Source organism: Balaenoptera physalus (genome assembly GCF_965194825.1).
Source record: "Balaenoptera physalus genome assembly, chromosome: 7".
NCBI lineage: Eukaryota > Metazoa > Chordata > Mammalia > Artiodactyla > Balaenopteridae > Balaenoptera > Balaenoptera physalus.
In genome coordinates, this window is record NC_138886.1 from 34,704,771 (window position 1) to 35,135,145 (window position 430,375).

Here is a 430,375-nt window from a genome sequence, read left to right on the forward strand (position 1 = left end):
CACAATCCAGAGAGGTTCAGAGGCTTGTTCATTCAGGACCAGAGTCAGCAGTGGCTGGCTTAGAAGCAGGATCCCCTGACCTCCAGCTGTAAAGAGGCCATTAGGACTCTGCCCCAGCTCTGTCTCTTGCCTCCGCCTGGTCCAGACCTCCTCCCTCTCCCATCCTTCCCTCTCCACGCAGTGCTAAGCTGTGATTAAGTCCCTCCTTCCAAACCCCGGGGGGTAGATCAGAACAGTGGGTTCAACCTCTTCTCCCTGGAGCCACTGTGTCATGTGGGGGAACCTGGTGGCCCACTGTGGGGATAAGGGGAGACTGAGCAAGCAGAGCACCAGCACCCAGCCCCACCTCAAACAAAGATGGTGAGTACAGAGCACAGAGGGCTCTGGGTTCAAAGCCTACCTACCCCCTCTTACCAGACCAAAACTAGGTATGGCAAATACTGCCTGCCAAGGAGGGATGCTGTGAGAATTTAGGGAATCAATCTATGTAAGGCACATAGAAAGTAGTAGATAAATCTTAGCCTTTATTATTCATTTTATAAGGAGAGATTGATGTAAGATGTCCTTTTTTCAGAAGGATTTGGCTGCTAAGGAATGCAGGGCAAAAAACTGGCTTAGAACATATAAATTTAAAAGGTCTGACCCTGGCATTTGAGGTCTTCAGCCTTTTCCACCCCTCTTCATATGGCCCACGTGCCAGCCACAGTGGTCTTCTCACTGCCCCCAAAGTGCCCTACCTGCTCTGGCCTCCATGCATTTGTGCATGCCGTTCCCTATGTCTGAAGACTCCTACTCACCTCTCATGGCCTGCTCCTTATGTCACCTCTTCCCAGTGTCCATCCATTATCCCTCATAGCAGAGACTCCAGAATTTCTATAGGAGAGTTCCAGGGCAGCACTGTATTTGGTGGGTGGGGTGGAGGGGGGACTAGGAGATTTGTCTAAAAGCTCTGCACAACTTTTTCACTGTCTATACTTAGATTGTGTGTTTATTTGGGTTGGCTTTGTGGGGCTGATGGAGATCATGGGGAGCTGAAGCATCTCCTCACCCCGTTAGAATGAAGTTCTGCTTCTCCTGGGTGCTCTCAGCACAGGGCTTGTCCTCATCTTGTGATGGAGCTGGCATTTGGGCTCCACATGCTCCTATTTGTGTTCCTTCCCTGCCCTCTGCCCTCTACGTCGGGCTCTGCTCCTGCCAGCCACAAGGCATGACTAGCTCATAAGTCCCCTGAGAACATCCACCAGCACCCAGAACACTGGAGCTCATGCACTCCAACTCCCCTGGCTCATTTCGCAGGTGAAATAACTGAGGCCAATAAAGGATAAGGGCTTTGCCTGGACCATATATTAGGTGCTCAAAAACACCTTACATTTGGAGCAAGGCAGAGGCGTGTGCTGTGGGACCAGAAGTCAATAACAGTTGGACCAATAAATCAAGCAGTAGATGGTGAAATAAAACAAACTCCAGAATTCACTGAACTAATCAATAACACCCGATTGCCTGTTACAACCTGCAAATACCAAATACTGATTGCCAAACCCTCAAGCCAATAGATAATTCTCACCTCATGCAGTGGTTTTCAAACTCTACCAAGCATCAGAATCACCTGGAGGGCTTGTGTAAACTCAGATATCTGGGCTCCACTCCAGAATATCTGATCCAGTAGGTCTGAGGAGGGGCCTGAGAATTTTCATTTATAATAAGTCCCAGGTGATGATGATACTGCTGGACTGGGGGGTCACCCTCTGAGAACCACTGATCTAATGTTTTATCTCCGCCACCCTAAAGCCTATTGGGTGGCCCAGGTGGACCTCAGGATGTCATTTGGAAACCAGAGTGTGATGGTCCCCTCAACCTCACATCGCCATCACCGATAGTCCCCACTTAAAACAGGTCAGGCCAGCCCTCCTTTCACCCCAGATCCCAGCCCTGACTGCATTATATTGAAATGGACCACTTACGGTCTGTCTCCCTCTTGGTCAAGGAGTCCCTCCCTGGTAGGGATCCTGCCTTGTTCCTCTTGGGATTCCCAGGGCCTGAGACCCAGGACTCATTGAGCATTTGTTGACTAAGATTTGAGGCTCGTTGAGGATCAGGAATGTGCCCAAGCTCACACAGGTGAGAACACCTGACCCCGCCTCTGAGTCCAAGCTCCAGGTGCCCCCAGGTCTGGTCCACTCTGTTATTTCTTCCTTTTTAGAAACACTGAGAAGAGGCTTCTTAGCCAAGCAGCTTCTATCTAGGCCTCTTCCAGATGCCTCTCTGCCTCTGCCTTTCACTGTTCTCAGTTAGAATGGTCAAAGTTCTCTCTTAAGGGTGACCACCCAGCCTCCCTATAGCCTCTGCTCTTCAGGGAGCACAGCCAAATTTCCCTCTGCAAACTTATCCTTCCCTCCTGGGTTCTCTCTCTCCACCATTCTGGACCAAAGTTCTCTTCCATTTTACAGCCTGGACCGAATGTCATCTCCCCCTCCCCCAGGCCATCTGAAGCAGAACCAGTCCCTCCCTTTTCTGGGCACTTTCAGCCCTTTGCCCATAATGTTCTGTTTCTGGGTCTTTCTCCCCAAGGTACTCGGTGCAGCCAAGAACGTGTTCTGATTCATACCCTTCCCCAGCCCCCTCCACGAAGCCTAATGTGAGTGAATGCTGTTGCATCGATGATCCTCATCCTAAGGATGAGGGTTGCTATGGAGCTACCCTTCAGCCTCCTAACCTGCCCTTTGCCACCATTCATCAGCTTGTCCTATCCTCTTAGCCACTGGCTCCAAAGTCAGATTCACACCCCGCAGTAATCACCACGCCGCCCCCGCCAGGGGAGAGTTGGGAGGCAGTGAAGTTGTGGAAGCAGCACCTTCCTGGTCTGAAACAGGGCAGGCAGGGCCAGGGAAAAGGGCACAAACCCGGCAGGTCCCTCCATGCTGGGCTCCACTGTTGTCCCTACCACCTATGACACTAAGCCACTAAAAACTCTGGGTCAGAAAAAATTTTTAAATGAAGTTATTTTGGTTATCTATTGTAAAATAACCCAAAATGTATTAGCATAAAAAACATTTCTCATGACTCTGTGGTTTGGCTGAGCCCAGCTGGGTAGTTCTTCTACCACCCATGGCATCAGCTGAGGTCACCCACTGGGCTGCGCTCATCTGATGGCTAGGTGGAGCTGCAAATTCCAGGAAGGCTCACTCAGGTGTCTGGTACTTTGGTGGTCCTCTGGGTGATCTCTCTAAGGTGTAGCTTGGGCTTCCTCACTGCATGGTGGTATCAAGGTAACTGGACTTCTTACGTGGCAACTGCATTCCAAGAGGGAGAGAGTGGAAGCTTCTGGTCCTCTTAAGGCCTGGGTTCAGAAGTCTCAACACATCACTTTTACCATATTCATTTTGTGAAAGTAAATCACAAGGACCTGTCCAGAATCAAGGGGAAGGGAAACAGGCTACTTCCCAGTGGTTGGAGTGGCATACACATACAGGGAGGGAAGAGATCGATGACAGCCTTCTTTGGAGACAATCAGCTTCACTAGGGAAACTGTTAGAGGTCTTCTTTCAGTCCAGAAAGTCCCCAGGAATATGTGTGCACATTCAGCTATGGAAACTTCCAAACTATATAACCCTATAGGTCTGGGTGGTCCATTCCTTGAGAGGCGTTGAAGGCCAGCTACAACAACAATTTGAGTGCAGAATGAAACAGCCTTAGCCTGGGAGGTAGGCAGTCTGGGTCCTTCCGCAGCCTTGCCCCCCATTTGATGTGAGAAACTGAGCAAGACCCTGTCCCACTCTGAGCCACCCAAATCAGATCCACCTCTGCCCATGGGTCATTTATCTATAACCGTCCATCAGAGCTGAGGTCCTTTTGTCTTTTGCTATTTTCTAGGCTCTTTAAGAAGGACAAGGGCCTCTCCTCTTCTCTAGTTTTAAAAACTTGATAACAGCCCCTTGCCCCCGTATTTATAACCAGAAACCCTGGTATTGATGAATTTAGCTCAGTGCTGGACTGTTTTAAAAAGGAGGCTCTTCAGCATCACAGCTCAAATACAGAACAGAGCACTGGAACTGAATGCCAGAGAAGTGTCCCCAAAGTGTTCTTGGTTCAAGCCCCAGTTATACGGATTGGTATACCGAGGCAGCCTGGTGTAATGTGAGAAGGGCAGGGATATAAAGAATTAATTTAGGGACTTCCCTGGTGGTGCAGTGGTTAAGAATCCGCCTGCCAATGCAGGGTACACGGGTTCGATTCCTGGTCCAGAAAGATCCCACATGCCGCGGAGCAACTAAGCCCGTGCGCCACAACTACTAAGCCTGAGCCCTAGAGCCCGCGAGCCACAACTACTGAAGCCCACGTGCCTAGAGCCCGTGCTCCGCAACAAGAGAAGCCACTGCAATGAGAAGCCCACACACCACAACGAAGAGTAGCCCCCGCTCACCGCAACTAGAGAAAGCCCGTGCGCAGCAACAAAGACCCAATGCGGCCATAAATAAATAAATAATAAAGAATTTATTTAGCCAAACTGCCTTTCTCTGTTGGGAGCCCCCTCCAGTCTTCCCCCAAGTCCCACTTGCTAGACTCAAGACTAGTTGAGAGGTCTCTAGGTGCTCAGAAATTCCAACCCCCTGTGAGTGCCCAGAGCCTTCTCATTCAGCAGCAGGGACAAACCTGGGGAGAAACTTGGAAGCAGGAAGCCTCCAAGAGTGGAGGCTATAGGACCTAGCACTTGTCTGTGGGGACACTGGACAGGCAGGAGGAGGCCCCGAACCTGCATATGCCACCCTTCCCAGTCTCTGGTCCCCATCATCACTGTTTAGCTACTATGATAACAGATATTTGGAATGTCCCATCAGACTTCAGTTATTAAGAGTCTCTGATCAATTCACTCTTCTCTGCTGCTCAAACATAATCTATACTCTCCAGCTTCTTGGCCTTGACTCATGCAGTTCCCTCTGCCAGGAATGCCATCGTCCCATCTGACCACCCCTTATTGTTCATCCTACCAGTCCCAGCTCAAGTGCTCCCTCCTCCAGGAAGCCCTATACCCTCCTCTGCACATTGGCAGAGACTTCTCCTTTCTTTAAGCCTTCACTGCCCTTGGCCTTCACCTCCCAAGGCTCTGGACACTTTCTGTCTTAGTTCTAACCGGACTGCTGTAGAGAAGCCACTCAGCAGTTGGGGACACCCCCTGACCTGGGGGTCAGTGAACTGGATTCTAACTCAGGCTCAGCCTCTGCCTCCCTTGAGACCTTGGCAAAGTGCCTTCACTCTGGCCTCAGTCTCTTCATCTCCAGGATGAGGAGTTGGGCTTTGTCTCTAAGGTAATTTCCATAGCTTCCTTTGTTTGCTACACCCCACAGTAACTGAATCCCTTCCCCACAGCAGGCCCTGTCCTGGGTATTGGGGATGTAGAAGGAGTCCCTGAGACAAGGATTCATGTACAAGTGATTTATTAAGAAGGTGCTCTAAGGAAAACCAGTAAGGAAGTGGGAAGCAGGAGAAGGAAGGAAGGAAACTGGGAAGGGAGTGATTTCTAGCCAATTCTCACAGAGGGTAGCTTCGGCCTGATTCCCCAGGGTGCTCTGGAGTATAAGCCACGTCTCAGGGTTGTCTTGTCCCGAGACCAGGGAGCTCGGCTCCACACTCCCACCCCTGCAAGTCATTAGCTAAGGAGAAGCTTAATTCCCAGGCACTTCAATCTGTCTGCCATTGTTGGAAGTTTCCAGTAGCCTGGGGCAGGCTGCTGAAGGCGAGTCAGTCACAGGTGTGGGCCACTGAAAGCAGAACACAGGAGGCAGGGGAGGAGAGGAGCACAGAACCAGCAAAAAGCCTCTGGGGAGCATTGGGTGGAGCCCCTCCGCCACCCACCTCACTGTTAGCACCATCCCTATATTCAAGGAGCTCACGGAGGCGGGGTGGGGGACGAGGGAATGTATTTGCCAAAAGGGAAACTCATATTCACAGGTGATCTGGGGTGATTAATTGTCTCCACTTTTCTGAAGATCACCTGCAAAATGAGGAGTTATAAACTAGGAACTGAAGCACGCACAGGAGGGAGGCACGGAGCTTGCATTATCAAGCCTGATTTGCATCTCCCACTCCCCACCCCCAAATCGGGCTGCTGTCTGCCTTTTGCCAGCAGGATGGTTAAGACAACTCAGGAATCACAGGGCACTGGCTCCCCACAGACTAATTGCAAGCCCAGGAGATCAAAAGGACTGATTTCCCTAGGGACACAGACATGTTTTCATAATTCTGACAGTCTCCTTTCATCCTACGTCTCTAACAGAGCCGGGACATTAATCAAGTCTTTTCCTCTGCAAACCCACGTTCCCACCTTTGGTTTGGGGGCAGAGGGGCTGGGGGTGGGGGAAGAACAGGGGCTATGGTCCTGAGAGGGCTATCTCTAGGTGACATAATTGCGAATCTGTGAACAGGGACTCTATTCCCAGAGGATCTGGGCACCCAATCCTAATACTTGTGAAAAGCTTGAAGACTATCAGAGCTGAGGGGTCTTTAGTCCCCAAGTCATAGCTTCCAAACTGTGCTCCTCCAAGCCCAACTTTTCAAGAAGGGACCACCAAGGTCCCCAGGGGAGAAGGGGTAAGCAACTCTGTCCAGTGTCCAGAGCATGGCCTTCCACATAGAGGCCACCTGAAGAGGCTTCTGCAACTGAAAAAGAGTCCCAGATGCACTGACCTGGTGGAGCCATTCCTGTTAGGCTGCAGAGCCAGGTGGGACATGGAGACTGGAGGGCAGAGGAGGGCCCAGCAAATTGATGTGTAGCCTGGCCTAGACCAGAGCTCCTGGCTCCTGATTTAACTTCCTCTCCTTTACTATCCTCCCCCTCTGCCCTTCTCCCCCAAATCTGAAATTCAAAGCATTAGGCCTGAAAGGGACCTAGAGGTGATGCAGTGCAAACCTCCTCCTGCCATCACATGCCTGGGCGCACTCGGTCCCCCTGCCTTACCTTGGACCCACCCAGCCATGGCCAGCTCATGGCCTCTCCTCTCGCCGAAGTCCCTCCAGACTTTGTACAACTCTCTTACAAAAGTCTTCCTCCTATTGTTCCCCAAACTGTCTGCCACTAAACTTTCTCACTCTGCCTCTGGGGACTCACAGAGCACAGCTATTCCAGAGCCCCTCTTCTGGAACAGAGCCCTTTAGACGGCAGCAATAGTAATGACAACCATCATAGCACCTTACTCCTGAGAAAAGACTTCTGTTAGTCCTTCCCATTCAACTGCCACCTTATGGACCCTTACTAACAGCCCAAATTCTTCACTGCAGCACTATTCACATAGTATTTGTACCTTCCTTTTGCCTCTTGTTCCTCATGAGAACACTGTCCAATATGCACAGTAAGGATCCTATCAGTCCATTTAACAGCAGCGGCCAACAGAAGGGCTGGGATTTCCTTAAGATCCCATAGCGCAGCTGGACCCCAGGGTTTTCCATTTTCCTTAGAAGAACACTTGGGTCCTGGGTCTCTGAGGCTGTGGGACCCTCATTTTCTCATTTAGCAGGCATCCCTGTTGCTTCCCTCAGGTCCCATCCAACCCTGCAGGCACCCTAATTGGGGTGACATTGAAATGTGTGTCTGACTCCTGTGGCTGTGATATTTAAATCGTCTGAGCCCCACACGGGAGGGTGGGGAGGTGGCTGCACAGCTCTGAGTACTTGGAATCCCGAGTCTGTGAATATCTATTCGCCCCCTCCTTAGTCTGGCTGCCTACAGTCATGTGGGCCCCAGTGGTTAAATTCCACGTGCAGAGCTGGGGCTCTGATGTCTGACCTTCAAAGATAGGGCAGCTCTGGCCGGCGGGAGGCAGCTGGGAGCCACTTACTCATAATACCAGCTGACTCATCTTTTCATCCTCTCAGCCAACTGGTGGGTGAATTAATTAAGTGATGCAGCCAGAATAAGCAGCTATAGGCTTCACTCTGCCGGCCTTAGCATCCTCCTGTTTTGAACTCCTATAGATGGATGAAGAGGGTGAGGAGCACTGGTTTGGAACTCAGGTGAACTGGGTTTGACTCCCGGTTTAGCTACAGCAGCTTGATTGTGCTGCTTTGGACAAGTCCCTTCTCTGACCCAGACCTCAGTTTGCTGGCCTTTACAATGAAGGGATTGGACGCAAGGAGTGTAAGGAGGCACTTTTCAGGATGTTACTCTTTATAGCCTCATGCATGAATGAGCTGGACAAATGGAAAGGACAGACACAGAGATTATAAGCTGATGGTCTGAGAGTTGCATCTGTTTCATGAATGTGTTTTATTTAACAAATATACTGCTGTTTGGGGATATATTTTTATTTTGAATGTATTTCAGTGGGAAGTACATGTTTCTGTTTGGCCCAGTCCCCATCACTCCCTGTTTTCCTACACCTGGTCCTTTTGGGGATCAGTCTGGCCTCTGCAGACATTTGAGTTTGCGACCCCTGTGCCAGTCGAATCATTTTCTGTGGACAAGATAATAAGAGTGAAGACAATAACAGCCACATTTGTTTTATGCTTCCAGTTTAACCAAACCATTTTCCATCCATTGAAGTGTTTGGCTTGGTGCTAGAGTCTCTACGCAATTTCACAAAGTCTAAATTTCCTTATTTTTCCATCCACAGAAAATTGTGGTGAGGATCGGCTTGGTCATGTACAGTAGAGATTAAATTTATTATTGTAAAATCTGCTTGCCAGAATCATTGCATTTCAGAGATGAAAGCTAAATTCACCTTAGTGGATGATTGCTTTGTCTGGGAAAACACGTTATTGGACCTTTGTTGTCTAAAGACATGGCCCAAGACTTGGTTTTGGAAAGTGGGGGATGGTGGTGGAGGTTGTGATGGATGAATGGAAACAAAACCCTAATACATAATACATATAATACAGTAAAATTAGGTCATACTTGGGTAGAGAGTTTATGAAGTTAACTGATTCCAGATTTTTTAAGATCTCAAAAGCAAGATTTGGGGGGACCTTAAGACATGGGAAAGAAGACACAAGAAAAGGCTTTTGTCCCCAAGCAGGGTAAACCTGAGACACAATAAGTTAGTGACTCTCCAAAAAGTTACAGCTTCTTTGATGGTAATACTAATTTCTAAAAATTAACAATGTGAAATTGACAAATGTTAACACACTAGAAACAAGAGTCACCAAATTACAGCCTCAGGGTCAAATCCTGCCCACTGCTTATTTTTGTTCTGCCTGCGAGCCAAATATGGTTTTTATATTTTTAAATAGTTGGAAAAATCAAGAGTATTTTATGACATGTGAAAATGATATAAAATTCAAATTTCAGCGTCTATAAATAAGGTTTGTTGGTTTGTTGGCCACTCATTTGTTTATGTATTGCCTACATCTGCTGTGCAATACAGTGACAGAGATGCGTACTTGCCACAGGCTGTGTGTGGTGCTCCCCAATTTACAGTCACCTGAGTAAATGGGCATAGAGCCCTTGAAGGAGGAGTCATCACTGTGTAAACTCACTGTGGTGTTTGGGGATCATTCCTCCTAAGGGCTAGCCTCCCTGTCAGAAAGGAAAAATAGGAAAAGGATAGGGAATTCAATTAGTATTGAACAAAGTGATTCATTGGATGAAATTAGATGCAACATGGTTGGCAGGGTGGGGTGGGGTGATGGTCACAGACTCAAATCAGATAAATAATTTAGGTAATGGTATAACTTGCACCTAGGGGGCCTGGGTTATGAATCCAGCTCTATTTGAACAATACAGACTCGGAATCCCCTGATGTCACATGAAAAAGTACCTGAAAGGTATCACCCAGGATGATTATGGTTCTAAGTCTCCTGTGCCAGCCACACCTCTGAGCAACCAGCAGAGATTGTCCTCTGAGATTATAACTAGATCATGGCTATGAATGAATGACCAGGAACCTCAGCTCACTTGAAATGAGAGTGGTATTCCTGGAGTGGTGACCTCAGTTCTCTTGAGATGAGAAAGCTGTTCCCCTAGTGAAAAGGGGTCTTAAAAAAAAAAAAGAAAAAGGGTCTTTTTTTAACCCCTGGAAGGTATAAATTGAATACAAAAATAACAAAGTCAACAAAACCCATAATATTAATACATTTGTGTTAAGTTTAGGAATGGCCTGTACATACTTGGTATTTGCAGGGTTTGTGATAAGTAAGAGAATTTGGCATATCTGAGATTTCATTGTAAATATGTAATTGAGCAATTGATTTTAGACATGATTTTAAATTAAAGGTTGTAAGAGAATTTGATTAGTTTTGTAAACAGTACTGGGATGTTTATGAGACCTTAAGAATCACCATATTTAGGACTTTGATCTATTAAATTTACAAGAGTAGTTTAAGTGCTTGGAAAGGTTTTCTTGTTAGGTCAGGCATGAGAAGCTCTCCGGATGAAAACAGGATGCATCAAATTTATAAATGCACTTCAAAATGCTTATAGTAACCTAATGAAATAAATTGTAAATGAGACCTTTTAAGGGAATTTGGATTTACGATTAGGATAGTAAAATTTGAATTTAAACTTAAAGACTCAGCGAAAAACGGTTTTTTTAATTTGTTACTTTTTTCTGCATCCAAAAAAAATTATCCTCAGTCGTGAAGAACTCCCTCTGACACTCATTAAGTCTAAAAAGGAACCATCATTGTTCTCCAATCCAAACATTGGTTCTGGAAGCTGAACAGCAATACCATGCACCCAGGTCAGGTGTCCAGGTGAGGGTCCTGGGGGCACGTTGCCCCCCACTTTTCACCTCTCTACATCTAAACAGCTCCCTGTTACTTACGCCTCCTTCACGTCATGAGACCTGCCCTCCTGCCTCCCCCTGCCCCTCGGGCTAGGCCCCCTCTCACCCAGGTTACTCATCCGTCTCATGGGGGTCTCCCTGCCTCTGGTCTTCTCTCCTCTCCTCTTTCTTTTCTTCCTTCATGACAATCGCAAAGACACTAAGAGGAGAGAGAAGCCCTCGCCTGCCTGGCTCTGGCTGCCTTTGTACATCTGCTGCTCCCCTAGTAGCCCCAGAAGTCTGTGGAGAGACAGTCTCTGAGTGCCTTACCCCTGGGTAGCAGATGGTCCTTCCAGATCAGAGTTGCAGCTTCCTGCCTAGAACAGCAGTTATCATCTCCACGAGACCAGTTATGGAGACTTACTGTTGGTGGTCACTGGCCAGGGCGTGGGTACAGCCTCCTCTCTCTGCCCATCTGTTTCTCCTGCTGCACCTCTGATTTGGTTTGGAGGCCCTGCCGAGGTTGAGGGTGACAGCAGCCACCTTCTCCCAACCTTCCCCCTGTTGACCACTTTCCTCCAAGGATCTTGTCACCCAACCTAACTCTGAACTGTTAGATGGCAGAACCCTATCTCTGCCATTTCTGTCACCTTCAAGGCCAAGAAAGCAAGGAAAGGACTCTACCTTTTGTAGCAAAAGCATGGGAGCAAGAGCCCAGGTTCAGCTCCACTATGGGCTTCCTGTGTGAGCTGGAGTAAATTATCACCCTCTCTGGGCCTGGTTTCCCCTTGCCCCTTATAAAGTGTTGGAGATCCTTTCACCCAGCAAAGCTACTTCTAGGTAGCTTTGTGCACAGAGACACAATTAAGGATGGCAGTCTTGCTAGCAACAGTGAACAATGTCAGTCTAAGTATCAACGAACAGAAGAATCTGTGAATAAATTACTGTACATACATAGATCGTGTCAGTCAGGGTCCAGTCAAGAAATAAAATTTGCACCAGTTATTTTCCCCTATGACATTCTGTTATGAAAAATTTCAAATACACAGGAAAATTGAAAAAACTGTAAAGTGAATACCCATTTACCCACACTTGGCCTTACTTGCTTTATCATATATCTATCCATCTTATTTTTTGGATGCATTTCAAAATAAGGTGCAGACAGCATTATGCTTTACCCAGAAACACTTCAACATGTATATCATTAACTAGAGTTCCATATTTGTTTACAGTTCTTTTTTTTAGGTAAATTTTCATATAATCAAATATAAATTTTAAGTCTACTATTTAATGGGCTTTGTCAAATTCATCCACCTGTATAATCTAAAAACCACCATCAAAATATAGAACATTCCTTTCATACCAGTAACTTCCCTCATTACCTTTCCCTGCCTCTACTTCCACCTGCTAACACTGTTCTGAATTTTTCCCACCAGAACTTCGTTTAGTCTGTTCCAGAACATCATCTAAATTGAATCATACTGTGGAAGGCCTCTTTCAGTCAGCCCAGTGTTTTTAAGATCTACCCAAGTTATTACATATATCAGTAGTTTGTTTCTTCTTTTTGTTGAGTCATATTCTTTTATATGGATATACCACCATTTGCTTGTCCATCCTCCTGTTGATGGACCTTTGGGATGTTTCCAGTTTTTATCTATTTGTGAATAAAGCTGCTATGAATTATTTTTAAACAATTCTTTTTGAGATCTTATGTTTTTGTTTGTCTTAGGTAAATCCCTAAGACTGGATTTGCTGGTCCATAGAGTAGGTAATTGTTTAGATTTCTAAGAAAGACCCAGTGCTGCCCACACCCAGACCCTACCAGGACCTGGTCCATGTCCCCTCCCATCCTCTGCCCCAGTGAGATGCCAGCCTGCAAGTGCCATCACTCTCCCTTCAGGATGAATTCTCTCTCAGGGCCCTCCTCTCCATTCAGTCTTGTCGTCTGGCCTTGGTCAGGGCCTCTCCAGGCCACCAGGCATGCTTTGGTAACTGCAACAGTCATGGGGAAGGGCTGGGAGTCTCCATTGCTTTCGTTCTAGGAGGCCCTGCTTCCTTGTAAATGGTCTTCTCTCTCCCCCAGGAACCTCCAGGCTCCCCACACCAACTGATGGGATAGAAACCAGGCAATAACACTAGCTTCTAAGCCGATTCCAGACCCTGAGTGAGTCTAAATGTTCCATGAGTAGATCTGATTGCCCATGGCCCCCAGTCTGCGTTCTTCTCTTGCCCATTCAGAGTGGCTGGGGCAGGAGTTTTGAGGCAGGGGCAGAGAGCTGGACTCTTTGGGGCCTGGTCCAAGGCTGCAGGCCCAGATCCAAGCCCCTGGCCTGTCCAGGCTTAACACCTCCCATCCCCCCATGATGTTTGCAAGGGGCCACCAAGGGGTCACCAGTGCTCTCAGCCTTCTTATAGCACAGAGGTTAAGAGTGCAGACACTGAACACAGATGCCTGGGTTCCAGCCCTGACTCTGTCCTTCTCTAGGCATTTCTTATTGCTTCTATGATGAGGAAATTTCAAATATATTGTAAAATAGAGAAGAGCCTCTGCTGGCTCTGGCCACTTCCATGCATCTGCTGGACTCCTTCTCCCCTAGATAACCTGAGCTTCATGCCCCAGGTGAGATACTTACCTCTGAGCCTCAGGTCCCTTGTCTGTAAAGAGTCACACAAATGGCAGGTGGTGGTGCTGTTACTGCTGACCAATGAGCTTGGGCAAGCCAGGTGAGCCCAGGTAAATGGAAACCCCTCCCACCACCTAGCACAGCCCCCTCAACCTTGAATTCACTCCCCATTCTCAGCCATCACCCACGTAATCCTCACCATGGCCTTGGGAGAGAGGATGGCTTCACAGGAATTACCAGCCCCCTTTACAGAGGTGGAAATTGAGGCCAAAAGCAGGAAATCAGCCTGTCACATCCCCAGGTGGGGAGCCTGGGTTTCTGACTTGTTCTTGTCTAGCTGTTTAACATATTAATTCATGGTGAAGTCTCACCTATGGAGCAGGAGGTGTAGAGCCCTGTGGCTAAAAGCCCAGGTTCAAGACCCAGATCGCCTAGGTTCTGATGCTGACTCTGCACCTAATAGGGCAAGATATCTAACCTCTTTGTGCCTTTGTTTCTTCATATTTAAGTGAGTATTCTGAGAGGACCTATATTGTTAATAATATGGTATTATTATTATAATGCACTGTGAGAACGAAATGTGTGAACACAGGTAAAACAAGATACCTGGAGCATAATAGATGTTCCATAAACATTAGCTATCGTGATGAGGTCTCCCTCATAGTCTAGGGGGTAGAGCCCTTGTCCCTGTGTCCAGTTCCTCTCTGTAACCCCCATCTCCTGGCCCTTCACAGTGGATCCAAGGCTGCAAAGTGCTCAGGAACCTCTGCTGAATGAGTGAATGCATTTAGGTCATGGGAAGCCTTGTCTTCCATGGACACAGGATTTGAGAGAAGGTGAGTCTGTGACACACTGGAGCTACCTCTGCCTGCAGCCAAATGCATGTGCACTGCTCAAACCCCTTCCTGCTTGCCCTGACCCCTGGCAGGCTGAGATGTAGCCAGGCCTCTGTGGAGCTGAGTTTTCCCACAGCTCACGGTGCCTCTCCTTCTGCCAGCCCCGAACTCCCTCTCTTTGTTAAGACTCTGTTTCTGAAGTCAACTCTTCTCAGCCAGGACTCTCTTCAGCTAATGATGTCCATGGAGAGAGCAGAGGCTGCAATACACAGCCTTGCCCCAGGGGTCAGCCCCAGGGAGAGCAGTTTGCCAGGGGCACTGTGGCCCTGGAGTGGAGCGAAGTTGACAAGCACAACCGCAGTCCTGAGAGTCAGGGCTGGAGGAGTCTTGGCCGATGTCTCTGCCAAGCTATCTCCTCCCTGTCTGGGAGAGGGCAGAGCCAGGCCTGGAATCTAGGGCTGCTGACCACCCCATGACCACTGCCCCGCAGCCACACACTGGGTCTCACACTTGAACAGGCATCAGAATCACCTGGAAGCCTCGTTCAGTCAACTGACGGCCCCACCCGTCAGTCGGATTCAGTAGGTCTGGAGTGAGGCCTGAGAGTTTGTATTTTAACAAGTTTCCAGATGATGCTGTTGCTGCTAGTTGGGGACCACACTTTGAAACTGTTGCTTTAGGAAACTGCCTTCTGCCTAGGAATCGGGGACGAAGCCCAAGAATACGGTGCTGAAGAGGCAGGGATAACGACTGCCACCTGGAAGGAAGGAAGAAGGACCCAGCTGAAAAGACTTGAAGGTTCAACGATGTGCCGGCCTCAAGAGGAAGGCAGGGGTGGGGGAGGCAGTCCAGACTAGAGTGAGGCAACGTGCCTAGGCAGCGAAACTTAAGGAGACGCCCCTCTCAGGCTCTTGCAAGTGCAGGGTGGGCACCTGCAGGAACCAGAGAGGAGTGTCTCTTTAAATGTGCCCTAGGGCTTCCCTGGTGGCGCAGTGGTTGAGAATCTGCCTGCTAATGCAGGAGACACGGGTTCGAGCCCTGGTCTGGGAAGATCCCACATGCCGCGGAGCAACTAGGCCTGTGAGCCACAGCTACTGAACCTGCGCGTCTGGAGCCTGTGCTCCGCAACAAGAGAGGCCGCGATAGTGAGAGGCCCACACACCGCGATGAAGAGTGGCCCCCGCTTGCCGCAACTGGAGAAAACCCTCGCACAGAAACGAAGACCCAACACAGCCAACAATAAAATAATAAATAAAATAAATTAATTAAATGTGCCCTAGCGCCTGGCTTGCTTCCCCCAGTCCCCAGCTCTGCCTCTGGGGGCCTGACAATACCCACCACACCCCAAGTCTGGTAGGTCAGCAGAGCAGCTAGTGTTTTCACAAGCAGTCACCTTCTGTGGGGCTCAGTGTCCGTGGGAAATTCCTCTTGGTTTGAAGGATGGCATTTAAAATCCTAGGCCAGGAAGGAGCGGCGTATATGTGTGAGTGTGTGTGTGTTTCTCTGTGTGTGTGTGTGTGTGTGTGTGCCTGTGTACGTCTGAAAGAGAGACAAAACCAGGAAAGGTGTCAGACAAAGGGTTCTGCAGGGACATACAGCACTGTGTGAACTTCTTGCTAATTAAAGTGTGCCTCTGGGACCAGCAGCATCAGCATCACCTGGAGATGATGATTAAAAATTTCTGACGCCCAGGCGACTTCTCTGGTGGTGCACTGGTTAAGAATCCGCCTGCCAGTGCAGGGAACACGGGTTCAAGCCCTGGTCCAGCAAGATCCCATATGCTGTGGAGCAACTAAGCCCAGGTGCCACAACTACTGAAGCCCGCGCGCCTAGAGCCCATACTCCGCAACAAGAGAAGCCACCACAATGAGAAGCCTGCGCACTGCAACGAAGAGTAGCCCCCACTCACCACAACTAGAGAATGCCCACGCGCAGCAACAAAGGCCCAACACAGCCAAAATAAATAAATAAATTAATGAATTAATTAATTTAATTAAATATTAAAAAAAATTCTGAAGCCCAAAGTTTCTCAACATCACTAATTATTAGAGAAATGCAAATCAAAACGTCAATGAAGTACCACCTCACCCTGGTCAGAATGGCCATCATTAAAAGTCTATAAATAACAAATGCTGGAGAGGGTGTGGAGAAAAGGGAACCCTCCTACACTGTTGGTGGGAATGTAAGTTGGCAGCCACTATGCAGAACAGTATGGAGGTTCCTCAAAAAACTAAAAATAGAGTTGCCATATGATCCAGCAATCCCACTCCTGGGCATATATCCAGACAAAACTATAATTCAAAAAGATACATGCACCCCTATGTTCATAGCAGCTCTATTCCCAATAGTCAAGACATGGAAACAACCTAAATGTCCATCGACAGATGAATGGATAAAGGAGATGTGGTACGTATACACAATAGAATACTACTCAGCCATAAAAAATGAAATAATGCCATTTGCAGCAACATGGATGGACTTAGAGATTACCATACTAAGTGAAGTAAGTCAGAAAGAGAAAGACAAATACCATATGATATCACTTATATGTGGAATGTAAAATATGACACAAATGAACCTATTTATGAAACAGAAACAGACTCACAGACATAGAGAACAGACTTGTGGTTGCCAAGGGGGAGGGAGGGTTGGAGAGGGATGGATTGGGAGTTTGGGGTTAGCAGATGCAAACTATTATATAGAGAATGGATAAACAACAAGGTCCTACTGTATAGCACAGGGAACTATATGCAATATCTTGTGATAAACCATAAAGAAAAAGAACATGAAAAAAAGAATATATATATATGTATAAATGAATCACTTTGCTGTACAGCAGAAATTAACACACCATTGTAAATCAACTAAAAAAAAATTCTGAAGCCGAGGTTGTACTCTAGAGTCTGCATTTTAACAAGATCCCCAAGTGACATAGGCACAGGGACACTGCGATCACCTGGAGAGTTTTTTTGTTTTGCTTTCTTTTTAATACCAATGTCTGCGTCCCACCCCCAGAGACGCTGATAGAATTCTCCTGGATTGGATACAAAATTAATGCACAGAAATCTCTTGCATTCCTATACACTAACAACAAAAGATCAGAAAGAGAAATTAAGGAAACAATCCCATTCACCATTGCAACAAAAAGAATAAAATACCTAGGAACAAACCTACCTTAGGAGGTAAAAGACCTGTACCTAGAAAACTATAAGACACTGATGAAAGAAATCAAAGATGACACAAACAGATGGAGAGATATACCATGTTCTTGGATTGGAAGAATCAATATTGTGAAAATGACTATACTACCCAAAGCAATCTACAAATTCAATGCAATCCCTATCAAACTACCAATGGCATTTTTTACAGAACTAGAACAAAAAAATCTTAAAATGTGTATGGAGACACAAAAGACCCCAAATAGCCAAAGCAATCTTGAGGGAAAAAAACAGAGGTGGAGGAATCAGACTCCCTGACTTCAGACTATACTACAAAGCTACAGTAATCAAGACAATATGGTACTGGCACAAAGACAGAAATATAGATCCATGGAACAGTAGAGAAAGCCCAGAGATAAACCCACACACCTATGGTCAACTAATCTATGACAAAGGAGGCAAGGATATACAATGGAGAAAAGACAGTCTCTTCAATAAGTGGTGCTGGGAAAACTGGATAGCTACATGTAAAAGAATAAAATTAGAACACTCCTTAACACCATATACAAAAATAAACTCAAAATGGATTAGAGACCTAAATGTAAGACTGGACACTATAAAACTCTTAGAGGAAAACATAGGAAGAACACTCTTTGACATAAATCACAGCAAGATCTTTTTTGATCCACCTCCTAGAGTAATGGAAATAAAAACAAAAATAAATAAAAGGTACCTAATGAAACTTAAAAGCTTTTGCAAAGCAAAGGAAACTACAAACAAGATGAAAAAACAACCCTCAGAATGGGAGAAAATACTTGCAAATGACTTAACGGACAAAGGACTAATCTCCAAAATATATAAACAGCTCATGCAGCTCAATATTCAAAAAACAAACAACCCAATCCAAAAATGGGCAGAAGACCTAAATAGACATTTCTCCAAAGAAGACATACAGATGGCCAAGAAGCACATGAAAAGCTGCTCAACATCATTAATTATTAGAGAAATGCAAATCAAAACTACAATGAGGTATCACCTCACACTGGTTAGAATGGGCATCATCAGAAAATCTACAAACAACAAATGCTGGAGAGGGTGTGGAGAAAAGGGAACCCTCTTGCACTGTTGGTGGGAATGTAAATTGATACAGCTACTATGGAGAACAGTATGGAGGTTCCTTAAAAAACTGAAAATAGAATTACCATATGATCCAGCAATCCCACTACTGGGCATTTACCCAGAGAAAACCATAATTCAAAAAGACACATGCACCCCAATGTTCACTGCAGCACTATTTACAATAGCCAGGTCATGGAAGCAACCTAAATGCCCATCGACAGACAAATGGATAAAGAAGTTGTGGTACATATAAACAATGGAATATTACTCAGCCATAAAAAGAAATAAAACTGGGTCATTTGTAGAGACGTGGATGGACCTAGAGACTGTCAAACAGAGTGAAGTAAGTCAGAAAGAGAAAAACAAATACCATATATTAATGTATATATGTGGAATCTAGAAAAATGGTACAGATTAACTGGTTTGCAAGGCAGAAATAGAGACACAGATGGAGAGAACCAACATATGGACACCAAGCGGGGAAAGCCGGGTTGGGAGGGCAGGTGGTGGGATGAACTGGGAGATTGGGATTGACCTATATACACTAATATATATATAAATAGATAACTAGTAAGAACCTGCTGTATAAAAAAAAATAAATAGGGGCTTCCCTGGTGGAGCAGGGGTTAAGAATCTGCCTGCCAATGCAGGGTGCATGGGTTCGAGCCCTGGTCCGGGAAGATCCCACATGCTGCAGAGCAACTAAGCCGGTGCACCACAACTACTGAGCCTGTGCTCTAGAGCCCGTGAGCCACAACTACTGAGCCCGTGCACCACAACTACTGAAGCCTGTGCGCCTAGAGCCCGTGCTCTGCAACAAGAGAAGCCACCACAATGAGCAGCCTGTGCACCGCAACAAAGAGTAGCGCCCACTCGCCGCAACCAGAGAAAAGCCCACGTTCAGCAAAGAAGACCCAACACAGTCAAAAATAAAATTTAAAAATTTATTAAAAAATAAATAAAATTAAATTAAAAAAAACAAAAACAAATTATGTGACTGTAAGGAGGTTGAAAATATTGCCCTCATCCCCACATTGAGCAGTCTTTATCATGAGAAATCATCAAAGGTGGTAAAAGTAATCTTAGAAATAAAAAATAAAAAGAATCCTCCTGGATTCTGCATGGGCACTGGGTTTTTAAAACCTACCTACGTGGCTCTAATGGGCTGCAAATCCCAGGACCATTAGTGTAGACAGCTTCAGAGGTCTTCAGAATCAGTGTTGGAGACAACATGACAGAGTAGAACTCACATGGCATTTTAGAATCCAGGCCACGATTTCTAATCCTGACTCTGCCACTAACAAGCTATGTGGCCCTGGTTCACCTTCTCTCTCAATTTCCTCAAAGTAAAATGGGAATATTAACAACTCCTCAAGACCAAAATATTTGTGATTATTAGAGTTCTAAGAGGTCTTAGTTAACATTTAGGTCACATATTCTCCATTTTACCCTTGAGAAAGCTTAAGACCTTTCTAGGCCTTGGTTTCTCCACTTATAAAATTGGAGATTGGACCACTAAGGGCCCTTCTCCAATGCGCTGCTCCTGTTCCTGCCTTTGTACACTGATTCTCCGTTCAGTGCTTCCACGTCTCTACCCAGGCATGGCTCAGGGTTGTACTTCCTCTCTGCAGCCCCAACTCCCATCTCCTTTAGGTTTCAGGTCAGAGTTTACTTCCTACAAGGAGCCTTCCCTGACCACCCCCTCCCCAGCCCAGGTGAGGGGTGCTATGGTCACCTGAACTTCCCTGCCCCCTCCTGTCCTTTATCACTGGACATTATAATTGTCTAAATTCTTGTCTGATGCCCAACCATGTTGTGATAGACCTGCAGGCACTCTCCTCTCCATCTCTATCTCGGATCCCCAGTAGGTGTTCACCAAATATGTGCCTGAAAGTTGAACAAGGGACAGTGGGAGGTTGTGATCAACTGACTTCACAACTAACTCTTGTTCCAAACTTGTGGCCTTTACCAATTTGATTCAACTCAATGTTTAAAAGGTAACTGAAGCACGAGGAAGGCTTCCTGACATTAACCTCAATTATCTGTTGGAGGAACACAGTTTTCTGGATGGCTAAAGATCAACTGAGTTACAAGCCCGGCTGAATCTTGACCACAGCCTTTCACAGGCACACCACAGCTTACAAAGCACTCTTGCACCTGCTGTCTCCTCACCGGGAGGATGGCAGGGCAGGAATTATGGCCATAACACTGGAATATGAACTGCTTGAGATCAGGCATATTGTCTGTTTTGTTTACTAAGGTTTCCTCCACACATGGTAGGTGCTCAATAAATGTTTGTACAATGAAGGAATCTCTTATCTGATAAAGGAAAGGGAGACTCAGGAGGGCTGGGTGGTTCACCCAAGTTCACAAAGCTGGAGCTTCAGAACTGACGGGTCCCGACCTCCTGTGCAAGGCCTCTTTCCACTACCCTGGGTATGCACTGCCTAACCTGGTACAGAATTTATACTCCAAAATGTGCCAACTTTGTATGCCCCTCTGCTCATACTTACCACATCTTTTCAAGGGCTTGGGTGATGGGACCTAACATCCATGTCTTGCACAAGCCTTAGGAGCATGTTTCCCACAGCGCAGCATCTTCTCTGCCATTGGCCTCTGTGGGTTGGCCAATCTGCAGGCCTGACCTAGTGTGCCCAGTGACAGTTCACTTTCCTCTATCTCTAGACAGAGTCCTAACTGCCCATCTCACTGTAGGCACCAAGCAAAACGGCCTCCCTCCCCATTCCACTCCAGCCCTCACCTCAGCATCCGACAGGGATACTGAAGGCTCAAAGAGAAGAGCAAGGAGAGTCTAAACCAGGCATTTCATGTCTGCTTCTAAGTTGGGCAGGACAGATGGTGGCTGCAACATGGCAAGGGCTGGAGCAGCTCAGTCAGGGTGAGAACCATGCCCCTATTATCCTCCAGCAGCAAACGAAACCACAACACCTGCACAGAGAAGACAACAACAGCTTCTGACTTCATTTTATAGTTTCTTTTAATACTTGCTGTAACAGGACAGTTAACAGCCCATAAATAGAGAAGGATTTGGATTTTAGTCTTAGCTCCACCACTGCCTTTCCATGTGACTTTGAGTAAGTCAGTCCATACCATCCAGAACATTCAGGAAGAGTTGCCTTAAAGGAATGGAAATGCACAACAGCAGTAATTTATCATTCATTAGTACTTCGTGGTTTCCGTAGCACTTTCACACACATCATTTCATTTAGTCATCAGAGCTGGTCTGTGTGCCCAATTTACAGATGAACAAGTAGACAGATGGGTTAAGGACTTGTCTTTGGTCAACCACACAGGCATTATGAGGCAGGTCAGGGATTCGAATCCATGTTTTTTAACTGAACCCCTCATTTTTCTCTCTTCATTTCCAGTCAATTGACTTCAACAAGCATTTTTCTGATCACATAGTGCACACAAGTCCCAATGAACAAGCCAGCAAATGAAGACGCCATGGTCTCTGCCCTCTAGAAGCCCAGAGTCCAGTGGCAGAGTCAGACACATACTTCACAAACAACCCTATGGGGAAGAAGAGGCAGGTGGCCCTGTCAGAGCGGGATGGATAAAGGCTTCAGAAGTGGTGGCATTTAACTCACCCAGGAAGGATGAGTAGGGGCTTAGCAGGAAAGAGAGAGGGTGGAGGAGGAAGAGACATGTAACACCAAACGCCCAGACTGTGCAAAGGGTCCCAAATGTCCAGACAAAGATGCAAAGACGACTTTCCTGAGGCTGAGTATAGAGTCCAGGTCGGCAGACTAAAGAGTTCCAGTTTTTTTCTACATGTGGCTGACGAATTTCGAAAGACTTTAAACACTGTCAACCAGCTCAGATTTACTTTAAAAACTGATTTTAAAAATCATTTTCTTGGGCTTCCCCGGTGGCGCAGTGGTTGAGAATCTGCCTGCCAATGCAGGGGACACGGGTTCGAGCCCTGGTATGGGAAGATCCCACATGCCGCGGAGCAACTAGGCCCGTGAGCCACAATTACTGAGCCTGCGCGTCTGGAGCCTGTGCTCCGCAACGGGAGAGGCTGCGATAGTGCGAGGCCCGCGCACCGCGATGAAGAGTGGCCCCCACTTGCCGCAACTGGAGAAAGCCCTCGCACAGAAACGAAGACCCAACACGGCCAAAAATAAATAAATAAATAAATAAGTTAAAAAAAAAAATCATTTTCTTACACTACCATGTGTAAAATAGATAGCTAGTGGAAACCTGCTGTATAGCACAGGGAGCTCAGCTTGGTGCTCTGTGAAGACCTAGATGGGTGGGATGGGGGGGAGGGAGGTCCAAGAGGGAAGGGATATATGTATACACATAGCTGATTCACTTCTCTGTACAGCAGAAACTAACACAACATTGTAAAGCAATTATACTCCAATAAAAAAAATTTTTTAATCATTTTCTTGCTATAAATATTCCTTGTGAAAAATGGAGACAAGCAAAGAAAATAAAAGTCACATTTAATCACATTTCCTAGAGATAACCAATATTTCCTAAGAATATATATACATTTTTCCAAAATGTCATTGTACAGTTAATATTCCTTTTTACCTTTTCTCTGCTTATTATTTTGTGAACAGCTTCCATGTTATTCAATATTCTTCCATTCTTCTTAAACCGTGGTCCTGACTTCTGGAGGTGTCACGAACCCCCCAGAAGATCTGACGGAAGCACAGAAAACACACATTCCCCAAATACACACTAGTTGTGTCACCAGGCAAAAATGCAGGCCCAGGGTTGCCAGTTCTTTGAGTGTTTCCAAAGAGCTGGAAATCCATTTCTCATATGAAATCTTCTGGTTTTTAAAGGTTGGTCACTAACTCGAAATATTAAAAATAAAAACAAAACAAAAACACTGCGGGGGCCACACAAACTCATCAGAGGCCTCAATCTGCTCTAGCGCAGCCAGTTTATAACCTCTGGGCAAGGCCAGCGTCGCAGGTGTTTAGGGCTTACGGTCAGACCGAATCACGTTTCCAACTTCGTCTCCCACAACGTGCCTTCTTACACAGCCAGACCCCATTCTTCAACTCCCACCTCCACATCTCTGCTCCTGCAGCTTCCATACCTGAAGCTGGACCAAGCCCCACCCCTGCCCCCTGCATCGTCCAAATCCCACCTGAGTCTGCAGGGTTTTACGGGTCTGTACCTTGGATACCTGCCATGCTCTCTCTGTTCCTAGCTATCTGTGGCCCATCTCCCGTCGCCTGCTGCACTGGGAACTCCTGGGGACAGCACTCTTTGATTCATTTCTGTGCCTTCCAATTCAGGGTCCCCAAAGAGCCAGTCCAGAGCTAGTGCTCAGGAAACAATAGCACGGCTGACAGACCCGGCAGCATTCACCCAACGCAAGTGAATTCCTCACTTGGAACAGAAGGATGGATAATTACAGCCTGGCTTTAGCAATCTGCTATGCATTCACCCTTCAGGGTGTGTGAATTGCTATGAAATTCTTATCAAGAGGAAAGCAGAAAGTGACTCTTAAAGGGAGAGTTAAAGGAAGGGAGAGAAAGGAAGAAAAGCCTTTGTAAGCTCTCCAGCTGTGCCTCTGTTGACCTTTGAGCCACGGAGAAAAGGAGACAGAACAAGGCTGGTGCCGTCAGGAGGTGTAGGTGGGACCCCAGCCCTGCCCTGATATGACTTTGGGCAGGTGCCTTCCCCTCTCTGAACAGTAAGGGACAGAACCAGATCATCACCTAGGGTCTTTCCTTTCTAAGATAATAAGATGCTGTGTGGCAGTCAAGGGGATTTACAGTGTCCCTGGCTAACATGATCTGGGGGCCACAGGGACTGATTTCTGCCAGTCTCTCTCTCTCTCTCTCTCTCTCTGGGGACTCCATCAGGGAAAGGGCAAAGCCAGGAGCTACCACCTGAAGCCCATTAGCCCACCTGCCCCTGCTTCCCCTGGAGGTGATGACTTGGTGAGGGCCTGCAGACCCCCAAATGCTTCTGGGCCAGTGGAGATCTGGCCACTGGGCAGACCCTGAGACAACTCCTGGGGCAGCAAAAAGCAGGGCTGAGATAGTTAGTACCTGCAGGACATTGAACAGGCCACTAAAACCCTTTGGGTCTCAGTATGTTCATCAGCAAGATGTGAATGATAAATGCAATTGGGTAGTTGAGATTATGACACTTAAAAATCCAGCACAGAGTCTGGCACATGGCAGGTGGCCAATAAATGTTAGGTTTCTGTCTAATGAGCCTCAATTTGATATGAACAGGTCAGCCTTTCAACAGAGCCCAGTCAGTTCTGAAGACTCCAGGAACCTGGTTTTATCTTCAACAGAAGGACCCCAGCCCCACACTGATAACAGCCTCAGGGAAAATCATCTCAGCAAGACAGGTAGGTATAAGATGGTGAGTGCAGGAAGGAGAATTTAAGGAAATTTGGATCAGGTGATGGAGGGCCTGAAATCCCTCACTGAAGGCCCAAGATTTTGAGTCCCAGTGGGTTCTGGCCCAGGGGCTGTCTCAATTGTCTGGAACCACCCCTGAGAAGGCAAGACCTGGTTTCCAGGGGTCAAGGACCAGTGGGTAGAGCCCCAGATTCTAAGCAGGGTCCAGCTGGCACTTCCTGATGGCAAGGACTGGTGGCCCCATGAGAAGGGGCACTGGGCAGAGTGGAGCTACAAATGGGGAAACTGCAGGCCACAGCCAGGAGGATAGCATTCAGAGGCAGGGATAGAATCCAAGTTTCCTGAGCCCTTCTTGGGCCTCCCAGGAGAGGAAACCAGGAGGCAAGATGGGGTAACAGCTTTGGGCACATAGACCCAAGAGCTGAGAAAGAAGAAACTATCACAAACATCACCCCCACCAGGCATGCTGCTCACCTGTGCCAGGTGTTGCCCCCTCTCCAAACAAGCCCTCAGTTTAGCATCACTGGCTTCAATCTTAAAAATTAATTACTGGCTTCCCTGATGGTGCAGTGGTTGAGAATCCGCCTGCCAATGCAGGGGACACGGGTTCGAGCCCTGGTCTGGGAAGATCCCACATGCCGTGGAGCAAGTGGGCCCGTGAGCCACAACTACTGAGCCTGCGCGTCTGGAGCCTATGCTCCGCAACAAGAGAGGCCGCGATAGTGAGAGGCCTGCGCACAGCAATGAAGAGTGGCCCCCGCTTGCCGCAACTAGAGAAAGCCCTCGCACAGAAACGAAGACCCAACACAGCCAAAAATAAATTAATTAATTAATTAAATTTTTTTTAAAAAGTTTAAAAAAAAATTACTAAATTCCTGCCTACTTTTTTAAAAATCTGAGTTTATATGTTTATATGTTCAACATGCTTGCTTCCTCTCAGCCCCTTCCTTCTCATTCTCCCATTGCACTGCTTGCTCTGCAGCTGTACCCTCAGATCCTAACATAGTACCTGGGACACAGTAAAGTCTCAACACATATTAATAGATAAACAGCTTTCTTCATTTATGAGCATGTTCCCTGGCCAGGCCCTGTGCCAGCTTCTGGGGAAGCAGAGATGCATCTGGGTGGCTCCTTTACCCTGGATCACCACCTCTATGGCCTAGCTCTCGGCCTCCATGCCTGGCTCCCTTGACTGGGGATCCTGGAGAGCAGACCGCCTACACTACTTAGCTCCACTCCCCATGGCCCAGGATCCACCTCAGAACAGGGGCTCAGAAACCATGGAATTAGGTAAGCAGAGAAGCAGATGTTCTGACTCTGATGAAAAGTCAAAAGCAGAGTGGCCAATAAGCTAGAGCTGCTACCATCTCTTGCTGTCTGTCTCCACCTCTCTGTCTCTCCCCGCTCTGGATCTGTCCTCCCTTCTGGGTCCTTCCCCACTTTCCTTCCTCCTCCCTCTCCCCTAATGTCTGCCTCTGGTTCATAAACCTGCTCACATTTTTTTTCATGGGTTAGCTTAGAAATAAAGATTAGCTCTCATTTACCCAACGTACAGCCAGGATGACTGGTGGCAATAATCAGCATAAAATACAATTGACAAAGGCTAAAGCTCCACATGGTGGAAATTTCATTGACTAAAAATTGACCAAAGCACCAAATCATCTTGACGTTGATTTGCTAAATATGACCCAAGAAACTTGGGCTTGGTCAAAATAGTGGTCAAGAAAAGAAAAGCTACAGAGGCAGATGCTATCATGAGTCAATTTTAAGAAAACTGATTGATAAACCAAGTCTTCATGGTGAAACAATGGCCTTGACTGAAATAATTTCAATAAGATTTGAGAAAAGATAAACTAAATTAAAGAGGAAAATGGACCAAAGAAGTCCATTAACTTTAAGGTGCTGGCTTTGAAAAATAACTTTTCCATAATATTAATTAGTGTTGATATAATTCTTATTAAAATACTAGTAACAGCACAGTCAAATGCCCAGACGGGGGGTGCAGTTAAGGGAGACATGGATGAGTGGTCTTGGTTAACCTGCGTGCTGTCTCTTACTGCTCACTCTGCACCCCCCACTGCCTGTGACGAGCTGGCCCAGTTCCTCCTGATTTGTAATCATCACTGTCTTGCCAGTGGTTTTTGTACTTCCAAAGCAGTTAAGTTTTTACACCTAATCGCTGCCTCCTTAATCAATTAATGAGACTTATAAGGTCATTTATCATTGGTAATTGCAACTGGAATCACCAGAGCACTACACTGGCCCACAGATGCTAAGGAATTGCATCCTACATTGATAATTGTACCCTGGCTTTAATGAGATTCTTATTAACATATACATTATTAATTAGACCATTAATGCAGATGTCATTTTGAGTCACACCAGGATTCCCAATGGCTCACATGGTTATTAAGCCTTGCTAACTTGCACAAGGAATTAATACTATATTAAAGGTTCTCTCCACCGTGTATACTAAATTAAACGCTTACTTTTGACATCTCACCCGCCGCATCCACTCATACTTGTTAAAGAGAGGAATAAGAGGGAAGCATTTTCATGCTAAGACTTGAGAGCTTCCTATTTTGCAAGTACCTTTGGTGTCTGGAAGTAGATAGAGAAGGAAAGGCTGAGAGAGTGGGAGGGGAGAGAAATCCCCTCCCTCCCCACCCCCACTCCTTGGGAGAAACCTACTGGTATTTAATTAGCAAGGTTTCCTAAGGTGTCTAAAATAGAATGTTTAAATTTTTTTCTTATTATAAAGTATCATTTATTCATTGTAAATAATTTAGGAAATACACAGAGCAAAAAGGAGAAAATTTTCATCACCCAGTCTCTCAGCACCCGGTAATTACCACTATAAAACATCTCACGTGCTATTTTAGCATATTTTCTTTATGCTTAAATAGACACAGTTTCACACAAATAGAATACTCTATATATTGTTTTATAACCTGCCTTTTTTAACTTAATATTTCATGAACACTTTTCTATATCATTAAATGTTCTAGAGCATCATGAATTGTCATATTATACAATCTCCTTCATTTTGTGGGATGGTCAGCTTGATAGGTCAACTTGGTTAGGCTATGGTTCCCAGTTATTCAGTCACACACTAAATTAGGTATTGCCATGAAGGTATTTTGTAGCTGTGATTAAAGTCCCTAATTAGTTAACTGTAAGGGAGATTATCCTAGATAATGTGGGAGGGCCTGAGTCAGCCAGCTGCAAACCTGAAGAGCACAACTGAGGCTTCACTGAGGAAGAAACTGTGCCTGTGGACTGCAGCTTCAGCTTGTGCCCTTCCTGGTGGGCTGCCCTACAGACTCACCTAACCAGAGCCCCCAGTTATGTAAGCCAACAAATCTTTGAATACATATATCTCCTACTGGCTCTGTTTCTCTGGTTGAAACCTGACCGACACAGGCTGTGTAGATTTTATTATATAACTATATTATAATTCAGTTAACCAATCCCCCATTGTTGGATATTGTGCTGGATTATCTTGCTGTCAACTTGGCACCATCACTCCTTTTACAGGCTGGAACTTCACTTCCCAGTATGCTGTTTCCTGAATGTTCCAGGATGGAGCTTGCCAACGAGAGCAACCTGTACAAAATTTGGAAGTGAGATGCCAACAGGAAGCCGTTGTTATTGGGAAGCCATGGAAGTCAGACATGACTGCAGAGTCACCAGGCATGGCAGTTTCAACAGACACAGTGGATTTGCAGACCTCCCGGTGAGCTCTCATCCCACAGACCCACTTTGGGGGCCAGATGCATGCAGCTTCTCAGGTTTTCCCACCCGTGCTACCTGTACCACCTTTGCCACCTGTAATTCAGGTGGAAGTGGTTAGCAACTGCTTCTCAAACCCTTCAACTTTCCCCTTCTAGAACCTCATTCCGATGGTTACTCTCAGATTTGCAGAAGCCCTACCTCCTATGTTAAACCCCTTATTCTTATAATACTTGTAATGGCTCTGTTTTCCTGACTGAAATCACTAGTGGTTCAAGAAACAGAGCCTTAAGGATGAGAGTGTGAAATTCTCTCACTAATATTAGAATTAACGACACCATTGTTACATCATGGTAATCCATGGCATAAAGTGACAAAACTTTGCTTAAATTATTACCTATCTGAAGTCAGGTATCTGTGGAAAGAAAGTCAAGTGACCAACTAGCTCTGCAATAGAACTTTTATAGTGGAAGTAAAGATTATAAGGACTGTGGGATTAGTTGGCTATTTCTAATTGTGATGAAGAATTTAAAAAAGACAGTGATGAGTTCAGGCTTTAAGTTCCCAACTCAAGGTCTGAGTAAGAAAACATAAAGCTTTGGTGACTGCTCTGAAATAATCCTTGGGTTCAAGTTCCCAGAATTTGCTAATCTGACCGTGTTTTCCATCACTCTGAAACAGCAGGTCTGATAGGCACCAGCTGGGTGACGAGATGTTGCAGTCTAGGGTAATGGGGCATGTGCTCTTACTCAGTAACCTATGTATGATACTGTGTCTCCCACAGCCAGGATTCAGAGGTCCGAGGATCAATAAGGGGAAGTATAAGTGGCTCACATCACTATTACCCTTAACGATACACCAGCAACATTTTTGCTTCTATCCCCATGACTTTGGCTCTTTGGCATAGAAGTCTTGGTTCCCAGAGGAAGACTACTTCCTTCAAGGGAGGCAACAACGGTCCATTCTGTATTACTGGAATGATTAGACCTGATTACCAAGGGGAAATTAAGTTGCTACTTCACAATGGGGCCTGCTATAGATTAAATGTTTGTGTCCCCCCAAAATTCATATGTTGAAATTCATCACCCAAAGTGCTGGGATCCGGAGGTGGGACCTTTGGAAGGTAATTAGGTCATGAGGGTGAAGCCCTCATGAATGGAATTAGTGCTCTTATAAAAGAGACCTCAAAGAGCTCCCTGGACCCTTCCACCATGTAAGGTTACAATGAAAAGACAGCCATTAATGAGGAAGCAAGTCCTTACCAGACACTGAATCTGCTGACACCATGATCTTTGACTTCCCAGCCTCCAGAACTGTGAGAAATAGATGTTTTTTGCTTATATACAACAGTCTTGGTGATTTGTTATAGTAGCCCAAACAGACTAAGACAGGGATAAAGAGAAGTCTTGCTGGGACCCAGGAAATTTTCTGGATGTTTTCTAATACTCTCATGTTCTGTGGTAAAAGTGCATGGAAAACATCAGCATAGTCTAATGACATAGACTCCTCAGGAATGAAGGTTTGAGTTATTCCACCAGACAAGGAACCATAACTAGTCAAAATGCTTGCTAAGAGCAAAAAAGATTAAGGAATGGGTAGTAAAAGAAAGAAGTCAAATTCCAGCTACAACCACATGACCAGTTGCCAAAATGGGAACTACTTGCTTTCTTGTTTTCTTGCTTTGATATGAGTATATTTATATCTGTTAACCACTTCTTTTTCTGTTTTCCCCTCACCCATTCTCTTCTAGCTAATATGAAGTGCATTAATAGTGTTTAATCCTATATCTCCATATTAAGTTACAGGGTATAAAAGGGGGGAGGATGATCCAGCTAGATGAGTAAACATCATCCAGAGATGGATAAAGTTTCCTATGAGACTTTGTGTTTCCTCTTTTGGCGGAAGGAGGGGCCGGTGAGCTTGTCTTCAGCTGTACCGAGGAGAGATGCATCGTTTCAGGTGGAGTGTGCTGTCGTTACTGTTTTTATTCAGAAGTCAGTCTTAGTGAAAGCAATGTGTGTGGAAGCCAAGTTGACGGTGGGCTCTTCTGGATCTTCTAGCAACCACTGCTCCTGTTATCAGACTGGAAACTACATTTGCCAGAATCTCCTTTCCTGTAGGGTTTGTAGGATTAAAGTTTGTCAAAGAGAGGAACTCTTGGAAGGCAGAAGTGAAGCAGAAGCCATTTTTCTCAGGATATCACAGCAGCAGCCATGGTCGCAGTCAGATGTGGCAGCTTCTCGGAGGGCTCCATGAGCTCTCACGTCATGGCCCCCCCTTACGTGGACACATGCTGGGCTCCTCAGGCCTTCTCCCCATCCCCCCAACACACCTTTCCCACCCGCCTGCCATTCCTTCAGTATAAACTGGTTAGTACTAAATCTCCTGACTCCCCTTCCAGATCTTCACTGCCCAGCTCCAACATCCAGAAACTGGGCATCCTCAGACACTGGCCTGGCCACATCATCTTGCAGGCCCCTGAGTTATGATTTTCACTAAATCCTTTGACTGGGGAAATAGTATACCATCTGGTTTGTTTGTTTGTTTGTTTTTTAAAGAAAAGTGTAGAAAATGGGAGCTTATGGAAAGAAGTATTGGAGAGAAATAATTAGCTGTGCAAATGGATCCTTCACCCTCTAAAGCAGGGATTTTCAAATGGGGGCTATCTTGCCCCCCAGGAACATTTGGCAATGTCTGGAGACATTTTTGGTTGTCACACGGGGTGGAGGGGCAAGCACGTTGCTCCTGGCATCTAGTGGGTAGAGGCCAGGAATGCCACTAAACTTCCTGCAATGCACAGGGCAGACCTCCCCCCGCTGCCCCAGCAAAGAATTTCTGGCCCCGAACATCAATCATCCCTCCGTTGAGAAGCCCTGCTCTGGTACATGCTTTGGTTTTAGTCTCAACCCTGCAATTCCAAGTGTTCTCTAGTAGGAACACCTTCAAGGAGGTCCAGGAGGGAGAGAAGCAATTTCAATATTCCAAAAGCTAAGCATACAGGCTCCCCTGATTTAAAGGGGTTCCCTTATTATTGTAAGGACCTTTAAAATGGCGAATTCTCCTAGTTGAAGTTTCAAAAACATTCAATTACAAAAAGTCAGTTTGGCTACAATTTTCCAAACCTCACCCACTGGTGAAGCAGTGTCCCTCCCTGCTCTACTAGGACACACAGCACTGTTGCTCAGAGGCCTCACTGCTAGTCCACATGGCACCTTGATGCAAATTAGAACAAGCCACCCATCTTCCAAGTACAGTTTTAAATAGGTACTCTATTTACTTCTTAAAAATAATAATTACAACAAAGTCATTTTTTTGTAAAATAAACAAATCAACTGCAGAATATAAAAGAATACTTGGAATTCATTGAGCTGTACACTTAAGATTTGTGTTCCATGTGTTCATTAAACCAAAATTAAATGCTCTAAGTAAAATAGAAAATTTGAGCTTTTATTCACAATAATTAGAGCTAGACTAAAATTATTTGTTCTTAAGTATTACACATTGTATCAGATACCTCTCATGCCCCACCTCACATCCTCTCAGTCACTTTTTTACTCCAGCTGTTTTTGAGGCAACCAGCTGTGTGTAAGTGTCACCTGAGAGCACGTCACCTCAGCTACCTGCCTATCTCCTATTTTCTGCTCTGGGACTTTTCTGATGTGGTCACAGAGGACATTCTGACAAATGTGCAAACTTTGAAGTACAAGAGGGTTAACTCCTCAGAGAGCAACAACCCTTGACCAATGGGGGATGGACACCAGTAGAGAAATGCTCCCTTCTTCTGCCCAATGGGGTGCATTCCTCATGGCTCCTCAGGGTCCCAGCCAGATGGAGCCCAGGTGCTCACAGCAGATGCCAGCTACATAACAGGGAGCTTCCTTCCTGTTTCACTTTTCCCAGTTCCCTGGCGCCAGTTTCCCTAAATGAACCACCTTCACGTCTCAGTCTCTGCCTTTTAGGGGAACCTAGGCTAAGACATGCATCTCACTTTCATGGAAACAAAATGTTTATGATTATTTTAATGCTTACTTCCCCCCATATCTTGTTTTCTCTAGAAATGATCACTAGATTTGACCCACTATAAATCCTGAGTAATTTAAAATCCGTATTTATTTGACCAATTGGTTTCTATACGGTCAAACTGGGGTTGAGGCAAGCCCCCATCTCCCTTTTCTTTTTTTTTTTTTAAAGATTTTTTTGATGTGGACCATTTTTAAAGTCTTTATTGAATTTGCTACACTATTGCTTCTGTTTTATGTCTTGGTATTTTGGCCCTGCCCTGATCCTACCTAGTGACATCCTCCCCAGTGGGGACCTCTCTTCCCCAAATCTCCAGAGCACTGTTTACAAGTCATTTGGGCCTGACTCCTGACCAGAATGTGAACTCTCCAAGACAAGGAATAGATCTGCTCCATCTTGGCTTTCTGGGAGTCAAGTCCAACCCACAGTGGGCTTGGGAAAATGGGATGAATTGTAAAAGGCCTAGGATCCAGGAAGCTCTCTGAGGACAGTGGCATTTCTTGGTAGTGGCACTGGCTGCTGTATAACTTAGTAGCGTTGGGATGATGATGGGCTGATTCTCCGAGGACTCTTCATGGGCAGAGAGGGCCCCCACCTGGGAGCAGGGAGACAGGTACTATGAGGAATAACCTTCCTGAATAAGTCTTCCCTCCAGTTGGGCTCTCCTGTGGACACTGGGGCCTTTGCTAACTGCTTCAGCAATTTAGCACTTACTGAGTACCTACTGTGTACTAGGCCCTCAGATAAACCAGACTCTGGTCCAAGGAATACACAACCTGATGAGGAAGACACTTGTGAGTCAGTGATGACAGCACAGTGTGTCTCTGTTACGTGTTTATTAGATGGAAGGGTTAGATTTGATGCAGGCACAAATCAGGCAGCACCTGGAGGAAGTGATATCGAAGCTAAAATGAAGGCTGAGGAGGAAATTCTCAGGGGAGAAAGTCTAGGGGTGGAATTCCAGCGGGGAGGGAACAGCATGTACAAAGACATAGAGGTGTGAAATGGTCTAACCTTTCCGGGGAACAGTCTAGCCTTTCTGGGGTCATTTGGTATGACTGGGCATTCAGATCTGAGTAGAGAAATACCCCTTAGAGACTGGTACAAGCCAGATCGTGATGCCTGAGAGATTAGACTTTATCCTGAAAGCAATAGGGATCCTCTGAAAGAATGTAGGCAAGCAGAGTGACACGGCCAGGTTGGAGTTTTAGGAAGGTCATCCTGGTGTGATCCACATGCCCTGGAGGCTAAGTCAAGCAACATGACTCTGAAGGTTCATAAAATGCAAATAAAGGGCACATAGGTCACCTGGGGATCTTGTTAAAACACAGCTTCTGATTCAGTAGGTTTAGGGTGGGGCCTGCTATTCTGCATTTCCCAGAAAGCTCCCAGGTGATGCTGATACTCCTGGTCCATGGGCCACACTTTGAGTAACAAGGGAATGAAACCTATTTGCTGGCCCAGTCATTAATGAATGCTGTGAATTTATAGACCACCTTCTGTATTCTCAGGTTTTCTCTTGCACAGGGTTGAAACCACTTTCATTGGGCCCTTCCTGTCTCACCCCTCCTCCACATACACAGAGGAATCAGGAGGTGCCTATGTCCTTAAGTGGAAGCAAGGAGTCATTGGTAGATGGACACTGGGTCACAAGGTCGTTTGTCTCAGGCTAATATACAGGCAGCTCCTAGTCCTGCAATAAGCATTAAAAGAACACATTCATCACGGGATATGTCCATCCCACACTTCTGGAGTGCTGTGCTCAGCTCCGGGAGGGCGACAATGGAGAACCGTAATGCATGAGGGGTGAGAGGACAGGATGGGAAGAGGACCCAGTGTTGAGGGATTTGGGACACTTAACCTGGAGAAGACAGGCTCAATGGGACACGGTCACTTCCAAGTCTCTGAGGGGCTGTCACAGAACAAAGGGAGCAGACATGATCTGGGGTACTCAGGAGCTAAGCTAAGACAAATCAATGGATTTGAACCCCAGCAGGAGAGCTCTTGCTTCACTGTAGAAAAACAAATTCCAATAGTCAGAGCTACCCAAATAAGAGATGAGCTACCTTGGATAGTAGTCAGCTCCTCGTTATTGGGGATGTGCAGGACTGTTTTAAATAGTAGAAGATTGAATGGGATGATCACTGACTCCTGAGATTCTCTCATCCACTCATCCAGCTCAAGATACCCTATTTACTGCAGTCAGCCCCAAAACCCTGTTGCTGTCCCCAGTGGGACTCCAGAGCCAACCTAGTTATTTAATCCTTTGTGCAAATAATCAAATACTAATCATATTTTCACACTGACCATTCATATCCTACCTCATTTTCCTGGCTGTACCATGCTTCAGAGAATTCCCCAACACTAGGCTGGAGATCAGGAACCCTGTGTTGGGCCTCTCTCACCACTTTGCTCTGTGACCCTGGGAATGCTGTCTCCTCTCTCTGGACTTCAGTCCTAACATGGTTAACTAAACATCACACCCTGACCCACTGCCAAATATGACAAGTGGAAGTCCACTCAGGATGAAGACTGTCTCAGGTTCACTGATGAGACCCAGGACCTAAAATATAGTAGGTGTTCAATAAATAATGGATGAACTGCATTGTGCTTAGCACAGTGACTGGGTCTGTTGAACTGAGTTGAGTTGAGTTGAATTGAATTCACAAATGTTTTTGGCCCAGAGTAGCTGAATGTTGGTGCTAGATTAAATTTATAAACCATTTGGTCCCAGCCTCTCACCATTCACCCTTCCTTCCCTATGACACCCCCATCTTCTGTTGACAGACAAAGGGGCTGAGGAGGCCTGGTCTCTTTTATCACAGAAAACAATGTCTCTGAACCATCTCACCTGTGCTGAAAGTTTTAACTTTTTGCTTTCAAACCAGACCTCTCTCCTAAGCTCCAGACCTGTTTGGCCTCTGCCCACCAATATTCCTATGATGATTCCACATGCACCACAAAAGCAACATGTCCTGCGTCCCCCAAATCTGTCCCTCTACTGAGTTCCCAATTCATCCCCCAGTCCCTTACTTAGGAAACCTGGGGTCATTCTGGACTTTCCTGACTTTTTCAAAAATTGGGCTGATTCCTGAGGGTGGAAAGTAAAGTAATGAATGATTCCTGAGTCTATTATTTTTACGTCAGTGATAAACTCAATTTTGCAAGCTTAGAATAATAATTTGAAAGAGACGCAGTGCAGAATTGATCTGAAAGTGTACCTTTCAGCAAAGTACACAAATATTTGCTGAAATAGCCAGATTATAAATTCCATACTCATCACAGTTTTCTTCCAGAAGCTTCATCCCCTCCCCACCAGGCTGGTCTTGCTGACAGCCAACCTGGATCATGCTTTCCTGCCTAGGAGGGGTTGGATCTACTTCAAGGGCCTCAGAGGGGCTATTGAGCACCTGATGGTCAGGATACCTGGCTTCTTCTTTCCCCACCTGTAGTGGGGTCAGGGAGTTGGATTAGAGCATCAGAATGCAGATGTCCAGGCCTCACTGGTTCAGTAAGTTGGACACTAGAACATGTATCTTCAACAGGCTTCTCAAGTGATCCTGATACAGTTGGTTTGCCAGCACCACTTTGAAAATTACCTGACTAGACCATCTTAAGGGGTCCTCTGGGACTGATACCTATGAAGCTATGACAGATGCCCCCTTCTGTCCATGCCCAGAATGGGAGCTGGCTCTTATGTGTGACCGGAACCACTACAAACCACATTTATGTTATACCCCAACATGCCTACCACCTGAGAATGGGGCCAGCCATGCTCAGAACCAGAATAAGGAATGAATCAGCAGTCTGGATGGTAATTTATAAGGGCACTAAAATATTCCTGGAAATAACTGCATTTATTTCCCAGAATGCTCCTTAAGATAGAACCATGCATGCCTGGAAAGTATCCCCTGACAGACAACCTGCTTGGTCTGGGATAAGATGATGACCTGCCTTCTCAGGAGGGTGATGTAAGTGTCAGGGCTCCTATTAGCAAGCAAAAGAAACAGATTCTAGCTGATAATAAGCAGAAAGTAAATGTAGTGAAAGCATAATGAACAACTCACAGTGTGGATGGGACAGATGCAGAGTTGGGATTAGAAAATGGGCAGAGGCCAGGACCACAGCCAAAATTCCACTACAGAGCCAGGATATCAAGGACACTACTACTGGCCCCAAGTCCTGCTAGCCACAGCTCACTGGGCACTGGATGTCACCACCCACCCCACTGCCGCCATGGCCCCTGGAGGCTGGGTGCTGCTGCTGCACCAGGGTAGAGCCTCCACTGTCTCTTTGTGTCACTGGAGCAGGTGGGTCTGAGTGCCCCTGGCCTACTACAAGGCAGGCCTGGGAAGTGAGTGTCCAGCTTTTCTGCTTCTATAGTGAGTCAGGCCCAAACATAGGCAGGATGTTCAGAAGCCAGGACACTTCCTAACATTTGGTGTCCACTCCAGAAAGACTTGGCTACCTGCAGGGTTCTAGTCTTCCAGAATAGAAGAGTCACGTTTGGGGCCAGAATTAAATATCTCAGGACAGTAGAAAGAGGATTCATGATGCCATTAACTATCCCCTCTTTCTAAATGCCAAGGCTTTCATTCTGAAGCTGAGTTAAACTATCTGCCTGCCCAGCACACTTTCATGACTCAGAACCTGACCATTCCCCAGTTATGACTTCTGTTGGGTCGGGTCAGGAAGGACTTAGACCTTGATGTGCAGGGAGGTCTAAGCTTACGTCCTTGGAATGAGCCATGGAGGCCTCTCTCTAATTGTGGGAACCTGGAGTGAGAAGAGTGTGGCCTGCATCCTGGGCTCTGGAAATTGTGGTGGTGTGCTCTGTGAGATTAGGAAAGCTATGTAGCTGAGAGCACAAGGAGGACACAATGACAAATCGCTTTTATTTTTGCCGCATATCTGCCTACACCGTGAAGGTCTTCTGGGGCTGGGATGACACAGTTGTGTGGCCCTACACCCTCCCCCTCCCTGTTGACTCCCAATTGTCCACAACGCATCATTTCGCAGGCAAATTACTGAGACCCAGAGAGAGTGATAGATGGCACCTCATTTGGCAAAAACCAGAGATTGCAGGAACCCAGGTAGGAGCAGGCTGCATCCCTTTTCCAAGATGTGGGTTGGGACCAGCTTGGATTTGAAAGGGCCAGAATCAGTCAGCTTTTGCCAACAGCCCTGAAATGTCAATAACACACAACAAACATTTATTTCTGGCTCACATCCGTATCTACTGTGGGTCAGCTCTAGCTCTTTTCCACTCCATCTTCATTTCAAGACCCAGACTAGATGAGAACAACTTATTCTGGTCCTGTGGAAGAAGGGAAAGAGCAGTAACAGAAATATCTGACAGCTCTGAAAGCTGCTACTCAGAACTAGCATATGGCACTTCCCTTTACTTTCAGTGGCCAAAGTAAGTCACGTGGCCAAATTGGATGTCAGTGAGGTGGGGCAATTATGATCTCACAAGGAGGGCAGAAAACAAGGGAAACAGTAACACAACCTGCCACAGAGCCATCCCATCAGAAGCCACAACAGTGGCACCTAAGCCAGGTCTCCTGCTCCTCTGACCTACATGTCCTCCAAGTTTGTCCCATTTCTCTTGTTTCTTCTAAACTTTCCATAGCGTTTGGTCCCACTGTCCTAGTCCCATTTTAGAGACGTGGAGACTGAGGACCACAGAGGAGCCCCGGGTCACCAACTCCTCCCTAATGCCCTTCCCTAGCCAAGGGGCTCCCCGTCTACCCCATCCTCTTCCTTGCCTACCCCGAGTCACCAGAAATACTTGCTCTCTATGGAGCACCAACACACACCTGCTATCAATCCATATGATCCTCACTTAGTCTCCCGAGCACTCTGTGAGGTCAGTCATTTATAAGGCAGAGCTGGAATGGGAGCTGCCTCTCCAAGCCCCCAGTCCTGAGCAGCAAACCAGACTGGACCCCAGTTTTGCCCAACTCTGAAGCTGGTGTCCTGCCACTGCCCTTCATGCTGGCCTCAATACCTTCCTCCTCAGCCCCAGCCCACATTCATTGCCACCTGTGGTGTCATCCCGGGTCAGGGTGTCACAGCCATGGAGCTGTTCCCTCCTCACCAGCCGGAACTAATCTTTAATTCAGACCCACAAAGCTGGCCCTTCAGTTCCCATTGCCAGGCACAGAAATGAGGATAAATGTGGCTGTCAGCGGCTTCCTACCTCTTTGTTTTTTAAATTTACTTAGAGTTGGGCATCAGAGATGGCAGGAGAGGAAGCAGATGGCTCAGTGTGACAGATGGGATCCTATCCAGTGACACAAGGACAAGGTGAGAGAAAGTGTGATCAAGAGAAAACGCAGGCTCTGCATGAGAGCGGGTGTGCACGGGCCCCTGTGCCAGGATGTCTGTGTTCCGGCCAGCTCGCCAGGCTCAGGGCACTGGGCTGGGGCTCCAGTTTGCCCAGCCCCACACCGTCACCTGACAGTGAGGAGAGTGAGGCAGACAGGGTCACCCAGTCACGCGCTCGAAGGACACCTGACTCCACGCAGTCCCAGCTACACTGTGGTATGTGTGATGGGCGATGCCTGTGGACTGGCTCCCAGGGCTGTCCCACCCTTGCCACCCCCTACCATACGTTTTTACAGAAGTCTACCTTCAGCCCTGCCTTGCCTATGCTAACGATTCTCCAGGCAGGCTTTCAGAGGAGTGTTTCATGCCTAGAACATCCCAACGTCTCCAGCGCTAGGGCTCCAATCCAGGACTGGGAGCTTGGAAAGGGCAGCTCCCCGTCCACCTCTGGAAAGACCCCCTGAGAAAGCGTGCAGGTGGAAGAAAAAGATGATAGGGGGTCTTACTGGCGGCAGAGCTTTCAGATCTCGCAGTGCCCTGCCCTGGTTATGTCATGGATGGGTAATAGTCCTGTGTACATGGGCACTGTTCAAAGGGGAGAGGAGCATAAGATGAAAGACCCTTCTGTTCTCCTGGGTACACTTAAGAGATTCGGGCAGGACAGGTGGCCTGCAGCAGAACTGGGGAGCAGGGGCACCAGATTGCAGAGCTCAGCACAACAGTGAGAATTTGGAGCTCCCAGGACAATCAGGAGGAAGGGGAAAGGAAAGGAGATGGACTGAGGAGAGGAAGCCCAGAGCCTGCATTGGCAAAGTGCAAGCTTTTTTCTCTTTTGGGGAAGTCTGGTTTTGCAAAAATTGTGGAAAGGGCTGAATATCTCATTAACAGTATAGGAAAGAAACAACATGGGAGAGATAAAAGGATGATCCAGAAATGGGACTAACTCAGAGCCAAAGGTGACCATGGGAAACGAATTCCCTTCAGAATTTAGAGAAATCTTGGGGAGCATTGGATCCTCCTCAGAAGTGGGGGTTGGAGGTTTGAGTCGATATTAACGTAAAAGGCTGCGTTTGGGACACAGTATTATGAAGGTCATTTTGTAGGAGAGATAGAAAGGTGGAAATGGGGAAATTGCTTTCTCCAGGAGCACTGTACTCGAGTGGGGAGGACCTAAGGATGAGCACGTGTGGGTCACAGGACCAGCCTATATCCCAGCCCTTCCCATCTATACCACATGCAATCCTCGCGGTCACCTTGCAGCATGGAGGCTATTATCACTCTCCTTTTACATATGAGGAAAGGGAATCAGCAATGAAGTGATTTGCCCATGGCCACCCAGTGTGTAAGAAGAGGATCCAGGATTCAAACTCAGGTCTATCCAATCCTAAAAGTCAGCTATTTCTTCTCCTGGAAACCAGGTTCCACTTGGACATGATAAGCTTGAAGGTAGGACGAGGCCTTTCTCCTCACTGACCATGTGGTTTTCCTCACCTCCCCCACGTGAGCCATGTGATATACTTGTCATTTCTAGGGACCCCCAAGGCTGGGCCCTGGGGGGTGAAACACAGAGGCACTGCACACTTGGACCAGCAGACAAGACCTTAAGCCACCAGGCCCTAGAGGTGTGAGCATTTCCTATCCTGATGTGCCCAGCCTCCCTGTGATGAAGAAGCCCAGCAGGAGGGCCATCCTCACATGCTGAGATGAGGGAGAAGGCAGGGGACAGGGATTCTCTCAAACCATGTAGGTTCCTGGAGGATAAAGACTTCTGTATCTATTTACTGAGAGTGCTAAAGCCAAGCTCTGCAATCAAACCAGAGGAGTCCAGAGGTGAACGAGGCAGGAACCCCTATCTCCAGCCTGAAATCTCCTCTCAGTCAGGATCTTGGCAAGAAATATAAATCCATTCACTGAAGAGACTTTGGCAAAGGGACCATGTGCAGGGATGTGAGCAGGATGGTGAAGCACCCAGAGACTTGTCACAAAGGGAGTCATTCCACACCGAGGCCTGGAGGGGCAGAGGGAAGAAATAGTGTTCTCAGAGTCTCATGAGAGCTGAAGCCACAGAGGAGCAGCCGCCTGCTCACGGCAGTCATGGAGGGACTCAGACCCTGCCACAGACACGATGCCAGAGCAGGACGGGAGTGGGGAAGAAATACCTGACCTCTCCTGTCTTCCACCCTCCCATTTCCTGTGCTGCCTCCCTAGACTGAACCTAACCAGATGCCCGAGGGCAAAGGAGATGGTGCATTCCGTGGGGGTCAGAGGAAGTCAGAGACTGGAATGGAAGGGAATTGCAATGGAGAAGAACCATCAGACTTCTCCCACAAACCCCTCCTGATCAGGGCTTGACAAACCCACTGTTACTTATCGGTTAGAGGTTGAAATGAGAATCCTATAGTCAGGGACAGGCAGATTTTCTTCACTGCCTCACACTTCTAGGAAGTTGTTGATTCTCATGTTGACCCGGAGCCCCTTGGGCCCTCTTGTCTCAGACAAATGTGAAGATCACGTTTCAGGTTGGAGATCACGTTCTCCATCCCCTCCAGCTCAGCGAGCTCCTCCTGGGTAGCACCAGAGAATCTGCCCTGACACTAGACACTCCCTTCATAAGTGTTCCTGAGGACTCAAAAGACAGTCAGCATAAAGAGCCGTCTTCATGGATTTTCACTGCACTGAAAATTACACAAGTCTCCAATTAAACACAGAACTTTTCCCTTCCCACTGAGTTTTCTCCTCTCCCCTTATTCCTGCTCTAATCTGGGACTGGCCATTAGAATTCAAAATCATTCCTGGTGAGAAAAACTAACTTGGAAGCTCTAAGTCACTGGAAGAGGTACAGGTGATCCCTGAAGCAGTGCTCCCAATGACTTTGAGAGAAGAGGAATGCACGTGAACCAAAGACCTGTCTGTCACCCTCCATAAGATAATGCTGCAAAGATTTGTTGGATTTCAATAGGTTGGCAAAACCACATTGTTATTAGCCAGAGCTTGTCTGTACTCAGCATGGATTCAGCAAACCCAATATTACTGCAATTTTGATATCCTACGATTTACATGTTTCATTCTCCTGGTCAATAATTTCCCAACACACTTGCTCACCTCCAAATCCCCCAAATTCTTTACATCCTTCAAGGCCTGTCTCAAGAGGCATCACCATCAATCATTCATTTATTCAAAAAATATTTTCGAAACCTGCTTTGTGCCGAGCACAGTTACGGAGCTGCAGCAGTAATCAAGACAGACTTGACCCCCGTCCTTGAGTGTGTTTTCTTCATCATGCAGTCTCTTCCATCTTTGATCTCTCCCTGAGCACCAGCTCTGATGATCATATCACGTTTGACCTTCAACGATGATCTCCCCAGTCTTGTGTCTAGTCCTTTCCTCCAGAACAGGAGCTCCTGAAAAACTGAGACTACACCTTCCTCTGTATTAACCAGTGCAACACCAAACATACGTGAGATTGGAATCCAACCACGATCTTTCAAGCAGCTGAGGCCAATCTCTTAACCTTGGTCTCTTCATCTATATAATGGGAGACATTATCTCAGGGTTTCCTGAGTTGAATTTTCTGAGTTGATGAATGTAAAAGCACTTTGTACACTGTTAACCTCCCAGCACAGTAGCCCGACCACCCAAAACAGTTAATCTAAAAGGAATTCTGTCCGGCTCTTCTGCAGATCAGCGGTTGCAGTGTGCTCCAGGGTGAAGCTCAGCCATCAGAGAGACAAAGCAAGCACTGACGAATCTGCCACCCCACCCCCTCTCCCTGCAGTTAAAAGGCGGGTCAATTACCATCGGCTCATTTGTAATCATTACAGTTGTCTAGAGTTTTCTCTGCTGATTGCTTGGGTTACGAAGCCCCTAATCAGTGGAAGGGGTGTGGGGTCTTGAGAGCGCCTTTTGTCTGAAAGCCCCATCCAGTCTTGCCTGGAAGCTGTGGGGAAAGGATGTCAGGAGTCCGTCTGTCCTTGGTATCGTATCCACAGGCTTTGTGGAGCCTCGGAGGTTTTTCCGGGCTGACCTCTGATGGAGGAGCTGCGGAGGTAATCCCATTCCGGAAAGGGACCCCTGGAAATTTTCATTACTATTAATGCATACCGTCCATATTTCACCGTCACCAAGGCAGGTTTTCTCACTCTTTTGACAGGAAAACAGACAGGTGGAGTCGTTTTGATTTGGACTGCCTAGTTTCTTCCCCAGGGAAGCTGCTTCCTCTAGCTTGCATGATAATTGAATTTCACGGATGGAATCTTCCACATACTTCTCAATTAGGCATGTGTACAGGCAGTGAGATTTTTCAGGTGTTAATCTATGATTGTCACCCCCTTTATTTTAACCTTTAAATTAATTTTCTTAATTTCTGCCAGCTCTAAATCCAGCTTTGCTAAATAGCATTATTCTGACTTAAATGGTCTAACCTGTTTGTCATAAACTGGGTAGAGCTGAAAATCATGTATGCGGCAGACTTCCTCATTAATCACAGCTGACAAGAAGTCAGAAATGAAGAAACAAAATTGTCTCTGAAGGCAAAGTGGGGAAGGATTGGGAAAAGCAGCCAACTTGGTGTGATGGCCGAGTTGGGAGGACAGGGGAACAGTGAGTCCCAGCTCCAACTGGGTGACCTTGGTTAAGTCCTTGTCTTCTTGGGGCTTCACTTTCTACCCTGAAAAAAAATGCAGGCAGGGGTGGGATAGGGGGTTCAGATCAGCTGAGTCCTCTGGGACCTTTTCAGCTGTAACATTCTCTGAGTCTACACATGGCTTCTCAGGGAAATGCCACCAAAGTGACATCTCAGTATTTAAGTGCACAGCTGTTGTTGAGAATACCAAGAGGACCTACACTCTCAATACTTCACCATAGCATTCTCCAAAATGAGGAAGGCAAGATGATTTTAGGTAGTAAAGGGACACAGACTTCAGTACCCTGGGAGTGCTGAGTCCCTGTGGAGTCTCCATCCCCCTGAGCAGATCTGTCTGGCACAGTGCATCTTAAATGCCTCCCTGATGCCGGTGCTCCTCCCAGGTTATCAGAGAAGGAGCATTCTCAGACTCAAATCCTTTGTCAGGCAGCAGATCCAGTTAGAATCCAACACTTGAGGACTTCCCTGGTGGTCCAGTGGTAAAGAATCTGCCTTCCAAAGCAGGGGACGGGGGTTCGATCCCTGGACGGGGAACTAAGATTCCCACATGCCACGGGACAACTAAGCCCATAGGCCACAGCTACTGAGCTTGCACACCTCAACTAGAGAGGCTGCGTGCCGCAAACTACTGAGCCCACGTGCCCTGGAAGCTGCATGCCACAACTAGAGAGAAGCCCGAGTGCCCCAACGAAGAGCCTACGCGCTGCAACAAAAAGATCCCCCATGCCTCAGTGAAGATCCCATGTGCCTGCAACTAAGACCTGACGCAACCAAAATAAATAAATATTTAGGAGAAAAAAAGAATCCAACACTTGTTTGGTGGTGGTGAGAGAGGTTCCTTTGTTTTTCTCCATGTAGGGTAGAGATTGTTTCCTTTTAAGACATACTTACTAAGGAGCTGATTTTGAAGAATATTAAGTTAATGCAGAAGCTGTGTGGCTTGGGAAAAATTAAAAGTAGCATGTGAATGTCTGCTTTTGCAGTCTCTGGAAAAGTATTTCGAGTCTCAGTGGAGAGCCAGGCACTATTCAGGCACTGGGAAGACAGGTGAGTAACACCTTTAGGTCCTTGCCCTCCCTCCCAACCCCGCACTGCCATATCCTGAGTGTGCAGGCCATGCTCCCGTCCCTTGCAGAGGCCTCCATCCAGGCACTGATTCCAGAAACCAGCATCCTCATAGCCCTTGGATCCCCGTGCTGTCACCACTCTGCCCAGTTGGGTGACCAACCACCCTGAGGGAGTTTCTGGAACATGGGACTTTCAGTTTTAAAACCAGGACAGTCCCAGGCAAACAGAGACAAGCTGGCCCTCTTAGCAGTGATCCAGCCCAATCCTAAAGCAATGCTACCCTCCACCTTCTCTGTCCTCCGCCTTAGTGGCTGCAGCTGCAAGTGAATCAGTCTCCCTTCCCCCGCTCCCCACAGACTGGCAGCCTTCCAAATTCTGGTCTCTGCTTAGCACTGCCTGTCAGTCTTTTGTAACCCTCCCCCACACCCTCAAGAGCTATTTCACACCTCTCCAGCCCTCCCCAACACCCTCCATACACCACCCATCTGCCCCTGCACAGCTGAGTTTGCTCCACGGAGAACGGAGGAGAGGGCAGCAAGCACTGATGACCACTTCTCACCTCCCACTGTACATGCACGCAGTACCCCCCCCCCCCCACCGCTCTGTCCGTCTGTCCTCCTTGCTCTCTCCTGTACCTGCAGTCACTCGCATCCTCCTGGAAGCTTCTCTTCAACTTAATAACACTTGGTCTCTCAGAACCCTTTCACACCCTCCCCACTGAACCTCCACTCCTTCTTCTCCTCACATTCCCATCCAAACAGCTCTAAGGAGTTGCCTCCACTTCCCTTTCTCACCCTTTCAGGTCACTCATTCCTCTGTCCCTGCACTTGGGCTTCTGCCTCCTCTAAATTAGCTCTCTCCACATCTCTGATGCCCTGCTAATTGCCAATTCCAGTGCCTTTTTTTGAGTGTTTTACAGATATCAACTCATTTGATCAAAACTATGTATGTGTTGTTAAAGTAAAATAAAATGATACGTCAACCTAGTAAGATAACTTATCTTTTACTCCCATTTTACAGCTGAAGAAACAGGAACAGAGCGGTTAAATAACTTGTCCATGGTCACACAGCTACATGTGATAGAGCATATGCTTCAGAAGTCTGTGCCCCTCACACTCTCCTCTGGTACCTCTCTGCTGCCTTCACCTCTGCAGTCCATTCCCTTCCTCCTAATCTTTGTCCCCAGCACCTGAGATAGGGTCTGACACGAGAGGGTGCTCAAAAAATGCTTGTGGTCTGAACTAACTGAATGTCTGTGACACATTCAGGGAAGTCACCATCCAGGGGAGGAAGATCAAACAGCAGCCACCAGTGTGTTGAATGGTACACACATCACATGGTCCGAGGGCTCTGACAACAGTGATAAGAAAAAACAGTAACAGCCACAATGACAGTGCCCACCATTTCTTGAATTCTAATATACACCAAGAGGTATCCTAAATAGTTTTTCTGTTAGCTCATTGAGTTCAAAACAATTCTCCAAGGTAAGTATTATTTTTAAGCTCATTTTACAGATCAAGAAAAGGAAGTTCAGAGAGGTCCCCAGGAAAAAAGCATAGGTGAGGGAGCCTCAGACAGAGAGTGGGTGGCTAGGAAGGCTTCCCAGGGGAGGTGCCTCCTGAGTAGGGTTTGAAGCACGAGCAGGAATTAGTCAACTGAAGAAGAGCACAAGGGTATTCCAAGTAGGGAACAGTGTCTGCAATGGCTCAAGGTCATAAGAGCATGTACCCATCAGGGAACCTCAGACAGCTGGCCTGGCTGGAGGTCAGAGAATGAGATGGGGAGTAGGAGAGGTGAGGCTTTCAAGGGAAGTAGGAAGAGGAGGAGGGGAGCCTCGCAGGCCACAGGAAGGAATTTCAACATGATGGGGCCTCAGCTCTCAAACTGGGGTGTGCATCAGAATTGCAAAACTGCGACCCTAGGCCTCCTCCCCACATAATCAGTAGACCTAGGACAGGGCTCAGGAATTTTGTGTGTGTGTGTATCTTACTAAGGCTCAAATGTACTTAAACAGCTTTATTACATATAACTAACATACAATAAACTGGACATATTTAAAGTATAAATTTGATATAGTTTAAGATACACACACACACACACACACACACACACACGCAGCACACACAGACGTGAAACCACCACAATCAGGAGTGAGCATATTCATCATTCCCAAAGGTTTCCTCATAATCTTCAAAATCCCTTCCTCCCAACCCCATCCTCACTGATCTGCTATCTCTCATTATAGATTAGTTTGCATTTTCTAGAATTTTATAAATGAGATATAATATATATACCCTTTTGTCTGGCTTCTTTCGCTCAGCATTATTATTTTAAAATTCATTGTGAGACAGGCACATGTTGTTTGTAGAAATAATTCATTCCTTTTTATTGCAGAATAGTGCTCCATTGTGTGGAGGTGCCATATTTTGTTTACCCATTTACTTGTTGATGCATAAATAATACTGCTGTGAACAGTTGTGTAGAAGTCTTTGAATGGGCATAAGCTTTCATTTGTCTTGGGTAAATACCTAGGAGAAGGATGGCTGGATCATATGGTAGCTTTTTAAGAAATGCCAAATTATTTTCCAAAATAGTAGTAACATTTTATATTCAAACCAGCGGGTATTACATCCAATACCAGTGAGCGGTATCTCATTGTGGTTTTTAATTTGCATTTCCTTGATAATTACTAATGATGAGCATCTTTATGTTCTTATTTGCCATCCTTGAATCTTCTTTGATGAAGCATCTGTTCAACTCTCTTGTCCATTTGTAAACTGGATTCCTTATTTTCATATTATTGAGTTTTGAGAGTTCATTCTATATTCTGGATATAGGTCCTTTTTCAGATATATGAATTGCAAATATGTTTTTCCAGTCTGTTGCTTACATTTTATTCTCATAACAATATCTTTTGAAGAGAAGTTTTTAACTTGATCAAGTCCAGTTTATCAAATTTGCTTCTGTGGATTGTGCTTTTGGTGACATATTTAAGAAATTTTTGCCTAATACAAGGTTATGAAGATTTTGTCTTATGCCTCCATGTAAAAAAAAGAATTACAGTTTTAGGTTTTACATTTAGGTCTATGATCCACTGAATTAATTTTTGTATATAGTATAAGATATAAATCCATATTTTTGGTTTTGGGGCCTTTTTTTTTTAAATTTGGATATCTAGTTGTTCTAGCCTTTGCTAAAAAGTGTCCTTTTCTCCACAGCATTTCCTTTGCACCTTTGTCAAAAATCAGTTGTCACTATACTTGTGGTTATATTTCTGGTCACTTTATTCAGACTCCTTATTCTCTTTATTCTGTCTCATTTATCTATTTGCTTTTATGCCAATATCATGATTTTTATTACTATATGTTTATAAGTCTTGCATTCAGCTAGCGTGAGCCTTCCAGTTTTGTCCTTCTTTTTCAAAAAATATTTTAGCTATTATGGACTCTGTGCATTTTAGTATGAATATTAGAATCAACATATGAATTTCTGCCAAAAAGCCCTGTTAGGAATTTGATTGACATTGTGCTGCATTTATAGATCACAATTTGGGGAGAACTGACATCTGAACAATATTGATTCTTCCAACTTCTTTTTTTTAGGTTTTCTTTAATTTCTCTCAGCAATATTTTATAGTTTCAGGGTACAGTTCTTTTATAACTTTCCTCAGATTTATCCCTAAGTATTTTATATCTTTTGATACTACTGATAAGTGGTAAGTTTTAAAATTTCTATTTCCAATTGTTTGTTGCTAGTGTGTAGAATACATTGAAATTTTGTAAATTGATCTAGTATCCTGCAGCTTTGCAAAACTTATTTATTACTACTAGTAGCTTTTTGTAGATTCCAGTAGACTTCCTACATAGATGATTATGTTGTGTGTGAACAAAGACAGTTTTACATTACCAATCTGAATGTCTCATTTCTTTTCCTTGCCTGATTGCACTGGCTAAGACCTCCAGTACAATGTTTAATAGAAGTGGCAAGAAAGGATAGCCCTGTCTCATTCCTGATCTTAGTGGAAAGGTATTCAGTCTTTAATGATTAAGTATGATGATAGCTATTGAGATTTTATAGATGTCCTTAATCATGGTGAGCAAGTCCTTTTCATCACTAGTTTGCTGATGGTTTTTATCAGGAATGGAAGTTGGATTTTGTCAAATGCATTTTCTGTATTTATGAGATCATGATGTTTTTTTTTTCTTTTTTAGTCTGTTAATATCGTGAATCACATTGATTGATTTTTTAATGTTAAACCAACCTTGCATTTCTGGGGAAAACCCTGCTTGGTCCTGACACAAATATCCTTTTAGTCTATTGTTTGATTCAATTTGTGTTCGTAAGGGATTATTAGACTATAGTTCTCTTTTTTTATAATGCCTTTGTCTGCTTTTGGTATCAGGGTGAAGCTGGCCTCATAGAACGAATTGGGAAATATTTCCTCCCCCTATCCCCCACCCCTTTAAACTTTTTGAAAGAATTTGTGTTAAATTGGTATTATGTCTTTCTTAAATGTTTTGTGGAATTTATCAGCGTGAGAAAGTTTTTATAACCTGTAAATTCAATTTCTTTAATAGATAAAGAGTTTTTTCAGGTTAACTATTTCTCCTTGAGTAAGCTTTGGTAATTTGTGTCCTGCAGGGAATTTGTCCAGTTCATCTAAGTAGTCGGATGTATTGGCATAAAGTTGTTCGTAATGTTCCCTTACTATCTGGAGAATCTATAGTGATACCACTACTATTTCTGATGTTAGAAATATGTATCTTTGCTCTATTTTCCCTGGTCAGTCTAACTAGAGGTTTATCACTCTTACTGATCTTCCCAAAGAACAAGCTTTTGTTTTCATTGATTCTTTCTACTGTTTTTCTATATTGTTTCATTTATTTTCACTTTGATCTTTATTATTCCTTTCTTCAGTTGTTTTGGGTTTCATTTGCTCTCCTCTTTCTATCCTTAAGGTGGGAATCAAGGTCAATGATTTCAAACTTTTCTTTTTCTAATATAGCCATTTAGTGCTAGAAATCTCCCCATAAGTGCTGCTTTAGCAACATTCCACAAATTTTGGTATTGTATTTTTATTTCATTCTGTTCTAAATATCTTCTAATTTCAGTTTTCATTTTTTCTTTGATCCATGGGTTACTTAGGAGTTAAGTGTGTTACTTAGTTCCCAAACATTTGAGATCTTTCTGTTATTGATTTATAATTTAATTCCAGTGTGACTTAGAAAATAATTTATATGAAGTGATTTGTTTTAAATTTGTTGAGACTTGTCCTGAATAGAGTCTATCTCAGTAAATGTGCCATATGCTCTCGGTAAGAATGTAAATTTTGCTGTTGTTAGGAGTATTCACTAAATGTCATTTGGATTAGGTTAATAGCGTTGTTCAAGTTGTCTATATTCTCACTGATTTTCTGTCTACTCATTCTATCAATTTTTGGTTATTTAAATCCCCAACAACTGTTGACTTTTCTATTTCTCCTTTCAGTTGTATTAGTTTTGCTTTATGAATTTTCAAGCTTTATGATTAGGCACATAACATTTAGGATTATGTTATGTTGATTGACTCCCTCTTGTAATCATAAAATGACCTTCTCTATCTCTGGTAATATTTTTTGCTCCGAAATATACTTCGATATTAATATAGCCTCTCCAGCTTTCTTTTGACTAGTGTTAGCATAGTATTTTTCCCATCAATCCATTTTTAACCTATTTGTGTATTTATAGTTAAAATGTTTTTCTTACAGGCAACATTTGTGCTATTGTTGTTATGCATTTTACATTTACATATATTATAAATCCCACGTTACATTGCAGTTATTTTAATATTAACAGTAAAATATCATTAAGAGAATTTTAAATAATACAAATATATTGCATATACTTACCATATAGTTACCATTTTGAATGCTTTTCATTACTTTCTGTGAATTCAAAATTCCATCTGGTGTCATTTTCCTTCTGTCTAATCAACTTCTTTTAGCATTTCTTTTAGTGTGGGTGAGCTAATGCCTCAGCTTTTATATGTCTGAAAAAGTCTTTATTTTGCCATTGGTTTTAAATGATATTTTTGCTGAATATAAAATTCTAGGTTGAAAGGCTTTTTTTTTAATCATACAGTATGTCAAAGGTGTTGCTTATACTGTTTCTGATAAGAAATCTCCTATAGTCCTCATCTTTTTTCCTCTGTACATGTCTTTTTTTCTCTTGTTGTTTTTTAAATTTTCTCTTTATCAATGCTTTTGAGCAATTATATCATGATATGCTTTGATATCATTTTCTTCATGTTTCTTGTTCTTGGAGCTCACTGAGCTTCTTAATCTGTACCTTTATATTCATCACTTTGTAGTCTGAGAACATACTCTGTAAGTCTTTGATTTTTTAAAATTTATCAATGCTTGTTTTATTTTCTGGCCCAGTATACGGTCTATCCTGATGAATGTTCCATGGGCACTTGAAAAAAATAAGTATTCTACAATTGTTGGATGTCAAAGTGCTTGGTAATGTTGTTGAGATCTTTCATATCTTCACTATTGTTGTTCTAATAATTCTATCAATTACCAGGAGAGTAAAAACTATGGTTGTAGTTTTATATTTTTCTCCATCAATTTTTGCTTTGTGTATTCTGATACTCTGTTTTTGCACATATTCAAAATTATAATTGTTTTGTCTTCCTGATGAACTGACCCACTTTTCATTATAAAGTTTACTTCTTTATCTCTGATAATACCTCTTGCCTTGATGTTTATATTATCTGAAATTAATACAGCTACTGCAGCTTTCTTATAATTAGTGCTTTTGCACAGTACATCTCTTTCCATCCTTTTACTTTCAACCTTTCTTTCACTTGTAGACAGCAGTGTCCACAGAAAGCTGACACCTGTAAACAGCAGTTAACTAGCTCTTGTTCTTTTAACCAGTCTGATAACGTGTGCCTTTAATTGAAATATTTAGTTCTACATGTAATATTATTTTTGATATGGCTGCCTTTAGGATAGCCACTTTATTATTTGCTTTATATTTGTCCTGTTTTCTTTTTCTCTGTTTCTCCTTTTGTGTTTTTTGGAGTTAATCAAAATATTTTTAGTATTCCATTTTAATTACTCTATTGAACTTTTTTCTCTTTCCAACATCTTATTATGAAAAATGTCAAACATACCAAAAAGTTGAAAAAGTTTTTCAGTGAACACCTATGTGCCTACCATCAACAGTTTCTATTCCTATAGAAAAGAATAGAAAAGACCTCATTTGGTCAACCCACCTTCCATATTGGACGCCTTATCTCTTGATTTAAATAGGGTAGAGGTAAACACATTGAAAGGGTTGCATTAATAGAAATGTAATTCTCAGAATTTGGGAAGTGAGGGTCCCATCTTTACATATATCAAGTCTTTACTCTGAGAGGGAGCAGGACAATCTGGACTGTGTCCAGAGTGGATAACCACGACAAGGCAGTGACTGGATGCTGGGTCATTTTGAGGAAGGAACTGGCTGTGGAAGAACAGAGGGAGTTAAGGAGAGACATTTATAGGTCATAGCCTTTCAGCCTCGGGGAGGAGGGGGAAGCTGTCTTTGGGAGAGTCCATGATTCAGGACTAGATAGACGGATGCTCCAGGAAAATAGATGTAGCTCAGTAAAAGGAACAACTAACAGGAAAAGGTGTCAAAGATGGGCAAGACTATCAAAAGATAGTGAACTCCCCGTCACTTGAGGTATGCAAGCACTCACTCATTCAACAATATTTATTGAGCCTTTATATGGCAAGCACTGGGCTATGCACTGTGGATCAAGTGATAAATAAAACAGACAGGCATCTTGTCTTCATGAGGTGGTAAATATTAAACGATCCCACAAATCTATAAGTATCAATAGTGATTCATGCAGGACATGTGCTCTGGCAAAAACTGGAGAACAGGATTAAATGTTTTCTAACTCTGAGACTAAACAGCATTTAAACAGGAAGCCCTACATAAGTGATGGCTTCTATTCTTACGTTATTATTAACATAATTATTATTGTTTGTTCTAGTGTTCATTCATTTCACATTTCCTGAGCACCCACTATGGGCTGTGCAAGGAGGCAGAGCTGCATGAGATGGGTCTTTGTCCTTCAAGTGGAAGGGTCGCTCTGTTACAGACCATCCAATACAAGGGGAAGTGCTGTGGTTAGAAACCAGGATCCCAGGGAGGCACTGGCTACCCAGGAAGCAGTTGAGGGTAAGTGGGGGGAGTCCTGGGGTGGTGGGAGTCCTGGGGTGGGGGGAGTCCTGGGATGGGGGGAGCGGGGCGGGGGGAGCTTCCTGGAGTAAGTGGGAGTGAGTTGGATCTTGAAGGACAAGGAGAAAACTCCTGTGTGTTGGTTCCCCTCATTCCCCGAGGGGTCCCCTCCTCTCTCTAACCCCCCTCCTCCTCTCCCAGCCTCATCCCCCTACCCACTTGGCGGTGGAGGGTTTCCGCTCAGCTGGGCCCCTCAGCCAATTAACACTCTTTGCCTCTGAAAAGCTCAAATCAGCTTCTCAAAGGTGTTAGAGATCAGAGTAATTAAGGTCTCTTTCTAATGCAAATCTAAACCCAAAATTGAATGTTTGTCTCCTTGGAAAATTAGGCTCCCAAGTTCTATGAGGAGATAGTGAAATTCAGCAAGGGGAGGTGATAGCTTCAAGAACTAGAAGCCAATTTGTTGGGATGCTCTCCAGAAATATTTGATTCAATCAAATACAAATTTACTCCACATGGCAGTGGAAGTGATTTCTTTAAACACGAATCAGATCCTCTCTCCCCTGGTCTCTGATGCACTTGCATTAACATCCAAAGCCCTCACCACAGTCTCAAGGCCCCACATAATCTGACCCTTGCCTCCCCCATAACTTCATCTCAGGCTCCTTTATAAAGTGCTTGTCACACTTTGTAATTATTTTATTTACTGGTTGGCCTCCCTCACATCATTAAGTAAATACATCGTCGTTACTGCTCACCCTGGAGCACAATATATAAAGTTATCCAAGTGAAAAACAGCACGATTGCAAATCAGAGTTTGCGATTTGGAATGTGCCCTAGAGCCATTCAGAATAGGGCTCAGATTCAAAATGACCTTGTTTTCCCCTCAACACCATCCCTGGCTGTTGTAGTAGCATCAGCCATCGCTGACCTCTAGCTGTATCTAACAGCTCATTTTTCTGGAGAACAACTAACTGCTCTCTCTTTGAGATGCCCCTCAGCGTCCCAAGCACTCTTCACAAATGGCTCATTTTTAAGTTGGACACTACTCACAGATAACCTCCAAATGCAAGAAAATTCCTCTCGCCATGGGGACAGAAATGACGTTTTATTTAACTAAGTTGTTTACTCTTCTTTTTCCTGTCTCCCAGTTGGAATGCATGGAGGGCGGGAACCTGTGTCTATCTTGGTCACCACCTATCAGCAGCACCCAGAACAGTGCCTGGTACTTGATGGATATTCCAGAAATATAAATATTTTGAATGGATTTTCTGAAACTGCCTGTGTATAGGCTCAGTGCCAACACAATGGGCACAGAGGTGGGCAAACCCAGATTCAGCCTTGGAGGAGCTCATAGCTCAGTGGGGGGACCCACAGGACCAAGGATTCATTTGTTCATTAAGCACTTGAGCGCCCCCTACAGGGGAGTCAGAACCTCGGTGCAAAGAGACACAACATAGGCAAATTCCAGCATGTGAGTTTGGGGGGGAAAAAGGAAGCAAGAAATAACCATCTTCCCATTGTGGGCAATTCCCCCAGCTAGGAGGGATCCTAACACCTCCTTTAGCCATCAAACAGACACTGCTTTAGGCACTGAGATACACTGATGAATTAAGGCTGCCCTCATCCTCAAGTGAATCAGTCTAATAGATGGCAATGTCACATGGTAGCAATAGAAATATTTATGAGTCCAAACCTCTCGCAGAAGTGAAGGTGATTTACCACAGAGGAGAGTACAGTGAGATCTGTTAGAAAAGACAATTCCTGAGCTGGGTTTTTTCAGCTGAATAGGAGTTTTCCTGGCAGACAAAGGAGAGGAGAATGGCATTCCAGGGAGAGGGCAAACCAGGTGCAAAGGCATAGAAAATGTAAACCAACATGATGAATTTGAAGAACTGCAAGCCATTTGGGGGTCATTGCTAAAGTATAAAGTAAAAAGGGAGATCTGGAGGCAGGAGAAGTAGCTGGGCCCAGATGTTGCAAGGTTTCACCTGGACTTTATGTTACAAGGGACCAGTGTTGGGGTTTAATCACAAGAATGATAAATTGGCTTTTGCCACATAATAAACCACCCCAAATCGCAGTGGCTTAAAACAACAGTGTTCATGACTTACCCATCTGGGGTCAGCTGGGGGCTGGCTGGTCCTGGCTGGGCTTTGATGAACTGGTTCGGTTCTTCATGAGTCTCTTATCTTCCTCCTGGGGCCATCAGGCCTGCGTTGATATGTCTTTCTCATAGCAATGGCAGAGGCGTAAAAGTGCAAAAGGAGACATGCAAGGCATCTTGAAGCCTGGGCTCAGCACTGGCACATTATCACTTCCACCTCATTCTGTTGACCAAAGGACACCATGTGGCCTAGTCTGGATTCAAAGGCATGCACCTGCAAAGTCATATGAGGAAGGGCATGAGCATAGGAAGCATTAAGGTATGGGGTCCGTCAATGCACTCTAGCACAAGCTATGCGATCAGATCTCTGCATTAGGTCTCATGCCCGAGATGCGGAGGGTGGATTAGAAGGGATAAGGCAGTTTCAGAGATTCAGGCCTGAGCTAAATGAATGCCCCAGGATCCCATGATTCGCTCTTTCCTCTATTCCGGGTACGGGGATTTAGCCAGATCAGGCAAAGGGGAGGCTTATCTTTAGTCTTTTGATTCTAAGAACTCAGCCTGAGCACTTTGGTGCTTGCAGCAGTAAGTAAGGAGTCTTTGAAATAAGCAGATAAAGGCTAATATTCAATAAACTAGTAAACAAGGGTTTTCTGTAACTCTCTTGGAAAAGACATCTCTGAGACAAAAACAGAGCTGAGCTGCAATATTGGATAAGGCCCACTGATCACAAGAAAACCTAACATAGGTAATTGACTATTGGCAAATGCAACAGAACCAAATAAAGCAAGTAATTAACAATTACTGTGCTTGGAGGTAATGGAACTACAAATCCAGGCTGCCTATGTGTTTGTCCCAGGCATTGATAAGAACAAAGTGGGTGAGTAAGTAACCCAGGTGTGAAATTCATTTTATTAGGCTAGATCTAAAAATAGGCTTGAATCAGACAGTGGAAAAGAACAGAATTCATCACCACTTGCTCACGGGGGCACATGGGGATAAACTCAAGCTCTGGTTTTTGTTTAAAAAGAGGGAATTATGGTAGATTGTTTGCAAAAGTGACCCCCATTATTTCCCTCCCTGTATCTATGCTGCTTTGTGGATGTGACTTTGTAACTCTTCCCATCAGGACATGGAGTCTGTTTCCCCACCCTATGAGACTGTCTAGTTTTGACCAATAGACTGTGGCAGAGGTGACATTGTGCTAATTCCAAGCCTTAGCCTCAAGACACCTTGCACCCTGCCACTCGCTCTCTTGGGATTTTTGTCCCTGCCATGTGAACAAGTCCAGGAGAGGCTGCTAGAGACGAGTTAATGTCAACTCAGTTGTCCCAGCAGAGGCCCCCAACCATGTGAAGAGCTCAGCCAAAATCAGCAAAGCCAGCCACAGCTGACCACAGAAGCAGGAGGAATGCCAGCTGAGTCCAGAAAACCTGCTGGCTGAGCCCAACCCAAACGGCCAACCTACAGAATCTTGAGGTTAATAAATGGTTGTTATTTTAAGCCACTACATTTTTTTTAACATCTTTATTGGAGTGTAATTGCTTTACAATGGTGTGTTAGTTTCTGCTTTATAATAAGCCACTAAATTTTAAAGTGATTTGTTACACAGTAACAGATAACAGATACAGGAATATTCTGCATCAAAACAGCTAGAAATAAGCTGGTACTTCAGTAAAAACACGATAATCACCGCTACAAATAACTGGGCACCTATTGTCTACTGGGAACTTTGTGCATCTGAAACTTTGCTGGGTACTTTACATATTCCATGCAGGGTTACATCATCGAAACTCTGCAAGGCAGAGTTATTTTCATCATTTTGCAAGTGGGGCAGATGAGGAAACGGAGGCTGGGAAGACAGTTTATGCAACTTGCCCAAGGTCACACAGCTATTGTTTTCTCAACCTGAGGCAAGTGGGGCTTCTCAGAGGCTAAGAGAGGCCTGGGCCACTTCCAATTTTTGAGGTGCTTTGTATACTAGTAAATGAAGATATGAAGAAACAATTACACGAATGGTGACATATTTTAAATCTTTACATTTATTAAGTGATCACTTTTAATATCAAAGAAAAAAGCAATGCACTATAATTGCTAATCACAAGATAATCACGCATTTATTTTAAAAGCATATTAATTTATAGTAAACCGCAAGTGGTATGATTTGGTAATGCGACGCAAACGTTACTTTGTTGGCTGAGCATTTTCTGCTTTTATCAGGTCAGGGTACCTCTGTGATGGGACCTATAACTCATGTAACCTCCCTTGGAAATAACATCAAAAGATGAAATATGAGGCCTTTCAGTGAGGTCAAGCCCAGCCACAGGGCACACCCTGCCATCCCCCAGCCCAACCCAGCCCTCAGGAGAGGCCTGTGCATGGCCAAAGGAGTCCATTCTACACCCTCAAACAGCCCTTGGCTGAGGGATGAGCTTCCAGGGAGGGCTCGTACAGAAACTGAATTTCCTGCTCTCATCAGAGAATTAAGTCATCTTTATTTTCTATCACAAAATGACTGCATTCTAAGATGTTTCACTCCATTATGTCCAGGCTTACCCAGAACCAAGCAAAGTAGGGATTTACCAAGAAGCCAGACAACATTGCCAGTCTAAACACAGAGAAGGGAATGGGGATGCAGGACTCTACATGGTCCAGAGGGTTGAGAAGTCATCTTAGCGATAACTTTGAGGCTGGATCTTGAAGCATGAATAGGAGTCTGCTGGGTGGAGGAGAGCATGCCACGTGGCTGGAACAGTGCTGGAAAAGGTATGGGATTAAGAAAAGACGTGTACGCGTAGGAATGGTGCAGATGCCAGTGTAACTAGAGCCCAGGGTGGGTGGGGGGAGGGTGGAGGCAGTTGAGGCCAGAGAGGATATTGGGGAAAAATAGTGGAGGGTATTTTACCCAAGAAGGCAGCCAAGTCTCAATCCCTTGCGGGTATGGCCTCTTGCTGCCAAGGAGGAATCTCAGTCTTAGAACGCAGCTGTGCACCCAGAATAAATCCCTACAGACCTGACTCCATCTGCTCTTTGCAGTAGCCCATCCACTGTCCTCCTTCCCAAAGACTTCAACCATCCCCCCTCTTCAGGTGGCGCTCCTGCAAACTGCTGCAAGCCGAGTGTTCCGTGGAATCTAAACCCTGCATTTCTCCACTAATCTGCATAATATACAAACCAGGTCTGAGGTCTTTCACACAGACGATTCTATTTAGAACAAAAAATGTAACCAAGTTTTGAAGCAGCAGCCTCACAGTTTTTTCATAATTTTACAGACTTAAGAGTAGAGAAGGGTTAGATTTCCCTGGTGGCGCACTGGTTAAGAATCCACCTGCCAATGCAGGGGACACGGGTTCAAGCCCTGGTCCTGGAAGATCCCACATGCCGCAGAGCAACTAAGCCCGTGTGTCACAACTACTGAGCCTGCGCTCTAGAGCCCGCGAACCACAACTACTGAGCCCGCAAGCCACAACTACTGAAGCCTGCACGCCTAGAGCCCGTACTCCGCAACAAGAGAAGCCACCACAGTGAGAAGCCCACGCACCGCAACAACGAGTAGCCCCCACTCGCCACAACTGGAGAAAGCCCACGTGCAGCAAGGAAGACCCAACGCAGCCAAAAATAAATAAATAAATAAATTTATTTTAAAAAAAAGAGTAGAGAAGGGCCAAGAAGTTTGGCTTAAAGGTAGAGGAATGACGGAAGTGACGTAGCAGCATTAAGTCTTGGCATCTGGAGCTATCAGGGCCCTCTGGGATCACCTAGTCCAGGGATGGAAAATATATGACACATGGGCCAACCTCCTGCCATCTGGAGTCCAGGGCAGACATTGCTAATCTATTACCACACACTCTTTGGCTGAGCCCAGAAACAACTGAATCCTCCTGTACACAGCACTGTGGGCAGCCTCTACCCATCAGTCAGAGTCAGCCATAAATGAAAACCAGCTGGTCATTCCTGATGGTTTCCATTACTCCCAGTTCACAGAGGAGAAAATAGAGGCACAAGGAGGGTAAGGGACTTGTCCAAGGTGGGCTTTCCTGTCCCTTCGGGCAGAGCTTTCCCCTACACCACATGGCCTCCCTATTTCCATATGGTTGTAGAGGACAAACACTTCCATGCCTCAACTGTAATTCAGGGAATGACTCTAGCACATGGGATGGAGTTTTAAAAGCAAAGTCATTTTTCTTTTGCTTCCAGTTCAAGTTGTTATTTGGTCATGCTTTAAAATGTAGATTTGTATTATCATAATAAAAGGACATATAAACAGTTAGTAGATTCTGCCCACACACTTAATAAAACCCTAAGGAATTCATTCATTCACCTATGGGCCAGGCAGGGTGCTGGGCATTGAGTTTATGAGAACACAAAGGACATCCCAGGTGCCCAGGGAGCTAAAATGCTCAAATCTGACATTCTGCTTAGCTTGGGGGAATGTGCTCAGTTCAACTCCCCCATCCTAGCGCTGAAGGGACCCAGAGATTCCACACATGCCACCCCTCACCCTGTGCAGTCCTCCCTAGAGCCCTTTAACAGGCCCTTGTCCACACACCTCCAATGATGGGGAGACCACTACCTCCCAAGGCTGCCAATTGGACCTTCAGATGGTTCAGCCTGCTACAAACTCTTCCTTTTGCTAAAAGAAAATGAGCCTCCCCATGTCCTCCACGTATTGGTCCTGCCTTTGTCCCACGGGGCACTAACTTTCTGGGGACCTAAGAGAGAACTTTGAGGGGGAGGGTTGCCCAGTGAAATAGAGACAAGAAAAGGGGAGAGGAAAGGCATTAAAACCATCCTTTACAGTGTGGCAAGACCATTTCATATCCTTGCTCATAATTCTTACTCATATCAGTAGAATATCATCGTGCCCATTCTGCCCCAGTATATGCTGAGATCCTTATAAACCCAGCTCCTCCAGAAGGCCCAAAATGCATTTGCTATGGGATCCTGTGCAAGAGAGCTGGTTGCTATGGTAGCAATTGAATGTAAATTTCCCAGAACCCCCAAGTAAACTATTAATCAGAAAGATGAAGAAAGGGCCAAGGGGGTAAATAAATCAGTTAAGAAATCGGCTCCTACCGGGAAGGACAGGGAGCAGGGCCACCCCAACCTGCTGAGGCAATAACTCATCCCTCCCTTTGATCCTTTAAATGCAGAAGGAGGGGCGGCTGGAGCCCAAGGGGATGCTATCTCACTCCCTTCTCCAACTGTTTTGTTTGTTATTCTTTTGGAGTCAGAGAGGCTTGATGGTGGAAGCTGCACCTGGCATCCCATCAGTGGAGAGTAAGAACAAGGCCCCCTGCTAGCAGGAATATCAAAGGTAAAGATGTTTGACCCTGAAATAAATGTTCTGGCCAGCTTGAAAGAAGCATTCTGCTGAAGTGTGGTGATGATAGTGGGATTACGTTCAGCACTGGTGGATAATAGAAGGATTAGAGTGATGGAGCACAAATTTTATCTAGAAGTTTGTGGGATTTGTTTGTTGGTTTTTTTCCCCAGGACTTTATCTTGCTTTCTTTAATGTTTATATTTGGTTCTTAATAAGGATTATTATGGGAAGGCTTACTAAGCTTCCCTGAAGTAAAGTAGACCCACCTAGAACCTGGTGGGTCCCACCACACAGCCACCTTGGGTGGGTGGGAGTGCTCTAATTAAAACGCTCCTGGGAGGAAAGGAACAAAGGGTACTATCCCGGTGTACACAGAAGCCTGCAAAGGGAACATCCATGTGACCAAGAAGGGATCTCAGACCTCAGGACAGGGAGAGGGACATTCAAGGTAAGCATGGTGGGCTCCACTGTGACTGTGGCCCCTGCTGACCAGACCCAGTGGTGGTCCCACCCCTGGCTTATGTAGGCAGGGCTATGGCAAGGGGGGAAGAGTGCACTGGAGAGGACCAGCCCTGGCTCCAGAGCAAACTCACCCTGGGATCTTGGGCAAAGCCCTTCCCTTGTCTGGGCCTCAGTTTCCCAAACTGTACAAGGATGGGCCTGGGGTGACTGAGGTCAAAGTCACCATGTAGCTGGCAGTAATGGGCCTTGATGCAAAGTCTAACACGGGACCCTCTCCCCCTACCTTTTGTTTCTCCTTCAAGGGGAAAAACGGGTTTAATCAAGAGTGTCATCCTTGGGTAAGAAGTGGGGGCAAGGGAGGGGGAATCCCACCTCAAAAGCCACCCTGGGGGAGATCTTACCAGAGACTAGAGAGGGATGCCTCCAGGACTCCAACAGAGGGGCCCTCGAAGGCTTCTTCGGTGCTCTCCGGCTCTGAAATTTAAGTCTCTTAATTGAGAAAAGAGGAAGGGGAGGTGATAGAGGACAGAAGGGGCTTTCTACCCTGTAGGCCAAGGTTGAATTAAAGTCACAAAGAGAAAATCCAAGGGCACCCTGCCTCTCTCCCCGACAAAGCAAGTCTTCACCCCAGAAAAAGCACTTGGCTATGCAAGCCACCTTGCCTGCTGCCTCCTGTAAGCCTCCTCAGAGAACTGTTTTAAGCTCATCAAAGTGAGGAGGCCTTGAAGGGAGCACTGAGGCCCAGAGAGGGAATGATGGACCCACAGCCTCACAGTGAGGAGGTGGGAGAGACGGACCTCGCACCCAGGTCTCCCACCCCAGACCTATGCAGTTTCCACTGCCAAATATCCTTACACTGTCTTCCCTGGGCTCTTGCTATAATTCATGTACATTGTACAGTGAAAATGGCAGGGAGAGATCTTGCCGGGATTGGTAATTTTTCACCATGGGAGGCACTGAGGCTTCCCTATTCCCTGGAGGAGGGAAATGAAGGGTTGATTAAGTACTCGAAACATCCCTGCCTGTGGACCATTTAATAAGTGCCTCGTCCATCTCTCAGGCATTAGAACAGACATTTGGTCTGCTAATCCAATTTGGCCAGCCTCTCCAAGGCTGCTATCGCTGGCTGCTGGGCGCCATTTTGTTTGACGTGTTAGGAATCAATGCAAGCTCCCTGCAATTGCTCTCACTACTGCTTGATTAATTACAAATGAGACCTCTCCCCTTGCATTAATGTTCCACTACAGACAGAGCAACCTGCAATGGTCCAAGAAGCTTTAAGGATCTGCTGATGACCCAGCAATTCCCCTGATTCTCTCAGCATATTTCCTGGATGTGAATAAATCATCAGAAAGTAGGTGTGGGGTCTGCAAATCTTCACACCCTAAACTGTGATTTACGCTATGCTGTCCACTTGGGTAAGTGTCACCAGACTCCTCACCTACATGATTTGGTCCCAAGTCATCCTCTCCCAAACCCCTCCTCAGGAGACCACAGGTGTCCCTGTGACCAATTCAGTATCCTTTCTATGGAGGTGAGGCTAGTCATGTCACACCAGAGGCCTCTTTGGCACCCTAATACAAGGATAGTTGGGCTTTGTCGATGACCTCCCAGACACTCCTTTCCGAGCACCTCTCGCTGGCCTCCCCTTCAGTGCAGACTGAAGGACAGTCTTGTCCTCTCTCCTCTCGTGTTCTCATTCCCGCCTTTGACCATCTGTCTGCTGATGCTTCCAAGTCTCTCTCCAGCCAGGCTTCTCCGGAACTCTCCACCTGGGTGCTCCCTGCTCCAGGCATCTCAGCCTCAACATCTCCCACCTTTGTGAGAGCACCTTGTCATGGCAGCTTAAAGACTCAGGACATGTCTTTTCTCACTCACACTCTGCCTCCATCCAACTGATCACCAAGCCCAGGCAGACATCTACGTGATGTCCCCAGAGTTCACGTCTACTCCCAGTTCCCACTGTTTCTGCTTCAATTCCTGTCAAAACCTGGTCTCCACACTGCTGGTATCCCCCCCTCCAACTTACTCTCCATGCTTCCATCCAAAACTCCTCCAAAAATGCTGCCTTCACCTTGTAGTTTCCCTGCTCATAATCCTCAAGGGCTCCCTGTCACCAGACTCCTCACCTACATGATTTGGTCCCACAGTAAGAATAATCCAGCATAAAGTTCATCTTTTCCTACAAACGCCTCATACTTCCCTACCTCCACATCTTTGCTTACATAGTTCTATCTTCTTCAATCTCAACCAATTGAACTCCTACTCATCTGTCAAAGCCCAGCTCCAATGCCCTTTCCTCTAAGAAACCTTTTAACTACCCCCACCTTAAGAGTCAACTTACAGCCATAGACAGATATGTACCCAATCCATTGCTAGAACAATTATAAAGTCACACAGGCCCACCCTTGACGACTTAAGAACCCAGGACAAGTAAAAGAGGGAGTCTTGCAGCCCACAGCACCTGTTCCCCTCTTTCCACCCTCCTGCCTGACTTCATCCTGCGCTGTAAGGATCTTGTGCACATGTAAGGTTCTTGTTCAAGCCCTCACACCCAAGATCCACTCCACACCCCCATAACCCCTTTCTTACTCCCACAGTCACCCTTTGACCATCCCTTGGGGCTATGGGTGCAACAGCCTTGCAGAAGAGACAAGTACAAGTCCTGAATGCAGGCTTGGTCCCTTTGGGCAGGAAATCCCAGGATGGAGAGTGCTGGAGTGAGGTCCAGAAAGGGCCTGGGCTCTGGGTGGTCCTCATTACCTGTGGGGAGGACCAAGGGAGGAGGGCAGAGCTATAGCCTCTGCAGTAGAGCTTCTCACACTTGTGTGCACATGGATCAGGAGACCCTGCATTTATAACAAACTCCCAGGGGATGCAGATGCTGCTGGCCACAGACCACACTGAGAGTAGCAAGGGACTGGAGCACCAGGCCCAGGTCCAAGGGTGGACGGATGCTAGATTAGCTGTATGCTGACTTCTTTGCCACTTGATGAGGAAAAAACACTAGAAGGTGTGGTTCTCCAGAATGAGGGAAAGAGCTCAGGAAAAACAGGTTCCCATGAGGACAACTCTTTCTCACCTCCATAGCTCCCGGGTCCTCCCTGCAGACCATGGAGACAATGACCAGGCAGGTTGGTAGATTTGGGCCTCCTGACTTTAAGTCCAGGCCCTTTGTCTACCTGGTGCTGAGAGGAGTCCACCAGACCCTGGGAGCGGTAGTGGAAGGAAATCAGGTCATTTCCTGTGTACATATGCCTGCCCGTGAAAACAAACCTCACCATCAAAACTGCAGAACTAGAATGATCCCAGGTGGCATCTCGGGGACTTAAAGGTAGGGAGACACTGCGCTCCCCCCAGAGGTCTTCCTTTCCCCTGCTCTCTCTCATGCTCTAATTTCACACCCTGGCTAATTACTCCACTCTCTTCTCCCCTCAGCAATATTGCTACCACCACCATTGGGCCCCCTTCCAGCTCTTTGGCCCCCAGGCAATAGGATGTGGCATGAAGGCTGGGAAGCAGAGTCAAGGAGTAGGGAAGGGCAGTACCTCTCTCCTTTTGGTTGTTTCTGGAGTCTTAATAAACCACTTGAGCATATATATATATATATATATATATATATATATATATATATATATAATATATTTACTCAATATATATATATTGTCTTACCTGGAGTCACTGAGCATCAGGACTGAAAGTGCTCTTGTACAATTCTCTCACTTTAAAAATGGGGAAACTGAGACCCAGAGAGGGGTGGTGACTTGCCTGAAGTCCTACAAGTTAGGATGGAGCCTTAGCTAAGACACAGGTCTCCCCACTCCCAGTGCAGCTCTGCCCACTGCCCCACACTGCCTCTTTGCTAAACCCACCCCTCATCCACATTGAGCATATAAGCGACCTCCCTCAGTTAACATCTGAATGAGTTTCAGTAAGCCATTTCACCTATCTGAGCCTCAGTTTCCTTACTGCTCAGAGGAGAGGAGCAAGTCCCACCCCGGAGTTGTGGGGAGAATTGGGGGAGCCAGCACAGGGCCTGGAAGCGTGAAGCAATACGATTAAGTAAAGAAAACAGTCCCTTTATTAGTTCCCTTTGGCTGCTGTGACAAATTACCACAAACTGAGTGGCTTAAAACAACACAAATTTCTTGCAGTTTTTGAGGTCAGAAGTCTAAAATGGGTCTCACATGACTAAAATCAAGGTGTCGGCAGGGCTGCATTCCATTCTAGAGGCTCTAGGTGAGAATCTGTTTTCTGGCCTTTTTAGCTTCTAGAGGCCACTCACATTCCTTGGCTCATGATCCCCTTCCTTCTTCAAAGCCAATGATGGCTGGTTGGGTCTTTCTCATACACCATTACTCCTGCACACCTCTCCTGTTTCCCTCTTTCACTTAGAAGGACTCTTGTGACTACTCTGGGCCCACCTGGATGTCCAGGATGCTCTCTCCATCTCAAGGTCAGCAGATTAGCATCTTTAATTCCATCTGCAACCTTAATTCTCCTTTGCCATGTAATATAGCATATTCACAGGTTCTGGGATCAGGATGTGGGAGGCCATTATTCTGCCTATCACGGTCCTAAACCATCTGGGAAGTTGGAGAACCTAAGGAAAACCAGGTTTGAAGAAAAATACACATGCAAAAACATTTTGGCATGTAATCTCAGGGGGTTCACGGGCACCCAAGCATGGACTCTAGTATGAACTCTTGGACTAAAAGGATGATATGGGTCCCCCACCCTTTATGACAATTGTCATAAGTATTTTAGAGTTCACCCACATGCACATGTGCATACTCATATACTCGTGCACACACATATACTCATGCACACATGTGTGCACATGCATACATGTGCCTATACCTGCACGCATGCCCTGTGTGCACACACGCATACTTATACTGATACACACACGTACATAGACACATACATACCACGCAATTTTCCTACAGAAATTGGAAGACCTTCGTTGGCTTCTCTGCGTGAGATGCAGCCAGGAAGGCACAGGAAAAGTCTGCCCCTGCTTTACTTCTCCAACCAGCTCATTTCACCTCCACCCCCGCCCCTTGGGGTCTGTGGCCATTCTGTGCTTGTCACTGACGTTCATCGGTGACCCTTGGCAGGTCTCCCCTGGTGGAGAGTGCGGACCAGCTGCTGGCTGGCACAAGCCCTGTGGCTTATTCTTCTGCAGGGTGTTCAGCTTGCAAAGCTGCTTCCCTGAGGCTTCAGCTTGAGTTATTGCTCTGTACATTTATTTTTTTGAGTGGCAACACTTTAGGAGCCCCAGCTCTTACACCTGTGCATTCAGAGCCAAAGATGAAATTGATAGAGGCTACTCACAAGGAAGACAAGAGGGTCTGATTGCACCCAGGCACCCACATGTCCATGTACACTCACTCTCGGACATGCCCATCAACACAGGTTTATACACACTTACACACACACACACACAGATCTATTTCTGACAGGGCTGCCTATCAAGACACCCAGGAAATCCACCCCCACCCCCCGAATACATGTACATCTCGAGGATGGCAGGTCCCCCAAAAGAGGAAGTCACAAGGGAAAGAGTGGCCTGGCCCCTTCCTCAGCAGGCAAATACACATAGCTGTCCCCAGGCAACCTCCCACACAAGCCCACTCTCTCAGCCCCACAGTTGCAGGCTCCTTTGAGCTCCACTACTTCTGCCAGAGTTCCCACCTCATCCTAAATCCCAGCCTCCAGCTTCAGCTGTCAGTCACCATTTACTTTGCTTGAGTTCTGCTGCTCGACATGGTAGCGGATGCTCCAAGTCTCAAGGGTAAAGGGGAGCAGGGTGAGATCACTATGATCTAGCCTCAGGTGAAATATCTAAAGTTTGGCATACTTTTGAGCCCACAAAAAATGATTCTTGTTGGCATATCTCCAGTAACTAATTATGTAAAAAGATATCTCTTTCCTTCCCAGACTTGAGTCATGCTCCCAAAAATCTCGTTGTCTTTATTACATTAACTTTGAAAGGGGCAGGGTCCCAGAGGGGAGGAGAACTAACCGAGGCCCCCAGCTGGAGCTGGATCCCTGTGGTTGGTCTGGGTGAGGCCCTCACCTTCCCAGAGAGACACAACTCGCTGATCTACAGGAATGCAGCAAACCCTTCTGGCAGCTCTTCAGAGGACAATAGTCCATAACCAGGTGGTGATAAGGTCCTTCCACACCTGGATGAAGGGGGAGCTGGGAGGCAGGTGGCACCTGGCCCCTGCACTGCTCATGCCAGTTAGCTCTGTGACAACCACTGGGTCCACAGACAATGGCATGTTCCTGGAGGCACGGCTTAGGGGGAGCACTGAGTAGCCACCTGGGGTTTCCCACTCTCAGCTTCTCTGTCCAGAGCATTTCAGCCCTGGCTGGGAGTGACATAGAGATGGAGGCTCTTGGCTCAAGGTGGAGGAACTGCAGGGAAGACCTGTATATGGGGGCAGGGAAAAGATGCTGGATTAGAAGGTCAAGGCCAGAGAGAAAGAGTGGAGAGGAGAGGGCAGTGTGGCAGAGACTGCTCATAGCCAATGTCATAGTTAATTCCCCTTCTTCCTGGTTTTCTTGTTGACAGTGTGCCGGGGCTCCACGGCAGCCATCAGTGGCCACAGCATATAGTCATGGCCAATGAGATGTAAGCAGAAGTCATTTGGGCGGGTTTCTGAGAAAGCATTTTTAGTACTCAGTCTGTCCTCAGACCCCACTCTGGGTCCCATGATTTAGTGGGCCTTGTATATCATGCGGGCACACACACACACAAGCACACCCATTTCTTAATGAACACAAAGATGGTCTCTATCATTTGGGATCACGTGCTTAACACTGACACAAGCAATCCATGCCCTAAACATCTATTCTTATTACAAGCACCATTCAGGCCCCAGGGAAATACACTTCCACATCCCTTGCCCTGTTTCCTTGAAACAATACTGAGTCTGGAAATTTTGTGTCTGTGCCTGATGACAGTGGAGATGAATGCTGCTTCTGAAATCAGGAAGGACTGAATGGCAGAAGAGCTTAGGTAATGGGAAAAATTGTTAATTCCTTCCCAGCACATAGCATGAATGTTATGTTCTTACAGACCAAAGTATCATTTCCCTCTTGTGCCAAGCATCTATTTTCTTGCTCCTTTCCCAGTTCCAATCCCCTTCTGGAGGTACTCACTATTAGCAGGGTGTTCACAGCAGTTGTACATGGCAGCTGAAGAACATGTTGCCATACTTAACAATTCATATTACTCTCAAATTTGTATACTTGTAGGTCTAGACAGAATGTACACAAAGCATGATATGAGGCATTTACCTTGGCAATCACGTGGATGTTGAATGACAGAATGCCAAGTTTTATTTCTATAAAATGTTTACTATGATTTGTTTAACTAAATTTTAAAAATAAAATAAATTTATTTAAATATTTCAATACATGAATTATAATTTATATTTTAACCTTTAATTGTTAAATAATTATGACTTCTGTAGAAAAAATAACTTCTCTAGAATATGTATATGAAAAATGATTTTAATTCTTTGGTTTTTATGTTTACTTATTTTGTTTTGTTGTTGTTGTTGTTTTGGGCCATGCTGCACGGCTTGCAGGATCTTATTTCCCACACCAAGGAACAAACCCAGGCTCTCGGCAGTAAAGGCGCAGAGTCCTAACCATGGACTGCCAGGGAATTCCCTACATTCACTTATTTTTAACTAATGCTTTTTGATAAAAATATATTCAACTTCTGTATACTTTCATTACACTTACATTTTATGTTTTTATCCTTTAGATCAGGGGTTGGCAAACTTTTTCTTAAAGGGTCAGAAATTTCAAGCTTATTAGGCTATACAATCTCTGTCACAACTATTCACCTCTGACACTAATGTGATAACAGCCGTGGACAATATGTAAAAAAATGAGCCTGGCTAAGTGCCAGTAAAAGTTTATTTACAAAAACAGGCAACAGACCGGCAGGTCATAGTTTGCCAACCTCTGCTTTAGATCATTACTGCCAACAGAATACAAATCTGTGAAAATCTTGATGATAACATAATTATTGAATTTTGCTGAGATAAAAGCAAAAATGTAAAATTTATAGAATAACTATATAATAACTTATAAATTATGTATACCTTGATTTTATTATTCATTCAGACTTTGGAAGCTCATCAACAGAATACCCAGATATATTCAGTCATAATTAAATTCAATTGTCTTTGGTACTTTGTTGATCTTCAGTCATATAAAAATTATAGCCTGACATATATTCTAGATTTTATCATTTTGAAGGTATTTTTGTCAAAGCAATAAGACAAAAATATGTTATTTAACAGTCTTCTCGCTTGAATTAACAACTTTTAAATTGATAAACCTACGGTATCTGGGTCTCCCTTCATACTCTTGTCCTGGTCCCTACAAATATCTGGAGTAGCCTAAGCCCTTTAGGAGGGGACAGGCTTGGCTGGCTTTCCCTTTCACCATTTTGACCTTCCTGCTTTCCTGGAACACAGACATGATGGTTGGAGTTTGGCTACTATATTGCCACCATGAGGAAGCAGCCAAGTGACTGGCAGAAACTTAGGCCTGACAGCACTAAATCTAATTTAGAAACCACCCACCCCCAGACCCTTACCATGTGAAGAAAATGAATCACTATGTTGTTAGGTCACTGTTACTTGGGTTTTCTGTTACAAGCAGCCAAACACAATTTCCTAGACATAAATTCCAACTGGGAGGTGGCTCTCCCTCCACAGTTCTTCTGATGCATCTATCACAGCTCCCATCACAGGCTGGTATGCGTCACAGTACATTCATTCATTCATTCATTCAATAAATATTCACAAGGGCTTATTCTGTGCCATGGCCCAGAGTAGTTCTGGGGCTACCGTGAGGAACTGGAGAGAAATATGGGGAGAGATCTTCGTAAGGAGCTCACAGCCTGATGATGGAGACAAGCATGGAAACAATTACAATGGATCCTTGATTTACTATGGTGTTAGTTAAGAAATAGGTAAGAAACCATAAGTCTGGGCTGGTATGGCAGCTCTGGCTGTGAAGCTGTCAGGGGCCCAGGCCTCCTCTCTCTTGTTGCTCTGTCATCCTGGGGTTTCCTCATTCACCTGGTCCAAAATGACTCACCCATGTGTCCATATTCCAGCCAGCTAGAAAGGGCAGAGGAGAACATGCCTCTTCCCTTTAAGGGCACAACCTCCAAGTTTCACACATCACTTACATCCATTGGGCAGAACTTTATTACACAGCTTTATTAACTTTATTAACTAGCTGCAGGGAAGTCTGGGAAATGTAGTCTTTTTTCTGGGCAGCCATGTGCTCAGCAAAAAACTCACCTATCTATTATATACAAGAAAGGAAACCAGCCATTACTGCCACACTTTCCAAAACACTTCTGAACCACCAAAATAATGAACTCAGATATATAGGCTCATGATTTCTAGAATCACATTCCCACAAGACACTCGTATTTACTGTTCTCACTTGCCCCATATGACCACTACTAGTTAACTGCCTTTTGAAGATTTCATTAAAGTTTTGTTTATCTCCACTTACTACGTACATGTGCACATATACCCATACAACAAACAAAAAATAAACCAAAGTTTTTATCACTTAAGTAGAGTCATTCCCTAAGTGATGAACTGAGAACACCAAAACTTCAGAGAATTGGATGCCAGGCAGTCAGCCAGGTTCACTCACTAGCTCAGTATCTTGGTTCAGCACATTGGCCTCACAACCCAGGATTCCAATCCACGGCTTTTAGGGTCTTCAGAAAAAGCCAAAACTATGTGTGTTATGTCTGTGAATCCTTTGACCTGAGGTGAGGGTTGTGATGGGCATATAAGTGAAGCAGTCCATTTTAATGTTGCTATTTTCATTCCAAGGGCATTTCAATGTGGTACTTTTACGAGGTCATTTTGAGCTGTATCAAAACATAAAAGCTGTTTGTTTTCTGTGTAAACCCACCTTTAATCCCACCCTATTTCTCAGCCTCAATCTACTTCTTGTTCTACTCCCTCCTCACTCATTGTCATTCAACCACAAAATTTATGACCACAGCAAATGGCCCATGATAAATGGGCCTTAGTAAAATATCTGTAAATCCACCATTCTGCTCCCATGGGAGATTTAATAAAAATGAACTCAGATAAAAATACTCATTAAAAACTGAAACAGAGACTGAGAGACAGTGCTTAATTTATAATTAATACATGAGAAAATTACAGTCTCTTTCTCAAGGGTATTTGAAAATATTTTACTGTCATAATTTTTTACCAGCATCAAAATTGTTCTATCAATTCTCATATTTTAATAATGCCTGTTATGGGGTTTTCCTTTATACATAGAGATAGTATCCTAGGTCTTTTTTGGGTTGGTCCCAGCACTGGCAAATTTCCAGATGGCTTTGACTGGATTGACATTTTTAATCATTACCTTTCATTTTCCTTTTATAACCTGACCTAACATTAGTAGAAATAATGAGGTTTAGTGGGGTTTATTTTTGACAACTTTGGTAGCTTTAAACAAGTGTCTTTGACCCAATTTTTAAATGGCTGCATATTTTAAGGGGTATTATCTACTAAAGCATCAGATGGAACCTCTGGGTCATTAGTTGCCAAAAACAGATTCATTTGAGATACAAGGGAAACATTCAAACCACTTCTGTTTGGTTCTTTTTTTTAATAAATTTTTTTTTTTTTTTTTTTGGCTGCGTTGGGTCTTTGTTGCTGCACGCAGGCTTTCTCCAGTTGCGGCAAGCAGGAGCTGCTCTTCATTGCAGTGCATGGGCTTCTCATTGCGCTGGCTTCTCTTGTTGCGGAGCACGGGCTCTAGGCGCACAGGCTTCAGTAGTTGTGGCACGTGGCCTCAGTAGTTGTGGCACACGGGCTTAGTTGCTCCGCAGCATATGGGATCTTCCCGGAACAGGGCTCGAACCCATGTCTCCTGCATTGGCAGGCGGATTCTTAACCACTGCACCACCAGGTAAGTCCCGTTTGGTTCTTTTAACTCTTTCTAAGTTAATGTCTTTTACAGTTTTGGGGGGCACTAAATGGAAAATATTTTTAGTTCTCAAGAAGAGCAAATGGGAGGCATCTAGTGTGTCCTGCTCCTAAATCATTACCACACATACTCAATTTCCGCATCTGTGAAAGGGAATAGTGGTACCTAATTCACAGTGTTTGAGGATTAAATTAAGATATGGAAAGTGCTTAGCATGGCGCCTGGCACATAATAAATGCTCACTGGATGATACCTATTGTTCTATTGTTATTCTTCTATTTTCCTTTCTTTTAATTTTTGAATTTTATTTTATTTATTTTTTTATACAGCAGGTTCTTATTAGTCATCAATTTTCTACACATCAGTGTACAGATGTCAATCCCAATCGCCCAATTCATCACACCACCATCCCCACCCCCCCGTGGCATCCCCCCCTTGGTGTCCATAGGTTTGTTCTCTACATCTGTGTCTCAACTTTTGCCTTACAAACCGGTTCATCTGTACCATTTTTCTAAGTTCCACATACATGCATTAATATACGACATTTGTTTTTCTCTTTCAGACTTACTTCACTCTGTATGACAGTCTCTAGATCCATCCACATCTCAACAAAGGACCCAATTTCGTTCCTTTTTACAGCTGAGTAATATTCCATTGTATATATGTACCACCTCTTCTTTATCCATTCGTCTGTCGATGGGCATTTAGGTTGCTTCCATGTCCTGGCTATTGTAAACAGTGCTGCATTGAACATTGGGGTGCATGTGTCTTTTTGAATTATGGTTTTCTCTGGGTATATGCTCAGTAGTGGGATTGCTGGGTCATAGGGTAATTCTATTTTTATTTTTTTAAGGAACCTCCAAACTGTTCTCCATAGTGGCTGTATCAATTTACATTCCCACCAACAGTGCAAGAGGGTTCCCTTTTCTCCACACCCTCTCTAGCATTTGTTGTTTGTAGATTTTCTGATGATACCCATTCTAACTGGTGTGAGGTGATACCTCATTGTAGTTTTGATTTGCATTTCTCTAATAATTAGTGATGTTGAGCAGCTTTTCATGTGCTTCTTGGCCATCTGTATGTCTTCTTTGGAGAAATGTCTATTTAGGTCTTCTGCCCATTTTTGGATTGGGTTGTTTGTTTCTTTAATATTGAGCTGCATGAGCTATTTATATACTTTGGAGATTAAACCTTTGTCTGTTGATTCGTTTGCAAATATATTCTCCCATTCTGAGGGTTGTCTTTTTGTCTTGTTTATGGTTTCCTTTGCTGTGCAAAAGCTTTTACGTTTCATTAGGTCCCATTTGTTTATTTTTGTTTTTATTTCCATTACTCTAGGAGGTGGATCAAAAAAGATCTTGCTGTGATTTATGTCAAAGAGTGTTCTTCCTATGTTTTCCTCTAAGAGTTTTATAGTGTCTGGTCTTACATTTAGGTCTCTAATCCATTTTGAGTTTATTTTTCTGTATGGTGTTAGGGAGTATTCTAATTTCATTCTTTTACATGTAGCTGTCCAGTTTTCCCAGCACCACTTATTGAAGAGACTGTCTTTTCTCCATTGTATATCCTTGCCTCCTTTGTCATAGATTAGTTGACCATAGGTGTGTGGGTTTATCTCTGGGCTCTGTATCTTGTTCCATTGATCTATGTTTCTGTTTTTCTGCCAGTACCATATTGTCTTGACTACCATATTGTCTTGTAGCTTTGTAGTATAGTCTGAAGTCAGGGAGTCTGATTCCTCCAGCTCCATTTTTTTCCCTCAAGACTGCTTTGGTTATTCAGGGTCTTTTGTGACTCCATACAAATTTTAAGAGTTTTTGTTCTAGTTCTGTAAAAAATGCCATTGGTAATTTGATAGGGATTGCATTGAATCTGTAGATTGCTTTGGGTAGTATAGTCATTTTCACAATAATGATTCTTCCAATCCAAGAACATGGTATATCTCTCCATCTGTTGGTATCATCTTTAATTTATTTCATCAGTGTCTTATAGTTTTCTGCATACAGGTCTTTTGTCTCCCTAGGTAGGTTTATTCCTAGGTATTTTATTCTTTTTATTGCAGTGGTAAATGGGAGTGTTTCCTTAATTTCTCTTTCAGATTTTTCATCATTAGTGTATAGGAATGCAAGAGATTTCTGTGCATTAATTTTGTATCCTGCAACTTTACCAAATTCATTGATTAGCTCTAGTAGTTTTCTGGTGGCAGTTTTAGGATTCTCTATGTATAGTATCATGTCATCTGCAAACAGTTACAGTTTTACTTCTTCTTTTCCAATTTGTACTCCTTTTATTTCTTTTTCTTCTCTGATTGCCGTGGCTAAGACTTTGAAAACTATGTTGAATAATAGTGGTGAGAGTGGACAGCCTTGTCTTATTCCTGATCTTAGAGGAAATGCTTTCAGTTTTTCACCATTGAGAATGATGTTTGCTGTGGGTTTGTCATATATGGCCTTTATTATGTTGAGGTAGGTTCCCTCTATGCCCACTTCCTGGAGAGTTTTTATCATAAATGGGTGTTGAATTTTGTCAAAAGCTTTTTTTCTTCATCTAGCGAGATGATCATATGGTTTTTCTTCTTCAATTTTTTAATATGATGTATCACAATGATTGATTTGTGTATATTGAAGAATCCTTGCATCCCTGGGATAAATCCCACTTGATCGTGGTGTATGATCCTTTACCTGTGTTGTTGGATTCTGTTTGCCAGTATTTTGTTGAGGATTTTTGCATCTATATTCATCAGTGATATTGGTCTGTAATTTTCTTTTTTTGTAGTATCTTTGTCTGGTTTTGGTATCAGGGTGATGGTGGCCTCATTGAATGAGTTTGGGAGTGTTCCTTCCTCTACAATTTTTTGGAAGAGTTTGAGAAGGATGGGTGTTAGCTCTTCTCTAAATGTTTCATAGAATTCACCTGTGAAGCCATCTGGTCCTGGACTTTTGTTTGTTGGAAGATTTCTAATCACAGTTTCAATTCCATTACTTGTGATTGGTCTGTTCATATTTTCTATTTCTTCCTGGTTCAGTCTTGGAAGGTTATACCTTTCTAAGAATTTGTCCATTTCTTCCAGGTTGTCCATTTTACTGGCACAGAGTTGCTTGTAGTAGTCTCTTAGGATGCTTTGTATTTCTGTGGTGTCTGTTTTAACTTCTCCTTTTTCTTTCTAATTTTATTGATTTGAGTCCTCTCCCTCATTTTCTTGATGAGTCTGGCTAATGGTTTATCAATTTTGTTTATCTTCTCAAAGAACCAACTTTTAGTTTTATTGATCTTTGCTATTGTTTTCTTTGTTTCTATTTCATTTATTTCTGCTCTGATCCTTATGATTTCTTTCCTTCTGCTAACTTTGGGTTTTGTTTGTTCTTCTTTCTCTAGTTCCTTTAGGTGTAAGGTTAGATTGTTTATTTGAGATTTTTCTTGTTTCTTGAGGTAGGCTTGCATAGCTATAAAATTCCCTCTTAGAACTGCTTTTGCTGCATCCCATAGGTTTTGGATCGTCGTGTTTTCATTGTCATTTGTCTCTAGGTATTTTTTGATTTCCTCTTTGATTTCTTCAGTGATCCCTTGGTTATTTAGTAACGTACTGTTTAGCCTCCATGTGTTTGTGTTTTTTACGTTTTTTTCCTGTAACTGACTTCTAATCTCATAGCGTTGTGGTCAGAAAAGATGCTTGATATGATTTCAATTTTCTTAAATTTACTGAGGCTTGATTTGTGACCCAAGATGTGATCTATCCTGGAGAGTGTTCCGTGCACACTTGAGAAGAAAGTGTAATCTGCTGTTTTTGGATGGAATGTCCTATAAATATCAATTAAATCTATCTGGTCTATTGTGTCATTTAAAGCTTCTGTTTTCTTATTTATTTTCATTTTAGATGATCCGTCCATTGGTGTAAGTGAGGTGTTAAAGTCCCCCACTATTATTGTGTTACTGTCGATTTCCACTTTTATAGCTGTTAGCAGTTGCCTTATGTATTGAGGTGCTCCTATGTTGGGTGCATATATATTTATAATTGTTATATCTTCTTCTTGGATTGATCCCTTGATCATTATGTAGTGTCCTTCCTTGTCTCTTGTAACATTCTTTATTTTAAAGTCTATTTTATCAGATATGAGTATTGCTACTCCAGCTTTCTTTTGATTTCCATTTGCATGGAATATCTTTTTCCATCCCCTCACTTTCAGTCTGTGTGTGTCCCCAGGTCTGAAGTGGGTCTCTTGTAGACAGCATATATATGGGTCTTGTTTTTGTATCCATTCAGCAAGCCTGTGTCTTTTGGTTGGAGCATTTAATCCATTCACGTTTAAGGTAATTATCGATATGTATGTTCCTATGACCATTTTCTTAATTGTTTTGGGTTTGTTTTTGTAGGTCCTTTTCTTCTCTTGTGTTTCCCACTTAGAGAAGTTCCTTTAGCATTTGTTGTAGAGCTGGTTTGGTGGTGCTGAATTCTCTTAGCTTTTGCTTGTCTGTAAAGCTTTTGATTTCTCCATCGAATCTGAATGAGATCCTTGCCAGGTAGAGTAATCTTGGTTGTAGGTTCTTCCCTTTCATCACTTTAAGTATATCATTCCACTCCCTTCTGGCTTGTACAGTTTCTGCTGGGAAATCAGCTGTTAACATTATGGGAGTTCCCTTGTATGTTATTAGTCGTTTTTCCCTTGCTGCTTTCAATAATTTTTCTTTGTCTTTAATTTTTGCCAATTTGATTACTATGTGTCTCGGCGTGTTTCTCCTTGGGTTTATCCTGTATGGGACTCGCTGCGCTTCCTGGACTTGGGTGGCTATTTCCTTTCCCATGTTAGGGAAGTTTTCGACTATAATCTCTTCAAATATTTTCTCGGGTCCTTTCTCTCTCTCTTCTCCTTCTGGGACCCCTATAATGCGAATGTTGTTGCGTTTAATGTTGTCCCAGAGGTCTCTTAGGCTGTCTTCATTTCTTTTCATTCTTTTTTCTTTATTCTGTTCCGCAGCAGTGAATTGCATCATTTTGTCTTCCAGGTCACTTATCTGTTCTTCTGCCTCAGTTATTCTGCTACTGATTCCTTCTAGTGTAGTTTTCATCTCAGTTATTGTATTGTTCATCTCTGTTTGTTTGTTCTTTAATTCTTCTAGGTCTTTGTTAAACATTTCTTGCATCTTCTCGATCTTTGCCTCCATTCTCTTCCGAGGTCCTGGATCATCTTCACTATCATTATTCTGAATTCTTTTTCTGGAAGGTTGCCTATCTCTACTTCATTTAGTTGTTTTTCTGGGGTTTTATCTTGTTCCTTCATCTGGTACATAGCCCTCTGCCTTTTCATCTTGTCTATTTTTTTGTGAATGTGGTTTTTGAACCACAGGCTGCAGGACTGTAGTTCTTCTTGCTTCTGCTGTCTGCCTTCTGGTGGATGAGGCTATCTAAGAGGCTTGTGTAAGTTTCCTGATGGGAGGGACTGGTGGTGGGTAGAGCTGACTGCTGCTCTGGTGGGCAGAGCTCAGTAGAACTTTAATCCACTTGACTGCTGATGGGTGGGGCTGGGTTCCCTCCCTGTTGGTTGTTTGGCCTGAGGCAACCCAACACTGGAGCCTACCTGGGCTCTTTGGTGGGGCTAATGACAGACTCTGGGAGGGCTCCCCTGGGGTCACTGCTCCTTCCCCTGGGTCCCGATGCGCACACTTTGTGTGTGCCCTCCAGGAGTGGAATCTCTGTTTCCCCCAGTCCTGTCGAAGTCCTGCAATCAAATCTCACTAGGCTTCAAAGTCTGATTCTCTAGGAATTCCTCCTCCCGTTGCCGGACCCCCAGGTTCGGAAGCCTGATGTGGGGCTCAGAACCTTCACGCCAGTGGGTGGACTTCTGTGGTGTAAGTGTTCTCCAGTGTGTGAGTCACCCACCCAGCAGTTATGGGATTTGATTTTACTGGGATTGCGCCCCTCCTACGTCTCATTGTGGCTTCTCCTTTGTCTTTGGATGTGAGGTATCTTTTTTGGTGTGTTCCAGTGTCTTCCTGTTGATGATTGTCCAGCAGCTAGTTGTGATTCTGGTGTTCTCACAAGAGAGAGTGAGAGCACGTCCTTCTACTCCGCCATCTTGGTTCCTCCGCCTCTATTGTTATTCTTTAGGGCAAAGTTAAATCATAAATGTTTTACTCCCTCAAAAAGGCACCTGTGAATATTGGCATAGTCTCATACCATGTCCCCACCAGTTACCAAGGGGAAAATGGTGCCTTCACAATGGAGTAAGGTGGGAGACAACGATATAACCAGGTGATTAAAGTTAAATCAGCAGTGGAGCAATGACTGACATCGCATTCCCCCGACACAGTGCACTGAAAGAGACCAGTGTAGTTTTTATGTGATTCCTGCCAAGAAAGCATGGCCTGAGTCTGGACATGAGAAAACATTGGATGGACCCAGGCCGAGGAACCTGATCCAGAATGAGAGGCCTGTACCATTTAAAACCGTCAGGGTGTACATGAGTAGGAAAGACTGGGGGATGGCTCCAGATTGAAGGAGACCAAAGAGACATGATTACTAAGTGCAACATGTTAGCCTGGGTTGGTCCTGGACCAGAGAGGGAACAGAGACTCTGCGGGACAGTTGACAACAATGAGAGTTCTCTGTACAACTGGTTCTGCAAATTTCCACTAAATTTGAAATTATTTCAAAATGAATTATTACTATTATATATTTCTTCATGCCTTGACGAGGCAATGGGTTCCAAACTGGAAACACAATTGTTCCATTTTAGCTGAAACTATACACCTGCCACAAGGGAGTGGCCACCAGCCTTAATGTATCTTCTGGTGACTCCAGGTAACATGAGATCAACAGGCAAAGAGCAAACTATGAGTCAGAGCACTTCCACTTCTGCTCATGAAGGATTAACAGCTACAGAAATTGCCATCCTAGCCTAAACAACTAAAAACCAAACAAAATGAGTAAAATGTCTTATACACATATTGGACCCAGGATACAGGACTCAGGAAAAACCACAGGTGAGGCTCTACAGCTGTCCCAGCTGACTGCCTGGAGGGAGTTTCCAAGCCACAGCACAGGGAGGGGGACCCAAACCAAGACCAGCAAACCTGCTGAGTTGGGGAACAGATCAGAGTTCAAGGAGACAGAGGCAGCTAGAATCGGCAGTACAGAATGCCGAAGATGGCAGAGATGCTCCGTGGGAGCTCCGGAGACCCACAGCAGACACGACTAGAAAGCAGATCAGTGGTTGCCCATGACTGAGGGTGTGCAAAGGGAACTGGCTGTAAAGAAACGCCAGGAAACTTTTCGGGGTGACAGAAATTTTTATACCTTGATTGTGGTGGTGGTGGTTACACAACTGAAAACACTTGTCAAAACCCATTGAATTGTACACTTAAAGTTGGTGATATTGTATGTAAAATATATCACAATAGAACTGTCGATAAATCAAGCAGCAAAATCACTTGTGGCCTTGAGATGTCTAGAAGCCATGTCCGTGTTGGCCCTGATAATCTCTGGCCTCACCTTCACTGGACTACATTTTTTTGCTGTTTCAGTGTTCAGCAATTTCCCTTTCCTGATCTTGGAAGCACCTTAAAAAGCTCCATTGAGAACTATAGATGGAGCCTGAAGAGTTTCTCAAATGCAATTCTTGTCACCTTAAACTTTGGGACTCTCTTCCATATTCAAAAAATCGTCCACCCATGGCTGAAGTTCCTCTGCTGCCATAGAATGATGCAAGGTGGCTTTTTAGTCACATGAAACACCCTGTCACCATCCCAAAATCAAATGGCTTCTTTGAGGTTAAGTCTATCAAAGCAGCAAACAGACATTACCTTTGTCCTGTTGGCTTCTGTTTGGCACCGGTACAAGAGGAATAAAAATGCCTTGTGAACAGGTTCCTGAACTACTGCCAAAAGTTTTCTTTTGACCTGTTGCTGTGATAAATTGCACCAATGCACTTCCTCATCTGAGTCATCTTTACATTCTTGAAATAAAACTGACTTGACTATAAGGTATTATTCTTCTAACATATCACTGGATTGATCACTATTTCATTTGGGATTTCGGCCTCTATGTTCTTAAATGTGTAACCAGTGTATCAAACAGTTTGAAGGCAGCAGGGCATAAACATAAAATGGTTTTATTTCTTTGTCCATTCGCTTACCTTCAAACAAGTTCTGTGAAATCTCTCCTTCCTGCCCCACACTGGCATTTGAACAGATCACATGGCTTTCTGGTCACTTTTAGTTTTTAAAAAATCCAGGCCAACCTATTACAGGTTTAAAACTTCTGTTACAGTGTAGGCAGCCTCACGTCCAAGTCTAAGCCTGTCAAGAATGTTTCCTTATCTAAGGCTGCCGAGAAAAGTTTAGGGCTCAGAACCCCGCAGAAGAGCTTCAGAAGTGTGCAGGCACCTACAAATACTATTTGATCCTCTTCATCGCCAGTGTGAGTTATAGCAGGCTGAGGACATTCAGAACACCTGGAAATAGCAGATGTCCTTTGGCAAGATCAAAGTGGTGACCACGGTGGCCTTGGGCAGAAGCCTATCTGTAAAGTACAAAGACAATCCCCACCAGGCTGGCAAGGAGTTTCTGGGAGAAGTTACGGGTCTCTGATCCACCAACCACCTAAGGAGGAAGCGAATGACATGCCCTGAAATTAGCCACGTTCACCACGAGCCTGGATGTGGGGGTCTCTGGAGATACTCCCCTACTCCATGGATCCACACTTGGCCTGCTCACTACCCTCAAGAGGAATGTGGAAGAAATGAAGTGCTGATGCAGGTTACAACATGGACAATCCCTGGAAACCTAATACTAAGTGAAAGAAACCAGTCACAAAAGACTACATACTATATGATTCCACTCATCTGAAATTCCAAACTAGGGAAATCTATAACAACAGAGTAGATTAGCGGTTTCTTAGGGTTGGGGGCTGGGGGTTGGGGAGATAGAGGGATGATAGCTGAAGGGTACAGGGTTTCTTTATTTTGAGATGATGAAAATGTTCTAATATTGACTATGGTGATGGTTACACATATCTGTGAATTTACTAAAAACCACTGAATGATACACACTTTTAACAGGTGAATTGTATGGGAGGCGAATTATCTTTCAAAAAAGTTACTGAGAAAGAGAGAAAGAGACTCTCCCAGCTACAGCGTACAGGAAAAGCAATTTGTTAAGGCACAATAGGTCCCTGTCTATAGGTGTGAGATGTCTGAATTCATAGTGGCCATCTGATCCACGCAGCGGTGCAGCTGGGAAGGTTCGAATCAATGATGATGAGGCATGAAGCACGTCCAAGTCCTCAGAAGTATGGGAGGAAGGGGATCATGACTACTGGGGTACTCAGGCCTAAGAGAATCCCCTGCCCCCCAGGTCACGGGGCTCTTCTTCCTGCCCTCCCCTCCCTGGGAATCACTTACTTGATGCTGGTCTGGGGACAAGGAAGGGAAACAGAGAAGGACTATTTCTATGAAAAATAATAATTTTTGTCTGCAGATAACTCCCTGTGGTAGCAAAAGGGCCATTTCTTAGAAAAGAACTCTGAAGTCATGCTTTCTTCTGGATTTCCAATATCAGAGCTTCTTCCCAGCCCTGGTTGTGCCGTAGGTGCCCGTGCACCAGCAGCTTCCCTGCACTGGGAGTGAGCAGCAGAAACTTCAGAGCTAGGATGTCTCTCCTTTCTTTGCCTCTGGTTGGAATGAAGACTTGCTGAGGGACGTGAGCTCCCTGGTGATCCTAATCCTTGCCCCATTCCCCACTCCCACTGGGAAGAGGCCTGGGTCCTGCTGTGCCTTAGCCCTATGAATGTCAACTAGAAGAGAAAAGAGTTCAGCAAGGATAAGGCCCCTGATGGAGCTTAGGGGGTGTAGGATAGGTGAGTGATGTTTTCAGTAGCCAACAGTGATCTAAGAGGTTTTAGTCTTCTCCTTGGGGGTGACTCAAATGGAGGGTTTTGCCAAAATTGTTCCATTCATAGAGTAGAGAGGGGTTGAGAAAAAAGCTCCTTTGGCGCATGTCCCCCCTTTTCTATCACATTCAACAAAGGGAGAGCCATTGTGGACCCCGCTGTTGAGAGGCCAGGCTAATTCCCTAATTCCAATGAAGGAGGCTGGAAGCAGCAATACCCCAATAGCAATGAGCACACCTAGTGCCCAGATCTTGACTTCTAAATACCAGTATACACTGAAAGGAACAAGGACTCCTTGGAGAAATGGCTGACTCCAGGGTTCAGAAAGGGAAAGTACAAATGAACCTGGAACATCTTGTCTTGCTAGAAAGTAAGGAAGTACTCAAAGGACGATGGAGGCACAGGAACCAGCTTAAAGGCACTACCAAACACCAAATCTACTGGCCAACCTCTAATCTACCTTCTGTCTCTATGAATTTGCTTATTCTAGGTACCACGTGTAAATGGAATCATACAGTATTTGTTCTTCTATGTCTGGCTTCTTTCAATTAGCATAATGTATTCAAGCTTCATCCATGTTGTAGCATGTATCAGAACTTCATTCCTTTTTAGGGAGGAATAATATTCCTTTGTATCTACATGCCACGTTTTGTTTATTCATTCATCTGTTGATGGACACTTGGGTTGTTCCCACCTTTTGACTATTGTGAAAAATGCAGCTATGAACATTGGTATACAAGTATCCATTTGAGTTCATGCTTTCAACTCTTTAGGTACAAACCTAGAGTGGAATTGCTGAATCCCATTTGCTTTTTAATTCCTGCTTCACTAAGTTCCTCTTATAGATAGCATATAGTCTAAGAATTTTTGTCTTAAAGAAATGCAACCCATTTACATTAATTGTTGTAACATATATTTAGTATTATATCTATCACCTGAAGATAATTAAAAGCTTTTTTTCTGATAAGAACTTTTAAGATCTACTCTCCTTGTCAAAAGGCACAATCTTCCAGTTATAAAATAAATAAGTCATAGGATGTAATGTACAGCATGGTGACTATAGTTAATAATATTGGGTTGCATGTTTGAAAGTTACTAAGAGAGTCATCTTGAAAGACCTAAAGATTATTTTAATGCTTGCTCTTTCTAGTGTTTGCTGTTTGGTGTGGGACCATGTATTCTTTGGTTTTTATCTGAAAGAGAGAGAGAAAGAGTATACACACATACGTATTACATTATATCTCATGTATTATACATTATAGTGTATCTTATATTGTGTATATGTATATATGAGATACATATTCTGTCTATAATTCAACAGATAGTTTTAATTTTTTTAGAAGTATTCTTTAATCCACATTTTTTTCTAAATATCAGACAAGAGTAAATCAGTACTTCCTGAGTCCTCTTGCCTCTTTTTGAGAATATTTTTAACTTTCATTATTTTGTACCACTTTTACAACTTCTTATATTTTTCTCTGTTTAACAGGCACTTGCTCCCTGTCCTCTTGCACCAGGGCTTCCCCACTTTCAGTTCTTAAATTTGCTTCATCTCTTGACAATATTTAATGCTCTTTCAAGTTCCTTGTTCGAAAGGGTACAAGGTGGTATGTCCTTTAAACTCTTGCATACTTGAGAGTATGAAAACTTTAAACTCTTGCATATTTGAGCGTATCTTTCTTGAGACTTCAAATATTAAATGTACCTGGGTGGGGCATCAAATAATTGGATTGCAATTTTTTTCTTTATTCTTCTGAAAACTGAGGGCAGCAAGAGTCTGAAGCCAGTTTGATTTCTCTTCCTTTGTAGGTTCCTCTTTATTCTGCGCATATACTCGTAGGATTTTTAAGATCCTACTACTTAAACATTTTTGTGAGGTGTCTAGATATAGTTCCATCTTCAGCGATGTTTGTGTGGCACACGTTGATCTCTTCCGAGCTGCACACTCAGGATTCGTGTGGTGTTCTCTTGTCTATTGCATTGGTCCCCAACCTTTTTGGCACCAGGGACCGGTTTCGGGGAAAAGAAGTTTTCCATGGACGGGGGTTGGGGGGGGATGGTTCAGGCTTCGTGGAAAAGAAGTTTTCCATGGACGGGGGTTGGTGGGGGGGATGGTTCCAGGCGGTAATGAGAGCAATGGGGAGCAGGAGATAAGCTTCAATTGCTCGCCTCCGCTCACCTCCTGCTGTGCGGCCGGTTCCTAACAGGTCTCAGACCGGTACTGGTCCGCGGCCCAGGGGTTGGGGAGCCCTGGTTTATTGGATGATTGCTTCTCTCCAATCTCACCCGCAGAAGCATGGAGTGTCTGCTTGGCACTGCTTTAGTCTCTGGTCTCCATACCTATCTTGCCATTTTAATTTCTTTGTCTTTTCCCCTGCATTTTTGATGAGAGTTTTCAACCTTGACCTCTACAGCACTGATTTAATATTTCACAGCACCAATTCTGTTCTTTAATCTCACCAAGGGATTAGTGGGGAGTTTTAATTCTGTGATTACATTTTTAGTTTCTATCACAGTGTTTCCTTTTCTCATTAATTCTTTTTTCATTTAACTTTTTAAAAAATCTCATTCTGTGGCTTGTCTGTCCCTCTATTCCTATGGCTTTCTGCCTTTATTTCATAGGGGCCATATCTTTTGACATATGCAACAGAATGTTGAATAGGTTTTTCCTTATTGATCCAGAGTTGTTGTTAAGACCCAAAATGAGGATAAGGAGCTGGGTGCTCAAGTTCAGGGGATGCAGCCCGTGTAGACCCCATGACTTGATCCTGTGCATTCGTCTTGGTGGGGGCTACAGGGCATTCATGGGGCTCCTGAACAGACAGCCAGGGCTGCATTTCTTTTTTTTTTTTTTAATAAATTTATTTATTTATTTTTGGCTGTGTTGGGTCTTTGTTGCTGTGCGCAGGCTTTCTCTAGTTGTGGCAAGCGGGGGCTACTCTTCATTGTGGTGCGCAGGTTTCTCATTGTCTTGGCTTCTCTTGTTGCAGAGCACGGGCTCTAGGCGCGCAGGCTTCAGTAGTTGCGGGTTCAGTAGTTGCAGCGCATGGACTCTAGGGTGTGCAGGTTCAGCAGTTGTGGCTAGCGGGCTCTAGAGCGCAGGCTCAGTAGTTGTGGCGCACGGGCTTAGTTGCTCCGCGGCATGTGGGATCTTCCCCGCCCAGGGCTCGAACCCGTTTCCCCTGCATTGGCAGGCAGATTCCTAACCACTGCACCACCAGGGAAGCCCCAGGCCTGCATTTCTGAGAATGCTCCCACAGAGGGATGACAAAGACCCTCCTGCCAGCTTCCCTCCTTCCCGTGAAGCTGGCAAAGCAGACCTTCCAGAGCCCAGGAGGCTTCTTTTACAGGAAAAAGCTCTAGGGCTTCACCTAGTCAACATCAACCCTGGAGGGAAACTCAGCGTTTTCCCCAGCTTCAAACTCCTTCAGTTTTCTCCCCAGCACTTCCTCCTTGCCTCAGCCTGGGAACAAAGACATCTGAACAAATCCACAGGAGCATGCTAATTAGCAAACAACTCAGGCTCTCACTGCCCTGAGGGGGGTCATAGGCCTATTGGGCACTGCTTGGGCCCAACACCTTGGCAATAGCACCCGAGCCTATATTTTAATGTATTCAAATATGTCCCCTCAAGGAGTTTGCAGGCCCTCAGGGATACAGGGAGTCTGAGCTGAAACAATTTCTCCTAATTGCTGAAGCAGACACCCAAATAGAATTCTGTATATGAGGCTCCCATATGGAAATGGGCTCACTCTGGCTACAGGGTCGGCAAAGACCCCATGTAAATCAGGGTCTGCCAAAGTGGGTTTCTCACAGCACTATTTCCACGGAATGTCAATAGGTATTTTTGAAAATAGGGTTCCAGTGAAAATAAATTTGAGATATGCATAGTAAACAAAGGGTCAGTTTCCTTTCTGCAGGACTTCTTGGCATCTTGCATACTAATGGCCTATTACAGTATTCAGTCAGTCATTCTGCATACACTGAGTGTCTACTGTGCGCCAAGCATTATGGAAACAAACGAGATTCCACATGGTCCATGCTTGCAAGCAGCTCACAGCCGAGCATTCCAACAGCTTTAGTACTCAAATCCTGGTCTGGGCCAGTAGCAGCAACACCAACTGAAAACTTGTTAGAAATGCAGATTCTCCAGCCCCACCTCCAGACCTACTGAATCAGAATCTGCATTTTAACAAGTTCCCCAGGTGATTCAAGTACATTAAAGTATGAGAAGCCTGGACTAACACATTGCTAGGGGAGAAAAATAAGGTAAGGAAAAGGGTTACTCTGGGAATCTGAAGACCTTTTGCTGTGGAGCCCAAGTAAAACAGTAAGTAGCAGAGTTGGGGAGTGACTCATTGCCTCACTCCAGCATGGACACAGAGAGGCTCTGGTCAGGAGGACTGAGAAGAACACAGTTCCATTTTGGCATCAGTATTTGTTGTGGTAAGGTTCAGCTTTGAGGAAAAGAAAAACCCTAAAAATAGCGTCTTAAACAACATAAAAGTTTATTCTTCTCTAACTTTTGAGAAGTCCAGCAATAAGAAATACTGAGCTGGTATGGCATACCACAGGATCAAGAACCCATGTTCCGGGCTTCCCTGGTGGCGCAGTGGTTAAGAATCCGCCTGTCAACGCAGGGGACACAGGTTCGAGCCCTGGTCCGGGAAGATCCCACATATCGCGGAGCAACTAAGCCCATGTGCCACAACTACTGAGCCTGTGCTCTAGAGCCCGCGAGCCACAACTACTGAGCCCACGTGCTGCAACTACTGAAGCCCACGCACCTAGAGCCGGACTCCGCAACAAGAGAAGCCACCGCAGTGAGAAGCCTGCACAGCGCAATGAAGAGTAGCCCCCACTCCCCGCAACTAGAGAAAGCCGTGCACAGCAACAAAGAACCAAAGCAGCCAGAAGTAAAGAAAGAAAGAAAGAAAGAAAGAAAGAACCCATGTTCCTTCTATCTTGCTACTCTACCTTGCATTCCCAAAGTTGACTCATGGTTCTATGTGACTGCCGGACCTCCATCCATTACAGCTGCATTCCAGCAAGCAAGAAGTAATAAAGAAGGACATCTCTTCCTACTTTTAAAGATACTTCCTTAAGGTTTATATACCATCTCTATTTATATCCCATTGTGTGAACACATGTGGGACATGCTCAGGGAACAACCTGGAGAGAATTTAAGAGGTGGCTGAAGAACTAGCAGAACTTAAGTTATTATTGTTAATGTAACTTTCTTTGCACCCACAGTGAGTTAGGACCAGGGAATTAAGGAGACTCTGTTTCCATAGGTTCATTCTCCAGAGAGAATGAGACAGTTGGACACAGTTCTCCAACTCTGGTGCTTTGGGAGTTGAATAGGGTCATCTACTCAATGGTTTCCACATAATGATAATAACATTAAGTTCATGGGGAGAATGTGCTGAATTAAAATTTTTTATTTGATACATTTTTCTTAAAACTAGTGCTTGGAACTACTTGTCTACTTTTGAGCAAAGATTTTTCTTAACAAAAATTAGTGAACAAATGACAAATGGAGAAATGAATATTAATGGGAAACAGAATAAAACTGCAAGTTCAACAACTTTTCCATGAGCGTATGGTTTTTACTATATTTTGCACACATAGAACAGAGCCCTGTTTCCTACAGGTAAACTGTTTCTGGTTCTCTTTTGCACGATGAACTTAAATGTGTTGAGATCTCCCAGGGAACTACAAAGTGTACAGCGATGTACAGACACTCCATCCTTGAATGGAGGTGAGGTCCACTGCTCTAGGCCAAGGCCAAGGCAGGCCCTGAAACCTGAGAGGCTGAATCGAAGGACCCCACCGTCCTCTGTGGCCCAAACCAGACACCTGGGAGCATGTCAGAGTTGCCCTCACCCTCACCCACACACCCCGGCACTCACAAGTCCTGCTCAGGCACCCCAAATTCCTCCCTCTGCTCCTCCTGCACACTGAGAGACAGGAGAGCTTACGGCAAAGGGTCTGGACTATGGAGCTCAACTGCCTGGTGCAAATCTTGGCTTGATTTAGTAGCTCTGTGGCCAAGGGCAAGTCTCCTAACTGCTCTGGGCCTCAGTTTTCACATCAGTGAAGTGGGAATAATAATAGCACTTAGCACTGAGGGCTATGGAGGGTAAAGGAGTCCATGGACCTGAAGCAACTGAAACGATGCCTGGCTCACAGGAGCCATGTGAGCGTCAGCAATTCTCACTATCACTATGGCCACTACCTTAAACGAGGCCTCACAGAGGCCAGTAACCATCTCCTCAAGGCCAAGGTCAAAACCACTAAACAGCAAGGGCCCAAAGCCCTGAACCCTTCACTAACTCATTCAGAAAACTCCAGGGGCTTCTTGTGAACCACAGAATTAAGTAGAAACTTTTAATCATCCCATTCAATGCCCTTTATGATATGGAGCTCGATAGATATCTAAGGAGGGAAGAAGAGAATAGAACAAAAAAATGCAGGAAAGGAAGAAAACGATGAACTAGAGAATTCCATCATCAGCTCTGCTTATTGGCTACTATCCTAAATAAGTAGTCAAGTTGGCAAACACATGTTGACATGTGTTTGTTCCACATCAATCGTTAGATTAAGTTGGTCATCTCAGGAGAATCTATTCCCTGTGCATTTCAAAACCTAGACTGTAAATGGGTTAATGTCAAAAGTGACTTACCACTCTGAGATAGGCAAGTCTGTACCAGCTTGAAGCTTACTCCTTGAAGCTGTGTGTGTGTGTGTGTGTGTGTGTGTGTGTGTGTGTGTGGTGTGTGTATATGTGCGTGCATGAAGGTATGTGAAAATAAACAAAGAAACACCAGGTCCTGGTGTGCTTGCAACAGAGTCAAGCTAAACGAAAGGCTTTGTCCTCAATACACACATACATACTCATGTTCACATTCATTCACTCATGCACACACGTTCTCACACACATGAAGTAGCCTATGTCCACACACAGGGCCAAAGTCACAGGCACAAAAGCTCACTTACCCACACATACATATGCACATGCACTCACATGCACCTCCAGGCCTGAGCAGGGGCCACCTCCTGGATCCCACATCTGTCCCCCTCTCCTGACAGTGATGGTGCCATGTCAGTAGCACTCGGAGGTCGATTTCCAGGTATAGTAGTGCCACATGTTTCTATCCTGGCCAGTATGTGGCTATCTCCAGATCTTTCCGTCCAGATTCCTGGAATTATGCTGAGCCTTCCCTCCCACCTGTGGCAACCCATTCCCAGAACAGCCTCAGGACAAATGAATCACCACAGTGTTTGTCATCTTGCCACTGGGTAGCTTCCATCTCTACCTTACCTCACAGGACGTGAGTTGCAGGACCTCCTTTTTTAGTTGAAAGGTGTCTTAGAGATCATCCCTTCTGACCTCCTCAATGTGTAGAAGGGAGACTGAGGCTCAGAAAGGGATAGGATTTGCCCAAGGTCACCCAGCAAGTCAAAGGCAGAGCTGAACTTGAACCCTAACTCTAGGGCCAGGGCTCCTTCTACCTCATGGCCCCCAAAAGAAGCCCCTCTCTTCTACTGGAGTCCTGATCCTACTAGTGGGCCTTCCTGGAAAAGTTAGGGGGGAAGAGCACAAGATAACAGCTACGAGTGGCCAAGAGTGCCCAGTGACACGCTGACCACAGTCAGGAGGGGCCAGGGGTGCTGCTGTCCAGCCTGTGAGATGCCTCCACACACTGCCCTCATTTCCCCATGCAGGCCCCTCAAATGACTTACTATTCCTAGGTCCCTGGAGCTCAGGGTGATGGAGCCAGGGGAGGCAGTGGGCAGAGAGGCAGGCAGGGAGGTGGCCAGAGCTCCAGCACCTCCTTTTTCTAGAAAATAAAATATAACTCAGTCATTCCATAAATCATCTTTTTTGCTCCCCATGCCTGCTCTGCCCCCACCAGGTCCACCCATTCTCCCTGCCTGGTGTCCAGATCCATGACAAACACAGGGGTACCAAGAGGAGTCAGAGCTGGGGCTACCAATCCCCCCAAAACCCACCACTGCAACCCAGCGTGGGAGGAGCAGAAAGAGCTCGGTGGAGGGGTGCTTTCCGGAGGAGGGGATACCCCAGCAAGGCTGGCAGGGGTTAGCCCCGTGAAGGGGTGGGGGGGAGGGCCATTCCAGGAAGAGGGCAGGCAGGTACAAAGGCCAGGAGGGGAGAGCACTCTGACGGATCATTTAGCATGAGTGGGGCAGAAATGCAAGGAGGAGAGGAGTCAGAGGACAAAGGCTTTGTCCTCAATACACACATACATACTCATGTTCACATGAGTGAACATGGCACTCATACACACATACATACTCATGTTCACATGAGTGAACATGGCACTTCTTCACGTGGCAGAAGAAAAACACACAGACACCACGGAGGCAGGAGGAGGGCAGTGCTGCGGGAGGGTAGCCTGGGTCCCAGGTGCACTCTGGTGGTTCTCAGAGCTGAACCTGATCCCAAGTCAGCCTCATCACAAGCCTGCCAGAAACAGCGTACTAAAGAAGAACAAGGTCAGTCCTCCCCTACTACCAAAGGGGAAACTGAGGCCCAGAGAGAGGTAGACACTTGCCTGAGGTCACATTGCTGGCAGAAGCAGTGTGAACAACAGAACCTCAGCCCCCTAACTAATGATCTGATTATCAGGTCAAATCATTCCTCGCTGCTTGTAAGTTCTGCCCATCCCAAGCTGGGGTATCAAGACGATCCTAGTGAGAGTGGTAAGAGCACAAGGTTGTGGATGGTGGTAGCTGTTCCTTACAGGAAACAGCCCACTGAGAGCAGAGATGGGAGCCCCAGAGAGACCCGTGGCTAAGCAGGTGTTGGTTCCCATGAGGCCGGATGTTCCAGGCAGTACACAGTTTGAAAGTCCAGCTCTGAGGCTGGGTGAGGCCCTGAGCCCGTGGAAGGCTCTGGAGACAGAGGAAGCATCTTCATGTCCTGTCTGTTGCTGTGTATACTTGGTCAGGAGAGTTATCTCAGGAGAGAAGAAGCAATTATCTTTAGGATATTCTGTCCTATACATTACTCAGTTGAAAAAAGAATGTCACCTTTGCTGTAAAAATCGATTGTAATAAGGGAAATACTTCTACACTCAACAAAATTCTCAGCCTCAGGATACACAAGCATCAATTAATAATGCCGTCATTCCATCTTTTGTCACCCCCCCCCCAACCCCAATTCAACAGGAGGACACAGGGTCAAAGAATCCCATTGTGGGAGGGACAGGAAATACCCCTCGGGGAGGGGGCCCTGTGCTCTGCTAACAGGCCACTCCCTAACTTCCTGGGGCAGCACCGGCCGTGGCACAAAAGTAGGGAATGGAGCAGGTTATCCCAGAAGACAGGCAGAGGGGACCTGCCAAAGTCCCAGCAAAATCCCTTAGCTGTCCAGCTTAGCACAGGCATCAGCAAAGGGACCCAACACATAGCTCTGCCATCTGTAAAATAATGAGGGAGTTGGCTCTTCCAGCTATTATGTTCTGTGATTCTGGAGTCTAGACCCGGTTGGCAAACTATAGCCTGCAGACCAAATCAAGCCCATAGCTGTTTCTGCATGGCCTGCGAGCTAGGAATTGTTTTTACATTTTTAAAGGGCTGCAAAAAAAAGAAAGAAAATTACAAGGAAGGCTATGTGACAGAGACTGTATATGGCCTGAAAGACCTTAAATAAACTATCTAGCCCTTTACACAAAGTTTGCTGATTTCTGCTTTAGATTATGTTGGATCTGCGCTCCTTCCCCATTAGAGTTCATAGAACTCTCTGGAACTCTGTGGGATAAGTAGGATTTCTCACAGCTGTGCAATCCATGTTTAATTCTCTCTCCTCCACTGTCCTGTGGCTCCAAGGCACTCCTAGACCTTAGCATGTAGCAGATCTTTAGTCTGAATGAATGAAGTCTATGCTTCTTGCATCCCTGTAGCCTATATGCACACTACTCAGGCTGAAAAATTACTCCTGCATAATGGAGACTGTAACCATAGGCTTATTTTATCCAATTAACCACCACTGAGGGCTTTACAAGTATTCCATGCTAGGCTGGTGTTCAGGGCTGGCTCTGTCCACCAGGAGCTCACAGTCCAATAAGAAAAATCAGACAAGTAATGATAATACAAGCTAGACCATGCAGAAAGGTAGAGAAAGTGAAACGCACACACAGAAGAAGGAAGCAATTAAATCTGAGCAGAATTAACATGCCACTAGATAAATGGGCAAAACCAGGAAAAGACAATTCACAAAAGGGAATATACTCTAATAAAACAAATATATGAGAAAATCTTCAGCCTCACCAGTAGCCAGAAAAATGCTAATAAAAATTACAGAGATATATTTTTATGATTATCAAAATAGTAAAAAAATCTATTTCAAGTCATAAAGCCCAGTGTTCTCAATGGTACAATGAAAAGGCTCGCTCACACAATGGGAGTGAATTGAATAACTCTTTGAAATCAATTTGGTAATAATATCATATATAAAAATTACAAACTTTGTGATCCAGTCATCCCACTTCTAAGAATTGGACCAAAGAAAATAATTCAAAATAAGGAAAAGTTTATATGCTAATACATGCAATGACTACTGTAGCAGTTATTTGGAGGCAATATAAAATCTCACCATGGGATTCTCTTCCCAGGATCCCTTTTCTACACCAGCTACCGGGTTATTCAAGGATGACCCACATTAGTAGAATGTGACCCTGCCCCTAACTACACAAAAGGAGTCTGCTCCTGAGAAAGAGGGACCAGTCTCTGAGGGGTGGCTGAATTATCACATGTAAAGCTTGGGCATGGTGTGTGGGTGTTCTCTGCCACGTGAACAGGAAAGTCAGAGGAAGAAGATCAGGTGGGAAAGAAGGAAGGAATGAAGTTGACACAGACACAGGATAATACCTCATGGCATTTGCATCCTTGTTCTGGGGGTCCCCAAGGCCCAGCCAGAAGCCTACCCCTGGCTTCTGTGAGATGCCCCAGTATCATCTGCATAAAGATTCCCTTTCTGTTGAAGCTTATTTAGGTTGAGTTTCTGTCACTTAGAACCAAAAGATTAGTAACACACAATGGAACAATGCACAACCATTAAAAACTGTGATGAAGACTATGGAAGCAAATGGGAGAAAAGCCTTTTGACCTAATAAGGATAAAAAAGAAATCAGCTACAACATTACAAGCATGCTACATATTCAAAGCATGTGGACAGGACTTCCCTGGTGGCACAGTGGTTAAGAATCTGCCTGCCAGTGCAGGGGACAGGGGTTCGATTCCTGGTTTGGGAAGATCCCACATGCCGCGGAGCAACTGAGCCCATGCGCCACAATTACTGAGCCTGCGCTCTAGAGCCTGTGAGCCACAACTACTGAGCCCGTGTGCCACAACTACTAAAGCCTGAGCACCTAGAGCCCGTGCTTCACAACAAGAGAAGCCACCACAATGAGAAGCCCATGCACCGCAACAAAGAGTAGGCCTTGCTCGCCTCAACTAGAGAAAGCCCGTGGCAGCAACGAAGACTCAACGCAGCCAAAAATGAATAAATAAATAAATAAATAAATAAATAAATTTATTTAAAAAAAAAAACACGTGGACAGAAAAACTAGAAAGGAATACATAAAATGATAAAAGTTGTGCCAGCAGTGGGATAGTAACTGATTATTTTCTCTCTTCCCACACTGCTGCACTGCTTTCTTAAAGTTAAGAAAAAATTCTGAGGAGATGAGTCATAAACCAAAACACCTGTGATACTGAGTGAAATAATGCCTGTTGCCCAGACAGAGGGCAGATACAGGGTCATGGAACCCAACGGAAGGATATTTTTATTACCTCCACTGGAAAGATCAGAGAAAAAGCCATGAAGGACACAACATTTGAAATGGGCTTTCAGCAATGAGAACAAGGAGCAAGGTATCCAGACAAAGAGGGAATTGAAATGGAGAGAAAGAGAAACAAAAGCTTGGAGGTGGAAGGGCACCATGTTTGGGGAAAGATGAGCCATTCCCTCATCTTTCCCTAAACATGCTAAGAGCAGAAGGACAGAGTGAAGATCAGTAGGAAATCAGGTTACACTGCAGAGGTTTTAAAGTAGCCACCTTCGGGCCACATTGGCCTAGTTGTTTTTTATTCAGTCAACATAGTGATCACATCTTTCTAAATCAGTTGCTATGCCTTTCATCTCTAACCCTACTCCTAAATTCTGCATTGTGATGCCAGACCTGGGACTCTGTTGTTGTTGGGTTTGACCAGTTGGCGCCTTCTTAGCCTCTGCCAATAGGGGGCACTAGAGGGAGACCACAAGGTAAAGGAGAGGGGGAAACACACACTGCAGGTGGGAGCATTTGTTGATTTGGCTTTAACTTATGGGGTTGACTGTTCACATACTATATGATCCAGCAGTCCCACTCCAAGATATGTCTTTGAGAAACTCTTCCATACGCACTGGGAGACATGTCCAAGAATGGTCATGGCAGCATTATTCATCAGAGCAAAATACTAGAAGCAAACCAAATGTCCAGCAGCAAAAGAATAGATCAATAATATGTGGCATTCCACACAATGGAATATTATACAGTGGGGAAAATGAATTAACTATAGCTGCATGAATCAACACAGATGGATTTTAGAAAAAAACACTGAGTTTAAAAAAGAATTCACAGAAGATAATATAGATTATAATACTACTTGAAGTTCAAATGCTGGCAAAAGTAAATAACGTATGGCTTTGGGATCTATACATGTGTGCTAAAACTATTACAAAATAGGAAGGAAATGACAAACAACGAAATCTGGGTCGTGGTCACCCCTAGGGGAAGCAAGGAGATAAGATAGGGAAGATGCACCCAGACACATGCAAGAATGCCAGGAAAATTCTAGTTTCAAAGGTGGGTGGTGGGTCACAGGTGCTAATTTTACCATTATGCTTTTCCATGAGTAAATACATCACAAATATCTGTGTGTGTATAGACATATATGCATATACATACAATTACATAATAAACATCTTGAAAAATTCAATCACAAACTAGTTTGTGACCAACAAATAGTATCCCTAGGTGGTCTCTGTGGGCTCTGCCCCCTGCTGAGGGCCAGGAGTGGATGGAAGATGGTGGGCTGGACCCTTGCCAGCGCCACGTCCAGGCATCCCACCTGTCTGCTGCATCCACAGGCATGGCCACTCCTGAGGGGAGCAGGGAAAGCCCTGGCCTGGAAGTCTGCGCCCCTGGGTTTCCAGCTCTGCCTCTAATTACTGGGTGACTTTGGTCCGGCCCCCCCGCCCAGCCTCAGTTTCCCCATTTGTTCCATGGGTGGTCAGAGCAGGTGCTTGCCCAGAGCCTTTGTTCTTAGTGTTATTGACTGACCTGGTTCCTTGATGGCAAGATCTGCTGGGAACTTGATGGTCCTGCCATAATGACCTGGGGGACTTTGAGCAAGTTACTTGACTTCTCTCTGCTTAGTTTCCTCAAGTGTTAAATGAGGATGGAACTAGTATCTGTCTCATAGGGCTTTTGTGAGGATTGAAGGAAATGAAACTTGTAAAGTATCTAGCACATAATCTAGAAAGAAGGAGTCCCTAATAGATGACAGCCATGGTGAGGAAGACCAAGCAGCCAGGTAACCACACCATGCCTTAGAGGGTGTCCTCCCACATTGCCACACTCCAGGAAGTGACACCCGGCCAGGCTATTTCCAGCTTTAGCTTTAGCCATAGCGGAAACTGATCCCATCACTCTTGCCTTCTCTTTATTACCTCCTCAGCCTGGCATCCAATCCCCTCCAAAGCCAAACCCCAACCTCCTGCCCTGACTTCTCCCTCATGTCACCCTATAATGTGGCTCATTCTTTGGATGCTCCCTCTGGCTCCTGCACCACTGCCATCCCCTACCTGGGACATCATTTTCCCAACCCTGTCTCTCCTGGGCCAAAATTCTCTTCCATTGAGGTTCAGTAGGAACGGGCCCTCCTCCAGGGAGCCTTCTCTGATTTCGGCAGCTAGGGATATAACCATGCCCTTGCCCCACACCCTCGACCCCTCACACCCGCCCCAGCTTTTTGTCCCTGTCTCAGGACTACAAGCTCTGCACCCCAGCATCGCGGCTGTTTGTGTCTGCCCCAGCTGACAGAGAGGCCCTGGAGAGCATGGCTGCATCTGACAGTGTCTGATTGTAGTCTTGCTACACCGGCGTGGATTATGGCTTCACTTCAAAAGGAGGGTGCTAGTCCTATTCACGTCCCTTGTGGTAAGAGGCCTGAGGTTTGCTCCATGGCTCACAGGGCACAGGGACTATTTCATGCTTTCTATAATAAAGCCCATTTGCCCACACATGTCCATGGTCGACAAGAAGCCCCTCCACCTCCCTTGGATGGTACAAGAAGCCCCCAGGTTTACACAGTCCAGGTCTTGGGGCCGCTGCTCCTCATGGTCACAGCTGCCTACGTTCTTGCTCAGACCTGTAGGGCCATCCAAAATCAGGTCACTCTGCTGGTCGTTCTACTCCCTTCTGCCCCAAGAAATGCCATCAGGGTTGGGAGACAGTCTCTGCTGAGGCTCCTGGGGTTCCTGGGCTCCCATGCAGTCACCCCCACCCCAGGCCACTCCCCCAGGAGCCACACTGTGGTGAGGTTCAGGCCTCCCCATGCAATTAGGAACCCACCACCCCCCAGGGTAGAGAATGGGGAGGGAAAACAGGTAGGCAGTGTATCCTAGGGTTGCGCACTCCTTTTTCCAACCCCCAGAGCACAAAGCCTCACACCCTCTCCCCAGACGCCCTGGGGTCACCATCCCCATTCAAGGAGAGCCTCAGTTAACCTCCACGAGGCCAATTCTCTACTCTGGCCAGAGGACACAAGAAAACCTGCTTCCCTCCCCAATGAATGGTTAAACAAAAGGCCCAGACCTTTGGAAAAACAGACAGGTTCCTCCCTGGGTAGAGATATCAGGGCTATGGTAAAGCCTGGGGAGAAAATGCTTTTGTTCCTTCTGCAAAGCCTACAGTAGTCAACAAAACAAGACACCAATTAATTTCTCAGTAATTCTCTCTGTTGCATAGCCAGTGTTAGCCAAAATCCAATCTAGCCTACTTTGAAAGAATAATTCTTATCTGCCCCATCCCATAAAATACAAGCTAAAAGGAGAGAAAGCTGCACACAGCAGGTAAGTAATGATCTTCAGAGTGGCAGGAAAAAGACTGTCTCCTCTGTGAGAGAGTTGCTGAAATGCATCCTGGTTCCCTCTGAGCTCTGTGGTTGGCTAAGGAATGAGCCCAGAGATAACCAAGCCCTCATCCTGGAACCTGGGAATGTCACCTGATATGGCAAAGGGGCTTCACAGATATGATTACGTTAAGGGTGTTGAGTTGGGGAGATTATCCTGGATTATCTAGGTGGGCCCTAAATGTGATCACAAGGAAGCTTATGAGAGGGAAGCAGAGGGAGATTTACACAGACCAGGAAAATGCAATGTGACCTCGGAGGGAGAGTTTGGAGTGATGCAGCCACAAGCTAAGAAACGCCCACAGCCACTAGAAGCTGGAAGAGGCAAGGAAATGGAGCATCCCCTGGAGCATCCTGAGGCAATGGGAGTTAGCCTGATAAGCTTCAATTTAGACTTCTGACCTCTAGAACTCTAAGAGTATAAATTTCTGTTTCTTAAGCTACTAAGTTTGAGGTAATTTGTTAGAGCAGCCACAGGAAACTAAGACAAGCCCTGACTGCCAGAAACCTGACCTCAGTGACAGCAACTTTCTTAGCCTTGGAGGCCTGGATAATTAGATTCCCCTGACTTATCTACAGGGGATAAAGAATGTGCATCTTGGAAGAAGAAGGGAAGTGAAACTGAATAGGTAAACTGAGGCCAGATCATGAAAGACCTTAAATGACAAGCTAAAGACTATGGTCCTTACCCTGAAGATTCTGGGAAGCCATAGGTTTGCAATAGGGAAATGATATGAATAGATTTTTAAAAAATACACCTCAGTTCAGTAGAGAAGGAAATGAGAAGCACAAAACCATATGCTAGGATACAGGAAAGAGGTGGCTGCAATAACACAGGGAAGAGATGAGGATGAATGGAGCCTGAAAGAGAGGTCAGGTGGAGGAATGCCCACAAAGGCCTTAAATCTGGCAGAGAAAATGAAGAGAAGGTATGCAGGGCAGCAGGTAATTTCCAAAAAGGACAATGCAGGTTCTGTCTTATTTAGATGACATATACAGGAAAAGGAAGCCATTTGATCACACTTTTCTAGATATGTTTTTAAATGGCAAAAGCCAACCAAAATAATTCACTTTAAAAGAGAAACTCTTTTAAATTCCAAGAAGACCAGCGCAATTCTGACTGATCCAACGATCAGGGAAAGCCAGCTTGCACACTCACTTTTGACCCAAATTTTGAAGAGCATCCAGCTGCATTTCACATGGGCCTCGTGTGATCAACCCAAGCATGCAGATGTGGGGCTTTTACAAGGGAAGTGGCTGGGGAAAGAGGAAGATCCTTCAGGCTGGGATGCAGGAGCTCATGGGTTCAGTCCTGGCTTTGCCACTGGCTGTGTGGCCTCAGGCAAGTCCTTGCCCCTCTCTGGGCCTGTCTCCCCCTAGATCAGCAGTGTTAAAACTGGGTGGCAGAGCTCTCGAATTCTGAAGAGGCACCCAGCGGCTATACAGTCCTGGGAACTGTAGGGAGAGGGTAGGAGTCCCTCTCGTGCCCTGAGGAGGGCTGGCCATATGTTGTCTTCCTTTGGCTGACATTTATTGACTACTCACTATTTGCCAAGCACTGTTCTAAGGCCCTACTTATAGTACGTGTTTGGCAGATGAGGAAACTGAGGCACAGAGAGATAAAATGGCTCGTTCAAGGCTGCAGAGCTGAGAGAGGACAGACCTGGGATATGAACACACATAGTCTGGCTCCAGGGCCTGTGGTTTCAGAGGCTTGTTTCATGTGCCAGGTTATGTGCTCTCCCTCCTCTGTGCTCACAGAGCTCCAGGTTGTCCTTCATCTCACCCCTCTAGCACGCTGTCCACTTAGCCCTTCCCGGCCACACTGGGAGCACTTTGAGGATCAGGACTGAGTCAGGTTTATCTCTGTCCCTCCACAGCACAGCCTGGCCATGGGCTTGGCTCTTGCTGACTGTTACTGACGGGCTATCGAATGAAGCTTTGAATGGAGTCAGAGGGAGCCCAGCAATGAAGTGGGTTCTCTGCCCACTTACTGGGCACTCCCTCTGTACCAAACCCCTGTACTGGTGCTGTGGACGAAGAGAGGAATCCAACAGGCCCCTGACCTCCGGAAGCCCAGCCTGGCCAAGTAGACAGATCTGGAAGCTGATAACAAAACCCTGTATGCTACTGTCTAGTGTCACCCAGACAAACCCCACTGTACTGGGGAAATAATAACAGAATCATACGAAATCTGCCTGTGCCCCTGACAGCCACCACACCCAGCCCCAGACTTGGAGCCTGGCTGGCCACGGGGGAGGGCAGGCAGAGGGCGACACCGGCAGGCCAGCCCCCCTCCCTCTGCCACAGAGGGCCCTTCCTTCCATCATTCAGCCAGACACGATCAAGCAGTGCCGGGGCTGGCCCTGGAGGGCACAGACAAGATGGATCAGACACATTCCCTGCCCTTGGGGATGCCCCAGGCCAGTGGGCATGGTGAACTGCAGACACATAACTGCCCCACTAACACACAAGACTCAGACACTGGCAAAGCACCTCCAGATGCCAGGTTGGGGAAACAGATTCATGGATCACAACTGCTAAACACACATTTAACCAAACCTTGATTTTACAGGTACAGAAATTGTGTGCCAAAGTAGGGAGGGGGCTTGCCCACAGTCACACAGAGACCAGTGGCAGAACCAGGACAGGAACCCAAGCATTCTCTCCCTCTTCACACCCCACTCCTTTCCGCAGTTTGGAAGGTAGAAATCTTCCCCCAATCTCAGCAACTGCTCTCCCAGCAGTTGCTGAGATTTGGGGAGCAACAGACAAAAGAACTCCATGCTCCCTTTCCTGACACCCACCCCCCAGGCCCACATGGACAGCAGCCACAGCCCTGGTGCAGCCGCTGCTCTCACACCCATCCTAGGCCAGGGCCTGCCTGCGGACCTGGCCCCTGACCTTCACATCTGCTCCCAGAGCCCCAGGACCTTGTCACCTGCTGAGGCACTTCTGTCCAGGGTGGGAATCTTCGGGAAGGGGAGGAGGAGGAGGTGGGAGCTCCCACTTGCTGAGCACCTACTAGGGGCTGGGATAGTGCTAAGACCTTCCCGCATGTTGTCTCCATTCATCCTCACGACTCTCATCTAGGTGGGTAGGATGACCCCGTCTTTCAGATAAGGAGACTCAGGTTCAAAGAGGGGCTGCCGGGGTCACTGCTGGCCAGTCACCAAGCTCTGCAAGCAAGAAGGGGACTCGGCATCACCCTAAAGACCTGCGGGACTCACCGTCCATTTGTGAACACCATTTCCTGTAGCTTTGTTCCCTCAGTCACGGCTGGGCTTCCTTCTACAAGTGCAGGACTCCAGGTTCACAAAGCATGCTCTCATCAGGCGTCTCTCTGAGCCCCAAAGTCCTGTGAAGGAAGAGTGGGGAAGTCAGCCTCCCGTTTCACAGATGAGGAAGCTGGGGCCCAAGAGCCAATAGGTGGTCAAGCTGACCCAGGTCTCCCTGGCCAGAGTTCTCTGAGAACCCTAGACCCAAAGTTAGTTTTTGCCAGGAATTATTTTGGGATTCATTGTGATCCTGGGTTGAGACGGCAAGAAAGGAGAAAGCTGCTAATAGCTTTTCACCGAGGAGGAGAGGTAGTACGGGCATGAAGCAGGGTTCAGGGTGGGTCAAGGATTCCAGACAGAGACACATGGTCTGGGTCCCTCAGCCCCGACTCACACTATTGGCTGGACCCAGTCGTTCAGGACCATGGGTGTCCCCAGATGGAGTCAGCATCGTCACCTAAACAGGCCTCATTCTCAGGCCCCATTCTCAACCCCCTTTGTAGTACAACTAGATGCTATAATGGGTTGCAGAGGGCTGAGCACAAGCCGATACTGGGAGAGTCTTGCCAGTATGTTGAGGCAACAAAAGGGGCTCCCCAAAAAAAAAAAAAAAAAGGGGGGCTCCCAGAGGCAGTGTGTGTGGTTGGCAGGAACATGGGCTCTGGAAGCAGATGGAATGTAACGTCAGGTAAGGGGCTTAGCACCCAAGAACCTCAGTTTCCTCATCTGTAAGTTGGGGATGATAGGTACCACCTGCAAAAGGCTGTGAGGACTGATGAGTTAATGCACGTAAAGCACTGAGCATGGTGCCTGGTGAGCAGGGAGAACTCAGGGGACAAGAGCTGCTGGGAGTAGTAACAGCAGCATGAGTGGTATCAACAGTGGTGTCCCGGAATGGATAAAGGCCACAGGTTTTGGACTGGGTCTGCAGGGCCCTGGGGCTCTGAGGAGCTACCCCAGAGCTCAGGGGCCACTAGACATGGTGGAATCAGGAAAGGCTGTACCTAGAAGGGAGCAGAGCCTGGGGCAATTCAACTAATGCAGAGGCTACCTTATCAAGTATGTAAATAATGAATATCATAAAAAGTAGGTGCTTGATGGTGGCAATCTTAGTATAGTACAGTCAGCAGTGCCTCATGGCACCCTGCCTTTCCCCCCATGCAATGCAAGGGGTCTAGGGATGTAGCGAAGTGCCAAATGTTTTTGCTCATTCCCTGTTCCCAGTACCTAGCACAGAGCCAGCCACCTACTAGGTCCTCAATAATTTTTGTTGGATGAAAGAACAATCAGGTATGGCTCTGACTCTAGTCAAAGGAGAGCCTTTTTTTTTTTTTTTTGGCCGCACTGCACTGCATGCAGGATCTTAGTACACCGACGAGGGATCGAACCCGTGCCCCCTGCAGTGGAAGCGCGGAGTCTTAACTACTGGACCGCCAGGGAAGTCCGAGCTTCTCTTTTCTGTTTTACATAACAGGCTTCAATGTAGATATTCCTTTGAACGAAAAAGGGTTTTTAAAAAAATAAAATTGAAATCCAATGACGTAGTTCATGCTCCTCCTTTTACAGAAAGTCGGAAGGACTTGCCCAAAGGCACACAGCTCAGCAGCTCGGTCAGTGAGTTCCCACAGACTTAGGCTTTCTCCTCCACCCTGCTAGGTCATCTTCCAGGATGTTGAAGCTGTGGGCCCAAGAGCAGGACTGGGCTGGGCACTGCTGGAGATGAAGCCTCTGGGTGCCTGGTGCCAGAAGTGCAGGGAGGGTGAGGATTCTCCAATCGCTCCCATCGCTGGAAATGGACCTTGAGTGCAGTCAAAGATGGCGCCCAAGATTTATGCACCAGGACGCTTATCATCATGTTATTTATAATATCGAAAAATTGGAAACGACCTAGAAACAGTTTAATAAATTATGCCACAACCTTTCAGTGGAATATAATGCAGCTACCTAAATTCATCTCTTTGGAGACTGTTAAATGCTAAGTTAGAATCAAGGCAAGATTCAAACCTCTTAAGGCTGACACCAGTTTTTAAAAATACATATATACCAAAAAAAAAACAAGGCTGTTGGAAATATATCCTAATGTTAAGAATGGTTATTTCTGGAGAGGTTGGAAGGGGGTGGTTAATAAAGGGGTGGTGATTATTTTTTCTCCTACATATTTTTCTGTATTTTCCAAATTTTCTACAATAAGCTTTAGAATCAGAAAGGGAAAAAAATTAAGATTCCCTGACCAGGGCCAGGTCCCCCTAAGAGGGTCAAGTCTCACTCATCCTTTGATCCAGTGAATATTCACTCAACATCTTGTTTCAGGCCCTTGTGTCTCCAGACATTGGAAATGTCTCAGCTTAAAGGCATACAAATGCCATTTTTAATCAGTTTCATGAGTCAGTCACCGTATATTAATAGGCTGTCTCTTAATTGCTCAACCAACAATTAGAGATTCTGAAAATGTTGTAGTACGTATTTTGCATTTAGGAAAGCAATTTAAATGTTCAAGCTTTAAAGCTCCAAAAGATAGTATTTGTGCCTTTTGCACACTGTAGACTGCTCTTTGTCTTCTAAGAAGGAAGCATGCCAACTCTCTCCCCTGCATAGACTGAAGGTTCTTTTTTCTTCCACCTGATCTTATCACTGGTGCTAAAAGTCCCTGGTGTACTGTGTGATTTTGAACCAGTCCCTTGACCTCTCTGGACTTTAGCGTCCCCTTCTGTAAGGGCTTTTCCAGCAGGAGATTCTTAGCTTCTCTCAGTTTCTTTGGCGGTAGGCAGCTTCCAGTGTCAAAATTAAGAGCTTCAGCCTCCAGACCCCTTGACTGTATCCTTACAAGATACCCCTCAAATTCTGGGCTGTTGATTTCCACATCCAGACTTCCAGGCATTTCAGAGAAGAAGTGGCATCCTTCAGGGGTGATGCTAAGATAAAATCAGCATCCTAAATGGGCAAATCATTCTGATCTAAATCTTTGTGGGCTCCCAGTGCCTCATTAAACAACCAAGGCCCCCAGGCTCTGAATCACAGCTCCTCTTCCCTCGCAGCCCTTCAGGAGGACTTCTGATTATCCCATAAATTACATGGTGTCAGAGGGTATCTGCAGGCTCTTCATCTTGCAATCCAGCCACCAACGTTTTTACGGGATATGGATCCTGCCAGGCTCCTACTCTCCTCCATCCCCATGGTTACCAGGGAGGGCCTAGCAGAATGTCTTTCTTGGACAGTCACTGGCTCACTCTCCACTGATGTCTCTCCCCTCCCAGGAATGCATTAAATCCTCCGGAATGGAGAGTTCTTTCTACCAGAAGCCTTTGTTCTCAGCTCTCCTGCCAAAATGAAGTCTAGGTGGCCTGTGGATCCTGCTGCCTCAGTGAAACTGACTGACTTTCCAGACACTCTTACCCCTCTTGGGAGCTCAAAGGGGCTTTGCCAGTGGTCAGACCCCAAGTAGTAGCCATAGTGACCAGCCAGCCAAGCACCATAATGATGGAGCCATAAAAACATCAGGTCAGGGAAGCTGTAAAAACATCAAATGTAAAGAAGGTCAACATCCTCTCAGCTCACACCCTAGGCTCAAAATCTCTGTCTCTCAGCTCCAAGGGGCTTGCCTTTGATTCCCGTGCCTGGAATGCCTCCATCTCACCCCTCTGGCCACTTAGGTCCATCGCCCACCGTGTTAACTTGGGTTTTCCCAGATGTTGCACATCAGGAAGCACCTGCTGGAGGCAGGGAAGGGAAGGCAGCCAATAAGGGGGCGTGGTCCAGCCTCAACCCACTGGGGAGCCCTGGGGGTCAGAGTTCTCCATCCCCCTCAGTCATTGGTTGGAGGCTGCTGGGGAGGACACTTAGTTCTCTGGCACTTCTGACCTGCCATGGGCTCTGGCCAGCAGGATAAGCCCCTGGGAAAAGAGATGCAGATGCTAACACTGGAAATCAGGTGTTCATCACAATGGGAAGGGCAAAGGGATCATCTGCTACAGCTTCTTAGACACTTGGCAAGCAGCTTATCTCCCCTGGGAAGCTGTTCTGGCTACCACGTCCTGTGCCGAGTTAGGCCAGCTTGATCCCCTTTCGTAACCTTGCCTCCATTCGAGGGAAGAGGGAATGTGTGGACAATGGGCCCCAGGGAAGAAAGTGAGTGCCCTAACAGCCAGTGGCTATGAGGATAGGACCCACCTGCTAATATCACCAGGTGTGATGGTCCCTCTCCAACCTGATGCCCCTCCATTCCCAAGGTGACACATTTGTTCTCTCAAGAAAATTTGGGGAACCCAGATGTTTGATGATACATCTCTAGTGGCTGCCTTCCCTTCCCTGCCTTCCCTTCTCAGTCTCCTACTACTTGCACTCAGGTCTACCTCTGGGGAACCCAAACAAAGGTAGCAGGCAATGGGCAAAAATGGTCAGAGAGGTGAGATGGGGGCACCTTTTGGAGAAGTCTGTATAACAAGACTGAATAATATAAAAATGTCAGTCCTTCCCAAATTAAATTCTCTGCTTAATACAATTCAATCAAAACCACAGTGGAACAACATTTAGAACTTAGTTTTTAAAAGAAATTTTAAGTTAGTGTATCAGTTTCCTGTTGCTGCTATAACAAATTGCCAAAAACTTAGTGGCTTAAAATAACACAGATTTACTCTCCTACAGTTCTGGACGGTCAGAAGTCTGAGGTGAAGCTTAAGGAGCTAAAATCAAGATATTGGCAAGGCTTGTTCCTTCCAAAGGCTCCAGAAGATAATCTGTTCCTTGCCTTTTCCAGCTTCTAGAGGCTGCCTACATTTCTTGGCTTGTGGCCCCATCATCTTCTCTCTCTGCTACTCCTGCCTCCCTCTTATAAGAAGCATTGTGATTACATTGGGCCAATTTGGATAATCCAAGACACTCTTCTCATATCAAGATCCTTAAATTAATCACACCTGCAAAATCCCCTTTGCCATGTAAGGTAACATTCACAGGTTCCAAGGATTAGGACACAGACATCTTTGGGAGGCCATTATTCAGCCTACTACAGTTAGATTAGACAAATAAATGAATTGGAATTGCTAAGAAACTTTTGATGAAATAAAGGGAAATGAAAGTAAACTTGCTTACTTGATAAATAAATTCTAATAGTTAAAAGTATACTATGTGTAGAAAAATCAGCAGTAACACAGTAGCATAGAAATAGATCCAAGTATATGTTAAAGACTGGTTTAAGGTAAATGTGGTAAATCAAATAAGTGGGGAAAGAAAGGAGTGATTATTCAATATATAGTTCAGTTGGTTAATTATATGAGGACAAATAGTTTCCTTACAACTTAAAACAAAAAAAATTATAGGTAGATTAAGGAGTTTAATGTTTAGGAGTTTAATCAGTAAAGTAGTAGAAGGAAATATAAGTAAAAAGTTCAGAGACGAAGAACACTGAGCTCAGCATGTTGTCTATGCTGACCATGAATTTTTATTCTGACTCACAAATTCCTTCCCCCCTCTCTCATCTTTGTAGCCACCACCATTACCTAGAGTCCTAGCCTTTCAGTTCTCAGTCTACACTACCCTAAATCTTTTCAACCATGGCCTCTCTCCCATGTTCTCATGCAAGAGATTGACTTGATAATCTGGTATCAGTCAATAACGTCCCAGAAGGTCACAGAGCCGGAGGAAATAAGGGTTTCCCTGATATGTATAAGAATGTGCTACCCATCAAATGAGCAGAGAAGAGGGACAGGCAGTTCAGAGAGATGAAATTCAGTTAATTAACAAACATATGTAAAAATTCAACTTCATGGGTAATAAAAAAATCCAAATGAAATTAAGGCCCTATTTTTATCTATAAAATTAGCAAAAATTAATTTTTATTAACAAACCCAAGCTGATAAGAGTATAATGAAATTGGGGGTACTATGTATTGTACTGTCCCTTGAGAAAGCAATTTGACAATACGTATTGGGGCATAAAAATGTCCATGCTATTGACCCAGCAATTCATCTTTTGAAATGGTACACTAAAGAAAAAAGTCTAAAAGAGAAGAGAAAAAAGCTTTATGTACAAAGATGTTCACAGTCATTTGGAAACAACATAAATAACCCACAAGAATACAGCTGAATAAATTAGGACACATACATAAAATGAAATATTCTGTAGGCCTTAAAGGAGTGTGACTCATTAAAATGGAAAAGCAATTCACTGAAAAATGATCAGCCACCCTGGTGATTAAATAAATGCAATTAAAGCAATAGAGATATCCCATTTTTCACTTTTCAGACTAGTAAAGATTAAAAATTTTGTTAATGTCCTCTTGGGAAAATGGGAGCATGCTCATTTACTGTTCGTGGGAGTGTAAATATTGTGTGTGTGGGGGGGTAAACTATCCAAGCATACAGAAAAATATGGATAGGAATATAATAAACACCTGCATATCTCTAACTCAAATTTTGAAATGTTATCATCTATAGCACTTCTCCGAAGAGCAATTTGCCATTATCTATCACTCTTTTATGAGTATATACTCTTATATACTCCAATAATTCCATTTAATAATATATATTCTCTTTGAATGTATATATTGTTATATACTCCAATAATTCAATTCCTAGGAATTTACTGTACCAAAATAGTTCTTTCTGCACACAAAGATACCTGTAGTAAAATGCACACTGAAGTATTATTTCTAATGGCAATAAATTGGAGACAACAGTAAGTTCATGCAGTGGAGAACTGGTTGAACAGACCCTGCTCCAGTCCACAATAGAACACCATCCTGCTTTTGGAACAGAATAAGTGATCTCAATACATGCTAATAAGGAAGTATCTCTAAGATACATTATTGAGTGAAAAAAGCAAGGTGCAGAACAGAATGCACTCTAGGATCTCACTTGTCTATTTTAAAATATATGTATATATACACTTACATATGCATGAAAAGTTTTTGGAAGAATTCCCAAGAAAACTTTTAAAAACAGTTATACCTTGAGGAAGGCAGCCTGGGGGAAATGGAAAAGACCAATATTTTATATGTTTATTCCTTTCTGAATTATTTGCATTCTGTTTTATCATATACAAATGTTATTTTTGTAATTAAAAATCTAATTTTAAAAGGTAAGTATAAATACTGTAAGGCAAATGGGAAGTGCATATGCTGTAATATTAAGTCACCAAAACAATAAAAAACAAGGTGGATTGTGCACTCTGCATGTAGCATGGCTGTGTGCAGGGGGTCTTTCGGAGACAAAGGTAATCCTGCTGCCTCTGTCCTTCATTCCAGCCCTGCCCATGTGCTCCAGCATTTCCTCCCTGTTCCCAAACTTCAACCTCTCCCTTAAGCACTAACACATGATCAAGTGTCTCCTCATTAAGACAAAAACAAAAACAAAAACTCACTGACCTCTCTGGTTCCCTCACTCTCTTGTTCCTTTCATAGCCCCTCCAAGCTGGCTTCCATCCCACCCCTCCCTGGCTTTTTCCAAGCTCATCAGTGGCTTAATTGCTAAGTCACGGACACCTTTCCACTGCTGATTCACTGGAGCTATCTGCAGTGAATCACATCATCATTTCCTCCTTGAAATGTCTCCTCCTGGGGCTTGGGTTGACCTAGACCCTTCCTGCCTGTCATGGGTCCTGGAAGACCTTAATGGCCACTCTTCTGCCTGTACTCTTGCCCTGAACTTGGGCAGGTTGAGCGTTGAGCCTTAGTCCTCTCCTCTCGTCTCTCTATAGCCTCATCCACTCGTCTAGCTTCAGAATCACCACCTGTGCAGTGAAGCTGCCCAGACATAGCCCGTGGATGCTGCTGTGTTCATTGGCCCACATGCATACCCAGCAACAATACCCCACTTCTACTCTGGAGAATTCCTCTCTCCCTATTCCACATGGTCATAGTGGAACTGCCAGTCATAATGGCAGCCCTCCCTTTACCCCAGTGCTGGGTACCCTTATCCAGTCCTGGCCAATCAAAGTTCTCCCAGGACTTTGCTGCTGGCAGAAATTAGCCTCTTTCCACTGAAGATACTAAGCCTATGTGATAGAGAGAGGCTACATGAAGAATGAAGCCAAGCAGAGACCACAGCAGAACTGAGATGTGAACAGACAGACAAAGCTTCAACAACATCACTGAACCCCTAGATGCAGCCACATCTAACAGGATCATCATCCTTTGGACTTACACGAGCCAAAAAATTGCTTTTGGCTTCACATAGTTAAAGTTGGGATTATGTCTCTCACAACTAGAAAAACCCTGGCTAATATACTCCCAAATCTATACCCGAAACTTCAAATTCATAAACACAACAGTCTTCTGGAAATCTCCACTTGGGAGCCACCGTGCACCTCAGGCCAGAACTAAACATGTCTTCCCCTCCCCCAGCAGACCTGCTCCTCCATCTGTGTTTCTTTTCTCAGCCTCTCCAGCCGCTAGACACCCAGGCAAAAACTGAGCCAACAGGAAGCTTAAAATGACAGCTCTTTCTACTCTGTTTGAGATTTTCCAATTCAATTGTTAAAGCATCAAATATTCAGTTGTACAAGCTCCAGGAAACTGGGTTAAAATGGCATCCTTAGAAAGACTGAGGATCACCTGAACAGGAGCTGTGCATTGATGCCTCAAGCAACCGCTTTCCAAAAGGTTAGACTTGCTCCCACTTCACTGGCCCAGAAATCACTGCTAATTAAGTCCACACATATTGGATTTCACTTTTCTCAAACCTAATACTTTTAGCTAATGGCAGTCTCAACACTGCCATTAGAAGTGACTTGCTAATCACTGCACACCTCCCACCCTATCACTCCACTCTTCAAGAATATTCTGTGCATCTCCGTCAGCAAAATGCTCCAGCCATCCGAGATCCATGCCATTCCCTGGACATAATGCACAGGTTCCTGCTCCTGGGGCTGCTCTGACTCTTGTCCCTCGTCCTTCTATTTCCACCTCTTCTCCGCTTCCATTCTCCCAAGGTGTGGCTCAAACTCTGTCTCATCCAGGATGTCTTTGGTGACTCCTGAATGCCCAATTAGGAAAAAATGTCCTCTTATTCCAAAACACAAAGTACTCGTTTGTATCTCTGATGCCTCTGAGAACATACTGCCTTTGGCCTGTGTGTTTGCACAGCTCTTCTCTCCAGGGAGGTTGCCAGGTCTACTTGAAGCCTCGCCTGAGGCTGGACGGACATCTTCCTCCTCCAGCTCCCACTGCAACGGGGAACATCTCCTCACACTGCCTATCACAGTGACTGTCACTGCCTCTTCCCAAATCTGGCTCTCCTCTTGGAGTGCAGGGCCAGGCAGACTCATCTCTGTCTTCATGACAAGATCAGATGGAAGAAGGACCCCTGATGCCTTTGCCTGATGCCCTCTAATACTATCTCCCTAACCGGATGCCCAGGTGCCTATGGGAGCTTGAATCAATTGAACTCGACCCGAAAGGAGCAGTTGCTGCTTTATCTAGGGCAAGAGAGGCGAGAGGACACAGTGGGACTCCTCTGAGGGCACCAGCAATCAAGGCTAAATGCATGGGCCTGGTCACCCCTTCAACTGCTGACAGCCCCTGCCCTGGGATCCTGATGGCAGGCTTGCACAAGCACATCACACTGAAAGCTGCCAAGCCTTCTCCCTTAGAAACACTTCAGGAGCTTGAAGAAAAATCAGGGAAGACGAGGAGGAGCAGTCTGAGAAGAGGAGAAAAATCAAAAGAGCCAGGTGTCGAGGAACCAAGGCAAGAGTTTCAAGAAAAAGAGAGTGATCTGCAGGGCCAAATCCTGCATCCGGGGAGAGGTCTGGAGAAGGAGCCTGAAGGCACTGGCTTCCCTGACCTAAAGGAAGGGCAATTTGGCTGGCAGTGATGGGGAGGGCGGGATAAGTGCGGAGCAGCTAGACTCCTTCAGACCTGCTCCCATAACTACTAGGAGGAGAAACTCTCTAATGTCACTTCCTTCCACCTGCAAAGTCCTCTCTACCTTCACTGCCCAGCTTGATATCACCTCTCCACTAAGCTGTCCCCCGGATGTCCCCAGATGGGAGGGATTGCCCTGTCCTCTGAGCCTAATGCTTTGACTCTTGCCAAAACGCATTCATCCTGCTGCACATCACAGTTATGTGTGGTCTATCCCGCCCTCTAAGCTATGAGAGCAAGACGGATGGCAAGTGGGGAGGAGGAAGGGCAGCAACTCCTGTAGACCCACTGTGTGCCAAGTCCAGGTCCAGGATGCTCTCTCCGCCTCTGATCCGAAAGATCCCGAGGACAGAGAAGCCTGAATGCACACACCCCAGGCTTTGAGGGTGAGGTTCAAAGCAGCCATCAGAGGCAAGATATTTCTTTTCCTTTTAAAAATGTATGCACAAAACCACAATGAGGTACTACCTCACACCCATTAGGATGGCTACTATGAAAAAGAAAACAGAAAATAGTGAGTGTTGACTGGGATGTGGAGAAACTGGGACCTTATGCACAGTGATGGGAATGTAAAATGGTACAGCTGGTGTGAAAAGCAGTATGGCAGTTCCTCAAAAAATTAAATATAGAACTACTATATGATCCAGCAATTCCACTTTTGGGTATATACCCAAAAGAATTGAAAGTAGGGTCTCAAATATTTGCATACCCATGTTCATAGCAGCATATTCACAAAAGCCAAAAGGTAGAAGCAACCCAAGTATTCCACAGATGGATGAATGGATAAGCAAAATGTGGTATATACATACAATGGGGTGTTATTCAGCCTTAAAAGGAAGGAAATCCTGTCACTGCTATAACATGGAGGAAACTTGAGGACATTATGCTAAGTGAAATAAGCCATTCACAAAAAGGCAAATACTGTACGATTCCACCTATATGGAGTACCTAGAATAGTCAGACTCATAGAGGCAGCAAGTAGAATGGTGGCTGCCAGGAACTGGGGGGAGGGGAGGATGAGAAGTTATTGTTTAGTGGGTACAGAGTTTCAGTTTTGCAAGATGAAATGAGTTCCGGAGATTGGTTGCACAACATTGTGAGTATACTTAACACTATTGAACTGTACACCTAAATATGGTTAAGGTGGTCAATTTTATGTTAAAAATTTTTACCAAAAAATTTTTAAACTGTGTAAAACGTGCATACTATTCCATAATATATCCATCTGATTTTAATATAAAAATGATGCATGATTTTTCTCTTCCAAAATCTTTGATAACAATTGATGCTCTAGGAAGATGCTCTCTGTTTATCCTGACCCAGGAGGGAACCCAAAGACCAGAATCTCTATGAGGGGAGGCCATGTGTCTGACCCTTCCCTGTCCTCTCCATCTCCAGGGCCTCAGGTGCTCTCCTGTCACCAGCCAAGCTGCCAAGAGCTTCCTCCTCACCACAGTGGCTGGCCAAAACTTCGGATTACTCCAGGCCCTAAAGGACAGAACCTAACTGCCTACCTCAACTAGCTAATGGCAGAGCCAAGGCCAGGGAAGGAAAGCTAAGTGGATGTTAGAATTTGACCAAAAGCAGCTTCTTCGGCTGATGAATTAAGTTTCACAAAGCAATCCCTTTTTTCTTTCCTTAGAGTAGTGATGTCTCTCTCCTGGCTCCCACATGGAGAAACAGCCATACGGAACAAAGGAGCTCAATTATGCTAATATAGCTTTTCCATAATTGTGCATGGAGTGCTGAGGCCACCCTAGGATAAGCCCGTGGCTAAAACTCACCCCCTCTTCCGACTTCTATCTTAGCCCTTTCTTTCCACACACCACTGAAAGGGAGTTCCTAAAACAGGCCACTCAGCAACCCTATGCCAGACAAACCGCTAAACCACATAGGACAGAGTCACACAAGTCTGACCCCGTCACTTTCCTGTCCTCCGTGGCCCCCGATTTCCTTCAGGTCAAATCTGAAACCCTGCAGCCTCATTCATAAGCCTCATCTCCTGCTACCTGCCCCATACACTGGAGGTTCCCGGTTCCCACGAGCTTTTACACATTCTGCTCTCTCTCACTGATTCTAAAACTGCTCTCATCCCAGAGCACCACCTCTGTCTCTCTTTTAGCCCTGGGGCACTTCCTGCCTTGTGCTTTGTTCCCAGGTTCAACTGTGATGGCCCTAAATCTGAGGCTGCTCACAGCTCAGCCCCAACAGGGCGTGGCATGTAGGAGATATCAACAAGCACTCTAAAGAAATCAACCAGCATAGGCTCCTGGAAGAAGGATCCCTTAGCTCACTGTGGTTTCTGTTCTCTGGAGACGGACCCCAACACCCTATGGTTCAGGCCGTGGGTGGACATCTCACCCAACCCCAGGATGGTTTAAGTCCTTCTGGGGATGTCCCCAACTGGACCTGAGGAAAGAGGAGCCATCTGTCCCTTGTGGCAAACGTGGGATACTGGAGAATGGTCAGCGTTGTGTCCCCTAACATGCAAAAAGCTGTTAAAGAACGGGGCTGACACACAGATAAGCGAGCTGAAAGATGGGAGGAGGGGCTTGGCTGCCTCCTCGAATTCTTGTGTCCCTGAAGTCAACCTGGATATGATTTGTTGATGTGAGAAAGGCCTTTCCATGATTTAGTGGCATAGGAAAGCCCAGTATCTTCCCAATAACCTCCTCTCCCCCTTGTCCTACACGTATGTGAGTTGGGTTTCTGTGATAACCAAAAGCATCCTGACTGAGTGAACAAAGTGCATTCTGAGTTTTGCCTCTATCCTAAGGAATCCTGTAGTCAAGCTTGGAAGACTCCCTGTAGGAAGAGGCCCCATTAAACCCCCTCATCTGCCTGGGGCAACAAGAAGCCTCAACCATGCCTCTGCTCCTTATTCACCTGCTTTAATCTCCCTCCACCTTCCCTTCTAGAGAATTCTATAAAATCCCAAAGGACCTATCCTAACAGGGGGCTGCCTGTCTATCCGTCTTGGTTCCAGAAGCACAAGCCCAAAGGAGTTACTCACTATTAGTCAGTCCTCCCCTGCCCAGACTTTGTCCTGAGACCCCACACAGATAGCCTGGCCAGCAGAGGAGCAACTGGGAGGGAGGCCTGGGGTGGCTTCCACTGCTGGGCTTGGGTAAGGGGCATGGGAATGGGGAAGGGTTTGTCTCAAATGATACACTGTACAAGCCAAGAGCTATTCAAAAGTCAATTTGAAGATGCCATCTCAGTGCTGCCTCTCCAGCCCCTCATCCTTAATGAGATGAGACAAGATGAGATGAGATAAGATAATTGGCAAGAGACAGGCTGAAGCACTGGAAAACCCCTGGCTGGTTCAGAAGCCTCAGGCTCTAGTCCCAGCTCTGCCCTGACTGGCCATGTGGCCAAGGACAGCCCCTTCCACACTCTGGGCCTCTTTCTCCAGCTGTGAAATGAGGGAGCTGAAAGATTTCGAAGGGCCCTTCTAACTCTGATGTTGGTGGATTCCCCTGTTGCATGGAAAGGGAGAGGTAACGGGGAATTCCCAGGCTGGGAAGAGAGAATACAGCACAGACATCAGGGGTGCGGAGCCATATATATGGCAGGCTGGGAACCCAGTCCCAGGCACAGCCTGAGACCAATGCTTGCCACCCTACCCAAGCCCCTCACTCCAGACAGCAGGGTGACATGGGGGCCCCATACCAGAGATAAGGCCCTCACGAACAAGTTCTCAGCTCTAGCCCCAGAATGGAAGTCTCTGCAGCCTAAAAAGGCATCTCTCTGCATCCTACTATGTCTCCTATTCCACTTCATCTTGGCCCTTTTGATGGCAGTAAAAAGGGCAAGGAGGACCAGGGGACAAGTCGGAAAAAAGGTACCTTTGAGGGAGGCTTCAGGAGTGGGGGACGGGGGACGAGTCCCTGGCTAGGAGACAGGAGACCCTGGTTCAAGGCCCAGCTCTGCCACTGTCTGCTGTAAGCCCCCAAGCAGTCCCTTCCCCTCTCCAGGCCCAGGTTTCTGCACAATGAGGGGTGAGAACATTTGACTGCTGAGGGCCCTCCATATCTGACATTCTGTCTTTCTGGGAGGGGCTACTCCAATAATGATTCCAGGTCTCATTCTCCCAGGGAGGTGCAGCTTGATAACCTCATAACCGCATTTACCAGGGCATTTGATGACCATTGAGAAGGAGAGAGAGAAACAGTCCTTTTCACTCAATTTACAATCTTCAGTCATCCATGGGCAGCCAAGGTACCTTATAGATGAGACCTGTGCCACCTCCCCATGCCAACCCTGCCACCATTCCCAACCTCAGGAGACAGGCCACATCTTTTATGTGGCTCAGAAAAGTGGGGTGAGAAGGATTTGGGCAGAAACAACCACCTGCCTGCCCCAGGGAAGGTGTAGCCCAGCAGAGCAGGCACCTGTGCTGTGGAAAGACCCCAGGATCTAAGAGTCAGCTGTGTGGTCTCAAGTTGGCCGAGAGACAGAGGAATGCACAAGATCACAAGATCAGGAAAGGGGAGGCATAAGGAAGGGGAGTTGTGGTCTCCTGACTTCTCTGCACCCAGAGCATCGGAGCTTCCTGGTGGACTCCATTTAGCTCCCTGAGTAAACACTCCCACATTTAAACATAGGCCCAGGGCAGCCCAAATATGGAAAAAATGATTTGTGAATTGTATCAACCGCACCTTCACTCTATGTGAATAGATGAAGAGTTGGTTCTACCCCCGCTAGACCTTGTCCTGTAAGATCTGGGCCCTGTCCTGGGACCTTGCTGATGTTCAATCACTGAGACTGTAGGACTGTTTTTACTGCAGGTCGCTTACCCTGACTCATATATTATCCAAAGTAAGTAACTAGATTCATCTTTCCTTAACTGCACGGTGCCTGAGGTTCTCCTTGGTATTTTAAGGATCCCCAGGAAGCACTCCCATTTCTCTGGGGAGTCCTCTGTCCATTCTAGCTCTCCATGTCTGCACCCAGATCAATCCCCCCTCATTCCCAGCATTTCATCACCAGCCTCCAGGCCTGGCCCTCTGCCCACAGCCCTTAACCCCACCCCCACCCCAGAACCATCAACCACTAGAGCCACATAAGTTCACTGAAAGTCTGAGGGTCACAGCAGGGAATTACTTTACAGAATATGAAAACCATTTAAAATTAAACATGAGGCATCACTCTTGCTAAACCTTGTCAGCCAAACATACCATGGGGAGTCCCTTATTGCTTCAGCTTCTGGTAAGACTCCAGCCTCCTTATGCTTACTTATTCATTCAACAATACTGACTGTGCACCTTCCATGCTCTGGGCACCCCTCCTAAGTGCTGGGGACATGCAGAAAACAGCACAAAGTTCCCACTATTTTGACGCTTACTTTCTAGTAGGGACAGAAGACAAAAGCAAACAAGCATATGATGTCAAAGTTAAGAAAAATTATTCAAAATATGAAAATAACACCCTTTCAGCTACAGCGTTGTCTAACAAGCTGTCTAACTGTCATCAGGGGACTTCCCTGGTGACGTAATGGTTAAGAATCTGCCTGCCAATGCAGGGGACATGGGTTCAATCCCTGGTCCAGGAAGATCCCACACGCCACGGAGCAATTAAGCCCATGCGCCTCAACGACTGAGCCTGCGCTCTAGAGCCCACGAGCCACAACTACTGAAGCCCGAGCGCTGCAAGTACTGAGCCCGCGTGCTACAACTACTGAAGCCCGTGCGCCTAGAGCCCATGCTCCACAGCAAGAGAAGCCACCGCAATGAGAAGCCTGCGCACTGCTACGAAGAGTAGCCCCTGGTCGCCGCAACTAGAGAAAGCCAGCGTGCAGCAACGAAGACCTTTATAAATTTATTTTATAAATAAATTTATAAAAAATAAATAAATAAATGTCATCAGACATCCCAGGGCTATGCTGTCCAATAGGGTAGCCAGTAAAATTTATGGTGGCCATTTAAATTTAAATTTTAACTTATTAACTTTGTATTAGTTGATGAAATATATTTAATATAATAAATATATATTTACATGTAATTTCTATTTATATCATATTAAACTATTTATATCACACTATATTTATATCATATTGTTATATATATTGGTATACACATAAACATAAAGTATATTTAATGTAGCAATTAAATTTATTGAGATTTCATTTAATTTAAATAATTAAATATTAAAATTCTGTTTCTCAGTCACACCAACCACATTTCAAGAGCTGACTAGCCCCATGAAGCTAGGGGCTATCATATTGGATGGCATAGACATATTGAATAGAACATTTCCTTCATTATAGAAAGTCCTTTTGGACAGCACTGCTCTAGAAGAGCAACTTTTGTTTGACTTACTATTTGCTATTGATTAGGACCCAGACTCCAAGAAGTAAAATGCTAACTTAAAGAAGACTGATGAGCAGCAAATGATTTTTGTCCAGCAGAGATGCAAATGATTTCTGTCTGGAGGAAAGGGCAACCCCAAAGGTTACGGTTTTGTTGTGCTATAGGACATTAACCAGCTTAGTATCTAACTTTGCAATCTTATTCCAGTGCTCTTTTTCTATTGATTATATACATCAGCTTCTCATACTTCCTTTGAACCAGCTTTGTCATCCTGCTGATTCCCTCACTATGAGTTAAATAAATCACTGGCACATCCCACTGGATGCTTGTGAGAGGGTCATGTTTTTGACTCTTTGGAAATTATACTTTGACATCAGGTAATGATGGGGGCTTGAGGGAAATTTAAGCAGAGTGAGGAGTTAGAGAGCGACAGAATGCAATTTTAGCTAGGCAGGTCAGGGGGGGCCTTTCTGAGCAGGTGACATTGGAGCAAAGACCGAATGAAATGGAGGAGCAGGCTGTTTGGATATCTAGGGGTGCATGGTCCAGCATGGGGGGGACACAGATGCAAAGGCAGGTGCTGAAGCTGTCTTGTGCTTGGTGTCTGAGGGGAGCTGGGAAGCTGGTGTGGCTTGAGCTATGTGATCCTGATGGGCGGAAGAGCTATGGGGGAGGCAGGGGCCTGATTTTATAGGGCCTTGAGTCCAAGGTAAGGACTCTGGAATGCATTTTACAGATGGCTGATTATTTTAAGGTAGAAGCATAACTCCCTTTCATATTCCAGGGGTAGTGTTGAAAAGCATCCTTTGTGATCTATCCTGCTGAGGCTCTCCTGGGCAGGGGTGGTGGGAGGGAATGGGACACCCTTCACCACGTGCTGAGTCCCATTCATGTAGAAGCACTGTGGGTGGGCACCTAGAGGTGCAGAAGGCCCAACCTAGGAGAAACCTCCCCTGACACCCCCAGCCCCACCCACCCCCTGTGTCTCACCTAAAGGTTCTTAAAAGAGTTTCTCTAAAGGAGCAATTATCTCTGGAAGAAGACTCTGGCAGACCTTCCAGAAGGTTCCAAAGTAGCCAGCTTTCAAACGAGAGGTTTTTGTCTCATTCCAGATAGGTGAAGCTGGGTTTTCACCAGACATGGTAGCAGGTCTGGGGCTTCAGAGAGCGGATGAGGTTGCTAGTACAAGTCCAAGGATTTGGGATGATAAAATGAAGATAGGAAGGGCTAAAAGACTGGGTGAAATGGGGGAGGGTACAAAAAGCACCTAGAAGTGTCTCTAAGGTAGAAGAGCAAGGGCAGAGGGAAGCTGTAGCCAGGGAGTGAGATGTGACAGCTGAGATTTCAGGGATGGGGAAGGCCCTGGTGGATGTGGGTCCTGGCACAACGGTGCCTGCATCAAATCCCAGCTCTGCTACTTAGAACCTGCAAGACCTTGGGCAAATCATGTACCCTCTCTACGATGCACTTTCCTCGTGTGTAAAATGGTAGGATAATAGTATTCCCTTGGAAGAGTTCATTGTTGGAGCACCAAATGAGATAACACGTGGAGGCCTTAAAACAGTGCCTGGCATGGGGCAAGTGCACCATAAATACTAACTGCTGCTATTGTTATAAAGGGCTATCCTGAGACTGCAGGGCTGAAGCTGAGTGTGAGTCCAGGGGACACTGAGGTCACTTAGGATGGCGGTGGGGCTTAGGTAGAGAGGAAGTGTGTGTTGAATTGAATGCTGCCGTTGGTGTGTTGAGGCGAGGGCTGTCAGAATGATGACCTGGCTGCCCGGGTATCCTCCAGGGACATCTTCCAGGCTCCAACTCCTGCTCCCCTCCCCCCAGAGGAGCCCAGGGTAAACCCCAAGCCACTCAGAAGCCCTCAGTGCCTCCCAGCATTATAAGTCCTGGGAGCTTTACATGCATCATCACATTCCATTCTCTTACAGCCCTGAAAGACAAGTATGACCAACCCCATCTCACACTTCAATCCATGGTTAGGGGTGAGTTGATCAAGGGCTAAGCTAGGCAGGAACTTCTTCCTTTGCTTCAACCAGAGCAACTCCTTTCTGTTGGTGTCCATGTTGGATTTTCACTGAAGACATTGCTTGACAAAAGAATGCCACAGTTTAAAAAATAACAAGGATGGAAGGACTGAAAAGACCTGGACTTGATCACCTTTAAAAGGCTCTTAAAATTCGGATACTTTTTTGCTCTCAAACTGAACTGAAAACTTCCAAGTAACCCTTAGTATCAGTAGGACCCAAAGAGGTCTTTTCGCGCAAGGTCACTGCTAAGCATGCTCCTTTAGCATCACACAGATCCACAAATAAACAGAAATGTCAGGGATTCTGGGAGGCTCTGCTCATGGGCAGAGAAGGAGAAGGGGTGGTGCCAAAGGGAGCAGAGAAAAGGAGTATTATCTTGTTCCTTTCCAGATCTCCCTTGCTCACTGAGATTCGGCAGCAGCCTGCTTCGATACACTTCGATACGTTCCCCGAGAGTGACACACAGAATGCAATGATCCGAGAAGCTTATCTGCTCACCCAGGCGGGTCACAGGACAAAGGGCATGCAAAGGGAGAGCCCATTCTGCTCCACCCCACCCCACCCTACCCCTGTCCAATTCTGTCAGCAGTATGTCCACTTTCATTGCCCCATGTGTCACTTCTCTTCCCCGAGGGAGGGCAGGACCCTTGCCCATGGTGATGGACATGGCTGCTCTGGAACAATCCCTACCCCTTAGACACTTTCATTCCATCACTCATACTGCTTCCTCCATCTGGGAGGGAATGTCCTTCTGAGTCGGGAACCTCTCAACCTCCATCTCTGAGTGTAAAAATGACCTCTCTCAGGACTTCCCTGGTGGTCCAGTGATAAAGAATCTGCCTTCCAATGCAGGGGACGCAGGTTTGATCCCTGGTCGGGGAACTAAGATCCCACATGCCATGGGGCAACTAAGCCTACATGCCACAACTACTGAGCCTGCACACCTCAACTACAGAGCCCACGTGCTCTGGAGACCGTGCACCACAGCTAGAGAGAAGCCCTCATGCTGCAACGAAAGATCCCGTATGCCGCAAGGAAGATCCCACGTGCCGCAACTAAGACCCGCCGCAACCAAGAATAAAACTAATTAATTTAAAAATAAAATGACCTCTCTCCCCCATCTTTATGTCTAGGAAGTGAGATTTTGGTTAATTTTAAAATTTTCTTATTTGTACTTTTCTATACTTCTTGGTTCTGTTGAATTAGCAGGTATTACAAATATAAAAGCAATAAAACTATTATTTTTATGTAGATTTCTTCTTTTATTATGGCTATTTACCATTCAGGGTCCAGGAAGAACTTCCTGAGCCCTAGCCAGCAAAAACTTCTATCTCTACCAAAACCCCAAAACTCTTCATTTCCCTCTCCCACATCCCTGAGCATTGTATGTCTGCAGTTAAGGTGTTATGGCCAGGTCATACCTCCTTCCCAACCAGACTGCAAGTACACTGAGGACCTAACTGGGTGATCCTGTCTCCACTGCCCAACTGGCCACCTCCAATATCTCCACCATTTACCACCACCATTTCCCTTTTCCACAACACCACACTATCACACCCACCACCCACTAACATCATCACTGTCACCTCTACCCCCATCCCTACAACCACTATCACCCATCACCATCACTACACTCACCATCACTGACACCACAACCAACAGCAACCACCAGAGTTACCACCACCATCATCATTACCATCACCACCATCACCATCACCACCACTCCCACCATCACCACCACCAGCACTCTCACCATCACCACTATCACCACCACCACCACCACCATAACCCCTATGACAGGCAGAAAAATTACTTTCCTAAGATGTCCACAACCTAATCCCTGGGACCTGTAAATATATTACCTTACATAGCAAAAGGACTCTGTAGATGTGATTAAGGGTAAGAACCTTGAAATGGGGCAATTATCCTGGGTTATCTGGGTGGGTCCAATCTAACCACATGAGTCCATAAAAACAGAGAATCTTTCCTGGCTGTGATTAGAGAGATTTACAATGAGAGGAGGGTCAGAGAGATGTGACATTGCTGGCCTTGAAGATGGAAGTAGGGGCCCATGAGCCAAGGAATGTGAATGTTCTCTAAGAGCTAGAAGAGGCCAGGAAATAGATTTTCCCTTAGACCCTCCAGAGTGGAACTCAGCCGGCTGATACCTTAATATTAGCCTAGTGAGCCCTGCATTGAACTTCTGACCTACAGAACTATATGGTAATAAATTTGTGTTGGTTTAAGCCACTAAATTTGTGGTACCTTTTGTGACAGCAATAGAAAATACAACCTCCATCAACAATACTGCCACAGTCACAACCACTCACCCACCATCACTACCCCCCAAAACACTACCCCATTACCATCATTAAAAACACCATCACAAGCACCATCTCCAAAACCACCACCACCATGAACAACAACAAATCACTGTTACCATTACCCCTATTAAAAATACCTTTACCCTAAAACAACACCTGTCACTACTATCCCCACCCCCACCACCACCATAAATGACATTCCCCACCACCACAACCCACATCAGCACCACCACTTTTACCCCATCAACAACACTACAGTCACCACTGCCCATCGATACACTCCCCCAAAAAAACACCTATCTCCCACCACTACCCATCGTTACCAATACCAACAACCTATCACTACCACCCACTACCACAATATCAGCACCACCACAATCACCAACACTCAACAATACCACCCACCAATTAAAGCACCTGCTACCACTACCATCACCACCACCAATGCCACCCACTTCCACAACCATCACCACTCCTGAGAATGTGCATCATGAATGACTGGTCGGTTGGTTACATGAGTGAATGAGTACGTATATGAATGAATAAGTAAAGGAATGAAGAAAAAGCCCCAGAATGCCTATGAAAGTCAGCTCCATCATTTGGTGATTTGTGGTGTGTAATGTAAATAGATTTGCACGTCAGAGCGTCATCTTTTTAACATCCCTTTCATCTTCCCAGCTACCCCATCTGCTGCCTTCTTCAGCCACTGTCTAGCACTCCCCAAAGCCTGAAGCAACCTCCTCCAAGACAGTGCTTGAGATCAGTGTGTCCAGATAGATGGCTGGCAAGGCTTTGAGACAGAGGAGCTGAAAGTCTGAGTTCTTGGTGAATGAAAAGTAAGTGTGCATCCAGTTGCCTCTCAGCTCCTGGAGCAATGATGTGGGGCTATCCAACGAGCTCTGAATAAAAACCTAATTTAAAGTGTGGAGCAGGAAGGGAGAAGCAGTGCCACTCAACCCAAATTCTGGGGATGTTTCTGGTGCCTTGGCTATTCTCACTGCCTATGAGACCCCAGTCTTGTCCTCCCAACTTCCCTCCCTGCCACTCAGCATATAGCCTAACACCCTGGGACATGGCTGGGAACCAACAGATCTAAGTCCTAGCTTCTAGCTCCTGCCCTGACAATGGTTTTCTGGGTCTCTGTCTCCCATCTGAGCAATGAGTAATTTAGGAAAGATGTGTCTTGTGCTCCTCCAGTTCTGATGGTCTGTAACTTAACATTTCTACCACGAAGATTTTTTTGTTGGAGGCATCAGCATAGGAAGTCAGTCTCCTTGGACGTATAATCCCTCTCTGTTCACATCCTTGATGGCAGACACAATTCCAGAGTAATGACTGAGCATCCAAGAAGAGCTGGAACCCTTTATCTTTATATCCAATGGCTCAGTCATGAATTTTAAGCCAGAAGGCCTCAAGGGTCAGCTGATCCAAAGCCTGAGTTGAAAACCTTCTCAAGACGCCCAGCCAGGCAGTGCCATACCCCAAACCAGGGCCAGAGTTCCTGACATCCCTGCTCTGCTGAGCTCTTTCTGCAGCCCCAGGAAACCTGGAAGAAGCTACTGGATAAACCCCAATACTTTTCTTGAAGTCTTACCTCATACCCACATAGCTGCTGCAGCCCACACACCACCTGAAGAGCTGAAGTCCCAGCCCCCAGTAAAGAAATCTTAGGACTTCTGAGGCCACATCATCCTATGAGCCTCAGAGAACCCAAAGGAACAACAGCTATACTCACCTTTGAAGCACTTCCCAGGGCTGGGTAGAGGAAGGAGATAGGAAGAAGAGAGGGAGGGATCGGTAAGTATAGCCTTCCTCCGTCTCTGCTTCCTGTCTCTTTCTGACTCTCTTTTGGTCTCTTTGTCTGTCTGTTGGTCTTTGATCATTTTTCATCTCTATCTCTTTCTGTCTCTTCTTCTCTTTCTTTGTCTATATTTCATTCTCTCTGTGTTTCTCTCTGTCTGCCTGTTCTCTCATCTCTTCCCTCCCCCTTCTCTCTCTCTCTCTTTCTCTCTCTCTCTGTCTCTCCTACTCATCCATCAGTGGTTCTGCTCTTAGAATTTAAAAGATTGGTGCCAATTTCAAGGTCTTATTAATCCAGCTCTAGGAAAATCCCTGTTCGTGAAATAAGACATCCAGGAGTTACAACGATTCTTACAAAACTCCATGGCCTGGTGGAGAGGGAGGAGCTCAGGCCTAGGAGTGAGAGCCCTGGGTTTCTTTCTCAGCCCTGCTCCAACCTGCTGGGTGACCTTGGGAAGCCTTCTTGGGGCTTCAGCTTCTGTATCTATTTGGACACACTGATCTCAAACACTAGCTTCAGCTCTGACAACCTAGTATTTGGAAGGATCCAGGTGTTCAGATTCCCCAGCTCAGCCAGTGTAAATCCTAACTGTGGGCCTCATCAACCACTTGCTTTTGTGCACACTGGCAGGGAATTCCACCAGAGTTCCCCATGCCAGTAGGTGTCTCTATGCTCAGTGATGAGGATCGTGCACTAATCCTTGCTTCTTTATGTTCCTCCGTTTAAATGTGGATGAACATGAGTTGGGTTTGGCAGCAGATAAACCAAGCCACCCTTTGGGAAGATCTATCTATGATAGGTGGATTGGAGGGGGCCTCTCAAGTAGCCTGGTTGGGGAGTGAGTCTAAAGGCAGAAAACCAGAGAGTAGTTATTCCCTTTTTCAACAGATGTTTACTGAGCACCACCTATGTGCCAAGCACCTGACCAAATCAGACACTGCCTTTGCCTTTGTTATAATACGAAGAAGAAAGAAAGTGATTCTTCTCTGCTGAATGAGTTAACATTCTGTGGGAATCCAGAAGCAACAGTGTTTTCCTTTGAATGAAGAAATCAAGAAATGCTTCACAAGAAAGTGATAGCTGATCTGAGCCCTAGTGGGTAAGTAGGATTTCAATGGACAGAGAAGTGTGGGGGAAAGGTGTAGTCCAGGCAGAGAGAACAGAGAGCAAAAGAATAGAGGGACCATTCCTTCAGAAACAACTGAGTAGAGAAACTGAGTTGAGATCAGACTGTAGAGGGGTGTGGGAACCTACAAAAGGAGGCTAAGGAAATAAACTTTATCCTGGGGATATGGGGAGCCACTGAAGGTTTTTCAGCAGGGTAGTGACAAGCTCCAATTTATGCTTTAGAAAGATCTCACTGGCCATCAATGTGGCAGCTGGATGGAATAGGAGAGACAGAATGCAGAGACTCTCTGGAAAGACCAAGAGAACGGGGAAGTAGAAGCTGTGCCAACAATCAGAATAAATTTGTACATCAGCATACATACCCTAGGCTACAGGGTAGGGGAAGAAGCCAAGTGGAGTGAGTCAGGGACAGGAAATGAGGTCTGAGTAAGACTTGGCAAAAGAGAATTCACCTTAGAAGACAAGTCTGTCAAAGTAGGGAGAGAGGGAAGGAAGAACGTCACAGAAGCCCCACGAATGAGCCCTGTATTTGAAAGAAATCACATGTGATAAATCAGCATACATCAGAGCTGGTAGGAGCATTCAAAACAGTTCAATTCTGCATCCTCACTGCATGGATGCGGAAACCAAGATCCAAAGAACATGAAGGACTTGCCTGGGTTCTCTAGCAAACCCATGGTAGAGCCTTGTCTAGAATCAAGAACTCCTGCCTCCAAATCCCACAGTTTACCCCCTCCCATATTTTGTCTGGCTAGTGTGTGGCTCCATCTTGCCAGGAAAAAAAGGACAACGGCCACAGGGACCACAGGAAGGTGCCTGGAATCCTAGCTCCTGTGAGGCAGACAGAAAGCTGTGGTATCAGGGGGTGTCACTCCACTCAGAGTTCAGTGAGGGCAGAGCTAGGGCAGAGTCAGTGAAGGCAGAAAGAAAAGATGGGGAGAGGGATATTTTGAAAGAAAAGTTAGCAGGCTTAAGTGAATGATGCTCCAAGAAGAAAGAAAACAAGAACCCAGGCATCCAAAAGCTCTGGTGATGTTGGATCCATATGGGATGTCATCATCATTAGGGAAAAAGACCAGGCTAGAGGTGACCCCCAAAGTGAGGAGACTGGGGTGCTGGAGAGGGCAGAAGACAGAAGGGCTTGTTTGGAGTGAAATTATGAGCTTGGTTGGGATAGGCTGAGTTCTAAGTGATGGTAGAACCCCAATGCTAACTTTTTGAGCACTTACTCTATCATGGGCACGTGATAGAGTTTTCAGCCTCACAAAACTCCTTGAGATAGCACAATTATTACCCTTATTGGATAGATGAGAAACTGAGGAATGGAGCTGTAAATAAATTTGTCCAAGGTTCCCAGCTTGTAAATGTCCAAGCCGGATATCAAACCCAGGTCTGGCTAACTCCAAAGCCTGCTCTTGTTATTACTGTACTCCAGTTCCATCACCAAGGAGCTACAGAGAGGAGAGAGTTGAAGAAATAAGAATAGATAAACTTGGAAGTAGAGAGGAGAGAGAGAAAAGTGAGAGTATGGCAAACCCCAAGCAAGACAATGAGCCCAGTAAGGAGTCAGAGAGGAGCATAAAGAGGTAGAGGGAGAATAAATAGAGTCTTTGTCACAGAAGCCAAAGTTGGGGGAAGTTTCAAGCCAAATGTCAAGACAATTCTTGAAGTTAGTCCAAAGTGTCTTGTGTGAAAATGTGCTGATCACAGTGAACACAAAAGAACCTTGGGTAACAAGAAATCCCAGTGTTTGCAGGTGCCCAGGTTGCCTAGAAGACTCAGAAGGGAAAGTCAGAGTGCAGATGAGAGCTCTAGTTGGGGCAGGGCTAAAACAATCAGATCTGTGAAGGCATATCAGGAAACATGCCCTGACACACTCCAGGGAATAGCAAAAACAAACTCTGGGGATGGGGAGAAAATCTGAGTTCCAGAGTTGCCTTTTGTATTATTAGATATGTTCAGTGTTCAATAGCAACAAAAAAATATAAGACATGCAAAGAAAAAGAATGTGTCATACATGGGAAGAAAAAGCAATCAATAGAAACTGTACCTGAGGAAATCCAGATATTTTAAATTAGCTCTTTTAATTATGTTCAAAGAACTCAAAGAAACCATGTCTAAAGAACTAAAGAGGGACTTCCCTGGTGGCGCAGTGGTTAAGAATCCGCCTGCCAATGCAGGGGACACAGGTTCAATCCCTGGTCTGGGAAGATCCCACATGCTGCGGAGCAACTAAGCCCATGTGCCATACTACTGAGCCCAAGCTCTAGAGCCCGTGAGCCACAACTACTGAGTCCGTGTGCCACAACTACTGAAGCCCACATGCCTGGAGCCCATGCTCCACAACAAGAGAAGCCACTGCAATGAGAAGCCCGCGTACCACAATAAAGAGTAGCCCCCGCTCGCCACAACTAGAGAAAGCTGCAAGCAGCAACAAAGACCCAACGCAGCCAGAAAGAAAAAAAAAGAACTAAAGAAAAGTATGAGAATAATGTCTCAGCAAATAGAGAATAACAATAAAGAGGTAAAAATTATAAAGACAAACCAAATAGAAATTCTGAGGTTGAAAAGTACTATAACCAAAGTGAAAAATTCACTACAGAAGCTCAGTAGCAGAATTGAGCAGGCAGAAGTATGAATCAGCAAACTTGCAGTTAGGTCAATTGAGATTATCCAATTGAGGAAGAGAAATTTGCAAAGAGTGAATTAAAATAAACAGACCCTCAGAGACCCATGGGACACTACAAGCATTCCAGTATTCACATACTGGAAGTCCCAAAAGGAGAGAAGAAAGAAAAGGCAGAAAGAACATTTGAAGAAACAGAATCAAAAACTTCCCAAATTTGATGAAAAACATGGATCTACCCATCCAAAAACCTCAACAAATTTGAAATACAATAAACACAAAGAGATCCAGACATAAATACATCATAACCAAAATATCAGAAGCCAAAGAATAATGGGGAATCTTAAAAGCAGCAAGAGAGAAGCAACTCATGTACAAATGAGCCCCAATGAGGTTAATAGCTAATTTTTCATAAGAAGCCATGGACATCAATAGCCAGTGGGATGACATAGTCAAAGTGCTGAAAGAAAAAAACTGTCAATGAAGACTTCTATATCCAGACAAAAACATTATAAGAAAAAAAAAACAAAACACCTAGAGACCAATATCTCTTATGAATACAGACGCAAAAATCCTCAACAAAACACTAGCAAACTGAATCAGGCAAAATATAAAAAGGTATTATACACAAGGACCAAATGGGACTTTTTTCCCAGGAATGCAGGGTTGGTTCAATATATGAAAATCAACCAATGAGATATACCATCCTAACAGAATAAAGGGGTAATAATCATCTCAGTAGACACAGAGAAAGCATTTGACAGACTCCAACGTCCTTTCATGAAAAAAGCACTCAAGAAACTAGGACTAGAAGAGAACTTCCTTAACCTATGAAAACTCCACAGTTAACCTTACACTTAATGGTGAAAATCTTCATGGTGAAACCATGAAAGCTTTCTCCCAAGATCAGGATCTTCTCTTACTACTTCACAGCATTGTACTGGAGTTTTTAGCCAGGGCAATTAGGCAAGAAAAAGAAATAAAAGACATCCAGATTAGAAAGAAAGAAGTAAAACTAGCTCTATTTGCAGATGGCATAATCTTGTATACAGAAAATCTTATGGAATACATATACACACACACACACACATAATTAGACTATTCAGCAAGGTTGCAGGATACAAGATCAATATACAAAATACAGTAGTATTTCTGTATACTAGCAATGAAGAATCCAAAAATGAAATTAAGAAAACAATTGCATGTGCAGTAGCATCAAAAGAATAAACCATTTAGTAATAAATTTAAGAAAAGAAGTATAAGACTCATATACTGAAATTCCAAAACATCATTGAAAGAAATTAAGAAGAACTAAAAAAATACAAAGACATCTCAGGTTCATGAACTTAATATTGTTAAGATGAAAATACTTCTCAAACTGATCTACTTATTCAACTCAATCCCTATCAAAATCTCAGCTAGGGAGCTTCCCTGGTGGCGCAGTGGTTAAGAATCCTCCTTCCAATGCAGGGGACATGGGTTCGATCCTTGGTCCGGAAAGATCCCACATGCTGCGAAGCAACTAAGCCTGTGCGCCACAGATACTGAGCCTGCGCTCTAGAGCCCGCGAGCCACAACTACTGAAGCCCACGGGCCTAGAGCCTGTGCTCCGCAACGAGAAGCCACGGCAGTGAGAAGCCCGCACACCGGAACAAAGAGCAGCCCCCGCTCAACGCAACTAGAGAAAGCCCGTGCACAGCAACAAAGACCCAACACAGCCAAAAAATAAATAAATAAAATAAATAAATTTATTTTAAAAATCTCAGCTGGGTTGTTTGTTTGTTTATTTTTAAGAGACTGACAATCTAATCATAAAATTCATAGGGAAATGTAAGAGATCCAGAAAATGCAAAACAATCTTGAAAAATAAGAAAAATGTTGGAGGGCTTACACTTCCTGATTTTAAAACTTACTACAAAGCTACAGTAATCAAGACTATTTGGATCTGGTGTAAGGACAGACTTATAGATCAATGGAATAGAACTGAGAGTCCAGAAATAAACCCATATATCCATAAGCAATTGATTTTCCCCAAGACAGTTCAATGGGGAAAAAATAGTTTTTTCAACAAATGGTCCTGGAACAAGTAGATATCCATATGTAAAAGAATGAAGTTGGATCCCTCTCTCATACCACATACAAAAATTAACTCAAAATGGGCTAAACACCTAAATGTAAAGGCTAAAACTATAAAACAATTACAGGAAAACATGGGTGTAAATCTTCATGACCTTGTATTAAATAATGATTTCTTAGAATGACACCTAAAGCACAAGCAACAAAAGAAAAATAATAAATTGAACTTCATCAAACTTAAAAATGTTTGCTCTTCAAAGGGCACTATCAAGAAACTAAAGAGATAAGCCACAGAATGGGAAAAAATATTTGCAAATCTGAAAAAATATTTGCAAACCCTTATATCTGATAAGGGTCTAGTATCCCAAATATTTAAAGAACTTTTAAAACTCAGCAATAAAAAGACAAATATCCCCCCAAAAAAGTGGACAAAGGACTTGAAGAAATAAACTTTTCTCTAAAGAAGATATATAAATTGCCAATAAACACATGAACATTATTAGTCATTAGGGAAATGCAAATCAAAACCACAGCGAGGGCTTCCCTGGTGGCACAGTGGTTAAGAATCCGCCTGCCAACGCAGGGGACACGGGTTCGATCCCTGGCCCAGGAAGATCCCACATGCCGCGGAGCAACTAAGCCCGTGCACCACAACTACTGAGCCTGCGCACCTACAGCCCATGCTCTGCAACAAGAGAAGCCACGACAATGAGAAGTCCACGCACTGCCACGAAGAGTAGCCCCCACTCGCCACAACTAGAGAAAGCCCGCGCACAGCAACGAAGACCCAACACAGCCAAAAATAAAAACAGATAAATAAATTTATAAAAAAAAAAAAAACCCCGCAGCGAAATACTACTTCATACCCACTAGGATGGTCATAATAGAAAAGACAGACAATAACAAGTGTTGTCGAGGATGTGGAGAAATCGGAACACTTATGCATTGCTAGTGGGAATATAAAAGGGTACAGCTGCTTTGGAAAATAGTTAGGCAGTTCCTTAAAACGTTTTGCAGAGAATTACCATATGTCCCATATAGTCCACTCCTAGATATACGACCAAGAGAAGTGAAAACATATGTTCAGATAAAAACTTTTACATGAATGTTCACAGTAATATTATTCATAATAGCCAAAAAGTAGAAACAACCCAAATGTCCATCAACTGCTGAATGGATAAACAAAATATGGTATATCCATACAACGCGATATTATTCAGCCATAAAAAGGACTGAATTACTGACACATGCTACAATACAACGAACCTTGAACTCATAATGCTAAGTGAAAGAAGCTAGACACCAAATGCACCACATTATATGATGCCATTTGGACATGAAATGTCCAAAATAGGCAAATCCATAGAGACAGAAAGACTAGTGGTTGCCGGGGCTAAAGGGAGAGATGAATGGAGAGTGACTGCCTAATGGGTACATGATTTTTTGGGGGGTGATGAAAATGTTCTAGAATTAGATAATGCTGATAATTGTACAATCTGTGATCATACTAAAAACCACTGAATTATACACTTTAAAAGGGTGAATGTTATGGTATATAAATTATATCTCAATGAGAAACAGCAGGTAAAATTTTCCAAAGCAAATACTGAGTGGTTGCTTAATCCCTGAGAACATCAAGAACTCATTTAAATTATCGAGAAAAAAACAGATTTTATTCAACTGTTAAATTCTTTTGAATTTATTACCCTGAAGGCTAGCTTATGTTGCATTTTGTACTACCTTCTGACAAAGTGGTATATTAATTACAGCTGGATTTATAGAGAAATGTCTGCAAGGTTGTTATCTGAAATGTCAACAGTGGTTGCCTCTGGGAGATGGTATCTTGTGTAGTTTTAAATTTATTCTAATGCTTTTATGTATCACCTACAGTTTCTATATGCATGTATATCAACTTTATAATCACTAAAATCCATAAAGCTCTTTTTTTTGGCAAAAGAAAAAACACTGGCTATTTTGAGAAAATGTTGATAGATAATTTAAAAACTTCTTTCTACTCACATGAAATCCATAGCATTTTGCTAGTTGCTCCCAAGGGGGGAAAAATGCCCAATTAGCCGAGTGATCACAATTCAAGAATTATTTTTTGGATAATGAAAAAGGCCTTGTGCTAAGCCGTGCCGTGTGAGAGAGAAGGACGTTTAGGGCATGGTTTCTGCATTCAAGAGTCTTTTGATGTAGTAAAGGACCTCAGATATGTAAATAAATAACTGAAAGAAGGCAGAACAGAAGTCTAGCAGAGAGGCGCCTGAGACCCTGCAGAATCCCTGAGGAAGCTGTGATTCACCACCACGGGATTCAAAAAGACTGGACAGCTTTAGAGTCTGGTCTTGAAGGCGAGCTGGATTTCACTTGGGAGGGAGTGGGGAGCCAAGGCCAAGGGTGAGGCATTTCTGAGCCCTGCCCACCTTTCCTGCCCCCCACCACACCTCCCCTTCGAGGCCCTGGCCTTCCTGAACCACTTATACTTCTGGGCACTGGCTGCCGTTTCAGGCCTTCATGCTGTTGTTCACCTGGAATGCCCTTCCCTCCCTCATCACCTCACTCCCTCCTGCTATTCTATAAGACTCAGGTTCCTGTCACTCTTCCAAAAGAATTCTCCTTGACTGAAACAGGTCGAGTTCAAGGCCTCCCGCCTGTGCTCTGACAGCATTCTGTGTCTGTCTCTATTGCTGCACTCTGCACCCTGCATTGTAATGATCTGTTGAGTATTTGTTTCCTCCACCAGATTGTGAGCTCAGGTGAAGGAGGGGCTGGGAACCTCGCGCAGAGCACAGAGCACTAGTGCTCATTACTTAATGAAACACACACTGTAGCTAGTCCGGGAAGTAGGGATGGCAGCCACACAGTTCTGTGTGCCCAGCACACTCTTCTACTCCCTTCTTCTAGGAGCCCACCCTGCCCTCCTGGCCACAGAGTTGGGCCAGCAATGCTGGCTGGGCCAGTTATCACTCCCCATGCCCCAGATAGTGAGATTGGTCCAGGGATGCAGGAGGCTCAACCAGGCAACTCAGAGTCCCTCCCCCAGGGCAGCTGGGAAGAGGTACACTTTCCCCATTGAGGAGTTCTGCCTTATTGCTTGCCAGGTAGACAGAGAGAATGACACACAAGACAAGCACAAATGAGAGGAAAGCAGAAATGGTGTGATGGTAGTTACTGACAGTCTTGGAGACCCTGGTTCCAGTCCTTGAGAGTCCCAGAGCTGGGCTCATTATCTTTCAATAAATACCTTCGTGGGTATAAGCTAGTCAGGCTGGGTTTCTGTCACTTACAAGAATATCAGTAAGACAGTAAGACATACAGCTGGAAAGATCAGTGAAGGCCAGATTGGGGAGGATTTCTAAATGCCACATAAGGGGTGTTGGAGTTTATATTATAGGTGCAGTAATGGGTAATGAGTAGTCAGAGCCTCAGGAGATGACACCAGGAACATGTAAGTTTTGAATTAGAGGGAGAGGGGAGATGGAAGGCCAGTTGGAAATGCAAAATAAAACCACCCCCATATATCAGAGAGGTCAAGGAGAAAGAAGGTTGAAGAAAACCCTGATTTTGTTATGTAGGAAAGAGCAACAAGGCTTGTGATAAATGGAGAAGTAAAGGAGAAAGGTGGACATGTTGAATAAATTGTCATTTCTAAAACACTGCAAACAGCCCCATGTGCAAACATTAGTCACTAATACAAATGTCTCAGGGGTTTTATAAACAAGCAAGCCATTGTCAAGACTTACATTTGGCAGATGATACATCCATCATGTGTAAATACTTCACGTAGCATCGATTACCCTGATCAATTTCAGGCATCTATCATTTTCCAGGCCTGCAACCCAGCACAGGGAAATTACAAAGAAATAGAATGTTCTGATCATTCTACAGCTATGGATGGCTCTTAGGAAAACAGTGAATAAATCCATGGCAAAACTCAGGTGGCTTCTGTAGCATAAAGAAAAAAATTGCTATTTTGTTTTTCCATAGAATTCTTTCTTAACCCAGATCAAGAAACCATCATTTTCAAAATTCACTTCAAAAACCATCCTCATCTTGGGAGGGAGAAAGATCAATAATGATATCCAAGAAATATGGACAAGAAATGCTTAAAACTAAGAGCCACAGTCATCGGACCTGATACAGCAGCATGACATCTGCTTAAAGGAAGAGAAAGTAGGACTGGAAAGGTGGAAGGCGGTAGGGAGGTTTTATTGTGTAGGCAAAGGGGAGTTGTAAGAGGCTTTTTAAGCAGGAAAAAGACATGGTCAAAACGGTTCAGAAAGAGCCTTTTCTAGGCAGGCATGGAAGGCAATAAGATCTCTGCAAGTGGGGAGAAAATCAGCAGACTCAGGAATGTCAGTCAAGAGAGATGATGGGGGTTGGAATGGGATGTGAGTGAGGAGCCATTAAGACAGAGGTGGTAGCTGAGGCCCTGCAATGAGCAGGAGAGAGTGACAGACATGCTAAGGAGAAAGAAAGCAGCTGATGCTCATTGAGCCCTTACTGGGTACCAGCGCTACCTTGGGCACTTCCTACATACTATCTCATTTAGTTCCTCAAAACAATCCTGCAGGGTAGCCGTTATTATTTCCAAATTTACATATGACAGAAAAGAGGCTCAGAGAGGTTGAATAGCTTGCCTGAGACCACAAAGATCTTTTGGATACAAAAGCCTGTGTCTTTTTCAATATGAGACACTACCTCCTGGTGTACATTATTTATCCCTCTCAACTTCATCAGGTAGGAGCTGAAGCTAAGATTTAAAACTTGACTGACGCTTCCAGCCAGTGAGTGCCCAATTCAGGATGGGAGCCCAAGTTCGACCTGCTCCTGTTTCCCCCTCACCTCCAATTCAGCTGACCTGTTTAATGAGCCTTTGTTCTGCCACACTGTGTAGCTCCCTTGTGTTCACTGTTAAACCAGAAGGTCTTATTGGGTTTGTTTTAAAGGGGACCCTAAGAAGGGCCTGGGGGAGGATGTGGGATGGGGATGGCTCTTCCTCCCACCAGGAGGAGCCTCAGCACCTTTGAAAATAATTCCCCCAAAGTCTCCTAAAACCCTAGGTCTCTATCCAGCAACCCTGGCCTGCTGAGGTAATTTCCAAAGCCCCAGCCTTGAAGGCTCACAAATCCTCTGTTCATGTTCAGACATATAAATTGCATTAGAGGAGAGGAGAACTATGCGCCTGCGCCTGGTGGTGTGATCTCCGAAGAAGAGAAGGTGCTGGAGTTCAAGTGCACACACATGAGCACACTTGGCGTCTGGCCCATCTCTAGCAGAGCCCGGAGGGAAGGCTGGGCCTCTCCAGCCCTCTCCAGGCTAAGATGAAAGGAGCCCATTTCCCTCTTAAGAGCATCCTAGTTGTGAGGGAGAGGATCTCCCGCACTAGCAGGCTCACGCACACACACTCCAGGTCATAGTCACTAGAATTGACAACGTTCTCTCGAGAGGCTTGGCCCAGAGGGTCTAATGGAATATACGGGGCAAACAACTTTTCCTGCAGACATACCAAAGACTCCGGATTTTTTCCTTCAGCACTTCTATCTAGTAGTTTATCAGAATTCCCATGAACAAAATATTTTTCAATCTGTTCACATTTACCTTAAACCCCTGATCTGTTTTAGGTTTTGTGCTGGGTTCTAAGGACCCAGAGGTGAATTGGAAATGGCCCCTGATCTCAAGTTCTCAGTCCAGGGGGGAAAGCAGACAGTGAATGGGGTCAAGGACTTAAAAGGGCTCTTGGCAGGTTTGGATGCAAACAGACCTGGGTTCACATCTCAGTCTTCATGCTTGCTAGTTGTGTGGGCTTAGGCGAGTCATTTGAATAAATGAGCCTCGTTTCTTCAACTGGAAGTTAAAATCTACCCAGCAGAGCTGGTATGTGGAAAAGAGAGAGAGGATTGGTATAGTATCCAGGACAGAAAAGATGTGCCATATATGCTATTGATTATTAAGAGAAGAGAGTAAATATTTTCAGTTGAAAGAATTAGTGAAGGTTTCCTGGAGGAGGTAATATCTACATAAGACCCTAAAATATGGATAGATTTTGACACATAAAAAGCCAGGAAACATGGTTGTGAGGTATTAAAGGGAAGGATACATAGGTGGCGTGCAGGGGCTTTTTAGGGCAGTGAAATCCTTCTGTATGATACAGTAATAGTGGATACATGTCATCATGCATTTGTCAAAATGTACAACGCAAAGAGTGAACCCTAATGTAAACTATGGACTTAATAATAATGTATCAACATTGGTTCATCAGTTGTAGGAAACATATTACATTAACACAAGATGTAAATAATAGGGGAAACTGGAGGGGGTGCTGTGTGTGGCAACTCTAGACTTTCTGATCACTTTTTCTGTAAACCTCAAAAACAAACAAACAAACAACAACAAAAAAAAACAAGCCAGGAAAGAGAACTTTAGACAAAAAGACCAGCATAAACAAAGCTCAGGTGGCTGTGACATGTGGCTGAAGAATGAAGCACCTGAGAGAACAGTGAGCCCAGAGAGGTGGGTTGAATATCATGTTATGGTGTTTATGTTTTATCCTAAGAGTATGGAGAGATGGCAAATATTTCAAACAAGGTGCTAAAATGATCAGTCTGCATTTAAGGACGATCAGTTAAGACTGCTGCTGAACAGACATGAATCTGTAACAAAGGCCAAGACAAGAAACAATGAAAATCTGAGTTAAGACAACAGCAGTGGGATGGAGAAAGGGGGCCAGATGCAAGACATATCCTGAGGTTGTCTTGGTCAGGACCTGGTGATTAATTGATTGACATGAGTGGGAGAAGGGGAGGAGTCTAGTAGAATGCCTGGTTTCTGGTTTATACTAGATGGGGCGGGCAGGGCCATCCCTTCAGAGACCTGGAATGTAGGACGGCTAGATCCAAAGACATGATGACCTGGCCAGCTTCAACACGTTTTTAAGATAACATTATTTCAGATGTTGTACAAAACACATTAGAATTTTCCTGATCTGGCCCCTTGCGGCTGTCTGGGGGATCATTACCTATAGACATGGGCCCATGCTTGCCTGTATGGACACTCAGCCTGTTATAGAGGTCTTTCCAATGCTGAGCTGAAGGCTACCTCCCTGCAGCTCCCCCCCACTGGGCCCAACTCATCCCTCGGGGGCCTCACAGACAGGCTTTCTCTGCCCCAGGACAGCCCATTCGAGATTTGTAGGCAATGTCCCTTGAATCTGTCCTTCTTCAGCTAGAGAGCTCCTAATCCTTCACTTGTTCTAACACAATACAGTTTCCAGGCTGCCCTCCCCACCCCAGACATACTCCAGGACACAAAACCCCAGGAATGTCTGGTGCAGCCCAGAGTGTGTAGAAATTTAACATCCTTCCTTCTAGACATTATTTCATTAGAGCATCCTGAGAGCCTCTTGGCCCTTGCGGGTGGCCCCTCATACTTCCCACTCATCTCCATCAATTCCATCACCTGAGCCCTTCTCTCACTTACCTCTGTTGAGCCAGAATTCTGCAATTGGATTTTTAGCTCCAAGAGTAAGACTTGATATTGATCCTGGATAAACTCCACCCTGCTATGGGGCCATCTACAAGACAAACCAGTTGGAAACTGGAACACAAAGGGCTCCAGCCAAGCCTTTTGGAGGACTTAGAAGCAGGTGAGGGGCAGCTGAGATGGTCCTGGCCCTGCTCTGGCCTCAGCTCCTCCATCTTCCACATGGGCATGAATAATCTGCTTTCCTGACAACCAGGAGAAGTGATCATACCCAGGTGATCATACCCCACCCCCAGGAGCAACAGACTCTGAGAGGTCAACTTATACATCTTTCTGCTGCCGGACAACAGCCCCAATCTATCTGAACAGGAAATTCTATAGAAGTTCTGATGTGCAAAAGTGTCCCCATGTGCAAGCAAGTGTCCCTATAACTTGGCAACACACGGCTTTCCCAGGGTGGAGCACCCTGGTGGCTTCTGGGGACCGCTGATCATGATAAATCATAAAGCTGGGAATTCGAAGCTTGGAAGACGGTCCCACAGCCAGTCAGGGACACAAGCCAGCCTCCTCCTACCGGCCAAGGGCGCTCATCCCCCATCCCAGCAGCTTGCACTGTGGGAACCCAGCCATCTCTCCAAGAAACACAATCGTGCTGTTCCCAGCCCTGAAGCCCTATCCAGAGCTGATTAAAGGTCTAACTTGCTTAGTTGCCTCTTTATTTCATTCAATATTTGGCCCATTGGAAAAAATAAAATTAAAAAACAGAGGCAGGTGATGTTGCTGACCACAGCAATGATCTAGAAAACAAACCTAAGGGTCACTTACCTTTGAAATTCAATTCATTTTGATTCATCAAATACTAATAAAGGGTTTAAAATGAAGTGATCCAGAGTTACATTGGCAAAATGGCAGGGTAAGGATTTCCAAAAATCCTCTCTGTACGAGCAATGAAAACACTGGCAAAAATTGTCAGAATCAACTTTTTCTGAACTCTGGAAATTAACCAAAGGCTTGCAGCAATCCAGGGAACATTTACTCAAGAAACCATATGTTCATTCAAAGACTTGTACATGAATGCTCATAGCAGCATTCTTCATAATTGCCCAAGTGTGGAAACGACCCAAATGTCCATCCAGTGAGGAAAGGAGAAATGTGGTATATCCACACACGGCAATATTATTTGGCCATAAAAAGTAATGAAGTACTGATACAAGCTACAAAATGGATGAACCTGAAAACATGGTAAGTGGAAGAAGCCAATCAGAAAGACCACATAGTGTATCATTCTATTTCTATGAAATATTCAGATAGGTAAATTCATAGGGACAAAAAGTAGGTTAGTAGTTGCTAAGGGCTGACAGGAGTGGGAAATGGGGAGTCATGTGAATGGATATGGGGCTTCTTTTTAGGGTGATGAAAATATGCTGGAAATAGACAATGGGGATGGCTGCACAACCTCATGATATAATAAAAACGACCGACTTGTATACTTTTAGAGGGTGAATTTTTATGGTATATCAATTATATCTTAATTTTTTTTAAATACCCAGTAAACTAAAAATACAAACAACAAAACCCAAAAAGCAACAATAGCAAAAAAAACATAAATTATCTCTGGTAAAGCCAGAGATATTTTTATTTAACATAAAAATAGAATTTGGATAATAAAATAAAGTCTGACCTTTTCTTTTTTTCCTCTGTGCTTAGTCTAGCTTGACTTGCTCAGAGGGGCCGCTGGCAAAGGCCTCGTGCCCCGCACTTCAGACCACAGCTCCTAGTGTGGAAGGCTGCGCCGCCGACACCTCAGCTCCGGGCCGTGGGCGGAAGCTGCGCTCCACACTCAATTCAAGATGACGGGGCTTCAGTAGTTAAGAATGACGCACTAGTTAAGAATCCGCCTGCCAATGCAGGGCACATGGGTTCGAGCCCTGGTCTGGAAATATCCCACATGCCGCGGAGCAACTCAGCCCGGGTGCCAGAACTACTGAGCCTGCGCTCTAGAGCCCACGAGCAGCAACTACTGAAGCCCTCACACCTGGAGCCTGTGCTCCACATGAGAAGCCTGCGCACCTCAGTGAAGAGTAGCCTCCGCTCTCTGCAACTAAAGAAAGCCCGCGGGCAGCAACGAAGACCCAACACATCCAAAAATAAAATTTAAATTTAAAAAAGATGGCGGCGGTGGCGGCGGCGGGTCGTGTGCAGAGACACTGCGCCCGGGCACTACAGAAGCACAGCTGCTCTCGCCCCGCGAGAACTCCTCTGACTGACTGACGCGACCCGGATAAAACCCCCCAGATGGCCTGTCGGAGAAGCGTGTACTTCAGAGCGCAGGCTCGCACCTCTCCATTGTTTGATCAAAGAATAAAACTTTGTGGGCTTCCCTGGTGACGCAGTGGTTAAGAATCCGCCCGCCAGTGCAGGGGACACCGGTTCGAGCCCTGGTCCTGGAAGATCCCGCATGCCGCGGAGCAACTAAGCCCGTGCACCAGAACTACTGAGCCTGCACTCTAGATCCCGCGAGCCACAACTACTGAAGCCCACGCGCCTAGAGCCCGTGCTCTGCAACAAGAGAAGCCACCGCAACTAAAGAAAGCCCACGCACAGCAACGAGGACCCAACGCAGCCAAAAATTAATTAATTAATTAAAAAAAAAACAAAAAACTTTTCTTCTGAACTGAACATTGTCTCTTTCTATTGGCTCGAATGACACTAGGTAGGAGGACCCTTGTTGGGGCCCGACTGGAAAGTGGCAGCAACAAAACTGCATCTGTTCTGCTATTTAAAACTCTTCAATAGTTCCCAATTGCTCTTAGATTGAACCAGACTCTGCATGGCCCCCCCTCCCCCTGCAGCCCACACCAGTCTCCCTGCCCTGCATGGAAGCCACAGCGGCCCCTGTTGTGTCCCAGGACTCATGCACTCTGCCTGGAGCACCCTTCCCTTCAGGGCTGCTCACTCTCAATCACTGGGTCTCAGCTCACAGTCCCCTCCTCTGTTCATCCACTCCACAGCACTCGACTCAATCCATACCCACCACGTATGATTTGCTTCCTTGTTTGTTATCTAGTGCCCACCCTAGAAATTAGCTCCATGAGGGCAGGGACTTGGCCTGCTTTGTTCACCGTAGCACACGGTGGTCACTCACTGCATGCTTTTTATAATGGATTAGTGATGTCCTCTCAAAGCTTGTTGTCATTTGGAATTAAACACTTTTTTTTTTCCTCTATTCCTTGCAATATGTCTCTTTCCAAGAAAGACATTTAGTCTAATTGGACCCCTGATCAGGATCTTTTTGAATCACATGAAAGACACATGACGATGGTTGGGGTTGGGGTCATGACACTTGTCTAATAAGGGGATATTCCACTCTGTATTGGAATGTCTCAGGCCAAGATGAACTAACTGCTGTCCTATTGGCCATGTTAGCAGCTTGAGGGGCGCCAGGAGGCACTGCTGCAAAGAGCTCTCACTTTCCTGGCAGAATGACTTATTTTCCCTGTTTGTGGACACACTGAAGTGAGCCGGCCTGGTGCCCTTCCCGCATTGTGTGACTGCCGCGTTAAGGTGCCATGCTGAGAGGAAGGGCTCCTCTTGGCCGTTGATCGGGAGATCCTGCCAGACCGTCTCCAGCTTTTTTCTTAGCTAGTATCAGCCCCCTCCTCACCTCAGACTTCCACGAAATTTCTCACGCAGATGTCTCTGTTTCTCAGGCATGGAGAAGATACCCACTTAGATGATTTTCATACTGTTTTCATGAATACCAACAGTACTTCCTTCTGTACACATCCCTGTGCATAGGATTTTGCATTCTTATCTGTTTATTTCCTCAGATACATTCTTAACACTAAAATTACTGAGTTCAAGAGTATTCATACTTTACAATTTGATTACCAAGTTGCTCTCCATAAGGGTTGAACCAATTTATGCTCCTCCAGGAGTATATAAATTCCTGTTTTTGAAGGCATTTCCCAAGAATTTTTAACTCCCAAATCCCACCTGACCATATTTTACTTTTCACGGAGGTTGAAAGTAGACTCCCTGTCTCACTGGAGAAATTTGGTGGAGGGGGGAATCTGTCCTGTAGGGCAGCAGCGTGGACGAAGCGGAGAAGGGTTGCTGCCTCCCGGGTACATCCTGGGGCAAACGGTGTCTCAGGCGGTCGCCCGCCCTCTGGGTGAAAGTATCCTGATTTCAGGGGCCCCAGACAGCAGAGGAGGAGTTACAATGAAGCAGCCTTTGTAGGATTCTCTGAAACATTCCAGACACTTCCAAAGAGCTGCTTGGAGAAGAGCCCTGCCAGGACTTTCCTCAAACTGTTCTTTCTGTGTCTTTCCCCACCTCCCCAGGCCACCCCCGCTTCTGCTGGCTAGGGTCAGGCTCATCTTAAGCAACAAGAGAGCACTGCTCCCCTCCCCCCCATCAAAATGAGGATTTAAATCAGAAAATACTGTTGGCAAGTGTGCAGTGAGATCGGAGAGCGCCTGTGTTACTGGTGGGAGTGTGATGGTCCGTAGCAATCCAAAGCCAGAGCAATGTTCACACCCTTTTTCTCCAGGAATTCTATTCCTCAGGATCTGCCTAAGGGAATAACCAGGTGCTGTCACAGGTTTCACATACGAGGATGCTCACTCAAGCATTATTCATAGTAGCAACAAATTTGGAAACTACCAAAATATCCTATGATAGTGAAGTGGTTACACAAATCCAAAGACTCAAATACTGAACAGCCATTCCATATCATGTTTTTGAAGAATATTTAATGACATGGGAAAAGACAACACATGAAGTGAAAAAAAGAGACTGCTGTCAAATTATATCTACACGACGATTTCAACGTTGTTAAACGTAGGTAAGAAGCCTTGACGGTTAGTCACTAAAATGTTTATGGTGGTTTCTCCGGATTAAGCATGGTTATAATTATTTTTCACTCATTTTTGCATTTCCCAAATTTTCTTTAAGGAGCCTATATTATTTTAAAATTTGAACAAAAATATTAAAAATAATGTCCTATCATTTTCCAAGGCTCAGCTGAAATTATACTTTTTCCTGGAAACCCTCCCAATGGGTGTGACAAGCGTTTCAAAGATGTGGCCATTAACGTGACAAGTTTCTGTACCTGTCAGCCCTGGTCGTTGAACCTTAGCCCCTGCACCTCTTTTGTGGCACTCATCTTGGTCTCTCTTGCTTTACAGTTATTTAATAAAGTGCGCACCTGCTGCCCGCTCCCCAGCCTGTCCTCCGGATGGCAACCCGAGGGGCAGGGACAAAGTCTTTGTTTTTGTCCTGTTTTTCTAGGGCAGAGGACAGTGAATGTTTATTGAATTTGTTGACTGTGATCAGTCAGATTGTCCAGAGAACAAGAAATTCTAATTGTATTCCAAAAACCTAGATCAGTGGAGCTCATATTCCAGATTGGATCAAGACCTCTGCTTCTGACCATGGCCTGTAAGAAAGGGCTTGGCCAGCCGCTGGGCAACCACGCAAGTAACGGTCTGCCCCATGCTCACAACTCCTTGGTCGTACTTGCTGTCTCCCTCCATCTCTGGCCATGCCATGCTCCTTTCAACCTAAGGGCCTTCACACTTATTCCCTTGGCATGTTCCCTTTGTCTCCAGAAAGCCAGCCATCTTCTTGTTATCTGTCAAGTTCAACTCCACAATAGGCTGGTATGGTCCTCCCAATAGTCATGTCCCTTCTTATCCTTTCCCACAGTTTTCATTCTATATTTGTGTGAACATTTGCTTTATGCTTGTCTCTCCTGCTTCACCAGAATCCCCAGAAAGCCAGGTCTGTCTTGATTATTACAGCTGGTCCCAGCCTCTGGCACAGAGCTTGGCACAATCAGGGGCTGAACGAACGAAAGGAGACAGATGACATGGAAAGGACCTGGCAATTAGTAGGCATATTTTTCCACTTCCCTCCATCCCCAGATCCCAGAGCTAATCCAACTCCCTGCATTCAAGCTGATGATGTGGCATCAGAGTTTTAGAGCCAGCCAAGGCACAGAGAGATGAAGAGTCTCGTGGGGCACACAGCTTGTTTACAGTAGGGTGGGGTCCAGAGCTTAAGCTCCCAACTCCTGGCACAATACTCCAAAGAGCTAGCACGTGGGGTTGGAAGCAACCCGAGGACAGGCTCTGTTTTCCCACTTCCCAAATCCCTTCCAGGGAGTGAGTCCTGATATGGTAGATGAGAGTGAATAAAGTCTTTCATGCCGTTATTTATCACCAGGGCAGGGAACCTGGAGCTTTGAGCTGTTTGGATCTAGGTCAGTGCAACAACAGTAATCCCTTGCATCTTTACACTGCATTGTCATTTGTAAAGCACTGTTGTTCTCTTGTTTTAGCTTCACAGAAATCCTGTGAGGATGGGCAAGCAGCTGATTAACCCATAAAACACATGAGAAACAAGAAGCCCAGAGAGGCATGTCAGTTTGCCCAAGACCACAACACTGGTTAGTGGAAGAGCCAAGCCTGGAAGCCAGGCCTCCTGATAACTAGTCCAGAGCTCTTTCAGTATTTCCAGCATCTAGCCATGACACTCAAATATTTGCTTCTTTATTTTTATTTTTATTTATTTATTTGTTTGTTTATTTTTGACTGTTGGGTCTTTGCTGCTGCGCGTGGGCTTCCTCTAGTTGCGGTGAGCAGGGGCTACTCTTTGTTGCAGTGTGCGGGCTTCTCATTACGGTGGCTTCTCTTGTTGTCGAGCACTGGCTCTAGGCACACGGGCTTCAGTAGTTGCAGCATGCAGGCTCAGTAGTTGCGGCACACATGCCCTAGGGTGCTCGGGCTTCAGTATTTGTGTCTCGTGGGCTCTAGAGCGCAGGCTCAGTAGTTGTGACGCACGGGCTTAGCTGCTCCGCGGCATGTGGGATCCTCCTGCACCAGGGATCGAACCCATGTCCCCTGCACTGGCAGCTGGATTCTTTTTTTTTTTTTTTTTTTAATTTATTTATTTATTTATTTATTTATTTATTTATATTTATTTTTGGCTGTGTTGGGTCTTCGTTTCTGTGTGAGGGCTTTCTCTAGTCGTGGTGAGTGGGGGCCACTCTTCATTGCGGTGCGCGGGCCTCTCACTATCGCGGCCTCTCTTGTTGCGGAGCACAGGCTCCAGACGCGCAGGCTCAGTAGTTGTGGCTCACGGGCCTAGTTGCTCCGCGGCATGTGGGATCTTCCCAGACCAGGGCTCGAACCCGTGTCCCCTGCATTGGCAGGCAGATTCTTAACCACTGCGCCACCAGGGAAGCCCTGGCAGCTGGATTCTTAACCATTGTGCCACCAGGGAAGTCCCAAGTCTTTGTTTCTTATAGTACTTTTTAGTCAATAACATCTCAGTATTCTTGGCCATTTGAAAATAGCTCAGGGAGGAGCTGACGGTGTGATGGGTGTGGCCCCCCATGACTCTGGCTGTCTCCGGGCCCTGGTTTCCATCACCCCAATCATGTGGTCTGGACCTTATGGCTTAAAGTTCCTTTCTTGGCCCCTCTGCTCCGATCCTGACTCTAAGAACAAAACAGATCCTGTACTCTTCCTCCAGGCCCAGCCCCTGCAAAGCAGGCAGGACAGGCATGGGGAGTGTTTGTGATGGAATCAGAACCAGGGATTATGTGTACCAGAGAGGAAAGTGCAAGCACTTTCCAGTTGACAAGAATTTGGGCTGTGAAACAAACAGAGAGAGAAGAGAAAGGATGGGGGTCAGGAGCAGAATTCAGAACTCTTAAGAATCTGTCATAGAGATCTTAAGAACAAAGAATCATAGGGACTTCCCTGGCGGTCCAGTGGTTACAACTCCACGCTTCCACTGCAGGGGGCTCGGGTTCAATCCCTGGTCAGGGAACCAAGATCCCTGCATGCTGCGCAGCCAAAAAAAAAAAAAAGAACAAAGAATGATATATTGGGAAAAGCCCAGCTTGGATGTTAAGTTCTGACTTCCAGTTAGATTTCACGCTATAACCTTAGATAGGTCACTAATACGTCTCTGGACTTTCATTTTCTCATTTGTAATATTGCATGGGAGAGGAGAGGTTAAGATGTCAAGCTTCCAGTCTTCCCAATTTGTTCTGGCTGACCCCCAAACTGTTGCTGTGACGGTTCCCAGGAATACCTTACATGAAGGATCACTTAGTAAAATATCCAAAGAAAGCAAGTCCTCATTATCTGGGACACCTTAGAACAGTCCTTTAAGAACATAGGCTCAGAAGCCAGACTCCTTGAGTTCAAATCCAAGTTTGCCACTTATGAACTGTGTGACCTTGGATAAGTTACTAAATCCCTCTGTGCTTCAGTTTCCTCCTTTGTAAAACAAGAATAATATGTATACCATTGCATAGGGTTGTTGCGTGGATCAAAGGAGTTAATGCAAGTAAAGCACTTAAAATAGGGCCTGAGATATGGTAAACATTCATTAAGCGTGACTCTTATCATTACCTAGCAAAATCTGATACTCTCCATTCCACTTAAATGAAATTTACTGATAACTGGCCTTGGCCCAAATGTTAAAAACTATAATTACTTTGGATATAAATTAAGAACTACAATCATTGTGAATGTAAACCTTTCTAAAGCACACTATAAAATGTCTTGCTTTCTTAAACAGGATCTATTAATTATAGTTCACCTCCTTTCCTGATTCAGGCTGAACAAGAATGGGAGATCACTGTAGACTAGATCATTTCTAAAAACCTTCCTAGTCTAAATTCTAAGATCTCACAGGTAGAACAGGTAATGTAAGCCCACCTCCATCCTGGGGTGGCTTGTGACATGCCCCTGTCACGGCCGAGTCCCCGGGGGTGGATGGGTCCCCGGGAGCCCAGTGCCCATGCCATCCCTTCCACCTTCTGTGCTGTCTGACTCTCTAGGGTCTTCTTGGGCCGAGCATCAGGGTCGACAGCAAAGTTATGCTCCCAGGCTCCTGTGCTCTCCCAATATGTTGAAACTCAAGCCATCTGGCAAGAAATTTGGTTCCTGTGGTGCCAAGGATGGCAGTCTGCCCACTGCCCCACTGTGTGCCAGGGTTGGCCTGCAGGCTGGAGCTTGCTTCCCTTCTACCCAGGGCTTGCATCAGACCAGGCAGGGACCATGGGCTACCCGGCTTCCCACGTGGCCCAGGAGAAGGTTTCTGGCAAGCCCGCACCAGCACTCAGGACGCCCCTCTCAGCCCCTTTGAGGAGAGGTCCTCGGAGCTGAACGGGAGCCAGTGATGGTGTGGTTCCTTGTCACTGGCAGAAAACCTCTTATCCCAAACTGGAGAGCCTCTGATTTTTTCCCCAAATGGGAGAACCTCTGCCTCTTGCAACCTCACCTGAGGCAAGGTTAGACGTGAACTCCTGAAACTTGATGAAGGAAATCTCTCTAATGGTCCACAGAAAATGGAGGGAATGTCTCTGCTTAAGCTTTAGGGTCAGAAAGATAAGCCTCCAAATGTGTAGTCAAGTTACCTAACCTCTCTTGCAAGACTGGTGTTTTTGGGTTTTTTGTTTTAGCTCTCAGAATGGTGTCTGGTATATAGCTTAATAAATATTAGTTGACTCTTCCCCTTCCTGGAGGCTTCCTCATCATGTGCCCAACACACACAAACACACACACACACCACACGCACATACACACACATGCCTTTCCCAACGAGGGCCTGGAAGCCTGGATTAAAGAGGAATTAGAAAGAAGATAAGGGACCAGTCCACTCCTCACCATTGCCTCCCTTCCAAGCATGACTCTTTCCCTCCTCCACCACACTGCCAAGACGACCCCAAAGCCCACTCCCTCCTCCACCCCAGATAACAGCAATTATACCGAACAGTTCTTGAGTACTTCCTCTGTGCCAGGTGCTAAACACCTCTCATGCATCATTCCACCAGCCTAGGAGCCAGGTCAGCCATCCTCAGGGGTCCCAGCCAGGCCGGGCTATAAAGACAAAAACTTCTGGGTCTCCTGCAGTCCCAAAGTCCAATTCCTTTAGACAATACCAGCCCAGAAGATCGCCAAGCATCATTTTCTGATGTCAAACATTCCTGAGAAAGTGCCTTACCTTCCATGCTCTCCCATGCTCCACCTTTTTTTAATCTTCGGATTATCATTTAGATTTTTTCCTGAACTGATATAGCAGTGTTCTTTAAAAAAAAATGGTTTTTTACACGACAATTTACCAAAGTCTTCTTTTGTTGCCCTTTTACTGGTTGATCAACTTTGCTTTTCAGATGAGTTTTACTGATTTTGACAAATTGGAACTACAAGAATAGCTTTCTCGTCCTTTCATAAATATAGAGACCCTCAACTCTGAAACTTGAAAGGGAAGGAAATTATCCATTTAAATAGACCAGTTGTTTTGCCCATCATCTCCCTTTCCCCTTCCTTTCTCTCTCTCTATACATATTAACATAATTTCATAAGACGTCTCCAAGCAGCATTTCCACTGTAATTAATTGCCTTTCACTCAAAGTGACACATTTAAGAAGTGAAATAGCACAAAGAAAGATATATTTAAGAAATTGAGAGCTCAGTTAACTTTGTTACTGATTGCTGTGAAAATGAGATGCTCTTCCCTAGGAAAAGAGGGACTCTCAAGGATTAAAGAAGTTTGCCTCATTTAGGGAAAAAAACTACAAGAAACAGAGTGAAATATTATCAGGGTTGCCTCTGCATGATGGAGTGATGGATAAATACTTCCTTGCTTCTAAAGTTTTTCTGAGCTTTCTCATTTTTAAAAACTAAGCATGACTTGTTTTTATAATAAAAATAAAGGAAAAAACACACTCAGGGTGATGACGGCTGTGATGAAGGTGCTTATCTAACGAGTCATTTCCCATCTCTCACTTCCTGTCTTTTCCTGGGGGAAACACCAGGGCAGAGGAGGGAGGAGGCTATGTCATCAAGAAAGACTTGTCTCCAGTGGGCAGATGGAAATTCAGAGGTTGCACAACTTGCCCAGAGCCACAAAATCTTTGGCAAAATTAGAATACACTCTGCCTGTTGGTTATCAGGTTGTCTGCCCAGAGCTCAGTGCTATGCTTTCCCCATTGCTCAATGCCAATGAATAATTAAAGGTATCCTAAGCCATTCCAGAAACACAGCCTCCTAATGAAGACTAGGTTCCAGACAACCTCATACACATTAGGATGGCTACTATCAAAAAACAAAAACAAAACAGAAAATAACAAGTGTTGACGAAGATGTGGAGAAACTGGAGCCCTTGTGCACTATTGCTGGGATTGTAAAATGGTGCAACAGCTATGGAAAACAGGATAGAGGTTCCTCAGAAAATTTAGAAATAGAACTACGTTATGATCCAGCAATCTGAATTCTGGATATATATCCAAAAGAATTGAAAGCAGGGACTTGAAAAAGTATTTGTATACCCATTATTCATTATTATTCACGAAAGCCAAGATATGGAAGCAACTTAAATGCCTATCAACAGATAAATGTATAAACAAAATGTGGCTTATATATACGGTGGGATATTCTTCAGCCTTAAAAAAGAAGGAAATTCTGGGGCTTCCCTGGTGGCACAGTGGTTGAGAATCTGCCTGCCAATGCAGGGGACACGGGTTCGAGCCCTGGTCTGGGAAGGTCCCACAAGCCGCGGAGCAACTGGGCCCGTGAGCCACAACTACTGAGCCTGCGCGTCTGGAGCCTGTGCTCCGCAACAAGAGAGGCCGCGACGGTGAGAGGCCCGCGCACCACGATGGAGAGTGGCCCCCCGCGATGAAGAGTGGCCCCCCGCTCGCCGCAACTAGAGAAAGCCCTCGCACAGAAACGAAGACCCAACACAGCCAAAAATGAATAAATAAATAAATACTGTTTAAAAAAAAAAAAAAGGAAGGAAATTCTGACACATGCTACAACATGGATGAACCTTGAGGACATTCTACTAAGTGAAATAAGCCAGTCACAAAAAGACAAATACCGCATGATTCCCGCTTATAAGAGGTATCTAGAGAAGTAAAATTTATAGACATAGAAATAGATGGTAGTTACCAGGGGCTGGGGGGAGAGGAGGAAAGGGAGTTGTTTAACGGTTATAGAGTTTCAGTTTTACAAGATGAAAAAGTTCTGAAGATTTGTTTCATAACAATGTGAATATATTTATTGTATATAAATATAATTATATTTACACTACTGAACTGTACACTTAAAAATGGTTAAGATGGTAAGATGTGTTTTTACCACAATTAAAACCAAAAAGCCTAGATTGAAGGCGCGAGCAGGTTACTATCTACTGTTTCCATAGACTTGAAGAGGAAGGGTTATTACATTACTATAATAGCCTTGGTTGTGCTCTCATTGGATCACATTGGTTCCTTTGTGTAACATACATGCACACCCATGGCAAGAGCCAGGAATAGGTGCACCAGACACGGAGGGACTGGAGCCCAAGAATAAAGAGGGCCCTGGCACCAAGCTTGTTGGCTCCCAGCTGAAAGCCCCTGGGTGGGGGTGGGAAGGAGACAAGATTGGCCTCAGAGCTTCACTGGTCTGAGCCTCTTAAGAGAGGAGAGGGTAGCTTCTGCTCTGGGAAGGAGAGGGCTGTGCGGCTGGAAGAAAGTAACGGTCAGGCCCCTGCAGAGACTTGAAAGGTTTGGGACATGAGAATTACTTTCCAAAGCAGAAATCAGAAGAAATCAGCCCCTTCCACAGCTGAGCTGCCTTTTGTGTGCAAGTCACTGATTCCCTGAGGTTTGTTCACAGCTTCGTGATATCTCCCTGACTCCTCCAGCCTCTGCTCTCCATCACCTACCTTGACCCCCACCTCTTGTGTCTTCCTGATTTTAATACCCGTTTCCTGCCTTTGTTCATGCACTCCTTCATTTGCTCTTCCACTCATTCTTCTGTGCAGCCAATCATTCACTATATCACAGAGGTTAAGAGGACAGACTCTGGAGCCATACTGCCTGGGTTCAAATCCCAGCTTTGGCCTTTTCTAGCTGTGTGACCATGAGCAAGTTACTTAGCTTCTCTGTGCCTCCACTTCTCCATCTCTAAAATGAAAATAAAAATAGTGCCTACCTCAGAGTACTATTCAAAGACTAAAGGACTTACCTCCATGTAAAGTGCTGAGACCCATGCCTGGCACAAAAGTATGTTCGGAACTCAAAGTATGCACTCAAAGTATGTTAGGTATGATCATTCATTCATCAAACATTCATAGTACCTACCACATATCAGGGACAGGCAAAACAATACTGGGGCCATGAGAAAAAGAATCTAGATAAAGTGCCCCCGAGTTGTTCCCAGTCTAGTGGGGGAAACAGCTTTATAAGCAACTAGATATAAACCAAAATGGGAAATAAAGTGCTATTAGGGGGTGGGATAGGGAAGGTGGGAGGGAGACGCAAGAGGGAGGGAATATGGGGATATATGTATACATATAGCTGATTCACTTTGTTATACAGCAGAAACTAACACAACATTGTAAAGCAATTATACGCCAATAAAGATGTTAAAAAACAAACAAAAACAAACAAACAAACAAAAAATGCTATGGGGCAAGAGGACAGAGAGAAAGGAGAAGCTGATTTAGGGGAGACGTCCTCACAGAAGTCAGGCATTTGTGCTGGACGTTGTAATGACAGTATAAGATTCAAGAAGCTGAGACTGGAGACAGCCTCTTCCAGGTGGAGCTTGAACCTAGAAATATGTAAGTACTCGGGAAAAAAAAGAAGTGCTGTGTCCCTGGGGTCGGGTTGCCAGAGAAAATGCAGGACTCTCAGTTAAATTTGAATTTCAGATAAATATATAAATTTTTAGTACAAGGATGTCTCAAATATACTAAAAAATTATCTGTTAACTGAAATTCAAATATAACTGGGTGCCCTATATTATTTTTGCTGAATCTGGCATCCCTACCCTGGGGAGAAAATGAGCCCTTTTGAAGCCTGTGCCCTGGGCCTGAGCTGTGTCCCCACCTCACCCATGTGTGGTTTGCCACCTTCCTGAGTCATTTGGTATTGCTGACTCCAGGCTCCAGAGGGACCCTGATGAACTGTCGGTGAATCATTCGGTGCCACTTTGTTATTAACAATCACGCTCCCCATGTCCAAGACAGAGATGATGGAAAAATCCCACATTTGTTCATTTTGTTGAAGGTCACTGGGTCTGCCGTTTTTATGTTAGCTTCTTTATTTTTCTGAGATGACATCTCTTTTTTCTTCCTTTGAGATTCATTAGCACTATGATGGAAAAGAATTCATTCCCTTCTTTGCTGTTAGACAGAGAAAGAGAGAGAGGAAAATTTTTAAAATACCAGCATAATGGAGTATCTGAAAACTGTAGCCTTGGCTGGGAAATGCACTGAGGAGACCGAGGTCTCCATGGTGGGCCCAGAGTGTTACAGGCTGGTGGCATTTTGTGCCAACTCTCTGGGAGCCTCTCTCTGTAGCTCCCACCCACGCTGGGTCTTTAAAGCTTCAGGTGAGCAGCAGTGAGTGAAGAGGACCGCCACCTGCAGAAAAGGAACCTGGCCATCCGCAACCAGGTCAGAGGCTGGGGAAATAAAAGGCGGTCCTCAGGACCCTCCCCTCCCTCATCCATAAAACATGCCTCTCGGAGTCATTTCACGCCCCAGCATCTGCCCACTGTTCCAGAAAGGTACACCTATTCATCTCTCTCAAAAATGTTTATGGAGAAAAATTATCAGCAAGAGAAAACAAATTCTCTGGCAAGATATTGCCCTTTGTGAGATAACTATTGCTGTGGAAACGTTGACAATGGGGATGGTGTCTGGCTTGAATGTGGTACGCCTGGGAGGACTGGGAGGTGCCCCTCTACAAAAATTCCCCAAGCAGGGAGATTCTGCTGCCTAGGAGCCTGTCTATCTGGCTTGGCTGAAAGATATGGTTACAATGAAATTTCTGAGACTAAAGGGAAGTGGGAGGAGGTGTCCTTTTCTTCTCCAGGCACTCAAAGCTTGCTCAGGTTCCTAGGCCAGAAGACACAACACAAAATGTAATCACTGAGATGAAAGGGAAGAACCTACAACCAAGATTACTCTACCCGGAAAGGATCTCATTCAGATTCGATGGAGAAATCAAAAGCTTTACAGACAAGCAAAAGCTAAGAGAATTCAGCATCACCAAACCAACTCTACAACAAATGCTAAAGGAACTTCTCTAAGTGGGAAACATAAGAGAAGAAAATGACCTACAAAAACAAACCCAAAACAATTAAGAAAATGGTAATAGGAACATACATATCGATAATTACCTTAAATGTGAATGGATTAAATGCTCCAACCAAAAGACACAGGCTCACTGAATGGATACAAAAACAAGACCCATATATATGCTGTCTACAAGAGACCCACTGCAGACGTAGGGACACATACAGACTGTAAGTGAGGGGATGGAAAAAGATATTCCATGCAAATGGAAATCAAAAGAAAGCTGGAGAAGCAATACTTATATCAGATAATATAGACTTTAAAATAAAGAATGTTACAAGAGACAAGGAAGGACACTACATAATGATCAAGGGATCAATCCAAGAAGAAGATATAACAATTATAAATATATATGCACCCAACATAGGAGCACCTCAATACATAAGGCAACTGCTAACAGATATAAAAGAGGAAATGAACAGTAACACAATAATAGTGGGGGACTTTAACACCACACTTACACCAATGGACAGATCATCCAGACAGAAAATTAATAAATGACACAATGGACCAGATAGATTTAATTGATATTTATAGGACATTCCATCCCAAAACAGCAGATTACACTTTCTTCTCAAGTGCACACGGAACATTCTCCAGGATAGATCACAACTTGGGTCACAAATCAAGCCTCGGTAAATTTAAGAAAACTGAAATCATATCAAGCATCTTTTCCAACCACAATGCTATGAGATTAGAAATCAATTACAGGGGAAAAAAAAACGTAAAAAACACAAACATATGGAGGCTAAACAATGTTACTAAACAACCAAGAGATCACTGAGGAACTCAAAGAGGAAAACAAAAAATACCTAAAGACAAATTACAATGAAAACATGACGATCCAAAACCTATGGGATGCAACAAAAACAGTTCTAAGAGGGAAGTTTATAGTAATACAATCCTACCTCAAGAAACAAGAAAAATCTCAAATAAACAATCTAAACTTACACCTAAAAGAACTAGAGAAAGAAGAACAAACAAAACCCAAAGATAGTAAAAGGAAAGAAATCATAAAGATCAGAATAGAAATAAATGAAACAGAAACAAAGAAAACAATAGCAAAGATCAATAAAACTAAAAGCTGGTTCTTTGAGAAGATAAACAAAATTGATAAACCTTTAGCCAGACTCATCAAGAAAAAGAGGGAGAAGACTCAAATCAATAAAATTAGAAATGAAAAAGGAGAAGTTACAATGGACACCACAGAAATACAAAGCATCATAAGAGACTACTACAAGCAACTCTATGGCAATAAAATGGACAACCTGGAAGAAATGGACAAATTCTTAAAAAGGTATAAACTTCCAAGACTGAACCAGGAAGAAATAGAAAATATGAACAGACCAATCACAAGTAATGAAATTGAAATTGTGATTAAAAATCTTCCAAGGAAGAAAAGTCCAGGACCAGATGGCTTCACAGGTGAATTCTATCAAACATTTAGAGAAGAGCTAACACCCATCCTTCTCAAACTCTTCCAAAAAATTGCAGAGGAAGGAACACTCCCGAACTCATTCTACAAGGCCACCATCACCCTGATACCAAAACCAGAGATACTACAAAAAAGAAAATTACAGACCAATATCACTGATGAATATAGATGCAAAAATCCTCAACAAAATACTAGCAAACAGAATCCAACAACACATTAAAAGGATCATATACCATGAGCAAGTGGGATTTATCCCAGGGATGCAAGGATTCTTCAATATATGCAAATCAGTCAGTGTGATACACCATATTAACAAACTGAAGAATAAAAACCATATGATCATCTCAATAGATGTAGAAAACGCTTTTGACAAAATTCAACACCCATTTATGATAAAAACTCTCCAGAAAGTGGGCATAGAGGGAACCTACCTCAACATAATAAAGGCCATATAGGACAAACCCACAGCAAACATCATTCTCAATGGTGAAAAACTGAAAGCACTTCCTTTAACATCAGGAACAAGACAAGGATGTCCACTCTCAACACTCTTATTCAACATAGTTTTGAAAGTCTTAGCAATGGCAATCAGAGAAGAAAAAGAAATAAAAGGAATACAAATTGGAAAAGAAGAAGTAAAACTGTCACTGTTTGCAGATGAAATGAAACGGCAAGGATATACAATGGAGAAAAGACAGTCTCTTCAATAAGTGGTGCTGGGAAAACTGGACAGCTACATGTAAAAGAATGAAATTAGAACACTCCCTAACACCATACACAAAAATAAACTCAAAATGGATTAAAGACCTAAATGTAAGACCACACACACTCTAAAACTCTTAGAGGAACATAGGAAAAACACTCTTTGACATAAACCACAGCAACATCTTTTATGATCCACCTCCTAGAGTAATGGAAATAAAAACAAAAATAAACAAATGGGCCCTAATGAAACTTAAAAGCTTTTGCACAGCAAAGAAAACTACAAACACGATGAAAAGACAACCCTCAGAATGGGAGAAAATATTTGCAAACAAATCAATGGACATAGGATTAATCTCCAAAGTATATAAACAGCTCATGCAGCTCAATATTAAAAAACAAACAACTCAATCCAAAAATGGGCAGAAGACCTAAATAGACATCTCTCCAAAGAAGACATACAGATGGCCAAGAAGCACATGAAAAGCTGCTCAACATCACTAATTATTAGAGAAATGCAAATCAAAACTACAATGAGGTATCACCTCACACCAGTTAGAATGGGCATCATCAGAAAATCTGCAAACAACAAATGCTGGAGAGGGTGTGGAGAAAAGGGAACCCTCTTGCACTGTTGGTGGGAATGTAAATTGATACAGCCACTATGGAGAACAGTATGGACGTTCCTTAAAAAACTAAAAATAGAATTACCTTATGACCCAGCAATCCCACTACTGGGCATATACCCAGAGAAAACCATAATTCAAAAAGACACATGCACCCCAATGTTCATTGCAGCTCTATTTACAATAGCCAGGACATGGAAGCAAACTAAATGCCCATCGACAGACGAATGGATAAAGAAGAGGTGGTACATATATACAATGGAATATTACTCAGGCATAAAAAGGAACGAAATTGGGTCATTTGTAGGGACTTGGATGGATCTAGAGACTGTCATACAGAGTGAAGTAAGTCAGAAAGAGAAAAACAAATATCGTATATTAACGCATATATGGGGAACCTAGAAAAATGGTACAGATGAACCAGTTTGCAGGGCAGAAATAGAGACACAGATGTAGAGAACAAACGTATGGACACCAGGGGGGAAAGAGGCGGCGGGGGGGGGGATGAATTGGGAGACTGGGATTGACGTATATACACTAATATGTATAAAATAGATAACTAACAAGAACCTACTGTATAAAAAATAAATAAATAAAATAAAATTCAAAAATTCAAAAAAATGTAATCACTGAAAGAAGCGACCCCCGGCCCCAACTCTGTCTCAGCTGCTTCAGGCAAGAGGGTTTTAGTCATCAGGTGCCATAGACACAGGACTGAGGACATACAAGTTTTTTAAGACCCTAGAAAAATCCTTGCACACCACAAACGTTCTCATTGACTCCAATTTACAAAATGAAAATTCCAAAATTGGAATTTAACTAAATGTCCATGAAATACAGTATTATGTCAACTCCCTAAATTGTTCAATTTGTTATCCATAAAAATGTTATATTTGAAAACATTGAGTGGATTCTTTCACTTCAAGTTTTCCCTAACTCTGCATGATGATTTCTGAGAAATCATATCACTAAAAATTAAATTGGCAAAATAATCTTGAAAACTAAATTATTGAAAATGCCCTCAAGACTATTTTAAAGTAAAATAATTGTATTTGTAGTGGAATATGGGGGCATTTTGATGTGTGCTATGACATGCGGTGGTGCATGTAAAAGTTAGACTGCTTGGCTCCCACAAAGGTAATTGAACAGCCTTGGTCCCCTGGGACCGGGCCCAACGAAAGGTTTAAAGAGAACATGTGGACACAGACAGGGTAATGAAGGTTTTTGTAGCCAACTGAACTGCTTTGTTCTTATAAACCCAGAGGCCATCTAAGCTGGAAGGATCCCCGGCCATCATGGAGTCCAGTGCAAAGACAGGGCCAGTCTCTGAGTCTCTAGACACCAATCTTCTTTGTATAGGATGAGACACCTGAGGCTCAGAGAGGGACAGATCATCCCATAGGTCACACAGCCAAAGCATTCATCAGGCGCCATAGACACAGGGCTGAGGACCTATAGGCTTAGAGATGGGACTCCAGGACTCCTCCCTCCTAGACTTTGCCTTGGCCACAATACCATGCCTGGACTTCCTTCTTCCTTCACCAAAACACTGAGGCAGCCCCCTTGTCCTTAGCAGAATGTCTAGATATCTTTAAAGATCACTGATTGCTTTGATTTTGTAGGGTCCAGCTCATACTCTTAGATGCCTGTTGATGTCTGCCATCCACTTGTTCATCCTATGGCTTTCCCAACTTTAGTCTAGGTTGGGATAAGGCCCACCTTATCCTGTGCAAAACACTTAGACCAAGATCTCCTTTCCAGCAGGGCTCAGCTAGCTGACCAGCTGGCAGATCCAAGTGCCATACCTACAGTTTGAGAACTGGACTGTGCCCTCTGCCGCCCCCTTGTGGCCACTAGGAGAGGTGCGCTGCTTGGGACCCACCCATGTGTGCCAAGCCCTTTTGAGCGAGCTTGATTACTCTTTCTGGAAAGGCTTCTTTATTCCTGGATGGCTGGCACCTGGACAGCATTCATCTCCTCCACGCCTACTCTTCCAGTTTATTGCCCATGGCAACTTCAGCATCCTCACTGAGCAATCAGTCCATCAACTCCCTGGTATTAATTGAGCACAGGTCAATGGTGATAAACTTGGGGATGGGGGATTGCAGAGGGGATGTAAGATGTAGTCCATGACCTTGAGGCATTCAGAGTCAATAAGAAGAGTCAAAACACACAAAAAGATTTTAATAATTTGATGTTTGACTGTTCTGTGCCAAGAACTTTAAGAATTAAGAAATGAGGTGAAATAGTTGAGGAGGCCCTGGAGGGAGCAGATTTGAACTGGTGTTTGGAAGAAAGGAAGTATTTCAGAAACAAAAGTGTAAAGGAAAAATACTCCTGGGAGTTCCCCAGTGGCCTAGTGGTTAGGATTCTGGGCTTTCACTGCCATGGCCTGGGTTCAATCCCTGGTTGGGGAACTGAGATCCTGCAAGCCGCGTGGCGTGGCCAAAAAAAATAAAATAAAATAAAATAAAGGAAAATACTCCTACATATCTCCTTTAATCTCATTCTACCACCACACTACTTCTGGCACCAGATATGTGAGTTTTCCAAACATCAAGCAATTCTGTGACACCAACTGGGTATCCAACAATTTAACTCAACTCTGACACTATCTACCAGGAGATAGCATCAGATCCCATAGATTAAGGGCTTAGTTCCACAGACAGTATCCCCCCCCCCCCCACCTTCAGATGGCCAATTGCAAGTCCAGTTACCTGTGCTTCTGACAGACCAGTTATAACTTGGAGATTCCCACTACCCCCTCCTCAGGTTTGATTAATTTGCTAGAACAGAACTCAGGAATTACTAGATTACTGGTTATTACGAAAGGATATAACTCAGGAACAGCCAGATGGAAGAGACACAGGGCAAGGTATGTGGGAAGGGGCACAGAGACCTCCATGCATTCTCCAGGGCACCACTCTTCCCAAATGTGTTCACCAACCGAGAAACTCTCCACACTCTACTCTTGAGTTTTTAAGGAGGTTTCATTACATAGGCACGACTGATTAAAAGTTAGCCATTGACAATTAATTCAACCTCCAGCCCCTCTCCCCTTCCTGGAAGGGGGGCTGAAAGTTTCAACACTCTAATCACTGGTTGTTAGTCCCCCAGCATCCAGCCCCCAGCCCAAGGAGCTTTCCCAAAGTCACCTCATTAACATAAACTCAGGTGTGGTTGAAAGGGGCTTGTTCAGAATAACAAAAGACACCCATTTCACTTTTGTGCTCTTAACACTTGAGAAATTCCAAGGGTTTTAGGAGCTGTGTGGAAGGAACAGGATGAAGACCAAATATATATCTCTTATTATAAATCAAAACATCATAAGAAGGAAAAGAAGAAGAGTATTCTGGAAGGAAGTAACAGCCGTGAGAAGTAACAACTAAGAAAAACATTATGGCTAAAATAATATTTCCAAGATAAAAGATAAAATGGAGATGAACTCTCTTCTTATTACCTTCTCCTCTGGGTGCTCCTACCACTTTCTTCACTTTGTTCTTCTTCTTTGCACAGCACACATTGCCCTTGGACACTAAGGTCCTCCCTGCTATTCATTAGGACCCTGTTGGTTGCAAGTAACAGCAAATTAAATTAGCTTAGGCAAAAAAGAAATTTATGAATTCAAATAATTGAGAAGGACATGGACAGCAGTGGCAAAGCGTATGACCAAACCCAGGGTTGACACAATGTCACAGTGTCATCAGCTTTCCTGAGTGTTCTCTCTCTCTCATTCTCTCTCTCCCTCCCTCCCACACCCCATCTCCACCTCCATCTCTCTCTTCCCCTCCCTCCTCCTCTCCCTCTCCATCTCCACCTATGTTTTTCACTCTGTTCTCACTCTTTGAGAGCCTCATTCTCTCCTACCACAGCTGGGTTTCCTCCAAAAGTCAGGGAGGATAGCCTCCAAGGTAACCAGTACAACCAGTACTTCTAGTTGTGACCCCAGAAGTCTTCCCCACTAGTTCCATCAGAAGACTCCCCAGGAAAGACTTCTACTGGCCCAGTAAATGATAGAGGCAATGACCCTTCTATGTTCTCCCCTTTATCAAGGGGCTAGAAGTCTGGGAAGTGCATGTTCCAGAATCCCTGCCTTCAGAGACAGCAGTTCTTCAAGGAGAAGCACTTGCCAAGATGTGAAAGGCAGAATAAGGCAGAAGCCAGGTTTTCGCTCCTCTGGCACTGTCAAACTTTAGGCTTAGGCAGACATGACATTTTGCAGTGGTCTCTAAGTATTTTCCTGAAAAATCTCGTGCCTCAGAATGGGAGGCAGCTATGATCAAGGCCTGCACTCATTCCCCCAAGCTATGCTGCTTTTCTTCCAAAACTGGTCCTTATAACAGTACAAAGGGCCAACCTTGACCCTCACCTGGCAAGAGGCAGTGGAGGACAATCAAAAGGGCAAAGCCTTTGTCCCTCTGACACAAAGCCCTAAGAAGACTACAATCATGAGGAAGCAATGTGACAAATCCAAACTGAGGGATATTCTGCAAAACAACTGGCCTGGTCTCTTGAAACATGTCAGTGTCATAAAAGACAAAAAATAAAGACTGGAATGCCAAGCTCTAGATGAGAAGAGACTAAAGAAATGTGACAACTAAATACAATGAATGATCCTGAATTGGATGCTGAATCAAAAAAAAAAAATGCTATAAAGGACATTTTATAAACAATTGGTAAAGTAAACCAAATATCAAATAGTAATGTATTAGTGTTAAACTTCCCAAGTGTGATAATTTTACTGTGGCTTTGTGGAAGAATGCCACTGTTCTCTGGAGATGAGCTGAAATGTTTAGGAGTAAATCAAGCGCTTTCAAGTCATTCTCAAATGAATTAGCAAAATTGATAGATAGATAGATAGATGGATGGATAGACACAACTAAAAAGTGTTGCTCACCATCTGGTTCTCCAAGAATGAAGTCTCTAGCCACTGCAGTCGCTGACCTTTAACACACCCTGAAAGGAGTTCAGGACGGAGATCAGGAACAAGGCACTTTGATCTGGAAAACCCGGCAGAACAGGCCTTCAGATAGATATTTTCAGGAGGAAATTTTATGAACCCAATTTCTTGCATCTTCTCATACCTAGAAAAGCACTAAAATCATTAATGGAGACATCTGCTCCCTGTGACCAGCAGCAACCTTCTGCAGAGATGTGTGCTTGATTGCATGTACCCCCTTCACCAAAATCATATATACACTGACCTGCCCCCCACCTCTTTGGAGCAGTCCTCAGAGCTATCTGAGAGGCTGTCTCCCAGGCTATAGTCCTCAGTAAGTCCCCAAATGAAACTGAACTCACAGCTCTCATGTTGTGCAGTTTTGTTTTGTTTCTTTCAGTCGACAATAGGTAGAAGTGCAGATGTGGCAAAACGTTAACAGTTAAAGGGTCTGTGGGGTTGGTTGTACTATTCTTGCAATTTTTCTGTAGTTTGAAATCTTTCACAATAAAAAGTTTAAAAAATTTTTAAATGCATCCATCCCTACTCCAAAACAAACAAACAAACAAAAAACCAAGGAAAGAAAGGAGGCCTTTAAATCGAACATACCTGAGTCCAGCTCTTATTAGCTGTGTGACCTCTGAGCCCTCACGTCCTCAGCTGGAAGATCGGTGTTAGTGCCCACCATATGCGCTTCTGTGGGACGACGAAGCCTGGAGCACAGTGGCCAGCATAGCGTCCTCTTGTGTTCTGTGTCCACATTTGTTCTCCTCCCTTCCTCCCGCCTAATCCCCACTTCTCAAAATCCGTTACACTGGCCTCTGAGGGAGATTTGCTCAGGATAAATAAGAAGAACCATATGTCCCTTAGGATGCACAGGTGAGGAGACATGATGCCCTGCAGGGACACACTGCCTGAGAGGCAGGCTGGCTGACCCTCTGAACGCTGGGTCTTGGGAACAAAAGTAAGAAATGCCTCCACCCATGATTCCTTGGTTCACACCGTGGATCAGAGCTCAGAGACTAGCCAGAGCTTCTCAAAGTGGGATAGTTGGCTCGTCTGAGCAGAATCAGCTGCGGTTCATGTAACAATGCAGATTCCTGAGCCCCACTAGGCTCTGAGTCGGCTTCTCTGCAGTGTTGGCAGTGTACATTCTAATGCTGTTTTCTGAGGTGATTCTGAGGCACACTCAGAGTTTAAGCACCCTTGACCCACACCGTGGCCAGGGTGAACGTGCTACTTTATAGCAAAATTGGTCCATTGGAGAAGTGGATTCCTGTGGTTAGAGCCTAATAATAACATTAAAAGGTTATACCCACCACAAAAATGTCCACAAATGGGGACAAACGGAAATACGAATCGAGTTGTACATAAAGATAAAAGCAGGAGACTTAGGAAAGCAATGTTTCTCTCTGGGCTTTGCCAGCTCCAGACTCAAAGTATATGAATGAAATGCTGCCCCAGTCTTGGGGGTGAGGGGACCCCCCAGATCCATCACTGTCTGCACCTTGGGACTAGAGCGATCAGAGCGAGCTCGAGGCCCAGGCAGAAGGAACCCCTCCACTCAACATGACTCTGGGAAGCCACAAAAGCCAGCAGTTCCCTCCTCTGGACATGTGCAATAAACGGTGATTCTACAGCATCTTGCAAACCCCAAGGGTTCCAGAAATTCCAGTGACTGAGAGGCTCACTTAGATTCTGCCCTGGATCTGATGGGACCTCTCCCACTGGCCTTACAGGACTCTGTCTGGGGATGGTCACTCTGTGGGCTGCCACCTGGGTGAAAGAAGCTGGCAGGGATCACCTGGTTTTCCCTGGGGCCAGGTGAGGGCTTGTTAGTGGACATTTGGTTTGGAAGGTGCTGGGCTCCTCTCTCTTCCAGCCAGATCAGATCATTTGGCCGGGAGAGCTCCCCTCTGATCCTGAGAATCTTCTATTACAAACCAGCTCTGGGCAGGCATTTACCCACATGGTCAGAGTTATTTTGGGAGATTCAACATCCTGCACTCAGCCTCAGGGAGGGAAAGAGACAATTGGGCAGTCTCCAGCCCCACTCCATCCCCAAACTGAGACAGATGACAGACTGCCCTTTGCAACTTTAACTCTTTCCTGGCTCTGGCTAAGAACAATGTACCCCCTCAGGTAAGGCTCAGATGGCAGCATGGTAACCACTGTCATTCAAGAAAAAAATAAAATGTAGCAGTAGAAAATTATGCATGGAAAATGACTTTTAAAAATTGTCTTTAAGAAAAACAAATACCATATGCTAACACATATATATGGAATCTTTAAAAAAAAAACAAAACACGTTCTGAAGAACCTAGGGGCAGGACAGCAATAAAGACGCAGACATAGAGAATGGACTTGAGGACATGGGGAGGGGGAAGGGTAAGCTGGGACAGAAGTGAGAGAGTGGCATGGACATATATACACTACCAAATGTAAAATAGATAGCTAGTGGGAAGCAGCCGCATAGCACAGGGAGATCAGCTCGGTGCTTTGTGACCACCTAGAGGGGTGGGATAGGGAGGGTGGGAGGGAGATGCAAGAGGGAAGAGATATGAGGATATATGTATATGTCTAGCTGATTCACTTGGTTATAAAGCAGAAACTAACACACCATTGTAAAGCAATTATACTCCAATAAAGATGTTACAAAAAATTAAAAAATAAAAATTGTCTTTAAATATTACAACGAAAATGAGAGGATGGAAATTGCATCAGAAGAACATCTGTGTGTGTGTGGTTTAACAATGAAGAAATAAATCACTTTCCCAACTGCAGGGCTTAAAGTAATATTGTACCTTTTAGGAACTCCGAAGTTTATTTTGGAGATGAGAATCAGATTAAAGGCCTCAGATTTATAGTTTTACACACTAGCACACAAAGTCGTTCGCATTAGAACCCAGGTAAGTGTAATCTTGGAGGTTTCGATGTTTGCTGTCTTTATGCCTTCTTTTTCAATTGTTCCCTACAGTGTCGGGGAGCTGCGCTTTGTACAGGAGACGAGCTCTATGGAAAGAAGGGAGAAAGGCAGGCAGCACGGAGCAGAGTCTGCGATGATTCTACAAGGGTGACAAGTGCCCTTTTGCATGTGGAATGTCTGTGGTTCCTCACTGGTGTGGTTTATTAGGGCCTGAGGTGATAACTCATATTTAAGAACCCTGCTTTGTTGGATCCCTATGGGATTCAGTTTCACACACAGTCACTCAGGGCCTAGCGTTTGGCAGGTGCTGAGGGAATCCTGGGGGTGGACAGCAATGAGTCATGCACAGCCCCAACGACTTGCCCTCCAGAAGTCTCTCAAGGACAGGAGAGTCACACATCCTGGGCACCTGGCATCCCCCAAAACAAATCAACCTGGAACTGTGAGACCCCCATAGACAAAAACCTGATGGTGCCAGTGGGCTTGTAGTTTAGTCTTCCGAGGCTGCAGAAAAATGCTGCTCTGTTTTTGATCATCACAAAACAAGCACAGCCTTCCTCCACTGGTTGGCCTCAGCTCTGGCCTGCCCTGGTCCTGGCTCCTCGCAGAAGCAGTGTCTGACTTGGCCTAACCAGCCCTGGAGATATCTTTATTTCTCACTGCTCCTCCCCACCACATCCCCGCCTCATCTCCTTGGGACCTGGGCTGACCTCCTGCCACCACCCCCCCCGCCCCCGACCCTGTCTGGTTCCTTTCTGTCACACTTTCTGCTTCCTCCTTGCTCATGGGCTCCAAGCCCCTTCCGCTGTGCCTTCAGGCTGCCTGACCCAGAATTTTATGCCCTCAGACTCCTCTGGCCTACTTCTGGCTTTTCCTGGCCTAACCTGTCATGCTGCCAGGTGACGATAGTAGCCTTCAAGACTGCCATCAGACCAAAGTTTGAGACTCAAAAAGTCACTGCATTTGGTGGGTTGCAAACCCCATAATTTAGACTGCAATTGCTAGAGGATAGGCAGTTTGACCATTAAGATGCATCACTGCAAATCAACCAATTTGCTTTTCTAGCACCCACTTGCTGATCAGGTGCCCTACTGGCATCAAAGGAACTTTTAAACTGGCTGTAAAACTTTAGATACAGCAGAGTCCCTGGAGGGCTTTCTGGGCCACAACACCCAGTTTCTGATTCTAAAGGTCTGCAAGTCGGAATTTATATTTCTAATGGGTTCTCAGGTGAAGCTGATGCTCTGGTCCTGGGACCTCACTTTAAGAACCCTTGCTCTAGTCCAGTGGTTTCCAAACTTGGCTGCACATTGGACTCATCTGGGGAGAAAAAAAAAATATAGACTAATTCCTGAATCCACCCTCAGAATTCTGATTTAATTGGTCTGGAATACAGACTGGTCACTAGATGTTGTATAAGCTCTGTAGGTGATTCTAAATTTTCAGCTGGAGTTGAGAGGTCTGCTCTCATACATTTCATCAGCAGAGGCTGGGCTAGGGGTGGGGAGCCCCCTTTATCTCCCATGAGGACACTTGCCTGAGATCACCAGATAAAATATAGGACACCCAGTTAAATTTGAATTCTAAATAAACAACAAATAATATTTTACTATAAGTATATCCCAAATATTGCATGGATGTCCATTTTTGTTATTGTTATTTTGTTTCATTTTTTCTAAATCTGGCAACCCTGCCCTTAGACACTCCATGACATGGAATGAGAAACAATGATCTGCCAGCTCCCATTTTATAAATAGTAACATCGAGGCCGTAGAGGTCATGTAGGAAGTCAGAAGAGAGCCAGGATAAGAACTCAGCAGTCTTGACCTCCATCCAAAACTCTTTTCCTTCCATCACACTTAACTGTGCTAAAGACACTTGTATCCTCTTGTTAGGGGGTTATTGTCAGTCTCCTAGAGGTGACTTCAAAGGAGTCAGTCTGATTTATGTCCTCTCTGCTGCTGTCCCAGTCCTCACCTCCACCCTCCCTTTCTACTGCTCCAGGTACCATAGAGGCTGTCCTGGGGTATGGCCATTCTCGGGGCCATATAATTAATGGCCACCTCGAGGAGGAAGTGGGCTGGAAGTGGTCCCGGCCACATACAGCTGTGAGGGAGAGCCCATAATTGGGTAACACAAGGACAAGTGGGATTTGGCACAGGCAAATGACAGGCAAAGCATGTTGGGAGAGGCCCACTTAATTCACAGAGGCACTTGGAATTAGTTGCAAATTCTCTGGGAAGAAATCAAGGCAGCAGCATAAACAGCTCAATTAAATTGTCGGCTCAACATTCAGTGCGCAGTAATGGTCAAAACACAGTCTTTAATCTAGATATAGAGGATTATCTTTTGACCAGCAATGAGATTCCTAAGATTAGTTGTACCTGAGGTGGAGGGAACAACAGAGCTGGCTCAGCGACACCGCGGACAGGCTTGCGTGTCAGCACGACTGGGACTTGTGTGGAAGGGGCTACCTGGACCCCGCAACCTTCCTGGAGCCCCCTCCAGATGCTGGGAAGACAGGGATGAATCTCGTTCTGCTTCCTCTGCGGAAGAGACACAGTCTGGGAACAGATCCCCTGAACACATCTGCTTTAAAAATGTGGCAAGTCTGACATGCTCCCACCTCCAGACCAAAGCTAAAGCCACTAGCACCAGGTCCGAGGCAGAGAGATGGCAAGCTTTAGCCCTCTGCTATTCTACCCTCCATGATCAGCCACTCACGTTCACTCATTCATTTCGCAAATATTGATCCCATGCCTGCTAGGTGTCAGGCCCTGTTCTTGACACAGAAGATAGGCAGTGAACAAAGAGTAAAGATCCCTACCCCATCGTGGGGCAAGACAAAGAATAAACAAGAACAATAAGTAAAATATGCTGTGTGTGAAATGGGAATGAGTGATAACTCAGAAAAATAAAGCAGAGATGAGGATAGGAAGTGTTGAGTGTGGAGGACAATTCTAGATATGGTGCCCAGGAGAGGCTTCACTGAGCACGTGCCATTTAAAAAAAGCCCAGAAGGGAGTGAATGGTGACAGCAGTGGGGAAGCATTCCAGGCAGAGGAGATGTAGTGCAAAGGCCCAAGGTGAGAGAGGGTTCAAGGAACAGCAAAGAGGCTGCCTGGCTGGAGTGGGAATTTAAGGGGACTAGGTCATGTGAGGCCTTATGGGCCACTGTAACTATTTTTGGCATCTATTAGGGACATGGGGATTTTTTTCTTTTTTCTTTTTTGGCTGCAAGCATGCCATGTGGGAACTCCCCGACCAGGGATCGAACCTGTGCCCCCTGCAGTGGAAGCACGGAGTCTTAACCACTGGACCGCCAGGAAAGTCCCGGGACATGGGGATTTAATGGGGGATTTAATCAGATTCATTTTTAATAGGATCACTGGTTGCTGCGTTGAGAAAGAAACCAGGAAACGGGTAGGATACACCTGCAATGATACAGTCAAGGGATGAAGGAGTTGGACCGAGGTAGGAGCAGTGGAGGTGGTGAGACATGGTAGGATTCTGCATATTCTTTGTTGATGGGTTGGATGGAGCAGGAATAAAAAAGGTGTCAAGGATGACTGAGGGTTTTGCTTCAGGTCTTCACTGAGGATTAATGACTCTCAAATCCATGCTTCCAGCCCAGACTCCCAGGCTGGTACATAGCAAGGGACTGACATTAACATTTGACAGACTGAACTGAAAAAGTTCTGTTTGATGAATCTGTTGGGATGGTGGCACCATTTTTCTAGGCCTCCACCAATGGCAGAGCCTACCTCCAGATATTGGGAGTGCAGAGAAAAGAGCTGCCATGTCCCCACCTTGGTCTAAAATGAGAAGTTGAGACAGGGCAGAAACAGGAACAGGACCACACCCAACCCTTCCAATAAGAAAACTGGGGACAAGAAGGGGGGATATAAAAGTAAAAAATGCCAAGAATGATGGCCATAGAATTGGGTTTGTGATGTCAAAGAGACTGGATGCCAATCCCAGCCATGCCTCTTGACTCAACCTCTTCCCTTCACTGGTCCGTCTTCTCTCTGAAATGGGGTGGTTGGCTTTCTGAAGAGTCTGTCCAGCTCTAACCACCTATAGTGTTCTGATCCTTTTCTTACAAGTCCCTGTCTCCTCTAACCATTTGACACACTGCTTCTCCAACATCGTCTTTCGGGAATGTTTCTGTTTCCTTTCAGACTGATTATTTCTGACTCTGAGTCTTGTAAGATGTCACTATTAGTTCCCAAAGGAAAACACCCATGTTTTTTTTTGCCTGCTTGAAATAAATACTATCTTAGGTCAGTTACCCATCTGTAAACTGGGAATAACACGAGATTGTAGGGATGCTGAGGAGGGTTAATTATATACAGAACATGTAGGGGTTGAGCAGATACACAAGTGCTCTGGAAGTTTTTGGCATAATACTATAGCATTACAATAATTTTGACTTGCAAATTATACCCCAGCAGAGGCATCACATGGAAAAGTGGGTCTAACCCCATGGCCTGCTGAAAGTGAAATGGGAAAAATAAGTTGTGAAATATAACTTCTCTTCCTAAACCTTTGGAAAAGGCAGAGATCACTCTTCCATGTGCAACCCACGCGCAGGGAACAAGTTTCCAGATCCTGGAGAAGACTTTCTTGCCCAGGGTGTCCTGGCCTGTTGCCAGGATCTGGCCATTCCTCCTTCCTGAACCTAGAAGCAGAGATGGGAAGGAAGGGAGCAGGAGGGGATTTGTGGTTGGTTGAAAGGAGGGGCTCGCAAGGAGAACGTCCTTGCCTTTCAGGTTTTCTTTTTGAGCCTCTCTTTCTTACTTGTGGGATAATTAAGTGTTTATACAGTAGAGGAATGATTTAAAGGGTAATCTGAGATAGTTAAGTCTAGGGACACCCAAAATAAACATCTTAGCTCAGGTCAACTTCTGGGTCCTCTCACCATCCCCCAGACACCCCACAAACACACACACCCCCACATCATAGATTTCCTGTGAAATTCTAAAAAAGTAGATCTCAGGCAATGAAGGGGCTGTGTAGTTGTTGATGATGTCTGTGACTATGGCATCATATAGTGGGTTTGTAAAATTTAACTGGCTCATAGAGGATGACAGTCCTGTCTGACCAGAGGGGAAGAGCAAATAGCTTGATCCTGAAGGGACAGTTTGCAGTCAATTCCACTGCTTCACTGTTTGTGGCTGAGTGGACAGAGCACAGGATTCAGAGTAAGACCCAAGTTGGAGTCCTGGTTCTGCCACTTCCCCACGGTGGCCTCAGGCAGGGGAAGAGGCCCTCCCTGCCCAAGAGCCTCAGACTGCGAGTCTGACCTCCACCTCCAGTTCTGGCCAAAAGAGTCACTGGCCTTGCTCCCTGCCCTAACAGGCCCCACTTTTCCTACGGGATACAGGAAAAAATAGATTCCCCCAAAGCCCATCTATAATATACAGGTTGCCAGTGGAGGTAATTAATGATTTGGACTATCATCCTAATAAGTTAGCATACTTAGAGAATTTCTCAGGTGTCAATTCATACCTTAGGGTATGTCATATTCTGGAGCTTGATCAGCCTAATTCAAAGGAGCACCGGCTCTACTGGCAGTTACCTCATTTCTAGGCAGCTCCTCTTCCTCGGCAGAGCATATGCGGCCTCCCAGGAAAAGCTTTACCGAGCAGGCTGTGCTCCTCACTCGGCCTCAGTTTCAGCATTTTAATAATCAGAGGACGACCTTAAATTGCAAAGTAGAGACTAGTAGAAATGACACAATTTCGGCGCCACCAGACCGGGAACTGGCATCCAGGCCCACCTGGGTGACCTTCCTCTGAGCCTCAGTTTCTCCGTCTGTAAAATGAGGGCCCTGGATTAAATGGAGCCTTCCCAGCTCCTACAATCTTAGGCTTTAAACGTTCCCACAGCTCGCTCTGCCAGGTTGGCCGTGAACAGGGTTAAAGCCACGACTTCCTCAGAGGTGAAAAGGTAAGCAAACATTCCGACCTCCCCTTAGCTTGGCTCTCCAACTGGTGGGGGGCCGGACCCCTGCCGCCTATCCTGGCCGCATCCGTCATCTGGATTGCTAAAACGCTCATTTGCGTAAGGATTCCTCCGAAGGTCTGGCACAGTGGGCTGAACCGGAGTCTTCGTCCCTTTAAGTAGGGAATAGACACCCTGTCCCTAAGGGGTCTCGGCACCGTAATTCCTCCAAGCGGGTCACGCCGTAAACTAGAAAAGCCCCGTGTCCCCAACAGTGGGGATCCCTGGGTAGCACAGCGCGCGGGTCCCGGGGAAGGGTTTGGCCTCTGCGCGCTGCAGGCTTAAGCTGGCAACCTCTCGCCCTAGGCGGCGGCGGACTGCGAGCGAGGCGGGGCCGGTTGCGCCGCGGGACCCCGACGCCCTCAGGCGAGACCCAGGGCCTGGCGCCGAGGCGGCCACAGGAGGTGGCGCGTGCTGAAGAGGGGAGCTGCTTCTGCCCAGGACCCGGGCCCAAGAGGGGCGGAGCCAGGGCCGAGGTCTGGGAGCAGGACGTGTGGGGGTGGGCGGGGCGGGGTCTGCGGGGGCGGGCTGGGGGCGGGGCGCGCGCTGGCCCGGGGAGGGCGGGGCCGCGGCGCGGGGCGGGCTCTGGCGGCCCGAGTGTCACACACGCGGCGGTTCGGGAGGCGGCGACAGCGGCAGCAGAAGGCGCCGCCGGGACGGGCACGGGCGCGCGGGCTCGGGCGGGCGCCGGCTGCCTCCTCCCTCCCTCGTTGCTTGCTCGCTCGCTCTCCGGCCCGCTTGCTAGCCGGCCGGGTGCCGAGCTCGCTACAGCGTTCTCGGGAAGGAAGAAGTGGGGGGCCGAGGACGCCGACAAGTTCCAGCAGTACCGGGGATCCGGGCCAAGGCGGTGGCTGCGGTTCCGACGGGGCAGGAGCGCGCTCCGTGGCGGAGCGCACGGCCAGAGCGTCCGAGGAGGGGGGCGCCCGCGCCTTTAGTTATCTGTGGGGCCGCAGCCGGATTCCATGAGACGCGCCCGCGAAGGGCACAAGATCCGAAGCCCGGGAGGCGCGCGGAGGAGGCGGAGGGCGGTGCTGCGGCGGCCGGAGCCCGGGAGCGGCCGGCAGGAGGCGGCGGAGAGAACTTGAACTTGGCGTCGGGAGCGGGCGCCCCGGACGCCCCTCGCCGGGGCCGGGGCGCCGAGGGACCTGGGCGGCAGCACTGCCCCCCGAATGGCCGCGGCGGCGGACCCGGCTCCCGCGCCGCGGCCCTAGGCGGCCTCTCGCCATGGCCAAGTGGCTGAACAAGTACTTCAGCTTGGGCAGCAGCAAGACCAAGAGCCCCCCGCAGCCGCCGCGGCCCGACTACCGCGAGCAGCGGCGCCGGGGCGAGCGGCCCTCGCAGCACCCCCAGGCCGTGCCGCAGGCCCCCTCGGCCACCTCGGCGTCCTGCGGTACGGCCGCCGCCTCCTGCTTCTCGGCCTCGTCGGGATCGCTGCCCGACGACAGCGGCAGCACTAGCGACCTCATCCGCGCCTACCGCGCACAGAAGGAGCGCGACTTTGAGGACCCTTACAACGGGCCCGGCTCGTCTCTGCGCAAACTGCGCGCCATGTGCCGCCTGGACTACTGCGGCGGCGGGGAGCCAGGCGGGGGCCAGCGTGCCTTCTCGGCCTCGTCCGCGTCGGGCGCCGCGGGCTGCTGCTGTGCCTCCTCCGGCGTGGGCGCTGCCGCGTCCTCGTCCTCGTCCTCGGGCTCTCCGCACCTCTACCGCAGCAGCAGCGAGCGGCGGCCCGCCACGCCAGCCGAGGTGCGCTACATCTCCCCCAAGCACCGCCTCATTAAGGTGGAGAGTGCCGCGGGCGGTGCCGCAGAACACCCGGGGGGCTCCTGCTCAGGCGGCCGCACCTGGAGCCCGACGGCCTGCGGAAGCAAGAAACTGCTCAACAAGTGTGGCGCCTCGGCCGCGGAAGAGAGCGGTGCCGGCAAAAAGGACAAGGTAAGGCGCCCCTCGGCCTCACCCGAGGTTCCAGAGCCACTGTGCGCAGGGGTAAACTGAGGCACCGCTCTAGTTTCGAGTTCCTACATCCACTCGGGCTAGGACCTTGGGGTCAGGCCTCTCAACGGTGCTTCCCAGTTCTGCCTCTGCACGCGCTTTGCCGCCGATCGGCGGCCTCCTGACACAGTCTCTTTCACTGTTGCTGCCAAAACGTCCTCTCTCTGAGCCCACAGCCAGGTGCCCGTTTCGGAAGTAGCCTGACGAGAGCGCCCCGCCCAGCCTTGCCCAAGAAAGAGACACCCAACTAGCCCTTCAGCCCCCCGAGAAGGAAAGTCAGAGAGGCAGAGCTGTCACGGACTTAAAAGCGTGTTTACTCTTGTCTACCTCCTCTTCCTCCTGCCCCTGATTCTATACATGGGAAACTGAGGTCCAGAGCTGGGAAGGGACTCGCCGGATATTACCCATTTCCGATGGCAGATTCAGACCGGCTGTCTTTAAATGGATATATGTAAATCACTCTAAACGCCCTGCCCTGACCCACCCCCCACGCCAGGTTTCGAAATGGGGCGGCCTTTTGTACTGGAGCTGCACCGGGAACCCCCGAGCGTGCTCTTCCAGTTGCAGTGAGCTGGCCTACAAGAGCGCTCCACTTAGACCTGTCAGTTCCTCCAGCCGCGCATGGGAGGGGTCCGCCTACCCAGCCAGCTGGAAGGAGACCCACCCCTCCAAACCTCACCTTCCTTCCCGACCTTACCCCCACCCCATACAGCCCCAGGGATGAGGGAGACGATTTTGTGCAACCCCCCTCCCTAACAAATCAGACCATCTTGATCCCCCACCTTTGAAGCAGGTTAGTTAATTCCAGCCAGATGGGGCCCTCTCCTCCCCCTTCACACTCCTGTGACACCCTCCTTTCCCCCATGAAATAATACTTGTTCTGTCTACTTCTGGTGGAAGGCAGTGTTTTGATTACATCTGAGGCCCAGTGCCTTGCAATGGCTATCAGGCCGCTGTCCCTCTTGTTCTCCTCTGGCCCCCTACCTTCTCCCAAAGGTAAACTTTTGCCCAGGTGTGGGCTGGGGGAGACTGATGGAGTCTGAGTTTCTTTTAGGACTGGATGTCCAGACAGGAGGGAGACAGGCTCCTACCTGCCAGCTGGTGCTTGGAAAGGGATCTTTTTTGTTTTCCAGGCAGGAGGAGTAAGGGGATGCCCCTCCTGATTTTTTTCTGCCTGACTTCCTCTCCCCAAGGTCCTAGGTCCCCCGAGTACCCCCTCCTCCCCCCTCTGGGTCTGCTGAAGGCATCGTGGGCAGTCGGTGCATTCCACCTCCCTCTGGGCCAGTTTTGGGGACATATCTTGGAAGCATGGACTCTGGGCTTCCTAAGCACCCAGGATGCCATACCTAAATGACGAAGAGCTGGAAGCCAGGTGGCCACCCAGGTGCTGCCTTGGGGACAGAGGAGGTTTCTCCGAGAGCCCCCAGGATTATGGGTTTGTGGTTGATCTATGAGGGAAACAGCAGAGAGGCTCCCTGCTGCCTTATGTGTGGCCCAGGCTTGGCTAGGTGCTGGCCTGGGAGAACCTGAAGTCCCTGGGGATGGAAGGACGGCCCAGCCTAGCTCTCCAGAGAGATTGTGCCTTCCCCCGTTACTCCATGACCACCTCCCAGGTGGGCAAATCTCCTTTCTCTACCACTGCTTGTCGTTCTGCTTGCTCACTAAAGTCTTCCTTTATGGTTTTCAAAACTTTAGTAAATGTTTTTTCTAATTACAATTAAGACTGTTTCAAATACTGAGGAATAATAAGTTTTATAGCTGGAGTGTCAAGTGTGTTGAAGACTTGGCTTGTTTGTATTTCTTACAGGTCTTCTCTGTGCTCTCCCTTGCTGGGTACTAGAGCAGGGTCTAGTGAATACTGTGGCCTAGGCCGCAGTGTGCATGATAAGTGCCGTGATGGGACGTGGTCAGGGAGGACCATTATTATGGTTGGCTGCAGAAGAGAGCCTGGTGCTGTAGGGGACTGCAGGTAAAGGCCCTGTGGCTGGAATTCAGAGGTTAGAGTTGGGCAGGACCCCAGAGGGACAGGAGGGCCCGGGTCAGGGAGGACCTTGAAAGCTAAGCACAGTGAGGGCCAGTGAGGGGGTTAGGCTGCTAAATGATGTGAGCAAATGTGGTTTTTAAAAAGATCTCTCTGGGGACTTCTCTGATGGCGCAGTGGTTAAGAATCTGTCTGCCAATGCAGGGGACATGGGTTTGAACCCTGGTCCAGGAAGATTTCCCCATGCTGTGGAGCAACTGAGCCCGTGAGCCACAACTACTGAACCTGTGCTCTAGAGCCCGTGAGCCACAACTACTGAGCCCACGTGCTGCAACTACTGAAGCCCGTGTGCCTAGAGCCTGTGCTCTAATCACTGCAACTAGAGAAAACCTGTGTGCAGCAACGAAGACCCAACGCAGTCAAAAAAAAAAAAAAGATCTCTCTGGGCTGCATTTTCACATACTAGGTTGTGACTTTGAGCCCTTGGTCTTTTAAGAAGTTGTTGTGATCCTTGGAGTTGGAGGGATTGTGGCTACCAGATTCCTTCTAACGAGTAGGAGGGGAAGGAGCCCGGAAGGGTCATAGTATGCAGTGGTTCTCAAACCGGCACCCGGAGGACTGGTTAAAACACAGATTGTGAGACCCATCGCCTGAAGTGCCTGAGTCACCACACCTGGTGTGGGCCTGAGAATGTGCATTTCTAACAAATTCTCAGGTGATCTTTTGCTGCTGATCCTGGGACCACACTTAGAGAACACGAATGCAACAGTGGCTTCTTAACCCTCCCTCTGGGTCATCTGGTCAGAGCTGCTTTGGGATGCAGACTCTGGATGCCCTCATCTCTGCCCTCTGTGTGGGGCTGCCTCCTAATCCGGGGCTAACACCCACCCCCCATTCCTGGCTAGGCAGCCAGGAGGCAGCCTGGTTTTCACATTATTTCCAGCCAGATAGCTTTTGGAAGGTCAGGCATACTGCAGATCCAGCCCTGAACACCCCAGAGCCCGCCTTCTGCCCCTCACCCACAGATCCAGGAAAACCTACTTCTAGCCCACTTAATCTCAGACCCAGCTTCCTTTTTTCTGTTGTTAGGAGTTAGGAAAAGAACCCCTAGGACTGTTGAATGCCCCCTGCGTGCCACGCCCTGTGTTTTTAACATCGGCCTGTGTTGAGAGTTGCTATGGCTTGGGAGTAGGAGCTATTGGTCCACAGATACTCCTTTCAGGGCCTCCATTGCCACCTCCCAACCAGCTTTATCTTTGGGGGGCCCTTCTCCTGCTTCCCTTAGTTACCTGTGCTTCCTTCTGACACATACTTGGGCATCTTTCTATTCTCCCAGGTAAGTCCAGGGGCACACACACACCTGGTCACGTATGCCCCACTCAGCCAGCCTCCAGTTTGGGGCATTTTCCCTTTTAGAATTATCTGTAACAGACTGTGTTTTCAGTTTAACCAGCTTTTCTCTGCACTTATTTTTGTGCTCAGAGATCTCTCGGTACAAGGGCGAGCTAGGAGGAAGGGAATAAAGGCTGCAAAAGACTTGGCAGTAATCTTTGGCCTAAGCCTCCGGAGGACATCTACACACATTGTCTTTTCATCATTTGTTTCCCAGTGTTTTTGTCTTGGGGAATTTAGTGAGGTCTTCACCTAGGAGGCAGCTTTGAGCTGGATCTAGAGACGGAAGTGGAATTTCAGCGCAGGGAGAAGGCTGACTGCAGCCTGCGGGAGCACTTAGGTGCCTGTGCTGTGAGTGTACATGCATACGTGTGTCCATATATGTATGTGTGTGGGCGTATGTGTGTGCAAATATATGTATGAAACCTTAATGTGGAGAGTGTTCTTAGAAACCGGAGCTTTCTTGCAGTGGGCCTCACTTGGGGAATGAGAGGTGACAATGTGAGATACATGGGGGCCTGAGTTTAGACCCCACAGGGGGACCCTTGAAGACTGTTGAGTCAGGAAAAGGATAGACTCAGAGCCATGGTTGAGGAGCATCGCAGGTTACAAACAGCTGCCACAGTCTGGGGGAAATGGGTTTGGAGTTAGGAGGCAATTACAATACAGTCCGAGTGAGACACAGTGAGGGCCTGAACTCCTGGGAAGAGAAAAACAAAACTTTAGTAGGTGGAAATATTATTCCTTCAGGTTGTCTTTATAAAATAATAATGATGACAAAGAGGCCAGTAACTTGGTAGGTCTCCTTTTGTGCAGCCAAACAGGGCTCATCCAGTTATGTTTTCTGCTGAAGTCTTGTTTCTTTTATCATAATTAAGTAAATGTTTCCACTGCAACTGAGAAAGTCAAGATGCACCATGACATCAGCTCCCCAAGTTTTAAATACATGCTGATGTGTACCAACAATTTATATTTTGTCAGCATCCACAGAGTTGAGTTAAATAACATGTTTCCTAAGGAATAAATAATATCATGTTCAACTTTTTTTTTTTTTTAAACACTCAGCAAACAGTTTCTGAGCAGTGTGCTAAGCAGGGGGGAATTCAGAGAGAATAAGTGGTAGCCAGCTTTCCAAGAGGGAAGCTTTTCAGTTTGTAGTTGAACACGAGCTTTTCAAGATCTAGTCTGGGAGACAGAGATGGGTAATGAGGCAGTGTTGCAACATGTGGCATGCCAGAAAAGAAGGGTGTGCACAGGGCTGGGAGGGCCTCAACTCTGTGAATTCAAGGAGGGCTTTCAGGGGGTGGCAGCATTTGAGCTTCTCCATGCAGAAGCTTGTGCCAAGAGAATGGTTGGAGGCTCTGAAGGGTGGGTGTGGCAGGAGGTTGCAGATGGAGGTTGGAGCCACAACAGGAAGAGAGTGTCTCACGTGTCTTTGTGGGGAGTTGTGACTCGTCTTTCAGTCCTTTTCACTTCAAATCATTGATGTATAGCTTGATTGAAGCCAGGGTCAAGCATGAGCTGTCAGTCATTTCTATTTGGTTAACAGCCACATTCTCCAGTTCTGAGAAAGTAATTGATTAGAAAGGTAAGAGCCAAGCTTGGTAGCTGTGGTTTGGCTTGGAACACTTTCTCCTTTGAAGTCCTGTCCCTTGAAAGTAGTGTGAGAAAAATGCTGCATATCAAATCCAGTTTTTCCCATTGATTCCCCAGAAGAGAAATACGTTCTCCAGGCTTCAGGCTAACCACTTAATTGGTCATTGAATCCTCACAATCACCCGAGAAGGGGTTTATGTACTGTATCAGTTAGCTATTGCTGCATAACAAATCACCCCAAACTCTGGTTTTAAACCAGAGGTTAGCAAAGTTTCTTAAAGAGCCAGTTAGTAAATAATTTTAGCTTGCAGGCCAGACAGCCCCCATCACAACTATTCTGCCATTGTAGCTTGAAAGCAGACATAGACAATACATAAATTAAAAGGGTATAGCTGTATCCAGTCTTTATTTACAAAAATGGGCAGCTGGCCTGTGGTCTGTAGTTTCCAACCCCTGCTTTAAATGATAAGCCTTTATTATTGACCATGAACTCACACGTCAGCTGAGTAGTTTTTCTGGCCTCAGCTGGGCTCACTCAGGCATCTAAGGTCAGTGTGGAGTGTGTGTGCTGCCCTGCCAGTCCTAGCCAGGCTCTCTTACATGTATGGGGATGCCTGGTTTAGGATGGCCTTGGCTATATCAAGTAAGCTCTGTTCCATGTGGTCTCTCATCTTCCAGCGAGTTAGCCTTGTTCATATGATGGTGTCAGGGTTCCAAGAAATTACAGAAGCCCATACAGTTTCTTGAGGTTAGAAACTGGCCTACTGTCCCTACTGTCCCTTCTGCTGCATTCTGTTGACCAAAGCAAGTCATAAGGCCAGCCAGGATTCAGGGAGAGAGGAGGAGCTGCGAAGTCCCATGGCAGAGGACAGGGATACAGGTGGGCCATTAATTGGGGCCTTTAGTGCTATTCCTCTACCATGGATAGTATTGCCCCCATTTTACAGATAAAGAAACTGAGGCGTAGAGGTAATAACTTGCCTAATGTCACGCAGCTACCAAGTGATGGGGCCCGGTTTATACCTGTTCAATCTGAATTCAAAGCCTGTATGCTTTTTATCAATTTGTTGCTCTCCTTTCAATGATTTAGATAGAGATAGTAAGACTCTGATTTTTTTATTTATTTATTTTTTTGGCTGCGTTGGGTCTTCATTGCTGCACACCGGCTTTCTCTATTTGCAGCGAGCAGGGGCTACTCTTCGTTGCGGTGCGCGGGCTTCTCATTGTGGTGGCTTCTCTTGTTGCGGAGCATGGGCTCTAGGCATGCGGGCTTCAGTAGTTGCAGCATGCAGGCCCTAGAGCGCACGGGCTTCAGTAGTTTTGGTATGTGGGCTCAGTAGTTGTGGCCCGTGGGCTCTAGAGCGCAGGATCAGTAGTTGTGGTGCACGGTCTTAGTTGCTCTGCGGCATGTGGGATCTTCCCAGACCAGGGATCAAACCCGTGTCCCCTGAATTGGCAGGTGGATTCTCAACCACTACATCACCAGGGAAGCCCCAAGACTCTGATATTTACTGAAATGTGTGTTGTATGTCTCCTGCTCCCCTTCACTTAATGCTCCTCTTCTTGCACCCCCTCCCCCATCCCTTTCAGTCTGGGCTTTGATGGTCCCCAAAGGCGCCCCAGAGCTGGCTTTTCTCTCTCCCTCCCTCATCTCCCTCTGAGTTCCATAAATGAGATGTTAATGCAGCACTTGAGTTATTTCATAGAGAAATTCTGCACACAGAGTTGCCACTTCCCAAGGGACAGCGGCACAAGATCACAAGATGTGTGTCTTGTAACTTACGTCTGTCTTCTCATTCAAGGACTGGCGAGGCTGTGTGTGCTCTTTTAAGAAAAAAAAAAAACTGGTATCTTGGCCCTTGTCAACAAGGAACCTGTTTCCTTGAAGGAGATCAGATGACCATCTCCTAATCTGACAACCTCAGAACATGACTGATTTCCCCAGACTGAACCCCCAAGACTTGACCTCGTCCTCTCCCCCAAAGCATTTCTGACCCATAAAATAGATGTTAAAAGGCAAATCTGAAACAGGTGTGTTTTCCTCTGGCCATTTAAGCAAAGCTGAATCTGCCTGTGGTCGAGTGCTTCCTTGGGCAGTTTCACTTGGAGCTGACTTTCTCATCTTGTGCTGAGAGAGCCAAGTGGTAGTGGCCTGTGGCGAAGGGGTAGCTCAGGCTGGGCCCTAGAAAATAAATTGGGATTTGTGGCTTTGAAGCAGAGAGCTGGGTTGCTGGCTGGCTGATGGCAGCACCTCCGTCGGCTTTCTGAGGGGGGCTGTTCCTGCAGGATGGAGACAGGCTGCTGGTGGTGTCTGCCACACTGACTTGTAACTGGTTTGGCTTGTGTTGACTGAGAAATTGCCATATGCAGACCACTGTCAGGAGCTGTGTGGATACAGGGATGAACCAGGGGTTGGGTAGTGCCTGCCTGTAAGGAGCTTATTTTCTGGTGAGGACACAGGAACCAAGGTTAGAACACAGCTCTGTATGGCAGAATTTATCTATAAACAAAGTGGTGTGTGTGAGCTGAGAGCCATCCTGGCACAGAAGCTGTTTTGGGCAGAGCCTTGATTCCGTGGACCTAAAGGAGAAGCAGGGTCAGGAGGAGGTTCATTTCAACTGGGGGAAGCAAGGAAGGCTTCTTGGAGGAGGAGGCATTTGAGTCAAGAAAGAGTAGTCACTCGAATTTATGGAGCTTTCCACAATAGCAGTATTAGCCAGTACTTCCATTGCATATACTCTAAGCCAGACATTGTTCTTTGTGCTCTACATGCCCTAACTCTTACTGCTCACCAAAGTCCCTTGAGGTGGATGCTATTGTCATTCCCATTTTACATATGAGAGCATGAGGCAGAGAGGTTAAGTAACTTGTCTAGGGTCACCCTGCCAGTAAGTGGCAGAGATGAGATTTGAAGCTGGATTTAGGGTCTTTGTTTTGAACCACTGTGCCATATCACCTCAGGCTGCACAGTCTCATGCCTGAATTTTCTCTGCCTTATTTGTGGCTAGATTTAAACTCTTATAAAAATCCCGTCTGTTAGCATTGTAGGACCTACCCAAATTCCTACATTTGGGTGAGTATTCCACAGCTTAAAAGACACTTTCACACCCATAATTAATTTGATTCTAAGAGTCACTCTGTGAGGAAGGTGCTGTAACGCCCATTTTACAGATGGAAAAACTGAGGGTCTAGGGAGGCATGGAGCCCGCCCTGCCTCCCAGCAGGTACTGGCCGAGCCAGTGGCCAGGCTGTTGACCTTGTGTTCTGAGCCCAGTGCCCTTTGTGCCGGGGTGGTGTGGAGGTGGTTTGGCCAAAGCTCCAGTCCACAGGAAGGGTGACAGCCTGATTGATTTCCGGTTCTTTCCGTGTTTTGATTCTGAAACGAGTTACTGAGATCATTAAGGAGCATCGACAGAGGACCTTGCTTCCACAATGGAATTTTCCTTCTCTTCCTGTTTGGTATTTTCCAGTAATATTTCTATTAATGTTTCACTTTCGGAGGCACTGGCTTCCTGAGAGTTTGCACTTTCTCAATTGATGAGCCAGGAAGAACTGAATTTTCCTCTAAATCATTCAGTTCCTTTCCATCTTCTCCAAGGGGAGCTCTTTCTGGATTTCCCATTATGCTGTAGAGGAAGGATCTTGGAGGTGGGTCCAAGGGATGGAGAGAGAATTAGTCAGGGCCCTGGGGAATGACTCAGGCCCCGAGTTTTCCAAGCAGGACTTAAGAGTTATGGTCAGAAAGGGGCTTCCCAAGGCCAGGGAGGGGAGAAATGACTTGATAGGTGGGTGGGCTGGGGCGGGGGTACCGCTGGTCCACTGTTGGGCCTTCACTTACAGGCTGGACCCGGAGTCCTCAGCTGGGCCGCGAGAGCCCATACCAAGTCCTTTCTCCTCATTCATTCATTAAACAGACATTGTTGAGAATGGGCTACATGCTGGGTATTGTTCTATTTAGATGCTGGGGATACAGCCGTGGACAAAACATAAAAATTCATGCTACCCTGAGTTTGCCCTCTCATGAGAGGATTCAAGCAAATAAAGTATGTCGGGTAGAGTGTAGAGAAGAGTAAAGCTGGGGTGGGCCTCAGTTTGGGGTGGGGTGCTGTTTCAGATGGGTGCTCAGAGGGCTTTGCTGAAGGGTGTGATGGTGCGATTCACACGGCTCTCGGAGAGAAGTGCATTCCAGGCAGAGAGAACAGTCAGGGCAAAAGTCCAAGGCAGGAGCACGCCTGGCTGCTTCAGGGAGATTGGCATGACTGAGTGGAGCAGGTGGAGAGGAAGTGGGGAGACGAGTTCTGAGAGGTGGGACAGGGAGGCTGAGTGTTTCGGGCCTCTCTCGCTTTATCTCTGGGTGAGATGGGAAGTCAGTGGAGGTTCTGAGCAGAGGAATGACGTCATCTGGCTTTTGGGTTTTGAAAGGATCACTCCGGCTGCCTACTGGAGAATAGACTGGAGGGGACCAGCCAGGAGGCCAGCTGGGAGGACACCTTCAGCCATGGGAACTGGGGTGCTAGCGGTGGGTGATGAGAGGAGACCAGATTCAGGACATGTCCTGAAGGTAGAGCTGCAGGATTTCCTGACAGATGAAGTGTGAGATGTGAGGGGTGAGGAGAGTCACAGCTGACTCCAGGTTTTAGCTTGAGCAGCCGGGAGGGTGGATTGTCATTAGCTGAGATGGGAGGACCCTGGAAGTGCAGTCACAGTCCAGCCAGTGGAGCTGAGCCAGCAACTGAGTCCTGGGACTAAGAGCCAAACACGCTCTGAGAACCCAGAGGAGGCATGGGTGGCCTCTGTCTGGGGCTGGGGGAAACCACCAGGAAGAGGAAGTCATCTGGGAGGTGGGTCCAGAGGAAGGTGCACATGGGGCATCCCAGACCGAAGGGGTCCTGTCGACAGTGACTGAGATTGGAAAGGGACCCCTGCTGGGCGCAAGCAGGTGTGGCCAGAGCCTGGGGATTGACTGGTGTAACTGCACGTGATAGAGGAAAGAGGCAGGGAGTTGGATGTGAAGGGCCACCTGCCACTGGTCGAAAATTGCCCCGGTTCTCCAAATTGGGAGGCCACCTGCTGTGTTGTGTGCCTCAGCTGGGCACCAGAGCAGGGTGAAGAGGAGGCTGGAACCTGCCTGTTTTGCTAAGCAGAGCATTTCATTACGGAGCACTTGTGATTGTTGCGAATGTTCTTTCTCATCTGGGGCTCACCAGTAGGTGGGCTGCGAGGAGGAGGCAAACAGAAGGAGGAAGAAAGGAACTTTCCTGGTTTCTACAGGCCACAGCTAAACTCTAAAAATGAAAATGACCAGAAAGTTCTTCACAGTGAAGCTTCACTGTTTTGTGGGGCGTGCACTCCCAGAAAGCCAGACAGCCTCGTAATCCTCCCGGTGCATTCCAAAGCCGTGCATGTGATTTGGGGCCCGCGTGGCATTCGCGGAATGACGCAGCCCCTACCTGCTCTCCCGTGTGGGGCAGATGCGAGTTGGCCGTGCTCTAAGGCTGTTCCTCAGAACAGCAAGCTTGGATTTTTTGATATATTTCAACGTTTATCTCTGTGTTAACTTTTTTCTTCCCCCTTCAACAAAACTTAAGACAGGTTTGGTATAGAAAATGCTGATTAGCAAAACTAAAATAGAAACCAACTTTAATTCTATGATTCAGAGAAACAGCTGTTAACATTTCACTGTTTTTCCATCTAGCCTTTTTTTCAGTGCATATATATGTGTGTGTGTGTGTGTGTGTCTGTGTATATATATATATATATTTCCCTTCACAAAAATTAATACTGTGTGTATCTATTTGTGTTCTTTTTGATTAAAGACATGGAAAGATGTCTACATTGTCTTAAACATTCAACAACAGTAATTTAATGTCTGTATAGTATTCGATTTGCTTATTTAGGCTCTCCCTAGTTTTCACTAATTTAACAGTGCTATAATGAACATCTTTGTAACTTAATTCTTTGCATAAATAAGTCTGTGATTACTTCTCTGGGATTGATTCCCAGAGGAGAATTGTTGGGTAGGAAGATAAAAATTTTGATACATTCTTTCAAATACTAGAAAGACCTCACAAGTTTTCTCCTGCTTTAGTCTAATGCAATTTAGTTTAATTTGCAGTTTCTTAGGTTATTAGTGCATATGTTTGTTGACTGCTTGTGTCTCTTTTCCAAAATTGTGTACTTCTATCTGTCCATCCTTTCTGCCATAGGGTTTATCTTTTTATTGATTCGTAAGAGCTCTTTGTCGATTAAGGATGGCAGCCCCTCGCCTGCCATTTGGGTTGCAGGGTATTTTTTTTTACAAGTTTGTAATTTGCCTTTCGGCTCTGTATCTGGTGATTGCTTTTGTTGTTTTCACTGAATGGTTTTCTGTTGCTGAATCAGTCGATGTTTCTCATGATTTTTGAGTGTGCTGCTTAGAAAAGTTTTCTGTACTCCAATGTATTTTCTTCTAATACTTTGGTGGTTTCTTTCTTTCTTTCTTTCTTTGGCTGCGTCAGCTCTTAGTTGTGGCACATGGGATTGTTCGTTGCAGCATGCAGGCTTTTTTGTTGCACTGCGCGGGTTTCTCTAGTTGCAGCATGCGGGCTTAGTTGCCCTGTGTCCTGTGGGATCTTAGTTTCCCGACCAGGGATCGAACCCACGTCCCCTGCATTGGAAGGCAGATTCTTAACCACTGAATCACCAGGGAAGTCCCTCTTTCTTTTTTAACGTTGACATTTTAATCTGGAGTTTAATTTCAGGGTATGAGGTAGGGTTTTAATTTTATTTTTCCGAATGACCAGTCTGTGTCTGGACATCCTCTCCTCCTTGCTTGCTCTGTGAGCTGTCTGTATTTCTTCAGGTGCCTTTTTAGACTTCAATATTTTGACTCCGTCTTGCCCTGACTGCGTTAAGTTCTCATCAGCTATTATGATAATGATGATTTCACCTTGTCTTTATAAAATGACACCTTCCGTCTGCAGATACCCATGTACTTATTATACATTCAACTCCTGACACCTGAGGGAAGTAACTGGGTATTAGCACTTCATATTTGGATGCCATACCTGACGCGGTGGGTGGGATGAGGCCAGGAAAGCTTCGCCTCACCTCTACTGGAGTCAGCTTCCCCCTCCAGGACCAGGGGGCCGGCTGTCTAGGTATATTCAGTGCAACCACTTACTGTTCGCCCTGCCGATGTAGCCTTATCTGGGTGGGTCCATTTCAGCTTTCGCACGGTGACTTTTGTGGAGAAAGGGGTGCAGCATTCAGTCATCCATGCAGCAAACATTTTTTAGATACCCACGATGTTCTAGCACTGGGCTGAGTCGTGCAGACCATCAGCAATGAGTAAGCCCCGGCACTCTAACTCAGAGCCCAGGAGGGGATATTGGGGAGGCCCAGGAATATCTCTACTGCAAGGCAGAAAGTGTTCAGTGCCAGGATACAGAGGCAGGTAATGACTCTGAGTAACAAGAAGCATTGGAACCTGAGGTGGGCACGGGCAACACTGTAGTAGACCATGGGTAGCAGAGCTCAGACTGGAAGGATGGAGAGGACTTGAAGGTGTGGTATGTGGGGACTATATTATTTTGGTCATTTAAATTTTTTTCACACCCACCAAAGTCCAGTGCAAGTGACATGAATTCACAGAGTTCTTCCCCCACCCGCCGACCTTTTCTGTCCCCTCAACCCAGGTGTCCTATGTCTCCAATTAGTGAGAGACCCTTTCCGAGGCTCTGTTGCATGTTCTTCTTTTTCTGGCTCAAGCCAGTGTCGGGATAATCCATCCTGCAGTGTCTGCTGTGGGGTTTGTGACATTAATGAATTGGTGTTGATGGAACAGATTAAATCCAGGAGTGTTCACAGTGAATAAATCAAGGAAAAAAAGATGCAGAATTTTCTGCATGAACACGGATGAACATTTTTATGGTTCTAAGAGGCTGAGGGTGTCTGCCTAATTCATTATGCTGTGTGTCACACCATGTCAGTGAACCCTACCTAGACCAGCCATGGCAGCACAGATCACCAGGAGAGCATTTTTCAAAATTTTTGTTTGCCTGGGCTCCACCTCACACTAATTACACGATGGTTTCTGGGGATAGAGCCTGAGTATCAGTACTTTTGGAAGGTCCCCATATGATTCTGATATGCAGCCAATGCTGAAAGTTGCTGTCCTGGAACTTAGTTTGGGATTCCAGGGGAGCCTAGGGATCGTCCAGTCCAACCCTCCTGCGTCCGTGCCTGAAAACTTCCAGTGATGGGGGCATTTGTCACATGACCACACACTCCTTTGCACAGCTGAGCTTTCAAGTTTTTTCTGCTGTTCCCTCCAACTTAGTACAGGTTTGTTGAGTACCTGGTGTTTATGGGAGCTCTGCTGGCTGACCTCTTTCTCTCTGTGGATTCTGTTATTTTAGTTGGACTCTGAGGTCAAGCAGAACCAGTCTAACCTTACTTCTTCCACATGACGACCCTCAGATGTGTGATCGTATCTTCAAAGGCAGAGGGAAGCTGCAGGCTGTAACATTTCCCCACAGAGCCAGATTCCCAGCCAGGACACCAACTGCTAAGGGCAGGTACCCTTCAGCATCACAAGTGTGGAGGGCATTGATGGACCCCCAGTCCAGGAGCTTCCTGGGCAGGAAGTGGCAGGCTGGAGCGGGTTCTGCGTTGGGGGGCTGAGGTTGACACTGAGGAGTTAATCCTTCTGAAGCGTGACCAGATGGGGAGCAGAGCATTGTTGGATTCGATTCCCAGGTGGATTTTGGGGGTCTCAGGGCAAAGAGAGCAGGAGAGCAGCAGTCAGGAGTAGATTCCGGGGGAGCGGGTGGGATCTTGCCATCAGGACCTCAGCGCTGAGCAGGTAACAAGCAGAGCAGAAGCTGCCCGGCTGAGAGCGGCGTGGTGTCAGGAGCCAGGTATTCTCGGGCCAGGTGTTTGCTACACCACTACACACCACAGGTGCCCAGAGCTGTTGATCCAAACACGGCAGGACCCTAGGGGTGTCCACTGTGGTGATGTGAAATGAGCACTGGTTTTGGGGTCAGAAGTCTGGGCTCAAATCCTGGACCTGGTGCTCAGAAGCTTAGTAATTTGGGATTAGCTTCTCCGGGCCTGGAATGCCCATCTGTCCTAACATGGGCGTAGTAATAATAGAGGGTGTTTCCTGACCCCTCACTCTGTGCCTCGTGCCTGTGGGACACTTTCTGTGTGTGATCCTCACGGCCAGTCTTTGAGGTGGTTCTGTTAGAATCCCCTTTTTACAGATGATGAAACATTCTGGAGATGAGGTTCAGGGGCAGTACCTAGGGTCTTTGTGAGGATTTAATAAAATTATTTGTTTAAATGGCTAAGCACAATGCGTGGCATGTAGGAAGAGCTTTATGAATTCTTTTGGGCACAGTCTGTCCTGGGCCTCAACCCAGCCTCGAACTCTGGGCTTCTTATAGCCACAGTCAAGCCAGTGGGACTTCCCTTTCTGGCCAGGTGAGGTTGTCCTCAAAAAGTATCCCTGTCCTTATCTTGACAGTCAGTTTGTGGTTGACCTATGATTCTCTGCAGTGGGAGAATAGAAGTAAAAACTCTACCTGGATCACCACTCTGTTCTGAGTGCTTTATGAATATTAACTCACTGAACCTCATGACACCCTAGGATGTAAGTTCTATTGAGTCCCATTTTACAGATGGAGAAACTAGGGCAAACAGATGTGTGGGTTTTTTTTTTTTTTAAGTACTTTGTCAATAGGTGACACAGCTAGTAATGAGCAGAGCTGCAGGTGGGGGTGTGAAGCCCAGGAAGTTAGTTTGGCTTCTGTCTGCCCTTAACCTCTATGCTACACAGCTATAGGGAACAGTGACAGAGGTCAGTTCTGTATCATCTGGTTGTTCCAAAACCATGAGTCCAGAGCCATTTAAAAACCATAGCTCTCTGCTGTTGATAAAGCATCTGGTTTGGGCCAGGCACTCTCCATATGTCTTCTCAGGATAATGCTGCCAAAGTAGCATCAGGAAGGCTTCATGGAGGAGGTGGCACGGGAGCTGGGCCTTCATGGATACAGAGGATTTGGATATTTAGAGATTTGTGAATGTTAGGAGGACATTCTGGGAGGGGCGTTGCGAGTGGTCTGAAGTGACTGAAGGAGAGGCTGTGAGAAGACAAAAGAGAAAATATACAAGAGTGAGAGATAAGGCCAGGTGACAGAAGGCCCGAGGAACAGGCCACAGAGTTTGGTCTGTCCTCTGGTAATGAAAGGTGATGGAGCACAGGAGTGACAGGGTCAGATCTGGGCTTTAGGAAAAACCTATCTGTCTCCATCTTAAGAGGATGGGTTAGAGAGGGTTGAGGGAGGGAGGCCTAAGCTGAGCCTGGGGGTGGGAAGCCCCGTTAGGAGGACACCAAATGCTTTAGGCAAAGGCAGCAAGGGCTTGACCCCAGTCTGCATTCTTTATTTATTTATTTTTAAAAATATTTATTTATTACTGAACAGCTAGCTCCTCTATGAGGGAAGTTGTGTGGGGTGAAGGAGGTAGGAGAGCATGCACTGTTTGTTCTGGGGGGCCGCAGAGCTAGTCACCTGACCTTGAGACTGAGGTTCAGCTCTCCCATCTGTTGACAGCACCTCGGGGAGTTGGAGGCAGCCCAGGATGTCCGGGCAAACGATAGCAGGTCGAAGGAGCCACAGTACAGCTGCTGCTGGAGGCTTCAGAAGAAGGGAATGTAAAAGGGAGAAGGGAGTGCTGGGGTTTTGGCTGCCACTAGGATGCTGACCTTCAGAGGACATCCTCCACAGGAGGAGCTCTGAGAAGCAGTAAGTGCTCAGGAGGCTTTGGGTCCCCAGGGGGGAAGAAACATTAGCCTTGATGAAGATGTTTGCTGGGCTCAGTTGAAGGGTCCCCTGAGGATTCCTGGCCAGTTCCTCTCATTCATGGCTGAATCAGAGGCCCCTCTGGCCAGCAGAGCACGCTTCCCAATTCCTGAAGAGATGCTTTGTAAATAAAGATCTAGGAATAATGTGCCATCAGGCCAGCTCAGGGGGCTCTTGCCACATGCTTGGGGCACACGCTTGGGGAATTCAGCTGTCATTCAGCTCCTCCTTGCTGGGCTTCTGCAAGGCCTGGGATCCATCTGAAGGCCATCTGTGGCGTGACTGTGAAGTGACAAGATGGTGGGAATCGGTGTCATCACTTCCGAGTCACCCACAGGACAGCTGAGAACATTGTCAAGGCCTGGATCACACACGCAGGCCTTGGGCCTGATGTTGTCAAAGTGCAGACGCCCAAACCAGGCGTGCATCTGGGGCCTTGCCTTCCTTCTCTTGTCCTGCCCCACCCTGATTTTTGTGTGCACCCTTGATTCTGGTTTTTATCACCCGCAGACTAGGGCAGAAGTGGGCCTGGTTTTGAAAAAGCTGAGGAACTTTTCTCCATCCAGGCAAACCCTTTGTGTTGAGGAGTCCTTAAACTTATTAGACGTGAAGCCTCCAGAGGAAGCAGAAATTGCTTCTGACGGCTCACAGAGATCCCTGAATGAGGAGTTTGGAAGTAAGAAATCAGTGGATGAGGGTGAGGGCACATTTTTTGGGGGGGGGGCACTATTTAATTTCTCTCCTAAATTAGAATGCCTTTCTTTATACCTGTCAGATCCTTTGGGGAATGGTTATTCCAGAAAATTTCATGACTTCTTTGCTTTTGATGGTTTCTTCTGGTTTTACCTATTTCTCTACAACCCAGCAAGTACTTTGGAACATTGGATTCCTTCAGGTTCAGAGGCTATAGTTCTGTCTGTGCTCAAATATTTCTTACTCTGCAAGTAAATTTCAGTTGTACACCTTCATTCAGTCAGAGGGTCATTTTAACTGGGACATTGCTGATGGGTGGGAAGGAGACTTTAAATTTATAAAGGGTACTGAAACAAAACAAGAAGCTCATGCCGTTTTGTGTTCCCCAGACTTTTCTTTAAAAAATTCGGAAAGGGAAATCAGGGCTTCCCTTGTAGGAAGAAGGAAGACTTCCTTAGAAGATCTGGATTTTTGAATTTCAAAGGCTTGTTTGAATGTGAAATCTAAGGTCATCCTGTATTCACAGTCTAAAAATCAGGAAGAAGTGAGTTAGATTGTCATTATTAAGTTTATCCCTGCAGCCACTAGGGGCATGACATTTTCTATTCCATAGTTCTTCAGTGGTAAAAGAGAATCTTACCCATTGCTGAATAAAAGACCACTTGAGCCCTGTTGCTGAAGAACTGTGGCATGTTTCCCTGCAGTGGTCTGTGGTTGGATGGTCAAGACTGACAAACATTGACAGGTGGACCCAGAATCACAGGATGTGTCTCAGGGATTTGTAGCAAGCTGTGTGTGTTTTAGATCATCATGCACTCGATTTTAAAACACTCCGGAATGCCCTCTCCGATGCTGGCCTAGGGACCTGAGAGCAGCAGTGTGGAGCAGTGAGAGAGCACTGACCGTTCAGGCTTAGTCTGGGTTCAAGTTGAGGGTCTGTGACCTTGGGTAAGTCATTGACCTCCCTGAGCCTATTTTCCCATCTTTAAATGAGGGTGTTTATCCCTATCATGAGGTCAGCCAATAAGGCCACTGTAAAAGGACCTTATAAATCAAGGTTGCCTTAAAAATGTTGTAGACTTGGTTCCAGGTCAGAAAGAGTAACGGGAAACTGAGGGAACAACACAGAGAAGCTGAAAAGTTGCTACTCTCTGGCCCAGTGGTTCCCCTGTTAGGAGTTTATCCTAAGGAGAGAGTGAAGAGAGTCACAATGATTTAGCTACCAGTATCCTACAGCATTTGGAAAAACAAAAAAAAAAAGGAAATTACCTAAATATCCAACTGTGGGAAATGGCACATGCATATGGTGGAAAGGAATGCGGCCACCCAAAGCTGGGTTGAGTAACTCAACTGCAGAAGAGTCAAGAGGGGAAAGGCTCACCACAGAAGACTGTAAAAGTAGGGTATAAGAAACCGAATAGTTGTAGTCTCCCCCTACCCCATTCCCACCTACACAGGCAGAAAAAAGGCCAGAAGTAAATAGACCCAAATGTGGATAGTGGTTGTCACTGCAAGGTTGGATATTTTTCAGTTTTTAAAAGCAAACACTATTTAATCACAAAGGTACATTTTTTCCAAGTAAATTAATGACATGGCAAAAGCAAGGGGAATGGGAAGGTGAGCCAGTGCAGGCTCTCTGCCTCCCAGCCAGGCTCTGCCCAGCCTTGTGAATGAGCAGTTGAACTTCAAAGCCAGGGCAGAGAGAGCGTCTCATTGTGTTGGAATGTGGGCGATGAGGCTCACAGGAAGTGATGACAAGCCCTTTGTTATATAAGCTCACCAGGCTGGCTTGGCGGTGCCAGCGCTGGCCCTTGGTGCCCGATCAGGACATCATCTGTCTGTGTCTGTGGTCACAGCCCTCTTATCGGAACTGCGCAGCCAGGCACCGGAAGATACAATGTACACCCTCTCTTCCTTTACTCCCACTGGCACATTGGGCTATTGCATGCAAGGAGAAAGGCCAGCGTGAAGGAACTTACTGGCATTATTTACGACCAGGGAAGGTGTGGGGATTTTCCCTTGACCCTTCGGAAGACATCTATCCCGGCTGCCTCCAAAAGCCAGGGCTACCTGCCTTCATCTACTTCTGTTTCTCGGTTCCTATTGGTCTGTGCTGTGTTTACAGCCGTGGTCCTGCTGAAGGAGTTAGTCCCGGAAAGAGGGGACGATTCCCTCGGGCTGGGAACGTGGCTGCTCCAAAGGCAGATTGCAATTTCCCTCTCTGTTAACTTCCCTACAGCAGGCAGGCCAAACTGGGCCATGCACAGGACAGGTGCCCACAGAAGCCATGCAGTCTTGGAGTTTCCTGTATGGAAGGGTGTGTCTGTGTAAGCGCTGTGGCTAAAGATAGTGGAATGTTGAACCCATTGCACTTGCCCTCGCACCAGAGATTCTGAGCTACTTTATATTGAGAACCTATTGTATGCTGTACTCTGCTGGGTGCTTTAGGTACAACACTAAACTGTAATCCTCCCAGGAACTCTGCAAGGAGGTTATTGTCCATTTTTTGTATAAGAAAACAGACTCAGGGCAGGGGACATGGCCAAGGCCTGTCAAATTTCCGTGTTTTTATTGACATTCCTGTCTTACTGGATACCAGGGACTCAGCGTGTACTCATTTTTTATTTACACTCGCAGCTCCTGGCTCAGAACTTGGAACACTCTAACCACTCTGGATGAATTGAACCTTGAGACTCCATGCTGGGTGGCTTTGGACAAGTCCCTTCTCCTCTGTGGGCCACAGTGCCTCCATTTGTAATGGCCAGGTGTTCTTCTCTGTCAGCAGGCCCCGTCTTTTCCAAAGACTTCCCAGGACAGCCATCCCCAGACCACAGATTCCTGTGGAATGCAGTTGGTCTTATAAGAGGTCTTTTACTATCAGGCTGAGGCCCGAACATCAGATGACTGTTGTCCCCAGTTAACGAGAAACAAGAAATAAAGTTGCGCAGCTTTATAATGAAACCACATTTCTCACTGCCATTTCAGTTCACCCAGTGTTTAAGGCACACGTTCTGCCCTTGGCAGGCTCATGTGTTTCATTCCTTGGCCTGATCACCCACCTTTCACCTGAATTGGTTTGAAAAGCCTTGGGTAGTTTCCAGAAATTAAATCCACTCTAGAGGACGGAAGATTTACCACCCCAAGATGTTTAAAGAAGTGTGTGGCCTCCTCTGGGGGCCCTACTCAGAGAGGAGCGCAGAGGGGCTTTGGGAACAATGTTGTTCCTCCCAGGGGGGCCCCTTGTTCTTGTTTGCATGTGTCAGTTCCCACGCCTCAGCAAACTTTCCGTAAAGGGCCAGGTGGTAAGTATTTTCAGCTTTGGGGACAACATGCAGCCCCTCAATTCTTCCCTTGTTGTTAGAAAGTGGCCATAGACAATATGTAAATGAGTGGGTGTGGCTGTGTTCCAATAAAACTTTATTTACAAAAATAAAACTTTGCAGACGTCTAGTCTAAAATGTTAGTCACATCTCTTCATAATCACAGCCCATGTTGACTTGTTCCCTCTGTGTTTTGTACATACTTGTTTTGACCTCCTGATTGTATGGAAGCTCCCCCCACCCCCACCCCAGCTCCCACCCCTCCCCACACCCGTGGGTTTTTTGCAAGCTGTCTCTGATCTAGACATGCTATAAGAGCTTTCATCAATACTCAGTTGCACAGAAGTAGCCCACATTCTCATGTCAAAAAGTATGTCTTTTAAAAATGCACCATTTTTTCCTACAACTGTGTTGTCCTGTGTAGGGTCTCTTGTTGTACAGTCTGGCTCATTATAAAGATGTAGGAAGTTGATATATTATCAAATTGCTTACTGTTACAGATTTTTAAAATGCTGTCAAAAGAAAAGCCCCATCCCTGATGTCCCATAGTGCTTGAGTCTTGACTCTTCTGGCTGGTCCTTCATCTTCTGTCTTTCAAAAGTGACTCCAGTCATGTCATTACTTAAACACTCTCCATAGCGTCTATCATGTCTAGACTCATAGTGTGACATCAAAGCTGACCCTTACCTCTGTGAAAGGCTCCCTCTTGCTCCATGATTCCCGGCCAGCCGGTGGGAAATTGCTTGCCTTCTGCCAGGATTTTACCTCCATGCCCTTGTATCTTTACCTGTAATGTATCTTTATGCTCCTCATCCTTCCCAGTGGGAGCACCTCTCACAGGGCCGGACCTGGAGTGGGCCCAGGAATGCTTGTCAAATGAGTGGCCTCAGTGAGATTGATTGAGGGCCCAATGTGCTCTGAAACTTCTGGAGTCCCCAAACCCCCAGTGACTGCAGCACAAGGGAACACCCAAACCCCAGTGCCCCCCAGGGCAGCCAGCACACTCTAAATCATGGCACCTAGTGGGCCTCCAACAGGCAGAGTGGCTTTTGTGCCCACCTTTGTGATGTGGTAGTGAGACTTACAGGAGGGTAGGGAGGTGGGCATCTGTGAAGGGCAGCTTCCCCTCCACAGGGGCCGGTGGGAGTGATGATAATAACAGTTACCAAGCCCTGAGCACCTGCTGTATGCAGAGCTCTAAGCCAGGGACCTGTATGTGATCTGCACAGGCTTCAGGGCGGTGGCACTTAGGGATCCTTCAGCTTCTTCAGCATCGTGCCCAGCACCTAGTAGGTGCTCAAAAAATATGTTTTGAATGAATAAATGAATTAGGCTAGAAGGAGGTTTTTCTGGAAAGATGTGTTGTGGCCAGATGGAAGGGCCACAAATGCCTTACTAAGAAGTTAATTGAACCTTTGCTCTGTAGGCAGTGGGGACTCAAGGACAGGTTTGTGCAGGGAGGGGCATCTGTGCAACATGTGTCACGCTTACCCCATTATTTGCCCTTTCCGGTGTGGTTGAGATGCCAGATAATTGAGGTGTTGGGCTGCACAAAGCACTTCCTTGTGCCGGAGAGAGGCAGGGCCGGCCTTGAAGCCAGTTGGCCACCGGCCTCCTCCCTGTAATTCATGTGCAGCGGCAGGTGGGAGTGAGCTGCCAGACAGAGCCAGGGCTTGCCTGCCTCTCCAGGTCGCCGCCTCGGCTTGCTGGCTCCAGCACAGGGGCCGTGGCCCTGACGCGAGGCCTGCCCCTCTGAGCTTTCCCTGCTGCTAGCATGTTCTGGGAGGATTAAAGGCAGCTGGCCGGCTCTTCCCAGGACTTGCTGACTCAGTTGATGGTTCCTATGGCAGGGGAGGGGGGAGTACCATTGCCTCTTGATTTCTCTCCCAATGTCAACCCCACCACTCCAGCTCTGCATTCCCAGGCTGGGTCACCTTGGGCTTCTCCCGTCTAAAGGCAGCTGGTCCCACAGCTAAGTGCTTTTGCCCCCTTGTCCCCCAGAGACCACTTTTCCAGGGAAGATGCAACTTATTGTTTTTAGGTTGGGAAATGCACAGTCAAGATGCCAGTCCCTGGAATCTAAGTATGTGGAACTGTTACTTTGTTCATAGGGGGCTGTTTTAGTGGTTCAGGTCCCTACAAGTGTACTGGGTAAGCCCCCTGGCATGGGCACAGTGAAGAATGCAGAACAGGGCATTGTGGAATAGGTGGAGACAAGCTGCGGGGCAGGGCAGCAGGCACAAGGCGTTCCACCACACAGCAAAACGATCAGGGTCGCAGGGGCATCTGATTGATTGATTGTGGGCAGGAATCTGGGCAGGTTCCTTGGAGGACATTTCAGTCTGGCCCCGAAAAGTGGCTGTGGGAAGAATGAGAAGTACTCTAGGCAGAGGGCACAGCTCGGCCAAAATCGTGGAAGTCAGCAAGTACGGCTGGGGTCTGGTGGGAAAGTCATGGGGCCGGAGCAGGCGGGGCTGTGGGTGACCTGGCAGATGGAGGCCTTCGAGTGGCTCTGAGGGCCTGGCTAGAGAGTTAGCCATGCGGTTCTGTAATGTAGTAATGGGTCTGAGGGGCCCCTGGCTGGGCCTCTGTCACCCAGGGACCCATTGAAAACCCAGGGCCTGGCCCATGGTGAGAGTTAAGAGGAATTTGACATCTAGGCTGGGCTGGGCTGTTCCAGGAAAGCCCATGCTTGGCCAGGCTGGAAATGAGCCCCTGCTATTCTGGCTGTGACATCTGCTTCCTTGGGCTGGCCTTGGAAGAGCCTGTCACAGTGACTTCTGAGGGAAGCCAGCAGATGGGCAAGATGGAAATGCCCCTCCTGTGGAGCAGGGGAGCACTGACCCTCACGCGGGCACTTAGTTTGCCCTGGGCCCTCACATTGGTATTGTCTCAGCTGCCACAGGGGGCAGAGAGAGCGGGGATTTCCAGTTCCCGTTTTAGGGATAGGGAAGTGAATTGCTTGAAGTCCCCACAAAGTCAGGGAACCCCCGAGCAGGGCTGGGCCTCCCCACTCCCAGCCCAGTGTATTAGTCACCACACAACACAGTCCTCAGTAATTAAAGGGCATGGGCACAGTTAGGAGGTGAAGTTTGCAGTTAAATGACAGCTGAAGATGATGGGTGATTTCTGGCTTCACTAATATATGTTAAGCTCCTACTGTGTGCCAGGTGCTGTGCTAAGCTCTTCTTGGCTTCATTCTTGTGACAACCCTTGTCAGTAGGTACTTTTCGTATCCCCAGTGAGTGGAGACTGAGGCACAGGAGTTTGAGTAACTTATGTAACAACCCAGCACAGGACAGATGTGGCATTTGAGCCCAGGCGGTCCCACCCCAGGGTCTGCTCTAACCCAACGCCCTGGGGCCTCTGTGAGGCCAGACGTGGGCACGATCCCCTCATCGGCCTCGGCAGACTCCTAGCATGCTTTATAATTAGAACAGACTGCAGCTCCTGCTAATGACTTCCTCATGAGATGCATACTCAGAAGCTCGGGAGAATATTGAAGAACAAGAAAGGAAATAGGTAGAGAATGAGGTTGTTTCCACTAAGGCCCAAAGCACTATTTATAAAAAGTACGTGTGCAAGCCAACTTCGACTGGCTATGTTTTGGCAGTCGGCTGACTCCTGCCATAACTCTGTCTCCTCTGCTGTCCTTGATGCATTCGGTACTGGCCCCATCTACCACCCCGTTATGGAGGACAGCTGACATCTTGTCCCTCCAGTAAGAGCACAACTCTGATCTGGTCACTTGGCTTCTCAGAACCTCCAGTGGCTTCCCATTGCCTTTTGGAATAACGTGGAGTTGCTTTAACCTGGCATTCAAGGTCTCCTACAAGGTGGTCCCCATCTCCTTTTCCTGATATGCCAGAGAACATCCTTCCCTAAACTCACTGAATTTTTACCCCTCTGCACTTTGCCCATGGCCATTTCCTGAGGCTGGCGTGTCCATCTTCCCTCCCACCACTCCATCCTGTCTGGCAAATGCAGGTTCAGCTCAGATCTTGCCTGTTGACAGAACGCTGATACAGCCTCTCTATTCTGCCCCCCCATCTGTGGGTCATGCTTCTGCGCCTTGCTTGTGATGATCTGACCCACCTCACAGGTAGTTTTGCGGTGCTGTGACTGTGCCCCTCCCCTGCACAGAGCTCCTTGCTGGGTGATGGATTCACCTGTATGTGTGCATGGTGATGGGAAAGACAGCTCAAACAGAGCCTTTTGGGGCAAAGGTAAAATGAAGGATCCTGATTACTGAAAAGGGCTTTCTGGGTATCAGGCATGAAGGGCTTATTTCCGATTGTGTAGAAAACAAAGGACCTGGTGGTGACTGTACTTAGACCCTTCGTCCCTGGCTGGAAGAAACTGAGCTGTGACTTTTTTTTTTTTTTTTTTTAATTTATTTATTTATTATTTATTTATTATTTTTAGCTGTGTTGGGTCTTCGTTTCTGTGCGAGGGCTCCCTCCAGTTGCGGCGAGCGGGGGCCACTCTTCATCGCAGTGCGCGAGCCTCTCACTATCGCGGCCTCTCTTGTTGCGGAGCACAAGCTCCAGACGCGCAGGCTCAGCAGTTGTGGCTCACGGGCTCAGTTGCTCCGCGGCATGTGGGATCTTCCCAGACCAGGGCTCGAGCCCGTGTTCCCTGCATTGGCAGGCAGACTCTCAACCACTGCGCCACCAGGGAAGCCCCTGAGCTGTGACTTTTTAGTGTGGAGAAGAGAGGATCTGAGTGAGGATAAACGTCCTAAACTCTCATCTCTTCCAGTGCCTGCAAGTGCCGGGTCCTCTAGAAGTTAACTTCCCTCTAAACACCTGTGGGGCAGGTATCTTCTAAATCAACCCTGTTACCTTTCCCTGGGACAGCTGCATTTCTCTCCCACCTCTGCACACTCCATCACCCCTCCTCTTGCTGACTACGTGTTACGCCTCTGCTTCAAAAGGCATGTAAACACGTTCTCTGTTTACAGTAAAGCCCCAAAACAGAGCCCTCAGTCCACCCCCAAACTCCATTTCTATGTGTCTTTGTTACACACCCATACAACCCCTTCAGCATTGTAGCCTGGTCACTTTACTCTCCCTTCCCTCACTTGCACACCCCCCTCCAGATGCCTTACTGCTGATCCGCCCGACTCGCGTGTAGTCACTCCCGCCTGAGCCCACGGAAGATGCCCCACCTTCTCCAGGAGGTCACCCGACCCCCACCAGCACTGCCTGCCTGCCCGCTCTCTCTCGTGACGTGACCATATCTCATCTCCTTTAGCAGAGTGGCCAGAGCCTGTGGGTGGTCCCCTCTCTGCATCCCCCGTTCCCCTCCACCTCCACCGCATAGGTGCTAATGCATGTCTGAGGGGGCCACCCTTCTGCAGCCCGGCTTCAGTGATAACAGCCTTACCAACCATTGTGTGGCTTCAAACGTGGTCTCATTCCCACGTGAGACAGCACTCAGGTCACCTTGGTCTCTGTTTTCCCCGAAGGGTGGCTGGGCCTCCCCCAGGGTCAGACACATTGCCAGCCAGTGGCCCAGGTGAGACCACAACCCTTCCTGGCTCTCTCTGCCTCTCTGAACCTGGAAGTTTAGCCACTGTTTGCGTTTCTCTGAGGGAACTGAGCCTCCGGGGAGAGAACTGTGGAGGCAGTTTGCAAATTTCTGAGGACAGATAATAAGTCTTGTCCTCTGAGAACAATCACTCTGCAAGGCTTAGGCCGCTGTCCACACTCCCGTCTGTGGTGCAGCTTTAGAATGAGGCCTCAGAATCCGAATGAGCCATTCTGGCTCAAAATATGACTGTGGCCCAGGGATTTGTGGAGAGCAGGGCAAGGCTGCCAGATCCTCTGTCAAGAACCGCCTAGTGGAATTCCTCCTTCTCTCCCTTCTCCCTTCAGCCCTAAGCTACCCTGGAGAGGGCTTAGCCTTTGGGAACTAAGTTGCTGGGCATGGCCCCCGCCAGGGTGGGTGGTCGATGGCGGGCCCTGGGCCAGGGGTGTCTTGGACTTGAGAGGTGCCTGAGCTTCCCTGAGGTGTTTCTTACATCAGAGCTGTTTCTGGACAACTGCGGGTTGTGCGGTCAAGTTAAAGAGGTTGTTCAGAAAACCAGACTGACACCTACAGGAAATAGCATTACAAGGGGACCTTGTGGCTTTGTGACCGCTGCTCTGTAGATGGGGGAGGGACAGGGGGTTGTAAAATCCGAGGGTTTGAGCCAAGAATCATGGAATCCATTCATCCACACGCCCCTTGGCCACAAAAATAGGATGGAGTCCTTGGCCCTGGGGCCATGACCCCCTTTCTTTGGATCTTGAAACCTTGATATCTGCAGTAGCACAAACAGGCTGATGACAGAGTAATTCCAGAACCGTAATAAAGTCTTGCACTTGGTTTTCTCTTGGGCTTATTTAAAGTGCACCTTTTTTTTTTTTTTTTTCTGTAAAAAGGCCCAGTTTGTCAGTTTTCTTATTTAGATGCAATGACAAATCAGAAAAACGTTTTGAAATTTTTTAAGACCCCCATTGCCTGGTTGGGACCTATAGTGGATGTCTAAAGGCCTGACAGCAGCATCTGACAGAGCACTTTATCTTAAGAAAGCTTTTCATCATTCTAACAACAAATTATCCACATTTTTCAAGAGAAGAAAACCGACTATGGCGAACCCTTTCCTGCGCAGTATTGTCCAGGATTGTCATGCCCTCCTGCCAGCCCGGCCTGCCTGATAAGCTTCAGGAATTCAGAAACATGTTCTTCGCGGCTGACAGTCTGTCTCAGAAACTTCCATCCCCTCACTTCCTCCAGCCCTTGTCCAGCCTGCTCCCAGTGCCTGCCTTTGTTCTCTCTTGGTCAGACACTCCCTTCCTGGGGCTTCATCTGCCTTTTCCCCCTCTTCTTGTCACCTTCCATTCACCACCGCTTTGGTGGGTGGTCCCTGCCCACTGCCACTCTGGTACACTCAGCTTCTCCTAGACCCCAGGCAGACCTGCTGTTTTCCTTTGCTGTGTGACCTTGGGCAAGTTTCTTAATCTCTCTGAGCCAGTTTCCCCCCTTGTAAAATTCATTTTTTTACTTCCTGAGCACCTTATTATGTGCCCGCCCCTGCCTTAGACACAGATACCAGAAAGATGAGTAGGCATAGACCCTGCCCTAGAACCCCAGTTTAGGAGGTCTTAATAATCATGACAGGATGACTTCACGGGTGTTTGGGAAGAGCAAGTGACATTCTGCCATGGAAGGGTTTATAAACTGTAAAGTACAGTGCACATGGAAAGAGTATTGGTTACTGGGGCTCCTGGGTCCATCGCTTTTACAATAGAACAAGGCCACTCTTGAGTCTGGAGGTCCCTTCAAGCCTGGTGCCTGTGCACCCACCCTGTTCTGTGGCATCCAAGCCCTAGTGTGCATGGAATGCATGGGGCTGGGCACACATATAAGGGGGGTGCAGAAGTGGAGAGGGCGGGACCTGGATGGCCAAATCCAGACTGTAAAGTAAGGGAGCCGGAAAGTTCTGGGAGCCATTTGTAGTTCTCTAAATGTGGTTTGACCTGATTTTTAAAAACTCTTATACAACTCATCAGGAGTTAGTGAAACTGCCTTTAGTCAGTGAGAAGAGAGCCAGATTTTTTAAAAAATCTTGCTAGAATGTCACAGGATGTGAAATATCACTTCTTAGCCCTCACAGCTATTTGTGAGCCTGGGTCTATCCCCCTGACTGGCCTGGGCACTCCTGTAGGACTGCAGTAGTATCTCGCTCTGCTCGTGTCCCAGAGCCCAGCATGAGACCTGCCCCAGAGTCAGCCCAGGGAAGCTGAGCGGAGGTGCAGACAGAACTATGGGGCTCAGAGGAGAGAGCTCACTTCTAGCTGGGGTGGGGGGGTCACAGAGGAAGGTACATGCAGGCTGAACCACGATGATGATAATACAGTGGAGCCCCTACTGCTGCCAGGCACAGAGGTGGGCTCTGTTATTATCCTTACTTTACAGATGAAGAAACTGAGGCTCAGAGAGGTTGAGCAAGCTTCCCAAAGTGACACAGCCAGGATTTGAACTCAGCTCTAACTCCAGAGCTCATGTTCTCAAGCACTGTGCCTTGCAGCCTAGGCAGAATTTGAACGTGCAGTTACCAGAAAAGGGAGCATCCTTGGAGGGCAGAGCGTGGGCAGAGAGCCATGGCAGGGGAAGCTGGGGGCTGGTGACTCCTGCGGTTGAGTGTTGGGTGGGGGGACAGTGAGGGGCTGACGTTGGAAACAAGCAGACAGCCCTCTCCACCACGCAGGTGGGAACAGGCAGTTCCTGAGTGACATGGGGTCTCCTAGCAGGCATTCCTTCACGCAGGCTGGCAGACAAGAGCCCTGTGAGCTGGCTCTTTCTCCAGTTCTGCAGGCCCTCAGCACCTTGTGTGAGCCCATTCTTATGTGTCGTAGAAGCTGGCAGGACCCTTCTCCACGAAAAGAGAGGGCGCTCTGAGGGGTGGTACGTGGAATTGGTTTGCCCCAGCCCCCCGTGTGTGACCCCCACACCAGCCCCTTACTCTCTCTGGGTCTGTTTCATCACCTCTGCAGGGAAGAGTTGCCTTAGTAGAGTCACTTTCAAGTTCTTTGAGCATAACATTAAGAGCCAAAATCTGGGACAGAGCAGCTGAGTTTGAATCGTGACTCTAACTCACTGCCTTGGTGACCTTGGGCACATTACCCAGCCACCTGGTGCCTCAGTTTTTTCATCTGCAGAATGGGGACAACATAAGAATCTACTCCATAGGAGTTGTTGGGAGCATCAAAAGAACTGCACATAGCCCCTGGTCACTGGTCTCAGTATTTAATGTATTATGATCGTGCTTGTCCCATCCTTGCTCTCTCCAGCCCCTGACTGACCCCATGACTCAGTGGAAGGGGAGGGTCTGGGGCTCAGAGGCTCTCTGGTCACCCGCAGAGCTCCTGCAAGGCCAGGGATGCCTCGGTTTGCCCCATCTGCTGAGCGCGTTTGCACTGTAGAAGTTGAGATCATTGCTGCCAGTGGCCGCCCAACCTCAGCCAAGCTCTTGCAACATTCCCCAGGGTTCTTGGGGTTCCTTGTGTCTCAGTCCTGCGTGGGCAGAGCTCCAGGCAGGTGGCATATTTTGGCAGGTCCTCAGTGGTGTCACTGGTAAAGAGTTTCCTGTGACTGTGCTAGTTAGGACTGTAAAAATACAGTTTTTACAGTCCCCTTTTGTTCTTCCCAGGTGCTAATAAACTGTTTAAAATTTGGTTAAAATGCTACTTCTCAAAAAAAAAAAGAAAAATGGAGTTGTTTTGGGAATTCTGTTCCCCTCTTTACTTTCAGGTCATTGAGGTTGGTCTGGGGAGAGGGCCTGGTCCCATGCATTAGAGTGTGTTGGGTGAATGTGTTTGGTATTTATTTCTGCAGGGTCCTATCTTCCTGGAACAGCGGGGCATGAGCTATAAAGCACCTGCATCCCAGGCTCTGGGATGGGAGCATGAGCCCATCCATGTCTGCTATGGTGTAAGGGAAAGCTCATGGGCTGGAATTCCTTGCCTCTTGACTCACTGTATGACCTTGAGCGAGTCACTTCCCCTGGGCTGGGTTTGTGACATCCTGTGGATTATTGTGAGATAATAGTGGGATTACATGTGCCTCTCTTCTGCTAGAGATCAGTGATTCTCAGTCTTGACTGCGTGGTACCATCACCTGGGGGAGCTTTTAGAAAACGCTGATCCCAGGCCCCACCTTAGACCATTTAAATGTTATTTAAATTTAAACGTTATTTGTGGGCCTGAGCTTAGGCATTGGTGCTTTGTGAAAACTCCCCAGGGGTTCTAATGTACAGTCTTTTGCGAACCAAAGGACTAGCCCAGAGGTGGGCACACTGCCGTCCTTGGGCGAAATCCAGCTGCTGCCTTTTCTTTTTAGATAAAGTTTTATTGGCACACAGCCATGCACATTCATTTAGTGGAAGTGAGAGAAGAGGGTGTACTTTTATAAGGTTGGACCAACGCCTGCGTCCCTTACCCTCAGTCCCATGCTTTGGGATACCATAAAAATCCCAGGAGGAGCATAGAGATTCCAGTGGCAGAGGATCTTAGTCTAGGTCCTTCTGCTGGCTCAACCAGGTTCTGCCTGGAGATCCCTGTGACAGGGAGTTCACTGCCTCCTAAAATAATCCTGTTCTATTTTGAACAGCTGTGTCTGATCAAACAGTCTTCCTAAAATTGAGTTGAAATCCTTTCCATAACCTCCACCAACTGATCCTCATTCTGTCCTCTCTGACCCCACAGAACACCTCTGCATCCGGTTCCAGGGATTAACTGCCCGTCCTGCGCTGTGCACACATGCCCCTGAATCTTATCTAGAACATACACACTTCTTGGTCTCTTTAATTATACTCATGAGACTTGAAGTTCAGGCTCTTTATCATCCTGGTGGCAGCTCTTAATTAAAGTGCAGGGCCCAGAGCTGGACATGATTCTCCAGTGACGCTAGGATTTGTGCAGATTGGAGGGAGACAGTCCCTCCCTGGTGGTGGAAGTCATAAGGTCACACCACTATCAATGCAGCCAGTGGGCAGGTTGGCTTTTGAGAAGCTGTTAGACCACGTGAGCACAGCATCACTTTAATAAAGGTCTCAGGCACCTGAGACCCCTGGGTTATTGCATATCTATGGCAAGTTATGGCATTATTTCTCCTTCCTGCCCACAGTTGGTCTTGTGGAGTGTCAGTGGGCTTCCCAAAGGGCTCTGTCCCTTCCTGGCTTGCCCCGGGGGTGAGAGGCACTCACCCAGCCCCCTCACCTGGCAGATGGGAAGTGTGGTCGTGAGAGAGCTGGCCTTGGGTTTATGACATCGCTGGGCCAGGAACGAGGTTAATATTTTTAATGACAAAGGGTGAGCCCCATTATTACCCCAGCTCATTAATCAATGGCAGAACCCGTTTTACCTGTTAGGTGCCCTGGTGTGGGGAGTTCATGAATGGGAATCCAATTTTCTCTTTAAAACCCAAGCCACCTCTCCCCTTCTTAAATCCGGGAAGCAGTTCTGGGGAGGGTGTCGATATTTTACAGCAAATTTTTTCTTGGGTGGAAAAGGCTGTGGGAAGCCTTTGAGGGCCCCCCCTGCCTTACTCACCAAGCAGACTCACCTGGCCAGGGGTGCAGGGAAAGTGGCAGCAGCTGTACAGTCCGCCCAAGCCAGTCCCTAAGCCCACGACGCTGGGCCACAACAGCTTCAGTTAGGGGGCCCAGAATGGATGGGGAGCTCCGGGCCATCTGTTTAAACCTGTTGCCCACAGATTGGAGGATGGGCATGACAGAATTGTGGGGAGAGGGGAAGTGTGGCTGGATCACTCAGGTGGACCAAGTCGGAGCCCTTTCCAATTGGCTGGTCAGCTGGGGCGATGGTTTAAATGTCCCCAGGGAGTACATTCTTCTGGGGTCTGTGGCCCCCTCCCCAGTTAGGTGGCCCCGTCACCTGTGTTATCCCCAGCTAAGAAATGGGCATGATGGAGCACCCATAAAGACGAAAAGGTGCTCCCTTTTATCTTAGGAGAACACTGCTTTGAGTTATTCCTGGAAACCCCTCCCCCGTCCAGGCACCATCATCACCACCTCTGGGCCGTGAGGGCCTGCAGGGATTTCAAGCTGGCCACCCTGACCCCGGGGCCACCTCCTCTACAAGGGAACATCTTCAGTTCCTCCGGTCCTCACGGCATATGTGGATACTTGTTTTTTTCCAACCTGCTTGGCTTACCCTAACAAGGTGAAAAATGAACCAGTTCTACCACAAAATCCCCTCCCGCTTTACAATGAGAAAAATGAGACTTACTTTACAGTCAACTTTGAGAATAACAGTAACTTACTGCAGGTTGGGCACTGTCCGAGTATTAACTCTGGTTAATGAAGCAGCGGGCCAGGATTCAGGTTCACCTTCTGGCTCTCATTCCCCTCCTGTGCTGAGTGATGCTTCTGCGTGCAGAGGTTTGGGAATGTGGGGAGGGGGCCCCAGGGTCTCTCCACTGCCTCATGGCTGCTGTGAACACCTTCAGAACAACGCTGGTGCTCATTCCCTCTAAGGTAAGGATGTGCCTGCGCTACTTCTGGAGGCATGTTGGGGGGAGTAGGAGGAGGTGGGCTCCTGGGCAGAAAGCAGAAGGCAGTAGGGGATGGAGGGAGGTAATTGCTGGAAGCCGAGCACACAGCATGGCAGCTGCAGGCGGAAGCGACCGCTTCCCCAGGTGTGGCCCTGGCAGGTTGCAGGTGTTTTTCAGTCACAGGGCAGCCGAGGAAGAGGAAGGGAGACTTCCAGCACCCAGCTGACTGAGGGAGTGTCAGGGGTGGCCTTTGCCCGGGTTGGCACATCTGAGCCAAATTGGCAGAGCTTCTTCTTCTTCCTTTCAAACCTCCCTTCAGAGATTTCCTCCTGCTGTCAGAAAGGAATCCAGGATTTTAGAAACTCATGCAGCAGGCCGTGGGGTGGCACAGAAGAGCCAAAGGTTGGGAGGGAGTCCGGCCAGAGTTGAAACCTGCACTACCTTGTGTGCTCTGAGGCCTTGGGGAAACTACGAAACCTCTTGGGCTTCGATTTTCTCATCTGAAAACAATGTAATTAGGAGGATGAACTAAGACAGTGTTAAAATCGCAGTCTTGCCTGACACGTAGTAGGCGTTCCCTCCATCGTCAGCATCACCTCTGAGCTTCTTGACACTTCTAATCCTCTAGCACGCTTAGGCTCTGGGAGGGTCTGGTTTAAGGTTCTCAGGTCCTGGCCCCAGAGGACCCTAGTCTCCAGGCGTTAGTCCCTGGGAGTCAAGCAGGGCCTCACTTCCTGGCAGAGAAGTGTGTGAAAAGAGGAAGCTGATGATGGGTTGGGGATGTCTCCTGATGGTGTGTTGTCAGCGAGGGGCCCGGCCTCCACGATTGCTTGATTAACACAGCAGCAGTGGATCAAAGTTTGCTCTTTTGAAATTAATAAGTCTGGGACTCGTTCAAGATACCTTTGCCTCCCTTTAAGGACAGAACACTTCCGGTGGCAGGTGATTTATGACCTTGTTTGGAAGGAGATTTTACAACATGCTCCAATAATTAGGGCCACTTCATGCTTGATTCATGAGGCTGCTGTCAAGCGCTGTGCTGGCATTTCATGGAGACCAGTCCTCGGTGGTCTAGAATGTGCTCTTGGAGTGAGTGGCAGGAGAAGCCAGTCTCCTTAAGTAGTGGGTGTACACCGGACCATTGAAACCCAAAGGGGGGCTTGATTTTTAAAATAATGTTGGAAGGACTGAAATGCCCGTGTGGTCCAGTGCTTCCCCCAAAAGCATAGTGATCTCCAGTGGAATTAGAAAAATGAAAACTTGGGGAGTTTTTTTATGACACTAAATTCATTCACTTTAAAGGACTTCGCTTTATTCTCAATTTCCTTTTAACTGTTTGTGGTTATTGTTCTTTCCTTTAGAAAATGTCAGTGAGGACACATGGTAGTTAGGTTTCTTGTAGTGTTCCTGTGTCTTTTCCCCTCCTCTTTTTTGTAAGTACAGTTGTCCCTGAAATCCAGAATTCTGGCCCTGAATGGGACCCACTTTACTCTTCCCATTTTACAGATGGGGAAACTGAGGTCCTGACAGGGAGTGTGACTTAGCTAATGGTGCCCAGCTGGAGAGAGGAAGGGATTAGAGTTTGGGCCTCAAGCTCCCCATGGAAACTTCTGGATGTGGAGGACCATCAGGATCAGCTACAAAATGTGTGGGGCCCACCTAGTGCAAAATAAGAATTCACAGGCCCCTTGTTCAAAAATTGCTACTAATTTCAAGGTGGTGACAACAGAGCATTAAGCCAAGTTCAGAGCCCTGTGTGACTTCACAGGCCACATGCCCATGAAGCTGGGCACCATAAATGTCACACTCCCTGAAGTACTGGCATTTAAAAATACGAACCTATAGTACTTAGCTCAAGAAATGAAATGCACTGGACTATGCCTTTGAAACTCCCTGAAATCCCCACTTAGAGCATTTCCTCTGTTCTCCACAGCCCTTTGTGAGGAAGCCTGAGGTTAGAGAAAGAAGCCAGTGGGAGGAATTATAGAGATGAGGCCCCTTCTAAACCTGGAAGAGGGAGGCAGGACAGGTGGTGGTTATCAGGGCTTTTTCTGCCATCTCACCTGCTAGTGTTTGCTCTGGTGGTGCCATATCTCCAGGGAGGGGTGTTGTGCATCACTGAGGACCAGGGGGTCTGGGGTCACCTGTCACAGGAGCCTGGGCCAGGCAGATAACTGAGGTGATGCAAAAGGCCAAGGTTCACGGCCACGGCTGTTGGTCAGTGCCCTGGCTGGACTTTGCTCATTGGATTTTTTTGGTTTAGGGCAGACCACAGCCCTTCTCTCTTTGCCTATTGGCTGTGGTAGAGGGCATACATCTGACCTTACAGCATATCTGGAAAAAACAAATCAAGGTCCGTGGCCTCCTGGAGCATGTGTGCCTTTGTGGACATGCATGTACCTGCATGTCTAGGTGCAGGTGCATGTGCTAGGCGAGTATGTATATATTTACTTATTTGATTTACTAAGCACTTAAATGAGCCTACTTTGTGCTATGTGCACAATTCTAAGCGTTTGACAAATATTTAAGACACTTAATTCTTAACAGCAAACTAGTAAGCTACATCTTAGTACTATTCCCAATTCTTAGCAGCAAACTAATAAGCTACATCTTAGTATTATTCCCACTTTATAAATAAGGATACTCAGGATGGAGAGTAAGTCATATGGCTTGCCTAAGGTCATGCAGCCCATTGGTGGCCCAGCCAGGAAGTGTGCAGGTGGCTTCAGTGAAAATGTGCCCTAAGCACGAGGGGCCCCTTATTGGCGTGGAGCAGGCTTCCCCCTGGAGAGAAATGGCCCAACAGACCCTCCGTTGATTCATTAGCTCGTTGACTCATCCAGCATTTACTTGGACCCCTTTATGCCAGGCCGGGAGTGGGCGTGGGGGTGTGGATGGGCAGAGCCAATCGGACCACCCTGTGTTGAAAGCTTCGGGCACTGTGGCATCACCCTGGGGTTCTCAGGGCAAAAACTGCAAGTCTGAAATCACTCACATGTTTACAAATCTGGCACCTCTGGGTAGGACGTCCAGGAGCAGAGGGGGTGTGGAAAATGTGTCCATGAGCCTGGAAAGCTCAGTGGGCCTGAGTCCACCAGTGCACCCCCCAGGCTCTGGAGGGCTTGACCAGAGAGGAGCCTTGCGGAAGGGCGGGTGATGAGAGGGAGGGAGCGAGTGTGCACACCCACGTTGCCTTGCTTTACTGAATTTCCTTCCAGGCCTTTTTCTATGCACTTAAATGTACTTCTTTCTCTCTCTCTCTCTCTCTTTTTTTTTGGTGTTATATTTTAGAAAAATTGAATCCTCCTATTAGTTCTGTTTTGAAACCGGGTTTTTTGTCAATTGCTGAATTGTCAAGAATAAGGTTTTTTTTAACCAATAAAGATTCTGTAACCTCTTTTGCTGGCTAAATAGGGGATATCTTCAGGCAGCTCACCCCATCCTGGAACAGGTCAGAATCCCGGCTGCCGGGTCAGAATTTTCTCCCTTCTGCACTTTTGGCTGTGGCCTGAGCCATACATGTCTGCACAAAGGAGAGTCGTTTTTAGACTATATCAGGAAAGGTGTCACTATAGGCCGGTGGCTTCTCTGACTGTGGAGTCAGGAGCCAGCATGGGCTGCCAGCATCCTCGGCTGCAGGGTGGGTGATGTGTGGGTACCACAGTGCTCTGGTGCTCCATTAGCCAGTCACGGGGGGCTGCAGCCCATCCGCACGCAGGGTCACCATGGTGAGGGTCTGTGCCCCTCAAGGCCTTCCCAGGTGCTCACATGCTGCACCAGCTCACCCGCCGGACAGGAGCTTGGGCTCTCCCTGAAGCTGCGAGGCAACATTGCAGGCCTCTGTAGGGACTAGTGGCCCATCAGGGTCCCCATTTGGTTTTGTCCAGGTGCTTGTTTAGGGAGCTGCCCACTTGTTCTCTGGAACAGTGGCCTCAGCCCAGGAGAAAATGGCCCAGGGCTTCGTGTGGGGACGCCGCCTGCACTAGGGAGGGTGGCTTCCGGGGACGACCTGATTCCATGATTCTGTACAGTCCCCACTGCCTTTGCAAAGCTATTATCTGCTCAAAACGCTGGGAGGGAGATGGAACAGGGAGATCCTTCTTCCCTTGGCGCAGATGAGGAAACTGAAACTCAGAGGAGAGCAGCAACGTGGGCAGGCTAGGGGCCAAGTAGGACAGGAGCCTGGGGCGATCTGATTGGCCCTCCTATTGCTTCAGCTGGAGTAAACTCACCGGGTGTGAGGTTCTTCCCAGACCCAGGCAGCGATGCTGTCAGCATCCAGCAAGTCCTTCCTGCTCACCAGTCCAGCCTTCTCCAGCTGGCTTGTACCTACATCTATCCCCAAGCTTCGTGCAGGTTCTGGGATGGGGCACCCAGCCTTCCCACACTTGTGAGGCAGCCCAGAAGCCGGGGCCCAAGAGCAGCCTCCAATAGTCACTCCTGGGAGTTGGTATCTGGCTCCGCTGCCCACTCGCCCTTGGTAAAATGATTCTGAGCAGTGGGTTGTGTGGACAGTTTCCCAGAGTTTCCCTTTTCAGTGGAGTTTTGGTTTGTCCACCTTGGTAGCTGGCTTGATTACCCAGCCAGCTTTCCTGCTACCTTCCCCTCCCTGGCCCATTTCCCCATCCCTTGTGTCAGCTCCCAAATAAACCACTTGCACCTGAATCCCGGCTTCAGGGTCTGCCTCTGGGGGAACCCAGACTAAGGTACCTGGCCTGTGGCATCTCAGAGGTGGGAACAGCATCCTTTTCAGGTTCTCCGGTGCCCTCGCCCGTGCCAACAGCATGTTATCCCTTGGTCCATTGACTCAGTCTCCTCCTACCCCTGGAGGAAGATGTTTTCTCAGTGAAGGTAGGAGAGCTCAGGCTCAGAGAAGAGAAGAGATGTGCCCAGAGCTCCACACGTGGTGAGAAGCCAGGACTCACTGAAGCTCGGGTCCTTGAATCCAGTGTTGCCCTGTACGTCCCTGCCCACCCCTGCTCCTGCCCAGCACACCTTGTGGGGGCCCTGCTGTGCCCAGAGGCTGGCTGCCACATGGAAGGAACCTGCTCCAGAGCCTGCCTCCCAGCAAAGAGCTTGTTACCTGGCACATCATGAGCACGGGTAACTATGATTGAACAAGCCACTGACGCCGTTACAGATGGGTATGACATTGTAAAGCTCTGTCCCCGGTAACTTTCCCATACATTAGGAGGGTGCCAAGGACATATAAGAAAAAGTTCTTTGGGGTTCAGGGACAGCTTCTTAGCCTAGAGGACTGCACGTGAGAAAGTGTTAATTGAGGCTTGGTTGCTGGAGGGTTCGAGAACAGGGCATTATTTTCAAAAGTGAATCACCATTTATTGAGCACCCACTATTAAGCTGAATATAACTGGAAACCCTCAGATGCGGTGGCGGTAGTTATGGCCGATGCTGCGTGTCCTCCATAAAAAAGGCAGTGGCTCTGGGGGAGGGCAGCTGTTCAGTGCTGCTTGCACTAAACACTTAAAGACACTCTGGCCTGGCCTGCCTTGAGGCTCTCATGTTGGAAATGTGCATGAATCATCCTAATGGGCCTCATCCGGAGACAATGACCCTTCACTTAGTATGGGTCCTGCACCACTGTTGCTGGTTATTGAAATGCCCTGTGCCAGCCTGAGCCCCATCTCCCCTTAATCCTGGCTCTGAGCACGGAACACAGGCTGGTGGGAGACGCCGCCTTGCTCGGCCGCTCCTGCTCTCTCCCGGCCCTGTGTGGAGCACGGAGGCCTGGTTTTCAGAGGTGCCATAACCCTCAGGAGAGGCCTTGGCGTCTGGGCTCTGCATTTTGCTTTACATACTTTTCCTGTGAGTCCACGGGAGAAGTTGTTCTTACTGGACAGAGCCTCCTGTTACTGTGAGAAAGCCCCACGGGCATTCCCGATCCTTTCTTGGGAAGGGAACAGTGGATGGGACAGAAAAATGACTCAAATTCAGCCATCTAAAACCCACTTTGGAAGCAGGCAGGCTATAAATATGTATGTAGGTCACCAAATGACTTAGATTTTCATGCGGCTGGGATTTGGTGGGAGTCCGGTTTTGTCACTCTGCTAATGAGCATTCTGTTACTGGACATCCGGGTGACCTCTGCAAGACCCTTCCCCTCCCCAGACCTCAGTTTCCTTCTCAGTTAGAGGAGGGAATCCATCAGGCTGGATGATGGGTTGAGATGATGCTGATCGGAACTGACATTTCTTGGGGCTTGCCGTGTGCCAGGCCTGTTCTAAGTACATCACTCAGGTTGGCTTATTTAATCCTCACTCCGCTGTCATTTTATAGGCAAGGAGGTTGAGGCACCAGAGGTAACTGACTTTCAGAGCCATTCCATTTCCCTGCTCCTGATGATACAGCCTCCTACCGAGTGCCCTGCCAGGGGAAGAAGAAAATCCTGATCTCACCCTTCCTGTCCCGGGTCTGGTCTGAGAGCACTTTCTAGGCAGTGGCCCCAAACCTCAGGAGGAGCACCTGTCCCCCTTTGAGCAGGAAGCTTGGAAGAAAGGACTGTCTGGGAAGGTGGGTGCAGGTTGATGGGGTTTGCAGGAGGGCTGGGCAGTGCTGAGCCAGAGCTCAGGAGAGGAAGAGGGGAGGCCCAGTGGGTGACCCCAGGTGGACTGAGCCTGGCCTGGGGCTGCCTCCCACAGGGAGCTGTCTGCGGAGATGGGTGGAGGTCCTTGCAAGAGGAGCTAGGGTGTTTTTTCTCGGGGGGTAATTGTGGTGGATATGCCCTGAAATTTTTAAGAAAGACTTTAAGAGAGAAATTAGATAGCCATCCAGGTATTGCAGAAACCATGTGGACCTGAGAGTGAGGAAACATTTGGTCACCTGTTTCTGGCATTGACCTTCACTCCCCCCTCCCCAAGACCTCATGCTCCCCAGTAGAGTCATGCTTTTCAGGCTGTGGAGAGTGGAGCATATTGGGGTTCCTTTGCACAAATTACACACATAAAAGTTTGAAACCCACTGGACTAGACCGTCTCCCAGGGCCCTTTTAGCTCTTGACCTCATATGTAGTGACTCTGCAGACCCCAGGTGCTTCTGTCCTCAGGAGGGATGCACTGAATTCTCTTTCCATAGGTCCTGGCTGCAAGCAATTAAGAAATTCTAGGATAGAGCTATTTCTGAGTTCAAAAAAGAACCTCCCACTGCTTGAGAGCTGCTGAGAAGCCAGTCCTACCGCATAACAGCAAGGTTCTGGGGTAAACAGAGGGCCAGGCTGGGCTCCGCTCCCACAGCCTCCCACCCGTGACCCGCAGCCTTCTCCACGGGGTGAAACTGAGGGAGGGTGGGGTGTGCGCGTGAGGGGGGGGGGGCCGAGAGAGCAGGGCCCGAAAGGCGCTGACGGAGGCTGTAATTTGGAATGCATTTTTCTTGACAAGTTGGAGCCTGCAGGTGTCTAGGCAGGCAGCTGTGGCCTTGGGAGGGGCAGGACTGGAAAGACCAGTGGAGACTACCACCTCCTGACACGTGGGCCAGCTAACTGGCTGGTCTGTAAAGAAGCATTTACCCTAAAGTACCCAGGGTCTGCACAAAGAAACAGATGGCGGCTGCTTGAATAGTGACGACTGTCCCAAATGACTGAAGCATGAAGTTGTGAGCTCCTGCCCCCGGAGCCTTGTGGGCAGAGCACTTGACCTCCATGCGTGAAAGTGGGGCCTAGAACTTTGAGGTGACTCTGCATGGCTGAGTCAGACCTTCAAGGGGAGAAAGGGAACCGGTCCTAGGTCGGTGTGGAAAAGCATCCTCCCCACCATCTGATTTCCAGGAGTTTCGGCTGAATGCAGGAAGGTAGCTAATTAATCTTCCCCAAATTAATTTTCTTACTATGTTGGAAATGATTTATTGCTGTGCCTGTAAGGAGAGTTAGTCTATGATGGTCAAAGCCAGGGACAGGGAGAGGGAAGCAGGGACTGCTTGCTTGTATCTCTGCATGGGGCGGGGTGTCCCCATAGCCCTGCGTGTGTCACAGCCCGGTTCTGTGGACCCCTCCGAGCCCGGGACGCAGGCGTAGACCGGGAGCACACTGCTGGCTCGGCACGTGGAGGGTGGCCCTGAGGTTCTCTACCTCTTAGCCAGGTGCCCCGACTAGGTGCATCTTACCCAAAGCATAAAAGGGGAAAAGAGGATCATTCACAAACATTTTTCTTTTTGTGGTTGAGAAATGTGACAGCTGTTGTCATGCCTAATTGCAGCCAATTTTCTCTGTGTAATCACTGGGGCCTCAGCTGGGGTTTCTTCTCAGCTGAGAAGAAACCCCAGCTTGTTTTGTCTTCCCGACTAGATTTTCAGCTTCTCGTGGGCAGAGACCCCAGCTTGATCATGGGCTCCCAGAAGGTGCCACCATAGCCTATTCTTTATAAACTACTGTCACGTCCCCAAATCATGTCATTATTTGCTTTTCACAACATTCATGTGAAGTTGAGAAAGCAAACAATTTTGCCCCGTTTCACAGATGAATTGCTGAAGCTCAAAAAGATAAAGCAGGTTGCTCAGAGTTACCCAGTGAGGGTGTAGTAGAGCCAGCTCGGGTCCAGAACTCTCTGTCTCGGCTGTTTCTGCTTGGCTGTGTCCTTTCTGTGGTGCCACCCGCCTTTCTGTGTTTTTGCTCAGCCCCAGGCAACTGCTGCAGCCCAGCTGCGGCTGGTCAGCCTTGGGGCTTTGGAAATGCCACCCGCCTCGGTCACAGCGGAGTTTCTGCAAACAGCCACCCACCAAGGCGTTCCTTGAAGGCTGTGTTCTGCTGTGGGGCAGCCGAAGCTGCACTAAGGAACAGAGCACAGACAGGTGGTATCCAGTTGCCTGACCTCAACCCAAAGCATACGCCCACCTTAGAGCCTCTGCTTGGACACCCAAATGGCTGGCGCTCCAGTGCCCAGGCAGTGTGTCCTTTTATTAGCGTTAGATGTCCTTCCTGACTCACTGAGTTTGCTTCTGTATAGTTCTCAGTCTATACAGAACATCTGTCCACTTCCTCTTCTCCAGGCAGCCCTCGGTCGTTGGAAGCTCTCTTCAGACCCCCAGATCCCTGTTTTGTTAATGCCATCTCTTGGTCGGCATGGCAACAGAGCCTCCATCTTGGGGACATCAGGCCTGCCAGGGCCTGTGTCACAGTGGGTCCCAAAGGAAGACCAGGACTCCAGCCTGCCGGTCCCCTGATGGGGGCAGAAGCATGGAGCCATCTGGCTGCTGCTGCCATCTCATGCCCTGCACGCTGTTTGCTCACCTTCCAGGAGCCCTCCTGACTCCCAGAGTTGGGGAGAGGGCTGGGTTGCCCCTGTTCCAGAGGGCTGTGTGGCTCCTGGGTTTCAAGCTGGCAAGCCAATACTCAGTGCCCCAGGCTGTCCTCTCACGGTGCCCCCCTCCCCACTCACAGTCAAACGGCAGGCCAGTCACACACCAGCCTGGATTTTCAGCCAGGTGTGTTGAATTATGATAGGGTCAGCACCTATCACCTCCCTAAGACAGAGAGAGCACGTCTCCTCTTAGCTGTTCTCTAAAGTGGCTCGAATGCGAGGGGGCTTGGTCATTTAATCTGGGGCTCCTGACCTTTCTGAGATGTGCCCAACACTTTGCAGGCTTATATAAACATGATGGAGGGAGCAACAACTTCGTCAGTTATCAGATTCCCAAAGAGATCCATGACCCCCAAACCGTTAAGAAAGCTAACACATAGTCTTAACGGTGAATTGATGGGGAAATGGTCCAACTGGGACCATGTAGAACATTCCCAGGTTTGTTCATATGCAGTTTGCTTTGGAGTAGAGCAGGAAGAAGTCATGGGCTCGGAAAGGACCCAGGACCTCATGGGGTGCCGCCCCCTCACTTTCCAGGGAGAGGAGAGCAGCACAGGGTGGGGGAGACTTGTCTTGCCTCATCCGGCAAGTGGCTGAGCTGGGGCAGCCCAATGCTGCCAGTTCCCACAGACAGCAGAGCACAGGTGCCTGTATGGCTTGGAGGAGGTGCCTGTGGGGCAGTGGGGACAGTGCAGGCCACCCACTCCTGGAAGGTGGCGGCTACTCCATCTCCTGGCCCCTTTTTTTTAGCAGGTGTGAGTGATTTTTATCAGGGATACCGGTACATTTCAGCAGTGGCTTCTCTCCGTGGTCCCACCAGCCTTCCCTGGAGCCAGGTAATCTTCCTGGAGAGTTTGCTGAGAGCCAGCTAATCTTGTTCTGAAAGATCTGTGCTTCCAAAGAGAGAGCCTTGCACATCCTCACGGCCAGGACAAGCTTTGGCCAGGGCTCCCCTCCTGGGCAGGTCAGGGTCTTGCCTCCCACACTGCTCAAGCGTGTTGCTCAATCCGGGCCAGCCCTCAGGATTGCACAGAGGATGCCATTACCCCTGTGTCTCAGATTCTGGAGATGGACCAAGGCATGCTGGATCGTCTCTTACTCCAGTTGACCCCCAGGGAAGAAAGCAAGAGAGAGCTGCATTTAACACTGACTTCTTGCTTCACTTTAATGAACAAGGCTGAGAAATATCTGGGAAAAGTGGAACTCCAGAGTAGTATCGGGAGGCTTAGCTTTAGATTGGTGGGCGAGGGGGCTGGCTCTAACTTAGCCTTTCCCAAACTTTAATCATAAGAATCACCAGGGTTGCTTATTAAATATACAAGTTATCCAAATATACTAGGAATCTGTTTTTTTTAACAAGTGTTCCAGGCCATTCCTATCTTCAGGCAAGTTTGGGAAGCAGTTTATCTACTGTACCGAAAATAACCTGTGAAGAGGAGTGCTTTGGAAAAGTTTAGTTTTGCTTATAGTATGTTAATAAGTTTTTCTTGTTTGAAAAATGTGTTAACATTACATACAAGTCTCCTTTTATTTTCCTTTCATCACCCAACTACCAGGCCCTCCCTCCTCCCAGAGGTGTCAGTTTGAAGTGTCTGTCTCCCCAGACGTTTTTGTTAAATTAAATAGAGATACAGGTTTTTGTTTAATTTTCATAAATAGGTATCATCTTTTTTTTTGGGGGGGTGGTGCCATGCCGCTCGGCTTGTGGGGTCTTAGTTCCTTGACCAGGGGTTGAACCCCGGCCCCCAGCAGTGAAAGCGCTGAGTTCTAACCACTGTATGGCCAGGGGATTCCCAATCATCTTGTATTTACCATTCTACAGCCTGCTTTTTTCCACTCAAAGCTATGTCTTGGAGCACTGTGTATAGAGCTATAGAGCGACTACTTTCTTTTTTTTAACCTGCTACATAATATCCCATAGTGTGAAACTGGCACGGTTTATTTAGCAATCCCCCTGTTGATGGGCATAGCAGGTGCTTGCAGTTTCTCCTTATTACTTGCTCCAGTGAACATCCTTGCCCATGTCTCCTTGTGCACATTTGGGAATAAATACTGAAATGTGAAATTGTTGGGTTAATCCATGTGCATTTTTGGATCTTAATAGATGCTGCCCAAAGTTATCCTTCACAGTGACTCTACCAATTTACCTTTCCACCCAGAGCCTATGGAGAGGAACCAGTTCTCAACGCAGGTGCCACTGTCTCACTAAAACATATGGGCATGTGGCCAAGTGGAGACACCCACTTTCCACTTCCCTTTGGGGATAAATTGGAAGACTACCTCCTGTCATGAAACTAAATCCCCAAGAAAAAACACCCAGGCCTCAGACTGCTGGAAGGGAGGGACCAGTTCCACCCAGCAGTGTATGCAAAGCAGAAAGGAGGCTTGTGGAGCTCCAGTCTGCAGCCAGCTCCCAGAGCCTTGTCAGAGAGGCGTTGAGTGTGCTGGAATTCTAGAATCCTCTGGACTGCAGTGGGCCATGTACAAAAATGGGAGGTTGGAACAGGTCTCTCGAGGACACACCCCCAGCTCCCAGTTTCACTGCTTTATGAGCCTATAAAAGTCCTTCAGGGGCACTGGCTAACCTGGGGTCTCCAATTTTGTTTGACAGCAAGAAAAGGCCTGCCTGGGGTTTAGCCGTAACCCTGCTTCTTTTTGCAGAGATGGGCCAGTATGCCTATCCCAGGAGGCCAAGAAAGCAAAAGAAGGTGTGTTGTGTGAGTTAGGTAGCCACACTCTGATGGCCCATCTTTCTGCTGCTCTGCTCCATGGTGGAATGGTGGGACCAGTGGCCTGGGTTCCCCTCTCAGCTCTGCGCCTGCCCTGTGTAAGGCAAGCAAGCCATCTGAAGGGTTCAGTGCCATGTTGGGTCTTTGCCAATCCAAGATCAAAATCAAGGAAGGCTTCTCACGTGCCCAAGTGGCCTGACCTGTGGAGGAGTCCCGGCTGGCTCCCTTTTGCTTGAATTGTTTAGTTAGATTTAAGAGACTTGTCCGCTAACTGGGGCATTTTAAAGCAAAGCAAAAGCAACCCCCCCAGGAATCCAAGCCCACTCCTGGGCAAACTCGCTTCCTTTCTTTTAACTCAGAAAATCAACAGCCTTCACTCAAGCCCCCTGCCTGGCCATCCTGACTTACAGTGTCCCTGGGTCACACTACCCAGTGCTTGCACCTGAGGCCTGTGGCACGTCGCACGGCACTCTGGTTAAACTCCCCACTCAACTCTCCTAACACCTGGTTAAATTTTTACTCCAAAAACCGGGACATGATTTTGTGAAAGGTCAGACAGCTCAGTGAGTGTTTGCTGAGTTTCACGTTGCTCAAACCTCAAATTCCCTCCCCTCTACCAACCTCACTTTGAAGTTTGAAAGGAAATTGATTAAATATACATTTTAGGAACCTTCCGATTTGCTTCTTAAACTAACAGAATTCTAAACTTTTTTTTTTTAAACGGAAGGATTTTCAACTGTCAGCAGGTATAACTGGAACCATATGTCAGCGGAGACCAAGAGCTTTTCCTGGATTTAGGATTTGTAAATTCTTATTGAAACGGAAGTAAGCAGGGCAGGCAGCCGGAGGGCCCCCGTGACAGCCCACGCTCAGATCTCATTTTAATTAGAAAATACAGATAGCGCCTGCTGAACCGAAGGCCTCCTAGAGCTCCCATCCCAGGGCGAACAAAGATTTAGTTTACATCCTGCTAGCCTCTGTGTTTGCAAATCATAGAGCACTTCCGGGAGGAGCTGGAATGTTGATTTCTAGATTACGGAGAGACCGAAGCCCAGCACCCTCCCCAGCTAATCCCCTCAAGTGATTTTGATTTCTTGGGGAAATATTTGCTCCCTTCTTCATTGCAGAATAGACGGAGGGTGTTCATTACTGAAAAGAGACAGGAAGGAAGGCCGGGATGAGAGAAATGAGATTAGATGTCATCTACAGCAGGTTCATCATTTTCTCCTTTGGACTTCAGGCCCCTTGAACTCTGAGACCCAAAACCCTACATGCACCGGATTGGCATCTGAGCTGTTCTGTATGACAGTGGTTCACTTGTCTAATTTTCTCCCTAATGTGTTCTGCAAGTGGTAGAGTAGAAACGTCCTATGAAAGACATGGCGGGCCCTAGCGCTCCCTCTCCCCCATCTCTCCCTGCCTGGTGTCATTTGAGCTCAGTGAGTCTCCAGAAAGCCCACGATTACAGTGTCAGCATCTGGAAGCTCCCCTGCTGGCACTGGAGCCGGACCCATGGCCACAGTGGAGCGGTGGCAGCGGGGCTGCACATGCTCAGACTGCAGGCGCTCCAGCCTTGGGTCTTCCACCGATAAGCCTGCTCTTGTTAGGGGAGCAGCGACTGCTATGTGCTATGCCTCCCGTCGGCCCTCCCGGCCACACGCCAGTGACAGGGCTGCGGGCATCACATTCCCGGCAGCTGGAGGTCACTCGCTCATGCTGCCAGGGTTGCTGCCACAAGCTGCCATTACCCGGCAGACAAAGGGGGATTTTCCCTTCCCCTGGGTTTACAGGCTGCTCAAATGCTTTACATTCCAGGAGCTGGGAGAGAGTGTAGGCTCCTGTGGTTTCTAATTAAACCCACAATTTAAATAACAATTCATGAAACCCCAAGGGTTGAGAGAAAAGCTAACCTACCCCCTCCCGAGAGAGGCAGCTGGGTGGCCCTGGCTGGGAGGCTGAGGACTTGCCCTTTGCCAGATGTGTGACCAAAGGGGCAGAAGTCACAGTGAGTTTGTGGTGCAGCAAGGGTGCATTGAAAGGGAACGGGTTTGGCGGGTTCCTGTCCTTTCCCCTCTGGTGAGGGTGCCCCTCCTGAAGGTTAGGTAGTCAGAAATGGGAGGAAATGTTGCTGTGTTTACTCTTAGCCTCCAACTGAGAATTTTTACCCTTCTCCAGGGAAAATGTGAAACTTTGAAGTGTTCAAAACTCAGATTCTCACACTCTCAGGGGACTCCCCTGCTGTCCCCACTGCCTAGCCCCAGGTGACTGCTCTGTTTGTTGTGGAACTTTGCTGTTTTCAGGAATACAGACAAGTGAGGAGTCCAGGAAGGGCTCTGGGAGGCAGAGGGTCCAGCCAAGGTGCCCGCTCTGGACCTCAGTTTCCCCATCTGTTATGGAAGTGTCTTCTGATGTGTTGCTCCCAAGGCCCTTGCTGGCCTTGGCAGTCTATCCATTCATCCCTGAGCTGCTTTGGTGTTTTCACTGGGCCTGTCTGGGGCCTCAGTCATCTTTGCAGAGCGTTGATCTCACCAAGTTGTTGCCTGGTTACCCAAGGGATGGTTGTGTTCCAGATTTTGGGGAAAATGGAACGCTGGACATAATTATCTCTAAGCAAGCTCTTCTATGCCTCAGCCAGCACCAGGAGCATGTCAGCATTTCTAGGCTGTCTGCGAGCTCATTTCCAACTTTCCTCCATTTCCATTCCATTAAATCGAGCAAGTCACATTCCCCAAAGACACCTTCCAAGTTCTTGCCTCTGTGCTTCTGTCCCGAGATGCCCTTCTGTTCTCACTTCACTGTGCCCGGAGCAGCCACCCCACCTATGCAGGCTCAGGCCCCTCCCTTACGATGGAGCACTGCAGCGTGGGTCCCTCGTCACCCCTGCAAGAATCAGAGTTCCCTGAGGGTGGGCACCAGCTCAGATTCCTGCCTCTACCTCCTACTCCTTGCTCATCTGGCACAGGCTCAGCTTATATTTGTTGGAGCAAAGCCTGGCTGTGAACAGAAGTGAAGTAGACAGCCACAGGTGGACTCACACGCTTGCCATCTTCCCTGCAGGTGACCATCGCTGATGACTACTCGGATCCCTTTGATGCCCAGAATGATCTCAAAAGCAAAGCAGGAAAGGGGGAGAGTGCTGGCTACATGGAGCCCTACGAGGCGCAGAGGATCATGACAGGTAAGCAGAGCCCTTGGCACAGAGACTTGCAACTCAGCAGGGAGGCAGACGGGCCCTGTGGTCACCCGCCAGCCTCTGGAGGTGAAGGTGTGTACTTTCAAGGTGGTGGTTGGGGGGCAGTGCCGTGTTGAATCTTTACCACAGTTTATCTGTTCGTGTTTCACCGACCTCAGGAAGAAAATGGCAGGGCACAGTGACAGTCCAGATACCAGGGTACCAAGTACAGTTAACCAAGATAGGGACTAAGAAGTAAATGGGGAGGAGGGAGGGAAAGTTCTCTTAGAAATTTTGGATTAAAGAAAGATACGGCACTTGAGATGGAAGACTTAGCTTGGAACTTCCTAGCAGCCAGGGCAATAAAAGAAACAGGCTGGGTCACCTTGCTTTTATTACCTAGTAGAAGGGGGCAGACTAGATCATTAGGGACAGAATTATCCCTGGCCCCATACAAGAAAATCTTTGTTTTAGGGCTGGAAGCAGCTTAAAGAGCCATGGTCTATGTGGCAGGTTTACAGGAAACATAGAAACTTTCCTCCTTTGGCTGTTTTCCTATTGGCCCTTGATGATAAAACCTGTCAGAGCAATGGTGTAGGGCCCAGGAGAATGTGGCCAGGTATGTGGTATCCTGGGGGTCTCTTTTTGCCAGGATAATACTTGGAGCATCTTTAAAGAATGAGCAGTTATCAGATATCAGCCATCTCAACAGACCCCAGGCATGGGCGAATGGTAGGGAGATCACGGGCAGAGGAGAAACCCCCCATGAACATCCTCCTGGCTCAGGAGGATGGTCCAGGCACAGAAGAGCAGCTGCGTGGGTTGGCCCCCTCTGACCCTGCACAGGACAGTGATATGAGCAGAGACACCACGTGCTGCAGAGCGCGGGCAGGTAGCCCCCTCTGAATTTTGAGGCCTAGTGAATTGGTGCCCTGTGTGTCTCGGGATTTGGGATTCAGGTGCCTCCTTCTGTGACTCTTTTATTGTTTATTTGTGTTCATGTCTTTGAGCACTTTCTCTTGATTCCTTCTGAATTAGAAGGAAGAAGGGAGGGACTTGCCTGGCGGTCCAGTGGTTAAGACTCTGTGCTTCCACTGCAGGGGACATGGGTTCGATCCCCGGTCGGGGAACTAAGATCCAGCATGTGGGGCGGCCAAAAAATAAAATAAAAATAAAATAAAATATTAAAAAAAAAGAAGAAGAAGAAGGAGGAGGAAGGGAAGAAACAGTTACTGAGCACTTAGCACATTCTGGGCCCGCGTTGAACGTTAGCTCTCGGGCTGCGGAGACCCTGTAGTATAATTGCTGAAGAATCTGGGTGTGAGTCCAGGCCCTGCTTCCAGGACTCTGCCTCATGCTCTTCCTGCTCATGGAAAGCAATTCTCTGGCTACCAGTGTGGCCTCCAGAACACCTGGCCACTTTGTGAAGGGCTGAGGCGGGAAGCAATTGACCAGAGGGACTTCGGCCAGCCTGCTGGAGGGCCACCTCTTGTGGCCGTTCCCATCTTTCTAGTCTCTCCTGGCAAAGCGGCAAAACTCAGGAAAGCAGGTCTGCTGGTAGAGTCTTCACCTCAGGCGTGTAGGGACACCCACTCCCGCCATCACGCCCCATCACCTCCACCCACGTGCCAGCACCCCCATCAGGCTCAGAGAAGCAGCCCCGAGCCCAGCTCAGCCCTCAGGGCCAGTGGTGGCAGCCATGGCCCTGCACCTCCCTGTAGCTTCCACTAGTCTTGCACTCAGCGGGCCTTGGCCTGGGTTAAAGGAGTGGTGGGTCCAGGAGTAACTTTGGGACACTGGCACATTCAGGCGTCAGGGCAGCAAAGGATCTTTGAGGTCATCCAAACCCAACAGCCTTATTTTACAGATGGGGAAACTGAGGCTAGGAGGGAGAGGGACTTGCCCGAGGACACATAGTAAGTTGGAGGCGGACTGGCCTGCATGGCCTGTGCTCAGCAGGGCAGGCTTTGGGGTTGAGTGCTGAAGGAGGTGTAATGTTGAGTTTGATGCCCAGGTATCCGGGCATGAGGAAATGGCAGGAGCTGTTGAGGCTGGAAGCCTCTGCCAGGTCCCAGGCTCCATACTGGGCGCCTTGACATACACACTCATTAAGCCTCACTGTGTCCCTGCAAAGGAGGTGTTGTCTCATTTCACAGGTGAGGGAGACTGAGGACAAGTCACTTCCCTGGGGTCACACCAGCAGAAGGGAGAGGCCCAGACCTGCATCTTTGGAACATGGGGGCAGGGGACTGAAGGGGATGGGTGGGAACATCTGCTGGGAGCCCAGACTTTGGGGAGGGTCCGCCACTGCTCAGCGTCTTTGGAATGGAGCTGGGCCCCTCCTGGGTGCTGCCATGGACCCCAGCAGTAAGGAGCTGATTAACTGGGTGGAATTCTCCTGTGAGACTTTGACTTTTTAATGAGGCACACCCACGGGGGCCAGGTCCAAGGCAGGGCAGTGTGAGTTTACTGGAAATCTGTTAGGATCTCAGGCATTCTCTCTCCGAAGAAGCATCCTTCTCTTTTCTGCTCTGTGCTTTTTTTCCTACCTTGGAGATTATGCCCAAATTTACCCGTATTTTTGTTTTTAAGGAAATACGTGATTAAACAGGACGTTTTCTGGGTGTAATGACCTTGCAGCAGCTCTCTTTGACTTGGAATTCTTTGTGTGTAACATCACCATCACCGCAGTGACTGATGGCAGGGATGGGGGCTGGGTTAGCCAGCACCATATAAATGTTCCAGGAAGTAGCTCACTGAGCTGCCACGAAGCTCCCAGGGGAGGGGGAGGTGACAGAGGTTGGTGCTGGGGATGGCAGTGGAACAGGGGGTGTGGCACAGAACAAGTTATATTCAGCCTTTTAGGGAGACCTTTTTTTTTGATGCTGTAACATTTATGTGTATGAGTACACGTAGCTTCTAGTAACGAGGCAGGCATCTTTGATACGTAAGACTAATGCTGCCAGGGGAATTCCAGTGGTTAGGACTCCATGCTGTCACTGCCGAAGGCCAGGTTCAATCCCTGGTTGGGGAACTAAGATCCCACAAGCCTTGTGGCCAAAAAAAAAAAAAAAAAAAAAAAAAAAACAAAGAAAAAGAATAATGCTGCTGGGAAGAGCATGGCTTCTCTGCCTGAGATGGCATGCATCTCTGTACTGGTTTGAAAGGAGACCAGACTGGAGTCAAGCAGATCTGGGATGGCCACTTGTCGACTAAGTGACCCCTGGGCCTCAGTTTCCCCCTGAGAAGCAGTAGCCTTGGAGTGGGCAGTCAATAGTACTTCTAGCTGCTTTTGGCTGTGAACTGGCTGTTTGACCCTGCGCAGCACATTCTGTGCCTGTTTTTCTCTGTTTAAGGAATGATGGGTCAATAATAACAGCAACAGCAGTGGAGGCCGCTGCTAAGTTCTCTCGTACTTGTTTACAGCACTTGGTGTGAATTCTCATTGGATCTTCAGCGTCACTCTTTGAAGTGTAGGTGCCCATTTTACCAATAAACTGAGGCACAGAGAGACTAAGTAACTAGTCCAAGGCAACACAGCCGGGTAGTCAGTTGGGGGGCTGTCTGCCAAGGCCCTGTTTAACTGCTACACAGGACTTCTCTCCAGGGCCCGTCCAGCCCTGGTGCACTCCCTGGAGCTTGATCTTCAGACTCCCCAGCATGGCCAACGTGGCCTGTGATTAAGTGGTAAGGTTTTGTCCTCTGTTTCCTTGGCACCATGCAGCAGGTGGTGGGGAGCTTGTGGGAGGTGTGATTTTGTGAGCAGAGAACTCGGCCTAGCCCATTGGCTGTAGCTAGGATGGAGGGCATGGAAAAGCATGCCTGTTTTTCTAGGGGCTCCTCTTACCGCCTTCTCTCTGTCTGCCTTAACTTACCCTCTCCCACAGACTCCCCTTTGTGTCAACCACAGGAATTAGGTTCTGGCTCCAAAAGGGAGGCTCAGCTCTCCATGGAACCTCAGAACCCATGTATGCCTGGGCCTCATTTTCTGGCCCCATCACCTCTCACCTCAGCAGCAGCTCTGGAGATATTTCCTTAACACCCTAGGGCTCTATGGGACCCAGTTGGAAAGCTAGTGACCCAGTCCAAGCTTTCCTTTTTATAGGTAGGAAAACTGAGACTCAAAAAAGTCATGATCCTTTTGAGATTTTTTTTTTTAACACACTGATTAAATGTGAAGCTGTCTTGTGAGACAGTGAGTTGCCCATCCCTAGAGGCAACCAAGCAGAGGCAAGACAACCAGCACTGGGAGATGATATGAAGGTTGTTAAGTCTCAGATGTGTGTTTGGTTCAAGCTACCCCTGAGGTCTGTGTCAATCCTGAGCTCCGAGATGTCATGATTCACTGTGTCCTCCCCCATCATTAGACACCCAGGACCAGCCCCATGAAGGGAGCACCTGAGACCAACCATGAATAGGAGAGGATCTGGTTAGGGCTGGCAGCTTCCTTTCTCAGTGCCAGCCTGACTCATGCCAACTGTGCAGTCCTGGTTCCGCTTTTCGTCTTTCTTGGCCCATCTCTTGAGGTCAGATTCTGGTTTTGGCCTTTTCCATGTGTGGATTGAAGAGGAAGGATCACACCACTTATTGGTTTCCTTTCTGCTCCCTTGTCTATGTATTTGGTGTCCCCAGGCCAAACCTCCCATTGAGCCGACAGGTAGGCCACCTCTCTCCAAATCCCTGCTTAGCAGCCCATTCTTTCCTTTTTCCCTGAGACTTGATCCTGGGGCTTGAGGGCCCCTGATGCACAGAGACCTGCTGATGTGGTGGGAAGGGTGCTGGGGTCTTTTTTTTTTTTGGCTGCGCCACACGGCGTATAGGATCTCAGTTCCCCGACCAGGGATCAAACCTGTACCCCCTGCATTGGAAGCTCGGAGTCTTAACCACTGGACTGCCAGAGAAGTCCAGGGTGCTGGGCTCTGAGTCAGGCTGACTTGGGTGACTGTGTGTGTCAGGATGCTTAGCTTGTTGGGGGCTGCTTTGTAAGATAGGGCACACAACACTGATGTGAGTCTTGGGTGGAGGAACAAACTTTGTACATGTGCTTGAGATTATTGATACTGGGGGGCAGAGGGCCTGTTTGGTCCTTCACGTGGTTTTCTGTGCTGTTGAATTCTCTGGCCAGTCCCTGTAGGGGCCCCTGCCCACTTGGAGGTGGGTGGTAGAACACCGGGGCAGGTGGTCCCCAGCCCCTCTGCAGTACCCTTGGTACCCTGGAGTCCTTGCTAAGCCCTGCTATGTTGGAATCTGGACCGTGTAACCTGGGCAAATAGCGCCCCTGCCTTTAGCAATAATATCCATGAAGCAGGGAGACAGGCATGGACCTGGGTGGCTGGTTGGTGCACAGAGGTGAGCAGGTGAATCTCCAGGAGTTCAGAGGAGAGACCATAGCTTCTAGTTTGGGCCATCCAAGTGGGGTGGGAGGTGGGAGTGGTGGGGATGAGAGCTGGACCTGGCAACCAGGAAGAAGGAAGAGCTTGAGCAAAGGCATGGAGATGTGGGAATTCTCTGCTGGAGAGGAGTGGCAGGAGGTGAGGCTTTTGATAGGATCCTGATAGGAAAAGCACATGGAGCAAGAGCTTGTAAAGTCGGATTGTATCATGAGACCCTAGTTAGCCTAAAGGTGCAGAATATTTCTCACCTGGGATCCTTCTTCCCCAGGCCTTCAGCCCCAGGAATTCTCAGAGGTACCCAAGGTGGTGGTGGTGACAAGGACGGTGGTAGTTTGTTTTTTCAGAGGGCTTTCCTCTCTGCCAGGCACTGCTCCAAACACTTTCCACGATTAGCTCGTTTAATCCTCCCAATGAGCCTGTGAGGTATAGGTACTACTATCATCCCCATTTTACAGATGAGAATACTGAGTCTCAGAAAGGTTAAGTAAGCAGTAAAACCAGGAAAAGCAGCGCCATCTGGAGCCCTTGCCTTCAGCTGAAGCACTCTCACATCCGTCCTGGACTCCCAGAGGGTCTGCAGAAATAACTGGGAATTTTACAGTTACTTAGGCCTCATTTTTAGGTGTGACTCTCACCCCCCCACCCCCTCCCTGTCCTATATAAAATTGTTCAAAGTGTCATCTCACAGGATGAATCATATAAGTATTAATTGAAAGCATTTTCATATAATTTTTAATATGTAAGCAATTACGCATTAAAAAGTCCTTAGCATGTTTTTATTATTAAATCAACTTTATAGCACAATAAGAGGAAATTAAAAGAAAGCCATTTCACACACAGCCCCACTGCCCTGGCGTGGCCGTTTTCCTTGCTTAAGACTTGCCTTCTGCCCTTTTAAGCTCCATGTGCTTATAGGCACGCACCTGGTAAAGCCAGTCACCTATTTTTAAGGCGGGGGGGTGGGGTTGGGGGGTGGAGGCGTCCTTTTGTATCTTCTCTTCCTCTGGCATGGCCTATTCTAGTAGCAACATGCTTTCCTTCCAAGAGAATGGTGGTTGCGTACCACGTTCAAGTCTCTGTATTCCAGTGGTGGCCTGTTTCAGGAGGAAGGAGGCAGGAAATGTGGATTCTAGCCCTGGCTCTGCCCTGGTCTGCTGTGTGACCTGAGGCAGGTTGCTTCCCCTCTCTGGGCCTCAGTTCCCTCATCTGAAAAATCAGATTCTGCCTTCTTTCCTGGGCTCCATGAGGATCTTTATAAGCACTTAGGTTCCCCGCTTCTGTGGTCACATTGGGCTTCTCCAGCTGCCCTGGTCAGGACCGCACCTTCCCGCACCCCACCCACACTCACTTCCACTTGGCACCAGCCCAGGTCTTGCCAGGTTGTGAGGAAGAGCTGGCCCTGGCACCATCCCAGGAGCGTGCATGCTGCCCTCTGCTCTCAGGACAGACAGGGCTGGGAGCTGCAGGTCTGCACCCTCTGAACAGCCAGCGTCCAGAGGCCTTTCCTGGAGCTGCTATTCTTGAATCCCAGAATGAAAGCCCCAAAGACCCGCAAATGCTTCTCAGAGAAGGGGCCCTCTTGAGTCTTGACTGGCCATCAGAGAGGTCACCTCCAGCCACCCTACCTGAGATTTCTGCCTTCCTCGCATGTTCACTGTCATCTCTGCCCTCCTGGCTCAAGGCAGCATTGTTGTTGTTTTTTTTAATTGAAGTATAGTTGATTTATAATGTGTTAATTTCCGCTGTACAGTAAAGTGATTCAGTTGTACATATATATATACATTCTTTTTTAAATATTCTTTTCCATTATGATTTATCACAGGATATTAAATATAATTCCCTGCACTATACAGTAGGACCTTGTTGTTTATCCATTCTATATATAATAGTTTGAGGCAGCACTGTTTTCCTGTCCTTTTGGTGGTGGGAAAGTAGAGGGCCCTTCTGTCTGGGCCCTGAGCCCAGGCCCTTCCAGCTCCACAGTGCCCGGGGACTCTACTCCCAGAATGTCCGTGCACTCGCCTCTCTTCCTCACCTGGCCTGCTCTGCCGCCCTGCTACCCGAACAGTCTCCACACCCTTCATTCCCCTCACCCTCTGCAGGCCCTGTGCTCCTCCCTGGCCTGCCTGCTCTCCAAGTCGCCTCAGACTTCAGCCTGTCCTGGGGGTAACAGCTCTCCGCCGGCGGGGGGATGTCAGGCTGGAGCTGTTCTTGAAGAGCAGTCTTTCTGTCTTGCATCCTCTTTCCACTTGAGGCCCAGAGAGGGGTACAAGCTGGCCAGAGTCACACAGCAGCAAGCCACAGAGCGGGTCCCCTGACTTCTAACATAGGGCTCCTGGTCTGGTTTTGAAATGTTTGGAAACCTGCCCTTGCCCACTCCTGCCTGACAGATAGAAGGCTCGGTCACGGACTGTGCATAGGTCCCTGGCTGGTCTATCATTTACCAGAATGACTTACCTACTGGACAGGAAGGAGATAATCAAGTGTAAATAGATTTTGTATTAGTCACCCGATGACTTTCCTGTTCTTGAGAAACAGCACAGCTCACACACACGCCCAGTGGTGCTTTACCTGCTGAGCTCCAGGCCCAGGGAGGCCCAGTGGGGAAGAGGAGCTGCAGAGGAAGACAGCAGGAAGCCCAGGTTCCCATGGTGACCAGTGAGCCCACACTGGCAGTTGATTCCTATTCTCTCACCCCACATGCCCCTTGCCCTTTTGACCCTTGACACTGAGCTTGTTCAGCTTTTCAGGAAAGTTGCGACAGGACTGGGACAGGCCACGGAAAGCTGACAGTCATTGACAGCATTCCTGCTGTGTGCCAGACCTCAGTCCCTGCCCTCCAGGTGCCCCCTGGCGCATAGGGAAGGTTGACAAGGACCCAGACAAACACGGATGTCTGTAGTAGAAAACAGCCCAAGCAGAGTGATACTAGAAAGAGAACAGAGGAAGGGGTGCTAGGGGTCCTGAAGACCAGTGTGGGCTGTGCAGAGAGGGGGTATTGAGCAGAGCCACACTTGACGTCTTGACCCAAAGTTGCCTTCCCATCAAGGCCTTCCGTGGCCACTTAACTTACATTTCAACCCATCCCCAACACTTCTCACCCCCCTTCTCTGCTTGGTTTTGTTCCTTAACTCTGCTCACTATTTAGCATACTATATATTTTACTCACACTTTATCTGTTTATAGTCTGTCTGCCACTAAGATGTGGGTTTCACAGGAGCAGAAATGTCTGCTTTGTTCCTGCTGTAGCCTCAGTAGCTAAAGTAGTATGTGGCACAAAGTAGGGGCTCAGTAAATAGTTGTTGAATGCATGAGGCTATTAATTAATTCCAGGGACCCAGGGCTGGTAGACAGATGTGCTGGGGCCCCCTCGGGAGCCCAGAGACATCCCATCCTCCTCTGAAAAATGCCAGATCTGGAAAGTCTGAGTTTAACCAGTTGCTAAATGGGTGGAAAGGTAGAGAAGGAGCTGGCTTGTTCTCTGGGTGGGAGTTGGGTGGAAGTCGGGCAGAAGACCCTTGGTGCCTTGCTCCGTCTTGGAGATCAGTTCTGTCTCCATGCTGGTGGGCTACCTGAGGTCTCTGGTTGTGCCTCCTCTCTCTGTTCCCTCCCTGGCTGAGAGCTTGTTGAAGGAGAGGACTGGGTCTTACCCATCCTTATGTCTCCTCTGGGCCCAGTACATATTTACCAGTTGAATGAATGAGCCCAGGAATACAAGTCTATGTGGAGAATAAATGAACGAAAAGGAAGCAAACAGTAAACAACTACTTGCTATAAGCAACTTTTTCCATTTGCCAAGACACAGTTGTCTGAAGTCACAGGGCCTTAGTCAGGGAGCAAAGTGCGAAGCATGTGTTCATTGGATGGGTGTTTGCAAGAGTCCACTGTGTGTTGGCACCGTTCTGTGCTCTAGGGGTTGAGCAGTGAACAAAGCAGAGTCCCTGTTCTTGTGAAGCTTTCACCGTGGGTACAGGATCAAAGGGGAGTGTTACGTAACTGTGATTCCCGTAAACTCATTTCTGGGAACTCTGGTACTGAGAGGTCTGTATCCCAGACACTCTGCAGCCTCTGGTCACTTCAGCTCAAGGACTTTCTCAAAGTCAAGGGCAGATTGGAGGCTTGTCCCCAGAGCCCTGACCACCTTCAGGAGGTAGGATGGTCTCAGTGGTGTCTTCGGGGTTTGAGGGGCACAGCTTTGGCCCAGTGGCTCCCTGCCATGTTCCTCTCTCTTCTTGGCCTCAGTGCAGGAGCACAGACTCTGGAGGTTGTCATGGGTTTTCCCAGAGCAGCAAACACCATCCTGTGCGCTGGCACCAGCCTCACAGGGGTGAGGGTGCAGACCCCGGGAACACAGCCCCTAACTCCTCTCTCTCTCCTGGCAGCTGTGAGAGAAACGGGCATCCTCCCAAAGGTAGAAATGAAGGAACGGGAATGCGAAATAGAGGAGCTCACCTCCCCATCCCTGCCTCTTGCCCTTTAGAATTCCAGAGAGACATTAAAAGATCTGAAGGCACAGAAACTGATGGAAATGCCTGTCCAAAAGCAGACTCAGGTCAACTGGCAGCAAAGTTTCTGGCATCCTCTGCCCACCCACCAGTGCGCCTCCTGTGTGGGCAGAGCGTGGAGGCTGCGGGGGACACCACCCATCCTGAGCAGGTTAGGAAGTTGTTTAGGACGTTGTGCCGCCTGGGTGCGTAGGATGGACTGGAGCAGAGAGAAGCAAGAGGCAGCGAGACTGGTTCTGTGGTTCTGTGGCTACGACAGTCATCCGGGCCAGGGGACTGAGGCCGGAGCCAGGGCCGTGGCTGAGGGGTGCTGCAGGTGGGAGCAGGTGGGTAGGGCGGAAGAGCTTGCCAGCCTTGGGGTGCAGTTGGTGAGAGGGAGGGAGGAGCTGGGACCCTGGTGAGTGGGAGGATGAGTGTCAGTTACCCGATGGGGACTGTCCTATCCAAGAAGGGGAGGAAGGTTCTTGTGGGGGGATTGAGTGGGTTCAGATGTGGCACCGTTGCATTCATGTGTTCAGAGGAGGGCCCCGGGGAAGAGGAGCTGGTTTGCAGGGGCTGCCCAAGCAGACCGCCCGCCATAGTTTCTGCCCCTCCAGAAGCCTGAAGAGGGAGATTTAGTGATTTGCCCCACACCCTATTATTTGACTAATTAATTAGTACCCCCCTCTAACTAGGACTCAGCTTGGCTTTCTGGAAGTTTGTAGCGATGACAAGAGGGCTGTATTTAAAGGGCCCTTTTGTAGTTTATGCCGGGAATCTCCCTAAGGCTCTGGAAGGAAGCAGTGTCATTATTTCCATTTTGCAGATGAGAAAGCTGAGTCATGGAGGCTAACTGGAACCGTGCCGAATTCCAGGCCCCCTCTCCCTGCAGGGTCAGTGCCTGGCCGCGCGAGAGAAGGATGCTGAGTAACAGCGGGTTTGCGTTTTTTTGATGCAGCCTTTCTGTCTAAGGGGTGACAGGTGCCTGAGGTCCAGTCCTCCTCCTCTTCCTCCTCCTGGGTAGTCCTGCCTTTCAACTCTTTCACCTGGCTTAGTCTGTGTGTTTTAATGTGGTACTCTGCCTCCTTTTTGGTCCTTTTCCAAAACTGGCAGTGTGAGCATCATAAATAAACAAAATGCCTTTTTTCTCTCCCTTCTAGAATGCAGGCTTCTAATTGTACCTGGCAACCAAAAAAGTGATGCAATGGAGAAGGGGTCACCTTCTGGGGCCCGAGCCTTACTGTGGGTCCTCCCTGGTCTGGTTCCACAGTAGCTCCTTGTGCAATCTCACTGGTACAGCGCTTACCACATTGCTTTGTAATTTATCTGCTGGGTTGGGGGCCCCCTGGAGGACAGGGACCACAGGGCTTGGAACTCTTGCCCTCAGGCTGTCGGCACCCGGTGCTTGAGATACTGGCCCAGAACTTTCCGGTAAAGAATGTCCCCAGGTCAGAATGTGCTGGTTTTGGTGGAGTGTTGTGAAATGATTGGTAAACTCTTCCCCCAAGATTAGAGCTTTCAGGTCTCGAGCTGGGTCACGAGTCCCCAGTCGGCTCACCCCTCCATCTTGGCCAGTGGGTCCCCCTGTCCCTCTCGCTGATGCTGGGCTCAGCTTACTGCCTGTGCCTCTGTAGGTTCACTCCCATCACCAGGCCTCAGGTCTCCATGCAGGCACTGGCATGTACACTCGTGTCCCTGAGCCCCAACCGCAGAGCGCTCCAGATTGGGCGTCCTTTCAAGTCTGCGCTGTCCCTGTCACCCTCCCTTGGCCCTTGGTGTCACCAGCTGCCCCTCCCCCCCGCCAGCTGGGTGCCCAAGTGTTTGAGCCCTCGTCTCCCTCACATGACCAGCCTTCCTCATGCCTTTCCTCAGCACCAGCATCCCGCCTGCCGAAGCTGGGACACCTCTGGCCTGACCCAGCTGGTCTTCCCAGCCAGCAGGCCCGGCACAGTGCCAGGTGGGGGAGAGTGGGCTCCTGTCCATCTCTTCTTCCCTGGGTTCCAACTCGGTGCCTTCGCTCACACTCTTCCTTCCCTTCTAACCCCAGCTCGGCCTGCCAGCTCAGGGTCTCCTTCCCTCAAAGCCCTTCCATCCCCACCAACCAGCCTCTTTCGAAGTCAGAACTGACTGGTCAGCATCCAATCAGGAACCCTGCCCTGCAGAACTCCCTCCTCAGCCTCCCTAAGGCCCAGGGAGGCAGTACCTGGAGTTGTTTCCATTGTACTGGTGAGGAAGCTGGAGCAACCGCCAGGGGCCATGAAGGGGATTTCTGGCATCCTGGGAACTGTGTTCCCAAGGCCAGGCAGGGGCAGGTCAGGTGGTCAGTGGGGTAGGGGAAGGACCCTGGGCTGAGGATGGTGGAGACAGGGACAGCAGCTGTAGGGTCAGACTGGATGGATCGATAGGGGCCAGCTCCCACCCTCCTCAGTGGCAAAAAGCAGAAACCTGAAGGGGGGCGGGTGTCGCTCCAGCGGCAACTTCACAGCTCAGCAGAACTGCAAACAGCCAGTGGGCGACAGCGCCCCTCCTCCCACTCCACCCCCGCCTTCCTTGGCCTCTTCTAGGGCCTTATTCCCATTCGCTAGCTCAGAGCTGCTTCCTTGGAGTCTGCGAGGGAAAGAGTTAATGCTGGGCCCTGCTGCTCTTGGGGGAAAGGGAGTGGGATGGTTGGAGTATGGGGGGTGGGATGGTTGGAGTATGGGGGGTGGGATGGTTGGAGTATGGGGAGCTCGGTGCCAGAGCAGGTAAGATAGAGGAGGGGCAGCCCCGCCCTTCCAGGTGAAGCTGAGGAGGGGGCTTTGTCCAGCATCTGTTGAGCCCCAGCTGGGCTGGGCGTTTGGAGCACACCTGGGCCTGCCCCCTGGAAGGCCATTCCAGTGGGAGGTGGCACGTGCCGTGGAACTGCATCAGTGGATGAGGAGGTGTGGGCGTAGAAGTGAGTACCTGGGGGCTGCAGGAGAGGGCACAGACTGGTCTGCTTGGCTTGGGGGGGCGTGGGTTAGAACAGACCCCTCCACCTGGTGACTGGGCTGGGAAGGGTGGTGGGAGCAGAGGCAGCGAGGGGCGAGGCCCAGCCCCATGCGCCAAGGAGGCCTGGAAGGAGGAGCTGCAGGACTGTCCCGACAGACCCCAAGGAGGTCCCAGTGTTTTGCTGAGGAGGCCTCAGAATTGTGAAAAGCACCCACCCAGGGCAGTCACCTAGGCTGTTGGCTCGCCCACCTCTGCCCAGTCCTCCTCACCCCACCCCCAGCTCAGCCTAGGCTTTCATGCAAAGGAACCTTGTTGAATTGAGCCTCAGAGAAAATCAGGCAATGTTTGCATTATTTTCATAATTTACACCCAGAAATTAGGAGGTAGGGTTTGTTTGTTATTAATACACTCAGCCTGTTTGACCCCTAGACTTGAAACTAATTTTCATCTGGACCAAGATGTGCTGTAAATCCCAAGGATCCCAGTGCTAATGAAAAGCTCCAGGTGGCCCTTTGGGCCCCCGCCCCATGCCCTGCCTCAGTCCTGAACATTCGCAGGCGAAGGGCGGAATCTCCTGGGCTGAGACCAAGGAATCGCCTTTGGTTTCATGAAACCCTCAGGCTTCACAGCTTGCCAGGGATTTGGTGCCCAGTCCTGGAGTCCGCAGGAAGTAGTGCTTCATCTGGAATCCGCCGTCGGTTTTTAGCTCCCTTTGACCTGAACTGTGCGTGGTGCTGTTTGAAAAACTTGAACTCGGGTGTTAAAACCTTTCCCCTCCCTGGAAATCATCCTTCATAGAGTGAGGATTTTAGAGCCGTGCTAGACTTGGGGACTATCTGGTCCTCCCTCGTTTTACAAGTGAAGAAACAGAAGGCCTTCGGGGTTGGGTAGGGCTGCCACTGAGTGGTGGAGAGGTGAGGTCCCAGTCCAGGGCTCCGTCCAGTCCCCACACCGTTGTTTGGTAAGTGATCCAAGGCCTCGTGAAGCCGGTGTCCCCTTGTTTCTGGGGAGTTCCTTACCATAAATGACCCATCTTCCCTCCTTCATGCATCCCTCAGGCTTTGCAGTGGCCGGCACCCATGGGAAGTGTCGCCTCTGTCCAGTCCTGGGGGAGAATGAAACTCCTCGACCCCCACCCCTGCCTTCCTATGCTGGAGCCCCATCTAGGTCAGTCCTTCACTCTGCCTCTGGGGCCCCGTCTGCAGGCAGTGGTGTCTCTTCCTTCTCTGGGACTCAAGAGTCTACAAGGAAAACATCTTTGTTTCAAGAAATCTGTGGGTCTATGGAATATTTCTAATTAATATTGTCAGATTAGTTGCCCTTTCTCTCATTTTCTTCCAGGATGGAGTGATTGTCATAAAAGTTTACGTTAACTTTTCCTTTTTCTGATTATAAAGTGCTTTTTTAGACATTATCTCATTTCATCTTCAGAATGACCCTGGAGGCAGCCCCGTTATTCTCGTTGTTGAGACAGAGAAACTGCAAACTAGGGAGCAGAGGCAGCCCGCACAGAGTCACCCAGCAGCAGGGCCGGCACGTGCGCTCAAGTCTCGGGTTGCCAGGTCCAGTGTTCACTTGCTGGATCACATCAGGCCCTGTCCCTGCCCCTTTCTTTCATTGACTGGAGCCTGTGCTCTGAGCTACATCCTACGGGAGTTAAAGACAGTCACAGCCACTTCTGCCCTTTAGAGCTCACCTCTTATCTACAGAGGCCTCAGCGGGGAAGTGCGGGTGAACTGCTGTGTGCGCACGTCAGCATTCAGACTCGTTGACGGACGCTGGGGGAGAGAGCTCTGCGTGCCGGCGAGTGCGTGGCCTCCAGGGGAACCAACCTGGGTTCCCTCTGGAGCCAGCCGGCCCTCCTTCCCGCTCTCAGGTCAGGGGCTGCCTGTCAGCCCCGTGTCCCCTGGCCACACCTGGTCTCATCCTGCAGTGAGGCGGGACTGCAGAGGACCCAGCTCTCCTGGATGAGGCTTCCAGGTCAAACCGTCCAAAGGGCTGGGCCTACAGGAGCCACCCAAAGCTAAAGGACAGGGCTGCCCAGGGCCTCCCCATCCACAGAGAGCCCGTGTGTTTTCGCACACAGGGTGAGGGGAGGCACAGTCGTGTCTGGAAAAAGCCCTGGGTTTGACGCTAGACGCGGAGCTATAATTATCATCTTTAATTACACGACAGTGCCTCTGCCAGGGAGACGTGCTGGCCGATTATCTCCTCTCCTGACAAGGGTGGTTCCATCTCCCTTTATAAGTACTGACATAAACAGCACACATGCACTTGAGATTTCAAAATTATGAAAGGCCCATTCAGAGTCGTCTACCAAGGACCCCTGGCTTCTTTTCCCAGAGAAAGGGGCCAGCCAGGTGGAAGCCATACAAGTGCTTTCTTGCCGGCTGCTGAAAAAGAATGCCCGCTTACCTCTGCATTGCCTTGATCTTTAACACTAGAAGAAAAGAACACATCTTTTTCCCGATGCTTAAAAAAAGAAGAATAGTAGAAAACCACGTAACAATAGCCGTTGTGTTTGTGTTGATGTCCTGAACACATCCATGCTCCTCGATTCTCACACCACCCTGGGGAGGTAGACAGGGCACATGGTGTTATCCCCATTATGTAGCTGGGGAGATGAAGGCTCAGAGAGGTTAAGGCACTTTCCTGAAATCACACAAGAAACCAGGACTGGAGCCCAGTACCTGACCATAAGCCAGGCTTCCACATACACAGGGCAGTTTCTGTGGTTCATTTTGGGAGCTCCCTCAACCCCTGATGCTCTGGGGCTCTCGTGTTGCAGGTAAAGCCATTCTGGCCCAGGGTACCTTGCACATTATAGGGCTCTGATGAGGGCAGCCCCCAGAGACTTTGGAGGGCAAATCATGCTAGAGTCCCCCAGGTGGACAGATTAGCCCCGTGTTGCAGACGGAATCCTCCCTGGCCTCAGAGCAGGTCCACCAGGGCAGGAGCACGCAGTGCAAGAGACATGGAGGCTCCGTGGAACACTCGCCCAACTCTCTGCCCCTGGCCCTGTTCTCCGGGCAGCCAAGAGGCCCCTCACCCCAGCCCATCTGTAAAACATGAGGAATGTCAGTCCAGCACCCTGCCCACCACCCTGGGTCAGGGTGAGGGGCAAGCTGCCCTGAAGATGTGAGCTCAGGGCCTTCCAACGTCAGTTTGTGTCATAGTCACATGGGGAAGCGAGGGGAGGTGGGTGTGCCGTGTTGCAAATGCAGATTCCTAGGCCCCGCTCCTTATAAGCTCTCACTGGGGCCCAGAAATCTGCATTTTAATAGCTGGCTCCATGACTCTGGGACAGATGGTCCCATGGTTTGAGAGGCCCTGCTTTAGCCAGGGGTCTCCTTCAATTCCTGGGAGTCTGGTCTGTTCTGCCAGCAACATCGCACTCCCTGACTTCTTGCCTCACTCTCTTTCTACCTCCACTGCAGGGGCGTGGACATCCATTCTGGTGTCTCCTTGACATCCCTCTCTGCAAATCCTGAGCACCGGGGGCTGCAGAGAGGAGCAGAAACCCCTGCTCTGGGAGTGGGCAGTGTCGGGGGCCCAGGCTTGCAAGCTCATCTTGTTAGCTTCACAGCTGTGATCTTACAGTGAGAATCTTGTAAATCTTTGAGTGGCCAGATAGAACAAGGCCAGGGTGGAGGGTGTGTTATGGTTTGGGGGAGGAATCGTGAGCTGAAGGACTCTGGAGCTCATCCCAGCACTGCTGACTTCTGGTTTGAGTGTGGGCAAGGAGCTGCCCCTCGGGGCCTCATTTTGCCCGTCTCTAAAGTCAAAGCTTCGACCTGATCCTGAGGTGACTTAAGTGCTGATCTCCTCTGATGGTGGCAGTAGCAGCAACAAGACACACTAGAAGCTCACAGATCCCACTGGGCCTACGGACATGATCCCCCACACACACACAGAAACCCTCCCGGTCACTGCCTGCTGGGCTGCAGCCTTTGTTTGCTTGTCACCAGTCAGGATCAGACCTTCGCACGCCCTGTTTCACTCGGTGTCGGCAGCTTCCACTCAACACCCTGGAAAGCTGTTTGGGAGCCGAAGCCACACTAGAGACCCTGGGAGGTGTCTTTCCAGAGAAGCCTGCTTCCAAATGGAGAAAATTTCACCGTGCCCACTTAAAAAAAATTTTTTTTTTTAATATATATTTTAAAGGGCTGTCATTTTGCATGTGCGTCATCCCAGTAAAGAGGAGCAGCATTTGAGCCCCTGGGTACCCTGTGTCCCTGCAGCACATGTCATTCCCCTCTGAAGAGGGGAGCTCTCAGAGAGGGGAGGGGAGGGAAGTGTCGAGGACCAAGTGAGGGGCCACGAGCCACCCTCCCCTCTCACCCCTCCCAGATCCCTCCTTCTTGCTGTCACCAGATGATTTCCCCAGACACGGCCTGACAGTGTTACTTCCCTGCCCATAGACCTTCACTGAGCCCCACAGACCCAGGTGCAGACTTTCCAGGCCTTCCTCAAGCCACGCCTCCCTCTGCACCCCACTCAGGGACCCCGGGCTCCAGGCAACACCTGCAACACCTCCCTGCTCTCCTGTGTCAGTTCTCACCATAACCTCCTTCTCCCAGGAGCCTTCCCCAAGCTCCTTGCTCCCACAGGACTCACATAATGCTTCTCATTCCTCTTTTCCTGTTCCTGCTTCTGAGTTCTGAGTGAGCCTCTCTCTCCTCCAGCAGCCTGGACAGGGCCTGAGTCATTCCCCAGAGTCTAGCATGGTGCCCGGCACTTGGGGAGAGCTTGTTGAAACGGGATGAAAACAGGCCTTTCCTCCACATGCGTCTGAGCCTTGCCTTTGAAGTTGGTTTAATGGCTGCAAACATAATAATCAGTTGGGATGTTGGATCTCCTGTTTGTCCCTGAAAAATGAGCACTCACACACAAATAATGATTTTGAGGCTGTCAGAGCATATGCTCTCCTGAATGTGAAAACAGGCGATGCAGAGACAGTTGGCCTCACCCTGGTGGGAGGTGTCGCGGGTCTCTGGAGTGTCTGTGGTTCGGGGAAGTTTACAGTTTATGGAGCCGTTTGTGGTCGGGGAGTCCAGGCCGCGGGGTAACAGTCTGGTCTGACCCTGACCCTAGTGATTCCCCCCTGCCAGTGAGCTGCCGGCTGCTGGTCACTGGTGCCCTGGAATCGTATCTCTGAGATCTCAGAGCAACAGGAACAGGGAGGTAAGCGGGGTGTCACTTTACAAGGGAAAGAAGCTCTGCCCCAGCAAGATGCAGCAAGTGCCCGTCACACGGCTTGCCTGCCTCCCAGCTCTATCGGCTTTGTTATACTCCGTGGGTACCAGGAGCCAGGAGGAAACATGGCTCCTGTTGTCCCCACCCCCATTTCAGGGCCCTCTGTCCTTCAGTGGGGTCCTGCCTGACCTCAGGTCCCCACAGCCCAGTTGTCCATTCTTCCACTTGCCCTTGTCACACAGTGAGAAGCTCCTGTCCGCCCTAGACACCCTGACCATCAGCCTTGGGCCAGAGGAGCAGAGCCTCAGTGTCCCTCTCTCTTTCCTGTGTGGAGGGCACAGGACCCCAGGCAGGCATGGGCCGAGGGGCGGTGGGCCTTAGGGAGGCGAGAGGAGGGTGGTGTCAGGTCAGCCACAAAGAGATGGCTGGGGTGGGGGCAGGCTGGCAGGACTTTAGGAGCATTTTGTCCATTCACCGGTCATTTTGCAGCCCCGTGCCATGACACTGACATAAGTGAGACCCTGGGAGGCAGCCACGGATCCAGGTGAGGCACCAAAGTGTCTTGGACTTCACTTTGTGGGGTGGCGGTCCACACCAAGATGGCACAATCACTTGGGTTCCAAGGGAAAAGGAGGCAGGGAAGGCTTCCCAAGAGCTGAAACTTGACCCAAGTCTTGACAGACGAGCAGGCTGGGAGGAGGGGACCCACTAGTGGTTTCACGGGTGCTTAGCTGGGTCCTGAGGAAGCTCAGAAGTGGGTGCTGTGTTGGGGAGGGGGAGAGACGGCCAGTGCCATGCCCAGAGTGAAGAGAGCAGCCCCAAGTGGCCGGCGTGACTGCAGTTTCAAGGCTTGTGGAGGGCACGTGAGGAGATGTGCGACTGCGGGGTGTTTGATGGCCAGTTGACAGAGGGTTTTCCGAGCCCCTGGAAGGGTTGGGGCTTTACCCTAGGGACCGCTGGGAGCTAGTGAACTGTAACCCGCCCCTCACCCACTTCCCACCCATCAGCTTACCTTTCCCCTGAATCAAATCAAGCTCGCTGAGACCCCCCTGCTGGTACCAGGGGGCACTGGGCCATTTGGGGTGCACAGATTGATCCCATTGAGCCTCTACTCTAAAACCGAGGTCGAGTTGGAAAATTAGTCTAGGATAAGAAGTTGGGGATCCAGAGTCAAGTGGAAGTTAAAGCCAGTACTGGAAAAAAATGTCTTGAGGCCTTGAGTGCTTAACTAACATATGAATAGGATGATAGATCATCAGTGCTAGAGTGGGCAGCAGAGGGGCAAAATGCCTCCCGAGGGCGGTCAGGGGTAGCACTTGAAGGAGGTGAGCTCTAAGCCTGGTCTGGAAGGGCTTGGGAAGCTGAAAGGAGAGGTCATTGCTGGTGGGGAGCGTGATGTGGGGAGCAGGCAGTGACCTTGGCCCAGGGCCTGGCACAGAGTGAACCTGCTGACTTTGTGATTCTGAATATATCCAGCATTCAGGGGACGGGGAGCCAGCCTGGTGTTGTAGAAATGAGCATTTTAGACTCTCGCCTAAGTGTTAGCTGACCTACCAAATATTTTTAAAGAACTGCTGCACTATTTAAGTCCTTAAAGCAGGCTTCTGCCATCTGGGTACCTATGCATGTAATCACAGCTCCTGCACACACCCAGGCCATGGGCTTGGGTTAGGGACCCTCCATCCAGGGTTGGCTAGGCTGCAAGGCTGTTCTTCTGACATGCTGCTTCTCCCTCCTGAGCAGGCTTCCCTTGGGAGCCCCAGCTGAGCTTGAAGGCTGTCATGCAGGTGAGAACCTGGGGAGCTCTTCTGGGGCATGAGGACAGAGGTGGGCTTCAGATCCTCCTGAAAATTGAGACACACAATCAAGCCTGCGGACAGGTGGCCCATTCTGTGTCTGCTCCCACCTACAGACCATGGCTGGCTGCGGGTGCACAGAATGGCTGCAGTCACTCCAGCTCAGGGATTTTTCAAAACAGCCATTTCAGGTTGTCCACCACATAGAAAAATGTCCATAAAGCACCCCAACACATCTCATTTTAAACAGCAGGAGCTTCCTGATGAACCCTGTAGGAGGAATTAGTTGCAAATTAAACCCCCAGGAAACAGAATGATTTGACCTATTGTATAGAATTGTTGGACGTGAGCCAGTTGGATGTTGAAAGACATCTGCCTAAGATGATTTGGCTCTTAGAGTAATTGCTCTTGAGCCGTCCCTTCTGGCAAATGTGAGGGAGTGCAGTCAAGGGTCCTACAGCAGTGACCTTCTCTACAGAGCAGATGAGAAAATTTTGAGCACCTCTTTTCTCTCTGTTCCCCCTTCCCTGCCCCCTACAATGTCACTCCCACTATTAATGTCCTCAGCATCGTCAGTGAGGGAAGCAGGTCAGGAGGAGGGAGGCTTTCTCCGAGTGAGGATGAATGAGGTTTTCATGGAACTTGGGTGACAGAAGGCTCCTCAGCAGGACCCCTGAGGCCCTGTTCTCCCTCAGGCTTGGAACACACCGTGACCAGTGCCTGCGGGGGAGCATTTTTACAGACTGGCAACCAGTGGCCAGCGGCTGCTGAACGACACGGTGGTCAGCCCACTGAGTTGGCAGGAAGACTCAGAACAGCAGAGCCTTCTCGGAGTCAGTGGTGGGCGTACCAGGCCCAGAGGCCAACAGGTTTAAACACCAGAGGAGAGCTTGCCCTGAAGACAGGTTGAGAAATGCCTCCGGGGGACGGACGTCCCTGGCGAGGAATGGCCTCTTTGTCTCACCAGCATGGAGTGTGGAGCCCTGGCGGTCATTTGGCCAGTGGCCGGTGCCTCCTTCCAGGGAGACGTGAGTGAAATCTGAAGTGCGTGTGTGTCTGCGTGGCGGCAGCTGTAACGTGACAGCTGCCACCCCCCCACCCCCCGACTCCTTCCCCTCTCACTGCCCCCACCCCCGTTTCCAAGCCAGCAAGGAAGCTTGTCTGGCAGCACCAAATCAGCTGTCATACCACATCAGTTTTTGTAGGTTCCCAGCTAGTGGAAAAGTGCCAAACGTGAGCAGATGATATACTTAATGAATTGCTCAGGAAGAAAATTTTGGTTCCAGTTACTGGGGGCTTTCTATATAGCATAAAAGCACTCCTTTCCCCAGAGTGTTTCCAAATTGTTGGGTGGTAGGTACCATGCAAAAAAAATGTCATGTTTCTAAACCCTGGAATCAGATCATGTCTTTTCAGAACCTTGTCACACATTGTAGGGTTCTTCCTTTGGGGGATAAATATAGAAAATATTGATAGTGAGGTAGAAGTTGATTCTGTTTGTTCAGCATCAGTGAAAGACCTAGTACATGACTGAAATCACAAAAGAAAAATGAAATGGGACGTCTTCTCCTTGTGAACATAAACTGATGGAATGGAGAGTCATTTATACCAGATGTCAGCTAGAAATAAGGCTGTGTGTCTGTGCACATGTATGTATATGCTGCTCTAATCTGTAACGTCTGCACAGGGTTTTATGGTTTACAAGTCTGTTTTTATATCCTTTGTCTGGTTTTATTTTATAACAGCCTCATGAAGTTGATATTAGTATTTTCCCCACTCCACAGCAGAGAATGCTGAGGCTCTACTGGGGCAAGTTGACCCCCAAAGGGTGTGAGCTGGTAAATGGCAGAGCCAGGTCTTGAACCTAAGACTAATGAGTCTGGTTCCAAAATGTGCACACCAGTCAGTCTATTAGAGCTGCCAACATGTTTGGTACCTGGGATTAAAGCACTACATTACTGGGGGAAGTGAGAGGCTAATCATTTGAATTATATTTGCACTTATTCCAAGACAGTCAAGGTTTGAAACATGCTGGAGTGCGGGGAGGGACAGAAGACAATACTGTTTTCATGCACAGCACTCTTCCCTTGTTACTTATTGGATCAAGTGGCGTCATTTGGCCATTGAGGAGTTGGAGGCCCAGAGAGGTTGGAAGACTCTCCAGGGCACCCAGCTCAGAAGTGGCTTGGATCTGAGAGTCAAATCCAGATCCCATGGACACTTTCTGTGCTACTGGGTTGCTACAACCATATATAAATGTAAAATGTAGAAAGGAAGGAACAGTATGAAAACGGGTGATATAGTAAATAAATGAACAACTGAGATCAATGGTCAGCCTAACGTTTAGTCACTTTACAGACGTGGAAGCTGCAAGGAGCCCAGGGTCTGCTGGCTGTGAGCTCAGCCAGGCTCCTGACCCACAGCCCGAGCTCTGCCCATTGCCCGCCAGGTCTTGGCTTGTCTGAATTTTCTGCAGGTCTTTGAACCAACAGATAGGAATGCTCTTGAGTTGATCTCTGTCCTCTATTGCCAGCTTCATAGTTGGAAGAGAACTTTAAATTCCAGACTGCGGCAACCCCTCCCTACCAAGTGAGACTGCAGTCTCAGGCTCATTTCAGAAATTCCGTTATTTCTCAATGGTGAGTCCATGTTAGTCCTCCAGTTATTTTTAGGTGGGAACTTTATATTTTCTCTTTCATACCAGTTTGGCTTCCCTGCCTAGCAGGGGTTATATTTTCTGTCTAGCAATAATGTTGGAGCTGCCTTATTTTTAGCTTGGTTCATTTTTCTTCCTGTGATTTCTTTTTTCTTCGAATTTAATACACGCTCAAATAGGCTTTCTTTCCCTCCCTGCCCGCCCTCCCCCCCCCAGTTCTCATTCACTGCCTCCTAAGACTTAATCCAAAGGCAAGTGCTAAGTCTCATTTTGTTCCAGGGAAGAGGAAGAGGCTTCAGCAGGCCTTGAGTATCTCTTGTCACATGGACTGCTACTTGTCATTTTATTAAAGTCTCTTCACCGATCACTCACCCTGTGTGCCCCTGATAAGAAATGCTTTTGACCCCTGCACTCCACCCCCATCCCACCTTTGCAGAGAAAACCTACTGACCAGGGTAGCGTGAGGGACTCTGAGGGGCTAGACTGCTAGAGGGCCTAGCGTGTGAGCATTTGACTGTGTATGTGTATGTACATGCATGTGTATGTTCATACACGTGTATGCATGTATGTTTGTACATGCAAGCACACACACACATACTGTGGTGCTCCCCAGACCCTATTTCCATCTCTGGCACCCATAGCATTTGATTCTGGCTCACGGGCACCCCACAGATAACACTTGAAATAGGACCCACGGTTGATATAATATGTTGTCATCATTTAGTTCATTTATGCCACCCTGCATGCGGTGGCAAGGCAGCAGTGAGAATGCAGTCTAAAACTTGAGGAAACAGGCCCCCAGGGAACTGACTAGCCCAGCCCCCCGCACAGGATAGGTGAGGTGGGGCAGACCCGGAGCCCTGCTCACCCCTCGGCCTCCTCAGAAGCCTTCGATGGCTCCCTGTTGCCTCTCCACTAGAGTGTGATCCTTTTAGCCTGGTGGTACTTAAGCAGATGACACACATAATCACGTAGCCCCAGAGAAGACTGTATTTTAGGCTGCGAGCTTCTCTAGGGCAAGGACCAGGCTTGACTGATCAGCATTTCCCCATAAACCAGCAACACGGGGGCTCAGTAGGGAAGAGCAAGTGAAAGAATGAACTAGTGAAGCAGGTTGCCACGTCCAGACCTCCTCCCTCACCCATTTGCCGTATGGGTTTCCAGGGTCAGGATCTCACTCCATTTCCCGAAGCACCTTTCTTGTGTTGGAGCCGGAATCCTGTGTCACTCCTATGGATAAGAACTTGTCAAGCTGCTTGTAATCCCTTCTGATGCCCTCGGCAAGGAGTCACCTTTCAGGAGGCAGCTCTTTTGCAACTGGGCCTGAAGGTCTAGATCTGCTTCCCTGAGCACCCACCCCCCCAGAAAGGGCAGCCTGTTTGCTATCACACATCTCAAGCTGATTTTGGTTCATAGCTTGCTGATCAGTGTTGGTTGATGGGAATTACCTTGACTTGTCACTTATAGGAAAGGATAACAAGCCCCTGGGAGGGTGGGGTCCTTTGCAGTGAAACCATGGGTCCCAAATGCTTTCAGGGATCAGGCCTGTCCTCGTAGCTGTGTTTTGGGAAAGCTTTAGTTGTTTGTGGTGCCGAGACTTGTAACTACAGTTCTTTAACGTGTCTTTAAGCATGGAGTGCCTCCACGGATGACCAGGGGCATGTTTGGGGGCTGTGTTATAATTAATATGTACATCTTAGAGTTAAAAACCAAAACATGGTCTCCTCCAAACTCTATTTCCTAAACTTCAAATGTGTAAACATGACATGAAACGGTAATTGTTTAAAAACAGTCACAAAAGCAGAAGCTGTTGATCGGAAGCCTGTTCCACAGGAATGTTAAGTAGAAGATGAGGGAATTCCACAGCCATGGTGCTTCCCGAAAGCAGCAGGGAGCAAGAAGGACAGTGTGCACGGGCTCTGATAAAGGCAGATGTGGCCAATCCCAGCTCTGCCCCACGACCTCACTTACCTACTCTTCCTGTTGCAGCCTCAGTTTCCCCATCTGTCCTGCAGTTAATATAAAGCTGTTGGCACCGTGCCTGGTTCAAAGTAGACCCTCAACAAGTGCTGTCACGAACAATAATAATAATAAAGAGAATAGTTTCATGTGCCACGTCTGCACGTGAAACTTGCTTTAAAAATATTTTTTTAATTATTCCATTAAAAAACCATGTGCTCTGGGTAAGAAAACATACAGGCATATAGGAAATTAAAAAATGAACTCTCTCTTCCAGAAACAAGAATTGTCATTAACAATTTGTTTTATATTCCTTTAGCCCTTTTCCCATTAGCTTACAAAAATACACATCTCTACATACTACCAGCATTTTTTTCCCTACATAAATGCTATCCTACTAGACATCGTTCTGCATCACAGATCTTGTTCAGGGTCATTAGTCCTTTTGAGTGGTTCTATAATGTGACTGTAACACAGTGTATTCAGTCATTCCCCTATTCATAGACTTTTAACTTGTTTCAAGTTTTTCGTTCTTACATTCTGCAGCAAACATCTGTGTATATTTATTTCTGCTTGTGGGTCTGGGTATTTCTGTAGAATTTATTTCCAGAAGTGGAACTTCAGGCCTTAGGGTATTTAATTTTTGTTAGATTCACCAATTTGATCCCTGAAAAGGCCATTTCCAGTTTATACTCCCTCCACCAGTCGGTGAGTTTGGCTCCCTTCCTAAGGTAGACAAATGTTTTAAAAATATTTTTTCCTGTGCTAAATTCTGAATTTGCAAAAGACTGCTTACATTAGGACTTGCAGGGGATGTGTCAAGATGGATTGGACTTGAACTTGGCCCTCAGAAGCTGGAGTGGGGGTGGGAGGTGATTGTGTAGGTGGTTAGAACCGTGGTAGAGTCTCAGGGTCCCTGGGCTGAGGGACCCTCACCACTAACATTGAGGGCGTGCAGGGGTGGTAAGCACCATCCTAGTTTCTTGAAGGGAAGCATTAGTGACAGTGTCAGATTCATCTTTGAGCCACTGTACCACCTCTAACACACTGGGGGTTCGATACATGGGGTCCCAACCCAAACAGAAACTCGGACTTGGGGTTCTGGGGCTCCTAGAGAGTAGCTGGTTGGAAAAGGCCACCAGTGGTGAGAAGGCCATCTCCACTCAGCATCTCATGGCGCCTCTGCTCTCATGTTCCAGGCATTGATGGCACCTTTCACACAGTATGGAGTCTCTTCAGGACACCTTTTTAGGGCCCCAAGAGGGGCTGCTCTTGTGTTTCCCAGCATAAAAACATTCATTATCCAGATGTTTCCTTCCAAAAATTCTTGAGATGGTCGTATGGATGGTGTAATCTGTGATAGCTGTTGACAGGAAAGAGCCGCTTGAAAGCAGTTCTGAATAGTGGTAGCTTTCGGGTTCCTAATTCTTGTGTATAGTACCTCACACACACCTTCCCTTTCCCCACCCTTCTTTCAGACAAAACAAAAACACTCCATTGGGTTTTTTGTGCTGCGACACCAAGAAATACAAGATGTAATAGTACAGTCGGAAAGACCGGTAGAGTAGGAATCGTGTGGATTTCTCACTCTGACTTTGGCAAGTCCCTTTGATTCTGGGTTTCCTGTTTGCCCTATTAAATGGGTTGCTGGCTCTGACCATTAGGATCTGTCTATAACCAGATGGTTATAAAAACCAAATCACACAGACTTTTTGTGGGCCAGAAAGTTCTATCTGGAATGAGGGAGTCTTGCTGTTGGTCTTTTTTGTTAAGTTTGGATTGGCTCTTGGCAGGTGGTCACTCCTGGGCCAAGTAGGGATCCCCACTGAGATCCCCACTCTTGCAGTGGCTTTGCTGCCATGAGGTCTCCTGAGGGTGGAATTGCAGGTTCCTCTAAGAGAGCTGAGGCTTGGCTGCATCCCTAGTTCTTCAGGGTCAGGAAAAGTGGCAGGTCCCCTCTGCATTGTGATAAAGAGGTTTTCTTATAGACCTGGCTTTCTGTGTTGATACACAGTCTTTTCAGGAACTGTTTGAGAAGGGGAGCAGACAAGCAGCCCATCCTAAGACCATGCATGGTAAGCATGTGAGGAAGGATTCTTCATAGAAGCGTAAGTTAGGGTTCTCCAGAGAAACAGAACCAATAAAAGAGATTAATTATAAGAAACTGGCTCGTGTGATTATGGAGGCTGGCAAGTCCCAAGATGAGTCAGAAAGACCCAGGAGAGCCAATGGTGTAGTTCCAGTGCAAGTTTGAAGGCCTGAGAACGAGGAGATCTGATGGTGTAATTCTAGTTCAAAAGCCAAGAGGCTCAAGACCCAGACAGAGCCAGTGTTTCAGTTTGAGTCTGAAGGCACAAAAAAAGTTGATGTCCCAGTACAAATGCTGTCAGGCAGGAAGAATTCTCTTTATTGGAGGAGGGTCAACCTTTTTGTTCTATTTGGGCTTTCAACTGATTGGACAAGACCCACCACTTTAGGGAGAGCAATCTGCTTTACTCAGTCTGTGGATTTAAATGTTAATCTCATTCAGAAACACCATCACAGAAATATCCAGAATAACGTTTGACCAAGTATCTGGGCAACCCTGTGGCCCATTCAAGTTGACCCACAAAATTAATCACAGGCAGGAAAACACAACTTTGTGTTGGTATAGAGCTTCTCCTCGCAGATGGTTCTCATTGCATATTGGGGTTGAATTTTGGAGGAGTTTGCTGGAAGGTGGTTAGGATGCCAAAGTCAGGGACCCTGCACACTGTAGGATGGGTGCTCTTGTGTATGTCCCCTCTTCCTTCGTGTGCTGGAGCTACAGCACTGGAACAAGAAGCCTGTGTGAACATCCACTCTTTGTAGAATCAGACTGAGGTCTCTGGAGCCAGACGGGCCTCCGAGACCATGTGCTTCACCCCCTCCCGCCTCACCTGGAAGGAATCTTAGCCCCAGTGGATCAGGAAGCTGACCAGGGTCACACAGCCAGTGAGCGGAGGGCCAGGCTGGTCCCAGGCCAGCAGCCTCGTCATCACCATCCAGAAGGCTGAGGTTGTCTACAAGTCTTCAAGGAGATTAGTTCCTCTCTTGAAGCAGTTCCAAAGCAAGGAAGCCTGGGGCAGAGAGCTTGCCAGATCTCAGCAAGTCGCTTCCGGCCGGACAGCTGTGCTGGGCATGCGGCACAACGCCAGCAGCACCCCTCAGCATGAGGCAGTGACCCCGCGACCAGCCCCAGGGCTGCCACCTCCGCCAGATGGATACGGGTGGGGTTTGACCAGTTTGACTGCAAACCTGTCACATGGCAAGGGGGGCTGTTAGGTACAGATGGAGAGAAGGGTCATGCCTGGAAGGGGGCCCTGGCTCTGCCCTGGAAGACTGGCACCCTGCACCCAATGCCAGTTTGTAATCACTTGCTTAGAGCCAGCCAGCCTGGGACCAGCAGCATGCATTGGCCACCCCTCTAAAGATCTAGAATGTGCTTAAATACCTCTTTGATGGGCAGCTCTCTTCCTCCTGATACCATCCTTTGCTTTCCTCCCAGACTGCCTAACGATTCCTATAGGTACCTATGTGTGGTCCTGATCAGATAAAGCCCAAGATGACCTGAGTTACCTTGACTAATGAGCAAACTGATGACCAGAGGGAGGAAGTAACCTGCCTGGCGTCACTCAGCACGGTGAAGCTAGGACCAAGTTAGCCGACCAAGTCGGTTCTTTCAGTGCTTGCATTTCCTGCTGACCTGAACATGTTCCTGTTACTTTGGATCTGGTGGAGCGGAAGGAGCACCAACTGGTGTTGGAAAGGCGTTATAGACAGCTGCATGTTTAAGAGCATGGGCTTCGGAGCCAGGCTGCCTCCATCCCTGGCTTGCTGTGTGACTGTCTTTAAAGTGGTGATGCCAGCAGCACCCCGTTATAGAGGTGTTGTGAGAATTAAGTGAGAACTTGGAGGCACTGCACTTGGCACAGACCTTGGTACACCGTAGGCACTCTCAGCACTCTTAAAGTGTATTATTGAGAGTTGAGTCTCCTAGACCTCGGCTGAACCACTCAGCCTATCTGAGCTGCAGGTTTCATACCAGGCAGGTGAGGAGGGGGCTTGGGTGTGGTCTTGGATCCTCCAAGGCTTGCTCTGGGAGGTCCCGTGAGAAAGGGCTGGTGATACTGCTCAGTGAGGGGTGTAGCCGAGGTGGTCTGGCGAGAAAGCCTGTCCGCCGTGGCTTTATCACATTAGACTGCGGCCCAAGGCCTCTCTGGAAGCTGAGACCTCACCGTGTCCAGCAGACTGGAAGATTGCACCAGAGGGGTGGCTAGCTAGCCCTCTCTGTAAGTACAGTCCGTCAGTACTTGGAAGACACAAAGCTGGACCGTCCCTGGCTCTGTTTGCCGAGGCCCCTGGCAGTCCCCCCTGGGCCCCGGCCTCTGTCTGCAGCACAGGGGTCAGGGGACGCCCACCCCTCTTGAGGTTGACCTGAGGGTACTGGTGCCACGCCGACTCTGCCTCGTATCCCAGTGGAAATGCTTTCTTTTCCACTTTTGTTCGCTGGAGTGTGTTTTTCTTTCTGGAACCCTGGGCATCCTCTCTCCACTATTTGAAAGGGTAGAGACCTAATTGTTTGGAGGGTCGGACCTTCAGGTCATCACAGTTGATCACCACGCCCCGGTGTTTCCTGCCAGCTTCTGTAAAAGCTTTTTTTCTGAAAGCGCAAACCTGATTGAGACTGCTGGCCCACATTTTCCAGTTTCCTACCCCTCCTCCTGGCATTCATGGCCCTCCATAGCCCAGCCCCAGTTTCCTTTTCTAGCCACTCCCCATCTCCTCTTCCTCAGTAGCCCCGGGCTTGGGACAACTCACAGTCTTTGGTTTTACCTCACAATCCTTCAAGCTTTCCTCTGTCCACGACTTGGCACGTGCTCATCCTGCCTCTGTTGCCCTTTATCCTGGGGCCCTGTCTTCACCCGTCTGAATCTTCCTTATTTCCTTGAGTATATTCTACCCTGGGCCCCCCATTCATTGTCTGTGATGCCAGGCAGGTCCCTCGGCTTCTGTGGCCCTTGAGGGGCCTCTTTGCCTTAGGACTTGAGATCCTCTGAAATGCCACCTTCTCCCTGAGGTTTTTCGAAATCCCTGGGACTGCCTTTGCTTTCTGCCTCTTCCAAGCTGCCACTGTCTGTACCACTTTAGAACTGGGTTGGTCCCAGCGGAGGCTCTGAGGCTGCCAGTCACCCTTGCCTGTCTGTGTCACGAGGACAAGGAATGACATGCAGCCAACACCCAGGACAGTGCCGGGCACAGGCAGGTGTTCAGTAACTCGTAACTGTTATTCACTCAGCACTTAGTGATGCTGGTGTCCCGATTCTCCTGCTAAACCACGGCTCCTTTGGGGGTGGGGGGAGTCTTGTCTCACACCACGTGAGTACTCAGCATTGGCCTGGGGTCCACCTTAGCACCCAGTACGGGCTCAGTGATGTTTGAGAAAGAAAAGCAGGCAGGCTCCCCGATTGCCTGTGAGTGTGGGTCTTCCGTTGACATGGAAGCAGAGAGCTGTCTCCTGAGAAAGTTGCTGCTCTAAATGGACGCTCGTTGATGCACTGCCTTGAGCCTGGGAGCAGCCGGGATCCTGGAGCGGCAAGTTCGCCTCAGTGAGTCTCTGCAGGGGATAGGGACAGAACTCAGGCCTGCAGCCGCTTGGAGGCCTGTGCACACGAAGGCAGTCACTGGAAGAGTGCAGAGTGATGGGCAGGGTGGAAGGGCCTGGCCATAATTGCAGGCAGCTCCCGAGAGCTCTGTGAAGAGGCCCATGTGGCCTTTTAAATCGTGAGCAAAGCACATTCGGTGTCATCAGGGGTGTGGGCTTGTCTCCCGCAGGGACCACAGAACAGGGCCCTCCAGGGGAGACCCCATCCTGTACAGATGTCCAAGGGCAGGGATCAGACCGGGCTCCCTGACTCAGACCTGGGCCTTCCCCTCGCCCTTGGGCTGAGCATATAAGAGCAAGCGGTGCAGGTTCCACCGGGCAGTGACAGGCCCGCACTGCTCCTGCCGACGTGACCATTGTTCTTGTTCCACACCCTTGCTCCACAGAGCTCACCCTCTTTTTCTGGGGTGTTTCTATGCACGCCTGGAAAAGAGATGGTAAGAGAACTCCAATTAGTCAGTCTCGTGGCTTCTAGACAGCTCCGGAAACCAGACTAGATGGAGGAGGGGGTGGGGCCTCTGCCTGTGTTGGGTTGGGTTTGTGTCCAGGCCCCGTCTCCAAGCTGCCCTACCCTTGCTGCCCGGCGGGGTCCGCCCCGAGGACCCCTGCTGCCCCATGCTGCCACCTCAGCCTCCGGGGGCCCCCTGAATTCAGGCATTCATTAGGAGGAGGGTCTTTCTCCAGCAGATGTTTTCACAGTTTAGATGAGGAGAGCGTCCCCTGCCTTCCCTTTGATGTGGTGCCCGGAACTTGGCTGGATTTCGGCTGTGTCTAATTAGGAGCAGCTGCCCGCCCCTCCTGTGGAACTCCTCACTTGGGCTGTGGTGCGGGGTGTGCTTTTTAACACCTCAGGCCTGACTGAAGTAGATGCCCCTGCCTCCAGAAGGTTACAAACAAGACAGTGTGATAAAAGAGACATGAGGAAGCATCTGGGAAAGGTAGGAAGAAGAGCCCTGGTCTAAGAGTTAGAGGACCTGGGGCCTCGTCCTTCCCCAGGCCTCAGTTTCCCCATCTGTAAAATGTAGTCATTAGACTCCTGGGCACTAAGCCCTCCCCCGTGTGTTTTGTGTTCCACACAAGAGTTGATCTGGAGCAAAGCTCCCATGTGGAGGCGAGAGATTGCTAAAGCAGCAGCTAAAATCAGAAGTTGTGGATCCGGAAATGGAAGGTTCATAGATGGGTGGTGAAACCCTGCCATTTCGAGCGCAGGGTTGCCTGTTAGAGTTCGTAAGCAGGCCTTCTGTGGCTCTGGGGGATGAAGGGTGATCTCAGAGGGGGAGGGGTCCTGGAATGGTATTCCAAGGATGCCCCAGTAGTGGTAACTGAAATAAAGTCAACATTCCCGGAGTGCCTTCTGTGCACCAGGCGCCGTTCTAAACGCTGAACGTGATCCTCATAACATCCCGGACACTGTTGTCCCCGCTCCAGAGATGAGGAAACTGGGGCAACTTGCTCTGGGTCCCCCACTGGGGCCAGGATTCGGGCCCCAGCGGTCTGGCAGGATCAGTGTTTTCAGCCACCACACCGTGCTGTTGAACCTGTCGCTTTCCTGGACCCAGGGCTTTGCCTCCCAGCTGGCGGGTGCAGGGCAGCACCAGTCAGTGGTGCTGCATTGTCCTAATGGTGCAGCCCTAGCCCGTGGAGGCCTGAGGGCACAGCCAGGAAGGCCCAGCACTGGCTGAGTAGAGGTTTCTTGGGCTGACAGGGGATGGCAGGGCCTGGGACTGGAGGCCTCCTTGGCCACACATCTCTACTGAGCTCTGCCACCCTGTCATTTGGGATCTGGTGTGGATTCCCAGACAAACCAGCTGGGAAGATTAGAGGTGAGGGGCCTGCAGGCCAGCATCTATCATTTCCAGCTAGGCTCCTGCATGTCTGTGCCAGCCTCACCCCGCCCAGCTCCACCCTGCCTGGGGCTTCTCCACCCGGCACCTCTCCTTAGACAGTCTTGGGGGTGCTGTCCTGTGGCATTCAAGGCTGTCCAGAACCACTTCCAGCTGCCTCGGCTTCCCCTCTCACTGGGCCCCCTGGACGGCCCACCTTCCCCACATACACCTCGTGCTTCCAGCCCGTGTGCCTCTGCTTCGGTCCTTCCTTCATCAAACAGCCAATTTCCCTGCCACACCACCGTGCCATGCCCTCATGTCTAAATTCTTTAAGGCCCTCCCAGATTTCCCCCAACTGAGTTGTAGGGTCACATCTGCTCCCTGTTGAGGACCCTAAGCCTCCTCTGTCTGTGTTGGGGGCTCTGGCCCTCTTTCCCCGAGGGCTCCCTGAAGACCAGGACTGTGTCTGCTTCATCTCCGTCTGCTCTTGTGCTGGGCATTCAGTAGATGCCTAGCGGGGTGTGAGGACAGAGAGGGCTGGGTGCACCAGCAAGTACATTGATTTCCTCGGCCTGTTTCCCAGAGGTGAGGCCGAGCCCTGCCCTCCTTTCTCTGTTCCTGAAAGGAAGGTAAAGAGGTAAAGAAGAGGTTTTTTTCTTCTAGTCTTTTTCATTAGATGTGTGTCCGCCTGCTTTCAGAATACTGACCTGAGGCTATGCATAATAAAAAGAAATGTATATAATGAGGCTGTTATAATAGATATCAAGATCCACATAGAAGGAAGGGCAAGTGAAAATGATTCTACCTATATCTCAGCTACCCTAGCTATTGAGGTTAAGCATCAAAATTAACCCTGAGCTTCCTGACAGCCAAAAGAAATAAACAAAACAAAAACACACAAACAAAAAACTGTGAGGGGGAGGCACGGAGTTGGTGAACACCAGAGCAAAGCGTAGCTTGTTGCCAATGGACTTGGGGAACTCGAAACACTTAGAGCCACTCAGGAGGCCCCTGGTTTGCACCAAGCTCTGTCCTGGGCCCCTCACTCAGATGATCCCCTCGGCTCTCCTTGCCTCGCAGGGCCACAGCCCTTGGTCAGCACACCAGCCTCACCCTCCTGGCTCTGTGCCCTTGGTGAATACGCCCAGGGCCCCTTCCAGTTCTAACGTTCTTGGATTCTAAAACAAAGTGCTCTATTTTTTTTTTTCCCTCCATATATAGTTCTACTTGAAAACCTTTCTACTTCAGAAGTCGACAGAAATCCCTACCCTGTCAATTTAATGTTCCTGCTCCCTGCCTAAGAGGCATAAAATCACAGCCTGCCACCCAATATTAAAGGTCATTTTCCATGAATTTATAGATGGTGATGTCCAGATATCTTGTGACTTAAAACATACAGTTACCAGCTCCCCTGTTAGGTCAGTCTCTGGACTGTCCCAGATAGGTTTGGGTAATAAGGAGGACGGGCCTGGTCATTAGGCAGGGGACAGCGATGTCTGGTGAGCTGGCCTGGCGCAACTGCCCTTGACTTCCTGGGGCTCTTGGCAAACATCTCCTGGGAGAGGAGATGTTCCCTTAAATGGGTGTTTTCTCAGGCAAAGGCAGCTGCTTCCGAAACACACAGCTCCTATAAGCCCAACTTAAAATCGTATTTACTTTCATGTGATCCTCTCTTAACTATATTTTTTCTTTACTAACATACTTATTCATTATTTAAAACAACTTTGAAAAATTATTATGCAATAATTCCTCCCTCTATACACAGTAGCTGTTTATCTTCCTGTATCAGGTTTTCTGTCCTTTATTCATGTGTATCTGTACTTACAACATTGCTGTCATCAGAGTTTAGATATTATGGGCAAAGTGTGTGATGACGGTGTTCAGCAATTCCTAAGCAAGGAATAGAATTCCTCTGGGGCATCGTTCACATTGCCGAGGACTTGTTTAGAAAGCCCACATTATACGGTTTGCTCAACACAAACAGTCTTGTATTTCACTTTTTAACTTAGCATAATTTCATGCACGCTATTCCATGTAGCTACATAATCTTCAGATTTATCATTTTAATGGCTGTTTAATATTCCATCCAGTTAGCATGCCGTAATTTACTTAACTGCTCCCTATTGTTGAGGCCTTAATGAAAATTTGAATTCACCATGTAGTAGGAGGGAAGCTTGTTTTAATGATTACCATCATAACATCCCCTGCCCTAACTGCATGCCATTACTAACCCAGCTTTGGTAAGGTGCAGATGCTTTTGGAACAATAAATCCTGTCTGAGAGGTGTATGCCCAAGTCCCTCTGATTTAATAGCTAATCTGTTCCCTGCACATGTTTTCCTTTTAAGCTAGTGTTTATGTAGAATATCCATCTCTTCTGAATATTGTGTAATACTGGACTATATGCATTTTTCATATTGTTCCAGGTACCTTATCACTGATGTCAGGGACTTTCATATATTGGAATTTGGGGGTAAAGAGGGGTTTCTGGCTGTCAGTTGTCATTCATTTATCCCACCCACATTTATGGAATATCTGTTTGCAGCTGGGCTCTGTGAGAGAGAGAGAGAGAGAGAAAGCAAGGATGTTCATGATTATTGGGGGCCCACAGAAGTGCATCCATAAGTTGCTTTGTGGCCCAGGATTAAATGATGATTTGCATGCAAAATGCTTTGTAAACTGTAGAGTACATGTCAGTGGTTGCTGGTCCTGCTTGTGAAAGAGGATGAAGTGGAAGGTGGTTTTCCTATGCCAGTGCCTGTCAGCTGCATTCCCAATGTCCCCATCCCTTGGAATTCTCCAAAGACAGGAAGCTAGACTGCACTCCTTAGAACCAGGGGCGGCAGTGATGCGGATGATGATGACCCCACAAAGAAAGCACTTCGGTAGATTTCGTAATTTACAGAGTTGTCTCCAGTACTTTACAGTTGGTCTTCGCCTTAAAATGACCAAGTCCTGCCTTTTATAGCTCTTCTCTTCTCCTCTTACTCCCCCACAAAAAGGAAAGCGTCATCCTCAAAACTAATAAATCATTCCAGTTTCCTCATGGGACCCAATAAAGCCGTGTTTTGCCAAAGTAAGGGACATCTTCTCAGAGGAGACATGATTTTAGGCAGCCTGAGAACCACATAGTGAGGTTTTTCCCTTTTTTAAAAAAAAATTTTTTTTTTAATGATATTCTTGTCTGCTTACATTCTTTTTATGTATGTATGTATGTATGTATGTATGTATGTATGGCTGTGTTGGGTCTTCGTTTCTGTGCGAGGGCTTTCTCTAGTTGTGGCAAGCGGGGGCCACTCTTCATCGCGGTGCGTGGGCCTCTCACTATCGCGGCCTCTCGTTGCCGCGCACAGGCTCCAGACGCGCAGGCTCAGTAATTGTGGCTCACAGGCCGAGTTGCTCCGCGGCATGTGGGATCTTCCCAGACCAGGGCTCGAACCCGCGTCCTCTGCATTGGAAGGCAGATTCTCAACCACTGCGCCACCAGGGAAGCCCGGTTTTTCCCTTTTCATTTACTTTCTTTCTAAAAAGAGAAGGTTGTTCTTATTTGCCAGAGAGAGTATCTTGGTTTGCTGCTTAGACCTCCCGCCTGCCCCCACCAGCTCTCCGTTACTTGCCGTCTTCCTTTTCAGCAGAGAGAAAGTGAGCCTTGGGCTTGCCTCCCGGCAGTAGTACCCACCTAGTTGGTTTTGTTCTTGTTCATTCTTTTTATGTTTATCATCTGTTTTTGGTAAGGATAATGACTTATGGGATGGTGATTAAAAGTTTCCTTTTTAAATGAATTTATTTACTCTGAAACATGAGGCTACATCAATAACAATGGTAAATAATAAGCCAGGAGGTACTTGAAAACAGCAAAATCATGAAGTCGGTATGTAACTCAGTGAAGTTTGGGAGATACTACCACAGCTCTATTTAATGTCAACACTAAAGGTCACTACCCAGCATTAATTAGTTTCTGTTGTATCAGGGCCTGTGCGCAGAGGTGGATTTTTGTCGACCCTATGAGCTGGCCTTGTATCATGAAGCCCAGTCTAAAAGAATGCTCTTTCTCAGAAAAGCCGACGTCATTCATGTGTTTTGTCAACTGCTCTTCAAGGCACATGACTCCTGTGGGTTTCTACTATATCTTTATGGCACTGGAACTCCGATTTGGAGACTGCCTCGAGATTCCACTTAAATAGCTCACTCTCACCACCCTCAGTGCTTTTTTATCAAGCCCCACCGCCCCTCTCCCACCTCCTTGGACCTGGTGCTCCAGCAAAAGTAGACAGTGAATAGACACACAGTGGAATATTATTCAGCCTTAAAAAGAAGTGAACTTCTGACACACGCTATAACATGGAAGAACCTTAAAAACATTATGCTAAGTGAAATAAGACTGTCACAGAAGGCCAAATACCATATGATTCCACTTATATGAGGTACCTAGGTAGTCAAATTCATAGAGACAGAAAGTGGAAGGGTGGTTGCCAGGGGCTGGGGGAGGGGAAATGGGGAGTTAGTGGGGGACAGTTTCAGTTTAGGATGAAGATAAAGTTCGTGAGATGGATGGTGGTGATGGTTGCACAACAGTGTGCATATACTTAATGCCACTGACTTGTGCACTTAAATATGGTATAATGGCAAATGTTATATACATTTTACAAATAAAACAAGAAAGTGGGCAGTGAGCACATTCTCTCCAGCTGCACTGCCTTGGCTTGCCCTGGTCCTACCACAGGGAATCCTGTCCCTCTCCTGTTTCCACTTGTCAGAGCTGTCAGTTCAAATGTCATCTCTCCTCCTGCCTCATCCCTCCCAGGCCCTGCAGGAGCCCCTTTGCTGCAGAGTATTATGGTGATTTAGGTGCCCATTGTATCTCTTCTGGAAACAGTGGGCTTGCCGAGAGCAGCCTCAACAGCAAACCCCCTCCTTTCCCCCTGTCCTCACGTGGGCCCTGCACACAGTGGGTGTTTATGATCAAAGCAAGAAAAGTGCCCCTGTGTGAGGAGGAAGCACCTGATCGTAGCATCCTGGAATCCATCATTCAGCCACTGCTGGCCTCTCAGGAATAAGCAGCAGCTGAAAGGAACATGCCCTGTCTGGGGCCTCATCTAGATGGGCGGTCGCCCCTCAGCCCACACTGGAGCCAGGCCTTGGCATCCTCTCCAGAAGATTAAGAGCTTTCCTTCCTTAGTCAGAAGTGAAACTGGACATCTGCTCTCAAGTTTCTTGGCTGTATTCAGTGTGTTAGAAGATAGGCAGGCCCTGGGGGAGATAGAAATGCAGGAAAAGGGTCACTCCTGGGGCTTTGTAGGGGAAAAATCAGTGACCCTGTGTCCCCTGGGGGTGGTTCTTGGCTTCTTAGGTCTTTAAAATGAATATGTGAGCTGGGTGGAAACTTGAGGGTCGTTTGGCCCAATCTTCTCGTTTTATAGCTAGGGATTGACAAGTCCAGAGACCAGGGAGTTGCCCTAGTGGGAAGACCACCCCCGCCTCTGTAAGCGACAGGGCTGAGAGCTCTGCCTGTCCCGGGCTGGTGTCAGAACACGCCCGGAACATCACGATCACTTCTGGGCCGTGCCCTTGAAGACTGCAGGCGGTGGCAGGGAGGCTTCTCGTTCTGTTTGGTCCAGAGCCTGAGATCTCTGTGAGGAAGCCTTGAGCAGTGAGAGCAGAGACCCCGCCCTCGAGGGGTGGGGCAGAAGTTAAATGCAGCCTCCACCTCCCTGGCTGGCAGCTCTGAATTCCTTTGGTGTCACCTGGTGGGTCCCAGGTGAGGAAGCACATGCTGTGCATGCTTTACATCTCTGCTTCCTTCCTTTTTGACTGCAGAATTTCAGAGACAGGAAAGCGTCCGGTCCCAGCACAAAAGCATCCAATTATACGATACCCCTTATGAACCCGAGGGCCCAAGCATGGACTCGGACTCAGAGAGCACGGTCAGCCCCCGACTGCGGGAGAGCAAGCTGCCCCAGGATGACGACAGGCCCGCCGATGAGTACGACCAGCCGTGGGAGTGGAACCGGGTCACCATCCCAGCTCTGGCAGGTAAGGAGCCACAGTGGCCCTGCTCAGAGGCGGCCGCTGACCCGCGTGGCACTCACCTTTGTAAAGGGAGTAAGTGCACGGGTCCCTGCCTGCTCAGGTAAACCACAGGGTTTCTAGTACAGCTGGGCCCTTCAAGGAAGAGGAGGGTCCTGGAGGAAGTCCCTTAGGCCAGGCCTAGGGGAACTCCTGGGTCTGGCCTCCAGGGTCTCCGTTCCAGTCCCTCCCCCCATCCCCAGAGACAGCCCAGATGATCTCACTGTCTGACTCTGTCTTGGTCCTGTTGGTAGTGCTCTAGTTCACTGAAGCCAAGATTTCAGATTTCAGAAGGAAATCTTAGAAGCTAGAAGAAAATCAATCTGCAGAGTGGCTCCTATTGGGCCTTGTGGAGCCCAGTGGCTCCATCCTGTCATACAGCTGCTACAGGCCTGCATGCATCCAGGGCTGCTGCGTTTCCTGTCCCAGCTTCAGCACGAGCCCATCCACAGAGCACAGGCCGTGGCCACATCCTGACCTCAGGAGCTGACCCCACCCCTGTCCTAGAGCCCCTTGAATGACTCAGGTGCCCCTCCTCTCCCACAGCCGTCTGGAAAGCAGTCTGCCACATGTGTCACCTGTCCTAAGCTATGTACACACCCTTTGATCCTAACCCCAGTCCTTAGGATCCAGGCTGAGGTTATGATCTAAAGCACAGAAAAGGCATGATGATCATGAGAGATGGAGAATGACCTGAATGTCCAGCAATGGGGGTCGGTTAAATGGAATATTGTGCAGCCACTACAAAGTGATGTTGACACAAAGTTTATAACAACCTAGGGAAATGCTTATGTTTAATGTTAAGAGGGGAAAAGTCAGATGCAAAAACATTTTTATGCTTCTAAGAGTTTAGGCATATAAACAAAGAGACATCGAGTGACTAATTTAATTCTTACCACATTGAAGGTCAGAAAGGGAGAGTTTTTATTTTTATTTAAGGTTCATTTTGCCTTGAATCTCCCATTTTCATGCACAACTAGACCCTTCCTCCCTTCCTAGCCCCCCAAAGTGAGGCCTCTGCCCTCCACTCATCTTGATTCCCTTGCTCGAAGTTCTGACTGTTCTAGCACAGACTGCTCACAGTTCCCTGGATGTGGCACACTGTGCAATCCCATGCCTTCTGTCTAAGTGCCCTTCCCTGCTGTGTCCTATCTGGAAAAGTCCTGTGCCTCCTTCGCCATCCCTGTGAGCCCTCCTGGTACTCAGCCACATGTCCCACGGGCTTCCTTGCTGCCTCTCTGAGCCTGTTGAGCTTCCTGCACATGACTCTGGTGGGGCACTTCCCTCACCATATAGACTCAATGCTGTAGGTGCTGGGCTCGCCTGCCAGGCTGTGAGCGCCAGCCAAGAGCCAGAGCCGAGAGTAGTCATGTGGCTGAGGTCCTTGGTCACCTCAGGTCTCTCCTGTGCATTTCACAGCCTCCTCTGCCCTCGGCACAAGGGAAACCAAGGCCTGTCCCCTGGCATGGCTGACAAGGCTGTGCTCCTCCTGGGTGTGGGAGGAACTAGAACGGAGCCGATGATGTCCCAGAGGTGGCTCTTCACAAACACCAGTTTGATTAAAGGGCCAAAGGGCTCATGTGACAACTGTCCTAGACACCAAGGGCCCATGGCAAGAGATGACATTCCAGGCGGTGTGGCATCTCACCCTCTCCTGGGCTGACCACCTTGCAGGTCATGTCACCTTAGATGCTCTAGTCTAGTCTGGTGCTTTGCTGCTCAAAATGTGGTCCCTGGACCAGCAGCATCACATCACCTGGAAACTGGTGAGAAATGCAAGGTCTCAGGCCCCACCCCAGACCTGCAGAGTCTATCTGTTTTAAAAGACCCCCAGGTGATTCACTGGCATGTTAAAGTGAAAAGCCCTTACCTTACAGGACATCATCTCTTCAGAAGCCTCTCAGGCCAGAACTTGCCCACTTCTGCCCAGAGCTGGTTTTAAAACTACCATACATTTAGTTTTTCACAAAGGATCACAAGGTCTTAGATAGAACTGTCTCCAGATAAGTTTCTGAGCCACAGGTATCCACTGTGGACTTGGTTATATGTTGCTGAGTTGCTATCACAAGTGTCATTATAGGTCAACTTCTTAGGCTGCTGATAGAAAGTAGACTCAGACTCATGTCCCCACCTGTGTCTCATCAAGTCACTTACCTCATCAATTGTGTGTCTTGCTCTGGGGTGGATACCGATTGAGCTTTTCCCCAAGAAGCTTTTGGCTCGGTTCTGATTTCTGGGGCATAGAAGGAAGCTGTTTCACTTGGGCTGGAGGGATTCTGTGAGCACCAGCCTTTAGTCTTGACCAGATCCCTCCCCACATCTGTGGACAGAGCCTGTCAGGTGCGGCATTGCAGCCAAGGAGCACCCTCCTGTCTCCTAGCCCCAAAGTGCAGGTGGAATGAGGTGGATGGACCACCTCTCAGGTAATGAGGACGAGTTGAAACAGCTTGATTAGGTTGCTAAAGTGCTGCCGTGGTCCCATCTGTAAACCCGGAAGGATGGCTGCTCAGAAACAAAGGATAATGTTCCCACCTGAATCAGCAGTGTGTGTGGCACGTGCTTTAGTACATCATTGGTGGTGTCAGGGAGCAAGGCAGTGCTGGGCTGGGCCTCGTCCTCCTGATCACAATACCTGTTTGAAGTGCCCCACACAGTTTCTCTGGGCCCTCGGGAGCTCTGTGATGGGCCCCAAGAGGCTGGGGTGCAGGATCTGTAGCCGGGGTAGAATCCACTGGGCAATGTCATTAGCGTCTCTTTCCATCCCTTGTTTTTTGTTTGTTTGTTTGTTTTTTTGCCGCACCGCGCAGCATGCGGGATCTTAGTTCCCCAACCATGGATCGAACGCGTGCCCTCTGCAGTGGAAGTGCAGAGTCTTAACCACTGGACTACCAGGGAAGTCCCTGCATCCCTTGTATTCTGATTCTGCCTGTTTAGCTTGCATGAGGGAACCTGGTCAGTGTTTTCAGATTTCCAAAGGTGTGTGGTGTGGGGACCCCCAAAGGGCAGAGGTAGGCCCGCCAAGAAGGAGTCATAGGGATGTACGGTCACAGGGAGTGGTAAGAATTTCAGGTACACCTGAAAGTGTATAATGAGCTTCCTCTCACCGAGATTTGCCAGCGGAAGCTTGAATGAGGCAGGATTGGTGTTGGGAGGGCTTTGCCCTGCAGTGGGAGGTTGGCCTGCAGCCCTCTCCAGGGCTGCTTCCAAGCTTCATTCCTTCAGGATCCCGGCATGCTGGTCAAAGGCCGGGAGAAGGGAAGACCTCTGAACTATCTCTGTGATTCAGTCTACGAAGCAAAAGTGCTTTCAGCCTTTCAAAGTGCTGTCCTGCACTGCATTCGTGAAACGAGGCTGTTCTCAAAGGGATGTTTTGGCATTCTCCGCAGAAGTAGGCCTTCTCGGCCAGTGCAGCCTTTCGGGAAGGCTTGATTATCCCTTCCCGGTTGTCACGAAAACAGCTCTTGCAGGGTGTGAGGTGGTCCTAGCTTCTTGGGAATGATAGTCTTTCCTTTTTCAGAATTCTGTGGCCAGGTGAATGAGAGACACCGCAAGCTCCCCAGGAGCCCTAGGCTTCCCTTGCCTGCCCTCCCTCCAGGAAGCTGGTGGTGGCCTCAGCCAGAACCCTTGCCCGCACCCATCCAACACCGGAGTCCCAAGCCACACACATGGCCTGAGTTGATCCCAGCCCCAGGACAGATGCCCAGTCAGTTTTACCACCAGCTGCAGCGAACAGAGCGGTGCGGTGGCTTGCATCAGGCTGACAGCCCCCTTGCCACCCAGCAGAAACACCTGCCTTCAGAGCTGGCTGGATGCAGTTCTCCACCCGCTCAGTTCTCCAGGGGGTGAGTTCTCCACTCACCGCCCCTGGAGTCTTTACATCCGGCAGGTCCAGCCCCCTCGTTGCAGCTCCCTGCCCAGCGTGGGGCAGGAGAAGCAGCCTGGGTGATTCCACGCTGTCTTGGGGGTGGCGCAGCTTGTCTGACCAGCCCCTGGGCTTTGTGGCACGAATTGTGGGATGGACAAAGGAAGCCTGCCCAGGAGGTGGCCACACAGGCAGGGGGCCGAGGAGCTGGGTGGATAACCTGGCAAAGCAGACATGGATTTGGAGTCTTCAGATCTCTGAGGGGCCATTGGAAGGACAGGGACTGAACCTGTCCCGGGGCCTCTATTCCCTCACCTGGGAAATGTGTCCACTGCAGAGGGCCCTGGTGGGGCTTAAAGGGCACTGCGTTGGGGAAGTGCTGGTATTTACAGAACACTTGTGCATGCATTATCTCATTTAATCCTCACAACCACCCCCTGGGACCTTAGTTTCCTCCTTTTACAGATAAGGAAACCGAGGTCCAAAGAGAAGAAATGATTGCCCAGGAGCCTATAGCTAGTCAGCTGCAGAGCCGGGATTTGAACCTGGGAAGTCCCACTCCAGAGCCCAAGCCCTTACCCTGTCAACGTCTGGGCTCTCTGACACCATCCAAGATGCTGCATATAATGTGGCTGGAGCCCTCGCCCTCCCAGAGCCCACAGGAAATGTCACATGCCTTTCATCGCCCTTGCACCAATTTCTCCCTGCGTCTGCAGCTGGTAGGATACGTCCCTAGAGCGTATGTTCCCACTTGGAACAGTTCCAGCTGAGGATTCTGTGGGAGCCCAAGTTCTGGACGTTCATGCCTGCATGGGGTGACCAGAGCCATCCCACGGGTTGGTCCTCTTTGCCATCCCTCAGCACAGGAAGGGGTCCCCGCACCATGGCATCCCACTCCCCCTTGTCCAGCTATGGAAACTGAGGCCCAGGGAAGGGACGGGAACTGCTGGAGACCTCATAGCAGTCGTGCCGTACACGGAGGATGCATCAGTGTTTCCTTTTAATTCAGTGGGTCAAGTTAAAAACTACGTCCTTAATGATTTGCAGTTGCTTCTGTGAAGCGAGTGATCAGAGTGCCTGCTCAGGGTGCCAGGTGGCAGGAGAAACAAAAGTCATTTCATTTTCGATTCATCGTCTGGAGATTTGTCTACCTCGAAGCTACTTTTCAGGCAATGTCCTGGGTTCAGCCAGCGACAGGCCTGCCTCCCAGCGAAAAATAGAAGACAGACATGTGACTCAATGCTGAACATATTTATTTTGGGTACTTGTCTGGCTTCCGCACTAGCTCCTTGGCCAGTTTCTCCGCCCTGGAAAGCTCAACACAGTGTCTTGGTGTCGGGAGCCATTGGAACAGTAGCAGGAGTCAGACAATCCCAAGTTCACATGCCAGCTCCACCACTCACCAGCTGTGGGACCTCGGGCTGTTCAGTCTCCTGAGCTTTAGTTTTCCCATCTGTAAAACGGGGATAGTGACAATCCTTATCACACTGGATCTCTGTGTTGATCAAGGGAAAAAATTGGATGAAAAGACTTCGTACCCTCTAAAGGGTCACACATGAGAGAATGGTTGTTGGCGCTCAGGGAAGGCTTGCTGTGTTAAATCAAACTTAATTTTATATATTAAAACAATACTGCATAAAGAGGAACTTAGGGGGCACAGAGGGCCCATTTATGAAGTTCATTCCCAGTTATTCCTGGCAGCGAGAGGCATGGATAGTGTGGAAAGCAACACTTCTGTAGGAAATACTCCATCTCGATTCCAGCAATAGTTCTCACCATGAACCACCCGGTTCTTCCATCCTTTATTCAGTCCCTCCCGAGGATTGGACCACTGGTCCCCAGGTGTGAGAGGGTCTCTACTGCCTTTCTCCCCCACAGCCCTCCCTCCCCATTCTGGCTGTGACATGTTTGTTGATTGGTTGGTTTGCCCAGAGCGTGCAGCAGAATCACCTGGAAGAAATATCAAACATTACAGGGTCCCACCCCTAGAGTTCCTGATTCAGTAGGTTCCAGGGATGAGGCATGAGAATTTGCATTTCCAACAAGGTCCCACGTGTTGCTGATGCTGCTGATCTGGGGACCCCACTTTGAGAACCTAAAGTATACTCAGTACATACTATGTTTTAGGTGCTGGGGTCAGGGAGGAGTTAGGGAGGGGGTGTCACAGCTCTGCTCGGGTGGTGTCCGTGCCACCTCCTCCAGGAAGCCTCCTCTGACGTGACCAGTCCCTTCCCCACCCTCATCCCAGGTTGGGCTGGGTCCCCTCTGTGCTCCTACCACATCCCGTATGGATGTGCATTGGTTTATTCTGGAACCGCCAGATACATACTTGTTACTGTCAGCATGGGGGGTGCTAATGCTGTGTTGGTCACCCCTTAGGCAGGCACCCTCTTGAGTTTTGACATTTTCCCAGCTCATCAAGTGAGGCTCAAAGGGCAGAGAAAGGGGAAAGTAAGGTCTCAGGTATGTCTGTTTCCTAAACAACTATGAGTCATCTCTGAGCCAGTTCAGTTGGCTAATTTAAAATAATCCTATGAAGGTAAGGGGATGATGGAGGAGGGGCAGGCAATTAACAGCTAGTGAGCACCAGTTAGGAGGCTGGCACGGGTTAACCCTATGAAGTTCTGCAAGGTGGGTGTGGTTTCATTGTCATCACACAGATGACACTACTCAGGCTCAGAGAGGGTGAGCAGCTTGCCAACAGTCACACAGCTAATGAACTTAGCTCAGGCTCTCTCTCCACTGCTGTGCTGACATCGAGAGTGCGTAAAGGGCAGGTCTGAACATTCCCTTTAGCTGTGCTGGGGCGAGGTGGCTTGGGCTGTTCCGGAGGCAGAAGCAGTTGCGCCCACTTCGTGCTGAGCTCGTGACTTGTCACTGTCACCGTGAAACGCAAATGCTCTGAAGGTGGTAGTGCTGACATTGAGTCCATCAGACCCTGCTCCAGGCTCACTGTTCCCACCAAGCCCATGACTCATCCTTGTGTACTCAGAATAAACAGGCTCGGACTCTGCAGAAGTTTCCACGGGGAATCTTAGACCTGCCACCATCACCTGGCACACCCAGCACATGCCACCTTCTCCTTACAATTGGCCCCACTGGGGCTCCTGCAGTGCTTCCTGCCCCCTGCTCAGGTTCCCAGAATGCCTTGGGCCTGGGAGGAAATTAACAATTGTGTTTGTACTCGGAGCTTTTTGCTATGTAATGAGTAACAGTTGTAATTAATGTTTAACACGTGTGAACAGCAGGTCTGCAGAGAGAAGGGGGCTTTAAACAGAGAACTGGGATCACTCGCTTCCTTTGGCTGAGGGACAGGTTTTTCCAGTTGTTTTTTCTGTTTGACATATGAATGAATTCATTTAGTAACCTAGAAAAAAAAAAAGAAAAAGAAAAACACTGGTGTTTCATAGCTTTGGTTTGCCTGCTAATTATATTGATAGGAATGTTTTTTCTTCAAGTGCGTTTGTCTCCTGTGTGGAAGAAACCCAAAGGTTTAGTAGAATATCTTTGCTCTTCTGCTTGGCAGGTCAGAGATCTTTGTGTGGATAGAGATTTTTAAGCTCTGTGAGGTCAGAGACTCTGCCGGCCTTGTTCACACCTGGGTCCCCACGTAGATCAGTGCCTGGCACATAACGAACACACAGATATTTGTTAAATTATTGAATAAATCAGGTCTCAGGAAAGCCAACCCCAAGTTCTCTTCAGGACACAGAATACATAGGTATCATGCAGCCTGCTCACACAGAGATGATACGTTTTCACATCATTCTTTTGTGCTGTATACCTGTCTTCTCTCCAGATGAGGGTGAGGGACCTGCATGAAGAGGGCTGTTGTCTGCTGTGGTTGCAGCCCCTGGTCTGAACTCAAGGCCAAGAGTGTGTCCCTGGGTGTTTGAGGATTGGCCCGTGCATCCGGATGCCATGTTGTGTGGCTTGCCAGTAGGTGGCAAGCAACCCCTTGAGAGCCATGCACCTGCTTGTCCCCTCCTGTCATTCCTCCCTTCCCCCACCACCACCTGTGGAGGGGCAGCAGCAGAAACATATAAGCAGCTAGGCTGGGGCTTTGGGACTCCTGGAAGGGGAGACTCATTTCCACAAATGCCCAGCCTGCTCCCTGCAGGTCCTCTGAGGCTTGTGGATGGGGGAAGTCCCTTTCCCAGGCCCTAGGATGGATTCTAAGTGTCTGTGGGTGTCTGCAGGTTAAAGTGTCAGGAGACACGCTACATCAGACCTGAGGGGGCATTCTCCATCTGACACTGAGCCCAGCTCAGAACTAGGAGAGCTGGAGGGTCTGGATTTAAAGCCCTGTGCTGCACCTTGCTAGCAGGATGACCTGGGGCAAATTGCCTGTTTCCTCATCTATAAAACCAGGTGGTAATTGGTGCCAGGAGTCAGGGGCACAGTCAGTGCTCAGTGGAGGCTGGCTTTTGGTATCATTATCGTTACTATTGTTGTTTTTGAGAACCTGTTGCACTGTAGACAGGATTTGTGCTGAACTTGTTAGAGGCCCCTGGGATTCAGAAGACGTGGGTTCAAGTCCAAGTTCAAATCTAGCTGTTGACATGGGGCAACTCGGTCCCTTTTGCAGCTCTTGTTCCTCATTTATAAAATGAGTTATGATGGTGGAGGTGGCCTGCTTCAGCAGCTGTAAAGTCCTCTGCGTTTGGGTCATTTCATCATTTTCATCAGGATTTGTCCCTACTTTTCCTGCGGCCAAGCAGCAGCCCTTGGGGCAGGGTCTTTGCGCCAGGCAGCGGTGTCCATGCTTCCTTTCTGGGGTGCAGAATAGGAGGACGAAGGCATGCCCCCTCATGCCAGGCCCTCCTTCCCCAGTCCAGGCTTGGGTGTACATGCATGGACAGCATTCCTGGAAACCAGATGGGATTCCTGGAGCCCAAGCGGGCTTCCCCATGCCCTGCTTCTCGGGGAGTCACCACTGCCCCCTCTCATAATGAGAACCTCTGTTCTCAGGCACTGCCCACGAGACGTGGCAGCTTGGTGCCCTGGGGCCTGCGTGTGTCTGCAAGGAGGACACAGAGGCCTGTCATAGGTGATCCTGGAAAAGCAAACCAAAACATTTGCTAGGCTGCCCATCGCCTTACAACCTACCTAGAGGCACAGCCTTCACTAACCGGGCAGAGGGGAGAGTGAGGGCTGCTCTTGAACTGCAGGGGAGAAGGGGGCTTCACCTCTCTGGGCCTTAGTTTCTCCAGCTGTAAAATGGGAACTCTAATACTTGTCTTACTATGAGGAGCAGGTGAGATGAGGCAGAACATACGTTTAGAAAGTTGAAGCAACAGAGGACCGTTGTCATAGAAACAGAGTTTTAGTCAAGTGCAAGTGTTTGCGCATCATCGTGAAAGCTTGTGGTATTTCCATAGACTCTGGGTCATGGGGGCCCCCCACCTTCCCAAACCAATGCGCAGTCTCCCTCCTTGCCCCCTCTTGGGGGCTCATGACTGCCCGGGCTGCAGCCCCTTCCGTGCCTCTGCACCCCTGCCCTCCCCACTCCCCACCTGTCCCCCCACTACAAACCCACCCGGCCCTCAGCAGTGTGGAGGAATCAGTGCCCAGGACTGTGTGGAAAGGATGCCTTGGGCACCTTCATTCTGTTCTCTGTGCCCTTGTGTTTTCAGAGTCATAGGACATCCATGAACAAATACCAGGCCTGGAATACTGTGCAGGCCCCTCCTGTCAGCCCCGTATTCACTCCCACCTCATCCACACGGGGCCTAAAGAAGCCTCTTTAGCACCTGAGAGCTCCGTGCACAGGGTTTTGTTTTCAGTTCTCTAATCCTTGTTGCCTCATGCTTAAAGGACTCTGTCCTGTACTAGAGAACTGGGAGGGCCCGAGACTCAAGGCCAGCCAGAAAGAAGCAGCCACTGAACCTGGAGCACATCGCAGGCCTCACCTGGGACCCAAGACCCTGGGCCCCCTTTGCTCCCTTCCGGTTCCCTGTGAATGATCCCTGTCCTTAGGGGCCACCATCCACACTCGTGGTCCGCCCAGAGGGCTGGGGGATGTTTGGCAGACTGTCGACTCTTCTCTCTCTGCCCGTCCCCAGAGAGGGGCACTTCTAGAGGCTTTCCAGGGTTTCCAGGAGGCTGCCCAGTGTTTCCATCCCAAAGCAGAGGGACAGGGACTGGGGTCCGGGGCTCGCTGCCTGGTGTGACAGCCTGCTTCTATCTGCTGCAGCAGGCTATTCGCCCGCACCAGGCCCCGTTCATAAAAATGTAGGTGAAGGGACTTCCCTGGTGGCGCAGTGGTTGAGAGTCCATCTGCTAATGCAGGGATACACGGGTTCGAGCCCTGGTTCGGGAAGATCCCACATGCCCACCACAAGTACTGAGCCTGCACTCTAGATAGAGCCCGTGAGCTACAACTACTCAGCCTGCGTGCTGCAACTACTGAAGCCGGAGTGCCTGGAGCCCGTGCTACGCAACAAGAGGAAACACCGCAATAAGAAGTCTGCACACCGCCAAGAAGAGTAGCCCCCCGCATGCAGCAACAAAGACCCAGTGCAGCCAAAAATAAATAAACTGCACTTACCAAAATTGAAAAAATAAATAATTTTTAAAAAAATGTAGGTGAAGTTGCACCAGCCTCCTCGGTTCGTTGTGAGGGTCAGAAGAGAATGTCACGTCGGGTCCTCACGTATGCTTGCCCATGCACAGGAAGCACTCAGTAAAGGTCAAGCCATTTTTCAAAACTATTTTAAAATAATAGTTTAAAAAAATGGGTGGGGAGTCCAGCTCTTAAGTTTCCTTTCTTTTTTTTTTTATTTTTTTTATTTTTTAAAATTTATTTATTTATTTATTTATTTTTGGCTGTGTTGGGTCTTCGTTTCTGTGCAAGGGCTTTCTCTAGTTGCGGCAAGCGGGGGCCACTCTTCATCGCAGTGCGCGGGCCTCTCACTATCGCGGCCTCTCTTGTTGCGGAGCACAGGCTCCAGATGCGCAGGCTCAGTAATCGTGGCTCACGGGCCCAGTTGCTCCGTGGTATGTGGCATCTTCCCAGACCAGGGCTCGAACCCGTGTCCCCTGCATTGGCAGGCAGATTCTCAACCACTGCGCCACCCCAGGGAAGCCCTTAAGTTTCCTTTCTTGATTGATGAATGAGGATTTTTGGTCCTGCTGACCATAAATCTGGATGGAGATTCATTCACTCAACAGATTCTAAGCATCTACTATATATTAGGCACTGGGAATTCGTCTTTGAAAAAAACAGAATATGTCCTGTCCTCTTGGAGCTTCCAACTTAGGAATTCCAGCACAGGTTGGAGAAGAAGATGGTTTCTGATACAAGGTACTTTATCTTCTTGAGTACATGAAAAGGAGCTGCTCTGAGCATGGATGTGACCATGGGGAGAAGGGACCACCATGTACAGGGGGCCTGCCTGGACTTTGGTACATCATCTGTTACTAACCACCTCCACAATCCTTTATGGTATAGGTATTGTCAGCCCTGTTTTACAGAAGAGGCAGCTAAGGCTCAGAGAGGTTTAGAGTCTTGCCCAAAGTCACACAATAGTGGCAGAGGCAAGGTTCAAACCCAGATCTTCCTAATTCCAGAGTCCACGTCCTTTCCATGATGCTGAGCCGCCGCAGTTCCTCTGTTCTCTGGCCTTGTTGCAGCCCATGGGCTGTGTGTCAGGCATGGGGAAGTTCAGAAGAGGCTGAGGCACGAGGCCCCATCTCCATCCGGTTCTGAGAAGACACCTACATAACGCACTGTAATACAGACTGGTGCGGGGTCAGACAGCGGCACAGACAGGGGAGGCGGGGTTCAGAAGAGGAGAAAGGAATTCTACCTGGGGGGGGGGTGTCTAGGACAAAACTTCCCCCCAGGAGGTAACATTAAAGCTGAACTGAAGAATGGCTAGGACTTTTGCACACAAAGATAGTGAAGAAAGGGATTCTATCGGACAGGCACAGCATAGCAAAGTCCTAGAGGCAGGAAAGCAGATGATGGATTTGGGACCAGCCATTCTTTGTGACTGGAGCCTAGGGGGGGGGGTGTGGAACCTAGAGGGGTTTTTTTAGGGGAAGATGCATCCAGAAGGTCAGGTTGTCACCAAGTCACAGAGGACCTCAAGCACCAGAGTGAGTTCTCCGTCCCAGGGAAGTAGGAGCCAGCAAGAGTTTCTGAGCCCAGAGACCTGTGCTTTAGAGGCCCTTTGGCATTTTGGAACCTGATCTCTCTGGCCAGCCCTGAATGATAAACAGGAAGGAGCCGGATCCTGAAGGAACAGATTTACTTCATCTAAGCAAACATTCACTAAACACCATCTCTATGCCCAGCACTACAGTCAGTTTAGGGACAGACAAGAGATTGGAGAGGAAAAAGAGGCCTAAAATAAATCCCAGGCGCTGCTCCTGCAGAACACCCGGGCTGACTGGGGAAGAGTGGCTGGGAGCCCACTGAGCTACAAGAGAAGGGCCAAGTGCCGTGAGCGCCCAGGAGGAAGGTAGTTCTCAGCAGGTGGGATCAGGGGAGGCTTTGTGGAAGGGGGACTTTTGTGCCAGACCTTCGAAGCTTCTAGACTTCATACAGGTGGTGGTCATTTCAAAGACTAAATGAGTGAGGCACAGCTCCTGCCTGGCCAGCCCTGCTCCTTAGCTCTGAGACCCTGGAGGAGTTATTCCTCCTCTCCTCCGGGCCCCCACTCCCTTGCCCACAGGGTGGCAGGGTTGTCGTGAGGGTTAGAGCTCGCGTGGGCGCCTGGAAATGCCGTCTTCTGTCATTGACAATGACCCAACTTCAAGGCTGATTGGTATAAAATCTATAATACATGTAGGAAGGGGACCACCAGCAGCAGAGGCTAATCTGCAAGGAGGAAGGGCCTCCCGGAAGATCTGAGCTGGGTCTTAAAGAATAAGATGTGTCATTAGACCAGAGCTTTTGGAAGGACATTTGGGACATCACGAAGGACCACCTCACCCGCCTGGGAGACAGGCTGCTAGAGCTGTCAACCGGGCCACTTCTCCCACTGCCACCAGGATACTGGTCCCCATCATCACACCAAAGGCAAAAGGGCTCCAGAGACCTGTCCCTGCCCGTCTGAGTCTCCCCTCCCTCCCTCAGAACTCTGACTTCTGTTTGTAATTGCCTATAGGTGGAATTAATTAGATACTGTCATTCTAACAACTCACAGGGGTGGCATATTTTTTCTCTAAATGCAGATATTCTTTTGAGGGCTGTGTCTTCCTTTATCTTTTGCAGAAAATCGCTAAATTAAAAGAGTTGTCTTTTTAAATTGCAGATTAAAGAGAAGCTTAATTAGAAGGAATGAAAGCAGTTGTGTTTGGAGCTCTTGTTCTTAACTTTTTTTTTTCTTGTGCTGCTGAATCACTTGGAGTTTGTATATTTTTATTTTAGGTGGAATGATTTGCCTAATTAAGCCTGTCATTCATCACCACCTGTTCCCTCTAAAATGTATGGCTATATTATTAAGCTTGCAAGCGAATGTATGAATTAATTCAGTGGGGATTTACAGTGTTGACTGGGACATTATTAGGTTTTATCCAATTTATCTGGTATGAAAACCGATATTTTTCCCCAGTACAGTGAAACAGCAGCTCATTAAGTTTCTTCATTCAGTCATTCTTTGAACACCTGTTATGTTGTGGGCATGCTCTAGGCATGGGGGGTAGGGGCAAATATGGTGTAGCCCCTGCCCTTGAGGGGCTCATGAGGAGCCAAACAAGGAAACTGGCAATTAGGGTACCATAGGCTGAGATCAAGGGGAGTCTGGGAAGGAGGTGAGGCCAGGGAAGGCTTCCTGGAAGAGGTGACCCCTGAAGAGCAAGTGGATTCAGTCAGGTGGGCAGTGGGGAGGGGAGGGTGTCCTGGTAATACAGGCAGAGAGCACGGCCTGGAAAGGGACCTGGTGAGATCTGAGACGAGACAGGTTGCCAGGTCGTTGGTCGTGAGAGCTTGGGTTCCTTCCATGATCGGTGTCCCATGCTCCATGCCTCTCTTTTCACCTTCTGTGCCAGGAGGTGTGTCGTGGGATTGTATACTGGGAGAGAGCCCCCAATTCTGATTTTAGCCGGTGGAACACCCAGGTTGTCAGAGGTGAAAGTGCCTTACAATTCATCTGGTTTCTCCCTCTCCTCCGCCTGTGGCAAAACTAAGCCTAGAACCTCATCTCCCACCTAGCCCCTTCCCCGACCCCCACTCCTCTGCCCACTCCGGCACTGTTCACCCCCAGGGGCCAGAGGCCTGAACTGCCTCCTCTCCATTCCCGACACCAGAAAGTTAGCAGAGGGGAGGCTTCGTGGGAAAGTACACACTGGCCCTGTGCTCCCTGCCCCCATCCCCTGCTGTGCCCCGATCTCCGTCTCAGTGTGGCATCACACAGGGGTCTTCCCTGACTCGCCCCACACGTAATCAAGTCCTGTTGGAGTCGCCTCCCACATCCCTCTCATCACTGAGGGATTCAGGCTTCCCTAACTGGTCTCTCTGCCTCCAGGGTTGCCCCCAAACCCACCCTCCATCAGCAGTCAGAGACGTCTCTAAAGCCCAATACGAAGAATGGCATTCCTTCATTCAACCCATCGTAGGATCAAGTCTCAGCTCTTTAGAAGGGTGACCAGGCCCTCACCTGTCTACCCGATCCCAGTGCTCACCGCTGCCCAAGGTCACCCATCCAGGACTCTGCAAGTTAGGGGGCTCAGGTCAGAACCTGCTTCACCTCTTCCTCACGCCCCCTCCCAGAACATATACCCCATTTGACTGGTTGCCATGAGAGCTGGTGTGGTTCAGTGGGAGCCCTGGTGGGGGAGCTGGGCTCCTGGGAAGCCAGGGAAGGGCCCGTGGTGACATGTGTGCCAGGGCCCCAGCTCTGAGCTTCACCCCCTATCACCACTGTGAAAGCCCAGCTCATCAGCCAAATGGAAGAGCCCATTCTGACACACAACCCCAGGACGTATTCCCTACAAGGGCCTTGAGGTCATTGCCATCTTGCTGTCTGTCCCTGTGGTTGGACACAGAACAGACCCGTAGCTGGAGAGGAGGGCAGGAGCCTCCAGCCAGTCCTCGCTCTGCCCCTACTCCACACTGCCTGTCCTGGCGTCACAGGCTGTGGGTGTCTGGAGGTTGGAGCTTGGCCTCCATCCTGCTTTCTCACGGAGCTTAGAGTTTTCTGTGAGTCTTCTTCACCTGGGCGATGCCAGCCCCATCCTCCAGGCCAAAAGCCTGTAAGTGACCTTGATCTTCTGTCTCACTCTCACTCCAGTCTGAAGACACAGACCAGTCCTGTGCCTCTGCCGGAATCTGGTTTCTCACGGTCACTTCCACCCACCTCTCCCATGCCAGCCCATCCTGCAGGAGCTTCTTCACTGCTCGGCCTTGCTCCCCTTCCATCTTGCTCTCTTTTTAATTCACAATTTTTTTTTTAAGTAGGTTCACAGCAAAATTGAGACGAAAGTACGGAGAGTTCCCATATACCCGCGTCCTCCATCCCTTGTCAGTCCAGCAATCCTGTTAAAAAGTGCCAGGTCAAAAGCCTTCCCCGCCGTCAGAACATCAGAATGGCTCTTCATTTCTCTCAGGATAAAACCGAAGTTCTTCCCAAGGCCTCCAAAGCCCCACCACCTGGCCCTGCTCCCTCCCACTCCCCTCAGCCTCAAACCCCGCCCCCACCCCCGCCCCCCCAATCCCTCCAGTTGCCCTGGGCTGTGTTGTTTCTCTGTCACCCTTGGCCTGTTCCTAAATTCAGGCCCTTGAATTTGCTCTTCCTTCTCCCTGGAATGTCCTTCCCCCAGATGTCCATGTGGGTCGGCCCTCCTTTCCTCCAGTCATTTATTCAGATGCCATCCTTCAAGAGGCCTGCCCTGTCCTGCTTTTGTTTTCTCCAGAGCACTTAGCACCAGCTGGTGTGCTGTGGATCTGACTCATTTCACTTGTCGTCTCTCTCTCCTCACTTGGACCCTGAGCTCCAGAGACAGAGATTTCTGTTTTGCTCACTGCTGTTTCCCCAGCCCTGAACTGTGCCTGGCACATGTGAATGAGAGTCTAGGGTGGACAGCCTGCTGGACCCCACTGCAATCATGAGAGTGATCACATACACATGGGTCCCACCTGTTTAGGGCCTTCCATTGGCAGGAACCTCCTCGCCCCTTCCCTCTGTCTTCTGTAGTGATTAACAGAGAAGAGTGTCTTGGAGGGATGGAAATGCTTCGCAGTCCTGATGGATGATCTTGCTCCGTGCCTGAGACACACAGCAGGTTCATACACAGTCCTCCGCCCCCGTGGACAGCACATCACCACTGTCAGGGCAGGGGTTTCCCAGCACCTTCTGTGAATGTGAGGTTGATTGCCGTGCGGCTGGAGTTGGAGGACAGCTGGCCACATCCACGCTTGCTGGTTGGGGGGAGATTTTATACCATTGTGTGTCCATGGGCCTGCACCTTGATGTGGCCTTGGGAACATCATTCCGCAGGCCCTGGCCCAGCTTGCTAAGCGCACTATGTATGCTGGGCCCATAGGATGTAGTCCCTCATGTCATCTCCACAGCAGCCTGGTAAGGTAGGGAATGGGGCCTCAGAGAGTTGAGCAGCTTAGCCAAGGCACACAGCCGGTCACTGGCCAGCTTAGGAGGGGGGACTCAAGTCAGTTTGGAAGCTTCTGTGAAGTGCTTAGTACTGTGTCCACACTGAGCAGACATGATAATAAAAATAATAAAATAAATCATAATAAAAGAAAATATTTATAATAGCGTTGACTGAGCACAGACTGCACGCCAGGCGCTCTGCTAAGATGGCTGTACATCACCTGGCAGAATCCTCACAACAATCCCATGAGGTGGGTACGGTCGTTATCCCTACTTTTCAGATGAGGAAATTGAAGCCCAGAGAGATAACTTGCAAGGTGGACTAGCCAGTCTCCAGGAACACGTCTGGCAACTCCAGTTTTAGCTCAGTCTTTTCTGCTTTGTGGGGTGTCTCCAGGGTCCTGCCCTCAAGAGGCATCCTCCCCAGCCCGTGGAGTGAACAACACTCCCACAGGTCCAGGGCGGGAGGAAGGCACACTGGAGGACCCATTCCGCTGTGCCGGGCACTGCTCCAGCCTCCCCTGGGTGCTGGGTCCAGGACAAGGAGCAGACTTGGGTGATGCAACATGACCCTCGATTAGAACTCTCTAGGGTTGTCCTAGGAGAAAGGGGGCAGATGTGGCCCGTGCCACCCCAGGTGGGATGGGAGAATGGGAGGAGGAGAGGAGCCACTTTGAGACAGGTTTTTGGCAGAAAATGAGGAGGAACTGTCTAGGGGACTGTGCCCCCTCTGGGAGTGCCGTGTCCCCTTTGATGGAGGTTGCAGGAGAGTTCCTTTGGGGATAAGGCTGAGCTCAGTGGCCTCTGGGGATTCAACCAGCCTCTCGAATGCACCATCTGTTTTTGATGGCACATGCTTGTCCCGTTTTAGGAAGCCCACGTCTTTTGAGCCATGTTTGTTCGTTGCCTGGAACTCTTCTGCCTGCAAGTTGTAAAGCCCCAGGGAAAGCCATCAACCGTGACCCCACTATGTGCCACTCCTTGAGCTGAGCTCTGGGTAACCAGGTAACCGTGCTCTTTCTCTCTCTCCCCCACAGCCCAGTTTAACGGCAGTGAGAAACGGCAGTCATCCCCCTCGCCTTCCCGGGACCGGCGGCGCCAGCTTCGAGCTCCCGGAGGGGGCTTCAAGCCCATCAAACATGGGAGCCCTGAGTTCTGTGGGATTCTGGGAGAGAGAGTGGATCCTGCTGTCCCACTGGAGAAGCAAATGTAAGTTCTTAGGGAGCAAAGCCCAGTCTCAGCCGCCAGTTCATGGAGTCACTGTGGAGGCTCATAGAAGGTCAAGGCCACTGTCAAGTCTGTCCGATTGGGATTAGAGTGCGTGTCTCCTGATCTCTGGCCCTGTACTTCCTCTCTCCACACTGTATCGCCTGCCTTCCTTTGGTTGGCTAGTAGGAAGTTCTGTGAAATCGTCCACATGGTGCACCCCTCACTCTTATATGCTCCTTTCTAATTTCATCATCCAGCAAATGAGTTTTTGAAAAGCTGAATGTATACTAAATCTTGCTGCCTAATTGTATATTAGATTTATTTTTGTAGCTGTAGTGATGGTTTTGCCCCACATCTGCTTGATATTAATTGGGCAAGACCTGGACACTCTTGATTAGGGTTTTCCCCAGAGATTTCCCAGCTTTAATCAGCATCCAAGTCCCATCCCTGCTGCCCCTTTCCCTCCCTGCTTCTCCCCAACACTGCTGGTCAGTGTTTACTGCCCCTCCCCTTGACCGTGATGATCATCTCCCTTCTCTGCTGGGGTGTCAGGTCCCTGCTCTGCTCTGAAACTTTCAGTGGCTCCCCATCACCGCCAGGATAAAGTCCCATATCCCATCTGCCACTCACTCTGTGAGTTGCCCCCAGACTGCTCTTTCAGTTTCTCATCATTCCACATACCTACTCTAGAGTGAGCTTCTCCAGGAACTTAATAAAACACGTCCTGGATCCTGCGCTGGCACCATCAGGTGTATCATCCTCTTAACAAGCGAATGTGGGATAAATGGGGTTATCATCTTATTGCAAAATGAGAAAATCGGGGCTCTAAGAGATGTGGAGCCTTGGCTAGGATCTCATGGCTCAGAGTGCAGAGGTAGGATTCGAACTCCATGACTCAACCCTACACTCTCCCCTCACTTTCCTCTCATATACACTTCTCCCTCACCCTTAGCACATGGCCGGCACAGAATAGGCACTCAGTAAGGCCAAGAGATTAGCTGAACCAAGCCGGTTCCTTACGAGACTTTATTGTGTGTGTTATGTACTATGTTAGTCTCCGCCCAGGGGATTCTGGTCTCACCCGGCCGGCAGTGCATCCCTCACAGGAAATGCTCCCTTGCTGAGCAGGATGCAGAGTTTTCCGAATGATGTCATGTGCTCCTGTGCCCCTTTTTAAGCGTGTGCTGCAGGCTCCTTTGTGACAGCCCTGCGCCTGCTATACCAAGCACATTGGAGGTGGGGTGCGCTCCCAGCGGGTGTTGTGTTAATCACTTCTCACAGCCACACAGATTGGGTGGCAGGTTTTGCTTATTTCTGATTAAACTGTGAGCTTTTTAATCAACAAACAAAATATGATCCAGAGATCCCTGGGAGTTGGGAGCTATTCAGCATGCATCCTGACCCAGGTCTGCCTGGGTCAGTCTCAGCAGCCAGTTCATGGAGTCACTGTTGAGGCTCATAGAAGGTCAAGGCCACTGTCAAGTCTGTCCAATTGGGATTAGAGTGCGCATCTCCTGATTCCTGGCCCTGTGCTTCCTCTCTCCACACTGTATCACTGCCTGGGGTCAGCGGCCCAGCCTACCCTCTTCCCACCCCCAGATGGAACTTCATGGGCCCCTTGAGGGCAGTTCTGCCTTTCCTTTCCCGTTCCCACCCAACAAGGCCCTCGGCCAAGTCCAGAGTCATGACTGGCTTTTCCCATCCCCCCTCATCTCATCTCTCTGGGATTATTCTGGCCTGGTGGAGACCCTGCCTCATTACCCGAGAGATGGGCTTAAATAACATCCCACTTCCAGCGGAGCCTGAGGACCCAGGTTCACTGTATCCCCCACCTGGACTGGTGTTGCCTCAGAGATTAGGGGGCCCCTTCAAGCCCCAACTTCTCTCCACCCTAGCACAGAGGAGAGGGAACATGGGGACACTGAGCGGTGTGCCCCAGTCTTAGAGGGTTATTGAGGGTGGACAGTCACACATCTGCCCGGGTACCCCTACCACTTGCTTGCTCTCCTGGGACGGTGGAAAGGCTACTCAGGTACTCAGGGCAACTGCTCCCGGCCTTCTTCAGGCAGCCCACCGCCCCCTCCGTCCTGCGTCATTATTATCATCAGCATATAAACATGTGCCAGTTATGAACTTCTTAAAGCAAATAAAGAAGTAATCCTGACTGGACATCCCCCTCTGGCTCTAACCCCTGTTGGGAACATAAGCTCCATGAGGGCAGGAACTTGCCTAGGTCACCACTGCTCAGTGCCTAGAACAGTGCCTGGCACATAGTAGGTGCTCAGTAAATAGCTAGCTGTCCACTCAATGGACAAAGTCCCCAAAGAGGGACTTTGGGAACTTTTCCCCACGTTTGTCAGCACGTCCTCTCTCCCTTCCATCACCTGCCACTCTCTCACCCACCACAATCTGCTTCCCTTTTCTGCCCGGGTCACCAGGTGACCTCCTCTGACCTCTGTGGCAGCCAGCACAGTAGACAGCTCCCTCCTTCGGAGACAGTCTCTGCTCCTGGTTTTGGTCCTGCCTCCCCCGCGGGATCCTTGCCTCAACCTGAGCTGAAGGTTAGACTGTCCGAGGCTCAGTTTCCAGCTACATGCTCTCCCTGGGTAGTCTCAGGATGCTGGTGGTGATTCACCAGTGCACTTCCCCAGCCCACACCTCTCCCAGAACTCCCAACTCCTACGTCCAGCTGCCTTCGTGGAATCTTCACTTGGCTGACGAATGGGCATCTTGAATTTAACACGTTCAAAACTGGACTCCTGATCTTCTCCTGGACACCCTCTCCTCCCCAACTTACCCACCTCCACAAACGGCATCACATCTACCTAGTTGCCCAAGCCACAACCCTGGAGTCATCTTGATTCCTTTGTTTGCATTATACCAGCATCTAGTACATTACTAAGTTCTGCCAATTTTCCATCCAGAACACAGCCCGAATCCATCCATCTTCTTATCTCAGATCCTCCCATCTGGACCACTGCAGAAGCCTCCTCTCTTGTCGCCTGCTTCATTTCCCCTCTGGCCGCTCTTCAGGGAAGCCTGGCTTACCTTTTGTAAGATCATCCAGAGCAAGTATCTCTTAAGCATCTCTGTTTAAAACTCTCATTGCCCTCCCTATGCTTAGAATAAAATCAGACTTCTTCCCTTGGCCCACAAGGCCTCAGGGAACTGGACCCTGCCTTCCTCTCCATCCTCATCCTGTACCACTCACCACACTCAGTGCTGGACCATTCTTGCTGCCTTTCTGCTCCGTGAACACCCCAAGCTCATTCCTACTTCTGGACCTTTGCATTTGCTGGTTCCTCTGCAGAGAACGTGTTTTCTTTGGCTCTTTACATGATCGACTCATTCTCACAGTGCAGATTCTCAGGTCTAACGCCATCTCCTTGGGGTCCTCCCCTGTCCATTCATTCCATAGTAGGCACCTCGCCTGCCCCAGTCACTGCCTTCTCACAAACGCAGTATTCCTACATAGCACTTGTCACTATCTGACATTGTTTCCTGAATCTATTTGTTGATTCTCCATCTCCCTGCATTAGTCCTGTGAGATTAAGGGTGTAGTAAGTGGTGAGAAAATATTGGATGAGCTCATGGATATTGGTTGGACTGGATGGCTATGGTTGAGTCTTCTTAATCCCTATGGTTCCGGCCTGAGTGGCCAGCTCTGCAAAGTCCAGCACATCCCCAAGATGGCCTGCTGCCTGGAATCTCTTTTCAGTCCAGACAAAGCCTCCTCGGGCGCAGGGGTTGGTCCCCAGCCGTGCCCCCGAACCCCAAGGACCACCCAGGCCCATCCTGTCTCCTGGTGGCCATCCTCCTGCTGACAGTCTGGCCAGTGGCTGCCCTCTCCCCATCCTCCAATCTAGTGTCCTTTGCCCCATCTCTCCCAAACTCCTGGTTCTCCTTTGATCCTCGACCCTGAGTCCCCTGCCTTTCTCTCCGTGTGGAGTGACTGGAGCAGCGGGGGAAGGAACCAGCAGCTTATCCTGTTTACCCACCAGGGATTACCCTTAATGAGGATCCAGAGCCCCCGGAGGCCTGTCTGCCCTTAGTGCCACTTGTCCTGTGTTCAGGGGGCGGATGCGGACAGCACTTCCCTGGAGACCACATCTAGGCCTTCCCTGAGGCTCTGCTTCAAATAGCTGAAACTTGTTTTCTGAATAAAACAACGTTTTGTCAGCTCACTGGGGCTGTGTTACACAGGTGAAATTTCCCAGGAAAGCAACCATGGCAAAACTGTTAGCTCTTATTTCTAAAGTTAGCTCCATCCTTGTCTAACCTCTTCTCTCAAACACAGTCATGTATCCTTTCTTAAGCATATCCTGAGCCTTCACATCTCTGGGAGTGTGAGCAGTCACCTCCTGGGCGAACAGTGACTCAGTCACATGCTCATTGGATGGGGATACTCACATCATACTCACTCTCCAGTCCTTGCTTTCCTAGAGCTGGTTGGGGTTTTTTTAGGTTATAATTATGTCGTCCCCACTGCTGCTAACTGTTCAGAACACTGCCTTATAAATGGCAGAAAGTGCAGAGAAAGGCAGTGCGACACTTTTCTCCAAGCAGAATGTCTGTACCAGAACTCTCACGGGTACTGTTCACAGGGCACTCCTGGGCAGGTCCAGGAGGCAGCCTCCCCCATACACCTGGGAGCTTAAAATGCAGTCTGCGCGGCGAGCAGCAGCCTGAAATAATGATAGTTGGGGAAGTGACCCTTAGCCGTCAACAAGTTCAGTCTCTTTCAGCTGATGCTCGTAGCTGCCATTTGTGGAAACTCACCCCATTGCAGGCTGTGCACCAGCCCTTCAATGCATCATCCCATTTAATCCTCACAACCCCAAAACAAGGGTGGAGTGATCCTAACTTGATAGGGAACCGAGGTGTACCCAGGTTCAGCCACTTGCCCCAGACTGCCCGGCTGGCCAGTGGCAGAGCTGCATCTGTGACTCAGCGGCCAAAGTGTGATCCATCCTTGACCATCCAGCACCTCTGGTTCTCCTCCTGACCCCATCTCTGGCCACCTTCCCACTGACCCAGCCCCTCAGAGACTGTAACGTAAACAGAGGCCCGTTCTGAGTACACCCACTGACCGGCATCTTAGGGTCCTCACTCTGCCACTGAAATGTTACCTTCAGCTTTTTCAGTCTTGAAAATCAACGTTCCCCTTTTGTTCTGCAGTCAAGCATCTGCCACTGCACCCCTCCCTTCTGATTCTGCCACTCACCACATGCTGTCCGGAAGCAGTGACACTGGGATTTCCACGTGCCCGGTCGATGCCAGATGCACTTGGCAGGAGCACTGGTGTGACCCCCCCCACCCCAACTGCCTGCTCTCCTGAGTGATGAGCACCGCCCACTAGTCCCACAGATGTCACAGAGCCAGCACGTGTCCTTCCTGTCAGCGCCCTCTGACGGCTTCTGTGTCACTCAGATGGAGAAAGCCAGAGTTCCTGCATTGCCTTGCACGCAAGGCCCCCGACCCAGCCCTGCCGCGTGGCCTCTTCGGCCTCAGCACCCACCCCACCGCCTTGCCTCACTCCAGCCACGCTGGCCTCCTTGCTGTTTCCGAAACATGGCAGGCACTCCTGCCTTTGCTGCCCTTCCTTCTGCCAGATACGCTCTTCTCCAGCTGCTGTCCTTCGTGGCTTCCTCCCTCACCTCCTTCAGGTTCACGCTGAAATGTCACTCTCTGCAGAAGGCTTCCCTGGCAGCTGCTTAAAATAGCAGTCCCTCCCGCCAGCTCCAAGCCAGGCGACCCTGCTTCGTTTCCTCCATAGCCTCCACACTAGACCGTAAGCTTCATGGCGAGGAGATCGCAGGTCTGCTCACTGTTCTCTCCCCAGGACCTGCATGCGGCAGGCATTCGGTCAATGTCTAGTGAATGACTGAACACACGGATACACACATGTGCACAGGCACACGCACACACACAAACGCACGTGCACTGCCTCGTGACAAGGAGGCCCGGGATGCCGACAGCTGCCCTCAGAGAGGCTGAGCCTCCTTGGGGAGGAGCGGATTTCAGGGTGTCAGCTGTGGGGGGTCTGTCCCTGCTGGGTTCTGACCCCGTCTCTTCTCCGCAGATGGTATCATGGAGCCATCAGCAGAGGAGATGCGGAGAACCTGCTGCGACTCTGCAAGGAGTGTAGCTACCTTGTCCGGAACAGCCAGACCAGCAGGCACGACTACTCCCTCTCCCTGAAGTGAGTACACCTTGGCCACTTCCTGGGCCCTTGGCAGCCTCCAGCGATGCGCGGCCTGGCCCCAGTGTCTGGGGCAGGAAGACCCGCCAGTGTCCCCCAAGGAAACTTGCCAGCATGAGTTATTTCAAGCCTCGCTTTTCCAATTGATCTTATTCTCCTGGGATACAGAGGAGTTTTTATGTGCTCTGTTTCTGCCCCCCACAAAGAGGCGGGGCATTCTCCTAGAATTTATATTAAATATCCAAGAATAGCTTTCACATCTACGGTGAGCCAGGGACTATAGAAGCACTTAGCATGCCTCATCCCTCTCTCAAACCTCACACAGCACTTTGATGAGAAACATCTTGTCCCCATTTTGCAGATGAGGAAACTAAGGCTGAGAGAGGGGCCATGGCTGGCCCAAGGGGCAGGGCCAGTACTCAAGGCCGGGTGTTTGACTCCCCACTGTTCCTGCCGCCGCCGTGAGAACCACCCTTTCCTTATGTTCTAGGTTGCTGTTTGGGAAAGTTTCACTTTTAGGTGTCGCACAAAGGTTGTGAGGAACACTGGGAAGAGCCAGGAAGAATCTTGCTGGCGTTATCACCTGTCAGGTCTTTCTGGATACGAGGCCATTGCTTTCAGGATAGGTGGCCCTGCCATAAGAAAGGATTTTTTGATTGAGGGCTTCATCATTCAGTGCTGTTACTGGATGGAACCCAATGGATTGTCTGAAACCCATTTTACAGACAGGAAAACTGAGGCCTGGAGAGAGGAGGGATTTAAAGAATTAGTGACAGAACTGGGGTATAAACCCAGGCCCTTCAGCCAGCACAGACCACCAGGAGTGGTGCAGCCCTCTGCCTGCTTCCTTTCTGCTCTACTCGCCATTGTTCAAGGCCATGTGATGGAGAGAGGGCCTGCTGGGATGCAGCTGTCAGGAGAGCCCTGTGCAGGCCGGGTTGTGTAGTCAGTAGGGTCAGTGCAGCCAAGGAGAGAGAGATTGGCCTGTGTTCTCTGCTCAGGACTGACCCCACCTGAGAGGGACAGTGACAAACTGCAGAGCAGAGCCTGGGCAGGAAGCAGAGGCATTGGAAGTCCTCCTGGAGAAGGGAGGGTGTGTGGAGACGTGGGGGAACCACAGATCTCTCAAGGACATCAGGGCAGAAGTGGTAGATGGGAGAGTTATGGGCAGGCAGATTCTAGGTCAGTGAGAGGCACAGTTCTCTAACAGAGCCAATCAGGAATCAGACTGATCCAAAGCTGCCTCAAGAAGTAGCAAGCATCTCATCACTGGGGGTGTGCAACCAGGAGCTGGACAACCGCCTTGCCAGGGAGGACGTGGAGGGGATGTCTAAGCAGCTGGGAGGTCCACTCAGGACAAACGGCACGTGCATGCTTCATCGTCCACCATCAGGCCTGACAGCTTAAAGAATCAGGCCAGTTATCGCAGCCCAGGAAAATTCAATACACTAAACCCTGGCTGGGCTGGAGGCGGCCAAAGCCAGAGGGCCACGGTGGGGAACAGGTGCATACTGCTGGCTGTGCTGCCCAGGGCCAGGGGCTCTTCAGCTCCCCACTGCTCCATGCAGCCCCCTCCCTCCCTTACTGTTCGAGGTAACCTAGCAACCCAGGTGCCCATGAATGATGCTTACATATCTTCACCTTCCCACCTCAAGGTGAATTGTGCCTTTCTGGACTGCAAGAAGTAAAAGAAGCAGGTGACATCAGAGATGGGACTCCTGTGTCACCACCCTTCCCTGCTGACCCAGACAGCCTGCCCACGCCCTGGGCTTCCTCACTCTCATCACGCTGGCAATCTCTGAGTTCCTCAGTGGATCTCATTCTTCCTGGAATCCTGTTGTCTGGGACCAGGCCAGAGGCGTCTTCCCAAGAGGGCTGATTGAATGCACAGAGAAAAGGGTGGGGCTCCCCATGCCAGGCCCAGTCATTCACCATGAGGGCCAGGGCCCCATCGCGCTTCTGTTTATTCCCTGGGCGCGTGCTGGGCCCCTGCACTGGGCAGGCCTGGCTGGACACTGGGGCCCCTGGTGACCCCACCACAGCCCTGCCTGCAAGGAAGAAACAGCCTCCCAAGTTCCCGGGATGTGTCGGGGCTGAGGCGCCAGCATGGGAGCACACAAGGAATCTCGAGCCAGTGGCAGGAGTACTCATGCCAGCAGTGCCTGCGTGGTCCATTCCTCAGTGCCCTGAGCCCATGCCCTCCGTTAGACAAACAGGCCCAAATGCCAGCTCACAGATGGGTCTTCAGAAGAGTGTTTCTGTCAAAGTCCTAAGAGCATAATTCCCTTTTCGTTCCTGGTTTGCTCCCTTCCCTAGACTGTAGGACCACTCTTGAGATGGAGAGCGCCTTGATTCTCTTCTGCTCTGTGACAGGCTTATAGTCCAGGGGCCGGGCTTGCCCACTCGCTGGCCTTGTGGCCTTGGCAGCCACATCACCTTTCTGAGCCTGTGTCCTCATCTGTGCATGAGAGGTGACGCTGCTCTCCTTACATAGATGCTTTTCAGTGTCTCTGGCTCTCGGGAGTTCCCCTGCCTGTGGGCTCAGCCACCCATTGTCCTTGGAGTGCTGTGGCCGGATCCCCTGCACCTCCCAGGCGAGGGGAGGAGGCGGAGGAGACTGAGGGCGCAGCCCAGGGGCCTGCGCTGGGATCTCAGATCAGAGCACTCTGCCATCAGGCCCAGGTTTGTCTTCCTGGACCCGTCCTGTCAGTTCTCATTATCAGGAAGTGCAATTTGGATGACTGATCTCTGCCCATGGGTGCTGGAGGTGGAGGGTTTAGTTTTGTGTGCTTGTCAGGAGCCATTAGCTCCCAAACGCCAGAGGGGTGGTCTTACCTGGTCAGCTTTCTCTTGAAGAAGGCCAGAAGTGGGGAGGAGGGCTAGGCCATCCGTGGCTGTCCAGGGCAGCCCGCTAAGCGGAGGTGGGCTTGTTTTCCAGAGCAGCCTCAGTTCCCAGTGACCAGTCAGGCTGCCGGCCAGGGAGTGACACCTGGCATTCATCACCTCAACCACAAATGGAACTGCCCTGGTACTGAATGTCGTGGCTGCTTGGGGCAAGTGCCAGCTTTGCCAGCCACCATGGAGGTCCAGGGACTCTCACATCCCGAAGCCTGCCTGGTGGGGGTAGGGTGGGAAGTGGCATTATCAGGAGTGAGGTGCAAATTTACATTGGAATTCCAGCTATGTTATCATGTGAGCCTTGGGTCATGCTATGAGGGTATTCTAGGGTGGAGGAAAGTGTTTGGGGGAGTCTGGCCCCAGAGTACAGGGCCCTCCACCCCTCCCATCCTTCCCTCGGCAGATATTTATCAGAGCCCTCGGTACCAGGCACTAGGCTGGGCAGCAGAGGGAGCAGAGGTGAGGACAGACCAGCCCAGGCTGCAGAGCTCCCAGTCTGGGCCTTGTTGCTTGCAGGTCTGCACAGAGGCCCTTGGGGGCCGGAGCTGGTGCTGGAGTGAGAGGGTCTGGAGAAGCTGCTGCGCAGAGGTACACTTGAGCCTTAAAGAAAGGGTAGGCGTTCCCCAGGCAGGGACAGTTGGTGGGCATCTCAGGTGGAGGGGACAGGCCAGGCAAAGCCTTGGAGATGCAGAAGAGCCTGGGCAGGACTTGTGCCCTGCAGAGGAGCTGAGACTCAGTTCTTAGTGACGGGGCCACTGAAGTGCCCACTCTCAGGCACCCGCCTGTATGCTTAAACCCCACTTCCACCCTGCAAATCCACAGCACTTCACGATTTAGAAAGCCTGCGCGTTCGCCTCGGGACAGCCCCACGGGGTGGCCAGGGCAGAGATCACCATCCTCGTTCTCACCTTAGGGTAGAGGAAGCTGACCGACCAGCCGAGACTGGAGTGGAGGCAGAGGACTCCCACCCAGCCCAGTGTCTCCCCACCCCCTCCCAAGCACTCCTTTCACCAGCCAGAAGGTCATCGGTGTCGAACCTGAAGCGACCGTAGAGGCCTGCCTGGTCCAGTCCCTTTGCTTCATGGCTGGGGAGACTGAGACCCAGAGGGGATTTGTGACTGACCAGCTCCCCAGCTGGCAGTTGACCACACTGACAAGAGAGATGGCGACTGCTTCCCACTGTGGGGACCAGACAGATCCCTGGACCAGCCTAAGCTGCCACCCACCTGCCCCTTCACCAAAAACCCCCTGCACCCGTGGCAATCCAAGACGGCGCCTGCCTTCCTCACCTCCTCGCATCCAAGTCCCCTCCATGGCGGACACCCCCACCCGTGAAGCAGTCTTGCAGAGGTCCTGCCTCATGGCTTTTGAACACTGCCCTCATCCCCTCCTTCTGCAGAACTCTCCCTCTTCCCCACTCCAGCCTGACCTGACAGGGCGTCAGACCCTTGGCGCCCTCTCAGCCATCAGCACACACGTTGGCCCCAGCACCAACCATTGACCCCTGCTACACTCACTCTAGCCTCGGGGAAGCGAAAGGTTGAGCTTTTAGAAGTTGGCAAGAAAACATCACCCTCTAACACAGTTTACTGTTCGGAAAGGCAAACAGTGGGGGAAAGGGATGAAAAATCTCATTAAAATTGTTCTTTAGGCACTTTGGACTATGAATGACTCTTTGCAAGTTCTAGTTTCATGAGTTTTTGCAAAGGAATCTGGACAAGATGCGGGAAACAGGACTCCAAAGACCAGAGGGTTTGCCGCTGAGGGCCGGGGAGGCAGGGAGAACGCCAGGGCCTCCTCGTACACCGGGCAGGCTCTGCCTGCTCTGGGTGCCCCCCCGGGATGGAGGCAGACAGAGTGGCCCTCCTGAGGCCTCAGCAGGGATGCCCCTGCTCCTTTGACAAGGGCCCAGCCCTGTTCTCTTTAAGCACTGAGAGCCCCAACTCCAGTGGGGGACATGGCCCCAGGGAGCCCTCACGAAGGGGCCTTCAGCTTTCAAATCCCCAAAGGCAAACTGCACAGCATCCTTGCAAATGCGTAGCCCAGATTCTGACCTCAGGAGACATTTCTGGGGTCTGACCTTTTTCCATCAGGGTACCACTCAGCCCTGATCACTCAGGAGCTTTCCTCAGCCCATAAACTCTGCCTCTTCAGTGTCTTGTTATTTAGTGGGCTCCAGTCTCCAGGAATTCATAGCCCAAGCGGGGAAGAAGTGGTATTTACACGGGTAACTCAAGATACTCATAGAACGTGTTTAAGGCTCCCCAAGGCAGAAAGTGCTCAGGGCTGTGAAAGAGGGAAGGAACCAGAAGAGGGGGTATTTGAAGGCTGGGCAGATCTTAGACCTGTGGACAGGGTAGAGAGGGCAGCCAGGCAGAGGGAATGGCACAGAGGCAGGAAGTGCAGAGCTTGTGTAAGAACAACAGATAACATTGATGGGAGCCAAGGAGAGGGGTGGCCCTAGTCATCAGGCTGAGGAACTGGGGACTCTAACCTGTAGGGCAGGGAGCGTTCCTGAAGGTTTTGAGCAGCGTCGCAGTCATGTCCCCAGAGCTGGATTCTAGAACCATTCATGAACCAGGGTGTCAAATGGAACACTACTCTGCCTCCGTCTCCCCGACGTGTCCACAGACATGCCACCCGAGCTAGCACAGTCCAAGAGGTGGGCAGCACGTGGGCACGCGTCCCAAGGGGAGATCCAGGGCAGCCCTTTTAAAGATGTAGAGAGAAAAGCATGGGCTCTGCAGCCAGAGATACCTGGGTTCGAATCCTAGCTCCATCTCTTACCTGCTGTGTGGTTCTCGGCCAATGACTTTACCTCCCTGATCATCACCTAGAAAGCCATGTAGGCCACTCTCATGAAGTTGTTGTAATAATTAACGCAGCTCAGCAGGTATATGCCAGTCTCCGCTCCTCCCAGCTTTCCCGGAGCCTTTAGAAATTGCCGTGGAGGCAGCAAGGTGGACAGGACTGCACCAGGTCAAGCGCCCTCGGGGTGCAGCTGGGCTATATCTACTTCTGGATGACACGGGCGAGTGTCTTCCCCCATTCCATAGAAAGAGGGTCTGGCATTTGATTCGTAAATTTGCTTCCAGGTCCAAGACTCTACGGTCAGGACAAGGTGTCTTTCTGCTCAGTCCTAAGGATGGTGGGAAGGCCCCACCTCCTTCTCCAGGTGGGAAGGAGGGGGCGGGACAAGAAAATGCCTCCTGCTCTGATTGCTAAACGAGGCCCGTCAGGTTCCTGCTTGGAGCTGGGGGTTTGTGCTGACTGCTGGGCAGCCAGTCTTCACCCAACAGATGCTTCCTGGGAGGGTGGTGAGTGTAGCGGGGCCAGAGGAGCTGATGGGCTGCGTTCCAGGGGCGCTGGGGGCACATTTCTGTTAGAGTTGTTTTTCTTTCTTCTCTCCCCTGGTTGATTTATATAGTAGAGGAGAGAGTTTTCAAACAGTAGGCATGTCTGGGTCTAGGCAGGCGGGCCAGTGATTAATCTTAGTTTGTTGCTGCTGACAGCCAGGAGCAAGAAATAATAAAGGTTTGTGGGGCGGGGAGGGGCGGGGGATGAGGAAAGGCTGCTCGCCCTTCGATCATCGGCAGGGAGCACGGACTTCATTTCCCTCTGCCGTCTGAGCACCCCTTGTCGGGTCGACATCTGAGGCTCCAGCCTCTTAGCTCCATGGGGGCTGCTCCCATGGCCAAGCCCCCAGACCACAGTAGAGCCTCCCCGGCCATTGTTGGGTTCCCTGCCTAGCATGACCTCCTGCTGCAGGATGTAGGACTCCATCACCACCACTTGCTCTCCTCCCCAGCCTTCCCCCTGAGGGCAAAGCTTCAAGAAAGGCAGGTGTGTGCCGCCCGGGGCACTGCCCAGCTCTGCTGACCAGGGCCCTGGGTTCCTGGCTGTCTGCTCCTGTGACTCTGCACCTCTCTGAGCTGCCAGGTGGGTGTGAGGGCTGGAGGAGGGGGAGTACAGAAGAAAGAGAGGTGGGGGTCAGGCAGACCGGCACAGGGGTAGCTGACTGACTCCAGGCAGACAGTGATGGCAGGAAGGGGTGGAGTGAGGAGGGGTTTTGACGTGGGCCTTGGGAAGTGAGGAGGGTTGAGGCGGCTGGGGATGGGAAGGGTAAGGAGCTACCCCTTCTGAGGAAACAGCAGCCCAGGAGGAGAGAAGCTGCCTACTTTCCAATCCACAGTTTTCAATATATCCCATCACTAACTCCTCCCCATCTCCCCAGGATAGAGGCAGCTCTGTGCAGCAGAAGACATGGGCTCTGGATCAGTCTGGATTGGGCTCTTGAACCCCAGCTCTACCACTTACTAGCAGGATGGTCTTGGACAAAGGGACTTAACATCTCTGAGCCTCAATTTCCTCATCTATAAAATGGGTTTTACATCTCTGAGCCTCAATTTCCTCATCTATAAAGTGGGTTTTACAGAGGTATTCCTGAAGAGATGATATACGTGAAGTGGTTGCCATGTGCCTAGCAGGCATTAAGTGAGTGGTAGCCCACTGTCTTTGTTACAGACTTTGGAGAGCCATGGGTTATTGAGGAAAGAGCTTGGTGTGGTCCAGAGCCTTGAGAATTGTCTGGATCTGTCCATGCCCGCATCTACTCCCCTTTATGGTGGTGGGATTTTAGAATTTATGCAGGCTGCAACTTGAGAAAATCCTGCATTGTTATGACTGAGACTCAAATCACAGGGCTAGAGTCAAATCCAGGCTGCCCTTGTTCTGGCTGTGTGACCTTGGGTAAGTCACTTAACCTCTCTGATCTCCCAGTTCTTGATCAGTACCTGAAGATGATGACCACTTCAACAGGCATTCCTTTCTGTCCCCCTCACTGTCCTGCTGACCCTGTATCTCTCCCTCCACATCTTCAGACATTATGAGTCGATTACAAGAACCAGAACCTGGTCCAGGACAGTAGCTCTCATACATTAAGTACACTTGAGCAGAAATCTTGGGATTTAGGGAACAGAAAGAGACCTTTTACATCACCTGGCCCAATGCCCTATACAGGTGGAGAAACTGAGACCAGAGAGAGGAAGAAGCTTGTTTGCCTCCCGGCTTCCCATCCAGGCCCTGTTTTCTGGCAGCATTTGAATCGGCCTGAGACAAAGGGCAGGCAGGGGAGAGGGGCCCTCTGCGTCTTTGCTCTCACTACACAGAGGATTTCACATCCTTTCAGGACTGATGGAGGGAAAATGAACTTTCTGCTCAATTAGTGTGCAACGCGTTTTCTTCTTCTAAAAGGTTTAAAGGAAATGGTGCAATTAGGAGCTCTTCAAACGCCCCGTGCAGGAGACTAAATGAAAACAGTGAACTTCAGAGATAGAGGTTTTCAGAAACCCCGTCTGACCGTGGAGGTGTCTGGAAGGCAGATGGGGGTGAAGGACTGGCTGCTGAGGAGGCTGCAGCAGTTCATCGAAGGACTAGGGCAGTGGGAGTAGAACAGAGGCCGTGTCCTGGTAGAATTGAAGAGGGTGAGAAAGAGCGAGAAGTCAGGGGCCTCATCCAGATTTCTGAACAGCCGGGTGAGTGGTGGCACCACCAGCTGCAACATGGACCTGGAATGGTTTTGAAAAACCCAGGAAACTCGTCCTAACTCAGCTGCCCAAAACCAGAGGCAAGGGGTGCCCGCACTCACACTGCCAACCCATTGTCCAGAGCACCCACCAGCCTGGCAGTGCCCAGCATGCCTGCTGATGGGCTAGGTTTTCCCTTCCTGACTTGCTGCATCTCCCCTTCCAGCCAAGCACACGGCATTGCCCTTTGCTCCCCTGAGAGCTCCCTGGTCCCCTCCAGAGTCAGAGCCACCCTGATTACATTTCCAGCTGGTTTTTAATTATCTCGTATCAGCTCCCATAAATCTCCCCGTAAGGCTTGCCTGCCATGGGAGGCGTTCCAACTGTTGCCAGGAAGCCTCTCATGCCCTGGGACAGCTTCCCTTCTGAGGCACTGGGTGGTCTCTTCAAATGAGAAAAATATTTCTTTCCAATCACATTTCTAACATCTTGGTAATAGGACTTATTTAATAATATTTTTGTAAAAGCCATCTGGGAATGGCTTGACTGGGAGGGCATGTGGGGTGCTGCAAGGACAGGCCATAGTGACAGATACAGACCTTGTATCTGCCATCAGCAGATACAGCAACATGGAGAAAGATGCAGTCAGGGACCAGAGGACCAGGGCCTGAATCCCAGTGTTTCCACCAGCCATGAGGGTCACCCAGCGAGTTATTTCATGTCTCTGAGCCTCAGCCCTGAGGCTCAGGGACACAGCGGAAGGGAAAGCTCTTAGTAAACCCTGAGTGTCTGTATGAATGCAGGTGGTGTTATTTACAGAGCCTTGTGCTTTCCCCGGGGGAGTACTGGGGGGGTCTTACTTTGCTAACAGCTAGGTAAATAACTCAAAGGGCCCCAGGAGGAAATGCGATCAGCCCCCACCTAGAGGCATTTGGCGGGGCTTGAAGCAACCAGCTTCATTCAGTAAAATCCCAAGGTTTCCTGTTCCCCATACCTTCAGGCCCTTGCAGCCAGAAGGGTCTTGAATCATCCAGGTCAAGACCCTGGCTTTCGGATGAGAGAAACAGGCACAGGAAGGGAAAAGGACCTTCCCAAGGTCCCGCAGCTAGTTGCTGGCGGAGCCCAGATGTCTCGACTCCCATCCCAGGTTTATTACCCTTCTGAGCCCATAACACTATATTTTCTTTCCCATTTTCTCCATAAACGTTCGTGGTATTTGCGGCAGATTTATAAAATCGGATGTCAGATTTTATAGCTCTCGTCTTTGCTCCCACAGTTCAAATGCTAAAGCTATAAAAATGATGTTTTGCTGTGTATGAGTGTGGGTGTGTCACACTCACACGTGCACACACTTCCATTTTGTGCCTCGAACCTGCCCTTTTCTGAACGAAATTGGGTCATTTGTAGAGACGTGGATGGATCTAGAGACTATCATACAGAGTGAAGTAAGTCAGAAAGAGAAAAACAAATATCGTATATTAATGCGTATATGTGGAACCTAGAAAAATGGTACAGATGAACCGGTTTGCAGGGCAGAAATAGAGACACAGATGTAGAGAACAAACGTATGGACACCAAGGGGGGAAAGTGGCAGGGGGGGGCGGTGGTGGTAGGATGAATTGGGAGATTGGGATTGACATATATACACTGATATGTATAAAATAGATAACTAATAAGAGCCCGCTGTATAAAAAAATAAATTAAATAAAATTCAAAAAAAACCCTGCCCTTTTCCGGGCAGCCCTCCACCAGTGAGCAGCCGCCATCCTCCTTCCAGCTGAGGGTGCTTTCTGCCACTTTTAATACCTTTTTTTTTTTAAGGATTGCTTCACCTAGGGGGAATATCAGAAACAATTGGTTTTGGCAAAGCTGGCTTATTAGAAATGCTTTAATTAGAACTTTTTTTTTTTTTCTATTTTCCTTTTGAAAATCCACACGCTGCTTACGGCCCTGGGCGGCTTGAGGACCAGCTTGTCACATTCTCAGCACAGACTTTCAGGGCAGGGGCAACAGTTCAGCAGTGTAGGTGTCACTGCTGCGTTCCTACCAGGCACCAGGCCTTTGACTAGATGGGGAGACAGAGGCACATCAGACTCTAAGCTTGTAGTCTAGACACGGGGACAAGAATAGGTGACTGCTGTGATGGAGGGAGGTGTAGCAGAGAATAAGTAAGGGAGGAAGAAAGTGAGTCTGACTGGGGGCATCTCAGAAGGCTTCCTGGAGGAGGTGGCATGTGGGCAGGGCCTAGGACGATAATAATGTATTGGGAAGTAACAGAAAGGTAGAAGGATGATTAGGTTTGGTATTAGAGGAGAGGTCTCTGCAGTGTCCCCTCTCCCTGTGGTGCTAACTCCCTGTGGTGCCAACTTTTCAATTGTCCCCTCCACGTAAGCCCCCCATGGCCCAGGTGACTAATAATATTGTGGACAGAGATGTGCCTTGTAAACTCTGAAGTCCTAGTCAGCTCTCTCTCTGTCTCCCCACAGCTTCTGCATCTCTGGTCCTTTATCTTTTCCACAATTCCTTCCCACCCCCCAACTTGCCAAAGAGTAGCCACGTGCCCCTCATTTCCACCTGACACTAAAGGTGTGTACCCCACCCTCGCTGAACACAGCCTCCCAGGGAAAAACGCATTTACACGGTGCCGGGCAGGCGCTTTGCAGTCCCTGGGACCTGGTGTTAGAAATTGAAGAGGCTTCTGCAGCGTATCCTCTGAGGCAGGTAGAATTGTGCCAATAACAATAATTAATAACTTGGGGCACTATATGAGTTCTGACACAAGTAATGATGAAACCACTGCGGCGGCAAATGCATGAGGTGGTGTGTGCTGGACACACCCACCTTTCAGATTCACAGTCTCCAAATGGGAGCATAATCCCGTTTTGAGTTCAGATTTTCAGGCTAGAAAAATACTTTTTCCTGTCCTCAATTGTTCCAGTCTTACCCCCTAAAAATCTTCTGTGATGAAACGAGGGTTGACTGTTTTACTTTTGTGAAAGTTGTGCTTTTAAAAAGCAATCAGTTCCAATAGTAAGTAACTTTTGGGAACTCAATTACTTGCAGCCATGCCGAAAAAAACTGTAATTAATGTGGTCAAACCCTAGCCAAATAATAAAATGAAAGCTTTGTTGTGTATCAAGGCAGAAATCAATTTCATTAGGGAGCAAAGAGCCGGAGATTTAATTTTGAGAAAACTCTCCACCCCGTGGACAGAGGTTGTCAAGAAGCTGCCAGAATGAATGCCCAACATGAGAGGATTCGCCCTCCAGAGCCCAGATTACTAAGAGCTGGCAGTGACCTTTCAGAATTACATTTGCAGACCTTCCAAGTGTGGCCACAGCCAGTGGGGCTTTTGCTTCTTAATGTTCTTGGACTGGTGCCCCCTTTGGTTTGGTCAAGAGGTGCATGTTGTCTGTACCCACTGACGCTCGCATGCCAATGAGATCCTGTCCCTTGGGATGGGGAGGAGGAGGAAGACAGAGGTGGACTCTGGAGGTCAGAAGACACCAGAAAGGAGTTCAGGGAAGGCTCAGGGTGTCCACATGGTGATGGAGTCGTGTCCAGACAGCAGAGCTAATGGCCAAGTGGGACATACCCATTGGGGACACTGTCCGGTTGCAGGCCAGCATGTGTATGAGAGATTGTGAGCAACAGGGGGCACCAGGATGAGAGAGGACAGCTGGAGAGGAGCAGCCTCAGGTCTGTGCCTGCTTCTGTATTCCGCTGTCCAGGGGCCCTTCCCAGGGCAGGCAGAGCAGCTGTGGCCTGCTGGAATGTGCTAAGTCACATTTCAGCTCAGAATGTAGAAGGACTTTCTCATGGTCAGAGCCATCAAAGGTTGGAAAAGGTTGTACCTGTAAGGAGTAAGCTCCCCAACACTGGGGGTAAGCCACAAAAGCTGAACATGAGATGTGAATGTGGACTTTGCATCATCAGATAGAATTAGAATGGTGGTTTTCAAACTTGAATGTGCATCAGAATCTCTTGAAGAGCATATTAAAAGCTGATTCAGGTTCCAGAGGGGCCCAGGGAGTCGTAAGCTTAGCAAATCCCCAGGGACTTTGATGTAGGCATTCTGGGGCACATTTGAAGAAACTCTATATTTGAGAAACCTGCACTCCTCTTCCAACCCTGAAACTCTGGGATGTCTGTAATGAAGGTCAGTCCTTTTGTTTAATATCTGAATAGTCATTCCTTCATTGCGTGGTGTAAGCATCTCCTACGTGCTAAGTTTCAAAGGTTTAGCAGTTTGTGGGACCTCGGTGGTCACCTAGTTCTCTCCCTTTGTTGTACAGATGGGGAAACTGAGGCCCAAGAAGACAGGAGCCAGGGCTGGGACCAGGTCCCTGACATTCAATTCAGAGCTCTTTTCACTTGCTTTCAGTGACTTTAAGGAATATCATAAAGTCCTCCCCATTTCACAGATGAAGAAACTGAAGCCCAGATCCCCAAGGACTGTTGGGAGGTTTTCCACTGAAAACCACCATCACCATCATTCACATGATGTGCAAAAGGCCCTTGGCCAGGGTGTCTGGGTGGCTTAGAGTCAACTGTGTGCCTTTGAAATTCCAGGGAGGAAGAACGGACCCTCAGGTTAGAGGCAGGACCACTGAGCAGGTAGGTCTGTTTTAGCTTTCAGTTTTTAAAGGCCCTCCTGGATTTTTCCTTCTTTACTTGTTTGAGTAAAACTGTGAGTTGGATCAGGTGCTTTGTGGGCGAGTCCCCTTCTTTGCTGTGCTAATGAATCAGTTGGTCAGTTAGCAAGGGACGCCCCAGCCAGGAAAGGAGCTGGGTCTGCAGGATAGTGAGGGTAAGCACTGTGCTTTAAGGACAAGGATGAGAACTGGGGTGTGGGGGGATTGCTGCCTTCTTCCCCCTCCCTGCACGCCCACCTCCACCTTCCACCTTGTCACAGGCATCGCTTCCTACTCTGAGCATACAGAGGCTATGGGTAGTGCCCAAGAATCCCCTACAGCTAATGGCACGGGGGCGGGGTAGGGGGGGAAGGGGCACATTCTGGATTCACTGGAGAATGGGAGCAAACCTCCACCCCTTTCTGGGCCTTAATGTCATCTGTAAAATAAGAGCAGGGAAACACATGGTCTCAAAAGCCTCTGCTTGGTGTCTTGTCTCTCTCAGAAATGTTGAATACAGAGCAATACACACAATACTGCCATAGACCAGTATTTTTTAAGCAGAGAAGCTTCTTTCCTCATCATTCCCATTCTGTTTTCATGTGGACCCTGCTGTGTAACAATGTGCTTTTGAGAGTGTTGTGAAATACCACTCCATGTTTGGGAAAGTTGATCTCAGGGTCGTAAACACCATGCCCATAGTCACCCAGTGACAGAGCTAGGGCCAGAACCCAGGCCTCCCAACCCAGCCAGGCAGGCTGCCCAGCTGGAGGATGTGGTCCTGCTGCCAACGTGGCCATGAATGGCAGACCAGGCAGACAGGGAGACACGCTCAGTGCTCAGCCCGGGCAGCACGGAGCCAGCAAGGCAAACCAGATGGGCAGCAACTTCTACTCAGGCTCCTGCAGTGCAGGTGGGAACAAAGCCATGTCAGAACCCCTAGCCTTAGCACCTGCCAAACTTGCTCATGCACCATCCAGCTCGGACCTCAAGATGGTTCTTACGGGTGGGCAGTGAAAACTCCATCCCACAGATGAGGAAACTGAGGCTTGGAGAGAGGCACAGCTCAGAGTGGCAGAAGGGGACTCAGACCCAGGTCTGGGTCCCCCTGGGTCTGCAGGCGGTGGTCCCTTTGCCCTCGTCTTGCCTTCCTCATCCCGGAGTGCTCCCCTCATCTCACTCTCCAGCCTCACCTGGCTCAACCCCAGGTTTCCAGCTCCCCTTTTGCCTATAAAAGCCCCTGTGCCCCTCAAAGTCCTCTCCATGGCAGCTGGTGCTTACCCTTATGGCTGCCTTTGCCCAGTCCCTGTTCTGGACCTTCCTTCAGGTACCGTGTGTTCCCCCTGCACCTGCTGGTTGGTGGTGAAGTGGGAGTTGGCCCTTGGAAACAGCCTGGAGCCCTTTGCAGCCCTTTGGCAAATTCTGTGTTGTGTCTTAAGCCCTTTAATAAGGAGCTGGATGACTAACCTTTATCAAGTGTTCATGCTTCCTTCACACAGGCATTCTCACTTCTCCCTCACAACTACTGTGCGGGTGGACTCTTTGTTACTCCCATTTCACAGATGAAGGATTTGAGGCATGGGTGACTAGTGAGTTGCCACTGTTGAAATTTGGGGCTGGATTATTCTATGTTGTGGGGTTGTCCTATGCAGCATCCCTGACCTCCACCTGTAGATGCCAGCAGCTCCCCTGTCTCCAGACACTGTCAAATTCCTCCAGGAGGGAGGTAGACTTGCCCCAGTTGAGAACCAGTGCTCCAAGAAGAGTATGGGTGGAGAGAGGCTTGTCCTAGTAGAAGGAAACCCCCCTCTACCCCACCCCAGGCCTGAATGCGTTCTGTCCATCCCGTTGGCACAGATGTTAAGAAGCCTTGCTTTTGCCACTGTGCTGTCCTCAAGCCTGGAGATTCCCTGTACCTGCATGAGGATAGCCATCCTGCCCTGCCTTAGTCCTCCTGGCCGAGGCTGGCACACCCTCCACACCACTGTGATATCTCTCATTAGCTTGAAAACTTCAGCACTGGAGGAACCCCCTCTACCTTTTCCAGACGGGGATGCTGAGGCCCAGGGAGAGGGGACCTGCCCAGCCAATGACATCAGTGGGATCAGAGTTTGAACCCAGGCATCTGACTTCAGTTCAGCCACCACCATCAACCCCACATGCTTCAAACACAAAAGGGTCTTTGTGTTCCTGGAAGAGTCCTCTTTCCCCTTCCTAAAGCTCTGAAACATTTCATGTCACCCCTCCCCCTGCCTCCACCTCTCCCCTTGCAGTTTTCATGTGCACTTGCTGGAGCCTGAGGACTGATAGGAACACCGACCAGAGAGACTGCAAAAGTCATCCAGCCTGCCCCCACGCATCATTACCCTCCCACTTACACACCCCCAGTGATGGGAGGCTCACTCCCTCAGCTGTCAGTCTAGATCATTAAAATTCTCCTGCCTGACACTTTGTTAGTCTACTCCTGAGAAAATTGCCCCAGATCAGTTCATTTTGACCTATGCTGCTTTGCGTGGCACAAAACAAGCCTTATGCCTCTCCATGTTTGCCGCGAGATGCATCTGCCAGCTCTCATTCTGCCTGGAGATGGCTTTTCATCGTGATTTACTGAAGTCCCTCTCCCTGCTCCGCCAACTTAGAGCTTGAGAAATGCCCGGGCTTCCTGGGGAGGCTTATCACTGCCAATGCGCTTATTGAAAGTCTAATTATTTGGTTGTAAATCAAGTTGTTTCACTCAGCGGTGTTAACATTTAGATGTTTGTTCCCCATAACTTGGCGCATGTGTCTTTGGCTTGTCCCCCTGAAGGCTATTTCGGAAGGCAGTGGGTGGCATGTGACCTCATAAGCCCCTTCCCCCAGCTTCCTCAACCCCTAGAACATCTCAGCTGGAAAGGGCCTCCGTGCCCCTCACCCCATGCATTGCACAGTTGGAGAACCCCGACACACAACTAGAAGGACTCACGTCCTGGTCCCCTGGCTCAGAAAGCCCTGGTGTCCTCTCGCTGTGACTCAAGCAGGTTGCCTCTCCCTCTGGCCCTTGGTGTTCTCGTGTGTGCAGTGGGTGTCTTGCAGATAATGCCAGCCCTCCCAGCTTCTTTGTGAAGCCACAGGTTGGTCCAGTCACAGACCAACGGCAGCGGTGGCAATCACATTGTACACGTTTGTTCTGCCAGGCTCCCAGGCCCTGTGCTGGTAGTTCACAGCATGTGCAGATGCCAGCCTGACATCCTCAGGAGATGTCAACCAGGTTCCTTTCCCCTGAAGGCCCCCATCACTTGAGATCTGGGTATGTTTTTCCCACAGCAGGCAGGGCTCTTCTCAGAACATGCTTCTCTGCAGGCACTCATGAGTGTTTCTGGAGTGGCTTGTTTCACAGATGTGACGAGGAGTTTCTCTGTAGACACTTACCCAGCAAAATATCCCATCTCCCAGGAGGTCAAAGAGTAGACGTCCTGAATCAGAGCCATCTGCTTGCAGAGGCAGCGTTGCTGAGCAGGGGACGGGGTTATGGCAGGAAGTACCTGTTTTGTAGGCCCCTAGGTGGCCATGGAGGCAGGAGGTATCTTGCCATGGTCACCCTCCAGGCTGGCTCCCTTGGGATGCTCCCTCACCCAACGTCACAGCAGATCAGCATTAGAGCCGGGCCTAGAACTCACCTATGCCCAGTTAATTCGATACAAATGTCCGTGTCCATCTCCACCCCGACTTGGGTGCCCACTTGTGGGGTCAGAAGGACCTGATGGGCTGGTCTCATGCCCTCTCCACGCTGATCACAAGACCTGTGCTCCGAGGGCTCTGAGGGTGAATGCTGGTAGCTGTTGTCATGCTCATGGAGAGCAGGTGACACCTCCCTCCCCTGAGAATCATCCTGCAACCAATTGTTGAGGGCTTTCAGATGCCCAATTTCATCCTTCCTCTCCTCTTAACCGATCTGGCCTCAGGAATCTTTGCACAATGTAAGATTCAACATTTTAATTAAAATAACCCACAAGAAGAGGAAGAGATGCAGCCACTTTGAGATCTGCTGGGCCCCAGAGCATGGAGGGGCTGGGCCCTCAGGAAGACGTGGTTTCAGGAGGGAACTTGCGTCACATTCGTTTTGTTTATCTAGGCCTGGGCAGGGGCATTGGCTGGCTCTGTCCCCGGGAATGATTTCTTGTAGAATCCCAAGGAAAGAAAAAGGTTTGACCCATTCTTCTCTGTGGCCTGTGGCTTCCCTCAAGTGAGACTTCTCTTTCCAATTTGAGAGGCAGGTGCCTTTGTACCCCCTGCAGAGGTGACCCTCTAGGTTCTCCCCATGGCTCTGCCCCTCACTAAGCTGGCTCCTCCTGGGACCAATGCTGACCAGGCAAAGCAGCCACCGTGTCTGGTCTTGAAAGAGGCAGCTTCTACCCTGGCTGGACCGCACTCGGGAACCTGGCGGAGTCGCCACCAGCCTGCCCTCTGGAGCTTACAGTCCAGAGAGGAGGATGCACGGGGCCTCATTTCCTGGCTCAAGATAGACGCTCACTAGATAGCTGCTGGGTGGATGGATGGACAGCTGAACGGCGTGCTCGGCTGTGTGCCAGGCATGTGCTGAGGGCCCAAAGGGGAATAAGGCTTGACCTGCTGAGAAACGTCCCAGTGAACAGAGTTCCTGACCTCAGGAGCTCACAGAGCTGCAGGGACCTGGACACCTGGATCCGTCTGGCTGGGTGGCTGAGCGGGGGAAGATGAGGCTGCAGTGGTGGTGTCAGGGCCCTGAATGCGTACCACAGGCTTCAAAGTCAGACAGACACAGTGAAATCCTGGTCCCACCGTGTCCCACGGGACAAGGCACACAACCCCCTTCAGCCTCAGTTTCCCCATCTGTAAACAACGGTAGTCACACCAAGCAACTTATCAACCTTGCCGTGGGCTTAAATGAGGTAACATGTAGCAGTGGCTCAGCTCAGTGCCTGGTGCACAGTGGGGTTCGAGCATTCATTCTGCAGTGGCAGTGGGGAGCCCTGGATGGTTTTGAGCTGAGGTACAACGTTCTGGGGCATCTCAGTGAAGAGAGCTGCTCCCCAACCGCCTTTCAATAGAGGTAAACCAGAGATCACCTCTGTGTGTGGTTTCCTGTAACCAGGTCCTACATGCTAGTCCCAAAGGGCAATTTCCTTGCCTTCTCCTGCATAAATATTATATGCAAGTATTTTTAAGTCACTTCATCATGAAAGGAAGCGATTTAACATAACTATTACCCAAGATTCTTCATGAAATATGCATCAAGCAATTAGGTCTAAAAGCAAGAGGTGAGGCCTCGCACCCCGTTCGGGCCAGCAGCTGCAGGCTGAGTGATGTTTTATTAAAGCCCATGATTATGAGACAAGGTGGGGTCTGTTATTAGGCCCAGCGTGCCAGGCACGTTTGATAATCCTGGTGATGAGGAGGTGTTTTTGTGATGATAATGAGCCATTTGAACGCCCTGACAGCCACAGCATCCCCAGCCTCTACCAGCCTTACAAGACTCATTAGTCAGGTCACCCACTGGAGACACCCCTAATTGTGACTTAGCTCTCGCATGATGTCCTATCAAAGGAGATGGGGCTGACACAGGAGCTTGGCAGGCGGCGGCCTGTCTGAGCTCCCCGGGGACCCATGCCTTCTCAGAAGCGACGATGGGAGGTGGCCTGGGACCCGGCCCACCTGGCCCTGGACGCGTGGGCCCCAGGTTCTTGCCATAACCTCAGCCTACCTTGCTGTGTGCCTTGAGCCAGAGTGCTGCTCTCTCTGACCTGTTTCCTCCAGGGTACCCCAAGAGGGTGAAACGAGATGGTCCCCAGGTTGCTGCTTGCTCCAAAAGCAGCGTCCAGAGCACCGCAGCGTCCCTGGGCATGCTGGTTGTCTGATGCACCCTCTCTTCTCCCTGGAAAATTTAATCTTTTCTCTTCTTGTGCTGGATGTCGTCTTCTAAGTAGAGTTGGGAGTCTTTAAAGCCATCCCTGGCAGCTGTTTTTAAATCTTCAACTGTTGTTAGGCGGCACCTCACTCGTGGGGACCTTGTGACCGATCAGGATATATCACTGCAGCACACCCCGTAGGTATGTGCTGACAAGGCTCTGCCTGACCTTTGCATAAGTCTGGGTTTGACAGATTATCTCAGAAAGAAAGCCTCCTTACCTCGCAGGGCCCACCAACTCCGTGTGATCGTCCCTCCATGGCTGGGGGCTCCGCCAGTCAGGACACACTGTCCCCGATCCCCGGGATGGCCTTTCACTGCCAGCCCCTATGCTGCTCTGACCCGTCATTAGCCCTGCAGGGTGGGTGTGGTGGGGACTGAGGCTCAGAGTCAAGGAGTCACTTGCTCAGGCTCTGATGCCTCTCGCCCACCACGCACCCGGCCTCACGTGGAGTGTTGGGGGCTAAGTAGGGCTCTCTCCTGGAGCTGGACAGCGCTGAGGTCAGGAGCGTGGGCTCTGGGAAAGGCCCACCAGGGAAGGAAGCAGCATGGCCACTGCTGATTGCTGTGTGACCCCGGGTCAACCACCTCCCATCTGAGTCTCAGTGCTTAGCACATGGCCTGGCTCACAGGAAGTGCCCAGGACACATCAGCCTGAGGGCCATCCGGGCCAGTACCCTGTGACAGCGGCACTGGAGGCCGTGGGCAGCAGTGGAGGGGTGTGGGGCGTGAGGCTGCCTAGACCCCTTCCTGCAGGAAGCCCTCACCGCATGGGCAGCAGATTATGCTCATACACATGGAATCCAGGACGTTAGGCCCAGAAGCACCCTCAGAGGCCATCCAGTTAGTCTCCCCATGGATCCAGTGGGGGCAGGGAATGAGCCCAGTACGGTCCAAGGAGAGCCTCAGGTCCAGAGAACCAGAGGGTGCAGTGCGTGAGCCCAGGGGGAAGGGCCGTTCCTGCCGGGGCTGCAGGGTGAGGGCCAGCTCTCCCTCTGCTGGGAATGGTCAGGCCCTGGACTCAGGGGTCACGGGCCTGAGTTCTCTGCCTTGGGCTCCGAACTTTGTAACTGCCTGCCCCCTCAGTACAGCCCAGCTCAGGGTTATAAACTAGTGTGTACTGAAATACGAGCGTCAGAAGAACTAACAGTAGGCCTGGAGAGTCAGAAGGGACTGCGGGAAGGTACCAGCGGCTGCCTGGGTCCGTTGAGGTGGAGGCATTAGTGTGAAGTTTCTAATATCTGGTGACCTCGCAAGCCCTCGGCCTGGGAACAGAGGAGCTTCAGCTTCTGTCTCTGGCTCTGTCCTCTGTTACCACCATCCCTGCCCACTTCCCTCGCTGAATATTTTAAGAACAACGGGTGTGAAAATATCCCATTAACCCGTATGAGTTATTTTCTTTAACCTCCTTAGAAATTAAATCAGCTCCCCCTGCAACTTTGTACCTGCAGTGCCATCAGAGCTTTGGCGTTCAGACCAGCTCACAACTGGTTGCTGTGATCTAACACATCCTGCGCTTTGCAGCCCCAGCTGTAGACTGTGGTACATAAAGCCCAAAATATCACCCCACACAGAGGGCATGACATGTCCAAGGCCACACACACCCGCCCATGTCACTCACCTGCAGCTCCAGCTCTGCTCTCTCCCATACACACCCCTTCTCCAGGCAAAGCTGAGCACGTGGTCTTCAAGAGTGCAAAGCTTTTTAACTGTCCCCGGTTTTTTTAGCCACACAATTTCAGCCCTGCATTCAAGCAATTACAGTCCTTTCCAGGCCAGCACAGATTTGCCATCTCTCCATGGATGTGGGTAGCAGATAGCGGAGTCTTCACACAGAGGGAGTTGCACGTTTTTTCACTTAAGGCGCGCACCAGTTCCTTTCTAACGGCTTAAGCAAGTGTGCCTCCTCCTTCTCAGATGTGACAAGGCAATTCTCCGATGAAATGACCCTACACTGAGGAGCAGAACTTGCCACAGGCTCTGTAATTAGAACATTGTCAGCCTTAAAAAATCTTGATTTAAATTTCAGTTCTTTACAGGAATTATTCTCTCTTGAAACATAATTGCTCTCCGAACGATTTCCTTTAAGCTAAGGGTGACATCTCTAAATACGTTATTATGAGCAGATGTATTGCTCAGTGCCTGCACTTCATTAAACATTTGCTCTGCCCATTTGAAAATGGTCCTGGAGTCCAAATTGACGCATTAATAGAGCAGGCGCCGTTGAGCGTGGGGAGCCCGGTCCTGGATGGAAGAAATGTGGGAACAGCTGAAGCAAGAAGAATCAAAGCTCAGACGGGCTACAAACTGCAAACCTGTGTCCACACGGAGGTCTCGGCCTTGCCTGTGGTGGGCCTGGTCTCCCAGGAGCTGGGCCTCTAGGGCTGCTCACAAGTTATCAGTGCCCAAGGATGGGCTCTGGAGAAGGCTCAGGAGGTCAGAGCCCCAGCTTTCTCACTAAGTGACACACCCTCAGTAAATTTGGACTGTGCTTTGGAAACCAAGCATCCACAAGTGTGGTGGCTAAATCTTGGAGCTGAGTGAGCAGGGAAAGGGCAGCCTGAGCACAGGCAGGTTGACGGAGGGGTTAGTGACCCCATGTGGCCAGAGTCCTGAGTGGGAGGCGAGAGAGGTCTGCTAGGGCCAGGTGGAAACAACACCCCACCCAGCATGCTGGTGCAGCTGGCAAGCTGCGAGGGTCACGGACATAGGGCTCTGCTCTGATCTCCGAGGAACCCATCCACTACCCGTTTCAGCAGATGCCGAGCATGGTGGGCACAGAGCCTGTGCAGTGCTCTGGAGCTCTCAGGGGAATTGAGAAGATGGATAAGTAATCACAGTTCAGCAAGGCAAGTGCTGATGGAGGCGTTATATCCTCTGTGCAGCTGGAAGAAGGAAGGAGCTCTGCCAGTGGGAACCTGGAAGACTTCCTGGCAGAGACAACACTCAGCCTGGGCCTTGGAGAAGGAGGCAGGCAGGGTTTACTGAGCAGAGAGAGGAAGCACAGACAGGAGAGTGCCAGCGTTGGGGCAAAGCCGGGGAGCACACATTCTCCCCAGATTCTATTGGCTTAAACTAGTCACGTGACTACAGTGGCTACAAGGGAGGCTGGGAAATGTAGTCCCTGGCTGGGCAGTTCCTTACTACTGAAGAGAGAGCATCAGTTTTTGGAAAACAGCTCGCCTGTCATCCTGCCACACTCTGTTTCCTAATCTTTAAACTGGGGGTGATGACCCCTGTCCTGCCTACTTGTCAGGGCACTGGGGACTTAAACATTGTGCCTGCTAGGCAAGGCTTAAATTCTCATCTGCATCAGTAATAGGAAGAGGGGCCAAGTTTGGCGGTTTCTTTGTTTTCCTGAGGAAGTCCCTCAAAGCTCCCGAGGTCGAAAGACTCTCCGGCAGCCGTGTTTGCCGCTGATTCCCTGTCTGCTGCTGGGATTGAGGGGGCTCTTAGGTGCAGCTGCATTTCGGCCGATCCTGGACTCTGTTCCTGGCTGGGAGAGGTGCAGCTCAAGGCTGCTTCTTGGCTGGGATCTCTTCTGTCCCAGGCAGCAAGGAATCTTCACACCTTAGCAGGAATATGGCCAGAGGGAGAGTTCTCTCGAATAATGAGTGTGAATTCATGACACACCTCGGTTCAGAGCAAAAGTGAGTAGCTCTCTGGGAATTGCTTTCCTGATTGATCTTGGGCCTTCGTCATTCTGCACATCCTAATAACCTCTGCGCTTTGTTCACAGGAGCAACCAGGGCTTCATGCACATGAAACTGGCCAAAACCAAAGAGAAATACGTCCTGGGTCAGAACAGCCCCCCGTTCGACAGTGTCCCAGAAGTCATCCACTACTACACCACCAGAAAGCTGCCCATCAAAGGGGCCGAGCACTTGTCCCTCCTCTACCCCGTGGCTGTGCGGACCCTGTGAGCCCCTCCCTGCCCTGTGACGGGGCCCAGACGTGGAGGAGCCGGTGGCCCCCGCCGACCCGCCCGGCCGCTGTTGCCAGCCGTGTCCAGTTTGTGTCGTGTGTATGGTACTAGCACACCACTGCATGTCTCTAGAATGCTGTTGCCACTCACGGGGGCTGGAGAAGGCCTGGATAAAGACTGAGGGACGGCCAGCTCGCCACCGCAGCCCCCACCCCCAACCCCTCTTCGAGTTTCTGTGAATTAAAATATTTGCAAATCCAAAGAGAAGCCTTCCAGGATGAACAAAGGAGAGCAGCTCCGAGGGGCGGGGCGGGAGCTCCCGGGGTTGCGGCTCTTTGTTCTCCAGCTGTCAGGAATTCACACCTGTGTACGGGGTGCAGTTTTCCCACTGGGGCCCCACTGGTGCTGGGAGCCAAATGCTGGTGCTTTGAGAGCCCTGAAGGCCCCGGGAATCCCGCCTCCCCTCTGGTGTGTGTGTGTCAGCGTGTGTGTGCGAGTGTGAGCACATACGTGGGAGAACATGGCCACACACAGATGTAAGCCCACTAATCCACTTTTAGTCATTCAGCGTAATCATTAAGAGATCTCCAAGGAATCATTGTGCAGTCAAAAAAAGGATTCAATTATTTATGAATAGGGTGTGTAAATAAAATAGTCATTTAATATATATTCTTATCCCTTTTTTTAATATACTGCAGTGGGTCTCTGGTGGGGGGGGCAGTGCCTACCTGCGGGTTTCGTCCCCAGAGCAAGGTGTGTCCCCTCTGGGCACGCGGGAAGGAAGCAGAGCCCCCAGCTCAGGGCTGGGGCAGAGGGGTTTGCTTTGCCCCCTGAGAGTCAAGCTGCAGGAAGGGGCATTCAGGCTCCAGCAATGGTAGCCTCACATGTTGACTCAGCGCCCATGCTCCCCCTTCTGCCTACAGCAGTGCAGTGATGGCAGGTCCGTGTTAACCCCTCAGGTGCACAGCACCCAGCGGTGCATAAAGGGCTTTCCCCATTGACTGGGGTCACTGCTACCCTGTGAGGCATTTAACATGTGGGGAAAAGGAGGCTCAGAGAGGGAAAGTAGCTTGTCCAAGTTAACACAGCCCATAAGCAGAGGACGCTCTAGAGCCAGTGCTTTGGCTCTACATCATGGCCTTGCTGTCACCCTGCTCCTGGGAGAAGGCAAATCCTGACCTCTCAGGGGACATGGAGCCGGAGCTCCTGGTCATCCGCACTGCCTCCACACAGATAAGAACACCCGCACACACACTCCCACACTCCACCCCTATGTAGCCCCTGCCCTTGACAGGAGCGGGGGTCTTGCTCACGTAGAGCAGACCCTCAGTGAGATTGCTGTTACTCAGTTCCCCTTCCTTTCCCTCCCACCCACCTACCACCGCACCATGCATGTTAAATGCAATGGAAGAAATAGAAGAATCCCACCCAGCAGCATGAAAGGCATGGCTTCCATCCACTGAAGGAGGTGCAAGGGATCCAGAGAGAGCACAAGTGTCAGCGCCTTCGCCAAGCACACCTCAGTCTGCCTGCCAGTGGTCTGAGCACAATGGAAGTTTGGAGACCATCGTCCCCGGCAGGAGGGGGCTGAACCGAGTTTGAACATCACCAGCACTGCCAGGCCTTCCACGATGCTTCCGACTCACCGTTCACATTAGAGACAGAGGCCCAGCGAGGAGAGAGGACTTGCCCCGGCCACCTGTCAAGCCAGGGCAGGGCAGGACTAGAATCCGTGCCCCTTTAGGTGGCTGCCGTGGATTTTAGTGGGTTGTGGCCAAAGCTGTTTCCTTGGCATCTGCTTCCTGCCCAGTCCAACTCTTGGGTCAGCCTCCCGAGTCCTTGTCTCAGTCCGGGCAGCCCGAGACCCTCCCACCCATGGCTCCCACAGGCCCGTCCACCTCATGGTTGCCTCGTTGCCTATGGCCTGGGTCTAGTCTCCAAAGCCTCAATCCTGACCTTTTACCTGCTTTGCGTTTTCCAAAACATCCTTTAAGGCAGGAGTACCTGGAATGATTCACGCTTTCCTCTTTATTTATTTATTTTTCTGGTGAGTGAGACGATGAGTGAGGAGTTGGCACTTATCCAAACAGAGGTGCCGAAGGAGACTGGATCCCAAGGATCCAGTTAGAGGTTGGGGACGAGGAAGGCAGCCCATGGAGCCGGGGGTGGGGTGGATTTTGCATTAGTGCCTCGTCCTCCAGCAAGTGCAGATTCCCACAGGGCCCTTCCTGAGGCCACAGGTGGGGCAGTGCAGGAGCCCACGACCCTTCTCAGTGGACAGTCTTCAGAGCAGACCTCTCCTCAGAAGAGGCTCTGCCTGTGGTCTGAGGAAAAGCGAGGCTGCTTCACCCTCTGGTCTTGCCTTTGCTCTTTTAAGGGATTCCTGGGCCCTCCCTCCTTCCCCTGCCTTCGTCTTCCTGAAGTTTCCCCGGGAGGCCCAACCGCCAGCTCCCCCTTGGGACTGAGGCCGGCAGAGGAGCCAGCTTACAGGATGGGAGCTGCTAAAAGGAATTTTTTTCCTTAATTTTATGAACCTCTCCCTCTTCTTCCTCTAATTGTGACCGTTTCCTCTGTCGGCGTGTATTCATGTTTTCTTGGACATCTAACAATTGAAACAGCTTTTCCCTTTCAGAAACACTCACATTCAGGTTACTGGCGTTGGTTTGGGTTTTGTTTTGGCTTTTTTTTTTTTCATCTGCTGCCAATTAATGGGGGAAAAAATGAGCTGGATTTCTTTGAGGGAAAAAAAAAAACCTCCCTGCCACACAATATCTCGCCTCAGCATTTTGTCTCAGAACACAACCTCTAGCCCCTAACAGGCTGCGTTGCTCAGAGCCACAGGACTGTTGGGTTTTTTCCCCTTTCTTTCCCTCCATCGCTGGCTTCATTATTGACCATAATGTCCCAACCACTTTAGCAGTAATGTCCTTGAGCACTGAGGAGTCAAGGCCCTTTGGGCAGTGCCCCGCCCGCCCCAGAACAAGATGACAGCCCAGAAAGAAAGGAGGCTTTGTGGGGAGAGATGGCCCACCTGCCTGTCAGGAGAGAGGCTCACAGAGCACCTCTTCTAAAGAAAATGGTGAAAAGGCTCCTCTTCAGGAAGCTCAGCCAATCCCAGCTGAGCTGTGCCTCCCCTCCCAGGGCAGCTCCAGGCTGGTGCCCCTCAGTGGCCAGTGGGTGAGCAGAGGGGAATCATGATGTAACTTCCAGCAAGGGCCTGGCCTCAACAGGTGGAGCCCTTGGCAGACGCTCTGCTTCTCCTACAGTCACAGGACCTGGAGATTGCCTTTTTAAGATTTGGAACACCGAGCTCTGGCCGGCTTCAGGGAAGTGCTTGCTGTCACTTGACCAAGGGCCCAGCAGGGACAGACAGCCAGGCTTACCATGTGCTCTCACAGACCCCAGGGACAGTGCGTGCAGAAATGGGCAGACAGGGCAGGCTGGCATTTGGAGTTGGCCCATCGATGCTTATGAAGGGTCCTGGCTGGATCAGATGGTCATCCAGCAAACTGCCATGTCTGTCTCTACCTTCCAGAATCGGTTACCAGCAAAGACAAATGGGGCAAGTTGTCCGGTGGAGCCAGCACAGCCCAGGGCTGTAGATGCAGGAGCACCTTCCAGAACCCCCCAGAGACCCACTCAGGTACCCTCTAGGCACTGACAACCCCCAGCCCCTCCCCTCTCCTCAGGGCTGTTGTGTCACTGCCAGGAGCCTTGGGACTGCCACCTACTGCGAAAAAGTGTCCTGTAAAGATCTACTGATACAATAATTCTGTGCGATAAGCTGTATAATGTATATTTAATGTGAAGCTTTTAATACACAAGTGTCTTGTTTAAATGTACCTCACTGAGCACGCATGTTTTATTTCCTTAAAATGCAAACGTGTGCCCCAGGATCTAGTTTGATTGCCGCCTACTCGCAGAAGCTGAAGTTCTGCCATCATCCCCCAAAGGTGGATCTTGCAAGAAGAAGGAACCTTCCTGCTTCCTAATTAAGAGGAAGCTAGAGCCCTAATGAGCTTGTTAAATGGAAACAAATTAATTTGTTCAGCAAACATTTGTTAAGTGTCTACCAGTCCTTGGGCCTGGTGGATACAGAGGAGAATAGGACCCAACCCCTACCCTCAGGAAGTTTCCAGTGTGGCGGAAAAACAAACAGGCAACTACACGTGATGTAATAGAGGGGGGCCGTGGGTGCCCAGATGAGGGGGAGTTGAATCTGCTTGCAGCGGGTCAGGAACAGTTGGGCCTTGGCGGATGAGTAGGGAGCCTGGAAGCCTGGTGTTCCCGGCAGAGGTAACAGGTGGGGGGATGGTCGGGGGAGTCAGATAGGCCTGGTGTGGCACAGCCTGCGTGGTAGGAGATGGCAAGGTCTCTGGGCCTCCGAGGGCTTCATCCGGTGGAGGTAGAAGAACAGAGCAGGGCAAGGAGAGGGGCGTTCATCCCCTTGTGGCAGGAAGTCATTTTTGGTCTCCCTGAAGACTAGGAGATGCTGGCCTGTTTTCTGGAGAGCGGCAGGCAGGGCGTGACTGGCACACTGTTTCCCATTGTGTGCCCTCATGCCATCATCATGATGATGTCCTTATGCAGCCTGAGCAGGAGGGTCTGCAGCCCAAGCCCCTTCCTCACACACAGGTCAGCACCTGAGGAGGCATAGGGACTCCCGGCTCGCCTGGAAGCCTGCTCTGGAGTGGAGGCCGACCCCCACCTGGCCCTGGAGGAACTCACTGCCTCTCCCTCTCTCCCAAGGTTGTGGCCCGCTGTGCCCCAGTGGGCCTCTTCCTCCCCCACTACCCCCAAGTCTCAGGCTTCGATTCCATATTCCAATGACCCAGAATCCACACCTCCAACTCCTAAGCCCCTCAGAGCACGCCTCCCACCACGGCACACACACACACACACACACACACACACACACACACACACACACACACACACACACACACACACGGCTCCCTGTTCAAGGGATGGCAAAGCCCTGGCATGTTCCTGGGCCCACCAGGCCAATGCCAGTGCTCTGTGACCAGGAATATTTCCTGAAGAGAGAAGAGAAAAATGTCTCTTGTGGTCACTTTTATGTTTGGGGGAGTTTTTTATTTCCATTTTGGTTCAATTTAACAAACATTGAGCATGAAACAGGGCCTGGAACGAGCTGGTGACCTGGAGCAGGAAGCTGAGCACAGGAAACATCTTCCTCAACTAGTCGACAGGAAGTGGTGGACGACCTGCCCTCCCTCATCTATGCACAGAGACCAAGCGGCGTGGGCCGGAAACTGAGGTTCAGAGAGGGATAGGAGGTTGCTCAAAGACACACAGCAAGTCCATCTCCACATACCACGGGTGCTTGAGGGTGGCCAGCTCAGAGGTTTACCCTGGCCAGTGCAGCAGCTCTGGGAAGACTGGGGTAGGGGTGGGGATTCTTCTAGGACAGAGTTTATGAGCCAGTTCCTTCTCTCTTGCTCCCTCCTGAGTGGGAGCGTCCCAGCCTCCAGTGACTAGTATCATCTCTGGCTTTGGGGGACAGTTTTGAAGGGGCCATGATCTGACTGGGTGGCAGGATGTCACCAGTGTGGTTCTGGCGCCCTCATGTGGTTCTCTTCAGCATTGCAGCCAGTCTCAGGGGGAGGGAAAGGCAGCTGTTAAGTCACTTGGCCTGTTACAGAGACAGAAACTGAAGCCCAGGCTCATATCCTAACTCCATCCTTTCCAGCTGTGTGACGTGGGCAATGTGCAAAAAGCTTCCATTTCCTCCACCGTAAAATGGCACGAGAAGTGACCTCACGGGTTATTGCAAAGATTACACGCAGCGTTGGATGAACGCCCTGCGCATGCCTGAGCTTTCGTCAAACTTCAGACGTCAGCTAGGATGAGAACAAGGTGAGCTTTCATAGGAAAGGCAGGGGTCATTACAGCCACAGGATTTCAAAGGAAAGAAGGTCTGGGGTTCCAGGAAGGCTGGGGCATTTTAGGAGGTGAAAGAGGAGTGAGTCCACTTTACAAATTAAAAATGCCCCAGCTCTATTGAACATCATGAAGGATCAGCGCTCAAGATCCGTTTCCTCTCCAGACTGAAGTCCAGAGTGGCTCTCTCCATTCCCCCCTACCGCGGCATCTTCTGCTGCCCCATCTTTATTTATTTAAATTAATGCTAACATACTATATTATTTAAATAATAAGCAGCTGTTGTGTTTACTATTTAAATAATTGTCACATCTGTTTATTTCAGTATTGAACCTATTTATTGTCTTTATTGTTTAAGCATCAAATCCATGCAGTGTCTTTACTGTTTAAATATTAAACACATATCATGTTCATTATTTGTCTGTCTCCACCCACTAGAATGTAGACTCCACATAAGCAGGGGTCTAGGAGAGCTCCTGGCACATAGCGGGTGCTCAATAAGTATTTGTTAAATGATTTAACAATGGTAAAAGTTCCCATTTACAGCGGGCTTACTGTGTGTGCCCTACACGTTGTGCGCACACCGGTCCCCCACCATGAGAGCAGGTGAGAAACTGAGGCTTAGAAGGTGAAGTGGCTGCTGGGAAAAGCATCAGTTCAGTTTAGTGGTGGGGGCCCTGCATTCCTGCTCTGTACCTCACACCCCAGAGGACAGTCACAGCCCAAAGGTTAGCAGGATCGAGAGGGAACTACAGAGTCCCTTCTTCCCAGAACAAAAGAGAAGGGTGACATTTAGAGCTTCGGGTGACATATTTCCTGAGCCTCCATTGCCCCCTCCATGCCCACCATGTGAAGGAGAATGAGCCTCCGTCGTGCTGGGTCTGCCATCGGGGAAGCCTCCCTCAGGGAGGCAGAAGGTGGGCTCAGGAAGGATCCTCATGCTGAAGTGGGGATATTGAGGCTCTGAGAGGGGGAGAGCTTTGCCCCAGGTACAAAACCAGGAAGTGGTGGTTCTAGGATTCAAACCCAGGTCTGCTGACCTTGCAACATGCCACGTCTAGTTCAGTGCATCCCACCTTTGCCTCATCATATAGTTCACGTGGGCCTCTTGTAAATTACAAATTCCTAAGCCCTTCTGGGAGATTTTGAGTCAGTAGGTCTTGGGTGGACACCAGGAACCTGTGCTGGTAACAAGCTCTTCAGGTGCCTTATGATTAGAGAGTCCTGTGTAAAGGGCCAGTCTCCCCGCTGCCTGCAGCTCACCATCCACAGATCCTTCCCCAAGTGCCAGGCACCAGTTCTCAACAGTGTTTCTCTTCTCAAAAATGGTGGAGGCGGTGCAGTCCCAGCCTCACCTCTCAATACATACTGAGCTCAAGCAGGTCACAGGACTTCCCTGAGCACACAAATGATGTGTAAACCAGAGGGAATGACTATCAAGTAACTGCTTGGACGACCCAAAGACTATTGTGCAAATGTTTGATGTTGTTTTATTGACTCAGTCCTTGCTAGATAAAAATGTGTTTGTATTTCACAAGTATGTGTCACTTAGATACCAAGTAAAGTGTCCCAGGATCCCACCCAGAGGTTGGCAATTGTTCTGAGCCCTGAGAGCTACCAGGGGGCATAGGCTCTGCCCGTAGGTGTGCCTGGGACAAAGGCAAAGTTGGGGAACAGGAATGAGGTCAGGGAGAATGAGAAACCTGGTGTCTCCTTCCTTACACACTTCTTCCCATCCCATGCTTCTTCTGGAGCCCACCTTGTTTTAAGTCCTAGTCATGCTTTATGGGTCACCTCTTCCAGGTAGCCTTCCCTGATTGCAGCTAGTGCATTTTCGCTCTTCTCTGCGCACTCACAGCACTTGGTATATGTCTGTTTCAAGCCCTGATCATTTCTCCTTAGGACTAGACCCCAGTTTCCTCTCTGGGCTGCAGGCTTATTCACACACACATTCCTGAGCCCTGCAGGTCCCTGGGTTTCAAACTTTAGGTTACTATTATGGGTCAGGGTATCAGTTTAGAACTGTTGCTTCCCAAAGAGTTTGAGAAGAACTGCCTGAGGCTTGTGTTGGAGCTAGAGAGGCCAACTGGCCTCTCCCCCGGAAATTCTGACTTCATAGTAGGTCTGCTAGAATCTAGCTTTTCAATCTGTAAAGTGCATACGAGTCATAAAGGATAGCACTGTGGGGCAGCTCTGTGTCAGGTAGTTAGGTCAGGAAAAGCAGCAAGAAACCTCTGTGTAAGCTGAGCAATGAAGGGTGAACAGGACTTTGCCATGAAGCAGGCAGAGCCTTTGAGGCACAGAGGACATTGTAAAAGAACGCAGGGACGTGAACCAGCAGTGGCTGGCCTGTGGCTGGAGCCTGGGGGTGTGAAGGGGAGTGGCTGAAAAGGGAAAGGAAGGTCACTGACCCCTTGCTAGGGAAACACTGCTGGTGACCTTATCTGGGCAGAGCCACTCACGGTAGCCAAGGCTCCGATGACAGCTTGCGTAAAGCTGTTTTTGTGGACATAAGGGCCCATAGAGCCTGAATGCACTAGACAAGTTTCTAGAAAGCATTTTGGTGGGAGGGGGAGGGGGAGTAGAAGGTGCTTAAGCAAAGATCCAACAGCAACATTCCCATGGCCCTGTTCCTAAGAACCCAGACCCTCTCCACCAGCATTTTATTTGGGCAAACACCCTTTTTGCCAAGCACTGAGCTGGAGGGTCAGAACCAACTCAGACAGCTCTGCCCTAGTAGGAAAGGGAGACAGACACCTTCACAAATGATTATAACATAAGCAGATATTAGAGGTGCCCCAAACTTTGTGCTATGGGAAGGCAAAGGCAAGAGCAACCAAGTTTGCCCAGGTTAATCAGAGAATGCTTTTCAGGGGAGAAGGCAAAGGGCCTTGAAGGGTTAACATGTTTGATTGCTGAGAGTCAGTGGTGAAAGGGGGGGAAAAGGTCTAAGAAACAAGGATTTGCAAAACATTGAGAGACTACGCATGGCTGAAGCACAGAACGTAGCTGGAGATGAGGTGAACAGATTAGGTAGAGGGGCCAGGACATCGAGAGCCCGTGAGCCAAGTTAAGGAGTTTGGATTTGTTGAGGAGGCAAGAGGGAACCCTTGGAAGTTTTTAAGCTGAGGACTGAGATGATCAAAACTGAGTTAGAGGATGTTATCTGACAGCTGATATGGAGGCTGGAGGTATGGAAAACAGTTTAATAAGAGACTGAAGAATGAATAAAACAATGAGTGGATGAGGACAGAAAAATGAAAGGATAACTTTATGATGAATCCTGAATCAGAAAATAGAGGTTTTTTATCTCTAACATTCACATGCCCAAGAAGAGCCAATTAAGGACCTGGGAGGTTTCTGACGAGGAACTAAGAGCTGGAGGAGCAGAGGCCAGCGCTGTGACCTGCAGCATAAAAGAAACGGACTGGCTCAGCTCCAGACGTGCGTGTGCCTGTCAACCTGGATTCCCCTACTCTTTCAAGTCTGTTGTCCCCCAATTGTGTGTTTAATTTCAATCTTTGCCTCCTCTTCGGGTTTTACCACAGGAGAATAACCTCTCTATTCTAATCTGAAATGAATTATTTATGCTTATGAACATGCTGGATGCCTGCCTGATTTATTTATTTTTCGAATAATACATCTGAATAGGAGTTCACACAAGACAGGGCAAACATAATTCTGACATAAATGCCTTTCCCCAACTGTTGCCCGATTTTAAACACTCCAAGCTACTGCGTGGCCTTGTCATTATCCTGTGGAGCCCCAAATCTATCTCTGCACACTAATTAGATGCCAGATGCCTGCATCTGACAGTCAATATTTGCACTATCAGACCCCACCACCTGACTTTTACAATCTTATCTCCTGCTGCTATGACTTTCTCTGCTAGTCCAAGTTCCACTCATTCATCTTCCAAGGCACAGTTCAAACACCTCCTCCCCTATGAAGCCATCCCTAGTTCTCTCTTAAGGGGAAAGGCCCCTCATGCATCTGAACTTCCAGAGTTTTTGTTTTTATATCCTTCGTTGGACTCTAAGTTCCCCGAAGAGAACACAATGGCACACAGTAGGTACCTCAGCAGAACATTTGCTGAAATTAGGTAGCATGATCTCTCACATCCCAAGAAGCAGTTAATCAGGCCAGCTCAAGCAGATGAGACAAAATTTTGGAGTCAATATCTACAAAGTGCTCTCAGGGGAAGTGGGCCAGGAGAGCCACCCACCTATAGCCATACCGTATTTCACTCCAGTGGAGTTGCTTATTGGACTAATCCCAAGTGAAGAGCATACGCTTCACATATTGGATGAGCCTCCTGAGGAGCCTCGCTGTTGCTCTCCAGGCTGACCTTTCCGTTTCCTTCAACCCCTCACATCTGTGTGCCTTCCAGTTTATAAGTTAGAGTCAGATCATTATTCCCAGTGATTCTTACAAGGGTCAAAGGATGCATGCAAGGCCGGCGTTACTTTTCAGAGATCTGGGGCTCAGGGACCAGTGACTTGTCCGAGGTCACCCCCAGCAAGGGTCAGGGCTATGACTTGATCTAGGCCTCCTAACTCCGGGTGCAGTGAAGTCCAAGACGTGCAAGTTGTCTGAGACTGAAAAGAAACAGTGTTTTTTAATGATTTGTATATTCTAAAGTACACACAGGTGTTCTGTGAACTGCAGTATCAGTAACTGACACAAGGCCACTCGGAGGGTTTGATGAAATCTAACCAAGGATACAAAGGGAAGCGAGGCGGGGACTTTCAAGGCCTAGGCGCACGTGCGCTTGCCACCCACACTATCACTTCCCGGTGGTCCTCCCGCAGGCTGCGCACTAGAGAACGCGTTGGCTGTTTGTGGCACGGCAAGGCCACCGTAGGGCAGCAAGGGTACAGTATTCCAGCAAGCGGAACCCGAAAGCCTGACAATAGGTGTGATGGGTGACCCTACACCTACCCTGCCGCGCCGAACCGCTGCCAGGAGTTGGCCGGCGTCACTCGACCCTCCGAGGGTTTAGAGAGAGGCGGTGCCGCAGCGTCTCCCTCACGTGACCGGGCTCGGCGGAAAAGAGCGCGTCACGCTCCGCCCTGAGCTCGGGTCGGTCAAGGTCTGCGCCTGCGCCGGCTCGGTGGCTCGCGGGCTCGCGAGCTCGCCAGCCTGCAGGCGGGTCGCTACCGGGCGTGGAGCCGGGCGCCCGGGGCGATGGGTGAGTACAGGAAGCGGCCGAGAGGAAAGCACGGGGCTCCCCCGGCCTCCGCGTGGAGTGAGTGGAAGCACGAAAGAGGGTCTGAGGAGGCCGCCTGCACTGCCCTCTGGCGCGGCCGTTGAGGACTCACCCCCCCCCCCGCGCGCGCAGTGCGCCCCCCCGGTGCGCCCCGCCGTTCCCGCGCGCGCCATCCCGGGTGGGACCTGCAGCCGCAGGGCCCAGCTCTTGCCTCCCAGCTCTGCCGCCCGCTGCCGGGCTTCGCTGGGCCGGGAGCGCCGTCCGACTGCCGGAACGAGCCTTTCCGGCGGAGGAGGCAGTGCGTTCATTTGGGCGCGCCCCAGGAAGGAAGGTGCCTCCCGGCGCGCATCGAGAGCGGGGCGGGGAGGGGCCGGGCTTTGCCTGCGGCCCGGGAGAGCGGCGTTGGGACCGCGGAAGGGAGCCTGCCCCCTCGGGGTCTGGGATTCCGGGACCCCTGGCTCCGTTGAATGTCCGGGACGGAAGGGGCCTGGTCGACCCCGTCCGCCACCCTCCCCTCCCCCTTACCACAGACCGGGGAAATGGACGCCTGGAGAGCGGTAAGTTCAGCCACACAGCCAGACAATGGTTATTCTGCGACACCATGTTGCTTCGCGTTGTGGGAAACTCGGTGGTACAGTGCTTTTTTTGGAGATGCGGGGGGCATTGTTGTTAACTGAAAATCTCTGTACCAATTATTTAGTATTAAGCTTATCTAGGTGGAGCGTGTCGATGCCTCAGCTATATTTACCCTTTTTGTTTGTTTGTTTTTTTGCTCCTTAGAGCTGTACACGGCTGGTCTTAATCCCCACCTTCTGTTTCTCTACTTGCAAGCTGTGAAACAGAAAACCTTAAATAAGTGTGTAGTGCCCTTTCTAGTCTGAGCTTCCTCTGACCTTGTTTCGAAAGGATTCCATAAAATCAAAGGGTGCTAGGACCGGTCAGGTCCGCTAGTGGTTCCAGAGCACAGGTCGGGCGCTTTGGATCTGGAGTCACCTTGAGTGCATCTCGGGGAAAGATCACAAGTTGTTACTTTTAAGAGGAGTGGACTTGTCTGGTCTCTCCTTTGGTAGATTAAAATAAGCCCAGAGAAATGGATTTTTAAATTGTAGACATTGCTTTGTATTTATAGTAACAAGATAGTGTCCTAACTAGGACTAGAACCCAGTTTAATCTTGTCCTGAATGCTGACTCAGACCTGCTGACTTGTGGGAGTTAACATCCTTTGAGAATTACAATTGCTTTCTCCCCAGTTTTTGCACAGAGACCTTTGTGATGGATCACATCTCGGTCTTATCCACGTGGGCTATAAATTACAGTGAGCATTTAGACTTTACACTGTTTTCTTATGCCACAGAAGTTTGACACTTGGAGTTGCTTGAAAGTCAACTTAATTAACTTTGTTTCCTAATGTTGACATAGGCTGAGTGTTTTAGGTAGCAAACAAATGTAAAGTTATGGTAGATAAATTTTGCAATAAATTGCAAAGAATTATTATACATGTTAAAGAATTTAAATCTAGAGAAAAGTTTAGCAAAGAAATTTAGTCATGTTCACAGAATAAACATGAAAAATTTTAAAGTCCATTGCTACAGAATACTGTGCACACTAGCCTTTCTTCTCTTGCCAAATTAAGAACCTATTCACACGATCCTGGTGTGTAGGACAAAATGAGGGGGAAAGCTTTAAATCTGTAAAGTCTGGAAAGGTTTCATTACATTCCTTTTTCCTATGTCCAGGCCTGTTTTTAAAAATCTGAGACCCTAAATGTACACTAATGTTCTTTAAATTTCTTAGAATAGTTCAGTACAGCGGTCAATAAATGACTGGCTAACTTCTGTTAGCCACAGTTTTCTATCTGTTTAATAACAGACCCAAAGAGTCATGACAAAACTAGTTGAAGTAACTTTAATTTGCAAAATTTTGGAAAGTAATGCAAGTGCCATTCCAGTAAAAATTAAAAGTGAACATGGACAAAATTTTGTTGTTCAAGTGTATAAGTAACTTGGTTTGTGTTATCAAGGAACATATATTGTTAAACAGCTGGTAGGTAGTGACTTTATAATTTAAAATATATTGTTATGTGTTCAGTATGTAAAAATGAAACTTTTTTACATTCATAAATTGTCACAACGTGTTATGGTATAATAACACATAAATCTGGATATTTCTGTTGATTTTAACATTTAGTCCTGAAACTGAAGAAGAGCAAAGCATTACATAAAGTATTTCTATGCTAAATTGTTTTTTAAATGTTGGTTAATCTTAGATTGGCAAGTATAGTACTGATAAGCGTTTAAACTCCTGTCTGGCAGCTGAAATGATAAGAAGTAAGGATGTAGAAGACTAATTGATTAATAATTATCAAATTTTGTACCCTGGCAAACTTCTCAAGCATTTATAGAACAATTTTTCTTAAAATGCCATTGATTCCTTTCACTGGTTAAGAGCACAAAATGTAACAGACAGAATGTCTGTTTTGAACAAATTAAAAAGCTGTGGGGGTTTTTTTGTTTGTTTTTTCAATTCCCCCTGAGTCAGATTTATGCATACTCAGAAAAGCTGTGTGTGAAGGACAGCTGTCATACCTAAGGAGTTGTATCTGAATTAAGGGAAACAGCTGTCGAAAGGGGAGTTAGCACAATTAGTCAGCAACAGGCTAACAAGTTTAAAAATTGAGTCTTCAGATGCTCCTTGGCACAATGCTAATACTACATGAAGTAATTCAGGTGTTGAGGAAGTCTATACAGCTTTTAGGAAAAATGCTCTTCTAGAAAAGCACGTCAAAACAATGGGAGCAGCAGGTTAGGGAGTTCCCACCTAGATATCAGAGCTACAACTTCTCATATCTGTGCTGGAAAATCCTGTTTTTCCTGGCTGGACTAAAAGTTCAGAACAAAACAGGGACATTTTTAACATTTCTTTCTTTCTTCATTTTAAGATCTCAGTTTCTTTCCCCCTCACCCTGTATTTCAGCATGATTCAGCAGAAAGATGGCTGCTTTTAGAAGTGGCTAGTTTATTTTTCTTTCTGGGGTGGGACTGTTATGGAGCCTGGATACTTCAGGCTCGTATGCATCATGACCAGTGTCCTGCTGTGGTCAAAAAACTTAGCAATGGACTTGGTGAACTTGGCTGCCTGCTGCTGCTTTGTTCTGCCACTGATGAAGGTCAACCTCAAGGTGTACTTGTCATCAAACCTTTTAAGACTGGAGGCTAGTTGCCAGATATCAGGGTCCATCCCTGCAGGATCTTTCCTGTGGGCCACGAGAAAGATGCTCTTCTCCTGAGCATAAATTAAGGATATGCTGCGATGCACGAAGCCTAAACAGGCTTGGACTCTGGAAAGGGTGCATATCACCCCAGGTCAAAGCCAGTGTGGTGAAGAAACACTAGATGGTACAGATGGTAAGGTGACTGCCAATTAGACCAAAACTCTCCATGGACTGTCTTAAAAAGTAATAGTGAAGGTTTTGCTTAAAGCAAAATACATAGTCTTAAACACTCAAATTATGAAACAAAGAATAAATAAAAATAAGAAATTTCCCTTCAGTAAATTAGAAGAAAATAAACCCAGACAAAGCAGGAGAAATGAGATGATAAAGAGGAAAAACAAATTTAAAAACTGAAAAATAGTAAAATTGGTAAATTTAAGAACTGGTTCTTTGCTGGGATGAGAGGAATGTGAATTAGGTAAACTGACTACCCTGCTCAAGAAAAAAGGGAATATAGGCACACAAGATTAGAAGTGTTTTTTTAAAACAACAAGTGCTTTATAAGACTATATAAATAAACCAGACTTTTTTTTTTTCTTAAAGGAAATCCAGTTATCAAAGTTGACTCCAGAAGAGAGAACCTAACAGACCTAACAATGGAAGAAATTGAGAAAGTTATCAAAAAGCTACCATCCCCCAAAACACCAGTCCCAGATGGTGTTTCAGGTGAATTCTTTTAACTTTCAAGAAAAAGATAATTATAAGATTTAAATTGTTCACCAGCTTAAAGAAGGAAAAATGACAGATTTCTTTTACAAAGCCAGTGGGACATTGACACCTGAACTTGACATGAAGATAGTACTGAAATTGGAAACTTGGTATGTTATGAATAGTGATGTGAAATTTTAAAATTTTAAAATAAAATGTTAGCAAACTGTATTTAGTGATACATTAAAGGAATATTTCACTGTGGCCAAGTAGGATTCACCTCCATATTGCAAGGGCAAGAAATACACAAATGTATACACCAAATAAATACATCAGAAAAGAACAATAATAATAGTTTATCCTTGTTGAGCCACCTACTGTGCTGTAGACTACTTTCCTGGGTGCTTCACATGTATTAATTCAGTTAATTGGCTGGCCTATGAGGTAGGTAACATTCTTATTTTATAAACGAGGAAACTAAGCCACAGAGACATTGAGTAACTTGCTGAAGGTCACACAATAGATTTGTAGCGGAGCCAGAATTTGAACCCAGGCAATTAACTGTATCTGTTAAATGTTACACTGGCTCTGTTTCCAGTATCCGTATGATCTTCTTAGTAGCTCCGTAAAAGCATCTGACCAAAGTTCAAGATAGATTCCTGACTTAGTGGCAGTGGAAAGGGGTGGAGGTGGTAGTAAAACAGGAATCAATGTATATCCCTCCTGTGTTTGGAAATTCTAGGAGACCCTTATTATCAGTTGACCATTAGTACTAGAAAAATGGAATCCATTTTTAATGGGAAACACAATTTCCTAGTAAGTAACAGGGGGCAGGGGCTTCAATTATAATTGCAGATATACTGATTCTTAGAATGAATGCAGAATGAAGTTTTGGGAGTTATAGTGTAATTTGTCAGATGAAATTATATGATAGTACTGGGAAGACATGCTCCACTTCATGTTTGCAGAATAGTCCTAAAGATGGGCAGGGATAGATGGCAAACAGGGAATATTACTTGAGAGGGAACAAATTTTATATGGGCCAATTGATTAGTGAATATTTTTGTGTCATGATGACTTGTTTCCCTCTGTAAACTTGAAACTGCTAGGACTTGGATTATGAACACTCAGATGACAAGAACTTCCTCCTCAAACCAAAAGCTGGTGTCATGCTTCACAGTTAATCCCTGTGGAGTTGTCACAGATGTCAAAGTATAAGGATGTTTACTATTACCATAATTTAATTTTGTTCAGGAGGTATATGCCAATCCAATAAGAAGAAAGGATGCATACTATAAAGGAGAAGGCAGAATTATTTGTGATATATAGTAGAAACAAGCAAATCCACCAAAAAACTGAGAAATAGAGGACTATTGGCTGCTTCTAACTTTAATACACAGGAATTGGTAGCTTTTTCATATGCAGACAAAAAGCAGTTAGAAAATTAATTGGAAGAAAAGAACCCTTTCATAATAGGGACTGAAAAGGTAAAATACCTTTGAAGGTCTACATGAAAAAATTTTAAATGCTAAGGTTTGTAAAAAGAAACAAACAGGAAGATATCACATCCTTGTAAAGTAAGGTACAATTTTTTTTTTAAGGTTCAATTTTGAAAAAGTGACAGTACTTTAAATTTATAAAGTCACTTCTGCTATAAAATACCAAGATTTTTGGGAGGAATATGACAAAAATACACTAAAATTTACCTGGAAAAGTGTGAGAGCCTGGAAAACTGGTGATTCTGACAAGAGTAAAAGGGAAAGCCCTACTAGATGATGAAATCTATTCTGATGCTACAGTAGGTTAAAATCAGTTGGACCTAGAGAAGAAATACCAGGCTATTGTGGAACAGAGTGGAGTGCAGAAATAAATGCAGATGTTTGTGAGTATTTAGATGATGCTAACCAGTGAGGAAAAGAAGGCTCATCAGTCAGTTTCTAGGCAATCTCTTATCTTTGCTTCATTCCTTATACTGAAATTCCAGAGAAATTAAAATACAGATGGTAAATGAAACCATAGAAGTTGTAGAAGGAAGCATGGATTACTTATTTATGATTTTAGAATAACGAAGGCCTTCTATGAAGGACACAAAACCTAGAAGCCAAGATCAGTAGATTTCATATCCATATTAGGAACTTCAGCATCACAAAAATGATACAAAGTAGGGAAAGTATATGCCACAACTTGATTAATATAACTAGGATTGATTTTCTTCATGCACAAAGAAATTTTCCAAATCAACAAGGAAAAAAAGTGCCTACAGAAAAATGGATAATGTGAAATTTTACAGTACTAAAAGAAACTCAAATGGTGAATAAAAATGAAAAACGCTGAATTTTATTTATGTATGTATATATGTATGTCTGTCTGTCTGTCTGCGTTGGGTCTTCATTGCTGCGCCTGGGCTTTCTACAGTTGTGGCGAGTAGGGGCCACTCTTTGCTGCGGTGCATGGGCTACTCACTGCGGTGGCTTCTCTTGTTGCAGAGCGCAGGCTCAGTAGTTGTGGTGCACACGGCTTAGTTGCTCCGTGGCATGTGGGATCTTCCCAGACCAGGGCTCGAACCCATGTCCCCCACATTTGCAGGCAGATTCTTAACCACTGTGCCACCAGGGAAGCCCCAGAAATTACTGTTTAATACCTGGTGCTGGAAATGGTAGGGCAACTGGGACTGGCATACACTTAATGGAAATATAAATCACAGTAAGTTTTCTGGGGGCAATTGGCCGTAGCTATCAAATTAAAATGTATTCCTGGGCTTCCCTGGTGGCACAGTGGTTAAGAATCCTCCTGCCAATGCAGGGGACATGGGTTCAAGCCCTGGTCCAGGAAGTTCCCACATGCCACGGAGCAACTAAGCCCATGAGCCACAACTACTGAGCCCGCGTGCCACAACTAGTGAAGCCTGCACGCCTAGAGCCCATGCTCCACAACAAGAGAAGCCACTGCAGTGAGAAGCCCGCACACCGCAACGAAGAGTAGCCCCCACTTGCCACAACTAGAGAAAGCCCGCATGCAGCAACGAAGACCCAACGCAGCCAAAAATAAAAAAATTAAATTAAAAAAATAAATAAATAAAATGTATTACTGTTTGAGCCAGCAGTCCATTCTAAAGATTTACCCTACAGATAAACTTGTGAGAGTTCACCAGGTGTAGGTACAGAGTTGCCCGTTGCAGCATTGTTTAAAAGGAAAAAAGGAAAAAACAGTGACCATAAATAGGAGATAGAGTAAATTACATGTAATATATCCATTCAATAGAATACTACAAAACCATTCAAAGCATTGTGATATCTGCTGTTGTTAGCAGGTTTTTAAGCACATTGTTGTACACCTTTTTCACTTAGTGGTGTGTTCTTTTTGTGTATTTTTTAAATGATGTATAGGTTGGTGGGGATGGGATGGAGTGTGTGACTAGAGTCAGACTTACTAGGTAAGGAGCCTTTGGCAGTAGTCAGGCAGGAGATGAAGAGGACCTGGGTTGGGACCGTGAGCCTGGAGGAGAGGATGTATGTGTATTTAATTAATTTACAATTTTATTTTCCTCTTAAAAAAATATACATCTTTTTTAAATGTCTTTTTTTAGTTTATTTTATTGAAGCATGGTTGATTTACAGTGTTGTGTTCATTTCTGCTGTACAGCATAGTGATTCAGTTATACATATATGCATTCTTTTTCATATTCTTTTCCATTATGGTTTATCACAGGATATTGAATATAGTTCCCTGTGCCATAGAGTAGGACCTTGTTGTTTATCCATTCTCTATATAATAATTTGCATCTGCTAATCCTAAACACCCACTCCATCCCTCTCCCAACCCACTTCCCCTTGGCAACCATAAGTCTGTTCTCTATGTCTGTGAGTCTGTTTCTATTTGGAAGATAAGTTCAAGTTCATTTGTATCATATTTTAGATTCCACGTATAAGTGTTATCAAATGGTATTTGTCTTTCTCTTTCTGACTTGCTTCACTTAGTTTGATAATCTCTAGGGTCATCCATGTTGCTGCAAATAGCATTATTTCTTTTTTTTTTTTTAATGTATTTATTTTTGGCTGCGTTGGATCTTTGCTGCTGCGCACGGGCTTTTTCTAGTTGCAGCGAGCGGTGTCTACTCTTCATTGCGGTTCGTGGGCTTCTCATTGCGGTGGCTTCTCTTGTTGCAGAGCACGGGCTCTAGGTGAGCGGGCTTAGTTGCTCCGTGGCATGTGGGGTCTTCCTGGAACGGCTCAAACCCGTGTCCCCTGCATTGGCAGGCGGATTCTTTTTTTTTTTTTTAATATAAATTTATTTTATTTTATTTATTTTATTTTTGGCTGCGTTGGGTCTTCGTTGCTGTACGCGGGCTTTTCTCTTGTTGCTGCGAGTGGGGGCTACTCTTTGTTGTGGTGCACAGGCTTCTCATTGTGGCGTCTCTTGTTGGGAGCACGGGCTCTAGGCGTGTGGGCTTCAGTAGTTGAGGCACACGGGCTCAGTAGTTGTGGCTCGCGGGCTCAGTAGTTGTGGCGCACAGGCTTAGTTGCTCCGCGGCATGTGGAATCTTCCCGGACCAGGGCTCAAACCTGTGTCTCCTGCATTGGCAGGTGGATTCTTAACCACTATGCCACCAGGGAAGTCCTGCTCTGTTAAATGTATTTTTAATGTGTAAATTTAATGTGTAACTTTTTCTAAAGTAATATACATTTCTTTTGTGAATTTTTGTTTAAATGATTCATTTGTTGTTTTATTGGATCTACGAGCAGCCCAGCTCCAAGGATTCTGGCCTCTTGGTGAAGCATATTGGTGACTTCATAATCTAACTGCTTTAATACCTGCCAAAGTTAGAAATAATTCCTCTCTCTGAGCCAGACCTTCCTTTGATGATTTAAATTGCAGTGGAACAAATTTTTAGAATGTCAGGGGACAGTTTTTTTACTGTCCCTTTATTCCCCATCATGATAGTGCTAAGCAGCATTTAGAGACAAGTCCCACTCCTCCAGCCTCTGCCAAAGGTGAGGTTTATTCAAATGAACACAGAGTTTTGGTGCCCAGGGATAGTGTGGCTGCCCTGGTGTTGGGGGTGGACAGTGAAAGGTTGGGGCTCTGGTGCTGTCTAGTTCTACAGGTGATAGCGGGGAGAAGATTCCTGACCCCTTTTATTACCTTCCTTATGGCAGACTTCAGGCCTGCAGTAGTTTCCAGGCATAATTCTTCTCAACTGAGGGCATGTTTATCTTTTCTAATAGAAATGTGATAGCAAGCCAGCTCCAACTGCAAACAAAGAGGCATTGGGCTGGAGTGTACAGATGTTACATTTTCTTCTTAATGTAGTCTGTCTTCTAGGAAAAGGCACACAGATCTAGGTGTAACATGCTTAGGAAAATAATGTTTCTATTAGCTTCACATGAGAAAGGAAAAAAATAGTACATAGTAGCATCAGAGGGTCTTGGGATCATCCTTAGGGTCTCTGGTAATGCAGGTCCTAGCCTGCTTTTCCATCATTGTCTGCCACCCATCCATCTCGCACCCACATTAAAGCTCCAGCCAGACACCCTTCTCAGGGATGTGATGCCGCTGCTCCTTTGACACGGGGCCTACACCTTAGCCTGTGCTGCCTTTGGCTAAAATGTGCCTCACCCTTAGGTGCATCCAGAGTCCTATTCACCTTTCAGAGCCCTCAGACCCCTCTGTCTTTCCCTCCAGACAGCTAATTAATGACCCCTTCCTCTGTGGGGCCTTTATACCTTCTATGTATTTCTGTGGTTGCATTTACCACACTGTGGTCCAATTGTTTGCATGTCGTATCTCCCGAGGCCAGCGTCCTTTTATCTCTAATCTCTGAACGTTAAGGAGTTGAATAAGTTGGTTGAATTAAAATCTCTTAGTATACTGAGGAGGCCAGTGTAAAAGCAGGCAAAGAAGAAGAAATTCCCAACAAAAGTAAATGAAAGTCTTCTTGATAATGTTATCCTGTAAGTCTGAATGAAGCAAATACAACAAACAGTACAGTGCCCACTGTGTCCCCAGAACAGCAGTGGGACCTGGTGCACTGTACTCTTCAGCTGACTTCTGCCCCAGTGTGCAGGGTGGGTGGCATTGGCCCGTTAAAACTGTGGAAACAGCCTCAGAGAGGTACAGCAATTTGCCTTTGTTCACTTGGGAACTTTGTCACATCCTTCTGTCACTGTTGGCCTTGTCCTGATTAGACCTTAGTTTTTTCAGTCTCCAACTTTTGAAAACAGAGTAAATTGAGACAAATTCAACTTGAAAAATATAGAAAAGGAAAATACAGCACTATTATGAAATTAGAAAATGTAAACTACTTATTTTGGCTTTTCTATATGTATATTGATAAAAACAGGATTGTGCCATGTCAGTAAAAATATTCTCCTTTATTTTTTCTTCTGTAACACTTTATTGATCAAAAAAAGGACTCACTGCTATCTGAAACTTCATTAATACTATTAAAAATTCAAAATTAATATACTGAACCTTAAATATAAATACTCCTTTATTTTTAGTACCTATATGACATCCCATCAGGTGGCTACATCTTAATTTATGCAGTGTGTCCCTTACTGTTGCGCATTTAATTTTTACTCCCTATTTCTGTTAAGAGCATTGTAATTGTCCTATAGTTGAGTCTTTGTCTACCTCTCTTGTTAATAATTATTTCCCTAGGCTATATTTCTAGAAGGAAAATTAGAGTCGTGTATGTGTGTTCCATATTTTATGTTACATGTCTGTGGCTCCTGCACATATAAGTTCCTCAAGAACTGATGCTTTCTGATTATGTGCCTCACTCTGCTCTACCTTCACATGATGACATTTCTCTTTAACACCTTTTGTCCTGATGCTTAGCGGTTTACAGCAGCGTGTGTGTATGGGGAGGGGGAAAAAAAGGAACTTGTTTTTTGTTTGTTTTTGTCATAAGTCAAAGAGCTAGATGGTTTACCTGACTTATTTTGTTCTTATTTATTTATAATTGAAACTGTGGTTAAAAAAAAAAAATCAGGGACTTTCCTGGTGGCGCAGTGGTTGGGAGTCTGCCTGCCAATGCAGGGGACACGAGTTCGAGCCCTGGGCTGGGAAGATCCCACATGCCGTGGAGCAACTAAGCCCGTGCGCCACAACTACTGAGCCTGCGCCCTACAGCCCGCGAGGCACAACTACTGATCCCACGCACCACAACTACTGAAGCCCGTGTGCCCTAGAGCCCGTGCTCCACAGCAAGAGAAACCACCGCAATGAGAAGCCCGCGCACCACAATAAAGAGTAGCCCCTGCTCGCTGCAACTAGGAAAAGTCCACGCGCAGCAATGAAGACCCAACACAGCCAAAAAAAAATTAATAAATTTAAAAAAAAACTAAAAATAAAAAATCGTAAGATTTACCATCTTAACCAATTTTAAGTGTAAGTTCAGTAACATTAAGTATATTTACATTGTTATGAAACAGATCTCCGGAAATTTTTCATCTTGCAGAACTGAAACTATACCCATTAAACAATAAGTCTGTTCCCACCTCCCCCAACCCTGCTAACCACTACTCATCTCTCTGAATTTGACGAGGTTCCTCATATAAGTGGACTTACACGGTATTTGCCATTGTGTGACTGGCTCATTTCACTTGTCCTCAAGGTTCATCCGTGTTGCAGCACGTGACAGGATTTCCTTCCTTTTTAAGGCCACATAATACTCTGTTGTACGTACATACCGTGTTTTGTTTATCCACTCGTTCATCAGTGGACACTTGGGGTGCTTTCACCTCTTGGCTATTTGTGAATAGTTCTGCTGTGAACTTGGATGTACAAATATCTCTTGGAGACCCTACAATAAATTCTTTTGGATATATACCCAGAAGTGGGATTGGTGATGATATCATATGGTAGTTCTATTTTTAATTTTTTGAAGAACTGCCATACTGTTTTTCCATAGTGGTTGCACCATTTTACATCCCCACTAACACTTGTTATTTTCTTTTATTTTTTTTTAATAGTAGCTGTCCTAATGGGTATGAGGTTTTCATTTGCATTTCTCTGATAATAAGTGATGTTGAGCATCTTTTCATATGTCCGTTGACCATTTGTACATCTTCTTTGGAAAGTGTCTGTTAAGTGCTTTTCTTGTTTTTAATCAGGTTATAGATGACTGGCAAGGAATGATCTTGCCATTTTAGAAAGCAGATGTATTCTAGGGGTAGGACCTTGCCTTCATTCCACTCAGTGGGCTAAGCCTGTGTATTTAGGCTTCAAATCTTTTTCAGCATGGTCTGGTACGGCCACTCTTTGTCCCAGGGCAGCCTCCCAAAGTCATTGCCATCTGTGGTATGACAGCAGGAACATGAACTCTGGAGGCAGACTTCATTTCAAGATGCCAGCTCCACCAGTTACTAACTGTACCTTGGATGAAGATGAGTATTGGTTTTTCCATTTGTAAAACTGGGAAAATAATGTTTACTTTATGGAGTTGTTTTGAGCATTAAATATGTGAAAATTGTGCTTAGTATATACCTGCAGGCCTTCCTTGACCCTGTTCTCCCAGCCTCCACCTCACAAAGTATATGCTCACTGTCCCTTACCTGTGTTCCCATAGTATATATTTATCATAGAAGGTATTACACTGTGGAGTGATTGTGTACCTTGACAGAGCCTTCTGTTAGATTGCAAGTTCCTTGTCTTTGAATCTCTAGCACTTAGCAGAGGGCCTAGTTTACAGTAGATACTAAGTAAGTGTTAGTGAACAGAATGACTGAATGTATGTCTTGCTATTTTATTTCTCATGAGAGGACTTTGTTTCAGAAGGATAATAGCATGTACCATTATGTAGTGTAGGCATTACATATGAACTAGTCCAGTGGTTCTCAAATATTTTGGTCTCAGGACCGCTTTACACTTAAAAAATTTTTGTGGACCCCAAAGAGCCTTTATTTGTATGGATTAATATTCATGGTCTTAGAAATAAAAACAAAATTTTAAAATATTTATTAATTCACTTTAACAATGATAAACCCATTACATGTTAATATAATCAACACATTTTCATGAAAAATAATTATTTCCCCCCTAAAAAATTAATAAGTATGTTTTACAGTTTTGTAAGTCTGTTTAATGTCTGACTTAAAAGGTTGGTGGAGTCTCATATCTACCTCTGCATTTGTTCTGTTGTGATAAATTGTTTTAGTTGAAGTATATGCAGAAAATCTAGCCTCACATGGATATGTAGTTGGAAAGGGGAGGACCTCCTGGACTGCTGAAAGGACCTCAGGACCTCCAAAAATACTTGAAGAAATACTGTTCTAGTTTAAAAGGGAAAAATGTAATAGAGTCCGGAAATTGGAGGAAGGATTAGGGGAAATTTTCATATGTTTAGCACTGTATATAAAGGTTTACCTATTATCATTTTATTATTTGTAGGTTAAAAAAATCCTTCCTGAAGAAGATCTTAAGCAACACGATGGATTCAGAAGCTCATGAGAAGAGGCCACCAATCCTAACATCTTCAAAGCAAGATATAGCACCTCATATTGCAAATGTTAGTGAAATGAGGCATTACTTGTGTGGCTGCTGTGCGGCTTTCAACAATATAGCCATCACATTTCCCATTCAGAAGGTCCTCTTTCGGCAACAGCTGTATGGAATCAAAACCCGGGATGCAGTACTTCAGTTGAGGAGGGATGGATTTCGAAACTTGTATCGCGGAATCCTTCCCCCTTTAATGCAGAAGACGACTACACTGGCACTTATGTTTGGTCTGTATGAGGATTTATCTTGCCTTCTCCGTAAGCATATCAGTACCCCAGAGTTTGCAACCCGTAGCCTGGCCGCAGTACTTGCAGGAACGACAGAAGCAATTTTCACTCCATTGGAAAGAGTTCAAACATTGCTTCAAGACCACAAGCATCATGACAAATTTACAAACACTTATCAGGCTTTCAAAGCATTGAAATGCCATGGAATTAGAGAGTATTATCGAGGCTTGGTGCCTGTTCTTTTCCGTAACGGATTCAGCAATGTCCTTTTTTTTGGCCTTCGAGGTCCCATCAAGGAGCACCTGCCCACGGCAACAACCCACAGTGCTCATTTGGTCAATGATTTTATCTGCGGGGGCCTGTTGGGTGCCATGTTGGGAATCTTGTTTTTTCCAGTTAATGTTGTAAAAACTCGCATGCAATCTCAGATTGGTGGGGAATTTCAGTCTTTCCCTAAGGTTTTCCAAAAAATCTGGCTAGAACGGGACAGGAAGCTGACAAATCTTTTCAGAGGTGCCCATCTGAATTACCATCGGTCCCTCATCTCTTGGGGCATAATTAATGCGACTTACGAGTTCTTGTTAAAGATTATATGAAAGAAATGAGTTAAGTGCCATTAATCAACTGAATAGACCTAAGAAGAATGCAGTTTGGCCTTGTTTCTAATTGGCCAATACAAGTTGGTGTTATAAGTCCAGGGCACAATGAATTACGGGCAAAGCTGTTTTTCTTAAGCACCAACAAATGCAGAATAAAAGGTTTCAGTAGGAAAATTTAAGGTTTTTGGGAGTTTTTTTGGGGGAGGGTGTTCTGTTTGTATTTTTTTAGTCATTATCTGAGAACTTTAGGCTAATTGCCTGGTTAATAGCTGTCTATCTGATGGCTTTTGACAAGGAAACTACCAGCCAAGTTACATGATTCTTTTTTCCAAAAGTCTTCTGTATTGAAGCATAAGTGGCCATGACCAGTCAGAGAAAAGGCTCTTAGGGTCCCATGATTTCTCAGGCTTACTTCTATTACTCCATTTCTTCTCTGCTTTTAGGAGGAGTTACAAAGGGTAGTTTTTGTTAACTTAAATATATACATGGTAGGACAAAGGAGCAGAAGAGAGAAGAAAAGCAGCTTATTATGTGTAGGATTTTCATGATAAATTGTATTCGTTTTGAAACTAAGCACCTGTTGGGATGGTCATTATCCAAATTAATTCTCTTTAGACGTGGTAGACTAAAGCAACTAATGACATCTCCCATTTTGCTTTCTAGGGTAGAAAGTTTTCTCTGTATTTCTCAATATGACCTTAAACCTTCCCAAAATATTTTTATATTAATTTCACTATTTCGTTGTCAAAAAATGTGGAGACTTAAATTTTGTTAAAGGTGTTTCATCCCATTAAGAAGGTTCATATTACAGGTATCCCCCGCTTCTCCAGAGTTTCCTTTATGCCACTTCGCTTTTACAAAAGACCTATATTAGTACCTGTTTTCACTAACCAAAAGAAATACGAAGATGATTTTTGCTTTTACAAGAAAAGGTGATTGCTTCCTCACTCTATGCCATTTCGGCTTACAAAAGGTTCCACAGGAATTCGGGGGAAACCTGTAATTGCATTACAGATCCAATTCAGTTTAGCTCAGCTTCTTTGAATTGTTCTTGCCAACTTAGTGAAGAGCTTTGGAGTTTTGGTATTTTTTCCTTTGAGTAGTAGTTTGTCATAGTCAAGTATCCTGTTCTCTTGAAACTCTCTTTAAAAAAACAACATAATGCTTCCATAAAATTTTATTTTGGAAGTCTATTAATAGAACCTTAGATTTTTTTTCTGGTTTCTAAGTGTTCTGGGGAAGGGGAAAAAAACTCAGGATAGCTTTCACCCCACAGTGTTAAGCTGTCTTTTTTATTTTACTCTTGGAAATAGAGACTTCTTTTATGATCTTTACGTTTTGGGAACCCAATTTTACCATTTTATCATTTAAACAGTAAGACAGTTTGAGAGGATAAAACCTAAATAAAAGATATTTGAAGGGTTAGTTTTAAATTCTAGAAGTTGGTGATTGGTGGATAGTATACTTATCCCTTACCTAACAGACAAAAACTTACTTGTCAAAGGAATCAGATTTTAAAATACTTTTTCCCAGATAAATAAGGCAAAGTGACTCATACACCAGTTGAATAACTAACACAACATACGAGACATCCTAGAAAAGTGGTTTATCAATCTTTTAAAAATCCACATCTGTAAGTATGTAGTTAAGATTACCTTCCAGCATCTGACATGGAGCAGAGCACATGGGTTTTATTACCAGTCTTTCATCATTCTGGGTAATTGCATGTGAATATGTGCACATGCTGACCAAAATAAAGTCAGGGTCTCAATGGTAGTTTACTCAGTTTCTGGACAGATAGTCCAAAAAAGATGTTTACCTCTCAGTGCAGGGTGGCTGGTCAAATGACAGGAACGTCCTCCTTCCAGCTGTGAAGGATTAGGAGGCGTTGTCGAGCATTTGCCAGGCAGTCATGAAGCTCACTAGCTTTACAAAGGCTCTGTTTGACAGCGTTGTGCTGGAAATGGCAGTTAATTCTAGAAACCAAGATGCAGATGTAAGGATTTGAGAAAACGAGAATTTGACACGAAATAAATGAGAGTAGCATCCTTTGGCCTATGGAATAGAGTCAGGATTTCAAGTGGGTTGAGTTTCAGGAATGAGTGGCAAAGGCACTGTGGTGCCTGACCCCCTCGCTCACGTGTGTGTCCAGCACTTCTGGGCATATCTGAGTGCTCAGCATGTGGCTGGTGAGTTAGCCTGGGGTCACACGCTGACCCTGGGAGTAGACTCCACTGGCCTTCAGTTCCACAGGGCTTCCTTTTGCCTATACACTCCATGTAGGTGATAGACATCTAAATTCTAAAGCACTTTTGTGAAATACAAGTGAAGTGAGAATTTGAAGGAGGATGCTTCCTTTTCTGCTATCTCAAACGTGGCATTTACAAACAAATATTTTTTAATGGTTTTAACTCATATTTTTTTGATTTCTTTGTCACTTTTTACAGCTTTTGAAGACCAAACTGCAAATAACGTTACCAGGGTTGGTTTTATGTTGTCCTATATTTTCTTAAATTTGACAAAAAACTCAACAGAACTTGTGGTAGCCAACAGCTTTGTCTGAAATTTAAAAGAAATCAAAATGTGTTATTAGTAAGGAAGAGATTCTAACTATTGTTTTTGCCTTCAGCGTGAACTAGTATGGTAATAATTTTGAAAAGGCAAACATGAGTGAATAACTTTTATCTGCAAAGCTTTAAAAGTGGCCTTTCTGTTACATACGTGGCACAGACAGCTCATGAGCACAGGGCACTTCTGGTCTTGCCTCCTATACTTCATTCTGATGCCACCAGAAATATGTTATGGATTCTATACTTAACACCCTTAGAGTGGTATGAGCCCTCAGGACTGTACTACAGAGTAAACACAGCCTCTATATGGTGGCAAATGTATGTGTCTTTGTTTCATTTATGGTTGGAGACAAAGTTGATGCTTTTGTCTCAATAGTCAATATTCATCTTACTCTATGGTTGGTTATATAATCACCTGCTATATATTACGAACTGTGCAATGAGACAGAATTGTGCATATATAATCATCTTTGGAGACCTGAAATTCCCTGGCTTGATTACAGTGGTGATACTCAGTTATAAGGCTGTACAAACCTTAATAAGAGGATAATGGGTGGTACTGGAGGGCTTCATGGTAAGCCAATCATGTTGACCAACACTGTTCAGTGTAGATGAAGTACTGTCATGTGAGGGGCATGCAGTCAAGATGGAAGCGAGGTGGGAGATCACATTTAAAGAAAGGGTAAGCACTCAGACTTGGTTTCTTTTAAAATAGTCTTTGTTTTCTCATGTGCTTATAAATGTGTATCAAAGACTTGAATAGGCATTCCCCTTAAATCTGAGGATTTTTAGTTTTTAATGCTGTCTTTTTGCCTAATAGTGAATATTTGCTTGCCTAAATGGCTCCCAAATTGTGGAGGAGTCTACATGTTTCCTTTTTTAAAGTTTCATTATTAAAAGTGGTTGTTTTTGTTTGATATTTTGAGTTTTGTGACTATATGAGTTTAAATGAAATCTGTTAAATGTTTCAGAGTTAACGTGTTTCTTTTGGTATTTCTGATTGGAATAAATTTTTTTTAAGTCCATTTTTCTGATCTTCTCTTGTGGTTGGGTTAGGGTTAGTAGCACTTTGCTTTTTGTGGTAGATTAGTCTATTAGTCTTTTTGTTGGTAAAACATTCAGCACACTACTTTGACTATTAGTGACTTCACCTGATAACTTTGTAGGTAGAACAGTTCTTCATTTATCCATTTTGTTTGGTCAAGAGGAGTTCCAGATAAGTGAATTTTCTAGATAGGTTAACTACAAAGCATTTTGTTTTTTAAAGGTTGTTCTCAAATGAAATAAACTTTTCCCTACTGAGTATAAACTGTTTTGGTAAATTCAGTACATCAATACTTTCTGTTGTAATTATGTACCTTCAGGTCATGCTTACCCCCAAGCTAAATGATCTGGGTGTTTGTGCATTTTGAGTTTTTTATATCTGCTTTTGATTTCATACTGCTTGTTTCTGTTAGGAGACTGAAATCATATTAGCTACACTGTTGGTTTACACATTAAATTCTCAGGTGCTTCCTGACTCTAGGGATAGTTGAGGTTGCCTGATGAGGACCACCAAGTAAGGGAGCAGTTGCCATATAATGCTTCTAAAACACTCCTGTTTTAGAAATTTTTTTAGAAATTCAGTATAAAAGTGAATATCCTGAACTCTAGAATTCATAAAAGGGGTTTGACACATCATCTGATGAAGTGTCATTGTAACCCGTCGGCAGAGGGGAGTAGAGAGCATTTCTCATGGTGTGACGGGGGAGGGGCCGGAGGGAGGTCTGCTAGCTGCAGTGCCTCCCAGTCCCCAAAGGCTGGTCCCAGCTTAATCCCTTCAGCGTTTAGTTTCCAGTAGGGAACTTTTTCTCCAGATGAGTATATGTGATTTTGAAGTAGAAATTGAGGATAAAATAGGATTTATCAAAATTCTCATCTGCCTTCAATCCATTCTTCATATTCCTATCATTTCTCTAGATGAAACGATCCAGGTCCTGTCTCCCTTGTTGTCATCTCCAGCTAAAACTGCCCTGCCCAGCCACTGCCGTGGGGACTTCTGTACTCTCTAGCCTCCCAGCCTTACCCATGTGGAGTCCCGCTGCACTGAACCCTGCACTCTCCCCTGGTTCACGCAGTAACTCTTACTGAGGCCTTCAGATCTCAGCTCAAATGTCACTTCCTCGGGGAAGCCAGCTCACACTTTAAGGACCAAGTCAGGTTCCCCTCTTACATATTCTTGTGCTGCCACATTCCTGTGCTGTTTTCATAGCACTTACCTGTTTTAATTATATTGTCATCATTTGATGCCTTTGGCCCTTTTGAATGTCAGCTCCATAAGGCAGGGACTCTGCTCTAGTTTCCACAGTTTCAAGTTCCTGGCACAGTGCCTGACACCTTGTAGATGTCTGACAAATGTTTCTTTAAGAATCAAAAGAGTGAAGGGATGCGCGAGTATTTAGGATCACAGCATTCTGGAATATCCTGTCTGACTTTAGTTCCTTGATGGGTCATGGAAGTTGTTTCAGAAACAAATTTTAACACTGCTTGGGCTGCCACAATGAAATACCATAGACTAAATATTTAGGCTTAAACAACAAGATACTTCTCAGTTCCAGACACTGGGAAGTCCAAGATCAAGGTGCTGGCAGATTTGGTTCCTGGTGAGAGACCTCTTCTTGGTGTACAGACTTCTGTGTCTTCACATGGCAGAGAGAGAACCTCTTGACCTCATCTAAACCTAATCACTTCCACAGGCTGCACTCCAGATACCATCACACTGCGAGTCAGGGCTGCAACCTGCAAGCTCGGGGTCGTGGGGGACACAAGCATTCAGCCCATAACATACATGAGCTAAATGATGAGGCTCTTCTTTGCTCTCCTCTTTCATGTGTAACACTTCGCTATCTTTTTTTTTTTAATTTTTATTTTATATGGGAGTAGAGTTGATTTACAATGTTGCGTTAGTTTCAGGTGTACAGCAAAGTGATTCAGTTATACATTCACCTATCCTTTACTCTCAGAAATATCCAGCCAGTCTGAGACAAGTCTCTGTACGAGTCAGGACTCCAATGTACAGGCTCCAATTTTCTTATTGCACTGTTTGTGAATTGTGGATCTCAGCTGAGTGAAGCTGACCAAGAAGGACAAGAAGAAAGTATTCCTTAAAATAATCAGCGTGTCATTGCTGCTTTGTTACTGTAGAAGTGCCATGAAGGCAGTGGCTTGTTTTGTTTAGAGGAGACCACCTCAGTAGTTGCTTTACCTTTCACCATCATCATTCAGTTCAGGAACCAGTCATTAGTCAGCAGTGGCTTGCTCCTTACAGAGTACACCAAAAAGGGGGAATGCATTTAGTTACATTGAGATGCTATATACCTTTTTGTTTCAGATGATAACAGGGAAAAGAAACTAATTTCTTTCAAGGGTCATCATATCTATAGTAATAAGAGGCACCTGGTATATAGCTTTCTCCTTTCCTGTTGGTAAAAAGGAAGCCTCCAAACTTTCCTTACCCCTCTCATACTTTGCTGAAAAAGAGTGATTAAACAAATTTCGAGGTTTTCTTGGGCTCCCCACTTCTCACTCCCCACTGAAAAAGAGCCATAGAGTTTTCAAGACAGATAATAGGGAAAAGTGGGTATGCAAGGGATCCAGGTACTTTTCATTTGTAATTTGTGTGTAAAATATGAAGGTAACGAGTGAAAAGGAGTTAGGAGGTGAGGGCCTAAACTTGGAGATACAATGGGTGTGATAAGCCTTGAGAAAGCTAAGGCAAAGTCCAAGAAGATTTAAAGCTTTGCTGTTGCTGTTTGGAGCCCTTCAAAAATTCTGCCACTTGTGGTCCAGGAACAGAAAAGCATGGTGTTTTTATGTTTGGAAGCAATGCTAAATACATTTGAATGTGTATCAACTCAAACTAGAGAAGAAAACATCCCTAATTTCAATTTGTACCTTTTATGGTTTATTTTGTTTAGCAGATTTGCCTTACATCTGCTCAGGACTGTAAAGCTGCCCTTTTAAGGACAAATCATTTCGAGTTATAAGATTCCAGGCTTGTGGACTACACAGAGCATTGGCTGCCTGTGACAAGTTCCTAGGTAAAACCTTAAATTTCCCATGATTCCCTACTGGCTCCCAGGCTGGATTAGGTCTCCTGTGGCACGTGATGACTGTCTCAACTCCAGCTCTCTGGCCAAGATGTTTGTGCTGTATCCCTCAAGACAGTGTGAATGCCTTGAGGGCAGGGGCTGTCTTTCTGATCTTTGTATCCACGGACTAGAGGTTCTCATAATACCTATTCAATGAATGAATCATACTCTGATCCCAGGTGTTATCTTTATCACTATTATTTTCCCTGTTTCAGAGACACTGAATTTTTTAGGAATTTGTCTTTTAAAAATCATCATGGAGAACACATAATGTCTGATTCCATTTATGTGAAGTTCTAGAAGAGGCAAATATGGTGGAAAAAAAAAAACCCAGTGGTTAACTCTGGGAAGGGGCATGAAGGAACTTTCTGCCTCTGGGGTAACGGTAGTGATCTATATCTTGATAAGGGTTTGGGTTACACAAGTGTATACATTGGCCTAAGCTTATTTAGCAAACATACTGTTAATATTTGTGCGCTTCATTGTATGGAAATTTTACAACAGAAAAATATTGAACTTTAATGATATGTATTGCTGAGGAGTTTTAAAAGGATGGGTACAGATATCTGCAATTTATTCATCAAAATACATCAAAAATTAAGATGGATTGATGGATGGATAGAATATTGGATAACTGATAAAACAAGCATAGTAAAGTGCTGACAGTAGAATCTTGTAAAATTCTTTCATCTTTGCTGTATGTTTGAACATCTCATAATAAAATGTTAAGAAAAATCATTAGGGTGTTTATCACAATATTTGATGTCACGATATATTGAGAGACTCAGTTCAGTTCTTTTAGTATGCTAGTTATTCTAGACTGCCATGAAGTCATAGGATACTACAGAAATACCTGCTAGAGGGGAATACAGGCCTATGGCATATTACTAACTTATCCTTCCCACTAGTCCTAATGACGTGGTGGCCACCTCCTCTCTCTCAAGCCCAGAATACACACCAGATTGTGACAGGGCTGGTGAGTAACATGGTGGCTGATGAGCTGATGTTTTTCTTAAGTCTGCCCCAAAAGTGAGTGGTCTACTCACCCCTGAAGTGACCAGGGTAGGGATCATGATTTTCCCGCCAATACTCTGCAACTTTCAATAAAGGCCAGGAAGTCCTTCTTTTATACATGCATTTATTATGTACACACACAAACCTCTTCAGTAATAACTGCCTAAGAATAAATACAATGTATTCAGAACAGATCTGATACTTTGTATTTAACTTTTATAAAGTAATCCTTTTACAGTGAAATTTGGATCCTTCATTTTACCCAAAAACTAATCTTTTATAGTGATGGGCTTTTGCAAGTTAATGTAAGCACAGCAGCCTCATGTACCCATAATTTAAATAGCTTTCAAAGGAGACAGCTGTTTCCCCCCAAAAAGGGTTTAAAAGCTATTCTGAGTTGTCTGTGCTCTGCTTAGAGCTTCTGTTGTTCCTGTTTCAAATTTGTCCGCAGCAGTTGGAAGCTGTTTGGAGCTCACAGCGTGTTTCTGTAGCGGCTCCTCTCATGGAGTTAGAAGATAAGGCACACGGCACCAGGTCTGTTCCTGAGAAGATAAGATGATCTTAGTGTAATTAACTGCTCAGTAACTTAAATACCATTTAAAAATAGGGAAGCCTTAGCTCTCGCTGAAGGAGGATGGTGTAGCTGATGGGATGCATGGTTGTCCATCTCTCAAGCTCCAAAGTTAATATGTTCTCCAAACAGGCTTTCTTTATCTTCACAGAGATCCATGGAACTGTCATCCATGAAAAATCTAAACCCTGACTGCATTTTCTAAATCCCTAGTTCTCAAACTGTGGTCCCCAGACCTACAGCATCAACTGGGAACTGGTTAGAAATGCAGAATGGGGCCTCCCACCCCAGACCTGTGAAATAAGCAGCTCTGGATGTCAACCTAGCAATCTGTTTTAACAAGCCCTCCTGGTGATGCTAATGCCTGCACCACTTTTCATGTTCTCTGCCAGAAGGGAAGGGCCTAGAAGGAAATCTCAGTGGACATGTATTTGTGTTGTTTTAACCATTAAGTTTGTGGTAATTTGTTACATCAGTAATAGGAAACTGATGTAAATATAAATCATTAAAATCACTTCCTTTTAAATAAAAAAATCTATTTTTAAATAGTCCAAAATATGTCAATCATATTTCAGGAATAACTGAAATAGTGATCATTAGTGCTATGGTTAGTTAAGTTAGCTAAAGGATGATTAATTTCTCAAAACAATCTGAGCTGAAAGGGATTCACTCTATTTTTCTTTTCAGTGACTTCCCAAAAAAGGATCCCAAGTAGGATTGTCATTTTTCTAGTAAATTTAAAATAGTATGGCAAAATGAACCATCAATCACAGTTAAATAACACAAGAAAATGTCATTCTAGGGAACAGTGTGAAAAATAGCATGTTCTAAATTTATCTATATGAGAACCAATCACTGTATACAGCTTGACAAAAATTGATCAACTATGCTTCCTATTGGTATGAATAATTTTCACTGAATAATTTATAAAACTCTACACACGATTCATATCAAATAAACTTGTAAATGGCCAGAACATTAGTGAACAGATGTGAATGGTTCAGATCTTAGTAAGTGTGTTTTCAGTGCAAAATGCCATTTCTATGTTTTAGAACAGTAGGCTTCAAAAAATGAAGTGTGCATATGCCAGTGGAAGGACAAGGTGAACCCTGGAAGTGCAAGAGGTAATGTAGAACTTTGATTTTTTAAACATCTTATCCTTTTAAAATTTCCTTTTTCCCTATACATGTTTTATAATGTACATAATAGATCAGTATAACAATATGTAGATAATTTATAAATGATCAAAATTTGGAGTGTATTCTCTAATTTTTTCTGTTAAGAGTTACATGATCAAAAAAGTGTAGAATATCACTAACAAGAACCACCAAGCCACTGCCTCTGTCACAGCCTTATGCTTGATTCTGGTCTAAAAGTGAACAAAATGTAAACAAAAATTTTCAAACTAATGCTAAATGCAAGTTTTTTGTTGTTGTTGTTGTTTCTTCCAGAGGTGGGGTCTCTGACAAGATTAGGGTGTGAACAGGACTTGCACTCCCTTAATCTAGCCCCAGGTGGTCTCCTAATCTTTTTAAAATTTATTTATTTTATTTATTTATTTTTGGCTGCTTTGGTTCTTCGTTGCTGTGTGCGGCTTTCTCTAGTTGTGGCGAGGGAGGGCTACTCTTCGTTGTGGTGCGCGGGCTTCTTGTTACAGTGGCTTCTCTTGTTGCGGATCATGGGCTCTAGGTGCGCGGGCTTCAGTAGTTGTGGCGCGTGGGCTCAGTAGTTGTGGCGCGTGGGCTCAGTAGTTGTGGCGCGTGGGCTCAGTAGTTGTGGTGCACGGGCTTAGTTGCTCCGCGGCATGTGGGATCTTCCCAGACTGGGGCTTGAACCCGTGTCCCCTGCATTGGCAGGCAGATTCCTAACCACTGCAATGCAAGTTTGCCATCAACCTTTTAAATAGGTTAACCACACACAAAAAGTGTGGCAAATGTTTCAAAGTAGCATTTATTTTTTAAAAGCACATTATGAGGTAGACTTAAATTAAAATATTCAGTGCATATATTAATAAAAGGTTTATTAAAACCTTAAAATTGTATGTAAGTATGTATGTAGATAAATTCACCTACAATTCTACCATCCATTTGAAAAACAACTCAATTGAAAAGGTAAAAAACTTGTCACATTTTTAGAAAGCTTTTCTAATTCTGAAATAAAGAACATTTGATCTGTTAAAAAAGTTTGTGGGAGGGAGGTAGTTTTGTTTCAGTTTTAGATTTTAGAAGTTATTTTACTAAATCATTCACTTTATGGCTAGTTTTCAATGAATGTGAATATCTTTACTAGAAGGTAGGTAAAAGGTACTATAATGCAATTAAGAATTTCAAGATGGCTTCAGCAGAGCATTAAACCAAGCATGGGGCTTTTCTCAGTGCAGGCCCTCAAATGACTACATAGGTCACATACCCATGAAGCCAGCCCTGCATCTAAGTCTATATCAACTGCAGTTATAGGAATACTAAAACCTTAGTTATCTTTGTCCCTTGAACTCTAGACTAGGCATCTAGTAGGGAGTCACATGTTTGTTGAATGAAAAACTGAGTCTTGGCAGTTTTCCAAATCAATGAGAAATGCTTAGTTTTTCTGACCTATGGTCAGAACAAAATCTTACTCCCATGAATAGTCTGTTCATTATAATAAATGATGGATTCCTGTAGTACTGAATAATTTACACATCACAATTCTGGCTTCATGGAAATTTGAGGCCACATATGGTGAAAATTCACTTGATTCATTCAACAAAAATTTATTGATCCTGCTGGGCACTGGGAATAGAAGAATAAATAAGAGTCCCTGCCCTCAAGGAGCTTACAGTCTGGCATGAGAATCTAGTGAGAAACAGCACCTCAGAATCTAGAGAGAAAACTTTCTGGTGTCTGGCATATTATCTGGAATACTCCAAATGTCCTGAAAATGTGAATCTAAAATTTATCAGAAAGCACAATTTGGAAATGGAAGATGCAATGAAATTTAAAAGAAAATTCAAATATTCAACTTCTAGTGTAAAAACCATGAAATCTAAATGAGGAAAAAACTCGGGAAAGCTGAAAATTCTATTTTAAGTACTTTGGACCAGATTTAAATTTTTAAAATTATTTTATTATCTCTGGCATTTTCATTTATAGTGACATTTATATACACATGTATAGAGGAGGTGTGTGCATGTGAGATGTATTCCCTGGAGCTTTTGATAAAACCCATTTTTCTATCACTAATTCATTTACAACTAAAAAAGCGGCATACAGGTAAATTTGAGACTTTCCTTTTGATATTAATTTCCATTATCATTTGAATGGAAGAAATTCTTAAGAATTCTGTTCAGGGTATAAATTTCGGTACACTCTCATTTTGCACTGAGACTTAACTGTGTCTTTGTACAATGTGTGATAATTTAACCATATATTTTATTTTATTTTTTAACCATATATTTTAATAATTACTGACAGTTTAATGGCATCAAAAATACTCTTAAGTCTATCTGGATTTTCACCGGTTTTTTTTTCCCTCTGCACTCTTCTTTTTTCTTAAAAGCATGAAAGACCCCTGTGCAACTACAGAGCCTTTGTTTTTGCTTCCTTGTACTTTGGTACATTGCTTCTCCTTAATCTAGCAGCATCCTTAGCTTGTAGTATTTTACTTAGTGGCAACTGAAAAAAATCACTAGCTTGGGCTTTAACTGGGAACTATTATCCAGAAGGTTATTGTGAACCTGTCAGGAAGTTGGTGAGCAACCAAAAGAGCTGTCTCACAGACTGTGCACCCAGAGCTCATCCAGCCCATTAGAAACTAAGCAGGCTTGGTTATCTCACGTCCCAGCTCATAACAGATGAACACAGCACATTAGAAGGAAGTGGGGAGCCTGTTAGAGGCAGGTATATTGATAGTGTGGTAGGAGACCACTATATAAGCAAAACAAACTGCTTAGCAGATACAAAATTTTTTAAATTAAAAAAAACAAAAACCACACCAGGAATCTGAGGCAAATGATTATATATACCTCAAGGCTGAGGGAATCACTTTATAATAATTAATATCAATTTGTTATAGCCCTTTACAATTTATGAATTATTTTACATACATCAGAGCTCATTAGATATTTGTAATAACACATGAATATAACTTTTACTTTCATCATGAAAAAGTGAATTGTACTGAGCATGCTGTTTAAGAAGAAGGCGGGTAGGTATACTGACATATCTGAAAGACTTGCATCAAAAATAATTACAAGTTTTAAATTTTGGCACTTAAGATATATGCATTAATTATCCCAACATTAATATATATGCTTTCCTTCATGACCAACACTGTGTTACTGAATTTTCTTAGCTCTCAGTGACTGCTGGTCATTAAATGGGGATGATTGTCATCAGTAAGTTATCAGACCATTTCTCCTGTTAAACACAAGCTTAACAGATTCTTATGGATGCCAACACCATATATTCTAATATGGGAAACACTAGGCTCCTAAAAGAGTCTCAGAGCGTTTTTGCTATATTGCACTTTCTAGAAAACAGCCTTAATGATATGATGTGATCTTGGTTCTAGACATAGGAGTGAGGAATATGTGATTTACCTTTTCCATGCTTGTTTTCCTAAAATTTTTGGTATAGCCTCTTCTCAGGGATGTAACAAGGAGAAACAAAATATACATGCTCTTTGGGCTTCTGAGAAAAAAGACCACAGACATTTTCAAAAGATAAAAGTAGAGGTCTCTTCTGCATCAGCCACTTCATTTTCACAGTTGAAAATAAGGAACTACTGTATATTTGATGTTTTTAAACTCATTCAACATAGCTTTGCCATAAGTATACTGTTCTGCAGTAAAACAGATGTATAATTTATACTATACTTACCAACAATTATATTATCAATTATAATACATTTACCAATTATCATGAATAAAAATGACTAAATAAAATTTTAGAGTTAAAAACACCAGATTAGATTTTATACACTAAGTGAAATGGGATCTTGAAATTTTAAGTGTAATCTCCTCCAATAGTATGGCATTCCTGATGCCCCTTAATTCCTTGATTAATATCCCCTGATGACTTTCTAATCATGACAATACCTCAGAGAGGACAAAGGTTTTGTTGAGTTTGCTATTAATTTTTAATTCTTATCTGTGAGGCTCTGTTTTTGTATAAGGCTATTAATCCTCCATTTTTCTTTATTTTATAGCTACTTACCCTACATGAGGGTTTTTAGTTAGGAACGGACCGTGTGTGTGCCCTGCAGTTTATGGCATTAATTCTAATGGAAATTGTCTATCCTGTAAATGTTCTTTTGCGTGGTGCAGAAGATGAGCCAGCTCTGAAATAAACCACTTCCAGAGGGTGTTAAATAAGTAAATTAACAGGCCAGTTTACCATCCTTTACTAACTAAAGGGCAAAATGGTAGAGTAGTAAGCACAGGCTTGGAACTAAAACAAACATTGAGTTTGAATCTCAGTGCTGCCACCCCATGCCAGCTCTGTGACTTATGGCAAATCAACCTTTCTGACCCTCCATTTCCCCCAAAGTACATTGGTGCTCATGCCACCTACCTTGCAGTTTTTGTGAGAGTTAGTAGTAAAGTATGTACATTATTTGACACATGATAGATATTCTAGAATCATGGACTGAAACTTATTAGAGTTGGGCAACATCTGGGCCTAGCATCTGACATGGAGCGCTCTCCCAAGGAGATGCGATATATGGAAACTTCTTTTGATTATCAATACAACCATTGTACTTAGTAGCTTATTTTTAATGTCAACATTAGGTGTTTTTGTCTCCAAAACTTTATTTTCTTTTAAATATTTGTTTTTAAGAAAGTTTATGGCAAACCTGTGTTTTCACTGTGGGTACTTTTTTTGATGACTAAAAAATTTCCAATTTTTTTTTAATATCCATGGTAAGAAAAATCTAATTTTTAAAATTTGTCCCAGAGCCAACATTATCCAAGTGAGATGTAACCTCTGTACATGTGTGAATGGCTGTCTGGCAGGTTCTACAAAAAGTGTCATTTTTATTCATGTATTTGGGTTGCTTAAACATTTCTATAAGATTTAAAACACTTTTCTTCTTATGGCTGGAATTCTCAGCATTGATACTCCCATGCCTTCCTTTTTCAATCTACTGGCCAGTTTAAAGGTATTCACAATAATACAACTTAAAGACAAAAAAAGTGTTCATAAGTCATTGTTTTAACAGCCAGCATAATACAGTAGAAATTGCCCTGAGCAAGGAATTAAGAGACTTGAATTCAAGTCCTGGCTCTGCCACTAATTTTGCAGGATGACTTTAGGCAAGTCATTTAACTTCTCTCATTCATCTAATAACGAGATTGAGTCCATTTCAAGTTACTTTCTACCTCTAAAATTGCTTTTATTTGCTTATTTTTTTAATAATCAAAACACCTTCTGGGAGTTGTGTTAAGCACCTGATGGGTACAGAAATATTTACTGATGTTTAAGGTAGTAATATTTGAAGCTGTGATCCAGGAACCACCTGAATACAGATTACTTGGGGTTCGTGTTAAAAATACAGATTCCTGTCCTCTCCCTGGCTGAATCAGAACCTCCTAAGGTGAGGGCCAGGTTTCTCTATTTTTCACAAGCTCCCCAGTGATTATAATGCACCCTAATGTTTGAGAACCACTGGCCTAAGAGAATGTGTTCTAAGAGGGAAAAAGCCAGCATGTGGCTCAAATTACTCCAGCCTCTGGCAAATCTCTTCTAAGGACAGTCCCATTCAAAGTGGAGGAGACTAGAAAAAAGCTGCTTACTTTTTTCAAAAAAGCAGAGTAGTCAGCCTTATGCCTGCCCCCCCCCACCCCCCGGCGTGATGCTTTTTACTTGCTGTGTTCCATAACAAAACACAACAAAAGGTCTTAGTCATGACACCCAAGTCATGGACCACCACAGTTATGACAACAGCTTGAAGACAATCACAGTTCTCCCTTCATTAATGGTAAGAGAGTTGAGCTCAAGGAAGATGAGAAAAACACAACGTCTTTACTCTCGATTTTCCGTCCACCTGTCATCCTCTGTGATTCAAATAATCTGGCAGAGGAAACAGAAAATCTAAGCCACATTGTTCTCATCACTGTGTGGCCAGATAGAGAGTATAATCTAATAAACAAATCCTCTTCTATACAATAGAAATGACAAAGCCCATTCCTTCTCTTTTCCTTGCTAATGCTGTTGACAGGAACAAAATACCAAGTAAGGACACATGCTACAGATTTAAAAATTCATACAAATAAACTACAAAGAGAGGTGGTAATTTTTTTTCTAGAATTTCACAACAAAATCCCTCTCACGGTGAAAAATATGTATAATTTTAACAGGAAACTTAAAAGACATTTTGCTGCAAAACTATAACAGCTGTAAGAATAATGCCATTATCTGTGCTCATTATAGAGAAACAACAGCAACTTTAAAAGGCCAAGTATACTGATAAGATGAAATTTCTTTTCAACAACCAGTATGCCAACATCAAACTTCTGGGTTTTATTCAACACTAGCATCACGAGTTTCTCCTAATCCAACCAAAACTCCTGCCAAATGTCCACAAAATTCACACCAAAATCAAAAAACAGAAAAGAGAATTAAAAGAAAGAAATTTGACAAGAGCTACCATGCAAAACAACCAGCAGAACTGGAGTTCAGTGGCACAGATCAGCAGGAGCCTAGGAATGCTGCAAAAAGATGGTGCTGCCTGGAGTCTAACTTGGCGATGCCCCTGTGATGCTGGATGACCAAGTACTCAGGTCACAGGTGTGCTCATGGACCCATAAGAACTAGGATCTTGACCCAAACTTTTAAGATCTTCTAAAAAGAAAATACTTCACCTAAATTGAAGTAATATATAATTCAAACACCAGAAGAGTTCCTTATTTGATGTAAGTTGTGCCTAAAACTTTGGCTGATACAAAGAAACCCGTCCACTAAGGCACCCGGAGGCGATCTGACAATGCGTTGGAGAGAACTTTGTCGTCAGTACCACATCATTATGAGAGTACAGAGAACGGATCACCCGCAGGGGACTGGCTTCTTTGGGCAAACAGTCAATAAGTTCACTGCACTGTTTGTCAAATCCCAACAAGCGAATCCCATAGCCATGTGGGGAAGAAATCATTCGCCCATCAGGGCTGAAGCAAAGTTCTTTGATATAACCCCTGCCTACATTGGCTTCTTCAATGTAATGAGTCAGTCGTAGAGAACAGCGAGGTGAGACTGGTCGCACGGGGGCTCCTTCTTGGAATTCATAGACACAAGTCCACTAGAGGGAGAGAAGAGAGATAAATCATAGAGCCTCATAAATGGAGTATAACCTTTAAAAATTGTGAATAACTGTACTGTCACCTGTAACTTATACAATATTGTACAGCAACTATACTTTAATTAAAAAACAAAAAGTTACAGAGTCCCAAACAGTGCTAAGATAATCTTTTTTTTAAAAAAAAGCTCCACAGAATGCCAAAGCTACAGAGTTGTTGCAAGAAATCATTCAGATGAATGCTACCCCTCTCCCAACTAACAAAACTTGTAGGTCCCATACTGTCTTATCTACATTCATATCAAGGTTATTCTGTACTATGACACTTTAAAGCCTTTTATTCCCTGAGGCCACTGTGACTTCTGAAGTAATAATTCCCTTTTCTGAGAGTAACAAGAATCTTGATATTTTAGGGTTAAGACATCTAAGCCCTAGAATACCTCTCCTCCTACACACTTCAAAGACTCTTCTCTCCTTCTGTTAGCTGTGGCTTCGAGAGCTAGTGACTAGCTAGCTAGCTAGCTAGCTCTGGAAAGACTCCTGCTTTCCAGAGTAAGGAGAATCATAAGGTCATATAAGATCTTTTCCCCTAGTTATCAGTTCAGTCCCTTCCTTTCCCAAAGCTTTCCCTGGTTTTTAAAAAGAGGAAATCATAATACTCCATTGGCTTATAGCAAAACCTCCCATTTAGCCAGCTTAGCTTAGTCCTATGTTTACTGTATAAGGGGTTTTTTACAATGAGATGAAGGAGACAAGAATTAAGCTGGGCTCAATCTGAGCTGATGACTCCTTTAAAGTAGTTCCTGCTTGCCACACACAGGCCAGAGAGGAGGAAGGATTTTGAAGGGATAAAGACACCATGAGCACACATGGCAATGGCAGTTTGTTCAGTCAGCCCCATTGAAGGTGGAGTGCTGCTGCCCATACCTCCTGATCATCAGTGTTGCTTGAGCACCGAAGAAGAGTGGCCCAGCCTTTTGGGTGCAGCTGTAACGATGTGATGCAATTTCCACGGTCTCTCTCACCAGGAACTTCAGGGGTTAAGACTTCAAGACTGTTTCGTGGTGAAATTCCTGAGATATGAGAAAATTAGGATGTGGAATTTGTATTATCAAAGGACTAAGGTAGCTCATCAAAGCTTTGATTTCTGGCAGCCACCCTCATGCCTTTATTCCTTCATCTGCCCCTTATGCTACCACATGTAAAAAACCATGGTGCCCCTCAACGTATGGGGTATGTGTCTTTGGGGTGGTTATGGGGGAAGGGGTATGATAGAACTAAAGAATCCAAGTTCCTGCAGCAGGAATCAATAATAACCTAAGGCTAAGGTGTTAAAGCTGACTAGGAATCCTTTTGATTTGGATCTACATCTCAAGTTATGTGACATGAAAGGAATCTGGAAAAGTAAAAGACAACAATTCTCATCTCAGAGGACCTGATGCTCTCTAGTCCAGAGAAGGAAATACCTGGAAGCCATGAGGACTGCCTTTATATAGATGAAAGATGTGTGCAAGGAGCAGGACTTATGGCCCGCAAGGACAGTACTATAAACAACAAATCAATGTGTAATTTTGGAGGTAAGAGAGGACAACTCACACAGAGACATGTCAAAACAAGGGGTGGGAGATACTGCCAATTGTACATATTCCTGGTACTCTGCTATGGCCCATCATTTCTTTCTACCTGGCCCCCAATGAAATTGACTGCTGTAGTGAGCCATTGTTACAAATGGGAGTATGTCATATCCCTCAAGTATGTGGAGAACCACTTTCATACACATTGTAAGGAAGCAGCTTAGAAATTTATTATCAAGAGAAATATTTCAACACTTTTCTGCCTATAGAAGGAGTTGCTTTAAAGATAATGAGCTGCCTCTGTCAGACCCTTCATGAATTATTTTGCACTTAGATGTGTTATCTTCTTTTAAAAGCTTCCCTTTAGATTACTGTAGCATTGACAGAAACCTATGACGATCTAAATTACATTCTCACAACCAAATTATACCTAAATAATTATTTCACATGTGATTGAACCTTAACAACAATTTTAGAAAAAAAAAACCCCTATTTCAAGAATTTTGAAAATCTATAACAAAAGCAGAAAAGAAACCCATTCTGAATAAGTAAGCAGTGGTTTCTGAGCTCTGCTCCTTGGAGGTTGCTCAAGAGCTGGCAAAAGGGGGAAACCATACAGGGCCAGGGTGGAGATGGGGTAGGGAAGACTGGAGGGTCAAGGGCCTCCTTAATTTTACTTGAACCAAAGTTACTTCACTTTTATTTGTGCTACATCCCTAAGAATCCACAGGAGAAATGTTACATATGTGGGTATAAATCTCTAAGAGGAGGAATATTTAACCTTAAAATGAGACATCATAGTCTTCAACATCCAGAGGACAGGATGGTGGATAGTCTATAGGTTTAGGTTAGGAAGGTCTCTCAAACCATTCTTGGAAGTAGTCAGGCAAAGTAATCAAGAATGCATTTATTGAGCACTTACCAGATGAGGCCCCCCAGGGAAAACACTAACCAGAAGTCTAAGTATAGTCCTGCCTCTAAATATCTAGGTAGGAGATATGCTTATCTCCAAAAGGTGACCCAAAATTATAAAAATATATATATATCTGGCCATCAGTCCATCAAGAGGAGAACAAACAAAAAGTGCTATAAGAGCTAAGATGTGAATTAGTACGGAGAGGGATGATGAGTGAAATTTGCATAGGTAGAAAGCATTTCAATTAAGGGGTGAATAGAACAGATTGAGCAGCTAGTTCTCCCAGACTGGCTGGGGAAAAACTGGCAAAAGTAGAGTGGGGCCAGATTATAGCTCTTTATCCCACAACCCCTCTGAGGCTGCCAGGCATTGCTGAGATAAGGAAATGGCAAAGCAAAAAGCCTGCTGGGCTGGAACCAGGCAACTTTCACAAGCACCTGATAAACTCATCCCTTTATATTTACATAGCACTATCACATGCACAGTCTCATTTAATTTCTATAACAACCTTGATTGGAGTCTATATCTCCCAACTATTCCCTCTCCAAACTAGACCAAACTAAATCCAGAAAATAAAACTAAAGTTCAAATTCCAACAAAAATGTAAGCCCAAGATATTCAACCCTAGAGACTGGTTAGCTTTTTGGGGTTTTGTTTGTTTGTTTTTTGTTTTTTTTGGCCACACTGTGTGGCATGCGGGATCTTAGTTCCCCAACCAGGGATTGAACCCATGCCCCTGCAGTGGAAGTGCTGAGTCCTAACCACTAGAATGCCAGGGAATTCCCTGGTTAGCTTTTTGAAAATGTTACTGAGGAGCAAGGAATAGCCTCATCTCTATTGGCTTTTATTTTTAAGGATTAAAATCAAACCAAAAAAAGCTATTTTAGAATCTATATTCAAGATTAGGAAATCCAACTTTTGACCTACCTTCTCTTTGTGAGGCTCGTGACATGTGTTTCTCAGAAGATGAATTGGAATCACTATGATGAGAAGGTGAACCAGAAACTCTAGGACCAGATGAACTCGACAAAGTGGTAAGATCTTGAAAATACAAAACGTTCCGACAGTAAAGCTAGCAAAACTCTGGTAGTGTCTCTTAACTTTTTAATCATCTACTTGAACCATATTGTTAAAGTTCATCTGAAACATGGCAAGTACATATCCACCTAAAAGTGGCCTATAAAAAAGACTGAGGTGGGCAAGATAGCTCTTTGGAATGTCCAATCTAAGGCCTAGTCCCTTTCTAAAACCCTTTACATCAGTGACTTCCTTAAGTGAAATAAAAATGAAAAACCAAATAAACATAGGAACATCTTAGGTTTCCCATCATTTCTGTAGTGAAATGGAACAAGAAAATTCAGCAAGAATGAAAACTGAGCTGTTCAGCCTGTTGTTTTATGTTAGAATGGCATCCAAACAACAGGTCCATTACTGAGAACATGAACAGATCCTTCTTAAAGCATACCAACAACTTCTATCATCATTACTGAAATTATGTGAATACTATCTTTGAAATGCAATACAAACTTAACATTGAAATCTGGGAAAATAAAATGAATATCAGATAGGTGAGTCTGATGTCTCACTCCAAATAGCAGTCTCTATTTCACACTTTTCTTGTGGCTGCACATTTCTGTGGGGACTTCTTATTAATCTAATTTCTTTGGATGGTATTAAGTATCAGAATTACCTTTAGAAGACAGAAAACCTTCCTGGTTTTTAAGCAAAACATGCCAAATAGACCTTCTAAATCACTACTTCTCACTAAGCTAAAGTTGATTATTAATGTTTAACCTAAAAAAAATCTGAAATGAAAAGGACTGTACTTGCATATTAATGAAATCCCTTGCTTGCAAATAAGCTGGTAAAACTTAAATTTCTACTTTTAGCAGTGAAATTAGGCAACTGCAGTACAATGAGGCCTGCACATTCCCAAAGGAGTCTTCAGAAGTGGCCCCGTGCATAGAGAAAGATTCCAGCCATTTGAAGTTGATTTTAAACAACAATTTATGAACATTATGTTTTCCAAATGCTTAAGTATTTTTTTTCTGAGTTCTTGTTCATAAACACAATACTATAACTAATGAGTATGTTCCTATATCAGCCCTCTTCTTCCTAAAGGTAGATATAATATAGTCTCTATCATGTAATGTAGTACAAAGTTTTCCTGAGCCCCCATTTCGCTTAAGTCCAATGGAATTGGCAACAGGAAAAGGAACAGGGCTTTAGCAAGAGGATGTTTATAGGTCATGAGATAAGATGGCACCAACTACCTGTGTCTGGACATCTGAAAGTCTAGGATGCAATACAGACTTAAAATTAAAACTCTATATTGACTATAACTTAACAGCTCTGCTGGGTTCCAGAAAAACTTAAAAAAGATTGACAGTACTTTGGGCTATCACTAATTTTTGAGATAATGATGATCTACAAATACTGATGAAGACTTTCTGGCTAGCAGAGGGCTAAAAAAATTTTTTTTAGAGTTAGAAATTATTCTTCCTAGATCATTTGTGATACAGAGGCACAAATTAATACTATGTCAGAGATACATGTAGATCATTATACTTCCTTGGGAAAAAAGCTATTACTGAGCTTTCCAAAGAATATCTTTTAACTTTCTTCCCTTCTTTCTGCTATCATTCTCAGAATGGAAACATATACCATCCCCATGTCTGAGATTATTTAGAAAAAACTTTCTTTAATTAAAAAAGGAAAGCTTACCTGAACTTGACGTTGTTCTTCTTGCTCTCAAAATGGGATAGCTGCCTACTTCTAAAGACTTGGTTAAGTCAAGATCATGCAAAATCAAGAGATATCCAGAGGACGTTGAGATCAACATTTTGGAACAATCTGGTGTTAATCTCATTCGCATGAGAAAACGTGTGTGAAAGAATTTCTTATGTGGACACCCATCTTCTGTACACCTACAAAAGAAATCAAACCAACAAAACCTAGAGTTATCATAAATATAAGCATTCAGTGATAGTCATATTTTTACCCTTCAAACTAGAATTTACACTTGATGTATACTCAGACTTATACACATGAAAAATTTTTGCTCACCATTCCTTCTTCCATCTCTAACTTTTTTTTAAAGATTATTATTTCTTAAGTATATTAAAATTTTGTTGAGATAAACTCTCACTTTTTATTATTCTGAAAATCTTTATTTCACTCTTTGATTAAGGGTTTAGCTGAGCCTATAACTTTAGGTTGATAGTTACTTCTTTCTGAATATTGAGGATAATATTCCAGTGAGTTCTGGCTTCTATTGTTGCTATTTTTAAGCCTACTATCAGTCAAATTGTTACTTTGGATAATTTTTTTCCCTTTGGTTGATCTTCTCCTTGTTTTGGAGTACTGCAGTTTCACTATGACGTGTAAATTTGGATTTCTTTTCATTTATCTTCATTGGAATTCATTTGACTTTCTAAATCTTAAGATTCATATTATTTATATATTCTGGAAAATTTTCCATCATTATTCCAATATTGCCTCTCACCTATTTTCTCTATTCTTTTGGAGCTCTAGATAAATATTTGAAACATTCCCATTTGACTCTCCTTGTCTAATAACTGCTCTTTCATGTTTTCTATCTCCTCATTTGCATATGTTGCCATCTTGGTAATTTTTCAATATCTTTTTTTTTTTAATTATCTATTTATTTATTTATTTATGGCTGTGTTGGATCTTCGTTTCTGTGCGAGGGCTTTCTCTAGTTGTGGCAAGCGAGGGCCACTCTTCATCGCGGTGCGCGGGCCTTTCACTATCGCGGCCTCTCGTTGCGGAGCACAGGCTCCAGACGCGCAGGCTCAGTAATTGTGACTCACGGGCCCAGTTGTTCCGCGGGATGTGGGATCTTCCCAGACCAGGGCACGAACCCGTGTCCCCTGCATTGGCAGGCTGATTCTCAACCACTGCGCCACCAGGGAAGTCCTCAATATCTTTCTTATACCTGTTTTTTAAGCTGTGTCTGCTACTTGTTTTTATAAACTTCAATAGTTCTATTTCCTTACTTTAAGTTCTATTTGGCTCTATTTCAAATCTGTATGATCTTTTGAATAGATTTTTATTCCTTGTCTATGTTTTTTAGTCCCCATTTTATTTCCTTTTTTATTATTTTTAAAACTATGAACTTTGTCATCCCTACAGAAAAGTACATAAATAAGACATATGTAGAGTTTAAAGAAAAATGAACAGCTGTGATTCATCACCCATGTTAAGAGGTAGAACAATACCAGTACTTTAAAAGTCCCCTCTGTTTCTCACTTCTGTAGCATCCTTCAGTCAGCATGCAGTGCTTCAAGCATGCAATAACTTTTCCTATCTCTCTGAGGATATTGATAGGTTTTTAAAATTTTAAGTTTTCTTCTCCCTATGTATGTAGTCTCTACTTTTTCCAAGATATCTCCCCATTTGTGTAAGTCTTTTCGTAGAAATTTTTGTCAAATGTCTGATTATGTTTGGCTGTCTGCTCATAATTAAGAGTGGGGAACTAAAAAGCTGACTGGGAACTCTGAGTGCAAGGGTAGGCTTGAGCTTCACTAAATAGGGTGAAGCCATTTTTTGAGGAACTCCTAATGTCAGTACCTTTAGTTCATTAACCGAAAGAACTTGTGAGGATCTCTAAATTCAATATTCAGTGTGCATATGGTCACTCAATCCCCCTGATTTTGGTAAGGTACCCAAGCCTTCAACTGTGTCTGGCATCCTTTAATACAGATATTCTCTATTTTACCTCTTTAGAGAATAAAATTCAAAATTCCTGCTGAAATGCGAAGAGGTAAATAGCCCAGCAGTGTGGATTAAGGGAGGAGATATAAGTTCTTAAATATCTTTCATTTGAATCCTTATTTTAGCTACCCTTTCTGATACAGAGTACCGAGAGTTGCCAGTTCCTGTGATTTTTGAGGATTTTGTATAAATATTCTTAAGTTCTTAACTTTTTCCCATTGCCAGTTTAGGATTCAGCTTTCTTGTACTTACTAATAAGTAAGTTTAAGTGAGTTGCTGAGTCGGTTGCCACTCATCTTCCTGCCTTCCAGATTTTAAAACTTTATTGTCATTGCTTCCTTTCCTATTTCCCCATCTTATGAGTTTATACCCTTCATTTTAAAATTTGCTTATATTTAATTTTAGAGGAATCTTCTCATCCATAGATTCTACTTAGGTCTTACAATAACTTAAATGAAATTTTACAGTTTTCTCCATAATGGTTATACAGATCTTCTGTTGCAATTTATTCCTGTGTACCAACTAAATTTTTTAAAAGAGCATTTATTTATTTATTTATTTATTTATTTATTTATTTATTTATTTAATTTGGCTGCGCCACACGGCATGCGTGATCTTAGTTCCTCCACCGGGGATCGAACCTGTGCCCCCTGCAGTGGAGTCATGGAGTCTTAACCACTGGACCACCAGGGAAGTCCCCAACTAAATTTTTTAATTACTAAAAACTATGTACTTAAAAAAAATTTAAGTTGTTTGTAGTGATGTATAGGAACACTACTGATTTTTACATTTTGATCTTGTATCTAACAATCTTAGTTAATGCTGATTAATTCTGATAATCTATCAGTAGAATTTCTAGGGTTTTCTATATAGACCAGGTGTCTAAAAACTGTGGCCTATGGGCAAAATCTGGATCACTGCCTGATTTTATATAAAAAGTTTGTTGGAACATAGCCATACCCATTCATGCATTGTCTATGGCTGCTCAGAGACAATATAACAAAGCCTAAAATATTTATTACACAGTCCTTTATAGAAAGTTTGCCAGCCCCTAATACAGACAATCATATCATCTGAGAATGATATTGTTTCATTTTTTCCTTTCCAATCCTTATGTATTCCAATCCTTATTTATTTTACTGCACCAACTAGGACCCTGCCTCCCTCCAACCCAAAACAATAGTGAACAGCAGTAGTTATGGCAAGCATGTTCTCCTTCCTGATTTTATAGAGAAAACTTCTAAAGTTTCACCATTTAAAACTGTGCTATAGGTTTTTAGTGCCTACTTTTGATTAGTTTCCTTCTATGTCTAGTCATCAATACAATCCAATTTTAGAACATTTTCATCACTCTAAAAAATCACTCTTGCCCATTAGCAGTCATTCCCTTTCCTACTCCCAGCCACAGATAACCACTAATCTACTTCCTGCCTATTGCTGACATTTCATATAAATAGAATCATACAATAAGTTGTCTTTTGGTTTGGCTTTTTCACTTAACTTTTTTGAGGTTCAGCCATATTGTAGCACATAACAGTACTTTGCTCCTTTTCAGTACCACATAGTATTCTATTGTATAGATATACCACATTTTGTTCATCCTTTTACAGTTGATAAGTATTTAGATTGGTTCTATTTTTTTGCTATTATGAATAACACTATTATAAGCATTCTTTGTGTGGACATATATATTCATTTCTCTTGGGTAGATATCTAGAAGTGGAATTGCTGGGTCATATGGCAACTCTATGTTTAACATTTTAAGAAGCTGCCAAACTGTTTTCTAAAATGGCTGTACCATTTTATATTCCTACCAGCAATATATGAAGTTCCAGTTTCTCCATATTCTTGCCAATATTTGTTGCTGTCTTTTTTGTTAAAGCCATCTTATTAGATGTGAAGTAGTATCTCATTTTGGTTTTAATTTGCATTTCCCTTAAGACTAATGATGTCAAACATCTTTTCAGGTGCTTATTAATCATTTGTGTATCACCCTTGGTGAAATGTCTATGTCAATATCTCACCCATTTTTAAATTGGGTTATCTGAATACATATAAGTGAGTTAGAAGAATTCTTTATTCTGGACACAAATCCTTTAGCAGATGTGATTTACAAATATCATATCCCATCCTGTAGTTTTTCTTTTCACTTTCATTTGTTGAACAGACTATCCTTTCCTGAACTACTGAATTACTTTAGTACCTTTATTGAAAATCAGCTGATCATAAATATAAGGGTTGATTTCTGGACTCAATTCTGTTCCCTTAATTTACATTAGACGTCTATCCTATGCCAGTACCACACTGTCTTGATTACTATGGCTTTGTAGAAATTTCTGAAATCAGGAAGTGTGAGTCTTCCAATTTGTCCAAAAAAAAGGCAGCTGGAATTTTGATAGGGATTGCCTTGAATCCATAGATTAATTTGGAGAGAATTGCCATCTTAATGATATTGAGTCTTCCAATCCATGAGCATGGAATGGTCTCTCCATTCGTTTATATCTTCTTACATTTCTTACAGCAACATTTTCGTTTTCAGCATACAAATCTTGTACTTCTTTTGTTAAATTCATTCCTATGTATTTTATTCTTTTTTAATGCTATTAGTGGAATTTTTTTCTTCATTTTTGGACTGTTCATTGTTTATGAATAGAAATACAATTGATTTTTATATATTAATCTAGTATATCTTATGACCTTGCTGAACTTATTAGTTCTAGTAGTTTTGTGAATTCAAGATTTTTGATATATAAAATCATATCTTCTACATATGAAGATAGTTTTACTTCTTTCTTTCCAATCTAGATGCCTGTTATTTTTCTTGTCTGTACTTCCAGTGCAGTTGTACTTCCAATATAATGTTGTATAAAAGTGGTGAGAGCAGACATCCTTGCCTTGTTCCCAGTCTTAGGGGGGATGTATTTAGTCTTTCAACATTAAATATGATTTTAGCTGTAGGTTTTTCATAGCTGTCCTTTATCAGGTTGAGGAAGTTCCCTATTATTCTTAGTTTTATCACAAATGGGTGTTGGATTTTGTCAAGTGCTTTTTCTGACTTTATTGAGATGATCATATATATGAGCTTTGACCTTTATTAATGTCATGTATTATATTGATTTTTAGATGTTAAACCAACCCTATCCATATTCCTGGAATAAATTCCACTTGGTTGTGACATATAATCCTTTATATATGTTGCTAGGTTTGATTTGCTAATATTTTGTTGAGGACTTTTATCAAATTTTTGGGAGAGGGATATTGGTCTGTAGTTTTCTATTCTTAATGATGTTTGTCTGGTTTGGTATCAGAGTAATACTAGCCTCATAAAATGAGTTGGGAAGTGCTCTCCCCTCCTCTATTTACTGTAAAAGTTTGTGAAGGATTAATATTATTTATTCTGTAAATGTTTGGTAAAATTCACCAGTGAAGCCTTTTGGACCGGGGCTTTTCATTGTGGGAAGATTTTAAAATTCAATTTTAAACCAATTCAATTTCTTTACTTGCTATGTAGGTCAGTAGATCTATAGATTTTCTATTTGCTCTTGAGTCAGTTTAAGTAATTTGTGATTCTGTAGGTATTTGTTTATGTAAATTGTCTGATTTGTTGCCATAGAGTTGTTCATTGTATTCCTTTGTAATCCTTTTATTTTTTTATAAGGTTGGTAATGATGTCCCTTCTTTTTTTAATTATGAACAAATGTTGAATTTTATTCTTAAGTTGAAACAATCATATGGATTTTTCTATTTAACCTGGTGTGATGAATTATACTAATAGAATTTCTATTGATAAGTCTTTTCATTTCTAGAATAAACCCAACTTGGTCATGATTTTTTTTTTTTTAAACGTCTTTATTGAAGTATAATTGCTTTACAATGGTGTGTTAGTTTCTGCTTTATAACAAAGTGAATCAGTTATACATATACATATGTTCCCATATCTCTTCCCTCTTGCATCTCCCTCCCTCCCACCCTCCCTATCCCACCCCTCTAGGTGGTCACAAAGCACCGAGCTGATCTCCCTGTGCTATGCGGCTGCTTCCCACTAGCTATCTATTTTACATTTGGTAGTGTATATATGTCCATGTGGTCATGATATTTTGATTAATATCTTACAGGATCCAATTTCCCTTTTATAGAATATTCACATCTACATTCATAGTACAGACTGACCTTTCATTTTGAGTTTGTATATCAAGGTCATACCTGAGGTAAGAATTCTATTTTTCTGGAATCTGAACAGTTTAATAAGATTGGAATGTTCTGTTTCTTGTAATATTTGGTAGAAGTCACCTGTAAAATTGACAGGCTGCTGTTTTATTAGTAGATAGGTTTTTTTTTTTTTAATATTTATTTATTTATTTGGTGGCACCGGGTCTTCATTGCTGTTTACGGGATCTTCATTGCAGCATGCGGGCTCTTTTCTTTCTTTTTTTAAAAAAATCTTTTATTATTATTATTAATTTATTTAGGCTGTGCTGGGTCTTAGTTGCAGCATGCGGACTTCTTAGTTGCCACACATATGTGGGATCTAGTTCCCCATCCAGGGATTGAACCCAAGCCCCCTGCATGGGAGCGTGGACCACCAGGGAAGTCCCAGTAGATAGGTTTTAATTGATTTTTTTCATTTCTCTAATAGCTAAGGCAGAAGTGACATTCGAAATATTTAAATAACCAGCCCTGCATGAAAACTAACTAGAGCTGATACAGGTGGCAGTGCTGGAACTGGATCCTGCGATTAGTCTGCTATGTAAGGGGGGCTTCAGCTACTAGATCATAGGGAGAGATCTTGAGGAAAGTATCTCTAGAAGAGGTGCCACGGTACCCAGAAGGTGCCAGGATATGACACGTGGGGATGATTCATGACAGTGACTATTTATCAATTAGTATGGAAGAAGTTCAATCTTTTAACAACCTTTTCAGCTGAACCAGTGCATAATGGTTAAATATCAGTCCTGGTAATAAGTCTATTTCAGGTTTTCTATTTCTTCCTCGATCAGTTTTGCATAGGTGTATTTTTTTGTGTAAACTATTTCATCAAAGTTTTCAAGTATATTGGCAAAAGCTGATCTTATTATCTTACTCTATAGTTTTTATTGTCTTCTTTCTCATTGCTAAGATTGTGTCCTCTCTTTTTTTCTTAATGTATCTTATCAGAGAAGAGCAGGCTTTTAAAAAATCTTTACTGTATTTCATTTTCTATTTATTTCATTAATTTCTGCTTTTTTAAAAAAAGATATCATTTCCATACATCTACTTTCATCAGGTTTACCCTTTTTTATCTTTTTCAGACTTTTTGAGTAAGATGTTTAGTTCATTAATTTTTAGTCTATCTATCTGTCTCCTGATTTCACTATGAATTTTTTCTTTGAACCATGAATTATTTAGGAAGTAAGTTTATAAGTCTCCAAACCTGGGAATTTTTATTTACCTGTTGTTCATTAAACTGTACTGGGATCAGGGAAAATGGTTTGTGTGGTAACAATTCTTTGATATTGGTTGAGACTTACTTCGTAGTCCAGAACACGCTCAATTTTTGTACATGTTCAAACTTTGCTTTAGAGGATGTATTCACTATTTGGGAGCAGAATTCTACATATGCCTACTAAATCAAGCTTATTAATAATATTAAAATCTTCTATAGACTTACTAGTTTTTTGGTCTATTTTAATCTATTAGTAAATGAGAGAATGATGTTAATATTTTCCACTGAGATGGAGATTCTCACTTTTTTCTTGTCTGTCCATTTTTGCTTTTTATGGTTTGAGGCTATGTTATTAGGTACACACAAGATAAGAATTTTTATGTTCTAGTGAAATAAAGCTTCTAATATAGTACCTTTTTAAAAATCACTAATAATGCTGTATGCCTTAAACTCTATTTTGTCTGCTATTAATGTAGATATAACTATTTTTCTTTGATTTGTATTTATCTTTTATTTTTCCCCATCATTTTACTTTCAAACTTTCTGTGTTTGTATGTTTTAGGTATACTCCTTATGAAGAACACAGAGTTTGTTTCTGTTTTTTAATCCATCTAGTACTATCTAATAACTGACTACATTAGTCCATATATACTTATTCTAATTGTTGATATTCGATTACCTATCATATTTTTGTGCTTCCTAATTTACCTGTCTTTTTAAAAAAATGATTTTCCCCCCTTCTTCTCTGCCTCTATTGGATTGATTGTATTTTTTAGCTTTTATCCTTCTACTAATTTGGAAGTTATTTATATTCCTATTCAAATTTTATTTCTAAACTAAAAAATAATTAGTCCTAAATTTAAACAGGTACGCTTGTCTTAGTTTAAAGATACTCAGTAGCTCTATTCTTTGCTCAAACAATATGAATAACTAGAAATCTTTAAGAATATCCCCCTAGTTTTACATATGAGCTCATAAGAATATTTCAGAAACATTCCTGGTATATTACTGTACTGTCATTTTACCAAAGCTAGCAACAGGAATATTATAATTATTTCCCAAACTTCAACTCTTTCAATTCTCTATAAGGAGATATTCTACTGAAGTGTTTCACAACACAGGCATTAGTGACATTTTAGATGGGATGACTGGTCCCCTGTGCAAACTGTCCCATGCACTGCAGAATGTTTAGAAACTCTGATCCCTGCTGACTAAATGCCAGTAGAAATCCTCCTCTCTTCTCCTGTAGTGACAACTAAAACTGTACCACACATTATTTCCAAACATTCCCCTAAGGATCAGTACCACTCCAACTGAGAAACCACTCTTTTAATGCATGAAAACAAAGTGCAAAAATTACAAAATAGATTTAGAATTGAAGGACCAAAGAGTGAAAAACATTTCAGTTCCACAAAGGAAATAATAATAAAAATATTTTTCCTTAAATTCCTTAAATTCATGAAACTCATCTTATAAACCAGTTTTCATCATTAACTATATTACTTTGTCTCCTTACCACATAATTTTCTCCAAGTTTTTTAGTCACAATATGTGACTAAGTGCAAGGAATAAAAGATGGAATCACTTTCTGATTGTTTTTTCCCAAAGCCAGTTTCTTTCTCCTAAAGAGATATGAGAGCTAAGACAGAACACTGAATTTGTTTATCATCTTAAAAACATTTTTTTGTTGTTCATAATCCTAACATGATCTCCTATTCACAAACCTGTTGGTGTCCCAAATAATGACATTTCCATCAAATCCTGACGTTACTAAGAGTCTTGTATTAGTATCATATTCGATGTTCTTCACCCAGCTAGTGTGACCATGTAAAGTGCATACTTTGCTGTTCAGTTTTCTCAGATCCCATAGTGCTATTGTAGTGTCATCAGAGCAGGTAGCAAACAGCCGGTTATCAAGAAATCTACAAAGCAGAAAAGAAAAACTAGTTCATTTAATCTCTTATTAAAGAAAAACTGAGAAGTAGTCTCTGTATTAGGAATCAAGAAAACAAATCAAAAAAGGACTACAAACTCACTGTATAAACCCAGTGATTCTAATATATAATAAATAGTAAGTATAATTCACATAACCACAGAGAAGGATACTATGATTTAGTGAGGGCCATGTTGCAATTTTATCTGTTTTACATTATTGATTTTTATTCAAAACTAGAAGTAGGGGTGGGTGTTTAGAGAACAGTGCTAGACAAAACGAATTTTAGAATCTGTATAGGAAACACAAATGGTGAGAGACAATTTAATAGGAGACAGGAGATTTTGAATACTTAATTGCAAGTGAAACATGTTAAGCATAAAGTGTTCAAAATTATGAGAAATATTTACTCTGCTACCAATAACATCTCTATTTAGAGTACATTTCTCTTTAGAATACATTTACATACAAAAATTGCTACTAAAGTGCCATAATTTTTAATCTATTAATTCAAAGCCATTCCCCAAATAATCTCACTTCTAGGACAACCAAGAAGAAATGGAAAAATTCTTAAAAAGGTACAGTTTCCCAAGACTGAACCAGGAAGAAGTAGAAAATATGAACAGATCAATTACCAGCAATGAAACTGAATCAGTAATTTAAAAACTCCCCACAGGGAATTCCCTGGCGGTCCAGTGGTTAGGACTCTGCGCTTTCACTGCCGAGGGCCCAGATTCAATCCCTGGTCTGGGAACTAAGATCCCGAAAGCTGTGTGGCGCAGCCAAATAAATAGATAGATAAATTTTCTTTTTTTTAATAAATTTATTTATTTATTTATTTTTGGCTGCATTGGGTCTTCATTGGTGCACGCAGGCTTTCTCTAGTCGTGGCGAGCGGGGGCTACTCTTCATTGTGGTGCGCGGGCTCCTTCTCATTGCGGTGGCTTCTCTTGTTGCAGAGCATGGGCTCTAGGCACGCGGGCTTCAGTAGTTGTGGCACGCGGGCTCAGTAATTGTGGCATGCAGGCTCTAGAGCGCAGGCTCAGTAGTTGTGGCGCATGGGCTTAGTTGCTCCGCGGCATGTGGGATCTTCCCGGACCAGGGCTTGAACCCGTGTCCCCTGCATTGGCAGGCAGATTCTTAACCACTGCGCCACCAGGGAAGTCTGATAAATAAATTTTTAAAAGATAAAAAGTAAAAATAGGGCTTCCCTGGTGGCACAGTGGTTAAGAATCTGCCTGCTAATGTAGGGGACACGGATTTGAGCCTGGTCCGGGAAGATCCCACATGCCGCGGAGCAACTAAGCCCATGCGCCACAACTACTGAGCCTGTGCTCTAGAGCCTGCGAACCACAACTACTGAGCCCATATGCCACAACTACTGAAGCCCGTGCACCTAGAGCCTGTGCTCCGCAACAAAAGAAGTCACCTCAATAAGAAGCCCATGCACCACAACGAAGAGTAGCCCCCTCTTGCCGCAACTAGAGAAAGCCCGCACGCAGCAATGAAGACCCAACGCAGCCAAAAAATAAATATAATTAATTAATTAATTAAAAAAAAAAAAAAACAAGGACCCTGTGCTACTCTATAGCACAGGGAACTCTACTCAGTACTCTGTAATAACTATATGGGAAAAGACTCTGAAAAAGTGTGTGTGTGTATATATATATATATATATATATATATATATATAATTAAATCACTTTGCTGTACACCTGAAACTAACAAAACTAACAAACTATACTCCAATATAAAATAAATTTTTTAAATTTAAAAAAATTAAAAAAAACGACTTAGGGTGGGAAGCTGTTGTTACTTAGTGATTATATATATTTCAAAATAATTTTATGGCTATGCATAAATTAGTTTGTAAACTACATTAATAAATTAATAAGATTTTTTAAAAAACTTAAAAGCTTTTGTACAGCAAAGGAAACTATTGACAAAATAGTTTGAAAAGACAACCTACTGAATGGGAGAAGATACTGCAAATGATACAACTGATAAAAGGTTAATATCCAAAATATATAAACAGCTTATACAACTCAACATCAAAAAATACTTTTGGCCAACCGCATCATTGTGATTAAAAAAAAAATACTAACAACCCATCTTTTAATTTTTAATTTTTCCAAAGAGAAAATGCAGATGGCCAGAAGGCACATGAAAAGATTAAAAAACCACAATGAGGTATCACCTCACACCTGTCAGAATGGCTATCATCAAAAAGAACACAAATATCAAATGTTGGTGGGTATGGGGAGAAAAAGGAACCCTCATACACTGCTGGTGGGAATGTAAATGGGTACAGGCACTGTGGAAAACAGTATAGAGGTTTCTCAAAAACTAAAAATAGAACTACCATATGACCCAGCAATTCCACTCCTGGGTATATATCTGAAAAAAACAAAAACACTAATTCAAAAAGATACATGCATTCCAATGTTTCTAGCAGCATTATTTACAATTGCCATGGTATGAAATCAACCTATGTGTCCATCAACAGATGAATGGATAAAGATGTGTTATATATATACAATTGAATACTACTCAGCCATAAAAAGGAATGAAACTTTGCCATTTGCAGCAACATGGATGGACTTAGAGGGCATTATGCTAAGTGAAATAAGTCAGACAGAGAAAGACAAATACTATATGATATCACTTATATGTAGAATCTAAAAACTACAACAAACTAGTGAATAAAACAAAAAAGAAGGCAGACACAGATATAGAGAATAAATAAGTGGTTACCAGTGGGGAGAGGGAAGCAGGGAGGGGCAGGAGAGGGGTAGGAGGGAGGAAAAAAAATGGGGTTATTATGGGATTATATGAAATCATCTGTGTGAAACTTTTGAAAATTGTAAAGCACTACAGAACTCTAAAAAATCTTTCATTCAGTAAAAAAAGAGAAAACATACCATCATTTTTTATCTATTAATTCAAAAGCATTCCCCAAATAATCTCACTTAGCAACATTTTATTAGGACCAGTCAAGATTACAAAATAGGTAATTAACAGTTTTCCAAGGCAATAGAAATAAAAGCAAAAATACATAAATGGGACCTAATCAAACTTATAAGCTTTTGCACAGCAAAGGAAACCATAAACCAAATGAAAAGACAACCTATGGACTGGGAGAAAATGCTTGCAAACGATGTGACCTCCAAGGGCTTAATTTCCAATATATACAAACAGCTTGTACAACTCAATAACAAAAAAACAAACAACCCAATCAAATAATGGGCAGAAGACCTAAATAGGCATTTCTCCAAAGAAGACATACAGATGGCCGGTAGGCACATGAAAAGATGTTCAACACTGCTAATTATTAGAGAAATGCAAATCAAAACTACGATGAGGTATCACCTTACAAAATGGCCATCATTAAAAAGTGTACAAATAACTAATGCTGGAGAGGGTGTGGAGAAAAGGGAACCTTCCTACACTGTTGGTGGGAATGTAAATTGGTATATCCACTATGGAAAACAGTATGTAGGTTCCTTAAAAAACTAAAAATAGAATTGCCATATGATCCAGCAATCCCACTCCTGGGAATATATCAGGAAACTCTAATTCAAAAAAAGACATGTACCCCAATGTTCACTGCAGCACTATCACAATAGCCAAGACATGGAAGCAACCTAAACGTCCATGGACAGATGAACAGGTAAAGAAGAAGTGATATATATGTACAGAGGAATACTACTCAGCCATAAAAAAGAATGAAATAATGCCATTTGCAATAACATGGATGCACCTAGAGATTATCATACTAAGTGAAGTAAGACAGAGAAAGACAAATATGGTATGATATCACTTATATGTGGAATCTAAAAGATGATACAAATGAACTTATTTACAAAACAGAAACAGACTCACAGCCCTAGAAAACAAACTTATGGTTACAAAAGGGGAAAGGGGGGTGGATAAACTAGGAGTTTGGGATTAGCAGATACAAACTACTATATAGAAAATAGATAAACAACAAGGTCCCACTGTATAGCACAGGGAACTATATTCAATATGTTGTAATAAACCATAATGGAGAGAATATGAAAAAATATATATATATAACTGAATCACTTTGCTGTATATCAGAAAATACAACATTGTAAATCAACTATACTTCTATAAAAACAAAAACAAAATAGACAATTAAAATACTCTATAATTCAGATTTTTAATTATTTTACACTAATTTCTCAATCCTTAGTGAGAATACATTTTATACAAACACTTAAAAAATAATAACCTACCTATCACATTTTAATTTCTGCTTAATTCAACATTAGGATGCTTTCTCTAACATATTCTTTTATATATAACTACCCAATCTCTCACAGAAGAAATGAATTCTGGAGTTTCTTCTAAGATATATATACGTATATATATATAATTATTTTGAATTATTATTATTTAGAATTATATATAATTATTTTGTCTCAGAAATCAATCTCAATATCCACAACACCATAATGGCCTTCCTGAAACTAACACGATTTTAAAATCCCAGGCTTTTGTACAGGCTGTTTCTGCTACCTGAAACCACATCCTCCCTACCTCTTGACCTGGATAACACTTGCTTTCTTTTTAATAGCCAGCTATCATCCCTTCCAGGAAGGCTTCTCTCTCTATCCAGCCTGGGCCAGATTTACTGATCTTCTATTTCCCAAAGCACTCTACAGTTCTATGGTAATACTTAATGTTGCAGTGTAAGGAATAAATTTACAAGGCTATAAACTCCTTGAAGGCAGGGGAAACCTGTCTGCATAATTCATGATTAGATCTGCAGTACCCAACACACACAGTCCCACTCACAAATATTTATTAAATGAATGAATAAGATAGAAGTTCACTGCCTAGTGGAGAAGACATTATAAATACATAGTTATACAAAATAAATGTGTGAGGAGTAAGCAAAGAAAAGAGGATGGTTTCATGGTGGTGTCATTTGAACTGACTTTAAAAAAATGAGCAGGAACCCTAAGTGGCCAAGGGGTAAGCAGAGGTACAAAGGTGTGTACGGGGATGGTGTACTCTGAGAGGCAACAGCAGTTAGAAGTGCTGTGTGTGGAAAAGTAGAGACAAGTAGAGAATATATCATGGTATTATTCTATAGTGATTCCCAATAACTATTTCTTAATTATAAATACATGCCCATTGAAAATATTTTTTTAAATGGAAAAAAATCCACCACCAAAAATAACCACTGTAATTGATATTTAGCCTAATTCATGTATTTCAAGCCTAATATTATTTCATAACTATTTTGCCATGTCATTAAAGATTTATTGACAAAATAATTCTTAATGGTTGAATAGCATTCACCGTATGAGTGAACCATAATCTTTTCTCTTTTTTAAACTAATTTGCAATTTTTGGATGTTTAGATTGCTGCCAATTTATTACTATTCAAAACACTATGATGAATATGCTAACAGCCAAATATTAATCACATTCCTAGTTATTTTTCTAAATACATTTCCAGAAAAATGTATTGTTAAGTAAAAAGGGATTTTTTTAAAAGGTAAGGCTTTTGCTACATATAGACAAATTGTCCTCAAAAGAACATACCAATATCTAGTTCTACCAGCGGTTACGAGTGTCCGCTTCTCCAAACTCTTCCCACACAGGTATTTTTTTAATAGGAAAAAAATATCATCTTGTTTTAAGTTGAAACTTATTTTTAGTAAAGTTGAACTTTTTTCATATTAATTGGAAGATTATATTTCTTTGGGGAATTGCTATTCATGTTCCTTGCTGATTTTCCTCTTGCAATATTATTTTTATTGAGTTACAAAATCTGCTTATAATATGACTAATATTCTTCAGTTTTTCAAATACAGTATGTTGAATATGTTTTCCATATATTTCTATCTTTAAATGTGGTTCACATTGAAATTTAATTATTATATTGTCAAATCCATTTTTTCCCCTTATAGTTTTACCTTTACTGATGAGGCTTTTAAAAGTAAAAATATTTCAATGACTTCCACACTTGACAGGAATTAGATGATTTAAAAAAATATAAAATAACAAAGGCTACTGGAAAGTCAAGTCAAACTTTTAAAATAAATTGATCATCATCATAGAAGCATCTTTATATATTTGAAAAATTTAGGGAAAAAAACACTAAGCTATTTTATTTCGTACAGAAAATAATGCACATATGGATTCAAAATCCCAGTGGGATTATATTGCTGTAGGCCGCAGTGGTCCACCCTGAAGGGTTTTAAGCAAGAAAGTGACATGATTGGTTAAGACTTTCAGAAGGATCTCTGAGCTGGCTAGGTTCCAAAACTATATTCATAAAAAATAAAATAAAGTGAGGGATTGGTTTAAAAATTTTTGTCAGTAAGGCCACTGAAAAAAATTACTATTGTTGCATGGATATTTTAATATCAGTAATTCATAAAATATAATCATGGAACAAAAGTTAATAATTTTTAATTGAATAAGTTTACTTTAATGAAAAATTCAATACTTAGACTTTAGTTTTCTCATTTTTGCCTCTAAGTATTACCTGTTAAAAATTTTGGTACTGGAGAATCATTGGTAAAGAGAGTAGATAAATTATAGAAAATTAAGACTGTAGACTAGGAGACCAGTTAAAGCACCCTCAACAATTCTTATCCCAAAGTAAGCAGAAACAGAAAGTGTAAAGTGGTAGGTAAGTCTTGGAGGTCTGGCCCAATACTCTCAAATTAAAACTTAGTCTACCTAATAAGTTAATAATTATAAAGTATTTTTAACTACATGGTCTCTAATAAACAAGAGACACTCCTTCACACACACTAAAATCTCTGAGTTTCTGAATTACAGAACTTTTCCATATGTCTCCATTAAACTCCAATATATGACTATAACAGCTCTGGATAAATTGAGGTCTTCATTATCAGAGGATGATTGGTAAAGGATAACAGCAATTGAAATTGAATTTTCTTAAAACAGGTACCAACATTTCATTGTACAAGGGAAAGAAAGTGTTGTATATTAAAAAAAAAAAACTAAAAATCATCAAAAAAGGCCTTTTTAAATTTATTTAACTATATGCAAATTCTTAGAACAAGAATAAATTAAATGTTTGGGTTTTTTGCATAATCTTTCCAATGAAATTATGAAGCACAATATGACATCCTTACTTCATATCTGAATTTTGTACTATAATAAAAAGAGGGCCATTTCTGTATAACATTCAAGGTCTTTATCAATTTTCCCAAAGGCCTTTCCTTAGTCCTGTGGGATATTCACATAATTCTTTGAAGTTTCTATCATGTCATCATTTCTGTCGTTCTCTTTTCTCTAATTGATAACTAGTCTAACTCTGTCAGATCCTCATTTGCCAATGATTTTCACCAGTTCTCTAACATCACTCTCAAGGCCTTGCAAAATTTTACATCCTTTGCAAGATCAGAAATTTCATGTTCCCCATGATAAGCACTGCTCCTACTTTATATTGTTTGAAATGTAACAATCAGGAAAAGACCAACAAAGACAGTGGGAGGGAAAAGCAGATCCTGGAATATTTAAATGGGTACTAATTTTTTAACTGCCATATCACTAAGTAAATATTCTTAGGATAACCTCAGTTCCCCCTCTAACCTCATAACTGGGGGACCTTGATTATTAAATGGACTCTTAAATCTTCATACAGAGTCCTCATGAATGAGAAGTAAGGCTGTGTATTAGGCTTAAGAATTTAAATTACATATTTTTTCCCTTACTTTCATATGAAGCAACAGAAAATACTCTCCACAACTATCAATATTTTTATTTTACAATATAAGCAAACCTCAAAACTAAGAAATGAACTAGAAGACATTACTAAGTATGTGGAAAATGACTATCTAGAACCAAACCAGGAAATGCATACCCATATCTCTGAACAGTACAGTGAGGTGGTCTAATGGAACTGAGTATGAATTCCAGCTCTACCACTTCCTATAAAAAGACCCCGGGGAAATCTCTTTATCTGAGTTGCAGTTTCTTCATTCCTTAAAATGGGTACAATATCTGTCTCACATCGGGATACTGTGAGGATTAAACAATATAATGTATCAAATGTGCTTCACAAAAGGTTTGGCACATGGTAAGCACTCAAAAAATTAATAAGTAATACACAATTAAGCTCATGCTAGAGGACCCTTCAGATCTTACTCAAAACATTTAAGTGATATGTACTTCTAAATAGCTTCAAAATCTGTTTTTCTAACAAACAGATAAGAAGCAAATTCAAATTTGTAGGTGTGGGGTACTAGGGCAGGCACATTGATAGCAGCAAATGAGAAATGACATTGAAAAAGAACACAAATTCTAATAGCAAATTAGAGGTCATTTTGAGTAGGGGCAAACAACTTGACATGTCTTTTTGAGATAAGAAATTTTTAAATTGTAAAATATTAGAAACATAAAGAAAATTATGAAGAATATAACAAACATCTGTGATACCCACCACCCAGCTTTATCAAATATTAACATTTGGTTATATTTCAGATTTTTTTTGAACATTACAAACACAATTGAAGACCCCTGTATATCCCTCCCCAATCCCACTCCCCTCCCTCCCTCTCCAGGGGGAACCACTATCCAAAATTTGTTGTTTGTCACTCCCCTTGCAAGTTTTTAATACTATGAATTCATAAGTATGTATCCATAAGTAATTTACAGTTTTGTTTTGCATTCAACTTATTCTGTAAATATTTAATGAGCACCCACTATGTGGCACAGTTCTAGGTGCTAGGGATAGAGCAGAGAACAAACAAACAAATACATGCCTTCATCAAGTTTATGTTTATTTATTTTTAAACTTTATATAAGTGGTATCACACTGTACAGCTCATTCTACAGTTTGCTTTTCTGGCTCGACCTTGAATTTCTGATATATCTCAGATGCTGATGCTTCTAGTTCATTTATTTTAACTGATGTATAGTATTCCATCGTATGAGTATACAATTCATTTATCTTCCTCTTGATGGAGATTTGTTTTCAACTTCTATTACTAACGATGCTGTAATGAACCTTCTTTAGACATTTCCTTGTTCACATGTGCTTTAATTTATTTTAAACAATCGATCTTCAATTTTACCAGATATTGCTAAATTGCTCAAAATAATTTTACCAATTTATATTCCATCAATAATGTCTAAGAGTTTCTATTTCTCAGCATCTTTGTCAATATTTGATATTTCTTCATTGTTATTTTTATTTGCATTTCCATGATAACTAGTAAGCTTGAAAAGCTTTCCATATTTATTGCTCATTTTAGGCATACTGGAGTAAATAAAATATATTATTAAAAATTAATTTCATGTCTTTTTTTAACGTTACTAGACAATTTTTAATTTAAAATTATAATTGTATTGGATAGTGCTAATCTAGAGTTTTCGTTTTAACTTTGTTTTAAATGCACCCTCCCCCACAAAAATCCTAAATTATTATCTTTCTGCTATTAATAATTAATAACATTTACAATTTCACTGAATCAAAATTCTTTATTCTGGAATAACAATTTACCTGGATATGAAATGGTATTAAACATTACTTTGTCTTAGTATTTAAGATATTACTCCTTTTTCTCCTAGCATCAACTGTTGTTGATAAGAAACCAGTCAGTTTAATTATCGTACCTCTGTAGGTAATCTGACCTCTAACTTTGGTGGCTTTTAAGATTTCCTCTTTATCTGATATTCCAGAATTTCACCACAACCTGTCTAGATATAGCTTTATCTTTGTTTAACCCACTTGATTCTAGAGTTTACTTTTTTTTTATTAATTTATTTATTTATTTTAAAATTTTTTTGGCTGTGTTGGGTCTTTGTTTCTGTGTGAGGGCTTTCTCTAGTTGTGGCAAGCGGGGGCCACTCTTCATCACGGTGCACAGGCCTCTCACTATCGCGGCCTCTCTTGTTGCGGAGTACAGGCTCCAGACGCGTAGGCTCAGTAGTTGTGGCTCACGGGCCCAGATGCTCTGCGGCATGTGGGATCTTCCCAGACCAGGGCTTGAACCCGTGTCCCCTGCATTGGCAGGCAGATTCTCAACCACTGCGCCACCAGGGAAGCCCTAGAGTTTACTTTTGATTCAAGGATTCAGGTCCTTCTTCAATGCTGAAAATTCTCAGCCTTTGTGTCTTCAAAATTTAGTTCTCCTCCAATCTCTGCAACTTCTTTCTTCTGTAACTGAGATATTATACATCTCAATCAATCTCTGGGTGAATTTTTTAGTAATATTTTCTAACCCATTAATTCTCTCATCAGTGATGGAAAGGGTAATATTTATCCCGTTTATTAAGTTTTTTGATATACCAACTATATTTTTAATTTACAAAAGTTCTAGTTGGTTTTTTTCCACATTAACCTATTTTTTTTTCATAATTTTGAGCTCTCTATTAATGGGAAGTATCCCTTAACTTATTTCTTTTTTTTTTTTTTTTTTTTTTAACTTTTTTTTTTAACTTTTTTTTTTTTTTAACTTATTTCTTTGAGCATCCTAAAAATGCTTTAAAGTTTCTTCCAATCAATGGAATACTATGCAGCCGTTAAAAAGAATAAAATCATCCCATGGGTACAAATATGGAATGATCTTAAATATGTCATTAAGTGAAAAAGCCAACGTATATAATAGTATGTGCAGAATGCTACCACTTATATAAAAGTTTATGTATATGTGTGTACATATGCTTGTACATGCATGAACTATCTCAGAAAGGATAGCAAGGAACGTAATAGTGGTTGCCTCTGGGGAGGGGAACTGGGTGGCTAGGGGACAGAGGTGGGAGACAGACTTACTTTTCACTGTTTACCCTTTTGTACCTTTGAATTTTGTACCACGTGCATGTATTACCTAGTCGAAAAAAAATAAATAATTCATTTTTTAAAATAAAGTCTTTGTTGGACTACTCCAAAAAATTAATTTCATCCAGAGAAAATGCCTGTTCTAGTTGCTGGTTTTGTTATGATATTAATATTAGATATCTTCATGAGTTTGGGAATTTTGGTTATAGGCTTATTTTGAGCAAGAAAGATTTAAAAATTTTTTCTCTCTCTTTCTTCCTATTTAATGGTTTTATAGTTGCCCCCACTTGGATTTCTGGAACCAAATCCACTACTAGGCCTCATAATGACATTAAGGCCTCCAGTTTCATGATAATATTGCAGCTATCACATATATACCTTCAATCACTGACTTAACAATGGCTTCGTTCAATTCCTGGTCATGAAGCTGTATTTTTATCATCTGAAACCTACAGCCCCAGGTAACTAATAGCTTTTTCCTTTTTTCAGCCTCATTCCAACTAAACCCCTGGCTTCATATAGTAATTCTGGCTCTGGTTCCTGCCTCACATGAAACAATTTTAGCATTTTTGATTCCTGACAGGAGCTAAACTACTATATGTCAGTGCCTGACTGAAAACCCAGTGGGCTTATGGTTTCAACCCTGTAACAGCTTTGTGTCTGTGTTCCAGTCTGGCCATATGGCCACAAAGATGTTTATGTTGTTTCAGAGCCTGGCTGTATCTTTTGTGCTATTTAATCTATTGTTCTGTATGTTTGGAGCTAGAGGTTACATCAAAATTCAATATGTCACCTTGACTGGAAGTAATTTCCTCATTTTTTTTGAACATTAAAAGTAATCATTATGAAACTCATATAATCTCATTATATAAAGTTTAGAAAATAGAAAATTACTCATAATCCATTCATTCTAACACATCCACTGTAAGCATTTAAAAATATTTCCTTCTAATCTTTTTCTTCTGCATCATGTCATATTTATATAATTTTTATGATTTTAACCTGTACTATCGCAAGCATTTGTCCATGCTGATATGTAGTCTCTGTAACCATCATTTTAATGACTGCATAATTAGTCCACCAAGCTATTCAACTGTTATTTACTTCCCACATTATTGAGAATTTAAGGAGCTTCCAACAATGCTATAAAGAAGTTTTTCTGTGCATATGTGTTTTTTTCCCCTCAATAGTATGAATTTGGGGGCTGGTAGTGAGAGAGGCTAAGCAATGGGACTGCCCAAAAGCATTACAGGACTATTATAATACATGGCTGAGATTCATAATGACGACCCTAATACACAAGGAGAAAAGGTGAGATCATATGGAAGTGAAAATGTATTTCAGAAAGATTCCAATCCAAAATGGTTAACAGTAAGTTTTGTAATTAAAGGGATAAGTTTCACAATTCCAAATGTGTATCACTTAGTACTGCTGGACAAGGCATTATAAATTTTCATTAACTTCCAAAACAGAATATTTTGGGTCACATTAATAAAGTTCACTTTTTCACTACAATACTAACCTTATATTATTTACACAGTCTTCATGAGCTTCAGAAAGTGTTTTTATGTGCTTTGAAGATATAGGATCAAAAAGCAGAACTTCAGTCTGTTCACAAGCAACTGTCAGCACTGACCTGGAAGCAAATGACACATTTCTCTTATTTAGTTTTTTAGCATTCTCTGGTTATTGATATTCAACTATTTATAACTACACAAGTTATAGATGAATAACTTCTTTTTGTCCACATTAGTAGCAGATATTTAAAAGACTGACACTATTCACTGTTGAAAGTAGTAGTAGGAAATGGTACTCTCATACATTATGGTGAAGTGTAAACTGGTGCGGCTTGTGTGGAGAGTACCAGTATCCATCAAAATTTTAAACATGCATACCTTTTGACTCAGCAATTTTTTTCTGGGAATTCGATCTAGAGAAATAATCATTTCTAAATACAAAGAAGCACATTTAAAGATATGCTTCATTGTAGGGAGAAATTGAAAGTAACCTAAATGTACATAAAAGAAGGAATGGTTGATTATATAAGCCATAGTATATAATACTTTACAATATAGTACAACATTTAAAAAGAAAGGGATAACTTTATGTGGATATGAAGAACTCTAAAACATATTTTTAAATGAGAAAAGCTGGTTGCAGAAAAACATGCATAAATGAGGCAACTTAGGAAGAAAATCATATACAACAAAATTAGGTATTTCTTCATCAGTATCTATAAAAATGCACTGAAAAGGTCTAGCATATACCCTACCAAACCAGTTTGATATAGTCAAACTTAACCTTTCCTTTATGGATTTTTAGTATTATCTCTTGTTTCAGCCCTTTCCTATTACAAAGTTGTATTTTTATAAACCTTTTATAAACCCCATTTTGATTTCTGAAAATCTATTGTCATTTATTTTGCCTTAGTTTTCTGTAGGCGCTGATCTTTCAGATTCAGACCTAGCAAATGAAATCCTGAGTCTTTGAAAGTTCAGGTCTTCTCAATTTATAGTTCCAATAACAAATGGTATTTTTACACTTTAAGATGAAAGTGCATAAGATGGAAGTTTAAATGGCCAAATTTTTCTATTCAGAACAAACTTTTTAGATAAAGTGAGGAGGGAAAAAAATCTACTAAATTGAAATCTTTTCCATATGTAGTAATCATGAAATTATCCTTTAAAGGGTGTCTGCATAAACCCTTTTGTGAGGTATCTGGATTTCAAAAATTTACTAATATGTGAAGGATTTTTGTAGGATTTTTGTGCTAGTTGACCATCATGAGTAAAAGTATTCAAATTAATATATGTAATTTTAGAAGATGTATAAATAATCATTTCTTTTTGTTGGTCAGAAGAGTCATGAAATGAAATTTTCTCCTTTTTGTGCATAAAAGTAATGAATCAATGATTCTGGGAGTCTTAATCTTAAACATTGTACATAACAGACCTATTAAAAAAAAGAGAGACCTATAAAACTGATAGTCTTTTTGTTTTAAATTTATTTATTTTATTTTATTTATTTTTGGCTGTGTTGGGTCTTTGCTGCTGTGCGCAGGCCTTCTCTAGTTGCGGTGAGCGGGGGCTACTCTTCATTGCGTTGCGCAGGCTTCTCATTGCGGTGGCTTCTCTTGTTGCAGAGCACGGGCTCTAGGCACGCGGGCTTCAGTAGCTGTGGCTTGCGAGCTCAGTAGTTGTGGCTCACGGGCTCTAGAGCGCAGACTCAGTAGTTGTGGCACACGGGCTTAGCTGCTCCACGGCACGTGGGATCTTCCTGGACCAGGGCTTGAACTCGTGTCCCCTGCATTGGCAGGCATATTCCTAACCACTCTGCCACCAGGGAAGCCCCATTTTTTTGGTTTTAATACCAAAAAATCTATTACAATAGATTACAATCTATTTTTGTACATGGCATGATTTGTAACTTTTTAAAATGGATGTCATTTGTCCAAACATCAAAGCCTATACTTTTCTAAGTGCCACCTTTATCATATACAAGTTTTTTGGGGGGACTCTATGTTCTAGTCTATGCAATACCAACACACTATTTTAATTTCTAAAAGGTTTGACAAGTGGCAAAGCAAGCCTCTCATTGCCCTAATAAACATTTTTGGGGGGTGCTAATGTCATACTTTCTCTTTCAAATGAATTTTAGATATAGCATTATCAGGTACTACTAAAAAATCTTGTTGGTATTTTTATTGGGATGCAGTAACTTTACAAATTAATTTGGTAGAATTTATATCATACAGTATTGAATCATCCCATCAGTAAGTAATATGCATAGTTTCCCACATATTCAAGATTTTCTTAGCACGAGTATTGTAACAATCCTTGGACCTTTGAACATCCTTATACATTTAGAATTGACTTAGGAAGTTATGTGTACACACACACACACGCACAGATCCACATGTGGATTTTTTTTTTAATTTATTTCTTTTCTTTTTTCTTTTTTTTTTCTTTTTGGCTGTGTTGGGTCTTCGTTTCTGTGCAAGGGCTTTCTCTAGTTGTGGCAAGTGGGGGCCATTCTTCATCGCGGTGCACGGGCCTCTCACTATCACAGCCTCTCTTGTTGCGGAGCACAGGCTCCAGACGTGCAGGCTCAGTAGTTGTGGCTCACGGGCCTAGCTGCTCCGTGGCATGTGGGATCTTCCCAGACCAGGGCTCGAACCCGTGTCCCCTGCATTAGCAGGCAGATTCTCAACCACTGCGCCACCAGGGAAGCCCCACATGTGGATTTTAATTGAGATTGTAATAAATCTAAAGAAGTTTGCATAGAATTGACATCTTGACAATATGGAGTCTTCCAATCCTTGAACATGTCATATCTCCATTTACAACAGAGATTTTCTCCATATGGGTCATGCCTATCTTTTGTTGTATCTATTCCTGGGTACTTGAGGTTTTTTTTGATGCTTTTCTAAATGTTCTTTTTAAAATTGTTTCATTTGTTGCTAGTGTACAGAAGAGCAACTGATTTTTAAAATATTATTTATCATCAATCTTGCTATTTAATACTTTATCATAGGTTATTTTAGGTTTTGTCAATAATCATATCATCTATATAGTTGCTTTGTTCTTTTTTTTAATATAAATTTATTTATTTATTTTTGGCTGCGTTGGATCTTTGTTGCTGCGCACGGGCTTTTCTCTAGCTGTGGTAAGTGGGGGCTACTCTTCGTTGTGGTGCGTGGGCTCCTCATTGCGGTGGCTTCTCTTGTTGTAAAGCATAGGCTCTAGGCACATAGGCTTCAGTAGTTGTGGCATGTGGGCTCAGTAGTTGTGGCTTATGGGCTCTAGAGCGCAGGCTCAGTACTTGTGGTGCACGGGCTTAGTTGCTCTGTGGCATGTGGAATCTTCCCGGACCAGGGCTCAAACTCATGTCCCCTGCATTGGCAGGCAGATTCTTAACCACTGTGCCACCAGGGAAGTCCCTGCTTTGTTCTTTTTAATACTTTTTTTCCTTGTTGCACTGGCTAGGACTTTCAGTACAATGTTGAATAGAAATGTTAATATAGTGTGCACTCTTATCTTGTTCCTTATCTTCAAGAATACATTCACCATTTCATCATTAAGCACAATGTTTGCTGTAGGGTTTATTTGTTTTGGTAGATTCCTATTACTGGATTAAGGAAATTAATTCTCTTCTACTTCAAATCTGCTGAGTGTTTTTTTCCATTAATATACATTAAAGTATATAAAACATTTTCTAACACTTATTGAAATTATCCTATAGTTTTCTTTTTAATATGTTAATGTAGTGATTTACATTAATTTATTTTCTAATGTTAAATCAATCTTTCATTTCTACCATATTGCTAGATTCAGTTGGCTAAAACGGTGGGTTCACATCTCTGGCTACCCTCCATTTGCAGATCTTGGCCCTGCAATTTCCTCATTGCCTCAATTCTCTAATCCCTTCAAACATAACTTTTTATATCTTACATTAGATACTTATGTTTTTCTCTAGCTTTTCTAATTATTCTCAGTTGGAGGGTTGGTCCAAACCATCTACTCTGCTACTTCTGGAAAGCTACAATCTCTACTTCTTGTATCAGAAATTATGTCCCCCTTTCATTCTGAATATTGTTTATTTGGGTATTCTCTTGATCAATCTAATAAGTGTTTTTCATTATTCTTTGTCTTTTCAAAGACAGATGTTTCTGTTGAGTATTTCTACTTAATTTTTAGAATTTCACTAATTTTACTCTTTATTGCTGTATTTCTTTCCTTTTACTTTCTTCAGATTTACTTTACTATAACTTCACTATTTTTACTATTTCTTGAGATGGATACTTAGCTAACTAATTTTCCTTGTCTTCCTTTCTAGTTTATTAAAGATTATAATTTTCCTACTAAGTGAGGATTTACTTATATCCCACAACTTTTGCGACATGGTACTTTCATTATCATTTAGTTCTAAATATTTCTAATTTCCATTATCATTTCTACTTTGACTTATGAGTTATTTATAAATGTTTCTTAACTTGAAAATACATGAGGTTTTTCTAGTTATCTTTTTGTTATTAATTTCTAGCAACCACATTATACTGAGAAACTACTTAATGATAATCTTTTGAAACATGTGGCCTTACAAGAGAGCAATTTTTAAATCCTTGTATGTTTGCAAAAAAAAACCATGAGGCAGCTGTTACATATAGTCAAATGTGATATTCAAAAAAATATTAAATATTCAATAGTAATATAAATTAACATGAATAAAAATTTTAAAACATTAAAAAATTAAACTAACCTATAGGTTATAAAAATGCTTGCCAAGTGGTATTAGTTCTAACTCAAATTGTTCATCAAATTATTCTAGTAATTCCCAATCATTTATTAATTTTTGGAAATTGTAGCCATAATCGTTTTTTTGACCCAGATGCCTTTGTCTGAACCATGAACTGCCACAGGAAATTGCATAAAGCCCCTCCAAGAATTTCCACATTAAATAGGTAGTCATTCATATAAAACACACTTATGGTTACCAAAGGGGAAAGGGAAGGAGGGACGGATAAGTAAGGAGTATGGGATTGACAGATACGAAAAACAGGTAAGCAACAAGAATTTACTATATAGCACAGGGAATTATATTTAATATATTGTAACAACCTATAATGGAAAAAAATCTGAAAAAAAATATATAACTGAATCACTTTTCTGTACACCTGAAACTAACATAATATTATAAATCAACTATACTTCAATTTTTAAAAATTCCTCATAAATAGGTAGTCATCAAGTAACCTGTAGACTTGATAAGTAAAAAAAATCACTCTTAATAGCAACAGAATTGTTGATGGGAGCTGAATTCTCTTTTCAGCTTTTGCTGCAGTTAACAGTAAGTATATTAAAAATTTTTTGGCCCTTATAATGCTTGCTGTTAATTTTTATATTCAATTATATTAATAACTAAGTCACAAAATAATTTATTGATACATCATATTTAATGATATCAAACCTAATCCCTCAGCCCAAATGAGACATAATGTAATACAGCAGTTAACAGCATAAACCAGAATACAAATCCTTTGTGTTTCATGACCTTTCAGCTTCTCAGTTCTCTCAACTAAATGTTTCTGGTAAAGAGACTACTTATGTTGGCAGTCAAGTTCATTAACAGAGTGTTATTAATGTCCATGGTGGGCATGTATTCAGTGGCTTTTGGCAAACTTACCCCACTAAATAAAGGTGAAATTCAGTAAGAATGATAAAATTAGGGAAGTACATCCCAGGAGTCATTCATCCATAAACCATCCTCATAGACCTCATTCACCTGCCATGGATTGTATCCTGCAATGGTCATGCACACTTTGCCAAGAGAATTAATGTTTAGATGGTGCCTGCAGTAGTGCCATTACTCTCATCTGACTGCTCTTTTCATCTCTCTGGATCTCCCCAGAGGCTGCAGTTCCCACAAATGACCATGTGAGAATGACTGGGAGAGTGTGTGAGAAAGGCAGGCAGCCCCACACTAAGGGGAGCCAAATGGTCGCTCAGCATTTGCCTATGGATTTTTTTTGTGTGGGAGAGGATACCTGGCATGGGGAGAAGAGCTTAGAGTGGATGCTAAAGCTCTCTAGTGAGATGTTTCTTGGCAGCTTGCTGTGCCAGTTCTTAAATCTTTAGCTGCTATATAATGGGTTACTCTGGGAGATCCTATGGAAGGTGCTTAAGCACTAGGAAGGCACTCAGTGAGCTTGGAGCAGTAACTAACTACTCAACCACCATGGATATATATTAATATTTTAACAACTGGTACAGCTGAACCAATGTGTACTAGCTGAATATCAGGCCTGAATGCAGTATTCTATACATGCCCTTTAGAGCAAGATTTTAAGTGGTGCTGTTTCTATCTTGTGTATCCTTATGTTTGTGTCTGCCTGTTTAACTGAGGTATGCTGTGTATTAAGATCATCCCCTATGATGATAAATTTTTCTCTTTTCTCCTTGAAGTTATCAATTTTTGATGTATATAAATAAAAAAAACTCAATTTCAGAACTGTTTTATCTTCCAGGTGAATTGAGCTATTATCATTATGAAGTAACCTTCTGTCTCTAGTAATTTTTTTTTTTTGCCTTAAAGCCTATTTTGTATATTAATATAGCTCACCAGCTTTCTTTTGTTTAGAATGTGTTTGATATGTCTTTCTCTATCCTTCTAGGATGTGTTTGATATATCCTCTCTATCCTATGTACAAGAAGTACTAGTACTTCTATATTATAATTAGTAATATTTGGATTTATTTTCAGCCATTCTTTGTGCTTTTTGTTATACCTTTTCTACTTTTTTCTCCTTTCCCTTTCTTGACTTCTTTTGGAATTATTTCTTCTCATTCCAAAATTTTTCTTCTACTAGTCTGGAAATAATATATTTACTTGTCTTTTGGTGGTACACACACATTAAAGCCTAAAGTTAATATATCACAATTCTCCCTCAAAAAAAAGAAAAAAGGAATTTAGAGCATCCCTTCATAATTTATATGCTATTGTTGTCTACTATTTTAGCTACATCTTTGTTAATCCCAAAAGAGAAAATCAGATTTAATTTTACATACAAATTTTCAACTTCCTTTGTTCTTCATTCCTTCTAATATCTCTGACCTTACAGTTGCGATTGGGTGCATATGTATTTATTTCATCTTTGTTCTTGACAAGAACAAAGAACCTATCTTTGCTAGGTACAGACATCTAGATTGGCAGTTTTTTCCAGCATAGTAAAAAATAATCACGACTGTCCTCTAATTTACATGATTATTGATGACTAATTGGCTTTCACTCACATAGTTACTCCTTTGAAGGTTTTTTTCTCTAGCTTTTATGATTCTATATTTGTTGTCCTGCAGTTTCACTACATGGCTAGGAAGAATTCCTGCTTGGGGTGTGTTGGGCTTCTTAAATCATGGTTTGGTACCTTTCTTCAATTCTGGAAAGCTCTCAGCTATTATTGCTTCAAATTTGTTTTACCCTATTATCTATCTCATTTTCTTTAGGAACTGACCAAGTACATGATATGCATTTTCTCTCTACGCTTCATGTCACTGAGCCTCCTTCATATTTTCAGTCTCTGTCTCTCTTGTCTGCATTTTGGATAACTTCTTCACTTCTATTTTCCAATACACTAATTTTCTCTACAGCAGTGCCTAATGTGTTCTCATAGAGGATAGCCTAAGAAAGTCCCATATTATCTAATCTATTAACATCATATTTCTTTTTTCAAAATGTCATTTTAGGAGGTGACAGATTTATATTGACAGTGTTGCTATTGCTTAAAACATTTTTGGAATTCTTTAGAAATTACCTTCTAGTCCATGTATCCTTTCTTTTTTTTTTTTTAAAGTGCCAAATTCTAGTCTGGTCTCTATCGAATTCACAATTTTAATTCTTACCTTCTGTATCACCTCTTCTTTTTGTACTGAGAAGTCCTTGTGACAGTGGTTACGGTATCCAGTAAGCTGATTTAACTCATATATGACTGAAGGATATGAGAAATCATTTCATTTAACACAGTATGTCATTTTATATAAAACCATTTTTAGTCCTATAAAAATTTGGGGCATATTAGTAGATGTAGTCAAAAGACTAAAAAATTAAAACACTGAACCATTTTCACCTACCACCTTGACATAAATGAAAAAGTATGGCAATGTGCAATATTGGCAAGGGTATGGGAAGACAAGCACTTTCATATGGGACTGATAGGAATAAGAATTGGTACAGTCTTCACAGAGGGCAATTTAATAATAAGTATCCAAAATCTTCATAACCTTTGACTCATTCTAGGGACTTACCATAAGGGCATGCACAAATCTAAAATATTTGTTTAGAGAAAGTTTATTTAAACTAATGGAAAATTTTAAATAATATTGTAGAAATATATTCATTAACATAAATAATTTGCAATATATTATATGAAAAAAAGCAGGCTACAAAATAGTTGATTCTATCTTTATGTTAAAATAAACATACACAGGGAGTTCCCTGGCAGTCCAGTGGTTAGGACTCGGCACTTTCACTGCCATGGCCTGGGTTCAAACCCTGGTCAAGGAACTAAGATACCACAAGCTGCACAGCGTGACCAAAAAAAATTTTTTTAAATAAATAAAATAAATATATACAAGGAAAAAATTTCCTTAGATAGCCATTCCATCTCTGGGATCATAAATGATATTTAGCTTCTTTTAGTTCATTTATTGCCTATGTTTTCTAAAGTAAGTACATATTAATTGCATAATTACACATTATCAAATTATTTTAAGTACTAGAGTACCTAACCACCTTTTACAAAAATGTTACTATAGGAAAATGTAGCCCAGATTCAGACAAGAACTATCAGTAATATACTCCTCATTCTAATAGAACTGGCAATGAGAATTCCTTCTTCATAACTCATTCTATCCCTCTCACCCTCTACCTAAAATCCCACCTCCAAAGAGTAGAAACAGCTACTTCTGAAGGCCAGAGGTTGGGAGGAGAGGAACTGGGATATGTTGAAGAGAGGAACTGAAGGGTTATGAGGAATAGACTCCTGGTATTTTGGGAGAAGCTTTAGGAATAGGGCTTGAGGAAGGAAGTGGGAAGAGGAGGTTCCATGGATAAACTTCAGCAAAATAGTTTCTCCCCTCACCAATTTTCTCTGTATTCAGGTGCACAGTCACTGTTACAAGTCAACTGCTATAGGCAGAAACCCCAGAGATCCCAGAACTGAGTCTGATTAAGAAAAAGCATTTGCAACAGTGAAAGGAAACAGGGTGTACTTGCTCAGTGATTCCAGATTCTGCTGCTTTGCTCCTTTGTTAGCACATTTTATGTCTTTCTTCAGCACAATTTTTTACTTTGTTAACCTATCTTCTTTCAGCTTCTCTAACATGACATGCTGCTCCTCCAACCACAGGTCCTTTGACATACCAGTTCCTCCATCTAAAGTATTTCTGTCCCCTTCCAAACACTATCTTGACTAATTTATCTTCTACTCATTTTTCCAATCCAGCTCAAGTGTCACTTTCTCAGGGAAACCTTGAAAACTCTAATCCACAAGATTCTTTCAAGCCTGTATCACAATTTGTAAATATACATTAAGAAATTATTTAGTATGGTTATTAATGTCTAGTTGAACCGATAGGTCCCAAGACCAATGAAAGCAGTGCCATTAGCTGGTTTGCTCACCATTGCCACCTCTGCCTCTGGAGCACAGCATGCTCAACAAATATTGGGTTGGCCAAAAGGTTCGTTCAGCTTTTTCTGTAAAATGGCTCTAGTAGCCCTTAGGTGTCTTTAACTTCATTCAAAACAATTTTGTTAGATTGTATGTGACAGCTGTCTTATCAGTGTGCATTTTTTTAAAACTTATCAAAATTGGTGAATTTTTGTGTAGCCATTTTATTATTGAAGATGGAAGGAAAAAGCAACATTTTTGGCATATTATGCTTTATTATTTCAAGAAAGGTAAAAACACAACTGAAATGCAAAAAAAAGATTTGTGCAGTGTATGGAGAAGGCGCTGTGACTGATCAAACGTGTCAAAAGTGGTTTGCAAAGTTTCATGCTGGAGACTTCTTGCTGGATGATGTTCCATGGTTGGGTAGATCAGTGGAAGTTGATAGCGATCAAATTGAGACAGTCAACGTTACACCATGTGGGAGATAGCCGACATACTCAAAATATCCAAATCAAGCAATGAAAATCATTTACACCGGCTTGGTTATGTGAATCGCTTTGATGTTTGGGTTCCACATAAGTTAAGCAAAAACACCTTCTTCACCGTATTTCTGCAGCATGCGATTCTCTAATTAAACGTAATGAAAACGTTCTATTTTTAAAACAAATTGTGACGGGCAATGAAAAGTGGATACTGTACAATAATGTGGAACGGAAGAGATCGTGGGGCAAGTGAAATGAACCACCACCAACCACACCAAAGGCTGGTCTTCATCCGAAGAAGGTGATGCCGTGTATATGGTGGGATTGGAAGGGAGTCCTCTATTATGAGCTCCTTCCAAAAAAAACCAAACGATTAATTCCAACAAGTACTGCTCCCAGTTAGACCAACTGTAAGCATCACTTGATGAAAAGTGTCCAGAATTAGTCAACAGAAAATGCATAATCTTCCATCAGGATAACGCAAGACTGCATGTTTCTTTGATGACCAGGCAAAAACTGTTAACAGCTTGGCTGGGAAGTTCTGATTCATCCACCGTTTTCACCAGATATTACACCTTCAGATTTCCATTTATTTAGGTCTTTACAAAATTCTCTTAATGGAAAAAATTTCAATTCCCTGGAAGACTGTAAAAGGCACCTGGAACAGTTCTTTGCTCAAAAAGATAAAAAGTTTTGGGAAGATGGAATTACGAAGTTGCCTGAAAAATGGCAGAAGATAGTGGAACAAAAGGATGACTATGTTGTTCAATAAAGATCTTGGTGAAAACAGAAGGCACTTTTTGGCCAACCCAATAGTTGCTGAACGAGGGAGGGAATGAATGAATGAATGAACAGCTAAGCAAATGACTAAGAATCCAGAGGCCTTGATGGGGTAAGAGTTGTATTATCTATGTCCGCTCATGGTGGAACCATGTGTAAATTTTTTCCTTTGACTGCTGTTGAACTTGTTCCTGTACTCACAAAACAAAGTTTAAAAAAATATATATCACTTTGAGCCTCCCGCTCCAGCTCCACGGCCCAGCCAGCTCCCTCCCTCCCTCCCCTGCAGCCTGCTGCCTGCCCTCCCCACTCCGCACCCCCCCCACCCAAAGAGCAGCTGCAGGCAGCCGCTGCCTTTGGAGGCTGAGTCATCACTAGAGAGTGGGAAGGGCAGCAGCAGCAGAGAATCCAAACCTCAAAGGTGGTATCACAAAGTACCTTTTCTCCAAGTTGGGGGCTCAGAGGGGCACCATCATGAGCGATGTTACCACTGTGAAAGAAGGTTGGGTTCAGAAGAGGGGAGAATATATAAAAAACTGGAGGCCAAGATACTTCCTTTTGAAGACAGATGGCTCATTCATAGGCTATAAAGAGAAACCCCAAGATGTGGATTTACCTTATCCCCTCAACAACTTTTCAGTAGCAAAATGCCAGTTAATGAAAACAGAACGATCAAAGCCAAACACATTTATTATCAGATGTCTCCAGTGGACCACTGTTAACAGAGAGAACATTTCATGTAGACACTCCAGAGGAAAGGGAAGAATGGACAGAAGCTATCCAGGCTGTAGCAGACAGACTCCAGAGGCAAGAAGAGGAGAAAATGAATTGTAGTCCAACTTCACAAATTGATAATATAGGAGAGGAAGAGATGGATGCTTCTACAACCCATCATAAAAGAAAGGTAGAAAAGAACATCTTACTCCCCTCCTCAGCACAACATTTATGTGTGTGGAAGAAATATGTTAACAACTGCCATTTGCAAAAACTGTTAGCCAATTATCTTATGATATGCTATTATATTGGTGTGGATGGTTTTTAATCAGGTGAATCTTAAACCTGTCATTGTTTAAAACCAAATAATTGAAACATCCCTTTATTTCAGTGTTTCAGCAATTAGCACTGAATGTTGAAAGGGCTTGTTAAGAAGTTGTGATTGCTGTGCCGTCATATTACTTTATAATTTGCATTTTTCCCTTATTGTTTTAATACTATTTTAGAAACTTGGAAATAAAGTGTTTTCCCTAATGATATGGTCCTTTTCTATTTACCATTCTATGTTCTCCTGAAAGCAGAAGCTGAAATGGCTCTGGTGTACTTCAGGCTCACCAGGTGCCCCAGCCTCACTAATGTCAGCAGGAAAGCCAACAATCTTGGAAGTTATAGCTTTTTATTTTAGTAACTGCTTCTGAGCCAATGAGGGAAACAGATTTTTTCTTCCCTCAGTGCTCCAGAATAATAAGCGCCAATTTATATATTTATGAGAATTGTAAATTATGTTTTTCATTGCTACAGAAAATTGAAAAGCAACTCCCTACTGAAAACGTGGTATTTTAAGATTAACAGTACAAGTATTCAAAATAGATGAACATGCCATATTTAATGTTAGAATATATTTGTTATAATAGATTTTAAATTAATCTTCAGGTAGGAAAATGCTCATTCTTAAGGTAATTATCCATGTAATTTGGTATTAGTACAGTGATTATGAACTCTTTGGAGTTAGACTGCCTGAGTTCAAATCCTCTTTTTCCTATGTGCTAACCATGTGAACTTGGTGAGCTTTACAGTTACAACTTCGATTTAGTTAATCATCTTTTCCTTACCTGTAATTTCTATTCTAATTAGAATAATATTCTATACTTGATCTTGGCCAATTTCTGAGAACCCTGTATGTCTTCCTTGAAGACTAATCCTCTATTTGTTAGTTGAGTTGTATCCCTCTTTTCTTTTGAGTCACCTTAACCACGCTCTGCCCTTGTTCCTCAGTTACTGCAAAGAGAAAAACACAATCTAGCTTTACCCACCTTCTCAGAGAGAAAAAAGCTTCTTTTGCTCATGTATGTACACATGTACAAAATTAATTTGAAATTTGACTGCGCTCATAAATTTAACGTCATATCCTGATTATTCTCACCCTTTGAGTAATAAACTACCTCGTTCAGTAAAAATATATATATATACATACATATATCACTTTGAAAATTCTCCATAGCCCAAAGTAAACCGAGGCCAAACATGAAATTTTAATCAGCCAGGAGAAAGGCTGGATACCCTTAACAGAAGAATGTAGTCTAGCCTGGAACTTCACAGATGTCCCACATCACAACATACCTCTCTGCAGTGTCTTAGTATCTTACTGGAGCAAAGGAACGACGGACCGCGCACTTGTCCCCTCAGGGCAAGTCAGCACAGGGAACAGGGAGTCTGCAGGCTCCGTACCCTTGACCAAGCTTAGGTGGGAAAAACACAAGCCTAGTGTGACAGGGAAAGAACGGGCATTTATTCAAACTGTACTTATTGAGCATCTACGGTGTGCCAGCAAACCCTAGCTCTGGACTGTCTCTGACAGACCTTTCGGGGGGCTTTTGGCACTTCTCCTTCACAGAGCGCCGGTCCTGAAGGGGAGCAAACCAGTCCCGGGCTCGCCTACCTCCAAGGGCCGGACGGAGCCTGCAATAGCGACAGAGCGCTTCATAAAGAGCCAGGGGCACGAAGGCCGGCCGCCCCAAACGGACTCGCAAACCCCGGCCCGGGCCGAGCGAGCGGGCCCCGGGCAGCCGCCCACCGGCAGCCGCGCCACGCGGAGGCGGGTCCCCGCCCTCCGATGGGCCGCGCTTACCCGTCAGGCGAGTACTCGAGGTTGAAGACGGCCCCATGGGTGCGGGTGCTGAGGTACACCGAGTCCGCGGGATGGATGGAACCATAGAGGTTAGTCATGGTGCGGAAATTGTCTCGCGCCGGATCCACGAACAGCCCGCGGCCCAGGCTGCGCTCTCTCAGCCACCCGAACAGCCGGGCGCCAGGGCCGCCCAGGCGGGCGCTGAGGCAGTGCCGGCCCCGGTTCCCGGCCCTGCAGTCAGGCCCGGGCTGCCGGCGCGGCGGGGAGGGCGGTGACTGCTCTCCCTGGGCGGAAGCGGCTGAGGACTCTAGAGCTCCGGGCGGCCGGAGCTCCCCCGCGCGCCCAGCCTGGGGCTGCGAAGGGGCGCAGAGGCGGCGAGGGCTCCCGCAGGGCGACGGGGGAGGGGCTGCGTCAGCCCCCGGCTGTAGCGACGGAGGCGGAGAAGGGAGCGGCCCAGCAGCTGCCCCCTGTCTCGCATGGGGTGCCGGCTCCTCAGCCCCGGCTCCGGCCGCCCTGTCCCCTCCGGGGCTACCGGGCCCGAAGGGAAACATGGCCAACGCCCCGACCCCCGGCTCTAGGCTGCTGCCCCGCCCGCCGACACCTCAGCGCTCCCGCCCCAGCCGCCACTTCCGGCGTGCGGCGGCCTAACCCCACCGGCTGGGAAACCCGAGCCGCCTCTCGGCCATCATCCGCTGGGGACCAAGAAAGCGGGAACACCGCCCGACTGTGGGTACCGCGTCCCGGAGGGTTGGAGGTCTGGAGCGACTAGCTGCGTGGGCGCGCAACTGAGGATGCCCAGGGCCTGGGCTGCATGGAGTAACGTTAGCATCTGGGCACCGCTTGCGACATTGTCAGTATGTGGTTGTCAGTGACCAGACTGTGTCCTTGGGGATGACAGGGCCTGACTAGTCAGTCCAAGAGGCTGGGTATGATTATGTACTGTTTACATAATCATCTCTACACTGAGACCAGCGAAGGTAAGAAATGACCATATTATGGGCTGCTCACGCATAGTAAGTAGCATGGTGTACTGCCTACACAGCCTGAGAATCTAGGGACTCGGATTAACTTCTGCACTAAAAAGCCCCGGTTTGTACAGTGCCTGGAAAATGGGGCTTACTGGTGCGCTGGAGCTCTGCCCAACTCCCAGCTACTTGACCTACTAGGTCAAGACTTTATCAAGGCCAAAGCCTTCCTCTCTGCAGGAAGGAACATATATCCAGTCAGGAGTCACTTAAGGGAGCTGAAGACCTGAATCAATTCAACCTTACAAGCAATAGAGCCCACTGTCAGTCCTGCTTACCTCTGCCAAGCAGGGCATGGAGGGCATAACAGATGCAAGGCCCTTCACCACTGCTGTTGAAGATAAATACATAGGACTTGTTTGCAGAAAAAGATTAACGAACTGGTGTGCTTCTTGGGGAGGGAAGGAGAGTCTTCAATGAAGGGCAGCCTGAGGTATAAGAAGAGGTAGGTATAAGAACTGACAACCCTTCTAGGCCTTGATCAAGACCTGAGTTATAGAAAGCTCCCATTTGGTGACTGTTTAGGATAGTCTGAAAGACCTCAGAAGTAAAGGAATGAGATTCAGAGAGGGCTGAACATTCAGCAGTTCCTCCCACCAGCAAAGTTAGTATTCAACTCTCCTGTCCATAAGCTGACTGAAAAATGGCAAGAAGCAAGTGTCCAGTGTTCAGAGAAGATCAAGGCAGCCATTACTCTGGAGATATTCCCCATGTTAGGGGTAGAGGTCTATTTTATAATTAACAAATAATGTCCCTTAGTGACCTACAACTTCTGGCTGCAACAAATACTTAATAAAGGCCCTCTACTTGATTCCCGAGTTATGGCTAATGGCTAAAATTATTTTGGTGTATAAAACCTTGACCATGATATATTCACCAATGTTATTAACTTTCTCAATAAGTAAAATAAAACTCAATTTTTTTCCTTTTTTTTTCCTTTTTTATGCCTCTGCCTCCTCCCCTCAAAAGTCAATTTTAAAAGGTTACATATTCCAAGGTATTTAAGATATAGTTCCAACAGAAAAACACAAGCTCTGCAACAAGAGTTGTGCTGTCTCAAGATAACCAGGTTTCACTGTTCAGGCAATTCAAAATTAACTCACTATTGCCCTCAAACTGATTAAGAACTATTCCCTGGCAATTTAGAGAATCTAAAGAAGTCAAATGGAAACAAAAACATTTTGTAGGTTTGCATGTACCTCTATCAGATAGATAATGAAAATGACTGCTGAAAAGTTAAGACAGCCACACACTTAAGGCAGTGGTGGTTGTAACATGCAGAACGAGTCGCTTAGTAATGTCAGGGTCGGTTTTTTCTTACACTTCTTCTTAAAATATGAGCACCCTCTTGTTCCAAATAATTTTTACTAAAACCTAAAATAAGGATAAACTACATAAGGACTAAAATTCTATTGAGATGACCATGATTTAAACAAAAATCACTGGAGGTTAATGGAGAAGGCACTAAAGATAGAACAACTTGGTGCCGGCTTCTATTTACCCACTGCCTTTCAGAGCCTTTATATACCACCATGTTAACACAGAATTGATTTCAAACCACAGTCTATATAGACCAATTTCTATGTAACACTATTTTTAAAAGCTAAAATATGTTCAACTTCAATTGCTGAAATTCACAGATATCAGTTCATCAGAAATGCCTAAAGCATCCTCTGAACTCCTTTGTCCCTGATGCTCCTTTCAGATCACAACAAAAGTAAAAAAGTAAAAGGTTTCCCCGAGGCCCAGATATCACATGTCCCTTAGGATCTATCTCATCAAGCAGGCAGGGAACAAATTTATTTACTTTCTTCCCTATCCATTGACTAAACATTTAAAAAAATTACTTCCCAACTGGTGTCTTATAATGCAATGTTCTGGAAATGTAAACACTGGCCTTTCTGTTCAGGCTTTTATACTTTGGGAGCAGCAGGTTCACTCCTGATGTCTTTGACATCATTGGTTCTGCCCATCAAATAGAATTCTTTGTTGGGAACAAGATTGACAAAATGAGCAAGGCAGTTGGACATGGCATAAAAAGCTGAAATTGCAGCTATATCCCAGGCATCTTCTTGGTTGAAGCCATGCACCTCGAGCTTTTTGAAATGGTCATCTGTTATGTCATCAGCTCAGGAAATAGCAAGTGCAAATTCCAGCATTGCCTTTTCCCAGGCAGGGAGGTCAGACTTTCTCCAGTTCACACAGACCTGCAAGAAAACACACAGTTAGAAGCAGAATCTCTGTCCATCACAATACAGCCAATAAAACACAAGGCCTAACAGAATAAGCATTAATGAAAACACCCAAGATTAGAGTACAGAGGCAAAGTCAGGCCAAAATAAACTTTCCAGACAGGTAAGTATCTTGGTCAAGTTTAATATAATGCAAACCTGGAACTCTAGCTCTGCCGGGAAATCTTCTTTGCTCACTCCAACTACTTCTTTCTCCTCTAAACACCCATTGCATCAAAAACCTCAGAAACAAGACTCAGAGACTCTTAATACATAAGCACCCCCAATTAACAACCTTTTTGTATGAGAAAAGTGAAGCTTAGATAATTATCCCTTTGTCCCCACTTAATCCTAAACAAGACACCATATTTGCAAAATTAATAGCTGATACTTAAGCAATGAATATGTGCTAAGCATGTACTCAATGCTTCATATTCACTATCTCATGTAATTCTTATAAAAATCCTAGGAAGCAATGCTTTTTATCACTCCCCATTTTATTGGCAAAGAAACTGAAGCTCAGAGAGGTCACACACTTCCCCAAGGTCACACAGCTAGAGAGTGACAGAGCTGGGATATGAGTCCAAGTGTATTTGATTCCAGTGACTATACTAATAATCATTACCCTTGCTGAAGCAAAATACTGGAAACCATTAACCACCTAAAAATAGGAAGAATAGTTCAGCAAACCACGGTGTGACAGTATATCCTATGGTCATTAGGGAGACAATGCTTGAGAGATTGACCCTGGATGAGCAAAGGTCTGGCGCATAGGCAGGAGGATCTCAGCAGGGAAAAGGGGATGATGCACCTATCTCGTTTAGCTTCTGGTTGGCAACAGAGGCCCTCAGGGAACAATTTTCAAGGTCTCCACTCAGGTGGGGTCAGGAGGAAAGGCTGGGGGATAGGAAGACTGAATCTGAAAGTCAACTTAAGAAAACACTCCCATTTACCATTACAACAAAAAGAATAAAAAATCTAGGAATAAACCTACCTAAGGAGACAAAAGACCTGTATGCAGAAAATTATAAGACACTGATGAAAGAAATTAAAGATGATACAAATAGATGGAGAGATATACCATGTTCTTGGATTGGAAGAGTCAACATTGTGAAAATGACTCTACTATCCAAAGCAATCTACAGATTCAATGCAATCCCTATTAAACTACCATTGGCATTTTTCACAGAACTAGAACAAAAAATTTCACAATTTGTATGGAAACACAAAAGACGCCGAATAGCCAAAGCAATCTTGAGAACGAAAAACGGAGCTGGAGGAATCAGGCTCCCTGACTTCAGACTATACTACAAAGCTACAGTAATCAAGACAGTATGGTACTGGCATAAAAACAGAAATATAGATCAATGGAACAGGATAGAAAGCCCAGCGATAAACCCATGCACATGTGGTCACCTTATCTTTGATAAAGGAGGCAAGAATATACAGTGGAGAAAAGACAGCCTCTTCAATAAGTGGTGCTGGGAAAACTGGATAGGTACATGTAAAAGTATGAAATTAGGACACTCCCGAACACCATACACAAAAATAAACTCAAAATGGATTAAAGACCTAAATGTAAGGCCAGACACTATCAAACTCTTAGAGGAAAACATAGGCAGAACACTCTATGACATAAATCACGGGAAAACTGGATAGGTACATGTAAAAGTATGAAATTAGGACACTCCCGAACACCATACACAAAAATAAACTCAAAATGGATTAAAGACCTAAATGTAAGGCCAGACACTATCAAACTCTTAGAGGAAAACACAGGCAGAACACTCTATGACATAAATCACAGCAAGATCCTTTTTGACCCACCTCCTAGAGAAATGGAAATAAAAACAAAAATAAACAAATGGGACCTAATGAAACTTAAAAGCTTTTGCACACAGCAAAGGAAACCATAAACAAGACGAAAAGACAACCCTCAGAATGGGAGAAAATATTTGCAAACAAAGCAACTGACAAAGGATTAATCTCCAAAATTTACAAGCAGCTCATGCAGCTCAATATCAAAAAAACAAACAACCCAATCCAAAAATGGGCAGAAGACCTAAATAGACATTTCTCCAAAGAAGATATACAGATTGCCAACAAACACATGAAAGAATGCTCAACATCATTAATCATTAGAGAAATGAAAATCAAAACTACAATGAGATATCATCTCACACCAGTCAGAATGGCCATCATCAAAAAATCTACAAACAATAAATGCTGGAGAGGGTGTGGAGAAAAGGGAACCCTCTTGCACTGTTGGTGGGAATGTAAATTGATACAGCCACTATGGAGGACAGTATGGAGGTTTCTTAAAAAACTAAAAATAGAACTACCATACCGACCCAGCAATCCCACTACTGGGCATATACTCTGAGAAAACCATAATTCAAAAAGAGTCATGTACCAAAATGTTCATTGCAGCTCTATTTACAATAGCCAGGACATGGAAGCAACCTAAGTGTCCATCAACAGATGAATGGATAAAGAAGATGTGGCACATATATACAATGGAATATTACTCAGCCATAAAAAGAAACGAAATTGAGTTATTTGTAGTGAGGTGGATGGACCTACAGTCTGTCATACAGAGTGGAGTAAGTCAGAAAGAGAAAAACAAATACCGTACGCTAACACATATATATGGAATCTAAGAAAAAAAAAAAGGTCATGAAGAACCTAGGGGCAAGATGGGAATAAAGACACAGAGCTACTAGAGAATGGACTTGAGGATATGGGGAGGGGGAAGGGTAAGCTGTGACAAAGTGAGAGTGGCATGGACATATATACACTACCAAACGTAAAATAGATAGCTAGTGGGAAGCAGCCGCATAGCACAGGGAGATCAGCTCAGTGCTTTGTGACCACCTAGAGGGGTGGGATAGGGAGGGTGGGATAGGGAGGGTGGGAGGGAGGGAGATGCAAGAGGGAAGAGATATGGGAACATATGTCTATATATAACTGATTCACTTTGTTATAAAGCAGAAACTAACACACCATTGTAAAGCAATTATACTCCAATAAAGATGTTAAAAAAAAAGAAGCCACCGCAATGAGAAGCCCGCTCACCGCAACTAGAGGAAGCCTGGGCGCAGCAACGAAGACCCAACGCAGCCAAAAATAAATAGATAAATAAATAAATTTACAAAAAGAAAATCAGCATGCAGTTCATTTGTAATTTTTAGAATCCAGTGAACTAAAAAAATTTAAAGATTCATTCAAATACTACTTCCTTCAGGACCCCTATCTTGACTCCTACCTTCCTCCCACATAGAGGCAAACATTTCATCCTTTGTATTCTCAGGGCTGACACCCTAATCAGGTTGTTACAGACATCATAACACTTGGTATTTTCACGTGGTGACAGTGAACTCCCCCAGGGCATGGATGGTGATTCAGCTGAATTTCTGGCTCAGAGCAAAAGCTCAATTAGTCTTGTTGATAGAAAGTTACAGACTTCACCGGTCAACAAAGAAAAGGAACCAAGAGATACCACTTTTCCAACTTCTCAAGTAGCACAGATTTCTAAAGAGGAAGTTTTGGGAAAGAGTCCAGAAGGCCGTGGTCCGGCCCAACCTCTCCGAAGGGCAATTCAGTCATTTCCCCGAGGGAAATACTGAGAAATGGTAAGGTGTATCCCAGAGGCAGTCGAGGGCAGCACCGCCCCTGCTGCACTGGCTCCAGGCCGTCAAGCCCCCCAAACAAGAAGCGGTCCTAATCCACCCCGGGGGGATCTGCTGGGAAGACCCCACGCTCTGGCCGAAAGCAAGGCGCAGCCTCGACGCTGGAAGGCGCGCCGCCGACTGCACTGGCCCGGGCCTCATCTGCATTCCCCAGTCACAGCGGCCACTTTCACACCAAGAAAAGGCTGCACACGCCGTTCCGAAACGCGAACTTCTCAACCGCAGCCCAATCGGACCCCAACACCGCACCGGCGCGCTGCCTTAGTCCGGGTCCGCGGCTCGGAGCCGGTCTCCGCACACTTGCTTGCGGTCTTGGCTTCCAGCCACTTGCACGTGGACGGACCTCTGCATCCCTGGGCCTGCCCGCCACCCTGGCCTCGGCCATGTGCGCTCACTCACCATCGGCCGCACGACTCCAAGGCGGCAAAGCACTGACACGGCGGCACGCGGCGTGAAGGCCACGTGGCCTTCCCAAGTGCCCAGCACTCTGGGCCCGCCGCGTAGGGCACCGCCTGCGAGATGCTTTCAACCCAAACCCTCCAGGCCTGAGCTTCAGGGCTCAGGTGACTACTCTTCTCCAGGCCTCTGATTTCATCTGTGGACTTGGGAATGAGCCAGACGGATGCCCACGTGCCGCCCACACAGAAGTGCCCTTGATAGGCCTCCTCAGCCAGGTTTGGGCCGAGTTTCTGACAGAGACTCCTCTATTGACGTGGGGGTGCCTGAGGGACAATCCAGGGACCATTTCCTGACCTCTCACTCTGGCCCAGACCCGACGTCATTGAGTACCATACAGGCATGGCCTTGGGTCAGCCGCGATCAAGGTAGTCTTGGTCACCGAATACCTGCTGGATCCAGACCCTCTGGAACTGGGTTGGAGTGGGGAGGAGAGAAAAAGAATCTATGCCATCCCTTCTGCAAAGGTAACCGACCAAGAACAGCTCCTGCGATAATCTGACTGCAAAACAACAGTTACACTTCAGTTGGCCTCTATTATCTTATTCAGTTGGCTCAGCAGCATCTTACAGAATTTCGAGGGTATGTTAGAGATCGTCTGTCTTAAACATCCTAAAAATCTAAAAATTAAGGTTGGAAGCAGATACCTCAGAGATGGGCAGAAGAAATGGAGGACAGCTAAAAGCCATCGGTCTGAGCCAAGCCCTTCCAGTGCCCAGGAGCTCCGACTCCTACTGGATTATCTGACTGAGTGCTAATTGGAGATGCCAGTTGACAGATGAAACTGTTATTTCAAGTGAGAACCCTGAAACTCAGAAGGGCAGACCTGACGTGCTATTGATTTGCAATTCAGCTGCTTCTCACATAGGCAACTAAAGCGTGCTCCAGGGACAGCAGCAGCAAGGATTTAACTGCAGTTACTGATTTTCCCAGGCCATGTAGGGGTAGCTCAATTATGTGGAAATATGCATGTAATATGTATATATTTGCGGGGGGGAAAAAAAAAGCCTAGGGAGAAACGCACATCAAAATGTTAACATTCATTCATTCACCAGGTATTATCTATTTCGTGCCAGAACCTGCGCTACCAAGAATGAGAACTAGCTGACAGCCTAGCAAGGGAGACAAACGGCGCAGCAAGACTAACACGTTTCATTTTCTTTTGATTCTTCTCTGTGTCTTCCACAATGTGGATAGATACAAGTTTCCCACTGAAAAAGAAAATACTTTTCCTGGCAAAAGGTCAGCAGTCCTTCTGAGGCCGGAGTCAGAAGAGAGAGCCAACTACTGAAGGCCCTCTGCTACCTTCCCAAGGTTCCCACGGAAAGAAAAGTGGCGGCGTCTTGTATCCCACTGTGCGATCCGAGACACCGGAAGTGGGGGCTCCGCGACTGACTCAAGCTGCGCGTTTCTCCTGCGGACCTGCGTACAGACTGCAAGACAGGCGGTCGGCTAGAGACACAATCATGGCCACCTTGAGGGAACCCGCCGGCCCAAAACTATCCGGCTTCACAAACAGGTTCAAGTCCCACAGACCTGTGCTGCCGGAAACGGAAAGCCTGGGGCGGGCTGGCGATTGGACGCGGAGCCGGAAACCGGAAACTGTGTGGGAACGCCCGCTATGGCTGAGGCGGCGGCTGTCGTTGCGGAATCCCTGGCGGGCTACAGGGCTCGGGCGGCGCGTGCGGTGCTAGAGCAGGTGGTGCTCCCGGGTGAGGAGCTGCTATTGCCTGAGCAGGAGGACGGAGAAGGCCCAGGAGGTGCAGGGGAGCGACCGCTGCGCCTGAACGCCGGGGCGCGCTCCCGGGGGCGCGTGGTGTGCGGCCCGGGCTTGCGGCGCTGCGGCGACCGGCTGCTGGTCACCAAGTGCGGCCGCCTCCGTCACAAGGAGCCCGGCAGTGGCAGCGGCGGTGGCGTTTACTGGGTGGACTCGCAGCAGAAGCGGGTGAGCTGGGACTCCGGAGGGGTTGTACGGCTGGGAGAGGGCTGGGAATACTCTTCTTCGGATGAAGCACGGAAGGGGCCCTGGAGCCCTCCTCTGTTAAAGGCTAGCCAAGAGCCACCGTAGTCCTGTGCTTACCTCTGCATCTCCTTTAGAGGGACCGTGAACAGCTGGAACGTGGCCCGAGACGGGCGACCAGGAGAGAAAGGAGTCTGGGAATCTTGGCATGTAAGGGGATAAGGGCTGTGAGACATGGTTATTGTCTTCAAAACCCCATAGGCCAGGGAGCAGCAGACTTGTCTTTCGGGGTCCCAAAGAGCCAGGCTTAATGAATAGATGTCACAGGGAGCTCAATTTCTCTTAGAATAAATAAGAACTTTCACAAAGGAAAATATTGTCTGACAATGGAATGGCCTTCCTTGGTTGTAAGGACCCCCTGTGTCACTGGACTCATATGCAAACAGAAGCTAGGGAGTTTCTGATAAGAATACAGAAGAGGTAAGGGATAGTGACTTAAATGAACAGACTGTTAGAAGCTGGAAACCCGAGAGTTTATCATGTGATTGTTTTCCTTTTACTGAAAGTGACATCATCAGGTTTGTTGTAAGATTTTTATTGATTTGTAAACATGGATTTCAAAATATTTTCTAAATATTTACAATGACAAACATAAAGTAACCACTAAGGACTTGGTGAAGATGTCTTAAAAATGATTGTCATTTGTGGTTGTGCTCTCATTCTGTTTCCTTTTGTAGTATGTCCCAGTGAAAGGAGACCATGTGATTGGCATAGTGACAGCTAAGTCTGGAGATATATTCAAAGTGGATGTTGGAGGGAGTGAGCCAGCTTCTTTGTCTTACTTGGCATTTGAAGGTGCAACTAAAAGAAACAGACCAAATGTGCAGGTAATGACAGGACCTTTGGTTTCAAAAGTAAGAGAAATATCCGTCCCCTAAACACTCAAATATCCAGAAGGCTACCGGAATGATCCTGTTTCCCTAGTTGTATAGGACGATCTCGGAGGATCTGTGTAATCACTCCAGGCTTCAAGAGTTCCTTCAGATGCTCCAGCTCTGGGACCGGAACCACATACTTATTTTACATTTGCTATGTTGTTGGATGTTTTCATCTCTACTGAGTTGGAAGGTTATATGTGTTCTCTCTTTTTTTTGTTATGTCCATATACATCAGACAAGGAAGTAAGCCATAGGCTCAGAGAGGAAGAAGAGTGGTGGAAATTGCCATATCAGCCATCCATCTATCTTGGATGTGTGTCCCAGGACTGGCATTTCACAGCTTCAGTCACATCACTGTTTCCCAACAATCCCTTTTTGCAGCTGACAGAGGAGCAGTCTTGTTACCTCAAGTTTTCAGTTTGGGCTGTTCAGGTAGCATGGCCATACTCTTCCTGTCCATCCAAGCAAGCCAGAAATTTGGTGGTTTCTTTGCCCTTTCTCCCTCACCTCTCTTGTGTCTTTAGTTGCTTTATCTTACTGATCCTTTTTTGAGCCTCTCTGATCTTCCACATCCACCCCTTTATTTCCACTTTGCAAGTTCAGGCCTTAGCTATCCCTTGATTGGATTTAGTCACTGACCTCCTTAGTAAAGCCTGCCTGTACACTTTTGCCCCTCCCTTTAAGAGCTGACAGCCTCACACACCCCTTTCTCAAAAAAAAAAAAAAAAAGTTCTTCAGAGTCTACATGTTTCCTTGGCATTATGCTCCAGAGGTCTTCCCTCATCCGTAATTATATCCTCCATGTGGCACTGCCTGAACCACACCAAACTATTTAAGAGCACTATTGAATTCATAATTTCCTGCCCTTGTACCTTTGCTCATGCTGTTCCCTCTGCTTGGATTACTCTTTCCCCTTCTTAGCCTGTGGAATACATGCTTGTCTTTCAAGACCCAGGCTGAGCACCACCACCTCCATAAAAACATCCCTAATTTTCAGTCACTTTTCTTATTTACTAGATTCAGCCTTGAATGAAGTTTGTTTATATGTACATCCCTACTGCCCTCCGAAACCAAATGCTTCTAAAGGCAGAGAATGTTTTGTTCCTCTAGTTTCTTGAGGAACTAACAATACTAGGTACTTAACAGAACAAGTTTACTCTCCCATTTCCTTAGTTTTGTCATTTTGAAGTTCAACTCTTTGAGGTTTTTAAAGTAAAAATTTTTTTTAATTTATTTATTTATATTTATTTTTGGCTATGTTGGGTCTTCGTTGCTGCACACGGGCTTTCTCTAGTTGCGGCGAGCGGGGGCTACTCTTCATTGCGCATTGCGGGCTTCTCATTGCGGTGGCTTCTCTTGTTGCGGAGCACGGGCTCTAGGCACGTGGGCTTCAATAGTTGTGGTGCAGGGGCTCTAGAGCGCAGGCTCAGTAGTTGTGGCTTGTAGGCTCTAGAGCGTAGGCTCAGTAGTTGTAGCACATGGGCTTAGTTGCTCCGCGGCATGTGGGATCTTCCTGGCCCAGGGCTCGAACCCATGTCCCCTGCATTGGCAGGAAGATTCTTAACCACTGTGCCACCAGGTAAGTCCTGTTCTCTGGCTTTGAGATGGCTCCCAGTCTGGGGATTTTTCTGGTGGGGGAAGGGTGGGGGTACATGCGTTAATTTTGCCTTCTTTTAAGGCACAACTCCAGAGTGACTGTGAGAATCCTGGAGCGTAGTCAGTCATTTAGCCACAGAACTGCAGGTGGCTGGCATTGCTGCCTATGGAAAAGAACCAACAGCAACACCTATAGCATGGTTTGCTGAGAGGAAATGAACTGTTTTTTAATTATCATTGTAGGTTGGAGATCTCATCTATGGCCAGTTTGTGGTTGCTAATAAAGATATGGAACCAGAGATGGTCTGTATTGACAGCTGTGGACGAGCCTGTGGAATGGGTGTGATTGGACAGGATGGTCTGCTTTTTAAAGTGACTTTGGGCTTAATTAGAAGGTAAGTCCTGATGCCTTCTGGCTTGCCTGTTGTCTTTTGTATTATACGTTCTTAGAAAGCTGACTTATCTGTGGGATTTAGGTTCTTCATAACAATGGCTATAGCTCCTCAAAGTTAAAAACCAGTATCCATTTTAGCACAGTAATAAACTCATGCATTTAGTCCCATCCTCTCAATGTGAATACATCACATTTGGATGTATTTGGCATTATACTTTCTGTGTTGATATGGAGTCTGGATTTCTCTGCTGGAAGGTTGGTTGTTCCTTATAGCTGATATACTCAGACCAAATGTGAAAACTGGCCTTCCCCCACTTCTTAGTCACTTGTATACAGGTGCAATTTACTACTGTACAAAATCATCAAATTTCTCTTATAATGGAAGCCAAATGAAGCTAGGCTGACATGATCCTCAAGCTTATACAGACATTCACAGAAAGCTCCTGCTTTTCTGTCCTGGTAGATTTAATAGTTCCCAGAAGCAGATTCTCTTTGTTAAGTTTAGACCTTTACCTACCCAAAGCTATGCCCTATTAAAGGGCTTTACTCCTAGAGCCAGTGAGGTTCAGAGCTATCTTGCATATCTCTTTGCTACTTATTCTGCAGATTTGCAGAATTAGTTCAAGACATTAAAGAAGTATGTTATTAACCAAGCAGCACCTTTGTGTTTTGAAAGAGTCAACACTCCTCTCCAAGTATTGAATTTAGTAACAAGGAATAACTTACATGGTCAGGAAAATAAGGTTAAAGTGTTCTCTTAGCACCATAGACAATAAAAAAGCTACAGTTTGAAAGTCCAGAATTAAGGTGTTCTGACAATGTGGAAGAAGAACTTTATACATTTTTTGTAAAGGTGACATAGGGAGTTTGATTTCTTTGTAGAGGATAGTCCACCGTTGTGACCTGTGGTAAGCTTCTTGGAAGATAGAGGGCAGCAAACGTTGTCATGTGGCTTGTTCTTGGGATGATGTTGGTGGAGCTCTGAATAACTGTGGAGAACTGCTCAGAAAAGAAGACTTCTAAAGGAAAGTCAGGTCACACCCTGCCGCTTTATTAAGTTTCATTTTCTTTTTCTTCCTCACCAGGCTGCTAGCTCCAGACTGTGAAATCCTACAAGAAGTGGGAAAACTCTACCCACTGGAGATAGTATTTGGAATGAATGGAAGAATATGGGTTAAGGCAAAAACCATTCAGCAGACTTTGATTTTGGCAAACATTTTAGAAGCTTGTGAACACATGACAGCAGATCAAAGAAAACAAATCTTCTCCAGATTGGCAGAAAGTTGATCTATGTGGGCTTTTTTATGGGTCAGTTGAGCCAAGAGACTCTGGGTTTTCCTGGGGGGAATGTTTCTCAGGTGAACCTCTCCCCATTAAATCTTCAGAAGACAAGATGTCTTATTAATTAGCGTCCTAAATAAAATATTTTTATTAAAAAGTTACTGGCTGCCACTCATGTTCTTGTGGGTGAGACAAATCATTATAAAGTAATGATGTAGTTTTTTGTTTTTTACAATAAAGTTTACAAAAAGTTACTATTATGGTTTATTTGATGTTCACTCCCTTAGTTTTGCTAGAGTGCAGCTTCTATAATAAACTGGAAGTGAGCATTAAAATAACAGTTATTTTCTGATGATAGTAAAACATGTTCACCAAAGAAAATGTAAACTACATAGAAAATATAAAGCAAACAAAAACCACCTGTAATCCTGTTGTTTAATGGGTGAGTATGTAACAGCTAACAATTACCGTGTGCTTATTACCACGTATCAAGTATTGTTCCAAAAGTGTTCTGCATGGATTAATTCATTTATTCTTAGTAACTGCAAAGACACTTAACCTCCCAGTTGAAGAAACTGAGGCACAGACTTTAACTTGGCCTACATTCTCAACTACTATTTATGAATGTATATTTTTCAAATTAGAACTACAGGATTATACTTTATATACTACTTTGTTACATACTTTGCTTCAAACAACATTTAATATATTTCTTTCACGATTGCTATTAAAAATTCAATAGTATAATATTTCATTTTCATGTTATAGGATATTTTGGACATGTCTAGTTTTTTGTTGTTCTGTAGATAATACAATGATTAGGATCTCTGATTCCAAGTCTAGCCAAATCTTAACTTTGTTAGGATCATTTCCAGGAAGCCAAACAAAAGACTACCTGCCTGGGTTTTGAAAAAATAGTAGAGGTTTGTGATGGAGTTGGAGAGGAAATTTGCATTTTAAGCAAAGCCTTTAAAGGTGAAAATGAAGCCTGACAGATGATCCAGGTCAGTGGTTCTGGGGTCAGAGACCTCCCTGAGAATATATATGATAAGAGTTACAGACCCTGAAGCCTATCTATAGGAGGTCCCTATTGGATGACAGAGATTATAGAACTCATTCAATATGTTGATAAAGACCAAGCAGCATTATGTATTCCTAAAGATGTTTCCTGAAGACTGGGCCATTTTTAAGTAGTAAACTGATATAATTTAACAAGTGATCATAGCTCTGGAGGGAATAAATTGTGAAGGGGAGGGGACAGAGCAGAGAAGTAACCTTTTGGCTCTTCTGAGATATAGAATACATTTTCTGAATTTGCTAGCAGCTTAGTTATCAAGTTTACTAACCCAAACTGGCCAGAGTAACTGAAGCAACTCTACCTGACTAGGACATGAGAAAAGATCACTGAGATTTAGGTTACCTAACATGCTTGTGTCAGATGCAATGTATTTTCTGGCTCTTTTCAAGTTAGACTTATCAATACTGTGTTTTTGCTTTTCATTTTGACCTGTTAATCACAAGTATATATGAAGAATCTAGTTTGTACAAGGCTCAGAAGGATACAAAGATACTCCCACAAATTGTTAGGAGGCTACTTGTTCAGAAGAGAGAAGCCCTCCACGCTCATACTCAGAATAGGAGAGACAGAGTAGGAGCCATAGATGGAAAAAAGTGCTATGGGGGGCTTAAAGCAGGGTTAGGTAAGGAAAGGCTGATCTTGCAAAGCCTATGTACAACATATTACTTGAGTTGGGGAAAATCAGCATGATCGAGATGGCTGGAGAAAGTCATACAACTTTATGATGCCCGTGTAGTGAAAATTAGACTCAATAGAGTAATACTTACTTGATTATTTAAGCTATCTCTAAAGAGTAGGTATTTCACAAATAGATGTACAGAAGATGAATTAACACATCCAAAGCCATGTAGTTTTAGGGCTAATTCATTATTATGTAAACTTTTTAGTTAGTCAACATATATCTGGGCACTTCCTGTGAGCCAGGCACTATGGGAGATACAAAAGAGCATAAAATATGGTCCCTGTTAGTAACTCCTATCCCAGTGAAGAGCCAAGATGTCAAGTAAAGGCAAATGAGTACCACCACCATCCTCTGATCTGTTCTTTGGTCAAGGCAACTCCAGCAACTTCGCCTCCTGCAGCTGCAATCTTAGGCTGTCCATCATTCCACTGAGTTCTGAAGAGTATAGCCTTTTCTGGAAGAAACTCCTTTCTTCAATGCTTCAGGCCAGTTTTGAGTCTCAAAGTAAGTGGACAGGATATCAAACACTGTTAGAAAGGTAAACAGAAAATATAGTGACCACACAGAAGAAAAAGAACTAGTAAATGACTAATGAGGAAAAAAGTGTTCTGGAATATTTCATTCAACAAACTTACTCTACCACACATGGTACTAGATCCTGGGGAGACAGAGGCAAAGACACAGGCCCTGCTTGCCTACAAGGACCTCAGCCTACACTGAGAGATACAGGCCTGTGAATGGACAATGCTGCAACAGAGAGGAACACAGTACAGTTGGAACAAAACAGGCCCTGACATGGCCTGGGATGTGGAGGGGAGCAGCCAAGATGCCTGTGAACTGAATCCTGAAGGACAAACAGGAATTCACTGTTCAATGATAGATTGAAGGCACGGCATTCTAGGACAAGGGAACAATTTCAACTATCTTTAACATAGTTGGGAACCAGGAAGAAAATGAAAACTGCTTCTGAGAGGCCAGAATACATGTCACAAAGTACATACAATAAAGTCCAAGCACATCAGTCACAGGGGAGACTGCTTCAAGGGCCGTTTATACTGAAACACAATGCAAAGAAGCAGCAGCAGAACTAATACACATTAAGCATGGGCCATGTGAGCAGTACCTTGATTGATGGCCAGTATCTCTGAATGATAGTTTTTCCCATTCTGGCGTCTGACCATGTATTCCTGGATTGGTAAGCGAGCGGTCTTGACAGAGTGTTCTTGGGCCTTTTGAAATGTCACCTTCTGTAAATCACAAATATTTTTCTTATAAAAATAATACACAAGGATAGTCTCATTGTAATATGCAGAGCAAACTGTAAGAATCCTCATGTACCACCACCCCAATTTCCATCTGTAATCATAATTAAATGATAAGTGTATTAAAATTAAGTAGCCTATGGTAGAATGGAAGAAACTGTAGATAAGGAAAAATGGCTTGTGCAGCAACACCTCACTTATTTGGGATTCATTTATCTGCTGGCTTCCACTCACTGCTACTTACAACCAAGAAGGAAATAAGTAAAAAGAGGCACATCTGCAGCCACAATCTGCATCCAAAAATCCAAGCCGTCTAATCAATGAGAGGAGAACACTCCTAGCCCTAACTCAGTAAGACCCAATTCTGGACATCTGGAGTTTTCAGTCATTGCCAATTGGTAGCAGCAGATCAGAAATAAGGGAGACAGGATTCGAGTCAGGTATACCACCAGCAACAAGACAGCGTTAAGGTATGAGAGCATATAGCCCAATGAAAAGGAAAGGCTCTGAAAACTACAAAAAGAAGGCAGAACTCAAAAAATCCAACAACCTGAGGCCATTTAGCGTCAGAGTACAGTAACTAATGTCCCTTTAAAGATGTCCCTGAGTCATGGACTGAAGTTTAAATTATACTCACTACCTTGTAAGAAGCTCTGGGAAGGTCCTCTACCTATTTGTAATTTCAGGATTAAAGGTTTAGATTACTGAGAAAATTAGCATACTTAGGTTTGGAAGGGAACTCGGTAGTTAACTATTCCACTCCAACCACCCATCCAATGTTTGTCTATCCTCTATGAACTTTCTCCCAGATGGCCTCTGGCTTTAAATGGACAACCCTTGTGACAGGGAGTTCGTGCATCCTAGGGTAACCCATTTCAATTTTGATAGTAGCAGTTAATAGGAAATCTTCTTGATGTTGAGGCAAATTTTCTATTTTCCCTGAGACTTCCAGTCATCTGTCCTAGCTCTGTTCCCCCAGGGTCACACCACGCAAGTAAAATGGCCCTTCCACAAGACAGCCATTCAGATACCTGAAGGCAGGGATCATGCCCTATGAATCCTCTCGTCTCCAGACTGACAGCCTCAGTTCTGTTGACTTTTCCTTGACTATGATTTAGTTTTGAGTCCCTTCATTATTCAGGTCAACCCCTTCTGAACTTGTTCTAGCTTGTCAATGTCTTTTCATTTACTGTCCCATATTGACTGGCCACCGTGAGAATGGTCTAACCAATTGGAACAGTGTGAAGCAGGCCTAGCACCTTCTTTGTTCTGACACTGGACTACCTGCCTCTCAGATTCACATGAAACACAATTCCAAAAGAGAACGTCCAAAAATGTTTTAAGTGATGCAATTCAGATGGGATAAAGGTACAGCTACTCAAAGGACTTCTTTGAAGGATAACAGTCCTTTGCATATATGAGCTATGATTATGTTTTAAGTCTATTCCTTTATAATCACTTTGAACTGAAGTACAGAATTCAAAGTTAGTAGGAAACTTGGATGCTGCCCTGAGGGAGTTTACAGTCTAGTTTCTGTTCTCTGAACATTTAAAGATAAAATGACTCCCCTTGAAGAAATCTTGTTCTTAGCATATTTCTGTGAAGAAGCCAAACTCTTAAGTAACAACTAAACAAATCTTTGTGCCAGTTATTTTTCAGTTTAAATGTTGGTGGAAAATAAAAAGAGGACAGTGTGTTAAATTTGCACATCTATAGATCATACACTGCTCACTGGCCCTCTAGAATTGTCTGCTTCAAAAAAGGGGATGTCACTCTGCTGTGGAAGACTGTATTTGGTTGTTATGTCTCTTTAATCTCTTTTAACCTTCAATAGCCCCCATGACTATTTCAGTTTTCACTACATTGACTTTTTTGAAAGTCTGGTCCAGGTGTCTTGTAGAATGTCGCACATCCTGGATCTGTTTATGATTAAATTCAGTTTAAACATTTTCTAATAAGAATACTTCACAGGTGAGATTCCATCACATCAGGAGGCACATGTCACTACTGGTGATTCTAAGTTTGATCATTTGTTAAGATGGTGACCTCCAGATCACTTTATTGTAATGGTACACTTTTGTGGGCTGGTACTTTGAGACCACTTGGAATAGTCAGTTCCCTCACAACCTTTCGTTCAGTCAATTCCCTGAATCAATGATTACTCTGAGAGTGACAAAATGATGATTTCTCAATTCTATTGTGCATTTCTCATTTATTAGCTGGCATTCTTTAGAGCTCTCTCCTCCCCCCACCTCCTGCCCATTTTTTAGATTATCACTATGGAGTCATGGAACTCTGACTTTTTTAGAATAAATGCAATTCAGTTAAGTATCATCTGTGTCAAATATGTGTATGTATCTCATATATACATGAAAAAATACACTCACATATATTAAAAAGTATATGTATATAAAATATACCCATAAACACATACTTGTGTGATCACAGACTATATCAAGAGGGATACACAAGAAAACCATGGTTGCCTCATGCAGCGGATACTGGGTGACAAGGATGAGAGGCAGACTTACTTTTCACTGTGCTCCTTTTTATACATTTTAACCATTATATCATTATTTATTAACTATGCAATATGCTACTATTAAAAAATTATCTCAACAAATATTTGTATAAGAGAAACATATTTCAAAACTCCAATTATTCCAATAAAATTCCAATTCAACAAAAGAAATCTGGACGGTCCTACTAAGGTAGAGATTATGGGATAAGACTTCTGTCAACAGGGAATATGGCCTAAGAAGGAACAAACTGCTCTTTCACAAAGAACAAACAGCTGGTAAGAATGCTGAGTCAAAGCTTCCTTGGTCAAGATCAGAGTCATCCTTGCAGAACCGAAGACAGGAGAGAAGAAAGGAATTCAATAATGGTTATTTATGTAATTACCAAATACTTCCCATTCCAGTCCCTGACTGGATTCTGTCAGGTCAGTGTTGCTGACATTGCTGATGAGAAGAGAGAGAAGTTGGCAAGTAAGAGGGCCAACCTAGGCAGAATAGGCTCCTACTTCCTATTGCTTCTGAGCTTTTAGGCCTTTTGGCCTAAGATTACGACAGGGCAAGGATTTCTTTCTCTAAAAGAAAGCGCCACTTTTCAAAATGCAGTTGTCGGGCCTAAAATGTACACCTACCTTCTGAATGCTTTCGTCCACAAGTCCACCAAGGATGTAAACTCTGTTTAGATCAACATCTTCAAGAGCTAATGAAAAAATGAAGGCCACTGAGGTCAGTCTGTTTTATAATTTCTAAATCCAAAGACTGTAAAAGGAAAGAATTATTAATGATAAAAGTAGAAATTTAATGAAATAGAAAACAAAAAGATAGTAGATTTGCTAATTAGATTTGCTAATTCCCTGAAAAGATCAATTAAATGTCAATTAATTAGACATCTCTAATAAGATATGCAGACTCAACACCATTAGGATTCAGAAAGGAGGCAAAATGTCAAAGGAAGGTAAAATTGAAGAGAATACTGAGATCAATTTAATACAATAAAATTGAAAATTATGCAAAATAGATGATTTTCTGGGAAAAAAAATATTTATCTAACATCAATCTGAGAAGGGTCGATGTGAGGAGGTGACAAGGAAAACTCACAAGGATTACCAGGTAACTCACAAGCTCCAGCTGAGGAAGGAGACCCTAAATCTGTGCAGCTGTGTGCACATGGCAGGACAAATATGAAGCATTCAGTGAGGTCTCTGTCCATAAGAGGTGTGCAATTAACGTCCATTCCTTTTTCTCTTGGATACACCTTGGGTGGCTTTAACAAACTCTGACCCCGGGAATAATGAAATAAAGGGCTGGATGCAATGTGCTACATGAATGCATGCAGTAAAGTACATACCATGTTCTGAGTCAGGAGTCAGGTACACAAGGGTTTCCAGAGGAAATAAACTAAAGCAGTCTTCTTCTGTTATGTCTAGCTGAAAAATGTAAACAATCCAATGTAGTGTGAACTAGGTTAAGACATAGCCCACGCTGCAGCAACTAGTTACAGGGCGTGTAGTTTCTATCAGGCATGGCTCCAGGTACATCAAGAGGATACATGTCTGACAACCTGTTCTCAGAAAGTGCTCAGCTAGATAGCGGAAGTAGAAAGGTACAGACATTCGACCCTACAAAATGAGACAGAAAGTGGTATGAGGCCCTAAGAGACATACAGGGAGCATGCCCCAGGACTACAGAGAGGGAATGACAACACCAGGGACAATGTTCTAGCAAAGGGAATGCTGGAACTGGGTTTCTGAAGAGGTGAGATTGACACACATACAAAAGGAAGAAGTATTCAAAGTGGACGGAATCACCTAAGAAAAGCATGAAGACAGGAAAGCAAGGGGACTGAACTGCGCGGCTCTTAGGGTGGATCTGTTTGGCTCACATACAGGAATCATAAAACACGTACAGAAAAGTAAAGCTGGGAATGGCTGTGTTACAGGAGGGATCTTTAAGGTAACAGCAACCATGACTAACTGTGCAGCACCACACAGGGCGCTTTTCACACTCGGTGCCTCTGAGGACCTCCCTGGAAAAGGCCACACTACCCAGTCTCAGCTACATAATGCAAACACACAAGGGCACTTTTAGTGGCACTTCTTAGGCACTGATCTGGATTCTTGCCTGTATATCAATCACTACATTTAAGAGATCCTAGGGAAAGTATTGGAAGTAACTTAGTACTCCCTAAAACTCATCTTAAATCCACATTACTTCCATAAGGATTCTCTCTCTTTCCCCCAAAATTCATGTTCCCTAATTCTGCACTACTAAGAACAAGAAAGGAATCATGGCATGTCCCTAAAACATTCCTGGTACATAGTCTAGCATACAATACACTGGATACAAAATACAGCCCTAGATACTGGTAATATTAGTTTGCCAATGCAGTGGAAGGATGAAAATTTTAAAACATAAGAACTGATGAGAGGTTCTAAATTTTTAAAGATTGTAATAGTGAAAACATATAACATATACACATAAACATATTTTTTTTACATTGAAATGTGAAAAAGTAAAAAAAATTTACTATTACCCCCTCCAACCTACTTTTCACATGACAATTTAAATAATATGCAAAATGAGGCTTACCAGATAACTAGAAAATCCATCATTCATCCTCAAACACTCTTCATACAGGGGACTGTCTGTGGTGAATCCAGTGAGGCAGATCCAAAATGGCCTGTCAGCTTTTTTATTTGAACCATACAACCTTCGGATCTGTCCAGCCAGTCTACTTAATTCCTTCGAAGAAGTAAGGACAACTTATGGTAGGAACATGCCCACTCTTTCTAAATTCATTATCAACAAATGGTTACTCAGTAAGTTCACTGAATATTACTCTGGGAAAGCTCATGAATTCAATGGCCCTTTTACTCCAGGAGTGAGTACATGCATGTATGCACGTGTGTTACATCCCATGGTATCACACCTTATAGATGAAAGTTAAGGTAATGATACTAGCCCAGAAAACCAAGACCTCTCTCTCCTTCTGGATCTGCTGATATATATGTATATATAAATATATACATATATGTATATATAAAATTTTTCTTTTAGCTTTTACCTAAAATCTTACCATGTGGGTTTCCCTGGTGGCACAGTGGTTACGAATCCACCTGCCAATGCAGGGGACACGGGTTCGAGCCCTGGTCAGGGAAGATCCCACATGCCGCGGAGCAACTAAGCCCGTGCGCCACAACTACTGAGCCTGCACTCTAGATCCTGTGAGCCACAACTACTGAATCCCATGCCTAGAGCCCATGCTCTGCAACAAGAGAAGCCACTGCAATGAGAAGCCGCGCACTGCAATGAAGAGTAGCCCCCGCTCGCTGCAACTAGAGAAAGCCCGTGCCCAGCAACGAAGACCCAATGCAGCCAAAAGTAAATAAATAAAATAAATAAATTTATATATTAAAAAAAATCTTACCATGTGATGGTTACTGTTTATTAAAAAGAGACTAGATTACTGTGCAGACATTTTTATACTCCATCAGTTAAACTTGGCACCTTCTCCCTAACTTCAGGAGCTGTCATAGGTTTGGAAGTTTTAACTTTCCATCCTGATTTAGAGACATCACCCGTATAGAAAGGTAATTTCACAATCTGGCCTGATTTGGTTCAGTGCAGGAAAAAAAACAAAGCTTTGGATTTGATTTAATCTGATATCTCAATTAATATAAACATTAGAAAATTCTTAGTTGACCTTTTCAGAGGGATATAATTAGAGGTTCCATGGAAGAATCCCAGATCCTAATTTCTCTGAAAAACATGCAAACACTAGCATGTATAACAGGGACGTTGGAAAACACAGATTTCTTTTGTGGTGTAAGGCCTAAAATCAAGGCCCAATATTGTGTGCCGCTTTGATATCTGGTGAAAATGAGAGGCCTTGAATGGCCTAACTGCAAGTTCCCCTCCCAATTCTGCTCCCATGGGTAAGGTTCACTAGCTAAACAATTTTTTTAATTTTTTAATCAAAGGGATTCCTTTGATAAAGGGTTCCTGCTATCTCTGAGTAGTGGGTTTCAATTCTCTGCCAGCCCATGGAATTATTCCAGCAAACCAATCACATCTTCCTGTAGGAATCTAATTTCTTGATACTACAAAACCTACCCCCCACGGCCCCTGGTTGTTCATTCTGTTCCCGAGTGCAATCCCATGTGGCCCTGCATGATATCCAGTGTCATCCTCCCCTCGGGCTGAGTATATGTGACCAATAAACTGCTATCGATCTTATCTGTCCAGTGTCGAGTGTTGTGTGTTCAGCCATCCCCAGAATCATAGGGTGAAAAATCCCTCCTTCACCAACAGGGTAAATGGGCGGCTTTTAAAAACACACACACTGTAGAAAGACCTCCCACCAGGTAATCTCCCCACAACATGCAACCAGGCAAATATTCCTCTCCCTGGCAGAAGGCCAAAGATTTCACCTCTGGAGAATTAAACCTGAAAGGCTCCATCTAGACTGGGGATACCATAAGCACAGAGGCAAAGGCAGTGGGCTCAAAACAGAAGATAAAGGAAAAAATTTTAAACTAAACTACATGTCTATTCTCTTCTTGATTCTTTACAACAGCCATCTCAGAACTTAGTAGCCATGTGTAGAAAACTAAACACATTTGCTGGTTTACTAGAGAATCACAGAAGCTGGAGCTGGTCATGTTCTTTGTGAAAGCCGTTCCCACCTGGACCTCCCTCATGTGAGCAGGAATTCAGAGTTCAGTGGATGTTTTACCTTCTTAGACATGTGGTGGGTCATACTCAAATCGATACAGAGTCTTGGTCCTGAGTGTTTGGCTTCCAAAAGTCTTTCCTTGGTTAAGGATCTCAGAAAACGTTTGCTGTGCTGGGGGTAGATGCCTAGAGTAGAAATATCAGAAAGGAATAAACATGGAAAAACTGAAAAATGTTATTCAGTAAGAAATAAATCTCCCCAGCCAGGTGAGTACTTTTTGCATATGAAGAGAAACTGGAAGCTCATGCAAGGTATTCATTCATTAGGCAGTTTAGGTATAGCAGAACGGTGAAATGAGTGCTCTGGAGCACACTGCTGGATCTAAGAAGAGTTCAGTTTGTTCATTTATTACCTATATGATCTTGGGCATGTTATTTAATTTCGTTGATCCTCAATCCCTTCACCTAGAAAATGAGGATAATAAAAGCACTTACCCTTATGGTAATCCATGTAAAATTCTTAGCACTGAACCTAGCACACAGTACTGAATAAACATTGGCTGTTGTTGGTATCATTCTTTCTACTTCTGGGCTTATAAACACATACATGCACTAGACAGCTTATATTTGAAAGGCAGCCTCAAATGTTGCTCTCTTTGATACTTTGATTCCCAACAAAATAGGCTAATAGGTCCTATCTCCCAGATGTTTGTTTTACTTAAAAACACTATCCCTACTCTCCTAGGAACAGGCAAATACCGGTTTGCTAAGAAATAAATATAATTACACCAGCAATCTGATTTATTGTTACCTGAATTTTCTACACGGTTGGCTTTTCTTCTTTCTTTCTCTTGTTTTCTCTTACTCTTCTTTGCTGCAACTATCTTTTCCCAGTGTCTCTGTTTTCTTTGGACATTTTTCTTATGTTATCCAGAAAACAAAATTGTTTGAGAACTTCATAAGCACCAAAAAGGAAAATGAATATTAGAAATAGTTACTTAATTATTTTTTAAATTTAGATTAAAGTTAGGAGAGAAAAAGGGTATTAGTCTTAAAAACAAAAATGGACTAGATTGTGTTTAGAGAAAGCAGAACCCCAGAAAAGAGATGTGACATGCCCAAGGTCACAGTAAATTTATTAGGGACAGAGTTGAGATTTCCTGACCCTTCTGAGGTGTACAAAAATTCCTCTTAATTTTACTTACTTTTTCTATGACTCAAATGGAACTGAAACCTTAAACCAGGAAACTCATCCCTGGGAATACACTTAACTCATTCCCAGTCTTTTTTTTACCAATATCTATCCTTAGAACAGGGGTCTCTGGGACATTCCGTCGTCTCAAAGCCCGTGACCATAAACAATCCACTCCACTCACCGAGCGCCACACTGCATTGCTTGTAGGCAGGGTCATCTCTTCTCGATGCTCACATTCCATGTCAATCTGTAGAAGCTGGAAGCTTTCAGAGATGCCATCTTCACCTGTGTCCTCTAGGGTGACTTCTTGCTCCTGCAGCACGTGTGACTCTGTTTCCTGAGCGCTCCCTTCTAACTTCCAGTCCATGTGCTTAGTCCTCTGTCCTTTTCACCCAGATTAGGAAAAGGTACAGTTATGTGAGACATTACATTATTGAACTTGCAGAGGTATTTCCCTATATCCAAATGACAAACAGGGTTACTGCGTTACTTAAGGAGTAGAGAAGTGTGTAAAATACTAAAACAGATTAACTGAACTGAGAAAAGCATGTGTGTCTTCTAGAGAAATAAGTCAGCACAGAAACCTTTCAGGAGTAAGGAAGCCAAATTCACTTCTTAGAAGACAACCACAACTCCTGACAACCCCAAGAAATCAATGATTATTCACTGCTGCAGTGACACAGATAATGAGTTCATTTACTGTATTCTTTGAAATGCACGTATGAGTTGAGGGCAAGACAGAGATGGCAAAATCCACCTATCCCATTATGTTTCTGTTTATTTTCAAAACCATTCCTTTAGCAAATATTTACTGAGCACCTACTCTATGTAAAGTCCTGTACTAGAAACATCCTGGGAGGTTTAGAGCTAGCCAAAAATTATGGTAAAGAGTGGCCCAAAACCAATCAAGAATTCTAGGTTGCACATATTCCCTCCCCCGACTCAGTATCACTGCAGCAGAAAGCCACAGTCATAGTGGAAACGGCTAATATCCATCAGAAGTGCCGAGGTAGAAAAATATGAAGAACCATTGTTACAACACACTTAACTAATGTAATAATTTCAAAGTGGTGTTCAAAATCCTTGAGGAAGATATGACTAAGAAGTGTTCTAGTCTACAGCTAAGTGTCACAGACAAAGAATGGTATAACCATTGCTCACAGCTGCTCCTCTGAGCCTAGTGTGCTACCTACATATTAGGAAAAGTGTATCTTTGAAAAAGTAAATCTATGTAATATGATCCATGCACATGGTAAAAAGACCTAGTTGTAAGAAAAGTAATGATCAATTCTCTGACCCCTTCCACCTCTAGGGGGCAACGCTTGTTAACCAGGTGTTTTTAGTTCTTTTGGTAATTTACTCCTTAACCTGAAATCATATGCTTACATCATTACTTCTTTTTTCATCATTACTTCTTGATTCATCAACTTTCCCTATGAAACACTAAAATTCAAATCACTTTAGTTAGCCCCTTTTATTTTTAGCTCTTCTCTTAGTTACCTTGACCTTTAAATTCTTTTGAGGTATAATTTATACACAATAAAATGCCAAGATTTTAAAGGGTGTAGCTCAACAAGTTTGTGTGTCGGGAGGGATGGTGGGGGAAGGTTTGAAGGTGTGGGAAGTGAGGGATGGGAATATACCAGCTCAATGAGTTTTTGACAAGTGCATAGGGCCTGTATTACCCACACCCCATCAAGATATAGAACATTTCCATCACTCCAGAAAGTTCCCTTCCTTCTGCACTTTCCAAGTCAATCTCCATCCCATTCTCACTGCTTTCCAAACGCAATCATTGCTCTTTTTTCTATAACCATAGATTAGCTGTGGCTTATAAAATGTTATTTAAATGGACTCAAACAGTGTGTACTCTTTTGAACTTGACATTTTGCCCCACAACTTGTTTTTGAGATTCATATATATTGCTTCATGTATCAGTAGTTTGTTCCTTTTTATTGCTGAGCAGTATTCCACACATGAATATACCACAATTTGTTTATTCTCCTGTTGATAGACATTTGAGATTTTTCCAGTTTGTGGCTTTTACGAATAAAGCGGCCAAGAAATTCTCATACAAGCGTTTTTGTGGACATATGTTTTCATATCTGTTGGCTAAGTACTAACAGAAGTGCTGGGTCATAGGATGGGTGCTATTTAACTTGTAAGAAACTGCCATCAGTTTCCCAGAGTGATTTAACATTTCACACTGCTGTCAGCAGTCTGTGAGAGTTCCAGATGGCCTGCATCATCCCCAACATTTGCTGTTGTCAGGATTCTTAATTTTAACCATTTTTGTGTAGTGGAACCTCACTGTGTTTTAATTTGCATTTGTTTGATTATTAATGATATTGAGCTTTTTTTCATGCAACTTATTGGTAATTCATAATATATCTCTGTGAGATACCTGTTCAAGTTGATGACATTGAAATTAAAATGGAGTTATAGTTCAGGAGTACAAAAATGGGGTTGGGTGGCCATTGAAGATCTGGTCTCAGGCACGTCTGCATCACTGAGAACTTGAATTTTCTCTGAACTGTACCACACCCAAGGACACCATCAGTCATACTCAGAACAACACCGGCCAGCTGCAATATTACGGTCTCAAGGTCTCCCCTTGTAACTATGCAACCATTTCAGACCCCAACCAATCCTTACTTAATAAGCACCCTTACTTCTTGCCAGCTCCAATTACAATTCTTGATAAATAACTCATTTAACTAACTGTAACCTTGCAGTTTTTGCCTTTATAAGCTTGCCCCGCTTTGTAGCCTGAAGGAACACAATTCAAGTGCTTCTTGAATCTGTGTCTCCCATGCTATAGTCCTCAATGTGGCCAGAATAAAACTCTTTTCTATTCCTATTATAGATTGCTGACTGATTATTTGTCTGGACACTTACAATGGCCTATATTGATCATTAATGATCATCCATTGTTCTCTGCAATATCTGGTCTACCTGCTGTTGCTGTTCCTTAAACATACCAAGGGTATTCCCACCTTAGGGCCTTTGCACTTGCTGGTCTTTCTACCTCAATCCTCTTCCCCTAGATAATTATATGACTTCCTTCCTCACTTCATTCAGAATTTCATTATCCAACATGGCACACTTCTTACTTATTTTTTTTGTCTGAACTTTCCCCTTCCTATAATGTAAGCAAGTGTTCTGTTTGCTTTGTTCACTACATCCTCAGTGCCTGGCAACGAGCTTCGTACATAACAGACGCTCAATAAAGACTTGCTGAATTAATAAATCCTCCACTCCACCACCTCTGCGTTGACAGAGGCCTCAGAACTTTTTTCTAACCCAAGTCCCACCTGATGAGCATATCCCTGGGCGCTAAGTGATGGAGGCTTCTCTCATCTCCTCATTCTAAGTTTTAGCCACCAAAGCCGGCTCCACTCCTCTGTCACCTTCAGCACTAGAACACCCTGACCCCAATCTCGAGTGTACCCCGCGTGCAGGCCCAGTCTGGTCCATAAGCTGAGAGTACGACGGGAAGCAGGAAGGAATAGCGCCAACAAGGTGGGGGACATGAGGCCACACGACTGCTGGGCGGGCGCCTGCTCCCCAGGCGTCTGGCCCGCCCGCGAACGAGGCGGCACTCCCAGGCCGGACCCCCAGCCCCCACCCCTGCCGGCAACGAGGCCCCGGCGTACCTGAACCCGTCACCTCACGCAGCAGCAGAGGAACCTACCAAACCCCGCCTCCGACTTCACTTCCGGTTCCTGCCCCTCTCCGAGTAGCATTCTGGGAGTTGTCGTTTTCAGCCTAGCGGCTGTGTGTTCCGCGAAGGCTTGGGCTTCGGCTGCCGTGCCCACGGTGGTACTAAGGAGCTGCGTCCCGTCAGAAGCTTGCCGCGCCTCACTGAGCCTCCGTTTCCTCGCATGTTACCTGGGCATACAATCCCAGCCGCTCGCCGACCGCACAGGGCTGCTGCAGGTGACCAGGCGCTTTGATGGCTGTCAAGGGCTGGACACGGCGAAGGTGGGCTGAAACCAGACTCGAACCACCCCTCATCTCTCAACCTGGGGGCCTTGCCTTCCCCTGGTCTCCCTGGGCTTCCCCACAACCAGAAGAGCCCACGAGCTGACATAGTTCCCCTCACCACTAGCTGGCCATCCAGGATCATAACAGATATCCCGGCGTGGGCAGATCACGAATGAGTCTAGCCTCTGGCCACTCTCCCTCCTCTTTCTCGCCTCACAAATCCACGGGGAAACTTGTGTCTCGGAGACCTGAAGCGACTTGTCCAAGCCTTGGCCTGATAAAAGCTATCAACCACTCTTCTCTTTATTCCTGCAGTCCTAGGGGTCTCACGCTTTCGAGAGACCCTACCATGAATGAGCCTGAAATACCTCCTGCCCAAGAAACCACAGCCTTGTTGGATCCGTCCTTGGCCTCACGGTTTCCCCTCAGGACTTTTCTTTCCACAGCTTCTCCAGCACCTCCCACCCCGTCCCCAGTCCATGCTTTAACCCATCCTTTATAATCTGCTACTGGAGCAACTTGTAAAATACTAAAACTAAACATGCTTTCTTCCTCAAAGGGCTTTTTCGGAAACCCAGCTGTCTTCTCTGCTCAGAAGCTGGCCTTGGCTTTCCACTCAGCAGGACCTGCAAAGTGGCTCAGATAGTCTTCATTTGCTCTCACCACACCTGCCAGTCCCTGCACCTTGCACTCAGCTGTACCGAATACCTTTCCTCCCTCCCTGCCATTGCTCTGGTGTCTCTTCACTTTTCAATGAGCTCATGAAGCTCGTTCAAAAGTGGGGCTTTTCCCCACAGAAAAGGCCACCTAGCTGGTATCACTGCCCAGCCCCCTCCGGCCTCCATCCATTTACCGAATGATTATGTGTCTCCCTTACTCCAAACCCCTCAGTGGTTTCCCATTGTAATTGGATGTAAAATCTAACCTCCCCAAGGCCTTGCATGGCCTGGTTCCTGGCTGACCCTCCGACCTCATCTATCACTCTTCCTCCAGCTTGCTGTGTTCCAGTCGCACCTGTCTTCTTGAAATGCTTTAAACACAACAAAAGCCTTTGCAGTTACTGTTCCCTTTTCTCTCACTTTTTACATGGCTGGCTCCTTCTTACCCTTTAAGCTTCTGCTTAAACCTTCCCTCTTCAGAGAGGCCTTTACTGACCACCCCGCCCCCCCTCCCCCCGCCCCCGACCCCAGGGAAGATTGGGTCATCCCAGCCCCATCTTGGCACTCTTCGTTTTCTTTATTTCAATCTTCACCTATCAGTAATCTTTTTTTTTCCCTATGTCTTCCCTGCTGATAATAAGTTCCTTGAGGGGACTTACATCTATCATGTTAGTGATTGTATTCCCGGTGCCAATGCACAGTAAATATTTGTCAACAGGATAAACAAACAAGTGATTTTTCTCCCTTCTTGAGAAAAACTTACCTTCCTATCTACCAAAATCAGGACCTGACACACAATAGCTACTCAATCAATACTTCTTTTTTTTTAAAAAAAAAAAACTACTTTATTTTTATAAATTTATTTATTTATTTATTTATTTTTGGCTGCGTTGGGTCTTCCTTGCTGCGTGTGGGCTTTCTCTAGTTGCAGCGAGCAGGGGCTACTCTTCCTTGCGGTGCGCGGGCTTCTCATTGTGGTGGCTTCTCTTGTTGCGGAGCACGGGCTCTAGGCACGCAGGCTTCAGTAGTTGTGGCACACAGGCTCAGTAGTTGTGGCTCATGGGCTCTAGAGCGCATGCTCAGTAGTTGTGGTGTATGGGCTTAGTTGCTCCATGGCATGTGGGATCTTCCCAGATCAGGGCTTGAACCCGTGTCCCCTGCATTGGCAGGCAGATTCTTAACCACTGTGCCACCAGGGAAGTCCGCAATCAACACTTCTTGACATACTAGTTCTAATTAATGCTGCCTCCTACAGGAAGCCTTCCCTGATCACCACTCCCCCCCCAACACCCCCAAATTACTTCTCTCCTTTGAGCTCTCACAGCACCTTATCTGTTCTCTTTGGTGGTCCTGAGCACACCATGTCTTAGGTGGGTCTCTATCTCTACATGTCGTCTTACCTCTTGGACCAGGAGCCCTTGCAGATAAGATTCTCACCCAACTATTTACATCCATAATCCTACATCAGGCACCCTGGCATGGGTGTACCATAGATGTTTGTTTAAAGAAATAAATCCGCCAATATGACGGTGGGTGCAAAAATGAAGGAGTGTAAATATCCAGTCGTTTCTCAGTCATTAAACAATTGATTCTTGTGTTGGGGAGTAGGCAGTCCTGTCCTGCTCTCATGTAGGGAGCTGTGTATCTCAGAGAAAGTGCTAAACATGGCAAACCCCCTGTACTTTAGCTTCTCAACAAGCAGTGAGGGGTTGCTTCAGAACTTCTGGGACTTAGTACACCTCATGGGGGCTCAGAGCAAAAATGCCAGCTCCATACAGTAGCAACCCAAGGAAGCTAACGGATTTGAGGGGAGAGGAAGCAAAGGAAGAAGGAAACAAACATCTGAGTGCCTGTGCCTGAGGCTTCACAGTCTCCATCCTGCCTTCCATGAGAATTTATTTCTCACAATAATGCTGAATGTGTATTATATAACAATCTCTAGTTTAGGGTGTTGTGTTGATAAGAAAATGTATTCAAGTTATCTAAATAAGGCATCTGGCACATTGTAGGCCGTCACTAAATGAGACGAGTGTTACTTCCTTTTGTCATTTGGGGAAAATGAGGCCCAGAGAAGCAGCTATAACAACACTGCCAGGATTCAAGCTCTGATTGAGTTGAAGTCCTGAGCTCCTTCGCTAAGCTTGTGAACACAGTAAAAGTATTCAAGTCCTGTTTAGCATCATACAATTTTTAGTATTTGGGTGTCCTATTGTTCCTATTTTCCATTGTCATGAAATCACTTTAAATCTGTTTTCAAGAGCCTTATTTAAATTTTATTCAAAGTATTCTGTGAAAAGAAACAGGCCTTTAAGAAAATAAATCTTTTCCTGGCACTAGTACTGGTTAACTGGCTACTAGTTAACAAGTAACTGGTAACAGGGGATGGGTAGATTCTCTTCTCTTCTCCCCAAATAGTGCTTTCCTTCTGATTGGCAAGAGCTTGGGTATGTCACTTAACACCCTCACCTTTGCCCTGCTTTTGCTGGGTGAAGGAGAGAAATTAGGGAGCTTTAGAGGAGACAAATTGCAGAGGAAGCACTGAGCCCACAACTGATCAGGAGCCCCAGAAGGACCCCTTGAGTAAACTCTGATAGCCCAAAGTGAGTGTCTAAACCACCTTTTGCCTGGACAGAAAAGCCAGGGGAAAAAGGCCTCCCAAGGCTGTCTTCAGGTCAGTTTTCCTGGAGTCTGAAAACAAAATGCAAGGAAGGGTTTCAGACTAGGAGAAGAATCCATAAACTTTGGGGATTATTACTAACTTTTATTGAGTATTTACTAGATTTCTACCCTACAAAGCAGGCACTAGTATCCCCAATATTCAGGAGAGAAAACCAAAGCACTGAGAGGTTAAGTAGCATGTCCGACCAAGGTCCCACCAAGATTAACAGGGATTAAGTGGCTCTACTGGAATTAGAAAGGTACTGAATATATTTCTTTTGCTCTAATATTATTCTTAAAAAGGCAAATCTAGTTCAGGGTTTTAATGTTTGCCTTTTTAGATATTTAAAACGGATAGAGGGTGGAGTTAATTTCAGGTAAAGCACAGAGCACACACATGGATATGGGGGGCCATGCAACTAAGGTGCTTACTGCCACCTAGTGGCAACCTATGCTTATCGCAGCGAGGCCGCCAAGAATACCAGGCCTCCAGGCACAGGTGCTGCAAACCAAAACTTGTGAAGGTGGAATCTATCAAATATCCCAAGTGTTCACTCCTATTTGCAGAGGTTATTGCCAAATCAGTGTGATATGAGAAGTCAAGACAATTTTTCAGTGACTCCACCTTCCTCCCTCATCCCTGCCTTCTTGGGACAGTTTGTGACTTCTTGCTTCCACACTCGCAGGGTATGCTCCTCCTAGGGTACACACATTACTGATGGCAATCTGCTTATCTGTACCCACCCAGAGGGGCTGTGAGCATCCTGGCCAGGGGCAGGGGCTCGTCTTACTCATCTTTATGAATAAGCCAGTGAATGTTTGTTGAATATGAGCAGATGCTTTTGACCCAAACTTGTCATCACTCTGTATGATTCAGGCAAGATTAAGCAGCAGTTTATTTGAACACTCTAAATAATAAACATTTGAGAGAGGTGGGCAGAGGAATGGTAGGAGCTGCTCAGGGAAGTGTCCAGGGCAGGGCAGGGGGTCTGGGCAACTGGCCTGCTCACAGGGCAGTGGAGACCCAGAACTTCTGGGTCAAACAGAATACAGCGGCTGTGAGGGCCGTACACTGACGGGCCAAGAGTTTCACACTCAGGTCATGGTAGCCTCTCTCGCAGGTGAGCTTAGCGGCCTCCACAAACTGGTGGTAGGTGTACACCACATCCCTCAGGTTCCCCGCTGCCTCTCTGTGTCGAGTGGAGCAGCGGCTGCAGGCTGTGAACTGGAAGCACAGGCTGGCCAGCTGGACCAGGTGCTGGAAGGTGTCGCGCACAGCACCCTGCATCTCCTCGGGGGACTGGTCCATTCTGATCACGTGCTGACAGCTCAACAGGAGCTTTTGGGAGCCCATGCAGAGGCGGCTCCGGCTTTCAGAAAAGTGCCAGGTGCACTTCTCGGAAGGGTGCGTGTTCCCATTTCCCCAGGAAGCTTCTAAAATGTCCTGTAATTCCAGCAAGCTCTCCGTGAGTTGGACGAATCCCTCGGGGGTGCTGGCAGGGGCAGCTTTCAGCTGTCTCAGAGCCCTGGTGCAGTACTCTGGCCAGATGTGGCTGTTCCTCGACAGGGGCTCAGTGCTGCAGCTGTGGGCCCGGGCAGGCCTCCAGGGCAGGGCCAGCTGGCCTCCTGCAGAGGGTGGCGAGGTGAGGGGGGCTGTGGGGTGTGCTTCCAGGCCCCTGTCTTCCTCCTCCGTCTCTGGCTGCAGGCCACGGAAGCACGTGGCATAGGAGAACTGGCAGCTGCACTGCTCCATCCCAGTCCTAGGGGCCACAGTCTCATTCACGCCTGCAAACCCCGAAGATGTGGCCGTCCTGAGACTGGCAGAAACTTTAGGATAGCTTTCTGGGGCAAAGCACAGGAAAGACTTCTCATTAGGAAGGCACATGCTAGGGCTTTTATCTTTGCTTTCTGGCAGTGAACAATGATTTGAACCTTCTAAGTGGGGCTCCTCTTGGGAACACGGTAGTGGCTCTGGCAGAGAAGGCCCTGGATTCAAACAGACCTGCTGAGGAGTGTCCCTAGGGGTGGTATCTTCTCCTATCACATGGTTAGGTGGCTCTGCCTTGACCTCCTCCAGAGGGAAAGCTGATGAAATGGTCTGGTCCCTAAGCGAGAAACCCGGGTCTAAATCCAGCTCTGCCAATAGTTTTTGTTCTTGGGCCTGGCAGGCTTGGCCTGGGGTTTCTCTGCTTTGTCCTTGGGGGTCTCTGGGGGAATGTGGTGGGGTCTGTTCAGTCCTTGTTACAGGAGTCTCCAAGGAGAGGGAGGCTACCATGCCACCAGCTGGAGCACTGACACCAATAGTCTGTGGAACAGCATTCAACACGTCACCCTTGGGGTCACCTGGATCCTTCTCAGATTCATCACGAAATAAGTTGGTGCCATTTTTGTTTGTAACTTCTCTATCATGTTCCAAAGATAGTTGTCCTTGCTGCTCCTCCTTCGTAGGGAAAGAAGCCATCTTCTCTTCTGAATTTATTCCACATTCACCACTTCTAGGCCTGTCTCGAGGAGACAACAGAGACCCTGGGTCCTGGGGGGCAGTTTCTTGCATATGATTTGTAAACAGAGATCCCAGTCCTCTTTCTATCTGGACCCCTCCCAGCTCTAGTGTGTCTCCTTGAGAGATATTATGTGGCCCTGGGCTGACGGTCAGGCAGATTCTGTCTGGGTTCAAGTCAGCACTGGAGAGGGAGGAGGTGCTGTCCCCAAGCTCCATGGCAAGTTCTCGGAGGGCACTGCCATCCGAGTCCTGAAATGGAGATAAGGTCTGGGGAAGCCCTAGCTGAGCCGTATCTGGGCCAGATGAGCCTGGGTTGGGACTGTGAGGAGTGTTTGCTGGGGAACTGGCAACACTGGCGGTCAGAGGGGCAATCCCAGAATTCTCTTTATGGCTGGGGTCAATCCGGAGGCGAATGGCAGAAATAGAAAACACTCGAGAGTCGATTACCGACTTGGTTTCCATGGTCTCAGGCTCCATCTCCATGGCCCGGGTGGCTGGGTTTTTGCTCTTGGTCTCCCTCAGGGGAGCCAGCAGCCCCAGGGCCTTGGTCTCCAGGAGGCCAGGCTCACCCTGCACGTCTTGCAGACAGGACACAGTTGGGGAGGGTGCACTGAGGGCCAGGTAGGGCTCCCGGTCATAGTAGCACACGTCGTCCACGCTCTCCAGGGAGGCTGATGGCATCAGGGGAAATGAGACCTGACAGGTGTAGTCGGTCTGTAGGAAAGACCTTCTTTTCCTCAGGGTCTTGGCATACTTCTTCACCCCTCCCCTTCTGCTTGGCTGTCTTCCCCCTGGCCCAGGATTCAGGCTGTCCTCAGGGCTGCAAGTGCTGGCCTTATTCTGTGAGCTTGTGGCACTGGTGTCTGCAGCAGAAGCAGCTCTGAGCCCTGAGAATCAAGAAAGGAAAAAGAACATGAAAAGCAGAAAAACAAAGAGACTTATAGATCTTGGGCTCAGGACTCAGGATTGCCTGGGTTCAAATCCTGGCTGGGCTATGTAACCGTGGGCATGTTAAATCTTGAGCTCCTCAATTTCCTCTTCTGAAAGATGGGGATGATCACCGTGGTAGACCTTTTTTGGTTCTTGGTTGCCCAAGATCCATTGCCTTATCTTTTGGTTACAGTACCCCAACTTCCTTTTGGGGAATGACATCTCCCCAATGGTTACAGTCTGCTGGAACTATTAATGAAGGGGCCCTACCCACATCAGCCAAGTGGTCAGATTTATGACCTAGAAAGTCAGTCACAAAATTTCCTAAAATTTCAAACTCAAACACATTGATTAAAAAAACAAAAACCAAAAAACAGTAGAGCCCATTCTTTGCAGCCACAGTATCCTGACAGTACAATTAAGAATCCTGCTACCCCACCCCCGGATCTGGTTGCTGCCTGTGTCTGAACCAGGTCTTCACCTCTGCTGGCAATTCTCTAAGCTATCTTACATCCTTCCAACACTTTCTCTCTGTGCTTACATTAACCCAAGTCAGTCAATACCAGTGGTGTCAATCAGCACTGCCATGCTGGTTAGATGACTTAGTACGTATCAAGCTCCTAGCACAAGGCCTGTGCTTAATGGGTGTTCACTAAAGGGAGCCAGTGCTGTCATTGTTATGACTGTCACTACATGGGTGAGGGTTCCAAGCGAGCTTTCTTTTGACAAAAAGTGGCTGTGACTCTCAGTCATGGGCATGAGGGGTCTTGTGCATACCAGGATGGATCCTTCTGCAAGGAGACGCACTTTTGTGAAGAAGTCCTGGGAATCAGCTGGAAGGAATTAAAATCACAGGCTAGCACCTGAGAATCAGAGGGCTCTTAGACCAGTTTTTTGCACCCTGGCTGAACTTTATTAAAAACTTCATCAAATCCTAGGCTGCTCCTCAGACCTCCTAAATCAGAATCTCTGAGGCTGGGATCTAGGAATTTACAGTATTTTAACCAGGTCCCTTGGGTGATTTCGATGTTTTGGAATTCCAGCCACGTTTTGGAATTGCCGCTCTAGGCCACCTACAGCCACTGACCAAGGGTGTTTCTGAAGCCTAAAAAGGGAGAGGCTCCCACAGTGAGTCAGGGGCCAGACCAGACCCCAGGCTCAGGAGTCCCAGGTCTGGGCTGTCTCCCCAGCACCTCACTGGCTCTCTGTAAAAGAGGGAGTATCCAGTGTGGACCTTATATCCCTGACTGCACTCCCATAAAGGAAGGCCTTGACTGATGGTCTGTCTCACGCCCATCTTGCCTCTAGCACAATGGCTGACCCAGCAGGGCAAGGCTGGGGGCATGGATGGCAGTTGGCTGGGTTCTGTGGGAAGCAGGGCACAATCTGGCCATAGGTTTCTATGTCAGTTAATGAAGTCAGGGTAGATGGTGGAGAGTGCATTCATTCATCCATTTAGCAGCAACTGCCAGGCACTATGTGCCAGGACACAGAGATGAGTGTGAAATGCACAGTTCCCACACTCAAAGGAGTTTTCGGTTTAGTGAAGGAGAGAAACGTCAATACAAAAATCACAGAAATAAATATGCAACTACAGGCAGTGCTATGTGCCAGGCAGGAAGCACCCAGGGTGTGTGACAGGGATGGGGAGACCTGCCCTAGTCCTGGCAGTCTGGTTAGTATTCCCAGAGGAAGTGAATTTCCAGTCGGGGCCTGATAGATGGATGGGCATCAGCAGCCAAAGATCAGGGTGAGGAATGTTTCAGGTGGAAAGAGCAGCATGCGCAAAGGCTGGAAGTAGAAAAGAGCTGGGCACTTTTAAAGAATGGCAAGGAGGTCTGTGTGGCAGGAATGCATGGAGAGGGCTCAGGGGGAAGGAGAGAAACAGGCAGAGGCCATGTCACAGAGGGCCTCAAGAAACCTTGCGGGGGCTGCTAAGAAGCTGGCCTTTCTCCCACGAGCAACGGGAAACCACTAGAGGGCAGGGAGCAACAGGAAAGGGCTGGAACAAAGAAAAGGGCTGCAGCTTCCCCAGCTCTTAGTAGGTCACCCCTAATGTCTGTGTGCTATTTTCCAATTTTTTTCTTCAGAGTGCAGAGTGAGAGTGTGTGTGTGTGTGTGTGTGTGTGTGTGTTTGTGTGTGTGTGTGTAAATGTCCCGCAAGGATCTCAGGTCAGCTTAGGAAGTCATTCTGTGTGGAAAGACACCCCACACTCTTTGTGGAGGAAGGGATGAGGATCCTGAAAGAAACATGATCCCCCTGCCTTATGTCTGGGTCCCTTCACGGCCACCAACAGCCTGTCAGTTAGGTTCTTTTTGTTTCAAGGCCTCATTTAAAGCTTTGGGGTCAACAATGGCACAGCTGCTTCCCTCTGCTGGGCTGTCAAACCCTTTTCTTTCTGTGTAAATTCTGTCCATCTTACAACGCCTGGCCCATTTGCTGCCTCTTCTGGGAAGCCTTCCCTGATTCCCACTGTTGAATTAATGCCACCCATCTCTGCCTGCCCACAGTTCTCTGAACCTCCCTTGTAGCCCTTACTTGAAGTCGGGATGCCCGTAATGTGATCCACTGAGCCCAGCTGGCCCACCTCAAAAGAGAACAAGGACCGTGCTTTACCTACCTGTTTTCCCATCAAGCTTGGCCCGGGCCCCCGGTGGGTACTGAGGAGCTGCCTGCACAATCTGCAGATCTACGAGGGAGGGCTCACCTGAGAAGGCATCTGGGGGTGTGAGCTTGTCAGCTGCATCATAGTATTCCTCATCCGAACTGCCATCCTCCAAGGCCAGCGGCAGGCACGGGGCCAGTGCTTGCAGCGTGGAGCTGGGCTGGGCCTCAGGCCCGCCCTGCTGGGCCCAGGCTGCCAGGCCCCGACCCTGCCGGGAAGCTGTGCTGTCCGAGCTGTCGCTCAGGTGGCTGGCGGGGGAGACATTGGTGCACAGGTTGTAGTAGTCAATCTGGCTGCCCTCGTACATCCTGGGGTCCAGCCTGACCGCGCTCAGTTCCGGTCCCCAGCTGAAGGTCTCAGGAGCGGGACTCTCAGAAAACTCTGTCTTCTGGCACTCAGGGTTGGCTCTCTGAGCCAGGTCCAGGAGACAGAGAAAGCCACTGGTTTCGATCCTGCTTCTCTCCTCTTGGCTGTCAGAATCAAGATTCTCTGGGAAGCCTACTGAGCCCAGGTGGAAGAAGCCGGACCTGCTGGAGGAGCAGGCGTCCAGGTCATCCTCTTCCAGGGCGTCCATGGACTCGCTCGAGCCACTGGTTCTGCAGCCTCGGCTCTCAGTGTTGGCCGAGTCCGATGCCTCCGACTCAGCACTGTCTGTTTTGCTGCTGGCCCCGCAGGTGCTTGGGCCTTTCCCGGCCACCTCAGGCGTGGAGCTGTCCCCAGGAGGCTGCTCCTCTTCTACAAGTGGTCTGCAGGGGCCCAGCTTCAGCAGGTGTCTGTCAGAGAGGGGCTCCAACACGCAGTCCACTTCAGAGGACTCCTCGGAGTCACTGCATGCCCTGGATTCATAGCCTGCAACACAGGAGAGACACCAAGGGTTACAAAACAGTATTTGGGGACAGGCAGATGCTTATGTGTCCTCCCGCCCCCCTCTCTGCCTGCCCTCCCAGTTTCCAGATGTGAGAACTGAGGTTCAGAAGGGTGACAGGCCCAGATCATGCTACACTGACTGACACAGCGTCCATGGGACTCCAAATTCCATGTTCTCCCCACAGTGTCAAGTCTCCTTTGCCACATCTATCTGAACAACCACTAAAGGACACAGGATTACCTCCATCTCCAAGGAGATCTATCTGTCCATGGAAACATCTGGGTATTTAGTTGGTTTGCTAAGCCCCTCCTAAAACTCTCAGCTCTGTCCTGACTGGGCATCAAAATCAGATAGGGAATCATATTAAAAAAAAAACAAAACAAAACAGATCCTTGGACCTAGCCCTGATGAACTGAGTCTGATATCTAGGGAGTGGGGCCCAAGAATATGTATTTTAGCAACTTTATGGGGACTTCTGAGGCTGCTAGGCTGGCACCATTCTGAAGCCTGGCATAGGGACCTACTGGTGCTATAGGACTTCTAGGAAAGTGGAAAGTCATCCACTGCTGGTACTTGGGAGGGATTCATGGTGAGAGGGTTGGGGGCGGGCATTGAGCCAGGTCTCCAATTTCTCATGCACCGTAAGCCTCCAGGTGTGATCCTTCTAAACTTCTCTCTTATCACATTACACTCTATTTAAACCCTCTTTTGGTTTCTCTTGTCTACAGGGAAGCACCTAAGCTCTCCTACTAAGGTTGGGGCCTCTCACAGGATGGCCCTGATCCCCTCAGCAGTCTGGTCACCCTCTAACAGGATGGCCCATATCTCTTCTCAGCAACTTTGTCACCCTGTCACAGTGCGGCCCCCAGCCCTCCTCAGCAGCCTGGTCACCCGCCGCAGCCTTCCCATGCTCCAGCCACTACAGCGAGCTTCTCACACGTCACGACCTTAACCCTCTGTGTCATGCCTCCATTGTGTCCCCTCTGCTTCAAAGGATCTCTCCTCCCTTCTTTGCCTGGTTAACTCCACCATGTTCTTCATGACCTCTTTCAAATACCTCCTGCTCTGGAGGCCTCCTGTGACCACTGCCGCCTGCCCTGCACCCCCAGCGGGCCTCCACAACAGCACCACCCCATGGGGCGCTGTCTCCCTGACCATATTCAGAAGTATCATCCCTTGTTCATAAATTGTGTCAAAGACAAAGGTAACAAGCACACAAAATCTTCACTTCCTAATTATTTTACTTTAGTATCATCCAATATCTATGATTACTTATGCCTATTTTATCCACATGGAGGAAATGCCATATAACGGTGTGCTACTGAGCACCTCTCCCCACCTTCATGTTCAGTGACAGCACATCGGGGGCTTGAAATTAGTCATGGTGGGAGTGTTTATGCCATGGAAATAGGCAATGGCTTCAAATTAGAATTCTGTTTTGTTTTGTTTTTTCCCTGCAGAGACAGTTGTTAAACATTTATCAGCAAACCACTGGGAAAATGCTGCATCAATAGTGGTGAAGCACCAAGGGAGGAAAGGGGGGATGGGATGAATTGGGAGATTGGGATTGACATATATACACTAACTAATATGTATAAAATAGATAACTAATGAGAACCTGCCATATAGCACACGGAACTCCACTTAGCTGCGCGGCAGAAACTAACACAACATTGTAAAACAGCTATACTCCAATTAAAAAAAAAAATAGCACTGAAGCAAAAGCCTGGTAGAAACTGGGAGTTGGCCTGGGAAAATGTTCATCTCATCTGGCCTCCCCTACTTCATTCCTTACATCATATGATTTTCCCTTCTATCTCCAGGTATCCCCTTCTTCTAAACATGTGAGGTTGAGAATTTTTATTATAATTCAAGAGAATGCAATAGAGTACCCAGGAATGGGATGAGAAGCTAGGTCAGCTGTATTTTCTGAACAAATAAGTGACATCTTGTTTTACTGGCAAAGAAAGATAAAATACAGTGGATCTTAGAGATGATGTTAGAAAATACTACAGGGAATCAGAGACCTTCCATAGCCTTCTTTGGCTTTAGGGGACTCTCAGGTACAAAGAAAGCTTCTCTATTTAGGATTTTGGAAAGATCAACTGCTTACTTGCACTTGAGTGGGAGTCTCAGCTCCATTCAATGCACCACCTCCTTTTAGGATGCCCTGACCTACAAGGCAGTGAAATGGGCCTGTCCTTACTGGGGCAAGCCTCAGCACCTCACCTTCTTCAGCGGATACCCGGTGCACCTGTTGTTTGTTTCCCGGCCAGAGGAAAACGGAGGTAACTGGGTCGACATATAGCCTGTAGTACCCAGCAATCAGGCAGGCTAGGTCTTTTGCACTGTTGGATTCCAGCAGCAAAGTCAGAACCTTTGAAGGTAAAGAGAGCTCTTATGCTTATAAAGGGCTAAGGGATAGTCTGAAGACTGGCAACAAGGCCATGTGGCGCCAGTGAGAGATTCCAACTAAATCCAGCCATGGTCCACAGGCAGGCCCCCTGGTGTCCCATTTTCTCATCTACAAGACTTGAAATGAGTGTGCACACGTGTGCACACCCACAACCACACGTGCATGCACACACACTCACACATGCACAGTGGGTTCCTCCCATCCAATCTCCACAATGTCTCCTGTCCCTCTATCCCAACCACAGCCCCCTATCCCAACCACCCTACCCTCCTCATTCATACCATGGGGCCCCTTCAAGACCTGACCTAGAAAAGGAAAAGGAGCAGGAGCGAGTAGAGAAGGAGGAGAGGGGGATAAGAAGAATCAAGCACCATCCCTGAGCATGTTGGGATTAAATCAAAGGAAGGCAGGATAACTGTAGGACCTTCCAGAGAGGCTCAGGAAGTACCCCACACCATTTACCCATTTTAATTGCTGCCACCCAAAATCTTGGGCAGCCATTCTGGTCCCATGCATGTAATAAAACCCTCTGGTGCTCCCATCTAAGTTTCTGAACCCATCAGGAAAGTACATGGTCCAGCTCAGTTTATATAAAAAACCTTCTAGGACCTGTCCAGGAAAATGCACCCTGTTCATCACTTTCCCTTTGATGGGACAGGATGGACAATTCCACCTCTTAAGCAAATGTTGGACATTAGACTTTCTTAATATCCAAACCCATATAAACTACCCTTGAATATTTAGCCCCAGATTCCAGAAGCTGAACTCAAAAATCTCTTCCCCATGTATTACCTTGATGTCCTGAAGATGCACTTTGACCATGCTCACTTTCTCAGACTCTTCTGTCAGCTCTACACGACTGATGTTTGCAAACTCTGCCAACGTGGACATGATGTTGAGTTTGCTGTTGATAATGTGGCTAATGCCATACTTGGCTCCAACTAGAAGGGCAATGTAGGATTCTCTATCCTGTAACTGCAGAAGGGGGGAAAGGGAATTAGTTTCCATCCACAAGCTAGAGAAAAAATACATTATACATGTAGGACATGATACAAAACCCCTTGATTCTTATTTCAGGTCCTCACCACCACTCCCCTAGACTACCAAGTTAGGTGATAGCCTAACCTGGGCCCCATCTACAGAAAAATTAAGTATAAATTTATCTCCCATAATACACTAAACAATAGAGAATCAAACCACAGGACTTTGACCTGTTCCATAAACACAACCATATACTTTCACACCTATGTGCCTATATTCATGCTGTGCCCTCCTCTTGGAATCCCTTGCCTGTCATCACTACCTACTGAAATCCTGACCCTTCTTTAAAAGCTTCCATCAAAACCTACTGCCTACAGAAAACATCGGCCTGACCTGCTCCTCAAACCACAACAGTCCTTTTCCTCTGTGTTGTTTTCACACCACATCCTCTGCACTTCTCTGATAGCACTGAGGTAAGACTTCTTACTGTAATTTTTTGTATTTAAGTCATATTCCATGCTAAGGTCCCTGACAACAGAGTCTGCATGTATCTACATTTGTAACCCCCAGTACCCAGCAAGCACCCTGAGCCAGTTCAATGTGGTTGGTTTCTTCTCCCACTACCAGTTCTTTCCTTAGACAGGAAGGGTAAAGAGGGGCTGGGGATGGGATCTAGACAGTTGGCAGAGGTCAGGTTTAGCCCTTGGAAAAAGTGGGTAGTTTTTCTTGTACTTTCAAGTTTCCTTGCTGTGATCTAGTCTCTTTTCTACCATTTAGTCCTCTACTTGTACAAAGACTCAATCTATTTTTCCCTTCCTCTGACTATCTGATGCTCTTCCTTTCTCTCAAAACACTGATTCTCTTTTTCCATCTACATTGTTAGGTCAGCAGTCTGATTAAATTGACCCATCACTGCCGTAAATGACTGAGAGGCACACCAAATCCACTGAAAGGAGCTTTGTTATTATATGTATTTAAAAAAAAAAAAATATATATATATATATATATATAATTGGTAAATTGTCTGGCTTTGTGCTGGAGAGTTCTGGGGCTGACTGAGTGGCGAGGGAGAGTTCCCTTAGGCCACACCCCCCATCACTGACTGCAGCAAAGCACATAGCTCTAGGCCTAGGCTCCAAAAAGCAGGCCAGGGGAGGAAAGGGTAACACAGCAGGGGGCTCTTTTGCTTCTCTTTTCCCTTCTCACCCTTCCACCCCTCACTTCTTCCCTTCTTCTGAACAATCGGGGCCCCAGCATGGCAGTCAGTCTAACATTCTTATCTTTCCTTCGTGATTTCCATTTTTTCCTCTTTACCTTCATATACCCAAAGCTCCAGGGTAAACTTCTTACAGTACCCTGCCCTCAGAACACCTTTCCTCTGTACTGAAATCTGGCCAAATCCAACCTTCTTGCCTTTCCTTAACCCCTTCTTCCCCACTCAACCTGAAGCTAGCAGTGGTGGCCTCTGTCATCAAACCCCACAGCAATGGTCCTGTGCCTCTTGTGGCTTTGCTCTGTCTTGTTGGGTGCCTTGCTCCATCATTTTAGGGTGGGAATCACGTCTCATTCAGCTCTGCCTCCCCCAGCATCTGTCAGAGGGCTGGCTCTAAGCAATGGCTCGATAGACACTCCCCGATGGTGTAATATTTAGTTTCCCAAACAAATTCTAGTCCATGACCCAGTCCTCAGGAATTTTAGGCTAAAAGATACATTGATCTTCAGAGAACCTCTTGCATCCTTTATAAGGGTAGAACCCCACAGTTGTTTAATACGTACCATTAAAGTAGCATTAAAGATTTTCCCACCGTATGTCTTGAGTTCCCCAAGGATCTGTAGGTAATTTAAACGTAGCTGGGCAGCAGAAATAAGTTGCTTAAGTAAGGAAAAAAGAAAATGAAAAAGACTGTTGAAGTCAGAGTTTTCATTTGCCTAAAATGCAGTCAATGTTGAAAATTCTTTCCCTGAGGTTTCACAACAGACAGCTGTGTGATCGACAGGGGCCGTGGCTACATTACCTTCTGTCTGGGTTCCAGCAAATTCTGGTTCCTCTTCATGTGGAAGCTAATGGCTTTCTTGATGTCTTTTCCTTTCATGTTTCGTAGCAAAGTTGGAGATATAAAGTTCTCTATTCCCCAATCCTTCCTGCCACAAGACATTGGAGACAAGGAGGCCCATTTTTACAGTGTACTTGACTCTAATGAAGGGCATAATTGTATTTGATTCAGTACTTAGTGTTCTAAGAATATTGTAATTATGAGCTTCTTTCTCAGCAGAAGATATATATGGCTGGTTTTGTGGAGTGTATGTAAATATATACATGAAGAGTGTGTGTTTGTGTAATATCTATCTATCTATCTATTATCTATCTATCTATCCATGGATTCAAACACACAAACACTCCACAAAAACCAGCCATTCAGGAATTAAACCCCATGATTATTCTAGGAGCTCATTACTCATCACACCTGTATAGCACACTCTCATGGGGCAACACACAGCACCTGTGAATCCCTGAGGCCATGCTTCAGAATGATGCCAGCCTAACAGCTTCAAAACCTCCCAACAAACTCATTAAAAATACAGATTCTCAGGTACCACTCCCTAGAGATTTGACCTAGTATATCAGGGGTAAGGCCAAGGATTTGTTTTATTTTTTTAAATATAATTCCCCATCCGATTTTGATGCTCAGGCAAGAGGTTAGCAAATCGGGGTGACACCACACAGAGCAAGGTGAAATTTTAAGCTGAGAATCAGGAGGTATCAGAACCTCAGGACTTGAAACTACCCTAATAGGAATCTAATGCAACACGATTGGTTCACACCAAATGAATTTTCAAGGTATTCCTGCCCTCAGAAGAGCTTTATGCTGAAGTTGTCAACTGATTTCCCGAGACATCCTCCCAGGAACTGGGAAATTACAAAGGGATCCTGTGTCATTCCATCTGGAGTTGGTTTCTGCCCCAGAGGGAGCAGCCAGGTTCTGATATCTGGGGAAGCCAGGCTGGGTTGGACAGGGTGGAGAGGGAAATGAATGGGAAGACAACAGACAGATGGGTAGGTGGGTGACTATCAGCTTTCTGTGAATCTGGCCATCCTGGCCCAGGGCCAGCCAAGTTACAAATGCAACACAGCTGCTGCTGGCGGGACACAGAAGTCCCCTGCCACTCACTCTATGTATTTCAAAGAGATCTTCTGTGGCTGGGCACATGCGTAGATCCGCTCCTGGATGTGCAGGGCCGCGAGCCGGAGCGCAGAGCTGCATTTCATTTCCACGGCAAAGCGCTCCTGGAGCACATCGCTGCAGCTCTAGGAGAGATTAGATCAGAGGAACTGGGAAACAAGAACAGATTGTGTTCCTTGTTCTCTCAGGTGAAAGGCAGCTTTGAGACCTGGCTCTGCCAATTCTGGGCTGTGTGACCTTGGTTACTTGACTAAGACTATCTGCGCACTGGTACTTCCCTTGATAAACGAGGATAGTCACATCTACCTTATATAGCTTCTCTGAGGTTTAAATTAGATAATGCATTTGAAAGCAGGTATAGGGACGCTGTGTTATTCAAATATAAAGTACTGCTGCTGTTGTTGTTATTATTTGCTGCCACTATTTTTATAAGACTTTGGGCAAGTCAATACACCTAGTTATCTCATCTGTAAAATGGTGATGTCTCCCAAATGATCTTTTCATCAGAATAAAAATGACATAATAAACCTCACCTAAGGAAGTACAGCAGGTGGAACACCAGGCTAGGAGATCAAGGAACCCATTTTTGGCTCCACCACCAAATGGGTGACCCAGGCAAATTA

The 430,375-nt window shown here is 46.0% G+C and overlaps 6 protein-coding genes and 2 long non-coding RNA genes across 27 annotated transcripts in view; 3 read left to right on the plus strand and 5 right to left on the minus strand.

The window, feature by feature from the left end:
* Positions 1-84,434: 84,434 nt before the first annotated feature.
* Positions 84,435-168,002, minus strand: LOC309663977. Of its 6 annotated transcripts, none has more exons than XR_014265528.1 (5): positions 167,095-168,002; positions 163,898-164,059; positions 157,109-161,599; positions 100,033-100,160; positions 84,435-89,442 (listed from the first exon to the last, which is right to left on the minus strand). It is a non-coding gene; the product is annotated as an uncharacterized lncRNA (long non-coding RNA). The 6 variants fall into 6 exon arrangements; XR_014265529.1 differs by lacking the exons at positions 84,435-89,442; positions 100,033-100,160 and adding an exon at positions 140,464-143,584 and having other exon boundaries at positions 157,109-158,648; positions 159,197-161,599; XR_014265530.1 differs by lacking the exons at positions 84,435-89,442; positions 100,033-100,160 and adding an exon at positions 140,464-143,584 and having other exon boundaries at positions 157,109-158,732; positions 159,197-161,599.
* A 133-nt stretch (positions 168,003-168,135) lies between these two features.
* SHB (SH2 domain containing adaptor protein B) lies at positions 168,136-316,424 on the plus strand. 10 transcript variants are annotated; one of them, XM_082468691.1, is made up of 7 exons: positions 168,143-169,454; positions 216,495-216,615; positions 254,389-254,604; positions 271,222-271,307; positions 272,094-272,265; positions 278,348-278,467; positions 282,279-282,347. In XM_082468691.1, the coding sequence occupies exons 1-6, from the start codon at positions 168,744-168,746 to the stop codon at positions 278,464-278,466; spliced, it is 1,425 nt and encodes a 474-aa protein (XP_082324817.1). In that variant the 5' UTR covers positions 168,143-168,743; the 3' UTR covers position 278,467; positions 282,279-282,347. The 10 variants fall into 10 exon arrangements, with proteins under 10 accessions (XP_082324810.1, XP_082324817.1, XP_082324816.1 ...); XM_082468690.1 differs by lacking the exon at positions 282,279-282,347 and adding an exon at positions 281,882-281,906; XM_082468689.1 differs by lacking the exon at positions 282,279-282,347 and adding an exon at positions 280,123-281,875.
* Positions 251,645-392,926, minus strand: LOC309663979. Of its 2 annotated transcripts, XR_014265535.1 has the most exons (3): positions 391,270-392,926; positions 386,540-387,157; positions 251,645-252,075 (listed from the first exon to the last, which is right to left on the minus strand). It is a non-coding gene; the product is annotated as an uncharacterized lncRNA (long non-coding RNA). The 2 variants fall into 2 exon arrangements; XR_014265536.1 differs by lacking the exon at positions 251,645-252,075 and having other exon boundaries at positions 386,729-387,157; positions 391,974-392,791.
* Positions 316,297-330,323, plus strand: SLC25A51 (solute carrier family 25 member 51). Of its 2 annotated transcripts, none has more exons than XM_082468752.1 (2): positions 316,297-316,419; positions 325,795-330,323. In XM_082468752.1, exon 2 carries the CDS (start codon positions 325,835-325,837, stop codon positions 326,723-326,725), a length of 891 nt encoding a protein of 296 aa, XP_082324878.1. In that variant the 5' UTR covers positions 316,297-316,419; positions 325,795-325,834; the 3' UTR covers positions 326,726-330,323. The 2 variants fall into 2 exon arrangements, with proteins under 2 accessions (XP_082324878.1, XP_082324877.1); XM_082468751.1 differs by lacking the exon at positions 316,297-316,419 and adding an exon at positions 316,426-316,571.
* On the minus strand, positions 327,456-385,121 carry DCAF10 (DDB1 and CUL4 associated factor 10). Of its 3 annotated transcripts, XM_082468672.1 has the most exons (8): positions 383,926-385,120; positions 370,181-370,294; positions 357,655-357,852; positions 348,496-348,698; positions 346,699-346,812; positions 344,209-344,354; positions 343,189-343,284; positions 327,456-334,984 (listed from the first exon to the last, which is right to left on the minus strand). In XM_082468672.1, exons 1-8 carry the CDS (start codon positions 384,474-384,476, stop codon positions 334,943-334,945), a joined length of 1,464 nt encoding a protein of 487 aa, XP_082324798.1. In that variant the 5' UTR covers positions 384,477-385,120; the 3' UTR covers positions 327,456-334,942. The 3 variants fall into 3 exon arrangements, with proteins under 3 accessions (XP_082324798.1, XP_082324796.1, XP_082324797.1); XM_082468670.1 differs by lacking the exon at positions 327,456-334,984 and having other exon boundaries at positions 337,747-343,284; XM_082468671.1 differs by lacking the exons at positions 327,456-334,984; positions 346,699-346,812 and having other exon boundaries at positions 337,747-343,284; positions 383,926-385,121.
* EXOSC3 (exosome component 3) lies at positions 392,910-397,656 on the plus strand. Of its 2 annotated transcripts, XM_082468773.1 has the most exons (4): positions 392,911-393,271; positions 394,024-394,173; positions 396,064-396,215; positions 397,300-397,656. In XM_082468773.1, exons 1-4 carry the CDS (start codon positions 392,948-392,950, stop codon positions 397,499-397,501), a joined length of 828 nt encoding a protein of 275 aa, XP_082324899.1. In that variant the 5' UTR covers positions 392,911-392,947; the 3' UTR covers positions 397,502-397,656. The 2 variants fall into 2 exon arrangements, with proteins under 2 accessions (XP_082324900.1, XP_082324899.1); XM_082468774.1 differs by lacking the exon at positions 394,024-394,173 and having other exon boundaries at positions 392,910-393,271.
* Positions 397,657-399,421: 1,765 nt separating this feature from the next.
* Positions 399,422-412,622, minus strand: TRMT10B (tRNA methyltransferase 10B). Its single transcript, XM_082468765.1, has 9 exons — positions 412,559-412,622; positions 409,084-409,286; positions 408,519-408,627; positions 407,769-407,893; positions 405,623-405,775; positions 404,382-404,460; positions 403,666-403,733; positions 400,379-400,502; positions 399,422-399,782 (listed from the first exon to the last, which is right to left on the minus strand). The coding sequence occupies exons 2-9, from the start codon at positions 409,267-409,269 to the stop codon at positions 399,676-399,678; spliced, it is 951 nt and encodes a 316-aa protein (XP_082324891.1). The 5' UTR covers positions 409,270-409,286; positions 412,559-412,622; the 3' UTR covers positions 399,422-399,675.
* A 1,760-nt stretch (positions 412,623-414,382) lies between these two features.
* The window catches only part of FRMPD1 (FERM and PDZ domain containing 1), an 84,911-nt gene continuing 68,918 nt past the window's right edge, over positions 414,383-430,375 (minus strand). The window contains exons 8-14 of the mRNA XM_082469525.1: positions 429,741-429,877; positions 428,586-428,712; positions 428,347-428,442; positions 426,382-426,564; positions 425,403-425,550; positions 422,348-423,154; positions 414,383-419,596 (exon numbers count right to left, since the gene is read on the minus strand). Coding sequence (XP_082325651.1) covers positions 417,213-419,596; positions 422,348-423,154; positions 425,403-425,550; positions 426,382-426,564; positions 428,347-428,442; positions 428,586-428,712; positions 429,741-429,877 — 3,882 coding nt within the window. The 3' untranslated portion in view covers positions 414,383-417,212. The remainder of the gene's footprint in view (positions 419,597-422,347; positions 423,155-425,402; positions 425,551-426,381; positions 426,565-428,346; positions 428,443-428,585; positions 428,713-429,740; positions 429,878-430,375) is intronic.

Excerpts from the sequence above, each read along its gene's own strand:
- SHB (XM_082468683.1), top strand. The coding sequence starts at position 168,744 with ATGGCCAAGTGGCTGAACAAGTACTTCAGCTTGGGCAGCAGCAAGACC. Across the intron at positions 169,455-216,494 it reads GTGCCGGCAAAAAGGACAAG|GTGACCATCGCTGATGACTA; the intron begins GTAAGGCGCCCC and ends TCTTCCCTGCAG. Across the intron at positions 254,605-272,093 it reads CACCATCCCAGCTCTGGCAG|CCCAGTTTAACGGCAGTGAG; the intron begins GTAAGGAGCCAC and ends TCTCCCCCACAG.
- SLC25A51 (XM_082468751.1), top strand. The coding sequence starts at position 316,492 with ATGACAGATTTCTTTTACAAAGCCAGTGGGACATTGACACCTGAACTT. Across the intron at positions 316,572-325,794 it reads GTACTGAAATTGGAAACTTG|GTTAAAAAAATCCTTCCTGA; the intron begins GTATGTTATGAA and ends TATTATTTGTAG.
- DCAF10 (XM_082468670.1), bottom strand. The coding sequence starts at position 384,476 with ATGTTTCCCTTCGGGCCCGGTAGCCCCGGAGGGGACAGGGCGGCCGGA. Across the intron at positions 346,813-348,495 it reads AAGAACAACGTCAAGTTCAG|ATCTTACCACTTTGTCGAGT; the intron begins GTAAGCTTTCCT and ends TGTATTTTCAAG. Across the intron at positions 343,285-344,208 it reads GCAACACTGATGATCAGGAG|TGGACTTGTGTCTATGAATT; the intron begins GTATGGGCAGCA and ends CTCTCCCTCTAG.
- EXOSC3 (XM_082468773.1), top strand. The coding sequence starts at position 392,948 with ATGGCTGAGGCGGCGGCTGTCGTTGCGGAATCCCTGGCGGGCTACAGG. Across the intron at positions 394,174-396,063 it reads GAAACAGACCAAATGTGCAG|GTTGGAGATCTCATCTATGG; the intron begins GTAATGACAGGA and ends TTATCATTGTAG. Across the intron at positions 396,216-397,299 it reads ACTTTGGGCTTAATTAGAAG|GCTGCTAGCTCCAGACTGTG; the intron begins GTAAGTCCTGAT and ends CTTCCTCACCAG.
- TRMT10B (XM_082468765.1), bottom strand. The coding sequence starts at position 409,269 with ATGGACTGGAAGTTAGAAGGGAGCGCTCAGGAAACAGAGTCACACGTG. Across the intron at positions 407,894-408,518 it reads CAACCGTGTAGAAAATTCAG|GCATCTACCCCCAGCACAGC; the intron begins GTAACAATAAAT and ends TTTCTACTCTAG. Across the intron at positions 400,503-403,665 it reads TGGACGAAAGCATTCAGAAG|AAGGTGACATTTCAAAAGGC; the intron begins GTAGGTGTACAT and ends TGTGATTTACAG.